Genomic DNA, 502636 nt, shown 5'->3' on the forward strand with positions numbered 1-502636 from the left:
CTAAAAATACAAAACTTAGCCAGGCATGGTGGCACACTCTTGTAATCCCAGCTACTTGGGAGGCTGAGGCAGGAGAATCGCTTGAACCCAGCAGGCGGAGGTTGCAGTGAGCCAAGATCACACCACTGCACTCCAGCCTGAGTGAAAGAGTGAGACACTGTCTCGAAAAGAAAAAAAAAAGTATTTAAATAATACTGCCAAGTTAAAAAGAAGAAAAAAAAACTCCTTCCCTTTCCACCATTTGTCAAAGTAATATATGTGCAATATAGAAAAATTGGAAAATGAAGATATGTAAAGGAAAAAAACTCATCTGTAATTCCATTTCCAGAAAGAACTATTGAATTACATACTGTCCCATTCATTAAAATATCATGTTAAATAATTACATAAATTCTTAATATATTTGTTCTGAACTTATTTATTTATTACTCTATTTTTTTAATATTTGGGTTTTTCATATTTTTCATTTTATACATAACTGCTGTGATTTGTTTACACTCCCAGCCCCTACCCCTTACAAAGTTATTTTTTTCTAGTATTCTGGTTATACACTTTTCATTCTCCTTCCTCTCTAGACTCAGCTCATAAAACTTACTTCAGTTCCCTGTTCCCAAGTTCATAATTGTTTCTAATGTAACAAATCTAGTCAACAGATTTTTTGACTGAGTATGTCCCTTCCCTACTTAAAAATATTTGCACTATGAAACAGTCAATAATCTTGAGTCAAGATCCAAACCTTTCCAGATTTAATATAAAATTTTCCATTTAGCTACTGCCTGCTAGATGAGATCCTACATGTAAGCCAATTCTAGCCACCACCTTGTTTATGGAACTTTTTCATCACTGGCTACTTCAAAACAGTGTTACAGGGCAATGCCTAAAACTGAGGGATTACATCTGAAATTGGTTAAGAAATATAACACCCAAAACTGCCTAGTTAGGGCAAAGCATTTACTATTTGTAGAAATCTAAAATCTTAAGCTTCTAAAAATTCTTACACCCAACCTCATCGCATGTATGTTAGGATGTCACACAGAAAGTGCAATGGGTGGGAGACTTTTGTTAATCCATTGGAAATTATATCCTGTTCTTACTTGAGTTCCCAGTATGACTTTATAAACGTGCTCAGGGATTTCCTTTCTCACTTCCACTATATTCCTGCCAATAAACAAGCTCCTTGTCATTTATTTTCAGATTTGCTGCCTGGGCTGGGTGCTCTGAATTGGTCTCTCCTTTTCTGACCATCCTCTACTACTAAGAGTTGTTCTCATGGCACTGTTTCTGTGTTAAAGTTTCATTCTTATTCCACTCTGGGGACCTGGTTCCTTTTGTAGTTGAATTCTGTTCTTCATTGCCCCATTGCGTATTTTCCCAACTAGATTCATGTACAGGCATTATTTATAATAGTGAATAACTGAAGCCACCTAAAATGCCCGATAGGAGATGATTTTTTAAAGTTACTATATAATATGATGCAACTGTTTTGTTTTGCTTTTTAACTCTATAAGTATTTTTCTTAATAAAGCAGGATTACAAGGAGGTTTCTTTAAAATTATAAAAATATACAGCAATCTTAAGCCAACAGTCATTTTCATACTTAATGATGTAATACCCTAGAAACACTCCTACTATTATCTGGAATAAAACAAAAATGCTGTTTTTTCCAAACATGTTTGCAACTTGCTCACTTTCCCTTTTCATTTTATCTGCCTCCTGGCTCCAGGGTCCTTGAGTTTCAGGGCCCTTAGTTTCTATTTCTGTCTCAGTTTCTGCTTCTGTCTTAGGGTCCTCAGTTTCTGTTTCCTCAGAGTTTCCTCAATTCATGCCAGAAATAGTCACTGCAGATACTGGATAACTTGGTGTCATAAGGGCTTACAGCCTGCTTTTCTGTTTCTCTTACTTTGTCGCCTTGGCTGGAGTACACTGGCGCAATCACAGCTCACTGCAGCCTTGGCTTCTTGGGCTCAAGCGATCCTCCTGCCTCAGTCCTACAAGTAGTTGGGATTACAGGCATGCACCACCATGCCCAGCTAATTTTTGTATTTTTAGTAGAGATGAGATTTTACCATGCTGCACAGGCTGGTCTCAAACTCCTGGGCTTCAGCAATGCATCCGTGTTGGCCTCCCAAAGTACTGGGATTACAGGCATGAGCCACCATGCCCAGCCACAGCCCACTAATTAATTTGGCCAAATAGTCATGGCAAAAGCATCTTTGAAGTACACAGATTAAAAGTAGAAAATAAAAAACCAAATTGATTGGGAAAACTATTTTCTTACAGCTGCATCTGTTGGGACAGATTTTTTTTTTTTAGACAACTTTTTAATTTTTTTTTTTTTTTTGAGACGGAGTCTCGCTCTGTTGCCCAGGCTGGAGTGCAGTGGCGCGATCTCGGCTCACTGCAAGCTCCGCCTCCCATGTTCACGCCATTCTCCTACCTCAGCCTCCCGAGTAGCTGGGACTACAGCGCCCGCTACCACGCCCCGCTAATTTTTTGTATTTTTAGTAGAGACGGGGTTTCACCGTGTTAACCAGGATAGTCTCGATCTCCTGACGTCGTGATCCGCCTGCCTCGGCCTCTCAAAGTGCTGGGATTACAGGCGTGAGCCACCACACCCGGCCTTAAATCTTATTTTTAAAGAGCTCTATCCCATGGTTTATCTTATTAACACATCCTTTATCTTACAACTGAAATATTTATAGAGATAGAAATTATAAAATGAAGAGGTTTTTGGTTTTAATAAAAGTGGTATCATATTATATACATTTTGTGGCCCTCATTTTTTTCACTTAGCCATACATTATGATCATTTTCCTATGTAAAATATTTGACTAAATTATGATTTTATAGGTTATATGTCATGATATGGCTGTACCAAAATTTACTTAACCTCGGCCTTATTGATGAGCATTCATTCTGTATCCAATTTTTCTACACTTGGCATTTTAAGGAGTTTTTCCACCTCCTCCCATACAACACATACAAAACCCCTTATGTGTTCTTCATAGCCTAGATTACTCTCTCCCTAATCCTAATCCTGACAGAAATCTGCAAGTTTACACTCTGGAAGGAAGAAATCAGTAGGACTTGGGATGAAAATAGGGTGATCAATTTTGTAGTCAACATGGTCCATTTCAAGAACTACGCCTCCTTAGTTTCCAGAATGTTTCAGCTCCTATCAAAACACATACACACCGGGACGGGGGATTGGAGGTTAACATAGATGAACCTGGAGAACATTACGCTGAATGTAATAAGTCAGTTCCAGAAGGACAAATACTACACGATTCCACTTATACGTGGAATCTACAGCAGTCAAACACATGGAAGAAAAGAGCAGTTGCCAGGGGCGGGGGTGGGGGACTGCTGGGGAGAATGGGGGAATTGCTAGTCAAAAAGCATAAATTTCAGTTGTGCAATGTGAATAAGTTATAGAGATCTGCTGAACATTGTGTCTAGAGAGCAGGGCTTGTGATGGCTGGTTTTCTCTATATGTGCTGTTCGTAACCAAAAAAATCCTAATTAATACAGCTACCTTTAGTTTTATCTGGCTTAATTACAGTTCTTGCTTGTAGCACATGTCTGTGGGCTAAATAGCTTCCTTCTAATTTATAATTCCACATCACATCTCCATAACTAAAGGAGAGAGAGTGGAAAGTATTGAGTGGAGGGACTCATGTCTACCTCCTTCCCCCAAAGGAAACTTGCTTCCTTTTAACTTGAAATTTTTTTTTGACATTCTGAAAAGCCTTGCCTAACAAATGGTACATGGGGATGAGAAAGTTGCAAAGACGAGTGTCTAATTTTTTACTCTGACAATGACACTTGATCAATACAGAAGTCATAAAGGATGAATTGATAAGGCAATCAAGGAAATAGGGTTTCAAAAGGCATCTGGTCAGGGTTACTGAAAGTCTAATACATTCACAACTTCTGACATCAACCTTTGGACTCAGGTTTGGAATTGCTTTGAAGCTATAATTAAAATGGGTGGGTTGAGTATGATAGTTGGCATGTCCTACAAGGGCAGATATTTTTTGTTTGTTCAGTTACACATCATATGCCTGGCACATAATTGGCATTCAATAAATGTTACTGAATGGAAGTTATAGCTTTTGCAGATTTGTAAGCCCAAATAAGATCTGACCCTAATGTACCCCTAAAAATATCAATATAGAACAATTCTCAGCCCTGTATTGCTTGGAAACACTTTGAAAATAGCACCACAAGCCTCCTAATGATAAAGGAGTCATGCCATATTATATAAAAGTAAATAAAACCTAAAGTGTTTTGTCTTTTTAAGTAACTCAGCAAATACTGGGATCATCATATCAAAATCTCTACTAGCAATCTTCATCAGTATTTGTCAAACTGTGAATCGGGAAATGGGAGAGCTTCAAAGGAGCCAAGGAAGCTAAACAGCTATTCAGTGGTGGAAGATGAAGAGTGGGCTTAGTGAATGGGTGGTCAGAATGCATTTACGTTTTTCATTGAAGCCTTGCCGCTATTTCCCTGCTGCCTTGGATGATCCAGGAAACTAAGTGTTTGAACAGTGAGCTCACTCAAGAAAGAGGCTATCTTTTCATGCAGTGCCCAATGGTGCTGCCAGAAGAGTTGTTCCTGCAATGCAGTTATGTCTCTCTGTCTCTCTCTCTCCCTCTCCCCCTCCCTCCCTCCCCCAGCCCAAGACCAAAAGTTTATTGACTTGCACTAAACATTACTAAGATTAAATACAGACCAAACATTTTCTCTGGAGTGGTTAAAAATAATATTATTATAGCCAGCATTATTAATGTGATTTCACCCTTATACATTGTGCAAGACTTCTGGGCTGTGGTTTATTTGGCCACAGAAAGCATGATCTGGAACTATAAAATTGGCTGTCCGACTTCAGGAATGTGTTCTTCCTTGTAACATAAGCAACATGCATTTACCCTTTCATTTTCTATACTTGTCAAAAATCTACTATATGTCCCTAATTTTGTCCACTTCAATTCAACAAGCATTTCTTAATATTGCAAGTGCCCCAGGCCCTTTTAGAGGAAGAATCATAGGAAGGAATGTGACTGAGCCCAGTTAGAACCACTGTTCTGTGCTAATTGGCTGTTGGTGTGGTCAAAGAAGAATTACCTTACCTGTAGGGAAAAGACATCATTTCTCTATTTTCTTCCATGAAGCATGTCCTGGGTCTGTGTAAGAAATGAGGCCAGAAAAGGGGAGGAAGAGGGTACTCAAGATCCCTTCCTCCATCTGGAGAGAGTTGGTCTACCTCTCTGAGTTAGACTCTGGCTACCTTGAGTTAGGGTGCAGCCATGTAGAAGTACTGAGAGCAGGTACCACAGTAAGCCCAGACCACACATATTTGATTTTCTGAAACTGTACAGGATTTGTGCTAACTCATTTGAGGATTCAAGTAGACCTGGGATGGTGGCAAGGAACAGTGTTAGTGAATCTGGATTAGATCTGGGGAGGACAATGTGATAGTTACCATTTTTACCCTATACTTGGGTACCATAATATTTATCTTAATCATTATTTTATAGTCCAAATTCTTTCATATAAATTTTCATAAGTGCAGGAATTAAACTGTTTCATTAGTGCCTCAAGAAATGTAAAATAAATAGTGATGTTCATTCATTCATTAATTTATTTAATAAATATGTATTAAATATTTGTCAGGCATGTGCCAGGCATTGCACTGTATGATGTTAACATGTTTATCTCAATGTCAAAATAATTTTATTTTGTGTAAGCCTTGTATGCTATAATTTTTTCCACATGACTGAAAATAAACTCTATTTTAGGAAAAGGTAGTTTAATGAGAATGTAGAGGTAAACCCTTGAAATATTTAAAATATCATGAAAATACAGTCAGCCTCCATATCTGTGTGTTTCGTATCCTTGGCTTCAACCAAACTCGGATTGAAAACACTCGGAAAAAAAAAGGATGGTTCTGTCTGTACTGAACGTGTACACACCTTTTTTTTTTTTTGGTCATTATTCCTTAAACAATAGAGTATAACAATTATTTACATAGCATTTACATTGTATTAGATATTATAAAGTAATCTAGAGATTATTTAAAGTACACTGGATGATTGTGCAGGTTATATACAAATACTATACCATTTTATATAAGGGACTTGAGCATCTATAGATTTTCATATCCATGCGGGTTCTTCTACACTACTTTTGCAACCCTCAGTGTCTAAAGACCCTTCCCCATGCCTGATCTCATCTTCATGCTTGCAACTGAAAGCTAGTTCTTTCTGTGCAAATGGATATGGAAGGACGACTGCATTTCCGATTTTAACCAAAACTTCACTATGTCCATTTTTCTGAGCATCCACAATTCTTGCATTTCCTATTCTGTCAAGTAAGTGTACAGGAAGAACTTGAGTGCATAAAAAGTATAACACTAAAGTAAATATAATAAATTCCCATATTGACTATCTATAACAATTTCTTTTAGGGCCAGTACATTTTCACACTTAGATAAAAAGAAAAGCACTTACAAATTTATGTTAGGTTTATTTTTCTTTCTTTTTTTTTTTTTTTGACAAAGTCAGGCTTAAGTGCAGTGACATGATTTCGGCTCACTGCAACCTCCGCCTCCCAGGTTTTAGTGATTTTCATGCTTCAGCCTCCCGAGTAGCTGGAACTGCAGGCATGCGATACTACGCCCAGCTAATTTTTTTTTTTTTTGTATTTTTAGAAGACATAGGTTTTCACCATGTTGGCCACGCTGGTTTCGAACTCCTGACCTTATGTGATCTGCCCACCTCGGCCTCTCAAAGTGCTGAGATTACAGGTGTGAGCCACCGCTCCAGCAGTTTTATTTTTCTGTAAAAGATTTTGCAGGGCAATGAACAATAGATTGTGGGTGTCATTGATTGTACACAATTTTTGATTTTTTAACCAACAGTCCATTCCATACTTATCTGTCCAACTATGCAAGGTTAAAAAATTGTTCCTGACAAAGGAAACTGCCTCCACCTATTTGCACACAGATTAGCCATTCCAACCACACCTGCTCACTGACGCCCTCAGCATTTCCTGGTAAGTACACAATGTAGGAAGGGACTCAACTGCCTTTTTCTCTCTTCAAGGAAAAAAAATTAAAACATACTTAGCAGGCCAATGTTCAGACACAGAAATCTCAGAGCCAACCAAGGGTAACAACCCATTTGAGGGTAGCCTGAATCTCAGGGAGTTTATGCTGACAGAGCTTGGCTCCGCCTAGAAAGCTAGGCAGTCAGAACCTATTCTGGGGCTTCCATAGGAAATATCAAATCTGTCTCTGGTGAGTAACACTGGGAGAGCCTTTAAAATGAACTAGGATGGTCTTATTATCAAATGAACTATATCCTTGAGAAAGAATAAGGAATGAGTTCGAATTTTAGGAACCACAGTTGGCCTGGTTCTTGCTCCCAAAGAATTCTGTCCAATATAAAATTTTGGAACCGAATAGGTCACTTTTGGCATGTTGTGAGTTCATTGCTCATTCAGTGTCATAAATTAAGTCTTGAATTATGGAGCTCTCTTCTACACTACTTTTGCAACCCTCAGGGTCCAAAGACCCTTCTCCATGCCCATCTCATCTTCATGCTGGCAACTGAAAGCTAGTTCTTTCTGTGCAATATTTTGTGGAAACTGAGAGGCCTTTAAATGCACAAAGAATCATTTGTTACCAAATGTAAAAGAATCATGGACTATTCTTCCATGTTCGAAATCTAAGATGATTCAGAGTTCATTTAGTCCAGCCTCTTCATTGTAAGAATAGTAATATCTCCTTCCACATGGGTAGCAGACATGTTTTTGCCCACCTAGCATCCTTTCCCTCTTTTTCAGGTAACACCACCTCATTTTTTCTTTTGGGTAACTTCTCTCCCCGCACTGTTATTCAAGAATAACAGATTATTCCACATCTGTTATTCAGATGGGACTGATTCTAGCTCCAGAGGAGGGTCTAAAGAGAGTACCCATTCCCTGACCACAGTGATTGCTTCAAGAATGAGCACTCATCCCAGGTTTGGCCAATGACAGCAGTCTAATTTGATATCATTTCTGATGCCTGTTGCCAGGACTATGCTTAATACATGTACAATATTTTCCACTGAAAGCTTAAGGGACATTTCAAGGTCATAGCAAGTCATTCACATAGCCAAGATCTCCGGATGTCTTCTCATTTTGTAGTGGGGAAAGAGATACCAACAGATAATTTCGGTGATACATTAAGGGCATACATTCATTCAACAAATATTCACTACTAGAAACCTGGTTCCGTGGTGGGTGTTCAGGATGGAATTATGAATGAAACAGTCATGATCTCTGGATGTCCCATGATGTTCTGAAAGGTGCAGCATGTGTGAGAGTGCACAGGAGGGCCATGTAAACTACCCTGGATATATGTTTGTGGGTATCCAGAAAGGCTTCCCAGAGAAAGAAACCAGCCTCCTAAATCTCTCTGAATCTATCCTCCTTTAATTTTCTTCCTCATCCTCACAGCTACTGTCTCAGTTCAGGCCCTCTTTATTTCACATCTGAATTACAGCAATAACTTTCCAACTGCACACCACCACACCCCTACTCTTACCCTATTTTTACCCAACTCACTCTTTACTAATGACAGAATGATTTTTTCTTAGAAACTTTTTTCTAAAGTATAATGTCCACCCATAAAAGTACATATGTAAGCATACAGTTTGATGAACTTCCATAACCAAACACACCCATTAACCAGAGCCTACATTAACAGTCAGCATTCCGCAGCCCCCCCGTGTCCCCATCCATATACTCACCCTCCTTATACGTAATAAAAATAAGAATTCATTTTAAAAATGAATATCGCTTCCTTCCTTTGTTAAAGCCTTCCAAGGACTTTCTCGACAGCCTGCAGGATAAACACCATCTCCTTCGCCAAACTATACCCTAGTAATTCCTCGCCTACTGCCCCAGTCTTCCCTCCCTGGCCTCTGCAGTGCTGCTCCCTCTGTGGCAACTAACACCTCAGCCCTCTTCCTCTGCATTGTAATGATTCCTAATTATTCCAGGAGCCACCTCCTCAAAGCCTTCCATGATCCCTTCCCTCCCCACTATCTGTTTCTCTCGTAGATTTTTGAAGGTAGAAACCGTGTTTTGCATTTGTTTCCCAATTTGTTAAATGAACAAGTGAGTAAATTTATTAATTTCCCATAACTCCTTTCCTCCCTTTCCTTCTCCTCTACCCTACCAATGGCTCTTTTAAAATAAGAACAATCCAGTCCCCTGTGAATGTTTGTGCATGTATGAGATGCACAATGATCACGTATGACCTTCAACCAGCAATTTGCGAAGTCACGACTGGTTTCCATTCATCCAGACACACCTTACTACCTAGTATCCCCTCCTCCCACATCAAATAAGGGTATAGTAGGGGCAGTTTGTGGTCTCAACCCTACCGAGGTAAGAGGGCACAAAGAAAATTGATATGCATGAGACCTCGGGCATTCTTCAGGTAAAAAGATGGCTTAATTGGAACATTCGGAGGCTTAAGAGAAAATCGGGAGTGGTGGAAGGAAGCAATCAAGCAGGGTAATATTTCCCAAATGCCTACCGGCCACGTGCCAGACACAATGTTAGGCTCTATCTGTGATGTCTTATTTAACTGAAGAGGGAGAAGAATGTGAATAAATGGCTGGATTCTTGAATTGCATAAAAAGAGAAGCCAATACACTTTTTCCTTTATTTCGTTTAAACAAGTAATTTGTGCATTTATAGCTTTTTCTTTTAATTAAAAGTAAGAGTGGAAAAAAGTCACTGAAATGTCTAATTTCAAATAAAATATTTGATTTCTAATTTCTGTTTTTCAAACAAACAAAAAACCCCAGAAGCATTATGAAAGGTTTTACTGTGCAGGAGGAAATGTTACTAGGTTGATGGGCCTAGCCAGAACACCTAACATCCTCCATCTAGTCTCCAAACTGAGGCTGTGGCCCTGCAGAGAGCGCCACCCGGAAGCCACTTTTATAGAAGCTTTTACACACAATGCTTGATTTTTTTTTTTTTTTTTCCGAGACGGAGTCTCGCTTTGTCGCCCAGGCTGGAGTGCAGTGGCGCGATCTGGGCTCACTGCAAGCTCCGCCTCCTGGGTTGACGCCATTCTCCTGCCTCAGCTTCCCGAGTAGCTGGGACTACAGGCGCCCGCCACCAAGCCTGGCTAATTTTTTTTTATTTTTAGTGGAGACAGAGTTTCACCGTGTTAGCCAGGATGGTCTCGATCTCCTGACCTCGGGATCCGCCCGCCTCGGCCTCCCAAAGTGCTGGGAGTATAGGCGTGAGCCACCGCGCCTGGCCTATACTTGATTTTTAATGAAAACATTCTTAAATTCATATGGCTAACGCAAATTTATTTTCTGTAGGCATAACATCAAAAACACCTGGCAGGATTGCCCCATTCCCAGCACTGTCTATTTCTCCCCTAGTATCAGTGGGACTCCACTGATGCACAGCTGTGATCTACTAAAACTTCTCTCAAAACTTTCTCCTCTCCTTAGGTCAGCAGCCCCGCCCCTGATCTATTTGGAAATCCCCTGAATAAAAGTTGAATATCATAAACCAAAGCGAACACCCAGAAATTCAAATTCAACCCGTAGGTAAAAAATTTCTCAAGTGACTGTAGACGTAGATGTCTCCAGTGTCGCCTAATAAGGTAGAAGAGGCCAGTGCGATACTGTCTTTACACCCTTAACTTGGGTGCTAGAATATTTATCTTCGTCATCATTTTATCATCCAAACTATTTTGCATAACTTTCATGGGTGCAGAAAATGTTTTTTAAGTGCTTGGTAAAATTAATAGTGATATTCATTCATTCATCTCACTGAACAGGCAATAAATTCCTTGACGACAAGGGCCTTGGGGGGGTCACATCTTCATCTTTGGTTTATGAGTCCTGTGCGTCTTGGTACAAGCAATACTACTATGAGCCGGCAAGTCAGACTTATTTGGTAGGGGACCAAAGGAAAGAACATGTTTTGATTGCTAAGAAAACATTTTGTTCTCTATCCTTTACTGGGCTGGCAGGCAAAGGAAATGTTCTTATGAGCACTCACATTGAAAACTTAAGTTCTTCACCAAATGCAGAGACTCTGAAGGCCACGCCGCTGCGGGCTGCCTCCACAATTCGACCGTCTCGGCGGGCCACGAGATCCTGGCCACGGATGCGGTGGCCGCGCCTCTGCTCGCACGTTCCCCCGGCCTCTGGACTCCCTCCCTCCCTCAATCCCTCCCTCCGGCGGGCGTCGCTGGCGGGTGGCTAGGCCCAACGGCAGGAAGCCGACGCTATCCTCCGTTCCGCGGCGCCGGGTCCGCCTTCCGTCTGTTCTAGGGCCTGCTCCTGCGCGGCAGCTGCTTTAGAAGGTCTCGAGCCTCCTGTACCTTCCCAGGGATGAACCGGGCCTTCCCTCTGGAAGGCGAGGGTTCGGGCCACAGTGAGCGAGGGCCAGGGCGGTGGGCGCGCGCAGAGGGAAACCGGATCAGTTGAGAGAGAATCAAGAGTAGCGGATGAGGCGCTTGTGGGGCGCGGCCCGGAAGCCCTCGGGCGCGGGCTGGGAGAAGGAGTGGGCGGAGGCGCCGCAGGAGGCTCCCGGGGCCTGGTCGGGCCGGCTGGGCCCCGGGCGCAGTGGAAGAAAGGGACGGGCGGTGCCCGGTTGGGCGTCCTGGCCAGCTCACCTTGCCCTGGCGGCTCGCCCCGCCCGGCACTTGGGAGGAGCAGGGCAGGGCCCGCGGCCTTTGCATTCTGGGACCGCCCCCTTCCATTCCCGGGCCAGCGGCGAGCGGCAGCGACGGCTGGAGCCGCAGCTACAGCATGAGAGCCGGTGCCGCTCCTCCACGCCTGCGGACGCGTGGCGAGCGGAGGCAGCGCTGCCTGTTCGCGCCATGGGGGCACCGTGGGGCTCGCCGACGGCGGCGGCGGGCGGGCGGCGCGGGTGGCGCCGAGGCCGGGGGCTGCCATGGACCGTCTGTGTGCTGGCGGCCGCCGGCTTGACGTGTACGGCGCTGATCACCTACGCTTGCTGGGGGCAGCTGCCGCCGCTGCCCTGGGCGTCGCCAACCCCGTCGCGACCGGTGGGCGTGCTGCTGTGGTGGGAGCCCTTCGGGGGGCGCGATAGCGCCCCGAGGCCGCCCCCTGACTGCCGGCTGCGCTTCAACATCAGCGGCTGCCGCCTGCTCACCGACCGCGCGTCCTACGGAGAGGCTCAGGCCGTGCTTTTCCACCACCGCGACCTCGTGAAGGGGCCCCCCGACTGGCCCCCGCCCTGGGGCATCCAGGCGCACACTGCCGAGGAGGTGGATCTGCGCGTGTTGGACTACGAGGAGGCAGCGGCGGCGGCAGAAGCCCTGGCGACCTCCAGCCCCAGGCCCCCGGGCCAGCGCTGGGTTTGGATGAACTTCGAGTCGCCCTCGCACTCCCCGGGGCTGCGAAGCCTGGCAAGTAACCTCTTCAACTGGACGCTCTCCTACCGGGCGGACTCGGACGTCTTTGTGCCTTATGGCTACCTCTACCCCAGAAGCCACCCCGGCGACCCGCCCTCAGGCCTGGCCCCGCCACTGTCCAGGAAACAGGGGCTGGTGGCATGGGTGGTGAGCCACTGGGACGAGCGCCAGGCCCGGGTCCGCTACTACCACCAACTGAGCCAACATGTGACCGTGGACGTGTTCGGCCGGGGCGGGCCGGGGCAGCCGGTGCCCGAAATTGGGCTCCTGCACACAGTGGCCCGCTACAAGTTCTACCTGGCTTTCGAGAACTCGCAGCACCTGGATTATATCACCGAGAAGCTCTGGCGCAACGCGTTGCTCGCTGGGGCGGTGCCGGTGGTGCTGGGCCCAGACCGTGCCAACTACGAGCGCTTTGTGCCCCGCGGCGCCTTCATCCACGTGGACGACTTCCCAAGTGCCTCCTCCCTGGCCTCGTACCTGCTTTTCCTCGACCGCAACCCCGCGGTCTATCGCCGCTACTTCCACTGGCGCCGGAGCTACGCTGTCCACATCACCTCCTTCTGGGACGAGCCTTGGTGCCGGGTGTGCCAGGCTGTACAGAGGGCTGGGGACCGGCCCAAGAGCATACGGAACTTGGCCAGCTGGTTCGAGCGGTGAAGCCGCGCTCCCCTGGAAGCGACCCAGGGGAGGCCAAGTTGTCAGCTTTTTGATCCTCTACTGTGCATCTCCTTGACTGCCGCATCATGGGAGTAAGTTCTTCAAACACCCATTTTTGCTCTATGGGAAAAAAACGATTTACCAATTAATATTACTCAGCACAGAGATGGGGGCCCGGTTTCCATATTTTTTGCACAGCTAGCAATTGGGCTCCCTTTGCTGCTGATGGGCATCATTGTTTAGGGGTGAAGGAGGGGGTTCTTCCTCACCTTGTAACCAGTGCAGAAATGAAATAGCTTAGCGGCAAGAAGCCGTTGAGGCGGTTTCCTGAATTTCCCCATCTGCCACAGGCCATATTTGTGGCCCGTGCAGCTTCCAAATCTCATACACAACTGTTCCCGATTCACGTTTTTCTGGACCAAGGTGAAGCAAATTTGTGGTTGTAGAAGGAGCCTTGTTGGTGGAGAGTGGAAGGACTGTGGCTGCAGGTGGGACTTTGTTGTTTGGATTCCTCACAGCCTTGGCTCCTGAGAAAGGTGAGGAGGGCAGTCCAAGAGGGGCCGCTGACTTCTTTCACAAGTACTATCTGTTCCCCTGTCCTGTGAATGGAAGCAAAGTGCTGGATTGTCCTTGGAGGAAACTTAAGATGAATACATGCGTGTACCTCACTTTACATAAGAAATGTATTCCTGAAAAGCTGCATTTAAATCAAGTCCCAAATTCATTGACTTAGGGGAGTTCAGTATTTAATGAAACCCTATGGAGAATTTATCCCTTTACAATGTGAATAGTCATCTCCTAATTTGTTTCTTCTGTCTTTATGTTTTTCTATAACCTGGATTTTTTAAATCATATTAAAATTACAGATGTGAAAATAAAGCAGAAGCAACCTTTTTCCCTCTTCCCAGAAAACCAGTCTGTGTTTACAGACAGAAGAGAAGGAAGCCATAGTGTCACTTCCACACAATTATTTATTTCATGTCTTTACTGGACCTGAAATTTAAACTGCAATGCCAGTCCTGCAGGAGTGCTGGCATTACCCTCTGCAGAACAGTGAAAGGTATTGCACTACATTATGGAATCATGCAAAAGGAAAAAAAGTTTCATGATATCTGTTGTTGGCAGTTTTTGTTTATCTCTGACAGTTTTTAGTTAAATGTTTAGATCCTCAGAACTACATTAGTGCCTACTATTAACTTACTCTGTCTCTTGTTAAAGGCTAAATCTGCGCTTCTCCCTGGTGCCAGCAGGTTCCCCTCACAGTCAATGCAGTGGTATAGCATATCCTCACATTTCTAGTGCCCTTGAGACTGTGCTATGGAACCAATCTTGAACATACATGCATTGACTTGACAAGTTACTGAGTAAGCAGCATATTCAGCAGGTGCCACTACATGCCTACTCTGCCAGACACTGAGCTTGGGGCCCTAGGGAAGATAGAGAATTATACAAGGCAAAGTCCTTCTCTTTAGGGCTCTTACAATCTATCACTTCCAAAAAGTAAATGGTGACTGATAAAACAATTGGCAGAACCTGTTTGATTACTGTGACAGTCTTAATGATACCATAAATCAATATTAGAAAGCTAGTTGACTTAAAGCCTGAAATAATGGGAGTTTTCTCCTCCACTTATTAGAATAAGGACCCTCAGTGACTAATTATTGTGGGTAGGGTCAAGATTAACTAGTTTTATACAGAGTTCTGCTGTAAATAGTCATTTTGCATTTGATTAGTGCAGTTCTCTGAATCATAAAGCAAGTTTTACCTCTCTGTACATGTTTTTGCAGACATACTTGAAAAGCTCACTTAAATCTAGGTGCTTCAATTCACTTTCTTGAGAGGACAAATGAAAAGCTGTGGAGAAAATGTCCTCATTAAAGTATTAAAGTGTGGGCAGAATTACAATTACAAAGTGCCAGCCACCGAATAAAGATAAAAGTTCAGTTCTTAAAATGAGTTTTTATGAGATAACAGTCAGTGATCTTGGTGTTACCGGGATTCCACATGGGGCAGTGGGAAAGAGTTCAGGTTTTGAAGGTAACCTAGTTTAGATTTGAATTCCAGCTATGTGACATTGGGTAAATTAGTAGTAGTCCTGAGCCTCAGCGTCCTCATCTATAAAATGACTGGCGAAAATACTTCACAAGCTCATTTTGAGCACTTTAGGAAGTAAGTGAAAGTACCTAAAATAGCAGGCACCCAATTGATGATTTTATATCTTCCTTCTTTGCTTGCAGTGATTTCAGGATGTCCTCATATCTATTTATAGGTCTAAAATTATATCTTAAGGTATGTTGTAGAATAAATTAAAAGGATAATCTAAATCACCATTTAGATTAAGCTTGACTTGCAAACTAGGAAGAAGCACCTAGGCTTTCTTTGAAAATATTTTTTTGGTTCGTTTTGGTAAAGCTCTATAAATTGGTATCTATTATTTTACCAATTTTTTTTTAGTATTAAGTCCATTTAGAACTAACCATATTATTTATGGAATAATTAGCATGAGGAAGGTATAATTGCATTTTTTTTTTTTTGAGACGGAGTCTTGCACTGTAGCCCCAGCTGGACTGCAGTGGCGTGATCTTGGCTCACTGCAACCTCCGCCTCCCAGGTTCAAGCGATTCTCCTGCCTCAGCCTCCCGAGCAGCTGAGACTACAGGCGCCTGCCACCACGCCTGGCCAATTTTTTGTATTTTTAGTAGAGACTGCGTTTCACCATGTTGGGCAGGCTGGTCTTGAACTCCTGACCTTGTGATCCACCTGCCTCGGCCTCTCAGAGAGCTGGGATTACAGGTGTGAGCCGCCGTGCCCAGCCATTGCATTTTTATTCACATACACATTGTTAATGTGGAACAATTTAACACTAATCTCATCAGAGAGCGAGATGAATGTGGCAATTGCTCATTTTATTTTGCATATATTAAATTGAGTAGGTTCAGCTCTAACATACCTTAAGAAAAATGCATATCGGTGCACTGTATGTATTTCAAAATGCCTTTCCTATGATTGTCATGTCCTCCTTTAAGGCTTTTCCCTCAAATTTATTACAAATTTAGTATTTTTAGTACTTGATGACTCTAATTACATGAATGCACCTGGAATGACATTTGTAACAGAAGACGGTCTGACTTGCTTTCAGTATTCACAAGTTCTTTCCAGTTTCCAAGTCTTTTCCTAGCAGTAATTTAGGGGAGACAGAGGAGTTTCATGTAAAGAGCATGCAGTTTGGAGTCAGAACCTGGGTATGACTCTGTGGCCTTGATGAAGCAAGTTACTTAAACTCTTGAGTTTTAGCTTTCTCCTTTACAATGCATGAATGCCTATCCCCCTACAAAACAAAGATTAAATGTGATGATGTATGCCAAGGTGCTTTGTATATTGTAAAGTGCTATATAATTATAAGATGTTCTAAATTTTCAAGGATCTAAACCAGGGATTGGCAAACGTTTTTCCAGGGAGTAAATATTTTACGCTTTGCATATATAATTTATGGAGGTGTTGAGAGGATAGATTAGACACTTGAAGTACTCAGGATAGTGCCTGGCATGTAGGAAGCACCTGGAAAATATTCGCTGTGATTACCATCAGTCCATTTTACCGAGGAAGGAGCCAAGGTCCAGGCCCACTGAAGGACTTGCATAACATTACAATAGCAGTGGCAGAACCAGCCATGCTTCTGCAAATCACAACCTCTTTGAGCCTCTGTCACCTGAACTGCAAAATGAGTGGGTTAGACAAAATCATCTGTTGGGACCTCCTAGTTCCACGTGCTATCATTCTACTAACTGGCACCCTAAGGTTGAAAGTGCTTATCTGCTTTCCAATGTGGCTTCCTTACAGTCTGGAACTGACAATATGCAGGAGCAGTAAACTGGCAGAAAACCAGGAATCAGAGAAAGAAAATATAATTTAACTTTAAAGATGTAAATTATATATATAGTATATTATATATATTTTTAAAGCTTTATATGCCTCAAATATCAGGGAAAGGAGCCAAGTCCTTGGTATTTAGTTTGGTGAATACTTGCATTGAATACATGTCAAGATGTCAAGTCATTTTTGAATGTGTCTCAGGGATTTCTATGCTACACATTCTTTTAACAAATCAAGTATTTATGTACACATGTTCAGATTTTTTGACAAAATGATTAAAATAATGAGATGGAAAATGACTCTGTTTATAATGTATATCCTCCATGCACTAATGTGTTCAGTCGTCACCCATGGGATATTTCTTGGCTTGGGGCAGTTTCTGTAAGTTCACTAGTTCTAGATTGGTAATTGGAATGTGATGGCTTTGCCTCTTCTGTGTTGCACAAAGTCCAATTCAGCCTGTCCTCTTGTTCTTTCTTGCCTGTCTTTTCCACTTTATTCTGAGGAATCATCTCCAAGGGCATAAGTAGTATACTCCTTTCTCTCAGTCCAGTTTATTTTCCTGAGTGCTCTGATGTGATGCCCTCCATGTATTGTCTCTAGCTCCTGTTCACTAAATTAAATGCCATTTTAAAAAGAGTAGGATCAGAACTGGGAACATGATGATGGGCAGAGAGAAGGGGAGGCAAGCTTTCTTCTTAACAGCCGATGCTTAAATTATTGAAATAGGAAAATACGAAGTGGTAATAAACACTAACTATTGTCTCTTCTTTCCTACCTGCCCTCCTCCAACACCACACACACGCACGCACGCACACACACATGCATGCACACACACACACTCTGACATGTTCATTTAAGCACAGACTTTGAAAAATTATGATGGCCAGCTGAAGATAGGAGCAGGATTGGCAAGAAAAAAGGATTCAATAATGAATGAGTAAAAAGAAAAGTGCATTGTAAAATAGAGCAGGTGGTGAATATAGATGGGGAGTGAAGAGGAAAAGAAAGATGGGGGTGGGGATAAAAGTACAAAGTGAAGAGACGATCAGATAGAAGAAAGGCAGAGGCTAGGAAACATGAGAAAAGTAGAGGAAAGATAAGTGTTAAACGGCAAGAGTGGCAGGACAAAGGAGGAACATATGCGGCAAGAATGAGGAAATAGGTTAAAATCTACCATTCTCTGCCACAATGCTGAAAAGAAACCTTTGCTCCAGCTTGAAACGCAGCATCTGTCAGCAAATGGGGAGTCAAATCAAGAAGTCTGAACTCACTGACAGGGAAAGTCAGAAACTTAACAAGAAATCACCTAACATTTTAGCAGAAATATAGAACTGTCCCTTGATTCATGACAACAGATTCTTGAACTTGAATGAATGGTCCTTTTCTTCATCTTGGAAAATTCGCATTCATGGCCACTTTTTCATTTCTAGACAGCATATTTCATCTGTACTCAATATTCACTTTTAAAGAAGTATATTTTGTTATGTTGTCATAATCACCAATTTACTGTTTTAAAGAATAGAAGGCCAGGTGCGGTAGCTCACGCCTGTAATCCCAGCACTTTGGGAGGCTGAGGTGGGCAGATCATGAGGTCAGGAGATGGAGACCATCCTGGCTAACACAGTGAAACCCCGTCTGTACTAAAAATACAAAAAATTAGCCGGACGTGGTGGTGGGTTCCTGTAGTCCCAGCTACTCGGGAGGCTGAGGCAGGAGAATTGCTTGAACCAGGGATTTGGAGGTTGCAGTGAGCTGAGATCATGCCACAGTACTCCAGCCTGGCGACAGAGCAAGACTCCATCTCAAAAAAAAAAAAAAAAAAAAAAAAAGCTATTTCAAGTAAGTTTTAAAGAATTGGATTTTTATGATGGATTTATTTTCAGATCTTCAAATGAATGTTTTAAAAACTTACTGAAGCTGAGTGCAGTGGCTCATGCCTGTAATCACAGCACTTTGGGAGGCCAAGGTGGTCGGGTCCCTTGAACTCAAGAGTTCAAGACCAGCCTGGGCAACACAGAGAAACCCTGTTACTACAGAAAATGCAAAAGTTAGCTGGGCATGGTAGCGCGCACCTGTAGTCCCAATGACTTAAGGGGCTGAGGCAGGAGGATCGCTTGAACTTAGAAGGTCAAGGCTACAGTGAGCCAAGATCGCGCCACTGCACTCCAGCCTGGAGACAAAGAGATCCTATCCCAAAAAAAAATTACTGAATCTCACCTAATATACTAAAAAAAAAATGCCCTATGAGACCATGAGTGCTAAGCATCTTAATCTGAATTATTTTTAAAAGGGGAAGAAATGGGACTAAAATCAGCAACTTTTAACCAACATTTTTCGAGTGGCTTCTATGTGCAGGCACTGTGCTAGGACTTCGGGATGTAAATAAAATTAAAGCAGGGACCCTGCACTCAAAATAGTCTGTTGGACAAGCGTATGCCTTGTCAGGGAAACAGTCGTGTTGAGAAATAATCCCAACACATGATATATATGTTAGATCAAATGTAGAACCAAATAATTTAAATAACTGTCAGTAGGAGCCTCAGAGTTGTCAGAGGATTGCATTTCAGGAATGAATGTCCTTCATCAAAAACTAAGTCATCTTAATGTTATTTCTGGGAAATATAAGTGCTGCAGGCTCCAGTCTCAGCACTTTAGGCACCTGATGGTTTTCACTAATACTGCAGTTAAAAATAAGTGTTATTATTAAGCATCACCTTCAAAATGATTAATCTCTATAGGGATTTTGTTCTCCTAGCAACTAGGAACACCTGCCCTTACCCTATGATTTTTCTGGTTCTCATATGTTAAGTACATGTTTTAAAAATCTCTGTTCCATTAGCTGAAACTTATTCTGAAATATAATTAAGCACATCCATCTTGGTGATCAAACAGTAACACCTTTAGATAACTTTAGATAACCTAGGGTTTATCAAGCCTTCTTGGGGAGGTACAAATTTGTGGCTTTGAAGTTAGGATTCTTTGCCAGATGTTTTAATTCACTAATATTTGTTATTATTAAGCTCCTACTATACACAGGATGCTTTACCTAAGTATTGTTCTGTTTTTTAACTCTTTAGTTAAAGGCATTGTGGTACACAGCCACGATGACTGACATTGGTCCTTGCCTCCTGGTATCCATGCCCTCCTGTATTCTTTCCCTTGAGTTTGGTTTGGATTTAGTGACTCACTTCGAATGAATAGGATATGGGAGAAATGCAAGGCTGAAGCTTCTGAGATTAGGTTATACAAAGACCAGCTTGCTTTCTTGGGAGCCCTTTCTCACCCTCTGCCTTCGTTGCTCTGAAAGAAGCCAACTGATGTGGCGTGAACTGCCCTGTGGTAGGAAACTGAGAAAGGCCTCTGAGATCCTCGGTCCAACAGCTGGCTAAGAACTGAGTCCAGGCTGGGCACAGTGGCTCACGTCTGTAATCCCAGCACTTTGGGAGGCCGAGGCGGACAGACCACGAGGTCAGGAGATCAAGACCATCCTGGCTAACATGGTGAAACCCAGTCTCTACTAAAAAAATACAAAAAAATTAGCTGGGCATGGTGGCGTGCGCCTGTAGTCCCAGCTACTTGGGAGGCTGAGGCAGGAGAATCGCTTGCACCTGGGAGGCAGAGGTTGCAGTGAGCCAAGATCACGCCATAGCAGTCCAGCCTGAGTGATAGAGCAAGACTCTGTCTCAAAAATAAATAAATAAATAAAATAAAACACCAAAAAAACCTGAGTCCTGCCAACCACAACCACACAAGTGAGTTTGGAAATGATTCTCCCCAAGGTGAGCCTTCAGATGAGGCTGACATCCTAACTGCAATCTTACGAGAGACCTTGAGCTAGAGACCCCCAGCTAGGCCACACCAGGATTCTCGATGTTTTTTGTTTTAGGGTTTGTTTGTTATGCAGCAATAGATAACGCAGACATTATCTCAATTTTTGAGATAAGAAAACTGAGAATCAACATGTTAATCATGGACAATTATGCAGATAGTAACTGAGCCAGGATTCTAACAGGTCTATTTGACTCCAAAGTCTGTGTTCTTTCACTATCGTACTCTTTCATTAAGTCTAAGTTTTTTTTGTTGTTGTTTTTTGTTTTGAGACGGAGTCTCACTCTGTCGTTCAGGCGGAGTGCGGTGGCGCGATCTCAGCTCACTGCAAGCTCCGCCTCCCAGGTTCACGCCATTCTCCTGCCTCAGCCTCCGGAGTAGCTGGGACTACACGGCGCCCGCCACCGCGCCCGGCTTATTTTTTGTGTGTATATATATATATGTTTATATTATATATATAATATATATGTTTATATATATAATATATATGTTTTTATATATATATATATCTTTCTTATCTATATATGGGGCACATCTCTAGCACTGGTTTACCAGGAGGCTTGTGGAGTCTCAGTTTCTGGATATTTGGAATGAAGCAGGAGACAGGACTGGGAAGGGCTTCTTGGACAAGGTGGGCTGACTCACTAGAGGCAATGCCTTGGGTGGTTGCCAGCAGTTCTTATGGTGTTTACAAGAGCCTACAAACCTTATGGTGAGGGCCAGTATCAGGTTAACAGCAGTTGTGATCTTGTGAGATAAGTATAATACTCTCCAGGTGGACATGACATGGGGCCACATGGGTAGCAGCCTTGCTGTTTCAGGTATCCAGTCCATGTGATTTGGAGTATAATCACCATCACTGGCCAGGATTACAGGAATCAGGGTCCAGGGTCGCTCTGGTACTGGGTTCCTCATCATTCTACGAGCTTTCTAATTTTCTGCATTCCCAGTGATGGACAGGGAACACTGGTAATATAAAGAAACAGTACTGGCTCTAGAGTGATACAGAGTCAAGCCCATTGATTCCAGGTCCCGACTTATTTCAGGTCCTGGATTTCCTCAGGTACTTTTAATTTATAATATTTTGTAATATGTGCCTATTCCTCCATATTTCCCAAGTTTGGGTTTGGAAATGTGGTACTGTAATTTTGGAGGACAGCCTCCCTGTTCACAGATTGGTGATTGCAGGTTTAGGCCATCTATAGTGGATGGGATCCAATCTTAACAAAATCTTTTTGCCTGTGAGTGAAGCGGGAGGGGAGGTGTGTGTGTACTGGGATGGGGGCATGGGGGTGAGCAGGGTGATGCTGCTGAGCTGTCCACTGGGACTTCTGAACCCCAAATTTTTAACCTGAAAAACTTGAAGAACACTTGGCAAAGGAATTTGGTAGCTGTCCGCAACATTTTGGCCTAAGTATTGTTGATGTAGTGTGGATTTGTGGATTGTTCCTTATGTGGATTTTTCTACAACTGGAACACTAGAATGTACCTATCTCCTCTTAAATATCAGCTATGTCCTGTCTTGTTATCATGTCATTATGCTGGAACTATGATCATATGTAAGACATCTTTGTTGAGAATTATGTTTCTATTATTAATAGGTTTATATTACTTAAAATTTAAGCTGCAGGCAAACAGAAATAACTAGAAGCTGTAATAAAATTTGGGCACTAGTCATTCCAATTATCAGAGCTCAAATTTTTTTACTCTGATTTTCGGTATTATTTTAATAATAACAGCCTGCCTAGCTGGCAGAGGTTGCAGCGAGCTGAGATCACACAACTGCACTCCAGGCTGGGCAAGAGAGACCCTGTCTCAAAAAATGAAAAAAAAAAAAAAAACCCAGACTAATTCGTTGCTTTTCTTTTCATAACTCATTATGCACATATTTATAGTTATTTTTATTACTTGGATTATATACTATACCAATTTATTAAACTTAGAAGAAGCCACTGTGATGCCAAAAGTACATGTTCAAAGTACTTTTAATTTTCATGTTGCTCCTTCATGTGTAGCTACTTAATTTATTCATTTTTTTTTTCATTTGTCTAAGCGTAGCTGTGTCCCCAAACAATAATCAATGTGTCTCCTCCTCCTCCCTCTCTTCCCACTCCTATAATTCTCCTTTTTCCTCAATGTGGACTGGGCAGAATTCTAGTTATATTTCAGTTATTTGAACTTATACTTGAGATTAAATCTGCACCTATAGACTCTTGATGTAATTGGAACAGTATGTAATAGCTTTGACTTGTCTGATTTGCCTGATCATCTTGATATTGTGCAAGTGATAAGACTAGTATTTCCAGAAAGATGCTGCCATAAAGGTTATCTGTGGCCAATCAATGTCCAAATATGTGTGTCTCCTACGACCTGGCATATATTATCTTCTACCACGATTACAATTTAGCTTAATCTGTATAAATTCCATATCTGAAAACAGAGTGGTAGTGGGATAACTAGAAATCCAAAATCAGTCAGTCAATCAGATTTATTAATGCACAAGGATCACAGAGACAAAGCTGGGATTACAGGCACGTGCCACCATGCCCAGCTAATTTTTTGTATTTTTAGTAGAAACAGCGTTTCACCATGTCAGCCAGGCTGGTCTTGAACTCCTGACCTCAGGTGATCCACCTGCCTCGGCCTCCCAAAGTGCTGAGATTACAGGCGTGAGCCACCGCGCCCAGCCCTGTTCTTTTTAATAATAGCCATTGTGACTGGTGTGAGATGTTATCTCTTTGTGGTTTTGATTTGCATTTCTCTAATGATTGGTGATATTGAGTTTTTTTTTCACATGCCTGTTGGCCACATGTATGTCTTCTTTTGAAAAGTCTGTTCATGAAAGTCTGCTCATGTCCTTTGCCCACTTTTTAATGGGTTTTTTTTTTTCTTGTAAATGTGGTTAAGTTTCTTACAGATTGTGGATATTAGACCTTTGTCAGATGCATAGTTTGCAAATACTTTCTCCCATTCTGTAAACTGTTTACTCTGTTGATCGTTTCTTTTGCTGTGCGCAAGCTCTTTTGTTCAATTAGATTCCATTTACCAATTTTTTTGTTGCAATTGCTTTTGGCATCTTCGTCATGAAATCTTTGCCCATTCCTATGTCTAGAATGGTATTGCCTAGGTTGTCTTCCAGGGTTTTTATAGTTTGGGATTTTACAGTTAAGTCTTCAATCCATCCTGAGTTAATTTTTGCATGGGGTATAAACAAGGGGTCCAGTTTCAATTTTATGCATATGGCCTGCAGTTATTCCAGCACCATTTATTGAATAGGGAGTCCTTTCTCTATTGCTTGTTTTTGTCGGCTTTGTCAAAGATCAGATAGTTGCAGGAGTGTGTCCCTATTTCTGGGCTTTCTATTCTGCTCCATTGGTCTGTGTGTCTGTTTTTGTAGCAGTACCATGCTTTTTTTGGTTACTATAGCCCTGTAGTATAGTTTGAAATTGTGTAGTGTGATGCCTCCAGCTTTGTTCTTTTTGCTTAGGGTTGCCTTGGCTATTCGGGCTCTTTTTGGTTCCATATGAATTTTAAAGTAGTTTTTCCAGTTCTGTGAAGAATGTCATTGCTGGTTTAATAGGAATAGATTCAATGCTATTCCTGTTTGGGATACTCTGAATCAGGAGACTGAACTGGCCAATGTGCCAATAGCTTTGTGTGGCGCTATCCTAGATGTCAAGCCAGCACATTAGGAAGGTTAGGAAGGTTAGAATAGATTACCCCACACAAATGACAGGCAGAAATCTTGGCATGAAATAATATTATTCATTTATTGAAAAGGACTGGTGTGATGTAAAGGTGATTAACTCATAGTAGCACAGACAGCTTTGCTCTCTGATTCTCAGTCTGTAACGCAAATCAGAGAGATTGACTACAAAGTTCCCCTGTATTTCACTGGGCTATGTATCTGAGTTTTCAGAGCACTATAAACACTTGGCTGGCAGTATTTTCTGAAGTTTTAAGTGAGTATCTATTTATCATGCCCCATACATAATTAAACATAAAATTCTTAGTAATTCAAATGCCATTTTAAATGTTTCTTCTTTTTATACTTTTCTACATTATATTTATGCTTCCCATGAATCTTAACAAATTCCTTTTGAAGCCAAAAGAAATGAATGTCTTACTCATTACATCTTCCTTGCTCTGTTTGAAAGCACTTTATTTTGCCAGCATTCATCTAGCATGACTAATAAAGTTTTAAACTTATTTTTCATTGTTTCATGCTAAAATAATCTAAAGTATTATATAGCATTTTGGAAAATTAGATGTACTCTCCTAGGTGTCTTCTTTAAAGATTTGTTAATGTCCTTTATTAACCAGTAATTCTATAAGCATGTAGCATATACCATTAACCACAATTATTTAGACATCAACTTTGGCAATCCTGCCATTCTGCTTAAAATTCCACTTGCATTCTCTTGATATTATGAATATAATATCTCACTTTATTTATTAAGTATAACAGTCTGGTGCCTAGACCCTAGACAGTAAGCAAGTTGAATTAAGGAAGAAAGATTAAACTTATTTCTGTATATCATAATGTGTGAGAGTAAACAGTTTCATCCTACTTTAACTAGTATTCTGCTTTCTTAATTGCCAAAGTTGTTGAGTGATTTGAGAAACATGATTAAGGAGTTGGAATAAAGGTTCTTTATGGAAGCATGTGAAGTGATGAGACAATATAAACCAGAGAAGAAAAAGCTATGGGGGAATTTTCTCATGGTCTTCAAGCATCTTTAATCATTCAACAAATATTTTGCCAAGTTGCTTGGCACTGTTCTAGTTGCTGGGGATAAAGCAGTGAACACTCAGGCAAGGCTCAAGTACTCGTGGTGGAATCTTCTGGAGGAAAGAGAAAATAAACAAGTAACTAAAGAAGTAATTTTCTATAGCATATGAGGGCTCATTGTTCAGAATGATATCCAGCATTTTCAGAGGCCTTTGAACCAGAGCAACAACATCTTGAATAGAGGCTGAGTAAAATAAGCCTGAGACCTGCTGGGCTGCTTTCCCAATAAGTTAGGTATTCTAAGTCACAGGATAAGATGGGAGGTTGGCACAAGATACAGGTCATAAAGACCTTGCTGATAAAACAAGCTGCAGTAAAGAAGCAGACTAAAACCCACCAAGACCAAGATGGTGATGAGAGTGACCTCTGGTTGTCCTCACTGCTCCACTCCCATCAGCAGTATGACAGTTTACAAATGCTGTGGCAATGTCAGGAAGTTACCCTTATGGTCTAAAAAGGGGAAGCATGAAATAATCTACCCCTTTTTAGCAAATAATCAAGAAAAAGCCACAAAAATGGGCAACCAGCAGCCCATGCTGCTGCTCTGCCTATGGAGTGGCCATTTTTTTTATTCCTTTACTTTCTTAATAAACTTGCTTTCACTTTACTCTATGGACTTGCCTCAAATTCTTTCTTGTGCGAGATCCAAGAACCCTCTCTTGGGGTCTGGATTGGGACCCCTTTCTGGTAACAGCATCTTTTATCTTTGCTGAGACCCACATAAAAGAAAATGAGTTTTGTACCATGGGGTAGCGAAGAAGTTCCTTTAACAGGGAGAGTACATGAGGTTGACCTAAGTGGGAAGACGGCAGCTCAGAGAAGGTGAACTCTATTGAAGCTGCAATATGGCTATCTAAGCTGAGTACTTCCCTACATACATTATCCCATTTTACACTCACAACACCCCCTGTTGAGCTAAGTTTTATAATCCTCTTGTTACAGATAACTGAGAAGCGGAGCTACTCACTTCGGATCACACAGCTCCTCACTGCACAGCAAAGGCTGATTCTACATGTCTTGGACTCCAAGGCTACTGGTTTTCCCTGTGAACCACCTTGAGATTAGGTGGATGAAAGATCAACATTCTAAATATTTAAGCTTCTGTTTAGGATTGCTTAGGTAGTTTCTGGAATAAAAGTAAGAAAAAAAGACTATATTGGTGGCTTTCAAACTTCGTTTTTAAAAGAGCAGAATCTAATTTTCAAACAAAAGTTTATGTAGAATCCCAATATATGAAACAGATTAGAATAGAGCAGTCCTGTTGGAGCTGAGTCACTCATGACTCCCCTCACCCACCCCCTCAGGAAATTCCCCCTCAAAGACTAAGCCCCAATGTCCCAACAACCTTCTCTTTGCCTAGTGAATATTACCATAGTATTAAGCCAAAACAGGGTCTGAACCAATTAGGATGTTACCAAATTTGAATCGTATTACCTCAAGAAATCTCAGCTTTCATACTCCATGTGGGAAGACTTGACTAGCCATGAAGTCTGACAATAGTGTGGATTGGGGTCATTGTTATTTGAGGCATGAGTTCAGTAAGGGAATTACTGGGGCTGAGTTCAGTGGTTAACAGAAGGCTTACTGTTCCCAATTTTTCAGACTGAGGTCAACAACTCTGAACTTTGTAGATCTTAGGCCTGTTTGTTACTCTTGGTAATGCTCCTTTATTTACAGAGTTGCTAATGAAAGATATCCCTCCATTCCAATCACCCAGCACTGAGAAAATCAAAAGTTTTAACTGAGTCCTTACTATAGTCATAAATTGGGAGACCCTTCTTAGGGTAACAAAATAAGCAGCCAATGTTGAGGGAATCTAACTTCCTTGTTTATCCTGGTAGGCCCCAAGCTGGAGCTGGAAAGACACCAAATACAACTCCGTACAATAAGGGCGGAAGTACTGACTTGGGGAAAACAGGGAAGAGCTTTGCTAATTGAGAAAATATTTCCTTTCCCAGTATGAATGGAGGCGGTCCTGCTCCCTACCCTCCTCTATATGTTACCTGTCCTTGGGAGAGATGCATGCACTGCTCTAACACATTCCATAATTAAACAGAGTAAGTGGACATGCCTGCAGCTCACACAGAAGGGACTACTGCAAAGGACCCAGGTCTACCCTGGCCATTGACATTAGAGGGCCAGGGATCCTCCCTCACCCCACCTTCTGCACGCTTCTGTAGGGCCTGGGAGCCAGTGGCCATCCCTGACCTGATTGCTGCATTCACTGAGTGTGCTTCTACATCTAATCACTCAGTTTGCAGAATGCATATGGGGGTGAGAGCAAGACCAGTGTTATCTGTTGGGCACCATAAGCACAGTGCATAGGGCCCACAGTGCTTTTGGGGGCCCATGAAAATGTTTTAATTTCTTTTAAAATCAAAAGAGAAAAAATTTGGCTGGGCACGCTGGCTCATGCCTGTAATCCCAGCACTTTGGGATGCCGAGGCGGGCGGATCACCTGAGGTCAGGAGTTTGAGACCATTCTGGCAAACATGGTGAAACCTCGTCTCTACTAAAGATACAAAAATTAGCTGGGCATGGTGGCACATGCCTGTAGTCCCAGCTACTTGGGAGGCTGAGGCAGGAGAATCGCTTGAACTCAGGAGGCAGAGGTTGCAGTGAGCCGAGATCGTGCTACTGCACTCCAGCCTGGGCGGCAAGAGTGAGACTCCATCTATTAAAAAAAAAAAAAGAGAGAGAGAGACAGAGAGAGAGAGAATTTTTTCTTGTAATGGAAGAAAGAGCTCACAAAGGAAAGTGCTTACAGCTGAGGAAAGTCAAAATGACATCACTGGGTCATTGGAATGGGGGACTTCCTGTTGGAGGTGGATGGATTTTCTTAGGGAAAGAGAGTGCTTATGTGAGGAAGTGCAAACCTAATGGAGAGGAAACTAGGGGAAGAACTAGGGAATAGAAAAGCTCTCTCTTGTAACCATTTCCTCCTCTTTTATCTTGTACATATAGAAATAATCTTAAATCCTTTCTGGAGCACAATGGGACAAGGAAGCAGATGATGCATTTTGGAAAGATTTCCATTACAATGTTTAAGCAGTTTAACATCTAATGCTTAATGTGAATTTTTCTTTCTCTGAACATATCAATAATATATTTTTCACAATTTGTTTTAAAAAAGAAAGCAAGACTGTTCATGTTACAGATTCAAGAAGAGTAAAAAAGCATGACAACTAAATGCAATGCATTATTCTGACCTAACCATATTCCAGGCCAGAAAAAAAATTGCTTTTTTGAGGACACTTAGCAAAGTTAACTATGGACTATAGTTTAATCAGTAGTATTTACCCATTTTAAATCTCCTGATGTAGATAATTGTACTGTTGTTGTATAAGGGAATGAAAAATATTCTTACACCTAACAAATATAGTAAGTCCTCAACGTTGTCAGTAGATTCTTGGAAACTTCGACTTTAAGCCAAACAACGTATTATGAAACCAATTTTACCATAGGCGGCTAATTGATGTAAACAAGAGTTAAGTTCCTATGGCTTACTTCTGGTGACAAAGATATCACCAAACTTCTAAATACAGACTCAAAACACTTCTAATATTAAACATTGAAATGTAAGCTATACATACATTTAAGAAAGATTAATAAAAACAAGTAAGATAATTATTTACCCACATTTTCCAGTTTAGGGTCATGGGTAGCTGGAGCCTATCCCAGCAGCTCAGGAACCCTTCCTGAACAGGACTCCATTCCATTGCAGGGAACACTCACATCCACACCAACATTCACTTAGACGTGGACCTTGTAGACATGCCAATGAACCTAACACGCACAGCTTTGGGATGTGGGAGGCAATTGGAGTATCCAGATAAAACTCAGGTAGACATGGGAAGAATATGCCCACTCCAGGGGCCGTGGCTGAAAATAGATTTTTTTCTCATCAACATTATAAGGAAATGATGTTGAATGAAGCGACATTATTCAAAGATCTGCTGTGCACACTAAACTATTTAAGAGTCAAAGGTCATGATGTCAACTTCTTTGCAACATGGACCAGAAAAAAAAAAAATATATATATATATATAGATATATATATATGCACACACACACATACAAAGAAAAAATAATAAGGCAAATATAGCAAAATGTTAATTGGTGAATCTTGGTAAAAGGTTTATGGGCATTCTTTGCGTTATCCTTGCAACTTTTCTGTAAATGTGATATATTGCAAAATAAAAAGTTAAAAGAATGAGACAGTTCAAAATTAATCCAGTATTATTAAAAGAAGGCCCAATGAAGGTAACATATTGATGCACTAATTCTACAGATGTTGAACCACCTACACCTGTGCCTGAGGAATTAATTTTGTGTTAGCAGGAACCATGGGTATTGTCAAATAAATTAGCTGATGTGAACAGGCCTACACTTGTACATGATCAGGGTCTACCTAATAAAAAATCATTTAAAAAATTAAGTTACAGCCACAGACAAGACTGAATAACTGAAAAACTAATTTTTACAGCTGACTTGCAGGATGAGTTTAGGCAAATCTTCGGACTGTGGCTTCTCATTGATAAAATTTAGACACTAATGCTTGGACATTTAGATACTAATGCTTGGAACCATTACCATTTACAGTATTTCACAGCAAGCATGGAATCTGTTTTAGAATGAATACTATATTTTCCTACTGAACTATGTTAGCTTAAGTTTCCTCCCAAATAAACCTGAGATAAGGGCTTGAAAGTGGGTGGTTTATTTTAGTGACAGCAAGGAACAGGAGAGAGGGCCTGGGAAGAGTGAAATAAGGGAGGATGAAATTCAACTCAAGAATGCATTATCAAGCTCATGACTTCTGTGGCATCTGGTACTTGACCCCACTACGGACCCTCTGTGAGGCTAAAGAATGCACTGTAGAATTGTCTGCCCAGTGGATGGAAGAGGGAGGATTTATCCACATTCTCCCACCCCTTTTGGCGAAAGGTTGCCCCATGAAGGTGTTAACTTGAGGTTTGCTTCTGTGTCAGTATGGCTGAGTGGGTGTCCTGCTGTAGCAGAGAAGCCCTAGACAGAACTGAGAGATACAGGATTCAGTTGAGGTGCGATGCTATCAGGTTACACTGTGTGCAGTTGATTGCCATAGCAATGGCTGGAGTTGAAAGGTGGACTGAGAAAAATGTGAAGGAAGGGTGGCATGAGACAAGAGGCACCTATGACTAGCAGTATCCTGAGCCAATACATGCACATGGAGTGATCCTGATGCAAGTTCAAAAGTATGACACACTGCAAAAAATGTACTGAATTCATTTTTATAAAATTTGTTCACCACACACGATAATAATAATAATAAATTATGCAATTTTTATTGTGTGGCAAACACCATACAAACATCATTATTATTTCATTTAATCCTCAAAACAATCCTTGGGGTAGACATATCTCAGCGATTCTCAGCCAGGAGTGACTTGCCCTCCAGGATACAGTGAGTCATGTCTAGAGATATTTTTGGCTGTTACAATTAGAGGGAATGCTACTACCATCTAGTGAGTAGAGGCGAGAGATACTGCTAAACATCCTGCAAGGCATAGGACAGCCTTCCACAACAGAGAATTTTCCAGTCCAAAATGTGAATACTGCTAAGGCTGAGAAATCCTAGTGTCACTATCCCCACTTTATAGTCAAATAAACTGAGCCTAAATGAGATTACATAAATTTCCTTGGGTGAGAAAGCTAGTAAACAATGGAGTTGGGATACAAACTCTGGTCTGCCTGACATTAACCTTATGCCATGCATACCTGTAACCTTACCGTACTGCCTCCCTACTGATGGAGAACTTTGCTCCTTAGTTCAGCTAAAACCGAGTTCTTGTCACATGACCAGGAAAAGTTAGGCATGCACACACATTGAAGGGTGAGGAAGCAGAATTTATTGGGCGAGAAGGAAAAAAACTTTCAGCAAAGCGACAGGCCCCCACCTCAGAGATTCATTCCAGGCCACATATAGGAACTGAAGAGCCCAGGCTCCTCCCCACTGCCAGCGGTTGGTTCCAACTTGCTGTGGCTCCAACCCCATTCTCCCAGTGTGCAGGCCAGTCAGAGGTTCTCCGGGAACCCCCCTCTTATCTTCCTCCTGCATCTATCACTCCCACAGGGAAAGTACACGTGCATTTAAAAAACCCTATGTGGAAGGCACAATGTGACTGATTTGTATGTCGGTTATCATAGCAATCATAGAAGAGAGTTGAAAAATGCAGATAATAATTAGAAATCATCAATATTTCTGATTTTATAACACATTAGTATTTGGAAAATCGAAGGGATCTGACTGTTCAAAGGTCTCATGTATTCTTAGCCTTTCTTGTCACTCTGTCATGTTACCACATCAATGCAGGTCACATGAAAAGGAATGTGGTATCAGGAGGTGGTAAATTTGGAAAACATGGGCTGGAGACTATTCTTACATTCAGAAACAAAGCACAGATTTTCAGAAGCAGATTCCTTGTCCACACTGTGTTTTCCATCTGCCCCTCCTTTGTAGCACAGCAGTTTATGATCACTCACAACTTTCAGACTCTTTCATTTTCAAAGAAATCTATTATTATTCATTAGAGTAGCTTCACTGAACCAAGTCCAAGGCTGGCCATCTCTGCCCAAGGCCATCATTGTCTCTTGCACTTGCCAGCAGTCAGGGTTAATATGTTCCAAGAGAACCTGATGAAAGGGTATTCTAATGGAGAATAAATAGAATGGCAGAGCAGGGCATAACACACAGGCTTTGGGCTTTTTCCTATAGTAAGAGCTGCATCAAAAGTAAGGCAGATCACCTTCTTGGAGGGAGGAGAGTAGAAGATGAGTGGATACAGTGTGAGCTTTACAGGCTGACAGACTTGAATTGGGATCCCAGCTATGCCACATAATGTAGGGCCTTGGGCAAGTCACTTAGTTTGCCTAAGCTTTAATTTCCTAATCTATAAAACTGGGGCAATAATGCCTAGCATACTGTAGGTATTCAATAAACATTAGCTATTATATTTATTAAATTTTCAGTCCCCAAGTACAGAAAATTGAATTAATCATATTCTTTGATTCATTTTGTATGATTCTCACGGGTCTGTGCAAGTTCTATATTATATTATACTGTCTTTTGCTTTCTCTTTCTCTGCCCCATTCACATTCCTGTTTTATTCCCTTATATAAGTACATAATCTATTGTGTCTGTTCTTGGATATATATATTTACTTAAAAAATTAGTACATATCCCATATACAGGTGTCCTTAATGTTTTAAAAATTAATGTAATATTTTACCATTGTATAGATCTCAATCTTTTTTTAAGCTTTTCCTTTATTCAATACAATGTGTTTAAGATTTATTCATGTTGCTAAATATATTTTTAGGTCATTATTCCTGAATGTTAGCCTAGTAATCCACTCCATGTGTCTACCACATTTTACCTACCTGTTGCCCTTCTGATGGGCACATAAGCTGCCTGCAACTACCTGCCACTCCAAATAATACTCTGATGAACAGCCTGTACATGTGCCCTTATAACTTCAGCACAAGCTTTTCAACAAATCCAGGGTAGTATTTAATAAAATTCTACACACATTTATAATTAAAATAATCTTTGAAAAGCAGGAATAGAAGAAAGCTTTCTTAAGATGATAAGGTCTATAAAATAGATTTTTATAGCAAATATCAAACAAAATGGAGACATTTCAGTCTTTAAAATCAGAAAGAAAACAAGAATTCCAACTACCATAGTAACCTTCAACATTGTACTGAAAAATCTGAGCAACATAAGACAAGAAAAACAAATAAAAAGAAAAAGAATAAGAATGGATGAGACAAAATTATCATTATTTGTAGATGATATGATTATCTACATACAAATTCAATGAAATCAAAAGACAAGCTCTAAGAACTGAGGAATTCAGCAAGCTTGATAAACAATATCAACTTTACAAAAACCAGTATCATGTGTCTACACTAATAATTACCAAGTATGAAACATGACAAGAAGATATAGTTCACAATAGTAACAAAAACTATGAAATTTTCAAAAGTTAACTCAGTATATGAGACTTTTATGAAAAAAATTAAACTCTATTAAAAGATAAAAAGAAAGACTTGAATAAATGGAGAAATCTAACATTGTAAAGATGTAAGTTCTTCCTAAATTGATTTATATATTGGATACAATGCTACTGAAATTTAAGCAAGATATTTAAAGAAACTTGACGAACTTATTTTAAAATTTATATGGAAGAATAAAGTCTGTGAATAAATAAATCAGTTGGAAAAAATATCAAAAAGCAAAGACTTATACCACCAGATTCTATGAATAACACAAAGAAATAATGATACAAAGTGTTGAAGTCTTGGTGCAGAAATGGAAGGCACAGACTAGATCTATTGATACGTGGGAATCTGTCATTTGCTGGAGGTGGCTTCACAAAGTATTAGAGAAAGTATATGCTATTTAACAGATGATGTCAAGGAAGAATGGCTCACTATATGGAGATAAAGTTGGACTTCTATCTCACTCACATTGCATGTATACTTACATATGTGTGAGTGTAAATACCTGAGGGATTGAAGATACTTGCTGTGAACAGTACACTTACGAAGTTAATGAAAAGAAAATATTATATAATGTCCTTGTCCTTGTAAACTGAGGACAGGTGGAATTTTCTTTTAAAAAGACCCAAAAAGCACGAATTTTAAAATGGCTGAATTTGACAACATCGAAATTTAGGATTTTGGTTAAAGCATTTCATAGTAAAAATTAACAAGTGATAGATAGGAAGTAGATATTTGCATATTTGCAATTTTTTAAAAAAAAGTTTTCTTCCAAATCACAAAGATGAGACACTCAACTTTAAAAATGGGCAACGGATACGACAGGCAATTTGCAGAATGGAAAACTCCAAAACTATCACATGTATGAAGAGGTACTTACCCTCATTGGTGAGCAGAAAATACAAACTGAAAAAAAAATTATTGTTTGATGCCACCCAATACACATAAGATTGGTAAAAATGAAAAAGCTGGATAATGCCAAATTTGGGGGTGGGGGTGGAAGTAATGGGAAGAAAAAGGAAGTCCTGCACAGGCCCACGTGCTCGCGCCAACCCCTACGCCCCAGCGCGCCTTCTCCACCCACGCACGGGCCTCGGACGCATTTCCAGCCCCGGCGTTGGTTGTGGATGCTGGACATCCACCGCCTCCAGGCAGTTTCGCCGTCACACCGTCGCCATCTGTAGCCAAAGCAAAACATATCCTAACTGAGACTTTGCAGCTCTTGTGGCCACTCTGGGCTCACCGGGAACATGAGTGGAAGAGCCCGAGTGAAGGCCAGAGGCATCGCCCGCAGCCCCAGTGCCACAGAAGTGGGGCGCATCCAAGCCTCGCCATTGGTGTGTAGAATGCTTATTGCGCATGGTTTCGTTTTCTCCTACCTCTGTCTCTAGCCTGAACAATGCCTTCCTCTGCATGTATCTCCTCCTCTCTGTTACGAAGTAGTGCGTTATCTTTTCTCTCAAGTTTGAGTCTTTCCAAGGTTTCTTCTAACAGTTTTCTCCTTCTAGGGATCTTGTCTGAGTAAGATATTAACGTAGGTATATTAGCCAGTAAAGAGGACTGAAGATTGGGGACAAATATGTCATTCTCTTCTACTTTCTGAGTTTTAATTTCATGATTTCGTTTTAAATTGCCTTGTAAAAAGTGATGTGCTTTCATAACATTACACGGCATATAATCTAATGCAGTTTTTCTGGCTAATTAGTATATAAAAATAAGTACTCTCACACATGTGGTTTAGATTAAACTACTGTTTCTTGAGCAACCACTATAGAGAAAGCTCCTTGCTGGATTTAGGCAACTAGATTGACCTGCCAATAAGCAACTTTGGGGTGATGTTATTAATACAACTACATATTCTTAGCATTTGGAGCAAGTATCCAAATGAATAGTTTGTGGTCCTTATGCCTTTATTCTCATGAAGTGGTCTTCTCTGGACTTTGTTCATTTTTTAGCAGGCCAAGATGGAGTAACTTCTTGAACAAAGAGAAGTAGTTACTATGAAAAGAGAAAATGCTAATGGTTCCCTTGGCCTATTTTGTGAACCTGTTTTGGCCCTGTTTATTCATGCAGAGTCATGATCTGAGCTGCTGACCCGGGGCCTCTGTTCATTTTATGTCCGTGGGCTATGGAAGCATGAGGTCCATGTGCATCTGTGCCGCATGCCCTCTGGTGAGCTCCCTGGGCACAAGGATCTCATCTCTGCTTCTTTACACCTCCAGCTATATCTGGCGACAGTTGGTACTAAAATCAAAGTTTGATGAGTGAGGAAAACTATAGCGTGTCCTTATCCTCTTTTCTAGAATGGGCACTCTCTTCTCATCTCTCAAGGGTTTTACCTGTTAACATTTTCTTTGCCTAGTTCATGGTAATCTAAAGACCTGACACTGTTCTTAGGATAATCTTTTGGTTTGTGACTTACCATTGTAAATCTGAACAAAACTTTTTTTTGCCATTTTAGCCTAGATCTGTTGATCTTAGTAACAATGAAGCATCCTCTAGCAATGGCTTCTTGGGAACAAGCAGGATCTCAACCAACGGTAAGTGCAGCTCAGCCTGTTCATTTAGTACCATTCAACCTGAATGGAGCAAGAGGAGCCCTGCCAGGCCTTACAGCAGTAGGCCCACCTCTTGCACATCCTGATTTCCTTTCCTTGAAGGATCCCCTTTGTCATGTTCCTTTGGGACTCTTTAACATAGAAGCACGTGCTGAATTTCCTGACAGTGTTTGGTAGACGGGACTCCATAGATATTAGGAAGCCAGTTTCTGTCTCTTTCTATTCACTGAAGGATTTTGAAAAAATGCTTTAAAAATCTTTATGGTGTTATATACGAATACCATTTGATCCAGCAACCCCACTGCTGGGTATCTACCCAAAGGAAAATAAATCATTATATCAAAAATTTATCTGCACTTGTACGTTTATTGCAGCACTATTCACAATAGCAAAGATATAAAATCAACTTAAGCATCCATCGATGGATAATTAGATAAAGAAAATGTGGTAACATATATAAGAGAATACTACTCAGCCATAAAAAGAATGAAAGCATGTCTTGTAGCAACATGGATGGAATTGGAGGCCATTATCTTTTGTTTTTTTTTTTTGTTTGTTTGTTTGTTTTTGAGATGGAGTTTTGCTCTTGTTGTCCAGGCTGGAGTGCAATGGCGCAATCTCAGCTCACCGCAACCTCCACCTCCCAGGTTCAAGTGATTCTCCTGCCTCAACCTCCCAAGTAGCTGGGATTACAGGCATGTGCCACCACGCCCAGCTAATTTTGTATTTTTAGTAGAGACAGGGTTTCTCCATGTTGGTCAGGCTAGTCTTGAACTCCTGACCTCAGGTGATCTGCCCACCTTGGCTTCCCAAAGTGCTGGGATTACAGGTATGAGCCACCGCCCCCGGGCGGCGGCCATTATCTTAACTGAAATAACTCAGAAACAGAAAGTCAAATCCTGCATGTTCTTACTTATAAGTGGAAGCTAAATAATGTGTACACATGGACATAGAGTGTGGAATAATAGACATTGGAGACTCGGAAGGTTGGGAGGGTGGGAGGGGAGTGAGAAATTGCTTAATGGCTGCAATGTACATTATTCAGATGATGGTTACACTAAAAGCCCAGACTTCACACTATGCAATATATCCATGTAACAAAACTATGCTCTTATGCCTTAAATGTATACGCATTTTTAAAAAAGCAGAAAAAAAAAATCTGAACGGCATATAAATGCCAATGCCATTGCTTGGAAGGATGGTAGAAACCTGGTATCTACCAGTGCATGTAGCCAACTGCTCTCTTTCTTCCCCTCCTGTGGTAAACATCACCATTCAATGGTAGCTCTCCTCACAGCAAAGCCAGATTTGGTCTCAGGATACTTGTCAACATGCTACTCCAAGTCACCACAATCACACACTGTGAGTTGGCATGCCCCATGTGTTAGTCTGCTAGGGCTGCCCTGACAAAGTAGTACTAAGTAGGAGGCTTAATCAGCAGAAATTTATTTTCTCACAAATCTGGATGCTTAAAGTCTGAGATAAGGTGGGGACAGGGCTGGTTTCTTCTGAGGACCCTCTCCTTGGTTTATCCAAGGCCGTCTTCTCCTTGTGTTCACATGATCTTTCCTTTGCATTTCTATGTCCTGATTCCTCTTCTTATGACAACAGTCATACTGGATTAGGAACCACCATAATGACCTCACTTTAACTTAATCACCTATTTAAAGACCCTGTCACCAAATATGATCACATTCTGAGGCACTGGGGGTTAAGACATCAGCATATGAATTTTGGGGGAACACAGTGTAGCCTGTGACCCTGAATAAAACCAGTTAGCCAGGCCGGGCGTGATGGCTCATGCCTGTAATCCCAGCACTTTGAGAGGCCAAGGTGGGCGGATCACCTGAGGTCAGGAGTTCGAGACCAGCCTGGCTAACATGGTGAAACCCCGTTCCTACTAAAAATACAAAAAATTAGCCAGGCATGGCGGTGCACACCTGTAATCCCAGCTGCTTGGGAGGCTGAGGCAGAAGAATCGCTTGAACCCGGGAAGTGGCGGTTGCAGTAAACCGAGATTGCGCCCTTGCACTCCAGCTTGGGCAACAAGAGGGAAATTTCATCTCAAAAACAAAAACAAAAACAAACAAACAAAAAAAACAATTTAGTCATCTCTTTTGTTCTGACCCCGGTGTTTTTTATTTTCACAAGCAATTGATTTCTAATAAATGTGGAAGCTCTAAGCATTAGGTTCTCCCAGACTCTGAGGGTCTGGTCCCCCCACCCATCTCATGTCTGACTCTGCTGTTCCTCACTGGGAGTTTTCCAGTCCTGTGTATGTACCCCTGTGATCCAAACACACAAATGAATGTGCAGCCTCTGAGCACAGAAGCCCTACTCTGACAGGCCCAGTGCCCTCCATTATTTTCAAACATTATTCTATCCTTGCAAATGTTTTTTCACATCTGCCACACATTTTTTTTTGTTATTAGGTTTTTTTATTTAAAAATTTTTTATTCTTATTTATTTTTTATTATACTTTAAGTTCAAGGGTACATGTGCACAACGTGCAGGTTTGTTACATATGTATACATGTGCCATGTTGGTGTGCTGCACCCATTAACTCGTCATTTACATTAGGTATATCTCCTAATACTATCCCTGCCCCCTTCACCCACCCCACGACAGGCCCTGGTGTGTGATGTTCCCCACCCTGCATCCAAGTGTTCTCATTGTTTAATTCCCACCTATAAGAGAGAACATGGGGTGTTTGGTTTTCTGTCCTTGGGATAGTTTGCTCAGAATGACGGTTTCTAGCTTCATCCATGTCTCTACAAAGGACATGAACTCATCCTTTTTTATGGCAGCATAGTATTCTATGGTGTATATGTGCCACATTTTCTTAATCCAGTCTATCATTGTTGGACATTTGGGTTGGTTCCAAGTCTTTGCTATTGTGAATAGTGCCACAATAAACATACGTGTGCATGTGTCTTTATAGTAGCATGACTTATAATCTTTTGGGTATATATCCAGTAATGGGATGGCTGGGTCAAATGGTATTTCTAGTTCTAGATCCTTGAGGAATTGCCACACTGTCTTCCAAAATGGTTGAACTAGTGTACAGTCCCACCAACAGTGTAAAAGTGTTCCTATATTTCCCCACATCCTCTCCAGCACCTGTGGTTTCCTGACTTTTTAATGATCGCCATTCTAACTGGTGTGAGATGGCATCTCATTGTGGTTTTGATTTGCATTTCTCTGATGGCCAGTGATGATGAGCATTTTTTCATGTGCCTGTTGGCTGCATAAATGTCTTCTTTTGAGAAGTCTCTGTTCATATCCTTGGCCCACTTTTTGATGGGGTTGTTTGATTTTTTCTTGTAAATTTGTTTAAGTTCTTTGTAGATTCTGGATAGTAGCCCTTTGTCAGATGGGTAGATTGCAAAAATTTTCTCCCATTCTGTAGGTTGCCTGTTCACTCTGATGGTAGTTTCTTTTGCTGTGCAGAAGCTCTTTAGTTTCATTAGATCCCATTTGTCAATTTTGGCTTTTGTTGCCATTGCTTTTGGTGTTTTAGACATGAAGTCCTTGCCCATGCCTATGTCCTGAATGGTATTGCCTGGGTTTTCTTCTAGGGTTTTTATGGTTTTAGGTCTAAGATTTAAGTCTTTAATCCATCTTGAATTAATTTTTGTGTGAGGCGTAGGGAAGGGATCCAGTTTCAGCTTTCTACATATGGCTAGCCAGTTTTCCCAGCACCACTTATTAAATAGGGAATCCTTTCCCCATTTCTTGTTAATGTCAGGTTTGTCAAAGATCAGATGGTTGTAGATGTGTGGTGTTATTTCTGAGGACTCTGTTCTATTCCATTGATCTATATCTCTGTTTTGGTACCAGTACCATGCTGTTTTGGTTACTGTAGCCTTGTAGTATAATTTGAAGCCAGGTAGCGTGATGCTGCCAGCTTTGTTCTTTTGGCTTAGGATTGTCTTGGCAATGTGCGTTCTTTTTTGGTTCCATATGAACTATAAAGTAGTTTTTTCCAATTCTGTGAAGAAAGTCATTGGTAGCTTGATGGGGATGGCATTGAATCTATAAATTACTTTGGGCAGTATGGCCGTTTTCACGATATTGATTCTTCCTATCCATGAGCGTGGAATGTTCTTCCATCTGTTTGTATCCTCTTTTATTTCGTTGAGCAGTGGTTTGTAGTTCTCCTTGAAGAGGTCATTCACATCCCTGTAAGTTGGATTCCTAGGTATTTTATTCCCTTTGAAGGAATTGTGAATGGGAGTTCACTCATGATTTGGCTCTCTGTTTGTCTGTTATTGGTGTGTAGGAATGCTTGTGATTTTTGCACATTGATTTTGTGGCCTGAGACTTTGCTGAAGTTGCTTATCAGCTTAAGGACATTTTGGGCTGAGACGATGGGGTGTTCTAGATATACAGTCATGTCATCTGCAAACGGAGACAATTTGACTTCCTCTTTTCCTAATTGAATACCCTTTATTTCTTTCTCCTGCCTGATTGCCCTGGCCAGAACTTCCAACACTATGTTGAATAGGAGTGGTGAGAGAGGGCATCCCTGTCTTATGCCAGTTTTCAAAGGGAATGCTTCCAGTTTTTGCCCCTTCAGTATGATATTGGCTGTGGGTTTGTCATAGATAGCTCTTATTATTTTGAGATATGTCCCATCAATACCTAATTTATTGAGAGTTTTTAGCATGAAGGGCTGTTGAATTCTGTTGAAGGCCTTTTCTGCATCTATTGAGATAATCATGTGGTTTTTGCCTTTGGTTCTGTTTATGTGATGGATTACGTTTATTGATTTGCGTGTGTTGAACCAGCCTTGCATCCCAGGAATGAAGCCAACTTGATCGTGGTGGATAAGCTTTTTGATATGCGCACATTGTTATGAACAGTGAATGATGAAAATCCTTCATCCTTGGAGGGAAAATTGGAGTTTTATTTATTTATCTTAAAATATATATAACATAAAATTTACCATTTAAATTACTTTTAAATGTGCAGTCTTGGGAGATGAACTTCATTTATTTTGTTGTGCAGTCATCACCACCATCCAACTTTAGATCTTTTTTCACTGTGCAAAATGGAAACTCTGTACTCATTAATTAATAACTCCCATTCCCCCCTCCCTCCAGCTCCTGGTAACTGCCATACTATGGTAGCTTGAATTTTCAGAAACCACCTAACATCTTTTGAAACCACGAGCAATGGCTTATATGGACAATTTAGTGAGGGTAATAGAATTCTAGAAATTCATATTACTTTGCAGTAACATTTTGTATTTTTATAAAGTTATTTTCAACATGCCAGAAAGTCAGCATCCCCCGTACTAATTTAAACAGAAAATACTCATTTGGAAACAGATTTTAATTTCATGTTTTCTAGAAGCTGTCAGTAAGTGATATGCCCTGAGGTGAAACACTGGCTTTTATTCTTAGGGGGAATGACCTAGAATAAAAACTGATGGCAATGTTCTGGGCAATTTCTCTTCTTTTCTTTGGGAAATGTCAGATTCATCTTCTTTCTGGGCAGAAGTTGCTGAGGACAGAAGTTAGTCTGTAATCCTTCAGGGTGTTACACAAGAGCTAACGGCAGGAGAGCTGCCCTCCCTAAATAGGTATGGAGAAGGGAATGGGGAGGGAGGGCTTTCTCCTTAGCCAAGAAGTGAAAGTCTACAATATTACAAGGGCAAGAACTAACTCAAGATCTGTTTTTGTTTTTGTGAGACAGGGTCTCGCCCTGTCGCCCAGGCTGGAGTGCGGGCGTGACCATGGCTCACTGCTACCCCCACCTTCTGGGTTTAAGTGATCCTCCCACCTCAGCCCAGGCACATGTCACCACGCCCAGCTGATTTTTTGTGTTTTTGGTAGAGACAGGGTTTCAACACGTTGCCCAGGCTGGTCTCTAACTCCTGAGCTCAAGCGATCCGCCCGCCATGACCTCCTAAAGTGCTGGGACTACAGGCATGAGTCACGACATCTGGCCAAGATCTGTTATTTTTAACAAAACGTTCTGTGTTTTCTTCACAATTTTCCGTTTTTAGGCTGAAGACTTCTGTAATAGTCATGAATGGTTTCAGCAATATGGGCAAACTGTATTCAAAACCACAAGTTTGGATTGCAATGCATTTTTGACATAGTAGTTGCAAACAGTATCACTAGAATGAAATATTAGCTGTTACCACATTCTCTTCATGTTTTAGATAAATATGGGATATCTTCTGGTGATGCTGGAAGTACCTTCATGGAAAGAGGTGTGAAAAACAAACAGGACTTTATGGATTTGAGTATCTGTACCAGAGAAAAATTGGCACATGTGAGAAATTGTAAAACAGGTACCCAGTTTTATGTCACTTACTTTTTTAATGTTACCAAATCTTGCTTAAGGACTTCCAAATTCTAGGTCTAAAATAAATAAGTTCATATGTTTGCTTAACAGATATTTACTGATTGTCTTCTATGTTCAAGGCACTGTTAGACGCTTTAATTTTCTAGCCTTAATTTTCTCTTTTATTAGTAGAAATAATATCTTCCCCCAAATGACATCTCACTTTTGGAAAAGATTTTCTTCATATACTGGGGTGGGAGTTAAAAAGATGTTTCTTCTCTTTCCCAACATGGGAAGTAAAAATCTTTCTGGACTTCAGCTGTAAAAAGAAAGACATAACCTATTTGGGGGATTCTTTACCCAGATTCCAGGCTCACCCATAAAATTGCATGCAAATTGTCAGTATATATATCTTCTGGGAAGTAGGTCTATTGTTTTCATTGGATTCTCAAAAGTCTTTGTGGCCACCTCACGAAAGTTAAAACTCACTGATGCGGATCAGTGTTTTCCAAACTTTTTAAACCAAAATAAGAAATATATTATTATCCAGCATACACACACTGTCCACACACAACTGAAGCAAAAGTTTCATGAAACAATGCGTCTCTTCCTTTCTGTTTTATTCTGGACTTTTCATTAAACATGCGATTCACCTCACCTGATTTCATAACTGCAGCACTAATGGGACCCAGCTGCCGTTTGAAAACTATCATATGTAGACGATCTTGAAGGGTCTTTCCGGCTCTGACAGTCTAGGTTGACTACTCTTTATTTATATGAGCAGCTAAAATATGTTGCTTTGCCATTTCCTCAGGATCTGGGAGAACAAAAGAGATCTGTTATTTAACTAAAATAGCACGGAGATTTCTTGCTCCTACCAGATATATACCCCAGGTTGAAGCTGAGGAAATACTGAAGCACAGCTGATACCTTGTATTCCTCACCACCTTGGAGTCTCTGGGTTGCTTTCCTCCATGAGAAAAGCAAAATAGCATCTATTCTATATCATTCTTTTCTTTTCTTTTTTTGGAGACAGCGTCTCACTCTGTTGCCCAGGCTGGAGTGTAATGGTGCGATCTTGGTTCACTGCAGCCTCTGCCTTCCAGGTTCAAGCGATTCTTGTGCCTTAGCCTCCTGAGTAGCTGGAATTACAGGCATGGGCCACCATGCCCAGTTAATTTTTTATTTTTTATAGAGACAGGGTCTTGCCAGGTTGGCCAGGCTGGTCTCGAACTCCTGGCCTCAAGCAATCCACCCGCCTTGGCCTCCCAAACTGCTGAGATTACAGGTGTGAGCCACCGTGCCCAGCCTCTATATCATTCTTTTCTATAAGACCAAAACTGGATGATTCTCTGTAAGGGGAAGTGAGAAGAACCTCCTTTGTACCCTCCTGGATTCTACCCTGGGGGGAGCTTACACCATCCTGATCACTAACTGACTATATCGTGGCCATCTCTGATTTTGTCCTATAGACTTTTAAGATGTGAATAAAAATGTCTGTAAGGGGCTGGAAGTCCCGGAAGCACACATGGCCTCCATGTGTCTGCAGAAAACAGAAGCCCAGAAACCTTGTCTGTTTTCACGTCGGAAAAATGACAGTTCCTTCCTCTCTCCGCAGCCTTCCCCTTAATCTCTGAGGGTCTTCTCTGAGATTGTTTGGTCTAACCACTGATATAACTTTTTCAGAATTTTCAGAAATATGATTAACTTTTGATTATCTGGATTTCCCAGAGGTTGGGGGTTGTATATTCATAGTAAGAACCAGACTGTTTCTTTATGAGAGCAGTATAATTTCAGAGCAGCATCTGAAAATATTACTTGAGCCGATTTGAATTGCAGAGAATGAGAGCGGGAAGGCAAGCTTTGAAAGGTGTCCTGGAATGGTTGAGTTCAGATGCTTCTCGTCTCACAAGGACAGGAATGTCAGTGTCTGCTCGTATGTTCTTAAGAGGCCTGTTTCATGCATGATCCCATTTTAGCTCCCAAAGGTGTTATTAGGCTGCAAGTTTTAGGATTTATCCTGTGTCACTGTGCAAAAATCCTTGCTTTAAAGCAACTACTATGCATAGGCAAATACATTTTTAAATGGTGTGATTAATATTAACATGATGTGATTTCCTGATTAAAAAATTGTTTTTTGTTTGTCTTCTTCAGGTTCCAGTGGAATACCTGTGAAACTGGTTACAAACCTCTTTAACTTAGATTTTCCCCAAGACTGGCAGCTATACCAGTACCATGTGACATATATTCCAGATTTAGCATCTAGAAGGCTGAGAATTGCTTTACTTTATAGTCATAGTGAACTTTCCAACAAAGCAAAAGCATTCGACGGTGCCATCCTTTTTCTGTCACAAAAGCTAGAAGAAAAGGTATAGTATGATTAGTTTTTTTACTGTATATGTGGGTGTGTGTTTATTATATGTGTATACACACACACATATATATGCATATGCAAGGAGATTCCAAAAGGTTTGTGGAAAAATAGAATTAAAAGGTAAGAATTTAAAAAACTACCTTTATTTCTTACCAAGAGTTTTACCAAGGTCAAGACACTTTTATAAGCAATTATATCAGCCATTTAGTCCATCCCTAGAGAACTAAGGGTCCTGGGAATTTAACCACATCAGTGCAGTCTTTTTTAGCTTATTAACGAAAGAAAAATGGGTGCCCTTTACATTGTTTTATATTTTAAGATTATAAAACAAAAAAAGTCAGAAGGAGCCAAATCAGCAGTAAAGTGTATGCCTAATGATTTCCCATTGAAACTTTTGCAAACTTACCCTTGTTTGTTGAGAAGAATGAGTAGAAGCATTGTTGTGGTGCTTTCCAGGGAAGCTTTCCTGGCCATTTTTCTGCTCAAGCTTTGGCAAAGTTTCTCAAAACACTTTCATAATAAGCGGATGTTACCATTCTTTGGCCCTCCAGAAAGTCAACAAGCAGAATGCCTGGAGCATCTCAAGAAACTATTGCCATGACCTTTGCTCTTGATGGGTTGGCTTTTCCTTTGACTGGACCACTTCCACCTCTCGGTAGTGATTGCTCTGATTGTGCTTTGTCTTCAGGATCGTACTGGTAAAGCCAGGTTTCATCTCCTCTTACAATTTTTTGAAGAAATGCTTCAGGATCTTAATACCATTTATTTAAAATTTTTATTGACGGCTCTGCTCTTATCTGCAGCCGATCTGAATGCAATGAATTTGGCAAGCGTTGAATGGAAAGTTTGCTCAACTTTAATTTTTTAGTCAGAATTGTATAAGCTAAACAAATTGAGATGTCTGTGGTGTTGGCTATTGTTTCTGCTATTAATCTTTGGTCTTCTCAATTAGGGCATGAACAAGATGAATTTTTTTTCCTTGCAAATCTGTATAGATGGTCTGCAGCAGGCTTCATCTTCAACATTGTCTCATCCCTTCTTAAGATGAGTTATCCATTCGTAAACTGCTGATTTCTTTGGGGCATTGTTCCCATAAACTTTTCATTATACATCAATGATTTTGCCATTCTTCTACCCAAGTATCGCCAAAATTTGATGTCTGTTCTGGCTTCAATCATAGCAGAATTCATATTGCTCTGACAGGGTCTCTGTTCAAATTGAGGTCTTATTCTTAGTGTCTCACACTGGATCCTGTTAGTATGAGTTTATTTGGGTGCAAAATTTTTGAAATCCATGCATAGTTTTTTCATAATACATATTTTCCATGAACTTTTTGAGGTCTCCTCATATATACTTATATATTTAAGAGATTAGTTGATTTTCATGACAGTTGGAATGAGTGAATCACTCCTTTCCTTTTTCCTGTTCCCTTGCCTGAGAGCTAAAAAAAGACTTCCTAATTAAGATTTCACTAGTAATTGATTTCTTAATTATGAAGCTGGTGGTCTGGTATTTTTAAAATAAGAGCTGTAAGTGTCCTTGAAATTGGCACCTTAAAAAATAATTCCCAAAGTAGGCAAGACTAAGAAACACCATTTGGCCTATGGCTTCAGAACTTTAAATTAATTCTACCTTTTTTTGCTCCTGCACCCTTGTGCCTGTATGTCCAAATAATTTTACATCAATTTTTGATTCTAGAATTGCCGTTTATTTAACTACTTGCTCGATCATAAGAAATTATGAGTTATTTATATCAATTTTTAAAGTTTTTTTAATGCAACCATTGGAAATAGCTATTGTGTATTTCATATTCCTTTATCCACCTTTTTACACATTTGACATATTCAGTCCTAAAATAAAGATGGTATGGATGTTTTTAACATATGTTTTGTTCTAAAACAATGTTACAATTACTACAAGAAAAAAAGAACCAATTTCTGTGTGAAAAATTAAAACAGAGCATTGGATTAAAATTTTATGCTTCTATCCCTTAGAAATCTTAGTCCCTTGGTTCAGCTGTTTGTTTGCAGAGTATGGTACCAATAGCTTAGATTTAAATTTTTAGACTCTAGGTAAGTGTTTGTGAATTTCCTCATGAAATGTGTTTCTTAGCACTCTTGGGCCTTTTGCCTTTTATGAGACCCTGGGATCTATAGGAGCTGCTTGAGTGATTGTTGCATTGGATATGGAACATTAAAATTATACCATATGATTAAATTTAATGGCTTAGAAAATCTAGATTTGTAAATTAAGAAACATTTTTATTCACCATAATTTTTTATTGATCCTTCAATTCTTTGTCCTATGACCAGATGTTGATAGCACGCTAATATGGCTTCTCATACTTAAATGATATATTTCAAGTCTGTTGTTACCATTAAAAATGTTCTTGTAGATACATTTCTAGCACTAGTTTAGAAATTTAGATACGTTGAAATTATTAAATACTACCCTTGAAGTGTCCAGCTTACTTCCATTGTACCTAAACAGAATGAAGACCGTATACGCTACAAATGCTAAGAATATGTTACTGCTACTCATTTCTCATTCAAAATGAGCATGTAGTATGTGTCAAACACCTTTCTGTTGCTGGGAATGGAGCCTAATAAGGGGACAAGTGAGAAAATAGACCATAAAAACATGGTGTGACAAATCAGGCCTGTTTATTTTATTTCCCAGATATAGGGGATACTAGGTTTAAACAGAATAGTGTTGTCTTATTTCTTATAAACATATGACCTGTCACCCAGTTACAGTGCAAAAGAAAGTGTCCTAATGAAGATACTCTCACCTTTTTATTCTGATCTTGGTATTGACTGAGGCTTAATTCTGCATCCTCATCATCCCCTACACATGTCCTAGGATGCTTATTTAAGTTGAAACATCTCAGCCACTAGTTGACGCAATGAACTCCTAGGAGTTCCAGGATTCCTGTTCAGCTGCCTCCTAGCCTTCCACTGTCCAGGTCCTATCTGTGCACCTGCAGCCAGACTGGTGTTGCTATTCATGTCCACATCTATTTGCCACTCTCATATACTTATAAAGAGCCTACTCTGAACCTGGCAGGGTGTTGCGACCATGGAGCAAACAAAGATAAATAAAACAGAGTACTTGTTCTCCAAAATTTCAATTTCGAATAAAAGTTCTTTACAAATAAATACTATGTAAGGTAGAATGAAATAAGTGTCATAATAATTAGTATCTTTATTATGCTAGCATTTATTGAGCACTTACTAGGTGTTAAGTACTGTCCTTCTTTGTTCTCCAGGTTATCCTCAACATCTCTCTCTTGAGCAGATCTATACTTTGTGTCCCACAAGTAGCTGCTACCACCACTGCTACTACCAGTTACACCTATCAGATTACATGTGTTGATCACTTACTCTGCCAGGCTTTTTTTTTTTTTTTTTTTTTTTTGGAGAAGGAGTTTTGCTCTTGTCGCCCAGGCTGGAGTGCAATGGCATGATCTTGATTCACTGCAACCTCCACCTCCTGGGTTTCAAGCAATTCTCCTGCCTCAGCCTCCTGAGTAGCTGGGATTATAGGCACCTGCCACCACACCCGGCTAATTTTTGTATTTTTAGTAGAGACGCGGTTTCACCACATTGGGCAGGCTGGGCTCAAACTTCTGACCTCAGGTGATCCACCCGCCTCAGCCTCCCAAAGTGCTGGGATTACAGGTGTGAGCCACCACGCCCGGCCTGCCAGGCTCTTTATAGCATGATCTCATTTAATCCTGTCATCACCCTTGGGGCCTAGTGAGGCTAAATATATTGCCCAAGGTTGTCAGAGAGAGCTTGATGAAAGGCAAGAATATTTCTAGCAGGACACCTGAGCGAGAGTGATAGTTCCTTGTTTAGGATTTTGATCAGTGAGGTGGACAATGGGAGATATGGGATTCCTAGGCAGAAGAGGCAAACATGCAATGATGGGAAGTGAGGGCCATATTTTAGAAACTTTTGCTCATTCAGGTTTAGCTAGGAAGGTGTGGGAGTTGTGATTTCAAAGGTAAAGAGAACTTTAAATGTCCTGCCAAGGAACAGAGACTCTTCCATGGATCACTGAAGACGTTGGAGAGCATTTCCATGGCAGCTGTGTTAAATTACAGTTACTCTGATCACATCCTATTGAATGGTTTACAGAAGGAGGTGGGAAGAGTAGTAAAGTGCCACTGAAATAGTGTGGGCAGGGTGTCGAAAGGGCTTGAAAAGAGATACAAAGTGCTGCTATTTATTTGAATTCCTGAGTGCCTGTGCAATGGATGGAAGTAAAATCAATGCATTATCTCATTTAATCGTCACAACCCTGTGACTTTAGTTAGACTCAGTATCAGAAAGGTGTTCCACATCACACCAGCTGTAAGAGGCAGAAGACCAGGGTCCATCCAATTCCACATCATGTGCTCTTAAGCACTGTGGTAAATAATGGTATTGGAACAGCTGAGATAGATCAGAGACATTCCTGGTGTAGATACAATAAGACTTGCCATCTGATTAGATTGTGAATTGAGGAGGAGAAATGAAAGTTTACTGTGAGGTTAGCAGCCTGGGGACTGGAGGGTCTGAGGTCCAATAGGAGATGTAGGAAGTGAAACAGGAGTGGGTGTTTGGTGGGAGAGGTACAAGGCGGGGCTGAAGAGTTTGCTCTTAGGTGGTTGTTGAAAATGCAGTTCCTGAGACCATCTGCTGCCACCTCCCCTCAACCACTCATCCCAAAGGATTAAGACATCCTTTGTTGTCTTAATCCTTTGTTCCAAAGCCCCTGCAGCAGTTTGAGAGGTGGGCATCCCTTCTGTCTGCCAGAGTTTTCCCCATGTTGATGAGCTCTTTCTATAGCTGTCCACCTCTGATTTCTGTACAATTTTATCTGAAGCAAGAAATTATCTCGATGAAATCTTACATCCCTGTGAAAAGATCAGTTTCTCTTTGTTTCCATGCAGTGACTGGTTCCTGCCTTACATTCTTGATGCAATCTAAAAGTGGTTACAACCATACTGTAGCTGTAGAAAGTAGAGGCAGAATACATAAATGCTTGCTAATTAGCTGACTTTATCTAATTGCTTATCCCTTTGAAAAATCCATGATCATTGATTGATATTTATTGACTGATTTGTATATTCCTTTATTTCAAGAACCTATTCTGAGTCCTTTCTGGTTCAAGAAGCTTTACATTTAGTGGGAGCTGTTATAGAATCATATTCATGTGTTCATTATATTGCTAGAACATTGTTCCAAGTTATAAGGACTCTAGGTTTCTCTAGACCTTTCAGCAATTTATAAAATCAGATTTCTGATCTGTTCTAATTTCCACCACTTATTCCTCTCTCTCCCCATGTTTACTTTCCCTCTCATTTATCCTCTCTCCTTTCTTTCCTTCTCTCTTGTTCTCTGCTCTTCTACATTATAAACAGACTTTGGGAGGCTGTCCTCTGGAATCCATGAACTTGGGATGGGCAGGACAGTCCACTAGTGGGCTTCTGAGTATCAGTGAATACCCTGAAAATGGGTACAATTATGTACACTGTTGTGGTGTGTGTATATATATATATGTGTGTGTGTGTGTGTGTGTGTGTGTGTGAAATTTTATTGAGAAATATCTAACTTTTATCAGACTCTCAAAATAATTTGTGACCCATCTCCCTCCCGCTCCCTAGAAAAATCAAGAACCACTGCTCTGGAACTCTCTTTGGACCAAACTTTGAACCATGAGTCTGGCTTTAATTCTCCCTTAAGAAGTTAGAGAGTAGAGAGATGTGTTGTTTTTTTAGGATTGGCAAGATACAGAGAAAAAAAGCCCTCTGAACATAATGTGATGATTAGATTATTACTCATACTAACACCTGCAGTTTTGTTTTTGTTAATGCATATTACATTGTGATGGCTTTATAATCTGCATTCTGCACACTTGGGGATAATTTGTAGGGTGCATATTAAGTACCTCTTTTTCCCAGGTCACAGAGTTGTCAAGTGAAACTCAAAGAGGTGAGACTATAAAGATGACTATCACCCTGAAGAGGGAGCTGCCATCAAGTTCTCCCGTGTGCATCCAGGTCTTCAATATCATCTTCAGAAAGTAAGGCACTGGAAATGTGAATTTAATTTGGGCTAATGATACCTTTCAGCATAGAGCCTGGGTATTAAAATAATCGACCATTTTGTAGGCAGTGTGCCAGCAGTGATGCCACCGTTAGGGCAATTTCTCAAGCACCTTCTCCTACATGAACAATAATGTGCAATGCAGCCCATTACAGCCACTCAGTGGCACAGACTGTTAATATCCAGTATTGTCCTAAGTTGAGACAAATAATACGGGGATTATTGCTGTCTCACTGGTAGCAGGGAGGGTACCCTTTTCCTTTTCTTCTTTTTCTGTGTCTTTTCCCAGACTTAAAAGTTCATTTAGCAAACTTAGTTAAGTTTGGCTTAATAAACTGAAGAATTTGTTTTTCTCCTAGCCGATTGATTTAGGAAAGAAGATCACTGTCTGCTTTCTGCCCTGGCTCCACCCTCAGCCCATTTCTTTCCCCCACACCTACATGGTTGTAGCTCAGCTCTTCAGTGTTCTGCAGACTGGTCTAAGGATCACATACTCCAGCGTCTTCTTAGGGGTGGAATGGAGCTCCATAAAAGGCATATTCCCTGGACCTTCACTGAATCTAGTTAGTAAACAGAAGTTCACAGATAGGCCTGAAAATTCACATTTTTAGGATACACTGAAGCTTGAGAACCACTGTTTTACATGCTGCTAGTGTGGATCATTAAGATGATCTGTTAGAAACCTTACAGGCAAGTTCTTTGTTCAACAGTGACCTCTGGAAGGCATGAAGATGGGGAAGTTTGGGGATTTCCTGAGTCGTATGAGCACATCAGGAACTTCCCCCACCCAGATGTCCTAATTCCTAATTCCAGTCAGATGTCTTGTCCAGCACCTTTTGGTCATATCTGAGCCTCAGCTTACTGCATATCAGCTCTTCAGAAGCCAGTCTTGCATGCTGACATTTGGAAGATGCTTTCAGTGAGAAAGTTCTTTCACTTGTCTTTTATCTTACTTTACCCTCACTAGAGCAACCCGAGGCAAGTGCTATTAAAATCCTTATTTTTAAGAGAAAGGGGCTTAGGCTCAGTGACATTTGGCAGCCAAAATCACAGTTGAAACGCGTTTCCTGACTTGAAACCCCCATGTAGGTCAAATTCCTAAGGTGACCAGGATTACTTGCTGAAGACACAGTCTTGGTCATTTGGCAGTACCTGGGGAGCCTGAGCAGCCTCATTAGAAATAAGATCCTCGGCTGGGCCGGTGGCTCACACCTGTAATCCCAGCACTTTGGGAGGCAGAGGCGGGCAGATCACCTGAGGTCAGGAGTTCGAGACCAGCCTGACCAACATGGAGAAACCTCGTCTCTACCAAAAATACAAAATTAGCCGGGCGTGGTGGCGCTCTTGCCTGTAATCCCAGCTACTGCGGAGGCTGAGGCAAGAGAATCGCTTAACCCGGGAGGCGGAGGTTGCAGTGAGCTGAGATCACGCCATTGCACTCCAGCCTGGGCAACAAGAGCGAAACTCCATTTCAAAAAAAGAAAAAGAAATAAGGTCTTCATCCCCAAGTAGGGAAGAGGTCAAAAAGGCCTGCAGGCATGGCTTATCTCACCCCATCCAAGCTAACCAGAATGTTACTACCCATAATGGCTAATTGACCACATATTTGTCACTGCAGCTAAACCCAGACAGATAAAAATAATTTCAGTTGTAGTATTCTCAAATATGAAGAAGTGATAGTTCTTTATAGACATTCATATGTATATTTAGTATCTAAACCTTGCAGTCCTGTGAGAATGAGAGGTCTGTATTTCCTATATATTTTTAACATTATGTTCAGTAAGGGTTTGAACTTAGAATTACACTGTTACTGACTGATATTTACCAAAAATTCAAAAAAATATACTTGCAGGATCCTCAAAAAGTTGTCCATGTACCAAATTGGACGGAACTTCTATAATCCTTCAGAGCCAATGGAAATTCCCCAGCACAAGTAGGTTTATTTATATTTTCTGTTACTCCGAAATTATTATAATGTGAGCAACATAATTTATGATGCAATATTATACCATTATGCCTCCTGTGAGAGACTCTGTGATATGAAATGTAATGAATTTTTTATAATTTTCAAGTTTTTTTAATAAAATGGTTCATGTGAACGTGAAGCTAGCAGCTTTGTTTTCTTATATTAGTGTGATAGATAATTATCACAAATCCTAGAAGGAATTCAGAAACTGAATTTTCTGTGTGTAATAAGTAATAATGAAAGCAGGATGAGCTGTATTTTGTTGTTGAAAGGTTGTTAGCACAGCCAGAGTGGTTGACATGAAATTGGCAGGGCAGCGCGGGTCAGAAAGAGAAGCCAACCAAATAACTCTGGTGAAGGATAGAATCCTTATGAACACCTGCAGAATTTCTACCTAAACTGGGAATTCGAGGCTTCAGGGAAAGTGGTCAGCTATGTCTTGAACTGGTTGTTACTTAGCTCTCAAAAATACTGTGGTCAAACTATAGACAGAGAGGCAACTGGTAGCCCAAACGTAGATTCATAAAGGGAGAAGTGCATAAAAGATAGAAAATGGGAGTAGGGTGTTTGGCCTTCTGCTTGGTGGAGGAAAAATGACGGAGTTTCCATATGTTCATTCAGAGTGTCAGCGTGCTCTCTATAAAGCACCCAATTCGTCCTTGTCACTAATCTGTCCACCCGGATTAGAAAATCTCATAGGTGCTGATTGTACTAAACTGCCCTAGGTGCTCAGCACATATGCCTGTCCCGGAGGCTGGCTTAGTATCACAGTGTCTACTTAATAGTCCACAAAATATAAACTGGAATTATTTTTTAAAATAGTAGTCTATTATTTCATGCCATTTCTGTAACTTCTTATTCAAGATTTTTAAGTTTATGTGGGAAGAAACTGTAGGCTGTGTTCCGGTTTCTCTTGTATATCTGTTTGTGGTATCACTTTTGTATTTTTTAATCTCGTCATTAAATCTATCCACTGCCCTCACCTTTGAATTGGGGTGCTTTTCTGAACCTAGATGTTTTCCTGCGGGGACAGATCACTCCATAAATGTATTATTCCTATAGTTACGGTTTTCAGGCAGGGACATTTCCCCCCCCTCTTCAGGGAACATTTTGTATTGTCTGGAGACGTTTCTGGTTGTCACAGCTGGGAGGCTGCTACTGGCGTCTAGTGGGTAGAGGCCAGGGAAATGCTGCTAAACATCCTACAGTACACAGGACGGTCCCTAACAAAGAATTATCCAGTTCAAAATGTCAGTGGTGCCAAAGCTGAGAAACTGCTTTACAGTAAGGTATTTTATCCTAAATGTATGCTTAAAGACACTGCAGCTGAAAAAAAGTTTTCAGTCAACAACTGGAAGAAATCAGACTAAAGAAAAAAATTATCTTGTTAAGATCTCGAGAATTAGAACAGAAAATCACCATTTAAAAATCTTTATTGTGTTTCCGGTATAACATTGACAATATTCCTTTTTTTCTTTTTTGTTTTTAAAGATTATCCCTTTGGCCTGGGTTTGCCATTTCTGTGTCATATTTTGAAAGGAAGCTCCTGTTTAGTGCTGATGTGAGTTACAAAGTCCTCCGGAATGAGACGGTTCTGGAATTCATGACTGCTCTCTGTCAAAGAACTGGCTTGTCCTGTTTCACCCAGACGTGTGAGAAGCAGCTAATAGGGCTCATTGTCCTTACAAGGTACAAGCCTGCGTCTAAATAAACTTTTCTTCAGAAATCAATCATTGATGGTATTTGGGAATAGGAATAGTGTTGGAGTATTGGCCCAATATCACAGATCTAATCCATTTACTCATCTGTTTAGAAGACCTGGTTGTTTTGCTGTCTGGAGTTCACATGTCCTTGTGTGGCATTCTGGACTGTCCACAAGCTCCAAATTCTCGCTTGCGGTACCCTCCTTTCCCCTAATGCCACTCTCTATTCTAACCCCCAGCGGTCTGCACTTTGCATGCTTCAGTTCAGTTCAATTCAGTTCACTTCAGTTGCCTGGATTCCCTTCCCCAAATTCTGCCTTTTAAACTTCAGTTTTCACAAAGCTCAATTCTAATGTCCTGGCTTTTCTGACACCTCCATTTGCCTACTTAGTTGGAATTATTCAGTTTCTTCCCCTGGGCGGCGCCCATAGCACTTTGCTTATGGCTACCTTGTTGTGGCCATCTTATTTCATTTTACAGGACAGAAGGTTAGTTCCATGTCTCACCTTCTTTATTAGATTCAGGAGTCTTTTAAGTTGAGACCACATTTTACTTCTTTGCAACCTCTAGGTTTATGTATATAAAATTTGCCCTCATTGCACATTGAGCTGAGTTAAACACGGAAAATTTAGATGACTTCCTGAGTACTAAAAAGCTCACATATACTGCTGCTAGTCCAAGAACACTTTTTAAAAATTTTTTATTTTAAGTTTTGGGATATATGTGCAGGATGTGCAGGTTTGTTAAGTAGGTAAAAGTGTGCCATGGTGGTTTGCTGCAGCTATCAACCATCACCTAGGTATTAAATCCAGCATGCATTAGCTATTTTTCAGAATGCTCTCCCTCCCCCCGACCCTATCACCTGAGAGGCCCCAGCGTGTGTTTTTCCCCTCCTCGTGTCCATGTGTTCTCATTGTTCAGCTCCCACTTATAAGTGAGAACATGCGGTGTTTGGTTTTCTGTTCCTGCCCTGGTTTGCTGAGGATAATGGCTTCCAGCTCCATCCATGTCCCTGCAAAGGACATGATCCTGTTCCTTTTTATGGCTGCAAAAATACTTCTTTTAGGGGACTTGTTAGCTTTCTATTCTGGCTTAGAATTTCCACTTAAACTTGTTTTTCTGGGATATATAGCAGAGGGGTGGGACTGGCTGGATTCCACACTACTCGGTATGAGAAGGCTACCCTCTTATCCTCCTGTCATGATCTTGATGGATTAGCTTATCACATTTCAAAGTCATCTTGGAAAGAATCAAAAGCTCTAGAGAAACCTGCTGTGGTAGTTTCTGCCCCTAGGCTAGGTCATCCTGAGAGGACAGTCCAGGCTACACAGTGCTGAAGGGGAGAAGGAGCTTAGAGTAATCTTAGCTAACCTGTTTTGTAGTTTTGCCAAGGGCCAGCCCTAGCGGGTAGGTTAAGCAAGATGCCAGCATTGTGGGTTGATTGGCCTTCTTTTGGTGCTTTTTTAAATCAGAAAAACTACCTGGGAGGTCAGAAACTCTTGAGTGACACCAGAAGATAATGGGAAAGTTTTGAGCAATGCTTCAGCCTCTGAACATTTAAGAATGATTTACCTGAAGTTAGAGTATCTATCAGTGAGAAAACTAGACTGTGGTCTAAGGACTTTCCCACAGGTTTTGTTGGAATGTGGACAGAAGTCTTCCTGTATAGGAAATTATTAAGGAATGCCCTTTTCAGATAAGAGCTGAGTATTTTTTAAAAAGTGAATATTCTTGTTTTATTGTTTTCATAATTTCTGACATTCTGGAGTCTATCTTATGTGTTGAATTAAAAGTGTGGTGAAGTAGCTGCTTATGTTAGATGATTAAAAAACAATTTAAAGACTTTTTATATTTGGCAGATACAATAACAGAACCTACTCCATTGATGACATTGACTGGTCAGTGAAGCCCACACACACCTTTCAGAAGCGGGATGGCACCGAGATCACCTATGTGGATTACTACAAGCAGGTAGGACTTTTCTTCATGCATCTCTATCTCCTTTTCTTTTACCTCAGAGAAGTCTCCTTATTCCAAGTCTCAGAGGTCCCCCAGATTGGAGGCTGAGTCTGCCTCCGACCTGATTCTCTGACTTGTCTCTCTCCTTCATCCCCACCCTCCCAGTCTCCTGTTGACCCTCATCCTATCTCCTGTTTCCTTCTTCCTGTAGTCTGAGTAATCTCCCTTTAAAGCATATCTGATCACACTGCTCGCAACGCTAATACATTTCCATGTCTCCTTATTGCCTTAGGACCACCTGTAAGCCCTTTAGCAGAGTTTCCAAATCTCCTTATGATGTGGCCAATTCCTGCCTTTAAAGCCTCATCTCTTCCCATTCCCCTGCTCCCTTCCCTGGCTCTGATGTAATTGCCTCTTGTGATTCCATGACTCAGTTTCTCCCCTGTGCATTTTCACACGTTGCTTCTTTTTCCTGGATACCCCTTCACAGCCAGACGAACACTAGACACCCTTGCATACTCAGCTCAGCCATCAAGTCTCAAGGGAGCCCCAAAGCATTCCTCCCAGAATCCCCTCCCTGTCTCAGGTCATCACAGGCACCACACGAATGGTCTGAGCCCCATCCTAGACATTGAGCTCTGGGGAGGGGGCTCCTTGTTTTTGGATTCCCAGGACTAGCTCAGTGCTTTGCGCATATTAGATACTCAAGAAACTATTGATGGAATCTGTTGCTGCCTCTAGAAGCTCTAGCCGCATTTGCAACAGTTATCCTTACCCCTCATCTTCCATGTTCAATTCTTTTTGAAAGCACCTTCTCTTTAATGTATAGTAATATTCAGGTTAAAACAAACAAACAAAAACAAAAACCCTTTCTTGATCATTGTACACTTTCAGGAAAAGCTCTTTTTCTCCTTAGCTAACTTTAGAAAGTCATTTACACTAGCTCCAAGCACCTTTTCTGTTCTTCCTTCCTGAAACCTCAGCAGTCTGGTATCCAGTTATGCTGCTTTAGAAGTAGTTCTAGAAAGGTCAAGTTCAGTTACTGTTCTTATCCTAAAGGGCTTTCAGTGCATTTGATACCTGTGACCTCTCCCACCGGCTGGAACTGATCTCTTCCTTCCTTGACTCCTGGGACACATCCCTGCGGTTCTCTGCTACTTTCAGGTTGTTCTATCTTAGTCTCCTTTGACGTTTTCCTCCTTCCTTCCTCACAAAGGAACCATTATTCACCATGGTTCCCTCATATAGAACCTTTTCATTGTATTTTGAGATGGCTCAAATATAGTGCTTTTGCCTAGCCCTCATTCCCAAATTACATATTCATCTCCATTTCCAGAACATATTTGCATGAATACCCTGCAGGCATCTCAAACTAATATAATTCAGACTGAATTCATTGTCTTTCCCATTCCTGTTTCTCCTTGGAAATTCTGTAGCTCAGATAGGAATGATTTTGCTTTCTTCCTCTTCTTCACCTTAACCTCCTCATTCACTTGTCACCAAGACGAGTTCTGTATCCTTTATCCGTGAATTTTCTTTTTGCCAGCCCTGTTCCCACTGCATTAATGCAGGCCATCTCGTGGATCCCCTCCCACTACCGTCACTCTTTATGCCCTAGCTCTCTCCTCACTGTGATCCCTCACCCTCACAGCCATCAGAGAGATCTTTCTGAAGTGCTGCCCAGAAATCTGATTACAAGCATAAGCTCTGGAGTAAGATGGTCCTGGCTCCAGCTGTGTAACCCTGGGTAAATCACTAAACCCAGAGTGTCATGTGTAAAGGAAGTTTATCTGTCTACCTTCATGGTGTAGTGTAAGAACCGAGTAAGATAATTATGCACACAGAGCACTGAAGTGTGCCTGCACTTTGTGAGCACTGGGAGAACAGTGGAGACCATGCTCCTCCTTTTCTATCCTCTGCTTCTTCCTCTCTAGCACTGCATAGTTTGGCCCCCTCTTTCTTTCTTATATTTCTCAGCATCCCTCCTATGCACCCCATGCCTTTATCACCCCATCCACTCACTGGCCTACACCTTCCTCAGCCTTTGTGTGTGTTCACTAGGCATCTGCAGAAAGCCACGCTGTACCTTTCTCCTTTACCCCTAGGTCAAATCCTAGCTTCAAGGCCAAGTGTGAAGTCCTCTCTGACTTTGCTTTCTGTCACACACGTAGAAGAGCAAGCTGTTCTCCTTTCTAAGTACCTGTGCATTCATCACATTGTTTCTTGAACACGTATTCCTTGGAGAGCAAGGATGGTGTTTGGCTAATCCTTGATGCATAGTATCTAGCAAAACATCTTGTGCATAAAATGTGTTCTGTGTTTATTAAACCAACAGTTTGTTAAACATTTGGGTTTCTTTCTTGCATGATTAAATTTGTTCATATTTAAACAGAAGTATTTTAGGACCTGTGACATTCTGAAACGGGAATCATGGTAAAAATCCCAGTCACTGTTTTTTTGAAATGAGTTGTGCTTCACTGCATATATATTGTAATTAGGGAGGAAAAGAAAGAAAACTGTGACAGCTTCTAGTATGCCCTCCTCCCTGTCCCAGGAAAGAAAGACTGATTATTATGTAGTCAGTTTTCAAAGTGGAAGACATCCTGATATTGACCTTTATATTTCTCTATTTTATCTTATCATACAAAGTATTTTCAAATGCTAAGAAAATTGGGGCAAGGGAGAGGGTCACATTTACCTTGTGAGAGCAGGTTAGGGGCTAGAGTTCTTGACCATGCTCCAGCTAGAGTCCTTCTTCCTGGAAGATGCCTTTGTTTTGCTGGAGCTGTTACCTGAGACTATCCGTACTCCCATGTTTTCTTCAAGGTCCTCTCTTGGTCTCCACCTGCATGGAGGCTTCCCTGATTTGCCAGCCATAATTGTGTCACTACCACCATCTCCTTTTCCTCCCCACCCCTCCCACTCCAGCCCAGGGATCCAGTACTGAGTGGTATAATAAGCAGAGTCTTAACAGATCAATCCTAGCTGTGCTAATTTCCAGTTATGGAGCCTTGGGAAGATTGCTTAATGTTTCACAGTGTTTTCTCATCTGCAAAGGGGACAATAATAGTATCTCTTTCATCAGTTTGTTGTGCTTTATCGTGCTTTGTTAAGCATTGTTTGTGCTTCTTGTGGACCTCGCTTTGTAGATAATGTATTGATGCAGAAAGGCAGGGACTGTGCCTCTTTTATTTTCTTATCCACTGCCGTTCCTGGAACACAGTAAGCACGCCATGTGTTCTAAATTAATGGAGTCATGCATACAAACTCACTTGATAAAGGCTTCTCCAAACTTTTTAGCCATAGCATCAGTTGCACCTGCTACTTTCAAATGAGATTCTTGACTTGGTTTTTATTTTAATGACAAAGTTTTTCTTGAAATATAGAAATGCTCACATTTGACTTCTTTTATTGTGATTATTGATCTCAGTGTCACAATACCCAGGCATTTTGTAAATTATAATTCCAGTTGTTCTGTCACTAATGTGGATTAAATTATAATGGAAATGAGTGTTCATTGTAACCTTTGTCATTAGAGGGTAAATGAGCTTTTGCCAAGGTGAGACTGCTGAAACTTAAGTTTAGGATGGTAAAGGGAGAGGAATATGAACTAACAGTTGCCGGGGATTCATTATAAACCAGACCCCATGCTAGTGGTTTACACAGGATACCTGTGAGCTACTGTTATCCTTATTTCATAGATGAGGAAAGTTAAGTCACTTCCCCAGTGTCACAGCCCAAGCAAATAGAAGAGCTGGGGATCAGATTCACATTTGTCAGACTTCAGGGCTGCTTCCCCGTAACATCCTACTATCCTAGAAGGTAAGGACAGTCATGCTGTTTTGGGAAATCTGAGATTGTCTCAATATAACTCGCCTCCAGCTTGTGTATAGATATTTTCAAAATGAATATAGATGTTTAGAGCCAGATAGTTAAGCATGGGGCAGTCTACCTCAGTCATCAGTAGTAGAAATGCTGGCTCTGAGTCAGTCCCAGTGATGTCATTGAACTATGTGTAGAACCAGCTGGAGTCTATTCTGAATCTGGCTGAAACCAAGAGACAGCAGGGAAACGATATTTTTAATGGTGTTGCATTAGAAAAGATAATTAAAATAATAAAACTGGCCCTCAGATATAAAAGATAGGTCCTGGGAAGAAAGTAGCAATAAGTAGGTAACTATGGGATTGGTTAGATTTATTTATATATTAATGTTAGGATCACCTTGTTGAATGTAAGGATGCTCACCTGGCGGTGCTTCCATGTTAACTTTTTACTTATTAATCTTGCATTTTATAGCAGTATGATATTACTGTATCGGACCTGAATCAGCCCATGCTTGTTAGTCTGTTAAAGAAGAAGAGAAATGACAACAGTGAGGCTCAGCTCGCCCACCTGATACCTGAGCTCTGCTTTCTAACAGGTAATGTTTGTGTTTTATACCTCTGTCAGGCTCCTGGATACAGGCCCCTGATGCTTGGCAGTGGGCAGACCCTCTTTAAGTTACATGAATGCCAGGACATCGATTTAACCCATGGAGGATGGTCCTTTTAAGTAATTTATTCAATAATAGAGACATGTTGGGGGAATCGATTCCCTTTATCTCATATATTCCATGTATTACTTTGATGTAAAATAGACCCCCTGATATCATCCTAAAACCAAGTTTCTCTTTGCCATTATTTGAATTTACTAGTATAGGAAGGAATGTGACTCAGATTTTCTTCAGGTGTATCAGTAGAGTGGTGCCAGAATGATCCATACTTTCTTTTTGCGTGAATTTTCAGAATATAATCCTCATTATACAGTAAAATCTGAATAACTGCCTCGAGTACTTTTAACAATGTTCTTTTGACTAACAGGTAGGCCTAGGAAGTGAAGACTTTCTACGTTTTGCATTTGTGTGTTCCTTGAGTCAGTTATGATGTGTATATATCTATTTTGCCATTAGAAAAATTAATAAGAAGGGCCGGCGTGGTGGCTCACACCTGTCATCCTAGCATTTTGGGAGGCCAAGGCGGGCGGATCACCTGAAGTCAGGAGTTCGAGACCAGCCTGGCCAACATGGTGAAACCCCATCTCTATTAAAAATAAAAAACTAGCTGGGCCCGGTGGCACGCGTCTGTAACCCCAGCTACTCAGGAGGCTGAGGCAGAAGAATCACTTGAACCCAAGAGGCGGAGGTTGCAGTGAGCCGCGATCACGCCAGTGCACTCCAGCCTGAGTGACAGAGCAAGACTCTGTCTCCAAAAAAAAAGGAAAAGAAAGAAAGAAAAATTAATGAGGATATAATCCTTGAAGGGAAGGGTGTTCATTCTTTTTATTTTTTTTGAGATGGAGTTTCACTCTTGTTGCCCAGGCTGGAGTGCAATGGTGCGATCTTGGCTCACTGCAACCTCTGCCTCCCGGGTTCAAGCGATTTTCCTGCCTCTGCCTCCCGAGTAGCTGGGATTACAAGCAAGCACTGCCACGCCTGGCTAGTTTTGTATTTTTAGTAGAGACGGGGTTTCTCCATGTTGGTCAGGCTGGTCTCAAACTCCCAACCTCAGGTGATCCACCCGCCTCGGCCTCCCAAAGCGCTGGGATTACAGGCATGAGCCACAGCGCCCGGCCTAAGGGGTGCTCATTCTTAATGGTGTTCTGATATTGTAGGTCTGCAGGACCCAATACAGTAGCCAGTAGCACATGAGTTTTTGAACACTTGAATTGGGACTAGCTCTACTAAAAGACTGAGAGGAGGTGTGCTTTAGGTGTAAAACACAGCCCAGATTTGAAAGGCTTAGTATGAAAAAAAAGAAGGAAACTACCTCAACAATAAATGTTTTATGTTGATTGCATGTTGGAATGATAATATGTTGGATATACTGGGCTAAATAATATACACTATTCAAAGTAATTTCGTCTGTTTCTTTTTTGCCTTTTCTTAATGTGGCTACCAGAAAACTTAAAATGACATACGTGGTTTTCATTTCTATTGGATGTGCTATACAGATGGTGAATGCATTCAAGTGGAAAGGTTTAAACTGGGCCTTTGATGGGCTGAGTTGCTTATGTTCATTTTCTCACTTTGTCTTCATTTGCATTTAATAGGGCTGACTGACCAGGCAACATCTGATTTCCAGCTGATGAAGGCTGTGGCTGAAAAGACACGTCTCAGTCCTTCAGGCCGGCAGCAGCGCCTGGCCAGGCTTGTGGACAACATCCAGAGGTACTGGATCACCGCATGCATCCTTCCTGGGGCTGAGTTTTTAGTATTAGATGGCCTATGTAACACTGATATATTCCTTGAAGGAAATGTGTCATTCATATTGATTCAGAGCAAGGAGCTTTTGAATTGTGCTGTCCACAGCCCTTCATCTGAGATGTCTCAGGACTAAGGGGTTGAAGGGAGTTGGAGGCCATGCTGATAGGAATAACACTTGCTTTACCTCCATGCCCTGCTTTCATCTATTTCATACATTGAAGTCTGGATAAAATGTTGAATAAAGAAAAAGGTTATAATCTAAACAATAACAACAACCTTCAAGCAAACAAAGCAACCAGAAAAACACCAGGCCCCCAGTATTAAGGGTCAGGAATGCTCAGCTCTTACTACAATGGCCTCAGCAGACTGAACTTTAGGAAAACCCCACTATGTGCCTTTTAAATTTGAGATATACCTTTGTGCCATCTGGTTCTGCCCATCTGATTATCAGACTATGTTTCCGTTCTTATTTATGACAGTTTGCTATAACATGTGATTGGAAAATTGAGCTTCTCCTTGGTTTTCCTTTCTGACCCTCTAAAACTGGACTATCTAGGGTGGCTGCTGCGCACTTGAAATGTGGCTAGTGACACATCTAGAAATGACAGTTTTTTAATCTATTGGGTTAAATAGGTTAAATAACATATATTTAAAACGTAATTTCACACTTGTCATTTTTTTACTTTCTTAAGGTGGAAGTAAAAATTTTCCATTTTTACTGGAAAATTTATAATTATGTATGTAGCTTGCTTTATATTCCTATTGGGCTATATTGTTGATCAACAGTCTTTTTTTTTTTTTCTTAAATCTTTTTTAAAGTAGTACTAGCTCATGGAGGATTTGGAAACTTACGTAGCACAAAGAAAGGAGAGAGAAAAGAGTGTGTATGTGTGTTTACTCAGTAAATATTTAACAAATGAGTGAATCACAATTGAATTAATAATTAATTCAATTAATATTAGTAATATTCTTTCAGACTCTGCAAACGCATATAATCCTATTTTTTAAAAGAGAAATGGTATAATACTGTACGTCATGTTTTGTAGCTTGCTCTTTTCACTTCAGGGTTTTTCTCAAACATTTCCATATGATAAACATGATCTCTATTATCATGCTAGTGTTTTCATAGTTTTTTAATTTCATGGATATACTTTACGTCATTTACCCTGGACGTCCCTCAGACTTATGCCGAATTGAGAAGGAATTCCTGGTTCGTTTCCCTTATAGTGACTGTGGATTAATCTTCCTGATGCATCTATCTGCCACCTTTCAGTAGTACCACACACCTCACCCCATTTCCTGACCAATGATGGCCTCACTCATCTCATCTTGGGCAGTTGGTATCTGAAGCAAAATAATTAACTCAAAGGAATTAGTGTGACCAGAGAAGACATAATCCGAATAGGTGGAAATAGTGAGCTATTGCAGAGAGACAGTGGTGAAGAGGTTTGAGCTTCCCTAAAAAAATTGGTAGAGCTTTAATAGGGAAACAAAAGCGTGGGGATCTCCTCCATGTCCCGCAAATGCCTGGCTTACTGTGTGCTGAGTCCTATATATGGTTGTCACTCTCAAGGAGCTTATGGCTCAGTGGAAGTTATCATATACTCCCATGAGCTAAAACATCAACTATGATTAAAGCTTATTAAGTTATAAATGGAAAGTACTACACAATAGAAAGCAGTGTTATTATTGCTGATATTAATATTCTCCTCATAGGATAGAGAGGGTAATAGGAAGATCCTGAATCTTCTGAAGCTTACATTCTTATGTTCCCTTCTTTTATCATCCTTCTTCGACTCTCAACCCAAGAAATTCACATATTCACAAAAGACATCTCCACATCCACTGGCTCCAAAATATCTCCTTATTAACGAGTGTGTTATCAGGAATGATAATATCTCATAGGTTTTGAGCACATGCCATGTGCCAGGGACTGTGGTGAGCACTTTCTGTGCATTATCATATTTCATCTTTATATCAATCCTACGAAGTAGGTGCTTTTATTATCCTTACATTTTGCCAGTAAGGAAACCAAGGCCTTAAAGATGAATAGTTTGCTCAAGGTCATATATTATTAAATGTTAGAGCTAGGAGTTAAACCCAGGTCTGTCTGGCTCGAAAGCTTATTTTTCTAACCACTGTACTCCCACTGGAATCCTTTTCCCATTCCTGAACATCCCAAATGAGCACAGTTGTCCCGTAATTCTTTTAAGCAGGGAAAAAATATGCTGAGTAGAATTAGAAGCCAGGAATCCTGAAGACACAGAAAATCAGCCCCTGACGAATTCAGTAAGTTATAATTATATCTCTCTTTAATGATTTAAAACAACTTTATCAACAGGAATACCAATGCTCGCTTTGAACTAGAGACCTGGGGACTGCATTTTGGAAGCCAGATATCTCTGACTGGCCGGATTGTGCCTTCAGAAAAAATATTAATGCAAGACCACATAGTAAGTGCTGTGATTTTATTTTCATTTAAAAGTATTTACTTGAATATGTGTAAGTTTTGTGCATTGGCCAGAGTGGCTTGTGTGCTTATAATATTTGGTTTGGCCATGTACTTCCATCTCTTTATCCTAAGACTTCAGATCCCCTGTGGTTTCCTTTTCAATCTGAATTTACTTGCACGGACTTAGCGGCACCCAGTGGACATGATTTAGGTTAGTCAGAAGACAGTATTTCAAATCATTGCAATTAAAACATACCTATCTTCTGTTGGGTGGTGCATTGCTCTTAAAAAAGAAAGCCATAGTCATCTGAGGAAATTCTATTAGCTGGTGGACATTAGTTCTAATAGATTGTTTTCTGATACCAAAACTGAGCCCAGGAGGTTAAGGCTGCAATGAGCTTTTGCAATGACTTTTAGTTGCCATGTCAGTTATGTATGTTAATCTTTCGAAATAAAACACTGCTCAATGGACATTAAAATCAAGAAGTATGCACAGAACCCAGCCCCAGACATAGTACTTGGGGAGAGAGGCATTCTGAAACCTGAAGAGACAAATCATCGCCACTTCCAGACTTCGGCTGAAGAAATGAACCTATTAATATTTTACGCAAAAATTATACATTATCTTTCTCCCCTCCCCCTCCGTTTTGCCCACTTTAAAACACCAGTCACATGTCATGTTTAAAGGCTCTCTTCTTGCCTTTATTGGGTGTAATAAACCAGTATGTCTAACTGATATAATTGAACAATGAATGTATCATGTTGGTAGAATGGGGGGAATTTTTTCCATCTTTTTTTTTTTTTTTTTTTTTGAGACAGGTCTCATTCTGTTGCCCAGGCTGGAACACAGTGGCATGATCACAGCTCATTGCAGCCTTAACCTCCTGGGCTCAAGCGATCCTGCCATTTCAGCCTCCCAAGAAGCTGGGACTATAGGCGTGCGCCACCATGCTCAGCTAATTTTTGTATTTTTTGTAGAAACCAGGTCTCCCTGTGTTGCCCAGGCTGGCCTTGAACTCCTGGGCTCAAGCCATCCTCCCACCTCAGCCTCTCAAAGTGCTGAGATTACAGACATGAGCCACCATGCCTGGCCTTGTCATATCTTTACAATAATCTATCCAAGTTACAAAAACTCTCATTGGAGAAGATAAGGAAGTACTATTTTTCAACACAAAACAAAACAAAACTTTATGGTAAAGTACTAAAATGTAGACTCCCATTAGGATCTTGGCGAGAGTTCAGTAAAGAGAAGCTCAGTTTCAGATCCACATGTGAAGAAGGACTTATGTACTTAAAATGATCCATCTCATAATTTCTATAAGTAAAGTCGTATTTCCCAGAGCCTTTCATTTTTATGTATTTGTTTGCATTTTTTTGGTGTAGAAACTGGTGTCCATAGGAGAAAGGGCATTAAAACAGGAGAACTCATGCACTGGAGGTAGCAGGTGTCTAAGATGACAATATCATCAACTTCTTGGCCCATTCTGCTTTTCTGAAATTAGGTCCTAGGAACTGAATGAACTAAAAGTTCATAGGACTCAGGGTACATTGTCCTGGGTCTCCTCCCAGCCCCATAAGACAACAGCAGGAAGAAATGTTGTGGGCAGAAGGAGTACAGCTCTCCTCATGCCCTAATGGACAGGAATGAACGTTGACTCCAGAGGGAGCCATTGATGGAAAGCTAGCCCTTCTCCTTTGCTCTCAGGCCGAGGTAGGTGGACTCCTGGGGCTGAATCCAGCCCAGCCAGTGGAAGGCATCATGAGGATGGCTGATGGTTGGAAGTCAGATAAGTCAGAGTGCTTGGTCACAAGTGCCCTGGCTGCCATGTCAGGAGACCAGCATTCTAAACCTGTCGCTGCTGCCAAGTGGTTTCATAACCTCTCAGTCACAGCTTTCTAGTTTGTAAAACAAGAGGATTGGGATGTTTCTTAAATATTAATGTACATGTGAATTACTTGGGGGACATGTTAACATGCAGATTCTGATTCAGTGGGTCTCGGGTGGTGCACAGGAGTCTGCATTTCTAACTGGCTTCTAGGCAGTGCTCAAGCTGCTGGTCAAGTAACACTTGACAGCACTTCAAGTAGCAGGAGATTAGCATACAATGTGGTCCCTTTTAGTTCTAACAGTGGATCTTCCCCACTTGCTGTGCCAAAGGCATCATTCAATTATAGTCTGAGGATATAAGCAGAGGTCTGGGAAGCAGGCTAACATTCCCCCTCTTCAGCGCAGGAAACCTGTTTTTCCTGGTCACATGAGAGACCTTTTGAGAGTGAGAAAGGAGTCTCCATCCTGGCTTCATCTTTGCTTCTAAGCATACCTACTCCTAGCTTAATATATAATCTTAACTATCAGGGAACCTGCCCCGATAGTCACATAGGTTATTTTCTATTTTCCTTAAGCATCGGCTGGTTTGAGAAATAAAGGGACAGAGTACAAAATAGAGAAATTTTAAAGCTGGGCGTCCAGGGGAGACATCACATGTCGGTAGGTTCCATGATGCCCCACAAGCCGTAAAACCAGCAAGTTTTTATTAGGGATTTTCAAAAGGGGAGGGAGTGTACGAATAGGGTGTCGGTCACAAAGATCACGTACTTTACAAGGTAATAGAATATCACAAGGCAAATGGAGGCAGGGCGGGATCACAGGACCGGGCGAAATTAAAATTGCTAATAAAGTTTCGGGCACCGTTGTCACTGATAACATCTTATCAGGAGACAAGGTTTTGAGAGCAACCGGTCTGACCAAAATTTATTAGGCAGGAATTTCCTCTTCCTAATAAGCCTAGGAGCGCTATAGGAGACTGGGTCTATTTCACCTCTATAGTCTACAGACCATAAAAGACAGCCACGCCCAGGGGGGCCAGTTCAGAGACCTACTCCCAGGCGTGCATTCTCTTTCTCAGGGATGTTCCTTGCTGAGAAAAAGAATTCAGCAATATTTCTCCTATTTGCTTTTGAAAGAAGAGAAATATGGCTCTGTTCCGCCCGGCTCACCGGTGGTCAGAGTTTAAGATTATCTCTCTTTTTCCTTAAACATTGCTGTTATCCTGTTCTTTTTTCAAGGTGCCCAGATTTCATATTGTTCAAACACACATCCTCTACAATTTGTGCAGTTAATGCAATTATCACAAGGTCCTGAGGCGACATGCATCCTCCTCGGCTTACGAGATGAAAGGATTAAGAGATTAAAGTAAAGACAGGCATAAGAAATCACAAAGGTATTGATTGAGGAAGTGATAAGTGTCCATGAAATCTTCACAATTTATGTTTAAACACTGCAGTAAAGACAGGCATAAGAAATTATAAAAGTATTAATTTGAGGAACTAATAAATGTCCATGAAATCTTCACAATCCATGTTCTTCTGCCATGGCTTCAGCCAGTCCCTCCGTTTGGGGTCCCTGACTTCTTGCAACACTTAACTGTTCTGTAGGGTGTGTTAGTTTTATTATGATGACCTAGAGTATTGATAATCAGCATTCTCTGAGATATTTAGATGCTTAAAGTAAAAGATAAAATGATACAGGCTGTTTGCCTGAGTCATTCATAATAAAGGCATAGATACTCAGAGCTGGAAGGGAACCTCAGAGATCTTTGAATCAGACACCATTCTCTGTGCACCGCAGAGAATCATGAGGTTAAAGGGACCTCCAAGGGCCACCAGTGCCTGGAAGACCTGGGATGACGCCCAGATGCTTCCACTCCCAGAAAGCACATGTATTCTGTTCGGATGTGCAGTGCCTGCATCTGTGTTTTAAGACTGAATAGCAAACTGTGTTAAACAGTTATAACAAAAGTTGGCCATCTTCACACTGTCTTTATTTAGCTGCTCTCTGAATAAATTTGTTCAATCCTTTCATGATCATTATTTTTCTCAGTGTCAACCTGTGTCTGCTGCTGACTGGTCCAAGGATATTCGAACTTGCAAGATTTTAAATGCACAGTCTTTGAATACCTGGTTGATTTTATGTAGCGACAGAACTGAATATGTTGCCGAGAGCTTTCTGAACTGCTTGAGAAGAGTTGCAGGTTCCATGGGATTTAATGTGGACTACCCCAAAATGTGAGAATACATTGAATTTTGTTCATATATTAATTTGGTTTGGTTAGAAGGTAGGGAATAATGGCAGATGTATCAACAAAAGCTTCTTTATCCCAGTAGTTTCCTAATGTAAAGTGCCAAGAAAGTAGTCATAAGTAGATAGATTTTGTAATGACTAAACTTTTATAAAGTTAGAATATATTTTATGTTGGCCTTTGTAAAACTTGTACCCAGTTCTTAAGCAGTAGTGTCATTACCTGAAAATCTTTCCAGTACCAGTTGGGATATAAATCTTTAATAAGTCCATATATTGTCTTCTCAACTGTTTTTCCTTCTTTCAGATCAGTTTTTCATATCAGTTATTTACTTAATAGGAAATGGATATTAAAAAACAGAAGTTGCATGTCCTGACTTTTACTTGATTTTATGCTTTAAAATTTAATATGAAAATAGATCTCAAATAAGCTTTTCTGATTCTGTTACTGTAGCATACTATTAGTCATTCAGAGAGTTTTCTGATAAGACTAAGGTCAACCATTTATTCTTAGAATGTTTATTGAGTACTAATATGTGTAGATACTATGCCAGTTGCTGGGAATGAGAAAGATAAATAAATAGTTTTTCATTGAGTAAGAGATACATATACAATCACACTGAAAATAAATACTGTTTTGCTTTAGAAAAGCCATAAAGTTGGTCATGCCTCATTTTACTGAAACTGATATGCTTAGAAAAGAGGAACAGATACTTTTCTTTGTTATAATGGAGTTATTCTTTAAACACATAGTTACTAATTAATTGCATCAGCAGCACAAGTATTAATCCCAAAGTCTCATTTAACACCATTGTTTAGAACTCTCCTCTTATCAAATCTGTTAATAAATAGCCTGGATTGAGTTTCACCCGCTCTACTTTCTCTAAACCCATGAGCTAATAAAGCAGGAAATGATTATGAAAGAAGCCACAGTCCGCAGATCCTGGGCTGACATCACAGGCTCTTTCTCATGTGAATTCTGGAACAAGCCCATTGCTATGTTCTGTCCTTGGCCTGTTTTATTTGAAAGCTCGTATTTTATTTCAACCTTCTTTTTTCCATGAAGTATCCATTTACCTGTTAGATTTATATGCATAGCTTCTGTCTTCTAAAACATTCACCTGATGATTTTAGGAGTGGACTGTAAGTGCAGCAGAGTCAGAGTGCGAGAGTTTGAATTGGATGAGTCAGGACCATCTAGTTGCTGAGACGGTTCGGCCAGCCAGTCACATAGGTCTGTTAGTATCTGCAGTCATGGGGTTGATGGTCCTGTCACCTGCTGGGCGAGTTTTAAAAAGCCGCTGGGCATTGGGACAGTTCACTTATATACACATAAAAGAGGCTGATTCTACATAAAGAAACTAGTTTTACAAATTCCTATGTGTGTGAGAATTACTTTTGGAGCTGCTGGCCCCTAACATAATGTAAGCACAGAACAGATAATTGTTAAGTACTTGTGCGCTGATTAAGGCTAGACATTCCAGGCTCCAGACAAGCAACCACTAAGGAAAATAAAGATATTTTTGTCTAAATCATGCAAATTAGCTGAATATCTTGGTCTCATTAACCTGATGTTTTCTGAAACATTCATTTTTAGATTCCTATAGCAATTCACTCTTACAGAAATCTTAATCCTGGTTGAGCTTGAACACTCTTTCAGACATTTGATACTGTGAGACTTGGGATTTCAAAAGTTCACTTTCAACCCCATTTTGAACAACAGAATTATTGATTATAGGGATTCTGGACAATTGAGAAGATCTGATTTTCTACCAAACCATTTTTTACACTGTAAAAATTATTGCGAAATGTTTTTGTCATATTTTGTAGTTTAAGAAACAATTTTAGACTCAAAAGGTTATTTTCTCTAATAATTTTTCCTAAAACTACTAGTTTGTTATGAAAATTTATTTGTATTATTTCTAATGCCATATAAGTATGTGCTACTAAGAAGGAAGTTACATAGCTTCAAAATTAATCTTTTTATGTAGCATAAAAGTACAAGAAAATCCAGCTGCATTTGTTAGAGCTATACAGCAATATGTTGATCCTGATGTTCAGCTGGTAAGTACAGGATACTTTTTGAACTCCTTTAATCTATAATTTTAGTTCTGCTTTATATCTACAGTCTGAACATACCCTCCCATGATATATTTGCAAATTGCCATGCATTTCTCCAAAGCACCGAAGAAAATATTAATCTTAGTATTTTAATCAATATTTTATTTCCTTTCCACATTTCTAATATTAATTTTAAAATACAGTACTTCTTGTTACCCCTATAACAGCCATTGGTGTCTGCATATTTTGCAACTCATTGGGGTCATCTTTTCCTTAAGATTTAAGATAAACTGACTCCCACCTCATCACATAAATGTTGGTATCCAGTGTTCCCTATATTTCAGGGGATTCTTGGAGGGTTAGGTTTTTCCAAGTGACCTATGGCCCCAAATTCCTGCTTCCTGTGAATTCTTGCCACCTTCTGTGCATTTCAGAGAGGACCACTTCCTCCGGTGCTGCATCACCTGGTGGGACATCCACAGTTGCCTCATTTCCCAAAGGGCATGTGTGTGTAGCTGACTTTGCAGACTGTTTGGGGCCAAGGCATGATTACATCACATCCCAACATTCCAGAAAAATTAGAATTGACATCCCTGTTCTTAAAAATCTTTCAACGATTCCTATTTCCCAGGAATGTTTACTCTTCTACCAGACCTCAGCACCCCCAGGCTATTGTAGGGCTTTTCCTGTCCATTCCATCTACCCTTCTTACCTCCCTCGCTCACTCAGTTCAACATCCAACATTCTTGTTGTTATGTCATGCAAACTAACTGAACTAGCTAAGTGCTATCTCTTTGCTTTTCTTTTAGTGAGTTTCTCTTTTACTCTAAAGGATCTTATATGAAACAGAGAATTCTCACCCTAAGAGCATTTATTTTTTACTTAAATCAAACTTATAGAAAAGTGACAAGAACAGTACAAACAACTCTCTCATATACCCTTCACCCAGAATCCCAAATTATTGACCTTTTACCATATTTGCTTTATTATTTTCTATCTTTTTTGCTGAACTATTTGAGCATAAGTTACAGGCATGATGCCCCAGTGCCCTTGACTATTTCAGTGCATATTTTCTATAAACAAGGTCTCTATCTTACAGAAGCATATGACAATCATCAAAATTAAGAAACAGTTTTCTTCATTTGTCTCAATTGTCACCTCTGTAGGAAAAGGCTCTACTGTCCTGCACTTAGTTGTCCAGTCTCTATAGTCTCTCCTTCAATCTGGAACAGCTCTTTAATTTTCCTTGACTCTGATGACCTTCCAATTTTGAAGAGTACAGACTAGTTATTTTGTATAACGTCCCTCGATTTGGGTTTGTCTGATGTCTCCTCATGATTAAATTCATGTTATGCACTTTTGGCAAGAGTAGCACAGCAATGATCCTATATTCTAAGTGCATCCTACCAGGTGTCACTCCACTGTATGGTGGATTATGGTGACATCTGCCCGATTTCTCCACTGTAAAGTTAAGCTTTATCAGTTGCATGTGTACATATGTAGATATTTTGAGACTATATAAATAATCCTGTTCCTCATCAAACTTTTACCCATTTGTCTTAGCATCTATTATAATTCTTGCCTGAATCCATCATTATTATGATGGTTAACAAATGATAGTATTCCATTCCATCAGTCCTTCTACAGTTATTAGGTGGCATAGGAAGAACTTTCTCTTCTCCCCATTTATTCGTTTGTTTCTTTATATCTGCATAGACTCATAGATTCCTATTTTGTTATAGTCCATTACTCTTATTATTTATTTTGTTGCTCTTAATATTGTACCTGATTTTGCCAGTGGGATTCCCCTTCAAGCTGGCTTCTGTGTCTTTTTCATGTGTCTCCATCTTTCTTGGAACACTTTCTTACTTTCTGGCAAAATAAGATATTCCAGGCTCATCTTACAGTGTTGCTTCCCCGCCCTGGAATCAGATATCTTTCCCAGGAGTCCTGATTCCTTTTAGCAGAGAATAGTATTTAGATACAAAGATTTGGGGCACTTGGTGTGCTTCATTGCTACTGGGTTGTTGCTATCCCCAGGCTTTCTCAATGGACATAGCTAGGAAATGTATGTTGCATGGCTCCTGTTATTCCCCGCATACCTGCTTACTTGTCCAGCCCCTGGTGTGGAACCAGTCTCACTCGGCTCCCATCTTCTCTCAGCCCATTGGGCCACTGCCTTGTTCTACCACTTTTCTTGCTTGGAGCCAAACTCATGAATTGGAAGGAAGGAAGGCCTCTAAGAGCCTTTTGCTGATAATTTAAAAATATTTTTCTTCACTTTATATAATTAAATGTAAATAATTTTAGCTTTTGACATTGTGACTTTAAATAATTCTATAGGTGGAAAAATTACTTTGTTTTCTTCTGCTAATCATTGACAGTGCATGTCTTTTCTACAATTTGGGGGCTTTTGAAAGTGGAGAATAAAAGATGAGAAGGAGGCGGAGGTAGGCCCTTCAGTGCGGAAAGCATCTGATAAGAAGTAGGAGTAGGCCAGGGGCGGTGGCTCACGCCTGTAATCCCAGCACTTTGGGAGGCCAGGCCGGGGTGAGTGGATCACAAGGTCAGGCATTTGAGTCCAGCCTGGCCAACATAGTGAAACCCCGTCTCTACTAAAATTAGAAAAAATTAGCCGGGCGTGGTGGCAGGCGCCTGTAATCCCAGCTACTCGGGAGGCTGAGGCACAAGAATCGCTTGACCCCAGGAAGTGGAGGTTGCAGTGAGCCAAGATCGTGCCACTGCACTCCAGCCTGGGTGACAGTGTGAGACTCTGTCTCAAAAAAAAAAAAAAAGCCAGGGGACTTGAAACTTCTCTATCCACCCCCCACTCATATCCATACTCTCAACTTCAGCTTTTTTTTAAAAAAGTGTATTTTTGTGTCCTTTATTTTGGTTATCTTGTACCTAATGGGAAAAGCACCATAGTTTAAGCTAATTCTCAACTTTGGCTTATCTTTGGGTGGGGTCAGGGAGGGACCAATGGGAATGATAACTCGAAAACCATAGGAAAGGATCACTGCAAAGTTGGGGGTGAGGGAGTGGAGATAGCTGGAGAAGCAGCTCTGTGAGAAGGGAATTTGAGGGAATTGACAGAATCAAATCAGGAGAGAAATGAGGAGAAAGGAAAAGCCAAGGGAAATGGGTAGGAGTGGGTGGGGCTTTGCAGAGTGAATGGCTAATGAGAAGGCATTTCAAATGGATTGATTAATTCACCAGTGTTTTAATGGCCATTTAAGAGAACTGTAGGCATGTTAGTGTTGCTTCTTGGGAACTTAAGGGTAAAAGATGTTTGGAGAATAATTCATGAATTCATTTCTTTAAAAAGCAACTTCTTAGCAGAAGTAAATTAACTTCCAAAATCTTTTGCTGTTTTTGCTTTTAGGTAATGTGCATTCTGCCTTCTAATCAGAAGACCTATTATGATTCCATTAAAAAATATTTGAGCTCAGACTGCCCAGTCCCAAGCCAATGTGTGCTTGCTCGGACCTTGAATAAACAGGGCATGATGATGAGTATCGCCACCAAGATCGCTATGCAGATGACTTGCAAGCTCGGAGGCGAGCTGTGGGCTGTGGAAATACCTGTAAGGACCCTGTCACATTTTTTCTATTAGTAATTAATAAATTTATTTTAAAGATTAAAGTAGGAGATGTTATCACATGATCCCAGAATTATTTGGTTTGCTTGTTTCTTGAGCCTTTGCCCTGGGTTCTGGCATTCCATAAGCCATTGTGAATCTCCAAAAGAGGCTCCATACTTCTCAGGGAGCTTCAGTTAAGCTGCTAACTCAGCATAGGGACCTGATTTGAATCCTCTTGGCTGCTATTTTAAAATCTGTGTTCCATTGCCTCCACATTTACTTGCTTTCATCAGGGTGCTAACTCTGAGAATAGCCTTGCACCCTGGATGGGGCCTCCCCAGAGCCTGGGGAGCTGGCATAGCCTATGACCTGAACCTCCAAACTGTGGTAGGTACTGAGAAAATCCTCTTCTCTTCCCTGAACTGTAGCCACCATGGGAGTAAGTGAGGAGAATGAGAAGTGAGGGAGTGTTGCCCATTTCCTTACATGTCCATAACCAGAATGAACATGGTTACCCTCAGCCTCCCTCTCTCCCACTCCCCACAAAGGTGCATAGCCAAGTGAGGATTCCTTAGAGATCTGAAGAATGAAGAATGGAATTCCTCTTCAGATTGCTCCAGACCAGAGGCAAGCGATAGATACACTGACCACACTCCCAGAATCTCTTTAGCCACTGGTGCCCCTTCCCCACCCCACAAAGGATGATGGTTATCTTGGACGGTAGTGTTTCTCTTAAGATAAGTGTGTACCATATTCTTCCTGCCTTCTTTAAGTCTCTCTCATTTCTGGTTTAATAATCTGGCTCACGGATCTCAATCTCCCTTACACATAGCTTAACTTTAAGAATTCAGTAACTGGAGTCTGTTTTTAAAAACTTTCCTATTAAACCATTGGTAGGGGAAATGATACCTCATCCCATTAAATCATGACAAATTTAATTTTATAGTTAAAGTCCCTGATGGTGGTCGGTATTGATGTCTGTAAAGATGCACTCAGCAAGGACGTGATGGTTGTTGGATGCGTGGCCAGTGTTAACCCCAGAATCACCAGGTACTGCTAAAACTACCTGAACACATGCTTCATTTAGTTAGACTATTAATTGTGGTTTCACTAAAGAATGTAACAGCAAGGAATATTTTGTATTATTCACTCATTTTAAACACCAACATTTAGGTTCATAAATTACACTTACATATAAAAATGTGATTGATAATATTGGGGTACTATGTAGCCTCATTAAAAAATCTTTTATATATTCATTAGGGTGAGCTATTGCTCATCTTCCCCAAATGATAGATGTGTACAAATTCTTGTGCATTTATTTATTTTCTGAGTGTCTGCACCATATTGGGAACTGAACTAGGTACTTTACATATATCATGTCGAGCAGTTGATCTTTGAAATCAGATTGCCTGGATTTATACCCTGGTCTGCCACTTACTTACTCTGTGACTGAGGTCTAGTTATTTAACTTTGCTGTGCCTCACTATGGTAATCTGTAAAATAGAAATAATAATGATGACTATTTCATAAGGCATTTATGGGAATTATCTAAAATAAGGTGCATTGAACATCTCCACCCATAGTAAATACTCAATACATACTTCTTGTTATGATTATTAATATTTGCAGACATTTGACGTGGCTGTTGTTCAGACAGCTATTAAAAACAGGCAAAATCAGGGATAATGCCTTAAACATTGGCTAATAGTACTCATTAAACTATGGGTCTTAGAATTGTTTCCACCTTTGTAATTGAACAATATGTTTTGAGCCTATAGCAGCCCTTTGCAAAATGTTTTCTTCCTGGCTTAAGCTATTTTATTTACTCCATTAAATTCATGATCAGGTATGTATTTTGGATTGTGGGAAACAGAAAAAGGAACACCATAATAACACCATACTTGCATGCCTACAACTTCATTCCAGGTTGTATGAGATGCTTCTTATATATGCCACATCATTAATCAAGTTGATAAAGGACTTTCATTTTTTTCTTTGTATATCTAAAATTTATTTTGATATAGGGAGTGAGGTAGGGATCCACTTTAGTTTTTTTCTGAAATGGTCACCATTTATCAGAAAATTTATTATAATTTTTATCAGTTTTGATAATTGATGCATACATTATATATATTTTGAATGTACAGTGTGATGTTTTGATATATGTATACATTGTGAAATAATTACCACAGTCAAGGTAACTAACATATCCATTACCTCACATAGTTACCATTTGTGTGTGTGTGTGGTGAGACTACTTAAGATCTACTCTCTTAGCAAATTTCAACTATACAATAGTACATGATAATTAACTATACTCAACATGCTGTACATTGTGTCCAAAACATATTCATCTTATAACTGAAAGTTTGTACCCTTCAAACAACATCAAATATTCCTATCCTCTGCCCCTGATAACTATCTTCTACTCTCTGTTTCTATGAGTTTGACATTCTTAGATACCACATATAAGTGATCGTACAGTATGTCTTTTTGTGTCTGGCTTATTTTACTTAATATAATGTCCGTGGGTTCATTCATGTTGTTGCAAATGGCAGGATTTTCTTAAGGCTGAATAATATTCTATTGTGTGTGTGTGTGTATATCTCACAATTTCTTTACCTAACCATCCATCAGTTGTCACAGGTTGATTCTATCTTGGCTATTGAACATGGGAATGTAGATATCTGACATACTGATTTCTTTTCCTTTGGATATATAGCCAGAGTGGGATTTCTGGATCATATAGTAGTTCTACTTGAAATTTTTTGAGGAACTTCTTTACTGGTTTCCATAATGGCTATGCTAATTTACATTCCCACCAACAATGTATAAAGGTTCCCATTTTTCCACATTCTCCCTAATATTTATCTTCTGACTTTTTGGTCATAGCCATCCTACAGGTGTAAGGTGATATCTCATTGTGGTTTTGATTTGCATTTCCTTGATGATTAGTGATGTTGAGCACCTTTTCATGTATCTGTTGGCCATTTATATGTCATCTTTGGAAAAATGTCTATTTAATTGGATTTTTTTTCTATTGAATTGTATGGGTTCTTCATATATTTTGGATATCATCCCCGTATCAGATATGTGATTGCAAATGTTTTCTCCCATTATGTAAGTTGCTTTTCATTTTGTTAATTATTTCCTTTGCTATGCAGAAACTTTTATTATATTGTTGTATTTTTGGTGTCATATTCAGAAAATCATTGCCAAGATCAATGTCATGGAGCTTTATGTTTTCTTCTAGAAGTTTTGCAGTGTAAGATCTTTTGTTTAAGTCTTTAATCCATTTAGAGTTAATATTTGTATATGGTATAAGGGTCCAATTTCGTTTTTTTACATGTGAATATCTAGTTATTTCAACACCATTTATTGAAGAGACTTTCTTTATCCCATTGTGTATTGTTGGTGTTTTTGTCAAAGATTAGTTGACTGTATACGTGTGGATTTATTTCTGGGCGTCTTATCCCATTCCATTTGCGTATGTGTCAGTTTTTATGGCAGTATCAGGCTGTTTTGATTATTATGGCTTTGTAATATAATTTGAAATCAGGAAGTGTGATGCATCTAGCTATTGATTTGCATATGTTGAACCATCCATTCTTACATCCCAGGTATAAATCCCATTTTCTCATCATTTGTGAAACTTTTAATATACTGTTGAATTTAGTTTTTAGTATTTTGTTGAGGATTTTTACATTTATGTTTATCAGGGCTTTCCTTTTTTTTCACATAGGCATTTATTGCCATAAACTTCCATCTTAAACTACTTTTGCTGCATCCCATAAGTTTTAGTATGTTGTGTTTCTATATTTCAATTTTGCAGTTTTCCTCCATTATTAATTCTAGTGTCATACTATGATGGTCAGACAATAGTAAGCTTGATTGATATAGTTTGTTCAAATATTGATATAGTTTGTCCCCTCCAAAAAATGTGATCCCCAATGTTGAAGGTAGGGCCTGGTGGGAGGTGTTTTGGTCATGGGGGTAGATTGCCCTCCCCATGGTAATGAGTGAGTTCTTGTTCTGTTAGTTTGTGCAACAGCTGGCGGTTTAAAAGAGCCTGGCATGTCTCTTGATCTCTCTCTTTTGCTCCCTCTTTCACCATGTGACACCCTGGCCCCCCTTTGCCTTTCATGATGATTATAAGCTTCCTGAGGCCCTCGCCAGAAGCAGATGCTGGCACTATGCTTTATGTACAGCTTGTAAGACCATGCGTCAAATAAACCTTTTTTTTAAATAAATTGCCCAGTCTAAAGTGTTTCTTTATAGCAATACAAAACTAACAGATTGATATAATTTCAGTCTTCTTAAAGTTGTTAATACTGGCTATGATTTGTCTTGGAGAATGTTCCATGTGTGCTTGAGCAGAATATGTATTCTGCAGTTGTTGGCCGAAACATTTTATATATCAGATTCATTTGGTCTAAAGTATAATTCAAGTCCAATGTTTCCTTATTAATTTTCTGTCAGGATGATCTATCTGTTGTTAAAAGTGGAGTACTGAAGCTCCCTACTATTATTGTATTGCTGTTTCTCTCTTCAGATGTTAATATTTGATTTATATATTTAGATGCTCAACTATTAGGTGCATACATACGTAAAATTGATGTATTCTCTTAATGAATTGATTCTTTTATCCTTATCCAACGACTTTGATTTTTGTGAGGTTTTTTTTTTTTTTTTTACAAAAGTCTATTTTGCCTAAGTTTAGCTACCCCTGCTCTCTATTGGTTTCCATTTGCATGGAATATTTTTTCTATCCTTTTACTTTCAATCTATGTGTGTCCTTACAGCTGAAGTGAATCTCTTTGTAGGTGGCATTTAGTTAGGTTTTCTTTTTTATCCATTTAGCTACACTGTGTCATTTGATTGGAGAATTTAATCCATTTACATTTAAAATATTGATAAGTGATGACTCACTATTGTGATTTTATTCATTGTTTTCTGGCTTTTTTGTAGATTGTTTCTTTATTCCTCTCTCTCTGTCTTCCTTTGTGATTTGATGATTTTCTGCAATAGTATGCTTTACTCCTTTCTCTTTTTTGTTTTGAGTATCTACTATGGATTTTTGCTTCATAATTACCATGAGTCTTACATAAAACATCTTATGGTTATAACAGTATATTTTAAGCTGATAACTTTATCACATACAAAAACTCCTCACTTTTACTTTCTCCCCTACATTTTATGTTTTAGATGTCATGATTTGCATCTTCTTATATTGTGTATATATGCATTAATTATATTGTGTAGCTGTTTTTATTAATTGTATTGTTATTTTCTTATGTAGCTATATTTTAAAATACTTTGATCTTTTATCCCTACAACTAGAGTTATAAGTAGTTTATAAACAACTATTACAGTATTAGAGTATTTTGAATTTGATGATATACTTACCTATATTAGTGAGTTTTATGCTTTTATATGTTTTTATGTTACTTATTACATCCTTTCATTTCAGCTTGAAGAACTCCCTTTGTTATTTCTTATATGGCAGGTCTAATGGTGATGAACTTCCTCAGTTTGTTGTTTGAAAACTTCTTTATCTCTTTTTCATTTCTGAAGGACAGCTTTTCAAGGAAAAGTATTCTTGATAGATCAGTAGTTTTTTCTTTCAAAACTTGGAATATATCATCTCATTCTCCTGGCCTGTAAGGTTTCTGCTGAGAAATCTGCTGATAGCCTATGAGGGTTCCTTTGTATGTAATAAGCCTCTCTTCTTGCTGCTTTCAACATTCTCTGTCTTTGATTTTTGACAGTTTGATTGTAATATGTCTTGGTGAATTCTTCTTTGGGTTGAACCTGCTTCAGAACTTTTGAGCTACGTGTACCTGGATGTTCCTATCTCTTTCCAGATTCAAGAACATTTTAGCCATTATTTCTTGAAATAAGCTTTCCACCTATCTCTGTTCTCCTTTTGAAACTTTCGTAATGCAAATGTTAGCCCTCTTTATGGTATCCCAAAAACTCCATAGGCTTTCTTCCATCCTTTTATTTTTTCTCCTTTGTGTATTTTCAAATGACCTATCTTCAAATTCACAGATTCTTCTACCTGATCAAGTCTGCTATTGATATTTTCTATTGCTTTTATTTAATTGTATTCTTCAGCTCCAGAATTTCTGCTTGGTTCTTTGAGATGGAGTCTCACACTCACCCAGGGCTGGAGTGCAGTGGCACAATCTTGGCTCTCTGCAACCTCCGCCTCCTGGGTTCAAGTGATTCTCCTGCCTCAGCCTCCCAAGTAGCTGAGATTATAGGCACCTGCCACAATGTCCAGCTAATTTTTTTTATTTTTAGTAGAGAGGGGGTTTCACTGTGTTGGTCAGGCTAGTCTCAAACTCCTAACCTCCTGATCCACCTGCCTCAGCCTCCCAAAGTGCTGGGATTATAGGTGTGAACCACCAGGCCCAGCTTGCTTGGTTCTTTTTTAATTGTTTCTATCTCTATATTGAAGTTATTGTTTTGTTTCTGTATTTTTTTTTTAATGTCATTGAGTGGTCTGTCTGCATTCCCTTGTAGCTTGCTGAGCTTCCTTAAACAATTATTTTGAATCCTTTCTCAGGCAATTCACAAATCTCCATTTCTTTGAGGTCAATTACTGGAATATTATTGTGTTCCCTTGGTTGTGTCATAGTTCCTGATTTTTCTTTTCTTTTTTTTTTTTTTTTTCCTTTTTGAGATAGAGTTTCGCTCTTGTCACGCAGGCTGGAGTGTGGTGGTGCGATCTCAGCTCACTGAAACCTCTGCCTCCCAGGTTCAACTGATTCTCCTGCCTCAGCCTCCCTAGTAGCTGGCATTACAGGTGCCTGCCACCATGCCCAGCTAATTTTGTGTATTTTTAGTAGAGTCAGGGTTTCACCATGTTGGGCAGGCTGGTCTTGAACTCCTGACTTCAGGTGATCCTCCCTCCTCGGCCTCTAAAAGTGCTGGGGTTACAGGCATGAACCACTGCACCCGGTCAGTTCCTGATTTTTCATGTTTCTTGAAGTTTTGCATTGCTGTCTTTGCATTTGAAGAATCAGTCATTTCTTCCAGTCTTTATTGGCTATCTTTGGGAGAGAAAAACCTTTAACAGTCAGCCCAGCTAGGGATTCTGAGGCTCTCTTACACGTTTTCTATTCATGTGCCCACTCCACACTTCTGGTTCTCACTTGGTGGGGGGATCCTTAAAATTGCATGCACTTTCTCAATCCCACAAAGCCAGGCCAGCTGTCAAGAGGCTCTCATCTGTTTTCCCTAGGGTGGTGCCCTGAAATGCTCATTTTGTGTACCTTCTCCAAATCCTGAAGAGTCAAGCTATCTGTTTGTGTGAAATGCTTGCACTCAACATCTGAACAAATGTGGTTGGGGAGCCAGCCTGGTCAGGGGTGGTGGTGAGATACATGTAGCATTTGGGGTGCCTGTGAGTCAGTTGAGGTGCTCCATAGGCAAGGTATCCTAAGAAACCCACAGGAGGGCCTCTTGATGAAGCTCATAGAGCAGTCAGTAGGGTTTGCAGCCACTCTTTCCTGCCCCCAGACTCTCCTAACCTCCCAGCTGTGCTGATAATCTTGTTGTTCTGGTTGAGGCAAGAAAAAAGTGGGCATCCTAGGCAGTATCCTGAATGGGTGAGGGAGCTGGGTACTCACTCACTACACTCTAATTTTCACCCTGTAAGAGAAATCATGGGCTGATGTGATCTGTCATGGCACTGAGCTGTGCCCTCCGTAGGGGAGGAGCAATGCAGGTAAAGTGAATCTCTTTGTGTTACCCTCTTTAATGCATCCATTCTCTGATGTTTTACTCCAGTGATGTGCTGGAACGTCACCATTGGAGTTAGTCTCATCCATGGGTAATTGTCAAAATTGATGCTTCTGGAAGGGAAATGATGGTAGAAAGCTCCTATTCTTCCACCTTGCTAATATCACTCAGGACTTCTAGTTTGTTGGCAGCATTCCTAATTGTGTTCTGTTTTTTTTGTTTTGTTGTTGTTTTTTACAAAAAAACAAAATGTTTAGAGATGGGGTCTTGCTTTGTTGCCCAGGCTGGAGTGCAGTGGCTATTCACAGGCACAGTGATAGCACAATACAGCCTTGAACTCATGGGCTCAAGCAGTCCTCCTACCTCAGCCTCCCAAGTAGCTGTGACTATAGGCACGCGCCACCACATGTAGCTGTATTACTGTTGTTGCATATATTTAGAGAGGTATAATAATGCTGGAACATACCTAACACAAAGTCATGATCTTCATTTCCAAGTGCTTTAAGTTAATTAATGGTGGTAGTAAGAGAACTTGTTTCTGAAATCTACACAATAATGTTAAGATTTCTAATCCAAAAGGATCACCTATAGAAATGAAAGTTTATGCTTCAGAAATCTTTGAATATTTTGACAGTAGAAGCTCTATTGCTAAATTAGTACATTAATTTATAACAATAATAGTGGCCTCTATTACTCTTTACTATATGCAAAGTACTATGCTAAATATTTTACAAATATCATGTGATTTAATTTTTACCACAACCCTATGAGGTAGTAACTAATCTACTTACCTTGTAAATCTCCTTGGTACAGATGAGGAAACTGAGACTTAGGTTCACATAGCAAAGTTACACAGCTGGTGAGTATATTGACTAGGATTTGAAGCTCGATATGGCTGATGCCAACACTATGTTTAGCTTCTGTTCTCAATAAATTCTTTTTGGGTAAAGGGTCTCTTTGATATAATTGTGAACACATAACACATACAAAATTGCGAACATTGATTTTTACTCATAATCTCTGTTTCTTAATTTAATATTAATGAATATTTATGGTAGAAAAATTGAAGTTGAATTTTACTTTTATTTTTTTTTTTAACTTTAGGTGGTTTTCCCGCTGTATCCTTCAGAGAACAATGACTGATGTTGCAGATTGCTTGAAAGTTTTCATGACTGGTACTAAAAATATAGCAATGTGGGTGGGCTCCAAGGACTGTTCCTTCAGACCTCAAATCCACATGCTTATAGAAGACCACATAGGTCAGAGCAAACTCTCTACACCTGTCTTTGTCAACTGTCACCCAGTTGAAGATCTCTGAAGCTGCATGCCGATTTAGGCCAACAATCAGACTATGTAGCATTTACATTTACATTTGTCTGTGTGTGATAACATGAAGCCAGAAGGAAGGAAAATTTGTGGCTGCTGGTTTCCCTGACAAGCAGTTTGAAGGTCAAAAGAAACCAACCCTGGAGGAACTCGAGTTATGACAGAGCAATGTTAAGTGTAGACCTAGGAGGGAAGCCTATAGGGCTAGGATAGGGGTGCTAACAGATAAAGTGGCAAAGCAAGAGAAGAAGGGAAAGACAGCAGATGAGGAAAGGTGCCCTATCCATAGCAGGATGCAATGCAAAGACAAATCTAAGGTTTCTGTTTCTTCACCACTCCTGGCCTAGGTCTGGCTTTGCTATTTCCTAGCAGTGTGACTTGTACAAACCCTTCCCTCTCCTGATCTGCATTTTCCCATCTGTAAATTTGGGAGTATTGTAAATATTTTTTCTTAAAAAATGAATTTGCTTATACATGTTGGTAATGGACTTATATATATGATTACCTTCTATCAAACTAAAATGAATTTCCTAAACAATAAACTCTTAAAATAACTATGCAATATATACATGAAAATAATTATTGCATTCTATTATATTCCCCTCACATCGAAACCTGGTAAATTTTTTTAGCAGGTAATTTTTTTTTTAGCAGTTATTAAAGGTTTTCGTTGGGTAGCAGTTACTCTATGGTCCCTGTTCTTTAGGAAATTCATAGTTACAGTGAGTAGAAATGTTTTCAGAGTTCATTCCCTCAGTGAGAATTGGAATCAATTGGGTGAGTCAGTGTGAAGATATGTTTTCAGAGGAACAGCAAAGCCATTTCCTTAGATTTTCATATTTATTCTCATTAGGAAGGAAAATGACATAAAATTAGTTTATATCTAATTAGAGGATTTAAAGACTTGAAGACACTAATATTTGATTTTAGGCATTTGTCTATTGCATTAATTTTTAATTTATTGCTTAAATATTAAAATTTTATTTAAAGAGATAGGCCAAGTTTAAGAATATATCATGCCATAGAAACCATTGTGATTCCTTGAATAGCAGAGACAGAGGAATGCTCCCTAAAGTTATCCATTGTTATATTCTTGCAAATATAACCCAAATTATGTATTGCCCTATTTTACAGTGGTCTGAAATAGCAAACCCATTTAAACACTGCAATATATGGGAATGTTATTTTTTGTTGGCATTAGAAAAGTAATTCTTTTCTTACTGACACCAAATTCTGCAGGAGCACTCAACAAATGGTACAAGTACAATCATGATTTGCCAGCACGGATAATTGTGTACCGTGCTGGTGTAGGGGATGGTCAGCTGAAAACACTTATTGAATATGAAGTCCCACAGCTGCTGAGCAGTGTGGCAGAATCCAGCTCAAATACCAGGTATTCAATTATTGTTCTTTCCTCCATACTCCCAATTATAGCATATTCAGCTGTAGCTATTACACACAAGGTATTCAAGCATAAGTTTTGTTTTTTATGCAATTAAGTTTTGCTGTGTTTCTGTATCATGCCAGTAGAGCTCTATCATTTCCTTCAGATTGGAGGGTAGTTGGGATGGTCTAACATAAATAGCTTGGGTGGTATAAGCTTTGGGGGCCCTGGGAGGGGAAACCTAGACAAAGAAAGGTACCCTCAGAGCAGCTGACACAGATTCAGCATGAAGCCTGCAGGGCTGCTGGCAGTGAAAATACTTCATACATATTAATATCACATGGAAGAAAACAAACCGTGATTTCAAATTCAAGGCCCTAATACACACAGAACCAAAGCCTCTGAGTTGCAGGCACTGATGTGCACTTAAGGTCTATGGAAGGTTCTCAAAGGGTTTGAGTGCCATGAAAGCTGAGCTGCAGATGGAAATCAGACCATCCTGAACACCAGGCTTCTTGCTCCACTGTTGTCTGTGTTTCAGTACAAAATTTTCTGCAGTGATTATGTGAAATGGCAAGTTCAAGAAAATGTTGGAAATGGAAAATAGGAGAGGACAATAATCTAAAGTCAGCTTCTTAAAATATTTGGAAAGCATCTTATTCCAAGCAGGACACATAGCCCTATCTGTAGGGTTACATCATCATCATCACCATCAACCAAAGGGTCACAGCCACAAGTCACAAAGGAGCTGAGTCTTGACCTCAGTCGGTTATTGTTAGAGTGGAGGGGAAGCCTGAAAGTTTGGTGGCAGTATCATCTGCAGCTTTATCCCAACTGTTAGGGCCAAAATACTTTGCTCTCCACTGATCTCAGGTGCATGTGTTTATTAAGAATCACAGGTATGCAACTGAGGGATGCAGGAGTAAATTTAGCAGCTGACAGTGCTAAGGAGTTACTTTTCTTGCACTATAACATCAACTTTTGATAGTTTCAATATTGAAAACGTTCGTGATAAATTTTAAAAATAATTATAATGCTTAAAATGAAACTCCGCAGTGATCCTTACATCCCAGAGGATGTAAGGATGCCTTTTGTAATGACAGATATTAGGATTTCGCCTTGGCTTTACCAAATACATTAACACTTCACCATTCAGCATTTGGCCAGAACATATATTTGGTCCATCCATCCATCCACCCAGGCATGAGTTTTGTGTAATACAGAAGGGATGACAAGAGGAATAGGAAGAACTTGTGGTTCTTCCTTTGCTACTTGGAAATAAAATTGAGAGGAAGAGCGAAGGGGAAAATAGGTTGAGTCACTAATCACACACACACACATCTTGTCTCCATGGATAATTCTGGAAAATCTTTCGCAAAAGTGCCAGTTGAAGTTCAGCATTCCTTCCTGCCCCCTTTGAGTGGTATAAACTAGGCAAATGACTTGGGATAGCATCCTTTTGCAACAAATACGGACAATCCCTAATTTAAAAAATTGTATGTATCTCTAGGGAAGGAGGGATTGTAGGTAATTTTTATTTTCTGTTTTGCAGTGTTTTTCAAATGGAATTTTTATTTATTTCATTTTTTAAATTACACAAAAATAGAAAGCTATATAGATTGGATTGAGTTCTTTTCATATTTTGCCTCTCTAATTTTTAGCTCAAGACTGTCGGTGATTGTGGTCAGGAAGAAGTGCATGCCACGATTCTTTACCGAAATGAACCGCACTGTACAGAACCCCCCACTTGGCACTGTTGTGGATTCAGAAGCAACACGTAACGAATGGCAAGTGCCGCTGGAAAATCAATTTTTAACAAAACATTCATTGCGTCCAGTTTATGTTTGACCTTATTCTGTTTGCCTTCTTTCCTACATTCATTCCATTTTCCCCCTCAGGTATGACTTTTATCTGATCAGCCAGGTGGCCTGCCGGGGAACTGTTAGTCCTACCTACTATAATGTCATCTATGATGACAACGGCTTGAAGCCCGACCATATGCAGAGACTTACATTCAAATTGTGCCACCTGTACTACAACTGGCCGGTGAGTGAAAGCTGTTTACTTAATGTAAATATGATACTCAAGAGTCCCACCTAGGAATTATCATACACGTCATCTTTGTATCCCTAGATATAGCACAATACCTGATATTTCCTAAAGAAGGAATGAATGAATGAATGAATCAATGAATGAATCACTTCTTGAGTCCACAGTGGGAGGAAAGCAGTCTATCATAGAAACAAAATAACAATAACTATTATAATACATTAATAGTTACAGTTTCTAGACGACTTTGTTATATACATTATCTTATGCAAACCTGGGAGGAAATCAGGGTATTGTTATTTACATGTTACAGATGAAGAAATTGAAGCCAACTCAGATGTGCCTGGTGGGGAAGTGTTAACAGGCCTGGGTCTGCCCTTTGTTCCTGTGCATTAGGCCAAGAGCTGTTCCCAAAGGCCAAGCCCAAGGTTTGCACGAAGCTCCTCCAAGGAGTTCCAAACTTGAGATCACAGGACAAAGACTAGTCTGAAGTGTGATGGCTCCCTACTCCCAGCACCATGAAGCCAGAGTGACTTTTCACTCCATCCTCCCCAGTGAGCTTAAGTTCCCAGTAAGTTAGGTTACCTTTTGTTGGTTGAGGTTACCTGTTGTTTACCCAGAAGCCCATTCTATTATCTGTGTAACCAGTAGACAAAGTAAAATCAGAAAAAATCTCTTTGAAGAACAAGGTAATCTCTTAATTATTATCAATACTTTTTTCTCCTCAGGGCATAGTCAGTGTCCCAGCACCATGTCAGTATGCTCACAAGCTGACCTTTCTGGTGGCACAAAGCATTCATAAAGAACCCAGTCTGGAATTAGCCAACCATCTCTTCTACCTGTGATGGCATGAACTACTGGCATCACTAGATGGACAATCCAAGAAGAAATTGGTATACTTTGTGCAAATCTGCCATAAGCTCAAGGCTGTGACTGGGGAAAAAGATTGAGCTTAGTTTTCATGTCTAGGAAAAAAAGCAAAACAACTTAATCTGAAACAGTTTTAAAAAATGTGTGTTATTTTGTTTTAAAGAGTTGTATGCTTGGGGTAAATTTTCATTGTCATATGTGGAATTTAAATATACCATCATCTACAAAGAATTCCACAGAGTTAAATATCTTAAGTTAAACACTTAAAATAAGTGTTTGCGTGATATTTTGATGACAGATAAACAGAGTCTAATTCCCACCCCAAATTTTGCTGAGGTTTTCTTAATGTTGTAGAGCATTTTGTAGAGTGGTTTAAATAGTTGAAAATAAAGTTCAGAACATCATGTGTTTATTGTTATTTGAATTTTACGTTGATATTACATGTGAACCTCATAATTGAAGTATTTTCAGCAAAACCTCTTACCCACTAGAGCACATCACCATTAATCTTTGAGTTCTATTTCGGAAACTGAGCTGATCACTTGCTCTCTTGATGGGACTTTATTTCACTTAATAGCAGCTTCTCCCAGTGATGACCTTGCTTCCTATTTACTGATAAAAAGGAAGCTATCAGAAGAGAACTTTTGCAAACCTCTCGTTATCTCTACCTTCACCTAACGGCATCTGTACCCATAGACTCTGCCTGCCCTTCCCTTTATTATGAGTGCAGCATGTCTGTTCCTATAAGGCGCTCCACCTCTGTACTAAATCTCAATCCCTCTGACCTGTGAAGGATGCTGCTCTAGCAGTTCTCCCTTCTCCTTTCTGCATCATCAGTTTTCTCTCTCACTACTGGCTCATTCTCACTGGCATTATAAATATGCTGTTATTTCTCTCATCTTAAAAAGCCATTTCCTCTAGCTTCCACCCCATTGCCTGGCACTTCTTTACAGGAAAAACATCGCAAAAGAAGAGTCTGTGCTTGATGTATCCAATTCTGTATTCCAATCACAATTTCACCACAACCACTACAGCAAACTTGCCTTAGTCAACACCACCAATAACCTCCACTTTGCTAAATCCAATGGTCACCTCTTGGTCCTTGTCTTGCTTGACCCAGTCAATCATTTCCTCCCTCTGAGACATTCTTTATTTGGCCTGTAGAATAACACTCTCCTGATTTCTCTCCTACTGCATATTGATCACTCATGCTGTCTCCTTTTGTGGCTTTTCCTCATCTTCTCAACCTTTTCATGTTGGAATGCCCCAGGAATGAGAATACAGCTACATGCAAAAGATATTTTGATGAGGGATAGATCAGAGTTCAAATTCTGCTTACCACGGGAAGGTCTGTGGAAGTCTGCAACAAAGGGTGGCAGGAGAGTGGCAAGTGCTCTCTGGGGACAAGGGAAGCAGGCCACAGGAGGGATGCCAATGCACAGGTTACATCACTTTGCACTGAAAATATTCTTTTCCTATTTGAGAGTTTTGTCCAGACATAGTAGAAATGCACCCAACAGGGGTCTACCAATAATAGGATAACCATTTTGTGAAGCATGAGGGTGGAGGGGACTTAATAAGTTTCAGGGCCAGTGCCATGCCTACATATACACATTTAATCTCCACAAGAACTGTATAAATTAGGTTATAATGACCATTTCAGATGGTAAAGCTGGGGATTAAAGATACCACGTGACTCACTGAAGTTTATGAGATTAATAAATTGTGGAGCTAGAATTTGTCCTCAGGTTTGTTTGCAAAACCTGTAAGATGAACCAAAAGAGTCTACACCCTTGATAAAAGATACTCTAAGATTTAAAAAATTTCTCCCAGAGCACTAATGTGAGGTAGTGCCTTATGGGATTTAAAGATGGCATTATATGGCGGGCACCTGTAGTCCCAGCTACTCGGGAGGCTGAGGCAGGAGAATGGCGTGAACCCGGGAGGCAGAGCTTGCAGTGAGCCGAGATTGCACCACTGCACTCTAGCCTGGGACGACAGAGCAAAACTCTGTCTCAGAAAAAAAAAAAAAAAAAAAAAAGATGGCATTATATAGCAAGTCTTTGGAGACAAGGCACTGATCCAATTCAAGGTGGTGGGTTTTGTTTTTGTTTATCTTGTTGTTTTCTTCCTTCAAAGTAGAACGGTGATATAAATCCCCACTACCTAACCAGCCAGCTTGTATAAATCCACACGAAACATTTTGATTAGGCAATACAACCTTCTGCAGAGCGCCCACCCACCCTTTTAAGTACTGCCCCAGGAAATGACTTCTTACCCCTTTAACCCACCAGAGGGCACACAAGGACTGCTGTGTGAATAGAGTCCTTCATCATGGCAGTGTCATAGGCTTCAACAAACAATTTCAGGTAAACTCCTAGAGGGCAACATGGGACTAAGAAATCTTCATATGAGCTCTGGTTCCAGCACGTTTGGTTGTCAGATGTGATAACTTCACTTTCTGGGACTCAGTTACCCAATCTGTAATATGAGAGGGCTTGGACAAGACCAGTGGTGCCTAATCTTGAGAAGATTAGAAGTTCCCATGTTTAAAAGCTTTAGAACAAAAAAATAGAGATGCCTGGGTCTACCTCTCAAAATAGTGATTTAAATGGTCTGAGATGGGGCCTGATCATCCGAATATTTTAAAAGTTCTCGAAATGGTTCTGATGTTCAGCCAGGGCTGAGGAATACTGGTTTAGATAATATATGAGACCTATTTCAGCTTCACGTTATGTGATTGCCACCTCTCACATGCATTAATTAGTTTTCCTTAGGCTACCAAGGACAAAGAGGAAAGGGAGCCTGTGCCAGGCTTCAGAGCAGCACTGGATTTGAATCCTAGAACCACCACTTATAGTCGTGTGACATTGGGCAAGTTACTTAACCTCTCTGAGCCTCAGTGTATCTACTTGTAAAAATGTCTAACAATGTCTGCATTGTAGAGTTATTGTAAGGATTAGAAATGTCAAATCTGAAGTATCTGGCCTTAATAAAGGGTATCATCTTATTAGACCTGAGGAGAGGAAATGAATCAAATGGCACAATTTAGTTAACAAATAGTTATGGGTTTCTATTATGTGCCAGGCACTGTACTAGATTCTGAATTCTACAATTCTACTTAAGGGAAAGCTTAATATTGTCTCTAGAAATAAACAATCTACCAGTTCCTATTTTATAGAAAGGATTTTGTAGTTTTTCTTTTATTTTGAGAACTGAGGGAGAGACTCTGGAAGAAAGTATACTTTAAATACATTTCTGTGGCCACCATGGAGTGGCCCATCAGATTATCCTTTAAAAGAACCTTCTGCAAGGAGCATAGTTGGCTGACAGCCTCTAAATGCTACAGCTTCAGGATCCACCACAGGGGTGATGAGACCATACCCTCCCCAGACTGATTCTAGCCCATTACTGAGCACAGGAGAGGTAATAGATCTGGGTTGTTTCTGCCCAACATGGGACTCCACTATTAGTCTCTGATAGGTAATATGCTGTGTTTAGCTCTGTGTCCCCACCCAAAGCTTATGTTGAATTGTAATCCCCATGTGTTGGAGGAGTGGCCTGGTGAGAGGTGATTAAACCGTGAGGGTGGATTGCCCCCTTGCTGTTTTCATGATAGTGAGTGAGTTCTTACCATATCTCGTTGTTTGAAAATGTGTAGCACTTCCCCCTTCTCTCTCTCTCTCTCTCCTGCTGCCATGTGAAGATGTCCTTGCTCCCTTTTTGGCCTTCTGCCATGATTGTAAGTTTTTTGAGGCCTCCCCAGCCATGCCTCCTGCACAGCCTGTGGAACTGTGAGTCAATTAAATCTCTTTTCTTTTTCTTCATAAATTACCCAGTCTCAGGTAGTTCTTTACAGCAGTGTGAGAATAGACTTAACACAGTAGGGGAACCCACTTTGTCTTGACCAAGGTTTTCTAAGAACTGCACTAAAGTTTTGAGCTTTTTCTACTGATCCTCTTTCCTTCCCACTCCGTTTCATGTATTTCAGATTAGCACTGAGGTCTTAAGGCCCTCCCTAGTCACTCCTACTTCCTCTCACCAGTATTCTTCACAGGTGTTTCTCCCAGTAAATCTTCTGAATGCTTAATTCTGTCTTGGTGTGTGCTTCTTAAGGGACCCAAACTGACACAACTTTCTTCCCTATTAAATGACTCTTTACCTTTTAATAAAAATAAGTCTATTTTTAATCTTAAGCACTTTGTCAACCACAACATAAAACATTTTTAAAAACCTTTTACCTAGAGATATCATAACTTTTTAAATACTAGGTGTATTAGTCCGTTTTCACACTGCTGATAAAGACATACCTGAGACTGGGCAATTTATAGAAAAGAGGTTTAATTGGACTTACAGTTCCACGTGGCTGGGGAAGCCTCACAATCATGGTGGAAGGCAAGGAGAAGCATGTCACCTTACATGGATGGCAGCAGGCAAAGAGAGAGCTTGTGCAGGGGAACCCCTCTTTTTAAAACCATCAGATCTCATGAGACTTTTTCACTGTCACAAGAACAGCATGGGAAAGACTTGCTCCCATGATTCAATTACCTTCTATTGGGTACCTCCCACAACATGTGGGAATTCAAGATAAGATTTGGGTGGGAACACAGCCAAACCATATCATTCCGCCCCTGGCCCCTCCCAAATTTGATATCTTCACATTTCAAAACCAATCGTGCCCTCCCAACAGTTCCCCAAAGTCTCAACTCAATTCAGCATTAACTCAAAAGTCCTCAGTCCAAAGTGTCATACAAGACAAGGCAAGTCCCTTCCGCCTATGAGCCAGTAAAATCAAAGGCAAGTTAGTTACTTCCTAGATACAATGGGGATACAGGCATTGGATAAATACAGCCTTTCCAAATGGGAGAAATTGGCCAAAACAAAGGGGCTACAGGCCCCATGCCAGTCCAGAAATCCAGTGGGGCAGTCAGATCTTAAAGCTCCAAAATGATCTCCTTTGACTCCATGTCTCACATCCAGGTCATGTTGATGCAAGAGGTAGGTTCCCACAGTCTTCAGCAGCTCCACCCCTGTGGCTTTGCAGGGTAAAGCCCCCCTCCTGTTGCTTGCACAGGCTGGCATTGTATGCAGCTTTTCCAGGTGCACAGTGCAAGCTGTGGTGGATCTACAATTCTAGGGTCTGGAGGATAGGATAGTGGTCCTCTTCTCACAGCTCCACTAGGCAGTGCCCCAGTAGGGACTCTGTGTCGGGGCTCCAATCCCACATTTTCCTTCTGCACTGCCCTAGCAGAGGTTCTCTGAGAGCCTTAGCCCTGCATACAACTTCTGCCTGGGCATCCAGGCATTTCAATACAACTTCTGAAATCTAGGCAGAGGTTCCCAAACCTCAATTTTTGACTTCTATGCACTCACAGGCTCAATACCACGTGAAAGCTGCCAAGGCTTGAGGCTTGCACTCCCTGAAGCCATGGCCTGAGCTCTACGTTGGCTCCTTTCAGCCACAGCTGGAGTGACTGGGACACAGGGCACCAAGTCCCTAGGCTGCAGACAGCACAGGGACCCTGGGCCTCACCCACAAAACCACTTTTTCCTTCTAGGCCTCCAAGACTGTGCTAGGAGGGGCTGTGGCAAAGATCTCTGGCATGTCCTGGAGACATTTTCCCCGTTGTCTTGGTGATTAACATTCAGCTTCTCATTATTTACACAAATTTCTGTAGCTGGCTTGAATTTTTCTTCAGAAAATGGGATTTTCTTTTCTATTGCATTGTCAAGCTGCAAATTTTTCAAATGTTTATTCTCTGTTTCCCTTTCAAAACTGAATGCCTTTAGCAGCACCCAACTAACCTCTTGAATGCTTTGCTGCTTAGAAATTTCTTCCACCAGATGCCCTAAATCATCTCTCTCAAGTTCAAAGTTCCACAAATCTCTAGGGCAGGGATAAAATGCCGCCAGTCTCTTTGCTAAATCATAACAAGAGTCACCTTTGTTCTAGTTCCCAACAAGTTCCTCATCTCCATCTGAGACCACCTCAGCCTGGACCTTATTGTCCATATCACTATGAGCATTTTGGGCAGAGCCATTCAACAAGTCTCTAGGGGGTTCCAAACCTTCTCACCTTCTCACATTTTCTTGTCTTCTTCTGACCCTTCCAAACTGTTCCAACCTCTGCCTGTTATGCAGTTCCAAAGTTGCTTCCACATTTTTGGGTATCTTTTCATCAGCACCCCACTTCTGATACCAATTTACTGTATTAGTCCATTTTCACACTGCTGATAAAGACATACTTGAGACTGGGCAATTTACAAAAGAAAGAGGTTTAATTGGACTTACAGTTTCCATGTGGCTGGGGAAGCCTCACAATCATGGTGGAAGGCAAGGAGAAGCAAGTCACGTCTTACATGGATGGCAGCAGGCAAAGAGAGAGAGCTTGTACAGGGGAACGTCTCCTTTTATAACTGTCAGATCTCATGAGACTCATTCACTGTCACAAGAACAGCATGAGAAAGACTTGCACCCATGATTCAATTACTCCCACCAGGTCCCTCTCACAACACGTGGGAATTCAAGATAAGATTTGGGTGGGGACAAAGGCAAACCATATCACTGGCTTTGAGTTAACAATTTCCTTTGGGAAAATTTACTCTTAAATCTTTCTAACACACTTCAAGATCTCAGACATGAAATGTAAACAACTTTTGAGAGCTGTTGTCAAAAGGCTGTATGTTGCACTGTTAACCTGTATGTTGCACTTTCATCTGACCCAGGGCCCACTGGCCAAGAATAATCCAACAGCTCCTACTGGAAGATAAGGAAAGGACTTATTTTGAAGGGACAGAGGATGAGGAGGACTAAAGAATTTATGACTGAATCAATATCCTTCCAATTTATTGGGAAAGCTTTTTTCAAAAAATCATTGACTTTAAAATTATAAAAATAATAGATCTGTAGTATGGAATATTTGAAAAGCACAGAAAAGTATGAAGAGATAAAGAAAAATATCACCAACACAGCTAGGAATTTGAAACCTAGAAAATCTATCTCGATGTAGGGATTTGAGAAATATTAACTATTTATGGTTTTAATTTCCTTTCATTTAACTCTGTAAATCTATCTATATTACATTTTAGTGTAAAGTGAGAATCTAAACTATTTTTTCCAAGTAATTTTGGAAAAAAATTGGTGGACTAAAAAAGAAAGTAGAAATTCTAAAAATGAAAAAAATATTTGAAGTAAAAATTTCAAGAGATTTGTTAAGCAGTAGACTAAAAACAGATGAACAGAAAATTAGTAAATTGGGAGGCAGACTTTAGGAACTCACTTAGAATGCAGTAGATAGACATTGAGTGTAAAAGTAGACACCCACCACAGATTTGGTAGGTGTTCCTGATACAGAAAATATCAAGAATGAGATAGGAATCAATTCTTAAATAGACAATGCTTGAAAGTGTTCCAACATTGAAATACACACTCTTAGAATGAAAAAAAAATCACAAGTAGAATAAATAAGAATTTTCATACCTAATACATTGTCATAACATTGCATAACATCAACTATAAACGGAAAAGCTTAAGATTTCAAGGAAGAAATGCAGACTTGCAGACTGCCTGCAAAGAAGAAATTACACTGTGTAGGCTTAATGTTACAAGAAAAGATAAGAAAAAATGAAATAATATCTTTAAAGTCCTGAGGGGAAAGAATAATGAAGCTAGAACTTTATGTGAAACTAAATGATGTTTGAAGACTGAGTGATAAATTTTTTTTTTTTTTTTTGAGACGGAGTCTCTCTCTGTTGCCCAGGCTGGAGTGCAGTAGTGCAATCTTGGCTCACTGCAAGCTCTGCCTCCTGGGTTCATGCCATTCTCCTGCCTCAGCCTCCCAAGTAGCTGGGACTACAGGCGCCTGCCAGCACGCCTGGCTAATTTTTTTTTTTGTATTTTTAGTAGAGACGGGGTTTCACTGTGTTAGCCAGGATGGTCTCAATTTCCTGACCTCGTGATCCACTTGCCTTGGCCTCCCAAAGTGCTAGGATTACAGGTGTGAGCCATCATACCTGGTCAAGTGAGTGATATATTTAAAAATTCAAATATAATAAGAGTTTACTGCCCACAGCCCTTGCTGAAAGAACTACTAAAGAATGTACCTCAGCAGAACAAAAAATAAACCCATTGAATAAAGGATGGGTGAGCAAAGAAACCACTAAATATGATGCAAATGTAAATTGTACTGGCTGTTTAAAAAATATTTTTTCAGGCCAGGCATGGTGGCTCACACCTGTAATCCCAGCACTTTGGGAGGCCAAGGTGGGCGGATCACGAGGTCAGGACATTGAGACCATCCTGGCTAAGATGGTGAAACCCTGTCTCTACTAAAAGTACAAAAAATTAGCCAGGCATGGTGGTGGATGCCTGTAGTCCCAGCTACTCGGGAGGCTGAGGCAGGAGAATGGCATGAACCCGGGAGGCGGAGGTTGCAGTGAGCCGAGATCGTGCCATTGCACTCCAGCCTGGGTGACAGAGTGGGACTCCGTCTCAAAAAAAAAAAAAAATTTTTTTTTCATGTTAATAAAATTTAGAAATCAGCATGGGCAATACAAGCACATAACACAAGCAAGATGATAGCATTTAGAGGGAAGCTAAAGTGAGCTCAAGTCTTTATGTTGTTAGAAAGGATATTAGAGATTCTAACTTTACATTTGATTAGAATATAGTAAAGTTAAATATGTATGTGATTATTTTCTAAAAGAATGAAGGCACCATCTATAACTTTGAATTCAGTGGAAGGAAAATAAAGAGGATAAGGATTGTTGAAAGAATAACTTTAGACAAATTAAATTTAACAAAGTTTGTTTGAACAAAGAATGTATCTGGCAGCACTCAGAACCAGAAGAGATTCACAGAGCTCCACCCAGCAGTTGAGTGGCCAGCTTTTATAGGCCAAATATGAAGCAAAGTTGAGAAATCACCTGATCAGCTAGGCTTTTGCCTTATGTGGCATGAACTGATTCATGATTAGCTGTGATTGGCTGAAGCTCAGCTGCTTCTGATTGGCTGAAACTCTGCTATATTTATTACAAAAATATATCGTTGACCCTTGAAAAATGTGGGGTTTGGAGCTTCAGCCTCTCACACAACTGAAAGTTCCCATATAAATTTTGACTCCCCCAAAAGTTAACAGCCTACTCTTGACCAGAAGCCTTATGAATAACAAAGTCTGTTAACACGTATGTTGTTTGCTATACGTACTATCTACTGTATTCTTACAATAAACTAGAGAAGATAAAATGTTATTAAGAAAATCATAAGGAAGAGAAAAATACGGTTACTGTTCATAAAGTGGAAGTGGGTCATTATAAGTTCTTTATCCTTGTCATCTTCATGCTGAGTAGGCTGAGAAGGAAGGAAGAGGAGGGGTTGGTGTTGTTTTTTCAGGGGTGGCGGAAGTGGAAGAAAATCCATGTTTAAGTGGACCCACTCAGTTCAAACCCTTGCTGCTCAAGAGTCAACTGTAGTTAGGTTGTGGTTTCTTACACAGGATCTCGAAGTACACAGCCAGCCTCAGGCTAATGGACTGCTTACTTGATTTACTGGGATACTATCAATTCAATAGAGGAAAAGAGAAGAGGGGGAGCAAAGAAAAAAGAATATGATAAATATGAAATACCAAATAAGATGACATATATACACTTACAAATATAATCAATGTTAATAAATGTAAAATATTAATTTTACTTATTGGAGACTGTGAGAGTGGATCTAAAAATCTATATATTGTATATAAGAGACTCATCTAAAATGAAAAACATAGAAAGGTTATAAGTAAAAAAATAGGAAAAGATATACAGTTGAGCATGAAACAACTTTTTTGAGCTGTATGGATCCACTTATATGCAATTTTTTTTCAAACAAACGCAGACTGAAGATACAGTATTCTCAGGATGTGAAACCTATGTATACAGAGGGCCAACTTTTTGTATTCATAGATTCTGCAGGGCCAACTGTGAAACTTGAGTATGCTTGGATTTCAGAATATGTGGGGGTCCTGGAGCCAATTCCCCACATATTCCAGGGATGACTGTACTTTGAATAAATAGTTAAAATAAAGCTGGGATAGCAATATCAAATGAAATTGAATTTAAGGGTGAAAGTAAGGACATTATATATTTATAAAAGTAGCAAAAACAAAGCCCCAGAAGATATAGCAATCATGAATTATTGCGTATGTTTTAACTATAGCTTTGAAACACAAAAGTAAAACTGCAAGGATTACAAAGAGAAACTTACCAACTTTTTAAATCCACAAGTAAACAGGGAGACTTTAATATGTATCTCTTAAAAATTGGCCAAAAAGACATGATTATTAGAAATTATATAGATTTGAAAAAGCTGTTAGCAAACATGATTTAAGAGACACAAAGCAATTCTCCACAAATTCCAAATAATTGATAGTATATAGACACATTGAGGGAAACAGTTTATGGCTTAAAATAAATCACACTGAAAATTTTTGAAATGAGAAAAGAAGATTAAATAATAAAAAACTTGTAGGGTAAAGTTAAACTGATATTTACAAGGAAATTTGCAGTGTTCAATGTGCATACTAGAAAACAAAAGAAGACTGAAATTTATTTAACCAAACAACTAACTAAAAGATGCTACAGAGCAATAGGGAAAAACCCAAGGGGGAAAAAAAGGAAATAACAATAATATAATATATCAGTGAAAAATAACATGAATTTTAAAACCCAATAGAAATTATGGGAAAAAGAACAAAATCTGATTTTTTTTGTTTAGTTTTTATTGTGGAAATTTTCAAATACGGATAAAAGTAGAGAATAGTACAATGAACCCAATTTACACTGTTTCAGTAATTACCATACTATGGACAATCTTCCTTCATATATACTCCCAGCACTCTTCTTACCTTATTATTTTATAGCAAATCCTAGGCATCTTATAACTAAAATCTAGTTTTCTGAGGGTAAAAACTCAGAAGGGTTTTTAGCAAGATTCATGAATTGAAAAAGAGAAGGCACAAATAAAACAATGTTAGGAATTTAAAAAAGGTGTAGTAAAGACTTCAAAATATCATGTGAATACTACGACACCCTTATGCCAATAATTTTAAAAATTTTAAATGAAGGTATAATTTTCTAGGAATATGTAAATTAACAAAATTTGCCCAAGAAAAAATAGAAAAACTTACTATAGTGTGGTAGTTAATAGCATAGATTCTACAACCAGAACTCTTACTGCCTGGGTTCAGTTTTGGCTCTGCTTCTTTGCCTCAGTTTCCTCAGATGCAAAATAGTAATAATAATTTTACCTAGCTTATAAGACTGTTGTATTGATTAGATTAGTAGTAATTGTAGAAATGCTTAATTAGAAGGAAGCCTGACATGGTATAGGTGTATCCTATTGCAAATATGGTACTAACAAAATAACAAGAGATTACATCAGTAGTCAACAATGACCTCCCTCAAAAGAAAACAGAGCCAGAGAGATTTGCAACTGTTTTACTATAGTCAAAGAACTGATAATTCCCATGTTATACAAGCTGTTCCAGATAATAGACAAAGACAAAGCCATTCAACTTATTTTATGAGACAATATAATTTAATCCCAAAACCAGTAAAGACAGTATAAAAAAGAAAACGACATGCCAAGTCACTTGTAAACATCGACATAAAAAAAATCTAAGTAAAACATTAGGAAATTCCATTTAGCAGCATAGAAAAATAGGTTTTAAATAAGACTAAGCATGGTTTATTCCAGGAATGCACAGATTTAACTTTAGAAAATGTATCAATGTAATTTACCACATAGCAGATTAAGAGGCAATCCGTATAATTACTGTAACAGGTACAGACCAAGAATTCAGAAAAGTTTAGTGCTCATTTGTGATGTAAAAAGACAGTTTCTAACAAAGTATAAATAATAGGAAACTTGATTATCTTTGGCATAAAAAAAGACATCTCACAAAAACCTACATTATATAATAAATTTTATTATATATCATCAACTAAGTGTTTAAAAGATTTTCCGGCCGGGCGCGGTGGCTCACGCCTGTAATCCCAGCACTTTGGGAGGCCGAGGCGGGTGGATCATGAGGTCAGGAGATCGAGACCATCCTGGCTAACAAGGTGAAACCCCGTCTCTACTAAAAATACAAAAAATTAGCCGGGCGCAGTGGCGGGCGCCTGTAGTCCCAGCTACTGGGGAGGCTGAGGCAGGAGAATGGCGTGAACCCGGGAAGCGGAGCTTGCAGTGAGCCGAGATTGCGCCACTGCAGTCCGCAGTTCGGCCTGGGCGACAGAGCGAGACTCCGTCTCAAAAAAAAAAAAAAAAAAAAGATTTTCCCAGAAAGTCAGAAACAAGTCAAAGATATCGTTTATCACAGCTATTATCAATACTATGCTAGAGGTTCTAGCCAATAAAGCAATGGAGATACAGCAATAAAAAAAGAGAGAAAATTATCATTATGTCTTCATGGTATGGTGTCTATAAAATCTAAGAGATCCTTCAGAACTAATAAAATTATTCAACAGTTAAATCATATAAAACTACCTTCAAAAATCAATAGCATTCCTAACAACCCAGTATTTACACAAAACTTGAAAAAAAATCTAATTTAGCAATAAAAGTGATTGGAAGCCTAAGCGTAAATAAGACAAAACATTCGTAAAACTTTTTTTGCTGAGAAAATTTCAAAACTTGAAGAACACATAAGAAGGTCTTAATAAGTGGACAGGTAAACTGCTCATGAATAGGAAGATTCAATATGGTAAAGATGGCAATCCTCCCCCAAATGCATCTATAATTTCAATGCGATTCCAATATAAATCCTAACATGGTTTCCCATAAAACTTTATAAACATTTTAAAATTTATGTGGCAGAACAAAAGTCCAAAAATATCTGATAAATCTCTGAAAAAGAATAACAAGAAAGGGTTGCTTATTCTACCGGGTATCAGAGTTTATTATGAAGCTAATTAAGTAAAACTGTGGTTTCGGCTGAGTCATAGATAAAAGCTCAGGTGAACAGATTAAAATCCCAGAAACAAATTGCTGCATATATGAATCTGTCATTTAGTAGAATTGGCATTACAGTTGAAAGGATGAACTACTTAATAAAAGATACTGGGATAGCTAGGTTTCATATAGAAAGAAAATTAGACTCCTAGCTCACATGAAAAACAAAAAGAGACTTCATGTAGCTTAAAGAAAACATGAAAAAGAATTGCAACAACTAGAAGAAAATATAGGGAATATCTTTAAGATATTAAAGTAGGGGAAAATTTCTTAAGCAATATAGAAAAAGTATAAATTATACAGGAAAAGACTGATGACTTTGTCAAAATGTAAACTTCTGAATGACAAATGAGACAGTAGTAATGCTAAAAGACAAACTGTAGGCTAAAACAGTATATGTGTAACATACACAACAAGAAAAGGATGATTAACCCAAATATGCAAAAACAAAAAAAGTTTAAGTTAGTAAGAAAAACAGACAAAAACACCCAGTAGAAAAAAGGGCCCAAGAGCAATTCACTAACAAATATCTAAGATGATACTCAACTTCACCAGTAGTAATAAGGAAAATTAAAAATAAAACACCAATGAGATTTAATTTCACTCTTATACATTCGGAAAAAATTAAACTATCTGTCAGTAATAACTGTTGTTGAGAATGCAGAGAAACAAACTCTTAAACATTGCTGCTAGGAGCATGAACCGGTTCAATCATATCTGGAAGCCCATATCCTACAAACCAGCAATTCTACCTTGAGGTTTATACTTCAGAGAATTTCTTGCACCTGTCTATAAGAAGAAAATGGATAAACTATACTGTAGGCATACTACAGAATACCATATAGCAATGAAAAGAAATTAACTGGCTCAGACTATGTAGATCTACATGAATAGTTATCAAAAAAAAAAAAAGGTTAAGTGAAAAAAAATCAAGTTAAAGAATGATGGGTACATCATGCTGTCACTGAAACCAAATGGGGTCTGTTTGCCCATGTGCAGTGGAAAGCCAACACCGAAGCACTGGGTTTTTGCTGTGAGAAAGGTTAATCGCAAGTCCACTGGCCACATGAGAGGAGGAAATGCTCAAATGTCTCCCTGAGCTGGGGGTGGGTCAGATTTTAAAATGGGTAATAAGGCATGATCTGATTGGATCTGGCAGTGAGGTGAGGCCAGGACGCATGCTCTGGCTGGATCCTGCCATGCTGTGTCTGCTGCTTCTTAATTCAGTCCTGCTCCTTCATCCCAGCACTTAGGTTCCCCTTGTGGTTGCACATTTGGTTCATCTGGGCATGCTCAGATTATGTGCCCTTTAACCTGGGGGTCCATGGCAACTGAAAAACAACTCACAACTTTGTCACATAAAAGTTGAACCAGTTGGTCTGATGTGCTTACAATGTCATTCATAGACAAGAATTAACATACATGTAAATACCACATATTTCCCTGGTTTTATAGGCGTGTGTGTACATACATATAAAAGGAAAAAGTGGAAATGGAAGATTGCACACTAAATTCATGACAGTGGTTACATCTATGAGGCAGGGAGGGTTGTGAATTATAGGTAAGGATGCTCAATAAAGGGAATTTGACTATAATTCTATTAGTTTTCTTAAAAAATGAAACAAATACAAAAATGATAACAACTGTCAATTCTGGGTTGATGATATTTGCATCTTTGTCTTATTTTTTTTTTCTGTAATTTAAAAGTTTACCAAACTTAAAATTATAATTAAAACAAAAGCAGACAACTCCAATCTAACCATGAGAAAAATATCAGAAAAATATCCGTTTAAGGAAAGTCTACAAAACACTTGTCGAGGTCAAGAAAGACAAGAAAAGACTGAGAAACTGTCACAGCCAAGATAGGCCTAAGGAGACATGGTAATTAAATATAATATATCTTGGATCCGATCTTGGAATAGAAAAAGAGCAATGAATAATAATTAAGGAAATCTGAATGAGGTATGGATTTTTGATAACAGTAACATATAAATATTAGTACATTAACTGTTACAAAGGCAGTGTACTAATATAAGACAATAATAGGGAAAACTGGGTGTAGGGTATATGTGAACACTTTGTCCTATCTTGGCAACTTTTCTTTAAATCTAAAATTATTGTAAGATAAAAAAGTATGTAAAAAACGGAATAGGTATAGTATTCTTCCAGTTTCGTGTGAGTGTGTGTGAGTGTACACAAAAAGACAAGCAGAATATTTATCAAAAATATCAATGATTAGGTCTACATGGTGGAAGTATGGGTAGCTTTCCTTTCTCTTTCATTCTTTTATTTTTCAAATTCCTGCCTTCTAATATAAGTCAAATGTGATATACTGATAGTTTTAGCTATCAGAAACATTATCAAGACCTTGGCACCGTTTCTATCAGCACATGGTAATTATGGGCCCCATTCTCCTAACACTCACTTCCTATATTTGCCCGGGATGCTTGCTAAAACTGAGTTCTATACTAAGAATTTCCAGGGAAGAAACTTGAGAATTTATTTTTTAACAAGTCCCTAGGTGATTTTTGTGTGTGTTTGTGTCTGGTGGCTGTTCAGATAAGTTTAGGAAACTGACTCAGCTAATTCTCACTTAAAGCTCAGCTCAGTGTCAGCTCTGCTGTCAAAACTTCTCTGTCCATCTCAGGCACTTAGAATCTCCCTTCCCTGTATCCTCCCTGTACCACACACACAACTCCATTCCTGCCCTTCTAACAGTGCAGCATAGTTTTTTCTACATTTTTCTCTCTGGCTGTTTTGCATATCTTTGTGATCTCATCGAACAATAGCATCTGGTAGGCCCTCAATATCCATTATTTAGATAAATGCATGGAAGCTTAGATAGTCAGATGGGCTGCTTTTAAATAAATGGGGTGATTCTAAGAATTTCATCAGCATCTATCTTCAAGCCCCTCAATAATGGCATCCCTGGTTGCTTTACAATAGGTGGGATCAGCCTCTTTTATTATCTCTTTAGAAGGAAGCATGGGAATATTCAATTTATTCCAAAATATATTGCTTTACGCTTGGATAATGGTCAGAAAAACTGGAAGTATGAATATATATTTGAATCATCTGGGAATCTATTGAAACCCAAACTTGCATTTGATGAGTAGTGCTTACCCTGGGCCAGGCCACTCAGTGCTTGAGCTGTGCTATCTAAGATGGAGGCTCTAATCACATGTGGCCTTTGAAGGCTACATTTAAAGTAATTGAAATCAATCCAGTTCCTCAGTCATACATTTCAAGTACTCAAAGGCCACACGTAGCAGCCACTGTATTGGAAAGTGAAGACATAGAACATTTCCATCATCACAGAAAGTTCTATAGGAGAGTGCTGACCTAGATGATTCCTCTTTATACTTCGAATCAGATAGTTCTCTTATTTAAGGCTTCCCTCATCCCTCCAAGCCATATTCTGTTTGGTTCGCAGTGACAGAAATGTCCTGGGCACCAGGGATTCAGAGATGAAGAAAATGTCATTGCTGCCCTGGAACAGCTTAAAGCAGGGACTCTCAACTGGGGCGATTTTGCTGCCTAGGGGACATTTGGCAGAGACTTTGTATTGCCATTAATAGTGTGGGGGGTATGTGTGTGTCTGTGTTCATGTGTGTGTTGTGTGTGTCTGTGTCATATGTGTGTATGTGTGTGTGTGTATTACTGGCAGACAGAGGGCAGCGATCCTGGGTAGAGGGCAGAGATGATGCTAAGCATTCTACAACGCACAAGACGGCTCCCCCTCCCTACCATCAAAAATTTGGCCCAAAATGTCAATAATGCCAAAGCTGAGAAACCCTGGCTTGAAGCCTTGTTGGGGAGAGAGACACAGGAGCACAAAGTACCAATGTCATGTGGAAAGTGAGCAGAGAGTGGTAGAGCACAGCCGTCGGACTGGGAGGATTCCCAAGCTGAGTCTGGAAGGAGCTGCATGCCTAGTCATTCCTTCTATGATCTAATAATGCTTTGCCCATTCCCCTCTGCAACACCTAACACTGTGATGTATTTTAACCATCAGTTTACACATACTTCTCTCCTGTGAGACTGTGAATTCTTCAAAAGCAGGTACTGTGTTTAATGAAGTGTGCCCAGGACTTTGCTCAGTGACTGGATGACACAGTAGGAGTAACAAGAAAGTTCACATGGGTGAACCGTGGTAGGTGGACATCGTCTCTCTCACCTCTTCCCAAATCAAGGATGAAGTACATCTTCATAAATCCTCATGTGAATTATTTTGCTACCTCTAGAAGCATTTTCTAAAACAAGGTGCAGCAATCAGTTGAGTGAATTTGTCACCAGAGCTTATGTTTTCTGAAAGAACCCTATCCTCAGGCAGTTGTTCCTAAGAGGTGAGTTGTGGATTTAGTTCACATACCTTCCTTCGTGGCTTAAAATGCTCCACATGCCTGTCTCCCCAACAGCATCAGATCACCATGCAGTAAAATACCAAGTCAGAACAGCCAATGCTGAAAAGAGTGACAGTTTCCTTTCATGATGCAATGCACTTGGAGCCAGGGGACAGGGAGACAATAACTGCAAGGAGAAGTGATGACAACCCTACTTTAATATAGTAGTTCCTTTTGAATTTTATAGACTTACCCGTTAATCTCTAGAATTTTGAAAAAATTCCTTAAGTGATGTGAGCAAATAACACTTTGCCTTGGGTTAGCCTTTTCCTTTCCCTTGAAGATTCCACAAATATGTCAGCGCTGGAAATGATCCTTTGGCTTTGAACTATGTGAAGACTGCAGAAGGACTGGTTGGTAAGCACCCACATCCTGGGGTGAGAATCACATCCAGTTTATACCTCCCTGTGCACACTTGTATAAAACAACTATAAGACACACGAGAGATCTGGAAGCCAGTTCCTCATAAGTAAGAATTGGTAAGAGCTCTTAAGCAGCATGTCTGAGGTTTAATAACTCGCCCTGTCTGGAGCCTTTTGTGTGTCTCACTTTCTTCTTAGCAAAACATGAGCATTACACTCTGTGCTGGAAGATTCCCTTCCTTCTTCCGGGCTTTTGATTACCCAATCCTTCTTTACTTTCACTTCTTGCTCAAAGCAGCTCTTTCTCAGCCATTTCTAAAAAAGGTTTATGAGATGCTGCAGGGCTGTGTCTCTAAATTGGGCCCTGTGTGCCTATATCCTCATTCTCTGCAGCTGCTGAATTCTTTCTGTGGGATCAGCCTTCTTCTAAGTGCTGGGGTGATGGGAACATAGCTGTAAACTGATTTTGACAGGAAGCATCACTTCCGGCTGGAAACAAGTCCCTGGTTTATGCAGCACATAGTACTAACTGTGGAACACTGTTAAACATGTCTCATTCCGCCCCCTCCACCAGCAAAAGGCCTTGCTGCTCAGTTGTGCACCAGATGATGTGGCATATGCACATACTGGCCACTAATGACAAAGCCTGACACCATGCAGTGGACATCTCTTGGGACCTCAGCCTCTTTCTCCTGGAACTGACCCCATCCTCCCTTCGCTACATGATCACCATGGGTGGATTCCCAGCAGCCATGCTTGTAACATGCATCCTGTCCTCTCTGGCCACAGACAACTACAATACAGATGAGCAGCCCACCCAAGATTCCTTCTCTAAGAATTTAGAACTGGGAATGGAGGAGAGAAAGAGAGAGATACTGATTCTACCAGAGACAATGGGATGAGATAGCATGGTTGTTGGAACCATGGCTGGAACTGTAAAGCACAAATTGGACAGCAGATAAAGTTGGTTCACAGAGAGAGAGAGAATGATGAAGCCATAGGGATCCAAGTTTCCCTATGGCTTTCCTCACCCTAACTCCTGTCCTTCCACAGGTCAGGCTGCATTTGTATCCTGGGTCCACAAGACATCGTTTCCTTAAAACCAATCCCCCTGATTTTGCTAAGGTGAGTCGGAACAAGTTGATTTCTGTTACACACACAAACACACACCCCACATGAGACAGCCAGGTAGGAAGTGCTCCCTGGCAGAGCCTCCCTGACCTGCACACTGGGAGGAATGCACGCTGGGGTGGAGCCTTGGGAGGTTCGCGTGGTTTGCAGTGGGGAGGAGCCTGCCGCCCTCTTCCTGGGTGGAACCTGGGATTCAGTTCGCCAGGCAGGAAGTGCAGTAGCAGGACTCTGGCTTTCCGGAGAGTCTCTGTTTTTCCTTTTTTTTTTTCCCTTTTCGCCCAATAAATACCATTTTTCTCACCCTTCAAAGTGTCTGCAAGCCTAATATTTCATGGATGTTTGACAAGGACCCCGTCTTTAGCTGAACTAAGGAGAAAGTCCTGCAACACACACATGGAGCTCAGCAAACGGAGGATGTAGTAGGTAGAATTTTTAAATGGCCTCTATGATTTCTTTGCCTGGTATCCACATCTTTGTGTCATCCTCTCCCCTTCAGTTGTGGGAGGGATGTATAACTTGCTTCTGAAAAGTAGAATATAGTAAAGGTGAAGAAATCCTGCAGTTGAGGTGAAGTTAATGAAAAGGGAGATAATCCTGGGTGGGCCTGACCTAATCAGGTGAGTTCCTGGAGAATGTCAAGTAAGAAGCCTAGAGTCAGAGACTCACTCTTTCCTGTTAGCCTTGAAGAGGCAAGATGCTTCAGTTCTACAGCTGCAAGGAAATCAATTCTGACAACAACCACGTGTGCTTGGAAGACCACCACCACCATCACCACCACCACCACCCCCCGCCCCGCCCCTGCCCCTCTGAGCCTCAGATGGGACGCTAGACCCTCCCTGATTATAGTCTGCGAGACACTGAACCTGGACTCCTGGTCTATGGGAGCTGTTTTAAGTTTTAAGCTGTTAATTTTTGGTAATTAGTTATGCAGCAAATGGCTGTGTTGTTATTCCCATCCCCCTCTTCCCACCTGTCTCCTTTAAATAAAAACCAGCATTTCAGGTCTGAACTGTCATGACTCCAATCTGCTTGTCAAGATGGACTCTAAGTAGAGTCAGGTGAAGAGGCCAGGTTAGCTATATTCCTTCTTATTTTCCATCCTTCAGTCATGGCCTGAGCCTTTTCCTTCCCTGAAATCTAATGAGAATCACTCCTCAGCTGATTATCATGGACTCGATGGCTTGTCATTAAGAATACCTCAGCCACAGGCAGCAGTGAGAAGAGAAGTGAAGGAGGAGGGGTGTTTAGGAAATGCCTGGTCCTGAGGGCGGAAGCAGTTTTGAAGTTGCACCTGCTCTGACAGAAAACTCGAGTGTAAGACTTACTGATGTCATTCTCCTCAGTTCTTCATGGACGTAGGACTGTCATGGGGAAATTAGGCAAAGATTCTGCTTTGGCAGGAAGAACTATGGCTCCCTGCCCACATCCCTTCGTTCAGCTCCCTCCCCCATTGGCCAGAATACACCAAGTTGTCAGCACCAGCCGGCCCGTGGCTATTCAGAATGTCTCTGGAAACCATGAAGGCTAGGAGGCATGAGATCTGGGTGCTGGGGCTGGTGAGTCCTCTAGTAACCAACCCAACTGTAAAGAAGTAATAATATATGGCATCTGCATAATGGTCTACGGCTTCCAACTTGCTTTAAGCTCTATTTATCCTTTGGGTCTCTCATCAGCCCTGGAAGAAAAGCAGTTGTCTTTGTCAGGCCTCTGAGCCCAAGCTGAGCCATCATGTCCCCTGTGACCTGCACGTACACATCCAGATGGTGGGTTCCTGCCTTAACTGATGACATTCCACCACAAAAAAAGTGAAAATGGCCTGTTCCTGCCTTAACTGATGACATTGTCTTGTGAAATTCCTTCTCCTGGCTCATCCTGGCTCAAAAGCTCCCCCACTGAGTACCTTGTGACCCCCACTCCTGCCCGCCAGAGAACAACCCCCTTTGACTGTAATTTTCCTTTACCTACCCAAATCTTATAAAACGGCCCCACCCCTATCTGCCTTTGCTGACTCTCTTTTCGGACTCAGCCCGCGTGCACCCAGGTGATTAAAAGCTTTATTGCTCACACAAAGCCTGTTTGGTGGTCTCTTTACACAGACGCACATGAAATTTGGTGCTGTGACTCGGATTGGGGGACCTCCCTTGGGAGATCAATCCCCTGTCCTCCTGTTCTTTGCTCCATGGGAAAGATCCACCTACGACCTCAGGTCCTCAGACCGACCAGCCCAAGGAACATCTCACCAATTTTAAATCGGGTAAGCGGCCTCTTCTTACTCTCTTCTCCAAGCTCTCTCACTGTCCCTCAACCACTTTCTCCTTTCCACTCTTCAATCTTTCCCTTCTCTTAATTTCAATTCCTTTCATTTTCTGGTAGAGACGAAGGAGACACGTTTTATCTGTGGACCCAAAACTCCGGTGTCGGTCACGGACTAGGGAAGGCAGCCTTCCCTTGGTGTTTAATCATTGCAGGGATGCCTGATTATTCACCCAAGTTTCAGAGGTGTCAGACCATGCAGGGACGCCTGTCTTGGTCCTTCACCCTTAGCAGCAAGTCCCGCTTTTCTGGGGAAGGGGCAATACCCCAACCCCTTCTCTCCATGTCTCTACCCCTTCTTCACCTTTCTGGGGGGCAAGAAACCCCCAACCCCTTCTCCTTCACCCTTAGCGGCAAGTCCCGCTTTTCTAGGGGAGAGGCAAATACCCCAACCCCTTATATCTCTGCGCCCCATCCCTTATTTCCCCACCCCAACCCCTTATATCTCTGTGCCCCGATCCCTTATTTCCATGCCCCAACCTCTTATATCTCTGCACCCCAATCCCTTATTTCCGCGCCCCAACCTCTTATATCTCTGCACCTTTGTGCCCCAACCCCTTCTCTGCTTTTCTGGAGGGCAAGAACTCCCCACCCCTTCTCCGTGTCTCTACTGTTTTCTCTGGGCTTGCCTCCTTTACTATGGGCAAGCTTCCACCTTCCATTCCTCCTTCTTCTCCCTTAGCCTGTGTTCTTAAGAACTTAAAACCTCTTCAACTCTCACCTGACCTAAAATCTAAGCATCTTATTTTCTTCTGCAATGCCGCTTGACCCCAATACAAACTCGACAGTAGTTCCAAATAGCCAGAAAATGGCACTTTCAATTTTTCCATCCTACAAGATCTAAATAATTCTTGTCATAAAATGGGCAAATGGTCTGAGGTGCCTGACATCCAGGCATTCTTTTACACGTCGGTCCCTCTCTAGTCTCTGTTCCCAATGCAACTCATCCCAAATCTTCCTTCTTTCCCTCCCACCTGTCCCCTCAGTCCCAACCCCAAGCGTCACTGAGTCTTTCTAATCTTCCTTTTCTACAGACCCATCTGACCTCTCCCCTCCTCCCCAGGCTGCTCCTCGCCAGGCCGAGCTAGATCCCAATTCTTCCTCAGCCTCCGCTCCTCCACCCTATAATCCTTTTATCACCTCCCCTCCTCACACCCGCTCTGGCTTAGTTGGTCTGGCTTAGTTTCATTCCGTGACTAGCCCTCCCCTACCTGCCCAGCAATTTGCTCTTAAAAAGGTGACTAGAGCTAAAGGCATAGTCAAGGTTTAATGCTCCTTTTTCTTTATCCCAAATCAGATAACATTTAGGCTCTTTTTCATCAAATATAAAAAACCCAGCCCAGTTCATGGCTCGTTCGGCAGCAACCCTGAGACGCTTTACAGCCCTACACCCTAAAAGGTCAAAAGGCCGTCCTATTCTCAATATACATTTTATTACCCAATCTGCTCCCGACATTAAATAAAACTCCAAAAATTAAATTCTGGCCCTCAAACCCCACACCAGGATTTAATTAACCTCGCCTTCAAGGTGTACAACAATAGAAAAAAGTTGCAATTCCTTGTCTCCACTGTGAGACAAACCCCAGCCACATCTCCAGCACACAAGAACTTCCAAACGCCTGAACCGCAGCGGCCAGGCGTTCCTCCAGAACCTCCTCCCCAGGAGCTCGCTACAAGTGCCAGAAATCTGACCACCAAGCCAAGGAATGCCTGCAGCCCAGGATTCCTCCTAAGCCGTGTCCCATCTGTGCAGGACCCCACTGGAAATCGGACTGTTCAACTCACCTGGCAGCCACTCACAGAGCCCGTGGAACTCTGGCCCAAGGCTCTCTGACTCCTTCTCGGCTTAGCGGCTAAAGACTGACACTGCCCGATCGCCTCGGAAGCCCCGTAGACCATCACGGACGCCGAGCTTTAGGTAACTCTCACAGTGGAGGGTAAGTCCGTCCCCTTCTTAATCAATACGGAGGCTACCCACTCCACATTACCTTCTTTTCAAGGGCCTGTTTCCGTTGCCTCCATAACTGTTGTGGGTATTGACAGCCAAGCTTCTAAACCTCTTAAAACTCCCCAACTCTGGTGCTAACTTAGACAATACTCTTTTAAGCACTCCTTTTTAGTTATCCCCACCTGCCCAGTTCCCTTATTAGGCCGAGACACTTTAACTAAATTATCTGCTTCCCTGACTATTCCTGGATTACAGCTACATCTCATTGCCACCCTTCTTCCCAATCCAAAGCCTCCTTTGCGTCCTCTTCTTGTATTCCCCCACCTTAACCCACAAGTATAAGATACCTCTACTCCCTCCTTGGCGACCGATCATGCACCCCTTACCATCTCAGTAAAACCTAATCACCCTTACCCCGCTCAATGCCAATATCCCATCCCATAGCATGCTTTGAAAGGATTAAAGCCTGCTATCACTCGCCTGCTATAGCATGGCCTTTTAAAGCCTATAAACTCTCCTTACAATTCCCCCATTTTACCTGTCCTAAAACCAGACAAACCTGACAAGTTAGTTCAGGATCTGTGCCTTATCAACCAAATTGTTTTGCCTATCCACCCCATGGTGCCAAACCCATATACTCTCCTATCCTCAATACCTCCCTCCACAATCCATTATTCTGTTCTGGATCTCAAACATGCTTTATTTACTATTCCTTTGCACCCGTCATCCCATCCTCTCTTCGCTTTCACTTGGACTGACCCTGACACCCATTAGGCTCAGCAAATTACGTGGGCTGTACTGCCGCAAGGCTTCACAGACAGCCCCCATTACTTCAGTCAAGCCCAAATTTCATCCTCATCTGTTACCTATCTCGGCATAATTCTCATAAAAACACACGTGCTCTCCCTGCTGATCGTGTCCGATTAATCTCCCAAACCTCAATCCCTTACAAAACAACAACTCCTTTCCTTCCTAGGCATGGTTAGTGTGGTCAGAATTCTTACACAAGAGCCAGGACCGCACCCTGTAGCCTTTCTGTGCAAACAACTTGACCTTACTGTTTTAGCCTAGCCCTCATGTCTCCGTGCAGCGGCTGCTGCTGCCCTAATACTTTTAGAGGCCCTCAAAATCACAAACTATGCTCAACTTATTCTCTACATTTCTTATAACTTCCAAAATCTATTTTCTTCCTCATACCTGACGCATATACTTTCTGCTCCCTGGATCCTTCAGCTGTACTCACTCTTTGTTAAGTCCCAAAATTACCATTGTTCCTGGCCCAGACTTCAATCCGGCCTCCCACATTATTCCTGATACCACACCTGACCCACATGACTGTATCTCTTTGATCCACCTAACATTCACCCCATTTCCTCATATTTCCTTCTTTCCTGTTCCTCATCCTGATCACGCTTGATTTATTGATGGCGGTTCCACCAGGCATAATCACCACACACCAGCAAAGGCAGGCTATGCTATAGTACAAGCCACTAGCCCGCCTCTTAGAACCTCTCATTTCCTTTCCATCGTGGAAATCTGTCCTCAAGGAAATAACTTCTCAGTGTTCCATCTGCTGTTCTACTACTCCTCAGGGATTATTCAGGCCCCCTCCCTTCCCTACACATCAAGCTCGAGGATTTGCCCCCACCCACGACTGGCAAATTAGCTTTACTCAACATGCCCTGAGTCAGATAACTAAAATACCTCTTAGTCTAGGTAGACAGTTTCACTGGATAGGTAGAGGCCTTTCCTACAGGGTCTGAGAAGGCCAGCACAGTCATTTCTTCCCTTCTATCAGACATAATTCCTCAGTTTAGCCTTCCCACCCCTATACAGTCTGATAACAGACCAGCCTTTATTACTCAAATCAGCCAAGCAGTTTTTCAGGCTCTTAGTATTCAGTGAAACCTTTATATCCCTTACAGTCCTCCGTCTTCAGGAAAAGTAGAACAGACTAAAGGTCTCTTAAAAACACACCTCACCAAGCTCAGCCACCAACTTAAAAAGGACTGGACAATACTTGTACCACTTTCCCTTCTCAGAGGTCAGACCTGTCCTCAGAATGCTACAGGGTACAGCCCATTTGAGCTCCTGTATAGATGCTCCTTTTTATTAGGCCCCAGTCTCATTCCAGACACCAGACCAACTTAGACTGTGCCCCCAAAAAACTTGTCATCCCTACTATCTTCTGTCTAGTCATACTCCTATTCACCATTCTCAACTACTCATACATGCCCTGCTCTTGTTTACACTGCCAGTTTACACTGTTTCTCCAAGCCATCACAGCTGATATCTCCTGGTGCTATCCCCAAACCACCACTCTTAACTCTTAAAGTGAATAAATAATCTTTACTGGCAAGGCTATGCTGAACCTCCTTAGGCACTCTCTAATTAGATGTCCTGGGTCCTCCCAATTCTTAGTCCTTTAATACCTGTTTTTCTTCTTCTCTTATTCCGTTTAGTTTTTAATTTATACAAAACTGTATCCAGGCCATCACTAATAATTCTAAATGACAAATGTTTCTTCTAACAACCCCACAATATCACCCCTTACCACAGAATCTTCCTTCACCTTAATCTCTTCCACTCTAGGTTCCCAAGCTGCCCCTAATCCCGCTCAAAGCAGCCCTGAGAAACATCGCCCATTATCTCTCCATACCATCCCCAAAAATTTTCGCCATCCCAACACTTTACCACTATTTCGCTTTATTTTTCTTATTAATATAAGAAGACAGGAATGTCAGGCCTCTGAGCCCAAGCTGAGCCATCATGTCCCCTGTGACTTGCATGTACACATCCAGATGGCCAGTTCCTGCCTTAACTGATGACATTCCACCACAAAAGAAGTGAAAATGGCCTGTTCCTGCCTTAACTGATGACATTGTCTTGTGAAATTCCTTCTCCTGGCTCATCCTGGCTCAAAAACTCCCCCACTGAGTACCTTGTGACCCCCACTCCTGCCCGCCAGAGAACAACCCCCTTTGACTGTAATTTTCCTTTACCTACCCAAATCTTATAAAACGGCCCCACCCCTATCTGCCTTTGCTGACTCTCTTTTCGGACTCAGCCCGCGTGCACCCAGGTGATTAAAAGCTTTATTGCTCACACAAAGCCTGTTTGGTGGTCTCTTTACATGGACGCACATGAAAATCATCATTCCTGTTTTACAGATGAAGAAACTGAGGTCCAGAGAAGTTAAACGACCTTCCTAAGATTACACAGCTTAGTAAGTGGCAGAACCACAGCTGGAAGCCAGGTCCTTCCTCACGCAAGTCCTGGCTCATTCATTCCTCTTCCAAAGACTTGCTGAGCACCTTCTAGGTGCCAGATGCGGTGCTGGCTCCTGGGGACATGGGAGTGAACAGGCCAGGCGTGGCCCTGAACCATCAAATAGACAACCACAGAAATAACAACGTGAGTTAAAATGAGATTATGAAGAAGAGACACAGGTTTCTACAATGGTTTAGTAGAGGGATCTCTAACCAAGTTTGGAGAGTTGAGAAAGTCTCTATGAGGCAGTCACATCCATGTAAGCTAAGATCTGAAAGACAAAAGTTGTTATCCAGGAGAGTGGCAGCAGGGAGAGCATTCCAGATGCAGGGAATAGCTTGGCACGTTTGTGGAAGAGAAAAATCTGTTAACGTGATTGTAGGGTAGGGTGGAAAAAAGGAGAAATGGAGCAAGATGAGGCTAGGGAGGCAGGCAGGGACCAGACTACGAACTGCCTTAAAGCTCTGCTTAAAAATGTTTGCCACGATTTGAAGAGTAATGGGAAGCCTTGAAGGTTTTTAACCAGAAGAGTCTTATATTTAGATTTGTTATTTTTTAAATATCACACTGGCTGCTGTTTAGGAATGATGCTGGAGGCTGACGAAGATAAGGGTGGAAAGTGGGCAATAAATCAGGAGCTGTTGCAACATTCCCAGCAAAGGATAATGGTGAATGTAATGGCAATGGGGATTTGGGGAAGCAGGGGGGCCTCGTGGCTGATTGGATGTGGTGTTGGTGAGGGAGGAGGGGTCACAGATTTCCATCCTCCCATGGGTGTTTCTATCTCCCAGGCTAGGCTTCTTGTGTTTGCTTTCCTTCTTGCAGAACAAAGACAAAACCGGGCCCTTCCACACAGTAGCTGGAACACAAAGGAAGATCAGCCAAGCCTCAACATAATCTCATAAAAATTCTTCAAATATCCCATTGTTATGGATTCATACATCAGGAAAGCAGGTAAAATATTTCACCTTGATGCTCACCTAGATGGTCAGACTCTTTGAGGAAGACATCAAACTTTTCCCCAGAAAGAAAAAATAAATAACTTTTTAGACTATACAAAAGGGTCAATGTCATGTTACATAAGATGCTCAAACTCCTGTCTTGATGTTAAGTCCACTGGTCTTACCACAGCTTCTGAACACCAAGACTGCTGCTGTGACAGTGACAAGAGAATTATTTAGAATTAAAAAACAATTGTCCTTACATTTTCTCCTCAAAATTCTAGGGGAGAAAGAGCTTCCAAGTAAGCAGAGCCAAGGCACTATTGAGAGTGACAGACTGGAAAGAAAGGAATTAAGTGGCCTTTAGCTCCTGTCTGTTGGAGAGTGGTGTAGTAGAAAATACTTAGGCTTTGGAATCTGAGCTGGGTTCAGATCCTGCTTCTCTCATTTACTAGCTGCATGTAGATGAGTATCTTAAATTGCTTTTTCTGTGTCACAAATGACAATTTAAAAAACCTCTATCTCACAGGTTATTATAAAAAGTAAGACACGCATTCAAGGGTAGCATAGTACTAGGCACAGAGGAAGAACATTCAACAGGTGTGAGAGACAATGTTGTCAATATGCTATATGCAAGGAAAAATGTTTTTAGGTATTTTTTGACTCTTTGATGCTGAATGGAAAATTCTTCACTGTCATTAGCAATAATGGAGAAGATAATTTCAGTTTGCAATTGGAGGCTCATAAAACAAGTAACTGGATTTTCAGAAAAGTTAAGTATTTGTTGAATCTATAATGCACTAATCGTTTTGTAAGGTGATGTGAGATACTTAAAGAGGCATTAAGATACAAACATAGAGACTAGTGGGTGAGACATAAAAGCAAAGACCTAGGAGAAGGAAGCTCATCTAGGAAAGGAAGCTCCTTAGATCTAGCTTGGCTGAGTTGCAAGCCAGACTGGAGAAGGTAAGTGCTCTCAGAAACAGGAATTGCTGTCTGGCAGGGCCTGAATGATAAGATCTACTCTTCCCCTGTCCAAATGCAACCCCTAAAAGCCAGTTCAGAATAAATAAGGAAGAATATTTTTTTCAGAGCAATTAAGAGTCATTATGAAGTAGGTCAGAATAAAATATGGCAGCTTCAGGCTGTGTGCGATTACTGCTCTGATATTTATCTGCAAAGCAGGAGTCATTTATCCTATTCTAAAATAAATAACTCGGCCAGGCATGGTGGCTCATGCCTGTAATCCCAGCACTTTTGGAGGCCAAGGCAGGTGGATCACCTGAGATCAGAAGTTCGAGACCAGCCTGGCCAACATGGTAAAACCCTGTCTCTACTAAAAATACAAAAATTAGCCAGGCATGGTGGTGGGGATCTGTAATTCCAGCTACTCGGGAGGCTGAGGCAGGAGAATTGCTTAAACCCAGGAGGTGGAGGTTGCAATGAGCCGAGATTGTGCCACTGCACTCCAGCCTGGGTGACAGAGCAAGACTGTGTCTCAAAAAATAAATATATAAATAAATAAAATAAATAACTCAATGAGTTTTCAAAAACAACCAAAAAATCAGCTTGAGAAATAGTTTTCAGACAAACTTAGCCTGAGTAGACCCACCCTGAGAGATTTGAGGGCTCTACTGAGGCAGGAGACTAGGGCCTGGAGGCAGGGAACATAAAGCCAATCCACACTGACTTTACTAAATCAAATGAAAGCACCTTAGCAATGACAGGAATGTGAATGGTTTTGTAAATTCCCTTCATCCTCTCCATTCATACCATTTCCACTTTGTAACTTCACTTTCATCCTCTCCATTTACATAGATCACACACCAACTAACATCCTCTCCATTTACAGTAGGGCACATTCTGAGTAAATGACTCTGTGACTTCACTTTATTCACTTCATTTACATAGAATATTCACCAAGTGACCAACGGGAAACCTCTAGAGCATTAAAACCCCAGAAAATTCTGTAAGCCGGGCTCTTGAGCCTCTATGATTGGGCTGTTCCCACACTGTGGCGTGTACTTTTATTCTCAATAAATCCCTGCTTTTGCTTTCCTTGCCTCATTTGTGCATTTTGTCAACTTCTTCATTTGAGATGCCAAGAACCTGAACACCTTCTACTGGTAACATATATTTTGGCGAGCCAGCCTGGAGACAAGGTAGGCCCAAAGTTTGGGATTTATTTTTCTTTCCCCTTTTACATACAGGGAAACCTTTTTCTCTCTCTTTTTCCTTTCCAACTTGGGACCCTCCGTGATCAGCGCCTAAACATAGAGACAACTGCAAGTTTCCAGCCAGGGCCACTCTCTGGTGAAACCTACAGGTTTCCATGTGACGCATCTGACCACCACCACCCGGCTGGGTGGGCAACCTGAGTCCTTTTCCTTGGTTTTGTTTTTCTGAGTCCTATTCCTTTCTCCCTTTTACTGAGTTATTTTTCTTTTTCCTGTTTCGGTCTTTCAGCTACTCCTAGTAGCTCCCGGTTAATTGAGGACAGCTGGCCGGGGCCACTCTCGGGTGCCTTCTGAAGGCCAAGAAACGAAAAGGGATGGCTGCCCTGCCCAGAAGGGGGAAGGACTTTTTTCTATCTCTCCGGTTAGAGTTCCTCATCCCAACATGTGACGCAATTGCTGTGGCAGCTCATCCAGGGTGAACTCACACATGTTTCAGACAACTTAAACCTTCTTTCCTCATGCCAAATTCTTCCCTTCCTCCATTCAGCTGTCTAAGGACAAGATAGAGGGTTCAGATATGTCATAAATTGTGAGAATTAGGGAAATTAACAAAGGGGATTTATGCAGGAACTGACGTGTAGGTTTACTGCCCAAATTTATAGAGTTAAAGGGTTGCTTTAACTGGGATAGAAAATCCTCAAGGAAAAGTTAACAGTAGGTCCTCAGTGGAGGAGGGAACCATTCCAAAGTGGTGCCGGCACCCATCTAAGGTTGGAGATGTGCAACAGACTAAGTCAGACCCTTAAGGGGGAAGCCCTCAGGGACCCCGTGCTGGGCCCAGAATTTTTCCAGGGGAATGCCCCGGGTAAAATTTGGGTCACCTAATAAACCCTCCACTTTTCAAAGTCCTCTTCTCTTTTCCAGACCACTATGGGCAACTTCCTGTCTATTCTACCTGGTGTCACTGTGGACAACTTCCTATCTATTCCACCCGATTCACCGCTTGGCTACATCCTCCACCATTGGGATGAATTTGACCCTAACAATCTAAAGAAAAGGCATATGATTTTTTACTGCAATATTGTTTGACACAATTATGAGCTGCCCAATCCGGAACAATGGGCAGTCAATGGTAGCCTTAATTATGATACCATCCTGTATCTAGACCTATTTTACAAGAGGCAGGGCAAATGGTCAGAAGTCCCACATATACAGGCCTACATGACCCTATACGAAGACCTAAGAATCTAGGAAACTCCCAGAACCCATCCCCCGAAGGAAAGTTCTGGGGCAGAACTAGATATTATAGATGAACCCCCTTTTACAAGGGATACCTGTCTCTCAGAGTGAGCAGTGACTGTCCCCATATAACCCCTCACCAAGTGCTCCTGAGGCTGAAACCCAGGGGCAAACATGGGGAACCCTACTAAGTCCCCCTCACACTTGGAGGGGAACACTGTATTCAACTCTCTATCCAGCCCTGCTACTCTCAGAGAAATAGCAGGGGCTGAGGGGCCAATCCTAGTGTGGGTCCCCTTCTCTATGATTGATATACAACAATGTAAGGAAAAGCTAGGAAGCTATTCTGAGGATTCCGGGAAGTTTGCAGATGGGTTCCAAACTTTGACCTTAGCCTTTGATCTCTCATGGAGAGACGTTCAATTCACTCTAGCAACCTGTTGCACCTCCTCGGAAAAGGAACGAATCTTTGAGGCTGCCCTCCGAGAAGTGGACGAATTATTCACCCAAAACCGTAAAGGCAGTCACCCAGGCCCAGCCACAGTTCCCACTACGCATCCTAATTGAGACCAAGACACCCCCGCAGGAAGGAACAACTGGGCTAAATTTCTTGAGGCTCTTGGAGGAATGAGAAAGGGAATAACTAAGGCAGTAAATTATGATAAAGTAAGGCAGATTACACAAGGCAGGGAGGAAAACCCAGCTGTGTTTTACGGCAGGCTGCGGGAAGCCTTTAAAAAATATATACTAATTTGGTCCCTTCCTCTCCTGAAGGCAAGTTATTAATGGCACAACGTTTCATTAGCCAATCCACACCAGACATTAGACGTAAGCTCCAAAAGCTACACATGGGGCCACAAACTAACCAAAATCAGCTTCTTGGTACTGCCTTCATGGTGTATAACAATCGTGACCTGGAGGAAGGAGAAGGGAAACAGAGTAAAGAAAAACGGCAAGCCAAAATTATGTTAGCCATCACTGGTGATGCCCTAAATGCACAAAGATTGTCCAAGGGAAACTCAAAGGGCCATAAGGATAATGCCAGCAAAGGCTCTTGCTTCAAATGCAATAAAAGTGCGATTGGGCACAGGAATCCACTAAGCCCCCGCCAGTCCCCTGCCGTCAATGTAAAAGCACCAGTTGTGGCTCCTGGCCCTGGAGAATTGACTGTCCCTGCTCCCACCAAGGGGCTCAGTCAGTCAAAACTCTGGCAGTGCACAAGGAGGAATCAGATGAAGACTGAAGGGGCCTGGGGCCTTCCTCACTGCCCCGTCTAGGAACATTGTAATTACTACTGAGGAACCCTGGGTAACTCTGGACATCATGGCCACCCAAATTCAGTTTTTATGTGATACCAAGGTGAATTATTCTGTACAACTGCTTATGCAGGAAAACTTTCCTCCCGGTCCATGAGTGATATTGGATGGAAGGGAAGCCACAAACAAGATTCTTACTCCTCCTTTGGTTTGTCAATTTGAGAAACAAATCTTCCAACAGGAATTTTTAGTAGTACCAAGCTGCCCAATTCCCCTGTGGGAAAGAGATATTATGGTGAAAATAGTGACACTACTGCAATTTAAGCAATATTAGCAGGTGAAACTGCTAATAGTAAGAAATAAGGCAATGTCCCAGACCATGTCAATAAACAGGTTAACCCACTGGCATGGTATACTGGAAACCCAGGGAAGGCTAAAACAGCAGTGCCAGTCAAAATACAGCTTAAAGACCCCAGCCATTTTCCCAATGGAAAACAATACCCAGTTGAACAGGAAGCAAGCAAAGGTCTAGCTCCCATAGTTGAGATATTACTTACCCATGGACTCTTAAAACCCTGCAATTCTCCCTGCAATACCCCCATCTTACCTGTTCTCAAGCCTGGGGGGAATACCAGCTAGTACAGAACCTCAGAATAATGAATGAGGCTGTTATCCCCGTCCACCCATTGGTGGCAGATCCATATGCCCTCCTGGCTCAGGTGCCAGGGCATGCAAAATGGTTCTCAGTCCTAGACCTTTCTTCTCCATTCCTCTGGCCCCGAGCCCCCCAGTACCTTTTTGCTTTCGAATGGGAAAATCCTAATACCAGATAAAAACAATACACTTGGACAGTGCTTCCTCAGGGCTTTCGGGATAGCCCCCACTTCTTTGCCTGAGCATTAGAGCGGGATCTGAGGGATTTCAAGTTAGAAAATGGAGGTATTCTTCAGTATGGGGATGACCTTGTGTGTAGCCCAACCTAGGAGGTTTCTGACCAAAATACTATAAAAACTTTGAATTTCCTGGCAGACAGAGGATACAAAGTGTCCAAAAAGAAGGCTCAGATTACCCTCCAATGGGTCCACTATTTAGGATATGTCTTAACACCCGGAACCCGGCAAATATCCCCAGAAGGAGTGCAAGCTATATGTGGTTTGGCCGCGTGCACCACCCCCAGCCCCCACCCTGACCCACCTCCAAGCAGCAGCTTTGTTCCTTTTTGGGGATGGCCGGGCTTTGGAGAATATGAGTACCAAATTTTGGGCTCATAGCAAAGCCCCTATATGAAGCAACAAGGGGGCCTGAAAATGAGCTAATGGAATGGACCCCGGAAATGAGGAAAGCCTTTGCCAAGTTAAAACAGGTTCTCACCCAGGCTCCTGCTCTTGGTATCCCAGACCTAATTAAGGCCTTCTCCTTGTATGTAGCAGAGAAGAGGGGCATAGCTGTGGGAGTGCTAGCCCAGAAATTAGGATCAGAACCCAGACCAACCGCCTACTTCTCAAAAAAGTTGGACGGAGTGGCCTCAGGATGGCCAAGTTGCCTGCGGGCAATAGCAGCCACTGCTGTTAGTGGAGGAAGCCACTAAAATCACCCTAGGGCAACCACTGGAAGTTCTAACGCTCCATCAGGTAAAGTTAGTCTTAGAAATAAAGGGACACATCTGGATGACAGGGGAAATGTTAACTAAATACCAGCCCATGCTCCTAGACAATCCAGATATAACTCTTAAAACCTGCAACACTTTAAATCCAGCTTCATTGCTGCCCACAGGCCCAATAATTGATCATTCCTGTGAGCAGGTCATTGCACATACATATGTTAGCCAGCCTGATTTAAAAGATGAGGCTCTCCCAGATTCTGAAGCTGACCGGCTCACAGACGGCAGTAGTTCTTTGTCGAATGGGGAGCACAGAGCTGGATATGCAGCAGTAAATCATGACACAATTATTGAAGCCCAGCCAGTGCCCCCTGGCACATCAGCACAAAAGGCTAAAATCATTGATCTTACTCAAGCATTAATGTTGGGACAAGGGAAAAAACTTAACATCTATACAGATTCTAAATATGCATTCCTTGTGGTTCATGCTCATACCGCCATCAGGAAAGAAAGGGGATTACTTACTAGCAAGCACTCCCCTATAGAGCATGGACCTGAAATTCTGCAGCTATTGAAGGCAATACACCTGCCAAAGGCCATAGCTATCATTCATTGTAGGGGGCATCAAAGGGACTTAACCCCTATAGCACAAGGGAATGGAAAGGCTGACGGAAGCCAAAGCAAAAGCCCTCAGCGTGCAATCCCAACAGATCCTAGCACTGCTTCCTTTCTACAATTCCCCAGTAGAACCCAAATACACACCACAGGAAGAACAGCTAATAAAAAAAGCAAGGGAGACAAAAACAAGGATCCTGGTGGCATATGGAGCCAAAAATATATCTCCCTCAGGCAGCCCAGTGGAGAGTTATAAAAGCCCTGCATGACTCTTTCCATGTGGGGAGGGATGCGGCTCTGGCCATGGTAAACAAGTTCTTTACTGGGTTTAACTCAGCTTCAATGGCTAAGCAGGTCTGTCAAGCCTGCTCACTGTGTGCATTTAACAATCCAGGCATCAAAATGCCCCCTCTAATAAAACCAGTCCAAAGGAGGGGAACTTATCCAGGGGAAGACTGGCAGTTAGACGTCATCCATATGCCAGCTTGCAGAGGATACAAGCTTTTGTTAATACTAATAGATACTTTTAGGTTGGGTCAAAGGTTACCCCAGAAAAGGCTAATGAGGTTCTAAGGTCCTCTTAAAAGAAATAATTCCCCAGTTTGGGTTACCTCAGGGTCTCCAAAGTGATAATGGCTAATCCTTTATCTCCCAAATAACTCAAGGGGTTGCTAAGGCTCTTGGAATAAAATACTATTTACATTCAGCCTGGAGGCCCCAATCCTCTGGAAAAGTGGAAAGGGTTAACCAAACTCTAAAATAAGCACTAGCTAAACTATGTCAGGAAACATCAGAAACTTGGGTTAGCTTATTGCTCACAGCCCTTTTAAGAATTTGTAATACCCCTAGCTCAAAAATTAACAGAAGCCCATATAAAATGTTATACAGAAGGCCATTCTTAACTAATGATTTAATTATTGACCCAGAAAGAGTTGGTGTAATTAAATACCTAGTCAACCCAGAACAATTCCAGCGGGTTTACAAGAGTTTGGAATTCAAAGGCTCCTCACACTTGGAACTAACCAGCAACCCAAAATCAGGCCAGGAGATAGGGTACTTGTTAAAACATGGAATGAGGGATCACCTGCCCAACAATTACAACCCCAATAGAAGGGACTTTTTTCAGTAATACTGGCCACGTCTTCTGTGGTCAAAGTACTAGTATTAGATAGCTGGATACATCTTTCAAGGATCAAACCATCAATACCAGAAGCTCCAGACCAGGAACCTGAAGTTCCCATCAGCCAGTACACCTGTGAACCAGTGGAGGACCTGAAGTACCTGTTTAAAAGATAGCCAAAAGATAAGTAAATGCCTACCAACTTTCTTTGGTGTCTTTGTTGCATAGTTACTGTGGGCTGGAAAATAGTAGCCATTTTTATCTTTGCAGTTTAATTGCCTTCTTCCAAATAGATAAAAATCACTTCCTTTGTAATAATTAAACAGAATTTAAAAAATACATTTCTATGACAAATATTCCTGATGGCATAAGTATCCACCCCAAGGTTCCCATTAAATCTTTTAACCTAAAGTATTTCCTCTCACCTAGAGATCATCGAGCTGTGTGACAAGGGTGCCAGCCACTCCAGGTGAAGACACCACCCCAGGCCATCAAGGATCTTCCCTACCTTCACTAAACAGAGCAGGGTGAAAGTTGTGTGATCCCCAATAGGTAGGGACTACACCCCAAGTCAGCAGGAAGCAGTTACAGAAGAAAGACCATTGGTCCCTCTGCTTCCCATAAAGATTTATGGGGATCACAGCTTTCACGGGGGAGATGAGGCAAGAGAATAGGGCATGCAGGCAGGGTACTTGAGGCCAATCCACGCTGACTTCCTAGAACTGAATTAAATGAAAGCTCCTCAGCAATGACAGGAATGTGAATGGCTTTGTAACTTCTTCCTCTCCATTAATGCTATTTCCACTTTGTAACTTCACTTTCATCCTCTCCATTTACATAGATCACACACCAAGTAACATCCTCTCCATTTACAGTAGGGCGCATTCCGAGTCAATGACTCTGACTGCACTTCGTTCTCCTCATTTACATAGAACATTCGCCAAGTAACCAATGGGAAACCTCTAGAGTATTGAAACTCCAGAAAATTCCGTAAGTGGGGCTCTTGAGCGTCTACACTCGGGTCGCTCCCACACTGTGGCGTGTACTTTTATTCTCAATAAATTCCCGCTTTTGCTTTCCTCGTTCTGTTTGAGTGTTTTGTCCAATTCTTTGTTTGAGGCGCCAAGAACCTGGACACCTTCTACCAGTGACACTACCAATTTTTGATTCCATTAAAGATCACAGGTATTTTCTGAACATTTACCCTGTACCAGTCTTGCAGGGTCCAAACTCCTGTTAAAGAGCTTGTGGGCTAATGGAGGGAGCAGGCATGTGAACAAGCAAATTATGAAATAGCGTGCAGAGTACAGCAGTAGAGATGTATTCTAGGATCAGAGGTCACACAGAGGAGGGGTGCCTGATTAACTGTGCAGGGAGACAGGGAGGGAAATGTCTGAGGTGGGTCTGAGGTGAGAACAGTAGGGTTCAACAGAAGGATGAGGGAAGTGTGAAACAGTGTTCAGGGAATCATAAGCGGTTGGAACTCTAAACAGTCCTCACCTTACCTGGCTCACAGCAGGAGAGAGCCACGGGCAACTTTTCATGATTTATTTTTGATTTGCAGTGCATGGGACACACTGTCCCAAATTCCCCCTTGCCATTATTCAGTGAGTCTACTTTTAGCTAGTTTTGATCCTTGTTCAAAAACAGATACATATTTTAGGTTGTTGCTATTTGTTTATACTTGAATGGGGATAAATTCTATGTGCTTTATCAAGAGCTTTAGATATTTAAAGAGCAAGACAGTCTGAGTGCCCAGCGAGAAAGCCTGGTTATGTTCAGCTCCTCGGTCTCTCGCTCTGGTTAGCGCCAAACCTTGGCTCAATAAGGCCAGCTACTAATCACATACTTGAAAATTTACAAATATCCTGTTTTTAATGATGTTAACTTTGCTGTATTTGTTGTCAACTACATCTTATTTTTCTAGGATCATTAGTAAGAACTTAAGGCAAATATCAAGATGAATTGGCTAGTCTTAGTATTAGCCAGAAGTTGGTCTTTATCTATAATCTTTTTCTGTATTTTCAGATACAGTATTCTGAGAAAGACAAAGAAAAAAACTTTGTCTTATTCCCTCCTAAAAAAAAAAAAACGTACCTGGAAATGCACTAATTGTGCAGCAGTTCCTCCTTGGCTCAGCCCCAGATCCCCAGAGAAGACTGTGTGCCTGTCTCTATTAATTGCTTATGTTGTATGGGTTCCCAGGCCATTCTCAGCCATGCGCATACACGTTTTGTGCCTTGCCAGGTATTGTGTCCTATTGTTCTTGGAAAAATACTTTGTGCCTTTATTGTCCCGCCCAGAGGCAGAAAAGACACAAGGACTGCTAGAAGTCAGTTTGGTGATTCTATTACTCCACGTAATTGTGGAAGGTTCTGGGAACTGGAAAAGTAATCAAGGTAGCACTTCCATAAGATATTCAAAGGAAACCAAATATTGAAATTCTTGGGAGAAAGGAGTCTTGAGAAGCTTGAAATCTCAGCAAGTTTAAGTGTGTGAGAAGTGGCTACTAACAACATTGCCAGCTTCTGAGAGGCCTCTGGGAGGAGACTGTAAACAGGCTGTGGGGGTCTCTGGAGAAGGTCGTACATTTTGCTAATTACAAGTGAACTAGAACATGCATGAGATTTGATAGGAAGAATGCTGGGGTGTGAATGAAGTGAGTTGACTTTCAATAGAAGGTCGAGAGACTCAAGTCATTTATTAGGCCAAGGACAGTGAATGTTTGCTCTCAGCAGCTGTGTGCTGAGGAAGAGGCAGCAGGAGCAGGTGGGGAGAAGCAGCTTTGCCTCTCAAGAACCAAAAGAAGGTGCCAGAAAGTAGGGCAGACCTCTGAGCCGGCACACAAACTCCAAAATGGCTGCTGTTTACATCACACAAGCTCATTTTAGGAGGAATTATCTCAAAATTATTATACTCTGAATCCCAAGGAGAGTCCTTTTGAGGGTCTTAGTTATACCAGAGGGAAAATCAAGGTCCCCCAAAAGGACACTTCTTGGGGTTCAGAGTATGGGCAAGGCTTAATTGGAAGATCTTTAATCTAGTACTCAGCTCATATGGCCTGTGCTCACCCAGGGATCCCCAGTGATAGGCAGAAGATGGGGGCTGGTAGGGGGGAGGTATCCATCGTGGCATCTACTACTCCAGATTGGAGTTGCTGAGTTTGGAGAAGTTGCAACCATTATTTAGAACTCTTGGAGATATCACTGGAATACTAATGAAGAAGGCAAAGGAAATCCCTTAGGATAATTTCAGGGTTGTCTGTGAAGAACATAAACAATATGATAGATAATAGAGTGATAACATTTGAACTGATAATTTTTTAAAGTATATAATAGAAGAATATTTGCATAATATCTCTGGAGATTGGAGAGAAATGAAATGTGTCAAACAGAAGGAACTGGATATGATGTCAGCAGCCTTTCGTCCCACTGTTCTCTCCTCTCTAGACTGTCTTCCATTTGGCTGTCCAAGCAATAGCACTAAAATATAAACCTGGCCATGCCACTTCCTACATAAAGCCATTCAGAGACTGTAGTCACTTCCATTCAGGAAAATATTCACCCGCTTAGCACAACCCATGGGACCTCACTGATGTGATCCCTGCCTTCTCCAGCTTCAATTCTGTGCTCATTACCCACTCCCCGACTCCCTCCCCTGACCCTGTGACCCTTGACTCTGGTCCTACTGAACTGTTTACCTATAAAGAACATGTTCTTTAAAGACTGTACATTTGTACACACTGTTCCCTTGACCTGGAATACTTTTTTTTAGTTTTATTTTTCTTTCTTAAGTCATCAAGACTAAATCTAAGGGTCTTCTGGGAAGACCTACTCAAGCAGAATTAATTACTACACCCCTCCTTTCCCTACCTGCTCCTTCATGCACTCACTATAACCAATGTAGTTGGCCCTTATTAGCATTTGCAGGTTTAAATTCCAAATATTATCAAGCAAATGGAACATCCATTACATATAAAAATTTGGTAATTTTGTAGGACTCCAGTTTGGATTACATCTGCTGGGAGGTAGGTTTCTAGGAAGTGGTCAATAGTTGTTGAGGGAACTTAGTCAACCATCCAGCATCTGCCTCTCAGTGTGATTTGTCCTCTGTGCTTGTGGTCATGTGGGCAGCAATCTCATGGAGGGATGAAACACTTGGTTTACCCCTACAATGTTACCTAATTAACGCTGCACAAATATCTTCTCATTTAACCCCCACAAAATTGCTATGAGTGCTTATTACAATTCCCATTTTTAGAGGTAAGGAAATTGACACTTAAGAGATGAAATTTTCCCACATTTATACAGCTAGCAAGTGAAGTTAGGACTCAAACACAGATTCTAACCTGACAGAATGAAATAGAGAATAAGAGAACTCAAGTAGCACTGGTGATTTCGGAAGTTGGTGAAAAGGGATAAAGACTATGAAGACATTTTTAAAATGTGATTACTCTTAGCTTTTAAATGGTTTTGAATAAATTAAACAGTGGGGAAAATTGTTAGAGAAGAATTTGCAAATTCAGGAATTCTTGATGGTCTCATGACAAATTTTCTGGACACAGATCTTTAGGCACAGCCCTAAATGTTGAAAACCTATTCTTCTATGGCCTCCCATCACTAAACTTGAAAAGCAATCCACAGACTCCACGTCTTTGGGCAGAGTGGATCCCATTTCTTTCTTTTGTGTTTCTGGGCCACCGTGGTTGCCTGGTTCTCCTCCCGCCTCACTGGAGTCTCTTTCTCGGTCCCCTTTGCTGGTTCTTCCTTATCTCTCCAGCCTCTACATGCCAGAGTACTTAGGGCCTCCCTTGGTCTACTCTCTGTCTCTATATTCTTCTTTGATGATGTCTTATCCCAGTCTCCAGGCTTAATTTTTCCCTATATGCTGACAATGTCCGTGAACTCCAAACAGCAATATCCATGTAGATGATCTAATAGACGTCTCAAATGTGAAATGTCTCCAACGTTCTATCTTCTCCTTCAAACCTCATTTTCAGCTTTGTACAGCTTAGTTGATGACAACTCTATCCTTCCAGTTGCTTAGACAAAAACCCTGGAGTCTTCCTTAACTCCTTTCTTTCCCTTATGCTTCACATCCAATCTTCCAGGAAATTCTGTTAGCTCTAACTTCAACATCTCTGTAGAATATAGCCACTTTTCACCATTGCTACCCTAGATCAAATAAACCTCATGTCTCTCCTGGACTATACAAGCACATCCTAATTCATTTTCTTTTTTTCAACACTTGCCACAAACCCACAAACCCACAAACCCTACTGTCTATTCTCAAAACAGCAGTCAAAGTGGTGCTTTCAAAACATAGATCATGTCACTTCTTTGTTCAAAAACCTCTTAAGACCTCCATTGTTAAAAATCGCCATATTTCTCAGAGTAGAAGCCAAAGTCCTTACATCAACTTATAAGGTCCTATGTGATTTTTGCACCCCACATCCTTGCCTACTGATATATCATATATTATTTATTTAGTAGGCTTATCGTCTCTCTTCTCTTCTAAAGACAGCAAGGATTTTGCTCTGTTTTATTTACTGTGTGTCTCCCACCTAGGAGACATTGGATACTCAAAAAGTATTTGTCTAACATTACAGCAGGATGTCGTGAAGTCTGGTCCTTAAAGCATGTATATGATTCTGGACTTCTATCATATGTGTTATGAATACCTTCACTGAAGTGAGTAAGGTGCAAGAAAATGTGAGAAATAATTTAAGAACAGCATCATTGTCACAGGCTCTTTTGTGATACTGGTTTCCCAAATGGAAAGCTCATTCTTAATGAAATTTTTTTTCAAATGTGACATCTTTCCAAATTAGTCAGAGAAAACAAACTGACCTCATGCCAATTTTACTTTCGAATGTCAATAGAAAATCACCAGTCTGCTGCTTTAAATAGTGGGAGGAGTCAGTAATTGCCTGGGGACCCGAGGGAACAGCATTAGGTGGTGGTGACAACAGATATTGTCTGTCACCAAGACTATTGATGGAAGACTAAATTCATCAAGATCTGAGTAAAAATTTCTAAGCCCTTTTCTCTTTTCTTAAAAATAACCCAATTTTTCTTTATAGTGCTTTAGAGTTGGCCACAAGCAGAGGTAAGTTTTGTTTTACACAGTAAATATCTTCCCCAAAAAGCTGCAGATCAACATTCCCTAAATTCATGAATGTAGAATGCATGAGGAGAGCTTACTCTTCAAAGGACCCTGAGAGGGGGTTTGGGGGGCAAAGAGAGCTCCTGCTGTGTGCTGGGCTGTGCAGAGCCCCAGTTCTCCCATTTCTAAGGAGCCTCCTCACCCCTTCCGTAAAACGGGTTCATGGTATCTAACTCATAGGGTTATTGAGAAGATTATCTGGATATATATGAAAATGATGTATAAAGTATAAAGTGATGTCTAAATATTGGTCTATGACTAAGCAGAAAAACATTTTCATAAATCAAAGCACTCCTCTGTAATAATGGGAGTAAATATGTAAATATGGGAAATAATCCTCCTATAATTTTTCCACCTTGGAAGTCTGGATTTTTCACATACCAAGCTGGGTCAGATTTCTGTTATCATTGTTGCATTCTTGTTCTTTAATCACTCTTGCAAAAAACCACTTGTACCCCCAAAGCTATTGAAATAATTTTTAAGAGAACTTTTAAAAAGTAAATAAATAAAAATAATCACCCTATCAGCTATGAAAACTGAAAATGTGCCTAGTCAGTTCATCATCTTGCTTCATTGGTCAATTCAAAGATCAGGTATTTCAGGTCAACAATTCCTTTGATGATTTTCTGAACTGCCCAAGGCCTTCACCAAATTGCTTAAGTAGGCCAGAGTTATGAATTGAGGTATGCCCTCCAAAAAGATATGTTGAGACCTAACCCTCAGTACCTGTAAGCGTGACCATATTGGAAATAAGATCTTTGCAGATGTAATTAAGTTAAGATGAGGTCATTAGGGTGGGTCCTAATCAAATATGACTGGCGTCCTTATAAGAAGAGAAGAGACACAAACTCCGATATACACAGAAGGAAGACAATGTGAAGACACATGGGGGAAACACCATGTGGTGACAGAGGCAGAGATGGGAGTGAAGTGTCCACAAGCCAAGGGATGCCAAGCCTCGCTGGCTACACTGGAAGCTAAGAGAAAGCACGGAACTGATCCTCTGCTAGAGCCATTCTAGAGAGCACAGCCTTGCTTTTAGATTTGCTTTTAGACCTTGATTCTAGACTTCTGCCTCCAGAAGCAAGAGAGAACAAATTCTGTGTTTAACCACTCAGTTTGTGGGACTTTGTTACAGCAGCCCTAGTAAACTAACATAACCAGTTAGCTATCCATGTGCACATTTGAGGCAGGCCTGGTTACTGTGATGGAGACTATGGCTTATGTCTCTACATTTGATCAATGAACTGCCGAGTCCCTGGTCCTGGTGGAAGACCTATGTAACCTTGAAGTGAGCAGTTTGGGGTGAATGTTCCTGAGTGAGCAGGTTTCCATCTTCTTTTCATATAATAACTGACTAGCAGTTAACTTCCATATAGAAACAAGATTTCTGTCTTGCTCTTCTAATCCTTTTGTCATTGTTGTTTTCTTCTACCACTCTCACATTAATTGTAAATGGCTTAAAGAAATCAATTTACTTTTGGTTTATTTTATAATAAATAATTTAAATAATTTAGCATTATTTTATAATGATAAATTTGCATTAGTGAAAAAGTTAAAGATGTTTATCTCAACCTCAAAACATGCTGTCAGAGGAACAGTCAGAAAGCAACTTAGCAAACTTCTAGTCCAGTGGTCCACAATTCTGGCTGTACGTTATAACCACATGGAGCCCTTTAAAAATACCAACACCTAGATCCCACCCCTAGTGCTTCTGATTTGATTGATACAAGGTGGGGCTTGGGCTTTGGTGTTTTTTTTTTTTAAATGCCCCAGATCATTGTAACTTGTAATCAGGATTGAGAACCAGAGAACTGGTCCAACCCTTTCATTTTACAGAAGAGAATGTTGAGGCCAAGAGAGGTTAATGACTTGTCCAGTTCAAACAGCCAAGCTCCCTGCCACTGCATGTGCCATGCTGACCCCACAGTAACCTGCCCCTCCTTCACTAGGATAACTCCTGGTCATGAGTCACAGCTTGGCTTAATTGTCCATGCCTCTGTGGGGCCTTTTCTAACCTACCAGCCCCTAGCCTTCCAGGCCAGGTGGCAGCCTTTCCTCTGTCCCTGTAGCTTTCACAATGACTCCCTTTATCACACAGATTGATTTTTCAGGCTTTCCTCCTCTAGACTGTGGACTCCTTTGGGGCAAGAAATAGCCATGTGGAGGGAAACTAATAGGAACTTGTTCCAAAGTGCAACAAAGGAGGATTCCAAATCACTTCCAGTTTCCTAATTCATAAGTAATTCATACTGTCAGATTCATCTCTGCCTGTTACTAGTGTCTCTTGCTTTTTTGCTTGCATTTATTTAATAATGCTTATTGAACTTCTGATTATAAAAGTAATTCACACTCATGGTGGGGAATTTGGAAAACATTCACAATTACACAAGTAAAATAAAATTCCCACAGAATCACCACCCGAGGGCCTGTTATTGATGTGCTTCCTCAATTGATCAAGCATTTATTGAGTACCTATCACATGCCACTTGGTGTCAGAACACTATGTTCAAGCCAGCCCTCAACCTCAGTGGCTTCACTCTCTTTATTTGTAACATAAGCTCCATGTTTGAAATTTTGTCCTCACAACAACCCCATATAGTAAGTATTATTTCCACACAAGCAAAAAGAAATTGCCTAGGTTTCTTAGCCTGGTTCCGGGATTAGCACGTAGGTCAGGCTGATGCAAAGCCTGTGCTTGCTCTATTAAGGCTGTTGAATTACCAGGCTCTAAAGGCTTGGTCAGTTCAACAGGTCAGATTCTGAGCTCTGATAGTAACCATAAAAACACATGGTTAAGAAACAGTGAGCAGTGCTGTCATGGACAGCTGCACAGGTTGTGCATTGTCAACCCTGAGAGGCATCACTCACATTAAAGTCTACATGAACAGCTTCGCAGGAGCTGTGTAGTGCCATGGACTCAGGGATGAGGGTCTGCACTGAGCTGAGGACTGTGTCTCTGGGCTGAGCCTGGAACACCTGCAGGTTATGGAGCAACATGGAGGGTTAAATTGCCTCAGGTAAGCTGTCAAACCACACTGTGCACTGAGCCACGGAACTGAAATGCCACATGCACACAGGCCTTCTGAAAAGCTCTCTGAAATGCCAGGAGAGAAACAGAACAAGAGGGAGAGAGATGAAGGGTAAGCACTTCAAGGCCATTTACCTGTCTCTTGGAAAAGCACTTTCTTTGAGAGGAATTGCTAGTGCAGGATGAGGAAGACTCTGCTGGTGGTGGGGAGGAGTAGTGGAGGATTGCTCCTTGGGCCGGCCAGCCTGCAGCAATGGCTTCAAGGCCAAGTTGAAAACTGCTTGGGAAACATCCACGCTAGTTCCTGGGCATCCTGGGGGAAGTGAATAAAGCCAAAACAGCTTTCTTCCCAGCGGTGGGGCGGGGTGACCATATCCCCATAGAACTTTGGAGCAAGGAACAAAGAGCTCTTCTCATAACTCAGAAAAATCATCAGGAGAGAATTGTGAGGACGTAAAATGAGAAAACAACAAAATAAACTTGTAGGAGACACAGGATGCTGTTTTAATAATCAACATTGTCACCTTAACAAACCCTAGCATTTCTGTGGCATTTGCAAAGCATTTTCATACACATTTGATCTTCCCAACGACTCTGTGAGATTGTTACTACCGCCACTTTACTGATGAGGAAACTCAGGGTCAGCAGGACCTGCGATATGGCCCATACCTATCAAGTGTGGCAGCCAGGGCTCCTGATAACGCATCTGAGCTCCCTTTGTAGGAGGAAAGTTTCAAAACTCACAGTGGGAAGATGTCCTAGGGCAGTCTTGGAAAGAATGGTTGGGAAGAAGGCCTGGAAAAGGACTGGTGACTCTTAGCTGGCTGCTCCATCTTTAATCTTGCAGGGAATGGCCTCTTGAACTTTCAAGATCTGACATCTGCCCGCCCTCCAGAGTCATTACCATCTGTTACCTCTTATTTTTGACACTCTGGACTCCTCCAACCTTAGCCATTATGAGCTGCTACTACTCTGCTTTCCTGAAAGATTATCCTTCCAGGTGTTTCCCCTGGTTATTTCCTATTCAGCAGTTGCCTCCTCCAGGGAGCCTGTCATAATCCCCATAATCTGGGTACCCCTTCTCTAAGTTCCCATAGCTTCCTTTTGCATACTTCCCTCAAAGCAATCATCAATTGGCTATTTGCTTAGCTGTCTTGGTAATCTTGTCAGTGCCACCTCCAACATAGATTTACAATTAAATCATTCCACTTCTACTAGTAAAACTCTAGGCTGAGCCATCATCATCTCTCACCTGACAACAGCCTCACCTCAGCTCTTACTTCCTTTAGTCCGTCCTCCACATGGCTGTCAGAAAGAGCTCTCTGGGTCTAAACGAGAGCATATCACTCTGCTGCTTCAAACCCTCCATTGCAGGCAGGAAAACTACAATTGGTGCACTGAATCTGGCCTGCCACGTGTTTTCATAAATAAAGTTTTATTGCAACACAGCCATGCTCATTTGTTTAAGTATGGTCTGTGGCTGCTTTTGACTATAATGGCAAATTGAGTCATTGCCACAGAGACCATTTGACCTGCAGAACCCAAAATATACCTAGCCCTTTACAGAAAAATTTGCTGACTCTTATTCTATTGGCTTGCCATCTGTTTTGGTGATCCACTGTTATGTAACAAACCAACCCAAAGCGCTCTCCCTTTTTACTTCTTCCTACCTATCTCTCAATCTTGATTGATTCTGAGGCTGTCCTGAGGATGTGGGTGCTATAGATTGAATGTTTATATCCCTCCAAAATGTATATGTTGAAATTCTAACCCCTCCGAGTGATGGTATTAGGGGGTGGAGCTTTTGGGAGGTGATACCCCATGAACAGGATAAATATCCAGGAGGCCCCAGAGGGCATCCTTCCCCTTCTACAGTGTTGGGACACAGCCAGAAGGCAGCCGTCTATGAACCAGGAAGCAGGCCCTCTCCAGACACTAAATCAGCCAGTGCCTTGATCTTAGACTTCCTGACCCCAGAACTGAAAAAAACAAAATTCTGTTGTTTACAAAGCACCCAGTCTATGGTATTCTGTTATAGCAGCTTGTGCAGACTAGGTCAGTGGACCTAACTGAGAGCCTGCCTATGGTGTTGGGTGGGCCACAGGGTTTTGATGGTACTCTGTGGTTGGGGTCTCCACACGCTTCAGATACCTCTGTTAGTCCTAAGACCTCCCCAAGTGTTTGGATTTGTCCCAAGATGAGCTTGGCATGTAGCGTGGGGGCCCTTACGACTTATAATGGGAGAGTTCCAGGTCCTAACAGTGAGTAGCTCTGCCCACCAATGTTTGTTGAGTGAAGAATGAACATGAGGGTCAATCCCAGCCTCACCCTGGTCAGAGATTCTCTATCCTGACCCCTGGTATGAGATCCCAGTCTTTTGGCTTCTCCCACTCGTGCTTGGCCCTTCCTTTCCTGCCCTTGCTGGATGTACCTGTCTGTCTCCTCTCTGTACTGCCCCTTGCACGGGGGAACAGTGAACTCTGCTACTGGAAACCTTGGAAAAGGACAGCATATACATATGTACATTGTAGAAGAAGAGAATAAAATGGGTCAGAATATCACCCCAGGCCCTTGCTCCAAAAGATGAACAGTTTCTTTCTCCTTCGAAAAATCTACTCAGTAAGGCATAAAGCAGAAGAAACCTGGCAATTCTATTTGAAATAGAATCCTCTTCCCAAATTACCATATTTCCAATTAGAACCACATCTTCCCCCTGGCCTCTGCCCCCTTGCTCTCTCTTCTGTGCAAAGCTGTAGTGGGGAAATGTGGATTCCACTGATTAAAAGGAGCCTGTGATGGGCCTGCCACCAGTGGGTTCTGAAGAGACACATCCAATTAAAACAGACAACATTTTCAAAGACCCTAGTCAGCATTTCATCTCCTCAGCACTTTCTCCAACATGTCAGTGTTACCTGTGGCAGTTCTTCTCGCCCCCCGGCCCCCAGCCCCCTGGCAACATGAAATTTAGGTCAGTAACTGCATAATCCACAAAAGCAACCCTGGTTGCCTCCTCTCCCTCCTCCCACCTTGGGAGTTGTATGTTTGGAAATACATAACTGGCCCAGTCATTTCCCCCCAGCAGACTTCAGGGTCTGGGGTGGGAACTCAAGCCTGGCAATGCTGGGAGGCTGATGGCACCTGTGATGAGACAGAGACTGAAACTGATGATGTGATTCAAGAATGAAATAAAGCCCAGCTCCCACCCAGGGGGCCAGCTGAGCTGTCTCATTGTAACATTAAACTCTATACTCTACCTTGCAAATCAACTGTGTGACCTGGGAGAGCCACTAACCCACTCAGGGCCCAGGTTTTCATCCATGAGATGGGGTGAGCTGGCTGAACCTCTAAGCCTCCCCTGCTGCTCTAGTGCCAATACTTCTCTGCTTTCACAGAGCCTTTTGGAGGCAAATACTCTTTCTCAGGGGTAATGGGGGTGCAGGTCACCCCACTAATCAGCTGAGTGTAAATCTGTGTCCACTCGTTTCTGGAGATGCCTTTGTGAGACCTGGGCAACCCCATTTCCCAGACAGAGAAATGCCACTTAGCCAAACTAGCAGAGGGAATTGGCTTCCTCCCTAAGCATCGCGCTTGCCATTGACACAGCACTGTTTTCTCAAACAGGAAAGTAAATTCTGTGCTGGGAAAAGTGAGAGACAGAGTAGGCAGGCTGGAGCCAGCCCAGGGGAAGAGGACGTAGAAAATGTCTCCTCATACTCCTCCTCCCTTAAGCAGGCCTCTCCTGTGCAGAATTCCTGGCATTTATCAGAGAAAAGCTTTTCACTCTACATTTTTCCACAGTAAAAAATAAGAGAGATAGACCTAGGAACAGCCACCCTAGTTTTGTCTAAAAGACCATCTGACCACAACTGCAGCCTGGAGAGGGCACACGGGGACACACTGGGTTAGGCTACGGCCATTCATCTTCATCAGTTGGGTCACACTTAGCTACAGGGACACAGAGCTGGAAGGGATCTTAGGTATTATCCAGTCCAACCTCCCCAGTCTCCAGGTGAGAAAATGGGCCCAGACAGGGAAGGTGACTTGCCCTGTTCACACAAGTTACTGGGAAGAAGGTGGACTAGGTATTCCTGACTGGCAACTAAGGTACTATCCATTATCTTACAGCCTTCATGCTATCCTTGTTTTCTTCTTCCCTGTTTGAGAATGAATGCAACTCAACAGGTATTTATGGAGCCCTCGCTTTGTTCCAGGCGCCATGTTGGGCATTGGGAATGGAGAAATGAATGACCCACACTATGACCTCAAGAAATTCACTGTGTCCTAGGGGAGATATTTATGTAGAGAAAGAAGTCTAGGTGAGCATGATAAACCCAGGCCAGATCCCTCACCTGAGCTCCTGAGCAACTGCCCCTTCCTCAGTAGTTGCACTGACTGCACTGAATTATGAGTTGATTCCACTCAACCCTGAGATCCTGGAAGACAAGGGCTGGCTTATTAATTTGTGCATCCACAATGCCCACAGCAGTGTTTAATACATGGATGGTGCTTAGTAAATATTTTTGAATAAATATGTAAATGTTTCACTTAAAACATAGTAACTAGGGAAGTTATTTAACATTCCTATGATTCAGTTTCTTTGTATATAAAATAAAAATAAGTATTTTATTTTCCAACTCTCGTGGACTAGCTTGAATTAAAATAACCATGTTGCTGAGAACTATAAAACTATGTGTGTGTGTATATATATATAATATGCACACACATATAATATACATGCCTTTAAAATAATATATACGTATTATTTGCATGTATATATGTTTTTAAATTAAATATACATACCTTTAAAATAATATATAGATAAATATTATTTTTAAGTGTATTGGCAGGAAGGCAGTGATGACCGGAATTGTCAAAATCCCAAAGAGAAAGAAAATGTTACCCCAACATTTGGAACCAGTTTTCCCCCTTGATATGGTTTGGCTCTGTCCCCACCCAAATCTCGTGTTGAATTGACATCCTCAATCTTGGGGAGGGGCCTGGTGGGAGATGATTGGATCATGGGGGTGGATTTCCCCCTTGCTCTTCTTGTGATTATGAGTGAGTTCTGATGAGATCTGGTTATTTTAAAGTGTGTAGCACTTCCCACTTCACTCTCTCTCTCCTGCTCTGCCATTGAAGACGTGCTTGCTTCCCCTTCACCTTTCAACATGATTGTAAGTTTCCTGAGGCCTCCCCAGAAGCAGAAGCCGGTACAGCCCACAGAACTGTGAGCCAGTTAAACATCTTTTTTAAAAATAAATTACCCAGTCTCAGGTAGTTCTTTATAGCAGTGCAAGAACAGACTGATACACCCCTCAAGGTATTTTCTGACTTCTAAGAGGCAGCCAAGAGACCCAAAAACTGGGCAGAAAATGGTGGCTAAAGAGCTGAGAAGCTAAGCAAAGCTTTCAGTGGTCATTTTTTGGAAGTTAAAAATTGGGATTAAGAGCCCACCAAGGTGGAGGGACACTGGTAAACACATGGAAGGTCAACACTCCAGGAGCAATGATGAATTGGAAACAGGCTGGACATCACAAAGACTAAAGCACAGATTCAAATCGGTTCAATTACGGAGTTGATTAACTGACTTGTCTCGATCTGGATTGCCTTCAGAAGCAGAAGTAAATCCTCTCTGGAAAAACATATCATCCAGAGCCTTGAAAGGCCTCCACCATTTTCATGCAAAATTACTGGCGTTCAACTTCAGATCATCAGATATACTAGAGATCAAGAAGAAAGGATGAAAACGAGAAAAATAGACAAGAGAAACAGACCAATAGAGGAGCCAGTTATTGGAATTATTAGACATAAATGTTAATATACAAAACAGGTATAACAATGATGGCTACTGATGGCAGTGGTGGCCCATCTGGAGTGGCTGCTGTGAAGATGCTGGCTGCAGCAGGGGAGGCACAGCAGGGGCTACATGCTCTATAGAGCCCACGGGAGCTAGGAACAGGTGGGAGCCCCGTTCCCCTTTGGAGTTGGCTGGGTGGGAGCCCCACCCTGCTGGGCGCAGCTGCAGCCACCCAGCCATGGCTGCAGACTGGGCATCTCTGTGCTCTCAGGGGCCTGGCAACCCCCCTCAACCCCCACAGGCTTGGAAGTGCCTGCTTCTGCTGCCTGGCCTCTTCCTGCTCCCAGTGCCTGCTCCGATTTCAGAGCAAAGTTGTGGCTGAGGCCAGTTGCTATTATGACTCAGCTGGGTGTGCACATGCTCAGGGCAGCACTGACATGCCAGTCCCCTGCTGCCTTGGCCCCCTCTAGACTTTGGGCACCAATGATCATGGAAGGGAGGCCAAAGGCAGGGCTGAGGGTAGCTCGGAGCAGGCCTGCAGGAACCCCTCAGCACAAACAGCCTGTGCGCTGTGGACAACATGTTGTTGGCAACAGGAGGCAGACAGGCTCCTGGGCAGAAAGGGGCATGCCACATGTGATGTCCCACCTTCAAGCAAGGGATGACCTGAAACATGAGGGCTGGGCTGCCAGTTCCTGGTGGAGTTCGTGGCTGGGAGTGAGAACTTATGATGCTTTATCTAGGCCCACTTATGGCTACCTATGGATATGTTAGCATGCACTTGCTCCCTTCAGAAGCCCACAAAAACCCCAGACTCAGCCAGACTCACAGAGATGTTGGGATGACCTGCCTGCAGATAGGAGCTAACCACTGCAGGTCTCTTTTCGGCTGAGAGCTGGACGCTAGTCAGGACGACCTGCAGAAAGGAGCTACCCACTGCATGTCTCCTGAGACCTGTTCTGTTACTCAGTGAAGCTTCTCTTTGCCTTGCTCACTCTCCAGTTGTATGTATACCTCATTCTTCCTGGATGTGGGACAAGAAATCAGGACCTGCCAAATGGCAGGACTGAAGGAGCTATAACACAAACGGGGCTGAAACACTCCCCCTGGCTGACCACATTGCAGGCAATGAAAAGGAGAGAAGAGTTGCAGCCCTTCACGGAGCTCAGAACTAGGGGCTCCCTGAGCCAGGGCTATGACACCCTCTTTGGGGCTCTGCAGTCCCTGGTGTCTCCAAGATTCCAGGCACCACTATGTTCCCTTCATTCAGAAATGGGTGCCCGCAGTGGAAGCTGCATGTGGTACATCTGGTCCAGCTGGAGTCTCACATGGAGCCAGCACCTGTGCCAGCATCTGGAGCTGCCTGCTCTGCCACAGCAGTCAGCACGCCTGGATGTGCACAGTGGCCAGACCCCACACTCACTTGCCCACGCACCCCTTGCCACTCTGCACCTGGCTTGCCCTTGGCAGGTGTGGGATCAGGGCTGAGAGCGTGAGCCAAGCACAGCCTGCCAGGCTGAGTGGGTGGAACGAACCCAGTTGGTGCAAGCAATACTCAGGCAGAAGGCGCCACCAGCCACAGAGGTTTCCAGCTGGCAAAGCGACACCCCAAGGATCCCGTGACACTATTAAATGTGTTAATATGTGTTTAATGCTAAGAATAATGCCTGGTGCATAGTAAATTGATATACTTGCTTGTTAAATATAAAAAATTATTTCGGAGTCATGTTCTGTTTGTGGAAAATATCAATCTCTTATTCAATGGACACTTATTGGGTCAGGTAGGTACTATGCTAGGTTCTATGAACAAAAATAAGGGGAGGGTCCTGACTTCAAGCTGCTCACAGTGGAATGAAGATAGCAAGGGAAGATCTTAAAGGGTTTTTCTAAAGAACAGAGAGAGAGTAATAATCAGAGGAGAAGTATATTGGGAAAATAGATATAGGTATACAGAATAGACAGGTAAATAATATGGCAGATACTGTGGCCAAAGATATGGCCAGCTGAAGTCTGATGTCTCATCAAAGCCTTTGGGCATTGGTTGGGATCATCTCCCATTCCCGGGGTAGCTAGGACAGTACCCCATTTTATATGGCAGAAAACAGAGGCCCAGAAAGGTTAACGGATTTTCCCTGGGCCAAAGGAGATTTGGCACTGAGGCCAGGATAGCCTTCTGACTGCCAGCCAGTGCTCTTTCTCTTTCCTCATTATGGCACTACTTCAGAATATGTGACTCCAGGCCAAGGTGAAGGAAGACACATATAGCAAGAATCTCTCCAGTAGTTTTCTTTAATCCTCCTTGGCAGTGTGAGTCTATATTGCTTTTTCTAAGACTTAGCTTTTAAAAGGCTGAAGATTCTGATTACTTTCCAGCTGAGGGTCTGCAGGTGTGAGAAACCCTGGCTGAGCCCCTGTCCAGGTAGGAACCCCTCCAGGACATTGATGGGCAGCATGGCTTCATTCCAGGAGGCCAGCTGTTAGAGCCATTGACCATCTGCAGCTCACTCAAGTTTTGTAGAATGTGCCCACTGTCAGAGGGCCATGGGAATCACAGGCACAGGCCCCTTGAGTTTTCCCCACTAGCTTGCTGCTTAGAGAAACGGCCAGATCATAACTGAAGATTTATGATTCTTTTGGTTGGAAGGCTCCCATCTCTCTCGGCCCATGTGACCTTCCCTGTAGTTGTCTCCATTTGCTTTTGGCTTCTTTGCATGGAAAAAAAAAAGGCTGTGCTCAGGAAGCTGTACTCCAAGGGAATAGATAGGACAGCTCAGAACAGCATCATGGCCCCACCTACCAGGATAAGAGCAGCATACCCCAGAATGGCATTCGTGGAACGGTAAGCCTATTTTGAGTAGATGCCTGCTGTCTCTGTGAATGCATGAGACAGTCTCCTTGCATGGGACCAATGCCAAGTCCTTTCAGGTAGTGAAATATCAAGCACAGGCTGTGCTGGAGGAAGCTCCCCTGGGAGGGCAGGTGGAGGCGACTCCAGAGTGGGTGGCTAGAAAGGAAAAGTCATCCTGTCTCTATTTAAGACATGACAGCAATATGAGACGGAGGAACATGAGAAATACCATGGGAGGTCACATGCATGACACACTTATGCCCCACACTCTGACATTTGTTGCTAGGGCCATGCTGGCCATGAAGTCATTACTCAAGTCAGTCTCATTTTCTTCCTAAGCCATTGATGAAGGAGAAGAATAAAGGGCTGGGAGAGCACTCCTGGCTTTAAATCTCAGCCTCCCTGCTCACCAGTGGGGTGATGTGAACCTTAACCTCTCTGAGTTTCAATATCCAACCTGTAAAGTGAGGATTATGATACCTGCCCTGACAACTTCAGAGGATTTTTTTTGAGGGGCAAAAGAGCTTGAACTTGTGTGAAAAGCACTTGGTTAACTATAAAGCAGTGATGTAGTCTCCAGATCTGCTGCCTGTTCACAAACAATGTTTCCAATTCACAGAAGGGCCTGGGCCAGAATGCAAATCAATAGTCACAAACATACTTTAGTTCAGGTGACAGTATTTTTATAGTAAGACTTTCTCATTTAAGGATGTAATGCTGGGGCAAATTCCTCATCTCATTGTGGATCTGGACTTTGAATAGCACTGCTGTAAACACAATACACATAGACATCTCTTGCCTTAAATTCCCTTATCCCAGGTCCCCTGCTCTCCCCTAACCCTGTCATCCTATCCAACTGTTGAACTCTTACTCATTTTTTAAGATACAGCTCAAGCATCTCCCAAGCAAGATCCCTGTAGCAGAACCAATTCCCTCCCCCTTGGGCCTCCACTGTGTGGCAATTATGAACGCAATATCTGTCCCCCAATTAGGCTGTAATGTTCTTGATGTCATCTATGTGTTCAGAGACTGGCACAGAGGAGCTTCTCAATGCGTACTTGTCTAGTGAATGAAAGTTAAATTATAGAAAGTGTTGTGTTCGCTCTGCCTATTTCTCAGGTGGGTGCCACCTGTTCAGGGAGCCTGAACAGCTGCCAGGTGTGGTGATTAAGATACAATCCTGCCTGAAGGCTGAGAAAGGAGCCAATAACCCTTTGAAATTTAAAGACTTTATGGAACTTGATTCATTCACCACACAATTATTAGTCACAAACACATGGCAGGCTTGCCATAAGGCACTGGGGATACAACTATGAATTAAATACAGTATCTGCTCTTCAGAAAATGCAATACCCAGCCTACCTGTGTAGGCATATGCTCATAGAAGGTGGAGTAAGGCCTGTTTCTGGTACCTGGAAGTCCAGCATCACGTGTCCACCCCTTGATGTTGGGTTAGGCAAGCTCTTTGTAGGCTGAGGCATTCATAATATGGAGTGGGTCAAAGTCTTGATTTCTGAAGAATCCCTCAGAGCCTCACTTGCAGGTGGGAAAAAGGATTGCTATTTAGATGACAGGAGAGAGAGGTTAGGATCAAGGAAGGGCAATCAAAAGACAGGGGTCCAGCAAGGGAGGGCTCAGCCTAGTTCTCAGGCCACAGTACCTTTCCCTCAATCTTCCTGGTTACCCCTTGTCCTATCTCTAGATGCAGCTCTTGCATTTGGTCCCTCCTTCCTTTGGACTGCCTCCATTTGTTTAGTTTACATCATTCTGGCACTTACTCAGCTCCTTTATAACTATTGGTTTGTAGGCCTGCTTCTCCTCCTTAGCTGTGCACTCCAGATGGCACAGACCATATTTCCTTCCTTTTATCTTTGGCCCCAAATGTGTATTTCTTGAATAAATGAATAATTATCTCCATTTATACAAATGAAGACCTAGGCTCAGAAATACTGTGCCCTCCTGACATTACAGGCTGGGTCAAGATGTGAGCTGGATCTTCTGACTCCTCTCTGGGGCTCTTTCCCTGAGGCCCAGCCACACCTGCAGGATGGCCCCATGACCATCATTGGAACACTACTACTCTACATCATCTTTCCTATCCTGAGAAGTAGAAACTGAGGCCTAAAAGCAGCTTATGGTCTAAAAGTTTGAAAATAATGGCAAAGTGAGGGCCTGAATTAAGTTTTCTAGTCTCTTAAGTCAGCAAATCTGGAAGTCATTCTTGACATCTCCTTCACAAATCATCTCCCATTCAAATTGTTGCAGAACCCAGCTAGGGTCCACTTGCCCAGTGCAGTAAGGCTAAACATCCATACAGAAGTTTGCAGCAGGAGAAAGGAAGGCATTTATTTTCAGGGCACCAAGCAAGGAGAACTGGGCAGCTCATGCTTAAGACTCATCCTCCCTGATGGCTTGCAAGTAAGGGCTTTTAAAGGTGGGGAGGAAGAGATTACAGGCAGTCATATATCAATACACAGAGGCTATCCATTGGTTTAACCTAAAAAGGTGGAACATCTCAAAGCAGGGGCTTATAGGTCATAGGTAGATTCAAAGATTTTCTAATTTGCAATTGGCTTAGGAGACAAAGCTTTGTCTAAAAATGTGAGGTCAGAAAAGAACGTTGGTTCTTGCTCAGGGGCATAGCCTTACCTCCAGGTCCCTCAGGAAGAAATTTAGAGCAAAGAACAGAGGTCAGAGTTCAGTTCTCAGCCCTCCCTTATCTGAGGCCTATGTGGCAGTGGGTCTATTTGATGGGGGCCTGGGGTTCTGCAAAACAGCTCACGGACATAAGTTGAGTCATCTTTAGTTTGTAGAGGGAACATCTCGTGACTCTAACTTCCTTGGCTCGTGTTTTAAGCTATTATTACCTTCTAGCTTATCAAGTTGCTCATTTACTTCTCAGGACTACCTGGGTACCTGGAATTTCCCCTGAATGAACCCAAGATTTTCCTTTATTTCCATGCTTAGAGCTGGGGACAGCAGGCCTTTAAGAGGAGTCCCTACTCTGTCTCAAAATTATTACTAAATCCAGTGGATTCTGCCTCTTTCATGTCTCTCATTTCTCTGTCTCCACTGTCACTGAATGAGGCCTTCAGCAGCCTCCTTCAGCCTTCTCCTGCCCCTTTTACCCCATCATTATCCTCCATAGTGCAGCTAGAGTGGCCTTTCTAAAAGGAAAACCCAGGCATGCCCTTTCTCTTTTTGTCTGACTTCTCACTTCTCCAGCCTTCTTTTCAGCATTCAACCCCTAACTTAGGGGGTTTCCCCAGACTGCCTCCCCCTTGCCAGCTCCAGCCTTTAAAACCCTCTCACCCTGCTCTGGAGTCCCCAGTGTCAGTCCCAAGGCCTTGAAACCACATTTTCCTCTGACCCGTCCCTTTGGGTTAATAAACTGGTTGCTCATCTGCCTGGCTTTGATTATTATCTCAGACTCACCCTGATGCCTCTGACAATCTCTGTGGGTTGGTCCAACAGCAGCCTCATCCCTACCTTATCCTTACCTCACTCTCTGAGCGACTCTAGCCCGAGTTATCAGTCTGGGTCTGATCATTTTAGCTCTCACTTGTCTGGAAGGGCTCCCAGAATGAAGGAATAAATGGCTCTCTCCACTTTCTCTCCTACTTCTTACTCAGGCCCCAGGATCCTCATCCTAGGCTGTGGTTCTTAGACAGTCCTCCTGAAGCTCCCTCACTCTATACCTATCCTCTCTGAAGTGACCCATTCTCCAAAGTAATATCACCCTTCCTTTCTCTATCCCCAGACCAAAACTTCCCTCTCCAACAGGGTGGCTGATACAGAGAAAGAGGGCAGGCATGGGCCTCAGGAGGCATGGGGTGTAGTCCCAGGTCCTGTCCCTTAGTTCCTGTATTCCTGTGTAGCTCCTGTCAGTGAAAGGTTTCTCCTCCTAGAACTGAGGTGAAGCTCAGCAAGACCATAAATGTGACAGCTCTTTGTATAAAAAGCTCATGGCTGAGAGCAAAGCTGAAACAGTGGGAGATGGATTTGCAAGCAAGGCTTTCCTCTATCGTGATGCCCTGGGCCTGCCAGTCTTCCTGAATTGAGGAACACCAATCCACTGCTTCATTTCTGTCTTTCCAACGGCTATGCCAAAACCAGGGCTGGTGTTGCAGCCCTCCTGTTAAGAACTACTGATAGAGAAAGTCCCAGCCACAAGGCTGTCCTAGGCTTACAACAAGGCACTTAGCGTTGTTTTATCTTATGTGATCTTGGCAACATTTTTATGAGTCAGGCAGGGAAGGTATTAATATCTCCATTCTATAGCCAAGGAAACCAAACTAAAAAATGTGGAAATACTTGTTTACAATCACAGAACTAAATTCAATGCCAGGTTTCTTAAACCTAAAGCTATATTGCTGCTCCTTGTAGACCAAAGTAATATAATTGACGAGGGGGCCTCACTCCTTCAGTTTTTCCTTTCCTTCCTGCCTTCTTTCCATTTAGTGGAATACTGGGAATAAAAAGAGACAGGCTCAGGGGCATGGGACTTAATCCAAGGTAATGAAAGCTAGCTTTAATAGAGATTCAGATCCCACAAAGAGCTTTGGGGCCCAGGGTAGGGAGCTGGGAGATAGGAACATGCATCTTTCAAAAGGACATATAAGCTCTATACAAACAAATGTGCATAAGGAGGAGAGCAATCATTACCTGGGAAGAATGTGCTTCAAGTTGCCCACTTCCATTAGGCTCTATTCTAACTCCATGTGAAAAGCTCCTAAGGGTGACAGCGACAGGGAGGTACCCATTTTCAGTCCCCTCCTTGGAGGCTGTATTGAAGAGTGGCCTTTCAGCATGGTACTGAAGGATGACTAACACCCCTCTTTTAGGCTAACTTGGAGGAATCTAGACCTGTCCCAATAGCTATGATTTAACATCCTTGGCCCTCTGTCATGCAGAAAAGAATGGGGTAGGCATGTGCAGACAGATTCAGGCAGCCCCCAGGTAGCTCTTAACATGAGCCCTAGGCACCAAAAGAAAGGAAAAGGCTCAGAATTTCTCCCTTTCCAATGAATCCCCCATAGTCTGGGCCTCTCAGCCCAGCTCCCTCCCAAACACTCAGCTCCCCACTCCTCTCTGAGAATCACCCCACCCACTGGCCCCCTGGGCTTGGAGCCCCATAGCCTGACTGAGTCAGCATGTCCTACCTTCATTCATGCTTGGTTCTGAAGGGGTCCAGTGATATCAGTAGTAACCCTGAGGCAGCCACTAGCCAGCTTCACTTCATAGCTTTATCTTCAGTTTCCTCTGCCGTAAAACAAGGGAAATGACTATACCTCCCCTGCTCTTCTCACGGGCCTGTTGTGAAGATTAAATGAGATAATTCAGGTGAAAGTGTTTTGCAAATTCTGAACTATAATTATGCTCACAATTATTAATATAGTAGTATGTCCACTGCCTTATTTGGGCCTTGAGAGCCAGGGAATGAATCCAGGTGGAGTCTGCAGACCATTTGCAGGAAGTAACCCACAAGGGTCACGGGGATGTGCTGATGAAAACGCACTGACTGACATTTTAGGGATAGAGAGTGAAGGGTGCTGCTTTACTCTCAGAGAGCTATGCAAGGTAGCATTTCCATGTCTTCTCTTTAGAGGAAGAAAGATGTAATGGAAGCTCCACTGTAATTAGTTCCCTGACCACTTCTGACAATAGCCAAACAGAAAATTCAAATCAGAACTCTCCCACCCTGGATGGTGCAGTTTGCTTTTCCAGAAACACCTGAAATCCCAGAAGGCACCAATTGTTTCTTCAATGCAAGTTTGGCTGCTCAGCAGAAGCACTAAACAGCTGGGAAGAGCCCGTGTTTCTCAGCCTCCCAGAATGGGGCCAGTAAGGAAGAGGAGGCTAAGAAAATGGCCATGCCCCTGGAGTTTCATTCACAGAGCTGGGCTGATCTTAACCGCTAGAACAGATTCTGTCCATACAGAATCTAGGGCTGTCAGTGTAAACGGACCTAGAAATATCCATTAGTTCCACAGCTTATGGGGCCATCTTTATGAGCCACACCAATTGGGTAGATTTAAGAACTGATTCAAAGGAGACTTAAGTTCAAATCCAAGCACTGTCTCCTAGAAAAGCCTAATAATAAGATTCCAGGATCTAAGGTAAGATACACTGAACTCAAATTCTAACTCACCCATTTGCAAGTTATGGTATTTAGTGTAGTTTTAGATAAGAAGCCAAGTGGTAAAAAGTAACAGTATTCACGTCTTTGTCGTGTTGTAAAGAATGAATGAGATAATAAATGCCTGACATGTAGAAAGTATTCAGTAAATTCTTGCGGTTCTGAATTGCTTCACCTAAGAAGCTTACACCTTGGAAGGTAGATAGACAAGGCAAAAGACTATAATTATTTGTCATAAGAAAATTAGTTCAATTGCCCAAGCTAGAAGCCCAGGAGTCATACTTAACTCCTCTCTGTCTCACATTCATCAAGGCCAGTAAGACAGGTCTAACGCCCAAATATCTCTCATATCTGTCCCCTTTTCAAGTTCTCTTCACTAATCAAGCCATTATAATATGCAATATATATTGCAATACTAGCCTCTTTATTCAACGAAGACATGCATGCCTGACAATTAGAGTTCATCATGTGAGATAACCAGTGTTTCCAGAAGGAACCAAACAATGAGGTTCTGAGCACCATTGCCCTTGGTAAATGTATCATTTCAAATAGATGGTTAAAGCTACCGGGCATGGCTTGGAGATCCCCTTAACTTGTGATACAAGAAACCCTTCATGATCTGGCCCCTGTCACTCTCTGTGGTAATTTGCACATTTATCAAACAGAAGTATTTGCTGTTTTTTAGACAATCCATGCTCTCTCTTTCTCTCTTTGCATATGCTATTTCCTCTGCCTGATACCTTTCATCTTTTCATCTGGGAAAACACTAATAGCCCTTTGGGCTCAGCTGAAGTGTCCCTTCCTCTGGGAAGCCCACTTTGGCTTCACCTACCCCCACATCAAGAATAGATTAGGTGTGCCTCTACTAACCTCCTGGGACATCCTTTTAATTCTTTCATAGCACTTGTCACACTCAGTGCCATCAGCTCTCTACTTGTCAGTCTCTCTCACTGTAGATGATGAGTGTTTTGAGGACAAAGACATCTTAACAACCCTTTGTGTACCTGCACTCAGAGCCATGCCAAACACATGAACAAGTGATGTCAACATGTCTCATTAAATGACTGAACTTTGTGGGGAGCATATCAGGTCTTCTAGAGTTCCTGCAAAGGGCTGTCTTTGTGAACTGTGTTAGAGCCTCTGCCGATTTTTTTTTTTTTTTTTTTTTTTTTTTTTTTGAGATAGAGTCTCGCCCTGTCACCCAGGCTGGAGTGCAGTGGTGCGATCTTGGCTCACTGCAACTTCTGCCTCCCGGGTTGAAGCGATTCTCCTGCCTCAGCCTCCGGAGTTGCTGGGATTACAGGTGCACGCTGCCATGCCTGGTTAATTTTTTTTATCTTTAATAGAGACGGGGTTTCACCATGTTGGCCAGGCTGGTCTTGAACTCCTGACCTCATGATCCACCCACCTCGGCTTCCCAAAGTGCTGCAATTACAGGCATGAGCCACTGCGCCTGGCCACCTTTGCTGATTTTTATAACCAGGGTTCAGTGGGCAACAGCAACCAAGTGTCAGTTTACAGCCAAATCAGGGATTGGACTGACTCAAGGCTGCAGTTCAGTATTTGTAAAACTAGGTCTATTTCTGATTTGTCCCTATGATTGGGAATAGCTCTTGATTTGGCAAGTGAAAGCCTAGGTGTTTTCTAGATTACCTCCTGCTCAGCATGGTGAGATTGTGGAAGCTCTGCTTAAGCCAGCTTCTTATCAAATGCTTTCTGCTTGGTTTAGCAGCCTGACTACGTGCTACTTATGCATAGATAAATGTTTTGAGAAGAAAAATATCTCCTATTATTATACTCACTTCTTTGTGCTGCCTTCTCTCTTAATCCCTCTCTCCTTTGGTAACCCTAAGCTCCAATTATGCCCAAACCTCTGCTTAGCCACCACTTTCTGCTTGGCATTTTAATGTCTCATCCTAAACTGATTATAAGCCAGCAAATTCCTTGAGAAGGAAAGGAGCATAGAATGTCAGGCTAGGCTCACCTCAGTGAGTTTCCTTTTCTCTCAGACACCTTACTTGGCCCCTCAAGTCCTGGCTTCCATTGGTAACACTCTAATGCTTTCAACCATTCTTAAAATTAAGCTTTTCTGTTGTTTGTTTGTTAGTAGGAGGTTTGGTCTGTTGTAAATTAGTCTGATGCAACTGACACAGCTGAAAGTAAAGTCAGTTGTTTCTCTTAAAAAATCCACATAATGGCCAGGCGCGGTGGCTCACGCCTGTAATCCCAGCACTTTGGGAGGCCGAGGCAGGTGGATCACAAGGTCAGGAGATCAAGACCATCCTGGCTAACATGGTGAAACCCTGTCTCTACTAAAAACACAAAAAATTAGCTGGGCGTGGTGGCCGGTGCCTGTAGTCCCAGCGACTCGGGAGGCTGAAGCAGGAGAATGGCGTGAACCCAGGAGGCGGAGCTTGCAGTGAGCCAAGATCGCGCCACTGCACTCCAGCCTGGGTGACAGAGCAAGACTCCATCTCAAAAAAAAAAAAAAAATTTCCACATAAAGGTTTTTACCTAAAGAGAAATTCTAGTTAGGTCTTAAGATGATAAAAATGCCGCTGAATCACATAGTAAAGGTTCAGTATGAAGCAAATTCAGTCATATACACTTAGGGTTAGAGAGGGAGAACAACCATTTAAATATTATGGGAAAATCTTCTAACCACTCTATTTAATGAAGATATGCTTCTGATTATCAGATAGGAGACATAAATCTTTTGTTCCCTCAGTCAGTTTCAGTGCAAACTACTTGCCATGCTGAATGTGATTCTAGAATAAAAAAAGACAGAACAATGTTTACACAACATGACCCCTACAAGCCAGTTGTTTCATCTTGTGTTTTACTTCTGTACAGTTTGTAACTGTTGGCTTGGACTTAATGAAAATGGTATTTCAATTTCCAACATGATACCTTTATAAAAGAGTTTCCATGCTATTTTGAATTCTATGCAATTTTCACCTTGCACGCTAACTCTCAAGGTCTATATGTGTGTCCATGTAACTCTACCCATGGGGCACCCATTTTTCTGCTCTAATTACCTTGCAATCCCTCTGCTGAAGCAAAGAACTTTTATGGGAGAAGGGTCATCATGCCCTTCTATGAAGAGTATGATATGAGAGCCACCCTCAGGAATAAAAGGAGAGGACAAAAATCCAAAGGCATTTTCTGTTTCCATGTCAACATGGAGCCAGAGGCTGAGAAAAACAACTGAAAGACACCTTAATTTTTGTTAATCTCTCACATTTATCTTTTTGATGTTTTCTGCCTGCTTTCATTGGGTGATTAAAATTTTTAAAGGCCTCTCTGGATGAAAGGAGAAACTCAAGGTTTGGGTAGTAGCAGTTCTGAAGAGCATCAGTAGCAAACTGAGTGTCTGGGGCCTGTAAGGAGAAAGGAAAAGAAGGAAACCTCAGCAGTAAGCCTGGGCTTCATCAGGTGGTACCTTGATATCTGTGCATTTATATTATAATCCTATAAATATGTACTTAAAAATAAAATTTGATAAGCTGTTTCAAATGGGAGCAACAACTTTATGCCTGTTATAAGAGAAATTTTGCTTTTCTCTTGAGAGGGAGGCAGGAGAAAAATGACAGAATCATGGAGGGATGGGTAGGGGAGATGGTGAGAAAGAGCCAGCAAGGTGGAGAGAGGATAGGACAACATAACTGGAAGGACCTCTGCTACTCCATGTGAAGGTTTGCTGAAGATCATGTTTGGTAGTATTCCCTTGAAAGCTCTTGTATTAGTTTGCTAAATCTGCCATAACAAAGTGCCACAAACTGGGTGGTTTAAACAATAGAACTTTATTTTATTGTCAGGACGTGACATCAGTAAGACGGCAAAATAGGAGTTCACTCACTCATATTCCCTAATAACAGCTAGAATTCTGCACCCATTCACGGACAAAAGTCTCCTTGTGGGAGCCTTGCAATTTAGTTACAGCCTACCTCAGCCATAGACTAGGGCAGTAAAGTAAAGAACCATCCAGTCATCCAATGGGAGGCTTCCCAGAGGTCTGCAGGAAGCTACACCCATCAGCACACCTGGTAATAGGCCCACTGGCTGTGAATCCTGAAATGGAGCCTCACCTTAGCACCAGCCCCAAAGACCAAGCTCCTGGAGCCAGTCCAGGCCACCCAGGGGACAGACCTACCAACTGTGATCTCCACTATAAAACTAGCATCAGTCATGTGACTCAGGCCCAACCCAACTCAACCACTATCCCAGAGGCAATCTCATCAGCCCAGAGACATAACAGAAAACAAATTTAACTTGCCAAAACTAGTCTGTAAAAACTGAAAGAAGAGTTCACTTTGATTGCACAGACACCAGTGCAAAGATACATGGATATCAAAGAATCAGACATATACAACACCACCAAAGGAACTTCATAAAGCTTCAATAACAGACCCCAAAGAAATGGATATACACACATTGTTTGAAAAATAATTCAAAACAATCATCTTAAAGAAGCTCAATGAGGCTGGATGCAGTGGCTAATGCCTGTAATCCCAGCACTTTGGGAGGCTGAGATGGGAGGATAACTTGAGCCCAGGAGATTGAAACCAGCCTGAGCAACATAGGGAGACCCCATCTCTACAAAAACTACAAAAATTAGCCTGGTATAGTGGTGCCTGTAATCCTAACTACCTGGGAGGCTGAGGTGGGAGGATCATTTGAACCTGAAAGTTCAAGGCTGCAGTGATCCTCGATTGAGCCACTGCACTCCAACCTGGGTGACAGACTGAGACCCTATCTCAAGAAAAAAAAAAAAAAAAAAAAAGAGAGATGCAAGAAACTATAGACAATTAAATAAAATTAGAAAAATAATTCATGAACAAAGGGAAAGGTTGAAAGGTTTAATAAAGAAATAGAAAATATAAGAAGAACCAAATAGAAATCCTGGAGCAAAATAATTTAATTAAGAACTGAAAAATTCAATTCAGAGTTTCAACAACAGACTTGCTTATGCAGAAGAAAGAATTAGTGAACTCGGCCAGGCACGGTGGCTCATGCCTGTAATCCCAGCACTTTGGGAGGCCGAGGCAGGTGGATCATAAGGTCAGGAGATCGAGACCATCCTGGCTAACATGGTGAAACCCCGTCTCTACTAAAAAATACAAAAAATTAGTTGGGTGTGGTGGCGGGCGCCTGTAGCCACAGCTACTCGAGATGCTGAGGCAGGAGAATGGCATGAACCCAGGAGGCAGAGCTTGCAGTAAGCCAAGATCGAGCCACTGCACTCCAGCCTGGGTGACAGAGCAAGACTCTGTCTCAAAAAAAAGAAGAATTAGTGAACTCAAGTACAGGTCACTTGGAATTAACCCATTAGAGGAATAAAAAGAAAAGGAAAACATTGAAAAAGAGTGAAGAAAGCATAAGGGATCTACCCAACACCATCAAACATTTGAGTATACAAATTATGAGATTACTCAAAGAAGAAGAGTGAGGAAAAGGGACGGAAAACTTATTTAAAGAAATACTGCCTGAGAGGCCAGGTGTGACGGCTCACACCTGTAATCCCAGGAATTTGGGATGCTCAGGTGGGAAGATTGCTTGAGGCTAGGAGTTCAAGACCAGCACAGGAAACATAGCAAAAAATTACAAACAAATAATGAAAGAATATTTAAATAATAATGATAATAAAAGAAATCCTATTGGAAAAGCTTCAAAATCTTGGGAGGGACATATACATACAGACTCGGTAAGCTCAAAGGACCCCAAACAAGATAAATTAAGAAAATAACACTCTGAGATACATTATAATCAAATTGTCAAAAGTCAAAGACAGATAATCTTGAAAGTAGCAAAGGAGAAGAAATTCATTACGTATAAAATATCCACCATAAAGCTATCCAGATTTTTCATCAGAAACCTTGCAAGCCAGAGGGAGTGGAATGACATATTCAAAGTGCTAAAAGAAAAACAATGCCAACCAAGAATGCTATACCTAGCAAATCTATCCCTCAGAAGTGAAGGAGAGACAAAGAAATTCCAAGACAAACAAAAGTGGAAGGAGTTCATCACCATGAGTCCGCCCTTACAAGAAATGCTAAAGAAAGTTTTTTGAGTTAAAGCAAAAGAATAGGTAGCAATATGAAAATATATGAAAGCATAAAACTCACTAGTAAAGGTAAATACATATAAAATTTAGAATACTCCAATACTGTGAAGGTATTGTGTAAATCCCTCTTAACTCTAGGATAAGAGTTAAAGAGACAAATGCATGAAAAACAGTGATAAACTTCTGATTAATAGATACACAATAAAATAGAGATAAATGGCATCAATAGTATAAAATGTAAGGGAGAGAAGTAAAAGTTTAGAGTCTTTGCATGTGATTGAAGCTAAGGTACTATCAGCTTAAATTAGGATATTATAATTATAAGATATTTTGTATAATCCTCATGACAACAATGAAGAAAAAAACCTCTTGGCTCATGCCTGTAATCCCAGCACTTTGGAAAGCCTAGGCGGGTGGATCACCAGAGGCCAGGAGTTCAAGACCAGCCTGGCCAACATGGCGAAATCCTGTCTCCACTAAAAATACAAAAATTAGGCCAGGCGCAGTGGCTCACGCCTATAATCCCAGCACTTTGGGAGGCCAAGGCAGGCGGATAATGAGGTCAGAAGTTCGATACTAGCCTGGCCAACATGGTGAAACCCTAATCTCTACTAAAAATACAAAAATTAGCCAGACATGGAGGCGGGCGCCTGTAATCCCAGTTACTCGGGAGGCTGAAGCAGGACAATGGCTTGAACCTGGGAGGCGGAGGTTGCAGTGAGCCGAGATCGTGCCACTGCACTTCAGCCTGAGCAACAGAGCAAGACTCCATCTCAAAAAAACACAAACAACAACAACAACAAGCCTCCCTCACTCCCAAATTAGCCGGGCATAGTGGTACATGCCTGTAATCCCAGCTACTTGGGTGGCTGAGGCATGAGAATTGCTTGAACCTGGGAGGTGGAGGTTGCAGTGAGCCAAGGTCACACCACTGCACTCTAGCCTGGGTGACAGAGTGAGACTCTGTCTCAAAAAAACAAAAAAGAGGAAAGAAAGAAGAAAGAAAGAAACAAAGAAAGAAAGAAAGTAAGAAAGAAAGAAAAGAAAGAACCTCTGATGGACACACTAAAGATAAAGAAATCAAAGCATGCCACTACAAGAAAATACAAGAAATTACAAATAAGGACGACAAAATTGGAAGAGAAGAACAAAAGAACTACATAACAGTCAGTAAAATATTAACAAAATACCAGAAGTCCTTACCTATCAATAATTACTTTAAATGTAATGGATTAAATTCTCCAATAAAAAGAAATGGAGTAGATGAATGGATAAAATAAAAACCAAGATCCAACAATATGATACCTAGAAGAGACCCACTGTAGCCTGAAAAACATACTAAGACTGAGAGTAAGGATTGTAAAAAGATATTCCAGGCAAATGGTATCTAAAATAGAGCAGGGGTGGCTATGCTTATATTAGAAAAAGTCGACTTTAAGTAAAACACCGTATAAAGAGATAAAGAAGGTCTTTATATTATGATAGAGGTCAATACATCAAGAGGATATAACAATTTTAAAAATATATGCATCCAACATCAAAACACCTAAATACATGAAGGAAGTATTCATAGATCTGAAGGGTGAGATAGACTGCAACACAATGATAGTAGCAGACTTCCATAATCCACTTTCAACAATGTATAGGTCATCAACACAGAAAATCAATAAGAAAACAGAGTACCTGAACAACACCTTAGACCAAATAGACCTAACATATATGTATATAAAATATTCTATCCCAGAGCAACAAAATACACATTCTTCTCAAGCACAGAACATTCTCCAGAATAGATGATATGTTAGTGAGCAAAACAAGTCTTAGCAAATTTAAGAATATTAAAATCATATCAAGTATATTACCTAGCCACAATTGAGTGAAACTAGAAACCAGTTACAAAAGAACTTTTAGAAAACTCACAAATACACAGGAATTAAGCAATATGCTCCTGAATAACCAATGGGTTAAAGAAGAAATTCAAAGAGAAATAAAAAGCATTTTGAGACAAATGAAAATAGAAGCACAATGTATCAAAACTCATGGGAGGCAGCAAAAGCAGTTCTAAGAAGAAAGTTTACAGCAATAAATGCCTACATTGAAAAAGAAGGAAGATCTCAAATAAACAACTTACTTCCTTACACCTGAAGGAACTAGAAAAAAAGAAAAAATTAAACCTAAAATCAGTAGAAGAAAAGAAATAATAAAAATCAGAGCAGAAATAAATGAAATTGAGAGAAGACAATAGAAAAGATCGATGGAACTAAGAGATGATTCTTTGAAAAGTGAAACAAAATCAACAAACCTTTAACTAGACTAAGAAAAAATGAGAGAAAACTCAGTATCAGAACTTGAAAAAGGAGACATTACAACTGATATCACAAAAATACAAATGATTATAAGAAACTACCATGAACAATTAATTGTATGCCAACCAATTGGATAACCTAGAAGAAATGGATACATTCCTAAAAACATACAATCTACCAATACTAAATCAAGAAGAAATAGAAAATTGGAATAGATTAACAAGTGAGATGATTGAGTCAATAATTTAAAAAAAACCTCCCATCAAACAAAAGCCCAGAACCAGATGGTTTCACAGCAGAATTCTACCACCAAATATTTAAAGAAATAATACCAATCCTTCCAAAAAATAGAAGAAAAAATACTTCCCAACTAATTATCTGAGGCCAGTATTCCCCTGATACCAAAGCCAGACAAGGACACTACAAGGAAAGAAAATTACAGGCCAATGTCTACGATGAACATAGATGCAAGAATCTTCAAACTAGCAAACCAAATTCAGCAGCACATTAAAAGGTTAGTATACTATAATCAAGTGGGATTTATCCCTGGGATGCAAAAATAGTTCAACATATGCAAATCAATAAATGTGATACATTATACTAACAGAATGAAGGACAAAAACATATGATCATCTTGAGAAATGCAGAAAGTGAATATAACAAAATTCAACATCTTTTGATGATAAAAACTCTCAGCAAATTAGGTATAGAAGGAATATATCTCAGTACAATAAAGGATATATATGAAAAACCTACAGTTAACATGGTACTCAATCATAAAAAGTTGAAAGCTTGGCTGGGTGCGGTGGCTCATGCCTGTAATCCCAGCACTTTGGGAAGCCAAGGTGGGTGGATCACCTGAGGTCAGGAGTTTGAGACCAGCCTGACCAACATGGAGAAACCCCGTCTCTACTAAAAATACAAAAATTAGCCAGGCGTGGTGGCTCATGCCCATAATCCCAGCTACCTGGGAGGCTGAGGCAGGATGATTGCTTGAAGCCAGGAGGTGGAGGTTGCGGTGAGCTAAGATCACACCATTGCATTCCAGGCTGGGCAACAAGAGCAAAACTCCATCTCAAAAAAAAAAAAAAGTTGAAAGCTTTCCCTGTAAGATCAGGAACAAAACAAGGGTGCTCACTCTCACCACTTCCATTCAACATAGTACTGGAAGTTCTAGCCAGAAAAATTGGACAAGAAAAAGAAATTTAAAAAAGAAAAGCGAAATTGTTTGTTTGTGGATGACATGATCATATATAGAGAAAATTCTAAAGGCTCCACCAAAACATTGTTAGAACTGATAAACTAATTTCATAAAGTTGTAGGGCACAAAATTAACACAAAAAATCAGTAGTGTTTCTTTACTTTAACAATAAAATTATCTATAAAAAAATTAAGAAATCAATTTCATTCACAATAGCTTGAAAAAATACATAGGAATAAATTTATCCAAGGAGTTGAAAGATCTGTTTGTTGAGAAGTATAAAATATTTATGAAAGAATTTGAGGACAACACAAATAAGTTTTGTCTGTTCATGGTTTGGAATAGTTAGTATTGTTAATATGTCTACACTACCCAAAGTGATCTACAGATACAAGGCATTCCCTATTAAAATTCCAATGTCATTCTTCACAAAAATTTTAAAAAATACTGAAATTTGTATGGAATTGCAAAAGACCTTGAATAGCCAAAGCAATCTTGAACAACAACAACAACGACAACAAAAAAACAAAACAAAGCTGGAGGCATCACAATACCTCATGTCACAAAATCTATTCCAAAGCTATTGTAATGAAAATCGAATGGCACTGGCATTAAAAACAGAATCACTGACCAATGGAATGGGATAGGAAGCCTAGAAATAAACTCACATATTTATGGTTAATTGATTTTCATCAAAGTTGCCAAGAATACACAATGGAGAAATAACAATTTCTTCAATAAATGGTGTTGGGAAACAGGACGTCCACCGCAGAATAAAATTGAAACTTTTTTCACACTGTATTAAAAATCAACTTGAAATGTATTAAGTATTTAGACATAATACCTGACACTATAAAACTACCAAAAGAAAACATCGGGGAAATGCTCCACGACATTGGTCTGGGCAAAGATTTCTTGAATATGACCCCAAAACTACAGGCAGCAAAAGAAAAAATAGACAAATGAGATTGCATCAAACTAAAAAGATTTGGCACAACAAAGGATACAACTGATGGAGTGAAGAGACAACCCACGGATTAGGAGAAAATATTTGTAAACCATACATCAGATAAGATGCTAATATTCAAAATATATAAGGAACTCAAGCAACTCAATATCAAGAAGGCAAATAATTCAATCAAAAATAAGCAAAGAAGCTAAACAGACTCTTTTGAAAGAAGATATACCAATGGTTAACACATACATGAAAAAATTCTCATTATAATTAATCATCGGAGAAATGCAAATTAAAACCACAATGAGATATCACCTTGCACCTGTTAGAATGGCTATTAATGAAAAAGACAAAAGATAACAAGTGTTGGTGAGGATATTATATATACCACATTGGCCAAAGGAAACCTTGGCATTGTTAGTGGGAATGTAAACTAATACAACCATTATGGAAAAACAGTATGGAAGTTCCTCAGAAAACCAAACATAGAATTGCCATATGATCCAGCAATCTCACTTCTGGGTATATATCCAAAGAAATTGAAATCAGTGTGCTGAAGAAATATCTGAACTCTCATGTACATTGCAGCATTATTTATAATAGCTAGGATATGGAAGCAACCTAGATGTCTATCATCAGGTGAATGGATAAAGAAAATGTAAGTACATACACACAATGAATATGGAATATTATTCAGCCTTAAAAAAGGGAGAAATCCTATTATTTGCAACAACATGGGTGAACCTGGAAAACATTATGCTAAGTGAAATAAGCCAGGCACAGAAAGACAAATACTACATGATATCACTTATATGTGGAATCTAAAAATACTGAATTCATCTAAGGGGAGAGTAGAATGATGGTTACCAGAGGCTGGGGGAGAAGGGTGGTTGGGAAAAGGGGAAATGTTGATCAAAGCGTAGAAAGTTTCAGTTAGACATAAGGAATAAGCTTTAGTAATCAATTGCATGGAATGCTGACTATAATAAATAATAATATATTGTGGATTTCAAAACTGCTGAAAGAGTAGATTTTAAATATTTTCACCACAAAAAAATGATAAGTATGTGAGGAATAGAATTAGCCTGCTTTAATTATTTCATACCAAACATAGATCAAAACATCACGTTTTGCCCCATATATATATACACAATTATTATGTATCAATGAAAAATAAAACTAAAAAAAGAAATTTATTATCTCTTGGTTCTGGAGGTTAGAAGTCAAAGGCCAAGGTGTCAGACCAAGGTGTCATCAGGGCTGGTTCCTTCTGAGGACTGTGAGAAAGAATCTCTTCCCCTCACTTCTGGTGGTTTGCTGGAAATCACACACTCTCTGTGTTCTAGAAGCATCCCTCTGATCTCTGCCTGCATCTTCCATGGTATTCTCCCTGTGTGCATGTCTGCCTCCACATTTCCCCTTTTGACAAGGACACTAGTCTTATTGGATTAGGGCCCACCCTAGTCACCTCCTTTTAACTTGTCTGCCTCTGTAAAGACCCTATTTCTACATAAAGTCATATTCTGAGGTGCTGAGACTTAGGATTCCAACACTTCTTTTTGTAGGGGGCACAAGTCAACACATAATAGCCCTACTCTCACTCCTTGCCAAAGAGCAAGGATCTGGGGGCTGGATTTTAGTGGAACTCCCATGGCTAGGGCCATATGTTGCAGCTAGAGAGAGCACGTGCACAAGCAGGAGCTCAGAGGACAATGGGCCCATGGACTAAGAAAACTTGAGGAAGTCCTCACATGTCCACTAGCCATTGACCAAATGGTGTTATAGAAAACATTTCAGAAAATCAATTTCAAAGCACATGTCAAAGTTTCATTATAGTCTTACTGCAAGTGAAAAGGCCACTAGAAGCCCAATTCAAAGATTCAATTTTGTCAGGGACATTTTATAGGACAAGAGAATGATGGATTATTATTAAGCTAAGATGCAAAAAGAAATGATTTTTTTTTTCCCGTAAACAATTGCCTAAACACTGAGACAATTGACTGACAGAGCAGGTGGGTGGGTGGATGATTAGATTCCCAGAACAAATCTTAATCTCATTAAACTTAATTAGAAAATTGATTAAGTGTTTTATCAGGAAAGCTCACTTCTTCTCAGAAGTAGAGTTTGAACTACATCAACTAAAAAGGTTCTGTCCTAGACTAGATTTAGAATGTCTTTTCTCTTACAGGGGTTCAAACCTTTTTGCCCCCTGCTGACATCTGGGCTCCATTCTAAGGATCCCATGTCCCAGTGGCATCTATTCCATAGAAGCACCACATAAGCACCTCCATAGGAGCAGCTCCTGTCCATCCTGTCCTCTCTCTCCAAGAAACGGGAACTGTTCTCCCTTTGCAAAACCCAGACTCCTTCTTTGGGCCCAGTATGATCACCCTCACCTTGTCTCAGAGAGATCTCTTCTTGACTCACTCCCCTCCATCCACATTGACTCCCTTTCTATTCTTCAGAACTGTCAAGTTCTTTTGTGTTTTGGGCTTTTGCACTTTCTTGTCCCTCTGCCTGCAGTGTTCTTCCACAGAGTCGGCTCCTTCTCACATTTGGGGCTCAGTTCAATGACACCTACTCACAGAGGCTTTCTCCAGCCAAATTACCTGTCTCGTTTTATCCTGCTTACTTCCTTCATGGCACTAAGCAGCACCCACCCATATGTTGTCACTTATTCATGCCCTTTTCTCTTGTCTGCATTTCCTACCAGATTGTTAGATGCATTGTTCATTCCATTGGCCAAATGGCCTGTAGCATATAGTAGACTCTCAATAAATTGTTGATGAATCTTGAAATGTTGAATTCATATATATTGGTGAACACTATAAATGTATGGGGGACCGTGGCTCAGAGAGTTGGGTAATTGACATAAGATCACACAACTTTAAGTGGTGGAATGAAGAAACTAATTTGACTCACTGCAAACCCTCTACTCTTCTCACTCTTTCTCTTTGTCTTGTTTATCTCTTAATCCTAGGAGTGCTCAACCCTTCTTTGTTGTTAGCTATCCTCATTCTGTGGGCCTGACCATGCAAGAGCTAGTTTACTTTGACCTAGAGGACACAAATCTCTTCTGATGCTTTAGGTCCCATGGGCAGCCCAGCTGGCTCTAAGATGATTGCCCTTCCTTCCAAAGCAACCAAGATGCTCACTGGGCAGCCCCAAAGCATCTCTTCTTCCCCACCTTAGAAGCCCTTCATTCCACACTTGTGCAACAATCATCAAACCTCCTCTGGGCCAGGTCTGTCCTAGGAGCTACGATGCTGTCCTTGCTTCTCCTAGTGAGGCTTTCTGTCTCTGCACTGCTCCATCTGATTTCCTTTTTAATTTCTCTAAACATAAATAAGTCAATAACATTTTCTATCTTTTCTCTTATCAGCCCTTTTCCTGCTGAATCTCAGATCCTGCTCACACCTGCCTATTCCTGTCCCTGGGTTAGGCAGAAAACAATCTATCCTAGCTCAGTACAAGCATTAGCATATCAAAAACTCCAGGTTACATTGTGGTTACTCCCATTCAGTACAGCACCTGAGACTCAAATCCCAACAGATGTTGAGGCAAATGGTTGCATATATTAAATTTCCATATAAGGAGCCTGGTGTGATACAGACACACAAGCCCTATAACAAAATCTCCCCAAACTTTCTCTCCAAACTCCAACCCAAAGGTACTGAGGAGGCAGGTTGGACTTGCCTGGCCTTGCCTTGTCTCAGATGCTAGTCCAGGACAAGTCTAAAATTAGCCACACCCCCTCCTGCTGCTAAAACTCAGCTGGAGCAGCAGCAGCACGGGGCCCAGCTACTTTTAGAAACCATTTCTTTGTGGCTTAGTGCTGAGCAACAGAAACAGGTGATGGAAACTGGGCCCGGAAAGAAAAGCTGGATCAAGTTTAGAAGCTGGAATCAGGATGCCAGATCCAGGGACCAGGGATGCAAATCCAGGCTGATGTGGTCATGGTCAGTCAAGGAGAAACAGCTCAGAAACAAGCCGGAATTGTCCATAGCTCTTATTACAATGCTGAGGTCAGGGGGAGGAGGTGAGGAGTGCAGAGACAGAAGGGAGCAGATATTTATTGGTACACACTGCGTGCCAGTTGACTTATATATGGCATCACATTGAGCCTCATTAGTAGGTACTATTATTTTGCCTCTTGTACCATTAACTAAATGGAGTGTCAGAGATGGTCAGCAACTTAGCTAATGTCATACAGCTAGTCAACGGCAAAGCAGGGATTCAAACCTTAGCCTATTTAACATAAAGCCTGACATTTTTCTCTATGTTGTCTCCAGGAGTAGCAGGGAAGGGGATTTCAAATGCACAACCCAGGAGAATGGCCCACCAATTCACATCATCAATATTTCTCACCTTGGATCAAATCCTAATCACCTGAGGAGCCTGGAAAAAGATACCAGTTTTTGGACCTCATCACCCAGAGGTTCTGAGTTAATTATTCTGGGGTGGGTCCTTGGAATAGCTATTTCACGATATTCACAGAGATTCTTTTGTGTGGCTCAGGTCAAGAATCACACTGTATGCTTTGTTGTTGTCCAACTCTCTTGGGCAAGCTGGAGAAGTAGGGTGGCCATAGATTTTTTTTTTTAATTTTTATTTATTTATTTATTTTTTGAGACAGAGTCTTGCTCTGTGGCCCAGGCTAGAGTGCAGTGGCGTAATCTCGGCTCACTGCAAGCTCCGCCTCCTGGGTTCACACCATTCTCCTGCCTCAGCCTCCCAAGTAGCTGTGACTACAGGCGCCCACCACCACTCCTGGCTAATTTTTTGTATTTTTTAGTAGAGATGGGGTTTCTCCGTGTTAGCCAGGATGGTCTCGATCTCCTGACCTCGTGATCCGCCCTCCTCGGCCTCCCAAAGTGCTGGGATTACAGGCATGAACCACCGTGCCCGGCCAGATATTTATACTTAACTCACCTGGGTTCCACAGCAGACAGACAGAACAACTGGCCAGTGACGGCACATTTCCACAGAGGCTTCTCTGGTTGAAGGTGGTCTCAAATTCTGAAATCAGGTAAGGAATTAAAACAGCATTCCCACAAACAAAGATCAGAGGCCAGGAACCTGGGATCTTGGGATTTTATAAAGAAGAAATGTTCAAAGAAGACAGGAATAGAATCAGTGCCACCTGTCATTCTAATGTGTCACTGTACCCCTTTCTCCAACCTGCTGCTAGAAACCTCTAAGAAAGAAAAGAGTCCCTCAGTGTGGCAGGTGGGGCTCCACCAAGATGAGCCCACCTCTGATTGCACTCAAAGGTGTCTGCCCTCAGAGGCTCAGCTCACAGCTTCCACACATTGGCACCTAATTTTGTATATTTGCTGTCCTTTTGTTTCTAATTGTTTCATGTTTAATTGCTTCAAGTACTGTCCTGTCTGAACTCTCTTGGAGGACAGGATCTGTGCCATGCAGGAGATAGAAACTGACATCTGAAAAAGCTCTGCTATCCTGGCTATTACATCTTTAGGTCCTCTTGAATGCATACCGGTGTCATCTTGGGAACTTTAAAAAACACAAATGTCTGTGTCCCAATCCCTGAGAATGTGATTTAATTAGTATGGGTTGTAGCATGAGCATGAGGACTTTTCAAAGCTCCTCACGTAGTTCTAATGTACACCTGAGGTTGAGAATGAAAATTTGAAGAATAACAAGGCACTATGTGGAAAAGATAACAATGGTATGTCTCAGAGGGAAAAAATGGGTTGGCTTGATTTATTTTTGCTAATTTGTATTCTCCATGTATCTATGTTGATTATTTAATTTTTAAAAGGGAAACTAAAACAAAAATTAGGCTGAATGAGGTATTCCTAAGCTGTCTACTTTTTCTGGGATAGATCACTGATGATAAACTATACTAAATTGGGATGGGTCCTGGTTAGACACTACTCTCACTCATTCACTATTTATTGAGTGACTACTATGTTCCACATGAGAGACACTGGGCATATAAGAGTGAATTTCACAAGCACAATCCCTTCATTTAGTGGGGAATATTAGCCATCAAACAAGCAAATATTGTACTCTTACTTCAAGGATATGTTCTAATAGGTACAAACTTCTGAGTATTATACATTGTTTTGTAAGTAACTATTACAAAAATTGCAACTATCTGGTCCTGTGCCCAAGGCAGGCAATACTTATTGATTATGTCACCCTTTTCTGCAGAAGCTCCATATCTTATTCAGCATTACTAGGAAAAGGGTGAGATGCAAGGTAATTCATAGCAAAAAGCTATAAATTATTTTGTAGAAGATAAACTAAGTGACTCAAAATGTAACTGGATATTTTGGTATGTCCATATAGCTCTTTTGAACCAAATCTCTTACAGATAACAACTATAAACTCTGGACAAAATATGAGACCAACTGGTTGAAGACACTGGAGAGAGAACAAAAGCAAGCAGAAACTAGAGGAGAAATAACAGTTGGGAGAAGAGTAAGTTTTATGAGGTGAGTTTTCTGATTTATAGCTTTTAGTCTAAGAACAGGACCCTGTGTGCAATATATAAGGCAGAGAAGAAGGCTTACATTTCATTTGTGTTCAGCCACATTAAAGTCCTAATTAAAGAAAAGTCAATACTCCTTAGGAGAGCATGATAGAATTCAGGCTTTCTACAACATATCATTCATCATAACAAGGATATGCTCCAAAATTATCCGACATATAACAAAACGGAAAACATGACTTGTTTAAGGAGAAAGAATAATTGACAGGGATCAACTCTAAGATGACCTACATGCTGGAATTAGCAGACAAGAATTTTTAAAAAGTCATTGTAACCATGCTCAAGTACATAAAAGAAAATGTGTTCACAATGAATATAGAAATATAGAATATGGAAAATCTTAGCAGAGATATAGAAACTATAAAAAAGAACCAATGAGAATACGAGAACTAAAAAAGACAATATCTAAAATAATAATTCAGTGGATGCTCTTGACAGCACAAGGGAGATGAAAGAATAAAGAGTCAATGGACTAGAAGATAGATCATTAGAAATGATCTGGATAGATCAGCACAAATGATCAGATTGAGAAACAGAGATTTAATATTAATAAATGTGCAAAAACTTAGGGATCTTTGCAGCAATACCAAAAGGTCTAATATGCATATAATTGAAGTTCCAAAAGGAGAGGAGAGAGAATGATCCAGAAACTAATTTAAGTAAATAAGGGGTGAAAAGTTCACACATTTGGTAAAAGACATACATGTGCAGATTCTAAAACCTCAAGAAACATCAAGAAAGATTAGTATCAAAAACAAAACAAAAATAAAAACACCTAGGCATATCATAGTCAAAGTGCTGCAAATAAATCACAAAAAGAAAATAATGAAAACAGTCAGAGAAAATGACATTGCCTGAATCATTTCAAAATCCACTAACAATTATTTCTTATCCACTGATACCTCATCAGAAACAATGGAGCCCAGAAGGCAGTGGATCAACATCTTTAAAGTGCTGAAAGAAAAATAGCCTATCAATCAAAATTTTATATCCAGTGAAAATGTCCTTGATGAATAAAGATTAAATAAGACAGCTTTAGAAAAATTTTTCACTTGCATGTCATGGAATGCAGGGTAAAGTAAAACAAAACCCAATAGAGACTCGATTACTCAGGAAAGAGTAAAATACATTCGATGGTAAATATGTGTAACTGTAAAGTATTATTATTCTGCTTAATTAACTTAAAATATGATTAGTTCAAGAACAAATATGACATTGTATTGTGTAGTTTATAGCACATGTAAAGAAGTACATATGATAAGGATAACATAAAGGATGAGGAGGGGGCAGTCAATGAACCAAATTGGTTGCAAGATTTCTACATATTTATGTGAAGTATACAATATTAACTCCCAGTAAACTATGAAAAATAGAAAATATATATACATATATATATATTTAATCCTTAAAAGCAACCACTAAAGATGTAATGCAAAGAAGTATACCTTAAAATCTCATAGATAATTAAAATGGAATTTTAAAATATACTTAATCCAAAAGAAGCCCACAGGGAAAAACAGAGAGACAAAAAGCCAAAGAAGCAAGCAGAAAACAAATAGTAAAGTTGGATTTAAGTCCAACCATATCTTGGACCTCAATCCAACCATGTCGGTAATCACATTAAGTGATAATTAATTAAACATACCAAATGAAAATAAAATATTATTAAAATGAAATTTTTAAAAAACACACCAACTCAATTATATGCTGTCTGCAAGAAATCCATTTTGAACATAAAACCACCAATTGTTTGAAAACAAATGGATGAAAAAATAATATTGCATGTATAGTAAGTATAAGAAAGCTGATTGGCTTAGCCAAGCATGGTGGTGGGCGCCTGTGATCCCAGCTACTCAGGAGGCTGAGGCAGGAGAATTGCTTGAACCTGGGAGGTGGAGGTTGCAGTGAGCTAAGATTGCACCACTGCACACTCCAGCCTGGGCAACAGAGGAGACTCCACCTCAAAAAAAAAAAAAAAAAAAAAAACACTGATTGGCAATATTAATATCAGACAAAGTAGACTTTAAAATAGAGTGTATTAACAAAAATAGAGGGACATTTCATAATGATAAAAAGGTCAATACATCAGGAAGAAATAACAAAAATAAATGTGTATGTATCCAAAAACAGAGGTTCAAAATAAATGAATCAAAACTTCACAGAATTAAAAGGAAAAATAGAAAATGCCACAATCACAGTTGGAGAATTTAACATCCTACTCTCAGCAACTGATAGAACAATCGAACAAAAGTGCTGTGATGACACAGATCTGAGCAACACTATTATTGTGGGTTAAATTACGTCGTCCTAAGAAGATATATTGAAGTCTTAACCCTCCAGTCCTTCAGGGTGTGACATTATTTGAAGTGGCTTTACAGAGGTAACAAAGTTAAAATGAGGTATTAGAGTGGGACCATAATTAATTCTTATAAAAAGAGGAAATTTGGACACAGGCACAGCCTGTGGGAAGGAAGATGATGTGGAAGGGAAGATACTGTGAAGACACACTGGGAGAAAGCCATGTGAAGATGAAGTCAGAGATTGGAGTGATGAAGCTGCAAGCTAAAGAATGCCAAGGATTGCCAGCCATAACCAGAAGCTAAGAAGGGTAAGGAAGGACTTTACCCAAAATCTCAGAGGGGCATGGCTATGTTGATACCTGATTTTGTTGCCAGAAAAGGGATTCCAGAATCCAAGAAAGGGTTCTTGGATCTCAGGAAGGAAGGAATTCAGGGCAAGTTGCAGAGTGCAGTGAAAAGAGGTGGTTTATTGAAAGCTACTCAGTTACTGAGTAGGGTGTCCTCAGAAAGCAAGCAGAGGAATGCACCATCTTACCATCTTCATTTTAAGTTTTTCTTTAACTTTTTAAAAAGTTATATAGGGGTTTTCTCTATGTAAAGACTAAACTAAGTGATGCCTACATGTAGGTGGGCTGACAGCATGACAAAATTTATTATTCTGTTGATTTAAAGAAAACTATCCTTGAAATTTTAGTGTGTTAAGTACACCAAAGCATAACTATAATTATCTGTAAGCATATATTTTTATGGGTATTGGGACATCTGGACCTTTTGTTGTTGTAGGAGTTTGTCCTTGCAGGCATTACCAAGCTGCTTCCTTAGCTGTAAACATCTTGGGACCATGGGTCATGACTGACAAGGAATGTGTCTTGCTAGTTTTAAGACGGAGTTTATTTTAAAATGGCATTACTTTGGCTCTCCCAGGCTCCTGCTTCCCTAACAATTTCAGACTTCTAGCATGTAGAATAGTGAGACAATAAATTTCTGTTGATTAAGTCACTCAGTTTGTGGCAATTATATGGCAGCCCTAGATAGCTAATACAAGTATAAATCACTTTGATTTAATTGATATTTATAGAATATGGCACCCAACAAGTGCAGGATACATATTCTTTTAAGTACACATGATATGTTCATCAAGATAGATCATGATCTGGGCCATAAACTTAAAAGAACTGACGTCATACAGAGTATGTCCTCTGGCCACATGGAATTAAATTAGAGATGAGTAAGACATTAAGAAAAATCCTAAGTTAAACAACATACTTCTAAATAATCCATGGATTAAAAATAAATCACAAGGAAAGCTAGGAAATATTTTGAACTGAAAGATAATAAAATACATTTCAAAATTGTGGAATGCAGCTAAAGCAGTGCTTGGGGGAAATTTTAGCTTTAAATCAAATAATATGTTAGAAAAGAAGAACGTCTAAAGCCAAGGACCCAAGACTTTACCTTAAGAATCTAGAAAAAGAAAAGCAAAATAAACCCAAAGTCAGTACAAGAAGAAAAGCAGAAAAAAATTAACACAGCTGGATGGTATATCTTGGAAAAGTTAACAAAGTTGACAAATCCTTAGGTAGATTGATCAAGAAATAAGCAGAGAGAACACAAGTTACCAACATCATAAATGAGAGGGGGGTTTAACATTCAGAAATGTATGCTATTAACGCTAAAGAATAATGAAGGAAAATCACATAGTCACTTCAGTAAATGCAGAAAAACATTTAATAAATTCAATGCCTATTTATAATTAAAACACAGGATATTTGAAATAGAAGGTAACCTCCTTATTTTGATAAAGAGCACTTACAAAAGGCCTTCAGCTAACATCATACTTAATTGCAAAATATTGAACACTGTTTCCCTAAAGTTGGGAGCAAGTCAAGAACGCCCAATCTCACCACTTTGTTTAACAATGGACAGGAGGACTTAAGCATATTTAAAAAATTAAAACCTGCTGGGCGCGGTGGCTCACGCCTGTAATCCCAGTGCTTTGGGGGGCCGATGTGGGCGGGTCATGAAGTCAAGAGATTGAGACCACCCTGGCCAACATGGTGAAACCCTGTCTCTACTAACAGTACAAAAATTAGCTGGACATGGTGGCGTGTGCCTGTAGTCCCAGCTACTCGGGAGGCTGAGGCAGGAGAACCACTTGAAACCGAAAGGCAAAAGTTGCGGTGAGCTGAGATTGCGCCACTGCACTCCAGCCTGGTGACAGAGCGAGACTCTGTCTCAAAAAAAAAAAAAAAAAAAAAAATTCCAAAACGCATACAGAATGGAATTCAGAATTCAGAATGGAAAAAGTAAATGTAAAACTATCTCTATGTTAGATGACATGAGTATTCTTACAGAAATTCCTATTGTATTTACATAGCAACTACTTACCTATTAAGTGAATTTAGCAAAGTCATAGGATATCAGATTAATATACAAAGGTCAATTGCATTTTTATGTATTAGCAGCAAAGAATTGGACAGTTAAATTTAAAAAATAATTTTATATTAGTGTCAAAAGCAAAATATCTGGGAATAAATTTAGCGAAAGACATGCAAAACCTCTATACTAAAACAACAAAATATTGCTGAATAAAATTGAAGATATAAATCAATGGGGAGATAATCATGTTAATGGATTGAAAAACTCAGTTTTCTTAAGATGGCTATAATTACCAAATTGATCTAAAGATTCAATAAAATGATAATCATAATTCTACTATTCCTTTTGGTCAAAATTGACAAGATGATTCTAATTCTAAGAACCTAGAATATTCAAAGAAGTCTTGAAAAAAGAAATTTAAGTTGGATGATGTATTAATCTGTTCTCACGCCACTATAAATAACTACCTGAGACTGGGTAATTTATAAAGAAAAGTGGTTTAATTGAGTCACAGTTCCACAGGCTGTACAGAAGCATGGCTGTGAGGCCTCAGGAAACTTACTTACAATCATGGCAGAAGGTGAAGGGGAAGCAGGCACATCTTACCATGGTGGAGCAGGAAAGAGAGAAAAGGGGAGGAGCCACACACTTTCAAGCAATCAGATCTTGTGAGAACTAACTCACTATCATGAGAACAGCAAGGGGAAGATAAGAGGGAAATCTGCCCCCTTGAGCCAATCACCTTCCACCAGGACCCTCCTCCAATTTGATATGAGATCACATGACTCACATTGTTGGACGTCAAGACTTACCCTAAAGCTATAGTAATCAAGAGAGTCTGCAACTGGTATAAGGATCAACAAACAGACTGATGGAAAGAATAAGGAACCCAGAAATAAAAATAGACACATGCTTATACATTTATTTTATTTTCAACAAAGGTGCCAAAGTGACCTAATTGGGAAAGGAAGTCTTTTCAACAAATGGTGTTGAAATAACTACATTTTATATGGAAACAAATTAACCTTGCTTTAACTTATGCCGTCCACAAAAATTAATTTGTGATGGACCATAGACCTAAATATAAAAGCTAAAATTTAAAAAACTTCCAGAAGAAAATGTAGGAAAATATCTGTATGACTTTGAGTGAGGTAAAAACTAAAAAAGCAAAAATATTATGTTAGATAATAAAAATTTAAAGAAATGAAAAGAAGCACAGAAACATCATTAAGAAAATGTATAGACAAACCACAGGACAGAAGAAAATATTTGCAAAACTTACCTTAAAAAGTATTGGTATCTGGCTGGGCATGGTGGCTCATGCTTATAATCCCCACACTTTGGGAGGCCAAGGTAGCTGGATTGCTTGAGCTCAGGAACTCAAGATTAACCTGGGCAATATAGCAAAACCCTGCCTCTACTAAAAATACAAAAACTAGCTGGGTGTGGTTGCATGCACCAGTAGTCCTAGCTACTCAGGAGGCTGAGGTGAGAGGATCACTTGAGCCTGGGAGGTCAAGGCTGCAGTAAGCCATGATCAAGCCACTTCACTCCTACTTGGGCAACAGAGTGAGACCCTATCTCAAAAAAATAAAAAAGTATTGGTGTCCATGATATGCTAAGAACATCTAAAACAATAATAAAACAATTTAAAAATTTTTTAAATGGTCAAAAATTTTGGACACTTCACAAAAGGTAATAAGTGAATGGTCAATAAACACATGAAAAACATGAAATATCTTTAGTCATCAAGGAAATGCAAATTAGAACCACAATGAGATACCATTCCACATCTACCAGTGTGGCTAAAATTAAAGGCTGACAACACGAAATTTTGGTGAGGACATGAAGCAATTAAAGCTTTCATACATTGGTGGTGGGAGAGGAAAATTACATAAGAATGTTGGAAAAGATCTTGCAATTTTGTATAAAATTGCATATAGCTACCCTAAGAACCAACAATTTCACTCTTACGTATTTACTCAAAGGATCTGAAAACAAATGTTCACAGGGACATGTGCAAAAATGTTCACATTAGCTTCATTCCTAATAGCCCTAAGCTGGAAGCCCAGGTATCCATTACTAGAATACTGGCATATTCATAGAGTAAAATACTATTCAGCAATGAAAAGAAACCAACTTCTGATACAAGCAACAACATGGATGAATGAACCCCCAAAACATGCTGAGTGCACACAAATTTGCATAAAAGAATACAATTTGTATGGTTCCATTAATATAAAATACTAAAACAGGCAAAACTAATCTGGTGAAAATCATCAGAAGATTGGTTATCTCTTGGGATGTGAGATAGGGGTTTGCTAGGAAGGGACATAAAGAAACTTTCCAGAGTGATGGTTATGTTCTGTATCTTGGTAGGAGTTTGGATTGCACAGGTGTATGTGTCTAGAGGAACTTGGAAATGATACACTTAAGATCTGTGCATTGCACTGTATACAGATTTTATCTGAATAGAAACAAAGAAATTGTAAATAAATATTGAACTCTGGCTAATAATATTGAAGTATTTGGGGGGAATATACTAATGTCTGAAACTTATTTTGAAAGACAATAACAAAAATAATTAAATGAGTTGCTGGATGGATAGAGAAATGAGCAGAGAATCAACATGGGATAAAACTAACGTGGCAAAATGTTAATTGAAGAAACCCGGTGGTAAGTATATAGGTGTTCACTGTACAATTATTCTGACTTTTCTCTAAGTTTGAAAATTTTAATAGGCTTTTGAGAACAAAAAAAAATTGAAGACAATTGGCAGATTACCCATTGGGTTGAGTCCTGGCCTTAGGAAAAGACATGAGAGTCTAGCTCATAGGCAAAGGAGGCTCCTGGGGAGGAAAGGAGGCTCCTGAGTCCAGCAATTGGCCTTCTTTGCTCCATTCTAACTTTGGCAATGAACCTAGAGGCTGAGACAAAGCAAATAACCAAGTTCTTTTTCGTTCTACAAGACCCACTGGCTCATGCTCTCTCCAAATGCCTCACCAACAAGATGGTGACTTTAAGCATTCTCAGCAGATCTATTCTAGAGACCTGGAATGGAAAAGGACTGACACCATTCACTCTCCTTCTGCTGAGCACCTACTGTATGGTACTCTCTTTGCTAGGTTTCAAGGACATTATGATGAACCAAATAAAAATGACTCCTGCCTTCATTGTTCTTACCATTGATGAAACGCTGCCCGTCTTCTACTCCTATCATTATTCACACCCCAAACAAAAGATTTGCAAGTTCCCTTTGTAAGCCACTTTGACATGTCTTAAATCTGTGATTTCGAAAATCTCTAATGTTGGATCTGAATACCTCTATCTAAATAAAAAGTGCATTTTTTCTTGTTTTAGCCTCTTTGGAGTGAAACTTGACACAGGAAAATCTCAAAGCCTCAAAATAGCTGAGCAAGAAATTAGATAGAAGCCTAATGACCCAGAGTCACCTTATACTCTCCTGAAATAGAAGCCTGGGAGAAAGGGCAGCTGGCTGCTGAGCTCAACCCTCTGCCCCACTTCCAACAGAGATCACACTCATTACCATTCCTTTCCCTAGCACCCCAGCCAGAACTCTTGTCCAAAGTTTAGACCAAGGACTTGGCATCAAGAGTAGGTGATTGGCCCACTGGGTAGCTTGAAATGACCTTGAATCCCATGTTACAAATCTAATTCCTCCAGCCTCACCTTTAACATACAGAAGAAAAAAAATCCTGTCTCTTTCTCCAAATCCTTCTGTTTAGAACGCAGGCATGTTTTGAACTGATATGTTAATATTACAAATGACCCCATATTGAATGAGTGGCATTATGTTCAACAAAAAGAAAATAAAAATTGGTTGCATTTTTGAGAAAGGCTGTCACACTTTTTCCTGTAGCAACTAACCTCCTTTTCTTAACTGAATATTTTTCCCTTTGCAAAGTCCAGTCACCTGTTTGTCACCTTTGCTTACAGATTCATAGCTCTGAAAATTTCTTAGCAATTTGGTCATTTCCAGCTTCTTACAGCCCCTCCTCCTGGCTGAAATACCTTCGCTTCTTCTTCCTCCCTGCTTCCACTTCCCCAGTAATTTTCACCTCTCAGAAAGTCTAAATATCTATTTTCCTTCCCTAGAGTACTGTTTTTCAGAGTTGGATTTGGGGGAGATAATGACATGACTCAAGGAAATAAGTGCATAATTTTTCTTTCTCTGGTGCCAGTTAAGGCAATTGGTGCCTTAGGATTTTCTGAAGCTCTTTGAAAACAACAGGGTTAGTCAGATTCCAGCGATTTACCTTCTGAAGGCTGAGCATGTCTGGGCAATGGCTGCATAATTTGGATGGAGTCATCACTGATGAAGCAGAGTTGGCTCAGCCAGGCAGCACTCGTTGCTCTTTTTAAACTCCACGGCACCAGGGATGAAGTCACCTTTCTTCTTTTAAAACGAACACATTTGCTCTGTGAGTCCCTGTCACTTCTGTTAGAACTTAGTATTTTTTCCACTGCCGGTCACCAGGACTTCTCACAGGTAAGAAAATTCTTATTTAGTGGGTTTCACTCTAGGGAACCTTAACACGAGGGGGGGATTTTGGAAGGCATCTATGGGCAGAGTTGGAATTAGATCAAGAAATACTCCATTGGGTGGGGAGGGTGGCTGTTTCCATGGCAGCCGGTCCCCACCTGGTGGGGTGGCAGACCATGGCTAGGCGAAGTCAGCTTTGAGCTGCAGTGGTGGGCTCTCACAGTGGGTGTAGGAATCTAATCGGGGCTTGGTATTAGGTGCCTATTCTAAGAGCTGTATAATGAGCATGTTAGTGAAGCAACTGTAAGTGGACTCCTTTGGGCTAGGGCCATCCATACCTCCTTTGCCTTCCTACTGATTGGGTAGACTCTTAGAGAGCTGATTCTTATAAAATATGTGCAGAAAAGCAGCTCTCTGGAGAGCCTTGATTTGCTGTTTCGCTGGTGTGAATGCTTCCCTTCTTTCTCAGGAGTGTAGCAGGAAAAAAAGGGGCCCAGGATGCCTGTTCTGACATGCAGGTACCTTGTTCAAACAATGGCTGTGCTGCCGCATGCAGGGCAGAAGTGTACAAACATATCTTAGTGCCTGACCCTATGAGTTCTTCCAAGAAAATATACATGAGGTCTCTCTCTCTCTCTCTCTCTCTCTCTCTCTCTCTCTGTGTGTGTGTGTGTGTGTGTGTGTGTGTGTGTGAAGGCAGACCCTGTGCTCCTAGAGACCACTGAAATCTCCCTGCAACACTTCCTATGAGTTATATGAGTCTCTGTCACTGATTGAATCATACAACTCTTATCAGCTTTGGAAGGCTCAATAAAGACATCTTGTTTATGACAGAGGTGCCTACAGGATGATAAACGGCTTTTGGAAAGAAAGTTGAACCACTGTCAAATGAAAATGTTGAGAATTGCAGAGCCCTTTATTTCTTGGCACAGAACCCTGCCACATATAGTATTTGGCACAATCATCTATAACCTATACAGGGAGCAAAGACTCATTTAGATAAGAGATGTTTGCTTTGTTTTAAATGCAATTGCATACTGGCTGCCAGTGCCTGGTTATACATTCACCTCAGACTAGACCATATCCAGAATTCATCCTCACCTGAAATCTGCTCCCCCTTCTGTGTCCCCTAGGTCTGTGAAAAGTTCCTGGTGGTAGATTTCTGGATTTCACCCTAAACACCCCTCCAAACTTCCTCACATTTTCACATCTGATTTGGGAACACATTCAGCAGATTCGAACTCCATATTATTTCTCAAATCCATCCATTTCTCCCCACCTCCACAGATATTACCCTAGTTTAAAGCCGTTATCAATTTTTTCTAGGAATACAGAAACCTCACATCTGGGCCTCCTCTCTCCAGTCTTACCTCCCAGCAGCATCCAGAATGATGGTTCTAAAATAATTGATCAGCACCTGCACAATCCAATCAATCACTAGTCTGTTGAGTCAGTCTTCTTAATATCTCTCCAAATGGTTTACATCTCTCTACCCCACCACTACTACCTTGGTCTAACCCATCAACACGCTTTGCCTGAGTTATTGCATTATCCCCTTAGCTCGTCCCCCCTGCTACCAGGCTCACTCCACTCCTAGTATAAGACGCTCTAAGCTTCTTGTTTTACTAAGCTTTCTAAGGACATTTTTACCAGAGAAGAACTTGAAATGCTTATTACTCTATTTGGAGTTTAGAAGCATTAGCATTTTTATGACTCTTGTAGGTGCTTTAAGGAGAGAGGCCAGAATGCGAGAGGATAGGGAATGTAGAAAGCAGTGGGAAGGCAGCCTGAAGAATGCGTAAGCCTCAGACCTTGGAACCATGTGGGTCTTCATTTGAATCCCAGCTTCTCCACCTCCCGGTATGGCTTGGACCAAATGTCTAAACCTTCTTGAGGCTCATTTCCCTCAACTGTGAAATGGAAACAATACCTGCTTCATTAGGTAAATAGAAGAGTTAAATGAGAACATTTATGGAAGGCTCTAAAACATAGCAATTAAAAAATTTTAGTACCGCTCCTTCTTTCCTTCACTTTTAAGGGTTATAATCTCTAACCACCACCTATGTTGTAAGTATTCATGTGTATGTGTTTAAAACTATCTGTAGTTGGCATGGTAGGAAGGAGGAGTGGCAAAGAAATACATGCGAACTCTCTTAAGAAACTTGCAGTTTACTTAAGGAAATAAAGCCAACCTAAACAGCACATCTATAAACGTCTATAAAGCAAGCAATCTGTGATTGTAATGTGTGTAGTACTACCAATTGAGTACAGGAAACCAGTACAGTTAACCAGGAAAGGCCTGAGTAAACAGGTCTGCAAATACCTGCGGACAGAGTGTAAATAGATCTATATCAAGCAGTTTTAGAGTTAGGCTACTCAGAGATTTAAAAATCGTTGGTTGAAGTAAAAGTTTCTAAAAGGACTTGTGCATTTAGAGTGGCTTAAGGATGTGCAGATCAGTGTTTAAAATGACTACACACTCATTCATTAATCAAGCATTTATTGAGTGCCTACTCTGTGCCAGCTCCTAGACTGTACAAATTCTTTGCTACTCTTCCCACAGGAGTTTAATGCTAATTCTCCACCTCTTAAATATAGGCTAGCCTTAGAGACTTGGTTGACCAATAGAAAGAGAAGAAGGCAACATTCTGGGACAACCATTGCTAGGTTCTATGAAGGTTTACATCTTCCTTCTGGGTTTCTTGTCTCAGTTACTTTGGCAGAAGCCAACTACCATGTAGAGTCATGTGCTAGTAAACTGGCTCTCTGGAGAAAAAAAAAAGTTCCTTAATTTGCAGTGTTTGCCAATTTTCATGGTGTAAATACTCCCACCATGGCTTCCAAAATGATAGCACTGAACACAGGTTTGGGAGGAGATATGCAGAATCAGCTCTTATAAGCCAATACAAGCTGGCCCAAGCCCATGACTGCCAATTACTCTGAGACCAGCATACTGTGAGAAAGTCCAAGTTGGCCACATGGAGAGGCTACAAGGATTGAATCCCAACCAGTCCTCAGATTTTCCAGCCATTCAAACTTAGCCTTCAGACATGTAAGGAAAGAAACTTTTAAATAACTCCAGCCCCCACCACTATCTGACTGCAACTATATGAGAGACCCTGAATAAGAACCACTCAGCTCAGCCCACTCAGCCCATAGAACATTGAGAGATAATAACAATGTATATTAACTAAGTTTGGGGGTGGTTTTTATGTAGCATTAGATAATGGGAACAAGGTAGTAACCTTGTTTACTCTGAAGCCGGCTGAGATCAAGCCCCTGAGATGGTGTCAGAAATAGAAGAATCCAACCAGGTAGTTCTTTGTCCTTGCATATTTCCTGGCCTTATACCACTAACTCAAATGTTTTAGTTAAAAAGACTCGAGAAAGAGACTCATTTACTAACTCGTTTTACCGTTATAATAAAATCAGGGAAAAAACATTTCTCACACTCACACATACACTCTTCTCTCATCATCTGCCTCCATACCTACCCACCCAACTCTCCTCATACAAGGCTCTGCTGAAGATCTGCCTTGCCTGCTATATTGGCTGTGCCCAATCCTCCACATGGAATTTGTTAGGGGAAGGAGGTAGAGCAGAGACAATATGAAGTCAGGGAACTGCCCAGAGGTGCCACCTGAGGCCTGGTGGAAAGCACCTGAAGCCATGAGAAAAGAGTAGCAAAGAGGAGGGTTTTAAACAGGCTTTGGTGAAGACACATAGACTATTGGTTAAAAGTATGAATTTTGAAGTCAGATGACCCGGGTTCCTATCAGGACTCTGACATTTTCTAGTTGCTGACCTTGGGAAAGTATCTAGACATGTCTTCTCAGTTTCTTCTTCTTTAAAATCTGGATAGTAATGCCATCTCACAAGGTTCGTGTGGCGATTATATTTGTAGATGATATTTGTGGAGTGCTTAGCACAGTGCCTAATACATCTGTGTTACGTAAATGAATAACAGCTAACAGTGGCAGTAGTGACAGCGTTGGAGCAGTACTAATGATACTTTGTTGCAAGTCCCAAAGCCACAGGCTCCCTGGCAAACCCAGAGCTTCAGTTGGTCATCACTCTACAGGTGCTCAAGATAAGTGTTCAATAAATACTTATATCACACTGAATATTTACATTCTGAATATCTCTTCTACTGCCATTTTTTGTCCCTCTTTTTGCTCCTAAATGCATTTCCAAAGGCTTAAAAACAACCTCTGCATCCCATCCTCTGTATCTAAAATAATATGAATTGGGACCATGTTTTCTCATTTCTTGTGAGTCCTGTTCTTACCTTCCACTCTGTAGCAGGTAGTTGAATAGTTCAGTGCTCAATATATTATAACTATTTATTACTATTTTTAAAGTTGTGTTTAAGGAGAAACTGAAGTTAGATGACTTCTACGGGGATCCAAAGCCCAAGGTACTCCAAACATTTTAGGTTTACCAGTATACAGATAGATGCTACCACTTTGGTAGGTCAGGGTGAAGGATAAAATCACTCTTGAGAGCCAAATGTGAATATTAAGTTTTCTTGAGTTATTCAGACCTTGTGAATACAAAATTTTAATCTGTGTAATTTTAATATATGAATTGATGTTTGACAGATCCATCTCATTAAATTTATGGTTGATCTAGTTGTGGATTTTGTAAACAAAGAATCATGCAAACACTCTGGCTGTTAAAGAATAGCTGGCTTGTATATTTTTAAAAAACATTATGAAATATTTATAGATTCATGAGTCTATGAGTGCCCCCCTTCACCCAGCCTTCGCCACTGTTAACATTTACATACCTATAGTACAATATCAAAACCAGGTAATTGACATTGGTACGATCCACAGACCTTATCAGATTTTATCAGCTATGCATGTACTCATTGTGTGTGTGTGTGTTTGTGTGTGTGATTGTATACAGTTTTTGTCACATTAGCTTCATGTAACTATTGCCACAATCAAAATATCACTAACCATATCATCACTGCAAGGCTTCTTTATACTTCCCTTTTAAAGCCATGGTCCCATCCCTAACCCTTTGAGACTACTAATCTGTTGTCCATTTATATAATTTTATTTCAAGAATGTTATATAGTCATGCATTATGTAACCTTATGATATTGGCCTCTTCCATTCAGCATAATAATCTTGAGATCTATCCAGGTTGTTATGCGTATCAATAGTTGGTTCCTTTTTGTTACTGTGTTGTATTGAATAGTATGGATGTACTACAGTTTGCTTAAGCATTCACTCATTTATTCATTGGAGGACATTTGGGTAGTTTCTAATATTTGGCTGTTACAAATAAAGATGCTATGAACATTCATGTACAAGTTTTTTGCATGAACATAAATTTTCATTTATTTGGGATAAATGCCTGAAAATGTGATATCTGGGTTTTATGCTAAGTTTTTAGTTTAAAAGAAACTTCAAACTATTAATGTTTATATAGAACGGCCATAATATTTTATGTTACCACCAGCAATATATGAGTAATAGAGTTTCTGCATCCTTACCAGAATTTGGTGTTATTACTATTTTTTATTTTAGTCATTCTGATAGATGGATAGTGATATCTCATTGTGGTTTTAATTTGTGTTTGCGTAATGGGCAATGATGCTGACCATCTTTTCATGTTATCATCTGTATTTCCTCTTCAGTAAAATGTCTATTTATGCCTTTTGCCCCAATAAATGGGATAGCTGGCTAGCTATATGCAGAAGAATGAAACTGGACCCCTGCCTTTTACCATATACAAACATTCACTCAAGATGAATTAAAGATTTAAATGTAAGACCTCAAACTATAAAAATCCTACAAGAAAACCTAGAAAATCAGTCTTGGTAAAGAATTTTTAGCTAAGTCTCCAAAAGCAATTGTAACAAAAAGAAAAATTGACAAGTTGGACCTAATTAAACTAAAGAGCTTCTGTGCAACAAAAGAAACTAGCAACATAGTAGACAGACAACCTATAGAATGGGAGAAAATAGTTTCAAATTATGCATCTGACAAAGGTCTAATATCCAGAATCTCTAAAGAACTTAAACAAACCAAAACACAAATAACCCCACTATATTCTAATTGGATTGTTTTGTTGTTGTTGTTGTTTTTCACTGTTGAGTGTTGTGAGTTCTTTATATATTCTAGATATAAGTCCTTTATTAGATGTATGGTTTGCAGATATTCTCTCCCACTCTGTAATTTTTTATTCTATCCTCTTGAAAAGGTCTTTCACAGAGCAAAAGTGTTTAATTTTCATAAAGTCCAGTTAATCAATTTTTCCTTTAATGGATTGTGCTTTTAGTGCAAAGCATAAGAACTTTTTGCCTAGCCCCAGTTCCCAAATATTTTCTACTTTTTCCTAAAAGATTTATAGTTTTATACTTCACATTTAGGTCTTTAATCTATTTTGAATTAATTTGTATATAATATGTCAAGTTTAGTCAAATTTAGTTTTTTTTTGTTTTTTGTTTTGTTTTGTTTTTTGCCTCTGTATGTCCAATTTCTCAAGCACCATTTTTTTAAAAGGCTCTCCTTCTTTCTTTGGATTGGTTTTTCAGCTTTGTCAAGAAATCAACTGGGCATATTTGTATAACTTTATCTCTGGGTTCTCCATTCTCTTCCATTGATGTGCCTATATCTCTGACAATACCACACTCTTTTGAGTATTTGACTAATATTATATAGTAAGTTGCATGGTAGCTTTATAATAAGCAATACACTAGGTAGAGTTCTTCCTCCCATTTCAGGGTTATTTGTCAAAAGTTTTAGAGATCCTTGGGACTTTTACTTTCCATATAAACTTTAGAATGAACTTGTCTCTATCTACAGAACCTTGCTGGGATTTTGATAGGAATCCTGTTAGACATGTAGTTTAATTTGGGGAGAAATGACATTTTTACTATGTTGAGTCTTCCAATCCTTTAACATGGAAAATTTCTGCACTTATGTGAGTCTTCTTTGTTTTTTTTAATGAATATTTTATAATTTTCAATATACAGATTCTGTAGGTATTTTGTTAAATTTATACGAAGTACTTAACTTTCTTTGGAGCAATTGAAAATGATATTGCATTGTTATACTTCAGTTTCCACATATACATTGTTAATATAGAGAAATGCAATTAATTTTTATGTTAATATTAAATCCTGCAACTGTGTTGAACTCATTAGGTCTAGGTTTCTTCTTCTTTTTCTTCTTCTTTTTCTTTTTTCTTTGGTAAATTCCTTGGGATTTTCTACACAGACCATTATGTAATCTGAAAATAGAGCATTTTATTTTTCCCTTTCCATTCTGTATGATCTTTCTGGTTTCTTGCCTTATTGCACTGGCTAGACCTCTCAGTACTATGTTAAGTAAGAGAGATAAGACAGAAATCCTTTCCAATCTCAAAGGAAAAGCATTCAGTCTTTCACGATTAAATATGATGTTAGTTGCAGATGTTTTGTAGAGGTTCTTGATCAAGCTGAGGAAGCTTCCCTTTATTCCTACTTTGCTGAGGGTTTTTATCTTGAATGAGTGTTTGCTTGTTACATGCTTTTCGTGCAATGATCAGTATGATCATGTGATTTTTTATATTAGTCTGTCGATATGGTGAATTACATTGAATGATTTTCAAATATTGAACCAGCCTTACATAGCTGAAATAAATCTCATTTGGTCATGGCTTATTATTCTTTTTTATACATTGCTGGATTCAATTTAATGAAATTTTGTTAAGGATTTTTGCATCCCAGTTCATAAGAATTATTGATTTGTATTTTTTCTTCTTTTGTACCGTGTCTGGTTTCATATCAAGGTAGTACTGGCCTCATAAAATGAGTTAGAAAGTGATTGCTTCTTTTCTATTTTGAAAAAGAGATAGTGTGAAATTGGTGTTAATTCTTTAAATGCTTGGCAAAATTCTCCAGTGAAATCATCTGGACCTGGAAATTTCTTTTTGGAGAGATTTGTAATTATAAATTCAATTTTTTAAATAGTTGTAGAGCTGTTCAGATTTTCTATTTCATCTTGGCTGAGTTTTCATTGTGATTTTTGGGAATTAGTCCATTTCTTTGAAATTGTTGAATTTATGAGTGTAAAGTTGTTCATATATTTCATATTATTCTTTTAATGACTGTAAAATCTGTGGCAATATCTCCTGTTTGATATTGGTAATTTGTGTCTTCTTACTTTTGATCTTTACCAGTCTAGCTAGAGAGTTATCAATTATATCAATTTTTTCCACTAATAACCAGCTTTTTATTTCATGAATTCTTTCTATTGCTTTTCCTATTTCAGATTCATTTATTTCTGTCATTATCTTAATTTTTTTCCTTCCGCTTGACTTCGGTATATTTTGCTCTTCCTTTTGTTGTTTCTTGAGCTAGCGACTTAAATTACTGACTTGCGATTATTTCTCTTTTCTAATGTAAGCCTTTGGTGCTATAAATTTTTCTTTTGCCACTTTAGCTGCATCTTACAAATTCTGATGTTGTTTCTTCATTTTTGTTAAGTTGTATTTAGTCTGTAAAAACGCCCTTTGAGACTTTCTCATTTACCTATGGCTTATTTAAAAGTGTGTCATTTAACTTCCATGTGCCTAAAGGTTTTTCTGTTTTTGTTTTGCTACTGATTTCTAGTCTTATTCCATAAGGTTAGAAAACATACTCTATTTGATTTCAATTTCTTAACATTTGTTAATAGCTGTTTTATGACCCAGTATATAGTCTATTATGATGAATATTCCATGGATGCCACCACTCCCAGCTAATGCTATTATTTTTCTTTTGTAGAACTGGGGTCTTGCTATATTGCCCAGGCTAGTCTCAAATTCCTGGCCTCAAGTGATCCTCCCACCCTGGCCTCCCAAAGTGCTGGGATTATAGGTGTGACTCACTGCACCCAGCCCCAGCCTTCCTTTGTTCTCACCTTCTTTCTGTTTGAGAGCTTCCTTTAGCCATTGTTTAATGGTAGGTCTGTTGGTGACAAATTCTCTTAGTTTTCCTTTGCCTGATAATGTCTTTATTTCCCCCTTCATTCTTGAAGGATAGTTTTGCTAGATACAGGATTCATGGTTTTGGATTTTCTTCTTTCAGGGATTGAAATATATTGTGTCAGGTCCTTCTGGCCTTCATAGTTTCAAACGAGAAATCCTCTGTCATTCAAATTTGTGTTTGTCTGTAGGTAATGCATCATTTCTCTTTGGCTGTTTTTAAGATTTTGTTTTATTTCGTTTCAGTTTTCAGAAGTTTAATTATAATGTGTCTTAGTGTGGATTTCCTTGGATTTATCTTATTTAGGTTCACTTGGCTTCTTGAATCTATGTGTTTATGCATTTCACCAAATTTGAAAGTTTTCAGCCAGTATGTTTTTTGAATACTTTTTCAGCAACACAGTATATTTCTTCTCTCTCTGAGATGCTAATGATAAAATATTATATCTTTGTTTTGATCCTACAGAGCCTCTGAGGCTCTGTTAAATTTTTTGTTTATTTTTCCTTTTTTGTACAAGTAAATTCTATTGATTTGTCCTTAAGTTCACTGATTCTGTCTTATCATCATCACTCTACTACTAAGCTCATCTGGTGACTTTTTATTTGTTATTGTCTCTTTAAATTCTATTTTCTGCATTTGTTTCTTTTTTATGACTTCTATTTCTTTGTTGGAATTGTGTGTTTTTGATGTGTTTCAAGAAAATCTGTAACTGTTTGTTGAAACATTTTTATAATGATTGCCTTAAAATCCTTTTCAGATAATTCCAACATCTGAGTCTCTTCAAAGTTGGCATCAGTTGATTGTCATTTCTCATAAAAGTTGTATGTTTCCTTGTTCTTGGTAAGATGAATGACTTCCACTTGTACCCTGGACATTTTGGGTATTATTTTAGAACATGCTTCATACTACTTAGATCTTTTATTTTTAGTAAGCAGTCACCCTTTTGGGGCTTAGCGTATAAGTTCTGGTCTACTTTTGTGAGTTATAGTTCCATGACAATTTGTTTTCAGAGTTCTTGCAATGCTAATAGTCTACCTTGTTCTTCTGCTGCTATTTGGGCTCCTGCTTTATTACTGCAGGTGCCTCGTGGGCTGTTTGATGGGTATGGAGGAAGGGACGGGTCCTGTTCAGGTTTGCTAATGCTTCGCCTGAGGATGGATTGGCCTACCTGTTGTCTTGGATATGGGATAGGTACCCTACTGATGTTGATGCAGGTGGAACCCACCACCATTCTATTATTGGATGGGGTTTGCTGATGTTGACACTGAAGAGAGTGCGGCTTGCCAGCATGTGTGGGGTGGGGAATGGTTCAGTCTGCTGTGCTACTATTGCTGCTGCAGGCAGATCAGTCTCTTGGTCCTGCCACAGATCAGCATGAGGACCAGAGGATTATTTCTCTGGTAGGACTCTTCTGGGCTTACCCTTTCCCTGCCTCTGGCCAGAGCCAGCAGGCTTTTGGTGTTTGTTTTTCAATGCTATGCCTGTTGGTGGTTTGGGGTTGTAAGCCTCCCTGGTGCTCAGCATGGGATATATGGGAGATAAAAAGAAAACCAGGGAAATCACTATGGTGTCTCACATCCTGAAATCCCTAGCCAGTCAACTTTTCTTTTTTCCATATTTCGGAGTCCTTTTACAATCATCTGTTGAGTTATTTCCAGAGTATTTAGTTATATTTAGAGGAGAGGGAGAGGTAAAAGTGAGTCTGTAACATCTTATCTCACAATAAACTTTTACAATTGAAAAATGGGAAGAGACAAACAATTTCTGGCAGGAAAAGCAATATGAGAGAGGAAGTCTAGTCATACTAGATAATTAAAGCATGTCAGAAAATATAATTATTAAAGTATGGGTACAAAACTGTAGAGATCAGTGGGAAAAAATAAAGAGTCCAGAAAGAGCCAACAAAAGTGGCAATATGGTGTTTCAACCCAGTGGTATTGAGGGAAATGACATTTGGAAAAGAAAGTTAAAGCTGTATTCCTGTCTCCAAATAAATTCCTGATTAATAACAACATATATTAAATATTAAGCAATAAAAAGAATTTTTAAATTGGTAAGTTATTTAATAATCTTGAATTAGAAAATAACTTTTTAAGCATGGCTCCAAACTCAGATGCTATACAAAGAAAAAACTGATACATTTAATTATCTAAAATATAAATAAAACATATGTGATGAAAGTAGTATAAATGAAATCAGAATACAACAATAAATAGAAAAAAGATCAAAATATACTTTAAAAATTTTAAATAGTACATTCAGTACAAAGAAAGAAATTGAATAAAAATGGGCAAAGTACATGAACAGGCTGTTCAGAAGAAAAGAAATAAAGATGGCCAATAAACATATGAAAGAAAGATAAACTCAGAATTTATAAAGAACAAATTAAAACAGTGAGAAAACTTTCTTCCTCTCATTATTTAAAAAATTACAAATTTAATAAATATGCCTTATAAAAATATATAAAATATATGGTGTTAATAAAGTTTCCTTCTATGCTTCATACTCTCAAGCTTGAAATCTCACTCCCTTCCCTAGAAGTATCTCTATTAAAAGTCTGCTATTCCTTGAAGGCCTGTCTCTATGTGATTAAAAGTGTACATGTGTATCTTTCTTGGAAAAAAATTGGACCCTCTTTGTAAATTGTTTTGCACCTGGCTTTTTACAATTTACAGGAAATTTGTCAATTTCCTGACTTATCAGTTCTTATAGAGTCATTTTATTTGTTTTAATGGCTATGTGAGATTTACAATATAACTATACCTTACTTTAACTATTTATTGACAGTCATTAAAATTTTTTATTACAAAAAATGTCATATTACATATAACTTTGTGTGCACTTATTTTGTAATTGCTTTCTGTAGAATAGATTACTTAGAAGTGAAATTGCTAAATCAAATGACATATGAATTTGTATATTAGAGGATGTGGGGATGTGCCAAATTGCCATTTAAAAACTGTTTTTAGCATATTTTTCTACCAAAGTTAGAGAATATCTGTTTCTTCAAATAGTCACCGTTTCTTGATATTAATCTTTTAAAACATTTTGCCAATGTGATAAGTGAAAAAAAAGATATCAAGATTGTTTTGACTCTTTGAGTGTTGCATTGAATATCTTTTTATACTTTTATAATTAATATTTGTTTATCTATTGATTATCAGTTGATAGCCTTGTCTGGCTTTCTGTTGATTGTCAGTTTATTGATATATAGAAACATTTTTCAATATGGATATTAATCTTTTGTATACGTTATAAATTTTACCTTTCATTTTCTTATTTTTATTTTACTTTTCTTTACTCTTTCTTTTTAGAGAAAATTTAAATTTGATGTAGCCTAATCTGTCTATAGTTATTTTGTGACTTCTAGATTTTATGTATTATTTAGTAAGATTTTCCCATGCCAGAATTGTAAAATTATGTCCTCTAACATGCTTAGTTTTATTGTGAAGACTTTAATTCATCTTTAATTAATTTTTATATGCTGTGAATAGGAATCCACTTAAAAAAATGAATAGACAATTGTCCCAATAATTATCTCAATACTATTTATTGAATAGTGTATCCTTTATTTCCCCACTAATTTGAAATGCCAATTTTTTTCATATACTACATCAATTCTATTGATTATTTTTTGGACTTCCTATTCTGTGCTACCAAATAATTTATTTATTCCAGTAATAAGATCACACTGTTTTAATTACTTTAGTTTTACTTTTGTTTTATTATTTGGAAAAAGAAGTACTCAAACCCCGACACTGTTTTCCTTTATCGAAAATGTCTAGGCTAGGGTAGGGTGTGGGGTGTATGATAAAAAATTACTAAATAAGTATAATGTACATTATATGAGTGATGGCTACCCTAAAAGCCCTGAATGCATACAATCTATATACATAGTATACAATGTATGCATGTTACAAAATTAGACTTGTGCCCCATAGATTTATACAAAAAGAAATTCTAGGCTAATAATCAAGATATATTAGTAAGACAAAAAGCCAGAGCGAAAATGTGTGTGTGTGTGTGTGTGTGAGAGAGAGAGAGATTTAAATATTGAAAGAAACATAGGCAATATTTGGAGGACACATAAAAAACTGCAATAGTTACCTCTAGGGAGTGGAACCATTGGGAATACTACTGATGAGTGAGCCTTCTCACTTTGGATAATTCCTCACTACGTATTCTTTAAAAAAAATAAGTACGCTTTTCTTTTACAATTAAAAACAGAATCTGGTTTTCTGTGATAGAAACCCAAGTCTATGTGAGGGCACATCCGGTGTATCACACAGTATTTCTCAACTGTGGCTCCACATTAGAATTACTTCGGAGATTTTTAAGAAATACGGGCACCCAAGGATCTGCCCCCAGAGATTCTGATTTCAGAGTCTGAGGGAGGGCCTGGGACATCAGCATATTTTAGAAGTTTCCCAGACAGTTTGAATGTGCAGCCTCAGCTGAGAACCACTGCTGTAGATGATGTGAGACTTAAAAGAGTCCCCAGAAGGCCACTGTGCTGAGGTATTTTCAGAATATAATTACTTGGGGATGCGATCCAAGGTAATCCATCACTTCTGTGGCAGGCTAAGTCCTGGCATGAGATTGAGAGCAAACAAGTCCAAGGGGAGATGTGGAAAAGAACTTTGCTCAAATATATATGAAAATATCCCTCTCTGTGGAAGGCAATTGTGTTGAAAGGTAGACTCACTTAGGCTCCCTCAGCATATAAAGGATTCTTGAAAACTAGTCATGACCATGAGAGGTACAGGAATCGCATGGAAAACCAGAAACAGCGAAACAGCTGCACCTCAGAAGCCCAGACTGTGGCTGGTACCGGAAGGTTCTACTGGAGCTCCAGGAATCACAGTTATTTTGAGATCTCTCACCGGAGTCTTTCAAACGTCTTTCATCTGGAGAATCACTTTGTTAAAATGAAATGGCTTTTGGAAACCTGATGTGGAAACATGATTGAGAAGGAGCTATTCCAAGCCACATACCTCCCTCACCTAAAACCCCTCCCTGAAGAAATCTGAGAAGTGGCTGGAAACCCAATATTTGTAGCTCTCTCTTTCCTTCTCTCTTTTCTTTTGTGTGTGTCTTTTGGTGCTTCTCCCTATCTGCTGATTCTGCCTCTATATTCCTGACAGGGCATCTGATTAGCCCGTCAATTGTCTGCCCTGATTAAGCGAGATTTTCCACACGAGGTGACTACACAGGTGGAGTCATGTGTCCACTCTTGATCAGCTGGGCTAGAGAGGTGGTGAGGAGCAGAAGAAGAAATGGGGTGCCTAGGGATTGAAGGAGGAGGGTGTGCGTAAGTTAGTTTCCCTTAGAAGAGAGAGTGGATGGAACATAAACCATGATTAACCTGTCCAGGCCAAGCATTAAGTCAGCCTTCAGTGAATATTGAATTGGAGGGTAAATTTCAACAGGTATAAAATTGCTTAAAGTAAACATGCTAAGGGGAAACCTGTTGAGAATATGTAGAGATCTCTGAACACAACAATTCCAAAAGCCTTTTCTGGCTCTAAGAATCTAGGCTTTTAAAAGATCTTAAGAGCCTAGGAGGTCAGGAGAATAAAATTCATTTTCCTTTGGGATGGGGTCTGTACCATGTGTAGCTATTGAGCATTTGAAATGTGGATAGTCCAAGTGGACATGTGGCATAAGTGAAAATAGACACCGATTTCACCAATTTTGAAGATTGGGATGGAAAAAAATCTAACATTTTCAATAATAATGTTTTATTCTGATTGTGTGTTAAAATAGTATTGTGACTAAAGTGGATTAAATAAAATATATTATTAAAATTAATTTCACCTGTACTACTTTTTTTTTTTAAATGTGGTGTTATGGATTGAATGTTTGTGCTATCACAAATTCATATGTTGAAGCCCTAACCCTTGAGGAGATGGTATTTGGAGGTGGGACCTTTGGGAGGTGAATAAATTTAGGTGAGTCTTCAAGGTAGGCCCCCATGATGGAATTGGTATCCTTATAAGAACTAGGAGAGTCCAGAGTGCTCTGTCTTTCCACTACATGAGGACACAGGGAGAAGGTGGTCATCAGCAACCTAGGAAGAGAGTCCTTGCCAGGGAACAGAATTGACCAGGACCTTAATCTAGAATTTCCCAACCTTCAGAACTGTGAGAAATAAATAATTGTTATTGAAACCACCTAGACTGTGGTATTTTGTTATAGCAGCTGGAGCTGACTAACACATGTGGCTATTAGAATATTTAAAATTATATATGCAGCTCACATTCTCTTTCTAATGGACAGTGCTGGATTGGTTGGCAACTGTGATGTTTTCACCTGTTCGGGTATGGCTGTAAAGATCTATATATTAACAACAGCCCTTTGCTGTGGGGCCCATGTCAATATCCTATTCTTGGCTCATAATCAGAGAGCTGTGGCCATTTATCTTATTCGGGCTCTTTGTCTCTTTGCCTCATAGACTTCAGCCTAGCTCCTTCTCTCACATAGCAACACTTAATCCTCTCCTGGGGTTTCCCAACCTCCCACACCCAGGTGGTGTTGTTTATGGCTCCATCTCAGCAAGTCCTTACAGAGCATTCCTCTGCCTCTTCACCTCTGTTGCTCTTTCCTGACTAGTTTTTCCCCTCCCTTTCTAGAACTAGCACATATCAATGGATTCTTGTTTGCAATCTCACCCATTTTTTACACATCTTTTTTTCAGAGAAGTGTCTTCTAGCCAGCAGCTTATCCTTTGAGATAAATGACTCCTCACATTTTATTCTGTTTCTCCATGGAATGCAGTCTGCAGATGGGACAACATCACTTCCAGAAGTGTATCTACTTCACATGCTAATAGTGATAATAATAGAAACAACTACTATTGTCATTTACTTAGTTTTTATTTCTGGCCAGGATCTGTACTAGGTAAATTACAGACATTTCTCACTTAATCCCTACCATAGCCCTACAAAGCATGTGCTATGATACCCTATTACAGATAGAAAAAATTAGGATGAGTGATGTTATATACCTTGCTCACAGATCACTGCTAATAAATGGTAGATCTAAAATTTAAATCCAGATTTGTCTCCAAAGTCCTTGCTCTCATCCACGATATATATACTGCCTCCCACATTCTGTATCACTTCCCAAGTTAAGCAAGCAAGTTGGAATTCAGTGCTGCATAGCAAGTGAGCTCTATAAGCAAATTTGCTGAAATGGTAACAGTACTATGTATTTGTGCACTGCTTTGATGATTCTCCAGTTGGCATCTGATTTTCACAAAATTCAAAGATGGAAGAATAAACTTTATGAGTTCTATTTCATACCCATAAAAAACTAAGCTCTGGGGAGATAAGGTGATTTGTCCTGAGTCATTACATTAAAAAGCCACAAACCAGATGAGAACCCAGTTCTTTTGGAATATTTGTTTTCTTTTTTCTTTGCTCCTCAGTGTCCTTGGGCATTGTGCTGCCTACTGGCAGAAGTTAATGACAAATCTTTTGTTATGATTTCCGATTTAACCCTGCTTTATGTGAGGAGTTTGCAAGTATAGACTCACTTGAGTTTCTCAGCTGTAGGTATGTCAGTCTCCTTCATCCAACAAGAATTACCTGAGCCTGAGTATGGCCATGCACCGTGCTAACAGTGGGAACGGAAGGGTGAACAAGATGTGATTTTATCCTGAGGAGACAACTTCTAATGGAAGAGTATTATCCTGCAATGGAAAAATCATTGTCCTAATGGAATATAAAAAGCTGTGAGAAGCACAAAGGAAGAAAGAAATAGGTCTGCCTGGTAGGGTTTCATGGTAGAGGAGATTTCTGAGTGTGGTCTCAATGAACCAACTTCAGAGATGAAAAGCCTGAGTCGCTGAGAGTTCTGCAAAGGACCACATAATTTTAAAACTTCATTAGCTTCCTAAAAATATGCTTGTTGCCACAACTCCTTAGAGAGAAGATAGCACAAATTATTTATTGGAATATTTAAAATATTAACATCAATAAATTCCCCAGCAGCTTCACAAATACTCTGCCCAGTTGGATAAACCAATCTGAAATAATGGTTTCCAAGTGACTCAAACTCTTCAATTCTACAAAGCCAGTAAGAATTCTTGGATACAAACAAGAAGCCTAGAATAAGTATCTCAACTCTCTAAACATCAGCCATTTTAGACAGAGGAGGAGTCTATCCCTCTAGCATTTCATGTACTTTTATTCATGTAAAAAGGTATTTTTTTTTCTCACAGTGAATACCTAGAATGTTTTTCTATTCCAAACAAGTGTAAGATTATTGTAGGTGCCACTGAAATTTTATCACTTGAATATTAAGAGTGAAGATAGATTCTGATATGTTTGGAACTATTTGGAGCTAGAAGGAAAATAACTTTTCAAGCTTAGAAACGGAAACTCGTCAGAACCAAACCCTTGGAGCAGCCCAGGAGGAGACTTCCCTCTGTTCTACTGTGGTCCACAGGCCACTGATGATTAGGATTTTTGGATAGCTGACATAAACTAGACCTAGATCCTAGATGACGGAGATCTTAAGTATTTCTGGTGGAGAAGGAAGATCCCATTGTGTGACCTCTTCCCTCTTGTGCTTCAGTGGGTTGTTTGGTTTGTCTTCTGGGTGTGACCAGAAAGATTTACACCCTCTACTTGTAACCAAGATGGACTATTCCTTCTGATTCCTGACTCACTGAAGAAGGAGGTCTACATCTGCAAGGCTGGAGAGCATCTCTCCTTCAAGCAGCCTTTGAAGCACAGAACAAGGGGCAGGAGTTCCGGGAACAGCTCAGCAGCACTGAGGATTGCTGGTGAATATTAATATTTTGTTGAGACTCTGAAAGTGAATTGTTTCACAGAAGCGTTAAAAAATGTAATGGGCTATCTGGCGAGGGAGTGAGCTCCTTATCACTGGTAGTATTTAAGTATTGGCTGAATAAGCATATACTGGAAAGTCATGCATAAGGCAAGAGTTGGACTAAAGGCCCTGAGATCCATTCCAACTTCCAGATTTCATTATTTGCAGATCCCTGGTTTACCCTGTGCATGCATCTATGCTTGTACTTGGTATGTTGTTCTGTAATGATACGTTCATATACATGTCTCCTCCTCAAGTTTGAAAGCTACTTGAAGAAAGATACAATATTTGTTGTTTTTCTATTCCATGTGTTTAGTGCAGTGACTAGTACCTAGGAGACACCAAGTTAGTATTTATCAAATGAATGAATGAATTCATTTTTGTATGTCAGTATATATACATTTATGTATATCCTGATTTACAGTGTAAGTTACCAGCAAGTACACTTGTTTGCTGTGATGGTGTTCATATGCGTTAGAACTAGGGGTTGCTTGAATATCTGAATGATGGAATATGCTACCTGATTCCCCAGACATGGTACTTCTAGTTAATGAATTCCCTCTCTACAGATGGGGCCATATAGAGGCAATTAAGGCATAGTCAATGTACGACCAGGGTTTTTCTGAATTTGTATTTTTAGATCAAGTCTTCAGTGCCAGAAATGGCCCTAGAAGTGGTGGTTAGAAGTTCCAGTGTGACTTGGCTGCATTAGGTGGCAGGAGTATCCTGTGGATAATCAAGCATACGGATTCATCCCAAGCTTGGGGAAGGAGGCAGGAGTATGAGTGGCAGGGACTCCAGTGGCATGCTGGGTACAAGGGCAGGTATGTAAGCTGAAGTGTGAGAAGACGTGGGGGAATGTAGGCAAGTTAGACTGGATGAGGAGGCCAGAACAGGGCCAGGAAGCATAGGCAGCTTGGGTGTGGTTTTGAGATGGAGAAATTTCCAGAGAAGCTGAGGCAATGGGTGAGGTTGCAAACAGAATACTTTTCAAAAAGACATGTTAAGCTGAAATACACTTGTGCCAAACAACACTATTCATTCACATATTCATTCATTCAGCAAATCTATATTAAGTGCCTCCCTTATGATGACACTGTGCAAATGTTAGGGTCAAATAAAAATAAGATAGGATCTTTACTCTCAAGTGCATAACTATGAACTAAACTATAGATATATTAACAGAAAATTGCAATGCAGTGTGATAAATGCTATAATGAGGTAAGCACAGGGAGCCTGTGGGAGCCTCTGAGGAACACAGAACCAAGTCTAAGATGAGATGTGGAAGATAAGTTGTAGTTAGCAAGATGAAGAGGGTGGGCAGGAAGAACAGTCTTGCTAGAGCTCTAGGAATGGCTGAATATACAAAAGACTGAAGAAGGGAGCTTATTCAGGGACTGCAAATGCCTTGTAATAATTGAGCATTATATACCATGTTAAATAGTCCAGACTTTCTCCTGGGAACAATGAGTTACTGGAGTATTTTAATCCAGAAGTGACATGATCAGATGCGTGCTTTAAAAATACTACTACACCTAAATTGTGGAGAATGGGTTGGAGGAAATGAAGACCAGGGACTCACTGAAGTTGTCATAGTGCTTAGTGAGAGATGATGGCAGTTCAACAAAGGCTGAGGCAATGAAAACAGAAGCAGATGGATTATTGAGACATTTGAAAGAATGAACAAAGCATAGTGATCAGTTGGATGTGAGATGTAATAAGTCAAGGATGGCCAAGTTTCTGGCTTGGGCAGCTGGGTAGATGGACCCATAAAAGAAGAGGCTGTGTCAGTTTCAGGAGAGTTCTGGTCTACGGGTTTTAACAGGAGAGTTAAACCTTCTTAAATCCAAAGGTCCATTCTGCTGGTCTGTCTCACACCACTCTATCGGTGTACACAAATCTCCTTTGAGAGCTTTATGAGATCTAATACCTAGGTAGAGTCTTCACCCACACTGGGCATTTATTCATCCATTCAATCAACCAATATTTATGAAGTGCCAATTATGTATTCATAGTATTCCAGTATTCCATAGACCCCAATGTCCATCTATGCAGGTAGCTTAGTTCTAAAAAAGTGATTCTCAAAGCCAGAATTACATCTGTAAGTTTTTGATGGTCTTTCCCATTCACCCACCCCAACTTATCAGGCATATTAGTATTTGTGCTGTCATTAGAAAGTATTTCTTCACTTCCTGTTTCCATGGTTGCATTATGTTTTTCATTAAATTCTCAAGGTTGCATTACATTTTAGTTTCTTCTTCATGGACTTTGTCTATGGCAGGGTTTAGACTTGGATGGAGGTTAAATACCCAATAGAAATTCTTTAGTAAGTTATTTTATATGGCCTGAGGCCTGAAAACTCTTTTCTAGGCTCCAGAATCTCCTGAGCAACTCTGGGGCTTCCTGTGGCTAAAGGGAGGTGTTGGAATTTCAGTAACAGGTGTGATGGATCAAAACCTTCCTCAAAATACATGTGTTTGATGCCATTTCATTTTACATTTAGTGCTTGGTTTTCCCAAGCTGAAGTGAAATTCAAGCATCAGAGAAACCAGCAGGGGTTGCAGGTTGAAGTTAATAAAACACTCACCATGGGCCTATGTAGTTCAGATTAATAAAATAAAATCATGGATGTGAGAGCCTAACCTCACACATCCATATCATCTTGCAAATCTGTTTCCTGGAAGCCAGAGGGTACCTAGGCCACTGGGCCAAGAGAGATGGGAATCTTCTTTGAAAACCACTCTTTGGTTAATCACTAAAGCCTATTTTTGTCAAACAAAGCTCTTGGAGTCTCTACTTCACTTCCCAAAGATACTGCAAAGATTAATGAAGTGATTTTGAATTACCTGTTGTAAATAAGTGTTGCTTTTTAAGGATGTAGTATTATTGTTAATACTATTTAATAATCAGCAAAGATATAAAATGTTGGATATTTACTTCAGTTGATTAAATGATGATACCAGTGTGATTATGGCCCAATATTGGATTTCTACTCCAGACATGTTTTTAGTTTTGCACAGAGAACGTGTCTGGTTCAATGGCAGACTACTTCTAGCCTCAATCAGCCACCTCTTGTGTGCTGATGTCTCAGTTGGCTAACGGATAAATAATGCAGCTTCCTCAATCCACTGACATGGGTGGATAGGTAGCCTTTGTATACAAAAGCATATTATTATAGGCTGCAAGTCTGGGAGGCCTGAAGAGGTCTTTGCAAGAGGAAATTAAGCCCAGAGAAAGTAACTGGTTTGCCCAAAGTCATCCAGTTAGTGCAGAGTCAGGGCTAAAATCTGGATTTATTGATAAGTCTAACGTTCTCACTATTACACTGTGCCATATTCACTCTGGTCTAGAACTCCCTTCCAAAATTTTTGGGTAATTGGATTCAACACAAATTGCTAGAGAAGCAGTACCCAATAAAGTGCACTACATTCTTTGGTACTTCCTAGTATTTTATTAGATATTGTTATTTGTTTGGTGCATCTCCCATAAGTATCATATTTTTCCAGGCAGATAGCCAAAAAGCAACAAGTCAATCTACCATGTCTGCAGTCTGGCAGGCAATGCAGGAACCCGCAGGGCAACTCTGAACAGCATTCTAGAGACCAAATTAAGCCAGCTGGGCTGACTACAGCAAATGATGATTGGTGCCTATCCTAATTAGGCTGACAGGACTTCTACTGTGTGGATGTCCCACTTGCTGCATTCACAGATGTGATGAATCAGTCATGTTCAATTACTCAATCACTTTCATTTGAGAACCTGCTACATGCAGAGCGTTATCAAGATCTCTTTGTAATATGGGCAAGAGTTTGGCCATGAGTTGTAATCAGCCCAGGTACAGTTTGCATATAGAGAGATTCTTCAGGCTGGCCTTCTCAGTGGTGGCCAATGGAGTGGGAATGATCTTTTTACGAAAGCCAAGAGCCCTTGTAACTGTGCCTTTCTATTATAGTTTTCAAAAGGAAAAGGAAAATTGGTCTCCATGGTCCCTCTTGGCTCTGAAGTGTTCTTTTAAAATAATATTTATTGCATACCTTTTTGAGATTACAAAAGCAATACATGTTCATTGTTGAAAATGCAGAAAATTACAAGGAAGATAAAAAGTAGTCATAATTCTAATACAATGAAAACTGCTTCTAACTTATTAGTTCAAGTTTTTTTAGTCATTTTTTAGGCAAATAGAAGAGTGTGTATCTTTTAAATAAAATTGAGATCCCACTATATCCTGCCCTGAAATTCTAGGAGTCTATAAACTATGCACAACTAAATAGTAAATTTCTTGCTCAAAGCCTGGCATACAATAGTCATTCCACAAATATTTGTTAACTGAATGGTGAGGAAAACCTGGTTTGTGGGCTTGAGCAACTTCACACTCAGGCCATACCCAAATCTAGACAACGAGCTTTGTGTGCCAAAGGAATGAAATGAGCTAGAAACTGACCACTTTCCTTCAAGAAAGCTTCTCTTCACAAAGAGAACATCAGTGGTAATTCAAATCCCTTTTTTATATTCATTATTTATTTCAGGAGATTGCTTCCATTTGATCTGAAAGCTATACATACAAGGGGCTAGAAGCATGGACCTCAGTGAAAAATGGACTTTGGAGGAAGGAGCCTGGTTATCCCATGCTGGAATTCATCATTTTGCCAGCACCAGAGCGGGTAAGGCCGTTTTTGATGTCCCTGATAGCATGGTACTCTTCAGCTTCTGCACCTCATTATGTCAATCCACTGTACTCAGTACGTGCCCACGCTGTTTGTCTTTTCAAAAGCAGCTGAGTGGAGAGGAGAGGGAATGGACTTTGAAGTCAGACAGACCTGGGTTCAGATACCGAATTCACTATTTACAAGTTTTATGGCCTTGAGAAAATCTGTCATTCCCTGGGCTCTAACATGAGAGTAAGAATGCCCACTTTGCAGTGTTATGATGAGGACCATCAGCTGTCATGTAATGAGCTCTTGCCCTGGCCAGGTGGGAAGCTGGTCAGACATCTTTGAGCACCTAACATGTGTTAGGCACTCTGTTCCTGTTTTGCTCATTTCTCCTCTCAGCAGCCTGTAAACATTCAAGTTGAGGATAAAGCAACCAATATAAACAGAGTAGGCCAGCTCTTTCCCTTCTTTATGATTATCCAATTAATGTGACTCAGCATTAAATGATGGAGATATTGTTACTTTCCTGGAGCAGAGCATACAAATATAAGAACCATACCCTGACACAGAGCTGTGGTCCTCTGTCAGGTCTAAGAGTCCGCTCCCTCCTCCATCCCTCAAATCTGATAGAGACCTACTTTGATGGTAGGAGCCATTCTATAGATGGACGATGAAAGGTTGTTGAGGTTAATGCACTCACAGATGTTTTCACAAGGATATGTCTCCCATTTGTTTGTTGTTTATTCATTTATTCAACAAATATTATTGAGTATCTATTTTATGCCAAGCACTAGTAATACAAGAACGAGAGCAAGATAGACATAGAGAACAACAGACTATACTCTCTGATGTGCCCACCTCTAAAACAGGGTAACTTATATGGCAACAAACATTTGCAGACCTTCTGCACTACACCAGGGTATGTCTTCCAACCAAGACTGCTTCACACAATGAGATAGTCGCCAAAGGGAAGACAGGAAGCTTTGAGAGAGGAAATTTGGATGCATTCCACCCAAAAACCAACTGTCATTTGTTCCTGTGCACTGTCATACTGTCATTCCAGCCTCTTTTTAGAAGTTCTTAAGCCAGCATCTCTTCACACCCCATGGAAAAAAACTAAACCTCCCTAGTTCAACACACAGCCCTTCCAGATCTGACCTCTGCCTGCCCCTCTAGATTCATCTCCTGCTGCCCATCACTAATAGCAACCCCCTCCTTCTCACTGTATCAGCCTCTTCCTGGATCCCTGAATACATCCTGCCCTCACATGCCTGTGAACCTTTGCAAAGGCTGCTATTATCATCTCTCTTCCACTTGGCCAGTTCCTACTCATCTTTGAAGCTTCTGCTTAAGTCATCTGTTCTGGGATCTCTTCCTGCCACCACCTCCTACCAACCCCCATCCTGGTCTGAAGGAGAGTCTCTCCTCCCTCCTCAGTGCTGCCATAGCCTCTGCAGATTCCCATGTCACAGCACGTATCATCACACTGTATTGTGCTTGCCTGAATCCTGAACAGCCTGTGTGCTTCTTGAGACAGATGCCTTGTTTTATTCATCTTTGTACCCCTTTCACTGTTGCATGGCAAATTCATGGTGTATATTTGATGGCTGGCTGGCTGTGTGGCTGGATGAATGAATGAATGAATGAATGACAGTTGGGACCACATCCTCTGAATATCTCTGCCTTCATTGAAAACCTTTTTTGGCTGTGGGAACCTATCTGATTATACAACTGCTTCTGGCACCACCACATCACTTCACCTTGCTTTCAGCACACCTATAGCATTTGATTCAATGACCCTAGGCTTGTTACCAAAGCCTAAAGGCAGAGGAGAGAAAGAAAGTGTGGTTTTCCCACTGATGCTTGGTGCTTTTGTAACCTAGGCAATAGAATCATCCACCAGAGAATTTTAGAACTGAAAGAAGCCTTAGGGATCACTGTAACAAAGGGGTGGCTAAAAACTCCATACTGTGACCATCTCCAAGCTCTGTCTTATCCTTCTGTGAGTTTACCATGTCATCTATCTGCAATCTTTGGGGCAAGGCTGGAACATAGGAAGGGAAGCCAGACCTGTGTCTAGGTTTGCCTAAAGAGAAGGTACTGCTTTTGGGTAAGTGACGAGCTTCTGGGGCTGAGGGAAAAGCTTAGTTCTGGTAGGCAACAGATACCATAATATCTGGTTCCAGTTCAGATAATCAGTCTATATCCTGCAAATATGAAGGCATCCAAGACAAAGCAGGGCAGTGTTGTGGTGAAGTGGGTGAAGCACAGTCACCCACTGTCAGTGGGTGAAGCACAGACACAAGGAATCAGTGTGGCTGAAATCTGTAAATCCTTGTGGGCAGCTGATACTAAGGTGGTTCTCAGAGGCCTGGGATGAGATCCAAGAAAGGTGCAGGTCCTCAGAGGACAGAGTCAGGTGCCAAAATGAGAACCTCGTGAGGTGTTGAAGTAGGATGAGGATACTGGCACTCGGAGAGGAAGTGTAATGTGCCAGAGCTAAGTCAGAAATGGACGAATTATAGAAAAATATTTTAACCATTTATTAGATATATAATATTGCCAGATGTTACACTAAGCCTTTTTTGTATAGATATAGACTATCTCAATTAATTCTCACAACAGCTTTATTCTGAGTTCATGAATGAAAAAATTGGCCTGAAGAGGCTGAGAAACTTGTACGACATCATTCAGCTCACAAATGGCAGAGCTGGAATTTAAACTGAGATCAGTCCAATCCTAGCCACCATAGGCTTCTGTCCCTCCAATTCCCTCTCCAACACTCCCTACTCTGCCTTCACAGCTTAAGGCTCTGGTGGTCCATTTACAAACTTGTATTGCTGGTTATTTGCTTGTCACAGTTAAAATGAAAACTAGCCCTGAGCAGGGCCAGAAAATAAACAGTGCTGTTGTAACATGTGCATTCTCATCCAAGCTCACAGCAGGGCTCTCCCCTACAGCCATCTCAGCTCATGCATAGCCAAGGCCTTGACCCACCTGCTTCAAAGCATCTTTCCTCGACACTCCATTTCCCTACCTCACCTCTCCCCACCACTGGCTAGTGCCAGCTATTCTATCTCTGAGGCTCAATATGGGCTGGTGGGGTTTGCATTTCTAGTGGAGTACCAGAGAAAGCCCTGGAGTGTCCAAACCTTGGGGTTTTGTTGTTGGCTTCCTGCAGTCCACAGAGAATTGCATTATCTTCCAGGGAGTCTCTGTCATCCTGTTGAGTCATAGGCCTTGAGGCAGATCCACACAACATCTGCCCTTCTATTATCCTCAGAGCATCTCGGGCTGCAATTGGGTAGGAGAGCTTCCAGGAAGCTAGCTGTGAACCCAGGATGTTTGGGGGTGATAAGGAGTTTCTGAAGGGAAGTCCCTCTTCCACTCCTGCTTCTGACACTCCTAAAAATATTCCCAGTGATCTGGGCCACTGGGTTTTCAAACTCATTTTAAAGGTCTGGAGCACATTTTCCAAAAGAAATCACATGCAGTCCCTGACATATGAAACAAAAGGGAGACAGTGTTTGGCCACTGTCGCATTTCTGACTGTTGCATTACAAGTTGATTGGGCTGTTCGGCCACCAGCCATATCAAGTATGTGGGGATTTGGTACGGAAGAGGAGTTCCTTCTCAGCAAATCTATAAAATATTTCTTCTTCCTCTTATAGATGTGCTCACTCAGCTGTTTGGGAATCCTGCTGTCTGTCATCCATGCTTCCCAGGGAACTCAACCTGCTTAAGCTCCTCTTTAGGGGAGAGGCAGGAAGTCTGGGAAACACGGCCTGGCAGCGTGGGCCAGGTGCGTCATAGAAATTCAGTGGTACTGTTCCCATTATGGTTATATAAACAGGAAGGAGCAGATTTCCTTTCTGAAGCCTCTCAGGGTCAGGGAGAGTTTTAACACTGGTCAAGGAGGAAGGAGGCAACTTTTCCTGACAGCAGTCTGTGTGCCAAACATTGCCATGTACATGATTTCATTGCATTCAAACCCTTATTGAAATCTTGTGAAGTAGTTAGTCTTATCTCCATTTTGCAGATGAGAAAACTGAGTCTTGCAAAGGCAAACTAACTAAGCCCAGCTCAGACAGCAGATTCACACTCAGGTCTTCATACTCCAGAGCTGCGTTCTATCCATTTTACTCCTGTCTGTCAGTTTCTAAGGACAACATTACTCTGCATCTCCACCTTTCTGAGAAGTTTGATCCTTTTTGTCTATTTTTCTTGCGTACTCTGTAGTGAACAGATGCATATAATGGAATCCATTATCTGTGATCTCCTACTGGCACTTGTTTCAATTAGTTCCTTAAAGTCTCTCATCTGTTTCAACTGTCGTTTTACAGAGAAGAGCACAGTATAAGCAGATTAGGACACTTATTAAAGATTAGTGGCAAAAACAGGGCTACAGCAAGGTCTCCTGCTTCTCTTTCTACCACCCACACTATGCTGACTGCTAAGGCAATAGCATCTTGGGAAAACCACTTTTCTGTGAAAGAAGAGAAGCCTCTGTGTGGTCCAAGAAGACTCGATTTGCAGCTCTGAAAGAAGCAATTCCCCCTCAGGCCTCTGCCTTAGATGCTGGGTTGGAAATATAAGATCATGGTCTCTGCATTTCAGCAGAAACTCACATTTATCCTACAGATTTTGTTTTTTAATAGTTTAGTCATAGATTTCAATTGCAGCAAATGTTTTTGTCCTTAATCTTAACACTGGGTATTTTGTCTGATTTCACTCAATAGATCTGAGTGTAAGTCGGAAGTGTATGATTTTCCTCTGCAGGGACCTTTTCTTGTATGTATTTTTGGAATCGTTCTTTATTCTGACTCATGTCCAAGTACACCTTCTAGTAGCTTCTTGGCTCAGCCAGATTTTATTTCCTTTGATATGATATTGAGTGAAGATTCTTTTAAATCTTCCTCTCTGGACTATACTTGGTAACAGGAATCTGGTGGGGAACGCAGTGCAGGAATGGGACAAATTTAATTTATTTATATATTTCCCAAAACACCTTGCTTTTGTTGATAGCACCTCCTGCATTGATATTTGGAATTTTTAGAGGACACATTTGGCATTTTTACCAAAATGAACCATTGGCTTCCTGTCAGAGTTAATTTCATTTCATCTCTTGGTCGCTGGCCTTGAGGCAGATCCATACAACATCTGTATTGTTTCTGCTTAGGATAATGATTTTTTTAGGTGAGATATGGTTAATTATTCTTCCTATGGAGCCCACTCCTGTCTTCTGGAAATTACGAAACAAAGTAGTTACCTGAGGCCTGATTTTCATTTAGGGAAAATAAAACAGCTGTGTTTTCTTTTTCCTTTTCATCAAGTCTTATAAAGAAGTGGAGCTGTGCTAAAAGGAAAGACTATTAAATCCTAGAGAACAAGAAATGCCCATTGGGCCAATTCAGCCTGGGAGCTAATGCTTCAACCAATCAATTGCAAATTTCATTTTGATGAAACCTTACTGATAGGCATGTGTTTGTCCTATCTGTTGGCTTGTCCTAGGAGGTGCAGATAAGAGACAAGGATAACAGAAGAGAGTCATGCTGAGCTCAGGCAGCCTTAGCCCCTCTTCCCTCTAAATCAGTCCTGCCCATGCTCCCCTGGGAGAGGAGGGGAGGAGGAGCGGGTATTGCTTCCCCGCTCTGCTCTGCTGTTAACTAGCAGAGGGCCTCCAGGAGAGAGAAGGCTACCTGCAGAGAAGATGATCAAAGGGCAATACCAGGAAGGAGAGGAAGGCAGAGAGATGACTCAGCTCAGCTCACTTCTTTCTGTCTTTCATGCTTGAAATTGGTGATTTCCTTGGGGGCTGGGGATGGGAAGGCCATACACACATCCTAGTGGGCCCTAGCTACTGTCTTAACTTGTTATTATGGCATTTGTGCAGCTCTTTCTTGCAAAGAGAATTAATAGCATCATTTGGCTGGATAAAGTTTCTCCCCATGTGGCATTTAGCCCCTCACCCATCTCTTGGAGAAAGAAGCATATCTGTGTGAGACTCCGTCTCTTCCTCTTCTGAACACCATCAAGTAGCTATGTAACCCCTGGGGGCCCCTTGAGTGAGAACAGCCTGTAAAGGCCCTCCTGTGGTCTGCTCCTCCAAGTAGAGCCTGCAGTCAAAGCAGACCCTGCCACCTCTGCAGCAGAGGCTGGGCAGGGGCTTGATGGCATTCCCAGACTGCTACAGGGCAGGTTCCCGGCTTACAGCTGGAGTCCCTGCACACTAAGCAGAATATCTGTGATGGGCATTGTACCCCCAAAAAAGTATGTAGAGTGTGCTCTTAGCTCTAGAAATGCAGCTAAGATTTCCTTTGATCCTGGCATTATGTCCAGTGTTGCTATATAACCATACCTCATTTACTGAGGAACGAGGGAGCTGATTGAGTTTTCCAGATAACTGAAGCGTTATGTGTTACCCTTTAAACACTTAAATTTTGTTTAAGATTTTACTGTTTTCTAATGGTTGATAAGACTTTTCTTCTATGACTTTTTAATATACTTTCTTGCCTTCCTAAACAGAAAACAGTCATACCCCAGCTTATGTTTGGGAGTGGAGCAAAATTTCATTTAGAAATTTTTGCCTTTAATCTGGAATCCATAATAATAATATCCAACTTGTTTAAACAATTCGTATACACATTTGAATATGCCTTAAAAATTCCTACTAGGACACATAAGAAGTTGTGGATGGTTTTTAGTTTGCGGATGGAGATTAGGAGAGGACAGGAAAGGAGACTTTTATTTTTCAGTTTATACTCATCTATACCAAATGTTTTTTCCTTTACAGCAAACACATTTTATTTGTTTATATTATAAAAATAAAATTAAAACATTTACAATAATATAAGGAAAGAAAGAACATTAGAGTTAGGAGTTGGGTTCCCAGGCCAGCTCCCAAAAGCCCATCAACTCACGATATATCATGGCAATAGTAACAGTGACCATTAGACACCAGGCCCCTGTATAATCTGTTTCTATGGTAAACTTCCTCTTGAGCTCCAGAAATATTTCCACCTTGTCGTTTCCTCCCCATACGTCCCACCTCTAATAAATATGCTTCCCTAGAAACAGGGGCAGGGACTCCCTCTTGCTGTCTGCTGGGGCCATGGCAGCAGGAGGCCCACCTGCCACCTGGGATGAAAAGGAGAGCAATCTGGCATGCTCTAGCCCTCTATGTGGGAAGAAAATGAACATTTATTTATGTATGTATGTATTTTGAGACGAAATCTCACTCTGTCACCCAGGCTGGAGTGCAATGGCACAATCTCTGCTCACTGCAACCTCTGCCTCACGGGTTCAAGCGATTCTCCTGCTTCAGCCTCCTGAGTAGCTGGGATTACAGGCACCTGCCTCCACACCCAGCTAATTTTTGTATTTTTAGTAGAGATGGAGTTTCACCATGTTGGCCAGGCTGCTTTTGAACTCCTGACCTCAGGTGATCCACCTGCCTCTGCCTCCCAAAGTGTTGTGATTACAGGCATGAGCCACCATTCCCAGCCAGAAAATGAATATTTATTATGTACCTATGTGTGCTAGACACTGTGCCTGGTCTGTCTCATACCTTACCTATTTCGCTGCTCCTAACAATCCAGTGAGGTATGTATTATTGTTAGGAAACTGAAAATGCCTGCCACCCAATATTCACAGAGCTGAGATGCAAATCCGTAAACTTGTGCACTGTTTATTATAACTCAGTGACACTCCAGCAGAACCATTTCTTTATAAGAGACCTATAAAAGTCAAGTGTGGGTAGGCACTTTGGACATTGCCCTGAGATTCAATAAGGTCTGTCATGGAATCCCTTATTAGAAGGGCACTGATCATCTCTGTGTCTGCAGTGCCTTGCACAGCGCTGGAAGCATGGTAAATTCCCAATAAATGTTTGTTTAATTAATATGAAACATTATTGTTGGCTCTATTCTACTTCCTAAGATAGAAAATTGGAATCATTGACTTTAGAGAATTTTCAACAGCAAATACTGAAACAAGAGAAATGTTTTCTCATTAACCCTCAGTTGATTAGGAAATTCAAATAACTAAAATGTTGTAAGGATAGTTCCTAGTTTACAAGTCATCCATTTATATGAACAAATTGAAGGCAAGTCCATTGTGAGAACAGTTTGGCAGGCTCCAGAACCTAATCACCCTGTGGAGCACTGGCAACGCTCTTCATAGGGGTAAACCTGTTGCCAGCTCCAAGTAACCAGCCTTCAAGCCAACTCTTGGAATGCAAACTAAAAGTTGGAGACAACGAACATTCCTCTAATGTAAACATACTCTGTGGTTAATATCTTCTTTTAGTAACTCAAAATTGTTAAGGGATAAAAAGAGTCCATTTGTGTCAGCTGTAAAGGAGCATGGCATCCAATAATAACTAATGTTTATTTGACTTTTACAGTGTGACACTCTCTCTCCTAGGGGCTCCAAGTGCATTAGTTTATTGCACTCTCACCACATTGGTATGCTAGGTATGATTATTATCTCCATGTTTACACAAAGCTAAGGCTGAAAGAAATTAAGTTACTAGCTAGTATTGGAACAGGTATTAGAACCCAGGTCTGGCTGATCCCAAGGCCTTCTATAGGTCACCTCTCTTGAGACACAAATGTTATTTGCTTGATTCTATGGGAAACCAGAGGAGACTGATTCTGCAGACAGCCCATCTGAGCCCATCCACTCATAAGATCAGCAGGTCAAAACCTGCTGTTAGGATCTAGGACTGATAATTGGAATTGGCAATGGCAAAGCCATTCTTGACCTTGACAAGAGCTACTCTGGCAGAGTGAGGTAGAAACCTATTTAGGCTGCTTGTAAGAGCAAAATGGAGAATGGGTGCTATCAGTGTAGACAATTATTTTAATGAATTTTGTTGTAAAGGGGAGATGAGAATTGGAGTAATGGCTGGAGATACATAGAGTCAAGAAAGGATTTTTAAAAAGACAGGATCATAGTAGTATGTCTGTATACTGACAGGAGTGATCAAGGACAGAAGAAAATATTAATCCAGGTGGGAAGAGGGAAAAGCCACATAAATGGGATCTGATCCATACAGGAGGCCATAATGGCCTTAGATGATTCATCCATAGCAACAAGAGAGCGGGAGAGTAAATAAACAGGCAAATGCAGAGTGATTGCTGGGCTGCACTAGCTCCATTTGATTTTAGTGGACATGAATCGAAAATAAGACCAGAGAGCATAATTTTGTGCTTTTTTTTTTTTTTTTGAGACGGAGTCTTGCTCTGTCACCCAGGCTGGACTGCAATGGCGTGATCTCTGCTCACTGCAACCTCCACCTCCTGGTATCAAGCGATTCTCCTGCCTCAGCCTCCTGAGTAGCTGGGATTACAGACATGTGCCACCACACTTGGCTAATTTTTGTATTTTTACTAGAGATGGGTTTTCACCATGTTGGCCAGGCTGGTCTCAAATTCAGGACCTCAGGTGATCCACCCACCTCAGCCTCCCAGAGTGCTGGAAATATAGATGTGAGCCACCATGCCCAGCCAATTTTGTGCTTCTTCAATCATGTTTAGCTGGGTGTAGATGGAAAGAAGGTGGAGAGTTATATTTTACTAGGGTTGTGTTTTCACCAGGTAAATAGCATGGAAAGAGAGCAGAACATGGATTTGAAGGTGTAAGTAAGAGAGAAATAATAATGAAACTGGAAACTAAAGTCCATAAGGAAGGAAGGAGGGTCATGAGGAGAGTGAGGGGCAGAGAAAAGGTCATGGATAAGTAAATTATAGATGCTGGTGGGGTCAAGGACACATTGGATTAAAATAACAGAGGGGATAAGCTGGAAAGGTAGGAGAGTGGATTACTTCACCTTGATATTATGCATGGTGTCGCTATGACAGCAGGGGGCTGGTGTGGTTGGAGCAGGTCAAGAAAGGGATAAGATGCAGAAGAGTTGAGAGATCAGAGTGTGACTATGTAGATGGAGAAAAATAAGAATAATCACAGGAATGATACTGGGAAAAGTGACAGTGAATCAGATGCCATTATCTTCAAGAAATGAGGTAGAACAACCAGAGGATCCATAGATGGCTGAAATAAGTAGAGGAGGCAAGTAATGCAGCCTGTTATTTTCAAGGAAAGCCAGGTATGGGTCAGAGCACAACACTGAAAGAAACATTCAGAGAGGAGGCTGAGGATATATAGATTTTGCTAGCGATGAACCATGAGTTCCAGAGGACAAATGGGAGGATTCTAGGAGTTGGGAGGGGATGGAGTGATGAGTGCAAACCCTCACCCAAACATATTTAATTCCTGGATTTGGGAGCTCAGATTATAAGAAGCAGGAAAAAGAAGAGGTTGGAGAGATAGGCTCAGCAGCTCAAGAATGCTGCCTTGCTTGGGGAGGACAGCCCCACCCCTGCTTCCCTGGGCTCCCTAAGCAATGCTGGCCGAAGGGGCTTTCTGTCCTTCATGGTGATTTGTAAACCAAAAACTGACAGTGGAAAAGCCAGAGATGGCTGAGTGTTTACAGGATGAGAGCACATTGGCTCAGATCGGGGCCCTTAGGCTGCTGCAGCTGGTGCTCTGATCACTTTGAGACAATAGAAGGCCCCCAGGAGGCTGCCCAGACTGTTGACCCTCCAATAGTCCTCCAAGGATGGAGAAAGGACAACCATTTCCATACTTGTTCCTTCCTTCCCACTGACCCTGTTATGGGCCATCAGCTGCGGGGCTCTCTCTGGAGCACACCCCAAGTCCAGCACCCTCGCCCCCTTAATGCAGAGCAGTCACAGTCAGTCCTGGGGGCTGGGGGGAGATACATAACACATCTGTCCAAGTTATCAGGCTACTGACTCAGAGGGGGAGGTTCTCACAGTGTTACATTAATTATTTTAGAATTTACAGTTCTCAGAGCATAACCATTGCTTCTACATTCTGTATTTGAAAGCAGTCAATCTTTTATAGAGTAGAAGGAGCACTGCTCTTCTCTCCTCCCCCACTTCTCCCTCACATACCCCTACCATAATGATGTCACGCATAAATTAACAACTTCTCAGCCTCGGTTTCCCAACCTGTGCAATGCAGCTCATATTACTTTGCCCACTTGAGCCAGGTGATCTCTTGAAGAGTAGGAAATAATGTTGGACTGGAGTTGGAATTCTGGTTCCAAAAGGAGGGGATTGGGGGGCATTTGGGTCTCCTCCTACCTTTCTGCAAGCTCTGAAAATCGTCCATCTCCTCAGGAGAAGCCCACAGAACAAACGATTTCCCAAGCATCAGAGGAGGGCAGACATAACATAACAGAGCAGGGAATCGGGTTAGAACGGGTTATGCTCTGATTTTTTGGAAAATGGGCAAACGGGGCGGGGACTAGGGAGGATTCCGCCAGCCGGGAGTTGGGAGGCCGCGCGCGCCTCTGCGGAGCGTGACGGCCACGGTCGCCTAGCAACGAGCGGGGATGCGCGGGGCGCCTGGGTGGGCGAGGGGTGCTCGCCGCCGCCGCCGCGCGCCCTCGGGCCCCCGGGACCGCGGGAAAACTTCGCGGCTCCTCGGCGCTGGGGCGTCGGCGCCAGGCCCGGCAGACAGAGCAATGCGCCCCGCGGGCTGAGGGCAGAGGATGCGGCCGCGGCCCAGCGCCCGGCCGGGGGAGCCGCGGGGTGGCACGCGGGGAAAGTTGGCGCGCGCCTGACCGCGCCTGGAAGCCGCGCGGTGCCAGGGCCGAGTTGTCCCCCAAGTTTCTGCGGCGATTTGTCACTCCCTGGGGATCTGGCGGTCTGAATCCCGCGGGGCCTCCGGCTCAGGGATTCTGAGCGCTGGGAGAGAGAAGCCCGCGCTTTTCCCGGGGACCTGCGCTTGAGCTGGTGCTTGTGCGGGTTCGTCCTGAATGGTAGCGATTCGAGTTGTTTTCTGCTTTTCTTCTCCCCCAGACAGTGAGTTTGTGGAAGCCTCGCCCGCATCCTACAGCCCAGACGAGTTAGGTAAGTCTGCTCATTTTGTCTTTTATTTCTTGGTCGCAATTCTGCCCGAGAACTGCGAGTTTGGGGGGCGTCCATAGGAACTCAGCTAGGGATGGGGCTGGGGTTGGAGGGCGGAGGGAAAGGGTCAGGGGACACCTGCTGCCTTCGCGGCCGGAACCGGCCTTTCCTCGGCGCTGTGCTTTCGGGGGTGGCAGGGCAAGTGTCCAATGAGCCGTGCGTGTGTGTGTGTGTGCGTGCGTGTGCGTGTGTGTGTGTGTGAGTGCGTGTGTGTGCGTGTTCGTCTGGGGCAGTGGTGCTGCTCCGAGGAGCCTGGCACAGCAAACTTCCAGAGCTGGGGCTTCTGAAACCTGCGCTCATCTTGCCGGGAGGACACAGCGGCGACTGGTTCTGACTTGCCAAGTACCTGGCACGAGAAGGACGTCGTGTGGGTCGTCCTTACCCTGAATTTAATGAAGTCAGGGGCTGAAAACGGCGGTGTAATCATTAAACTGTAAGACCTAGGAGCTGCTTCCCTCCCTGATTTCTATTCCTCAGTTAGCCTGTAGGTGTCTCGAGATAGGACATTCCATCCTCATGCCTGTCATGGTAAGTGGAGATTTGCGATGGGTGAACCGGGACACTCTTGTCAAGAGACAGGCTGAAGAGAGAGTGAAGAGAAGGAAATGCGAATGGGCAGGATCTCTCTAACTCTTCCTGCCACCCATTCTCACTCGGTGGCTTAGTGGCTCTCTTTTTTTTTTCTTCTGCTTTCAAGGTTAGTTTAGCTGCTACTGGTCTGGGCTATCAAGTCTCTCCTTACTGTTCTTTCATCACTAGCCTGAATATCTTGCCTTCCTAAGATGAAATGAAAGGATTTATTTTATGATATATGTTGACAGTAAAGGAGGAGGGGAACTGTCCACAAACAGCGGTTTAAATATGTTTATCCTCAGTAACACACTCAGCTGTGGCACCCTGTCCCTGGTCAGCTTCTTGTGCTGGGAAGAATGTCCTCATCAAGTCCCACAGGACCTGAAGCAAAATTCCACCTCAACAACGACTTTCATTCATTTCTAGGAGCCAAGCGCCCAAAATAGATCTGGATCAAGGTTGGCATTCTGTGGCTGGGAGGAGTACCATGTTTTATTCAGAGGATGTGTTTCTGACAAGTTGCGAGGCAATCACATCTCTATCAGTGGAATTGTAGACTAAATGCATGAGCAAAACTAGCTTTTAAGACATACTGTGGTGAATCATTTTATGAAATGAAAGTGACATCTAAACCATAGCTTTTCATGATGTGATTTATTAAGAGGACAGGTACTCGATGATCTGCTCCACGCATGTATAATTGTATGTTAATGACACCAGCATTGACACTCCACAGTGCGACGAAGCCATTTGGTCCTCTTAAATTGTACATAAACATAAGCAATGGTAGGATGAGCATTGCTTGCTCTGGGAAATCAGACTGTATAACTACTAAATTGTTTGCCTTCACAGAATGATTTGTGCTTCAGGAAGGCCCAGGTATTTGACCCTTTTTCATCTCCATATCTCCCTCTGGGACTTACAGACTGGACTGCCCCCATGAGGCACTGATAAATATGAGTATCCTTTCAAATTAGCAGTAGAAAATAAAAAACAATGTTTTTTTCTCTTCAGCTCCCCTATGGTAAAAGCCCAGTTTCTCATGAGGAGATTAGAGTGTGTGTCTTAGTCCATTTGTGTTGTTATATCAAAAACAGATTGGGTAGTTTGTAAACAGCAGAAATTTATTTCTCACAAGTTCTGGAGGCTGGGAATTCTAAGATCAAGAAACTGGCAGGTTCAGTGTCTGGTGAGGGCCTGCTTCCTGGTTCATAGATGTCTATCTTCTCACTGTGTCCTCAACATGGCAGAAAAGGGCCAGGGAGCTCTTGCGGTCTCTTTTCTAAGTGCCCTAATCCCTCTGGTGAGAGCTCCACCCTTATGACCTAATCACTTCCCAAAGGCCTCACCTCCAAATACCATCACATTGAGGATTAGGTTTCAATACATGAATTTTGAGGGGATATAAATATTCAGTCTATAGCAGCGTGATGGGAACCATGGGGTTCCCTTCTGGGATCTGGGCTTGCAGGGTGATAGAGAAAATAAAACAGAAGCCTGAGAGTTTGAGATCAAGGTTCTAGCTTTCACCCTGCTCCAGCTTCTTTAATAGACATGTTAACTAGCCTCAGTTTCCTTATCTGCAAAAAGCGGGGGTTGTGCCCGGGGATCCCTAAGGCGTCTTCCAGTTCTATTTTCACCTCTTAAAGTGCTGTGAGGGGCTGTAAGCCAAAGGAGGCCTATAGCCATTGGGTATTCATTGTTTATATTCATGTGCTGTGCTGTTTGGGTACTTGGTGTCCCCAAGGGTTATTCTCTCCATGACAGGGCAGCTCTCTGGATCAGACTGCCTTGTTTTCATGCTATTCAGGTCAAAGACGGAGCTGTCATTTCTCCCTTGGAAAGAGTCATGGTGGTTTTTTGGTGCTTTTCTTAGACACACAGCAGGAAAAATGCCTTTTACAGCAGTTGATGAGCTTGTCAAGCAGCCATTCTTTCGGGAGCACAGATGAGCACAGGTTCACTCCTGGCCGGAATATAAGAAGAAGCAGAGCAAAGTTAAAAGAAAATTATTTCTCTACTCACAATACTTCTTTTTTTTTTTTTTTTTTTTTTTTTGTGACGGTGTCTCGCTCTGTCGCCCAGATGGGAGTGCAATGGCATGATCTCGGCTTACTGCAACCTCTGTCTCCTGGGTTCAACCTATTCTCCTGCCTCAGCCTCCCAACTAGCTGGGATTACAGGTGCCCGCCACCATGCCCAGCTAATTTTTGGAAATTTAGTAGAGACAGGGTTTTGCCATGTTAGCCAGGCTGGTCTCGAACTCCTGACCTCTGGTGATCTGCCCTCTTCTGTCGGCCTCCCAAAGTGCTAGGATTACAGGCGTGAGCCACTGTGCCTGGCCTGTACTCACAATACTTCTGACACCCAATGTGTGGGTTTTCCACACCAAGTAATTCTTAAATATTTTGCAGCCACCAACCAGATGTCCTAGAATTTAATTAAATTTTACCACTACCCAGAGTTAGCACAGGCCCTATAGGTTAAGAGCTCAGTCCTGCAAGACTATCTACCACTTCAGATATCAACGGCAAGTGGTGGGTCCACATATTACCCACACTTATGTCTAACTTGGCTACAAATCAGGGCTTCCTACAACCTTCTTTTGGTTTCTATAATTTACTTTAATAGCTTAGAGAACTCAGGGAAGCACTATGCTTATGTTTACCAGGTTATTTTAAAGGATATAAATGAACAGCTGGATGAGGAGATGCAAAAGGTGAAGTCTGGAAGGGTCCAAAGCACAGGAGCTTCTGTCCTTTTAGAGTTGGGGTGCACCACCCTCCTGGCACATGGATAGGTTCACTAAGTCAGAAACTCTCCATACCTCCTCATTTAGGGTTTTTATGGATGTTCCATTAGGCATGATTGATTGAATCATTGGCCATGGGTGATTAACTCAATCCCCAGTCCCTTTCCCCTCCCCAGAGGTCAGGTATGTGTGTGGCAGGGTGGAGGGGTAGTAGGTGGGGAAGTGGGGAGAATAGGTCGGTGGGCTGGAAATTCCAACTTTTTTTTTCCTCAATGTAATTTTTGTTAATGTATATCTGTAAGCACTATTTATTTCTGCACCTACAATGGTTCCTGGATTCTAAACAGTCATGGAGTTTAAATTTGTAACATTGGTTTAATAACAACTTTTCAGAGAGCAAAAGATGAAATTTTTCACTCCATGAAATATCCCATATTCTATGAGTCAGCACATGTAAAGCACACATAACAGAACCTGGTACAAAGTAAGTGCAAGATGAATGTTAGCTATTATATCTATGATATTAAAATGTGAAAAGATGACACCTTAGCATTGAAGAAATATGGTTTTTTAAATTTTTAAATCAATATTATAAAGTTACTTTTAGTGTTGATTTGTTGAAATTTATTATCTTTATCCCAGGGAATGCCTTCCTTGGCTCTTGATCTTTATTTTCCTTGACCTGCTAACAAACTTTTTTTTTTATACTTTAAGTTCTAGGGTACATGTGCACAACATGCAGGTTTGTTACATAGGTATACATGTACCATGTTGGTTTGCTGCACCCATTAACTCGTCATTTACATTATGACACAATGCTATCCCTCCCCCATCCCCCATACATTATGACATTATGACATAATGCTATCCCTCCCCCATCCCCCCACCCCACGACAGGACCCAGTGTGTGATGTTCCCCACTCTGTGTCCAAGTGTTCTAATTGAATTCCAACCTTTTAATAATATGGTTGGTTCTTCCCACAACCAGCCCCCAACCTGAAGCTAAGGACTTTCAGCCACCAGTTATCTCATTAGCATAAACTCAGGTATGGTTAAAAGGTATTTATTATGAATAAAAAAAAGATGCTCCTATCACCTCTATCACTCAGGAAATTTCAAGGGTTTTAGGAGCTCTGTGCTGAGAACCAGGGATGAAAACCAAATATATGTATATTTTTTATTATGTTGTGTCATCACAGAAGTCCTAAAAATTTAGTTTGAATTCTCTTGCAGTTTCTTGTGACCTTGGGCAGGTGATTAAGCTGCTTTAAGCCTCAGTTATTTAATCAACTCAACTGGGACCTTGCGTGGATATGGTAAATGGTGTATGTAAAGTCCATGTATTGAATGTGCTTGGAATTCAGGAAGTGCTTTTATTTTATTGTTTTATTATTATTATTCATTTAAAACATACTTATTTCCCAAGATTGAAGGATAAAATAGCTTTTACCAGTTATCCCACCTACTAATCAAGCGGTTTTTATTTCTGGAAGCTTCTCTACAACTTACCTAGTCTCCAAAAGGAGGTAGTCAGGAATGGTGATTAGGTCAGTGGAATTATTTAGTGATTCGTCCCTGGAGCCACATGTGGAATGGTTTTCCATCTGAGGTTTTGGTGATAGTTCCACTACTTTTTTGCCTCATGATTGATAGTCCATTCCACCTTTGAATTTTTATATCAGTCTGCAAATGAATAACTATTGGCTCCTTGGGGGATTGATTCTCAGTGTTGCAGCAAGATCATATAATAAAATTAAGTCACCAAAAAGGGGATTTTTTAAAAGGCAGTAGAGAAAGGGGTGTGTCTCTGGATGAATGCTGTATTGAAGTGTCATGATGGAGTGTCAAGAAATATGCTTTCTTTCTTGAGATGGTGGTACCATTTTCTGAGGAGGCAAAGCCCACACCTTTCCATAGCCTTTCGGTAGTTCCATGCATAGCTAGAAGTTACGGTCATCTGAGAGGGTTAGAAAGGATGTGTGGAGAGTTGGATGAACCCAGATGTGACCATGTCTGCCCTGTGAATAACCTTGACTGACTCTCCTCTACCTGGAGGATAGATATTTGGTTTGACATAGGAGGAACGCCATAACCTGCATCACTCATACCCACTATGACATTCTAGTTGTATGGAACTATGGGGCAATCCTCTACATTCAGCTTGGTTTCCTCCACCTGGATGCCCCTCTTCCCCCTTCTCCCTTTCTCCCCTGGCTTGCTCCTATCTAGCCTTCAACCCTAATCCCATGTGTCATGTCCTCCTGGTGGTTTTCCATTTTGGCTGCACATTAGAATCAGGAGGAGCTTTTATAAGTCCTGAGACCAGTTCCCAATCCTGAATGATTACATCCACATCTCTGGCATGTGGACCCAAGCATCAATGTTATTGTGTTTTTTTGTTTGTTTGCTTGGGTTTAATCACATCTCAAGTGATTTCAATGTGCAGCTAAGATTGTGAACAACTGCGCTACACTGTGGCCACCTTATTCTTCTTTGTAAATCTAGCAGCCAGCACAGTGCCCAGCACAAGTTAATCTTCAGTAAATATTTGTTGAATGACGGAGTGAGGGTGTGACCCGTGAGACACTTTATCTTTTCAGTTGTATATCTCTAAGACTGGCCTTTCTGCTTGTTGTAACAGTGCCTTGAGGACTGGATCCTTTCTTCTGTGACCTCTATCTCCTATGTTTATTCCTGGGGCTTATCCAGCTTATTTTTTATCTTTCTTAAAACTTGAAGTTTTGAAAGTCCAATTTTTAAACTTTAGTTTTTTAGTATAAAAGCAGTATGTGCTTATTTTAGAAAATCTGGACTTTAGAAAGAATAGGTGGGGGAGCTCACTCTCACCACCCACAAGCAAACTGGTTCCTTGTTTTCTTAACCTTTCATAATTTGTTGCCCTTTGGGGTTGCTTGACCCTCTGGCATGCCTCAAGGAGCTCAGTTGGTGCTGTCTCTGCTCAGACCTGGTGAACTGGCCTATGAGTGCCAGGAGAGGAGTGTGTCATGAGAATAGCATTCTTGGGAGCCACCAGGGCTAACTCCCCTGAGGGCCAATATGCAAGGAGAAAGTGTTTTCTTGTGCTATTCTGGCCTTCCTCATTCAGGCAGGATGTATGCTGGGTCTTATTAGGACAAATTATGACATTTGTATAACTTCTTTAAAATAATAACTTAAATATTTCCCAGTCTCCTCCTACCCCCTTGTCCTCCAAAAATATGGGATGAGATTGCAGCTCTGGATCACAGTGTTTATGCCTTAGTCAGGATAGGCTAAACCCCAGTGTCAGTGGCTTAACACAAGGAAGACTGCGTTTCGTGCTTGTGCAATGGTCAAATGTAGAGTTGTCAGAGGGCTGTGCTTCATGTGTCATTAAGGACCCTGGCTTCTTCCGTTTCCTGGCTTTACCATCTTCTAGGGGCTCAGATTCTTTCAGTGATGTTTGCATCCATTTGTCAGGTAAGTGAATCAGGTGAGCAAGAATGTTCACCCTTGATTGCCTCAGCCTGGAGGCAAAATACTCACTTCTCCTCATTTTCCAAGGGTAAGAACTAGTCTTACAGCCTCACCCAGATGGAATGGGGTGGGGTGGAAAAATGTAGTCTAGTTATATGCCAGGAAAAAGAGGAGAAGACACACATTGGTGATCACTAGCTGACTATACCAGTCGTATTTCTCTTATTGCTCAAACCATTATGACTGAGCCTCATTTGGGCCATGTGGGTGCTTGGTCTTGGTATTATTTAGGATATAGGTTGGGCTGCTATAACAAAGGCCAAAATGACAGTTACTTAAACAATATGTAAGTTTATTTCTTTTTAACTTAGAGCATGAACAGTCCAGTGCTGATCTGGTGGCTTCAGGGTGCACTATATCCTCAAAAGTAATTTCCATGCAGTGGTTCAAGGTGACTGTTTCAGCTTCTACTATCACATCCGCATTCTAGTCCATAGACGAGGGAGAAGGAAAGTGGTGGGCACAACCTGAAAGCTGCACACATCTAATGGTGTTCACTTATATTCCATTGGCCTGAACTTTAGTCACGTGGCTACCCGCAGTTCCAGGAAGACTGGGAAAACTGGGTGGGGATAGGATGGAGTCTATTATCAGAGAATAGCTGGGTAGGGTACAGGGAGAAAGAGATGCTGGATGACTAGCAATCTTCCTAACAAGTTATAGGAAGCACATCTTAGTGGTTAAGAGCATGGGTATCAAGCCATACTGAGTGATGAATTTTAGCTCCACCTCTTACTTGCTTTATGACCATAGACAAGTTACTTAATCTGTATCTTCTTTTCCTAAACTTTAAAATCATGTACTATTTTCTGATGCTTTTCCAGACCCACTTACCATCCTTTATCACTCTTCTCTGTGCTCTGAAACACTTACCTTTTGGAATGCATCACCTGGATTCCTGTTGTATTTGACCAATAAGAAGCACTGGCAGGATACAGGAGGGTGGTAAGAAAGAGAACTCAGTGTACCTACTTCCTTCCCATCAAGCTGTGGGACAATATGGCTGTGTGATTCTGCTGCACATAACTATAGAATGGCCTTCTCTTATAGCATCTTGTCTTGCTGGATTCTGATAACTTCCTCTTCCAGCTTATGGGTTGCATTAGGGTTCTCCAGAGAGACAGAACAAATAGGATATATATAGGTATAGTTGGATGAGAGGGAATTTATTAGGGGAATCTGCTCTTGTGATTATGGAGGGTGAGAAGTCCCGTGACAGGCTGTCTGCAAGCTGGGGAACCATGGAAGCCATGGTGAGCCTCAGTCCAAGTCTGAAATCCTCAGAACCATGGAACATGATGATGTAACTCTCAGCCCAAGGCCAAAGGCCTGAGAACCTGGGTAACCACTGGTGCGAGTACTGGAGTTCAAAACCCAAACAACCTGGAGTTCTGATGTCCAAGGGCAGAAGAAGAGCGTCCCAGCTCTTGAAGAGACAGCAAGGATTTGCCTTTCCTCAGCCCTTTTGGTTCCATCCAGGCCCCCGGCCAATTGGATGGTGCCTATCCACATTGAAGGCAGATCTTCCCCACTCAGTCTACCTACTCAAATGCCAGCCTCTTCTGGAAACACCCTCACAGACACACCCAGAAATAATGCATTGTCATCTCTCTAGGTATCCCTGAATTCAGTCATGTCGACACCTAAAACTAACCATCACAGGGATGGTAGCAGCTCCTCATAGTGACTAGCCCCAGGGTGCTTCATCATCATTTGCTGTTTTCCTTTAACCCTTTTGTAAATAGTTGCTTCATTAGACTGTCTTCAGTCACTCCTTTTGCACATACCATCTATTTCCTGATAGGACGCTGACTGATACAATGGGGATAATAATAGTACTGACCGCAGCCCATGGTGGTGAGGATTAAATGCATTATGTGAGAAATGCCTGATTGTAGTAACCACCATTAAATGTCTTTCTGTCTGATACCTCCAAGTATGGTCAAAGCTTTCTGAAAGATTTGGCATATAAGTTAAATAATACTGTCACTTATCTCCTCTTCCCTATCCTGTTTCAGAAGGATGGGTTGAGATTCAAGACTTTTGAACAAATCTGTTCTAAGACAAATGTAAAGTTTCCTCCCTCTCATTTTTATGGGGATGAAAAAGGAGACAGGAACCAGGCTAGATTCACCTACTGTGTCAGGCACTTTGTACTTTATACATATAACCATTGTACTCAGCTTATGGCTTGGGTCATGTTACCCACAGTGGTACCCCCAAATATAACAATTTCCAAGCATTTGCCTGCCCATCTTACTAAGAAATGGAGTCTTTTTAAAGGCCACCCTGCAGTTTTATGGTCCAGGAATCCTTAGGTGGTGCTTATTTGCATGCACAGAGTCAGTTCTGGCTGCTCTAGTGTCTTGTCAGGGGAGCTGGGATTCAGAAACACCATATTGAGACCCGTGAACACCGTGATAATTGCTCCATGCCCTCTCTTCTCCACTTGACACTGGCTGTTGCTGCTGCTGCCCCTACTCACACCAGAACTTGGAGGCTTGGCCTTTGCTTACTTGAGAGCCTGACTGGTTTCCCAGGGTCCTACTCTCTCCTGGCTGCAGGGATGAGAATGCTACTCTCCTGTGCACTCTCTGAGTGGGCCCAGGTCCTCCTGATTGCGACACAAGCCTACACCTGTCCTAGGTTTTGGGATTGGGTGGGCTACGTGTGCGTAGCCTTGAGCTGGCCTCCAACTGACAGGGGCGTCCCTATCCCCTGCCTTGCTCCCGTGATGTACCCTAGATCTCTCCACCCTTTAGAAGCCTATGTATCCTGCCATCCTCCTCCTCAAGCCCTGAACACAGCTTCTGAGAGCTAACTTTTTCTCAGGATGATTGACAGTGGAAAATTCAATTCCCTTCACAGGAAACCTCACCCTACCACGGGGGTGTGGTTTGGCCTCCTATTCCAACAAAACAATCACAAAATAGTTCAGCGTTGTTACACTTCCCCAAATCTGAGTAACTCAGTCTTTTCCATGATTAATCTTGTTGGGCACATTAGTTTATTTCATTCTCAGAACAACTTAGTGAAGCAGATGAAATTATTTTCATTTTCTAAAGGAGGAAACAGAGGCTCAGAGAGGTTAAAGGATCTGCCCAGAGTCGTTTGGCTAGAGGCAAAGATTAGATTCAACATCTAATCTCTGGCTCCAGAGCCAGTTTCGGTTTTCTAGGAAGGAGAATGTACAAGTTGGTCTCCTCCTAGGGAGACTGTATTGGGAATTGAATAAATATGTTAAAGTATCCAGCACAGGGACAGGCAGTACAATACATGGATATTCAGTACGTATTTCTTGAACAAAAGATGACTGGTAGGCACTCAAAACTATATATATATATTTTTTTTATTTTTTAGACCACCAAATAATGATCAATATTATCTGAATATTGATCTGAAACAACAACCATAAAAACTCCTCTTTGCTTCCTTCATTTATTTCCTGCCCTTTCTGCCCTTTCCATCCATTCATTCCTATGTATTGCAGCAGAGTCCCTGGGACACGAAATCTCCCCTGGTTTCCCAATAGTGCTGATACTATTTCTAAAAGAAACGAAACCTTTGCAGCAGCACAATTTGGGGCGAGGCGGTAGAAGCCTAAGGAGAATACAAAAGGACGATTCAGGGCAGGTGGACTCAAACTTGAATGTAAAATTGATCACCACTCCCCTAATATTGGTTTGCAAAGTGATATTACACATTGCTCAGGAAGTGAGTTTTATTTCAGGGTATTCTAGTTGGGAGAGAGAATGGAGTAGGAAGGGGGAAAATGACAATAAATTCTGAAGATAAATGGTTATCTGCTTTGGCTAAAAAAAAAAAAAAGATCAAGGAAAGAGATCTGGAGTAATGGGATAAAACATATATATGCTCACATGCATTCACACAGCACACACACACACACACACACACGTGCACACACGCACACACACACATAGGAAAATGGGAAGGGCATTTTCCCTGCCAAAAAGATGTTTCTACTAGAAATAAATGGAAGAGTGGCCATTCATTCCTGAAAATTAAACACAAGCGTGACTCCCCAGAAACGATATTTCATCAGTTGTTAAGCACTAAGGGAGTCTAAAGAGTGTATAAATTACTAGTGTGATTTGTTCAAGGATACTATGATTATGGTTTCTGGGGCACATTCTTGCCGGATGATCATTGTGGAATTTATCCTGTTTGTTTTTTATTACTCTCACACTCCTCAAATCAGTTTTGCCCAGTGTGGACACATTAAATTAATTTGATATTCATGGTTTGCTCTCTCTCTCCTGCTCACCCCCTCTCCTTTCCAGTTTCTCTCCTTTTCTCACTCTCTTCTTTCCCTCCTCCATTTCTGTCTCTGTTTTCCTAAGTCAGTTGCACCCTCCTCAGCCCCCACTCACCTCCTCTTGCTCCCTCCTCCTTTTTCCATCTTATATTGGAATATGGACAGAAAAGGCAGTGCTTGCCTTCCTAGGGCTCTCTGCCAGAAAATGGAATAGGTCAGATTATAAAAGGGGATAAAAAAAGAATGTTCCTTGGCAAAATGGGGAAAACATGTTCAGGGATGGTTTGCTGTCTCTTGCTGCCTGCTGCCTGCGGAAATACACTCCTTACAGGACCCCTGCTTATGAACATTTATCCCCATGGCACATATGTGTGGTTATGTTAATGTCAAATATGTATAAACATTTATTTCTGCTTAATTCTCTTCCCCCTGTGACCTTTGTACCCCCAAATCTAGAGTGGACAAGATTACTGATCACCTGATGGTAAGACTTATTAACCTTTTCTCAGGGATTTTTTAAAAGATTACTGGGAAGAGTGGACACTGAGACTGCTTTCAGGTTGCTGTCTAACAGTCAATAGCTTTTGGAAACTTTAGGTTCTTAAGAAAACACAGAAGGGACATGTGGGTACAAAACCTGGTCTGGAATGAATCCTGTGGAAAATACAGGGTTTGGGGCCGGTGGGGTGGGGTACAATAGTCTACTGCTGGGATCTGTAAACCTGCCAGGGCTCCTTTGTCTGTCTCCCAAGGGTTTGCTGTTTACTGTCTGTTGACCATGAATAAATGTCCATTATTGTTGCTCTTGTGGTTGGTCAGCCAGAGAGTTAGACTTTAGGCTCCTTTTATAAAAATATTTACCTGCTAGCTCTAAAAGTCATTTTCCCTCAAATTCAAACGGCAACTCCAGACTGAGTATTTGCTGTGAACTAAGGAGTGTGGCAGGCAGTTTTATGTCGCTGTCTGGCTGTGGTGGGGGTTAACTTCAGGTGAACACCGGCTACCTCCCCCTCCACTGGTTCCCCTCCCATCTTGTAGGCGGGTGATTAGGATCAAAAGAATTAGCACATTTAAATCATTTAGAATAGTGCCTGAAAATGACTAGCATCTAATAAATATTATTCTCATCCTACTGCTTTCCTGCTTTTTTTTTTTTTTTTTTTCCTGTCTTCCCCTCCTTGCCTTGTCACTCTCAAGTATGGCTTCTTACCCTGAAGTCCATTTTGTTTCTACTCTCTTAATTCATTTGCTGACATTGAAAAAAGATAGAAAAAGAAAATAAATTACAAATAGCTTTATTAAATGCATTATAATAAAAAGAGCTAATATTTATTGAGTGCTTTTCATGTGTTAGATTATAACATTATGTCAGTCATCTTAAAACAATCCTGTAAGACAGGTACTATTACTTCCCTCATCTTTCAGATGGAGAACTGAAGCTAAGACAAGTTAAATAACTTGCCAAATCATACCTGGTAAGTGGTAGGGCCAGGGCTTAAACCCAGCCCTGTTCTTCTCTATTGCTAGGATTCCTAACCACCATCTTCAGTTCCAGAGCAAGTCACTAGAACCCAAACTCCTGATTCTCAATAACAGATTCTTGGCAGAACCCTAATTTGTGACTAGGTATGTTTAACTACAAAACCTTAGCTTGACTCACTCACAATACTGCCTACAACTTGCCACACACTGCAAGCTAGGCTCAGGCATGTGAAGGTGAGTGAGACACAGTCCTTCCCTCAAAGAACTGGTAACTTAATTGGGAAGAAAGATCTATTAACAGGAACATTTACAACGTGGAGTTCTAGCTCCTTCAGGCCAGTGGGCACTGATGGGCTGCATGACCTTGGGCAAGTGATCTAACCCCTGTGGACTTCAGTTTCCTCATCTGTGATATGGGAAGGCAAATATCTACTTCATAGGGTTATTGGAAGGGGTTAAGTGAGATAATATATGTAGAGTGCCCAGCACATATTTGGCACTCTATGAGCAATTTCAATTATTGTTGTTATTATATGGTGACTGCAAGGGGGACATGGGACCCCAGAGAAGAGGAACCCGACTCAGTCATGGAGGTCAAGGAGAGGCCAGGCTGGCTTTCCAGATGAGATCCATCCATCACAGTGTGACCCGAACGGCATCATGTATGCCTCAGAACAGCTGGCGGCAGCCATTGTGAGCTCTTCCTCTGGGGTCCCTGTGACCAAATGCTGAATAATAAAGTGCAGAAGAATGAAGCTGAATCTTCTCTCCCATACAAACCCAGATTTAGCATGGGAACGCTCCGAAGTGGGACTGTAACCTTGTTATCTCCTTCCTCAAATGCTGTCCACACCCTCATGCCTCACAGTGTCTGTTTTGCTTACTCTTAAGAGGTCCTTAAATTTGGCTCAGTAGTATTCAGTGGGACAAAGCTGTTACACCATGCTCACTTGCATTTCACTCCTTTTTCCATCCTTATCAGTATTGCTTTTTACTACTATCAGCTTCTTATAGCTGACATTCCACACTGTTTACCAAATGAGAGACTAAGGGCTCCACTAAAGGAATTTTAGGGATATAACCTAGTGTAGGTAGGTTGGTATTTGCCAGACTTAGGAAATAAAACACAGGAGACCCAGTCAAATTTGAATTTCAGATAAACAGTGAATATTTTTTTTAGTATAAGTATGTCCACTACAATATTTTGGACACATAATACTAAAATATTTTGTTGTTTATCTTCAGATAAACAGATAATTTGAATTCAGATCCAACTGGTGTTTCATCTGGCAGCCCTAGGTGTGGGAGCAACATCTGGGGATGCTCTGCTCTTTGCATTGGATTTTGGCTTGCTCTTAGTAGGTGTGATAAATGGTGACTCAGTTCCATGTCACCAGGTATTCAGTTGCCACTTGACTCCATTTAGGTGCTTACATCGATGAGACTTGATTGCTGCTATGCATATTATTTTATCACCTCAGTTAGAAAATGGATGCTTGAAATTAACCCTTCCTACAGTAGAAATCCTGAACAACTTCAGGGATTTGATGCGTGCTTCACTGTGCTCAATATATAAACACAGAAGACTGCCTACTCCTGGACTGGTTATATGGCTTCTGGGGTCTGAATGTTAAGGTTTTGATTTTCTTCCATTCTTTCTTTTAGCAGAAGCTCATGTCTGATCGACTCCATTTTGGAGAGTCAGAGCATCTTAGTGTCCTCATAGGAGGGAATACCCAATGCCGTCCTCCTTAATGCACCATCACTCAGCCTCTGCTAGAACATCTTCTGAGCAGGTGTTGTATGAGTGGGGGAGGAGCTCCTGCTTCCTGAGAAAACCTGGTCTATTGTTACACAGTGATCATTATTATAACGATTTCTTTATAGAGAGCTGAAACCTGACTTACTGTTTCTTACACACAGTTGTCCATGTTTTGCCTTCTAGAGCTTTCCAACATTTATTTTACTGAAATGGGAGGAGTTCCCATATCCCCGTCACAGGGCCTGCGACAGGGGCGTGGCTCGCTTCTTCAGTGCCTCGCTGCTCAAACTCCTAGAGGCCGCATGCAGACAGGCAGGTTGTGGGGAGCGTTTTTGGGCTCCAAGCCCACGGCAGCATCTAGGGTTGACTGTTTACAGCTCCCGAAGCCCCAGTGGGTGTGTGTTACAGTGTGCTCTTTCAGTTTTGCTGTCTGCAGGCCGCTTGTGTTCATCAGCTCAGTTAGACCCTCTGCCTTATCCCAAGGACAGAGGGCTTTCTGTATCCTGAGTTCTTGCCCTATTGTACCAGAAAAATTGGATCACACGTGGGCTTGGAGGATGGGTGCAAGGTTTTATTGAGTGGTGGAGGTAGCTCTGAATGAGGTGGACGGGAAACCAGAAAGGGGATGGAGTTGGAATGTGACCTTCCGCTGGAGTCAGGCTGCTCAGCAGCCAGACTCTCCTCTGACTGCCCCCAACCAAATTCCGCTGTCGATGGCCTGCAGTGTTGGATGGTGTCTGGTGGTGTGCTCTTCTGCTCCTCTCAACGTCCAGCCGCTTGTGTCTGTGCCCGCTAGGGTCTCGGGTTTTTATGGGCACAGGATGGGGGGCGTGGCAGGCCAAAAGCAGCTTTTTGGGTGCAAAAACAGAAATGCCTGTCCTCATTTAGGTTTGTGGGCACAGGCCCGAGGATGGAGCCCTTGCCAGGGACCCCGCCCTTCTCTACCCAGCACTTCCCTGCCCTCCTCCTGTATCATTATTATGACCCAACATAAGGATATATTTTATGTTTAGACCCACAAACACAAATACAAATATAAATATAATTAAACAGAATTTCATGGAATAGCTATTACTCTTATTCGGCTGCATCTGGTATTTCCTATTATATTCTATTTCATTTATTTAAAATGCGGGTCAGGACCCCGTTAAACTGATTTCATGACCCACAATTGGGTGACCAACTACTGTTTGAAAAACATTATTGCTATATAGTGTTACAGAGCAAATACAGAATAAGTCTATTCCTCATTTCTTTCTAAAAGATTTTGAAATATTTGAAGGTTGTCATTATTATTATGTCTTAATCTTCTCTTTTCTACACTAGATATGGCCGAGTTTCCCCATCCACTCCCATCCTGCTCAACACCTTCTGAGTGCTTTCTAGCTGAGAAACATTTCACTTAAAATTTGGCACTGAGACATGAGCACATCACCTCACATATAACTTGGCCAATACGTGGCATTGTGGGACCATTAGACCTCTTGATTTCAACTCCCCTGCCTGAGTTTATATCAATCAGTTAATTAATATTCATTTGGGTATAGTTATAATTACTAATTTACCTAAAATACCTAACCTAGCCCATTTTTTTTTTTCTGTTTTGTCTATTTTGGTATCTTGAAATATTTTTCCTATTTGTTGGGGTGGGGGGATGGGGAGCTCAAATCAAGATGATAATTATTCATGTTTCCTGGATCTGCCCAAAACTCAGGAAATATAAACAAAAAGAAACTATGTGTCTAGCACAGTCTAGCACAGCAATAATTAAAACTCCACGAAAATGACCATATTTGGTAAGAAAATGGCTAACAGGTTAATAATAGTTAATATTTCTAGAACACCTGCTGCAAGTTAAGCACTGGACTAAGAGCTTTACATGTAATTTACTCATGAATTTCTCACAGTCCTGTGAGGTGGATACTATTGTAACCACCGCTTATGAAATGAGGAAAAACGGCTTTACAGAAGTTAAGTCGTTCAGCCAATATCATAGGACTACTAAGTGGCAGAGGAGGGGTGATTCCAGGCCCATCTGGCTGCTAAGTCTGTGTTTTAAAATCTGTAACTGCTTCCCACAGAGAGGAAACCACCTCTGGTGGTTTAAAAAGAGAGAGTGCCTGTAACATGCTGAGAATAATGCTTACATGGAGGCTTAATAAATAGATCTTACTGTCTCCTATAAGAAAAGGGAACAGCTTAGTAGCAAATTCAGGCCACTAAGAGTCCCCAGGAGTCTGTGAAAACTGTCTAGATTCATCACTAACCACAATGGGGCAGGCCTCAGAGTGCTTTCCAGTCGGGAAGTAAGGTCTGGAGTCAAGAAACATCTTTCTTGTACCCATGAGATGGGAGGCAACATAAAATAGTAGTTAAGAGCAAGAGCTTCTCACACCTGTAATCCCAGCACTTTGGTAGGCTGAGGCAGATGGATCACCTGAGGTCAGGAGTTCAAGACCAGCCTGACCAACATGGTGAAACCCCGTCTCTACCAAAAATACAAAAATTAGCTGAGCATGGTGGCGCATGCCTGCAATCCCAGCTACTTGGAAGGATAAGACAGGAGAATAACTTGAACCAGGGAGGCAGAAGTTGCAGTGAGCCAAGACTGTGCCATTGCACTCCAGCCTGGGCAATAGAGTGAGACTCCATCTCAAAAAAACAAAAAAGGCAAGAGTTCTGCAAAAACAGACTTGAATCTTGGCTCTGTTAATTTCATTTAATTAATTTCAAATTAATTTCAGGGTTTTTTGAGGCTTTTGACACAGTTATTAGCTAAAAAATCAAATGTTCAAAGATATGGAGCAGTGCCTAATGTCTGGAGAGCAGCACTACCATTTATTATTTCATTTATAGTTGGGAAAGTTTTTGATGGTACTAACAGATCAAAGTGGTGGCAGGAGGTTTTGGAACGGCTGGTTTAAATGGCTTCAGGAGACTTCAGTGTTTTGTTTAGCTACATGATTGAATGCGTAATAAATGCTTTGTGCTTTTGACTATCAATGCCTAGAGAAAGTGCATCAGTGAAGAGATGCAGGACGTTCAACTGATTGGCAAAAAGCAAGCTTTAGCTTGTCTTACAGGATGCTTAGTTTGCCAGTACACTTCAGACCAATGGGATAGTCATAGATGGCGTGACAGTGTTTAAAGGCAACAAAAGGCTACATCTCCATGTGGCCAGCACTGTCATGAGCCTCACTAAGCTATTTTGAAGATTTTTAAGCAATGATAAATTAAAAAGAAATTATACCCCACCTAAAGTAGTACATAAAGTATAGCAGGATTTCCGTATACTCTGCAATCAGTTCTTTGAAAGAAAAGTCAAAAAGTAGAGAATACAAGAAATTTTTGGGATATAATTTGAATGACTGTGAAAACATGACCTTTGATACTGAACTCATTTGCTCACTCCTTAACTTGACAGCAAAGCCCAGTATGTACAACTGTGTTGACTGTGGGTGGTCTCCAAGGCCACGCTGCTCTCTGAATTGATTTTGAGTTTTGTTTGTAAGATGATCACAGTCATGTTACACTGACCTGAAGGGCATATATATACATAACACTTTAAAAAAAACACTCTGCCTCATTCTTATTTCAAGATGAATTTCTATACGGATTAGATATGTTTTTTTCTGAAGATCATATCAATTAGACATTTTGAAAATGACTTAAAATGTTTTCCTTAATGTTCTCAGAAAACAAGTTTCTTTTGTAGTTTTAACCAAAAAAGTGCCCTTTTTGTCACTGGATTCACCTAGCATTCATAATTTTTTTTTCATACAATGAATTAAAATTTGCTAAAATCATGGACTGGCTTTCTGGTTGGATTTCAGGTGAGATGTGTTTAAGGCCAGAGCTTTTCTCAATATTTGATTTTTTTCCTCAATATTTGATTTTTTAAAAATATACACATAGGTGCTGCATTTATATCTGCTGGTTTAAATTCTGTCATATTTCACTTCTAGACTTTTAGTATGGCAAATCATATTTTACTTTTACTTAAGCATTTGTAGTTTGGAGTATCTGGTACTAGCTAAGAAATAATTCTATAGTTGAGTTTTCTGCTCACCATATATGGATCATTCCTCATCTATAATGTGCCCCAAATGCAGCTTCATTTTCCAGATACCTTGACGCAGAGTGAAGTTTTTCATCTTTTAGGTGCAAAAAAAAAAAAAAAAAGGGCAAGAGCTCTGCAAAAACCAGACTTGAATCTTGAATCTTGGCTCTGTCACTTATTAGCCATGTGATCTCAGGTAATTCACAGGACCTCGCCTAGCCTCCAGTCCACATGGGTAACACATGGGTAATAATATCTGCCATACTGATGGAATGAGATAATGAATGAAATCATCTGGTTCAGAGGAGACACTCCATATGTGCCAGTTCAACATAGAAAACTGGATTATGATCTTTCTTCTTGTACAATATCATGTGCCTGTTTCCTTATTTAGGTTGAAATTCTGAATGCATAGAAATATAGGCCCTCAAATATCCTAAACCAGTGGTTCTCAAAGTGTGGTCCATGGACAAGCAGCATCAGCACAATCAGATAATTTGTTGCCAATGCAAATTCTTGGGCCCCATCCAGGCCTACCAAATCAGAAACTCTGGAGCGGGGCCCTGCAATCTGTGTTTTAGCAAGCCCTTCAGGTGATACTGATACAGCTAAAGTTTAAGAACTACTGCCCTAATGGCACTGAAGATTCTGAGTCTTCTCCTGTTTTCAACAGGACTCAGTTAAAGCTCTAAAGAGGCTGCATCTTTTGGGTAGATATTGTAATCAAATACATAGACTGTGGAGTTTACTTTCAGGTTGTTTCCATTTAATCTTTTTATTGTTGTTTATCCCAAACTGGCCATTTTCTGATTTCTCTTTCTCTCCTCTATTTAATTTGAAACCCCTATTGTATATACCTTACATCACATAGGTTGAATAGAAAGGGGCCATTCCCAGACACCCAGGTAAAGGAGACAAGTAACATTCCTAAAGAGCTTTCCTGGGCCATCCCTGCATCCTCAGCACAGGGTACCTGCAGGGACTATACTTCCTTTGCCTCCTTTAAGTTCCTGGAACTTTCTGAGAATTTTTCTGCCACAAGATCTTTGCACATGATATTGGCTTGGCCTGGAATGCTCTTCCTGCCTCCTTTATGTGGCCAAACCTTCCTGTCTTTTAGGTCTTTACTTACATATCTCCTTGGAGAAGGCTTCCCCTTTCATCCTCTCTAAATGACCACTTTCTCCCTAATTGTTAACCCCTCTGTTATTGCAGTCCTAGTCTGCTCCTTTTTTTCATTGCACATAGGCTAGTTTGTAATTGTAGACTTCTTTATATGTTTTAGTAAGACAAAGCCCATACCAGGGTATTTGAGCATCTAGCAGAGTATGTGGATTATCAATGTAATCAATAATTTTTTTTGATGGTTTTGGGGGAACAGGGTGTCATTCTGTCATCCAGGCTGGAGTGCAATGGTGCCATCCTAGCTCACTGTAACCTCAAACTCCACCACACCTGGTCAATTTTTTATTTTTATTTTTATTTTTTGTAGGGACAGGGTCTGACTGTGTTGCTCAGGCTGGTCTTGAACTCCTGGTGTCAAGCGATCTTCCCGTCTTGGCCTCCCAAAGTGCTGGGATTACAGGAATAAGTCAATGTGCTCGGCCAATATTTCTGAATGAATGAATGAACCATTATAGTTCTCACATACTTTGCCTTCTTTCAAACTTTATTGTCCTTTCAGTTAATCCTCTGTTTAGGACTTAATTTTTTTCTTTTTTCTTTTCTTTTTTTTTTTTTTAGACAGAGTCTTGCTCTGTTACCCAGGCTGGAGTGCAGTGGCGTGATCTCGGCTCACTGCAACCTCCGCCTCCCAGGTTTAAGTGATTTTCCTGCCTCCGTCTCCTGAGTAGCTTGGATTACAGGCACCTGCCACCATGCCTGGCTAATTTTTGTATTTTTAGTAGAGACAGGGTTTCACCATGTTGGCCAGGCTGGTCTCCAACTCATGACCTCAAGTGATCCGCACCCCCTGGCCTCCCAAAGTGCTGGGATTACAGGCATGAGCGACTGCGCCTGGCCCAGGACTTTATTTTTTCTAGTTATTTCTAATTTTTTTCTAGTTATTTTTAATTATTCCTCTCTCTCTCCCAATCCATACTTTGGACTTTTCTGAAGACTTGTACCTAGCATGATACTGGCTCTATGGCTGAGATGCAATAAATGCTTTCTGATTTCTTGATCAATAACTTATAGAACATTTAAGACATGAATTTTAACTTCTTCCCTCACTTTGAGTTTATGCTGTAAAACAAATTTTTCTCCTGAATGGAACCATCTAGAGTGTCTGGAGCCATTAGGAATGGTGAGAATTTCCCCACTTCTCTGTCTTTCCTTGGCTTTTAAAAAGGTGTAAGACCTGTTGGTCTGTAGTGCATATTCTGGAGAGAGAAGAACTAAAATTGCTGAACAGGTTGTGGAGGGGTCATTTCTCTCACTGTTCTTTCTATGAACTGAAAATATATGTTTTCAGTATAAACATCCAATAATTACTTTCAAAATGGGGATTACAAGGGTTCTTTAGGGTGAACATTCTGAACTTCAGCTATTGTGAAACTCCTTATTTTTAATAGTGGCTTTATGTTGTTTTAGAAACTCAGTATGATTCCAGTTTTAGAAACAAAAATGTGTCTATATCATCACTGGAAATCAGAGAGGAAAACATGATTAGTTTTTTTGCTCATGAAAAGAGGAAAGGGAAGCAATCATAATAGAATGATATATTATAGGGTGGATGGAACTGAAGCTGCTATTAGTATGCAATTAGATTCACCCAGTATCTCAATGGAATGATCAATATGATTAGAAGCTTGGGAGCTTCTTTTAAAGTGGGTAACATCAATTAATCAACTAACTCAGTGGTTCTCAATCAGAGGCAATTTTGCCCCCTAGGGGACATTTGGCAATGTCTGGAGACAGTTTTTGTTTTCATAAATGAAGGTAGAGGGGGTGGTTGCCACTGGCATCTAGTGGGTAGAGGCCATCCCTACAATGCACTGGGCAGTCTCTCACAACAAAGAATCATCAGCCCCAAATGTCAGAGGGCCAGGGTTGAGAAACCCTGCAATAACATCAGCCAAAAAAGTATTATGAGTTTTCAGTACTCCCAAGGTTTCCGTAGTAGTAGTAGCAAATAATGTTTAGAATAACTGTCATGTATCGAATATCTACTCCATGTCGGAATCTTTATATTTACAGCTGGTCTGTCTCAGTCCGGGTCTGACACCAGTTTGTTTGGGGCCAACGTCTCTACTCTTCTTCCTTACCCCATTTGGTACAGGTGCATTTTCTCTGGACATCAGCATATCTATCCTCAGTTTCTTGTGTTTATATAGATAAAATTATGTGTTTAGTGCATATTAGGTAATATGCTTACAGGAGAAAGCAGTCAAGCCAGAAGAGACTGGTGTGTCACTATGGGTGTGAAACGAAAAACATCCCGACAAACAGGCCTCAGATCTATAACTTAACGATCCCGCCAAACTACCTATGTAGCATGGTAGCACAGAGCCTGGTCCTCAGTAGGTACTTAATAAATATTTGTTGGGAAACTTTTTTCATAATCCACACAGAGTCCTTGATAAGCTTCAAATGGAGCAGGGTGTTCAAATGATCTCTTCTGTTGCATAACATTTTATTTGTTCCAGGAGCAGTTTCTTCATCCACAGGCACCTGATATTTCCAGAACTACACAAGTGTCGTACCTTGTGTATCTTCCCACTTGCCCTCCACATTGTCCTCCTTTTTGTTTTTCATTCTTTCACTCTGAGACCATCTGGTCCTGACAAAGGCTCATCCCCTTGCCCTTTCCTCTCCTTACGACAATGTACACTCAGTACTCTCTGCTTTAGACACTGCCAGTATTCCCTGAATTATGCTCCTGCCAACAGTTTGCAGGGCAGGGCATGTGTCAGAATCTTCAGAGGAGGCATGTGCTGTGTGAAAAAGCTTATTTGAGAATATTATTTTATATTTAGAAAAAGGCAGGAAAAAACACACTAGAGTTGACCCTTGAACAATGCAGGAGTCACGGGCGCTGACCCCCTCACACAGTTGAAAATCCAAATATAACTTCTGACTCCCCAAAAACTTAACTGCTAATAGCCTACTGTTGACTGGAAGCCTTACCGATAATATAAACAGTTGATTAACACATATTTCATATGTTATATGTATTAATACTGTATTCTTACAATAAATAATAAGCTATAGAAAAGAAAATGTTATTAAGAAAATCACAAGGCAGAGATGATCATCATAAAAGTCTTCATCCTTGTCATCTTCACATTGAGTAGGCTGAGGAGGAGGAAGAAGGGGGTGGGTTGGGCTTGCTGGTTCAGGGTGGCAGAGGTGGAGGAAGATCTGTGTGTAAGTTGACCTGCACTGTTCAAACCTGTGTTGTGCAAGGGTCTGCTGTATTGCCATTGTAAAACAGAGAACTGAAAGAAAAGGTTGGAAAAAAACTTCTCACCTGGTGATTATATAGGGGTTTATTAACTCTGGGGTTGATGTGACCATTTGATGTTTATAAAAAGAAGAAATTAAAAGAAAAGGTGTTTAGAAGCATGGCAGCGTATGCTTTCCTTCCTTGTGTCCATGCCTTTGCTCGAAATATCCTCCTCTCAGCACCTGGATTTCTTGGAACTTGCCCGTTTTTTTCCTGTGCATCATTCCTCTATGCTCCCATAATGCTTTGTGTCTAATCTCTAGTGTGTTCACCATCATTTTTTATCTTTAGCATACTACACTCTGATGTAGTAAATACTTCTGAAAGTGAATTGCAGGAGCACTGACTAACCCCAGTGAGCCAGCTGGAAACCTCAATGTGCTAGGAGTCATTTCGAGTGGATTCTAGGACTGCACCTTTAGAGATTCAGAAATTTGGAGGTGGAACATGAGGAGTTTAAATTTTTACATGCTTTGGTTTCATAAGTTACACTTCAGAAAGTGCTTGAAATTGAACTTAAAAAATATCCTTACTTGTTCTAGGAGCAAAACAAGCATTTTGATCAAAGCAGCCTGGGTGCATCAAATCATTGGTTTGTTCATTCAACAGTCATTAATGGAGAACTACCAGTTGTAGCGATGGTCCCAGGTGAGGCTGTGTGTAGTAGCTGTTCCTTACGTAGTCATGTTCATCCACTCTTCTTTTGCTGTTTGGCTTCTCTGTCTTTGCAAGCCCAAGCCCATTCTTAGGGCCCATTCAGTGAAAGTATTAGCTGGTAAAGACTTTAAATGTTTGTCAAGAAGGGGTGCTGAGAAAAGTGAGAGGAGAAAGACATTTGCATTTTAATAGAGTATTTAAATTCCTTGGTATTTCAAATTACTGGAGAAGAGGAGGGTTTCTAACTTTTACTGAATTCCTAGATGTGCCCAGCACTTGACCTGTATTATCTCATTTAACCCTTGCAATAAGTTTATGAGGCAAATGTTATTATTTTATAGAGGAGGAAGCTGAGGCTCTCCGTGTCTAGAAATAGATAGAACATGGACTAGAAGCAGGTCTTACTGTAAAGGCCCTGCTCATTCTCCTCTATCCAGATGCCTCTGTTACTTCAACATTCTTCCCGCCTCTATGCTTGTTGGGAACAGCTTGGTATCACTGGAACATCCTGGTACTCGTCCTGTTTTGAGTGAAAGACTGCTCTCTGGGCTGCCCCAAAGAGCACTAAAATTGGCCCATCATCTTCTTAGCTTTCTTAGGAATGAGTAAATGACAACTTGGGTCACTTTAGAAAGGATGCTGACCTTTAGGATGAGTGCATAGATCTAAAGAAGGCACAGATGTGGACTGGTTCACTACCTTGCTGTTAGTGAAGGTGTGTTCAATTTTTATTGTAAACATACTTTGTTTCCATTAGACACAAACCAGACATCAGAATCTCCAGCCAAGTGTGCTTACTGAAAGATGTTATTGATAACTTCTTGCTAGTGAAATTCAGAGTCTTTTTTTGCAGGCCTTAGTTCCTGAACAATAGATTCAGGAACTAAGTTAAGGCCTGAAAAGATTGTTTTCTGCATTTGATGTAGAGCTTATTCACAGATAAGGAAATTAAGGCACAGGAGGGAAACATTGGTCTCCAGCAGTGTTTTCTGCCTGTGCTTCCATGTATCTGATTACTGGGTATTAATTTGAGGAGTCTAGGCTAGGTCCACCTGATTGAATCAGAAGATCCTTGAACCCACAAGCTGTGCCTAGCACTTCATTGCAGGTCTAAGAATCTGTAGCATTTGATAGAAGGACCCACTTCTTAAAACTTCCTCTGGCTTCCATGCCTTTACCTTTTCCCAGCTCTTCTACTTCTCCAGATTCTTCCTCTTCTCCCTCCTTCTTTCCCTGTTTTCCAGTTGTGGACATTCTGTTAATGAACTGATCTTCAAAGCTTCATCTCTCCTTTTCTCTACACCTCTGTCCTCCACTTCTCACCCAGTCCCTTGTTCCTTGTTTCCTCTTGCCCAGAGGATAGTAAGTCACTCAGCATCTTTCTCAAACCGTTTCCTCTTCTCAACTGTGCTTCATCTGTCATTGGTCTAATGATCCATTCTTCTAAGACTGCAAGATCTATTCTTCCTATGACTGGGCTCAAAGCCTAGGTTAACTTGATTACTTTGTCCTTTTCCCCAGGATAAACAACGAGTCAATGAGAAGAATAAAATCTTGCTTCAAAGATTTGATACCTTTCTTTATGACATCTGGTATCTCCAAAGATATGGTATCTCTCATTTCCTTTTTATCACCTCTGTCAACCTCACCTATCATTGCTTCCTGCAACTATCCTAGATAGTCTCTTGAAATAATAATAGCAAATGTATATTGAATACTACATGCATTGTGCTGAGTATTTTACATTTGTTATTTTATTCAGTCTTCACAACCACTCTGTGAGATGCTATTTTCTTCATCTTGCCAAAAAGGATACTGAGGTTTAGAGAAGTTAGGCAACTTGCTCAGCGTCACACAGATACTGAATGGTGGAGCTGCAACTCAGCTCATGCCTGTTTTGTTCTAAACTTGATGGTTGTAACTTGGAAATTTTGCTGCTTCCTAGACTATAGGATGGTATCTAGGAGTGGGCAATTAGTAAAGATTAGTTTCCTTTCTTCTTTTTCTATCCATCACTTCTTCCCCAATTTGTATTAAATTCGCGCAAATGTTAGGTGAATCAGTGGTCCCTTCACTGTCCATAAGATAACCACTTCAGCTCCTAATTTGCGATTCAGGGTTCACAATGTGTAATACAAGGCACATTGAGGCAGAGGTTGTTTCTATACCTGGCTTTGCTACTAAACTTGTTCTGTAACATTGGACAAGTCATTCAACAGCTATGCCTGAGCTTCTTCATCCGGCAAGTGAAAGGTTTAGTTGACACTTTCTTAGATTCTTTCCAGGCCTACATTTTTGTGACGTTGTTATTCTGCCTTCCCTTGTTTTCTCCTCGTTTCTGGTAAAAACGCTTTCCTCTATGCCTTCTTCCCAAGCACCCAGACCTTGTCATCTCCCTCTTGGCTTTTGCCTCTGCTTGCCCAGTGCTGCCTTTTCCTCTTTCTGCTGTGTCTGAACTCCACCACCCTCCCAGGCTTTTCCTTCTGTGTAGTCAGTGCCTCTCTCCGCCCTTCCCAGGCATCTGCAGTACTTGGATCTCCTGCTTTGTTGCTTGCCTGTTTTCTGTTCACACATCTTGTCTTCTTAGACAGATAACAGATCCTTGAAGGGCTGGTCAGCTGCTCTAAGTTTCTTTTGTGTGCTAAGTTTCTTTTGTGTGTACCAGGGTAGATGACTTTAAATGGAGTAGGCATTTCATAAATAATTGTTAAATGATTACATTTGGGCTTTATCTTGAGAGCAGAGTTTACTCAGTAGGAGGGCCCATCAGGGGAATCAGAATCAGGACATGCAACCCACCAGAACTGATGAGAGGTAAAACTGCTGGCAGTCTAGTTAGGGAACTGCCACAATCCAGGGAGGAGTCCCTGAAGGCCGGACCTAGATAGCAGGTAAACAGAGGCAGGGAGCACCAGATAAGAGAGGCTTGGTGTGCGCTAACTCTCCCACTAACATCCTGGGCAGCAACTGTACAGTTACCTAGCTTTCTCTTCTCCAAGCAGTAGAGCTGCCCGGAAAAAGCCAGGCAGAAGTGCTATGGGGCAGGCTCGGGCACCCCAGATTAGGGCTCCAGAGAGCCGCCAGTATAAACCAATATAATGAGGTGGATGAGTAGTTCTCAGCACAGCCTGATTTTAAGAGGTGGGGCAACATTTTCCCAGAGTCGCTTACTTTCTTTACCTCTACTCAGGCAGATAACAGCCTGGGGATTTATGGCCAGAGGATGTACGGTTCTGCGAACACATTTAATATCCGAGGCTGTCAGGTCTGTTTTGGCCCTTCTGTTTGTCAACGGAGCACATAGTAGCAGCTTATCGCCCAATCTCAAGTGCGTGATGGAAGCACTGGGGCCTGGGGAATGCTGAGAAAAGTGTGGCCACTTTCTACCTGGAAATTCCACTTAAGAAGAAAAAAAACCAACCTAAGCAAATCTAGACTTTTGGGCAGATCCGGAAACAGAATTTTGGCCGGCATTGGGCTGGTGGGGAAGGAAGACAAAGTGGAGGGAGAACTGGTGAGTCTGAAATTAATCAAAACCCGGCAGGGGACAAAGGAAGGGATGCTGTCGCCCTCCTAAGTCTCAGGGAGACACGTCAGCTTGAGCTCTGGGCAATTTCAGCCTGGCAGTCTCGCGGCCCGGGGAGGGGCGGCGGGTGTCTGCAGACGGGCTCTAGGGCCCAGCGGCCGGGCGCCACGGCGGGGGTGGAGTGTAGGGTTCTAGTGACGAGCCCGGGCGACCCTCCCCGGCCCGCGCGCGGGGAGCGGGGAGCGCGGACGGCGGCGGGAGCGCGCGAGAAGCTCTAGGACCCAGCAGCGGTTGTCGGGTTTGGGGCTGGAGGTGAAGCCCTGTGTGAATGGGGTTGATTGTCCGGCGCCACTTCCCCGCGCTGCCCGGCAGCCGTCTTCCCCAGCCGAGGGACTGAACTAGCCATGATCGCCTCATGTGGAGGGCAAAGTTGCGCCGGGGAACTTGTGAGCCTGCGGTGAAAGGTAACCAGCCCCCACTCGAGGTGCCGGGAGGGCGTCTCCGAGTCTCCCACGCGAAGAACCCAGTCGCCCCGGGCTCCCCGGGCCCCTGCTGCTCACGGAAGGGGGCAGCTTCTGGGGGCCCGGGGCTGAGATCCCAGATTGTTGTTTTTAAGCGGGTTCCCTTGCCCCGCTCCAGGTCCAGTTGCCTGCGGGCCGGGCCTCAGCGTCTTGCCGCCCCGCGACCCACGTTGACTGAAGTTGTGGCCCCGGGGTTTGGGCCCCGGGGTGCTGCGCGCCCGACGCGGGGCTGGCCTTTCCTGAGGGGCGCAGCCATATGGCCAGACACTCCGAGGCGCGCCCGCGCCCGCGCGCGGGTCTCGCGGCGAGGGAGGGGACGGAAGGGGGTGTCCGGTGCAGCTTTCCCCGGCGCGAGACAAAGGCGCGCGCACCGGCCCGCCCGACGGGCTCTGGCGCTGTGGACTGGACCCTTTCTGCCCGCCGGCCAGACCCGGCTCTGGCGGGTGGGGGCGACGAAAGGGTCGCACCCCAGCCCCAGACGCTCGGATCGCGTTAGCTGCTGCTCCTTCTTTGTTCTCTCCCCAGACAAGTTTCTTTGACAAACTGGAGAGTTACATCCAGCTCCCGCTTGCCTGTTAGGGCTGCCTTTACAATAATCTGCTTTCGCGGGGAGAAAATTTAAACTTTCCAAATGGAACTGTTTTTTCTTGGAATGTGACATTTGTGGCAGGAGGGAGAGTGGTACGTTGGCCGATGACAGCCGAGCGGAACGGTGGCCTAGTGCCGGGACAGGGACCGAGCGTGCCCCATAGGCGGCCGGGCTGGAGGACGCGGCGGCAGAGCAGACGAGCCCTGGCGCGCACCTCTAGGGCCTCCGCTACCTGGACTGCGCTCGCGGCGACGTGTCCAAGTTTCCCCCCTCAGAGCCCCAGGCCGAGAATCCCGGGTATCTGCGCAAAGCTCCCGCGCCTCGCCCACCCTACTCTTCCTATCTTTACTGATGACTAGGAAGACTTTCCTTTTCCATTTTTGTTCGAAGATTTTTGCCTTTTTGGCTTCGGTGTTGGTTTCCTGTCTCCGCGTGGCAAATACCTTTTGGCCGGGCTAGCGTGTGGATCACCTGGACTGGGGTTTCAGAGGTGGGCCCTGAGCGTGCGGCCTCCTGAGACGATGCGGTTTGGACCCAACATTTTGTCCCCATGGTCCCTCAGCTCCCTTTCTCTGTGAGGCCTTGGTTTCCCATTTTCTTCTCCTGAGGCATGTTATGAGAACTGAGTTTTTGTACTGCTTATAGAAGGCCTTGGTGGTGGTGGGGTACGTGGTCTCGAGAGCCAGTTGTGATACCTCGAAGATGCTTTCGGCTAACCAAAGCAGTAACGTGCTAACCTGCTCACCATAAACGAATTAAACCAGAATAGAGGGCTATTAATAGCTACAGTTCCAGAAAATTTCCTTCCTTTTCGGGAAGCAAAAAGTCAAGGCTTGAAATATTAAACAATCATGGCTCCCTGCTTCCAAAACTGGCCTATGGGTCACTGCCAAACTGGCTAAGATTTCCCCTGGCTGCATACCACTCCTGGGCCCGGGCAGCTGTGGAAGTCAGACCCAGGTTAACGATTAAGGAGCTCTCTAGATTGCAAGGTCTTAAAGAATCTAGAGCAACTGACATTTACTTCCTAGTAAGGTGCTCTGAGCCTTATAGTGTGTATCTACTTTGAAGGCTCTTTATGAGAATAATGTGGGAACAGTAGTTTAATATACTTTGAACTGTTAGTAAAGGGTGGAAAAGCACTGATTTGACTAGAATGAAGGAAAACACCGATTCGACCAGAATGAAAAGGGTAGGACATAGGTAGAAGGCTTTATACAGGCTCTACTTTTCCTTATGATGGTGGTGGGGGTTGGGGGGAGGGATGAGGATGTTTAGTTCTTGGAGTGCACTTTTGTTTTTCTGTGATGCATTTTTCAAGATAAATAAGGAAACCTTTGTAAACCTGCAGGTGGATAGGAGAGAAGGTGCTGTACCTGTAACGCCCCTTTCCCTCCCCCTTCTTTTTAAAATGCACAGAAGTCTTGGTCTTTCAGGTTCTTTGCAGATGATGGAGGATGTAGCATACTAATTTTCCAAAGGGCATGTGGAGATCAAAGCATTTAAAAATACATCTTTTCACGGAGGCTAATGGAGGATTTTCAGTTTAAATGAGATTTTAAAGTGCTGTCGTTAAGAAAAACACATGAATGCAGAAATGTGAGTGATTTTATGGGAAAGCACTCCGCTGATCAGACTTGAGAGTGTCTGCCCTGGGCCAGTTAGTCTAGAGGCTGTTGTGGGTAGAGCTCAGCTTTTCTGATGTCTACCCCTAAGGAAAAGTGTGGACCCAGGGCCTAGGGAAAAGATGGCTGAACTAATTGAAATGAGCAGTCTGGCTGGTGAGAGTTCTGTTGAAAGGTATAGCCTCTAGGTATCAGTGCTGCATTTCTTCATAGTAATTTGTGAAAATGCTTTGAAAATGATAAAACAAAGACTTTTGAAAAAAATAATTAATGACATGAAATGGGAATTGCTAGTGAAAATTGTAAAAGTTTGATTTTTCAGGCCAATAAATTAAAAAGAAGTAACTTTATAGGACCTGCTAATATTTCTGATATATAAAATTCCCCCAAAGTAACCTTTTCTATTTTCTTTTCTTTTTGGCGGGGTTGGGGGGGGGGTGCGGTGTGTGGCTATCTGCATTTTAAATGCATAAGGAAGCTCAGGTCAGAAAATTCTGCAGTGTTTTGAATAATTTTTCTCCTATTTTTCATTAATTTTGGCAGGTTCTTATGACTCAGAATTTAGTAGGTAATAAAATCCTCGAAAAGCAAGGGGTAGTGTGGAGGTCAAGTAAAGGGAGATATTTGATTACAAGGTTTGTTGGAAATAGTCTGAGGTTGTTGTGGTTTTATGTTTTGTTTTGTTTTTTTGTTTGCCTAGTGATTTTTTTAAAGTTAATTTTGTTGGCTTGGCTTTGTTTTGTCTTGAAGGAGAGGTACAATGTAAATCTTGGCCATTGTGGGTAGGGCAGTCCTCTACTTTTGCTGGAAGGAAGCCACTCCTGCTCTTGGTTTATGTGTTGGCATCAAGCTGAGTTCTACTTTAACTTGTGAGGCCCTTGGCTCTGCTCTCACGGCCAGGCCTTGTGTAACCTTAGGGTATATTCATTTTGGACACTCAGGACAGGACTCCTGGACTCCTAAAGGGGCTCACACATCAGGCATTTTCCCCCCATCTTTTAGGAGAGAGTAGGAGAGTAGCTCTAAGGTGTTGGAAATGTATCCCTGTTAAGATACTGAAGAATTAGATTTAAGTTTTCAAAAACTGTCGTTCTATGGTGTGTGTTTAAACCTGTGTTTGAGACCTCACTGGCCAATATTGCAGCTATATACCTCTATTTTTTCATTTTGTTTTTAAGTAAAATGTCTGCTGTTTACTTTTAACTTTTCGTTTTGAAATGATCATAGCTTCATAGGAAGTTGCAAAAATAGTAGAGAGGTCCTGTGTACCCTTCACCCAGTTTCCCCCATTGGTAACATCTTACATAACCATAGTACAGTAGCAGAACCAGGAAATTGACATTGGTACAGTCCACAGAGCATATTCAGATTTCACCAGTTTTACATGCACATGTAAAATTTGTATTTCTATGTGTGTACTTCTATGCATTTTTTCATGTGTAGATTCATGTAACCGCTACCACAATCAAGGTACAGACTATTTTATTACCCCAATGATCTCCCTTATGCTACACCTCTATAGTTGCACTGGCCCTCTTCTCCCCATCCTCACTCTGTTGCTAAATGCTTAGCAACCACTACTCCTGTTCACCATATCTATAATTTTATCATTTTGAGAATGTTACATAAATACAATCATGTAGTATGTGAGCTTTTGAGATTGGCTTTTCACTCAGCATAATGCCATGGGGATCCATCCAAATTTTTGCATCTCTCAATAGTTTGTTTCTTTTCATTGCTGAGTAGTATTCCATAATATGGATGTACTATGGTTTGTTTAACCATTCACCTATGGGTTTTTTCCAGTTCATGACTATTTCACATAAAGTTTTTATGAACATTTATATATAGGTGTTTGTGTGAACATAAGTTTTCATTTCTCTGGCGTAAATGCCCATGATTGTGATTGCTGGATTGTATGGTAAGTGTGTGTTTAGTTTTTTAAGAAATTGCCAAACTTTTCCAGAGTGGCTGCACCACTCCTATTAGCAATGTATGAGAGATCCAGTTTCTCTGCAACCTCACTAGCATTTGATGTTATCACTATTTTTTATTTTAGTTGTCCTAATAGGTGTTCTAGTAGGTGCTCTAATCTTACCATGGTTTTAATTTGCATTACCCTAATGGCTGATTATGTTTAATGTCTGTCTTTTTTATGTGCTTATTTGCTATCCATATATCCTCTTTGGCGAAATAACTATTCATGCCTTTTGCCCATTCCCTAACTGGATTATTTATTTTACTTTAGAGCTTTAAGAGTTCTTTATATATTCTAGATGCAAGTCCTTAGTCAGATTTGTGGCTTGCACATATATTTTCCCAAGTATGTAGCATGTCTTTTTATGTCCTTACCAAGGTCTTTTGCAGATCAAAAGTTTTTTATTTTGATAAAGTCCAGTTGATAGATTCCTTTTTTCTTTAAGGATGGTGCATTTAGTGTCACATCTAAGAACATTTTGCCTAGACCCATGTCTCAGACATTTTCTGCTGTGTTTTCTTCTAAAAGTTTTATAGTTTTACATTTTATTTTTAAGTTATAGTTCACTTTTGTCTGTCTTAAGAGTTTGTATGTCTTGCTGCTGAGCTTATAAACCATCTATTAGGTCTCGAATATGCACAGATGGACTATCAGGTGTAGTTCCCATTCTGAAGTGCTCACAGATTAGGGGTGTGGCATGTGGACATTACCATGTGTTACTACTATGATGGGGACACATGTGATGTACTGTGGGTGCTCTGAGGAGAGAGGGCTCACTTTGGTCCAGGCGGTCAGGGAGGGCTTCCCTGGGCATGCTGCCCAACCATGGTGGGAATAAAATTGGTTTGCTTTTGATCCAGTTTTTAGATCTTTATTGCCATGAATTCTTTAGAGTGTGTTACTCTGATTCTTGAGCACATGCTGATTGAGTTGGCATAAACTGAGTGGTTGAGGACCTTTTTGAACAGTACATGGCATGATAGCTTAAAAGAAGGTGAAAACACAGTACTTAAAACTCAGTAACATAAACAGTATGAATGAAGTTGAATAGATTAAGAGTTATGTATATGTTAAAATGAAAAAGGAGAGGTAGTATTTTGGATTGAGAACAGGTGTATCCTGGCCCTGCCGCCTCCTTGCTGTGTGACCTCGGAATTGTACATGCTGAAGCCTCATGAGTAAAATGGGGAAAATAATAGTTCTTCCCTCATGGAGCTGCATGAGGGCAAAGTGAAGCAATGCGCACAATGCTGGGCACGTTGAAAGCATTCAATAAATACCTGCTACCATTATTATTACTAAAACAGCAGAGAAGCAAAACACTTTATAATGTTACGTAAATTCGCATGTATCCGTCTTCTTTGAGAACCTGGAACCCCTGTTCTTACTCATGGAAGTGTTCCTTTTCACAGTTGGGAGCGCTGTGAATACTACTTAGTGAATGAGATAGAAGCTAGGATGCCCTATTCACAATCTATTACTATCTATAAAATAAACCTTTCTTTGCTTCTATAAAAGTATGATTTCTGATGAAAGAATGATTTCCTCTGTGCCCTTGAGCACAGGAGGCAGGAGGAGGTGGGTCTGCATTCAGAAGGCTAGTTCAGAGTTTATGGTGCTTGGTACTGTAGGTGCAGTAAGTCAGGGCTGATGTCACCAGGCCGTGTCTCAAATTTCATAACTGGCAGCTCTGTTTCCTTCTTGATGACCAAGTTGTTTACTTCTCAGAGGAAATTAATTGGGTCTTAGATGTACAATTCCAGGACAGTTGTTCTCAAATGTGATTGAGCATCAGAATACCCCAGAGGGTTTATTGAAACATGGATTGCTGGGCCGCACCCCTAGAGTTTCTGTTTCCTTGGTTGATTGAGGATAGGGCCTAAGACTTTGCATTTCTAACACGTTTCCAAGCAATGCTGATGCTGCTGGTACTGGAAACACATGTTAAGAATGACCATTTTAAAACATAGCCCCTTTAAATTGGGCCTGGACTGAGATGCTTACCCTTTGGAATGGAGTTTGTTCATCTATAAGTAATTGAGTTTGAAACAGATCTATTTCTAAGGTTATTAGTTGATATAGCTATATTTCTTCCTCTAATCACTCTTCTTTTGTGCCTCACTTTCCTGACCATGACTTTTTCTTCTATCATTTGTCTCTCACTCCTTGGAAGACATGCCACAACTGGGTATATGGCTACCATATTGCCTTGGTAAATCACTTAGGCTCTATAAAGTAAGTGTATTTACTAAATATTTATCTTCTAAGGTTATTGTGTGGCTTAAATGACATAGTGAATGTGAAAGAGCTTCATAAGAAGTGAAATTTTGTGTAAAATAGTTTTCTTAAAATTATTTTCTGCATCATCAGTATCTTTTTGGAGCAGTGTCTCTGACTGACGGTAAGTTTCATTGCTACTTGGGGGACTTGGTAACGATTGCATAGACATATGCAGGGACCATGGACATACTCAGGGACATCATGAAGAAGGTTCCTGCAGTGGATGGATGGTTAAGCTAGGGTCTGAGTGCCTTCCAAATGGAAATGTTTTGGAGGCTGATTGATAAATAGTTGTAGTAAGGACCAAAGGAGAGCCCAGTGCTGGAAAATTGCTTGAGCAGATGTTGAAATATTAGAGATTCAGCTTCCTCAGAGTAGAGAAATATAACTCTGTGACTTTTTTTTTTTCTAGCAGTTTAGGACAGATGTGATCTGGCCCACATCTATGTTTTTAAAGTTCTAGACCTATGCTGTCTGTAGTAACCACTAGTCACTTGTGGCTATTTAAATTAATGAAAATTAAACGAAATGAAAAATTCAGGACCTCAGTCACACTAGCCACAGTTCAAGTGCTTAATAGCCATTTCCATCACTGCAGCAATTTCTGTTGAGGAGTGTTGTTCTATAGTGAGATTGGCTCTGTTGTCTGATGGCAACACCACTGGGCTTCAGATGATAAGACAGGGACACATTTTTGAATGAAATGTACCACATCTCCCTTGGAGGGCTGGTATGAACTGATTGGGAATGCTCTATTCACTTGAACCCCATTTTACCACTTCTGTTTTGGAGGCTCATTCCATTTGAAAGCTGGGTCAGCATGGCAACTGGGTTATGCTGGCGGCAAAGCTTACCAGGCCATTATCAGGAGATGTCTGCTGTTTCTAGGGATGTTCCACTCATGGGATTCTTCCAGGGATCTGGTCCTTGAGAGAAGCAAATAGAAATGCTTGGGTGGAATTAGCACGGAAAGGTCCTCCTGAAGAGGACCATCAAAGGTCATCCTGAACTTCTCCACCTTGGATCCGTTCCACTGTTGAACCAAGCTTTGTCAATGAGAGGCAGGCAGCTGGCGCTTGTTCATCTCTCCAGTGTTTGCACATGCTCAGATACCATTCCACACTTCATCATCCTATTGTCTCCTTTGAAAGTGTTCTGTAAACTGTAATAAGGTTCATCTCCTTGCCCACCCTACATCCAGTCAGTCTTTAGGTCCTGCAGTTGACCTCCAAAATACTTCTTGCATACTTTCCCTTCCTTTGCATGTCTCTACAGCTAAACCAGTTTAAGGGCTAATTACCTGTTTCCTGGACTATTGTGATAGCCACTCACATAACAGGTCTTCCCACTTCTGTTTTCTTGCACCTCTTCTGACCTACTCTGTCCTTCCTTCTTTCCCTGCTTCCTCCCACCTTTCCTCCACCCTTCTCAGAATAGGCCCAGCAAGACAGGGATGATAGATATCTTGTCTTCCAAGCTTGCTTTGCTTTCTCTTTGTGAGGTAGGGCTCTGCACACGCCCTGTGGCCACGTGCCAGGGAGGAAGGAGGCATCTCACATTCAGCTGCTGCTTCTCAGCTGTGAGGGCTGCTCTGGGTGGTATGACCCAGCAATGTGACCCCTGACAGCAGGTGTGAAGCAGGCCTTTTCCTTTCTGACACGGGTGGTGTTCTGGAGGGCTCTGAGAACCAAGTGTTTTGTGAGCAAGCCTCCTCTATCTGCTGGTCTTGGGAAAAGTAGAGAATATGAAATCCTCTGGTAAGGCCCTGTTTCCTGAGGGACTGGCTCCTAAATATCACTGCAGTTATAGGTTGATTACTCATCCTGGTGATGTGGGAAAGGTTGGAACATAGAAGAAGGGCAGACAAAGAGATTAGGAAATGTGCTTTTTATGGAAATTACTGGATGCAGCACTCAGTGCATATCATTAAATTCATTGCAGAAAAACACATGTAAAACCAATCTAGCTTCTTGAAAAGAGAAATGGTCTAATGGTCTTTTTATCTAAAAGAGCAAAGAAAATGCCTTCTGAAATCACAGTAAGCTTCAATTAAGACACCTGGGAAAGTAATTTTAAAAGCATCACACAACCATTTATACAAACATTGAAGATAATGGCGGTGTCAGGTTTGTTTAAACTAGTAGGTTTGTTAAAGGACATAATCCTGTCAGGCTTATCTTCCCGTGGTATTGACTGGCCTGGCAGATCAAAAATGAGTGGTAAGTGGCATAAAAATGGTGAATAAATATACCTTAGCTGACTTTTAGAGTTGATCCTGTATGATAGTCATCAAAAAACTGAAGAATAGAGTCTAAAAAGTCTACTTTGAGATATATATTAGCTTAACCCTGAGTTGAGGCATTACATTTCCCCAAATTCTAACATTTCTTACTTTCAAATTTCTCCAAAATAAATTCCAGGAGTTTGGAGAAAAAAATTGAAATAAAGACAAATATTTACATTTTAATGACATTTATTAAGTGACTAAAATAACTTTATTAGTTTAGGAACAAAAAATGGGTTATGTGTAATTGTTTGTTCATAAAATAAAATACTGAATTTCTTGTATTAAATTTAGTAATTTATTTAGGCAGTAGTCACAATTATGCTAATTGAATTTACTTTGAATATTTTCAATTTCTCTTATAGAAGAGACATTAGGGAGCATGACATTTCTTATTTTGGACAGAATATAAATTAGGCAGAAATTTGGATACAGAATCACTCACTCCTTAAATATCTGTTGAGTGAATAACTCTGCTTTGTACAAGTCAATACTGAGGTGGAGAATTTGATGGGGTTACAATAAAAGGATATATAGTTCATCCATCTGATATTTGAGGGTCTGTCATGTGCCAGGAACTGGGCTAGGTGTGGGATATATATCCTTTGCTCCCCATGGAATTCATATTCTATAAAAGGAATGTAATGTATTAAGATGTTAGAAAACAAAAGACAAATGAACTGGGTTCGTTCTGCTCTAAGAAGAGAAGAAAGGATTCATAACTGTCTTTCAAGTATTTATTTTATTTTCACTTTGAAATGAGCTTAAATCACAGATATCATGACTTCTACAAGCTTAGAAGAGTTCTCTCCTGGGGAGGGTGGATAAATACAGATTAGGAGGATATGGAGGGCAAAGAGGCAACCAAAGAATTAATAGAAGTGTGGGGGTATCTTACTAGAAATCTGCTTAAATTGAGAAAATATGATGTAATGTCCTGCCTGATGGTGGGAAGAGGACCCTAATAGGCTAACTGTGGTGTGCCCTTTGGATATCTTTTTTTGATTTCAGTAATTATCTATGGAGCTTAATGGTTAAGACTCCAGAACTGGAAACCTGTATTCACACCCAAACTGTGCCACTCACTAGCTTTATAATCTTGGCTAAATTACTTAACCTCTCTGTCAAGTAGAATTTCCTCATGTGATATATAGGGATCTTAATTACACCTACCTCAAAAAATTGTTAGGAGAAATACATGCTGGGTATAAGAGCAATATCTGACACATTGGAAGAGTTAAGTGTTAGTTATCATGGTTGTTGCAGTTACTATTGCAACATTTTATTATGCTTATAGATTCTATGGGTCTGGACTTCAGGCAAGGCACTGTAGGATGCCCTGTCTCTGCTCCATCATTCCTGGGACTTCTGGGGCAAGAAGACTGAGAGCGCATGAGTGGTTTGTGACTGGATTCACATGTCTGGCACCTGGGCTGGGATGACTTGAAGGCTAGGTCTGCAGACCAGAGTGTCAACAAGTTGCCTTTCCACATGGCTTGGCTTCCTTATAGGATCGGGCTAGTTAGAATCTTATATGGTGGCTTAGGGTTCCAGGTGTGAGTATTCCCAGAAATTGGATGGAAACTGCATTGCCTTTTATGATTTAATTTTGGAAGTCACGTAGGGTTACTCCTCTATCTTCTCTTGGCCAAGTGGAAAATAGATATAATTATAAGCCTGCCTAAATTCAAGGATGTAGACCCACCTTTCCACAGGTGTGTCAAAGAATTTGCAGACATGTATTAAACTGCTACAGTCATCATCATTATCATGTTATCATTAGATAAAGTATGAAAAACGTAGCCCACAATAAGTCTTTAACTATTTGGATTACCTGGAAACTGCATTATTCTGAAGATGTGAATTTCTGTATAGTTGAAGGCAAATATTTTTGGTGGTGGTTTTTCTGTAAGATTGATCCCCTCCCCACTACTTTACCTCCTGCCTTATGTAACATTTTCTTGACGGTTCAGAAAATCATTATGAACATCAGTAATATGATGTGTTGTTTGAATCAGGAGTGGGGAGAGGCATATAGATAATACAAGTACGCAAGATAGTTTTCTTCCAAGAAGATGCTTTGCTTTCCGTAGTCAAGATTATGATTCCAAAATAGACAGTAACTGAAGGTACAAAATGATGATAGAATTAGTATAAAATGCATTTATATGCTCTATAAGCAAGAGGTAATGGGTAATACACTTGAAAGCCCTATTTTCGTAATTTTTTTTTCCCCTTTAAGACATTGTACCGTGAGACCCCTGGGCACTTGTCAGGTAGAACTTGATCAACACCCACAGAATAGGACAGAATCTCCAGAAATGTTATATTATGTTCTGGTCACATTGATTTAGACATTTTTTTCAAATAATTATTGTAAATCCATTTTGAGACCCTTGATTTGGAAAAATTATCCAGTTATCTGTTGCATAGGATACTAAAGAAAATATTACACATTATATACCTTGAAGTGAGGTTGGCCTTTTTAAAAAAAAAAATTATCGTTTGATTGGCTAGGCCATTAAAAGACTCACCGTTTTGAGGATGAAAATAGGCTTTAAATTGCCATGTATGTTATGATCCTGAAGGAATAGACTTTTTCTGCATTTTTGGTAGTAAAGAGTTTTTCCTATGTTGTCAGTGAAAGGAACAGATCACTGCAAAGAAGAGATTTGAAGTTCATGTTTTGATCTCTGTCCTATTATATCAGAGATGAAATGAAAGAAAAATTATGGAACAAAGGTGCTAGGGAGAGGAAAATTCTTTTCCTCTTGTTTGTAATGCTCAGTACAGAGGACAAATCCATCACTCCCTCCCTCAGTAACTACCCTATTGTCACTGTCTCTGAAGATGGAGCCTCTTAGGCAGCTGAGGGTATTCAGGCTAGTCTAGTTTCTGATACCTTCTCCAGGGCCACTTAGCCCTTGACTTGCATGCCAAGGTGGCCAGGTAAGGAGACTTTGAAGAACCTTTTGACAATACCATGTAGCCTTTTGTTTTGTTCTTTGATAGAACTGGACATTTTAAGCTTATTTTCTGAGTAATGGTGTATTATTGGTCTTCCCTCATCCCAAATTCTTGGAAAGTTGAAAATGTAATTTTAGCATAGTTTGTTAGCTGAATAGTCTGACCTAAACAAAACTCTAAAAGCTTTCATCTCTTATCTGCCTGAGCATCTTGCTGCTGTTCTATTTTAAAGAGCTCACTGATTTGATCATCTCTTGAAAGTGAACTTTACGGGGGTGATTCCTGTTATCTTTTCCTGTCTTCATGAACAGAAACTAAAATTTACCGAGCACTTCCTATGTGCTTGGAACACTGTTAATAGCCCTTTCTGTTGTCTCAATTAATCTTCGTAACAGCCCTATGTAGTAGGCCCTATTATTATTCTCACTTACTAATAAGGCAATGGGTACCAAGAAATTAAACCATTTGTTTATGTTCACATAGCTCATCAACAGCAGAGCCAGGATTCTTACATTGTTTAAAAAGCAGATTTGCCAAACAAAAACAGAAAGTATGGCATGTCCTTTCTTCCTGCTTGGTGGATATTTTCTCCTCTATCTTTTTTTGTTCTTTAAATCTTTCTAATAGTGTGGTCTTTTGGCTTGACAACATCATTCTCTTTCCCCTTCAGTCATCATGTCTTAACATCCTTCCCTTTGTCCAGGATCACCTGACTTCCTGCTGGGCAAGTTATTGCAATTTCTTTTCTCCTCACCTAAAACTAATCTCATGGAGCCTTTTTTTCCCCTAGTGAAATAATCATTGTTGGCTTATATTCCCCTTCATAAGAATTCCTCAAGGACCCGAAGGTGCATTCTTGTGCAGGTGTTTTCTGGGTGGGCGTCTAGCTCTCTCCAGATGCATTTTATTTAACCAACAGGGGTCCATTCGCCTGACTAATAGAGTTCAAGCAGTGCTTTATATCAAAGGGCCTCTTTCAGGTTTCACTGACTTCCAGGGGCCATGGCCATCTTCCTTTGCCTGGGCAGGGAGATAACTCATTCTCAGTTACAATTGATTGTCAGCATTTTCATCTTAAAATTCTCCTTGACTTTTACATCTTTTGGACTTTCCCCATGGGGGAGGCTGTGTCATTTAGAACAACGTTTCTCAAAGTATGTTCTGTGGAACCCTATGGGAGGAGGTCTCTGAGACCTAAAAACTCTCTTCATAATAAGCCGGGTGCGGTGGCTCACGCCTGTAATCCCAGCACTTTGGGAGGCCGAGGTGGTGGATCACGAGGTCAGGAGATCGAGACCATCCTGGCCAACATGGTGAAACCCCGTCTCTACTAAAAATACAAAAATTACCTGGGTGTGGTGGTGCATGCCTGTAATCCTAGCTACTCAGGAGACTGAGGCAGGAGAATCGCTTGAACCTGGGAGGCAGAGGTTGCAGTGAGCCGAGATCGTGCCACTGCACTCCAGCCTGGTGACATAGCGAGACTCCGTCTCAAAAAGAAGAAAAAAAAAAAAAGAAAAAAACTATCTTCATAATAATGCTAAGACATACTCTCACCATGAATCAAGACAGTGGTAGTAGTCAGTCAATTAGTCAGATACTCAGAATAACAAAAAAGCTCATTTCCACTTAGGAATGTTCTAGTTGAGGCAGTACAGATGATTATATTAAATCTCAAACCTTGAGTATGTCTTTTTAACATCCTGTGTGATGAAATGGGAAGATACATGAAGTGCTTCCGCTGCAAACTGAAAAAACCCCTTGTGTGATGGAATTGTGATGTAAATATGAAACTAGATGCTTTTCTCATGGAATCCATATTTACTTGAAAGAACAACTGACAAACTGTGGTTATTCTGGCTTGGGCATTTGGTAGATATTTTCTCCAAAATAAATAAAGGGAACTTGTCACTTCAAGAAAAACTACTATTTGCTGAATTGGATAAAACTCAAGCTTTCAAGTGAAATTTTAATTTTGGAATTTTTGGAAACTTGTATCTGCCACCGTGAACTGGACAACTTCCCAATATGTAAAAGACTTTTCTGATGATTGAAATCCATGGTATATTAACAAATGGGATTTTGTTGATATTATATACTTGAAATGTTTCAATGTATGGAAGATCTCTATAATTCATTGAACCATTGTTTTCCAGATGACCACATATGATGTTACATTCATATGTAAAAAATAACAACTCCCTTCAAAGTGAAAGACAGGCCAATAGATTTTAATGTAATACAGTACAGAGGAGTATCCATGAAAAGACCACTGGCAGGGTTTCATATTTTATGTTGCAATTGCCTTCAAGAAAATGCCAGTTGTTGAGTTTTGGTGTGGTTTCACAGAATAGTCACAATTATCTGAAGAGGCTATTAAAATACGCTTTCTTTTGCCAACTACATATTTGTATGAGGACAAATATTCTTCATTTACTTCAATCAAAAATTATATAACAACAGATTGAAATCAGAAGCAGATATGAGAATCCAGCTGTCTTATATTAAGCAAGATATTAAAGGAATTTGCAAAATTATAAAAAAATTCTCACTTCGTTTTAAAACTTTTTTTTCATAAAAATATTTATGTAACATATCATGGCTTTATTATTGATATTTTTACATGAATTAACATATACTTTCTAAGCTTCAGTTTCAAATGCATTAAATATTGATTTAGCTCACATTAACAATAACTCATTGGGTCCTCAATAATTTTTAGAGTATAAAAGGATCCTAAAACCAAAAAGTTTGGGCACTGTTGCTACAGTGGCAAAAGCCATAGACTCTAGAGCCAGGCTAGCTGGGGTTGAATCATAGTTTTATTCTTTACTGATGGTATGGCACTAGTCAAGTTACTCTCAGTGCTTTAGTATCCTCATCTGAACAATGGGGATAATCATCATATAGTTCTCATGGGGATTGAGTGAGTTAATACAAATTGTTCAGAACAGAACAATACCCTCCACATAGAAAATTCCCAGCAGTATTTGGTTACGTCCATTTGCCTGTAGTTGATTTGTCCCTAGAAATTTTATTTTCCAGCATGTTTCCCTGTTAGTCTCCCTCTCAGCATCATGGCTGATGATAAATTAGGGGTTACTACACTGGGCTTTGTAGTGAACTCCATGAAATTGTACACGAAATATATGTGTGTACAACCTTCTAGACCTAGGGAGAAGTTCTGTTGCTTTAGACAGATTTTTTAAGGGGTATCATGAGCCAAAACAAGAAGGTCAGAGAGGAGAAAGAAGTAGGTATAGCCCCAAGCACAGTTCTAGATCCTGTGTGTGTGCTTTGAGATGAATGTGGGCACTGGTATCCCAGCTCACCACTCCACACTTCCTTGATACTGTTATTTCTGCACTGTTAGACAGTTTTCTGCTTTATGTGTTTGTCTCTCTTGATAGACTTTCAGATTTGGGTCTTATATCTAGCACTGTCTTGCCCATGGCAGATGCTCACTGTCATATATCTTTGTGGAATGAATGACTGAATGGACAAATGGATGAGTGAATAATTCTGCCTTTTGCTGCCAACGACCCATGATCCTTTGTAACTCCTACTATCACATGTATCTGTTTTGTTTTTTTTTTTCTGTGAATGCTTTGGAGCAGTCAAAATTGAGTTTGCCTCTTAGCCTTATGGCTATGAGCCCTGTGACCCAGGGCCTGTCATTCCTGTTTTTGTATAGTACAAAGGAGAAAAAGAAACCTAATTCTCAGGAATATGAGGATTACCTGAGATAATGCTTGTAGCATGTCATGCTCAGTAATGTTTCTTTCTGTGTCTTTCTTCCCTATAACTAGATAGCTGCTTGTATTACTGGGACTTTTTGGCTGCAGTTGGCCACTACAACCAACTAGTGTGTAGTTGGTTCACATTAACTCACTTAAATCCTCATAACAACTTTATGAGGATTATCCCCCCATTCTTAGCAGAGGATTTTTGAGTTTCAGATTTATCAAGCATTTATGTATGGTATGCTAGGCATTTTCACAGCTTTATCTCATCATGTTGTTGAAATGAGTGTATAGTTTTTGTTATTAATATAATCACCTTTTTTCTGTTTAACAGTATTTTAGATGTGACTGAAATAGCCATATTCTCATACCCAGTCATTCAGGTTTGCACATATAAAATATAGGACACTAAAACTACTGACTTTAAATCTGAATTTATTGAAAAGTAATAAATTATAGGAAGTATTCTTCACATTACTAAAGGAATTATTGCAGGTTGGTTGGTTAGTTCTAGAAAGAGTTTAATCTCCTTTACTTATCCATTATTTTTTGGATTTATTAAATCCAACACATTTTGTACTTAAAATGTGATTTATTTACAAAATTTCAGTTTACCACAACTTTTCAGGAGTGTATATGTTTGTTGTGTAAGAGCTTATATTGGCAGAGAAGTGCAAACTTCCCAAACCTGACTGCATTCAAATTGTCTGTAAAAGATGGTCCAAAAACATCATTTCTGGTCTATACTTGTGGTGAAGCCAGTGTTGCAGGTCTGATGTGGGGACTTGGAAGTGAGGTTTTTAACAAGCTCCATGAGTGTTTCTGACACACTGTAAGTTTGGGATTCATTGTTAAAGTGGCAACACAGCCATGAAAATAATGTGCAAAAAAAAAAAAAGAAAAGAAAAGAAAATAATATGCAGCCAGATGGAAGTGATGAGGAAGGGTGGTTTCATCAATTGTCTTGGTGTTCTGGTGTTTGGCAGGGAGTGCCCTGTTATTCCCTGAAGCTTTTATAAAAAATAACACAAAGAGAATGGTTCTGGATCCTTCTCTGCCTCATACATGGAGAGAAATAAACTTTCCCAGGACCTTTCCCCTTTATCCACAAGTTAAGAATATTTCATTACAACTCTCCTAATTTTAATCTAAGAAATTTGGTGGGAAAAAAAAGACTTACAATTAGTTTGCATTTATTGAGGGGTCTTTGGAGGGCAGAATGGTGTAGTCAAAAGAGCTTTTCTGTTGGAGGAGCAGTGTTGCTGGCTGGTTTTGTAACTCTGGGCATTATGTAACCTCTGTGAGCTCAGTATCACTATCAACAAAATGGGAGTGAGTGGTGATAAATAATATGATTTTTATAACATCCTGGCACTAATAAGCACTCAATAAATGGTAGCTCCTGCTCTTATTGGTTATACTCTTTATTACTTAAGGGATGTTTAGTTTCTTGGAGATATTGGTTGTTTAAATTATGTAATTCATTCATGAACGCATATTGATTTAGGAGCTGGGTGAGTGTGATTAGAAGCAATGTGCTTGCCTCTTGAGAGAGTCCCAGTCCCTGTGGGATGCCGCTGCCTGACAGATATCCCAGTGTCACTCATCTGCAACAATACACACTAATAGGGTCCGGAAAGCTGGAGGAATCCGTGGCAGACAGGAAGTATCTGAACTGCTCCTTTCTCTTAGTGGGAGTGAGAGAGGGAGCTTTGCAGAGCATAATTATACAGACATATTGTCATTTCATGTCTGGAGGGTTATTTTAAAGCTTTCTATCCTGTTTGTTTTCCTTTGTTCAAAAAATATTAAGTACTTACTGTCTGCATTGAGTATTACATGCTGGTAATACTTGTTCACTCTCAGTGGGACCACAGTGTGTGCCAGAGCCACCCAAAAGAATACTACTGTGGTCCTGAGATACTTACTTCTATATAGGTATAAACAAACAGGTTATGATGAAAGATTATTTAAATTTCAGTAACTTAATTAAATATAGGGTTTATTTATTAAAACTTATCTGAGGAAAAGAATCTCGAGTTCAGGTACTTTCAGTCTTTTTGTTTTAGATAAGTTAAGCAACAAATATATCAACATAAAATATATATTATAATGTTACTATATACAATTTGAGTCAAGATATTTAAGGACCTTTGGATTTTATGTTAAAGGCTAAATTTTAAAAATTATTTTTGTAGAGAAAGCCTTTTTATTATGGATACTGCCACTGCATTCTCACGGTGACTCTGTGTGAGAGGTGGGACTGGGAATATTCCTTTTTTTATTTACCGCAAGTGAGAAGAGAGGACTCCTGCCTCTGCCCCGGTGCCCAGACCTGCGGAGGAAGCCCAAGCAAGGGCCGCATTTAGGGCACAGTCCTGTGGGCTCAGGACCTGCCTGTGGGGGCTGAGGAGGAGGGGAGCACGCCTTTCTCTGAAGTGTGAGTTTGTGCTCAAGCTACAGAATCCCTGTGTGGTTGTTACTTCTTTTTTCTTTTTTCTTTTTTTCTTTTTTATTATTATTATTACACTTTAAGTTTTAAGATGTTACTTCTAACATTATGTACAAAGCCTTTGTGCAATTGGATCACAGCACACTTGTAATTAACCTGTTTCAGCACTAGGTGGCTTTCTCTTTTTCCCCGCAACAGCTTTTACCTTCGTTTCCTGAGTAGTTTGAAGGGCCTTAAAAAAGGCAAACTTAACTTTGAGCTAAGCTCTGTAGTAAGAACATGCTTATAACTAGTTATTTTAAAATGTATCTGAATATATCTATTAAGCTAATGTATTTGTTGAGTCCACATGATGTGTCAGAAACTCTTCGGTACTAGGAACATATGCAGACGATTCATTGGTAAAATAAATATGTGTTGAGTACTTGCTGTGATCTTATTTCTGCTAGTAACTGGAGATACAAAGGTGAATAAGACACAGTCTCTGTTGTTATAAACTTATGAGTTAAGGGGGGAGGGGTGGGAAAGAAACTAAATACACAGGCAATTTAATACATTATGATATCAGTATGCATAGAATGCTTGGGGAGCACTGAGTAGCATATAGAAATTGGGGGGAGGAGGGAAAGATGACTCCCTGGAGGAAGTGGCACTAGAATAGAGCTTCAAAAGACTTTCTCATAATTAGTATATATTTTAGCATTTAGTATGTGCCAAAGTAAAAGTTTCATAGATTTGTAAGGGTAGACAGGCCCTCTAGATGAAGAAGACATCGGGGAACTACAAGTCTTTTTCACAGGTATTTGCACAAGGTTGGTGCCAAGGATAGGTAGGGCAATGTACATGAGTTACTATAATTCCAGGCAGATAGTGCTAAGTCATGTAGTACTTAAGATACAAAACAAACACTTTGGGAGGCCGAGACGGGCGGATCACGAGGTCAGGAGATCGAGACCATCCTGGCTAACACGGTGAAACCCCGTCTTTACTAAAAATACAAAAATTAGCCGGGCATGGTGGCGCGCGCCTGTAGTCCCAGCTACACGGGAGGCTGAGGCAGGAGAATGGCGTGAACCCGGGAGGCGGAGCTTGCAGTGAGTCGAGATCGCGCCACTGCACTCCAGCCTGGGCGACAGAGCGAAACTCCGTCTCAAAAAAAAAAAAAAAAAAAAAAAAAAAAAAAAAAAAAAAAGATACAAAACAAAATGCTGTACTAGAATGAGAATCAGAACAATTGCTTAAAAAAATAAGTCTATCAGAGATTCTTGATTGTAAGAAGCACAAAGTGACGTTGGGTAACTTAAGCAAAAGAGAAATTTATTGGAAATATATCGGGCAGCTCACAAATTAATTGGAAGGCTCAGAAAATGGGCAGGAATCTAGGCAGATAGCCACTGGGAACCCAGCCAGAGATACGCTACTTGTCTTGTTAGGGTGAGGTCACCATAGAGACTGCTGCTGCTCCTGGACTCCAGGGGATAGTGCTATCGCAGGTAGTTTATCAACACCTTTTTGTCCTTGCATCATTTCCTCAAGATTCAGTGCACATCCAGTTGACTGAGCCTAGGTCGTTCTAACTGCTGGAACAGGGTTGGCTTCTGTAATGGAAGGTAGATAGAACCTGCCCCTAGACTTAGACAGTGAGTTCAGTGTTCCCTAACATTGAAAGGATTTACTTAGGTGACTATCAGGAAGGGAACATGGTAGGTAATAGTTGGAAGTTGAACTACCTAATCTCTAATTTATTTTCCAGCTCTAACATGTTAGGAAAATAATGTACTCATGCTTTTAACCCCCTTCTCCTTACCCATAACTAAGCTACGCTGAACTCTCTATTCCTTAAAGAGACAACACTTTCATAACCCAGTCCTATGCTTTTGTTTTTCCCATGTTGGGCCGATCTTCCCTCACTACCACCTTCTCCACACCCCACAGTGGATTAACATCCTCCTCATTTTCCCTCCGGTTCAATTTCAGCCCACATATCTCTTTCTCCTTGTCACTGAAGCTCTATGTCCCTTCCGTCAGTCAACAGGTAGTAATGATTACTCATGGAACTCCAAAGCAGTATGTTCCTTTAACATACTTTGCAATAAAAATGGGTAGTTGTGTGCACGTTGGTCTCTGGAACCAAATCGTAAAATCCTAAGGGCCAAGGACAGTCTTACTCATTTCTTGCTATTTATAGCTCCACTCACAGTGATCTCTTGGACTCAATTGTTACTTTAAAGGTTAAGCATGTGCTCTGCATTTTGGTTTATATTGATAATATCTCAAAGATTTTTAAGTAAGCATTACAAAGTTAAACTTCAGACAAGTTTGAAGTTATTCAACACACATTCCACTTTCAGAGAGAGTCTAAGTTAAATAGGTGTCGGGGTCTTGATTTCACTTGTTTTCTGGAACATATGGATTGGTCCAGGGTTTAGAATTCAAGTTTGATGCCCATTCAAAAGACCTGCCATGTAGGGGTTGGGAATCTTGTAAACCCCACCCCTCAACCCCCAACTCCAAACCTCGGGTTTCAGGTAATGGTTGCTTGGGGGAAAAGAGAGTGAGAAAGCATATTCCAGGGAGTGCTTTTAGTTTAGTGGTGGAGCTTACTGTTTCCTTTTTATTTATTTCTGTATTTTTATTTTTTGAGACAGAGTCTAGCTCTGTCACCCAGGCTGGAGTGCAGTGGCGCAGTCTTGGCTCACTGCAACCTTTGCCTCCTGGGTTCAAGTGATTCTCCTGCCTCAGCCTCCCGAGTAGCTGAGACTACAGGTGCCCGCCACCATGCCTGGCTAATTTTTGTATTTTTAGTAGAGACAGGGTTTCACCATGTTGGCCAGGCTGGTCTCGAACTCCTGACCTCAAGTAATCCACCCTCCTCGGCCTCCCGAAGTGCTGGGATTACAGGCTTGAGCCACCGTGCCCGGCACTGTTTCCTTTTTAAAAACATGTGTTGCATGCAGGTGTTTGGAGGAGGCACTGCTGCCTGTCAGTGCTGCCCTTAAGATTGTGAATCAGCTAATCCAGATGAGCTGGCTTGGTTTCACATGAGGACTCCTAAACAGGCTGGCCCTTATTTTTCAGGTACTGGTCATAGGTTCTCCAGCCCTTTTGAAAACATTGTTTCCAGGGTATCCTTCTCCTTGAGCGGAGTATTCGGCTCCCTAGAAAAACCTCGAGTTCTGCCGGAATCAGAAGGCTTGATGGCTTACATTTAACTTTGAGGCTGCTGGCACACTCAGCAAATTCCTTAGCTCTTTGAAAGGTAAGATAGAAGCCACAGAATTGTTTGTTGCTGTGGTTAAAATCTCTGTTATAAAGTTATAGGAGGTTATTGTAATCTAGACAGTGAAATTGTTTTTAAATCATTAGGAGGTTTTGGATTACATGTAGCTGGCAGAAAGCTTTGCCCGTTGGTGACATAACACCTGGGAGTTGTTCTGCAGTTAGTGGTCTCTTTGAGGAATGGGTCGCTGGCCTGTAGAGTTGAAAGCACTAGTATTTGCTGCATAGGGGAGAGTAAGGGCCCCCTCATCTTACGGAGCTGAAAGGTACAAGGAATTATCTGGAATTCTCATAGAGACTGGCTTTGGAGGGATCTTTGTCTTTTCTTTAACTCTTACTTGGTACTGAGAACATTCCAGAGAATACCGCCATGTTCTTGCCATCAGTCAGCACGTAGTAAGAAGCATATGTCTTACATGCTACATGCTTGCAGAAATTAGCAAGTACACAGTACACTGCCTGTCTTCAAAGGGTAATGACTTCACCAGGGCCATAACACCAGCCTATTAAATGACTACTGCAAAATACTAGGCAGGTGAAATTTAAGTACCACAAGTTTTGTGTGCCTCAGATCATAAGTGTGGTGACAGTTGAGGGAAGGGAGATCAGTCAGGGCATGGGGGATGGTGTTGAGAGGCGTTCTAGAGGCGGTAAACTGAAGAGGTACATTTACTAGGATGAACTTTAGAGTAGTTAGGGGTGCATGTGAAGCCAGAAGGTGGCACTTGGAGAATGAGGATGACATGTTCACAGGATGCTGGGATGCTGAGGGGACCAGCAGGACTATGCACAGCTAAAGGGGGCCCTGTTTAGAGACAGCCTTGAAAACCACAAAAATTCCACCCTGAAGTTATAGTCCAAATCATTATGTGTAAGGGAGTGGCATGCCGGCAGTGGAATTTAAGGACAAGGGACTTCCTAGTTGTGTGTATTGTATGATAGCGGAATGACAGTTTCACGTCCTCCAGGGTTTAAACCTCATGGAGACTTTGAGCCTGTTGTATTAATGGCCTGTGGACAGATTCAGGAACTGACCCTTGGGAATTAGTAGTTCCAGTGGCAGGTGAATCAGAGGAGTGGCTCACCACGGTTTCTGTTGCTCCTCTTGCCTCCCCCAGACAACTCACTTCATTCACCTTAATTCATTTTTTTTCCCTTCAACAATGAAGCCGTTGTTATTGCCACTCTTGAGTAGGGAAAATAGTCTTGCTCAGAGTCACATTAGCTAAAGGCCTCTGTTACAAAGAAAGCAATGCATAAAACCATATGGGAAGGAAGTTTTCAGTGCTTCAGAAAAGCAAGCCAAAAAAGCAGTCATGCTCAAAGAGAGAGAAGCAAAGGAGTTTTCATGTTGACAAATGACGTGCAGATTTTGTTAAGAAAAAGGAGCCATTCTTGGTGAAATGGGTCATAGGCAACATAAGGCAGAAATGTTGTACCCTTAAACTAGAATGTTAGAATTTCATCCTTTGTGGAGTGCAGCAAAAACAGATCTTTAGGTTTTCTTCAGGTTAAGGGCCCTAGGCACTGTACTTTCTCCTCCCCAGTGGGAGACTCCCCAGAGAGCTGACTCCTTTACTCAGACCTTAGCTTGTTTTCCATTGCTTTTGCCACTTTCCCTATGCATACTAAAGCTGTGAGTGGTGATTCTTAGATAAGGTTCTGGTTTGAAAGAGATATCTAAAAGTTACCTACAAAGTCCAGAAGTGCTTGTATGGGAATGGTCTTTATGAAGCCCCTACAGGCAGCTACACTGTACACAGAACAACTGTAAAGCCAGGGGGGTCCTTGGCAGGCTGTGGGCTCCCCTAAAAACTGGCACCATTGCTCAGCCCCTGGTACCGAGCCAGGCTCTGCAGGGGCTTTCTGGGTGGTAATGGTATCTGGGAGGCTTCTGTGGTTTCTCCCAGCTCTCGCTCCTGGCCATGAACTTTTGACATAGAAAACAGCAGTCCCTCTCATGCCATAGGTTTATTTCCAATTCCTCATTTCAGATATCCTTGACCTTGTCGCTTAGATCATGTGCCCTGCATTTTGCCTAAGAAAGTAGACTCAATTTGTGTTGCAGGAGTTCCCAGTGAAGACAGTGAATTAAAATAGGCAGGGAAGGATTAGGTACATGTAGAATGGAACTGCGACCTCTGTTAAATTTTTGTTGTGTGGCCCCGGAATCTGGGGTAGACTCTGTGACTCACATTACTGTCACGTTTCCTTGTCTTTCAAGTGAGAAAGCTAGCAGTTAAAGTGACTCCTAGTAGAAGTCCATCAATGATAGACTGGATTAAGAAAATGTGGCACATATACACCATGGAATACTATGCAGCCATAAAAAAGGATGAGTTCATGTCCTTTGTAGGGATATGGGTGAAGCTAGAAACCATCATTCTGAGCAAACTATCGCAAGGACAGGAAACCAAACACCACATGTTCTCACTCATAGGTGGGAATTGAACAATGAGAACACTTGGACACAGGATGGGGAACATCACACACCGGGGCCTGACACTGACATGGACTGGGGGAGGGATAGCATTAGGAGATATACCTAATGTAAATGACGAGTTAATGGTTGCAGCACACCAACATGGCACATGTATACATATGTAACAAACCTGCACGTTGTGCACATGTACCCTAGAATTTAAAGTATAATAAATAAATAAATAAAGTGACTCCTTCAGGCTGTGTCAGTGCTGGGACAGCTCAGCCGGTTGGTTGTCTCTTGGCTTTAGACGAGTGGATGGTACCTGGGCATGTCCATCTGCTGGGTCTGTTGTCATCTGCTCTGCTCTCCAGCCTTTCTTCAGCACTGAGGAGTGGTCAGCAGCAGTGGGAGTGTAACTCAGTGGACGTGCAGGACCCTGGGTGTGTGTGAAGAAGTCCTAAGTGATCTTTGACATGTCTTAATAGTTAGGCATCCTGTCCTTCAGTGTGAATTCAGGTGTGTGTGGGGGTGTGTGAAATGCTTTAGTTCTTTCATGACACTGAGGAAACAGTGGTGAAGGGAAAAGGCATATCTTTGGTGTCCTCTGTGCTCCGGCCCTGCTTCAAGGATTGCCCTCTTTGTAGTGTTCTGTGGTTTGGAGTTCTTAAACCCACTCTTAGTTAGCAGACCATGAGATAAAGTGTGGAAAAGTAACTCATACTGACATTGTAGTGACAGTGAATGGCTTAGTGCTGGGATCCATACTGAGCTCCACATTGAAAGCACACACACACACAGCCCTACACTCTTCTTTATACACATATTCATATATATATACACACACACATATATATTTTAGTTGGACCTCAGTTTTATTATCAGTTTGCTCTGTTTTCATTTAACATTCTTAGTCATGTGACTAGATAGAATCATCTGAAGTTGTAATATGCTGGCACATGGCATTCCTGACTCAGTGTCTATTTTAAGAAAACATCACACTTTCTTTGATCGAAGCATATGGGCTCTCAACTCCTCTCTTACTCTGATTTGGTAGGAGGGATGGGAATGAAGGCACAGAAAGGTGTTTTGGGGTTTAGTTTTTCTGTTGCTCTTCTCCCTCTTGCTTAGAGCTTCCCCAGTTTCGCTCCACATTGGAATTGTTGGAAGAGCTGTATAAAATACAGGTGCCTAGGCCCTATCCTCAGAGCTTCTGATTGAATAGATCTGGGTGGTTCCTGGGTACAGAGATTTTAAAAGTTTCTTGGGTGATTTTAATGTGCAGCCAGAATTGCACCTTGTACCTTTTTCATTTTCCACTGTTTTCCACCTGCCTGAAAGAGGAAGCCAGATTAGGACTTGCCTTTGCATCCAGGTCATCCATGATTCCTAATTTTAGCCCTAGGCTTCTAGATTTATAGACGTAGAGGATGATGCCCGGAAAGGGGCTGAGTTTCTTTTCAGGTTAGTCTTTGTAGGTTGGCCAAAAGGAGAAGGCTGACAGATACTGTCATGCATTGGAACTGTAGTTTTAGACTGATCTTCATATAGTATCATCCGTACTCGGTTTATGTTCATCTTTAAAGTGGGCATTACAACTACATTATTTTTAATTTATAAGAAAAAAATTCTTGTCAGAATCCTTTCTCTTTCTAGTCCAAAATGTGCCTGTAATACATGTGAGCACACACGCAAATACTGTTTCATATGTTGAGGCAAAGAAACTCAGGAAGGAGATGAGGACATTCCCATCTTATGGTCGTTTGGTATCAATAATTAGTCACTTACCACTAGCTATGGCCTTGTGGGAAATGGGTAGATAACAAACCTAGTGAGAAGTTTCAAATTACCAGTTGGAAGCCATTGCTGAAAAACAGGATTTTTTCTTTTAATGGAATTTTCTTTTGAGCAAGGATGTTAATTTTTAAAAAAGTACTATGATTCTTTCCCCAGAGTAAAATAAGTTACTTTAGCTGAAAAGAGCCTTAAACTTGGTGCCCATGCAGAGGAATCAGTGCAGAGAGGGAAAACAGCCTGGGCCCGTCCTGCTGAATGTTCCCATGGATGTTGTGTGTGCGGTATCAGTGTTACTGTAGTACTATCTCATGTTCAGTGACTGAAGGACTGAACACAGTGTCACATTTAATTGGAACAGGAAGCACACTCCAGTTTGTGTGTGAAGCAGATAAACTGGAGCTGAAAGGCCAGTGCTTGGCAGAAGACCAGACCCCATTGCCCCAGCTCCACACTGTAACATTAGACTCCAGAAGTCTTTGAGTGGGGCAGAGAGCACATTCTCTTGCTAACACATGGTGTGGCAGAATGACCACTCCTTTCTGTATCTTTTATGTATTTTGAAAGACAGCTGCTCTTCCTGTTTTGCTTTCCTTCAGTGGCCTCCCTGCTTCCCTCCTTTCTGTCCTCAACCTTGACCATTCAGAACTTTGTGACACATTCAGTCCCGCAGAGGACTTGACTTTCGCTGGTGCTGCTGCAACCCTTGGAACCGGGTTGTGTGAGAACATTAGAGCATTTGCGCCTTCACTCAGTGTGTCTTGAGGACTGTTATGTTGACCTCACGGGTCATTTTGGTGGGTGGCTGGACTTGTGATAATTCTGAATAGTAACTTTGGAATTTTATGAATCAAAAAGAAAGAGCTCCCTCTGCCAAGTTGAAACACTGTGGGAGAATGCCTGGTGGGTTCTTGTGAGTCACACAGGAAGGAAGGAGGACTTGATGGGCACTCATATTCACTTCGCTTTCTTTCCCCCAGGGTCCCCTTCTGCTTGTTATAGCCCCAGTAGTCCTGTCCAGGTTCTAGAAGACTCCACCTACTTTTCCCCAGACTTTCAGCTCTATTCTGGGAGGCATGAAACATCTGCTTTGACGGTGGAGGCAACCAGTAGCATCAGGGAAAAAGTTGGTAAGTCCTTTTACCGGCACTTGTGTTGGAAAAGCAAAATGATCTTACGTTTCTCATCTTTAGCTCTTTTGCATAATTCAGATGTTTATTCTCTAATCTTGTTTTTTAAATCATCATATTGGATTATTGATTGTCTGTTCATAGATGCCTTATTTTTAATCATGTTTTGCTATGGTGTTAATAGACTGCTTTACTCTAATATGTGACTCTGTCTGAGAGCATCATACCTAAACATGTAGGAACTTCAGAATTATACCACTTATTTTCAGTTTTTCTCTGATTCCTAAATACTTTTTTCTCCCCTTTCTCAGAATCTCATTTCTTTTTTCCTTCTCTGCTTTTGTTTTTATCTCTTTTTGCAAATAATTTAGAAGTTAAAAGAAGTAATTCAGAACTATAGCAAGGAAGGAGCTGTCTCCTTTGTAAAAACTTCCTATCTCTTTTTGAGGGCTTTTGAGACTGGTTAAACTGTGAGGGAATCTTTAAACCACTTTAGGGAAGGATGTCATGGTTCTTGCTAAATATGCTTATAACTCATCTCTCTCTTACTTCAGTGAAAGGGGAATTCAATAGTTTTCATGCTTGTTGAGATCTATTCCTTTATTATTCATCCAAATACATCATTCTCCTTTGGAAATATATTTTGATTTGAAGTTGTATTCATTTTATTTTAAAATGTTTTAAAATTTTTTTATTTGAATGTGCTTGTTCCATTAAGTCTTTCAGATCAGTTACCCTGAGGGGAGGACTGTGTCCTCTTTACTTTCGTAACCCCAGCACCTGTCCCAATGCCTGAACTATAACACGTTTTCAGTAAATATGGTAGAGTGAAAGAGCAGACCAGTCCAACCCACATTGATCTGTCTTTCCTTGGGTAGTTAATGGTTTATTACAAATATTTGGCAATTCATGTTGTGTAGAGTTTTAATAGTTTGTTTTTATTGTTTAAAATTTTTTTGCTGTTGAACTTTGGGTTTATATCTCAGTTACAATATTGATTCTTTGACGGTAAGGGATAAATTTCAGTTTATTTCACATACATTCCTATGAGGCAGATATGAAAGTTTCTCCATTTTTCAGAGGAGAGAGGTTCAGAGAAGCCACAGAGGTGAGATTTTGGGGGTAAGGGTGACAGGGAGAGCCTTATGATCAAAGTTGAGCTTCAGGAACCAGTGTGTAAACTCCCTTCATTTCCTCAACAATCATGTCCTGAACGCCTTCTGTGTATCAGGACAGGGTTCAAGGCACTGGGGAGGCAACACATAAATATAACAAACAGAACTCTCTGCTCCCGGGAGTTTGAATCTGGCAGAGGAAGACAGGTCATAATGCAATATGGATTGAAAGGAGAAGGAGCCAGGGGCAAGAGATATTGAGAGGCCATTCAGCATGTCTAAATGGCTGGCAAGGAGAGTTGGAACCCGTAGAGTGGCTGAGGGCACGGAAGAACGGATGGGATGGGGGAGCTTGTTGGTGTAGAAACTAGGGCTTGGTTGTGATTTGTAACTGTTATAAATGTGAAATTTCTTAATGAAAATTAGGGGGCCATCACGGAGTTACAGTATTTTGCTATTGCAAGGACAGTAACAATGTCATCTGCTGTCACCTTTTTTTCATATTTTAATACCAAAAATGTAGGAGGGATGTGATCCTTGACAGTTCTTGCCCCAAAAAGGGCAGTTATGAACCTTCTAATGGCATATGTCTATTTACATACACATATAGATGTATTAATATACATATATGTATATATCTTGTATATAAGCATATCACACCACCTTTGTTTTTTTCTCATTTCACTGTAGACTGAGAAAAACGAGCGTGGCAGTTGATTAAATGTGGAGAGCAAAGGATAAAAAGGTCAGAAGTGAATATGACACTTCTATCTGGATGACTCATATTTGAGAATGCCATTTATAGGAAGAAAAGATGAACTTGGGGAAGAAAGATTGTTTTGGGAAAATGATGTGCCGTATGTACACATGAAACATAGAGCCATCATTACATGAATCTGTAAGAGTGAAGGCTGCCTAGAGATGATCTAGTTCAGCTCTCTTGGTTTATAGAGGAGGATATTGAGGCTCAGGGAGGGAAAGCGATTTGTTTAAGGTCATGCCAGTAGTTAGTGGTAGAATTTCTACTTTCATAATGCTATAATAATATCCTTAATGCACTACTTAATAGTCCTGTTGTGAAATGGGCTAAATTTTTTATTTCATGGAGCTCATGTAGGTATTCTTTTATTGGTTAAATATCTGAGCCCCTATGACATCCAGGCATTGGGCTTTGTTTTGGGGAGACCCAGATGCGAAGACATGATCTTTGCCTTTGAGGAGTTTAGACTCTTGTATAAATAAATAATTGCCATCTACTGTGAGAATTGCTGCAATGGAGATATATACAAATGGAGTGGGGACATTGGAGAAAAAGGCTCAGGCCTGCAGGGCTGTAGCAGGAAAGGTTTTACTCGGAAGGTAGTTTTGGAGCTATCACTTGTCCAATAATTTTCCCAAGAGATATGGTGAGATGCATTTTTCTAGGCAGAGGGAAGGCAAGCAAAGGTCCAGAGGCTGGAGAGAGCTAGCATGTCTTGGAAACTATATGTACATAAGTATTGCTGGAGCTTAAACGCCAAAGGATTGCCAGTGGGAGTTGGGAGCAGCATGAAATGTTGTTGGATAGGTAGGTAGTACCTGCTACACCATATGATAGAATATCAGTTTCATCCTGTAATTGATTATTGAGGAATTTTGGTGCAGAGGAGTGACATGATTAGATTTCTCTATTGGAACAATCTTTCAAGGTAGTGTGCCAGATAGATTGGGGTCAGAGGGGTGGGTTTGGAAGTGGGAATAAGATGAGTGTCAGGGAAATAGATAAGGAGGCTGTTGGAATGACCTGGGTATGTGTTGCTGAGAGCTTGTAATGTGGAATGAACACAGATTTGGTGTCATATCCCAGTTCTGCCTCTTCCCGCCTGGGGGCCTCGGCAATTTACCTTCTGTGAACATCTCTCCTCTTCTGTAAGGTGAGGGAATTACTATCTACCTCTTAGTGTTATATTTGGAATGAATGAAATAACACATGGAGAGAATTTAGTACAATACCTGGCACATCATATACATGTTTAAAGTAGTTCTTATGCTTGTATTGAAGTTATTAATGATGAACTTGGAGATTGGCACGGGAATAAGAAAGAGGGTTGGCAGAGATGTTGAGAAGGTTGAATTGACAGGCAGTGGCTGTCTGGATGTTGGGGTAAAGGGAGAGGAAGGAATTTTGGAAAACCTTCAGTTTTCTGGCTTGACAGAAAGTAGATGAGGCAGGGAATACAGGGGTTGGCATGGGTGGTTAAGTATTTTGGGCGAGGAAGACATGTTGAGTTAGAAGGACTCAGGGCCATCGTCTGGCAGTTGTAGATGTATGGGTCATGAGTCAGTAGTTGACGACGAGGGGTAGGTGTGGTGTCACTGGGAGACGCATAAAGGTGGAAGAGCACTCAGGACAGAGCTGTAGGAAACACCAGAATTTAAGGGACAGGTGGAGAGAAGGGAGCCAGAGATGGTGCATAGAGAGAGGCAGGAGCCAGGACCAAGAGGAGGGGTGACCTGGAGGCCGAATTAGGAGAGCATTGCAGGAAGAGGGTAACCAACCATGTCAAATGCTTCAGAAAAGTTAGGTGTATAATATGAGGGCTGGAAAATTCTCATTGGATTTGCTTACTGGTCAGAGCAGTGGGGAGGTTAGTGGATGGAGCATTTGGGAAGGGGAGACAGCAAGTGTAGGGTACTTACCAAAGACAACTAGATGAGAAGGAAAAGTGAGATACAGGGTGGTAGTTAGAGGTATATGGGAGGGCCAAGAAAAGGTGGTTTCTTTTGGTTTGATTTTGGTTTTCTCTTGTATTTTTTTTTAAATGGGAAAGACTTGGGTATATTTATGTGATGAAGAGAAAGGACCGGTGGGGAGATTAGAGAAAAGGGAGGGGTTGAAGGATGGAACAATGTTTAAGAGGAAGCAGAGGAGAGGGAGTGCAGAATAGTAGACTCGCTTTGAATTGGAGAAGAAAATTCCATGAGACATTGCCAGGTAAATGGAGGTGATGATGCATTTGAAATCTTATTTTTAAATGTTGCTGTAGTTAGAATGTTAATTATGTACCACATAGTCACAGACATATATCTCCTGTGGAGCTGCCTGATATCTTTTTTCCTATGTTTATCTTTTAGTTGAAGATCCTCTTTGTAACTTCCACTCCCCAAACTTCCTGAGGATCTCAGAGGTGGAAATGAGAGGTTCCGAGGATGCGGCAGCTGGAACAGTATTGCAGCGGCTGATCCAGGAACAACTGCGGTATGGCACCCCAACCGAGAACATGAACTTGCTGGCCATTCAGCACCAGGCCACAGGGAGTGCAGGACCAGCCCATCCTACAAACAACTTTTCTTCCACGGAAAACCTCACTCAAGAAGACCCACAAATGGTCTACCAGTCAGCACGCCAAGAACCGCAGGGTCAAGAACACCAGGTGGACAATACGGTGATGGAGAAACAGGTCCGGTCCACGCAGCCTCAGCAGAACAACGAGGAACTGCCCACTTACGAGGAGGCCAAAGCACAGTCGCAGTTCTTCAGGGGGCAGCAGCAGCAGCAACAGCAGCAGGGGGCGGTGGGCCATGGTTACTACATGGCAGGGGGCACCAGTCAGAAGTCCCGAACTGAGGGGAGGCCCACTGTGAACCGTGCCAACAGTGGACAGGCGCATAAGGACGAGGCGCTGAAGGAACTGAAGCAGGGCCACGTCCGCTCGCTCAGCGAGAGAATCATGCAGCTGTCCCTGGAGAGGAATGGGGCCAAGCAACACCTTCCCGGCTCGGGGAATGGAAAGGGCTTCAAAGTAGGAGGGGGGCCCTCCCCTGCCCAGCCTGCAGGTAAAGTGCTGGACCCTCGGGGTCCTCCACCTGAGTACCCCTTCAAGACCAAGCAAATGATGTCCCCAGTCAGCAAGACCCAGGAGCACGGACTTTTTTATGGTGACCAGCACCCCGGGATGCTCCACGAGATGGTCAAGCCCTACCCTGCTCCTCAGCCTGTGAGAACAGATGTGGCCGTCCTGCGGTACCAGCCACCCCCTGAGTATGGGGTAACGAGGTGATTATCAACTGCAGACGTTTCGTGCGGCTTTTCAAAATTCAATAGTCATGTTATTAGCATTTATTATTTTCAGAGCAGATTAGGTTTTTGTCATCAGGCTTTTTTCCTTATGCATGATATTTAATAAACCACTTTGTGGCCAGAATATATAGGGTGAAATAGAGTAGAGGGCAACTGAGGGATTTTCTCCAAACATAGCAGCAGGCAGTTGGGGATTTATGAGTTTAGGGGAGGGACCTCACTTGTTAGCTGTCCTTGGGAGCTCTGCCTAGTGGCCTGGCAAAGTAGCAATTTTCCAATGGCTTTGTGGAGACCGTCCAAACTCCTGGAACATATTATTACCAGAGGGTTTTATAGTCTTTTTTCATTGTAGATTTTAAAGGAAAATGTAGTCTGAATGCTAGAATGGAGGAGTTAAAGGGACTGTAGAAATCACATAGTCCCATCCCTCACTCAACAGATGAGAAACTAAAGCCTGGAGAGATTAATGAATTTCATAGACACAACTCTGAGGCAGCTGGGGGCTACACTCAAGTATCCTGACTGCCAAAATCTATTCACTCCCTTGCCCTAATTCTTCCTACAGCCTTCACTTGTATTCTTCCAGTTGATTGATGGATTCAGCAGCACCTACTGAGTGTATGCTGTACTCTGAAGCCCTGTTCCTGGTTCAGAGATGGGGTCCCTGCCCTTCAGGACCCTATAGCATTGTCTTGGAGGAAACCAGCATCTGAACAGATCATTGCCATTCAATGTGCTGTTCTAGGAGAGAAATGGGCCGAGGATGCTAGGGTAACAGGTAGGATAGTATAACTCACAACTGGAGGGGCTGGAGAGAGCTTCCCAGAGGAGGTGACATTTGAGTTGGAACTTGAAGGATAAATCAGAGTTGTAGGGTAGAGATGAAGTAGCAGTATGTGCTGTGTGAGGGAGTGCCGTGTCTTCAGACAAAGAGGTCATGAGGATTTTTGTCTGGAATGAGTGGCAATAATGCAGAGCACTGGTGGGCAAGGGTGTGGTAAGAAGTGACAGGAGATATGTTTGGACAGGGAAGTTGGGACCCGTTTGGTTGAGGTATGTTTGGACAGGGAAGTTGATGATGACGGTCTCTGGGTGTCGTATTAAGGAGTTTAGAATGTATCCATAAGCAATCGGGAAAAGCGGTGTTCTTAGGTAGGGATGGTAAGTGGATGTCTAACAGCTGATTTTGGTGGCAGTGCATGAATTAGAGGAAAGGGAGCCCCACGCCACAAGGAGCTCCAGGGATGCTTTCAGTAGTCCAGATCAGAATTGGTGAGGGTGGCCAAAGCTTGGGCAGGGAGAATAGAGGAGCATTATGTGCTAAGAGAGGTAGGGAAATAGAACTGACAGGGTTTAGGGATTGGTTAGATACAGAAATTCTGGAATAGGGATGATGGAAATAAGGGAATTACGAATCAAACTCTCAGGAGAGAAATTGGGTCTGAAGATCACACTTTGGGAGTCAGAAATGTTTAGATGTTGCTGACATTGAAGGAGGGGCAGGGAACATGAACAGAAAAGACATGTGGCCACTGCCTATTATTGGATGTGTCATTTTCATGAAGGGCTTTATTATCTGTTTCTAAATTGAACAAGCCAGGGTTTTCCCAAGCGACCTCAGTGGCTATGTGCAGGACATACCTTGGCTGTACATCTTCTGAAAAAGGAGAGGCTGGAGGTTGGCAGAGGGAGAGTGGCCTGATCTGCCACTGGCTTCCCAGCACTGACACATTTCCCCACATTAGACTGAGAATGCCAGCTCAGAAGCAGCATAACCAACTGTGAGATCTTGGCCAGGCAGGAGAACGCATTCTCCCTAAGTGGGCATAACCGGACTCCTCCCAGGAATCCAAGATGGGATCCAGGAGGCTCTTCTTCCCCCTTTATAGCTCCTTGATCAAATCCCTGGTATTTGCATCACAGTGATTTACCACAGTTGTTTAAAATAAGCCATGATGTTATTCCACCATCATACCAGAGTTTGGCTTATTATATTTCACCCTTTTCCCTGATAACTTAACTCAGCCTCTAGAGCTTGATAGAGGGGAAGCTATCCTGAAATGAAATCCCCTTCCTCTTCTTTGCTTTACTATTTGTAAAGTAATATGTACATACCGTGCAATGCATACAGTGGATCACTTTGCCTTTTGTCATTTGGTAATAGGTGTGATGTGAGGTGGGAGAAATGGTCAGGGGAGGAGGGGAACACTTTTGGAGGTCATTTTTCTCAAAGTTATGACGTTAGAAAGAAGAAGAAATGTGTGAGGGATTTGAGCTGACTGCCAGGCTTGGCAGCTGGTTAATATGACGCATCAAATGTCTCAGGAGACGTAACAGACAGGCCATTGAGGCTGGGTCCCAGAGCCACAAGGCCCCTTTGTGAACAGGGCCATGGCTAGCCAGCATGGCTCCAGTGGTGCAGCCCTTGGCTGACTGGGTAAACAATATTGCATCCACACCAGCCCTGCTTCAGACACATTTAACGTGGCCTGAACTCGAAGGATTGGACCTGAAACTCAGCAGTGTGTCATGTTCAACTTGCCTGTGACCCAGAAGACAAGTAGGGCCCCTTTCATTTCACTGACACATTATCTTGTGCTTAAAGGGTTATCTGTTTGTCATTGATCGTGATGGTTTAGGAAGCTGCAGGCCATTGTGTACATACGTACAACCACATAGACTCTTGGACTAGAAAGAGACGCCTCTGATGGAGATCATGGAGTCCATCTCCCTGGCTGGTGCCCATACTGGTGGGCTCAGTATGTAATGAGTACTCAGTAGTTTGGTCCAACCCATTACATTGTTGAGACTTCACTCCTTTTTGCCTAGAGGTAGAAAGCTCCAAAGAGACAAGTGATAGAACTTATGAGAAGAATAAGAATTTGAGTTTTTTGTGATCACTCTTGACTCACCATAGCTTACAAATTCTCTCACCTGCTCTGATGCGCCCTAAAGATGGAGATGTCTGGTAGGTGATTATAAGGCCCTTTAGGCCCCTTTCCTGGGAACCCTCTGGGAGATGAGGCCTTGACCTCGTTGACTTGACCCACCTTGGCCCATGTGGGTGAGCTACTGTGGCTGGTGGGGATGGGAGTGCTAAGGCAGCAGGGGCCTGCAGGGAACATGTGTTGGCTAGGGATGAAGGCTCTGGTTTTCCTCTTGTTCTACTATACTTTTTCCTCAACCTGAAAGTGTAAATGGATAAGAATGAGGACAAGATGGGAATTAAACAGGTTGTTACTGTGGAGAATTGTGACCACTCCCAACCCCCCAAGCAAAGGCAAGCATTTGGATATTACTTATGACTCTTTGTGGAAACAGACCACTTCTAGAAGTAGTGACTTGGCTTATGCAATCTGCACTGTTAATGGAAATGAATGCATGAATGAATACCAAGGGATGATCTAATTTTTATCAAAGCAGTTTGGAGTATATTAGTCAACATGCATATTTGTTTTCCAAAGAAATCCATATTTCAAAACATTTGGGAACTAGAGATGCTAAAAAAATTACTTAAAATATCCTACTTTCCTAATACACCCACTAACATTTTTCCTGTACAAATTAATTTTTTCACATTATAATGATAAATTATATTGTTTAGTATCCTCGCTTTTGAAAGATAGCATTGTATCACAAGCTTTTTTCCACAATCCTTTATTTTTTCAAAACCAACATTTTTATTGCTGTATAATATTTCATAAAGTATACCATTTACACCATTTTCTCCATGATAGAGCGAACATCATCATGCATATCAAATTATCTATGTTTTGGCTTCCTTAGGAATCATTATTTAGAAATGAAATTATTGGGTAAATTATAATAAACATTTAAAAGCTTCTGATGCCAGAAAACCTTGTAAAAATATTACGGTGCCTGTTTTACTGCACTTTGACCAACGTTAGTTATTACATCATTATAATTGCAAAATCTTTGCTAATTTAATAGGCAAATAGTGTTTTGTTGTTGTTGTCTTGAGATGCCTGTCGCTCAGGCTGGAGTGCAGCAGTGCAGTCACAGCTCACTGCAACCTCTGCCTCCCAAGCTCAAGTGATCCTCCCATCATAGTCTCCCCAGTAGCTGCGATTACAGGCATGTGCCACCGTGCCCAACTATTTTTGTAATTCTTTTTTGGTAGAGTTGGGGTTTCACTATGTTGGCAAGGCTGGTCTTGAACTCCTGGGCTCAAGCAGTCTACTCACCTTGGCCTCCCAAAGTGTTAAGATTACAGGTGAACACTGCACCCTGCCTGCAAATAGTCTTAACTTCCTATTTGAATTTGTTATAACTGGCTAGGTTAATTTTGTGGGGAAGGGAGTATGTTTTGCTATTTAGACTTAGTTGATCTCAAAAATAGGCTTTTTGTGTTTCTTGTTCCTAAGACTTATATATTATAATGGACTCAGCATAAACTAAAATCTGTTTTTTCTAACACTTGCTCTCATTGTCCATTTTCTAGAACTCTGTCTTCACCCTTAGCAGGTGAGAATGGAGTAGTTGTGGTGGTGGTAGTCATAGCAGGAGGGTGAAACCTTCACCGAATGCTGACTGTGTGCCAGGCACTTTGTGTGGGTTACTTATCTTCCTTAATCTTTACAACTCTAAAGGGTGGGTACTATTATTATCACAATTTTTACATACAATAAAAACTTAGGCTTAGAGAGGGAGGTTAACTAACTTGATCAAAGCCAGCAGCTTGCAAGTGCAGGAGCCAGGTGCAGACCTGGAATGCTTTGCTGCACACTGCGTCTCCCACGAGTGTAAACACTTGGCCACTGTACTTTGCAGTGGAGCCGCAGATTTAAGCTTTCACTTGGGGTCACTAAATCTGGTGAATTTCTAATCAGATTTATAGAATATATCACATGTGATGTCCAGCCTGTGCTCTGCCCACCTTCTGTTTTTTTCAACAGGACCAGAATTCTGGTGAAGTATTCTAGACTCTAGGAAGAAAGCTGTCTGGATACCTCTTTTTCTTCAGATATCTGGGAAGACTGTCACAGACCAGACTTAATGGGGCTGACAGCTGTGGGTGTGGGCTTTCGTCTGTCTTTTGGTTTGCTTTCATTTGGAGGTGCTTTCATTCCTAGGGTGAGGGTTGTGGGTTTTCTTTAGATATTTTTATTAGAATGTTTCCATTATGGAAGATGATGAATACTAACTTAAGACTAATTTGTATGTTTTAGGCAGTATCCATTTGGAAAAAGACTAAGAATGACTCCTGTCAATGAAAAGAACACTTAAGGCTCTGTTTCTACTCTCTCAGCCTGTACATTGCCTTTTTGGCCTTTATCTTGGCTCAATCTTGTCTGTTCAGCATAGGGGATTTGATTTACTAGCTTCCGGGAAGTGGAGAGAAGAGTGGTAACTGTTTATTAATATTTTGTTCATCTATGAGTACGTTAATTTGATTTTTTGGTATGTAGATAGATATTTTATAAAAGCATGACATGGTAGTGTTTGGCCCAGCCCTCCCATCCTAGGTTGATGAAAATATAAGATGATGTCAAAGCCAGAGGAGCTGTGGATTTCCTGTCGTAAAGCAGACTTCTTGCCTTGTCCCAGGACAGCCATCACCACCACCTTCTTTCTCATCAGGGCAGGGGGCTTGCAGTGTCATACATTAAGTGAGGGAACCTGTGGTATGACCTATTCCCCAAATCACTATTTTCCTTTAAAAAAATGCATTATGCATTTTCCCCCAGAAAACCTGATTTCTTTTCATTGAGGATAGAGTCAGAGGCACTGACATTCTCTGGGTACATGCCCACTGACAGTGCAGGGAGGAGGGACAAGTAAAGTGGGGGCAGCCCAAGAGTACATTTGGCAAATTAAAGATAACGCCTGTCCTCAGGGAACCCTGTCAGCCCAGCAGTGCAGCAAGTCCAGTCTAAACATGAACAAGCATGAAGATATTTGCTAAATCACAGGCCTTACTCCTAGTGGGCTCTGTGTTTGGAATGTGCCATATTACAAGAAAGAAGGTTTGATGGTCCTGTCTTACTTTGTGTTGGACATGGCTGGAGGAGGGAGGAGAATCTTGGGAGTAAGTATGTGTTTCCAAAATGGGGAATTATGATTTGCAGTTTATGCAATCATGAAAATGAATTGCTTTGTGGGATGAAAAGGTAAGCCAGACCCATGGCTGTTGAATTAAAAATGATGCATTGCCCTTAACGAAAATGAGGCCATGGAGCCTTATTTAAATTCCACCAGCTAAACATGTGTTTTGAATACCAGCATGGGAACTCAGGAGTTTCTCCGGTATTTAGGCCGAATTATGGCTGGATGAAGGAAATAAAATGCCCTGTGTGTCCTGACAAACGGCTCTGCAGCATGGGTATTTCAAGAAGCTAGGGTCAAGTTCAGGTTACTTTCTCAGGAAACCTAACAATTCCAGCTGTAATGTATTAAATGAGTGACTTCTGTAAACAGGAGGGTTATCTGTAGCCACCCTGGATAGCAATGATTTTGATCTTAGTTTACCCAAGAGTAGAGTCTTCATTTGAACAGTTATGAGATTTAAGGTGTCTACATGACCAAAGGGGTCCAGGTGGGAAGTTACATGAGTTTGGAAAAAAAATTTCAGGGGGTTTGGGTTCTGGCTCTTCCTTCCGGTAGCAAATTGCATAAGTTCTCAGAGCCTCAGTTTCCTTATCTGTGAAATGTTACAGCTGATTTTTTTTCCCTAAAACTATTAGGTTGGTGCAAAAGTAATTATGGTTTTTGCCATAATAACTGATTTTCTTCGTTCGATAAATAAAACATATTCATTGCACAAAATTTAGAAATACAGATAACTCCCATTCCGCCCCCCAAAAGAAAGAAAATAGAAATTGCCTCAGTCTTATTATCCAGAGATACCATTGTTAAACCCTCTGTTCACTATGTTGCTTCAAGGACTAGAAAATTATAAGAAAATACTGTAAGTTGCAAAGCTCTATATAAATAAGCGGTATTTTTATTGAGTCAACAGAATTCAAATTTGAACCTCTTCACAGCCAAGAAGCCCTATATTATTTAACCTCATTTTAAATTTCATTTTGTTTACATTTTTTCTGAATATTAAAATAACAATGCTGATTTTTTGGTTTATCCATGTTTTCTAATTTTTCTATAATGTACATGTATTATTTAGATAATAAAATTTTTTTAAGTAGCCATACATGTTCATTGTAGAAAATGTGTAAAGAACAGAAAACTATCAAGAGTAGAAGAAAAATCCATAGTCCCATCACTTGCAGTAATAGCTCCTTCCGGTCTTTTTTTCCTTTTGTAATAGTTCCTTCCAGTCTTTTTTCTCTGCATTATTTTTTACAAAGGCAAAAGCCTAATATATATTATATCTTGAGAAATTTGTTAATATTTCGCTATGGATGGCTACAAGTTATGGAAGGTTGCATATGTCACTGTTACTGATTAGAAGCAGCTGGCTCTTCAGAGGACTGACTCAGCCCTTTGATATGGAATGTGGATGATTTGGGATTTCATGCTAATGCTTAGTATCTAAGCTGCAGTTCCCAGATTGCGACCCAGTGGTTGAGATCAACAGAAAAATGAGTTTCCCAAGTCTTTGCAGAAGAGACACAGCTGTGGTTGGAGAACTACACATCAAGACTTTGTTTGCTTTTGTGAATGGCAAATAAATCTTGGGACCCCAAAATCACTAAGCCAAAGGGAAAAGTCGAGCTGGAAACTGTATCAGGCAAACCCGCCTCCTATTTTATTCTTAAATAAGATAGCTACAAAGACAAAACAAAACAAGAACAAAACAAAAAACTATATACTTTCCTCACAATTTGCCCACAAGGAAATTCCTTATGGACAAAGGACAGACACAACTCAAAATCATCCCTCTGCTTACCTGAGAAATACATGTGATTGCTTCCTCTGCCCTACTGTTTCACTAAGCAAGACTAAGGCATAAGCGACTATTCTTTTACCCTCCTCTCACATGTAAATTGTGTATTCAGTTGAATACTTGAGAAATGTTTTGATTTTAATTTCTCTATTAATTTTGCATAGGAAAATGTCTATTTAGCCCCCTGCATTTTCTCTTTATGAATTACTTCACTACATCCTTTTTCTATTTACCCATTGATTTTTTTTCTTTTCCTGTCATGTTTTGCAAAGTTTTTGTCAAACAAGCCATTTTTTATTACATATTAGCCTAATAGCCCAATTATAAAGGAACATAGAGTTTAATATATTGAGTGTGGCTTGCTGATCACCATTCATGCTTGAGAATCTGGGGACCCCAGAGTGGGAACAGCTAGTCTGTTGCATGAGTTGCTCTGATGCTCACTGAAATCTGGAACTGGCTCTCCAGAACCAGGCCTTCTAGGGTACATGCACAATGGTCTAGAGCAGCTCTCACTGTTCAATAGAAATGTAACATGAGCCACATATCTCATTAAACATTTTCTAGCAGTGACATCTTAAGTTTGAAAGAGACAAATGAAATTAATTTTAAAGCATAGTTTAGTTAACTCATTTAGAAACATTAAAAAAATTTAGTTAACCCATTATATCCAAAATATTGTCATTTTAACAGGTAATCAATATTAAAAACTCTCAGTGAGGTATTTTCCTTTTCTACCAAGTCTCTAAATTCTTTTCTTTCTTTCTTTTTTTTTTTTTTTTTTTTTTTGAGATGGAGTCTCACTTTGTTGCCCAGGCTGGAGTGCAGTGGCTCGATCTCAGCTCACTGCAACCTCTGCCTCCCGGGTTCAAGTGATTCTCCTACCTCAGCCTCCCAAGTAGCTGGGACTACAGGTGCATGCCACCACACCTGGCTAATTTTTGTATTTTTAGTAGAGATGGAGTTTTACCATGTTGATCAGGCTGGTCTCGAACTCCTGACCTCAAGTGATCCACCCACCTCGGCCTCCCAAAGTGTTGGGATTACAAGCATGAGCCACTGCGCCTGGCCCTAAGTCTTCAAGTTCTGATGTCTGTTTTACCCTTAGAGTACATCTCAGTTCAGACTAGCCACATTTCAAGTACCCAATAGCCTAGTGGTTAGTGGCCACTGTCTGGACAGTGTAGGACTAGAAGGAATGTGAATCTGTGTCTGAGAGTGTGTACTGACATGCACTGACATCAGTCCAGAACCATGCTCTGGTTGTGCATGGCATTGCATTCCGTGGTGCTGGATCATGCTGTGATTCCTCACACGGGCTGTAGGGACAGGGACTGTGATTCTTAGCTCATGGTCTCCGAAGAGGAAGGGCAATCCAAGGGTGGTGCTTCTTGCCTTTCTTCTATCATCCATTAGCAGTGTGTGATGATAACAGAGGCTAACGATTCATAACTTTATAGCCCTTATGCCAAATTTTTACATCTAGCAGAGATAAATATTAAGCCACTTTACCAATGAATCTAAACAATAATGTATGTTGACAATTCTGAAGCCATTTCTAATTACATTTCACGAATACTTTTAAAACTAGCTTATTTATTAAAAATTTACTTAAGTCACATAAACTTGAAAAAGCATTTGGCTCAAAGTCTGTTTTTTTTCTGATAAAGTGTTTGATTTAAGCACTTTTTCCTTTAAGCCAATTAATTAGAGCTTTTATGTATTTTTAGTAGTGAAACATATACGTGACACAAATACATAGATATACTAGACACATAGAAATAGATCTTATAGATTCATAACACCTCTTTTTTTTCCTCCTATTTTAGACTTCCAATTTCTTGATAACCTGTTTTATTACTCCAGGCAGATGTCAGCTACATAGCCCTAAATTTGCATATTAAAGGGCCAACTCTTGTGAAAAATCAGATAGTGAAATTTATATCTCAAGGTACAGAGAGAAAGAGTCTGGTGGTACTACAGGGAGATTAAAAATGGATGCCAAGTCAAACATAAAATTACAGAAATCTATCATAGAATTGTATAAGGAAACCAATTTTATTTAGATAGGTAGTTCTAAATTTAGTCTCTGTCTTTTAACTGGATCTGTGAACTCTGGGCAGAGCCCACACTGAATCCTGGGTCTCCAAAAAGAGAACTAGTATGGGGCTAGACCACGTGACGCTTTCATAGTGCACTTTTTTTCAAACAAAGACATTTCTCTAAGTGTCTAAACTACTCTCTTTCTTACTTTAAACACCCCAGAGTAATCTCTGCTACAATAACTATTTTAGTCCAAAAAAAAAAAAAAAAGAAAAGAAATGAGGTATGAGGTAATACACTAGTAAAGCAAGCAGTTTAAGATCTGAGACAAACTTATCTGTTTACACTCTTGGGGTTCCATAAGGAAAAACAGAGGTTTCTCCCCAAAAGGGAGTCTGGTGCCTTCTTTGTTTTCTTTAAGGAATCCTGGGCTATTAGAAACTATTTCAGGTCCCTTATGCAGCAGAGTGTGGCAAGAGAAAGGAGAGAGAGCAGAAGTAAATGGAGAAAACAGAATTCAGTCAACTGAGAAGAGAAAAAAACTTTTTCTCAAAAAAAAAAGAAAGATCCTAGGAGAGAAAAATAAAAGACACACACACACACACACACACACACACACACACACACGCGTACACACACATATCTTGGATATTAGCTTTTAATTGACTGCTAACCATTGAGCTACTTAAGAAAAAAAAATTTTAAGTCTCATTACCATATTTTAGCTAAAACAAATTGCTGATATTTCAAAACTAATACAAATGTCAAACCAGAAAGAGCCTGATTTAGGAACCAATCCCAGGCTATCGTGGTGACAAAAAATTGGGGGCAGAACCTTAGCTACCTTTAGCTACTGAACTGCAGCATGGGGCAACAGCCATTGCTACTTCAGTTTGGCTTGGCTTGTTACATAAATAAAGGTGCCCTTGTTATGTAAATAAAGCCCCTCAAGTGGTCAAAATCAAAAATCTTTCAGGCCTGCTGAAAGTGCTGTAATCCCAGCACTTTGGGAGGCTGCAGCAGGTGGAATGGCTGAGGTCAGGGGTTCGAGACCACCCTGGCTAACATGGTGAAACCCCGTCTCTACTAAAAATACAAAAAAATTAGCTGGGTGTGGTGGTGCACGCCTGTAGTCCCAGCCGCTCGGGAGGCTGAGGCAGGAGAATCCCTTGAACCCAGGAGGTGGAGGTTGCAGTAAGTCAAGATTAATGCCACTGCACTCCAGCCTGGGCGACAGAGCAAGACTCTGCCTCCGAGAAAAAAAAAATTCTTTTTTTTACCTTTTGCTGGCTGTCATTTTCCTTTTCCCATTTTTTTTTTTCAGATGTGGGAATTTAGCCAATTCAGAGGCCTTGTTCCCCATAATTTGAAACTTTCCCTTGGATTTGATCAAGTCAGATAGAGCTGGTCAAACCCAATAGGAAACAGATGGAAACAACAACAGAAACAAACAAGCAACAACAACAACAAAACAGTTATGCAAAACAAACAATCTCACAATTTATACAATTACTGAGCACTTTAAAGTTAAGGAGAAATTAAGACCAGCTGGTTGTTAAGTTTAGCCAAGACAAAACCCCAATTCAGCTACTTACCTAGGAGTGGGGCTCAGGCTAATGACTGCTCTCTACCATCCTATAAACAGGAAAAAAACTCTAACTTGCCTTCCCTGTTGGAAGCAAGCTAAAACTCCAGAAAGGAGTTACCTGCACTCCATCATGCAGAAAAACTTGTCTTCCTTGTTGGAAGAAAGCAAAACTCCAGAAAAGGAGCTGTACAGCAAAATAAACTTTAGATCTCGATCACATTTGGGGAAATCAGGGATTCTCCGGAGGGGAAGTTGCCAGGCCTCAGCAAATTGTCCTATTGATCCGAGCCTTAAAGGTATCTTAAGCTGCTACGAAGCACCCATAGATTTGTCAAAGTACAGGGGAACCACCACTCAGAATCCCTTCAGGTTTCCAATTTGTGAACCCCAAAGTATCTGAGACAGATCTCAGGAAGTTTATTTTGTCAAGCTTAAGAATGCACCCATGACACAGCCAATGAATGTAAGGTGTATATTGGTTTGGTCCAGAAGGGCAGGACAACTTGAGGTGGGGGAGGGGGCTTCCACATTATGGGTAGATAAGAGACAATCTGTTGCATTATTTAGAGTCTCTGATTAGCTTTCAACTGAATACACAATTTACATGTGAGAGGAGGGTAAAAGAATAGTCGCTTATGCCTTAGTCTTGCTTAGTGAAACAGTAGGGCAGAGGAAGCAATCACATGTATTTCTCAGGTAAGCAGAGGGATGATTTTGAGTTGTGTCTGTCCTTTGTCCATAAGGAATTTCCTTGTGGGCAAATTGTGAGGAAAGTATATAGTTTTTTGTTTTGTTTTGTTTTGTTTTGTCTTTGTAGCTATCTTATTTAAGAATAAAATAGGAGGCGGGTTTGCCTGATACAGTTTCCAGCTCGACTTTTCCCTTTGGCTTAGTGATTTTGGGGTCCCAAGATTTATTTGCCATTCACAAAAGCAAACAAAGTCTTGATGTGTAGTTCTCCAACCACAGCTGTGTCTCTTCTGCAAAGACTTGGGAAACTCATTTTTCTGTTGATCTCAACCACTGGGTCGCAATCTGGGAACTGCAGCTTAGATACTAAGCATTAGCATGAAATCCCAAATCATCCACATTCCATATCAAAGGGCTGAGTCAGTCCTCTGAAGAGCCAGCTGCTTCTAATCAGTAACAGTGACATATGCAACCTTCCATAACTTGTAGCCATCCATAGCGAAAGCTCTCAGAGCTACCCCCATTCTCCGCAGGAGGTCACCTAGCCTTATATTTTCCTTTTAAGTATGTTTGCTGAAATGTTTGTGAGCCTGTCAGCCTCTGTAGCTCTCATTTTGTAAGTATTTCTCATAGCCAGGTTTCCTCTGAATGCCAACTCCTAACAGCTGAATGTCAAACTCTAGAAGACAATTTGACAAGGATCACTTCAGCCCTCCCTACATGGATACGCAGACCTTCATAGAGATGGCCTCAGAATAAGTCCAGCAGATCCTAACAGAATAATTAGCCTCAGGCCTTGCTTGGTAACTGAACTCAAGACACTCCATCTGGGCTCAGGATGTGTTTCCCAGCTGGATTTCCTTAGGCCTTCAATTTAGCAGCCCTCCCATTTCATGTTGAAATAACTGGGATCAACGTTCCCCAGGCAAGGTAAAGAACTGGAGAGCTCAGTGCAATTCTTTATTCCATAAGTGACTTCACCTTGCAACCATCCGCAGTTTTCAGAAAGGAATGTTATCAGTGGGCACACCTAAACCATCCCTCCCCTCTCTCGCTACACACCCACTGCATAACCTGCCATCTCTTTAGACACAAAGCATTTCTGCATCTTGGTGAATTTGTGCCCCTTCCACACTGAAGTGCGTGTGAATATACATGTCGTCCCATGTGTACAAGGAAGTCCAACTCCACCACAAGAGTGAAATTCACAATGCCCTGCTTTCACCCCAGGTCACAGGAGCTTCGATCAGGAATGGACCCAAAACACTACACATCTGTCACTGAGTCAGTGCTTCCTGCAGGCTGGCTAAATCCTACAATAATACATTTTTCAGGGAAAAGAGGTTCTCTTGGTAAGAGCCAAAATGCCACAGATTACACCACTGCTTTTGAATGAAAGGGCAGAAACCCATTCCCACCTCCTGAGTATTCCCTTTCACACTTCACTTAATGTGAAGAGGAAACGCAGCTGTCTCCTACAGGCTGAGGGGCACAGATGAGTCTACAACTCCCTCCCCTTCTACTCAGGTAGCTTCGGGTGGGGCTTCTATCTTTTAACATTTATTTAACTCTGGGATTTGGAAGTCACTTATGGTCAATGGGAGCTTATCTTCTCCATCATCTTTTTATGTCAGGTAGCAATTACAAGGAAAACCAAGGAGAGAGGCTGAAATCAGGTGATAGTGCTTTCTTGATGCCAGCATACGTCATCAGTGATGGTGACTAGTTACCTGAATGACAGTGCAGAAAAGGCAGGTTTGCCAAGCTTAAGGGACAGGAAAGAATGGGCTTTTTCAAAATGGGAAATTTTCTATCAAACAGAGAGCACTGGCCTCACAAATAACTCAGTTACGCATTCATGCTAATAAATACCACATTACGATGGACAATGTGCAGGCAGGAGAGAAACTTCTATTCCTTGGCTCCACTGCTCAGCCAGCTGGGGTGAGTGAGCTCAAAGGTCTGTACAAGCAGATCTGAGCTTAGTGTAAACGAGGGAGAAGGAGTGTCAGAAGGGAACAGGACAATTTCACAGAAAATCATACCAGTGCTATGAAACAGCCTATCCTCGGCTTGCAAAGATAATGTTATTGATGGGCCCCTATTACGATAAACACGTGCAAGTAATGGGGACACAAAGAAAAGGGGAAAAGAGAGGATGGGAGCCCACACTTACTGATAAACTACTTGTGACTATAACTCCATGTTCTAATTGTCTATTTGTGAGCCTGTTTCCCTATTAGATTGTGAAATCAGAGAGGAAGCTTACTAGACATCCTGTATCTCCGTTTCATGGGACTATAATGCCACTTATTCAGTTGTCAGAGTCTGATACATAGTAAGCACTGCATAAATGTTAGATATTCTCACCATGATTATAATTATTATCATTGTATCCCACACCCCCTAATACAGAGCTTAGCACTGGGCATTCATGAGAAGCCTGGTAAATTTTTTCTATTACAGCAAACATTTATTGAACACTTTTTACAATCCAGCCACCAGAAAAAAGTAGACTTTGAGCCAAATGCTTTTTCAAGTTTATGTGACTTAAGTAAATTTTTAATAAATAAGCTAGTTTTAAAAGTATTCATGAAATGTAATTAGAAATGGCTTCAGAATTGTCAACATAAATTATCGTTTAGATTCATTGGTAAAGTGGCTTAATATTTATCTCTGCTAGATGTAAAAATGTGGCATGAGGGCTATAAAGTTATAAATGTAGCACAAAAGAAAATTATCTTTTTTTATGTAAACTTTGATAAATAAGGAATTCAGTATTGTTCAGTTAATGAAAACAGCTAAATCCTGAGTTATTGGCAAAAACAAACAAAAAAAAAATTTGTCTAATGTTAAGGTTCTTAGGAAAACCTGAACTCCACAGGTTATAAAATGGTTAACATTTTTAATGATAACTATCACAGTTTTAATAAGTAATCTGGTTGAAAAAACAATTAGTTAGATAAATGTAGTGGAATAAATGCCTATAAATAAACTTATCATATAATTTAAAATCTAAAGTTACATAATACGTATTCATTGAATGTCTGGGTCATTTCCAATTTTTAAATAAATTATAGAAAAATGTTTTTCTATAAAAGAAATGTGTTCTTATTTAAAGGAAAATAATATTTGTCTCATTCAAAGTTTATTTAAAAGTTATTTATAAAACAAGGTAATGGTAACCAGTATATAAAAGCATTGTAAAGAAAATTATAAATATAAAAAGGTATTTTTGGCAAGAAAGGTTAAAAAGGAAAATAATTTTATATGAGAAAGAATCTTGTATGGTAAATTTTTTTCCTAGAATAAAATGACTGGTTAAGAAAGAGGGATATTCAGGACAAACCAGAAAGTCCACGTATGCCATGAATGGTCTGTGTAAGTCATAATAAGGTTTGTAAAAGTAAAGTTTTATGGGGGAAGAAAAACTTTATATGATCAAGTTGTCTGTAATGAAAGAGAAATTATTTATAATGGTCTTTCTAGAGATTGTGTTTTGATATTTTAAAAAAACACTTATGCACTAAAGAATTGGGTAGTACAATGAAACTTTTTTTAAGATATTGATTTACCCTTAACAAAATTACAAGACATTTTAATTTTTTAACCCAAAGTTTAACTTTTATTGTATCTTGCTGTTTCAGCTTCCTCTCCCCTTTTAAAAGCCCCGAAATAGTAAATATCTCCTTCAACTCACTTTTGGCTCCCGTAAGTTTTATTCCTCGGGTGCTGTTTGTTTGTTGTGGCCTTACACTAAAAATGTTTTATCCTAAAGGCCTAAAGGAAATGTCTTCTCCAGCATAACATTCTGTGCTCTTGGCTTTAGATGGTTCTGTGAATCTAAAAATTTTTACTTGTTACCTAAGAAACACTCTTCCTATGTCTAATTGAAGTACGCTTTTTATTAGTTTGACTTTCAGGTTATTGATAATAAATGGATACCCCACAGGGAATAGCAGTGGCACTGCAGAAGATCTTTTCTTTTGCCTTTTGGTAACTGGCCTAACAAACACATTTTATATTTTATTGAAATAATTCCTTTGCCATTGTTATTAAGTTTTGGTTTGCTTAGAAAAAACTGAGATTAAATTTTTTTTTTAATTAAAGTTATCACATCTGTGTAACTTTCTATATTTTGCTTTTAAAGTCCTTGTGTCATTAAGTTATAGAGCTTTGACTTCTGGGGCTAAACAGGACACCAAGTCCTCTTCAGTCTTAAACCCTGACAGCAGTTAAAACCTCATCTTCAGATCCGGTAGAAGATGCCAACCAAAATAAACTGTGTTTGTGAGACACAGGGCCAGAAATTAAAACTATCCAACTCCTCAAGACCCAGAGACTATTGTGGAAGAGGTGGGCATGAGATTGTAAGGGCCAATGTTGAGAGATAAAATTAGTTCAGTTTCTCTATAAAGTAACCATTAATACCAAACGCACACTGATGCAAGACCAGCATATGAGCCTCTGTGTCAGATGAACACAATTTTTTTGGAGCATTAACTCACTCCTTAATAAAAGGTTATAAAGATTATAAAAAGATTTATGGAAATTATATCTTATGGTCAAGATAATTAAAATTTAATAAATTTACTTACAGAATTTTAAAAGACACATTTAATTGGCCTCATGCTGTCTTTATTAGGGCTTGTTGTTTGGGAAGTTAAATTGCTCTCAAAGAATAAAGGTTTATGCTTTTTTTTTTGGAAATCGTTGAGTTATCATTTGGGCTAAATGATTGACTTATTTTATAACAACTTGTGATCCTGTTTTGTGATATGAAGTGTTTTAAACTTTTTATATTTGACACACTTTCTGAAATCAAATTTTAACTTCAGTCCTCATTAATCTTTTGATATTTGGTCCCTTGAAGTCCAAAAAAGACATATTCAGCTTATTTGATGTAATAAAATCATACAGGAAGTAGTGTCAAATATGAAATGGGGTTTATCCTTCTTTGGATTATATTTATATAAATGTGTTATTAGTATGTGTTCCAGAATTGTATGAGATTCCTGTGAGCCTAATATATCTTAGTAAATGTTATCAGTAGTAATGGTGATTCTGATATAAAATTGTATGCCATAGAAGTAACCCAATTTCCTTGTCATTTGCATCTTTAACCATAACTTTTGTCATCTAGTTGTTTCACTTTTATTCTTTTCAAAAGGTGTTTTTTATAATCAGCTATAGGACTCTGACAGTTGTTCTTGAATGCAGGTTTCTGATAACTTTGGAGACTGTGACACTAGAATAGAGGAAAAACTTGCAAGACTCCCATAGAAAGCTAATGTGTTCATAAACATCGAGCAGAACATGACTTAATTACGTAGACTAATGAAAGACTGAAATAATCTTTTTTATGACTTTGTTTGGAATGTTGCTAATTCTTTTGTTTCTGCATCTAGAAAACCCTTTTTCTTTGAGCTGTTTACAGCTTTTAATAATTGGGGCAGCTACACTCCTGTGAGCAAAATCTGAAGCATATATCTCTCTACCTGATTTCTCCAGAATTTGAAAACTATTTGCAAGTATATTTAATTTATAGCAGTATAGTTATTTGCATAAGTTCAATAAGAATCTTTTTCTTTGTAATAGGACACAATTGGAGACACTGGTTATTTTACCAAGGCTTTCATTGGAATGGCATACTTTTAGATAGAACCAGATTGCTTTAAGGAATTGAGGTTGACTTGTAGAGCCAAATAAAACCCTTTGGGAAAGCTGGCCTTATACCATGTCTACACAGTCCCTGTACAGGTTCCTGACCTGCAGTAAGTAAAGAATGTCACTTTCTGACAGGCCCAGGAGCCCTAAGTTTTCTTGGGCCCTTGAGGTGAGGAATTCACCCAATTAGTACAGGTATTTGCAGGCACAGGCTGAGCTCAAAGCATTGAAGTCTAATCTGAGTTTCCTTGTGGAATAAAGTTGCAGTAAAGCCAATTAAAAAGAAAACAGCCTATATGGCAAATAATTTTTTTTTGCTGACTTTATGCAAATACTCAGGCCAAGTATAGTAAGACCAACAGTTATTTTACACATAAATTTGTCTTGTGATTTGTCTTTAGTGAAAATGGGGACTGGAGAGAGAAAAATTATGTTTCAAAATAAACTAGACTACACCTGTTATTAGATTCTAGTCTTGTCTAATGTTTTTCAATGTTTATTATTTTCTATAGTTTGGACTGAATTCTAAAGTTTTTCCTGGCTACACGTCTCCAAAGTAATGTTTTTAATTGATTTTTTCTTTCTTTCCTGTCCTATTTTCCCTCCATTTTTTTCTTGATTTAAAATCCCTAAAAATGAAGCTGTGCTTTCTTAAAGCCCTGCAAACTGAAGCTAGACAACTTAAGCTACAGAAGAAAATAACAGCAACTTATTTACATATATAAACCACTTTCATACCTGCCTATTGATGTGTGGACTTCAGATAATATGGCCTATATCAATTTTCCGGGATTGTTCTTCATCTTTTTTGTTTGTTTTTTTCTCTTCCTCCTCCTATTTTCTCTTCATAGGATATGAGATTTCACAACCTACTAAAAATGATCTTTCCTAATAACCTGACACCTACCTTTCTAGGAGTAAACTGTCCTAGTTATGAGAGATCAGACAAAACCTGAGACCAGAGGCTCATTCATTTTCTTATAAAATGCTTTTTTGGAAAGATGTGAAAGCAAAATAAATCTCAGAACCCCGAAATCAGTAAGCCAAAGGGAAAAGTCAAGCTGGGAACTGCATCAGGCAAACCTGCCTCACATTTTATTCTTAAATAAGATAGCTACAAAAATATAAAAAAGCCACATACCTGCCTCACAATTTCCCCACAAGGAAACTCCTTGTGGACATAGGACAGACACAACACAAAGTCATCCCTCTGCTTACCTGAGACAAATGCATATGTGATTAGTTCCTCTGCCCTATTTTTTTACTAAGCCAGACTAAGGTGTAAGTGACTATTCTTTTACCCTCCTCTCACACGTAAATTGTGTATTCAGTGAAAAGCTAATCAGAGACTCAAAATAATGCAACCAATTGTCTCTTTATCTACCTATGACCTAGAAGCCCCTTCCCCCACTTGGAGTTGTCCAGCCTTTCCAGACCAAACCAATGTTCATCTTACATACTGATTGACGTCTCGTGTCTCTCATGTCTCCCTAACGTGTATGTAACCAAGCTGTACCCAGACCACCTTGGGTAGATGTGGTCATGACCTCCTGAGGCTGTGTCATGGGCACATTCTTAACCTTGCAAAATAAACTTTCTAAATTGATTGAGATCTGTCTCAGATACTTTTTGGTTCATACCCTTTATATTTCTAAATGTTGTTAGGAGCCCTTGGCTTAGGTTGAAAGAAAATACAGTGATTCTTAGGAAACAGGTTAACTGAATAGTTAGGATGGACTTGTTAGGAATGGGGACGGGGATGGAAATTCATGATCTCAAAGATAGGAGCTAATACTAGGTATTTGAGCTATGAAGGGACACCCTTATGTGTTCTTTTTGACATGGCTAAAGTTAGACTCTTGAGCTCTAGACCTCCCTTACCTCAGCAAAACAAATCAGTTTCTCCCCAAGACTTCCCACTTCATTAAATGGTGCCCCTATCAATTTGTGTAGAGCCCAAAATCTAGGAGTAATTTTTAATTTTCCCGACTTCCCTTCTCCCCATCCATGATATATACAAAATGAATCCCAATTTCTGAGTGTTTCTCTTCTGCCACTACTCTGAGCTCTCCTCAGTTCTCACCTAGACCACACCTGGGCCTCATTGGACTCCACACGAGTGTTCCTGCCACCATGCACTGCATTCTGTGCACACCACAGGAGAGGCAGCTCCTCCCCTGGCCTCTGTACACTCCAAGGTAAAGTCTGGCTGTGGCACCTGCCCATCACCCTAGTCTTATCTTGCACTGCTACTTGCTGGCAGTGCTTCATACTACTTGCTTGTGCCAGTGCTAATTCCTACCTCAGGCCCTGTGCGCTAGCTTAGCATCTCCAACCTTCTTGGCACCAGGGATCCGTTTTGTGGAAGACAATTTTTCCGCAGACAATCGCGGGGTTGGAGTAGTTTTAGGATGATTCAAACGCATCACATTTATTGTGCGCTTTGTTTCTATTATTATTACATTGTAATATATGATGAAATAATTATGCAACTCACCATAATGTAGAATCAGTAGGAGCCCTGAGCTTGTTTTCTTGCAACTAGATTGTCCCATCTGGGGTTGATGGGAAACAGTGACAGGTTATCAGGCATTAGATTATCATAAGGAACAAACAACCTAGATCCCCTGCATGCACAATTCACAATAGGGTTCAAGCTCCTATGAGAATCTAATGCCACTGCTGATCTGACAGAAGATAGAGCTTAGGCAGTAATGTGAACCATCGGGAATGGCTGTAAATATAGATGAAACTTTGCTCACTTACCTATTGCTGTGTGGCCCAGTCCCTAATAGGCCACAGATGTGTACTGGTCCATGGCCCAGTGGTTGGGGACCACCGTGCTAGCTGACACCTCCTACATGGAATACTCCTTTCCCCCACTTCTTCACCCGCTCTGTCCAAACCACTGGTTCTTGTCTGTCAGTGTGACTTCAGCTCAAACCACCCCTCTCAGAGACTCCTTCTCTGCTCTCTCAGTAGGAAGTAGCCATGGGGTCATTCCCTGTCACTTGGGGTCATTCCCTGTCACATCACTCCACCTTATTCTTTGGAGAGTACTTGTTACGTTTTGATACTTGGCTTTATTGTTGGGTGGCTTGCCTTTCTCTCTCCCTACCATGTAAACATCTGAGAGCAGGGACCTGGTCTGTCTTGTTCGCTGTTTCCCCAATAGCCGGAATGGTGCCAATTGAGATGGGAGCACAGTGAATACCTCCCACTGGGAAGTGCACTGATGGCCTCTGACCATGGAAGCCATCAACAGTGCCAGTATTGTTGGGGCTTCCTTCCTGCTCCCACCATTTCCCCAGGCTCTAACTGCTGCCTTCCATTGCCTTGCAGCCGCCCATGCCAACTTCCGTTCCCATCAACCATGCAGCAGCACAGCCCCATGTCCTCCCAGACCTCTTCCGCCAGCGGGCCACTGCACTCTGTCTCCCTGCCGCTTCCACTCCCGATGGCCCTGGGTGCTCCACAGCCCCCGCCTGCCGCCTCCCCCAGCCAGCAGCTTGGTCCAGATGCCTTTGCGATTGTGGAGCGAGCCCAGCAAATGGTGGAGATATTAACAGAGGAGAACCGGGTGCTTCACCAGGAACTTCAGGGTTACTACGACAATGCCGACAAGCTCCACAAGGTGCGTGACTTCCCTGGGGAATGGGAGGGAGACAAATTCTTTACCTGGTCATGGGGAGTTGATGCACTGACTGACTTGCCAACATTGCAGTAGACCCCTTTTTATACTAGGCCCTGTGCAAGGCTTTAGGGAGATGAAAATAAATATGACCCAGTTCCTGCCTTGGAGGAGCTTACATTCCAAAAAGGGGAGAGAGTTGCATATGCTACCTTCAGTAAGAGTGTGAAGGGTCTACTGTAGGAACAGCAGAGGTGGCTCTTGACCGGAGACTCAGAGGCTAAGTAGGATTACCCCACCTGGACAAATGTAGAAGAGGGAACACGGAGAGTAAATAACACGGAGGAGGCCATGCGCGGTGGTCCATGCCTATAATCCCAGCACTTTGTGAGGCTGAGGCAGGTGGATCGCTTGAGCCTGGGAGTTTGAGACCAGCCTGGGCAACATGCCAAGACCCTGTCTCTACAAAAATTAGCCAGTCATGGTGGCCCATGCCTTGCAGTCCCAGCTACTCAGGAGGATCACATGAGCTTGGGAAGCATAGGTTATAGTGAGTCAAGATCGCTCCACTGCACTCCAGCCTGAGTGACAGAGTGAGACCCTGTCTCAAAAATAAAAAATAAATAAAACCACAGAGAAATGAAGTGAGAGATACCAAATTTTCCTTTAAATTTAGGAATCTCAGACAGGAACCTTGTGTTGTCATGTTCATTTCATTAGCCGGTCTCTGCAAAAAGCAGCCTTGCCTCAACATGAGAGGGTCAAGAGTACGAGTTATTGTGTGCTTTCTGCATGTTTGTGACTTATCAGGTGGGGAGATGCTGAGTAATTCCAGCCTGTGTAGTTACTGTTGGAATATTTAAATGTATGGCAGCCATTATTCTTACAGATTTATGCTGAGAGCCAAAGTAAATAGGGGAACGTCCAGCAAGAACGAGCTGTTGCTGGGCAGTGATTTCATTATGCCCCTCAGGTCAGCATCTGATGTGCTACAGGTAGGATGCAAGGGGGTTGAGCAAAGGTAATAGGATGTTTTAGGGCAGGACAGCCATAGAGCACTTGAGTTTCCTTTCTGGGGGTGAGGAGGCATGTGTAGTAGTAGCGATCCTCTAAGAGTAAGTGCGGGCTCTTCCCTTGGCAATAAAGGGCTTCTGTAAAGTTAAAGCGTAGGAGTGTAAACCCCATCTGACTACAAGAATGTTGTCACTTTGGCTCTATGTGACAATTAATGCTCCGGCTGGCCGATTTAGTGTTAGTGTTCATGAGTTAGTGGTGATTTCACAGGTCAAGCTGGTCATTTTGCTGGCCAAGGGTTTTAGAGTAGTAGGCTCTACTTGCTTCCTGAGGGTTGTCAGGGAGCAGTGGATTTGATGGTGCATGTGTTTACAGACAATTTGTCCCAGCACGTTTGTGCAGAGCTTCCACTGAAAAGGTCTGGAGCTCCCTGGAGTCAAGACCAGACTTGGCTGAGGGAGCTCTGGCTGCCTTTATTGGAGGGGAAAAATGAGAGCCAGAAACAGACAGGGGCCGCCTAAAGATTGTGGCCTCACTCCCACCCCCTCTTGCACCCTTAGAAGTTGGGAAATAGGCATGTTGTCTCACAGCCCTCAGCCTATAAGATGCTGCACAGGCCCAAGCTTGCCTCTGTCATTTTTGGGCAGCTTCTTTTAGGTATGGTCTGAAAATTGGGAAGTGCAGACTCAGCACTTCTTGGGAAACAAGGACCTCTTTCTTCTCTCCTAATGAAGCTTCAAGGCAGACATGTCCAGAAGCTATACAGACCCACTTGAAGGCAGAGTTTGGTGCTGGGGTTTTTCCCATGGCTGTTTCTGAAGAGTTACACAAATGGTGCAGAAATTGGAGGCCTTGTTATTTTTCATTGCCTTTTTATTAACATGTACTTTTTTTTTTTTTTTAAGATGGAGTCTCACTCCATTGCCAGGTTGGAGTGCAGTGGCGCGATCTCGGCTCACTGCAATCTCCGCTTCCCAGGTTCAAGCGATTCTCCTGCCTCAGCCTCCTGAGTAGCTGAGACTACAGTTGCGCACCACCACACCTGGCTAATTTTTTTTTTTGTATTTTAGTAGAGACGGGGTTTCACCATGTTGGCCAGGATGGTTTTGATCTCCTGACCTCGTGATCCGCCCACCTCGGCCTCCCAAAGTGCTAGGATTAAACATGTACTTTTTATTGACCTATAACATACATCTCTTTCTTGATTTTGATGCACATTTCCATTTTGAAAACTAAAGTGGCTTAATCTCCCAGTGTCTCAGTATTCCTGCACAGAGGATGGTTCTTAAAAGTTGTGGCCTAAAGGATTTTGATGACCTCTGGAAGAGGAGACAAATCAAAAGCTGTGTCCCTTCTTGAACCCAAAACTTTTTCAGTCCCTTGAATGTTATAAATTGTTCTACAAGTACAGTAAGTCCTCACTTAATATCATCAATAGGTTCTTGGAAGCTACAATTTTAAGCAAAGCCAATTTTTTCCTCATCAACATCACAATGAAATGATGTTATTTGGGGGCCTGCTATGTGTCATTTTACTTAAAGTTGCAGTTTCCAAGAACCTGTCAGTGACGTTACATGAGGACTTACTGTACTACATTAATCTGTCATATGTAAAACCAGAATTATTGATTCAAAACCTCAGATTTTGATGGATACTTGCATACTCATCACAAGTTGGATAACTGTTCTCAACAACTAGGACCAAGAGACACAAGAGTTGCATGAACTTCGTGACGTAACATTTTGTGCCTTGCGTTCCTAAGGTCACCCTAGTCCCAGATCTTCCCTCATCCCCAGCCTTGCCACTCAGTGTAGCTGCCTGAGCCTTAGGTCTGGGGAGAGGGTGGTCAGATGAGGTGACAACTTTGCTTCTCAGGGATGATAGCTGCCAGTTCTCCTGGCATGGATGTGACCCCTGTTTTGCTGTACAATCTTGTAGGATATGACCCCGCTATGCCCACAGTTTCATTCCATCTGAGTTCCTCGCAGCATTGGGAATGTTTTGGCCCTTGCAGAGATGCATTGTAAGGGCAGAACTAAAAATAGATGAATTTTTAATTGCAGAATTTAGCCTATGCATACTGTGCCAGGAACACAGCAGAAGAAAACGATTAAATTCAGAGACTATAAAATCCCAGCCTAGATATGAAGATCCTGTTTCCAAAGAGGCTCAAGGTAGTGATTATCACTGTTAATGTTGGAATGATGGTCGAGGACCCCCAGAAAGAGATGATGTTTTCAGTCTTTCCTTTTGGTTATTTTTTTTGCATCTTTTTCCTCCCGGTTTCCCTGAAACTTAATTAATGATGGAGTTTCTACCAGGGCCAGACTGTGGGCTGTTGAGTGGGTTGGCCTTGAAAGCCATCAGGGAATAGACGGGCACTTGATGGGAGAGGGCCAAGTATTAACAGTTACCCCAGGCTTGCTTTAGTGAAGACCCTCTTTTGTGAGTGAAACAAAGGTGGCTTTGATTGGGCAGTCTGTGGCTTGCACAGCAGGCCTTTCTTTGGTCCTGTGGATCCCTGAGTGTTGCACGTGAAGGTGCTCAGGGGAAAAAACCAGTATCTGGAGCTTGGAATGGCTGAGATTTTCTCAGGGCCTTCTCTGTCCATTTGCTTATTACAACAGTGCCAGTGGAAGTCATGCAGGGCTTTCTGCTCTGCTTGTAGTTCTGTCTCTGGGACATTGAGTGTATTTCTGTGATTGCAGGGATTCTTACAGCCTGGCCTAAGAGCTCCCTGACACCTAGGCCGAAAAGGAGAATGAGAGCTGGGAAGGTAAACTGGGATTCCCCTCCTGCACTGTACTCAGAGTCTGAGCTGGTCTGGATAGTTTTTGTATCAAACCAGCCTGTCTAACCCTCCCTGTATCTTTAACAAATATCAGAGGGTGCTTAAGATGTTCTGAACATGGAGTAATAGAAAGAAGAAGGTGTGGTTTTACTCTGAAGCAGTGTACAGTCAGAAATAAAAAGCTTTAGTTTTAAAATTCTTAAAATGAGTCTACTTCAACTTCCCATTCCTTAGTAATCCTTGTGTCATTCTCTGAAAGGAGGTATTCATCTTTTACTTGAATGCTTCCAGAGAAGAGAAGCTCACTAATGGGTATACTACACTTCTGGAAAATGTAGTTAGGAAATGTTTCTTTATGTTAAGTCAAAATCTACATCTTGGCCAGGTGTGGTGGCTCACCCCTGTAATCCCAGCACTTTGGGAGTCCAAGGCAGGTGGATCACTTGAGATCAGGAGTTCGAGACCAGCCTGGCTAACATGGTGAAACCCCATGTCTACTAAAAAAGAAAAAATACAAAAATTACCCAGCCATGGTGATGCACCCCTGTAATTCCAGCTGCCCTGGAGGCTGAGGCATGAGAATCACTTGAATCCAGGAGGTGGAGTTTGCAGTGAGCCAAGATTGTGTCACTGCACTCCAGCCTAGGTGATGGAATGAGACTGTCAAAAAGCAAAATCAAAAAAACCCTGCATCTATTTAACTTCCTACATTTACTCATAACTCTGTCCTCTGTAATCATACTTTTTTATTCCCTTTTGTGTTGTTATAACCGAATATCTGAGACTGGGTAATTTATAAAGAGAAGTGATTTATTTAGCTCGTGATTCTGCAGGCTGGGAAGTTTAAGAAGCATGACACTGGTATCTTCTTGGCTTCCAGCGAGGGCTTTTACGCTGTGTCACAACATGGCAGAAGGTCAAAGGGGAAGTGGACATGTATAAAGAGGCAAAACGTGAAGAGCACGTCCTTCTTCATAACAACCTGCTGTCATGGGAACTAATCTATTCCTGCAAAATCCAGTCTAGTCTTACTACTGCGAGAAAGGCACCAAGCCATTCACAAGGGACCCGCCCCCATGACCCAAACACTTCCCACTAGGCCCCACCTCCCAATGTCACCACACTGGGAATCAAATTTCAACATGAGTTTTGGTGGGGACAAACCATATCCATAGCATGCACTGAAGGGGATTAGTCTTTCTCTACCATTACAGCTATCAGTTCTCATAGGAATTACCTTGTTCTGAACTAAGATCCTTGTTTTTTTTTCTAGGTCCCTTCTAAGCAGATAACCTTATGTCAGGTCTTGATTGTTTTAGGATTTGAGATAGTAAACTATATCATGGTAGGGATCCTGAAGTTTCCTTTGACAGTATGCAGAGGGAGGTTCTTTGAGTAAAAGGAAAGAATGCATGATTCAGTGTCCAAGTCTGTCTTTAGAAGTTATACATTTAAAGATTAATTAATCAGTCAGTATTTTGTCATGGGCAAGGCATAGTTCTAGGAAAGTAAGAGCTATTCTACCCTCAAGGAGTTAGTAGTCGAATCAGAGCCGCACAGTGCAGATGCAGATTAGAATTCCAATGAGGGAAATACAACAGATAAAAAATACTATAAAATCAGACCAAGAGAAGGGTCCCTGTGGGTGTAGCTAAGGAAGCCTCGCTAGTTGTCCTAGACTGGAAGCCTGAACACCACTCTCATGGTGGATGCCTCAAAGTGTGTGGTACTCTCATCTTCCCTGGTGACTTGATGATGCCCTTTGGTCTTGATGGGGACTGTTCCTGTGACATGCCCAGCTGTCTGAAAACAAAGGCCACCTTTTATAGATAAAATCAGCAAAGAAGTGTTAGTGTGTCTGGGAGCCATCTCTTTTGTGAATAAAATTTAAAGACAGGATCATAATTCATGGTAAGGCTATGAACAGGATTTAGGACATACTGTCCTCTGTGCTGCTGCATTACCAGCGGTTCATGATATCTGTGGACGAATCAGAAAGGCCTTGTTGAAATGAGGGGACCACAGAAGAACCAACTCTGGTATAAGGAGGCCTTTGGGAACATAAGGTGGTACCGAAGGGAACCTTGGTTATCTCAGCTCGGCTCCAGTTGGCTGCCGCTAAGCAGAAGCCCCCGTGCTCTCCAGCCTGTTCATCAGCCTCTTCTCAGCCATATCCTGGCTCCTCTGTAACCTCTCAGGGTGCTGACCACAGTATCTCTCATTCCTTTAAGTTTTTGGCTTCTAGGCTCCTACGGCTCCACTGGCTTCAGTTTTTCCCTGGTGCCCTGCCCCTCCTTTGGCGTGAATGCTTTTTTGGCCTTCTAATCTTCTGTTTACCTCCCTGAGTGGTCTCCGCTTTCTGATGTCATCTGTCATCTGTACGTTGAGGACACCCAGCCACTCTCCTGGCTTTTAGACTTGTATGTTCACCTGCTAACTGGAAATCTTCGCCAATATGTGCAGCAGGTTCCTCAAACATGGTATCTCCAAACCCAGACTGGTTTTCTTTCTTTAGTGAGCTTGTTTCTCTTATAATCATTTATCTTGGTTAAGTCTCCTTACCCCATCTTCTAAGCTGTGAATGTTTATGTTGTATTTGCTTTCTTTCTTCCTTACTGTCTGCACCCAGTCACCAAAACCTGTTGATTCTACTCATTAGTGTCTTTGGAATTTGCCCTTTTAGTGTCATAGTTCAGGCCCTTGTCATCTGTCATTGAGCTGTTTACATTAGCTTTTTACCTGGATATCTCTTCTACCTCCTCTCCCATAAACCCCCACCCTCCAACCCCATCTGTTAGTTTTGTCTCTATAAAAACTTGGATGAGATCAGAGTTATAATCTTCCTTCCCCAGTATCTCTCACCCCCACTAAGCCTCCCCTGCCCATAATTTAAAGTCCTTCCTTCTGGCCCTACCTCCTGCCACTTCTACCTTGCCCTCATTCCTGGACTACCATCTCTTTGTAATATTTACAGGCCAACTTAAGACTCCTAGCTCCTAAAGGCCAGGAATTGCTGTCCTTATTTCTGTATCGTTGGCATCTGGAAAAACACCTGACATGTAAGCAAACAATGAATATCTGTTCAGATATTTATTATTTATAGGAGTCTTGGCAGGACTTTCTGATCTGGGCAGTTGGGGCTCAGAAAAGAGGGTCCCTGGCTCCTGGTGCCATTGCTGTCTTATGGAAGGACTGAAAACATGGCTGTGATCTGGGACCCAGTGAAGGGCACTAGTGCTTTCAACCCCATCAGCTTTGCCTTTGATTCTGACCTTAGCAGCATCTCATCAAGCATCCATCCATGTTTGCAGGCACCCTCACCTGGTCTTTACCCTTTCTCTTGCATTTATGTTACATAACAATACAATGGGATTTATTGATATCTACATCAAAATCACACTATTATATCAAACTCCTGTTAGAATAGAGCTATTTGTTATCAATTTATATGTGCCGTAGATTAAAGGCTTCCCCAGTTAGTTTTTGATTTAGTGAAATATTTTTTTAAATGATTTTAATTTCTTGGCTATCAATTCCTGAATATAAAGAGATTGTCTGTGATATATTTGTTTATGATTAGGTACATGTCCATTAATCCTTTTTTTTTTTTTTTTGGTGAGACGGAATCTCACTCTGTTGCCCTAGGCTGGAGTGCAGTGACGTGATCTTGCTCACTGCAACCTTCGCCTCCCAGGCTCAAGCGATCCTTCCACCTCAGCCTCCCAAGTAGCTGGGGTTACAGGTACCCACCACCATGCCCAGCTAATATTTGTATTTTTAGTAGAGGCAAGGTTTCACCATGTTGGCCAGACTGCTCAAACTCCTGACCTCAGGTGATCCACCCACCTCAGCCTCCCAAAGTGCTGGGATTACAGACGTGAGCCACTGCACCATATAGATAATTTTATAGACAAAGGAATAAAAATACTAGGTAATGAAGCCGTTCCTCCAGTGGATTTTATGTTCCTTTGGGGACAGATAGAAGTGTCTCTGGAAAGTGCACTGTACTTGGAGTCTGGAAACTTGGGTTCTAATTATAGTCGTTTCTTTTTTTGTACTTTAATATTTTCCTGATGTTAACTGGGAATAATCATAATAGCTATAAATTGCCATTAAAAGTGTAAGAGGTTTAAGTTATGATTAGATTTACCCCTTTCTAATATTGGTACAGAGGGACTTTTACAAGGTGACATCAGACAGTTCGGCCAGACTTGTGAGCCTGTAATTTACAAGATCCTAATGTAGTCTTTAGAGAGCAGGTGGGGGAGTGAAATCGATTATACAGTTTGGTACACATGAAACTTGAGATGCAGAAAGACTGCATTGAAGATACAGCCTTCACACTGGCAATGTCTAAGAATCCATTTTACCAAGACACCAGCATGAATGTCAAAGGTACCACTTTAATGCCAGTTCTTTCTTTTAGTTTGAAAAAGAACTTCAGAGAATTTCGGAAGCCTATGAAAGTCTGGTCAAGTCTACCACCAAGCGAGAATCGCTGGACAAGGCCATGAGAAACAAATTGGAAGGCGAGATTAGAAGACTTCATGATTTCAACAGAGACCTCCGAGGCAGGTTTATTCATGTTCTCTCTATCTAAACTACCTGTAGAGTTTTAGTGTAGCTAAAAGCACGACTTCAAGGCCAGAGTGCTTTGCCACAGGTACTGGTCTACCTGTGTTGGATAATCTTGTGTATTTCAATGATCTGGGGAAGGGAGGAGGTGCTCAAAAAGCAGAATTGTTCTTTTCTGCCTTGTGGGTTGTATATTGCAGCATCAAGCTTTGGAAGTGACAGCCTGTATGCATGAGTCTATCAAAGGAAGGGATTCTGTTTGCGGCTCCTTCTTGCTTTGAAAGTACTCAACCACGATTCATGGCTATGAGAATCCAAATGTTTGAAAAGATTAATGTTAGACGCACAACCCTTTCCACATGGGGCTGTCATTTGGTAGCACACTTTGAAAAGCAGCACTTAACTATTGCTAGGTGGACAATAGAAGACAGAGCTAGACATATTTTCCCCCTGGGGGGAAAAAGTCCCCACAGTTGTGAAATAAGTAGACAATAAACTCGCTGAAAGATAGGAGCCACCTGCTGCTGGATTTTGGCAGTCTCCAATATGCACAATGAGTTAACCTATAAATGTTACTTCACCTTCAGCCAAGCCATTTTCAGTTGCTTCATATGTCAAAACACTCAACATCCTGGTAGTACCCAGTAGCTAGATCCCACCTTTTCTGTTGCTACAAACTCTTTTGGGTTGAGTATCATCTGCATCCAGTGAATACTTGTTGAGTTGGATTATTTATTGAATAATTAAAGATTTACCAAGTGGTTTGAGCAAACATAGAACTTGCTGTGTACAGTCTTCATACATTAGGTCATTTTGACTTTTTTTGGTATTCGTTATTTTTTTTCTTTGATTCTGAGATACAAAAAGCTGTCACTGGCTAAAATATACAGCTGATGATCAAGATTAGACTAGGGCTGGGTTTGAGGCCAAGGAGACTGTCTTTGTGAATACTTCAAATCAGGTTTGCTGGCCTTGGAGGCAGTGAGGTGGTTTTTCTCAGCACCTCTCCCTAGCTGCCTGCTGCTCGTGCATATCATTTGGCATTAGATCGCATAAAGACACAGTGTGGCATCTGAAGCCTTTTCTTTTGATATTTTGGGACATAGTTACTGTCTGTCCCCAAGTTGTTCAGTTTTGGGCTCCTGCCTGAGCATCTCTTCCTCCCCAGCTCTTGGCACATATTTCATTTCTTGGTTAGATGATGACTTCAATCCATATACATTTCTTTGTAATCATTTCCTCTTTGTTCATAGATCGACTAGAGACTGCTAACAGGCAACTATCCAGCAGGGAATACGAAGGGCATGAAGACAAAGCTGCAGAGGGGCATTATGCTTCCCAGAGTGAGTCTCCACTTATTTATTATCCCAAAGTTTGTTTGTTTAAAAACGGGGTCCTGAAGGAAGAATCATATTAGTTTCAAGTGGGTTTTGTGCTGTTTGCTTTTTGTTTGTTAATTTAGCATACAACCTATTGATCTCAGATGAGGCCCTCCTAGGTCTGCCCGAGACAAAGCTGAGGTCACTGTGTGTTGCTTTAGTAATGTTTATTCTGTCCCTCTGACCTACAGTTTCTCTCTCTCTCTCTATAATACCCTTCAAGCAATAGCAACATCATAGCATGTCCTGGCACTCACTACTTCAGATAAGTTACAACCCTTTTTCTCCAGGAAATGGAAGGCAGCCTAGTGGTGGGGTTTGGTTCTCTCTAGGGAGGTTTTGTCCTCGTATAGGTTGTGGAGTTCTAGACTGGCTGCCCCTTGCCAGTGTGCAAGCCATCTAAGTGATCGCATTATATATCTCCATGTGTAACACTCATTTCCAGAAGCCACTGAGACCATTTCAGCCAGGAATAATGAACAGTGGCTTTGTAAGCCTTGATTTATTGGGAGAATATTTTATTAATTTTAGCAGAGGCAAATGATAGAATCAAATGGATTTTGAGAAACCATTGGTCAAGGTTTGAATTTCTGCAGATTCATTGCACTAGCCAGAAATTTAAAAATCCAACTGTCTTTTTTTAAGCTGTTTTGAAAATGGAATTCATATCTATATCATAATTCTCAATAAGATTATGAGTAAGTGCTCACAAAGTTAAGACAATTCAGAACAACAAAAAGTAATGTATTCAGGCACTAGCCATCTGTCTTATGATGGGGTCTTCTGATGTGTGGGTTCCTCAGTGCAGCCCTACATTTTAAAGACTGGAAAATAATTGGTTAAATTTTCTGATTTCCAATACTGTTTGGTTAGGTTTAACCTCTTGTGTGTCCCCCAGATTGATTAATTATTGCATTCCAGCTATTAATACTAGCTATATTTTTTAAATTCCGTTTTTTGCAAATGGACACTAATACTATCTAGGGCTTTTGCCTGGGATTCCTTTGTGGTCTCAGATGATTGGCCCATGTTCCAGATTCACATAAAAGGCTATAGCGGCACTTTGAATTACTTGCTTTTGTAACAAAATTTATCTTATATCTCTTCCTGTGGGTGCAATAGATCTCACCTTGGTTTCATTTGAAAGGTGAGTTGTCTTTACTACTTGCATTTAAGATCGTGACACATTCCTTCTGGATGACCGCATGCCTAGGTATAGTTAGTGTCTTTGGCAGGTATGTTAGCAATGCCAGTGTTGTACACTCTGTGGATACTTTGCCTTCTTGTCAAGGGACATAATTTGATTACTTAGTTCAGGTCAAAATGGAAAAGCCAGTTCAGTTTCACCTGATGGGCATTGTTCTGGCCTCCCAGCCAAGGCTGGTGTGGAATAATGGAGTAATAGGGTTTAGTGCTGTGTGAACTCAGAAATGTTCTTCAGAAAGACTTTAACCTTCTGGCTCAAAGCTGAAACATCAATTATCAAGCAAAGAGGCCCTTCCAGCTTGACAAGGAATTATTTGTTCTGTGCAAATATGCTCCACTTGTGTTCTGAAGGCAAACACAAGAGACCAGAGGCATTTTTCAACTGCTTAAAGGATCTCAGTGTCGATATGTAATGTAATTGAATCTAGGCAGAGCATTTGAAGCAGGTTTGGTAATGGTGATACCTAACCAATTTTCTTACACCTAATCTTTGCAGGACACTTTGTGCCTTCACAGCTTTATAATTATTTACATTAGTTTTTCCTCTCCTAGTGTGGCCAAGGGATGGACTCAAGATGTTATTTCAAATTTATAGTTAGGTTGTTTTCTTAGTGAGTTGTAAGAATTCTTTTATTAAGTAAATTAGCATGTCCCCCACATATATATGTCACAGATATTTTCTCCAGTTGTTTTTAATCTTTGTTCTTTATCTTATAGAAGACACTTTTAAGTGACCACATTTGTGCCTTCTAGGTTTTCTGTCCTGCTTAGAAATACCTTTTACCCTCCCAGGTTATAATAATATTCACCAATGTTTTCTTCAAATTATGAGTATGATTTCATTGTTTCCAAGGCACATATTTAGGCAGCTAACTTGGGAGGCAGAGCAGAGGAGAAATTCATGAGGGACTGTCCTAGAGGCAAGGAGACTAGTTAGCAGGTATTTCAGTACAGTTTCTGGGGAGGAGACAGAGAGGTCATGAACTAAGCCAGTGGAAATAGCAAGGAAGAGTAGGGGACAGATAAACAAATGACAACTTAGTAGGACTTGGTTGACCAATTGAATAATGGCAGTGAGAAAAAGGGATGTGACTGGAGCAGCTGGATGGATGATCACCCTTTACCAATAAAATGCAGGAGGAGGAGGTTGGGATTAGATAATGACTTAAGGTTTGAACATGTTCGTCATCTCACCTTGCAACCCACAGCTCAGTGAGCAGGTATAACAATAGGTGCAAAGATACTCAGAAGGTTGGATGGTGCTCTCTGTCAGGCTTTCATTTTAGCATGTGGGTACAGAATGGCAGGCATGAATTACTGCCTCTCTTCCTAGTTATTAATGTGTTCCATTATCTGTATATTTGTTCAGAAACCCTATTGTTAGAGTAAATTTCAAACACCTAGTGATTATAATTATAAATATTGCCCACTTAAGGGAAGCCATCCTTTTCAAGTGAGTTTTTTTTGGGATTCTAGCACTTGGTTAGAAGAAAGGCAAGACTGCAATAGAAGTTATGTCTCGGGCCGGGCGCGGTGGCTCACGCCTGTAATCCCAGCACTTTGGGAGGCCGAGGCAGGTGGATCACGAGGTCAGGAGATCGAGACCATCCTGAATAACCCGGTGAAACCCTGTCTCTACTAAAAATACAAAAAATTAGCTGGGCGTGATGGTGGGCGCCTGTAGTCCCAGCTACTCGGGGTGGGGCGCTGAGGCAGAAGAATGGCGTGAACCCGGGAGGCGGGGCTTGCAGTGAGCTGAGATCGCGCCACTGCACTCCAGCCTGGGCGACAGAGCGAGACTCCGTCTCAAAAAAAAAAAGTTATGTCTTGGAGTAATACATACCAAGAAGCCCGAGTTAGGCTGTGAAGCTTCTGCCAGCCACCTTGGCAATGGGAGAGTCAGAGGGAAGGGAGAAGTAGAGAATAACATGCTCAGCTTTTTTGCTAGGTGTTCGCACGGAAACTAGCCATCCAAGTCTAAGAACACCCAAACAACTCTTGCAGTTCAAGCAGCAGGTGGGACTTGAAAGATCTCCCAGTTAATGGAGGGAGGAGCTCCTTCCTGGCCAGATTTAAACATTTCCCTCTGCTCAGGGTAGTTTTCTTCTAAAAACTGAACTCTGCTCTTAAGTTAGAGTTTTATGAAGGCCTTGGTGGACTGCCTGGGTAATTACTACTTAATTCTAAAGACTGAAGTGGACATGAAACAGGCTCATTGTACTCCCCCAAGTCATGAGATTTGTCTATACAAAAAATCTTGAAGAATTAAGTGCTTAGGAGCTTGATGCCCTTGAGGAATTTTTTTCCCCTGTCACTTCATGGTATTGTAACATTCTCTTTGGAGGAATTCAGCTTTTTGTTTGTCTGTGAATTCTCTGGTCTTGCTTGTTTGTTTTTCCAAATGTTTTTGTAGCTTATAGGATGGTGATGTCAAAGCCAAATTGCTCCTGAAAACCAGGGCCTCTAGCCAACTCCTGTTTGGTCTGGCTGTGAGAAACTCGGGCTTCTTTGTCCCTCAACTTAACTAAGGTTCTCATTTTTCCCATTTGTTTGTCACATACACACATGCATACCAGAGGCAGGTTACTGTCTGCTAAAGGCAGAACCCCTGGAAATACCTCTTACCATTCTTAGCTGTGTCTTCTCAGTCACGGAAACTTTTTAAAACTGTTTCTTTCGAAAATGGATAGCGCTGCAGAATTCCCATCAGCTCTAGGCCAGAAAGCCAAAAATAAAATATTAGATGTGAAGAAAATGAACTGGTGGAAATGAAATTTCATTTTATTGGGGTTTTTAAATAGTTATGTTGGAGCTTTGTTGTATTCTTGAATTGAGTGGGACCTGATTAGCTCTGGCATGTTTGCGTTATTTTGGGATAAACCCAAATCATGTTTAAAGGTTGCACAAGAGCCTATCTCCACCGCTTTGGGATTTGCTAGGCACTGCAGGTTCAACATATCTGGTTAAACTCAAGTTTGTGTTAAGATTCTGGCTGTTAAATGATGTGCCTCTCTAAAAACAGAAGATTTCTTGGACATTCAATGATTTGTTTAAAACAACATATTGATGAGTCATGGGTGTAAATGAGTCAGAACTATATGCATTTGATTTCCCTTAAAATTCTTGCAGGTCTAAAAATTAACAGAAAAAAATGTGTTGGACCATATTGTTTTAAAAATAATAATTTGCTGTTTTCAATGTAGCTGGCTGGCAATCATCATCTTACCCTTGAATCTTATTTTAGCTATTTTCGTTTTCTGTCTCTTATAGAACTTAAAGGAGACTAAAATCATTTCCTAAAAGAAAATGCCTCCTGGTTTTTTTATTTCTATAAGGTCTTGTGTGAACCACAGATCAGAAATTAAGATGACATAAACATTTATTCTGTTGACCCACATAGAGCATAAGGAGATTATTTTGAATCCTCATTAGGTTTCATTACATCAGATGCTATGGGTTTCTATCAAGCATCATTAGGAAGGAAGGCTAGATGTTGTCACACGTGAACACACTGATTTACCTCCTCTTATGGACCAATCAGCACTAGTGCTTGCAGCTGCTCCTGACTCTGGGCTCCTTGGGGTGAAGCTCCTGTTACAGCATTTATTCTGCATCCTGTAAGGTCATGATTTATTTGGGTGACGCTCCACTAAATGAGAGAACTATAGACGTTCTTCACCAGTATTCATCCCCCACCAAAACCCCTTGCATGTTCATGTACCTGGCATTCAATAAATGTTTATTGAGAGAATGAGTAAGAGTGGAAAATCCTGGTGACAATAGGCTTGAAATTATCCTTATGCAGTGTCAGTATCAAAATATTCTTTTAAACTTAATGTTCCAGTCATGTTGAGAGAAACCCCAGGTAATCCTCTGTTATTTCAAGATATTAGGGTAAAATTATTAAACTACTATCAGAATAAAAGCAATTTAAAAATAGCTGAATTTCTTTTTTTGCATTCTTTCTTCCTTCCTTCTTTTTTTTTTTTTTTAGAATAGAAGAATATCCAGATAATAGGAGTCTTTCATTATTAAGAACAATAGTATTTCTCAAGAAAGGTGACATTAGTATAGTCCATTTTTGACTCCTTTAACTCCTTCCCATTTACCCTGCTGTGGATATGTTGGAGGTGAGAATTGGTCTGGTAGATAAAGGTTTTGGTAACAACTGGCCAGGTGCTCACACCAACCAATCCATAGGCCATGCTGGACACTGCAGATCTACACCATGAGCAAAGGGGAAGGATTGTCCAAGAAGCCTGCCAGGGTGACATCATTTTGATCAAGAAAGTTGTCTTAACTGATTCTCCTGAAAATGACCCTTACATGTAGTAGGACTATGCAGTTCTAAAAATCAAAGTTTTGTAGGTCCAGGCTCCAGCAAATTGTCTTGGATAAGCTGCCACATCTCCTGAGTCCTGGTGTCTTACTAACAGGCTCAGAGACCTGAAGTTAGATGCTTAATCTACCTGCACCTCTATTTCCTTTAAAGTAATAGAAGAATGAATCTCCCAATTTAGCCGCCAGAGCTCTGAGGGCTAACCAGTGACAGGAAATGTGAAGCAGAGTCTATAAAATACATGTATTCTGCAACACTTCTCCCTGCCTTCTTGCATCTATTTTGGCATGCACCTTCTCCAGAAGGACCTGCCAACTTTCAGGGTGGGAGAGTGGGCCATGTTCCCAAAGAATGCCTGCGTGGTTTACTGAGCCTCACTGACTTTGGAAAGCAAAGCATGTGAGTGCTTAAGCCCACTTGATCAACCTTGATAGGCAGCACTGAGAAACTTCAGACCTACATGACAACCAGAAGTGCGCACAGCCTGCAGGGCATCTGTTTATGTTCAATCACATCTCCTCCCCAAGTGTGAAAATTAATGTTACTCAATTTAGGCTCAAATTAGGCTCTGATTTGCCATGCTTAAAGAATGGAGCTGATTGAAGAAGTGCCTATTGGTCATGTGTTGATGTCTGGCCTTTAACAACTACACATGGGTTATGATTTTCACGTTGTTGGTTTTAAAATTATTTATTTGCTTGGCTTTCCTGTTATATATAAGGCTGAAAAATCAAGCATCTTAAACTTTTGAACATTCCTTGCACTACATAGTCAGATAGATGGATGGAGTAAGCACAAACTGGAAAACATACTGAAATCCATTTGCATTTCTTCTGGCATCAGGGAACCCTTGCTTTCCCTAATAATTCAGAACCAGGAAATCCATGTTCAGGCCTAAGCTTAAATTAAATGGCAGTTGCTTAGGGAAGAGTTCCTGAGATACGGTTAAATCTTCCTTTTATATACTCCCCCAGCACTGTGTACTTTTTTCCACTGTAAACACTCATCACAACTGTAAATAAGTAATTGTTTGGATAATCCTTTTCTATCTTCCCCCACTAAACTGTACACACCATAAGGGGAGGGGCCCTGTCTGTCATCTTCACATTGGAGTCCCAACTCATTGTATGTTCAGAACCTGGCATAGTGCCTGGCACTTAGAGGCATTTAATAAATATTTGCTGGACATTGAATGAAATGATCATTATCATTTATTCAAGCAAACAGTCATATAGGCTATCTACTATCAACTCACTGTGTTTTAGGCCACAAGTCAGCAAACTCTTTCTGTTAAGGGCCAGCTGGTAAATATTTCAGGCTTTGAGAGCCACAGCTACTCAAGTCTGTCCCTGTAGCCCCAAAGCCACCATAGATGATCCATAAACAAATGGGTGTAGCCCTGTTCTAATAAAAACCTTATTTACCAAAACAGGCTGTGGGCTGGGTTTGGCCTGCAGGTCATACTTTGCTGACCTCGGTTCCAGGAACCTAGTCATGGAAAAAGAAGAAGAAAGAACCCTAACAAAAGGAGAAAATATTGAAGGAAGATGCAAAATAAAGAACTTCAAAAGTATTCCCTAGATCTTACTTTGTAAATTGCCTTAATGTATAAATCAAGATATAATTGTTATTTTCTCTCTTAATCCCACATCAGGGGAACATAATTATTATCATTTTAGAAAAACAGAAAACTGAGACATAGAAATGCAGTAAAAAATTTTAGTTTCCCAGTGAGGATTCACAATTAGCTAATGATGGAGAAAGGTCTGGGCAGGACTAGCCCTGTGGTTATCCATGATAGTTAATTGGCTGGATAGTGAAGTCTTAGGGGTGCCTCTCCCAGTGGTGCCATAAATTCTCACCATAAGGATCCTACTGTGAAATGAGGTCTGCAGATCTGGATATCAGATTTGGAGAGTACCTTAAAGGTTACAAGTGTGGTTACCAGTAATGCCTGTGTCTTCAGAACCAGAGCCCAGTAACCAGCCATCTGATGGCCGCCACAAGTGTCAGTGTCTTTGGAGGCTGTGGAGCTGCTGGTTACAAGTGTATCCTCAGGTGGAGTTGCAGGTTTGCTCCCCAGTTTCCATCCTTCAGGTCCTGCCTGGTTCAGGCCAGACCGGCTGTGGTCATTTAACAACGGTAACAGCTGCCAACACTAATTGAACACTAATTGAGCACTTACTGTGAGCCAAGCACTCTGCTAGCCCTCACAGGTACATTGTCTCTTTTACTGTTCCAAACAAACCTTTGAGGTAAGTATTGCAGGTACTTTACAGATGGAGAAATTGAGGCACAGGAAGATTAAGTAACTTGTCCATGGTCATACAGGCTGATAACTGAAGCAGACAGATTTTGAACCTAGGTCATTCGATTCTGGAGCCCAAACTTATACTGAACTGCCATGGGGAAGCCATCTCCTACGTACCAGGTGAGTGGAGAGATGTTAGAATGTGAGAGGTGGCAATGTTGAACTCCTGGTGATTTTAGAGCTCATTAGTGTAGCGTTCACATTTTACAAAGAAGAAACTGCAACCGGAGTGATCAAGTGTTTAATGGCTAAACCACAACTAGAATTAGGACCTCCTTTTTCTTATTTTTTGCTTCCCCTTTTCCAAAAGGTCAATTTTGTCGGCTCTGGGATTGACCGAGGATTTCATGTTTTTACACTGGGAAGGATCTTGGATGGTAAATGAACAAAGTTTTTATACTAGAAAATTTTTATACTAGAAGTCTTAATTGGTTGCTAATTATTTAGCCCAGCGCTGTGACTTAATACTAATGTATTCAGATCTTCTCAAGTGAGTTCCAACTACTGGAATTAACATTCTGTGCCTTTGGCTTTTACATCTATGTTTGAACTAGAGCCAATTATAATAAAAGGCCTTGTTGGATAATCCAGTGTATCCTCTTCAGATACCCCCTGCCCCAAATTTATTTTCTTGAGATCAGAATAGAGCTTAGAGTTAATGAAAGAAAGAAAGAAAGAAAGAGAAAGCTTTCTCAAAATGTCTGTGAAATCAAACTTTATTCTCTGGATGATAAAAATTAAAAAATAAGCAGAATACAACGAGTAACTCCGTGGTGTGGTTTCTTACAATTATTTTTCAAAACTATTTTTAGTTCGTGAATTATAGTGAGAGCCTACAGCTGTATCTTAATGGATTCAGAGAACTTTTGAGGGGACAAAGTGTTTGTTTTAAGTCCAGAAAATTTGGTCGTAGACCATTAAAAATAAGCTTGCATCTGTTACTAATTTTCTTTTTGCTTACAAAGACTGGTTTGGTAGAAAGAAGGGGGAAAAAAAGGAATCTATTCAAAGCAAGTTGCAAAAATGACAGTGGGAGGGGTTACAGAAGTTAAAAGAAGGGAGAGAATATAATTGTAGACAACACATTTCTTCATCCCTGATCAGTCCTAGCATAAACAACTTTTTCCGCCGGATGTAATGATTTCCCCAGCATAACTTCTGTCTTTGGGGCAAGCTTTGATTAAGCCATATCTGCCATTCAGAGGGGCCACTTAAAAAACGTATATATATATATATATATATATATATACACACACACACACACACACACACACATATATATATACATATATATGTACACACACATATAATAATGCCTTAATGCCTTAGTTAAAACAAATATAAGTATATACATGTTATATACATATTTATATACCTATATTTGTTTTATACCTATATTGATTTCAATTAAGACATTATTTACATCCAGTAAAATTTACACACTTAAATGTCCTATTTCCTGAAATGTAACAATGAGCAAAATCAAGGTACAGAACTTATATAGCTAGTATGGCTTCTCCTCACCTCTGTAAGTGAGCTGCTACTCCCCATCAGAAACTGTCTGCTTCTGTTCACATTTTAACACCTTCAGATCATTATTCTTTATATTATGGCCAGGTTTTATGGTTGTTCTCTGCACAGGAGCCAAATCGTCCAGGAGGGTCTTACTTTGTCATATCTGCAACTAGAAGTGTCAGTTTTTTATGTTAAGAAAAGAGAAGGCAAGGCCAGTCACGGTGGCTCACACCTGTAATCCCAGCACTTTGGGAGGCTGAGGCGGGCTGATTACCTGAGGTCAGGAGTTCAAGACCAGCCTGGCCAACACCTGGCCAACACCATGAAACCCCATCTCTACTAAAAATACAAAAATTAGCTGGGCGTGGTGGCACGCACCTGTAATCCCAGCTATTCTGGAGGCTGGGGCAGGAGAATCGCATGAGCCCAGAAAGCAGAGGTTGTAGTGAGCCGAGATGGCACCACTGCACTCCAGCCTGGGCCACAGAGCCAGACTCTGTCTCAAAAAAAGAAAGAAAGAAAAAAGAAGGCAAAAAAGCACTTTTCTTCAGTGGTGGTTACAAAAAGTTTAAGTCTTCAGGTTTGATTTAAAATGGAATCACTAGTATGTATATAGTCGAAACCAAGAGCCCTGTGCCTCCTATATTTATGTGGCATTATTAATTCATTATCTAGTTTATTATGCTGTCAGCAGTGATGTCGAAGTAGCAGTACATTTTTATTTCAAGTAAAACAAAATAAAGTGAAAGGTTGAACAGTACATTTGGAAGCTGAGCTGGATGAATGGGTGTCTCCTCAGTCAGGCAAGTTTGTAAAGTGCATATGTAATAAACTTGGGTGGGTAAAAAAACCTCTGAATTACCCCTAAATGTGTAAGCACAATTTCCAGAAGTAAAGTGCAATGTGAGGAATAACTAGATCAGAGAAAATTGTATTTAAGAGAACTTCTACAGGTAGAGAGTCAAATAAATATTTTACCAAATCCTACCTGAGATATTTTACTTTTGGTGCTTTAAACTCACTGCGGGTTCTGGATAAGAGCAATAGATAAATTATATAAAATAACAAAAATATTATAACTATGTTAAGACAAAAATGTGTTGTTTTCCTATATTAGACCAATAGAAGATTTTGTGGTTAGGCTTTGTTACTTTTCAGTAACAAGTATTTGAAAACTGTTTTAAAGACTCAGTTAGAATTTGATTATATACCAATAGCATCCTCTTATTCAATAAGCTGTTGCCTAAACTTAATTTCTTCACATATAAGACACGTCGGTTATCTTAGATCTTTAGAGTCCTACGAAGATAGAAGGGTTTCGACGCACCGTGAAGAGAGCTTAGTCACTATGAAGAGGTCCAGTAGGAAAAATGAGACAGACACACATCAGCCACTGGACCTAGAGTGCAAGGCAGAATGTGGCAAGGACCTGTTAGAGAACCACACTCAAAAGAACCCCCACCTCAAAAAAAAAGTGGGTTGGGGGAGAAGCCTATAGCCTTTAGGGTGGGCCTTGAAAAGTCATTAACAGTTTAGAAGAATTTTGCTGCACAGCACTGTGTCAACAGGGACATTCCTATTCTTTTACATTTAGGCAACAGAGTTTGAATAAATGCATTGCACTTTAGGCTTTACCTCATTTTCCCATATTATCCATCTCTCCAGAAGATTTCTTCCCCACATTTTAACAGCAGCCATTTCCACAAATCTTTGTCTCTTTTGTAATGACTAAACTAGTAGCTTTCAAACTCAGAACTCTTGTTCAGATAGTGTGGAAGCATAATATGTAAAATGAAGGACAGCTGAAGAAATTTCTGGCTGAGATGGGTTCATCTTCAGAACTCCTCTCCTTCCCACTTGGCCCCAATGTCCCTTCTCTCCCTTCCCTCCCTTCCCTGTCCCTCTCCCAGGGTTCTGCAGAACAGTTTGGTTTGAATTCCCCTTCTTAATTTTCCTTATTACATAACTCATTTAAAAACACTCCACTCTCTCTGCCATTTAAAACCAGCCCTCGCTGGAGTGTTCCTGTTTGTGAATAGACCCACCTTAACCACCCACTTGCAGCCTATGTATCCAGCTGCCTGGCAGAACCCTGGTAATCTGCACCAGAGCTCAGGGACAGCAGAAAGCTGAAGACCCTTTCCCCAAATAACAAGCCTCCTTACCCAAGAAACCATCAGCAAATTTTAAAAAGACAACAAAAAATCAAACCAGCATCTTCTAAGGTCAGCGTTGTATCATATTGCTTTTCTGTTTGTGAATTAATGTGTGGCTTTAAAAAGTAGATCGTGTTTCATGTTGTTTTGCATCAAATAAGCCTCATGTGAATAGATCACTCGTATGTGTTGTAACCAGTGCTCTTTTTGGATTCTATTTTTTTTGAGTCTCTTTCTAGGTTCATCATTTTGACTCAAACTGGGGTGAGGATGTGGGGGCAGATGTTAAGAAGGGGCCCCTGAGTGTGGAATATCTTTGAGGCAGAAGGAACCTAAATAGTTTTGTAGACAGTAAAGTAAATGAAATATCTTCCTATTGTCTTTCCACTCCCACAACCTCAGAAAAAAAGAAATTACCTTTGGTATCAACAAGGACTTTCTAATAAATCTGACCCTTCAATTACCCTATAAATTGTAGCTGTCCCTTGGAATAGAATCCTCTCCAACATCTGTTCAGTATTATCAGATATGGTGCCAGGTATCTTGGAACTGAGGGATCACTGAGGAAGAAGAAATGGAGGAGAAACATTAGGGAGGGATAATGTGGCAGATAATTATTTGGACATCTTTTCATAAGAGGAGTTCATTTCAGCAGCATTGTGGAGAAGTTTATAGTTAACAGAATTGATGCCATTGGTGTTGATCAGCACTGGACTAGCTGGGCAGATAGCATGAAAGTTGTCTATTTCATAGAGCATTCCAGGTTAGGAAGCATTGGCCTCTTCACGCGGAGGTTCATTCTCTGAGTGAACCTCCAGTGCTGGACTTGGGGCTCTGGCACGGTACATAGAGGGCCTGGACACTGTTGTACATGGCTCCCATCAGTCTCCCTACTCGGCCTCTCCTTTGTCTATGGCCTCTTCTCTGGTAATGCCCTTTAAGCTATCTTCACTCAGAGAGTCCCAGAGACTGTCCTCTAAAATCAGTTATTAGCATTTCTGAGGTTCATTGTTGTGTCTGCCTCCTCCTCCTTTAACTCTGCCACCACCACCCCCTCTTCCCACATCCAAGAACCTTCCTTGAGAAGTGCCAGAGAGATACCTGACTCTCCAGAAGCAGGTGCCAAAATGGGCTAGTTATGTGTCACTATGGGAGCATTTGGAATTTGGAGCTTGAACAGAATTAGCTTGGCCTATTTTTATGCCTTCATACCTCTCTCTCTCTCCCTTCCTTTCTTCTTTCTCTCTCTCTGAGAGACCTAAACCCCCCAAATCCAGTTGGTTAAGGATCAAACCTTGATTCCAGCTGAAAAAGGAAAAGAATACTGTCTTAGTTCATTTTCTGCTGCTGTAACAGAATACCACAGACTAGGTAATTTACAAACAATAGAAGTTTATTTGGTTCATAGTTCGGGAGGCTGGGAAGTCCAAGAGCATGGTGCTGGCACCTAGTGAGGGCCTTGTGCTCTGTTATTGCATGGCCAAAGGGCAGAAGGCAGAAGTGATCCCATGAGACAGAATCAAGCAGAACTCATTTTTTAAATCAGTAGCCTATTCCCACAATAACCAACCTACTCCTACAGTAACAGCATTAATTCATTCATGAGGGCTGAACCCTCATGGCCTAATCACCTCTTAAAGGCCCCACCTCTTAATACTGTTACAATGAGGATTAAGTTTCTAACACATGAAATTTGGGGAACCATATTCAAACCATAGCAAACACCTATGTTTTACCTACCAAGCACTCCAGTGACTTAGACACTACTTGATCAAGCAGGCAGTAGCTGGACTCCTCTATCTCTCCAGCTACATGGGGTAGGGAAAAACTTCTCAAAAATCCGTTATATCAGAAAGCCCTAGAAATTAATTCCTATGTAGGAAGTGCTGGCTTACAGGTTTGCTGTCCTCAGAAGCCCCAGCCATAAGTGGGAGCACTGAATATGAAGCTGTAGCACAGCACATAGAGCCCTGACCTTATACACACATCCACCCTCAATGTTTCTTAACTGAAGTGGCTAAGATGGTAGAACAGGGTCGTCTGTCCCATGGATCAGCTGGCAGTTAGGCTTAGTGCTCAGATAGTAATCACAGAAACAGTTTCAGCAGGGTGTCCACTTGGAACCTTACCCAGAACTGACAAAGGAGAAGGGTAAGACAGAAAGGGGACATCTTTGAATTATTAGGCCTATTTCTACTTTCTACCACTTGTGTTCTTTCCTCAAGCAAGGGAGACTAACGTACGGGTGGAGACACAAATGGGACCACCATTCGACATTGTACAAGTGTCATAGCTTGTTTTGCTTCAGTTTTCTATTCGTCAAATGGGGCTTATGTGAGGATTATATGTTGTAAAGCTCTTGGAACAGTAGCTGGGACATGGTAAGTCCCCAGGAATATATGTTAGCTCTTGTTGTTATTTATCAAGTATAGTACTATGTGCCAAGTCCTGTGGTAGGCATTTTATGGGTACTTATTTTAATCCTCACCCGCAGTTCTGCAAAATAGATCTTGTGAGCTTCATTTGAGGAGATGGAGTCTCAGAGAGGTAAAGTCATGTGTCCAAGGTGAGCTGCTATGTGAAGGTGCCAAAGTCAAACCAGGTCGGCCTGGCCACACAGCCTGTGCCATCACTGTGGTTTCAAGAGTAAACAGTGTATGAGCAGACATCCTTCTATGTAAATGGGACCAGAGCCATCAAGCTAAACAGCTCCCTGCGCCACACAGTTCAGGGTAGTTCATATCCACTGAGTAAACAGACCATTCTGGGCAAGAATTCCCTTGTGTCAACTTGCCTGTTCTAGGAATTCTCAGTATATATATTGGAGCCCTACCAAAAATTCATCACGAGACTTGTCTTTCTTGAGATCCATCCTAAGAGGCTTAGCTAATAAACTGAAGGGCCTTCTTATGAGGTGGTTTCACCATGGGACTCTCCCTTGTTATCTCCCGAAGGATGACTTCTTTGAGTGAGTCTGATACACTTCATGGTCCCCATGTCTCCAAGAGTTGGGGAGCATAGCTAGCCCACCTTGTAGGCTCACTGCCTTGATACCCCATCTTCCTCACTCCCTGCCCTGAATTAGCTGTCCTTCCTGTGTTCTCATAGCACCCTGTGCATGCATCTGTTAGAGCACCTTGTCACATTGCCTTTGCCCATGTCCTTACGTCTTTTCCCACCAGATCAAGTGCAGAATGCTACATCCTACTCACCTCATAGCCCTAGAATTTATCATGCTTCCTGTAACAACAATAATAACCAGTGTTATCGAAGTTGACATTCATCGGGAACTTACTATATGCCTTTTGAAATAGGTACTATTGTGATGCTTACTTTTAAAGGCAGAGAAGCTGAAGCACAGAGAGGTTTGTTTACTACCTCAGTCACAGAACCATAAGTGGAAGAGCTGGGTGTGAACCCAGGCAGTACTCTGATGCCTCTGAGTAGTAGATGCTTCATTAGTTAATATTTGTAAATGGATACACATGTGAATGTAATTGCTATGTTTTCAGAGATATATGACCTGTGACATAACTTAAATCTGTGCAATAGTAAACTGTGTTATAATGGGGCTCTTCTATCCCTATGTGTGCTTGGAGAGGAGGGGCAGTACAGGGCTGTGTTTGGGAACACACATTAGATATAAATGCAACTTCTATTTCTGCCATTGATGATCATCACCTCTGTGGGCAAGTTACTTACCCTTTTTTTTAGTGGCATTTTCCTCAGCTGGAAAATAAGAATTATGGTGCCTACCTCATACAGTAAACTTAGAATAAAGAGACTACTATAAGTAACCATTCCTGGAACACAATACTTATTCAACAAACATGGGAAGATATTGTTACTACTATTATCATGAGCATTGTTTTTAAAACTTTATAATTGACAACACTACTTCCTATCAGTGGACAAGCAGTTCTGAACCAGTGTGAGTGATACTAAATGGTACTGCTGGAGCTTGAAGTCTAAAGTCACTAAATTCAGGACAGAGATGTTTGACCCATGTATTTCAGAGGTCTACAAAACACCCCAGAAACGAATGTAGCTTTTGTCCAGTCTCCACATCTTTGTCTGTAGTGTACACTGTGGGGTTTAGGGAGCCTGGGCAGAGGAAGGAACCAGAGGTATCCATGGTCAGTACCAGCCATCTGATGTGTCGCGGCTTGTAAGCGAGCAGTGGGTTTGAAGGTCGAGTGGACAGCTGCATAACAAAGGCTGTTAGGAGGTCATGAGGATACTGAATACCTAATAGCTAACAGGAGCTATAATTTCTTGTTCAGTGGACACTGAACTTGGCACATAATAGAGACTCACTCATTCATTCAACAATATTTTTGAGCCAGATGCTCTTATTGGCCCAGGGAATCAATAATAACCAAACAAAGTCCTTTATACTTTATAAGCATCATCGTCATCAACAGCATCATTGTAATAACACTGTGATGTAGATGTTACCATTGCCATTTGATAGTTGAGGGAGCTGAGGCACAGAGAGGTTAAATATCTCACCTGAGGCCTCATAATTGTAAAGTAGTGAGCCTAGGATTTGAATCCAGGTCTTTCTCATGCTAAAAATCCTTTGTTTAGCTACAATATGATACTGCTTATCAAGCAAATAGCAAATGCTGAGATCATGTATATATGCGGTGGGGGGGTGTTGGAGGGGGTGGGGTGTTTGTTGACTCAGGACTATCTAAATAGCTATCATTGTGACATAGCAATCAATAATAGTGATCACTGATTTGCAGAACATGAGAAGCTTTGGTTGTGGCTTCTATTCTTGAGCTCAGACTATCATTTTATTACTTCTGGTCAACATTAGTGTATACTTGGTGGCCCTCAACAAAGAGAAGAACTTTTATGCTTAGGTTGATAACCAGGCAGAAGCTCTGAGATCCTGTGGTTCATCTCCAGGATGCCTGCTTAGTAATACCTGAGTGCCCTCCAGAGCTTGGAGAAGGCCAGCAGCCACTATGCCCATTGAGATGTTGTCCAAACCTAGGGTTAGGTGGTCAAATATCAGTGACTTTGCACAGAAAGAGTGAGGTGCTTTGATCCCTTCAGGGCTGTGGATGGGGACGGGCAGCGCTAGTGGGCTGCTACTGACCCCTTAGTTTAGGTCTCTCACATGCCTGTTGTTGCTGAGGTCTCACATGCCCGTGGATTGGGAAGGAAGTTTCAGAGGCACCATTTCAAATGCTGCAGAAAGGAAGAAGGGGCAGTGCAGTGGGTCACTGCAGTGGGGCATAAAGAGCCCAGAAGTAGTGCTGTGCTCTGAGTCAGGATCTTGGTGGCCTCATCTTGTTTTCAGGGATGCCATTGTTTCTAGGAAGCACAGCCACCACTTAGCTTTACAAGTCAGCTCCTTCAGTCTATCGATTCAGAAGCTGTTCCATTGCCCTCTGATCCCATCGACATAATTCGACAATGCAAGGGTTGTGCAGTCAAGAAGGAAGGACATTGTACTGGGACATCAGGAAGACCAGATTCTGGCCCTGTCTCTGTCCCCACTGGCTGGGAGACCCTGGACAAGTGCCTTTGTTCCTCAGGGCTTTCCTCTTCTCAGCAATGAAGCAAAAGAGGGAGAACTGGATGTTGATGTTTCCTGTGATCCTTTCTGGCTCTAAAGTTGTGAGTTTATCTGATATTTGCAGCCTTACAGTGTCATTTTAATTTCCATGCCCTGTATTTAAAACCACATTTTTCTGCCCTGTTAGTGTGCTGCATTCTTTCTATTACTTCAGAACACATAGTGCTGGTCCTAAATAATTATTCGTTAAATTAACGAATGAATATAGACAGAAATATGAATGAATGCAAACACTGTTAACCACTGGTTAACCACTGATGTCGCTTCCAGACTTGGGTTCTCTATGGTTCAGTGTGGGTTGCTAGGATTGAGATAGCCAGTATGGAACATTGAAATGGTGTGGGCACAGAGAAATCCATTTCTAACTACTATTGTTGCTGCTACTATTGTCATTCTATGCCTCATTTTCTATAAATATGGAGTAGTATGCATACGGTTTTGTAACTACCTGTTTTCAACAAGGAGACTTTTTTTCATGTCACTAGTATTCTCTTATTTAATTTTAATGGATGCATCCTATCAGAGAGTTTCTAGAAGTTTATTTGGCCAATCTCTTACGTACTGTTTGTTCAATTTTCCATATTATAAGCAATGTATCTAAATAGTCTTATTTTTAAAAAACAGCATATTGCTTTTGCAACATGAAAAGTATTTTCAATAAGAAATGCTCATTCCATGACACTATCGACGCTGCCTGCTTAAACTACAACAGTAGAGCAGTCTGTATAGGACGATGGGTAACTAAGAGCATACCAGCCTTGGCTTCCCATATGCAAAGAGAGGCAGTGATCGCCATCATTACATCACCATTGAATGAGAGAAAAGCAGTTTTCCTAAATCTAAAGCCTTGTCCCTTTCCCCTTTTTAGCAGGAAAAGGGGAAATTGTGGGGCCAGGTCATATGGAAAGAGGATCTACCTGGAGATTGGAGGCCTGAGCTTGAAGCTCCCCTCTGCTGTCTAGCCTCAGGCAAAGAGCTTACCTCTCTGGACCTTGGTTTATTTTTCTATGAATGAGAATATTAATATTATTATTAATATTACCCACCCTTTCATCACAGATTTGGAAAATGGAAGCAGGGAATGTTGTAAGCATAAAATGTAATAGTAGATACAAGATTGATTTGAAGTATGAAAGTCAATGTTGTAGAGAAGTGAGTTATCGAGAATATAGGGTCACTGGTTCTTTGTGTACTGTTCACAAGTGTGGCCTGGAATGTATCCACTGTTGACCGTGGTTTTTGAGAAAACCATTACCTTCCATACCACCACTATGAAAAGGGAGCAGAAACAGCAATTCAGTCCTCCATTATTTGCATGCTTTTTTATTTTTAATCCTTGCCAGATGTCGACTGGCCGTGAGCCCAGAGGGTGTGCAATTTCTGATAGAGGTAGTTTTGTTCGTGTTTCCCTTCTAGACAAAGAATTCTTGAAGGAAAAGGAGAAATTAGAAATGGAGTTAGCAGCAGTGCGGACTGCAAGTGAGGACCATCGGAGACACATCGAGATCCTGGACCAGGCTTTGAGCAACGCCCAGGCCAGGGTCATCAAGCTGGAAGAGGAGGTGAGACCAGGCTGTGGGGATTTGGTGGGGAAGAGGGCAAGCAGAGCCCAGAGGGCTTCCACTTTCTTTTCCTAACCCACCTACTTTAACCAGAGCCAATTCCAAGGAGTTGAGACAGGGGAGGGATATGGGAAACTTCTCAAATAAAAGTGAATAAAAACAGAGTCTATGCATTCTAGAGCCAGGCAAAGTATGAAAAGCACATGGGAATCCCATCAGCAAAGCACTCACACTCGGTGTGAAGCCCAGCCTACAGCCCATCGGTTGACACGTGTCCTACTCAGTCATCATGCATTGCATTTAGTAGTTTCTGATGAAATCAACCCGTTAGCTTAAGTGTTATGAGGTAGCCTTTTCCTTAAAGCCTGACTGAGGAATTAAAATGACCATTTCCGAGGTCCAAGCCAAGGAATCCAGGCTATAGATGAAGAAGAAGAAAAGGAGCAGAGGCCTAGCCAGGCAGCCAGGGGCCAGCTGCCTCACACCTTCCAGCACCCTGTGGTGGTGGCGGCAGGTGCCTCTGTGTTACACAGGCTTACCTGAGCAGGATCCGTTCCAGGAAGTAGAAGCCCAAAGTCTATAAGAGTCTTAACTGAGAAAGTCTGCCTGAAGTGCTTAGCTTGTTGCTGGGCACAAAGGAAACAGTATTGTTACTAACCCAACTGTTGTTGAATTTAAAAAAACTGTCTCTTCAGAAAACCTCCCCCGATGCTAAGTAACAGGGATGTTTCATCAGATTTCAAACACAAGGATAAAGCAGCTGAAGAGGAAGATGATGGAGTAAACGAGGGTCTTGCCCATTGGAAGCCTTTAAAACCCCATAAGTCTTGCATAGAAACTACCATTTTAATACTAGCATAAGGCTCCGGGGCAACAGCCTTCCATGTTGCCACTAAGGAACGTATTAAATATGAAAACACTTGCCACAGAAAGTGACCTCAACCCCTTAAAGACAGGAGATCTGTTATGCCTAAGGGAGGCTGGGGCTTCTCATTATTGTCATCACTGAAATGACATCTCCATCTCCATGAGTGGAGCTAAGGAAAATCATGGTTTTTAAAATCTTTTAGTTTTAATATTTCTATTAAAGTAAAAATTAGTTGTGAGCTTCTTGAAGACAAGTTATAACAACCAATATGGGTCTTTTTTTTAAATCATTATATTTATGTGAAATCTTTGGTTGGTTGAATGTAGCCTCTCCAGAATGTCTCATAGGTCTGCTTCCAGCATCACTCCTTTCTAATTAGAGTTTCCTTTAAGGGTCTTAATTCAGTTCAGATACTGAGAGCCTACTGTAATTTACCATGATGGGTAAGAGTGAACTCTAGAGCAGACAGCTGTAAATGAGAATCCTGGCTCTATGGCCTGTCAGCTGTGTGACCTTAAGCAAGTCACGTAACCTTGAAGACTTTTCTCATCTCTAATGGAGATAATAAAGGACTTTACCTCCTCTTCCTGTTGTTACTTGGAGGATTAAATGAGATACTACATATAAAGCACAATGCTTGGCATGGTAGTGTTCCAACAGTGTTGGCTGATGTAATTACTGTTACTAATCATCCTCATCGGGATATATGCCTTGCTAGAATTAAGGTTGATACAAAGGTGAAGGAGACAGATTCCTGCCTTCAAGCTTCTTGCAATTGCTTAAGGATAGTATTTATTCATTTAACAAATACTTATTGGGTGCCTACTAAATGCTGAGCGCTATTCCAGGCATTGGGTACGCCCTGTTCACTCTGCCCAGTGGAGACCAAAATAGGCAAATCTCTTGGTGCTTATATTCTAGTAGCTGCACATTCAGAAAAGTATACTCAGTGGAAGATATGGTAAGTGGTGTATGAATCACACACACAAAATATTTTGTCAGATGAGGCTGCAGGAACCTTCACTTAGTAGGTCTTCAGAAGCCAGTGGAATTGAGCAATCAAAATCACAAGGAATGAAAGGGCCAGATGAAAATCAATCCCAAGAACAGGTGTAAAAAGTCTAAAGTTGCTCTCTCCTCCTTGAAAGGTCAAAGCATCTCCATTTTATTCCAGTGGCTTCAGCTAGGACAGGATATAGGTATAACTCACAGCAATGCTGCCTGCTGAGTCAGAAAGCTCACCTAGCAGCTAAATCACTAGCATGTTCCAGCTTGCCAGTGTCATCACTGAACTTAAGATTGAATACACCCAGGTGCGGAATGACAGGAAATAGCATCTGGTGTCTTCTCACCCAGGACCAAATCAAGTTGATGCCTAAGCCTGATTTTTGGCACTAGCCAGTTCTCAGAATGCTGTCAGTATGCCCAGGATTTATGAACATGGGCCAAACTCCTAATTGGAAGAAAACAAAGTGTGAGAGTAAGAGTTGGAAGTTGTTGGTCATAATTCTAAATCCATAGCTGATGTGACATTTCCATAAATTATTTTAACCTTAATTTCCATCTCCTCAGTTATTGTGTTGTTGAATATTCACTGTGCACTTCCCATCTCTTCAAGGCCCCAACTACCTATCTATAAAGGACTCTGAAATCTTTAGGACAAAGTTACTCCATAGATAACTGTAATAAGAAAAATTTTTTATTTATGCACACATACATAAATGGGTACACATACATATATAAATACATACCTAATTTCTCTATTATAAATGTAATTTATGCTTATAGAAAACTTGAAAAAATATAGAAAAGAATAAAGAATTGCCATTCTGTCATATAGATAAGCATGCTTAATGCTAAGTATTTCATTCCTGCCTTTTTTTCATGGATAGACATTGTTATGATAATGTTGTATATAATTTTTGATTCTGGATTTTTCACTTGACATTATAGAATAAGCATTTCTTCATGATGTCAAAAACTCTTTTTTTAATTCTATCTATTTTATGCTATTTTTAGTTTTACTTTAAGTTCCAGGATACAAGTGCAGAACGTGTAGATTTGTTACATAGGTCTACATGTGCCATGGTGGTTTGCTGCACCTACCAACCCATCATCCAGGTTTTAAGCCCCACATGTATTAGCTATTTGTCCTAATCCTCTCCCTCCCCTCACCCCCGGCCCCCAACTTGCCCTGGTATGTTTTGTTCCCCTCCCTGTGCCTATATGTTCTCATTGTTCAGCTCCCACTTACGAGTGAGAACATGTGGTGTTTAGTTTTCTGTTCCTGTGTTAGTTTGCTGAGAATGATGGCTTCCAGCTTCATCCATGTCCCTACAGAGGACGTGATCTCATTCCTTTTTATGGCTGCATAGTATTCCATGGTGTATATGTACCACATTGTCTTGGACATTTGGGTTGCTTCCATGTCTTTGCTATTGTAAATAGTCCTGCAATAAACATACGTGCAAAAACTCTTTATTTACCTCACTTCCAATGCCTGAAAATGCAGAAATTATTAAGCAATAAATGAGTATTGAGCTCAAAGCTGCACAAATTACCAAAAGCAGGTACCCCAGTAGAGTCTTCAATTTCATACATCCTAGCCATTGTAGGTATAACTGGCAGTCTATGTGTAAATCTTTTCTGTTCCAGTGCACTTGAAGGATAGGAGTAGGGCGGTGGGAGGTACGTGCACCTGTAGTTTAAATAGGATCTCCAGGTAATCTGACCCCACCTCCTCCACCCCAGCTTTGAGAATCAGTGGTCTAAATTCTGTGCTCTTTTTTACTCTTCTCCACTCAGTTACGAGAGAAGCAAGCATATGTTGAGAAAGTTGAGAAGCTGCAGCAGGCCCTGACCCAGCTGCAGTCTGCATGTGAGAAGCGAGAACAGATGGAGCGGAGACTGCGGACTTGGCTGGAGAGAGAGCTGGATGCACTGAGAACCCAGCAGGTAAGGAACTGGGCATGGACTGGTGAAAGAATTAGATATGTTCACTCAGCAAACGTATGGATGTTCTACCATGGGCCAGATCCTGCACCTTGCTCCCAGGATTCAGAGGGAAACAAGAACTCCCTGTCCTCAGTGAACCCATACAACAACCAGGAGAGAAGGCGAGCAGTCCGCTCACTGGAGTGACAGATGTCCTCACAGAGAGAAAGTGGTCGCCAGCTTGGGGCTGGGGAGAGCGGAATGCAGCATTAGATGACTTCAGAGAGGAAGACATTTGAGCTGGACATTGACAGATGAGTTTTTGGGCATTCAAGGGCAAGAACATCATAGGTAGAGGGAGAATATGGTAAAGGACAGGGCCCTGAAACGACATAGCACGTCCAGGGTAGCAGGGTGCAGGTAGCTAGGGGAAAGTGCCCAGTGCAGTGGCTGGTGAGGAGACTAAGGCCACTTGTGGAGGACATTTGGTCAAGCTGAGATACTGGGCTTTTTCTTATAGTCAACAGAGTACCAACAACTGGGAAGTTTTTAAGCTGGAGAGAAACATGATGCAAGAGATCAGGGAGAGAGCCCTCTGATGTCAGAGGACCATCCAGAGGGTGGATGTTAAAGTTGCAGAGGCCAGCCTGAAGGTTGTCGGTGCAGCCTAGGGTGTAGTGACAGTGAGAACCCATGGAGGAGTTGAAGGGAAGAGCCAATAAGGGGGTGACATTAGTAGCCCATGATGATCAGTGAGTTTTCAGAAGTAAAGGAGAGGAAGGGATGTAAGACCATCCCTAGAAAATAATGTTGGCCATAATTCCCTATTCCTGCTGCCTGTCCTTCTCTGCTGGTAACAACTGAGCATGTAACTCAGCTATGAGTAAGCACAGAGTGAAAAGCCCAGCCTGGGGTTCACCTGCACCACGGCAAGCAGGAAGAAGACTGGTCAAAGGCTCCTGGCCCCAGATGAGCCTGTCCACCATCACCCAGCATGATGAGCAGAGGCCTTTATGTAGCTGGTGAAGGGTGTGTTCTAAATTGGGATACCAGGGAAATGCAAGGCAGGGCCCCATGGAATTATCTACTGGATAGGGCATAGTGGTTGTGGTTGAAACACTTGAAAACACTTGAGCGCATGCACTCAGGCCAGCTCAGCCCTCTCACAGGGCAGGCCCATGCAGTTCCCTCTGGGTATGTGCATTTGGCTGGAGAAGGAGGTGTTAGTGAGATTGCCCAGAAAAGTAAGAAACCCACCTCCGCCTCCCACTGTCTTGGCTTGGTGGATAGCTCGTAAGAAAAGGCAGGTCTGTCTGTGGACTTCTAATACTGATAAACTGTGCCACATACTTTGGCACAGAGTTACACCGTTCAGCTGTTCTCTGTCACTCAGTTGCTGAGATCTTCGCTTCCCCATCTGGGGACAGGGGTTCTCCCTGGTTCCAGGTACAGCACTGGCCCACAGTAGACACTGATTAGTCTTTCTTTGGCTAACCAAATGGGCACATCTCGGTTCTTAGAGCACATAAAGAATGTTCCTTCCTGGTTAATATGCCGTCCACACCCTAAAGTTAGATTACTTCTCCTTGGCTCTTCTGAGTGCTGTGAAACCAGACTCACCTCCGTTATCCTTGTTGTTTATCAAGAAGAAATAAAATGTTAGAATTATTTGAAAAATATCTTAATTGCCACAGAGGATAGTTGGCTGTATGCACACTCAGACCCATGCACGCTCACCCACACAGTTTCCTCAGGCAGGCAAAAACAACATTCCTGCTGTGCATGAAGGCTGCTGACAGGCTGAGGAGTGCCAGTAGGGGACAGAAATTTCAGAATTGAGGCTCTCCCGGGAAATTACTCTGCTTTCATTTTGGATTTGTGTTCGGGAGCTGATGGCAGACCCCCAGCTGTGTATGGCTGACATGAGACCGAAGAGGAGGAGACAGTCTCTAAACAGAATTGTGATGCTCAGCATCTCTTTAAAAATAACATTACAGTTTGTTGTTGTTGTTGTTGTTTTAATGAGAGCATTAATCTGCCTCCTATGATATGAAATACATTCAGGGATTATGTCCCTGTTGCTCTTGATACTCATTAAAAAGATAAGTAGAGGTTGAGTATCCCTTATCTGAAATGCTTGGGACCAGAAGTGTTTTAGATTTTGTATTTTCAGGTTTAGGATGCTCAATCTTATTATTTTTTTTTCCTGTAATATTTCTTTATTTTCTAATGTTCCCAGTAAGCATACATTATCTTATAACCAAAAAAAGGTTAAAATGTTATTACAAAAAAATCCACTGGAAACATCTTGAGTTTTTTACTGGTTCCATGTGGCAGATACTGTGTAAAGGGCAAAGTGTATCTAAACTCATTTTTGGGGCCTGTGGGCTGGTCTGGGGGGCAGCTCTGCTGGTCTCACCAGAGATGACTCGGAATCCACTTGAGAACATGGGGTCATCTGAGGAACTCAGCCTGTCCGGGAAAGGGGATCCAGGGCCTCTCTGATCCCCTCCTCCTCATTCACCCTCACGCAACTCATGAATATGCCTGCCAGTTCTTGGGCAGCAGCCTCGGGAAAGACTTCTGCCGTCCACACCACACCCTGTTCCTTCATCCCTGTGTCCAAGGCAGTTATCTGACAGCTTTAGAAAGCATGCTGGGGTCACACTGTCACAAAGCTCCTGGTCATCTCCACCCTCAACAGAACAACAGACCAACCGCATGGACTCACCACTTCCCATAGGGCATGATTCTGAAGAGACTTTTGAGAGCACAGCTTAGAGTTCTTGTTGAATCAACAGCCCAGACAAGGGCTCTGCCCTTTGACTTATGCCGGGACACAGCTGAGCCCATCTACTTGGCCCCCTCTAACAACACAGAGCCCTTGAGCAGCTCCAATTATTTCAATTATTTCTTCTGGACCTTTCCAGAAGGGCTGGTACGCTGAGGATGAGCAGAGAGGCATGGAATCGTGTGTTGATTCTGAGCGTGGGCCCCAGGGTTAAACCAGCCACGGTTGAATCCTGCCTCCCACCAGAAAAGTAGCCTAGAGTAAGTCATCTTTCTGAGCCTCAACTTCCTTGTCTATAAAGTGAGGCAAATAAATTATACTTACCTCACACTTGTAACTACAAATAAAATCTGAACAAAGTACTTTTTGGAATGCCTTGCACTTAGCAACTGATTAAAAACAAATCACTCTCACTGCTGTTCTCATTGCCATCATTACCTTCAGAATCATTTGAAGTTTTAGGGCATTCGTAGGTACCCTCTCCCAAATTCCACCCTTATCCCGGATTTTCTAGCCTCATTGAAAACAAGGTCAACAGAAGTGTGGCTTATTGAAGGGGGGTGGAGAGAGAAAGATAGGTTGGGACAATAGGACTAGCAGAAAGAAAAGCTCTTAATCAACAGTTCCTGTTTTATAAGTAATTGCCCCTCTACCATGGGAGGTCAAATAGTACTTCAGCATCATTAGAAACTGGGAGGGAAGTGAAAGAGAAAAAAGATAAAAGAGAGAGGGGAATTTGCATTTTTAAGAACTCACAATTTTATCACTTTTACAAAGAGCTCAAATTAATTTTCGTGTCTTACTTCCACAGTAGTCCTATGAGAAAGAAGAGAGAAGGTTCTTGAAGAATGTTCTTTGAAAGGAAAATGAGGCACAGGGAAGTTAAAGGTCATGTAGCTAATGAGGACATTCCTCCCATGTGAACACACTGAGGGTGAAGACTTAATCTGTAGTGTTCACTGTTGCAACCCTGGTACATGGTACATGCTCAGTCAATACTTGTCGTCTAGATGGCTGAATGGGCGGCAGTAGCTGGCACACCTGACCATCAATCTGTTTTTCTCGGTAGCACACTTACCCATTAGACCATGCTAGCTCTGTACCCTTGAATGTTGACATTCATGCATTTATGTAAATAACTCTTAATGACCTGAATTAGGGGGGGCTATGAAGAGTTGTCATGATCTCACGTGAGGTTAAGAGGATTCTGCAAAAATAAGCCAGCTGAGATGGTAACAAAAGGGATTTAGATAGAAACTGACAAGCATAGATGGCAGCTTAGTGAATATGGGAGACTTTTCTTGGAAAGTTTCTAAAAATAAGGGAGCGTCTCATCTCGCTGGACTGGTTCATTTGTTCTCCTGCCTGAGGCTAGGTGCCTGGCCAGATGGAGTCAGTGCCCTTTATGCACAGGTCAGGTGAGGACAGGTATGCCCTTCTGCTCTGTTCCTACTTATAATGTTGGTCACTGGCAAGATAACACTTCCTAGAATAATTTATATTTGTAGCTTTAAAAAACTGAATAAAAACAAAATTTGGTTTACAAAAAACCCATACACCCATTTCTTTTTTCCTCTCTGATAGGATTAGTTTCCGTCAGTACAGCTTGAATGCCCAGCTGTTGCTCTGGGTAATTCCCCAGTCCTTTTCTTAATCTAGGGGATTATGTGGTTCTGGGTAAAGCATTCATGTGCCTCTCACCTTGCACCCAGCTCTGCATTTAAAATTTGCAACCACTGGAAAACAGGAGGGGAATGGGTACCCCAGGACATAGACTAACTGGGATGAAATCATTCTCCCTGGAGTACTAAGGAGCCTGGTCCACACTCTGACTGGGCCCCTAACCCTGAGACTCCAAGATAACTTATCTCTGCTGCTGCTCTGAAGGCAGAACTTTCTCAGAGCGCCATCTTCTTCTGTGTCATGCTCTTTAGAGGAAATAGTGTACCTAATTAAAGGAAAAAGATTCTGAAGTATGAACATCCTCAGTTTGTGAGCAATCCAGAAAATGGCTTTATTTTCTCTTATTGACACAGATGAAAAGGCCGAAAAATGAGCTTGCCTTATGCTAGAGGTCTTCTGCTTTCATATGCATTATCTAGTTTGATTCTCATTCTCAGGCCTCTGAGTGGGGCAGGTGTGAATACCTCCTTTCCCAGCATTGCAGCTAGGGAGGATGCAATTTGGGGCATCTCCCACTTCCTTTGCCTTCCATTTCCCCCACCAGCCTTAGCGGAAACAAACAACTGGAATCACTTTGTGGAATTCTGGAGAAAGTACCCTAGACCAGGAGGCCAAGACTTAATTCCTATTCTTGCTTTTGGTGTAATTAACTGCATGCCATTAGACAAGCCACTTCTTGTCATGCAAAGACCTTGACCTGTGGAGATAGACCCAGGTTTGAATCCTGACCCTACTACTGATAAGCTGAGAGACATTGCATCATTAATTTAATCCATCAGAAACTTCATTTCTCATCTGTAAAACTGGGATAATATTGTCGTTTTGCAGAGCGCCATGAGAATTAACTACAACAGAGGAATTTGGAGGTGAAGTAGCATGGTGTGTGAATTGCTGCAGGATCTGGGGAACCTCATGTGTTCTGTATGGGCAGTTGTGTAGACAGCATTGATGTGGTTTTGAGCATCAAGATTTTTTTTCTACTCCTTCAGAAACATGGAAATGGCCAGCCAGCCAACATGCCGGAATACAATGCCCCAGCCCTCCTGGAACTTGTGCGGGAGAAGGAGGAGCGGATCCTGGCCCTGGAGGCCGACATGACAAAGTGGGAGCAGAAGTACCTGGAGGAGAGCACCATCCGACACTTTGCCATGAATGCCGCAGCCACTGCAGCAGCTGAGAGGTGAGACCAGTGGAACTCTGGTGGTCATAAAAGCACAGTTAAAAAAATCAAAACAAAACAAACAGGCTATCCAGAGAGGTCCAAGGCCCATCCTAGGGAGTGAAGTCAGCTAAAAATTATTTTTAAGTAGTTACAGTGCTAGTTGGAGAGCAAAGTGGTATAACATTTCTAGAGGATGATTTGGCAACATATATCTTTCCTTTGAGTCCACAATTCAAGTTCTAGATATTTATCTTAAAAAAATCATAGACATGCCAGAAGGTGAATATCTAAAGAGTTAATCTCAGTGTTGTTGAAAATATCAATACATTTAACATAGCCTAGATTTCAACAAGAGGAGGTTCATTTAATAATTTAAAGTACATAACACAGTGGAATACTGTGCAATCACCAAGAATGATGTTGTGAAAGTATATTTAAGGCACTTTTTAATGCTGCGTTTATATCATGGGCCAAACTAGAAGAATAGATAATCCCCATAGCAGCCCTGAGGGCAGGTATATTATTATCATCTTCATTTTACAAGCAAAGAAAATGAGGCTTAGAGAGGTACAGTGGTTGATTCCTAATCACAATGGTAGTGAGTGATGGGGCTGTGTGTCAAATGGAGATCTGCCTGGCTTGAAAACATTTCATTTAGTTTGAAATTCTTTTCTGCTGCTGTCAGTTTTTACCTCTGTTGCCTTACCTTCTTTTTGTAGGTGTATGGCTTATTCTGTCTTTATAAACTAGCTCAAAGTGTGCAGTAATTCACAAAAAAAGCTCCCAAATGTTCTGTTAAAACATACTGTTGTCAGAGTGAGCAAGGCACTCTTGACCTTTGGCCACTGGATCTCAGCTGCATGCAAAGTCGCTGCACACACGTGGGGTGGCTGTGCAGGGGACCCATCCAGCCCCTCACTGCCTCCCACCCAGTTTGCTTTCTGCCCATAAGTTATATTGGACATTTAACTTAAAGTTGTTTGGAATTCACAATTCAGGATAAATTTATGTGGAAAGGATCCTCAAATTTCAAAGGAGCACCCAGAAAATGGGACTTCTTAATAAATAAGGGCTATGGTACTATTTGGATGACAGGACATGAACCGAGAGAGGAGTAAAAGCCACATTGCCTTGGGATGGGTTACTATATTTTTAATGACTACGAGAAGGCCTGTTGGGGTGCAGAGGGGATACTCTTGAAGTTATTCACGGACTCTCAGGCTCATTATCGACGTAGGGGAGAATCCCCAGTGGTATGCTCAGATGTTAGCACCAGGAATTGGAGAAAGCATTGCCACCATTCGGGCGTTGGTGTCTGCAGTGGGTGCCACAGCACACTTGCACCGAGAAAGACCTACAGACCCATGTGGAAAATGACCGTTTGGGAATCATTTTTCTGTGCTTCCACGTTGTTTATGTGGGTCTACACTTTGATGGGAAGCAGCCCGCAGTATCCATGAGAGTGAGGCTTTGGGAGTGGGGATAGACACTTGAGATGGTGCGGTGAAGTTCCGGGGTCCTGGGTTGAGAGTTGGAGGGAAGTTGCAGCCTCCAGTTCAGTCCCTGCAGTATATGGATGGGCACAGGGAAGCCTTTTGAAACATTGGTTGATTTTTACATAATTGAAATGGTTTTTTTTTCAGCTTTTTGTTTTCTAAGCTAATAACTAAATTTCCTCTCTATTCCGAGGAAGAGAACAGGTCATCATAAAGTCACAGAGGGACCTGGTCTTCTTGGACATATGTGGTCTAGTGCACTGCTGTCCACGGTTGCCCTGGGAGTTTCCTTCCTCCCTGCAATTTTAATGGAAAGAATGCTTTAATGGAAAGAACGTTGCACAGGGAGGCAGGACACCTGCGCTCAGGGCTTCTCCCTCCCTTCCTGACTGTGCGTGTGTGATCTGGGACAAGCCCTTCTGAGTGTCGCTTACATCACATGTGAAATATAAATGATGAGAGCAGGGAACCTGACCACATTGCTTTGGCTGAGGACACTAAAGCCCCAGTAGCAGTGTAAATGTGTGACCTTGGAGGAATGACACAGGGGCTTCCACGTGTCATTGTTGTTTCAGCGTCTGTGGGTTTATCACGTTAGATGTCTGTTTGGGATCCTGGGCCCTGAGGGTATGAATGGGACTAGAAAGTAAAATTCAGAAGTCGGGAAATGAATGAGTCCAAAGCATACACCCTGTAGTGGGCAGAGGAGGGAGGGTAGGGAGCGAGGAGAACCAGACCCAGTCACAATCACCCACTCACAGGATTCTAGGCCCAGCCTTGTTCTTATCCTCCGTGCAAGGGGAAATGACTCTTACCCCAGAGAACAGGAGTTCTGTGGGATTTACCCAGTCCCACTGTTCCCCTTCTCTGCCTTATTTGGAGTCTTGGATGGGCAGAGGGAGCCCCTTTCCATCCCCGTCACCCCTCCTTCTTTGCTTTTACACATATTTATTGAGCATCTAATAATTCTGTGAGCAACTACCCTCCCCATTACAGACTACCCCTTCTGGGTGGGGGAATAGGTTCAGAGAACCTCAGATAGCTCCAATCTTAATGTTCTTTTCAAAGAAAACCTCTGTCATTTCAGAATTGCTTTTTTCTTTTCAGTAAGAGAAAAAAGGAAAATGAAACATTTTTGAGAAAGGTACACATTTTGAGCTCTTATTGACTAGGTGCTAAATGGCCACAGTCAAATTGGTAAAAATGACTATTTCCAGCCATTAGTTTTGTGACTTTTCAACCACAGATGCATGCTTTATATTTATAATCAATGATTTTTAAACAAAGAAAATAACTTCTGTAAACCAACTGGTTTTCCCATCTTTATGCATCTTGATGGTGTTGGTCAGAATTTTTAGAGAGTCAGCTTATCTTTTATGTGTGCAGAAGGTTTTGAAAATTTTTAAAAATTTCAAAGCAATGTAATATTTCTTTCAGAGTTTTATATATTTACTATCTAAGTTGCTTTCCTCTAATTGTGTTTGCTCTCCTTACTTGGCAATGTAAACATGAATTTTCAGATTTGTTTCCAGCTCCATGTAAAGTCTCCAAAAGTAAATTTGTTGAAAATGTTTCTAGCCACTAATTTCTATATTGATGATTTTGTGCACCATAGTGTGAATTTATAATTTTGCAAATATGTTTAAAGCATTTTGTTTGCTTTCTACATCATTTGGCCTTTAGTGTATTTTCAATGACACTTTGCACTTTTCTGAGCCACATTCTCACATATGCCCTCTGGTTTGTTTTTATCTTTACTCATCTTTGCTGAGACCTTCTTCTTAAAGACATATGAAACTTGCAGGAGTATAGAGCGATGGTTAGGGGCATGGACTTTGGAGTCATAAATACCTGAGTTAGAATCCATTTTCACTATTCACTAACTGAGTATTCTTGGAAATGTCACCTAACCCTGGTTTCTTCATCTAGAAATTGAGGATAATAATACCTTGTGCACAAGTTGTGAGAACTAAATGAGAGACCATGTGTACCGTGCCCTACCCAGTCCCTGTATGAAGTAAATGCTCATTAATGTTGATAGCTGTCATTAAAGGGGCCTCTATTTTTCTGTTTTGGGCTATTCTGTAAAAAAAAAAAAAAAAGCTTTAAAGTTTTCAGGCGGGGCGCGGTGGCTCACGTCTGTAATCCCAGCACTCTGGGAGGCTGAGGCGGGTGAATCACCTGAGGTCAGGAGTTTGAGACCAGCCTGACCAACGTGGTGAAACACCATTTCTACTAAAAATACAAAATTAGCCAGATGTGGTGACGCATGTCTGTAATCCCAGCTACTTGGAAGGCTGAGACAAGAGAATCGCTTGAACTCAGGAGGTGGAGGTTGCAGTGAGCTGAGATCACGCCACTGCACTCCAGTCTGGGCAACAAGAATGAAACTCCATCTCAAAAAAAAAAAAGTTTTTCAGTATGATTGTACATTGGAATATGAAGTTAAAAGATGTGAAATACTTGGCTACATCATGTCTTACTAATTAAATACTCATGTAGTCAGAGCCATTATTGTGCCTTTCATCTTGAGCTATATCACTTAGATGATGCAGTGATCTTATTTTTACTAATCATTGTTAGTTAGTAGTAATTAAATTGTCAAAACCAGTGGCAGGAATAGTTATCTGTGACTGGTTGTTTATAGTCAGACAGATGCTTGCAGTGAAACTGCTTCTTGATCTTCTCGTGTCTGCCCTTGCCCTCACTGCACCCACCTCACCTGAACTTGTCAAGGACAGTGTCTGCCTTCTTCTTTCTGTCCTGGACCCTGGCATGCCTATTACATTGTCCTGACCTGCATCCCAGGCAGGGCCCATAAAACAAGAAGTGAGACAGAATACAACATGAAGGAAGACTTCAGCTTGGAGCCTCACTCTCTGAGAGGACCAGTCTCAGTTTTAAGTATTTACTGAGCCCCCATTTTACTGTAAAATACTGAAGTAGGCATTCTATGCTGTATGGATGATAAACAGAAATAAAACCTAAACTCTGATTGGAAAAGTGAGGTATAGGACAAGCATGAAAAAGTACAAGCATGGAAACACCAACAAATACAATAATAATAATAATAATAATAATAATAGTGTCCATAAGTCAGTAGATTAAATCTCTAGGTGCCCATTTTACATATTCATAACATGCCATGTAGCTACATACATAATGTAGTCAGAAGGGGGAGGGGACTTGATTTTTGAATTTTATTTTGTTTTCCTTAGATGCTGCTTAATTCTATCTAGTTAAGGAAGAGAATTGGACAGAATTCAGGAGAGGAAAAGTGGGTGAAGGAGTTTGTGGAGTTTTAGCACGGCACCCTGTGATCACCTCTCCACAAGCATTTACACCTTTCTCTGTATGGGCATCAGATGAGATTGATAACTGAGCTGGGGAAATTGGGAGGGAAAGGCTTCATGAGCCAATGCGAGATGCAGAGCTGATCTCTGTTCCAGCATGAACACCAGCCTCTCCATTCTGTGTCTGTTTGCATTGAGACAAAGCAAGAAGGTTTCCTATGATCAAACGCATATCCTTGTGTTGCCAGGGACACCACGATCATCAACCACTCACGGAATGGCAGCTACGGAGAGAGCTCGCTGGAGGCCCACATCTGGCAAGAGGAGGAGGAGGTGGTGCAGGCCAACAGAAGGTGTCAGGACATGGAATACACGTAAGGGACGACTATGTGTGACGTGTGGGGCCCGCTGCATTCACACTCCAGGCCTTCCAGAACAGATTGCTTCTCTGTCCTGTTCTGAAAGGCTGTGAGCATGAGGTCTCCAAAAACTCTCCTCCCCCATGCTGTGCCATGGAGAGAAGGAAAAGGTTCCAACCTAAGCACGTGGTTCCACTCAGCAATGGATCTGGTGCCGGAGTTCTCTGGGGGAAATTGCGTGTCACCTGCCGGTTTTAAGATGCAGGCTGAGTCTAGTGACAGAAGAATTTAGATGTCTGTGTTATTTCTTGGTGTCTATCTCTATGACATTATGAGCTGAAAGGGGGAAACATTATATCCCAAAGATTCAGAGTTTTTGAGCCAGAATTTATATATTCCAGTCCAAAATAAAGAACATATTTAGCTAATGCACTCTTCTGATGGGCTACACAAAATTTCCAGCAGACTTTTTGACATAATAAAACTAGCCTGTCCCCCTTCACTACCTAAGGGCTTGTGGAACCCTGGGAGCCCTAGGCCTCTTATTTTGCAGATGTGAAAATAGGGCTGAGTAGTTGAGCCATTGATAGATAGGCTCAGTGAGTTACTATCAAAGTTGTGAAAATAACTCAGCATTCTTCCAGAAAAATCATCTTCTACCAGAGAACCTGTTCATCTTGGTTCTTTTTTCTTAGAAAATAGAGAAATTGACTTTAGCTGAAAGCTCACCCTGTTTGAGGCTTTAGAGTTTTTATGCTTCCCTATCCCCTACCTACCCCCGGCCCCCACCGCCAATGCTAGACCCTCTAAATATGGTCCCCAGCCGACTTCGGTCCAGGAATGTGGCCACGGTCATTCTAACTGTACCTCGCTGAAGTCCCAGTCTCCCAAGGTGCCAGAGAAGGTGTACTCTTTTGACATATGACAAAAGACCTGTCTTAACAATTTGGAGATTATCAACATTTGAAGACTCGTACTGTGCTTCATCCTGTATCCCTAAATTACAATTAAAGTCTTTGGGACAGCCTGAGATAAATGTTTCAAGTTTTTCTAGCCAAGTGGCTTTTTATGGAGACTGTTTTGTTTTGTTTTACAGTATTAAAAATCTCCATGCCAAAATCATAGAGAAAGATGCTATGATTAAGGTCCTGCAGCAGCGATCTCGTAAAGATGCCGGGAAGACAGACTCCTCCAGCCTACGTCCTGCCCGCTCCGTTCCATCCATAGCAGCAGCTACTGGGACACACTCTCGCCAGACCTCTCTTACCAGCAGCCAGCTGGCTGAGGAAAAGAAGGAAGAGAAGACCTGGAAGGGGAGCATAGGTGAGCCCCACACCTCTGTCAGACCATGATTGGAAAAGCAAGACCAGACAGCTTCTCTGCCACTCATGGGACACGGAAATGTCCCTGAATAGTTCCTGGTCTCAGTTTACTCATCTGTGAAGTGGGGAGGGAAATCAGTCATACTTCAGTTATAGATATGTGGAAGCATTGTGTAAATTCTAAAGACTGCACCACTGGAGTAGCTCTTAGCCATGGGTTGACTCAGATCAGAATTATCTATTATTGTTGTAAGTTGAGGTGACCCTTATAACACAAAAGGCTCTCATAGAAAAGCCTAGAGACATCACGCCTCTGAACTTGGCTCTGCTCTAGACCAGTTGTATGACGGCTCCACCTCTGCTTCCACGTCTGGAAAGGGAGGACAGTGTCTGCCTGCTTTACCCCATGGGGAGTGGGAGGGAATAATGGGATAATGGGGGGAGGAGAGTGTCTGCCTGCTTTACCCCATGGGGCGTGGGAGGGAAGAATGGGATAATGGTGGGAGGAGAGTGTCTGCCTGCTTTACCCCATGGGGCGTGGGAGGGAAGAATGGGATAATGGGGGGAGGACAGTGTCTGCCTGCTTTACCCCATGGGGCGTGGGAGGGAAGAATGGGATAATGGGGAGAGCACATTGGAAGAAGTGCTCTCTCGCATAAGGTAGGGGTGGTAAGTTTTTGCTGTATTGTTGTTGCATGGGCAGAATTCCCTAAGTGTGGTCTTAGCCAGGAGTAGGTTTCTTGGGGGCAGGCAGGCTTGTTGGCTGGCTGGGCTAGCCAAGCTGGAGGGGAAGCAGGCAGCGTGCTCAGACACAGGTCCTCCACATCCTTCCCCTGCACTCTGGCCTCTCCAGGGGTCTGGCCCTTCTTTGATGCATTTCCCCACATCAGATCGTGTTTTTGTTTCTCTGTGCAGCTGAGAGCCAGTGGTCCTCAGCATAAGACCCCAAAGGAGACTGGCTGCTCTGGGCCAGAGGGGATAAGAGCTTCCATATGAACCCGACAGAGTTGGGGGGATCAAAGGCTCCCAACCAGAATCTGTGTTTGAAGTCCCTCCACTGGTGGCTTCAGCAGCCCCTGCCCCCAAAGGAAATGCACTTCAAAGAAGACGTGTGTGGACAGCAGCTGAGATCATCAAAGACTGTCCCAAGGACATTTAGCTCCCACCCCAGCTAGAGAGCTGGGAGGCAGTGCTGAGCCAGGCCTGGTCAAGGAGTTTGAAAATTTGCTCAGCTCTGGTAGCAACCTCCCTGGGAGTCCCCTGTTTGTGACGTGCAGCCAGGCAGGCATCTCTGGTGTCTGTGCCCGTATGCCCCAGGACCTGGCATGTCTAAACCAGGCCTGGGAGCCGGAGGACTTGTTTGAAGGAAGAGCTGCTGTGTTCCCTGCACTGATATTCCTCCTCATTGTTGTCATTGGTGTCCACGTGTCACAAACACAGGGACTCTCCAAGGGGCTGAGGCAGGTTCATGGGTGACTGCACAGTTCCCCACATGTTGTCACCATTGCTTGCCTGATAGGCTCTGGAAGGAGGTGGAGGTGACAGCATATACCTTCCCAATTGCCCAGGGTATCCCAGGAGCTATGGCTGGCTAGTGACTTATTCAGCCTGTCACTCCCTACGAGGACATCCTGCAGACTCTGGAGTTTCCACAGGCTGGGCGATGAAGTGGAAAGAACATAGGTTGGACTCCAAGTCAGGCACAGTTGGGTTTGAGTCCCATTTCTGCTGCTTCTTAGCTGTGAGATGTTAGTTTTTGTGAGCTTCCATTTCCTTCTCCGTAAGACAGGATAAGGCCTGTCTCGCAGGAATGACATGCAGTATGAAGTGAGATGATGTGGGAAGCGCAGGTGAAGGCCTTTGCTGCTCAGCGTGGTCTGTGGACCAGTGGCACCAGCACCATCTGGGAGCTTCTTAGAAATACAGAATCCCAGGCCCTGCCTGCTGGATCAGGTCTTCCTTTTAACGGTATAGCCAAGTCATTGTTATGCACATTGCATTTTGAAAAGCACTGCTCTCGACAAACTGAACTGCCCTGAGTTCTAAATGGGCACCTTAAAACAGCTCTGGCGAGGATACTTTATGAATTGCTGGCTATCTAACCAGATAAGAGAACAAATACTTGATTGCGCTTACCGCCTTTTCTATAGGCTAGCATTCTAGGGTGCTGGCACTTTCCCGCGTGTGTGCTGTATTTAAAAATAAAAAGTTATCCTCCCACCCAGCTTTCCAGGAAGGCTCTGAGGAAAATGGACACCTCTGCACACCACGCCTCCCATTTCCATAGCCAGCATCCCCTCTTCCCCACCCCAGCCTCACTACTCTTGAGGAAGGGGGTAAGGAGAGGGCTAAGTGGCCTTTCCTAGGAGGCTGGCTGGCTTTCTGCTTCTGGGAGGCTACAGTTCCACCGCAGAAATGTGCAGGTAGCATGTTTATCTTTGAATCCAAGCCTGTGGGGGACCATCATCCATTACAAGGAGTGGGGTGGAATTGTGAACTATTCAGAAGAGCAGCAAGCCAATGGGAACATGTCTAGGACCGGGGAAGCCTTGTAGTTTTTCTTAAGCACACTGCCACGCTTCAGGCCAGCCCTTCTGGGCCACGTTGGTAACAGCAAGCATGGTCTCTGGAAAGCCTTGTGGGAACCTCCCTACCCCTCCTGCTGGCAATTAGGCACTTCTCTGTTCGTCCATACCACCCTGTGAATAATTTATTTGTATCCTACAGTTTATATATTAAGTTATAATCAGTTTACTTGACAACTACTTCTCCACTCCAAAAAAAAAAAACAAAAAAAACACACAAAAAAAACCTACAATTTTTTAGGAAGGGGACTAGGTCTTCCATTTTTTATTCTCTCAGTGTTTGTTATTTTATCAGCCTTGTAATAAGTGTTTATTAAATGCTTGGGGAATGAATCAATGAATGAATGAAGCAATCATCAATCAACAAGGAACAGATCTGCAAGACTAGATTTAAAAAAAAAAAAAGGAAAAAAAGAATGTTGAAAAATCTGTTCTCTGCCCTCAGGATTGCTGCTGGGGAAGGAGCACCATGAGCATGCCTCTGCCCCACTGCTGCCACCCCCACCCACCTCAGCACTGTCCTCCATAGCCTCCACTACGGCAGCCAGCAGTGCCCACGCCAAGACAGGCAGCAAGGACAGCAGCACACAGACTGACAAGAGTGCCGAGCTCTTCTGGCCCAGCATGGCCTCCCTTCCCAGCCGCGGCCGGCTGAGCACGACCCCTGCTCACAGCCCCGTCCTGAAACACCCAGCGGCCAAAGGGACCGCAGAGAAACTGGGTATGTGGGCTACCCCACCTTGATGCCCCTGAAAACTGTGGAACTGTCTGGCCTAAGAGAATCTTTTGTTGAGCTAGAGAGGAAGCAGGGGCACCCATCAGCTCTTACTCTATGGGGATGCTATTCTAATGCACTTAGGATATGTGTGCCCTTTCTTATTACGGGAATAAATATGCATATAGACACATCTAGTTTATTACTATTTGAAATGAGTGCACGGCTTGAGACTACCCTGGCAATGCATACTTTTTAACTAACCTTTCCCCGGATGGAGTGACAACAGACCCTCTAAGGGGCTGAATGCCCTCTGGTATGTTTGGGAGCCAGAATTAGGCACCAGGTACATCAAAGGCACAAGTTCACTGTTGCCTTCAGGGCTCTAACTTACCAGGGATTCTGGCCTCAGTGGAGGACATTGTGATGGAAGGAGAAGGTAGATTGACCTGCAGAGTCGGTTAACGTGTGGCACAGCACTTGGGCCAGGACTAACGAGCTGTTTAAAATATTTACGGGAAGACAACTTGGGAGAGGTGATCTTTGCAGTGAGTCCCTAAGTGTCCTGGGTAAGAATAGACCTGGCCTCTTAAGGCACTCCTCTTAAGCAAAGGAGTACCATGGCCATGGTCAGTGGGATCCCACAAATGTTCTTAAATGGGTAAGGCTTTAAGTAGCCAGAGAGTACCCAGCCTACCATTGGCTTCTCCACATCCTAAAACCTGAGACTAATCATGGTCATGGGGACCTCCCTTTTCAGGAATTCTTTTGAGGAGGTGCAGGCTCTGTGGGCCCTAAGTTAACTGTTTCCTCCAAGGGGGTTGTTTATTTCATTTTTCAAAGTAGACAAGTAAATACAATGTTGTCACTTTTTAAAGATGTGATTCTTTTCCAAGTAAGCCAGAGAACCTGTCAAAAGTGCCTAGCTCAGAATATGCACCTGATAGTTTTGAGTAGAGGGTGTGAGGGGCTCCTGTACAGAGTCCCACTGTCATCCTCACCTTCTGAATCCTCTCCCTTCACCATCCTGGTTTGTATTTGTGTCTGAATCCTGGCCCAGTCATTCTGCATGTTCCCACTGTGGGCTGGATCATCTCACATGCCCTGTGGTGAGAATCCTGGGTGTGCAGTGGTATCGGACGTGGGTCCATTTTAGAGAACCTGGAAAGCCTATGCCCCTCCTGAGGAATGGGCAGCTGATGTTTCCCCTCTATTTGGCAGAGAACTCTCCTGGCCATGGGAAGTCGCCTGACCACAGAGGCCGGGTCAGCAGCTTGCTGCACAAGCCCGAGTTCCCTGATGGAGAGATGATGGAAGTCCTCATCTAACTGCCATCCCTGTGGAATTTCAGTACAGAACACTGACAAACAAGGAAAGCGGCAGAGAAAGAAGAAAGACCTAGAAGGTTGTAGATGGGAAATCAGGAATGATTTGAACTGATAAAGATTTCAGACTCATAAGAACACATTTTATAAATGTTAAACACAAAAACTACATGACTGAAGATAGAAGAGAATGCGATGGATTTTATTACACATGGTGGAAGAGAGAAGAGGCGTGTAGGTTTGCAAACAAAGTTAAGAAATAGGAAACTGAATTTTTCATTGTACAGAAAATGTATCTCTTGGGGAGGGCCTGTGTACCCCCATTCTCTGATTATAAACAGATAAACCCAAATGTGGATCATCCTTGGAATACCCCCATTCTCCTTGCCTCTTAGCATGTTTGATTTAAGAAAAGCCTCCAGGAAATCTTGAGAGCCTGTCTTGGCATAATGCAGTGTCACCTGTGCCAACCATGGGGTGTCCCGTGAGTGTGAGTGTGGCAGTGAGAAGAAGCATCGAGGGCGAGGGGAATATGAAAGTTGGTCTTCACCTAATTACCTGTTTGGTTTGGATTTTCAAGAGATGATTGGGCTTCTTAGCTTTTCTGAATTCTGCAGTATTTTCTAAACAGGATAGATTATGATCTCGGTCCCCATCCATCCTAACTTCTGAGTTCATCTCTGTCTCTGCTTTACAGTCTTTAATTTTTTGTTGTTCCTTCATTTTTTTCTTTTTAATAAGACATAGCAGAATTCCTTAGGTATGGGATTTATGAGACCAGTACCTGAACTGTCATCATTCCTACTGTGTTTGATAGTGACCAGTAGGACAAAGCCACGTGCCGACTTCCTGGCTGCTTCACCTTTGCATAGCTGGGTTGCAGCTGCGAACCTCATTCTGACTGTGAACTAAGCAAGCTTTGAGGAGGCAGGAGATTCCGTGGGTCCCTGTGACATATTGCATTAAGATCGTGGCACTTGCTTTTTTGTCTTTCACATCGGCTGTCTTGCAAGGAGCTTGACATTTCCAAATTCCATTGCTCTGTTTGGGGAAGACTTAGGACAGCACTCCAGGAAACAGATGACAATTTACAGACAGTTGTCTCAGTGGTTTCCAGAATCTCACCAGCCTCCCGTATAGCTTCTTGTATTGAGGCTCATGAGCGTATTCACACTCTTTCCTCCCCCGCGCACGCCTCTGCTTGCTCTCGATCAGCATCCAGACCTCCGTGGCACCAGGTTGCCTCTGTTGTGAACTTCTTTTGTAACCTACCAGGCCAGTTGTATATACAGTGTTGTCAGGTTTTTCCGGGTTTCAGTTTTGAGGCAGTTTATTCAAAGTGAGACAGAAGTGCCACGGAAAAGAGGCAGGAGTGTGTTAGGTGGTGGGTCCATTAGACCTCTGCTGTGACATTGCATATTCAGCTCTGCAGACACTGGCTTCCTTTACAAATCTAAGAGATGCTGGATTAGAAAAGAGGAGAAGCTCATCGGGCCATCAGAGAGATGCTCCTACAGGGTCCTGATGTTTTTGTACCTCCAGGTCAGCTGGATCGCTGTTTTCCCAGTTCCCTTTGCTCATGCTTACTTAGAGGAAGAAAGAAAGGGGGGTACCTCTTCCAAGTACCTTCTAAATGAAACACTCAAGAGAGTGCTACTCAGGAAACTTTGCTTGGATCCTAAAATGGACTGGTCTTGGGTGTGTAACCCCGGTGAAGTTATAGCCTCCCCAAATTGAGGTGACAGAAGGAAGACAAGAGGTGTAAGCTGGAGAGGGAAGGGAAGAAATCAGTGGCTTTGGCCAGCCTCTGTGCCACCCAGTACGACAGAGGAGTGGGAACTGGCCCTCTGGGGCTCTGCTTGGCCATAGGCACTGCACATTGTGCCACCTGCTCATCACCTCCTCTAGTCTCACACTGAGCATCGGAGTACCTGTTGTGCAGACAGGAAAACTGAGGAGCTCTGAGAGGCTGAGCATGGAGCTCACCCCATGCCATAGGGTGTGGGAAGAGGGCACAGGAGGCCTCATCCATGGGGGAAAGGGTTGAGGATGGACATGGGTGGGGAGAGGGCATAGACATCCCTTCCTAATCTCTGTTCCCACCACATTTCATAGGAGATGAGTTAGGAGATGACAGCTAACTCTCTTAAGGACATTTTGACCCCAGTTTATGTTGGGGATGGACCAGAAAGGAAAATGTCTAGAGATAGGAAGGTAAATCAACTCTGCCAGCCCCTACCATCAGGTCTGGGCCACCCCAAACTTGGGCTGCCTCCCTTAGACATAGGTTAGAGTGAGAGACCCAGCTGTTTCTCCCGAAGCCTCGTCTTCATGCCCCAGACACCTGATTGCCCCAATCAGGTGTCAGACTTGCTTGCTCTTCGAGGTCCCCCTGAGCTGCCAAGTGTTTTCATTGTAAACAGACACATCGCCATGTTTCAGGGCTTCAACGGCATTGTATTTTGGACTTTGACCGTATTTTTTTTCTCTTAACCTACTGAGACTCTTCCTTAAGAACAGGATCTATAGCTTTAAAATGTCTTCTTCTATGGGAAATTTCCTGCCAAGCCAGGGCACTAAATTCTTTCATCATTAGAGCTTTCCTGAAGTCCGGCCATATACTGAGTACCTGCTCTGAGTTCTGGGCAGCTTACAATATCTTAAACAGATTTTCAGAAAAATAATGCAACTATATTTTCTAGTGTCAACTGTATGCAAACAGTGTGGTAAATACCTTTTAATTAGTCCTCCACCCACCTGGAGTACAGGGGGTGCGTTTATTATTCTGATTTCACTGATGAGGAAATGGGCTCAGAAAGGTTAAGTCCCTTCCTGAAATCTCACAGCCAGGAGAAGCTAGGATGATTTAAAACAAAGTTTGGAGAGGCACTGGGCATAGACCCTGGCTGTACAGCCTCTAACATGCGGCACTGCATCTTGGCAGTCTCTATGCCTGTCTGTGATGTGTGTGTGCACGTGTAACTACACACACACACACACACACACACACACACACACACAGCTATCACACATCTCAGAGCCTAAGAAATAGGACTAAGCCCAGAACTCCTAGAATCACCTATAAATGCTAGGCATAGATGGAAATTATTGTGTTCCACCAGAAGCACAGCTCCAAACTATACCTAAAAAATATTTCTGCACTTCCCAGAGACCTGGACTTCAAACTTTCCCAGTGGAGCCTGATTATAGAACTTGAGGGTCCTATCTCAGGATGAAGGGGAGAGGCCCTGGCTTCACGGGAAGGTATTCCAGCATTGTTCTGCTTCACCCTTGACTGCGTTGTCTGGCAGTTTCTGTGTGCTGCCAGGATATTATATGGAACTGGAGAAGTTGGAGTCAGGTCTCTGAAGCTAGAGTTTCACTAATTAGATGCCTCTGTACATGAGAACTATTACTGTCTGCAGGTCCATATAGCTAAGCTGCCAGGAAAAACACATTATCTTCCAAAACTTTCAGAGCATGTGCAGAACCCTTTCTTAGCGTTTTCTTCTCAGCATTTTCTCTGCCTCCCAGAGGCTGGCAGCCAGTGACACTGCAGAGTTCAGCATGTTCTAACCATGCACGCAGGGCAGGGGCTGCCTTGGCCCTCCTCAGGCTTTCGTTGGGAGAGCAGGCAGTGGTGGAGCCCTTCTGGGTGCAGTCCTCTGGGGTTGCTCTTTGGAACTCATGTATGAGTTTGACTCCACAAGGCTTGGCATGGATACCAAAACAGTTGCAACAAATTAGTTCTGAACCTGGAACAGAGAATTCAGTGCTTCTGTTACTCAGGAAGGAGGTGTTCAGAATGCCCCGTGCAGAGCAGCCAGTCATTACTCTTGTTTGTTCTCACCTGGGTGCGCACCCTCATGATGCAGTGGCTGTAGCACCTTCATGCCAGGTGCTGAGAGAATGGGAAATTCTTCCTCCCCATTGACCTGAGTCCCAGAGACTTAGGGACACAGACTTCAGGTGAGGCTGCGGACCTCAGAAGCAGTGGATAATAGATTGGGGCATTAAAAGCTTTTGAGGCAGGGGGCTCATGTTTTGACTGCAGGGAGTTATGCTGAGCAAAGAGATGTGTTTTTCAAAACCAGGGTTCAAAACCAGTGTCCACGCTGGAGTAAGTGGAGCATGCTTCTCTGTGTTCTCTGAATGATCTTGCACTCCTCTTAAGCAAAGGAGTACCATGACCATAGTCAGTGGGATCCCACAAATGTTCTTAAATGGGTAAGGCTTTAAGTAGCCAGAGAGTATCCAGCCTACCATTGGCTTCTCCACATCCTAAAACCTGAGACAGCCTTGGTATATGCTTTATAAATGTTTCTTTTCTTGTTGTTTAAGTAATTAAAGTGTTTAAAATGTCTTCATTAGATGTGACGATTGTTTAATGAGTTTGCCTCTGACGTGTGGCTCCATGGGAGATAGGCAAAGTAATTAAGAAGTTACCAGAAATTGGTCGGCTGGGGAAATGCAAAAGTTAGCATTTCAGTAGTGAATTTCTCCTGGAACAAATGAGCAATTTTTCCTCTTTCTCTTAAGTAGTATACCCTTTTCTCACTTAGTAATTTAATGGTATATAAAGACATGTGTATAAGTGAGTGCATACATATGAGGTATGACTATAGGGTTGTTTGTGGGAATTTCTTTTCCTAACATACAGAAGATCAAAGTGTTCATCTCACCCCGCCCTCCTTAAAAGGTGTCTTTTGGGAGACTATGTGCTCATTGACTATAGTGCTGCCAAGTAAAAATATCTTGGGAACTCTTCTACTAGAATGGCCTTCAGGGCTTGGCATGTTCCTTTGGTTTACCCTTAGAGATGAGAAATCCTCCTCCTTTGAGGATGGATTTAAGTTCTGGAAATAATCTCAAGTGCTTGATAGCACAGTTGGATGAAAAAAGATGGCAATTAAGGTAAGTTACACCATTTTTGTTTCTAAAAAAATCCCTAAGAAATTTCTTGGAATGAGTCTTTGGCCTCAGAGCCTCTCAAAGTGTCCACTTCAAGGGGGGATCATCCTCATTAGCACACAGATTTTTAAAAATCAATTCTCTTGCCATGCCTCCTATGTGTTCACATCTCTGCATACACTACAGATATAAGTGCATAATCATTCATATAAACATCTGGTAGGTATTCTGTAAAACTGTGTTTACTTTAGTGCATGTTATTGTCATGTTATGATGTGACTGGGGTGTTTCTTTGTCATGAAACTTTGCTTCTTCACAGAATTAGAATACTGCTCTCTCTATATTGAACTACATATACAGCGTTTTCTTGTATCAGCCCCCAAAGTCTGGATGCCCGGTGTTGTGTTTACATGTGATTGTGCCTAGGAGTCTGTTCACATAGAGACACCTGTAAGTATTTATTACAAAACGGAATGTAAGCAAATATATCCACATTGGTTTTATTTGAATCAAGGTGTTTTTTTGTTTTTTGTTTTTTTTCCTTTTGAGGAGGAACAGGGAGCCTCCTCCTCCATGAGCACTTACAGAATTGTGTAAAATTCTGTGAAACAGTGGTAAGCATGGGCACCCGATTTCAGCTGTCCTGCTGCCGCTGCCCTCCAACCTGCTCTGTGTGTGTGTGTCGCTGTGCTTGGTGGCAGTGTGCCGTGCTCGTGCCGGCTCTTCCCAGCAGACTGGTATCTGGCTGTAACGTTTGACGTCTTCATATTGCCAGTCTGTATTGAGGGGTGATGTACATGGCCATACAGCCAAATGGGTCTGTGTACCAGTGTGGGGATTCCAAGAACACTGCCTGTCCCCCACAGCAAATATTGATGCTGTTGGTCAGCCAAAGATTTTCCTCTCCTTTGCTGCTTAAACTTGTGCCTTAATATTGTACATAATAAATGGATAAAATGGCAAAATGACTCTTTTCTCTCGCTTGCTCCTTTCTTCCTTAAAGAACTTATAAACTGATGCTCAATAAATGTTTCATTTCATTGTACCCCACTTAATGTTTTGCTTCAGAGGCCCTCGGCTCCCCCCTTGTGGGCCTCACGCTGACACCAACACGCAGCTCTTGACTCTGAGGAGGAAATGAATCATCCAGACCATCGCAGCTTGCAGCCCGCCCACTCCTGGCTCCTCCAGACAAATAAGGAGAAAGGAAACGCAGGGAGACTGTGTGCCTGGGTGTCCACTTTGATCACATGTGAGTGTCCACTTTTGAGGTTCCTTAGTTCAGAGCCTGCAAATGATCACTGTAAACTGGCTCTGTCTCAGGAATTCACCCAGGCAGCCTGGAGTCAGCCATGGCTCTCTGAGCCTGAGGATGGAAATGGGAGATGGGAGCTGTTTTGTCAGTGTCTTGGGGTCACAGGAGAAGAAAGCGGGACTTTGGTGGGAAGGAGTCACACGGTAAATGGGCGAAATCCAGGCCAGGAGCCTCAGAGACTGAAGCAGAACAGAGTAAGACTCATGAGAATCTCCACATGAAGGCCCCTCCCCTGGGATCACTGTGTTTAAGAGAGAGTGGTTCCTGCTGTTTATTCTCTGGTCATGCCTTTTCAGCGAAAGCCTGTCTCCTCACCCACCCCCAGCCCTAGCATAGGAAAAGCTTCCTTGATGTGAGCTCTGGGGGAGTGTGAAGGATGCATCTCTAGCCCCCGAGTAATCATCAGTGTGATTTATATGCATTATCTTCTTCAGTCACAACAACCTCGTCATCATCCCCACTTTAAACCCCAGGAGACTGAAACTCAAACAACCCTGGGCAAGTAATGTGCAAAAGATGGCAGGGTGGGGATTTGAACCCAGGTCTACCTGTTGCAGAGTCAAGGGACTTGCATGTGCAAGTTGGGTGGATGCTGGGAGGCAGGAGGCTCATGCTCCTGTCTGCCTGGCTTCTTGTCTGTCCTGCTTCTACCCCGAGGACTCCTCTGCAGGGAGCGCCATCTGTGTGCGTGTGCAAATATGACTCAATTCACGTAAAGATGCACTCTTGCAGCTCCCCAGTCTCTACCTGTCAGGATGACTCCAGGAAGACAGCTGGAGTACTGCATTTGTGTTTAGGGTTTGTATGACCCTTCCGAGTTGTCACCTTCCCACGCTGATCCCACATGTGTACATCATGCGAGCCACCCCCTGAGCTCTGACCTTTCTCTTGGCCCCTTGTACACCCCAGGAGAGAAGTTCTCAATCCCAGCAGTTCTTTGTAGTCATTCCAAGTGGTACACGTCTGTGCCCTGAAGGAACACTGGCCTCCATTCTGACATCTGGGCTGGGGCCTCAGGAACCACAAGAGATAGCAATGTGTTTTAAGTTGCGCAGGCCCATCGTGATAAGGAATTAGGTCACAAATGGGAAATAAATCAGAAGCAATGAAATTCCTTTCTTAAAGTTCTGTGTTGTCAAAATAAAAGAAGCTTTCTGTCATAAAAAAATGTCATTATGGTTTACTGTTTCTGTTGCCTTTTTATCAAGCATGACAGGGTATCTTTGATGTGCTTCCTTTATCTGCCTCTGTTCCTGGCAGGTAGACATCCCGAGACCATTCCAAGTGAGCCAGGACTCCCTCTCTTGGTGAGTCTATCATCCTCAAAGTTCCTCTCTTTTTAGAATATTGAGAGATATATAGGTAATTTTTTAAATTGAATCTGGAGTTTATGGGAACCTGGGAAGCCCTCCATATCTGATGTGGAGTTCTATCAAAGGGTAACTCTCCCCAAGTTTTTGGAGACTCATAATGTGTATACAGATAATATAAGGATCATAGACTACATCGTTGAGTGCTTTGGAGTATAGTAATATGAATTATAGTCCTATTGTTAGAAACTAACAGTGCCTAACTTTGTGTCCTGATGGGTTTTGCCTCTCTGAATGTGCAAGGGAGGCAGGATCTAAGTTTTATTGAATTGGCTTTGGAATAATATTTCATCTTAAGAACCCCAGAGGTAGGTATTATGGGACATTATTACCCCTGCACGTCAAATGAGGAAACAGACTCAAGAGAAGTGAGGTGTGCACTTGGGCTCTGCAGTAGAAGCCAGGCCTGCTCATTTCTAAAGCTTTTGTTCTCTCTCTGCACTGAATTGTTGCCTTTGACTTTAGTTGTGTGTTTTTGTTTTTTTTTATGGTTTGCTTGTGTTTGTTTTTAATCGCTCTAAAGAGAATTGGTAAGCAGATGGCTAACTGAAAAAACATTATTGAGGCCCTTGTTGGAAATGTGACTTTTTTTTCGGCCAAAGTCATATACCGGACAGAAAGTCTGGATCAGTAGCTCTGGTCCGTGAGATGTATACTTAATCTTTACCTGCTAGATTTTGTTTACTAACATTCACCTGGTAGGTAGCATGGTGGAGAAGGGACCAACAGGCAGAAGCTGTGTCAGGTCTGCACAGGGGCTGGGGACCTGCTCTTGGTTTTCCCCAGGTACCTTGTGAAGCCACAGAACTTGTGGCCCAGGAGTGCTGAGTGTAAAATGGAAGTGTCTGTGAGTCTAATGAAATTCTTGATTGTACCTGACAGGCATCTATGCCTGGTTTCCCGATCACCTGAACCTTGGTGCCTTCCCTTCCATATACATGGCTCTGCTTCTGCCCCATCTACTCAGTCATCTCTGCTAGGGTCCCCAGTCACCTTGGGCTCCTCCCCCACTCTCTCCTTTAGCTAGTTGGTCACCTGTTCCTGCCTACTTCACCCTCCCATGTTGCTTCTGTACTTTTATTTTCTCCATCCCCATGGCCTTAGTTCAAGACTTCATCTCTCTCATGGACAATTACAGTAGCCTTCTGCCTACTGTCTCATCCTACTCTATTCTTGACAAGGACACCAGAGAAACAAGAGTAATAATGACATTGATTCATTGTCATTATGCACCCAACCTCCCGTGAGCCTTTCCCATATTAGCACATTGAATTCTTACAATCACTGTTATTATAGTTCCATTGTACTGATGGAGAAACTAAGAAGTAGGGAATTTAAGCCTCTTGCCCAAAGTCCTAGAGCTTGTGAGTGCAGGGCTGGGATCCAAGCCCAGATAGACTGGCTCCAGAGCCTCCAGACCACACTGTTCTTCCCCAACCCGAGTTTCTAGAGGGATGTCTGATAATGTCACTCTTTTGAGGGAAATTGCCACAGCACTATTAGCCCCCTGTGGCCTTCAGGATAAAGCTGTGGCATTCATGCCCTGCACAGTCTGACCCCTGCCCTCTTCCCTGACTAGTTTCTCTCCACTTCCCTTTCCACCCCTACCTTCAAGTTGCTCTAGGAACCACACTGTGTCCATAATCTACTTTGTGTGTTTCCATTTCTGCACCTATCCGTGGGGTCCCTGGGATTGGGATGCCTCTGGGATTGCGATGTCCATCTGTCCAATCTAACTCATTCTTCAAGGTGAGGCTCAAATGTCACTTTTCTCAGGAAGGTATTTCCCGTCACCAGGGTCAAAATTAATTGCTCCTCTTCCATTATTAGCTGAGTCACCTGGAGAAAGTTGTTGAACTTCTGAAAACTTCTTCTTTGCAAGATGTCATGGAGCAAGTACCATGTCTGTTTTTTCATTAATGTGAATCAGGCACCTAATGCAGTTGCTGGCATACCACAGGTGCTTGAGTGTTGACTGAATGAGTCAACCCTTGAGTGTTGACTGAATGAGTCAAGGATTTAATGAGAGAAGAGTTGTAATGTATCTAAAATGACAGTGCTGTGCATCATAGCATCCATCCAGCTCTTGCCCCAAGCCGTCTCCTGTTATAGTGAACTACGTACACAAGTGTCTGTCAGCTCATCTGTTTGGGGTAGGAACCCCGACTTGTACCTAGAGTAGATGCTCATTAAAAGTTAAACCGACTGTGAATTCTCCCAAGCTTCTTATTGCATATGTTCAGTGACTGTTGTCAGGGGAACTGGAAGCAGAGATCCTTAAGTAAAATTTTATTTAAAAATTACTGTGCAAGTAATGCTATTTGTTTTTAAAAACAATCAAATGAGAATACAGAGGAGAATACGAAGAAGCCACTACCTCCTCTAAATTGCTGCATGTAGCCATTCTGTTAAGTCTGGAGGATTTCCTTCTAGGCTCCTCTACAGATATGTACAACCAAATAAATAGATATGAGTGAATGAATATAAGACCATGCTACTCATACAACTAGGTTTTTTTCATTCAACAGTAGGTCATAGACAGGTTTCCTAGGCAGCACGTGTAGATCTCTCTTATTGTGGTTTATGGTGGTATGTGTTCCTTTGTGTGGAGGAAGGGGAGTTTACTGAAACCTGAGGGTGCTCCTGCACCACCACCCAGCTCCGCAGAGCATTTCCCCAGCAATAAGGGAGAGCTAAGAGCATGGGGAATCTGGGGAGATGTTTTCTCTCCTAAGAAAGAGGCCAAAACTTGCAATATATAAGTCAGGCCTGGCCAAATGCTGGCCCTGTGTTCCTCCAGTGCATCAAAATGTTTCCATTCGCCTGTCCAGGCACTAAAAAAATTGATGATTTTCATGATGACATTGGGATCCCAAGGACTCAACAGCACCATGGCCCCAGCTTGATGGCTCAGCCCAGTCTGGCCTGGAATGCCCTGTTTCCATCCAGAAACCCTCTTTCAGCTCTCTGAGGGGCTGATTTTTCCATCCAGTGCCCTACCCTTTGGCCTAGAGAACACATTTTCCTGGCATAATTCGACTCAGCCCTAGTCCAGTCTGACTTTGTTCAGTGAGTTGATGACATTGATCCTTCCCTTGTCCCTGGCACTTCCATTTTGCAGAGCATCTATCAGAGTTTTACAAATATTTAGCTTTAGGAATAGCCTGTAAAAAGAAGCCCAGTTTATGATTCACTCATCAGGTTACTACTAAAAATTAATTATGTGCCCAGCATGCTTCAGATCTTGGGGGGAAGCCAGATAATACAGAATGCCATGGTGATCCTGCCCTGAAGGTAGACGAGGGGCAGGGAAGTGGACTGATTTCCTACTGTGCGCCAAGCATTTTATGTCATCCGTGGCATTTGGTCCTCATAACAGCAAGGACAGTGAGATTCAGAGAGGCTAAGAAGATTACCAAGGTCTACACTTACCCAAGTAAGCAGCAGGGTGGCATTTGAGCCCAGGCCTGGATGACTTTAAAAGTCAGGACGTTTCCACAGCATCATGCAACCTCCATGTTCAAGTCTAATTGAGGTCACAAGTATGATAAACAATTTGATCTTTGTCCTTGTTGGAGGATGTACACCAGGATCTCTGGACATATCTATCAAGCCCCCGCCACCCTCGGCATTTGGAGGGAAATTGGCTGATGGTACCCTGCCATGTACTGCAGGCCCCAGCTCTGAGACAGCACGGTAGACGACCCGCCTGGGTAGAGCAGACAGAGGCCCCACCAAAGTTTGCATGTGGAAGTCTCACATTTGGATACATTTAGAGAACCCAATCTGAATCTTCCCCCACTTCTATCTCTGAGCGCTCCGTTGCCGCCAGCAGGGGCCATCTACTGCCTTGTCCCAAGCCTCTCCAGAAAAGACACTGAGAGGGGCTCCTCAGAAGAGCCAGTGGTGTCCCCTGTGCTCCTCTCTTGCTAGTCTATGTAATTTCTCAATCTAATTTTACCTGGAAGAGAGTTAGTTAGAGGTGGTAACCATACTTTTTACCTTTAAAAAAATTAGATGTCAATACTTCATATATTGATTAATAACAAATATGTTTTGTTGCATCACTGCTCCTCATCGCCATGAAATTCACAGGCTCAGGCTTGGGTACGTGATATAACTTTCCAGGCATGTACAACTTATGTTGGACATCAGTCATAAACAAGTAATGAGCAGAAACTGCAAAGCCAGCCACTTCTTTAAGTCTTAAGTGCCTCTCAGTCAAGACCATCACAGTGTTCTGGAGGGGAAGATGAAAGCCCACTAAATTAGGGCTTCTGGTAACAAGCAAACAAAAAACAGACTCCTGTTTCCTGTTTTCTGTAGAGTAACACTGGGCATTCAATGAGTGTCCAATGAATGTGAAATCTCTGCTTAGTAACATCCCCAGCCTGTGCATAATGCCCTTCTTCTAAACAGCACAGGTATGTGTTTTATGCTATTCACACTGCTGGGAGAAACAGCTAGGGATGGCTGCCATGATTCCTTTTAACATAACTGGGAGAAAGGCAAACAGAGAGCTTGGGTGCTTTCCGAAGGTCATGGTGAAAGGCCAGCAGAGCCAATTAGAGGCGGGCCCTCTTGCAGCCCTGTTGGTGCTTTCTGGCCAAAGTAGGCCATCTATGCTAAAGTTTTGTGGGCATTGGGTCTTTTCTGAGCCCTGCACCTTACCCTGCCTGTGGATCAGTAAACTGACAAGTGATGGGCTTGGCCTGGATTGGCCAGGGAGTCACCTCAGAAGAGCTTCATGTTCTTACTTGTATGTCTAATGAGCCAACTGCTTCCACAAAGCCATTGTTCAGGGCTGAGGAGTTGGGATTTCCCCCAGTGGCAGAGCCAGGAGGGGTGGGCCCAGTATTGTGAGATCACAGCAGAAAATGCGTTGGGACTCTTTCTTTGACAACCTTGAAACCCTTTACCTTACATCAGGGCTGAGATCTGAATGGTCATGGCAGCAAGGTGGCCGATTAAAACTAAAGGGGATCTTTCCCAGGGATAAAAGGGCTCATGGCAAATACAGTGCCCTTTTGCTTTTGAGATATAGAGTTGGAGAGATGCTACCTGTCACAGTCTGATCAATCCAGGTCACTTGGGACCACAAGTAGCAGCTGGTTCCTTAGGAATCTCAGCATTTGAAAAATGTACAAGGCATCACAAATAATTCATGATGTAAATAATTCATACTGAGAAACACACTTAAAAGTAACAGACACACAGACACACACATTAGTTTAACATTTTCATTATGTTAGATGAAGGGTGCAAAGATGAATAAGATGCTATGTCTGACCCCCCAGAAGCTCACAGTCTTGGCAAAAAGACAAGAAAGGTCCACAATATGGTGTTTACTGTCAAACTCATGAAATGTAGACTGTTCTATTGGTCTAAAAGAGTGGGGAAATAGAAAAGCAGGTGACATTTGAGTTGAACTTGGAAGAATGAGAAGGGAAATGGGGCTGAAGCTAGAGAGCGAGGGAACAGCATGCCCAGATGCATTTATTTTGCTTATAACTGCAATTTGAGCAGGGCTTGATGGGGGTAGTTCATCTCTGCTGGGCCCCACTGGGGTGGCTCAAAGACCAGGGGCTAGAACAGTGGGGGGTCCTGGGGCATCTTCATTTCATTGTGGTCTCTTCTCAGGGTCCCTCTGGCATAGTCCAGGGAAGCTGGACTTGCTGCATGATAGCTCAGGATGTCAAAGGGACATGTTGAGAACACAAGGCAGGAGATTTCTCCTTTCATGACCTAGCCTCAGAGGTCACTCAGCCTCACTTCTGCCACATCTACTGCCAAGATAGTTACAAAGGCCTGCCTGGGTTTGAGAGGTGAGGGTAAGGGGATAAACTTCATCTCTTTACATGAAAATGGCAAGGTTCCAGAAAAGTACACAGGACCAGAAACACTGCTGTGCCCACTTTGGAAAACAAAGTCTGCTACAGTGGTATCAGCTGTGGGCCAGATGCAGCATCAGAAGTTTTACATACATTTTCTCATTTTCCTCTCCCTTCTGCCTGTGAGGCAGGCGTCATTCTCCTCATCTCATCTATCAGGAAGTTGAGGCTTGCAGATGGGAAGTGGCCTGCCTGAAGTCACACAGCCAAGAAGCGGAGAAGCCAGCCCCAAGTGCAAGACTGAGGGCCCCAAAGCCTCTTACCCTCTCACTGCTGCTGCTTCAGCCTTAGGAAGGAAAGCACGGAGACAGTCCCAGAATGTTGCTACTACTACATAGGGAAGAAGATTTATGAGCTGTACAGGCAGTTGAATCAACCGATCTTGCTGACCAATTGAATTCATACCGTATCTGCATCAGATACGCTATAGGGCAGACTTTTTATTGTGTGAGCCATTGTAAAGCACTGCAAATCCACTCCCCACATTCACACCAGGGACTTAGAGCTGACAATTACAGATCACTTACCAAGGGGCTGGGCTTTGTGCTAAGCCCTTTGCAGGCATCATCTAATTTAATATTCACAGTAACCGTTGAGATGGATATTATTATTGTTATTACTCTTAGGCTTAAAGACATTAATAGATGTGACATGAGAGGACATCACCCCAAGGGATCCATCCACCCACATGAAATCTTTCCACATCCAGCAGTGTGATAGCCTGAATGGATGCACTCTCGGCCATGGAGTGGTTAGGAAAGTCTCTCTCTCTGGAGTCAGACTGGGAGAGTTGGAAACCAGCTCCACTAGCTGTGTAACCTTGGGCCAGTCACTTAACCTTTCAGTGCATCAGTGTCCTCACCTATCAAATGGGAATAACGGTCCCCTTCTGACAGAGGTTCCCATGAGGAGCATGAGACAAGCCTGAACAGTATTCAGTGCAACCTTGGCACAGAAAGAGCTCTCCATCTGTTCAGCTATCATTATTAACATGGAGCTGATGCCCGTGGCTGCTTGGGCTTGACTCACAGACCACGAGATTTCATGGTTCAGTGATCGGCACTGTTTTCTACAGAGGGCCAGGAAGCAACTTGTTTACACTCGCCTTGTTGGGGTGGAGGTGGGGGTAAATCTTCCTAGGCACACACAAAGGATCAACCAACCAGTGAAATGGGCAATGAGGTCAGGGTGTGAAGGGAGGAATTTGCAGATGCACTGCAGCTTCTTGGATGCTGGAACCTGCAGAGAGCTGGCCCCAACCCCAGGGGTGCAACTGATGCACTGAGTCAGGGCCTGCACCCTTGTGCCTGGTGAGGGCAGGAGGCCCTGGATTTAGGCTTATGTGGTCTTTCTTAGCAAAGCAAGGACCTTCATTTTTAGCCAAACTCACTTCTGCTTTGAGGAGAAAAGAAGGGAGGTATCTTGATTATACACAGGGAGGCACAATGGAGCAAGGACCTGCTTCAAACTTTGAATTAGGTCCAATTTTTTTACCAGCTGGGACTCTATCCAGAGTCTTCTGTCACATGGGAAAATCATCCTGGCTGGGGTATCATCCTACTGTTAATAAAGCTGCACAGAGAGTCCCAGTACAGTGGCTACTGCCTGTAATTCCAGCACTTTGGGAGACCAAGGTGGGAGGATCACTGAGGCCAGGAGTTTGAGACCAGCCCAGGCAACATAGTGAAACCCCATCTCTACAAAAAATTTAAAAATTAGCTGTGTGGGGGCACTCATGCCTGTAATCCCAGCACTTTGGGAGGTCAAGGCAGGAGGATCACTTGAGCCCAGGAGTTTGAGGCTATAGTGAGCCATGATTGTGCCACTGCACTTCAACCTAAGCAACAAAGAGAGATGTGGTCTTAAATAAATAAATATATATATAAATAAATAGAGCTACAATGGAGAGGCTTCTATTAAGATCAGCAGGCAAGTGCCTCCAAGGAATCAGCCCACAGCCAGACTGAAGGGAGCTGGGCAGGGAGCTCCTCAGAAGAGCTTTACAGTCTTCATAAAAGCTTTTACAGGTACTTTCAGAAGAGTGAATAGAGAACCAAGACCCAGAGCTCCAGAATGTCCCTATTTTTTGGCTTACCTACCCTGGGGGACATCCATTGTTGCATTGCGGGGGTGCCCAGCAACTTTCCCCCTTTGTCTGGCCCTCTAACCTGATGGCTGGACTAGGGGCTGCTGTCCTCTTACAGACCACACTTCCTGTCTGTTACTGGCAGGCTCAGGCTACTTCCTTCACCACTCACCTCCTCTTTACCGCAGGTGACGCAGGTATCTATGCTGGACCTGTTAGGCAGAAAGTCCTCTGCTGGCATTCTGCATCCCCTCCATACAGAATTGTTCAGCTTGAACCAGGTTCCAGTCCTCTCTGGCAGAAGAGCTGGAATCAGCCATTGGACAGGTACCCAGCATTATGGAAGCAGGTCTGAGAGAGAATACAGCAGACAGAAGTGGAGAGGAGAAGCTAGGAGTATCCTGGCTGTGTTCCTGCCCATAGTTCCCATCATCCTAAGCCCAGGTGCAACCAGGTGTCCTAGTTGATTTGGTTATGTGAACCAATACATCACTCCTTTAGCCTTAGCTAGCATGTTGGCTTACTCTCCTTTGGTGCCAGAAAAGGCCCAAGTAAGGCAAACATATGGAGGGCTGTATTAGTCTGTTCTCACACTGCTAATAAAGACATATCCAAGACTGGATAATTTATAAATAAAAAGAGGTTTAATGGACTCTCATTTCCACATGGCTAGGGAGGCCTCACAATCATGCCGGAAGGTGAATGAGGAGCAAAGTCATGTCTTACATGGCGGCAGGCAAGGCAAGAGAGCTTGTTCAGGGAAACTCCCCTTTATAAAACCATCAGCTCTCGTGAGACTTACTATCATGAGAATAGCACGGGAAAGACCCGCCTCCATGATTCAATTACGTCCGACCAGGTCCCTCCCATGACATGAGGGAATTGTGAGAGCTACAATTCAAGATGAGATTTGGGTGGGGACACAGTCAAACCATATCAAGGGCTCACGATAAAGGGTAATTAGAAGATACATTATATGTCCTTGCCCCTCAGGCTTCCATAAAACCTCCCTTCCAAACACTTCAACACCAGTCCATCATGTGTAATCACAGTGGACTTCCTGTTGGAAGACCTGCTGAAGTAGCACTCCAAAGGCTCCAAAGGTGGGATACCCATCCCCTCCTTATGTATCAGCAACTCCTCAGGCTTTCTGTTCAACTACATCTACTTTTTGTTCCTTCCCTTTCTTCTCCTATTCCCATCCCTTCCTTTCCTTTCTGAAAAGAAAAAAAAACAAAAACAAAACAACAACAATAAAGAATATAGACATGCCTGGCTTAAAAACTCAGCCTTCCTAACAGGTGGCCACATGCTTCCTGAGATCTGGTGACAAGGAATGATCCTTTACTTCCTACAGTGCATTTCAAGTAGGAGTTTTAAAAGACTCTGTTTACCCAAAACTTTCAAAGAGCTCATCAATTTTGTGTTCTGAAAATCTGTCACTCCTTTTTCTTATCTCCTTTGAACTTCACTAGCATTTTGCTCAGTATATCCAAATATGGGCATTTTTGCCTCTCTCACATTTGATTGCTTGCTTGTGTTTTCTTTCCTTTTTAGTTGACATGTACTAATTGCAAATATTTACAGAAGAGATATATTTTGATTCTTGTATACAACATGTAATGATCAAAACAGTAATTAGTACATCCATCACTTCAGACACTTCTCATTTGTGTTGGGAACAATCAAAATCCTCTTTTCTAGCTTTTTGAAAATATACAATAAATTATTGATAACTACATTCACCATACAGTGCTATAGAACACTAGAATTTATTCCTGTGATTTTGTATTCGTTTACCAACCTCTTTCTAGCCTTTCTTTTCCCCTTCCCCTTCCTAGCCTCTAATAACTGCAATTCTGTTCTCTACTTCAATGAGCTTGACCTTTTTTAGCCGCCACATGAGTGAGAACATACTATATTTATCTTTCTGTGCCTGACTTATTTCACTTAATTATAATTCACTTAACTATGAACTCTAGGCTTATCCATCTTGCTGCAAATGACAGGATTTCATTTTTTATGGCTGAATAGTATTCCATTGCATATATGTGCCACATTTTCTTTACCCATTCATCTGCTCATGAACATTTAGGTTAATTCCATGTCTTGGCTATCATGAATACTGCCATGATAAACATGGGGTGCAGGTATTCCTTTAGTATATCTATTTCTTTTCCTTTGGATAAATACCAGTGGTGAGATTGCTAGATCATATGGTAGTTCTATATATTTTTTTGAGAAAACTTCATACTGTTTTCCACAATGTCTGTAATGAATTTACACTTCCACCAACAATGTAGAAGATGTCCCTTTTCTCCATATCTTCACCAGCATTTTTTTTTGTCTTTTTGATAAAAGCCATTCTAACTGGGGTAAGATAATATCTCATTGTGGTTTTGATTTGTATTTCCCTGATGATATGTTTAGAAGTGTTTTTTGTATACTTGGCCATTTGTATGTCTTTTTTAGAGAAATGTTTATTCAGATCCTTCGCCCATTTTTCAATTTGAATTTTATTTGCAATTGAGTTGTTTGATTTTCTTATATATTTTGAATATTAGTCCCTTGTCAGATGTCTACTTTGCAAATACTTTTTTCCATTCTACAGATTGTGTCTTTACTCTGTTGATTCCTTTGCTGTGCAGAAGCTTGCTAGTTTGATATGGTCCCATTTGTCTATTTTAGTTTTTGTTGTCTGTGCTTTTGAAGTCTTACACATAAAATATTTGCCTAGATAAATGCCGTGACACATTTTCCCTATGTTTTCTTCCAGTAGTTTTACAGTGTTAAGCCTTACATTTATGTCTTTAATCCATTTGGGGTTGATTTTTGTATGTGGTGGTACATATTCTTCTGCATAAGAATATCCAGTTTTCCTAGCACCAGCAACTGAAGAGGGTGTCTTTTCCCCAGTGTATGTTCTTGGCATCTTGGTCAAAAATCAGTTGGCTGTAAACACATGGATTTCTAGGTTCTCTATTCTGTTCCATTGGTCTATGTGTCTGTTTTTATACCAATACCATGTTGTTTTGGTTACTATACTAGCTTTGTAGTATATTTTGAAGTTAGGTAGTGTTAGGCTTCTAGCTTTGCTATTTTTGCTCAGTATTGCTTTGGCAATTTCGGTTTTTATGTGGTTCCATACAAATATTAAGATTGCTTTTCTATTTCTGTAAAGAATGTCATTGGTGGCCAGGTGCGGTGACTCACCCTCTAATCCCAGCAGTTTGGGAAGCTGAGGCGGGCAGATCATGAGGTCAGGAGATTGAGACCATCCTGGCTAACATGGCGAAACCCTGTCTCTACTAAAAAAAATACAAAAAAAATTAGCCAGGTGTGGTGGTGGGCGCCTGTAGTCCCAGCTACTCGGGAGGCTGAGGCAGGAGAATGGCATAAACCTGGGAGGTGGAGCTTGCAGTGAGCCAAGATAGCGCCACTGCACTCCAGACTGGGTGACAGAGCAAGACTCCATCAAAAAAAAAAAAAAAGGAATGTCATTGGTATTTTGATAGGGATTGCATTGAACCTGTAGATTTCGGCGGCATGGTCATTTTAGCAATATTAATTCTTCTAATCCATGAGCATGGAGTGGCTTTTTATTTCTTGATATCCTCTTTAATTTTTTAAAATTATTTATTTTTATTTTACTTTAAACTCCAGGATACATGTGCAGATCGTGCAGGTTTATTACATAGGTGTATATGTGTCATGGTGGTCTGCTACACCTATTAACCCATCATCTAGGTTCCACCCCCTCACCCTCCGACCCCCCAACAGGCCCTGGTGTGTGTTATTCCCCTCGCTGTGTCCATGTGTTCTCATTGTTCAACTCCCAGTTATGAATGAGAACGTGGTATTTGGTTTTCTGTTCATGTATTAGTTTGTTGCATCCTTTTTAATTTCATTCATCAGTGATTTGTAATTTTCATTATAGAGATCTTTCACCTCCTTGGTTAAATTTATTCCTAAGTCTTTTTTTGATAATTATTATAAATGAGATTGCCTTTTTGAAATCTTTTTTAGCCAATTTGTTATTAGTATATAGAAATACTATTTTTGTATGTTGATTTCGTATCCCACAATTTTTCTCAGTTCATTTATCAGTTCTGAAAGGTGTTGTTGTTGTTTTTTTTTTTGGTAGAGTCTTTAGGTATTTCTATATGTAAGATTATGTTGTCTGCAAAGAGGAACCATTTGACTTATTCTTTTCCAATTTGGATGCACTTTATTTTATTATCTTGCCTAATTGCTCTGGCTAGGACTTTCATTACTATGTTGAATAAAAGTGGTGGAAATAGGCATTTATGTCTTGTTCAGGTTTTTACCTTTTCTTTGTTCAGTATGATGTCAGCTGTGGGCTTGTCATATATGGCTTTTGTTGTGCTGATGTATGTTCCTAATGTGCCTAATTTTCTGAGAATTTTTTTAAGATGAAAGAATGTTGGATTTTATCAAATGCTTTTTCTGCATCTATTGAGATTATCATATGATTTTGGTCCTTCATTCTGCTGATGTATCACATTTATTGATTTGTGTATGTTGAACCACCCTTGTTTCCTTGGGATAAATCCCACTTGATCATGTTGTATTATCTTTTTGATGTGCTGCTGGATTTAGTTTGCTAGTATTTTATTGGAGATTTTTGTGTTTATGTTTATCAGGGGTATTAGCCTGTAATTTTCTTTTTTATTGTGTCTTTGTCTGGTTTTGGTATTAGGGTAATACTGGCCTTGTAGAATTAAAAAAAAATTCCTATCTCTTCATTTTTTGGGAATAGTTTGAGAGGAAGTGGCGTTACTTCTTATTTAAATGTTTGATAGAATTCAGCAGTAAAGCCGTCCACTCCTGGGCATTTATTGGGAGACTGTTTATTACTGAATGAATCTTGTTACTTATTATTGGTCTGTTCACATATTCTATTTATTCATGGTTCAATCTTGGTAGGTTATATTTGCCCAAGAATTTATCCATTTCTAGGTTTTCCAATTTGTTGACATACAGTTGTTCATAATAGTCTCAGATGAAACTTTGTATTTCTGTGGTATCAGTTATGAGGTCTCCTTTTTCTCTGATGTTTTTTATTTAGGCCTTCTCTCTTATTTCTTCATCTAGTTAGTGATTTTTCAATTTTGTTTATTTTTTCAGCAAACCAACTTTTCATTTTATGTATCTTTTTGCATTTTTTCCTATTTCTCTTTTTTGATTAGTTCTTCTCTGATCTTTATAATTCCTTTCTTTCTAATTTGGGGTTTGGTTTGTTCTTTTTTTTCTACTTCCCTGAGGTGCATTGTTAGCTTGTTTATTTGAAATCTTTCCACTTTTCTGATGTAGGCATTTGCTGTGAACTTCCCTCTTAGTACTGATTTTGATGTATCTCATAGGTTTGGGTATGTTGTGTTTCTAGTTTCACTTGTTTTAAGAAATGTTTTGATATCTTTCTCAATTTCATCATAGACCCATTGGTTGTTCAGGAGCACGTTGTTTAACTTTTAATTATTTGTACAACTTCCAAAGTTCTTATTATTGATTTTCAGTTTTGGTACATTGTAGTCTGAAAAGACACTTGATATAATTTCAGTTTTTAAAAATTTGTTGAGACTTGTTTTGTAGCCTAACGTACAGTCTATCCTAGAGAATGTTCATGTGCTGATGAAAAGAGCGTATTCTGCAGCTGTTGGATGAAATGTTCTATAAATGTCTGTTAGGTTCATTTTGTTGATAGTACAGTTTAAGTTTCATGTTTCTGTTGATTTTGTCTAGATGAGCTAACCAGTTCTGAAAGTGGGGTGCTGAAGTCCCCAACTATTATTGTATTGAGGTATCTCTAACTCTAATAACATTTGCTTTATATATCTGGGTGCTCTGATGTTGGGTGCACATAATTTACAATTGCTATCTTCTCTTGCTGAGTTTATCTCTTTATCATTATATGATGGCCTTTTCTGCCTCTTTTTATGCTTTTGATTTAAAGTCTACTTTGTCTGATATAAGCGTAACTACTCCTGCACACTTTTTTCTGCTTGCATGGAATATCTTTTTTCATCCCTTCACATTCGGTCTGTGTGTCTTTACAGGTGAAGTGAATTTCTTGCAGTCAGCATATAGTTGAGTCTTGCTTTTTAAAAATTCATTCAGCCAGTCTATATCTTTTAGCTGAGAGCTTTAAACAATTTACATGTAAGGTTGCTATTGGCAGATGAGGACTTACTGCTGTATTTAGTTAATTATTTTCTGATAGTTTTGCATATCATTTTCTTTTTCTTCCTCTTATTGTTTATCTTTTGTGCTTGGTAGTTTTTTATAATAATAACATTTGATTCTTTTTTTCTCACTTGTATATCTGTTCTACCAGTGAGTTTTATACTTCTGTGTGTTTTCATGAGGATAGATATTGTTCTTTTGTTTCCAGATGCTCACTTAAGCATTTCTTGTAGGACTGGTCTAGTGGTGTTAAATTCCCTCAGTTTTTGTCTGAGAAAAGAGTTTATTTCTTTTTCATTTCTGAAGGATAGCTTTCTCTGTGTAGCATTCTTGGCTGGCAGGGTTTTTTTAAAAACAAAACAAAACAAAACAAAAACCACTTTGACTTTATTATCTCCTGGCCTATAAGGTTTCTTCTTAGAAATATGCTGTTAGTTTGGTGGAAATTCTCTTACATGTGACTTGATTATTTTCTTTTGCTATTATTAGAATCCTCTTTGTCTTTGACTTTTCATAGTTTAAGTGTAATATGCCTCTGGGAGGACCTTTTTGGGTTGAATCTATTTAGGAATCTTTTAAGCTTCTTGTATTTAGATGTATCTCTCTGAAGACTTGGGAACTGTTCAGCTATTATTTTATTATATAGGTTTTCTATGCACTTTCCTATCTCTTCTCCCTCTGGAACTCCCAAAATGTGAATATTTGTTGCATAAGGGTGTTCTATATGTCATGTAGGCCTTCTTTATTCTTTTTTCTTTGTCAAATTGGGTTATTTCAAAAGAACTGTGAGTTCAGAAATTTTTTTCTGCTTGATGTGGTATATTGTTGAAGCTATCCATTGTATTTTTCATTTTATTCATTGAATTCTTCAGCTCCAAAATTCTGCTTGGTTTTTTAAAAATTATATACATCTCGATTGGATTTCTCATTCAGATCATGAGTTGTTTTCATGTTTTTTTTTTTGTATTATCTACCTGTGTTCTCATATCTCACTAAGTTTCCTTAGGATTATTATTTTGAATTCCTTTCCAGGCATTTCATAGATTTTCTTTTCTTTGGGGTCTGTTACTGGAGAATTATGTTCCTTTGGAGGTGTCATATTCCTTGAATTTTCATTTTTTTGTGTGTCCTTATGTTGACATCTGCACATATAGTGTAACAGTCACTTCTTCCAATTTGATGGAGTAGCTTTTGTAGGAAAAGATGTTTTCCCATAGATGTATCTATAGTGTTGGTTGGTTGGGGCACTTTGGTTTTGGTTCTGGGTGAACACAGTAGTATAGTCTTTGTATGATTTCTTTGGCTGTATCCAACATCAGTGGTGTCTGCGAGCTCCTCAGTGGCTTAGTCTGTGTTTGTGGAAGCCATCAGGTAATTTTTCTGGGGTTGGGGCCCCTGGGCAGGCTTATCCTTTCGTCCCGGGTGGGGCACACGTGGGCATATAGTAGCCCTGACACTGCAGGGGGCAGGATCACTGCTAGCAGTGGTAGCTCCAGGCAAGTGGCTCTCGGGTTCTGAGGAGCCCATGCTTTGCCTTCCTATATCCTGTGGGCAGCTTCCCTGATGTGCTGGACCACCTGTTACCCAGGAGGTAGGGCACTGAATGGGCTTAGACGCCAGCAACACAAATTCACCACTGGGTCCAGCTAGTGTCATAATGCTGCAGCTCTTTGGATGAGTGATAGGGTGGATATCATTGGTGTCCCAGTGGTGTGGAGAGGCAGGGGGCTATTGGGGCTCAGGTCAAGATGAAGTTTGGTGGTGGCTCAGCTCTTAAAATTGTACCATACTGTAGCAGCCTGGGTCCCAAAGGGTGAGGGGCACCTGATGTAGATTCCCACTCTGGGGCAATGCAGTCATGTGGAGTCCGGGAAGCTCCCTATATCAGGCTCAGGGCCTGTGAGGGCTGTGGCGCTCTCCTGTAGTCAGGATTTCAGGTGTCTGTGGTGGGAATGTGGACTGCTGGGGATCTCCTGCCTACCTTTTTCCTGCAATAAGGGGGCAGGGGGCTCTCAGCTCCAAGCCAGTTCTGGCTGGCTGCTTTACTTCCCATCCTATACATCTCAAGTTTCCATGCCTCAGAGTGTCTTTATCTCTTCTTTGCTGAATTCTTAGATGCTGTATTTAATGTGTGGTTATCTATTTGTTGTTTGATCCTTCTTTGTAGAGAAGGCAAGTGTTGGGTGGTCCATCAGCCATCTTGATCTTGCTTGCTTGTTTTTTATCTTTTATCTTTTCCACAAGGAATTGAGGGGGCTACCAGCAAAGTATACATACAACATGGTTAATAAAATAGAAACAGAAGATCCTTGTTGTTTGTGACTTAAAATCCCCAATTTCAGCTCTTCTTTAATAATACTAAAGATCAGTAACTTAATTTTGAAATCTCTTAAAATTTGAGCCACTCAGCCTCAGCCCTCTATTCCCAGGAGGTAGGAGAAACTGTATACTCCATCATTAATATACTGTTGCACCCCACCCCTCAAGCCAAAGCCACCCTGTAGGATAGAGCTGGTAGCCTGACCAGGGGTACAACTCCTGATCCAACTCCCCTGCCTGCCTGCACTCATAAAGTCCCATCCAAGGCTATGTTAATGTCAAAGGGGACTTTTAGGGAGAGGGGCAGGTATTTTAATAGATTTCAATAAATTCTTTTTCTTTTACCCAACCCCTCATGTGTTTGATAGTCAAATGCAACTTCAAAATTAAAAGTTTTTAAATGACAAGTTCCTGTAGTCCCTCCTCTGAACCAGAAGATTCTGAAAGTCTCCCATCAGGGTCTGGAATTTTACCCTACTTCCAAAGTAATAAGCAAGTTTGTTAATGTGTTATGAATGTTTTTGGAAGACATGATACTCCTAGGTCTCTTTGTTATTCATAACATAGCCAGCAGCATGAGTACCATGTTGGCATCAGTTTTCCATTCCCCCAAGTCATACAGGGCAATGCAGGGGGCCCCTGGTAGATGCTATACATGCAGTGAGTTTGCATTATTGCTGAGGGACACTGAGTTTAAGAAATCTACTGCTTTTATAATGAGTGGTAAGCAAGCCTGCTCGTTGTCCAAAGGAAGACATTACCTCATCCCTCAAGACTGCTGGCTGCAAACACAACTCTGAGAAATGATCTGGGTAAAGAGCACTCAGGGACTTGTGTTCTTGGCATATCTAGTGGAAACTTGCAGGGATGCTTAGCACCCATATCAGATCATTTCTTCCCAAACCCTCCTGTTAATAATTGAGGGTGGGATGCGTGGATGGCCAGTTTTCCCCCAGCTGCCTAGTCTCTTTGGGCTACAACCAGGAATGCAGAGGGTTTCTTGGCTCTACGTCTGCGACTTCTCTATCCCCAGCCCAGCCCTCCAGGCTGACATCTCTGACTGCTGACCTGACATCAAATAGCAATACAGTGGCTGAATTTTAAAAAACCCTGACCATGCCTGGTACCATGTCAGATCCTCTACATGTATTATTTCATTTAATCATCACAACAACCTTTGAAAGAGCATGCAGCCAACCACCCATCATTTACAGATGAGGAAACAGGCTCAGAGAAATAAGGTGACTCACTGCCTGTCAACCAGCTAGTGAGTAACGGAGCCTGGATTTGACCCACTGTCTGGCTGGCTCTAGAGTCCATGTATTTTTGTCACCCTACTGTGCTTCTGCTCCTTCCTGGTCAAGAGGGAGTGGATTTTTTGTTCTTGTTTGGTAGATTTTTTTTTTTCAAATTCTTCTTCACCAATGGCATCTTTCTCTGACCTCTAGCCTCTTTCCGTACCCAAAGGCCTGGCTTGGAGTCAGAAGGTTCTCAGTAGACCTTGAAATTAGTCTGCACAAATGTGCATGAGGACGCTGACTGAGCAGGAGCAGCCCTCAAGGCTGAGTTCCTGGGCTTTTGGAACAGCCTGTCATAGCTTCGCTTCCTTGTGGATAGAGGAGTGACAGCAGCCATACCAGGGCTACTGAGAGCTCAAATGGTATCTTTTGCAAATTAGACAATGGGTATTCCTCCCTCAAGTCAGTTGATTGCCATTTGCTGGAAAATAGCGAATATATATATATATATATATATGGAGATACCTATGTACATGTCACTTCCTGCTACTAGATAGAGAATAACCTGCACAACTGTACATTGTCAGGCTAAGTCACATAGACCCGGCTGTAAATCTGGTTCTCCTATTTACTAGCTCAGTGGTCTTGGGCAGGTCATCGGGCAATCCAAGGCTCAGTTTCTGATAGAATGCAAGCAGTGTTGCCTCCCTGTCTACCTTGTTTATAATTTTGAACAGGAAAATAGGCAAGAAGTGTTGCTTAAGTCCTGGGGGAGAGTGTCTCCTCTTGGGATAAGATGGAAGTATTAAAAATCAGAGACTGTGGCCTTGTCCCAGGGGGACATGCAGTCCTCCCTATCCAGCCACAGGTAAGATAATTGGAGTGCCTTTAAATTCTTGTGTGTTTTTCTTGTTACAGTGAAAGAGGAATTAAACTAATAATAAGGCTTATCTTCATTTTCCTCTTCTCCTTTTTCAGTGACCTAATTTTTCCATAAATTTTACCTCTTCACAACTCTGTTCCTCTTCCCATTACTCACTTGTTCTTTTTTCCTCCTATTCAAGCCTGCTTTCAGAAAATGGCTGGTAAGGCTTAATGATATTTTGGAAATTTGCCTCTAAATAACTTTAGGCCAAAAAACTGAACTTAATCAGTACATTTGGACCTCAAGGAAAGGTATTTTTGAGCCAACATCTGCAAATGACATAGAAATATTGCCAAGAAGTTAACCATCTGTTCCACCTTGAAAAGATGTGCTGCAAAGTCTTGGCACCCTGAACTATAAAGGTAATAACTAAAAAGAAATAACCTCGTGTTAGAGCAGCAAGCCCCCTCTAGTGGCCCATCATGGGAATGACCACCATTCTCCCTAGGATCTGGACTTGGAAATTCTGCTACTCCAATGCTAGCTCCAGGCATCTGCTCAATCCTTTATACACTCATAGCAATGAGACAAGACATTATTTGGGCCTTACAGTCATCCTCTGATGGCTGGAGGGCAAGAACACCAGTCTCCTTAATTGTTCAGGATCCCAGGACTCCAGGCCCAGATCAGTCTTTAGCTGGGAACCTCTCTGGGCCTCAGATTCCTTATCTGTAAAATGAGATGAATGGTGCCTGGTATACATCTTTCACAGGACTGTTGTGAGGATCAAGTGACAATAAGGGATAAGAGAGGTAAAGCTCTTTGAAAAGTGCATTCATAATGCACTTTTAGTAGCAACAGTGTTTCTGCTGTTCTATTCAACACGGTAGCCACTAGTCACATCTGACTGCTTGAATTGAAATTAATTAAAATTAAATAAAATTTAAAACTGAGTGACTCGGTCACACTAGCCACATTTCAAGCACTCAGTAGCTACTTGTGGCTAGTGACTATCATGTAAGAGATCACAAGTCTAGAACGTTTCTGTCATCACAGAAATTTCTACTGGACAGCCCTGCAGTTTAGATAACTGATTTGAAGAACAAGCTTTATATTCTCTAATTCATCTCTGCTCTTGAAAAAGAAAAATCTCTTATCAGCGGTTTGCAAATCTAGGAAGACACCTAGATTACAATGAACTGGGGTGGGTGTACAGTTAGGTTTACCGTGGATTCATTATGTATATATGTGTGTATACACACACACACAAACACACACACACACAGAGCACCTGTTCTGTGTCTGCCAAGCACCGTGTTAAACTCATTTTGGGCAGTTCTATCAAAAGATGGACCCGGGTTTTGAAATTCATTGCTCCATCAGGGTTCCTAGATAAAGAACTCAATGTTGCAGGGTAGTTTCACCCCCACATCAACCCCCTACCTCACCAATACACAATTGAAGTTCTTCTGTAGCTCCCATTGCCTCTGGGAAGACTTCCGGCCCTCTCCCCACTGGGTGGTGAGCCCTCCTCTTTGCTCCCATAGGCCCCTGTTCTTCCATTTGCATTGTAGCTATCATACTGTGTGGAAATTTGCCTGTTTGGTTGTTTTCTGTTAAAATGTAAGCTCTCAGAAGGTAGAGACCAGGTCTGTCTTACATTCATTTGAATTTTCAGCCTCCCTCACACAGGGCCTGGCCCATATGCAGTAGATGCTCAAAAACTATTAGTTAATGAATGAATGAAGTATATGGATGGATGGATGGATGGATGGATGGATGGATGGATGGATGGATGGATTTCTTTGTTCCTTTATTTAGGGTCCTGTATTCCCCTGCATAAAGCCCTCAGGTATGAAACTGCTAGAGATTCTCTTTATGCTAGGCCACCACATCCTTTGACCACATTCCTTGCTCCAATTAGGTAGTACAAGCTCAGTGAGAAAAGCAAAATTTGATTTATGTTTCTGGCAATTCAGCTGATGAAAACAACTAAAGTGCTAGATAAAAATCTGCTGCAAATATCATTTTAAAAACAAAACATTGCTAATCCATACAAAAACTTTTACACAAATGTTCATAGCAGGATTATTTATCATAGGCAAATGTGAGAACAACCCAAATGTCTCTCAACAGACGATAAACAAAATGTGGTATATTCATGCAGTGGAATACGATTCAGCAGCTAAAATGAATGAAGTAGTGACACACGGATTGATGAACCTTGAAAACAGTCTTCTAAGTGAAAGAAACTGGTCATAAAGTGCTGCATATTATATGATTTAACTTATATAAAATGTCTAGGATAGGCAAATCTACAAGGAGAGAAAATAAAGTAGTGGTTGCCTGAGGCTGAGGGAAGTGAGGTGTTACTGCTAGTGACTACAGGGTTTCTTTGGGGAGTGACAGAAATGCTCTAAAATTAAATTCTAGTGAGTTTTGCACAACTCTGTGAATATACTAAAAACTTGATGCCTTCTCTGATGAATTCTACCCAACATTTAAAAAAGAGTTAATACCAATCCTTCACAAACTCTTCCAAAAAATGAATAAGGTGGGAACATTTCCCAACTCATCCCATGAGGCTAGTATTACCCTGATGCCAAAACCAGACCAAGACATCACAAGAAAAAAAAAAAACTGCAGAACAATATCGCTTTTGAATATGGAGGCAAAAATCCTCAACAAAATACTAGGAAACTAAATTCAGCAACCTTTAAGAAGGATTATATACCATGACTAACTGAGGTTTATTCTAGGAATGCGAGGTTGTTCAAAATTCAAAAGCAATCAATGTAATAAACCATATCAGTAGAACAAAAGACAAAAACAGCATGATCATCTAAATACATGTAGAAAAAGCATTTGACAAAATCTAGCACCCTTTCATGAAAAATACACTAAACAAAATCAGAATAGAAGGGAAACTTCCTCAACCTGTAAGAACTACGAAAAAAAAAAAAGTCCACAGCTAACATTGTACTTATGATGAAAGAATAAATGCTTTTTCCCTAAGATTATGGACAAGACAAGAATGATAGATCTTGCCACATCTCTTCAATATTGTATTCTAGCCAGGGCAATCAGGCAAGAATGAGAAATAAAAGACATCCAGATTGGAAAGGAAGTAAAATTATTTTTGTTCACAAATGACACGATCATGTATATAGAATATTCTAAGTAATCCACCATCACAAAAACAAATATTAAAATTAACAAATGAGTTTAGCTAGGTGCAGGATAGAAGATAAATATACAAAGATTGATAGTATTTCTATATACCAGCAATAAATAAGCTGAAAATGAAATTAAGAATATGATTCTATATACAATAGCATCAAGAAGAATAAACTACTTAGGAATAAATATAACAAAATAATTGTAAGATTTTTATACTGAAAACTACAAAACATTGTTGAAAGAAATTAAATAAGGCCTAAATAAATAGGAAAATGTACTGTGTTTATGGATCCAAAGACTTAAAATTGTTAAGATGGCAATACAAGGAGATATTGTGGGTTTGGTTCCAGACCACCACAATAAAGCAAATACTGCCATAAATCAAGTCACACAAATTTTTTGTTTTCTCAATGCATATAAAAGTTATGTTTGCACTCTAACCTACTAAGTGTGTAATAACATGTCTAAAAACACAACGTACATGCCTTAATTAGAAATACTTTGCTAGAAAATGTTAATTAACTGAGCATGCAGCAAGCTGTATTTTTTTTGTTGGTTGAGGGTCTTGCCTTGATGTTGATGGCTGGTGACTGATCAGGGTGGTAGTTGCTCAAGATTGGAGTGTCTGTGGCATTTTCTTAAAATAAGACAACAATGAGGTTTGCTGCATTGATTGACTTCATTTCATGAAAGATTTCTCTGTAGCATGTCACGCTGTTTGACAGCATTTTACCCACAGTAGAACTTCTTTCAAAATCAAAGTCAACCCTCTCATATCCTGCCACTGCTTTATCAACTAAGTTTATATAATATTCTAAATATTTGGTTGGCATTTCAACAATTTCACAGCATTTTCACCAACAGATTCCATCTCAAGGAACCACTTTCTTTGCTTATGCATAAGAAGCAACTCATTTATCCAAGTTGTATTATGAGATTGCAGCAATTCAATCAGATCTTCAGGCTCCACTTCTAATTCCAATTCTAGTTCTCCTGCTACTTCCACTATATTTTCAGTGACTTCCTCCACCGAAGTCTTTTACTTTTTTTAGTTTCCACTTTTATTTTAGATATGAGGCTACATGTACAGTGAGTGTAGTACCCAATAGGTAGCTTTTCAACCCACACCCCCATCTCTGCCTCTCTATTCTAGTGGTCTGCATTGTCTATTGTTCCCATGTTTATGTCCATGTGTGCTCAATGTTTACCTCTCACTTATAAGTAATCACATGCAGTATTTGGTTTTTTCCTCTTACATTAATTCACTTAGGTTTATGGCCTTCAGCTCTACCCATGTTGCTGTGAAGGACATGATTTCATTCTTTTTATGGCTGTATAGTATTCCATGGTGTATATGTACTACATTTTTTAATCCAATCCACCATTGATGGGCACTTAGGTTGAGTCCAGGCCTTTGCTACTGTGAATAGTGTGGTGAAGAGCATATGAGTGCATATATCTTTTTGGTAGAATGATCTATTTCCCTTTGGGTATATATCCAGTAATGGGATTGCTGGGTTGAATGGTAGCTCTATTTTAAGTTATTTGAGAAATCTCCAAGTGGCTTTTCACAGTGACTGAGCTAATTTACATTCCCACCAACAGTGTGTAAGCATTACTTTTTCTCTGCATCTTCACCAGTATGTGTTTTGACTTTTTAATGACAGCCATTCTGACTGGTGTGAGATGGTATCTCATTGGGGTGTTGATTTGCATTTCTCTGATGATTAGCAATGATGAACACTTTTCCATGTTTTGCTAGCGGCTTGAACGTGGTCTTTTGAGAACTGTCTATTCATGTCCTTTGCCCATTTTCTAATGGGATGATTTGGTTTTTGCTTGTTCAATTGTTTAAGTTCCTTAAAGGTTCTGGATATTAGGCCTTTGTTATATGCATAGTTTGCAAATATTTTTTCCCATTCTGTAGGTTGATAGAACAATAGTTTACTGTTAGTTATTACTCTATTGATAGTTTATTTTGCTGTGTAGAAGCTCTTTAGTTAAATTATTTCCCACTTGTCAATATATGTTTTTGTTGCAATCGCTTTTGAGGAAAACCAAAAATTGTTTGCCAAGGCCAGTGTTGAGAAGGGTATTTCCCAGGTTATCTTCTAGGATTTTTATGTTTGAGATCTTACATTTAAATTGCTAATCCATCTTGAGTTAATTTTTGTATATGGTGAAAGGCAAGGATCCAGTTTCATTCTTCTGCTAGCTAGTTATCCCAGCACCATTTACTGAATAGGGTAGTCCTTTCCCCATTGCTTGTTTCTGTCAGCCTTGTAGAAGATCAGATCCTACTGAAACTATTTCATAAAACTTGAGGAGGAGGGGCTCTTCTCCAACTCCTCCCTAATCAGCCTGATACCAAAATCTGGCAGAGACAAAATGAAAATAGAAAACTTCAGACCAATATCTCTGATTAACATAGATGCAAAAATCCTCAACAAAATACCAGCAAACAGAATTCAGCAGCACCATCCAGCACTAAAAAGTTAATACACCATGATAAAGTACACTTTATTCCAGAGATGCAAGACTGATTCAACATATGCAAATCAATAAATGTGGTTCCCCACATAAACAGAATTAAAAGCAATAACCATATGATCATCTCAATTGATATAGAAAAAGGTTTTGATAAAATTGAAAATGTTTTCATGATAAAAACCCTCAACAGACTAGGCACTGAAGGAACATACCACAAAATAATAGGAGCCATTTATGACAAACCCACAGCCAACATCATACTGAATGGGCAAAAGCTGGAACCATTCCCCTTGAGAAACAAAACAAGACAAGGATGCCCACTGTCACCACTCCTATTCAACATAGTGCTGGAAGTCTTGGTCGGAGCAATCAGGCAAGAGAAATAAATAAAAGGCATCCAAATAAGAAAAGAAGAAGTCCAACTATCTCTCTTCACTGATGATATGATTCTATATCTAGAAACCCTAAAGACTGCCAAAAGGCTACTAGAACTGATACTTTTAGTAAGGTTTTGAGATACAAAATCGATGTACAAAAATCAGTAGCATTTCTACATACCAATAATGTCCAGGCAGAGATTCAAATCAAGATAACAACCCCATTTATAATAGCCACAAAGAATATGAAATACCTAGGAATACAGCTAACCAAGGAGGTGAAAGATCTCTATAAGGAGAGGTACAAAACACTGCTGAAAGAAATCAGAGATGACACAAGTAAATGGAAAATCATTTTATGCTCATGGATTGGAAAAAATCATATTAAAATGGCCATACTGCCCAAAGCAATTTACAGATTCAATGCTATTTCTATCAAACTACTAATGATATTTTTCACAGAATTAGGAAAAAACTATTCTAAAATTCATATGGAACCAAAAACAGCCCAAACAGCCAAAGCAATCCTAAGCAAAAAGAACAAAGCTGGAATCATACTACCTGACTTCAAACTATACTGTAAGACTATAGTAACCAAAATAGCATGGTACTGGTACAAAAACAGACACATACACCAACGAAACAGAATAGAAAACTCAGAAATAAAGCTGCACACTTACATCTACTGAAGTCTTGAGCTCCTCATAGTTATTTATGAGGATTGAATGGAATCAACTTATTCCAGCTCCTGTTAATTTTGATATTTTGAACTCCTTCCATGAATCATGAATGTTCTTAATGGCACCTAGAATGGTGAATTCTTTCCAAAAGATTTTCAATTTACTTTGCTCAGAACAATCAAAATAATCACTACCTATGGCAGTGATAGGCTTACAAAATGAATTTCTTAAATAATAAGATTTGAAAGTTGGAATTAGAACTTGATCCATGGGCAGCAGAATGGATGTTGTGTCAGCAGGCATGAGAACAACATTCCTCTCCTTGTATGTTTCCAACAGAGCTCTTGGGTGGTCAGGTGCATTGTCAATGAGCAGTAATATTTTCAAAGAAATTTCCTTTTCTGAGCAGTAAGTCTCGACAGTAGGCTTGAAATATTCAGTAAGCTATGCTGTAAACAGATGTGCTGTCATTGAGACTTTGTTGTTCCATTGAGAGAGCACAGATAGTCAATTTAAGATAATTCTTAAGGGTCTTAGGAGTTTTAGAATGGCAAATGAGAACTGGCTTCAACTTAAAGTCACCAGCTGCATTAGCCCCTAATAAGAGAGTCAGTCTATCCTTTGAATCTGTGAAGCCAGGCATTGACTTCTCCTCTCTAGCTATGAAAGTCCTAGATGGCATCTTCCTCTTATAGAAGGCTGTTTTGTTTACATTGAAAATATGTTGTTTAGTGTAGATGACTTCATCAGTTATCTTAGATATCCCGGATAACTTCTGCAGCTTCTACATCAGCACTTGCTGCTTTGCCTTGCACTTTCATGTTAGGAAGGTGGCTTCTTTCCTTAAACTTCATGAACCAACATCTGCTTGCTTCAAATTTTTCTCCTTCAGCTTCTTCACCTCTTTCAGCCTCCACAGAATTGAAGAAAGTTAGAGCATTGCTCTGGATTAGGCTTTGGCTTAAGGGAATGCTGTGGATGATTTGATCTTCTTTCCAGACCACTAACTTTCTCCATATCAGCAATAAGGCTGTTTTGCTTTCTTATCATTTGTGTTCACTGGAATAACACTTTTCATTTTCTTCAAGAACTTTTCCTTTGCATTCACAACTTGGTTAACTATTTGGCACAAGAGGCCTAGCTTTCAGCCTGTCTGGGCTTTTGATATGCCTTCCTCACTAAGCTTAATCATTTCTAGCTTTTGATTTAAAGTAAGAGATGTGTAACTTTCCCTTTCACTTGAACACTTAGAGGCCATTGTAGGCTTATTAGTTGGCCTAATTTCAATATTCCTGGAGAATATTGAAAGGAGATTGAGAGAAACAGGAGAATGGCTGGTCAGTGGAACAATCAGAACACACATAACATTTATTGGAACCAGTTTTAACATTTAATAGATGTTATTTACACATAACATTTATTAAAGTTTGTAACCTTTAATGGACACAGTTCATGGCATCCCAAAACAATCACAATAGTAACATCAAAGATCACTGATTATAGATCACCATAACACATATAATAATGATGAAAAAATTAAAATATTGTGAAAATTACCAAAATGTGACAAAGATAGGAAGTCAGCACATGTTGGAAAAATGGCACCAATAGACTTGCTCAAAACAGGGTTGCTGCAAACCTTCAATTTGTGGCAAAAAACTGCATTCAAAAATGTAGTCTTTGCAAAGTGCAATAAAATGAAACACAAAAAAATGAGGTATGTCTGTACCCCCAAATTTATTTACAGATTCAATATTATTCTTATCAAAACTCCAGTTACGGTTTTCTTTTGCAGAAATTGACAGGCTGACCATAAAATTCATATAAAAATGCCAGAGACCTAGAGCAGTTCAAACAACCTTGAAAAAGAAAAAAAGTAGGAGGACTCATACTTCTCATTTCAAAAGTTACTACAAAGCTATAGTAATCAAAACAGTGTGTTACAGGCCTAAATACAGACATGTAGGTCAATGGAATAGAATTGCAAATCTAAAAATAAACCCTTGTATTTATGGTCAATTAATTTTTGACAAGAGTTAAAGACAATTCAGTAGGGGAAGACGAGTCTTCTCAACAAATGATACTGGGACAACTGGATATCATATGCAAAAGAATGAAGTTAAATCCATATCTCACAGCATATACAAAAATTAACTAAAAATGGATCAAAAACCCAATGTAAGAGCCAAAACTCATAAACTCTTAGAAGAAATGATAGAAGCAAATTTTTGTGACCTTGGTTTAGGCCATAGTGTTTTAGATATGACACAAAAAGCAAAAGCAGTAAAATAAAAAAATAAATTGGACTTCATCAAAATGTAAAACTTTTGTGCTTCAGACACTATCAAGAAAGTGAAAAGACAACCAATAAAATGGGAGAAGATATCTGCAAAAAATATATCTGATATATCTGATTAATAACCCAATTAAAAATAGGCAAATGATTTGAATAGACATTTTTCCCAAGAAGATATACAATGGCCAGTAAACATAGGAAAAGATGCTCAGCATCAGCAGTCATTAAGGAATCAAAACCACAATGAAATGCCCCTTCACACCCACTAGGTTGACTAATATAAAAAGACCGACAATAACGAATATGGTAAGGATATAGAAAAACTGGAACCCTCGTACATTGCTAGTGGGACTGTAAAATGGTGCAGTCACTTTGGAAATCAGTATGGCAGTTACTCAAATGGATGAACATAGAGTTAGCATATGACCCAGCAATTCCACTCTTAAATATCCATCCAAGAGAAATAAGAGCATGTATCTGCAGAAAACTTGTACAAAAATGGTAATTGTGGCATGATTTATAATAGCTAACAAGTGGAAACAATACAAAGGTCTAACAACTGATAAATGGATAAACAACATGTGGTATATTCATACAATGGAATATTATATGGCAATAAAAAGGAATGAAGTACTAATACCTGCTACCTCAATAATCCTTGAAAATATTATGCTAAGTGAAAGAAGCCAGTGACAAAAGACTATGTATTTTGTATGATTCCATTTATAGGAAATATCCAGAATAGGCAAATCTGTTCAGACTGAAGGAAGCTTAGTGATTGCCAGGGACTGAGGGCAGAGGGGAATAGGAAATGACTGGTCATGAATACAGAGTTTCTTTTTAGGGTGATGAAAATGTTCTTAAATTTGATACTCCTGATGGCTGCATAACCATGTGAATATACTAAAAACTACTGAAATGTATACTTTGAATGTACAGTTTTATGGTATGTGCATTATATTTCATTAAAGCTGTTATTTTTAAAAACTACATACCACTATTAAAAAATGACAGTGAACAATAAATATGCTAAATATTGTATACATCCAAACATTGCTTGTACTAAAAGACAGTGATAATAATGAATAATGACATCTAATTTGTATTGTGGAAAAAAAGGGATACAACTTAAATATTAGACAAAAATAGCAGTAAGTTGGGAGAGGGTGACTACAGTTAATTAACTCTACAATTCTGTAATAGTTTGGGAGGAAGGTAATGAATGATACTATCATTAGGGTCTATTAAATATGCATGAAAAAAGGGCCAGGCTAACTACTTAAAGGACAGACATATGCATAAAACTTCAAAACTAGTAAAGGGAAAAAATGAGGGGTGGTAATAGTATCTTCCTGTCTCTTTCCCACAGTCCCCAAGAGGCCCATCCTCATCCAAGTCTTCATTGCTTTGTCACTGCTAAGATTTCCCTGGGGCTTCGGAGGGTATATTATGTGGAGGAAAAGGGAATCTACATTTATGATTCATTTAACATGCATTACTTCAGTGATTTAAACCTCTCCATCCCTTGTGTTATGTACAAAACCATCTTCCATTTACAGAGAAGACGAGGCAAGGCCAGAGTGCTTAAGTCACTTGTCCAAGGACACACAGCCAGGAATTGGCTGGACTGGGATTTGAACTAGGTCTAATGCTAGAATCTGTGTTCTTTTCCATTGTATTGTGCCAGTTGTCTTGGCTGCTCTTAGCCAATTGCTCTTACTCCATCTGCATCTAAAGATGCAGTTGGCATGCTTCAGAAAGCACAGAAGCCCGCTCCCTGGGACCTTGTCGACAGGGCCTCTCCTGACACCACAGAACACACACCTGTGAAGTGGCTGCATTGTTGCCCCACATCTCTTTCTCCTGCCCTTGAGAGCAGCCTCAGTCAGTGGATATAGGCGCCATGTTTGCAAGGTGACATTGTTTTGGCCTAGAGGATGGGCTATGGGGTCAGAGAGAACTGGATTCAAACCTTGGTTCTGATGTTCCTATAAGCTTTCAGCAACTTAATCTGCATTTCAGCTTCCTCATTTGTTTGGAGACATTTGTTTCCCAGGGCTGCTGTGAGATTTACACAGATAGCCAACTTCAAGTTCCCAGAACAGCCCTGGCATGAATTGAAGATGCAGTAAATGTCAGTTTGTTTGTTTTGAGATGGAGTCTCACTCTGTTGCCCAGGCTGGAGTGCAGTGGTGCCATCTTGGCTCACTGCAACTTCCGCCTCCTGGGTTCAAGCGATTCTCCTGCCTCAGCCTCCTTAGTAGCTGGGACTACAGGCACACACCACCACAGCCGGCTAATTTTTGTATTTTTAGTAGAGACGGGGTTTCACCGTGGTGGCCAGGATGGTCTCGAAATCCTGGCTTCAGGTGATCCACCTGCCTCAGCCTCCCAAAGTGCTGGGATTACAGACGTGAGCCACCATACCTGGCCCAGATATTCTTATTACTTTTGCTCTACAGAGATTTGGCAAATCTGCTTGATGGCAGAGGGATGGCATCGGAAAGAGAGAAGAAAGCATAATGAGATGGATAAGTTGCTTTTTTCTCTCTGTGCTCTGATTATGCTGCAGCTACTAATGAAGGGAATCCAGACAGTCTTTTCCTGGCTGCAGATTACTTATACAAAATGGGCCTAAAATGATCTCAGGTAGGCCCTTGGCTATTACAAGAAGTAAGTGCCCAAAAGTCTACCATATGTGTGTATATATATATATATATATATATATATATATATATATATATATATGCACACACACAATATATATATAGTATATATGTATAATATATATATTAGTTTTATATACACACACACACACACACACACACACACATATTATTCTCAGTCCCTCCATATCCCAGGGAATACCAGTTTCCATTCAGTGTTCAGTTTGAGTATTTTTAAAACCTCCTTTTGAACATATCTGTAGGAAAATATCCCTAAATGTCTTGAGTATTCCAAAGAATGGCTTCACCCATTGAATACCTCATTGTAACATGTTTCTCTTAATGATCCACCCATTTAAAAATGGTGCTGCTTCTTTAAAATATTTGCAGCTCTGAAATGTTGCTGCTTTCATTAATAAACAATGGCTTTTCAAGCCAAACCTTGGGAAATCTCTAGAAAGGGGCATTCATTTATGAATACTGTCAGTGGTGGGATTCTGATATTGATTTCCAATTCCCTGCCCACCTAAGATTTCTATTCATTGATTAAATGTCAATTACATCCCAAGAATTGTGCTATACCCTGAGCATACAAAGATGAGCAAGATATGCTCACATCCTACCCTGTGGAGTCTAGGTGGGGGATACAGACTCTCACATAAACAGTTGCAATGCAGAGTGATGACATGGTAGGGTGGGAAAAGAAGGCATGTTATCAGATTAGCCAGAAGAGGCATTTACCCAGAATGGGGCAGAAGGAGGTGTGAGATGGGAATGTACTGCAGATGGAAGTCTCAGGAAAAAGTTGCTGAGACAGAGTCTAGGGTACAAGATGTTTAGTAGGGATCAACCTCTGTGAAAGGAACAGGATGAAGCCCAATCAGACAGAGGAAGAAACTGAACTGCAGTACAATCCTGAAGAAGCTGTGGCCAACCAGGCAGGGGTTCTGGAGAGAAGATTGCCTGCAAGAGGGTTATGAGTCAGGCTAAAACTGTGGGCTTCCCTGTCCCAACTGCCAGTCGCTGGATGTGGAGCTGACAGCCACAGCCACATGCTGCCTCCTGACGCTTTCCTCATGACTCGGCAGCAAGTCCTTCCTTGATGTGGGATCTGGGTCGTCCAGTGTCATGTCTTCCTCAGAGAGAGGCGTCCTAGAGTAGGGAGCATCTAAACCAAGATTTGAGGGACAAACCACCAGGTAATAAGGTGGGATGGGTGGGGAGTGGGAAGTGGCAGAGGCGATAGCCTGTGTGACAGCTTGGAGGAGCCAGACAGGTTGCATGGAAGGGACTGAAACAGAGCTTAGGCAAGTGGTGGGGTGCAGTGTGCAGAGATGATACTGGAAAGGTAGGAAGAGGAAGAACCTTGCAGGGTCTTGTGGGCCACATTAATGAGTTTGGACTTGATCCAATAGTAGCTTGTAAGATGCACTTAGGGATGAGTTTTAGAACATCCTCTGTGGGTTCTATGAGGGAGGATAGGTAGAGAGGTGAGAAGGATGGGGCTTGGAGGGAAGGCAGGAGGCCCTGTTGGAATAGTGTGGGTCTCTGAGGACTGCCTCAGTGGCAGGTGCCTCCTGAGAACAGTGCCTCCCTCCCCACTGAGGGAGGACTGGCCTGTGACTCCCTTTGACTATGAGAAAGAGGAAGAGGCAGAGGCCCCCTAAGCCTTTGGAAGGCCTGGCAAGCTTTCGCTCTTGCACTCTAGGAAGAAGTCCGGCTACTCCACAATTAACAACTCACAGCCAATCTCACTTCATCGGTATCCTCATCAGTTTCCCCATCCTGCATTGTTCTGAAGCAAATCCCAGACATGATGTCATTTAACCCATAAATATTTCAAGATATATCCCTAAAAGATAAGGACATACCTTAAAAAATATAACCACAATTGTACTATCACTTAAGGGAACTGCACTGTTTCTTGATGTAAATAAATGGTCAGTGTTCAAGATTCCAATTGTGTCAGAAGTGTAATAAATGTTTATTTTTTACATTTGGTTTGAATCTGGATCCAAGCAGGGTTCGCTCACTGTAATTAGTTGGTATATCTTTTAAATGTCTTTTAATCTATAGATTCCTCTTCCATCTTCTACCATTCTCTTCCCTTCCCGCAACCCCTGCAATTTATGTTTTGAAGAGACTGGGTCATTTGTTTTATGTCATTTCCTTAAAGTCTGGATTTTGCTGATTGCATGCCCAAGGTATGTGTTTAACATGTTCTCTGTATTTTCTCTGAATCATCAGTTGGATGAGGAAAGTTTTAAATCATATGAGATGGAGTTTTCCACAGGACTAGGCTGGACTGGACTTTGAATGCCTCAAATTCACAGCTACACCACAGAATCTGCCTAGCATGCTGTTAACAGATGGGAAAGTTGGATTTCATGGTACACCAGTGAAGGCAGAGATGGGGATAATTAAAGCTAAAACATGTTTGTATTCTGTACAACTGTTCAAGCAGCTCATAAAAATAACTATGAATACCATAACATTGTGGTATTGATTTCCAAGTCAATTCTAATTGATTTCTTGGACAGGCTCTATGGATTCTTTCCTCTGAGTTCTGCCCTATTGCCCCCACTGGCATGCCCTGGGCAGCTATTTCCCTGTAGCAGAGCCCGTGTTACTAAATGAAGTTTTGCATCCATTATTAATCAAAATTCATTTTATGTAGCAAATATTATTATCTTGTTGCTCAGGAGGTTTGTTTCTCCCTGATACCCTTTGCATAAAGCTCCTATTGTGCTCATGGCAAGATCGTGGCTCTCCCTAAGCCCGCACTCTAGTTTTGTGATGACTTTGTTCTGCTTGCTTTTGATCAGGAAGGGTAATTGTCTAGACCAAATGTGAACTTAAAATGAATGAAGGCCGGACGCGGTAGCTCACGCCTGTAATCCTAGCACTTTGCGGGGCCGAAGCGGGCAGATTGCTTGAGCTCAGGAGTTCGAGACCAGCCTGGGCAACACGGTGAAACTCTGTCTCTACTAAAATACAAAAAATCAGCCAGGCATGGTGGCGGGTGCCTGTAGTCCCAGCTACTCGGGAGGCTGAGGCAGGAGAATTGCTTGAACCTGGGAGGCGGAGGTTGCAGTGAGCCGAGATCGTGCCACTGCACTCTAGCCTGGGTGACAGAGCGAGACTCTGTCTCAAAAATAATAAAAATGAAAATAAAATAAAATAAAATGAATGAATCCTATTCTTATCATGAATGGAGCTTGCAGGACTAGAAGTTGTTCTGGGTGAGTCAGTGCGTAGTGAGTAAATATGAAGGCCCAGGACATTACTGTATACTACTGTAGACTTTATAAACAATGTACACTAAATTTATAGAAAAAGGCTTTTTTCTTCAATAATAAATTAACCTTAGCTTGCTATAATTTTACTTTATAAACATCAATTTTTTAAAACTTTGACTTTTTTGTAGTAACACTTAGAACACAAACACTTTATATAGTTGTACAAATGTATTTTCTTTCTTTATATACTTATTCTATAATTTTTTCTACTTTAAAATGCTTTATTGTTATTTTTTACTTTTTCAACTGTTTTGTTAAAACCTAAGACACAAACACCCACAGTATCCTAAGCCTACACAGGTCAATATCACTGTCTTCCACCTCCACATCATGTCCCATTGGAAGGTCTTCAGGGGCAGTACCATGCATGGAGCTGTCATCTCCCATAACAATGCTGTCTTCTGAAATACCCCATGAAGGATCTGCCTGAGGCTGTTTTACAGTTAACTTTTTTTTTGATAAGTAGAAGGAGTACACTCTAAAATAACAATGAAAAGTATAGTATAGTAAATATATAAACCAGTAAGTCATTTATTATCATTATCAAGTATTATGTGCTGTGCCTAATTGCATGTGCTATAGTTTTTAATATGACTGGCCATCAAGTAGATGTCTTTACAACAGCGTCATCACAAACATGTGAGTAATAGCTTGTTCTGTGCCCTTAAGAAAGTTACAATGTCAGCCGGCATTTTGGCAACAGGGAATTTTACCACTCTGTCATAATCTTATGGGACCACCTTTGTATGTGTAATTAGTCCTTGAACAAAATGTCATCATGCAGGGCATGACTGTACTGATGTGCTTCAGCCACTTACTTAACTGATGTCTGTTGCCTGCAGTAGTAAGAGATCCCCAGCAATCAAACTACTGTTTAGTGAATCAGTCAAAAGAAGACTTGATCTTGTGCTTCTCTTTCTTTGTATCTCTCAAACACAGTTTTGCTACAATAAACCCCTTTAAAAATAGTTACAGCTAGCCGCCCACTTCTGCGCAGTCACGCCGAGCCAGCGCCTGGGCCTGGAACTGGGCCGCAGCCCCTCAGCTTCACCCACCGCCTCCCCACCATGAACGAGCTTCAGGCCTTTGTAAAAATGTGTAAGTAGGATCCGAGAGTTCTGCACACTGAGGAAAAGCACTTCCTGAGGGAGTGGGTGGAAAGCATGGGGGGTAAAGTACCACCTGCTACTCAGAAAGCTAAATCAGAAGAAAATACCAAGGAAGAAAAACCTGAAAGCAAGAAGGTGGAGGAAGACTTAAAGGCATACGAAACATCAAGTGAGGAAAGTGATCTAGAAATTAATAATTAAGGTGTGATTGAACTAGACACTGATGCCCCTCAAGAAATGGCAGATGAAAATGCAGAGATAACAGAGGAGATGATGGATCAGGCAAATGATAAGAAACTGGCTGCTGTTGAAGCCCTAAATGATGGTGAACTGCAGAAAGCCATTGATTTATTCACAGATGCCATCAAGCTGAATCTTCACTTGGCCATTTTGTATGCCAAGAGGGCCAGTGTCTTTGTCAAATTACAGAAGCCAAATGCTGCCATCTGAGACTGTGACAGAGCCATTGAAATAAATCCTGATTCAGCTCAGCCTTGCAAATGGCGAGGGAAAGCACACAGACTTCTAGGCCACTGGGAAGAAGCAGCCCATGATCTTGCCCTTGCCTGTAGATTGGATTAGGATGAAGATGCTAGTGCAATGCTGAAAGAAGTTCAACCTAGGGCACAGAAAATTGCAGAACATCAGAGAAAGTATGAGCAAAAACATGAAGACTGAGAGATCAAAGAAAGAATAGAACGAGTTAAGAAGGCTGGAGAAGAGCATGAGAGAGCCCAGAGCAAGGAATAAGCCAGAGACAGTCAGGAGCTCAGTATGGGTCTTTTCCAGGTGACTTTCCTGGGGGAATGCCTGGTAATTTTCCTGGAAGAATGCCTGGAATGGGAGGGGGCATACCTGGAATGGCTGAAATGCCTGGACTCAATAAAATTCTTAGTGATCCAGAGGTTCTTGCAGCCATGTAGGGTCCAGAAGTTATGAAGGCCTTCTAGGATGTGGCTCAGAACCCAGCAAATATGTCAAAATACCAGAGCAACCCAAAGGTTATGAATCTTACCAGTAAATTGTCAGCCAAATTTGGAGGTCAAGCCTAATGCCCTTCTGATAAATAAAGCCCTTGCTGAAGGAAAAGCAACCTAGATCACCTTATGGATGTCGCAATAATACAAACCAGTGTACCTCTAACCTTCTCATCAAGAGAGCTGGGGTGCTTTGAAGATAATCCCTACCCCTCTCCCCCAAATGCAGCTGAAGCATTTTACAGTGGTTTGCCATTAGGGTATTCATTCAGATAATGTTTCCCTACTAGGAATTACAAACTTTAAACACTTTCTAAACCTTAAAAATATTTTAAACAAATTTAAAGGGTCTGTTAATTCTTACATTTTTCTTTACTAATCATTTTGGATTTTTGTATTTGAATTATTGGGCAGGGAAGATATTTATGTATGGAAGATTATTGCTCTAATTTGAGTGAAAAAAGTTTATTACTGCGAGGCAAATATAACTCATTTGAGGATAAAGTTTGTGTTGGATATGTGGTTCCTGAAGCATTTTGACTTGTCTTTTTAAATGCTTTATCTTTTTCTTTAAAGATTTATTTCAATAAAACTAAATGGGACCACCAGTATTTCAGTAGGACCTGGGTAGGGACAGGAAATACTTGGCAGGGCAGCAGCAATCTTGCTGTGTTTTATATAATATGCATCCTTGGGCAGGTTGCCCTTAAATCTTACATTGTGGTGAAGGGATGATTTTTCTGTAATGCTGCAGTAGAGTTGGAGTACTTAGTTCTGTTCTTGTCCAGTATATCTAATAAATGTTTCATATTATCTCCACATAGGGGAAATAAGGGAGTACTTTTCTTTTTATACTTCTATGCTTAAAATTCTCTTTCCTAGTCAAAAAATGCCCAACTCTGTGTTTACTTTCTGCTTGTTACATTTTTCCTCCCTTACTTTTCTTGGGCTAAAGACAGGCTTTTTCCACCAGCATCATCACTGCTATCATAATTATACAAGTATATTTAATGCTGATTTTAGTATGTAATACGTATGGTAATTGTAGGGTAGTACCCACAACAACTGTAGTTTCTTACTTGGCCATGAGAATGCTTACTTAAGTGTTAAACTTCCACTCTGGCAAAATCTTGTCATATCAAAAGACATTGGAAAGAGGGATTCCCTTTGGTGTTTGGTCTTCTACTTAGAAAATACCTATTGCAATTAGAGTTTATCTTATGGTATTCATCTTTGTATTTTGAAGGTAATAAGGTTTGAATTCAATTGATATACACAGAGGGGAACCAATTTTTTTTTATCCAATGTAAATTATAAATGAGATAATCCACAGTTATTCATTGTGGAGTTCCACTGTTGAGACTGTGGAAGACTCATTGTCTTTGTATTCAGCTCTTCCTTAAATAGTGTAACCATACCCCCACCTCTGCTTGCTTTCTTTCTCTCCCCTCCAATGATAAAGAAAATGATAAGTTAAAAAAATAGTTATAGCTACTGAAAATTAGCACTAGAGAGTAATTCCAGGCTCTTTTTGCTTTAAACTTTTCCTAGCTTAACTCACATATAACAATAGTACTATGCTTTTATATTATAGATCTTCCCAGTTTTCAAACTACATTTGAAATCCCCATGGCATGAAAATGAAATGATTAAACTAAAAAAATTCAAACGATTAAACTAAAAAATTATTCACATTTTATTGAAAGGACACAATTTTTTAGCTGCAGTTGCTGCATTTAAGGAGAACATTCAATGTCCAGCAAAGAAAAAGGCTCCTGAGAAATGGGGCAGCGCCCAGAAGTCTGGACTTCTTCCACTGTGGCTGTAGCCAACACTTGTGGTGGGGTTATTTGTAAGCATTTTGTAGGAGGCATTTTTCAATAACATTATTCATTCATTCAGTAAATACTCATGAAGCACCTCTTTTAATCCGGGCGTTCTCTGGGCAAAACACTAAAGACATCTCCAACATTCTCTTTTAATGCATGATGTTCTCTGTGCAATTGCAAACAGAAACTGAACTAGCCAGAGCAATTGAATTTTTTGCAGTTGAAAGCATCATCATGGCTAAGACAAGAAGTCTTTGAGCAATCCAGAGACTGAAACTATCTGTAGTAGCAGATCTACCATGACTCAAAGAAGTCCTCTGTGCTGTAGACTGATATGTACCAAAATGGGATCTGGCCTGGAGAGGGTGACCCAGAAATGGGATATTGAGAGGCAAGAGTTCCAACCTGGACATGCACAACCCTAGCCACTTGCATAACCAATTACAGGGGAGCCTTATTTCTAAGGCTTCGTACTAGGTATGCTTGTTCACTGTATGTAGATGGTTGTATGTTTCAATAACGATAGCTAATGTTGAATCAGCTAAGCACTATGGAAATACCATCATATTTAATATTCACAAAAACCCTACGAAAGTATTTATTATTATTATTTCCATTTTAGAGAACAGGAAACTGTGACTTAAGTAGGTAAATAACTGGCCCAAGGAGGTACAATTGCAGAGCTGACACTCAGCCCAGACCTCAGTGCCTCCCAGGCTTATGCTCTACACCACCATGCAGATTGCCATCTCAGACTTAAAAAACCAACTGAAATTGATTTCTTAATATGTGTTTTTTCTCTGCCCAATTAATCCTTTTGCATTTCTCATAATGTCCTGAATTAAAAGAGCCCTTTTAGACATTATTCAGGAAAATTTACAGACAGGATGGACCAACAACTATAAAAATCAACAAACAGCTAGAGTTGCCATCCCAGGGCCAAGATGGACAGCAGACAATGTAAACAGTGCCCCTTTCAGAACAATTCTGAACAAACGTGTTTCATCACTTTCACGTGTATTTAGTCCTCCCAAGACTTTATGAGGTTGATCCTACTATCACCAATGTGACAGCCAAGTAGGCTGAGGCTCAGAAAATAAATTCCACTGCTGGTAAATGGTAGCACTGGGTTGATAACTCAAGTCTTTACCTCTAGAGTGGCTCCCTTTGCACATAGTGAATAACAGATGCCTGTCATTTACATGTGTTACATGTGGAGAGAAAGTCCCCAAACACATAAATGTGTAGCAAGCCAGGTGGGCTTTCTTTTTGTTTCCTTTAAAACTTAGAGATGAATATTGGGGAGTGTCTCCTGAATCTGAGCATGAATGAAGCTTTGGAAGAGATAAGTTTGGGGCTAAATTGAGGCACAGCTGGGTTAGTGCTCACTAAGACTTGGATATTTGTGCTTGGGCCGGTTATATAATCTTGGTAAATGCTGTACCGTACTGGGTATGGGTATTGGAGCCTATGAATTATAGGTGTCTTATTTTTCACAATTCAAAAATATACATCTTGGGGCGGCTAACTCTTCACCTGGGGGCTTTTCCTGCAGTGTGTTTGTCCATGGCTCTGTGCAGAGTCTGGAGCTTGTCCTGAGGCCTCACTTGACAGATTTACTTATTCAGTCAACCAATTTGTCACCACATATTGGCTGAACACCTACTTGAGGCAGTATAAGTAGACACCAGACCCCATCTGCCTAAGCTGGAGTCCTGGCTTGGCTACTTCCTGTGCAAATTGGGTAAGTTTCTTAAACTCTCTGTGCCTCAGTCTCCACATTTGTAAAATGGCGATAATAATATATTCTACCTTGTGAACTGGTTTGAAGACTAAATGAGTTATCGGGGAAGTGTTCAGAATTAAAAGAGTGCTTTTAGACATTATTCAGAGCACTATTTGTGTTGTGGGCACTGTTTGAGTGCTTGCTATCTCTACTGCTGCGTGACAGGCTCTGTGTAACACAGGGAAGTACAACACAGTGTACCTGCCTCCAGGGAGCTGAGCTGCGGAGCTAACACAATGTAAATACTATCATACAAGTGTCAAATCAATGCATATCCTAAGACAGGAACAACAGAGTATTGTAGGGGGGATACTGAATTCGATGGGTTCTTTTTGTATATGTGTGTGAGAGAGACAAGATCTTGCTCTGTCCACCCAGGCTGAAGTGCAGTGGCTCAATCATAGCTCGCTGCAATTTCAAACTCCTGGGCTCAAGAAATCCTCCCACCTCAGCCTCCCGAGTAAGCAGGAATACAGGCATGTGCCACCATGCCCGGCTTCTTTTGTTTTTTCTAGAGACGAGATCTTACTTTGTTGCCCAGGCTGGTCTCAAACTCCTGGGCTCAAGTGATCCTCCCACCTCGGCCTCCCAAAGTGCTGGGATTACAGGCATGAGCCACTGTACCAGGCCAGCTGTTTCTTTCTCTATAATTTATTTTTCATAACTGTTCTGCTATTCTCTTGCAGTTTCCATGATGCCATTTTCTGAAGCACAGCATTGTAGATGTTTAGAAAAAGCCAGTGATCTCCTAGTCCAAGTCCCTTAATTTACAGCTAAGGTAGCTGAGGCCCAGAGAGGTAGAGTGAATTGTCGAAGGTCATAGAGCTTCTGATGGTAGAACTGACTCTCAGACTACTGCTCCTTTCCGCTATTCTAAACAGCTTTTTAACGTGCAGAATTTCTAATGTGTAGAGCCTCAGAGTTCACCTTCATAGCCATCTTCAGCTGGGATATGATGTTAAAGGGAGACAGACACTTAAAATCTGTGGAACATCCACAGTCCTCATTTTGATTCAGAGGTTTATCCAGCACCCTAGGGGAAGCCATTTTCAAGACCTCTAAGGACATAATGGACCCTGGAAGGGAAGAAGCCATTGTATATAGGAACCCCAGCCTAGAAGGCAGGTAGAACAACCTAGTGGTTACAAAGGCCTGGTGTAAAGAACAAACTTTTTTCTCCTACTATATTCTCACTCACAGCACTCAATACTTCATTTCTGACCTAATAGAAGTATGAGTTTTTTCCCCCCATACATCAATTTTCTGCCCAATACCAGCTGTGTGTCCTACAATTTAATTTAATTCTGACACTACCTGGAGTTAGCATCAGATCCCACAGCTTAAGGGCTCAGTCCCCCAAGACTGAATTGCCCCCACTTTACATGCCGATCACAAGTCCAGACCTCCAGTACTTGTGACCAAGCAGTTGTAAATTGGAGGTTCCCACAACCCCTTCCCCAGGTTCAATCATTTGCTAAAATGGCTCACAGAACTCAGGAAACTGTTTGACCTACATCTACTGGTTCATTATAAAGGACATTGCAAAGGACCAGATGAAGAGCCAGATGGAAGAGATGCATAGGGCAAGGTATAGGGGAAGGGGCATGGAGTTTTCAAGTCCTCTTGGGGCACAGCGTCCTCCGTGTGTTCAGCATCCCAGATGCTCTCCAAACTCCATAGGTGAGGAATTTTTATGGAGGCTTCATCACATAGGCAAGATATATTATTAACTTAATCTCCAGCTCCTCTCACCTCCCCAGAGGATGGGGAATGGGAGCTGAAATTTCCAGGCTTCTGATCGTGACTTGGTCTTTCAAGTGACCAGCCCCCCATCCAGAAACCCACCAAGAGTTGCCTCATTAGAACTAAAGATGCTCCCAGCCAGGCATAGTGGCTCACGCTTGTAATTTCAGTGCTTTGGGAGGCCAAGGGAGGATCATTTGAGCCCAGGAATTCGAGACCAGCCTGGGCAACACAGCAAGACCCCATCTCTACAAAAAGAAAATAACTAAAGATGCCCCTATCACCCAGGAAATTCCAAGGGATAGAAGCTCTGTGTCAGGAGCCAGGGTCAAAGGCCAAATACCAGGAAAAAAAGGTATACCTGGCACCCCTATCTCTCAGGAAATTTTAAATGCTTTGGGAGCTCTGTGTCAGGAACTGGGGTTAGATCCCAAACATATATTTCTTACTACATCACAATGTCACAACTAGGCACCCATGAGTTTTAATTGCTCAATTAGTTATTAGTACCCACTGTGGCCCAAGTACTTGGCTAGGCATTGGGAATACCAAAGTAAATGAGGTAGTCATAGCTCTGTTGCAGAGAGGTGGTTCTCAACATGGAGCGGTTTTGGCTCCCAAGGGCCATTTGCCAATGTCTGGATACATTTTTGATGGTCTTGACTTGGGATGAGGTTGCTACAGGGATGTTGCTGAACATCCTATAACACATAGAACAGCCCCCACAATAAAGAACTACACAACAAAGAAGCCACAGAATCCGCTTGTCAGACTGTCTCTTCTGCACTCCCCCTTTCAAGAAGACACACCAAGTTCCCATGATCACATACTCCCTTCCCCCGACCACACATGGCCTGGGCCCACTGAAGGCCCAGGAGGCTGGACATGAGGCAGTGAGGTGGAATACAAGGCCCCAAATGTCAACAGTGTTGAGGTTGAGATCTTATTATTGAGCATAAGGTCTATGACAATTAAACACATAGTTAAAATGAAGTATGAACAGTGTTATGGTGGAGGAAGTTCAAGACACTGTCTGATTCTATAATAAGGGAACTCAGTCTAGGAATTAGGGCAAGTCTCAGAGTAGAGGATGTTTGAACTGAATCCTCAATGATGAGTGGGTGTTAGTAATGCAAGGAAATCAGGGCTAAATATCAAGACAACAGGAATGTACAAATGCTTGAAGGACAAGCAGAACTCTTGCAAGGAATCAAGAAATTTTTAGTATGTCTGGAGCAGAAGTGGTGGTTGCAAAAGATAAGACATAGAAATTTTTGTAAGATGTTTAGTTAGTATGCAAAGATGTCTACCAGGCACATGCCCTGTTCTCATGCTGGTGAGTCTTCTGAACCAACAAATATCACTGTCCTTGAGGACGGGCTAGCCTAGACAAGTGAAGGATCTTGGCTTTAAGGGAAATGGGAAGCCAGGGAAAGGCTTTTATCTAGGAGATGACAGAGTAACATCAACATTTTGGAAAGCATGTAGAGGATGCGTTTGAGGGTAGCAAGAGCAAAGGCAGGAGGACCAGTTGGAGTTGTTACCGCAATCCAGGTAACAGATGAAGATGGCTGAATTAGGAGAGACACATGGATGTGAAGGAAAGACAGCTTCCAGAGACATGCAGTATACACATGTGCATGTGCATAAGTAGTTGTTATTACATTAAAATTCAAGAATGTAACTATTCATTTCCAGACTTTATGGCCACCCCACATTTAGAAAGTGATCATTGACAAGATTTGTTAATGAGCACTGACAATATTGACATCCCTTCTTTGTTCTATTTTCCGGCCCCAACTGTTTGCATGGGCTGAGAAAGCTACTTGAGACCTCTGACCATGGCTGAGGTTCTAAAAGACCTGAAGTTCATGTTCCCTTTTCCCATCCCCCTCACCCCTGCCCTAGATATTCCATGGAAAAGAGGAGAAGGCTCTGTGTTCCTGAACACTGTATGCCTCCCCCGAAGTCTGGGCTCTTCCTCTCCTCCAGGCATCTCTTCTTCCATGATCCAGCACAGGCGTACTCATTTCAAGGGGCCTGTCCTGCTGTCAGGGGCCAGGCACATAGAGGTTTGGAGACTATGATCACTCACTGGCAGATTATTGTTTTCTGGTCCCTTTATTTCAACAATGATGACTGATGTCATTATAGAAATCAGTCCTGATGTGAGTTTCCTATTGCTGCCACATCAAATGACCATAAACTTAGTAGCTTAAAATACCATGCACTTATTCCCTGGCAGTTCTGGAGGTCAGAAGTATAAAATCAAGGTGTCAGCAGGGCTGCCTTCCTTCTGGAGGCTCTAGGGGAGAACCCATTGCATTGACTTTTTCAACTTCTCGAGGCTATGGCCTCTGCCTCCACCGTCACATCTCTGTTTTCCTCAGCTTCCATTGACACATCACCTTCTCTGGCTCTGATCCTCCTGCCTTCTCCTTATAATGATCCTTGTGATTATGTTGAGCCATGGGTGTAACCTAGCATTAGCTCCCCATCTCAAGGTTCTCAATTACATCTGCAAAGTTCCCTTTGCCATATAAAGTAACATATTCATAGATTCCAGGGATTAGGACATAGACATCATTATTTAGCCTATCACAGGTCCCACACAGCTTGCTATATTGTTGTCCATTGTGGTGAGCACCACCCCCAACCCTTGCAGGTGAGTGAGCCCTATTGGTTCTTCTGGAAAGGCCAATCCCACCTCTCCACAGTCGCTCCCTGCATGGGCTCTCAGGATTGGATCTTTTGGTTCCCACTAGCCTGACCAAGTGTTTTCAGAAGGATGCTCTGAGTCAGGGTGACTAAATGAGGGACTTCTTGGCTCAGATCCACATTTGCCCCCAAGATTCTATACCTGTGTGTTGAGTTGGGCCGTACACTCCCCCTTCCACGCATCTATTCCAGATTATGGAAGAGGCTGGGATCTAGTATGTCTTCATGTGTTTAAAAAAAAAAAAAGCCTCTGACTTGAAATGATCAGTTATCCTTTTTTTAAAAAGGTGCCATTGTTGCCATGGTGACCAGAGGCTTGAAAGAGATCTCACCTCTTTTCCATTTCCCACCCCTCTGTGCATTTTCTTTGCAAATTACATTGCATTCATTTATGCATATCTCCGGGGTACTCTCCTACCTAAGGAAAATCTTCTTTCTGCTTTCTTTTTGTGGATATCTGTATGGCCAGCAAATCCAGCTCCCAGGAGTGACAGGGCACAGGTCGGCACATCTTGACCTGCCTCCTCCAGGCAGATAGAGAAGGAATCAGCTGATGTGCTCTCAATGAATAAATAAGCATCTTGCAGCCCTGTGTCTGCATGCTGTGGGTGTTAATGCCTGCATAGAGGAGGGACAGAGGGAGAGAGCAAGGGAGGACAACTGATGCAGAGCCCAGACAGAAACAGGAACCACCGAATCCGCTTGTCAGACTGTCTCTTCTGCACTTCTCCTTTCAAGAAGACACACCAAGTTCCCATGATCACATACTCCCTTCCCCTGACCACACATGGCCCAGGCCCACTGAAGGCCCAGGAGGCTGGACGCAAGGCAGTGAGGTGGAATACAAGATCTAGGAAGGAATGATCTGATTTTGTGTACCAGCTGTGTAACCTCAAGCAGAGCAATCTTCCAATCACAGCTTCCCCATCTGCCAGCTGGGAGCAAGACCTCACCCCACCCGCTTAGTGAGACTGTGGTGAGGGTCCAATCAGATCCTCAGTGTGAAGGTGCTTTCTGAATTCTGTGGGGTGGTAAACAAGCTGTGGCTGCTGCTACTGGAGACAGTGGCAATACTAAGAGTCACCTGCATATGTGGAGTTCTCTCCATGCGCCAGGCACTGGTGCTTTACATGCATTGTCTCATTTAACCTATCTGAAGCAGGTACAATTGGAGCCCCCCTCTTTTATTAGCTGAAGCAACCATGGCCAAGATCATGGGGTTAGTAAATGGCAGAGCCAGAAGCCATGCTCCAAATTTGGTCTGCAGAGACCCCTGAAATGTGGAGGGCAAACAAACCTAAGGCATTGCCCAAAGAATATTTCCACATAGACCAAAATAGAAGCTGAAAATAATGACTCTGGTAAGACTGAACTGAGGGGAGGGATACCCTCTAGTTCCAGGCAGACATGGGGGTTAATACAGCAAAGGGCCATGCAATGCAGGAATTCAGGGCTCTGGACTCATCCTATTGACTAGAGTTGGAGGGCAGCCTAGCAGGAAAAAGGGCACCCTCACCACGTATCAGAGGGTGTTGCTGGACTGAGGGCTGGGCCATGGTGGAGGACAGGTGCTCAAGCCTAGGGCAAGGATGCAAGGTCTGGATCCCGCTTAGCCCTGGCAATGGTGCGCATTCCACTGCCAGCTGCCCTCTGGCTGAAAGAGTTGGTGGAGGTAGAGGCATGCTGCAAACTTTGCGTGTATCTGTATTTTCTTCTGGACCTCTGGAATGGGCTGAGGACTAACACTCCCAGAGACTAGCCTGAACCACTGTTAGAAGAATTGACATGTGTGCCTTGGGCCAGGTTGCCCGGAAGCAGAGCCCAGTGCAGGGATTTGGGCCCACGTCATTTAATGAGGGAGTCTTCTCGGGTGAAACCCATAAGGGAGAGAGGCTAGGGAGAAGGACTAGGGTGGGGAATGAGAAAGGGCTGGGCAAAGATGTGATGTCAGGTGAAGTCTGTCCTCAGCCTGATGCAAAGGTCGGCTCTGGAGCATCAGCTGCACCGCAGAATTGTCCTTCCCCAACCCTAAGGCAAGAGGGCTGCCTTCGGTTTCCCACTTTAGTCGATTGTTGGCTGTCAGCCCCAAGTTGGGGGACTTCCTGAGCCTGGGCTTCTGCTGGACAGGGCAACGTTTTGTAGAATGAGGCAGCTGCAAGCTGTTAGCAGCCAGCACTCGCTGCAGGAGGGTGGGTGAATGGGATCTGGGACAGACATGACAGCATGCATGACAGAGATGGTGAAGAGAGTTGATGTAATTATGCCTGACAGGCTATACCAATCTAAAGTTTCTTAACATCCTCAAATCATGCACAGCCTGTTGCATCTTAAACACATTCAGTCACCTGTCACACACCCCCTGTAAAGGCCACACACGCTCTCACATGCATGTGAGCTTTAGCACCTGCGTTTAACCCATTTCCCATTTGCCCTGAGAATACTCTTGTCTCTAATCTTAATGTAACATTGTATACATTTCTGTTACATTAGGATTAGAGACAAGTTCTGTTTAGAAATAACTCCAAGAACAGTTTTTATATTTCATTTTCACTTCGAAAAATTAGTCAGATTTGCTTCAGCCTCAAAGAGCCTGTTTATGTAAAATTAAATTAGCACTGGCAGCGAGCTGCATTTTTTTTTTCTAAACAGGAAATGGGTTAAATAAGACCGTTTGGGGCCTATAAACATCCTAGGCAGCCCTGTGCAGGCAGAACAGAGGGCGACTCTGCAGCTACGCAGCTTTGTTCCTTGAGGTGTTATTATTCTCTTTCTTCATCCCCCTCCTTTCTTTTCCTTGCACTTTTCACTACTCATATGGATTTTCTTACCTTGCTTTATCCCACCATGGTGCCTAGGTGCCTTCAAGCTGAGACATCAGTCTTCTTCTGCCTTTGGACTTGGACTGCAACCCACATCATCAACTCTCCTGATTCTCAAGCCTTCACTCTCAGACCAGAACTATACCATTGGCCCTCCTGGCTCTCCAGCTTGCCAACTGCAGGTCTTGAACTTCTCAGCTCCCTGCCATATTACCCTGTTTTATCATCTCCATGGTACCTATTACCAGAAATTACCTGCTTTGTTTACTTGGTTATTGTCTCTCTCCTCTATCAAAGACAAAAAACAAACAACTAAAGAAATCAACTTCATTTAAGATATTGCAACAGGGAGAATACCCCAGAACCGAGGCCAGAGCACTGCTGTAGCAGTCCGTTTTCACACTGCTATAAAGAATTACCAGGGACTGGGTAATTTATAAAGGAAAGAGGTTTAATTGACTCACAGTTCCATATGGCTGGGGTGGCCTCAGGAAACTTATGATTATGGAGGAAGGTGAGAGGAGGCAGGCACCTTCTTCACAAGGCAGCAGGAGAGAGAAGAGCGAAGGAGGAACTTTCAAACACTTATAAAACCGTCAGATCTCGTGAGAACTCAGTCACTATCCTGAGAACAGCATGGGGAAACCACAACCATGATCTAATCACCTCCCTCCCTCAATACGTGGGGATTACAATTCGAGATGAGATTTGGGTGGGGACACAGAGCCAAACCATATCAATTGCAGAAGGTGGCTTTGCCTTAGGTTTTTATAGGGAGGAGTAGGTGGGTTACAGGTGGGGTGGTTTACAGATGAGATGATTTTGCCATCGAGGGAGGCTCTGTGAGCTGAACAGGAAATGCTTATCTCTGTGCCTAATTAGTTTCAGGGAGACAAACTCCTAGTCTCAGTTAATCATTCATGAGACAAAAAACAGGGAGTTGGAGGGTCTGTGTCTGGCCTTTCAGTAGATTTCATCTCACTGAGAGTCTTAAGGGAGTCATGAGAAAGAGTGGACAGCAAGTCTTAGCTAAGTGTGGGGAAGGTAGGAGGGAATTTCTTAACCATTGCTGTTTTCAGGGCTCTGGTTAAGTTAAATTGAAGACTGCTGTGCCCCAGCACTTAGTGAATGATTATATAGGACAGTTGAATGACACAAGTATACAGGATGTCAGCATGACAGGCGGCTAATACAATTTGAGGAGGAGACCAGATGAGGTAGAGTCAATACTAAAATGATTCCTGGAGGAGGTGAGCCCTACACAAGGCTGAAGAAGGTGGGTGTGTGCAGGGGTGGGTTTGAGTCCTTACAAATAGCTAAAGCCCTGCTGAGGTTGGTGGAGAGCCTGCTTTCTTGTTCAGTGTTTAGCAGCAAAGGGGGTGTCAGGCACCACATGCAGAGCTGGGCTTGCAGATCCCTCAAATGAACACACAGAGAGACCCTCAGGGGAAGCAGGATGCCATGACTGTGTAGTCACCTAGAACTGTGTTCTAAATCCAGCCCCAGCACTTCATGGCTGTGTGTGAGTTCTCACATTGCATCTGTCCCAGCCCTGAGCCTCAGTTTTCTCATTTCTGAAATGGAAATAAAGTTATCTTCCTTGTAGGGCTCATGCATATACTATATAATATAAAATATATGAAGTACTCAGCCCAGGGCCTAAAACAACAGAAGATCAGAAAATGAGAGTGTTCTCCCCAACACACATACACACCCCTCCTCCTGCTTTCCCCATAGGCAGGGCCACTGCTACACACAGACTCTCCTTCATCTTCTTCCCCACCCCCAACTCAAGATCCAGAGGCCAGAGGAGGGCACTGCCCTTGCAGGAGGAAGTGGGACGTCAGTGTGGGAACGGCCCCAGGGTGGAAAGGATTTCCTGAGTCTGGAGATGAGAAGCTGGTGACAGAGGAGATTTGGACCAGCTTCCTGACCCCCTAACCCCACTCCCCATGGGAGCTCCAGTTTCTCCACCCCGGCTATTTCTGGGAACCATGCCACCAAATATTTCTCCCTGCTTTCAAAGCCTCTGAATTAAAGTGTGCTAAACTACTGTGAACTAAGAACCCAGCTGGCTCCTTGTTTAAAGGTCATCTTAAAACCTTTAAAAGCAAAGAAATTTGACTTTCCTCTGAACACTGCGTCACTACTAATAATAACGCTCCTGGACAATTGTCTTGATGCCGTGCTTTTAAAAATGGCTTCACTGACCTAATCTCATGTGATTCTCACATAGCTCCACAAAGTAGCTGGGGCCTGTGTCACCAGCCACCATTTACAGATGAAAAAACCAAAGCTCAGAAAGTTTGTATCTTGCAGAGGTGCTCAGTGGCAGAAATGAAATCATTCCAGGGCTCATTCCCTCTGCACAGGACAGGACCCAGGCCCACACAGCCATGTGGCAGTGAGAGCCAAACACCTTTCTGGGTAGCTGCACTGCAAAGGGAGCCCAAACCTTGGAGGCAGACAGTGCAGGGATATTCAAGTCTCAGTATGATCTGTGCGACCCTAAACAAGATGCTGTGTAGGGCTCAGTGTTCTCTTTATAAAATGGGAACGATGGATGCCCCATGCCTATCTCTAAAAATCAAACAAGAAGATGCCAATGTGAGTGCTTTCAGAATGTGGCATGCCAGCTCTATCATGGGATGAGGATGGTTTGGGTTGTTGTTGAAGCCCTTATGAGTAACAGCTGCTTTGCTGGCTAGTTGGAGGATTGAATATATGCAGAGAGCCTGGTACAGAACCTGGCACACAGCAGGTACCCAGTAAATGGCAGTTATTTTCATTATATGCTGCAACGTGGTAACTGCCCATTTGGCTTCTAGTTTTATGTCCCCCAGGGCCGATTGGAGATCCTGATTATCAGCTGGAGACAGCCTGGTGTGGCCCTCACAGCCTACATTGACGGAAATATTGACAATTTAGCAGCCAGTTGAGCAGTGATCCACACCCCTGATCCTTCAGAGAGACCAGCTGACCTGAGACCACGTCTGCTGGGCTAAGCGGAGTTTTCTTAGCTTCAGAATCCATAGAGTGAAATAATGTCCTCTAGTTACTCTGGATTTGTGGAAAATCTGCCCTTGGCGGTGCTTCATCCTCCTCCCAGCTTGCAGGTCTTATGGTGGCTCCTTGGCCTCTGTGATTTGGTTTACAGAGACAGGGGAAGTATCTATCTGAAAGATAAATCTCTCTCTCTGACATGAATGGCTTTACTATTTTGGGAGGCTTTGAAATTCTGGGCTTACATGAGGCTCTGGATGTCTCTGGAATTTTCCCTATTTGTGCCCCAATTAGCAGGAACAATCAAGAGCTGTTTCTCTTTGCTCTTCCTCATAGCCATGCTGGAGGCATTCATAGGCACATCCTGGTGGAGGGTGATTTGGGTGGGTAGGAATGGACTTGTTCTGTTGACATTGGCATGAAAGGACTAGAGTGCATCCATCATTCTATGGGTATTTAATGGGCCCTATGTTGAGCTGTGTTCTGGTAATACATTAGTAAAAATAGAGTCCCTGGCCCTATTCAGTTTCCTGTGGAATGCCAATAACTAGGCAAGCAAGTATAATACAGTAGGATAGGTGCTCTAGAAACAGCAAAGTGGTGTTTTACTCAACTTTGGGGTGTGTGTCAGGAAAGGCCTGGGTGAAGAGTGAGTATAAAAGGAACTAAAAATAGAATCCAATGGCATAGTCAAGAGACAAGAAGAGCTCAGAAAGCCACAAAGGAAACTGAAGAGTAGCAGGAAAACCAGGGGGCAATAAGATGTATAAGCAAGGAAGGAGTGAAAATCAAAGGGCAAAATGGCTCATAGGAAACTACAAACTGAGAAGTGCCTCCTAGATGTGGCCATCAGATCAATGGAGCTACCTGAGCGCACTTTCACTAAGGCAGTGAGGGGAAACCCACATCTCAGGGTTAAAGATGGAGTAGAATTTACATATCAGCAGCTCTTTCAAGAACTCTGGCTGGAAATGTGGCAAAATATTGAATCTGGGTGAATCAGGTACATGGGTATATATTATACTCTTCTATTTTGGTTTGAAAATTTTTATAATATGAATTTTATTGTATTGGCTGAAGGAAAGGATGGCAGTAGAGCAGTGGCTAAGTTGAATATAAGTTTGGGCAGAGGGTTGTTTGTTTTAATGAAAGAGACTCAAACATGTTTAAATCCTGGTAAAAAGATGTGGCTAGAAAGGGAAAGGAATGAGGATGATTGAGGTAGGAGGGGATGGAGTCACAAAGACGTGGGGGGAGGATTTGTCTTAATGAGGAGAAGAGACTCTTGAGAATGGGGGACAATCTGTTCTCAAATGGGGGACAATCTGTTCTCAAATGGGGATGTAGATACAGGTAAGTTTTTAAAGGTTGGGAACCAGAAATTTGTGGAGCTAACCCTTGATTATCTTTGTTTTATCTGTCAAGTAGAGGCAAGATTGCCAGTAGAAATGATGGCCAGAGGAAATTTCTAGAACAGTTATTGAAGGGAACCAGAAAGGCAAAAGACGTTCTTCCAAAGCACTTGCAGCCCTGCACTAAGCCCTGAGTTCTGCATAGCCCAGGAGAAGGGGCCCTTTGTCATTTGCACCAGTGTTTTGGTGTGATAGCTGTGACCCTGGCACCAGGCTGCTGACCAGGGACCTCTGAAAGGCTTGGCAGAGAGCACTGAGGCCCTTCTAAACGTGAAAACCTTGTGCCCACTTGTGATGACCTCAATCTGCACATGCATGTGACAGTCTCTTGCCATGTTTAGAAGTCTGAGTATAAGAAGGAAGAAAGCAGATAGGTTAAAATCATCCATAGTTGAAGATTTGCCAGGTCAGTGCAAATCTTGTCAATGGCATAAAGGAGTTGGAAGTGTTAAGACAAAAGCTGGCTGGGCCCAGTGGCTCACGCCTGTAATCCCAGCATTTTGGGAGGCTGAGGCGGGCGGATCACCTGAGGTCAGGAGTTCGAGACATCCTGGTCAACATGGCGAAACCCTGTCTCTACTGAAAAAAAACATACAAAAATTAGCTGGGCATGGTGGCAGGTGCCTGTACTCCCAGCTTCTCGGGAGGCTGAGGCAGGAAAATCACTTGAACTCGGGAGGCAGAGGTTGCAGTGAGCTGAGATCATGCCACTGCACTCCAGCCTGGGTGACAGAGCGAGACTCTGTCTCCAAAAAAAAAAAAGATGAAAATTAGCAATAGAGCTGAGTGAGGTGGCTGTGCTTATTATCCCAGCTACTCAGGAGGCTGAAGCAGGAGAATTGCTTGAGCCCAGGAGTTTTAGACTAGCCTGGGCAATATAGTGAGATCCTGTCTCTAAAAAGAAATGTTAGTGATGGGCCACAGGATCAACACTGCAAAATGGGGAATGGGAAGACAGGCTGATAGATGGGGAGGTGGGAGAATGAAGGAGTGGTGGAAGGTGAGATTTTGGTGAGGTCAAAGAAAAGGTGAGGGTGTGCAATCAAGTGAAAGTTCAGGAAGGATGCAAGATTAGGATGAGAGATTGTAATTATTTAACAGGTAGGAGCTGTGATATTCCTTTCATAGAAGAGTTCCAGGTATGGCAAGTTCTAGGTGTGGCCATGGAGTAAAGGGGCTAAAGTGGGCTAAGGAGGTGAACAGTGATGAGATTGTTAGTGTTGTGAGCTGGGCATTGGATGTTTGTCTACAGTGACATCAAGCTTCCCTGGTGATGGTGGGAAGGGAGCAATGAGTAAGACCTGGGATTAGATGCAAAGTTGTGTGTGTGTGTGTGTGTGTGTGTGTGTGTGTGCGTGTGTGTGTAGACCATATAAAGGTTGAAGATGTTTCTTGACCTTTCCATGGAAAAAGTATTAGTCACACAGGTGGGAGAGCTGGAAGTCAAATCCAGGTATGTGTGATCCCTAAAATTGAGCTGTTATTTCAGAAAACTGCAAAGTAGAAAATACTTGTTTTTGGAGTACTCTGCTGTTCTTTTAAAACATGATTAGTTTTGAGTATAGTCCTATAACTATGACCTTTATCCAAGGGTTAGGACATATCTCTTGCGGGGCCAACATTCAACACAATACAGGAGGCTAAGGCAGAAATTCAAGCACAGGGTGGGATGAGCTTGATATGAGCAGCCAGAGAGCAGCCAGCAAGCCTACCAAAGAAGAAGAGAGCCTCTGAGAAAACCTTCAGCCAGGCTCCTAGAACTTATCATCTTCCACCATAGCTTGCTATTCATCAGTCTCTGCAATAATTGATGCTTGCTATTCATCAGGCTCTGTTGGCACCCAAGAAAGGATTCACCAGGCAAGCCCCCAAGGTCCCTTCCAATTCTGAGATTCTGTAAGACTTCTGAGATTGATAAATGTTTTGAACAGATAATGAATTCGGGGGATAGGGAACTGAGAGAAAGCTGGCAAACAATTGTCTAAAAAGATGAAAACCCCTGTGTTTGCCGTCTAGCTTAGGTGAGACTCCTGAATAAGGGAGCTCACTTCTGGGAGGGACGTTGAGGACAGGTGGGCCTTTCAACAGCCATTGAAAGCACCAGGTGGGGTTTCTTGGCTGGCCAGCATGGCCACCTCCAGTGCTTCTTGGCTGTATGCGTGGTGGTATGCCACAGCTCGCTGGTTTTCCACTGTGTCTTCTGGGGCCAGCAGCAGCAGCAGCACCATTACCTGGGGACTTGTTAGAAATGCACATTCTCAGGGCCACCCAAGACCAACTGAATCAAATACTGTGGGTGCAAGGCCCAGAAATTGTTGGTGCAGCAAGGTTTTCAGGTGATTGTAATGGCTGGGACAGGCTGGGGACCAGTGGCACACTGGCTAACAGCTCAGTTTTAGGATCACACATACCTGGATTTGATTTCCAGTTCCCTCACCTGTGTGACTCCGGGCATGTTACCGCCTGGAATCAGTCTAAGCTCTAATTTTATTTTTATAAGTAAAATAGCAATAGCTACTTTATAGGCTTTTCAGAGAATCAAAAGAGGTAATAATATTTGTAAAGAACTTTCCACAATGCCTGGCATGTAATAAGCAGTCAACAAGCAATTCTAATAACAACAAAGTATTATTGCAACAACAGTGACTATTATGATTAGGCCATTAGTAGTCATCAGTTTCTTCTACACTGTGTCCTTAGAATGACTGCCTTTAAATCTGTGGCTCCACTATTCACAATAGTGAAGACATGGAATCAACTTAAGTGTCCATCAACAATGGATTGGATAAATCAAATGTGGTACATATATACCATGGAATACTATGCAGCCATAAAAAGAATGAAATCAACTGGATAAAAAAAATGTGGTACATATACACCATGGAATACTATGCAGCCATAAAAAGGAACAAGATCATGTCCTTTGCAGGGACATGGGTGGAGCTTAAAGCCATTATCCTCAGCAAACTAATGGAGGGAGGGACAGAAAATCAAACAACAAATGTTTTCACTTATAAGTGGGAGCTGAACAATGAGAACACATGGACAAAGGGAGGAGAAGAACACACACTGGGGCCTGTCAGGGGATGGAGAGTGGGGAGGAAGAGCATTAGGAAAAATAGCTTATTACCTGGGTGATGGGTTGATAGATGCAGCAAACCACCACGGCACACATTTATCTATGTAACAAACCTGCACATCCTGCGCATATATCCTGGAACTTAAAATAAAATTAAATTAAATTTTAAAAAAAGAATGGAATCATGTCCCTTGCAGCAGCATGGATGCAGCTGGAGGCCATAATCCTAAGCAAATTAACTCAGGAACAGGAACCCAAATACCACATGTTTTTACTTATAAGTGGGAGCTAAACGATGAGTACTCATAGACATAAAGATGGCAACAATAGACACTGGGGACTACTAGAGTGGGGAGGGAGGTGGGGCAAGGGCTGAAAAACTAACTGTTGGGTACTATGCTTACTTTCTGAGTGATGGGATCAATCAATCCCAAACCTCAGCATCGCGCAGTATACCCAGGTACCAAACCTGCACATGTACCCCCAGAATCTAAAATAAAAGTTGAAATTATTTTAAAAATTAAAAAAGAATGGTAACAAATAAAAAAAAAAAAAACCTTTTAAGCATCTGTGGCTCCAGCTACCAGGTTCCAGGCTTTTCTATGCCTCTGGGGCTGTTTCAGACAAGGCTTCCTGGCTGATACTCGACCTGCCAATTCAATTCTGCCTAAAATTCAACTTGACTTTGTCCATAGGTGGAAAGCAGTTGGCCTGAACTATCTCGATAAATTATTAAGTTGGTGCAAAAGCAATTGCCATCACTTTCAATGGCAAAAGCCACAATTACATTTGCACCAACCTCATAGTTGTGAAGGGGCTGCTTCTCCTGGGTCCTACACAGAGTTACAAGCCAGTGTTGTGAGTCAAGAATCGGTAGCCAGCACCAAGCAAAACAGCAAGGCCAGACTGTGACTAGGCAACCAAACTGCTGCTGCTCAGAGTGGCTTTTGCTTCCTGCTACCAGATTTATTATCATCTGTTTTTAATAACACATTTTCTTTGAGTGATTCAAAGCGCTTGAAAAATCTGTTTTGTTTGTAACAGACATCCACAAAGAACTTCAGTGCACATTTTTTTCTTGTTTGATCATCATCTTGACCACTTCATTAAACAGGCAAAACAAGACATATTTTCTCCATTTCATAGATGAGGAAACTGAGTCCTTGAGAGGTTTAGTGGCTTGTCTAATCTAAAGTCGCGCAGCTAGTAGGTGGTAGAACCAGATCTAGAACCCACTTTTCCTGACTTCTGGTCTAATTCTCCTTCAAGTATTGCATGTGTCTTCCTAAAACAGAAATGAAAGCTCCCCCAAACCAGGTGAACTGAGCTCTAGAAAGTCCTCATTTTTTTGGTCTGAAATTCCCTTTTCTCTAATGGAAATCACTTCTTGCTGCTATTTGACCTAATTTCCTCTGGCTTGGGTCTCAGTGGGGAAGAGGAAGCCCTTTGGGACAAGAAAACAAGAAATTCCTTCCCAGCACGTCAGATCTGGGTCACCATCTGCTCCCCTCACCCCATGACCTTTGACTCCCTGGAGAGCTTAGGAAGGGTCAGGCCAGCCACAGGAGATGAGGTAAAAAGTGAGAAACTTCTTCTGGAGGTCTGTTTGCTTTGCAAGGAGCCCCTGGGACAAGGGGGCCCTATGATCTTATTTTGCATGAATTCAACATCTCATGGGTGAGATTTTTTTTTTTTTTTTTTTTTTTTTTACTGGATCCATATAATGCTCTTCTCTGTAACAACCTTTCTGAACTTACCTGAATCCCTGCAGTGATGTGGGGTCTGGTGGGGTGAAAGGGCTGAGGAGCACAGCTCAGCCTGTGCTGACAGAGAGACACTGTCTATTCCTTGGAACAGACATTGGCATCCAGGAACATGCCAAGCCAGGTTATCAGCCTCCCTAGAACCCACTGGAAAGGCAGGAACTGAAAGTTGCTGATTTTGTGTGCAACCTCTTCAATCTCCCACTTCTCTCAAACATACACTATCAGCTCCTTGGCTCAAAAAGCCAGAGGGAGCCTGGCTCTAGGCTGTTCTATAGCAAGATATCTGAGGATGAGTTGCAGGGTTGGGGCTGGCACATGACCATCCTGGTTAGCAGGCGGTGGGTGAGTCTCGGTTCAGGCCTGAGCCTGAGCCTGCAGTGCTGTTGCCATAGCAACTACTACTTCCAGCTGCTAAGAAAACCCAGGCCTAGGTCTACACAGGCCAGGAGGAAGGTGGTTTCGGAGCTGAGTCCTGGGTCTTACCCTCTCAATTTCACTCCCGTCTTTGTCCTTGATTGCCCTAATCCTTCCAGGCTAGGGGGTAACGTGTCAGTCAGGAGACTTGTTCTCTATCATCCGAATTTGACAATTACTGAGAATTTGTTACGAACATTTTAGTAAATGTTAAAAACGCCAACTTTAAAAATTAAACCCAATTGTAGTCATTTATTCATTTTTAAAGACATAGCAAAGTTCTTAATGTATATCCAGATGAAAGAGAAAATGCTTCCTGTCCTGCGGTCAGACATGCATCCTTCCTGCAGAAGGAAACTCTCTCACAGGATGTGAAAGGATAAAAGGAAACAGCTCACTTGATCAAATTAATTGAATGCAGTTGATTTCCGCCTCAATCCCCTTCCTTCCTTCTAAGAGTCCTGGCAGTGAGAGTCAGGTTAAAGTACCCATGAGATAAAACAACTGGGCAGAAAACTCCAAGGCCAACAGCAAACTTGTAGCTACTGAGATTTGATATTCTGAGTCTGGGGCAGTGAACTTGGGGCTGGTTTAGTCACATTTTTCCTTACCCAGGAAGTTGTATTACCAACTGGATGCTGCCCCATCCTGGGCTCTGGGAATCTGTGACTCCAGCTGCTCCCTGGTAGGAGGAGAAGAAAATCAGGAACCTGCTATGCATGTGCCCCTCCCCCAGCAGGACCAGGCCCTGTTCTGCCCCAGTTGTAAAGGGTGACATTGAGCTGAGCTGCCACTCTGAGCCCCGGTAACCAGACCACTATGGTTTGGATGTTTGTCCCCACAAACCTTACGTTGAAATTTGATCCCGATGTTGGAGGAAAGGCCTAATGAGAGATGTTTAGATCATGGGGGCAGATCTGTCATCAATAGATTAGTGCCTTCCCTGAGCAGGAGTGAGTGAGTTCTTGATCTCCTAGTTCTCAAGAGAGCCGGCTGTTCAAAAGAGCCTGGCACCTTCCTCCTCCCCTAACTCTCTTCCTTGCCATGTGATTTCTGCACTCACAGACTCCCTTCTGCCTTTCACCTTTCCCCAAGAGGGGAAGCAGCCTGAGGCCCTCACCAGATGGCCAACCTTCCAGCCAGCAGAATTGTGGGCTAAATAAACCTGTTTTCTGTATAAATTATCCAGCCTCAGGTATTCTTTTATAGCAACACATATGAACTAAGACATAGACTGACCTCCACTGCCTGCTGGGCTCATGCAGGTAAGATACCTCCCTCCCCATGCCAATGACTGACTCCCATCATTTAACAAGCATTTCTTCAACACTTGTTGTGTATCTGTGAACATCTATTAAGAGCTCATAGTCTAGAGAAGGAGACAAATCCGTAAACAATTTGATACAGTGCAGGAATGCATGCAATAGGAACAAAGGGAAGAGCCAACCAACCCAGGAGGAGGTGACACCTGACATGAATAGAAGGAGAGAAAGGCCTTCCAGAAAAAGCAGAGGTAGAGGGGTAACCTCATGGTGTGTTACCATGGTACATCTTATAACAAAATGGCTTCTTGAGGATGACTGAACTCTCTAAGGAATAAAAAGCATAATTAGTTATAAACATACACACACACGCACACACACCCTACACACATACCTATCATAAACTGTAACGTGTTCCCAAGGTGCCTTCCATAATGGAAAGCCATCCAGAGGAAGTCATCCAAGCTGACCAAGTGCCACATTCATTCTGGCGCCTTGTCTCCTTGTCAGCTCCTGCCTCCTGGGGTCTAAATTTACCCAAGGACTCTGTCCTCCATTCATCCCCTCTCACCTTTGCATTTCAGCCAGTTTAGGCTAGCCTAGTCCTGGATCTTGCTCCTGCTCCCACTGGGCGTGGCTTGCTACACTGACTAGGTTGCTGTATAGTCTGTGTTAATGGTGCCCCTGATCCCACCAGGGCCGCCCTGCTATTTTATTAGCATTCTCCCATCCCTCACTGGCAGCTTTAAGTGGTCTTGCCCTGGCATAGGGCTAAAACATGACCTGCAGCTCTGTTAATCCACTTTATAGAATCACAGCTCCAATGAAGCTAAGTATATGGTTTCTCTAAATGACTCAGGGGCCACTGCAGTAGGGTCAGGGCACCCCAGCCCCTCAGTCAGAGCTTTTCTCTGTTCCCTCGTTGTATATGACTCCATGTAAAATTTCATTCAAAAATCACTGCTCTGTACAATGATCATTTGTTAGTATACAATTTATAAAAAGAAAAAGAAAAGCATAATTCTGCTGCAGTGTTGGAATCTTTTATAAACCTCCCCAACTAGCTAGAAGAAAACCTGTCAGAGCTGAGGGCTGCTTGGAAGGTGATTTCTGACCCTGCTTTTCTGCCTCTTTCCTTCTCATTCTACTGCTCATGCTGCCCCTGCCCCTGCAAATTCATTATTGTTTATAAACCCTTTATCTTAGGGGTATCAAATAGCTTCAGATCCTCACTACAATGGTTCAAGTTGAATACTTTTCATTCACCATTTTTATGTAACTATTTAATTATATATAGTTTATATCAATGTTCTCAAACTTGAGTGAGCATCGGAATCACCTGCAGAACTTGTTAGAACCCTGAGCACTGGGCTGCACTCAGGTCGGAGGTGGGGCATGGGTTTGCAATTCTAAGTTTCCAGTTGACTCTGATGGTGCTAGTCCAGGGACCACACTTTAAGAAACACGAGTTTTCATGAATACAATCTAAAGTTAGCACAAATCATTCTTAAGGCACCAAGAACACAGATGAATTTAAGAACACAAGGAAAGGATGACCCTGAGCAGTAGATAGTAATTTTGCTCAGCTTGGGGTGGACCTGCAAGGGTGAGATTGTGAGAAGAAGGTTAATAGAGACAGGTTGCAGGGGGGTGAGGTTGGGGCAGGGGATAGGAGGTAAGGTGAAAGGTTAAACGTAATATTCTAGAGAAAGTGCTTGCACAGCACCCTTTACATTGTAGACACTCAACTTGCACTAGGTCATATCCTTGTCATAAAATTATGTACAGCTAAAGATGATTTTAAAATATTATTGGGCGTGTTTATTCATTCACTTATTCCACAAAATATTTGTGTCTACTACTACTTTCAGAGCTTAGTGAGCAGCACTGTGGATACAAAGATACAAAGTCACTTTCCCTGCCTTTGAGTTGTGCTTCCTGCAGTAGGTGAGCCAAGTACATGAATGGATGAATGCCATGTGGGATGGCACAGGAGGTGGTGGTGCAGGTGGAAGTGGTGATAAAGATGAAAATAGTGGTAGAGGTAGTATGGGTGGTAGTGTTGGTGGAGGTTGTGTTGTTTTTATTGCAGGTGGTGTTGATGGTAGTAATAATTTTCTCTACCAGGCTCTACCTATGTGCCAGGTATTGGGATAACACCTTCTGTGTCTTATGTACTCACTCCCCCGACAACATACCAAGAGACAGGCATTCTTATCCATGTTTGATAGATGTGGGGACCCAACTTGTCTGTAGTCAGTTAGCTCATAATTAAGTGGCATATCAAGATTCACAGACAGGTCTGTCCAACTTCAAGGTACCAGCCCTTAACCCTCTTGACTGCCACATTGGTCTGTGCTACACCGTTTGCTATGGGCAGAAGACCTTGAACTGTGTCTGGAGAAGATTATGTTAGGTCACCTCTCCCAAAGAATGTACTGCTTCTGCTGTGGCTCTGAAAGACAAAGTGGAGGAAGGCACTCCAACAAAAATGCAGCATTTAGTTTGAGACTTAAGTCTACGTAATAAAAATAAAAGTAACTTTTCGCTCACTAAAAAATAAATAATGCACATATGACTTGGCTAAATAAAGAATGCAAATATGACTTGGCTAGTCAGGACAGACTTATTTATAGAGACAGTTGGGAGTCGGCTTTGGTGCGTGACGAGAGAGGTCCCTGGGAAAGCAGAGAGGAGCTGAAGGTGGCCCAGAGCCAGCCGTGCTCACATGAAGAACAATCAGAGCATCCATCAAAGTGAATGTGGCAGTCCTGGAGAGGCCCGGAACTCAGAGCCACAGGAGACTCAGTAAGGACACCAGCCAAAGAAAATAGTAATCTAAAATGATCCCAGAGAGAAAAGATCTTTCTAAAAGATGTGTTCCACAGATGAATTTGCTGAAGCACTTCCATATTTGTGAATGGAAATTCAGTTACTGTGACTGCCTAACAAATCACTTTAACCTAATAGCAAAAAGCAGCCATTATTATGCTCTCAGTCTGCAGGTCAAGAATTTGGACAAGGCATGGCAGGAACAGCTTGTCTCTGCTCCATGCTATCTGAGGTCTTAGTTGCAAGCTCAAAGGCTCAGGGCTTAGAATCATTTGAAGGTTCTTCCTCATACATGTTTGGGGGATGATGCTGTTTCGGGGGCTTCAGTTCCTCTCCACTTAAATATTTCCCTGTGATCTCTGCATGGGTTAGTTTGGGCTTCCTTCCAGCCTGGGTTCTGGGTTCCAAGGGTGAGCGTCCTGAGTGAGAAAGAATTAGGTAGAAACCGTATCACTATGTGGACCTGATCTTAGAAGTTGTGCAGCACCACATCGGCCACGTTCTATTTGTCAAGGTAGTTACAAAGGCTTCCCAGGTTCCCGATTTACTTGGTGTGAATGTCAAGATTTTGAAAAAATACGTGGGACTGGAAATATTGCTTTGCTCATCTTTGGAAAATACAATTTGTTGAAATGATAAAAAGAGTTTTAAAGGGAACACTATACTGAAATTAATCCATAAACATACCTTTGTCTTCCCTCTGACTTGACATAGGTTAGGTCTTCTAACCACATGCAGGCTGCTGCTTATATATTTTGGTTAGCCTGTATGAAAGGCAAGATTTTGGATTATCTTGAACAATCAGAAATTCTAGCAATGCTGAGCTGAAATTCTTGCATATCAGCAATTTGCTGAAGCAGAGTAATAGCTGCTCTTTTAAAAGCGTGTGTACTCTCCCCTTTACCTTTTTACTGTAGACCTGTTTACTCGGTGGTTTTCCATGCATTTCAGCCCCTTTCATTACATGCCTGGTCCCCACAGATTTTTAATTTAGATCCTTGCCTAGGGGACTTGGCTGTCCCTAGTCCCACCACCTATGATGGTGAGAAAAAAAAATCAGATCTCAAGTTGGGCTAAGAAGGTATAATATAAGTGAAACTGTTACATTTACTACATTTTAGAATGGGTTACGGGTCTACTGATGTTTGTTCTAAGTTTGCCTCCCTGAGAGCTTGTAGTGAGAACATTATTTGCTGTTAGCTCTAATTGTCTTTAATTTGAACAATGATCTGAGGAGGCTTTTTGGCATGGGTGTGACAAACTGGGGCTTCAAGACCTGAGTTGCTAGAGGTGAAGGAAATTAGTTTGGTGAACTTAGAGCAAGGCTTTGTTAACCTGGGACCGGGAATTAGGGAGTCCATGAATCCCTGAAATTATATACATAATATTATGTATATATAAGTGTATGTATATACATTTATATATAATTTTATGTATGTGGATAGAGAGCACATATTTATACAGATTTCTCAAAGGGTCCTTGACCCCAAATGGTTAAGAATGTCTGTAATATCTAGAGGCAGAAATCAAAGCAGTGACAAAAGGCCTCAAGGATATTTGTTGCATGGAGAAGCTGAATGAGACCTAGTAGGCAAAGGGCTGGAATCCAGGAGGTTAGCACACCAGAAATGTAGGCCTAGAAGCCAGAGAAAACTTACCTGAAGTTGCTCTTGTCAAGGTCACCAATAACTTCCGTGTTGCTAAATCCAATGGTCAATTCTCAGCCCCCGCCTCACTTGACCTATCAGCCAGTTGATCATTCTTCCTTCTGGAAATGATGCTTTCTTTTGGCTTCCAGGACTCCAAGTTCTCCTAGATTTTCTGTGTTTCACTGGCCACTCCTTGTTAATCTTCTTTAACTGGGTACTCTTCTATTCCCGGACTATAGAAGGTCCTGGGGCTTTTCTTCTCTATAAACATTCATGTCCTTATCTAGCCCCATGGATTTAAGTAAGACTTACATCCTAAAGGTTTCCAAATTTCTCTCTTTCTGTAAATATTAGCTACAATAACTTTAACCTTTTTCATAACTTCATATTTAGATACCTAACTGCCTACTCTTTACCTCTACTTGGGATGATTTAAAAGGATCCCAATCTTTTCCAGACTGAATTCTTCTTCCCCCTGCTCATCCCACCATGAGCTCCCCATCTCAGTGAAAGGGACCTCCAGACAGCATTGCCAAGAGTTCAGTGCCCGCACTTGCCTCACAAAACACTGCAGGCTTCCCTGCATTTTCCTTTGATTGAGTCAGGACTGTCACAATCAAATCTGGGAGCCTAAATGAGATCCCCTGGCCAGTTCAATGTCTCCCACAGTTATTAATGGTGGACAGAAAAAACCCTGAGTTTCCTGCCCTTCCACAAAAGGGACCCCAAATAGGGGCAATTAAAATGTGGTCAGTAGCTGGCCCATGGTGCTGGAAATGTCAACCACAGCAGTCACCAAGAGGAGACTTTGAAGGACAGACACAAGTGATGTGAGCCCTCGGATTGCATTTATTTCAGAAGAAGCCTAGTGGGGGAGGAGTGTGAGGTGGAGGCTGTGAAGGCAGAATACGAACAAATCCAGAGTGTAACAGAATTTGAGGCAAATTCAGGCTGCGCAGGAGGCAGGCACCATTCCCCTGAGGGATGGTGTCAACATCCTTAATTGGGCACCGGCACCTCCTACAATTATTCTGCTAATGATCTGCAACAAAAGAAAAGAAAGGGCCCTGATGCACTTCTCCATGTGTCCCAGAAAAGCAAGCTTTCAGAGGTGAACATTACTTATAGAATGCTTAAAGGAACAGATGACAGGCTTGACGCAATCATTGTTATTATTTCTGATTCTCTGTGTAATTCTGCCATTTATAATGTGATTTGAGAGGTTGCTATAAAGCAACACCTTCCTGTAACACATATAATATTCCTCTAGTCCAGGGTACAGCAAATGATAAATGTGATGCCCAGTGTTTTCCCCTTTCAGAAGGGCTCCTTACCTGCCGTTGTCCAGGCCCTGTGGGTTTAGAGCTTGGCATTTAAAAACCAGGTGGAAGTAATTTCTCTCTCTACCCTCTTAGCATGTTATCTAGCCCTCTACTAAATTCTCATGACTTTGCACTCTTTATTATAGTTACTTTTTTTTTTTTTTGCTCTTGTTCCTGTACCTTCTCTCTTCTTACAGTTTGGACTTGTGGAAAGCAAGGACCATGTCTGATTTATCTTTGATTCTCTGGTATTTACCACAGTGCCTGAAACCCACAGATGCTTAATAAATGTTTGCTGTGTAAATGAAAGAACGAAAAAGAATAAGTGAAGGCAGAGACTAAGTTTTAACAGTGAACATAATAGAAATAGCTACCATTTTCAAGTTCTTTCTACATGTTAGGGGTTATGCTAACATGTTGGACTCCAAAGCCAGGCAGAATAATCACTAGCCTGCATGAAATGGTCTGAAGAGTTCCTGAAAGCCCTTGGCCAGTCTGTCTGAAATGCATACTCTAAGTTTGCAAATGTGATACTCAAGTTGAAAGGCAAAATTGCAAAGGCAAAAGTGTTAACAGGAGATATGTCATATTAGCTTTGACTGAGAACATATTATTACCAAAGCTCTATACTAAGTGCTTCTGTGCTTTTTTTTTTTTTTTTTTTTTTTTTTTTTTAAGGCATAGCCTCGCTCTGTCCCCCAGGCTGGAGTGCAGTGGCACAATCTCGGCTCACTGCAACCTCCACCTCCTGGGTTCAAGTGATTCTCCTGCCTCAGCCTCCCCAGTAGCTATGATTACAAGGATGCACCACCACACCTGGATAATTTTTTTTATTTTTAGTAGAGACAGGGTTTTGCCATGTTGGCCAGGCTGGTCTCGAACTCCTGACCTCAAATGATCCACCGACTTGGGCTCCCAAACTGTTAGGATTACAGGCATGAGCCACCGTGCCCACTCAACTTTATAAATTAGGAAATTGAGACACAAAGTTCAGTACTTTGCTCATGTTCCCGCAGCTAGTGGGTGGTAAAGTCCAGGCTATGAACCCAGGCAGTCTGGCTCCAGACTCCTAACCACTCACTGTCTTAGGGCAGTCATTTCCTGGAGAAGGCATCAATGTACCCAGAAAATGGTACACCAGTGGTACCCAACCTCTTTGGTACCAGGGACCAGTTTCATGGAAGACGATTTTTCCACAGATGGTGGGTGGGATGGTTTTGGGATGAAACTGTTACATCTCAGATTATCAGATATTAGATTCTCATCAGGAGCGTGCAACCTAGATCCCTCACATGCACAGTTCACAATAGGGTTCACACTCCTATAAGAATCCAATGCCACCACCAATTTGACAGGAGGCGGGGCTCAGGCATTAATGCTCACTCACCCTCTGCTCACCTCCTGGGTGCGGCCCGGTTCCTAACAGGCCACAGACCAGTAGCCCAGGAATTGGGGACCCCTGTGGTACACAATATCTTAAAAGAACTGTGTACAAAACAACTCAGTCTTGATGCTAAGGGGAAACGGAAAGGTGGGACGCTTGGGCATTGCTTGAAGTGACTTCTGAGTCAGAGTGTGTTGAGTTAGGAGGCTCTGTAGGGGTGGCAGCCACTGTGGTGTGCAGCTCGGATCTCCTCAAGAGGACCTGCCATGGGGAGGTCGCTGGTCAACGGCTTTCATCCATACATATTTAGGTCCATCCAAGCCTTCATGCTGCAGCCATGCTCTCCCAGGCTGCTCCCAGCCAGTGATGTAGGCATGGCAGGGGGACTGTGGCCTGGCCATCCCTGTTCAGTGCAGATTTCTCTGGTGAGAAGGGTCTCCTTTCACCTGGTGCTGCCTCCTTCCTTCCCTCTCTCCTTTCATAGGTGTCAGACCTGTACCAGGGACTGAAGCCTTCCCCACCTGCTCCTGCTCCTCTCCTTATATCCTTTACAGTGTTTCCCAAATAAACCTCCTGTACATCTCATTCTCTCTTGACATTGGCTTCTCAGAGAACCTGAACTGACACATGAGAGACATAAAAGAAGTGAAAAAAATATATGGCTTTCTTGTTTTAATGATAATCTATTTAAGAAGATTAAATGTACATATTTAATGTAAGAAACCATTAGTGGCTGGGCATGGTGGCTCATGCCTGTAATCCCAGCACTTTGGGAGGCCAAGGTGGGTAGATTGCTTGAGGCCATGAGTTAGAAACCAGCCTGGGCAACATGGCAAAGCCCCGTCTCTACTAAAAATACAAAAATTAGCCAGGCATGGTGGTGCACACCTATTGTCCCGGCTACTGGGGAGGCTGAGGTGGGAGAACCATTTGAACCCAGAAGGCAGAGGATGCAGTGAGCCGAGATCACACCACTGCATTCCAACGTGGGCGACAGAGCCAGACTCTGTCTCAAAAAGAAAAAGAAAAAGAAAAGAAAGAAAGAAAGAAAGAAAGAAAGAAAGAAAGAAAGAAAGAAAGAAAGAAACGATTAGAAACCATTCAAGGCATCCTCTAATTTCTGAAATGTAGCATTTATTCTTTTTACCATAAAGGTTGTATGCTACTTACAAAAATACATATGACTCAAAAGACAAAAATAGTGGAGGGAATCCAGGCAAAGGGAAAATAAGGCTGGAGAGTGACTAGCAAAGGAAGACTGGGATGAGTGGGTGAGGCGTGAGGATCCACTTGGAACCCCATAGCTGGTATGAAGATTATTTTAAGCTGAAGATGTTTGAAATTCAACAGATGCAGAAATAAGTTTTCTTGGAGCTTCCTTTATCTGATTAAAATCAGCAACTTCTGGGAAATGAGGCTGCCATAAATTCCCTCTTCAGGAGGGTCTACTTTCAGAAGGAAGAACTGAAATATACCTACCATAAATCCCCTGGAGTTTTATGGCCCTGAAAAAGACCACTTGTAAGTACCTACAGAAACAAACATTGTCACAAACTTTCTTTTTCTTGTTCTCCTAAAAACCCAATTTGTCTTTCTTAAGAAAACGATTTGTTCTTCCCATAGGAAGAACTTCCCACTTCCTCCCCACCCCAACTTTAACTTTAATGAGCTAGTTACTTTAGTTACTTCTTTCGTTAGCTCATATGCATGTGAATAAACCTTTTTTCTCCTGTTAATCTGTATTTTATTATTTTAGTTTGCAGGCCCCAGCTCCTGAATCTAAAAGAGTCGTAGATTTTGCAAAAATCTTTGCATATGAAAAAATAAAAAATAAATTAAAAAAATAAAAGAGTGGTAGAAAAAGTTTTCTACCTCATGACAAAAAGATCCATAGAGATTTGAGACCTTCTTAGTGACTGAGCAAAGAGGAGCATCTAGCCTTTATAGGACTCATTGAGTCTGTGGAGTAAAACCAATCTGGTTTCTCTAGAAGATGCACTAATTTTCCTGTTGGAAAGACCTGGCGCCATGGGAAATACTCCCATGACTCCTCATCAGAAAGACCTTGTTGTATGCAGTGTGGAAGATGGTCCTAAACAATACCCCATAAAAGCTACCATAGGATTTTGCCCAGGGCTGCTTTTCATGATATTCCACAGTGGAGAACAATTGCCTACCCTTGGGCAACTGTTCAGCAAAAGTGAATCTGTGGGCATCCAACTTATTGGTCTAAGAGCACAGCTATTTCATGTCCTAGTTTCATCCAGTGATAAAATTCATAATATGTAGATGAATGAAGAAATAAGGTATTTTTATTCATTGCTCCATTAACTTGATTTTTCATAAATCAGGCTCTCATATTGACTAAAATGTGGAAAAGCTCATGGTGGTAGCCTTTGGCAGGACCTTGAGGTATAACTACTACAAGTGACTACAAGGGGTAAATTCTTGTGCTTTGCCAATTCTTGTGCTGCCTGGAGAGGGCAGGGCTAAATTTATCCTTTGAACATTAAGAGATTGAATTAAGACATGTGTCTGGAAGGGCCTTATGTGCCTGGGAGAACACATAAGCACTAAATCTGCATTTACAGGAGATGTGAAGTGAAAGAAGGGGGACGGGAACAAACCTTAGCCAACCTCACTACTGAAGATCTGTTTGGGGTTACAGTGAACCTAAGGGTAAAAATGGTATCTGGGGACTTAAGACTATGAGTTAAGCACTGTCCCACTGTCGTTCATAATGTAGAAAATGGTTGCATTGCTCTTTTTCTCATGCACCCAAAATATGAAGAAGCCAAACAGAAACTGATGCAAATTGATTTTGCTTGTGTCTTAGTCTGTTCTGTGCTGCTATAAAAGAATATTACAGACTGGGTAATTTATAAAAGAATATAAATTTATTTCTCACAGTTCTTGAGGCTGAGAAGTCCAAAATCAAGGTACCAACATCTGATGAGCTGCTCCTTGCTTTCACAATGGCGACTTGAATGCCATGTTCTCCTGTGGGGAATGCTGTGTCCTCACACGGCAGAAGATGGAAGGGTAAGAAGAGGGATCGGCTCCCTCTGTCAAGGCCTTTTTTAAGGGCATCTAATTCCATTCATGAGGGCAGAGCCCTTAAGACTCAATCACCTCCCAAAGGTCACATCTGCCAGTACATTGCTTTGAGGATTCAATTTCAACATGAATTTTGAAGGGAGACAAAAACATTCAAACCATAGCAGCTTGCTTGTTTTTTGTTTGTTTGTTTGTTTTGAAAGGGGAAGACAGTATGGAATCACTTGCCATATTCAAGCAATTAATCAAATATTGAGGACCCTCTATTTTTCTTAGGGATGGGAGGAGGTGAGAATAAATAACACTAGGACTCTGTGAAAGGTCAGGAGCTCATAATGTGGTATGGAAGAGTTAGACCCATGAGATCCCTGATACACCAAAAAAGAAAATACTGTGGAAATATGAAAGGAAAGGTGCTGATTGTGTAAATGGCATCTAGGAAAGTTCCTGAGAAGATAATAGATTTAAGCTGGACCATGGAGGAATGAGCATAACTTGGAAAGACAGTTTGGGATGAGTGAGTTGGCAATCAAAGGAGAAGGAATAGTTTGAGTGAGGTCAAGAAGCAGGGAGAGTGACAGAATACCTGAGAAACTACAAGCAGACCAACATAGGGCCTGAGTTAAATGGTGGTATTATTATCTTGAAGAACATTCTTTAGGAAGCAGGGAATAGAGAGGCTTGGAATAAGCCACAAGTGGCAAACACTGGCCTCCCTAGACAACTGTTCCTAATGTAGCAGGATTCTCAAAATCAAAGCCTTTAGGGTTGAAAGGGGTAAAGATCCTCTCTCCCCTCCCCAGCACGCTACACTTGAGCGCCCTCGCCCAGAAACCTGACCTGAAACCATTTAGCCCACATTCTCACTCCTTGCCAGCACACAACACTGCCTCCCTGCACCTTGACAGCCCTGCCCTCGGATGGTGCTTTCTTCCCCCAGGCTGAAATCTGTCTTTAAGTCCAGACTCATCAAGGCTCATTGCCCATCCACACAACAGTCTTCCAGACAGATGAGTACAGGCATCAGTTCCCTTCTAGCCAACCCCTGAATGTTCTATTTTCTGGATTAAATATGAGATTTCTTCAACAGTCCCCTAAGTGGTAAAATTTTAAATCCATTCTCCATTCTTCTTGTACTTTCTAATTTACTTATTTTTAAACTTTTATTCAAGCCAGGTGCAGTGGCTCATGCCCGTAATCTCATCACTTTGGGAGGGAAAGGTGGGAAGATCTGTTGAGACCAGGAGTTCAAGAGTAGCCTGGGCCACACATAGTGAGACCCCAACTCCAAAAAAAATTAAAATTAAAAAATCAGCCAGGCATAGTGGCATGGGCCTGAAGTCCCTCCCAGCTACTCAGGAGGCTGAGGCGGGAGGATTGCTCGAGCCCGGGAGTTCCAGGCTGCAGTGAGCTGCAATCACACCACTGTACTCCATCCTGGGAGACAGCAAGACCCAGTCTCTTAAAATTTTTTTTGTCTATATTTTACTTATTTGTGTATTAGAGACCTGGTTTTGCTATGTTGCCCAGGCCAGAGTGCAGATGCTATTCGCAGGCTCGATTATAGCTCACTACAGTCTTGAACTCCTGGTCTCAAGCCATCCTCCCACTTCAGCCTCCTATGTAGCTGGGACTATAGGCGAGTGTCATCGCACCCAGCTTCTTGTACATTCTTGTTCTCCTCTGAATATGTTCATTTATTTCTCCTAAAGTGAAGCTTTACTGTTTGACACTCTGCCTTCCTCCTGCATGCTACTTTGCACTCCTTTAAGCACTGGGAATACAGCAGTGAAGAAAATAGATATGGCTATTGTTAATATGAGGGGTGGGAGTAGGTGGGGTGGAGGCAGGAGCGAACTAAGATTTGCTGATCATTTACTAAATACCAGACAGTATATACAGTATGCAAATAGCTGTATATATGTTATGTCTTATTCTTACAAGGATGGGATAATTATACCCATTTTGCAGATCAGTAAACTGAGGGTGAGGGAGATAAAATGGCTGGGCCAGTAAGTGGTGGAGCTGCGACTTGAACCCATCTCTGTTTGATCCAAGACAGGCTGACAGTCATGTCAGAAGACAGCATTATGTCTTAAACATCTTTCCCCGCATTTAGCATGGTGTCTTGCATATAGTAGATGCTCAGTTTTAGAACACATTTTTAGGCCTGCCCTCTAAAGAGAGTGGTGACTCACTGTTATAAGCAAAGCCCCATTCCAACTGCATTTCCTCTCTCTTTCTCCTGCTCTCTTCCTCTTTCTCCCTCTGTCTCCCTCCCTCCCTCTGCTTCAAAACCACAAACTTTTCCACACGAATGATCTTTCACTTTTCTTGGTATGCTGCTGGGCCTCGATACTCTCAGCCTTCTGACAACCTATTAAATTATTATGTTCTGCCTTCACATGTTTTATGAGCTCTTTTCCAATGACCCAGCTCAAGAGATAATGGGAGGGTGGATATAGTTATGTTCATCCAGGACTGACGGTTGGGTCTGCTAGTCTTCAGTAATTTTCAACTGTAAGAAAAACAGAAACTCAACGGAACCCTTTTTTTTTTCTCCGATTTACATGGCCTCAAACAACTCTATTTCCCTCAGCCAGGCTAGAGTCCTAAGCTGCATAATTGCCTCCAGGCTGCTCTGACCTGGAGCCCCTTGTTGCTGGTGGCAAGAGAGTCAAGAAGAGCCCAGTCTGCTTCTCACTACACATCCACCTCATCGCCTGCCTCATCTTGCCTCTCACTTGAGTCTTGGTCAATGACAAAGTGGTAAAAGATATCAATTCTGAGTGTCACTTTCCTCTCAAGGCTCTCAGACTTGGTTTATCTCTAAAGAACATTTTTTACCTTAAGTGCCAGCACATTGTCTTTGACAATTCTATGAACTTTTCCCCTAAATTGAGGGTTTTCTTACTTTAGAAAGGAGAGAAGAAGGAAGGAAAGGAAGGAAGTGAGAGGGAAGAAGGGCAAGAGAACTAACATTTGCTGAACACCTAAGCTTCTTACGTGCGTAAGATCATTTAAATCCCCACAAAAATTCACGTTCCCAGGATAAATACAAATGAAAGAAATGGCAGTGCTGCACAAAGTCATGATACCGGATGGAGAGATGAGGGGTTATATTTTGGAGATGTTTATTGAATTTTCAGGGCTTTTGGGCCATAAGTGGAGATGCTCATTAGATAATTGGAAATAAAGAATAGGAGTTTGGAATATAGATCTGGGCTGGAGACATAGAGATCAGCAGCATAAAGCCTGTGTCATCGTCTTCTGAAACAGCTTAAACCAAGCGGAGGAAACTTCTTCCCATTTCCACTCAACCTCCCTATCACCCACAATTCCCTAAGTTGCTGAATTTTCTTTCTTTCTTTCTTTCTTTCTTTCTTTCTTTTTTTTTTTTTTTCTGAGATGGAGTTTCCCTCTTGTTGCCCAGGCTGGAGTGCAATGGCGCGATCTCCGCTCACTACAACCTCCGCCTCCCGGGTTCAAGCGATTCTCCTGCCTCAGCCTCCTGATTAGCTGGCTTTACAAGCATGGGCCACCATGCCCAGCTAATTTTTTTGTATTTTTAATAGAGACGGGGTTTCTCCATGTTGGTCAGGCTGGTCTTGAACTCCCAACCTCAGGTGATCTGCCTGCCTCGGCCTCCCAAAGTGTTGGGTTTACAGGCATGAGCCACCGCATCTGGCCAGTTGCTGAATTTTCAAAACCCCGGGGACTGTGACCTGGCTATCCTATATGGATCTTGCTCACAATGTTAAGGGTAGGGGAGGCAGCCTAGGGAAACAGGCAGGAAGAGCTTAAGTGGAAGAGGCAATGAAATGAAAGGAAGAAATGAAAGGTCAACATCATGGAAAACCCTCATTGGAAGTGTCCATGCAGGGCATTCTCAAAACTTGAGGCAGCAAGTCCCCTTGTTTGTAGCATGAAAGGGAACAAGAAGGTTGTCGCAGCTGGGGGTGATGCCTGACATTCTTCTGTTCTCTTGTCCAGCCAGTACTTAGTATGACTTTGTGGTGACTGCCCAAACCTCTTCAGTACAGCACTGCTCAAATCCTCTTTGAGTTTATTACCACACTGTTCATATGAGGGGGAAACAGAAAAGAAATAGAAAAAAGAAATAAAATGAGCACTTAATCAACAGGTGATTGCTTGCGTAAATTATTGTAAACTTGCTCCAGTGATATACTGGCTCCCTGAAAAAACTGAAGACCCTGATTTATAGTGTTTTCATTATATAAAAACTGAAAAGCAAAAAGAAGGTGAAGGATCTAAAGCTGAAGAATATAATGCCAGGAAAGGATGGTTTAATAATTTTAGAAAGACAGTTGGCTTTAAAATGCCAAGAAAACAAGAGAAGCAGCTTCTGCCTGCCAAGAGGCAGCAGACGAGTTTCCAGACCCTGTTAAGAACATCACTGAGGGCCGGGCACGGTGGCTCATGCGTGTAATCCCAGCACTTTGGGAGGCCAAGGCGGGAGGATTACCTGAGGTCAGGAGTTCGAGACCAGCCTGGCCAGCATTGTAAAACCCCGCCTCTACTAAAAATACAAAAATTAGCTGGGCATGGTGGCAGGCGCCTGTAATCCCAGCTACTTGGAAGGCGGAGGCAGGAGAATTGCTTGATCCTGGGAGATGGAGGTTGCAGTGAGCTGAGATGACGCCACTGGACTCCAGTCTGGGCAACAGAGTAAGACTCCATCTCAAAAAAACAAAAACAAAACCCCCCCACACACTTTTAAATGGACTATAACATTATTAAAAATACATTTGTAGATATGGGGCTGGGCATGATTGCTCATGCCTGTAATTCCAGTACTTTGGGAAGCCGAGGCAGGTGGATCACCTGAGGTCAGGAGTTGGGAGACCAGCCTGGCCAACATGGCGAAACCCATCTGTACTAAAAATACAAAACTTAGCTGGGCATGGTGGTAGATGCCTGTAGTCCCAGCTACTTGGAAGGCTGATGCAGGAGAATCACTTGAACGGTGGGGCGGAGGTTGCAGTGAGGCGAGGTCATGCCACTTCACTCCAACCTGGGAAAAAGAGTGAAACTCCACCTCAAAAAAAAAAAAAAAAAAGAATCCGTAAATATGAAAAATCAATCTGCATAGTCACAACATCACTAAATTCCAGAACTGAATTTTTGAGAACAAATCACTTAGTTGCCTTAGGTACAACATGAGTGAGAGAATGCAGCCGCAATAAAATTTTTCCCCTGACCTTAGGACATTCTCTCAGGGTCAGAAACACAGATCTCCTAAGGCCTTTGGGCTTCCCTGTGGATCCAGAATTCCCACACAAAATGTAGTCAGTGTACCTCTGGACGAGCTATACTTGGGGTTTAACCAGTGAATTAACTTTGAAGAATGCCTCAACGTGAGTTAAAAATACATTCAGAACCTGTATGTTTTTCTAACATGATAGAGCATCTTATCCTTGCTGTTCTAAAAAATATATTAAAATACCAAAAGTGCATGAATTGCTGGAGGGAAAGGCAGAGTTGAGTTTGATTTTCCGCCTTGCCAACTCTAACCTCACCATCCTCCCTGGGGTCTGGGGAGTCCTTTCTCTCTGTCCTTTCTTAGGGAGTAGTTAGTGCAGCTGTGACATCATGCCACCTCCCAGATCGTGGAGAAACAACTGGGATGGTAAGATCTTCATGCACTGTGGCAATTTGGGGTAGGTTGAGGAAAACAGATTGTGTATGTATGTGCATGTATGTGCAGGGGTGTGTGTGTGTGTGTGTGTGTGTGTAGAGAGACAAAAAACAAGTGTATATGTGCACATGGGTGTGTGTGCCTGTGAGAGTATTTTATGATGTCTACTTTGAACCCAGACTAGCCTGTGTACACTTGCCCTGATATATAGACAGAAACATGCAGAATTCAATTTTTTAAAAAATGACTTATGGGTAAGATATAGTGCTGGGAACTTTAGAAGGATAACATGGGATTTCTTCTTTCAAGAGGGAAAAATACAGTCTACTATATGACGAAAGCACAAATAAACTTTTATAAAAGACAGAATTTATGTGTTAATATGTGTATCGTATCTGAACCAATGAGATCCCATTTCTGGACTGCATAAAGAAAGTTAAAATGAAAACCAAAATGTTGATGACCTCACTTCAAAATGAATAATTTATTCAATAGATGTCTTGGTTTAAAAATAATGACCAAGCATTTTATCTCCTCTTTCTAATAAGTAATGTGAGAAAGATTTTTTAAAATTACATGTCTAAACCCAGAACTGAAATAAGTTTGAATTGACTAAGACTGCATTTCTTATTTTGGAGAATAGGGGTAGGAAACACAAATTACGTTGAATTATGGTAAAGCAAAAGTAAATATATTTTTGCATGCCTGAGTGTGTGGCCTGAGAATTATTTACCATATAGAGTGCAGGAATTGTGTTTAAATAGATATTAATTTTATATATGTATAGTATATACACACACATACACACACAACACTGAAGAAAAAGATTTTGGTGGTTTAAAACATAGGCAAAATTATGCAAGTTTTCAAACTAGGAAATGACGCAGTGGTTTTCAAACTAGGATAAGTATTGGTATTAACTGGAGAGCTTTATAAAATATTGATGCCTGGGTCTTATCCCCAAAGATTCTGATTTACAGTTGACCCCCTCCCTCCCCTGTGCAGTTAGAAATCTGCATATAATTTTAACTCTTCTAAAACTTAACTACTAATGAGCCTACTGTTGACTGGAAGCCTTACCAATAATGTAAATAGTCGATAAACACATATTTTGTATGTTATATGTATTATATAGTGTATTCTTACAATAAAGCAAGCTAGAGAAAAGAAAATCATAAGAAAGAGAAAATATGTTTACTGTTAAGTGGAAGTGGACTGCTATAAAGGTCCTCATCCTTGTCATCTTCATGTAGAGTAGGATGAGGAGGAGGAAGAGGAGAGGTTGGTCTTGCTGTCTCAGGGATGGCAGAGGCAAAAGATGTGGAGGAAGTGGAAAGGGAGGCAGGAAAGGTGGGCACATTAGGTGTAACTTTGTGGAAATACAGTGTAATTTCTGTCTGACTTTTTTGCTTGTATGTGTCTTTAAAAATGTTTCTACACCATACTGATCCTTTCACCGTTTGCTTTAGTTTTGGTACCCATATCATAGAAGGGTCCACGTTGTAAAAGAAGTCAAAAGCAGTCTTGAATAATGAGAACTCTTCTGACGGATTGCTTAATGTCAATTTATTTTTTGGCTCTGCTTCTTCTACATCTTTCTCATCATCTGGCACTAGTTCAGAAGCTCTCACCTCCATCAAATTGTCTCCTGTTAATTCCTCTGGTGTCTATTAGCTCTTGAATTGCCCCAAGATCCACATCTTGAAACCCTACCCCCCACTGCCCCCAACCTTTTTTGCTATATCCACAATCTCTTTCATGATTTCCTTGATTGACTTTGTCATAAATCCTGTCATGCACAACATCTGGACACTTCTTTTTCCAGCAGGAATTTATTGTTTTGGGCTTAATAGCTTTCATGCTTATGCTTTTTTTCTGTAAGAATAACATCTCCAATGGTATAATCCTTCCAGATTTTCATGATGTTCTCGATCAGGATTTTCTTCTGTAGCATTGACCGTCCTTTCCATAGTGTACCCTGTGAAATTAACCTTAAAGGTCCTGATGACCCTCAATTTAAAGGCTGAATGAGAGATGTTGTATTTGGGGGCAAGTAGACCACTTTCGGTGTTGAACTCATGGAGTTCTGGGTGGCCAGGGGCATTGTCTAATATCAAAAGAATTTTAAAAGGTTGCCCCTTACTGGCAAGGTACTTCCTGACTTTAGTGACAAAGCATCAATGGAATCAATTCAGAAAAAGCGTTCTGCTTGTCCAGACCTTCCAGTCCAAAAGACTGGAAACTGGTGTTCATCTTTTCCCTTCAAGGCTTGGGGGTTAGCAGCTTTATAGATAAGGGCAGTCCTGATCATAAACCCAACTGCATTTGCGCAAAACAGTAGAGTTAGCCTACCCCTTCCTGCCTTAAATCCTGTTGCTGGCTTGTTTTCCTTACTAATAAACGTCCTTTGTGATACTTTTTTTTTTTTCTCAGAATAGGGCACTTTTGTCTGCATTAAAAACCTGTTCAGGCAGATATCCTTTCTCCTCAGTGAATTTTTTTTTTTTTTTTTTTTGAAGGAGTCTTGCTTTATCACTCAGGCTGGAGTGCAGTGGCACCATCTCAGCTTACTACAACCTCCGCCTCCTGGGGTCAAGCAGTTCTCCTGCCTCAGCCTTCGAGTAGATGGGATTACAGATGCCTGCCACCACACCCAGTTAATTTTTGTACTTTTAGTAGAGAGAGACAGGGTTTCACCATGTTGGCCAGGCTGGTCCCAAAATCCTGACCTAAGGTGATCTGCCTGCCTCAGCCTCCCAAAGTGCTGGGATTACAGGTGTAAGCCACCACACCCAGCCCTCAGTGATGTTCTTAACAGGTCTGGGAACTCGTCTGCTGCCTCTTGGCAGGCAGAAACTGCTTCTGCTATTATCCTGACATTTTAAAGCCAAATCTCTTTCTAAAATTATCAAACCATCCTTTCCTGGCATTACATTCTCCAGCTTTAGATCTTTCACCATCCTTTTGCTTTTAAGTTATCATATAATGACTTTGCTTTTTCTCAAATCATTAGAGTCTATATGTATGCCTTTCTTATAGCAACCCTGTACCCACATAAAAGCAGCATTTTCAATATGAAATGAAGGAGTACTTCACAAAAAGTTCAAGGTTGTTGCACTTGGTGTCATAGCAACAGCCACAACTTCACAAATTGCTCTTTCTTTTTATGTACCTACGCTGTATTCATTCATCTTGAAATGGCTGGTAAGTGCAGCTGCAGACCTCAATCTACAGTGCATATCAAGACATTCAACTTTTTCTTGTAATGTCATCACTTTGCTTCTTGAGAACACTTCCAGCACTGTTAGTGGCACTTTGTATGGGTCATATATTCAAGCTTTATGGTACTGCACTAAACATGATGAAAAATATTCAAGAACTGAGAGATTATTTTTTATTGCAACCTGCAATTTACTGGAGAGATGAATTGTTCAAGAGGAGATGATCAGCATCACACAGCACTTTAGGTGGATACTAGCAACACTTGGGCTCACTGCAGTAGCAGCAGGAAGTGACTAAAAAATTATTACAGTAGTTCAGTATATACTACAACTAATTTTATGCAGCTGTAATTTAATACTACATCTTTATGTTTGTTTACATTTCTCTTAACTGTGAATGGCATAATGTATGGTCTGTTTGTGTGCGTAAGTTTTGATCAATTTTAACTTTTTAAAATAGATTCGTGTATAATTTTTTGTAGTAATTTATAAAATAGACTAGTTTTTATCTATATGTATTTATGACACATGTAACATCTTCTTAATTTTTTGGTATTTCTAGGCTACACAGTTCATCTGGGAGTTTTTTCAGATTGTTACATATCTCTACAATTTTTTCCAATATACTTATTGAGAAAAACCTGTGTATATATGGACCTGGGCAGTTCAAACCTGTGTTGTAATCAGTTGACCTGGGATGTGGCCTGAGCATCAGAATTTTTTAAAGTTCCCAGGTAGTTTAAATATGCAGTCAACGTTGAGAATCACTGGAATAATAGGAGAGGTTCAAAGAATAAGAAAGAAGTCTTGGCAATTTTAAATCTGAGTACAAAACTTAATTGAAATAATTAATTAGGTGAAATAATTGGAATAATTAGAAAATACACTAGAAAGTAGAACAAAATGATAGAGACCAAAACATGGGAAAAAAAAGAAAGACAGATGTTAATCTACAAACCAAGTGAAGTTCTGAAAGAGAGAACAGAGGAAATGGAGGAGATATTATCAAAAAAATGAGAATTTTTCCCAGAGCTGAAGCCTATGAATCCTTGAAGAGTTCACTGGGAACCAAACATAGTAAGTGGTAAAAGACTCACGACTAAAAAAAAGAGATGATCCCAACAGATTACAGATTCAAAACAAAACTAGAATATATATATATTCTAGGAGAGCATTAAAGGCAGTCGCATAAATGACACTCATCCCTAGGCCACAGCTTAGATTGGATGGTTCTGGAAAAGAGAGGACTCGAATATATATAGAATATACAAAGAAATATAAAGGAGGTTGACATCAGCTTTCAAGAGCAATTCTGAAATTTAGAAGAAAACATAGCAAAAGCTTTCAATAACAGGATAAATTTATTTTTAACCTATATTCAGGAAAACTATCGTGTGTGTGTGTGTGTGTGTGTGCGCGTGTGATGGAGGAGGGGTGGCAGAATAAAGTTAGATGTACACATACAAGGGCTCAATATGTTAAGTCTCCTTCATTCTTTCTTAGAAAGTTATTTTAGGATGTACTCCATGAAAAGAAAGGAGCAAATCAGGAAAGAAGAAAACATGGAACACTGGAAATTTAGGGGATTCTACATAGGAGAGCATTAAAGGCAGTTGTATAAATGACACTCATCTCCAGGCCACTGCTCAGACTGGATGGCTGGAAAAGAGAGGACTTGATTGTGTATCTGATATAATGAAACAATCTTTTAAAATAAAGATAATATATGAAGAAATTACAAGAAAGCCAATCATTCTAAGAAAAAAAATCTGAAAAGGAAATTTAATCATAATACTGGCATTTTAAATTCTTTGATCTACAAAATCTTTCTGTGTAATCAATTTACCTGTTTTGTTTTTCTCTTATGATTTCTGCTTTTGATACCATGCTTAGAAAGGCCATCCCAGCTCAATATTAACACATATTTACCTATTTTTTCTCCAGTACAGTTTTTTTCCTTCAAATTTTTTAGACCACATGCAACTTATCCTAGAGAACTTGTGAGGTAGCAGTAGGAGAACAGCCCTGTGCTGGCACCCATGACTTCATAGCCATCTCTACAGGCGGCATAGGCAAGATGTGACCTACAGCTGGTCTGAATCTTGGCAGAACACTTTGTATCTCTCCTGGACCCTAAGAACATAGGATGCTTAGGAGGAGCTGCCGCAAGGGGCATTCCTTACTTGTTTCTCATCTCCTGGTTCTGGCGAGGTAGGAGGTGTTCTTCCTCACCACCCTTAGGGTACACCTGGAAGCTATAAAACGTTAGCTGCAGTGTCACACTAGGGTGTCCAATCATTAAGTCACTGTCACTTGGTCTCTTTTGTTTCTGTGTTGCCCTACACCAGGGTCACAGGGACTAGCACCTTTGGCTACTTTCTTCTGAGTCTGACAGTACCCAACGATCTAAATCTAAAAGGATTTTGTTGTTTCCTTATTCACTGAATCTATCAGCCTTGCTTGGCCTTGTGCTTGACAGTAGCAACCTATTTTCTAGCAAATTGTTGGTAAATTTTCCTGACACTATTTACTAAATAGTTCATTCTCTTTTCCATTGTTTTTCTTATTTCTTCTCCTTTTAGAATTTTTTTTCCTATGTACTAAATTATTTTGTAGCTGTGCTAGTATCTGACCTTTTATTATGGTCCATTTTTCCTTCATCTCTTTATTCTGGGGACAGAACCACACTAATTTTTGTACATTTATAATGCATTTAAAAATTGGTAGAGAAAACCCCTCTCATTATTCTTGCTTGCAAGATTTTTTTTTTCTGGATGTTCTTACAAATTTATTCTAATGAAAAATTCTAAAAGAATTTGGTCAAAACACCAATTACATGGGTTAAAAAATATCCCAACCCATTTCGTAATTTCTTTTGGATAGAGAACTGGTATCTTTATACCACTGAGTCTTCTCATCCAGACATATGTATTCCTCCACATTTATTAAAGTCTTATTTAATGCCCCACAAGAGAGTACTGGCATTTTCTTCAAAGAGGTCCTGTACATTTCGTCTTCAGTTTATGCCTATGCATTTTACATTCTCTGTAGCTATCATGAATGGGATTGTCTGTCCATTATATTTCCTAAATGGTTATTGTTTATTACAGGGATGGTGGGGTCAGGGTGGCCTAGCAGGAGGCACAAAGCCAGCTCAGGAACTGGGGCATCTGTGGGGCCTGCTGCCACAGGGAACATGCTTGGATGCTCTGCAAGCTTTGCCATGTCTGCTATCCCAGTTTTCTTCTCGTTAGCAGCTTCTTCCTCCCTTGTGACTTGTTTGAAGTAAACTCTTCAAGAGAGTGACTCACCTCCCAGTTCTTACTGAAAATACTCTCTGGAAATAGGCCTCTGAGACCAAGAGTTAGACTTTGAAGGTGTGAGTGCAGAGGAAATCTCAAGATGCATTAGAATTCTCTTCTCTGAAAAAGTCAAAATATTATTTAAGCCCCCACCCCTCTTTCCCCCTTTCTTGGGCTCCAGCACATACAGAGATGGCTGAGCTCCCAGAAAGCTGCTTCCAATTAGTCTAGGACTTTTAGGAGCCATTTCTCTGCCTCTTTCTGAAAAGGGAGGCTGTTTGAGACCACCCTAGAGAGGAAACCTGGCAGACGCCTCTCTCAGGAGTGTGAACACAACAGGTTTCTTCCTTCTCCTCTCACCTCCTAAAGTGCCTCTGAGAGCTAGGTCAGGTGAGAGAGAACAGGACATTTTAAAAAATACAAAACTCCTAAAAGGGCCCTGCATAAAGATTTCAGGAACATAGATGTATGTGGAGGCTCTGTGGGAGTGTAATTTAGGAAAGATGCTGGTGACACATCTACAACATCACCACAAATAACAACAGCACCACAAATAAAATGACACCAAGCATTTACTAAAAGATGACTCCGAGGTGGATCCCATTTTTTCCATGCTTGACCTTGGCCAATATCCCACCCTTCCAAAGCTCTACCTGTCTCCTCTCCCAACATGAGTGGCTTAATTTAATTAGTCCTATTTCTTTTCTTTCTTTTTTTTTTTGTACTTTTAGTAGAGACGGGGTTTCACCATGTTGACCAGGCTGATCTCGAACTCCTGACCTCATGATCTGCCCACCTCAGCCTCCCAAAGTGCTGGGATTACAGGCATGAGCCACCGCGTCCGGCCTGATTGCCCTATTTCTAAGAAGGTGCCCTAAAGACAGGACAAGCCCTCCCCTGCCCACTGGTGCCTGTGCTTCCGGTATCCAGCAGGAAACTGACCCAGCAGGACCTGATCCTGGCAGGACTCCCCAGGCCTCTGCTCTTTAAGTTGCAGCTTTTCCACCCTGCCTGTATGGGTACCTGCCCCTCCCCAAGCCTGTGCCCATGCCTGCACCAGAAGTAGGCAGTAGAGAACCTGTCCTGGGGAGTCCAGGAGGCAGGGACCTCATGTGACCCAAGCCTCCAAGCCCTGACACATGCTCCACTGTTCCATAACATTTTATTACAAAACACACATTCAAAGATAAAATTATGAACAATTTTAAGACAGCAACGGCTGAGCATTATACCCTGAAGGTGGGCTCCTCCTGAGTGTGGGGCCTGAGCAACTGCACTGGAGCCAGGATGCTGATTTGGATCCTCAGTTAATACTTTTCCTCTGTTTTAGATGATTGGAAATTTGGGTGAGGAAGACAAAGGAATAATCACCCCCACCCTCCAAGAGCGCCCAACAATTCTATAAACTAGGTACTTGTATCACCTCTAATCTTCAGCTTTTTGGGGGAAGTGTTGTTATTGTCACTGTACAAAGGAGGAAACAGGCTTAGAGATTTAAATAATTTGTTAAGGCCATAAGGCTGTCAAGTGGCAGAACTAAAATTTAATCCAGTTTCTTCAGGCTCTTGTGCTGTTTCTACTCTATTATAATGTTTCCTCCAAAATAGCAAATATTTGAAGCCACCCAGTTTTTAGACAGGCCTTGCTGTGTGCCCAGCTTGGTGGAGAAGATGCAGGTACTGCCCCTGAGGAGTCCGGATTTACAGCTGCAGTATCTTTGGTTTCCAGGTTTTATGTAACATGTACAGCTGAATATGTCAAGAGATTGTACTGTCAATGTCTTCCTGTCCGTGCCCACATTTGTTCCAGGTAGCCGGGTTCCTGCCCACTGCTCACAGGACCAGCTTTGTCTCAGGACACAGAGGCTCTATTGGCCAGTGGAGCTATAAAGACATGAAGTCCTTCTATCAAGGAAGCCAGAAGCATGAATGAGTGACCTCCATTTTTGTGGTACAGAAACCAAGTCTTGCAGAAAAAGTGGAACAGACAAATACAGGGAAACCAAGAAAGAGCTGAACAGAGGAAATGCCTTTTAAGTCTTCTAAAGGTAAGTCTTCATTTTACTTGAGTGCTATGACTGAGTTTCTAATCCTAGTGACCAGGCAATTCCTGTCTCGGCCATACCTATGGCCCAACCAAAGTTCTGAGGGGTCAGGGAGCCTCTTAATTCAGAATCAAACTTTATGACAGAACAAAACAATAGGCTTTTGAACTTTTACACAGCCTCTGCTAAATGCTACTAGAGATAGATGAATAGACATGCATGAAGTTTACTATGTGCCTGCCAGATATTTAAACCTTGTTATTTAATCCTCACAAAACTCCCTCATGATTGTCCTATTACTATTGTTCCATAGGAGAGAAAACAGTCAAAAGGGCTCATTAACAGAGAAGCAGTCAAGCAAAGCAATAAAGTGGATGGGCTTAGAATAGAGTTCTAGGTTTCAATCTTGGCCCACCGCCCTTACGTTTATGACTTTGCTTGTTTTTAAACTTCTTACAAATGACAGTTTCCTTATCTATAAAATGGGGAAAATAATATCAGCTACCTAATAGGGAGTGGTGTCAATTAGATGAGTAAAGTACAAATGCAGCTGGTGAACATTCAATAAATCTTAGTTCTTTTTTTTTTAAAATTTTTTTTTTTTTGAGACGGAGTCTCACTCTGTCATGCAGGCTGGAGTGCAGTGGCACCATCTCGGCTCACTACAACCTCCGCCTCCTGTGTTCAAGCAATTCTCTTGCCTCAGCCTCAGTAGCTGGGATTACAGGCACCAGTCACCACGCCTGGCTAATTTTTTTTGTATTTTTAGTAAAGATGGGGTTTTGCCATGTTGGCCAGGCTGGTCTTTAACTCCTGACCTCAAGTGATCTGCCGGCCTTGATCTCCCAAAGTGCTGGGATTACAGACGTGAGCCACCACACCTGGCCAATAAATGTTAGTTTGAATAAAGCTTGAAGTGGCACAGATGGCTTCACACCATGTCCTCCTGGTTTCAAAGACCTCTCTTTCCAATCAGCATCAGCTTTTGAAGGGATAAGACAGATTCCACAACCACTCCAACAAGAGGTATTTTACAAGGAGGGTGCAAGGCAATTTAGCTAAGTATGTTGTTACTTGCGCTGTAAATCTGAAAGCTAACAACACATTTATGTATCTCCTGGGTCTGACTCAGGTTATAGGATGTTTTACATTGAGAAACCACAGGGAAAGGAAGAAAGAAATCAATGAAATCAGCTTTACTCTGATTCTTCCTAAACCTTTCAGGCTCAAAGAGGGAATCTGAAACAAGTGGACCCTGGAGAAATAGTGCACCTAAGTCAGACCCCTGGCCCTTGAGATGCTAAAAAGTACAATTCCAAGAACCACAGTTTTAGAAGTCTGATAATGCCCATTACATCTATAAGCATATTTTTATGTAATTGTAAGGTGCTCATACATGATCCATCATGTATTAATCCTAAACAAGTTACTTGGCTTGAGCTTCATTTTCCTCAACTTTGAATAACACAGCACTTCCTACCTAAGGTTGCTATGAAGATAACCAAAAATGAATGTAAATTCATTTTCTTTTTTAAATTTTTATTATTTTTGAGATGGAGTTTCACTCTTGTCGTCCAGGCTGGAGTGCAATGGCACAATCTTAGCTCACTGCAACCTCCGCCTCCTGGGTTCAAGCAATTCTCCTGCCTTAGCCTCCCAAGGAGCTGGGATTATAGGCGCCTGCCACCACACCTGGCTAATTCTTGTATTTTTAGTAGAGACAGGGTTTTACCATGTGTAAATTCATTTTCTAAGTTGTAAAGTTGGAGATAAAAAGGTTTTAATATTAAAAGCTTCTTAAAAACACTAGCTGAAGTATCCAAAATTTTGTTTAGGAGCTCAGTTTGAAAAAATGTAGAATATAAATGTGGAATCCAGACCTGGGCTCCATTTCCAGCTCTCCACCGGACTCAGGATAGTTATAACCAATGTCCAGGCTTCCACTGGGAAAATGGAACTTCCCATTTAATTAGGAAATGAGGTATTAAAGGACTTAAATAGTAACATATTATTTTGCTTTAAAACTTCTATCTTTAACCTTAGGAACCTCAGTATTTTTCATGGCTGAGGAAGCCTATGAATGAGTCTCTATCTATAAAAGGCTCAATTTCTGGTCTCAAATTTTCTATCAAAAGTGGCCTTCTTAAATCACAGCCTAGGTTCACAAAAACTTCATTTTCCAGAACTACTGCTTTTAGTATAGCCTAGTCTTCCTCTCACTTCGCATAGATACATCCTCCAAGATAACAAAACTGTTATTTCCAAAGGTTTTATTTTATATATTGTTTGAAGCTTTCTCAGGCTTTGCACTAAATGCATGTCAGGTGCATATTCAATCTCTTTCAAAGGAAACATGGCAGTTGAGTATCCAGAACACAAGTGAGTACCGTATACTTTAAAAGAATGCTTACAGAGCTCTCCTCTTCGGCCATGAGAAAAAAAAACAAGTACCTGCAGAAGTGAGCGATACCCAATGCTCTCCCAGACACACGCCTGGGGTGCTTACTGTCAATGACACTCCTCCACACCAACATGTGGTCCAAAATAGAATCCCTCTCATCTTCCATTACACTCTTTTAAAAAATGCAGAGAAAATATGAATTAACTCATCTTAAATGTGAGAGAAACAGGGGGAAAAGGACAAGTTAATGCACAAGCACAATACACAATGGTAATTTTTCTTTTCAAAAGATATTATGGAATGTATTACTAGCAGCATAAATTCCAACAAAAAGTTGGGCACCCAGATTTGGTTATTTAGATTAAAAATATTTATTACAGGCAGATTTGCTTTTCCCAGGAAAACATATCACTGGAAACATTTGGAGAATGCAAACTGGGTTAAACCTATTCCCAAGTCCATTATCAAGTAAGGTATCACTAAAGAAAAAGATAGGAGTTTAAAACTGGGGAAGCCCACACACAATTTAGACAGGGGAAAAGAAAAAAAAAACTCATAAAAAAAGTCAGAATGATCCTTTACGTTTTACAGTCTTTAATTAAGCACATAAAACTGTACTATTTAATATATTTCTCCATGAACTTTTTGTGAAATTCAGATCGCAGTGTGTCATTTACAAATCTTTTGTCTTTCTTCTGGTCATCTACACCTTTTGCACAGTTCTTGAAGACAACGTCATCATCCCACCTGAGGAAAAAAAAGCAAACAGAACGTCTGAAAATGTTTGTATCAGGAGACAAGAATACTACATGCACTGCAAGGCTTAGTCAGTTACACAGAAAGATGCTCAACATGTGTATCATCTGATGCAGCAATTACACTCAAAAGAATAATGTCATCCTTAATATATAATCTTGCTTTCTTATAGCAAGAATGGCAATTCCTACTTAGAACATTAAAACATTCTTATTATTTCTCCAGTAAAAGAAACTTTTGAGTTAAAAAATAGAAATATATAGATTTTAATTGCATAAATATTTAATGTTTTTAGGTCTAATAGAAAGAAGCAGCACCGAGGACTACCCTAATATTAGTGTAGGCATCTGTACATGATAGTAGCCAATCAATTTAATGTAGTTTATGTGGTTTTGGGGATTGTAGATATTCCTCTTTTATCAGTTAATGTTTAGTAATCATCTACTGTAATATCCACATTATAGGCCAACAAAAGGAGAAGGAATCATTGGGGTATAATAATTAAGGCTCAGATATGGCCCACATATACATTAACCAAGGAGAAGTACCAGCTGAAGAGCTCAGAGCAGAACTCTGGTTGGATTCCATAATGTATAAGCACGAAAAAAAAACACCCATAAATAAGTTATAAAATACATGTGTTATAGAAAATAAAGAGCATGATTTCAGAATATCACCTAGCATATAAAACACAGGCCCATATACATAATATTGATACCCTCACAAATATATATATAACACAAGCCCATATGTGTGTGTTTATGTGTGCATGCGCTTACACGTCAGGAGAAACTGCACATGGGAACAAATGTGGGAAAGTGCACAATGAGCAACAAACGTGGGCACCTTTGGAAAACAGTGCAGTAAAGTCATCACTGATGCAGTACACAGAAGCATAACAAGCTGAGCAGATCAATATGACTGGGATATAAGACATGTTTCTATCTCCAATTCCATTTACATTCAAAAAAGGCAAAAGAACAAACTATATAGCTTTATTTTTGTATATAATCAGTACAGTTTTTTCTGTATCCAGTCTTTCCTCAACTCCAAACAGGCTTTTTGTCCCTCCTTCCCAACACCAAAATGCTCTTTCCTGACATTAGTATTTGTCCTCGATGATCACTCCTCTCCTCCTGAAACACTTTGTTTCACTTCTTTCAGTTCTCCTCCCTTCCCAACTGGCTGCTCCTTGTTAGCCTAGACTTTTTCATTCAAAATTAACTCAATCAATATTTATCAGGCACTTGTATAATGTTTAGAGGCTGGCTAGATGATTAGAACAGGTACTGGTAACTAATAATCTACCTAACCTCTAAACATACCAAGCTCAGTTCTGACTTCTCCTCTCTAGCTATACCCTTCCCTAGGTGACTTCATCCTGTCTTATGGCTTTAAAAAGTTTATCTGAGCTGATAACTTCCAAATCTACTATCTCCAGCTTGGACTAATTCCCGAACTGTATCAGGAGTACTGCATCACTCCAGAGGGGAGAGCAGTCAGCAGTACTGCATCACTCCAGAGGGGAAAGCGGTCAGCAGTACTACATCACTCCAAAGGGGAGGGCAGGTAGCAGTAATGCATCACTCCAGAGGGGAAAGCATTCAGCAGTACTGCATCACTCCAGAGAGGAGGGCAGGTAGCAGTACTGCATCACTCCAGAAGGGAAAGCAGTCAGCAGTACTGCATCACTCCAGATGGCAGATAACAGCAGTAGAGGTGGTGAAAAATAACGAATATGGTTTAAAAATTAAGCACTGTGGTTCCTTGACGAATGCATATAAAATAACAACCAATCTTCCTCCCTCAGCATTTCCTGTAAGCTTTTCTGTTTTATTTTATATATCACCATCTGAAGGATTTACAGTATTTACAACTTATATTTTCTCCCTTTTCAGCCCTCCTTTTTTACCCCTCCAAACACACACACACTGTACAGAATTTAAAAAGCAGGCCTAGTACTACAATCCTTAGAAATGCCTGCTTGCAAGGCTGGCCCCTGGCTGGCATTTGAAAATTTGGATCTAAGAAATCTTCTGTCACTGTGCCTATAATTTACAAATAATGTGGTTTACACTGAACACCTACTATCCTTTTAGGAGTCTGGACTTTGGTATGTGCTAAGCAAAAGCTGCGTACATGACTAGCCACTCCCAGTAAAAACCTTGGGCGCGGGATCTTTAATGGGCTTCCCTGGGCAGAAGCACTGCACACGTTGCTGCACTGTCCTTGCTGGGGGAAACAATGTGCTGTGTGACCACTCATGGAAGGGACAGAGCATAGTGACACCTGCACATGGATTCCTCTATTCTCTGTGTGTGTCTTTTCCCTTTATAATCTAGCTGTGTGTCTTTATTACCTTAGCCAAGCATATTAACTATACACCAAGTCCCCTGAGTTCTTCTAGTGAGTGTCTGAATGTGAGAGGCCATCTTGAGGACCCTTGATATGCACACCTAAAATGTAAGGGCCTCAGTTTATTACTCTGTCCCTAGTGCTTACATCATTATCTAGTACACAGCTGGTTATTGCAACTATCTATTGAAAATAAGTTTATTTTCTTTCATTTGGCTTCTTCCATTATTCCTAATTGAACAGAGAAGAGTATCAGTGAATGGACGGTGGACTTTTAGAAGCTTTTTACAATGCACCTTGCTATCCAACTTATAATCTGCATGCCTGTGTGTATACACATACACATATACACACACACACACACACACACACACACACACACACACACACTCCATTACTCCGTTACTGTATAGTACCTTCTTTTAACTTTGAAGTTGGCCTGAGGCTGGGATGGGCCAGTGAGATTAAGGAGAGGGTTTCCGCTCAGAATGTTTTCCATACGAATCCTCTCTTCTTCAGCTTTTTGTTCTTGTTCCTGTCAATGATAAAGGAAGATTAACACTTACTTATTTTAACTCTGGGTTCAATTTTTTTTATATTAGCTCACTGAAAAAAAAAACAAAACTGATCATTAGGATTTTATGGCAACAAAAGCATCAAGGCAGGCTTTTTTTTTTTTTTTTTGGTTTTTGAGGCATACTAGAAAAGTCTCCCTCATCAAAATAAAATAATTTAGCATTTTTATTATAAATATTTCATGGTTGATATCATACAGTAATTAGTCTCTTCCAACTGTGAAATGCTACAGATCCATATTTAAATCTATTTTCTTTCTTGAAGTACATGTCAAATTAATTGCTTTAAATTTTAAGCATATATCAATAAGCATATTCTAATAATTTAAGAACATATTGAATATCAAAAAGACACATTTAGCAAAACTATTACCTTCATTTTAAAGGGTCATACCTAACTGTGATTAATTTTAATCTTATTTTGAATTACTAATAATGTAAACTTGTGTCTCTAGGTTTGGTGACAAGTTATGAATGAAGAAGTAACTCCTAAAATAGGACAAACTACCATATACAAAATTATATCCAGTTAACATGAATTTCTACTAATTTACCTGAGGTTGATCTATTTTGTTTTTATTGTCTTACTGAGTTTTTCTTTTTTTTTTTTTTGAGACGGAGTCTCACTGTTGCCCAGGCTGGAGTGCAATGGCATGATCTCAGCTCACTGCAACCTCCACCTCCCAGGTTCAAGTGATTCTCCTGCCTCAGCCTCTGGCACGTGCCATCATGCCCGGCTAATTTTTGTATTTTTAGTAGAGACGTCATTTCACCATGTTGGCCAGGCTGGTCTCGAACTCCTGACCTCGTGATCCGTTCACCTCGGCCTCCCAAAGTGCTGAGATTACAGGCGTGAGCCACCGTGCCCGGCCTCAGTTTCTATTTTTATACCTCCCATCCTTTATCAGTTACAACACTGTCTTTCTTCACTTTTATTTTAGCATCAACTTCTTCAAAGTCAAATCACCCTGAGTTTCCTTCTCAGAATGTGGAATATAAAATGTCTAAAATCCTTAGCTATCACTTCTAGATCTACCTGTTAACATGTTATCTTAAGCCAAATATAAATCCCATTTTGCTGTGTTTTGGGGATAACAGAAATTGATGACTTAATAGATCAAGGAAAAACAGATGGTGTGGAAGTCATTTAAAAAAAGTTATTATTTTAATAATCTAATTTTTCATACAGGTTACTGATACTTCATTTCAATATTCAAATGTAAACAATGAATTTCATTTTTATGAAGAAAAATAAAAATCAAAATGGGAGGTGAAAAGATCTAACTTGTAAGGAAATAGGAAAATTCCTTTATGTCACTGGTCAGAACTTAAATCAGGAACTATACATCACAGAACAGGTGGCTTTCTAAAAGCTATATATTTATTTGTAACAAATTATACCGATGCTTAAAGGGAAAAGATATTTCTCTGAAATACTAGAAAAATAGGAGCTTAAGTATACCATATATCCAAACTTATAATGTGTATGACATATAAAGGTTATGGACATTTTATGTTTGGAATATTATTTCCTTTGGGGTTACTGAATGATTGCCACACAGAGCACTAGGAAAAAAGGCATAAACTCTTTCTATATTCAAACAGCAGGCATACTATGTTTCATAATATAGGCTAGTCATCAGATGGCATGTAGGTCAAATCCTAACTAACTGTTTTTGTAAATATTTTATTGAAACATTGCCACACTTGTTCACTTATGTACTCTGTGGGTGTTTTTATGTTATAACAGTGGAGGTGAGTAGGTGTGATAGAGGCTCCATGACCAGCCAGCCTAAAATATTTACTACCTGGCCCTTTACAGAAAGGGTGCTGACCCCTGACAAGGGCTAAATGGTTTGAAAATCTTAAATTTGGAACATGGCAAAAACCAGCCAATAGAAAGGGAAACAGGGATAAAAGAAACTATCATTCAACCGCAAGAAATATCAACACATTTTAATACAGATATTAGATGAAACTCACAAAACTGCAAGGCCTTCTGTCTAAAATGTTTATCCTCCCTCAAGGTCAACCAAAAGCATTTAAATTGCTCATCTCTATGTGTCCAGAACTATTAGGCAAGCTAAAAAAATTTGGAACAATTGCCCTCTAGTGGTATGCAAGTGGGACTGGGAATGTTTTTATAATTCTTTGACTTTTAAAAACTAGATGTAAAAACTATAAGCTATTACAGGAATTATGCTCTCTTATACAAAACTTTGATGAGAATTGTATTTTGAAATGCTTTTCTTCTTCCAATCTGAATTCTAAGTCTTCAAAGTCTATCCCAAATTCTACCTGTTTTCTGAATTCTTCCCTGGCCCTCCTGATTCACATGAAGTCTACTTCCCTAGATTCCTGGTATTGACCATGCAGTATATTTTCTTACTTTCTTTTTTAAAAACAGAACAATTCTTGCCTCAAATAAAATTTTACACAGAAATCTATGAAAAAGCTGTGCTGCTCTGGTTGAAAACAGGGGCAGACAACCCTACCTGAATGTCTCACAATGTGTCAAATTTAACATGTTCAAAACAGAACTCATCAACTACCTCTTCTCTCTGCCTAAATATGGCAATTCTTTTGCATTCCCTGTATTGATGGCACCAACATTTACCTAGAAAGTGAGGGTCCTCTCTGCTGCTACAATCAATCAGTCACTATCTGTCAACTCAACCTCCTTTTTTATTTTTTCCTGCTCCCCTTCCCACTTTGACCTCCTTGATAATCAGCTTTATCAGCATCTAATTACTTACCTCAATTCCAACTCCTATCATACAAGCTAAGAGTCTCTTAATTGGGAGGATTACTGGAACAGCCTCCTAACTCAGTTTTTTTCCAATCCATCCTCCATATTTTGCCAGAGTAATCTTTCTAAAATGCGTATCCAGTTTTATCAATCTCCTGCTGAAATCAACCAGCTCTTCATGTCCTTTAGAAAAAATCTAGACTCCTTCAGTATTGTTTTGCAAACCTCTAATGCTCTGACTTGCACTTGCCTCCTCAGTTTCACCTCTTATTATCACTCTGGGTAATTTATTCAGAATTTTAACTATCTTTGAGTTTTATATTTTTTCCTCATATTGTGTAAACAGAGAGACTGTGGGGGCTCAGAGAAGTTAGGTAGCTTGACCTAGGTTATATAATATCTACTGACTGATTGCCTTAATAGTACCTAGGCAGTAGACAAGCAGAGAGATAATCTTTGTAGACCACAACTATATCTTGATCATCTTTGATTCTCCTGTCAATTAACAGATATCGACTAAATGTTGAACAAATGAATAAACAAGTAAATGACTAGCAAGCCTGTGAATATTACTCAGTGCATCTGAACTATTTGGAAAGAATTTCTTACATAACCAGGATACCTAGGATGTCATAAAAATAATCATTTATAGATCTACAAGTGCTATAATATTTAGACACGGTAAAGGAGATTTCTAATATAAGAAGATATTACTTATATTCAAAAAAATTTCTACCTTAGTGTATGTGAGAAGATAGATGTAAATATTTAATACTTTGGTTTTACCTTCCTGGCCTGCTCTTCAGCTCTTTCTTTTTTAATTTTTTCCAGTTCTGCAAGAAGAGCTGCAGTATCATCATCATCACTTTCTTCTTCAAAATCTTCATCTTCCTCCTAAAAGAACAGTGAGAGCCCAGAAGATTGGAGGGAAAATACACACTACCAAAACACAGTACATATGTACAACGTATCACCCTAAGAAAGTCAAAACAATTTTATGTAGCTCAAAACAACTTTAAGCTAGCAGCAAAGATACTCAAAAGTGCAAAAAAGTGTGCTAAATTCTCAGAAGAAAATAATTTCAAATGAATAATCATTAAATTTCAGTTGAAATTAGGTTTCCTGTTTTAACTATTATGAGTAACTCCATCAATTAACTCTAGAATTAACTGCTGATATGTATACATAGTTAGATATTACTCATTGGATGCCACTCAGGTTTTTCACTGTCCTGTATGTAGAAAACTGCAAATTGATTATAGGCTCTAGGGTCCCACAGAATTTTAACATTAACTGATGTGCTAATCCTTAAAAACCTTCTGCTTAGATTACTTCCCTCCCTAAGCACAGAGGGAACCATTAAGTGTATTGCACTTATAGAAGGGGACATATCTAATATGGAAAGGCCTCCAGGTACAACTCTAGAGGGCACTGTTTATAGGAAGCCCAGTATGAAGAGTGCCCTGGAGAGGTGTGTAACACAGCAGTAGTGCAGTAGTTTAGTACAGGACATTATTTTGGGGGAAAGCATATCCTTTTATAGATTCCTTCCATATTTGGTTCTCTAGAGATCAAACTTGTTCTTAAAGTCCCACAAAATAATACTTTTGATTTTAAAATCAACTATAAAGTTTAGCACTGAGGTCAGGGCTATATTTGAATAACAGTAACTAAACATAAATATATGTCACTTCTTAAAGCAAAGACATAACAAGTATTTTAGAATAGCATGGTAAATCAATTATTAGAGATGAAAGGAGGAAACAAAACATACATCTGTTAGAGGGTCATCTGCATCAAGGTTGGCGGCAGGAATCTGGTCTAACCGTGGCTTTTTTGACACTGAAGAGGAGGTTGTATGTTCTGGGGGGAAACAAAAATCATTTAACTTAGTAAAACAAATACTTCATTTCTTAAAATGTTTTAGGGACCTGTGAGCACAAGGAGCCCACATTAAAAGCATTATCCACAGTGAACTCACATCCACAGTGCCTGGGCAAATAAGCCTTTGGTAAATATTTGTTGTTATTATCTCTAATGACCTAAGAAAGTAGTACAGCTCACATCAATCTGTAAAAGTAAACAAATGGTTAACATTTTCCAATTGCTACATAAAGAAAAACTATCAACAACATAATTTTATGAGACAAATGTCTTGGATAGTGTTGGTACCTCGGGTTGGACGATCCCTATTTTTCTCTCTTGCAGCAGCTCTCTCTCTTTCTTCCAACTCTCTCCTGAAGTCACGGTTACGAACCTCTTCAGGGGCATCCTGAGTAGTCTGTCTAAAGTAGAAACAAACCAGGGCAAAAATGTTACTTAAACACACACACACACACACACAGAGACTGTAGTAATGGAAGACAATTCAGGAATGAGACTTTGTCCTTCAAGCAGAAAAAAGGGAAGTAGACAAGATCATAATTTAATCTGAAGGTTACTAACAGCCACTCTTGTGATGTTCCCAATATTTCAAGAAGTCCAAATTCAATCACATATTTTCCTATAATAAGGCTTTACAGTGATTAAAATGTCTTTAATTTTTATTAGGATTATATCAACTCAGAACTTAACAGTAATACTTTTAATATACTGACTGGTGCTCATAGTGCATACTCTGAGGCATTATTATTTCTATTATTTATTGTTCTATCTACATATGAAAATTCCTGGTTAGTAGGAATTTCACATTTTAAAATCACAGCAGAATTTTAGTGTTAAACATCCTATTGCATTCTATTCCTATGAAAATAGATAAGTGACATAACTCAAACATACTACTATATCATGACCATGCCATTTAACAGATCTGGTCTTGTTTTGTGAACAATAAAAAAAGAAAGTCTTACTACCTGTATTTTATCTTTGTATGAGAGGGTAGGTCTCTGCTTGAATACTGCTTTGAAAGTTGGCTCAAATCACCTTCTCCTTTTCCCCTTCCACCTCTGGCAGGTTCAAAGGTTGGCCTGGCTGCTGTTGTCATCTTTTATGCTTTGAAGAAAAATATAATCAAGTTATTTCCAACATTACAAACACTCATTTTATAGAGTATTAATCAATATCCATACTGGTAAAATAAGTTCTAAAACTCATTCCCCAAAACCTGCTTAATCTTCTTAAACAAAAGTTTTCAAGAAAACAAATTATGAGGCTTAGGCTGTACAAGGAATATGGCTTCTCAGGCTTGCCTTAGTACAAAAAATTCTGTCATGAAGATCTGAGTTTGCATCCCTATTCTCCTTCTGACTATATGGGCTTGAGCAAGTCACCTGGCTTAACTTTGTCATCTGTGGAATGGAGATATTCCTCATAGATTATAAGAATTATGACACTTGACATGTCAAAACCCTAGTAAAATACAGTACTGCCATGACTGAGTTTTAAAAATTTCCAACTCAACCTTACTCTACCAGACTCTGTAAGGTTTGCATTTTATCTAAACTTCACACAATAGCAAATAGGCTAGTAGAAACAAAAGCTAAAAACAAACAAAAAATATCACTGACAAAGTTACTAAATGTCCCAGAGAAAAGTGTGTTAAACTTCAATGACAGTTACACAGAAAAAAATTCTTAAACAACCGTTTGTTGAGCCAATTTTCTCCTACAACAGGCATCATACTATAAATTAGATCGTTTGTGGGTTATAATTTAAGGCCTGTTCAAAAAAAACAGGAACCTCACCCCCAGAGGATTCTGATGCCAAAAATCAGGGACTCATTCCTCAAGTTACTTTCTGCTTGGAGCAGTCACAAGAATACTGTGCAGCAGATGCAGTCACTAAAACCCTGTTAGTGTCGGAAAAGCAAGTGTGTGGGGAGGGTGGGCGAATTGGGAGGATTTTTTGGGGGGGGGGCGATGCTAATTCTCTCAACTTTCAAAAAGGGTAGAGACATGTATACAAAGAAGAAAACAGGGTTATCTGGCGCTGGGGGCGCCGCCCCTTCCCACACACCCACGGAATTATCACTCCGGCCTCCCGTGAGCTAGTCTTTGGCTATAACCAGAAACTCGCTGCCTCTTCACCCGTGCCCAGCACTGCAGGGGTGCGAAGGGTAGTGAAGGGAGGACCTGGGGTTCGCTTTACGCAGTAGGCGAGCTGCCTGTACGCTGCGATCTCCTCGGCGGGCCCAAGAGCTCCAGACGCGCCTGACAGGCACTCGGTTCCGCCCCTAGCCCGCTGCTCCAGGGCCTCCACCGCCCGCGCTCTGCACTCTGCCGCCGACTCCGACCCCAACTGCCCTTTCCCGTCCCATCGCGATAAGAAAGATAATCTCCTATCCTCTTGCCGCTCACACTGGCCGAGGTCCGATGCAGCAGGCTCCGAAGATCATACAGACGCCATTACCACTCTTGGCTCCCAGAAACCTCTGCGCCCAGAGCTAGCGCCTACGACCCGGAAGCAAAATCCAAGCGCTTCGGGGGCGGAAGCAACGACCAATCCGCAGTGGCCGAAGTGGAAGTCGGCGTAACGGCACTAAGGGGCGGGGCCGAAGCGGCCCAGGGGGCGGGCGTTTGAAATCAGTGCCTTAGAGTAGACCCTAAACCTCATTTTATACCTTCAAGAACCAATTACTTAATGTCTCTTCCGTCTTTTCCGTCCCCGACCCCCTCCCAGACTCCTTCATTCCGGTACTGCGTGGACGGAAAGCCCCGGGTAGCCGACACCACGTCCCCGGCTAGCGGGAGAGAGCGTGGAAAAGGATTACACCAAACTGTTTAAATCCAACGACTCCTGCTTCCATCCTTTCTCCTGAGCTAGAACCAACAAACCTAGAGAGTTGGGCTTCGGAAAAACTAGTGTTTTCATTTAATTGGATATGAAGAAAGAACAAATATGTACGGGGCAACCACGATCTTTACAAAGGTACCATTCCTGCAAAAATATTAACACTTCAAAGCAAAGGTTGTATTCGTAATGTTTGCTAAAATTTCTTATTTAAAAAACGTTAGTTTTAGTGGGAGGGGAGATGTCAGTATTTACGAGAGCGTTTACAATGGTGGGCCCAACTACCAGGAGCACAAGATGTAATTATTAAGATGGCTACTTAAGTGTTAAGTTTTAATAAGACAACGAAAAGTAGAAAACCCGAAAACCAAAAACCTACCAGTCGTCTCTCCTCCCTTCCATAAAAACAAATTCTGAGAATAGAGATCTTGGTTGTTTAGCTCATCTTGGTATCTCATCACATAGACCTTGACGTATAGTAGCTGCTCAATTAATATTTGTTAAACAAATGAAAATTCAACTTCCCCAACTTAGTTTAAAATGTAAGGAACTCACAAAATTGAATATTTAAATGCTTTCTTACCCCTAAATTCTTTGCAACTTTTTAATGAAGAAAGAAAAGCAGAAAAAGCCCTTTCAGTCATAGAGTTCAAGATGAAAATCCTGATTTTTCTTACCGAAGGTATCCCTCCTCCAGTCTTAACAAGTCTCACTAAAAGACGCGATCATCATGCTAGTTACTCAAACCAAAATCCCGGAGTGCCTACTTAAATTCCTTTTCATTCACTCTTCACATACGGTTCATTTACAGGTCTTAACAATTCTACTTTTAAAACTCACCCGCAATTTTATTCTACTGCCACTACCCTTGCCTTTGCCAACACCATCTCCTACCTGGATTGTAATTGCTTCCTATTATATCTTCCTGCGTCATCTTTTATCCTACAGTCAGTGTTGCATATAGCCAAGAGAGTGATCTTTTAAAATTAATAAAATGGTGTTACTATCCTGTGTACAATTTCACTGCACTTAGAATAAAAATCACATTTCTTAATGTGACCTGAGACCCCACGGAGTCTGGTTCCTGCCTACCTTCCAGACTTCACTTCCAATCAGTCACTCGCTTACGCACTAAGCTCTAGACACAGCCAAGTGGGCATTTCTGTTTTATAAAACAGGGCAAGATTCCTTCTATTTTAGGGCCTTTGCACTAGCTTTTCTCTGTTGCCTGTGCCCCAAAGTAACTGTATCACCATCCTTCATGTCTCAGGTATCACAGTGAGGTTTTCCTACCCCCACCCCTCCAACACTTGTGTTTGTACACCATCACATCACCCTGTTTCATTTTTCATACCACTAAACATTACCAGAGTCTATTCTATTCATTTTTTATTTCCATGTCTCTCAGGAGACAGCATGCGAAGGTCATTAAGAGAAAAGGATCTTCAGCCTGCCCATTTTTGTTCTAAATTCCAGTTCTGCCCTTTCCTAGCTCTATAACCTTAGGCAAGTCATTTTCCCTTTCTGTGCTTTCAGTTTCCTCACGTGTAAAATGGGCGTAATTCTAGTCCCTAACTTGTAATACTACTCTAAGGATTAAGTGAATTAATACTTGTAAAGTGCTTAGAACTGTCTCAGCAAATAGTACTTGCTAAATAAATGTTAGCTATTATTATTATTATTAATATTATTTTTATTATTATTGTCTATCTTCCTATATTAGAACATAAGTTCCAGGAAAGCAGGAACCTTGTCTCTCTTGTTCACTGGGTGTATCCTCTGCATATAGAACAGTGCCTGGCACATAATAGGTGCTGAGTAAGTATTTGTTGAATGAATGAATGAATGAATGATGCACTATGAAGTAGAGGAATGACGTAACAATGGCAAGATGGTAACACAATTATAGGAGATACCCACAGTTTTTATGTTCCAACTGTCCTCATTAGCCTGGAGTGAATCACTTCATTGATTTAACTCCCAGCCCACTAACCTAATCTTTTGGTTGCCAGTGGTGATAAATAGCCACCCTATAATTTCATTAACACCAATATACAATATAGTCAATCCACAAAATTAAAAGCTTTTGACTTAAATGAAAGTGCTAATAAGAAAATGAAACTAAAGCTTTTGACTTAAATGGTTTGAAAGTATTAAGAAAAAGAAACTTAAGTTTACTAAAATCTTGAAATTCATCTGATCAGTTAACCTAGCTGGCAAAAATCATATAACCTCCCAAGAATTCTTATGTTAAACCTGTTACCACAAAATCTAGTTTGGCCCTTAATTCTGCCTGCCAGTCCTCTTATGCTCTCCTAATTGTTTATTTTCCCCCTCTACAATAATATAATTTCCCACATTCCCCTTTCTTCAAGTCTACATGCCTCTTTCACCTCCTTTTCCCTCTGCATTCTCTTTCCTGGCAGTAGATCTTCTCAGTTCTCTGAGAAAACAGAAGCTCTTAAACAAGGACTTCTCATCTCCTTTTTTCCGCAGATCTATCGAGCTGCCTTTGGCTATTCCTGTATCCTCAGATTCTCATTATTACTGGAGATGAGGTGACCCACACTCTCCCTTGTGCTCTGGGTCCTAATTCCTCCAGGTTTCTTAGTGGCTGGCATTTTGCTATATATTTTCTCTTTCTTATGATCTATGAGGCCATCCCTTTCAGATCATTTTTATCAGCTTTTGGACATGGTATAGTATATCTTAACCTTAAAAAAGGCTCTTTCATTTTAGTATGCCAAAGGTAGCATTTAATTAAATGTGAAAGGGATGTAGTTTGGCCCTTGATTGCAAAACTTTCTATTTTTATGGCAGGAGTAGCATAGGAATTCCAGTTTAAAGCTTAAACAAAATCAACACCTAAAAGGGAAAATAGAAACCATAAAAACCTAAGAAGAAAATTTAAGAAACTATTTATAGAACCTAGAATTTGGAAAGACCTTTCAATCAAAGCAGAACACCTTAAGAGCTTTAAAAGAAATACTTTTAAAAATTCATTTATCCAACAATTAATTTTATAGCTGTAGATGCCAAAAACAAGTCAATAAATTCTAGATTCGCAAATAAATTTTGTAATGCCTATAACATATAAAGGATTACTGCTACTGCTAGTGATACACATAATATAAAAATCACAAATTACCCAATTAAAAAATGGACAAAAGATATAAGCAGGCCATTCAGAAAAAGCAATTTCAAATAGACAAGTCAATAAACATGAAAGACACTCAACCTTCTAATGAGGAAAATGAAAGTAAACTAAAAATGGATTATCACATTACAGCATCCGATTGGCAACAATTAAAAAAATTAATAACATAGTTGGATGGGATTGAGAGAAAAGGGGATCCAGTCAGACAGCGGGGGGCATTGGTCCCCCATTACCCTCACAGTAAAAGCCAAGGTGTTCACAATGGTTTCCAAAGTTTTCTATGGTCTACCCTTTCCCCTACCTCTTTGACCTCATCACTTGCTCATGCTTTTCATGGCTACCTCCTTCATATTGTTGCTTGGACACGCACACAGCTGCTCCTGCTTTAGGGCCCTCACACTAGCTATTTTCTCTGCCAAGGCTATTCTTTCCTGTCTTACTCAAGTCTTTGTTCAAATGGAGTCCAACGAACCTTGGGCATCTCTACTTAAAATTGCAACTGTTCTCCCTCTCTGTCCCCTAACATTCTGTACTCCGTATCTCCCTTCCCCTCTTTCTTCTTTTTATCTTTTAAAATTATATTATATATAATTACATGGCATTTATCATCTTCCATGACCCTATATAATTTAGTTATGTTACATTTATTGTCTCTTTCTCTACTTCTCCCATGTAGAATATAAGTTCTAAAAGGGCAGAGATCTTTGTTTTGCTCAGTAATATAGGTCAAGCATTAAAACAATGCCTGGCACCAATAGCTACCCAATAAACAGTTTCCATATGAGTGAATAAAAGAAAGAATGAATGGACGAATGAAAGAATGAATTAGTTTTAAGAGGAAAAAATTGTGTTCTGTTGTAAAAAGTTATTGCCTTAATCTATTTTATATTTTAAAGGAAAAAAGTAACTTACATTGTATTAGTCTGAAATCCCGATTTCAAATGAAGATATGATAAGACCCAGAAATATGACTTTCTTTCGGGAGAGAATCTCTAAATGAAAAAAATCATATGAGATCAGGCTTTATATGTACCATCAAAATCCTAATTAAATCAGCCCTAATCCAATCACAACTCTAATCCAACTCTCTCCATCTCTTCCAGTTGAATCACTGTCTCCAATTCTACTAAACTCTCATTTACCAAGTTATTGGCCCACAAAATGTGAACATTTTGCTTAAAAATGTTTCTTTGTGGCTTTTAAATAGGAATACGAAAAAAAAAATGCCCACATGTCAGAAATTACATTTTAAAATAAAGTAACATAAATAATGAAATCTACTTCAAATTTTTAACCTGAAAATGACACATTTTCTAATATAAAAAACTAGTGCTTTCTTTGATGTTTTGACAAGTGAGAATATAAAAATAAAGTGTCTAGCCCTCTACCAACAAAATCTTGATTTTAAATGAAGACATTCTAGGGCTTAGAGAGATTATTTCCTGGAGACAGCCTCCAAATGAAATATCATTTGCTGATGGTCCAGGCTGGGTTACTGGATAATGTCATAAGTTACTCACCTCTCATCTAATCTAATCACATAAATACCTCACCAGCTGACCAGTGTACTACTGCGAAGACAATTAAAATCAAACATATTAAAAATAGTTAAAACTAAAAAACTAAAATGTAGAAAATAGAGATAGAAAAAGACATGCCAGGCAAATTCTAATTTAAAAACCTTGATGTAGCAATGTTAGTTAGCAAAAGTATTCTTAGGTTGAATAACATTAATAGGGACAAAGAAGTGCATGTATTATATTACGAAGAAAAATCCACTAGGAAAATTACTATCGGACATGTATGCAGCTAATGACATAACTTGAGAAAATATGAAGCAAAAGTAAGAAAAAGTGACAAATCTAAAATCATGGTGGGAATTTTTTTAAGATAAATTTCTCTCAGACGAGCAGATCAAGCAAACAACAACATTGATCTACTATATAAGTTATATGTGTGTACATATATGTGTGCATTATATATGTATGCTTATTGTATTTCTATGTGCATGTAAAAAGTTCACTGTAATCAGAGCAGAATATATATTCTTTTCAATAAACATTGAATATTTACAAAAAGTAATCAAGTATAAAGCCCTCCCCAAATTTCAACAAATGCCAATGTATGCATTTCCTTTTTTATTTATTTATTTATTTTTTTGAGACAGAGTCTCACTCTGTCACCCAGGCTGGACTGCAGTGGCACAATCTTAGCTCACTGCAACCTCCTTCTCTCAGGCTCAATGGATTCTCCTGCCTCAGCCTCCCGAGTAGCTAGGATTACAGGTGCGTGCCACCATGCCTGGCTAATTTTTGTATTTTTAGTAGAGATGGAGTTTCACCATGTTGGCCAGGCTGGCCTCGAACTCCTGACCTCAAGTGATACACCTGCCTCGGCCTTCCAAAGTGCTGGGATTACAGGTGTGAGCCAGCGCACCTGGCCCAATGTGTGCATTTCTAAATGATAATAGTCTTGCCAATTTTTAAATTTTATATAAATGTTCAAAATGTTTATGTAAATGAATATGTATTCCTTTATGTTTTTGCTTTATTCCTCCCACTTAATGTGTGCTATCTGTAGCTCTGATATACTATTTAGAGTTTCATTGTATAAAAATACACACCATAACTTGTTAATTCTAGTAATTATCTTTTCGTTGTAGTGATAATTGCAAATAATGCCACAATGAACATTTCTGTAAATGTGCAAAGGTGCATGTGTGTGCATTTTTCATATATATATTTCATCAACAGGAGATGAGAGTTCTTGTTCTATAATCTCACCACACTTGATTGTCCGGCTTTTCAATTTTAGCTCATTTGGTGGGTATATAGTGATATATCATTGAGGTCTCAGTTTGCATTTCCCTGATTATTAATTCACATGTTAATTGTCCATTTGGATTTCTTCTTCTGTGAGGTATCTGTTTAAATCTTTCTATTGAATCATCTTTTCTTTATGGATTTCTATGATTTCTTAAGTTTAGGCATAGTTCTCTGTCACTTATTTGTGCTGCATATACAATTTGCCACTTCTCTGCTTCTCTTTTTGGAACCACTTTTAGAGTGGTTCAATTATCATTCTTTTCCTTTTTGCTTAATGCATGGTATTTCTTGATTATGAATGTCCCTACTTGGGAAGTCATAATGATATTCTCAGGTATTATCTTCTAAAGGTTTCATAGCTGCACATGAAATTCATTTTTGTGCGTGGCATGCTGGAGAAGGGGCCTTGAAATCCGATGGAGCAGATATTCTTACCTTGTCCCACTTTTATAAGAGTGGCTTTGCTATTCTTGGCCCTTTGGACTTTACTATAAAATTCAGGAGCCAATTGTCAAGTTCCACAAAAATACTTTTGGAATTTTAATTGTGATAATATTTAATTTACAGATTAAGAAAACATTCTTAAAAATGTAATGACATTTTTACAATACTAAGTCTTCAAATCTATTAACAGGTTATATTTTTCCATTTGTTTAGGATGTCTTTAGTTTATATTAATATGCTTCTCTAAGTACATTCATATTGTTGTCTTCATAGAAATTTTGCAAATTTTTGTTAGCATTAGTCTTGTTACTTAATGCTTAATGCTATTATAAATGGCGTCTTCCTTAAATTTTGGTTGTCTCATTGTTGCTGGTGTGTAGAAATATCATTGATTTTTATATGTAGCTATTTTAAATTCAGAGAACTTGCTAAGCTCTCTTATTAATTCAAAGGGTCTATTCAGAGATCTTTCAGATTTTGTCACATGTACAATCATGTCATCTGCCAATAGTGACAGCTTTGTTTCTTCCTTTTCTGTTTTCCTTCTTTTTTCCTTGCCTTCTTATGTTGGTTAGGACTTCCAAGATAATGTTGAATAAAAATGCTGATAGCAAGCATCCTTGTCTTTTTCCTGATCTGCAAGGGAAAACGTATAACTTTCATTATTAAGTATGATTTGGCTGAAGGTTTTGGATAGATGCACTTCATTAAGATTTTTGCCTACTATTTTTAATTTGCTGAAAGAATGATGAATTGATGAATTTTATCAAATACTTTCTCTGCATCTAATGAGATTCTCTTTAGTTTGTTAATATGTGCTATTACACTATTATTTTTTAAAGTTTCATCCTTTCATTACTGGAATAAACCCATCTAGGTCATGATGTATATATTGCTGGAATCAATTTGCTCAGATTTCAGTTAGGATTTTTCCATCTATGTTCATAAGCGAGATTGACCTATTTTCTTTTCTCATAGTATCCTTGTTGGGGATTCGTACCATAAAATGAATTGGGAAGTATTCTTTCTTTTTCTATTCTCTGAGAAAATTTATCTAAGATTGGAATATCTTTCTTGAATGTTGACTAAAATTTCTTGGTGTAGCCATCTGGGCCTCGAGTATATTTTCTGGGAAGAGTTTTACCTACTGCGTCAGTGTCCTTGAGGGTTATGGATATATTTATTGTTCTGTTTATTCTTTTGTCAGTATCACTGTTATATTTTTCTAAAAATGTATTTACTTCATTGAAATGTTAAACTGTATTGGCATAAAGTTGTTTATACTTCTTTGTTGTCTCTTTTATGTCTGCAGCATCTGTAGTGATGACTTCTTTATCTTTGTTGATATTGGTTATTTGTGCCTTCTATTTTTGTTCTTCCTCATTTTCACCAGTCTTTTAAATTTTATTAGACTTTTTTAAAAAAGCCCAACTTTTGGTTTTGTTCATCATATTTTATATTGGCTTTTTATTTCATCAGTTTCTGGTCTCTTATTATTTCTCTTCTTTTTCTTTCTTTGCTGTTACTTTTTTCTGACTTCCTCAGATGGGTGCTTAGCTCATTTAGTTTTTTTAACCTTTTTCCTTTTCTTAAATATTTATTTAAATTTATAAATTTCCCTTTTAATGCTATTTACCTGCATCCTACAAGATTTGAAATGTAGTATTTTCATTTAGTTCAAAATATTTTCTAATTTCCATTTTTTATTTTCTCATTAAAAATTTATTTAGAAATATACTTTTTATTTTATAAATTTGGGAATTTTTTAGTTATCATTTTGATATTACTAACTTCATTGTTTGTGGTCAAATAACATATTCTGACTGTTCTCAACCGTTTGACATTTGTTAAAGCTTGTTTTATGGCCACAGTTATGGTTAATTTTGTAAATTTTTTATAGAACTTGGAAAAATATATATTCTGCAGCTCGGCAGAACTGAATTTTATATGACTATTGCTTTTTAACTGCTTGATCAGTAGGGTCCAGGTTTATGCCTGTCATCCTTGGGTCTCTGTTATTCTCAAAAGTGTCTCAGCTTAGATGGTAAATGATAGGATATAATTAATGTCAAAGTTTAGAGCCACTCTTATTAAAATCTTAGATGAGTATAGAATTTCTACCAACTCAGTCAACATTCAGCATTTTGCTAGAGATCATATCTAGTTACTTAAGACTTCCCTATTTCTAAAAAAAAAAAAAAAAGAGACATGACTATTAAAAAAAGAAGAGATATAATTTTTATGATTTTTTCCTAGAAAATATTATCTACGTGGAAAATTCTAGAATTAATGGCCAAGCTAATAGTACTAATAGGAAATAAGAGGTACAAGGTTTGAAAAGGGATGTAAGATCAATAAATAATAAGAAAACTTAATAGAAAAAAATTTCCATGTACAGTACACTCAAAAAATTATAAAGTTCCTAAGGTTTTATCTAAGAAAACAGATTCATTATCTTTTTGATGCAAATCTGAAGCTTCATTGATATACATGCAACAAGATCTGAATAAATGTATAAATATACCAGTTAATTGGTGGGAATGATCAATGCAGGAGCTATGAAAATACACCTCTAATTTTCCTTTAATTTCAATGCATTCCCAATTTAAATTAACAGTATTTGACAGAACCTGACAGATTTATTCTAAAATGAATACTGAAGTTTTACTCTATAAATATACCCAAGATAATTTTGAAAAAAGTTGAATAAGTACATGGAGACTTGCCTTACCAATTATCCTAAGTATAAAGCTTTAGTAATTAAAACAATCTAACATTGGCATAGAAATGTACAAATAAATAAATGGACCAGATGAAGAGTTTAGAAAGACATCTATCCTTACATTGTAACTTAGCATATGTGAGAAAAGGATTCCAACTGAATGGGGAAAATGGTGGCAAACAACTGGATTTCTTAAAAAAAAAAAAAAGTTCTGTTTCTTACAATAACACACAGTATTCTAAATAGGCAAAACAAATAAAAGTGAAAAGCAAAGAAAACAATGACAAGAAAATATGATCTTTTTGACCCCCAAAGAATACATGGATTACTTAAATAGTACACAAAGGCACAAATCATAATGGAAAAGATCAATAAATTTGACTACATTTAATTTTTTCAAATATCAAAAAAACATAAACAGTAAATGGAGGTGGTGTGCTGAGATAAGTTATTTGCAACAATACAATAGACATAAAATTATCCCAAACATTTAAAGAACTTTTAAAAATCACTAGAAAAAGAAAGCAATTTAACTGGAAAAAATCGGCAAAAGGTATAACTGGTAATTCAGAAAACCGAAACCCACAAAAGAAATAAATCAGTGAAAAATTACTTGACTTCACCAGTAAACAAGTCACACAATAATAACAACAACAACAACAACTACAATAATAAAATAAAAGGAGATAAATCATTTTACCAAATTGCCAACAACTGAAAAGTTGACATTATCAAATGCACCTGGAGGTGTGGAGAAACAGAAACTCCTATTAGTACATAGGTTTATTAGGATAGCCACTAGGTAGAGCAATTTGACATTGCCTAGTAAAATTAAAATGTTGTTTCTTTATCATTTAGAAATGATAATTCAAAGTATCTACCCTAGATAAATTGTCACATATAAGAAAGAGAACACACACAGCACTGAAAGTAATAGGAAACACTGGAAGTAATGTAAATACCCACCAATAGGAAAGTGCAATAATAAAATATATTTTTATAACAGACCATATATAGTGTATGTATGTGTATGTATGTATATATACATATGTGTACCTATGCATATGTGCGTGTATGTATATATGAATATATCTTGAAACTGTTAATGTTGAATTTAAAAATTGCAGAAAATGAGGCCAGGCACAGTGGCTCATGCCTGTAACCCCAGCACTTTGGGAGTCTGAAGCTGGCAGATTGCTTGAGCTCAGGAGTTTGAGACCAGCCTGGGCAACATGGCAAATCCCTGTCTCTACAAAAAATAGAAAAATTAACTGGGCATGGTAGCCTGCGCCTATGGTCCAAACTACTTAAGAGGCTGAGGTGGGAGGATGGCTTGAGCCTTGGAGAGGGAGGCTGCAGTGAGCCAAGACTGCACCACTGCAGTCCACCCTGGGCAACAGAACCAGTCCCTTTCTCATAATAAATGAATAAAAATAAAAATTGTAGAAAATGGGCATATTTAGCCTAAAATTATTTATATGAAATAAAAATAGCAGGCCAGGCATGGTGGCTCACACCTCTCATCCCAGCACTTTGGGAAGCCGAGGAGGGCAGATCACCTGAGGTCAGGAGTTCGAGACCACCCTAACCAACATGGTGAAACCCCATCTCTACTAAAAAAAAAAAAAAAAAAAAAAAATTAGCCAGGCTTGGTGGCAGGCACCTGTAATCCCAGCTACTTGGGAGGCTGAGGCAGGAGAATCACTTGAACCCGGGAGGTGGAGGTTGCAGTGATCCGAGATCGTGCCATTGCACTCCAGCCTGGGCAACACAGCAAGACTCCGTCTCAAAAAAAAAATAGCAGATACACAAAACAGTATTATTGATGGACACCCAAACATGGACAGTGTAGCCTATTCATGACTGTAGTTGCTTATAGGCAGGGGGAGAGAGAACAGGATTTAAGATTCAGATCAGAGAAGGAATCCCATTTCATCTGAAATATTTATTTATTTCTACTTAAAAATACTTGTAGCAGGAGCAAGATTTTTAATGGATATCTGTTTTTACTACTTTATGCAGCATTACACTGCCAGGGTAATTAGGCACGAGAAAGAAGACATTCAGACTGAAAAGGAAGAACTAAAACTATCTTTATTGACAGATTGCATGATCTTATATATAGAAAGTCCTAGGTAGCTTGCTAAAAACCACTAAAACTAAAAACGAAGTCCAGCAAGGTTGCAGGATACAAGATCAATATACATAAATTGATTTCTGTGCATTAGTAGTGAACAATGTGAAAACGAAATTTAGAAAACAGTTCCATTCACAATAGTGTCAAAAAGATCAAAATGCTTAGGAATAAATTTAACAAAAGAAGTGCAAGACATATACTGGGAACTAGAAAATATTGTTAAGCTAAATGGAAAGACATTCCATGTCAATGGATCAGAAAACTTAATATTATTAAGATGGTAATGCTCTACAAATTGATCTCCAGATTGATGCAATCCTACCATCATTCCTACTGGCTTTTTTCCCCCAGAAATTAAAAATCGGTCCTAAAATTCATATAGAAATATAAAGGAACCAGTATAGCCAAAACAATCTTGAAAAAAAAGAAAAGAATTTGGAGGGCTCACACTTTTCTATTTCAGACCTTACTACAGAGCTCTAATAGACATTGCTAATTGCTATAAGGATAAACGGTTCAATGGAATAGAATTGAAAGTCCAAAATAAACCCTTAGGTTTATGGTTAACTGATTTTCAACAAAAGTTTCAAGACAGTCAATGGAGAAAGAAAACAAATGGTGCTGGAACAACTCGATATCCACATACAAAAGAATGAACTTGGATTCCTACCTCACAGCATACACAAAAATTAAGATTGATTGTGAGCCTGAATGTGAGCTAAAACTATAAAACACCTAGAAGAAAACAGGAAAAATCTTTATGACATTGAGCTGGGCAATAACTTCTTAGACACAAAGCCAAAAGCACAAGCAACAACAAAAATTGATAAGACGGGCTTCATCAAAATTCAATTCTTGTGCACTTCGAAAGACATAGTCAAGAAAGTGAAAAGAACACCTGCAGACCTGGAGACCACATTTTCAAATCATATATCCAGTAAAGGACTTGCAACACAGTAATAAGAAAACAAAGAATAAGCAAAGGATTTGAATAGAAATTTCTCCAAATATATATATGAATGGCCAATAAGCTTATGAAAAGATGTGCAATATCATGAGTCATTAAGGAAAGGCAAATGAAAATCACAATGAGGCCAGCCTTGGTGGCTCGCACCTGTAATCCCAACACTTTGGGAGGCCAAGGTGAGAGGATTGCTTGAGCCCAGAAGTTCAAGACCAGCCTGGGCAACATAGTGAGACCCTGTCTCTACCAAAAATTTAAAAAAAAAATTAGCCAGGCATGGTGATGTGCACCTGTTAGTGCCAGCTACTTGGGAGGCTGAGGCAGGGGGATTACCTGAGCCTGGAAGGTCGAGGCTGCAGTAAGCTGTGATTATGCCACTGCACTCCAACCTGGGCAACAGAGTGAGACCCTGTCTTAAAAAACAAAAAATTAAAAACCACAAAAATTACGACTTTTTACCTGCTAGAATTGCTGTAATGAAAAAGACAATAACAAGTATTGATGTGGATGTTGAGAAATTGGAACCCTCATATATTGCTGGTTATAAATGTTACATTTACTTTGAAAAACTGTGTAGCAATTTCTTAAAACGTTAAACATGGAGTTATCACATGGCTCAGCAATTATACTCCTACGTATCTACCCAAGATAAATAAAAACACGTTCACACATAAACTTGTACATGAATGTTCATAACAGTATTATTCGTAATAGTCCCAAAATGAAAACAACCCAATTGTCCATCAAATGATGAATGGATAAGTAAAATGCAGTATATCCATACCATAGATTATGATTTGGTCATAAGAAATAAAATACTGATATATACTACAACATGGTTGAACCTCAAAAACGTGGAGTAAAAGAAGCTGGACACAAAATATTACCTATTTTATTATTCCATTTATATTAAATGTCCAGAGTGGGCAAATCTGTAGAGATAGAAGGTAGATTAGTGGTTGCCTGGAGTTGGGGGTGGAAATGAGCTGTGAATGCAAATGGAACAAGGTTTGATTTTGAAGTGATAGAAGTATTCTAAAATTAGGTTTTGGTGATGGTCACACAGCATTGTAAATATACAAAAAATCATTGAAGTGTACACTTAAAATTGATGAATTTTGTGTTGTGTAAATTATATCTCAATAAAGTTGTTTAAAAACTACTTGAAGCAAATTTGATAAAATATTAAGGTTTCAGTTCTGGCTGGTTGGAATGCAGGTTTTTGTTTCTCAAAACAAAAACTCGGACACCACAAATTTGGGCCCCAATATCAAAGGAGATAAACATATAAATGTAGAGTCTTTTCATTATAGTCTTATCTTCAACTACTGACAGGTGCCCCCATCTTCAAAGGAAATGAATAGGTTCCTGTAGGAGCACTCTCAGTGATGCCTACCAGTCATACATAGCAAACGCAACTCTTCAGTGCCTGACTCAAATACAAGCCAAGAATAACTAGACATACGAGGAAAACGTTTAACATGAAAGACAGAAACAAAGACATTGTGGAAGGGCAAACTCAGAGGAAACAGACACAATGTAGAGAGCAAATAAAACTTAAAAATTCTTATAATACTTAGAGAAGAGAAAATCTGCAGCCATGGAAAATTTCAGAAATATATGATGAAAGGAATATTCAGAGAACAAAAAAAATTCCTGGAAATTAAAAATAATTGCCAGAAGGTTTGGAAAATAGTAACAAAAGAAAAAGCATTAGGAAATGGAGAGTAAAGAAAATTAGAGGATCAATCAAGAGGTTGCTGTCTTAACAGTATTTGCTGTCTACTGGTATTTCCAGAGAAGGAGAAAACTGAAAATATAGAAAGGAATGCCAAAGGAATAATGTGAGGCAATTTCACAGCAAGGAACAACATGAGTTTCTATATTGAAAATTCTAGCACAATGATTGACAAAGAAGACTTACCAATTATATCTTAATGAAATCTTAGAAAACAAGGAACAGAAGAATATGCTAATACTGTTTAGAGAGTAAAGACAGATTACAAAAAGGAACAGAAAACAGGTTTTGGATTTTTGGAAGGTAGAATTCAGCAGAACAATGTCTTGAAAATCCTGAAAGAAAAGCATGAGGATAGAACAAAGACATTTTCAGACTCAGACATGCATACTTTGGGAGAGAGTTGTGATATTTGTGGCCATCAAATAACTTTAAATTCCCTTTTTATTTTTCGGTAAACCTCCAACTTTATGACCCCTGCCTCATCAAGGTCAAAGCCGGAACTCAATTATCCAGCACCTATTGCAGTGAAGACATAGAGATATGACCTAGACTCTTCCAATCAGACATTCCCATGGAGGACTATAATGTAAAGAAATATGAGGAAGTAGATTTCATGAAGGATCTGTTCCTGGAGAAGGGCAGTGAGAGACAGTGACCTTTCAGAGGCAGCAGTAGCTTAGACTCTAATTGGAAATGTCCCTTGCCCAGAGTCTTTGGTGTCTTTGACCAGAGGATATATAGGAATATCTAACTATTGTTTGTTGGGTAATCTGGATATTGTTCCTGGATACACAGGCTCCAATCCCTAGTCTCTGGTCCTGCTGAAGATTCTGTGAGCTACTTAATAATCTCTAATGAAGCTTCTAAGGATGCTTCTGGTAGATATGCTTTACCAACACAAGGGAGTAAACCAGGAAGGAGACTTGAGATGGGGGGAATCAGGATCTAACATAATAGAGAGGGAAAGGGAACCCCCAGGATTACAATGACTAGAAACCTCAAGATGCACGTCATGCAACAACCTGAAGACTCATCAGTCTAGATTTAAGTAAGCATCTGAGGGCTCCAGTAAGAATATTTCTGAGAAAAGAAATCTGATTCAGTACCAGATGTGTTTTATGCATTTAGAAGAGATTTACCTTTCTGGAAATGAATCTGGGAATGAATTAATATAAAGTGTAAAGCCAAGCAAATGAAAGAATGAGACAGTTATTAACTGCAGAATAAAGAAAAATTTATACATGTATATAGAATTCACTTTAAGCCAAAGGGGATTTTTTTAAAAAGCTAAAAAGGTTATTGAGTAGTTTACAGAATCTCTGGGAGAGTCCATGTAAGTCCAAACTTACATGCTACTCAAGACATGTATTTAAAATGTATTGACAGTCCAAAGAAGCATATATTAGATAATTCCTTAAAACTCAATGGAGTGGTGTGTCCTTGTAGATGGATTCAGCAGGAAGACTTCTGGCTCCTGCCTCTCTCTGCTGCCAGATACCACTGTTACTGCTGCAGTATCCATGCAACAGATGAAAATAAAGATGATTTGAATGAGGTTAATAATCCCATGTTCAATTTATTATATGTCAGAATGAAATAATAATGCTGCACTTAAGATGCTGGATTTAAAGGCCAAGTCCCAAACTTTGGGTTTTATGTCACAGTTTATGCTGTCCATGCCTGATACTTGCTGCCGTGTGTCTTTCTCCTTTATATCCACACTCCTCTAGATGTTCATAAAAAGAAGTCCACACCAAATATTGGCATTTGTAGGCACAAAAGGTACAGGAAAAGTTGCCCTTTAACCTTCTTTCTCTCTCTCTCTCTCTTTCTTTTTTTTTTTTTTTTTTGACAGAGTTTCACTCTTCTTGCCCAGGCTGGAGTGCAGTGGCGTGATCTCAGCTCACTGCAACCTCCGCCAGGTTGAACCTCCCAGGTTCAAGTGATTCTTCTGCCTCAGCCTCCCAAGTAGCTGGGATTACAGGCCACCACCACGTCCAGCTAATTTTTGTATTTTAAGTAGAGACAGGGTTTCACCATGTTGGCCAGACTGGTCTTGAACTCCTCACCTCAGGTGTCCCACCCACCTCGGCCTCCCAAAGTGCTGGGATTACAGGCGTGAGCCACCATGCCCAGCCTTACCTTCCTTTTCTCATGCAGCTTATGAGGAAAGGTCTGTCAAAGCTTTTGGGTCAGAGACATGCAGATATTTTGGAGAGAGAAGCAAGCACATCTCATGGAAGAGACTTATTCCCTTAAGGCAAGTGCCCATTAGAGATGAAAGCTGCTTGTCAAGTAAGACACATTCTGGAGAGCTGCCACCTCAACAGCTTGTATTAAGCACCAAATAAATGTAGCACTCATGGAGTATAGAAGATAGAATTCTCACCAAGGTCTGAGGTTGGTATAGAAGGAACCCTGATGTAGGAGAGCCTCAGATTGGTCTGGAAGGCAGAGTTTATAACTTAGAAAAGAGAAGGAAGAGATAAGTGAAGCAAGGGAAGAAAAGCATAGAGTCAAGGACAGTGATTAGGACCATTTGACTGGAACTACGTTTGTATAAGAAAATTGAGAGAGAAATTTGGGAAACAAGAAGCAATAAAGATGTGGTTTAAACACAATCATTTACTTTGTTCCCTTTCCAAACCTCACTAAAGTGACAGTAACAGGATTTTTGTTTTAAGAAATGAACTTACAAAGACAGAAAATGGTAAAGGAAAACAGGTAGTGGCCAGTTTTGGAAATTGGAAAGCAGATGGACAAGTGTAAACTGATTTATCAAACACTGGAAAGTTGAGTCCTAAATTGGCAATGAGGAAAGCCAAGAAGCAACACAATTGTCTCTACAGAACCCAAAAGGCTTAGGATGTCATGGCATTAGGTACCTCTGGGAGTGACAGTTAAAATGAGGCTAAGGAGAATTTGTTGAAATCTGTCTAACAAAACAGAGCCCTAGGTTCCCACCCTCCTCTAAGCAGCTGGATAAACTGCCCCTCTTACACCCTGGCAGAAGATTGAGCTTCATTTTTTCTAGAGTGAGGAAAAAGGTGGCCTCTGGACTGGGAATTTCCAGATACTTTTGAGAGTGTGGTTGTCATAGGGAAAATAAGTTGATAAAGTGAACTGTACAAGTAGGGTACTTTTAGAAATGTGTAGCCTCTTTTGCCATTTGGGAGGGAAGTCAGACCTGTACTCTCCAGGAGAAAGACTGAAGCATCTTTTGCATTGAATATGACCAGCTCTAGAAATATCAGTGTTAGGAGTTCACCTAGGAAACAGCCCAGTTAGAATATCATTCAGGGAAGCATAATCACTAAAACAATTCATGTACCCTGAGCTTCTAATCTGCCTTTTTTGTGCTGTACTTTTTTATATAAGGCAATTACTAAAGGCTACCAGACATGTGAGGAAAGCCTTAAATATGAAAGAGACCAAAGCAAAAAAAAGAAAGAAAGATAAAAAGGACAAAAGTCAATTTCAAAGAAACAGACCATGCAGGGAGAAAAACAAAACAGAATTTCAAAAACCATTGAGATTTTAGTATTTCTAGAGAGGTAAAAGAAGAAATGCTCCCATGAAGCAAGAATAAGACAATAAGAAAGAAAAGCAATGTACATACATGCAGGAACTCTCAGGTAACAGAAATGATCACTGGAAATTAAAAATTTGATTGGAGAAATGAAAAAGACAAAGAGAAAGGAAGTTTAGAGATAAAGATGAAGAAATTTTTTAGAAGATAAAATATAGTGATAAAGGAATAGAAAACTTGGGGGAGGGGAAAACAGGTGAACATTAGAGGTCTAATCCATGAAAGGTCCAATATCTAAATAAGAGGAGTTAATACACAGACGAAAAGGAGTAGAGGAAATCAAAGAAAGAACTAAAAAAAAAAAAATCCTAAAATTAAAGAACTTCATTTTTGAGATGGATAAAATGTAAGAATATGGGTTCAAAAAAAGCTTCTATAAACGTTGATAGAGAGACAAACAACCTAAAATAAACAACACACATAATGAACAGGTCATCTGTAAAGAACCAAGAATCATATTCATATCCTCTTCATACTCATGCTCACACCAATACCCACACAATAATTTCAAAAGTTAATAACCCCCCCTCTCCGAAATACAGAATTAAAGGTATAATTAAAATCAGAATTAAAGGTACAATTAGCATATACAAAGGAAAAAACTATAGGATAATATTTATCTCCATCTAGATGAAGAAGTATTATAACTTTCTAAACATGAAAAACATGAAAAATATTACAAAGGAAAATAAAATATTGTAAGTCAAAAACATTTTTGTTAAATAAATTTAAAGAAATACAAGTTAAATGACAAACTGGCAAAAAAAACTATTAACATATCTAACAAAAGGGTTTAATATGTAAAATATTCATGTAATTAATATGTAAAATGTTTATATAAGTAGGTAAGAAAACACCCTGGGACCCTATTAGAAAAAAACAGGCAAAGGATATGAACCAATACATAAGATGAAATCCAAAAGACTAATATTTATGAAAAAAATCAAAATCAACCTTAGTCGTTGTCCAAGAAATGTAAATTAAAACTTGATCTAACTTTTTAACTTACCAAAATTAGTAAAATATATATTTTTTCAAAGTAAATTTGATCAGTGTTCAGGATGTAAAATATATTTTTTCTTTAAAGTTTTGGCAACGTGTATTAAAGATCTTAAAATATTTAAATTCTATAATGTAATTTCATTTATAAGTATCTAATCTAAGAAATTTCATTCATTCAACCAATATTTTACGGGATGTACTGTTTTAGATACTGAAATACGGACTACATATTTAAGTAAAAGTGATTAGTAATAATCGTGCAAAAGTAAAAACAAAATAGCTGTCCAATAATACAGGATAAGTTTAATCACTTGTCTACACAGAGTAGAATTTTTTCAGTTATCAAATATATTATGCTTATAAATTATTTTAAATAAGTAGTAGATTTTCTAACTGAGAAAAAAATTTGATTAAACATAGCATTTAGATATTGACTGTCAGAAGAAACAAGGGCTGATGTCTGAGGCATTTTGTTAACAATCCCCCACTTGAAGTAATAGATTTGAAATACATATGCAGCAAGAAAGACAAACAGTTTGGGCAAGGGCTGCAGTGAAAGGGACTGTTAAACTTACTCAGCTTCACTTCTTAACTTGCCCAGTTTAACACCCCCCAACACACACACACAGCAAGAAGCTTAGGAGGCATTATTTCTAAAAGACCCGAAGAAAGACTTTCTAATTTCCAGAAATCCATTAATTTTAAGGGATCAAGTATTATTTTTTAATTATTCTGATAAGAAAATACTTTTCTTTGGTTGTCAGAACTGTCAAGTTTTCTTAGATGACGAATTCTGCCTTATTGTGATTACTGTGGGTAAGGGTAAAATGGAAGAGTATCAAGTGACAGTGTAATTATTCTCTACTGGTAGCTATGGTTCCAGTTGAAAGAAGCAAGTAGTCTCACAACAAAAGCAACCATTGAAGACTCATAGAGAAGTGACACATTTGGCTAGAACACTGAAGGATCTCTCCATCATTGTACCTGGCAAATTCTAAGCAGTTTTTTTTTTTTTTTTGGAGCGCAGTCACACTTACAAATTGTAGTATTTTCTTTTGATATGCAACATCTGAAGACTATATGTATAAGGAGACATTGCATCATTCTTCCTAGAATCCTTAGAAATGTAGAAAAGAAGTAACGCAGTTTATAAAACAGATACAAAGTGCTCAACCCAAAGCTTATTTTACTTGTATATTCAAAAAAATATATAGGTTTGTGTGATTTTCATAGTCAGCATTTTGTTACTTCTTGAGGGAAAGACCCTCAGCATGATATTTAAGTTTCTGATATTTAATTATCCTTCTAAATTGTCTCACTTTTCTCTTTTCTTTTCTTTAGAGCAAGTTTTCTAATAGAAAGAATGAAATATTTTATTTTATATTCCAAAAATATAAAGAATTTATAATAAAATCATTGTAGAATAATTTTTAAGATTAAAAAATTGGGATGAGATTGGGAGACTATCATATGATACAGGTAATCTTGTCACTTGTACATCCTCAGTGTCTCGCTTGAGTAGTGACAGCTTTAAGTAGGAGAGGAAGACAAGCTGGATTCTTGGGTTCTTCTATAAGGAAGATAAAGAGAACACACCCTGGGGTGTCTAGATGTCCTTGGGGCCTCATGGAAGACTATCATTGGATCCTCTGACAGGCACTGACCATATGTCTGGGAAAAGGGAGATGTAATAGTCAGTGGTGACTACGATAACACATTATTGCCCTTGATAGAAATAAAAGACATATAAAGGAGTAACTTAGTTTCAGGAGAAAGATCATCAATTTGTATTAAACCAGTTGACTTTCAGGGGCTCACTGGGCCATCTAAGTTGGAGAAGGAGAGCAGAAGCTTAGGAGAGAGTCAGTTATTGGAGAAAGTTATGACAATAAATAACATGTTTAAAGGGAAACAGCATGGTACTAACAGAAACCCTGAATATAAATAGGAAATTTTAAGAGAGAAAGAAAGTTAAGAGGGATAAAAATTGAACTTTGAGATGTCTGCATGTGTGTGGTAGAAGAGGAGGTAGAACCCAGAAGAAAGAAAAGAACCAGTGTTAAAAGAAGTATCAGTGCCCTGGAGGTTGTAGGAGTTTTAGGAGGAAGGGGGAGGTGTTCTGTGAACCAGTGATGTTCTGTGAACCAGATGTTCACAGAACCACTGGTTCTGTGAATCAGTGAAGTGTAACCCCTGGAGCAGAATTTGGGAGGCAGTTTGATGATTTATGGAGAACAATGTCAGTAGAAAGGTGGGGGCAGGACCTGGGGTTGGGTGGGAGAGAGAGAGAGAGGAGCCTGAGAGGAGGGAGAGAGGGAGTAAGGACAGTAGCTTAAATTAGGAAAGAGATTGATGACTGATGATTTAATAAAGAGAAAAATAACTGATTATTTAATTCAACATAGTCCTGGACCAAGTGGGAAATGTTGATTTAAGGAGTTCAAATGGAGAAATTAGCCCTAGAAAGCAGTGTTTTCTCCTGAGAGGACGGAGAACAGTGAGAAACATGGGGTGTAATCAATAGGTGACAGAGGGAAGTGTGTGCCAACTCATTTAATTAATAAAAATGTTTTGGGTGCCTACAATATATAAGAAAACCAATATTCTTGGAAAACACAATAGTGAACAAGACACAGATTATGTTCTCAATACTTTTATATGGAAGATAAGTCAAGGATAGACATAATTGTAGAGACTGAAAACACAAGCTATTGAGTTAGTTATAAATTTCTCTATACCTTGGTTTCTTCCTTCATAAAATTGGGATAATGATAGTACCAACTTCATAGATTAGTTGTGAGTTTTGAATAGGATACTATAAAGTGCTTAATAAGGGGTCTGTCTAAATGAAGTGCTAAATAAAAGTGACACTGTTCACATTATATAAGGTAGAAGTGATAAGTGGCAAGAGAACTACAGGATATGAAAGAAGATGTGCTGTTTTGTTGGGACAGTAAAGGAAGATGAACAGTCAAGTTCATCTACTTGGGAAGGAGTGGAACTTAAGAACTGACGAAGAAGGGAAAGTTTGGGAGAGAGAATGTGGGAGGGGAGAAACAGTTTGAAGTTGAATAATAGCATAAAGTCAAAACTCAGGAAGATGTCAAGACATCAGTAAAATAGGCACTCAGTTAAAAACTGCCCCTAGTTTAAAAAATCTGTTTCGAGCATCCCAATCTTTTTTGAGCTTCCCTTTCCTAGTGTCCTAACAGGACTATTTGACTAAATAGAGAAATCTAGCCCACGAACCTCCCTCAAGTTCTTATTTCCTTTTTTATCCAGGATAGATATAATGGTTCATTCTCCATTCAACCCATCAACAACCTTATCCCTTTCTCACTGAGGTATACTTGCCTGGAAAAATCCTAACCCTGATGGAACCTTACTATCTGCTTTCTTCATCTCTTTTGAATGGCCCTTCTCTATGGGGAAAATTCCTGTCATGCTAGATTGGTCCATGTAGGGCTGATACCAGTTGTGCGAGGGATAGGGGACACATACTGCAAAGTCACACGGTATGAGTTAAGGAAACACATCATCTTTATTCTTTGTTAGTTCCGTACCTTTCCTCTTTCTTTCCCTTAACTCTAATTTGCCTTTATCACTTGAATGTATAGTTTATTTTCAGTCGTTCTTTCTTTTCCTTTTAATACAATGAAATATGCCTCTTAGTTGTCTTTAACGCTTTTCCTCCTAAACCCTATTTTTAAATGAACATACAGAAATTTGTGAAAATCATCATACCTTGATGAGTTAACACAATGAGTTATTCTGATGGGTATGAAACCAGCACCCAGGTTCTGAACAGATTAACTTTACTCAAGAGATCCCCTCAAGCCCCCCTACACAACAACCCCTCTTTTCCCAAGGTAGCCACTACTCTGACTTCAAACATAGATTACTACACTTGATCTTAGCCAAAAGGCCAAGAAGCAATTCAAACATAGATTACTTTGCCTCCTTTTCATCTTTATATAAATGCAATTGTGTAATAGGTATTCTTCTGAGTCTTGATAATGTTACTCAATATTGATCTTTATAAAACTGCATTTTCATGTGGCTTTGGTTTATCTTCATTGCTATATGGTATTCTGTTGTGTGAATATACTGCAGTGTACTTATTCATTCTATTGCTGATGGACATTTGGGTTGTTTAAGTGTTTGGCTACCAGAAACAATGTTGTTATGAACATTACTGGATGTGACTTTCAGCTCACAACCATACACATTTCCTAGGCATGTGGAACAGTTGGATCACAGAACATATGTATGTTCAGTTTTAGAAGAAACTGTCCAAATAGTTTTCCAAAGTGATTATAGTGCTTCATATTCTCTGTAGTAGGGTATGAAAATTCCCACTGTTCCACATCCACACCTCCACTTGAATTATCAATCTTATAAAATTTTAGCCTCTCTTTGTAATATTATTATTCTATTCTGGTATTTAATTTCTGGATGCCTAATATTTTTTCCAAATATCAATTTTTAATCTCTGTGTATTCTTTCTTTTAGATTTTGTTCTAAACACTGAGGACATTCTCTGCTACATTTGGGTCGTACCCCCAGGTCTGAGTAATTCAATAGACTTAAGAAGACAGAGCCCAGCAGCAACCGAAACATAACAGAGTTGCAGGATCAGCTAACGTCAATGCCTGGGCAAAGCTGCTGCCCAGAGTGGAATCTCACTAGTGAATAAACAAGCCCAAGAAAGATTATCATCTCATTTGCAAAAAAAAAAGTACGCTGGTAGATCCTGCTACCTCATAGATAACACCAGTCAAATTTTTTTTTAAAGTAGCATTTTCCTACATTGTCAACTATCTAGAACATACCTAAAAACTAAGAGTTTACTGCTTATTAAATGGAAACTATGAAGTCTAAGGCCAACTGTGCCCAGAATCCAAATTGTAACATAATGATATTTCATCCAACCAAAGAAGAGTTTAATGATTTTGATAAATATATTGCTTACATGGAATCCCAAGGTGCACACAGAGCTGGCTTGGCTAAGATAATTCCACCCAAAGAATGGAAAGCCAGAGAGACCTATGATAATATCAGTGAAATCTTAATAGCCACTCCCCTCCAGCAGGTGGCCTCTGGGCGGGCAGGGGTGTTTACTCAATACCATAAAAAAAAGAAAGCCATGACTGTGGGGGAGTATCGCCATTTGGCAAACAGTAAAAAATATCAGACTCCACCACACCAGAATTTCGAAGATTTGGAGCGAAAATACTGGAAGAACCGCATCTATAATTCACCGATTTATGGTGCTGACATCAGTGGCTCCTTGTTTGATGAAAACACTAAACAATGGAATCTTGGGCACCTGGGAACAATTCAGGACCTGCTGGAAAAGGAATGTGGGGTTGTCATAGAAGGCGTCAATACACCCTACTTGTACTTTGGCATGTGGAAAACCACGTTTGCTTGGCATACAGAGGACATGGACCTTTACAGCATCAACTACCTGCACCTTGGGGAGCCCAAAACTTGGTATGTGGTGCCCCCAGAACATGGCCAGCGCCTGGAACGCCTGGCCAGGGAGCTCTTCCCAGGCAGTTCCCGGGGTTGTGGGGCCTTCCTGCGGCACAAGGTGGCCCTCATCTCGCCTACAGTTCTCAAGGAAAATGGGATTCCCTTCAATCGCATAACTCAGGAGGCTGGAGAGTTCATGGTGACCTTTCCCTATGGCTACCATGCTGGCTTCAACCATGGTTTCAACTGCGCAGAGGCCATCAATTTTGCCACTCCGCGATGGATTGATTATGGCAAAATGGCCTCCCAGTGTAGCTGTGGGGAGGCAAGGGTGACCTTTTCCATGGATGCCTTCGTGCGCATCCTGCAACCTGAACGCTATGACCTGTGGAAACGTGGGCAAGACCGGGCAGTTGTGGACCACATGGAGCCCAGGGTACCAGCCAGCCAAGAGCTGAGCACCCAGAAGGAAGTCCAGTTACCCAGGAGAGCAGCGCTGGGCCTGAGACAACTCCCTTCCCACTGGGCCCGGCATTCCCCTTGGCCTATGGCTGCCCGCAGTGGGACACGGTGCCACACCCTTGTGTGCTCTTCACTCCCACGCCGATCTGCAGTTAGTGGCACTGCTACGCAGCCCCGGGCTGCTGCTGTCCACAGCTCTAAGAAGCCCAGCTCAACTCCATCATCCACCCCTGGTCCATCTGCACAGATTATCCACCCGTCAAATGGCAGACGTGGTCGTGGTCGCCCTCCTCAGAAACTGAGAGCTCAGGAGCTGACCCTCCAGACTCCAGCCAAGAGGCCCCTCTTGGCGGGCACAACATGCACAGCTTCGGGCCCAGAACCTGAGCCCCTACCTGAGGATGGGGCTTTGATGGACAAGCCTGTACCACTGAGCCCAGGGCTCCAGCATCCTGTCAAGGCTTCTGGGTGCAGCTGGGCCCCTGTGCCCTAAGTCCACGGGCTGTCTTTATATCCCACTGCCCTGCTGTGTGACAGTTTGATGAAACTGGTTACATTTACATCCCAAAACTTTGGTTGAGTTTGCAGGACTCTAGGCATGCATGAAAGAGCCCCCCTGGTGATGCCCTTGGATGCTGCCAAGTCCATGGTAGTTTTCAATTTTGCCATACTTTTGTTCTTCCTACCGGACCCTGGAATGTCTTTGGATATTGCTAAAATCTATTTCTGCAGCTGAGGTTTTATCCACTGGACACATTTGTGTGTGAGAACTAGGTCTTGTTGAGGTTAGCGTAACCTGGTATATGCAACTACCATCCTCTGGGCCAACTGTGGAAGCTGCTGCACTTGTGAAGAATCCTGAGCTTTGATTCCTCTTCAGTCTACGCATTTCTCTCTTCCCCTCCCTCACCCCCTTTTTCTTATAAAACTAGGTTCTTTATACAGATAAGGTCAGTAGAGTTCCAGAATAAAAGATATGACTTTTCTGAGTTATTTATGTACTTAAAATATGTTGTCACAGTATTTGTTCCCAAATATATTAAAGGTAACCAAAATGTTAAAATCTGATTTTATTTCAAATATTGTGTTTTCAACCTGTGTGTGTATGTGTGTGTGTGTAGATTATTCTTTATGTACTTCATAATTATTTGAAAACATTTATGGCATTGTGTGGTGGTGAATGAGCTCAGGGGATGGTTGTCGCATTATGGCTGTCTGGCTGGGTAGGGGGGCTGGGTTGCAGTCATGCTTCGAGGATGGTGGATTTGTCTGTCCTTGCATTGCTGTAAAGAAATACCTGAAACTGGGTAATTTATAAATAAAACAGGTTTAATTGCCTTACAGTTTCACAGGCTATATGAGAAGCATGATGCCGGCATCTGCTCAGCTTCTGGGGAAGCCTCAGGAAACTTAGAATCATGGCAGAAGGTGGCCAGGCGCGGTGGCTCAGGCCTGTAATCCCAGCACTTTGGGAGGCCGAGGTGGGCAGATCACGAGGTCAGAAGATCGAGACCATACTGGCTAACATGGCGAAACCCCGTCTCTACTAAAAATACAAAAAAATTAGCCGGGTGTGGTGGCAGGCGCCTGTAGTCCCAGCTACTCAGGAGGCTGAGGCAGGAGAATGGCGTGAACCCGGGAGGCGGAGCTTGCAGTGAGCTGAGATGGCGCCACTGGACTCCAGCCTGGGCGACAGAGTGAGACTCTGTCTTAAAAAAAAAAAAATCATGGCAGAAGGCGAAGTGGAAGCAGGCACCTCATGTGGTTGGAGCAGGAGAAAGAGAGAGGGGGGTGGTGCCACACATTTTTAAATGACCAGGTCTCATGAGAACTCACTTACTATTGCAAGGACAGTACCAAGGAGGGATGATGGTAAACCATTCATGAGAAACCCAATCCCATGATCCAAGTACCTCCCACCAGGCCCCACCTCCAACACAAAGCTGGAGGCATCATAGTACTTTATTGCAAAATCTACTACAAATCTGTAGTATCAAAACAGCATGGCAGTGGCATAAAAACAGACACATAGACCAATGGAACAGCGTAATGAGCCAAGAAGTAAACCCATGCATTTATGGTCACTTGATCTTGTTAAAGGTGCCAAGAACACACAGTGGGGAAAGGACAATCTCTTCAGTGAATGGTTCTGGGAAAACTGGATAATCCACATGGGGAAGAATGAAATTAAATCCTCATCTCACACCATATACAGATATCAACTCTAAATAGTTGAAAGAGTTAAAACATAATACCAGAAACTGTAAAACTACTAGAAGAAAACGGGGAAAACTTCCTTTTTTTGGTGTGGTACAGATTTTTAATTTGATTTATTTATATTTTTAAATTTTTTATTTCCATAGGTAATTGGGAAATAGGTGGTGTTTGGTTACATGAGTTTTTTAGTGGTGATTTGTGAGATTTTGGTGCACCCATCACTCAAGCAGTATACACTGCACCCAATTTTTAGTCTTTTATCCCTCACCCCCTTCCCACCCTTTGCCCTTGAGTCCCCAACATCCATTGTGTCATTCTTATGCCTTTGCATCCTCATAGCTTAGCTCTCACTTATGAGTGAGAACATCTGATGTTTGGTTTCCCATTCCTGAGTTACTTCACTTAGAATAATAGTCTCTAATCCCATCCAGGTTGTTGTGAATGCTGTTAACTCATTCCTTTTTATGGGTGAGTAGTATTCCATTGTGTGTGTGTATATATATATATATATATATATATATACACACACACAATGTATATATATATATATACCACAGTTTGTTTATCCACTCATTGATTGATGGGCATTTGCATTGGTTCCACATTTTTGCAATTGCAATTTGTGCTGCTATAAATGTGCACATGTAAGACCTGAATAGATGTTTGTCCAAAGGAAACATTAAAATAGCCAACAAGTATATTAAAAGGTGCTCAGCATCATTAACCAGGGAAATGCACATCAAACCACTTTGAGATACCCCTTCACACCTGTTAGGTTGGCTATTATCAAAAAGTCAAAAAAGACAGCAAATGTTGACAATGGTATGGAGAAGAGGGAACTCTTATACACTGTTGATGGGAATATAGATTAGTACAGCCATTACAGAAAACAGTATGAAGGTTTCCAAAAGAAATTAAAAAGAAACCTATCATACAACTCATGAATCCCTCTCCTGGGCATATACCCAAAGGAAATGAAATCCTCACCTTGTAAAGATATCTGCATTTCTATGTTCATTGCGGCACTCTTCACAGTAGCCAAGATACGGAAACAGCCTGGCTGTTGACTGATGAATGGATAAAGTTTTTTCTTTTTAAGATGGAGTCTCGCTCTGTCACCCTGGCTGGAGTGCAGTGTCACCATCTCAGCTCACTGCAAGCTCTACTTCCCATGCTCAAGGGATCCTCCAGCCTCAGCCTCCTGAGTAGCTGGGATTATAGGCCTGCGCCACCACGCCCAGCTAATTTTTCTATTTTTAGTAGAGATGGGGTTTCACCATGTGGGCCAGGCTGGTCTTGAACTTCTGACCTCAAGTGATTGGCCCGCCTCGGCCTACCAAAGTGCTGGGGTTACAGGTGTGAGCCACCATGCTCAGCCAATAAATCCTGATACATAGACACTATGGAATATTTTTCAGTGCTAAAAATGAATAAAATCTTGCCATTTGCCACAATGTGGATGAGCCTGGAGGATGTTATGCTAAGTGACATAAGCCAGACACAGAAAGAAAAATATTGCATGATCTCATTTGTGGAATGTTAAAAAAAAAAAAGAAAAATTCAAATATACGGGGATAGAGAATAAAATAGTGGTCACCAATAGCAGGAGTGTGGGATGGAGGAAAAATGAGGAAATGATCAGAGGATAAAAGGTAACATATATAGGATGAACAAGTTGAGAGATTTCATGTATCACATGAAGACTATAGATAATAAAATTGTCCTGCCAGATGTGGTTGCAGAGGCCTGTAATCCCAGTGCTTTGGGAGGTCAAGGCAGAAGGATTGTTTGAGCACAGGAGTTCAAGACCTGCTTGGGTAACATAATGAGATCCCCTCTCTGCAAAATAAATAAATAAATAGTGCTAGATTCATGCTAAATGAGTAGATTTCAACTACTCTAGCCACAAAAACACAAAACAATGAAACAATGGGCATGTGAGATGATGGATATGTTGATTTCCTTCACTGTAGTAACCTTTTTATTGCCTATATATGTTCTGTAAAAGCATGTTTTATATCTTAAATATAAATAAAAAATTTTAATAAATAGAACTACCAGCAATCCCACTACCAGGTGTTAAAAGGAAAAAGCCTTAGACTTTTACGTTTAACATAGTTTATTTGAACAAAGCAAAAAACAACCCTTGAGTCAGGCAGTCCCCAGAGCCAAAACAGGTTCAGGGTACTCCGGCCAACAAGGTGATCTGGCAGCATTTATAAAAAATGTTAGTGAGGTCTAGGGACAATTTAATTGGTCACAGCTTCATTGGTTTATTGGTTACAGAACCTCCTACAATTAATTGAAATACAGCTACTATGATTAAACTCTATATTGGTTTGGACTGTTGAGCTGAATGCAGGAGCTGAGTCTAAATCAATGGCCTTTTACAATTTTGCTTAACAATTTCCCTCTTTTGGTCATGCTCTTAGCAACTGAAGTGTGACCAAAATTAGGGGAATTGGTGCTACTCTCAGTCACCATTGTCTTGGGTTTCTGGTCTCAACATGTCATTCATAGGTTATGGTGTCCGCATAATCATACATTTATTTAAGTTTTTGTCATTTCAGGCTGAAGGGAAACCATTTAGCATTCATCAGATGGCTGAGTGTAGACAATTGAGACTTTTTGAGAAAATGCAGTTCGTGAGGGAGACTATTGTGACTTTTAGGAGAATAATACCAAAAATTTGAAGTATGTTCCTTAGCCAGGGTCCTCATCAACCAAGCCAATCAAAATTGATTACCCAAAGAATGAGCCAGATTAGTCTATTCATTTTAGCCTAATAGCCTGTTCATTAATATTTTTGGTAACTGAGTCCCTACAATGCTCAAAGTATTTGTTCACAAGCAACAAAAAGTATTAGCAACTAGACAAACTCCTCCTTGTTCAGCTAGTATGTATTCTAGCATCCCATGAATTGGTTAAATTAAAACAGAGTGAGACCAAGTGAGTCTAGAAGTCTGATTACAGTATTGTCCTACTAAGGAAAAGAGGTAGCCATAATGAAGAAAAAATTAAGAAAAGTAAGAGTCTTGTTATGATTAGTCTTGTTCTTGCATTTTGGGAAAGGCTGTTCACATCTAAGATGCTGTCTACTTCTGGGGAAGCTTGTCCCTAGTCAGCTTTACCTTAAAGTCTCCAACAAGTATACAGTTCAAGAAGTCTGGAAGGATTCTCCTGAGTTATGAAATGAAGACCAAAGGCTTGAGGCAACAAACATCCACAGTAGTGTGGGATGAGGTTTTTGCATGACAAGACTTGAAATGTCCATAAATAAAGATCTGATGAGAGTTCATTACAATAATGATGCAATTGACAAGGAAATTCCATTATTTCTGTTGTATACAACATCTTAAGATAATAACTACAATTATGACTGACAGCATCCAGGATGATCAGATTTATATAAATTTTATACTATTTCTGAAATACATATGAATAACATCCATACAAATATAACTCAAAGAAGGTCTAGCATCACTTACTATTTGAAAATGCTTTCCATAAAGTTTAATATATCAAATAATCCTAATTAGTTTAATATATCTCTTTCAGATATTTCAGGGGCCCTTCTGGAATGCAACAAAGTCAATTCAAAGTCAAAAAACTTACAATTTAAAATTTAATTTTGGGAAGTTTTTCAAAAATCTCAAAATTTAAAACACTTGATAAAAATGAAGACACAGGCCACTGTGAATAATAGTCATTCTTTTAACAAAAATTACAAAATATTTCAAAGACAAATACAGAAAGCTACACAGTCACAGAAAAATCTCAGCTCTGTTAAGAGAAAACTGTTTTCTTAAGTGACTGAAAACCAAATAACATGAATCAGAAGAAATTATCTTGGTAAACATAGAATCTTTGTTTACCTAGGCCAGTTTCCTAAAATGTAAATGAAACTTCTCACGATTTTTTATTCAGAGCAGATCAATATGCTGACAAAAACTTTAACACAGGAACCAAATTCCAGTTTTTCATTCATGTACTTTTGATATTAATGCTCAATTATTAGAAAAACTTATAAATAATTCCCTTCTAATTGTAGCCAGCTTGATTACTTATAAAATTCCTTTCACAAGATTCATCTTCTGCAGGCTTCTTATGCATTCGACTTTATCTCTATCTTTCCTTCCTTCCTTTATTCATTCTGAAACAAGCTTTAAACAACTTCCAAACTAGACATAATTACTCTTTTCCTGGACAAGAACACATCTTTTATGACTTACAGCTTCACTTACATGTCTTACTTTCTTCAGATAAGGCATGATTATTTCTAGTTCTAATTACCATATGTTAGTTTTTGTTTGTTTGTTTGTTTGTTTGTTTGTTTGTTTTTTTGAGACAGAATCTCACTCTGTCACCCGGGCTGGAGTGCAGTGGCACGGTTTTGGCTCACTGCAACCTCCGCCTCCTGAGTTCAAGCAATTCTCCTGCCTCAGCCTCCCAAGTAGCTGGGATTACAGGCATGCACCACCATGCCCAGCTAATTTTTTTTTTTATTATTCTTAGTAGAGACAGGGTTTCACCATGTTGGCCAGGCTGGTCTTGAACTCCTGACATCAAGTGTTCCACCTGCCTTGGCCTCCCAATGTTAATTAGAATTTTAACTCTTAGTAACTTTAGTTTCTAGTGAAAACTTAGGGAGTAAGCATTCTCCTTTTTCCTTTCCTTTCCTTTCCTTCTTTCTTTTTTTTGTCTTGCTCTGTCACCCAGGCTAGAGTGCAGTGACCCAATCATAGTTCACTGAAGCCTCAACCTCCTGGGCTCAAGTGATCCTCCCACCTCAGCCTACTGAGTAGCTGGGACTACTCCCATCACACCCAGCTAATTTTTTACATTTGTAGAGATGGAGTCTCGCTATGTAGCAATCCTCCTGCGTCTGCCTCCCCAAATTCAGGGATTACAGGCATGAGCCATCATGTCCAGCCAGAGTGAGCAATTTTGAACTGTTTTATATCAGCATTTTGTAGATGAAGCCCATTTCATAATTTTAGAAAAATGTTTCCTCATAATACAATCCCTTTTATGTTTATTAATGCCCAGATACACCTAGCTTCTTTACATCATATAAAAAGATGTATCACTAGCAGAATTTATCTATTTTCAAACATTAACCTGTGATACTAGCACTATGTCTAATAAATGACATAGTGTCATAGCACTATGTCTAATAAATGACACTATGACAGATAAATGACAACAAAAATGGCTGACATGAGTTCAATTCAACCATTCATCTATTTGCAGATACTAACACAGAACACAGGGAGTGAATAATACTTTTTCTTCATAGCACTTAAAAAATGATTAATTTTCTGACTTATACTGCGTACATGTGTACATCTAGTTCTTCTGTGACACTGCATGATGGAAGAAACTACATCTACCTTGTTTGCCATTACTTCCCTGGCCCTGGTAGGATGTTACACATACTAAATGGTCAAATATCAGTTAAATAAATGAATATGGCCATGCATTGATTATCAGCCTCAACCAGCTCATCATTTCATTACTCAGTGTTTTCCAACTAGTTAAGACACATTCCATATTTTCTGAATGAAAGCAGTGAACGGTTATTTTCTCTTCATTACAATTTCTAGTAGCCTACCCCAATCATTAAAGCTAATTGAGAAATTCCCCACTAGTCAGTATCACATTTATCCTCTCTTCATCGGAGACCCTTCTTCCAAAACACAAAATCAGAATGGTTGAGCAGCATATTTCAGCATTTTAATTTACTTTAAAAGGGCTCAGAAACCATGTCAAGTTCATCCACAAACTTCCATCCCATTTATACTCCTCCTAATTTACTCATTCTAAACAATTATGCTTAAATTGCTCATTAAACAAAGCCAGCATTGAAGAAATTTAGGTAATGCTACCCTAAAAATATATTGCTTTATTATAGTGATTATTTTGAGCTGCAGGAACTTGAAAAACACAAGATGCAAGGCTCTCTGAGGGTCCCTCCATCTGCCTTAAGATAGCTTTTACAAAAGAAACTCAATTGTCATTAATCCTCTGAAAATTAACTCATTGCGGGAAAGGAGACTTCACCACACCCAGACAGACCTTGTTACAAACCATCATCTATCCTTCTAAGGGTCTATTCATCTTTCTCAAAATCTATTTATCTGAGGATATTTTCTTCAACCCCTGAGCGTTTTATTCATTTCAGCAAAAGACTTTAGTCAAAGGGTCCTTGTAATTTCCTTGACTGATGAGCCTAATTATTGTTGGTTAGGTTGTCATTGCATCAGATTTCAGGCCTAAACACCATTACCTCTTGAGAAAAAGAAAAGCATATAGGAAGCCTAGTTAGGACAAAATGGTCAAAGGTGAGACTCCTTACACAGACCTAAGTCTTTGACTTCTCCATTCTAAAAAGCTTCCAGTGATTTAATCGTCCTTCTCCTTCAGGTGCAGAGAAGGAGACTCCCTTACAAATGGAGATATACTTTTTAAATTTTTCTTACAACCAAGAAAGAGTTTGGAGGTGCAGAGCAAAGATCATTACAACACAGATCGTTGGCAGTGCATATAGTCAGCAGGGGACTGAGAAGAGAGATTTTAGTTGACTAAGAGGTTCCCATGGGAGAAGCAGGATCAACTAGAGAAAAGGTTCCTATGGGAGAAGCGGGAGCAAATAGAGAAGTAAAAGCAGAGAGGACTAATTAAATAAGTTGATTATTGCCCCAGCAGCAAAATCTTTAGGAGTTTCCTTTAGAGGGGAAATTTAGAGGGGAAATCCAGGCCAAAATGAGTGGATAAAGTAGACACTTTCTTTTCCAGTGGCATGACTGTTTACAATAAAGTCACACATACCAGGGCACAGGGATTTTTTAGTTTAGAAATCCTTGGTTTTGGTTCAAAATATGTACAAGAACCCTCTTGGACACTGTAGCTATTGAAGCTGTAAAAACATGCACCTGTTTGCCTTTTGTAAGGAGGCAACTTTTGATACATTTAATCTTTTAGATGCCAATGAAATAAATAAAAATGCCCAATAGTTTGCAAATCTTTTCTCCCATTCTGTAGGATTAATTTCAAAAGATACAGAAAAGCACTCAATTAAATTCAACAGGGTGTCTCTTCAGTTTGTTAATTGTTTCCTTTCCTATGCAGGAGCTTTTTAATTTGATATAACCTCATTTGTCTACTTTTGCTTTAGTTGCTTGTGCTTTTAAGATCTTACTCAGGAAATTTTTGCCCAGACCAATGTTCCAAAGTATTTCTCCAATTTTTTTCTAGTAGTTTTATAGTTTCAGGTCACACATTTAAGTCTTTAATCCATTTTGATTTGATTTTTGTGTATGGTGAGAGATGGGGCATAATTTCAATCTTCCACTTTTGGATATCCAGTTTTCCCAGCACCATTTATTGAAGAGTGTGTTCTTTCTCCAATGCACATTCTTATTGCCTTTGTTGAAAATGAGCTGGCTGTAAGTGCATAAATTTATTTCTGCATTCTCTATTGTGTTCTATTCGTTTGTATGTCTGTTTTTATACCAGTACCATGCTGTTTTGGTTACTATCCCTTTGTAGTATATTTTGAAGTCAAGAAATGTGATGCCTCCAGCTTTGTTCTTTTTGCTCAGAATTGCTTTGACTATTGGGTGTCTTTTGTGGCTCCATATAAATTTTAGGATTTTTTTTCTATTTCTCTGAAGAATATCACTGGTATTTTGAAAGGGATTGCAGTAAAGCTGTAGATCCCTTTGGGTAGCATGGACATTTTAGTAATATTAATTATTCTAATCCATGAACATGAAATATCTTTCCATTTTTTGTGTCCTGTATTTTTTTATCAGTGTTTTATAGTTTTAATTGTAGCGATCTGTCACTTCTTTGGTTAAATTTATCCCTAGGTATTTTATTTTATTTTTTGCAGCTATTGTAAATGGAACTGTTTTCTTGATTTCTTTTTCAGATTGTTTGCAGTTAGCGTATAGAAATGCTACTGATTTTTGCACGTTGATTTTGTATCCTGGAACTTTATTGAATTCATTTGTCAATTCAAACAGTTTTTTGGTGGTCTTTAGTTTCTTCTAAATAAAAGAGTATATAATCTGGAAACAAGGACTATTTGACTTCTTCCTCTCCAATACAAATGCCCTTTATTTCTTATTCTTGTCTAATAGCTGTAACTAGGATTTCTAGTACTATAAAGAATAAAAGTGGTGGAAGTGGGCATCCTTGTCTTGTTCCAGATCTTAGAGAAAAGGCTTTTAGCTTTTTCCCATTAAGTATGATGCTATCTGTGGCTTTGTCATATATGGCCTTGGGATGTTGAATTTTATTTAATGCTTTTTCTGTACCTTTTGAAATTAACCTTTGCTTTTCTAATGTGCCTCAAAATTGAAAAACTTTATCTGAATTAAAACTTCCCCACTGTGGCCACAGTAACCCTAACTTACCTTTGGTAAGGTTCATCCATTTATCTATAAAAGCATTCTTGTACTGTATATAAAATTAACTGGAGTTACAGATGGAGGAATTCTTGACTTTTTAGATTCATATGAACTCATGATTCCTGGTCTGCTAGGACAGAGAGTTCTAGACTCCTTAATCCAAATGAACTCCCTATCTTGTAGTCCAGTTTCTGTCTGATCTAGACACTGCAAACCCCAAAGGTTATATGCCTTCTTACAGCACAAGATAATCCTTGGTACCCAGCTCAAGTTCACGTGCTCTCTCATAGCACAAATTAACCTCGGATTTGGGCTCAAGGCAAAAAGAAAGATCCTTTATTCATGATTCTAGAATCAACTTCCAAATCTAGTCCAGATCAAAACTTTGCTCAAAGATAGCTCAAAGCACAAATCTGTGGAGCTTTGGAATCCAAGAGAGAACTTACTCATGAGCCCCAGATGCAGCAAGGAAAAAATAAGCACAGTGCAGGTAACTATACCTGGTTACCCAGTGCCCCTGGCAATCACTGGAGTTCTGCTTCAGATCCCGCTGACCACGCCAATCTGTTAAAAGAAAAAAAACCCTTAGACTTAAATTTACCGGAGTTTATTTGAGTAAAACAAAATAAAACAATACAAAAAACAATTCTCAAATTGGACAGCCCCCAAAACCAAAACAGGTTCAGAGGACTCTGGCCAAAAAAGTGATCTGGCAGCATTTAAACAGAAGTGAGGTATAGAGACAACTTAATTAGTTATAACTTAGTTGGTTAATTGGTTACAGAACCTTCTGTGATTAACTGAAGCTCAGCTATCATGATAAAACTCTATATTGGTTTGGTCTGTTGAGTCTTGTGCAGGAGCCCAGTCCAAATCCTCTTAGAATTTTATTTGACAGGTATATATCCAAAGGAAATGAAAGCAGCACGTTGAAGAGATAACGGCACACCTATGTTCATTTTCATTGCAGCATTTTTCACAATAGCCAAGATATGGTGTCAACCTGTGTCTCTCAGTGGATGAATGAATGGATAAAGAAACTGTGGCATATGTATAAAATAGAATTCTATTCAGCCTTAAAAAGATTGAAATCCTGTCATTTGCAACAACATCAATGAACCTGAAAGACATTATGCTAAGTTAAATAAGTCACACAGGAGAACAAATACTGCGTGAACTCATTTATATGTGGGAGCAAAGAGTCAAACTCATAGAAGCAGAGAGTTTAATAGTAGTTATCAGAAGCTGAAGGGTGGGAACATTGAGGAGATGTTCGTCAATGGGTACAAAATTTTAGTTTGAGAGGAGCAGGTTCTGGAGATTTATTATACAGCATGGTGACTATAGTTAATCATAATGTATTGTGCACTTTACAATTGCTAAGAGGGTAGATTTGTGCTCTCACTATAAAAGATATGTGAGATAATGCATATGTTAATTAGCTTTATTGACTTATTCCACAGTGTATACACATATCAAACTGTCATGTTGCACACCATCAATATACACAATTTTTATATGTCATTTGAAGAAAACAATTTAAAAAGGAGCAGGGTATTATTCTCCCTATTATTTAGGGTATAGCATTTATATAATTTATTTGGAATTCTGCTACAAGATAGATTTGTCTCTTTTCTTCAATTTGTCAATTTATTCAATCATTTATATCAGTATGAACTCATAGATATTTATTTTGTACTTTTGATTATAATTCAAGATGACTTTTTTTTTTTTTTTTGCTAAGTTTCTTCAAGCTTTGGCCATTGGGAGCTGTTTCTGTTCATTCCTGTGCCCCGTTGCCGTACCCCCATCAAGGTTTTTGTTTGCTTGTATTTAAAACATCCTTGTTTTCAAGCACTTCAAGATATCCCAGACTTGTCCAGTACATTTCCTTTCCTCGGTCTAGAAATTTCTTTTTCTCCATCAGTATTGCCAATTCTTTATTTTATTTTTCTTTAAAGGCATCAGATTTCAGTACCTTAATCATCTCTTTTTTTGTGTATCTTTGTTTTCTCTTTTGTTTATCATTCTGTCATTATTTTAATCTTTCATTTTTATTGCCTAATTCTGTTTTTTTTGGTTTTGGTTTTTACTAACTGCTGAGTTGAGCATCGAGATGAATAGACTTTTACAAACACGGATATTAATTTTGAAATAAATATGGTTGGGTTCAACTCCTTTTTGCTGACTTTAAATTATATTTAATTGTGGTCAAGATTGTGCTCAATATACTGATTGTATGGAATTTTAATTGATATTTATTTTGTACCCCGAATTGCTAAATTTTTGTAAATGTTTTATATCTGTTGTAAAGCATTTCTCTTTGCTTTATGGTGGTGGTGAGTCATATGATCAAAGTTGTTAAGTTTGTTCAAACTCTTATAGCATTATTAATTTTCTTCTCTCCTTTGTCACTTTCAGAGAGAATGGTGTTAAAGAAAAATCAAAACTCCTGCCATAATTGCAGAATCATCAGTTTTACCTTGTAATTCTCAGGATTCACTTTCTATGACTCAATGCCATATGGTTAGGTGTATGATGTTCATCACTGTAATATGTTTCTAGTGAAGTTTTCTTTTTGATAGTTATAAAATGTGCCACTTTGATCCTATAAATACATTGCTATCCCAGGTTTCTTTTTTTAATATTTGTCCTGTTGTGCCTTTTTCAACCTCTTAATTTTCAGCCTCTTAGTTAACTCTGTTTTAAAATTGCTTTTTAAAAAAGGACCTTTATAAGTCAAATCAGGAAACTAGCCCTTGGGTGAAGGACATCAGTTTCGTGACCCTGCTATGGATCGATTACAGCAAAGTGGCCTCCAGTGTGGCTGCCAGGGGACGAGGGTGACTTTTTCCCATGGACGTCTTTGTGCACATCCTGTAAACCGAGCCCTATGAGCTGCGGAAACACAGGCAAGACCAGGCAATTGTGGACCACATGGAGCCCAGGGCACTAGACAGCCAGCAGCTGAGCACCTAGAGGGAGGCCCAGTTGACCAGGAGAGCCGTGTTAGGCCTGAGGCATCTCCCTCTTCACTGAGCTCAAAGCCCCAGTTTGCCTGTGGCCGTGGGTGCCGTTATGTGCTCTCCACGCCTCCGTCCTTCAGTGGCCCTAGGGGCTGCTTCCCATAGCGAGGTCACCATGACCTGCAGCTCCCAGAAGCCTGGCTGGATCCCATTGCTGACCCTCATTCTGTCCACCCCAGATCTTCATCCCCAAACTGGCAGACATGGTCGTGGTCATAGTCGTTGTGCTCTGGAACTGGGGGCTCAGGAGCCGACCATTCTGGCTTAGGCCAGGAGGCCCCTCTTGGTGGGCACAGTGCACTTAGTTCTGGGCCCTGAGCCTCATCCGCTGTATACAGATGAAGCTTTGATGGACAAAGTTGCACCTTTGAACTTGGGGCTTCAGCATCTTGCCAAGGCTTCTGGGTGCTGCTGTGCCCCTGATCATCAACCCTTGGGGTCCCCACTGAATCATGATGAACCCATGCACCCTGGCCCCTATGCCTGCTAACCCAGGGTAGCACCACTCAGAATCTCTCTGACATTGTTCCCCTGACTCCTCCCAATGTCATTGTGTCTTTGAATAAGTTCTGCAGGGATGCTGCTCCAGATTGCACAGCCCCTGTGAATCTGGATGAGACTGAAGCAATGGACCACTCATGCCTCTAGGATCCTGGCCCCTACTGAGGTTGCCAGAATCTCCTAAGCCCCTGACTCATCTCCTGGTGCTAAAGGTAGACAGAGCTGCACCTCAGAATTTGGAGATATTTGCCTTCAATGCAAGATCTCAATCATCTGAACCCATGACTGTTGAATATGTTGCCAAATGTGGCTGCCCCTCTGACCTCAACTACAGAAGCCACAGAAGGCTCCCAGCCAAGCACAGTTCGGGTCTGGACCTGTGTATTAGATTCTTCGACCTTCAAGAACTGACACATTTTCAAGGTTACCAAATGCTGCCTCCTGTTTGTTAAATTTGACACTCCTAGTGTGTATCTGACATGTAAAAAAAGGAAAATCCTGAAAACATATTTTAAAATCACAATTATAAAAGAGATATATCTAAAACTAAGTGATTCAGAAAAATTGAAAACTAAAAGAATGGGGGAAACTGTACCAAGGAAAATGCAAAAGCAAAAGGAAACAGAGGTGGTAGATCTTAATATCAAACAAATGTAGACCAAAGGGACATAGAAGGACTCTTTATAATACTAAAGGCTAAATTTCACAATGAAAATACAGCCTTTATAAATAGCCATGCAACTTTTTCTTCCATTAAACTTTTAATTATTTTTGTTTTGGTATAGTATACATGTATAAATTACAATTTTCACCATTTTAAGTGTATAGTTTAGCTGCTTTAAGGACATTCCCATCGTTGTACAACCATCAACACCTTCTATCTCCAGAACGTTTTCATCATCACAGACTAGTACTCTACCCATTAAACAGTAACACCTCATTATAGCCTGCCCTGGCTGCTGGTATCCCTTGTTTTATTTCTCTAATAATTTCAGTATTTTAGGTACCTCATGTAAGTGCAATGATACAATATTTGTCCTTTCATGTCTAGCTTATTTGACTTAGCATGATGTCCTCCAGGTTCAACTACGTTGCAGCATGTGTCAGATTTCCTTCCTTTTCAAGGCTGAATAATATTCCACTGTAGGTATATACCACATTTTGTTGATCAGTTCTTCCACTGATGAACACTTATGTGGTTTCCACCTTTTGGCTCTGTGCATGGTGCTGTTATGAACACTGGTGTAAACATATCTTCATGTGTCCCTGGTAAAACCATTTAATCACCTTTTAGAGTAGGTTACACATTCTTCATTGAACATCATTAATACCCCTGTGCGTCTGCCTTGATTGGAGATCTGATTAAATACCTGCAGTAAATCAGTTTTTAATGTCATCTGAAATTCAAAAATTGTAATTAAATTTAATTAAAATTTTAGATTAAAACTTGTGTCACTTCTCCTGAATTTTAAGAGACTACTGACAGCTGCATACCAAATATATGCACACCAGCATCTATTACTATTTCAGGGAATTCATGGATCTCTCAGTTCTATCCTAAGTCCCAGGTTTAGGAGTCTAAAGTTTCTCTCAGTATCCCCTTATCACGGATGTCTCCTTGGCTTTGAAACAGCGTTTTCAGTCTTCACATAATCTGCAGAGTTTGGGGAGAGTTGTGCTCCATATCTTTTTATTCCTGCTGGCAGTAACTCACTATGGGCACAACATGGCTCTGTGGGAAGCTGGGCATGGTGACCAGGTGGCTGTGTGAAGCCAGGAAGCTCTTGCCAAACTCACAGCCAGCACTGTACATGCACTGAAGCTCACGGGATCCCTTTACCTGGCACAGGACGGGCAGTGCAAAGCTTGTGTGCTTCTGTCAGAGTGAGCGTGGGTGGGTAGTGGGCACTGCTTCTAGTGGGCTTCCTTCTTCATGGCCTTCTGGTCTCAGAGGCTGCCAAAGTCCTGACTGAATCCACATAGGGTGAGCGCTTGCACAGAGAATCCAGAGGCGGGTGTCCAAGGCCCCTGTGCTGGGCTCGAGCAGTGCTTGGGAGACGGTTACCCACGGAGCTTTCCGTGCTGGGCTTGTCTTTCTAGGGGGAAAACAGGAGGGGCGGGCATGGGCTGCAGGGTCCAAAGTGGAATTTACCACAGTTGGAAAAGAAAGTTCTGGTAAAGTATTATTTCTTTTCTCTTTTATGGTATAGGGCTCTCCTTTTTATGGTACAGATTTAGGCCAGAAATTTGAGATCCAGCCTAGAACCCATGTGAGTTTCATTAAGTATAAATTGCAGTTTCTATAAGACAAGTTTGAGTAGTACTTTTAAAACAGAAGAATTTAAGTAACTTTACTGTACTGAAGACAGAAAAAAAGGACAAATGTAGGGATATAGAAAACAAACAACATTAACCATAAGGTAGAATTATGTACCCAGTAATAGAGAATATCCCCTTATTTTCAAGTACCAATGGATAATTCACAACATTTGACAATATATTAGGGTTAAAAGAAAACATGAATAACTTATAATTTCAAAAGAATAAGAAAATATATATATTTTTTGAGACAGGATCTCGTTCTGTCACCCAGGCTGGAGTGCAGTGGTACAATCTCAGCTCACTGCAACTTCTGCCTCCCAGTTCAAGCAATTCTCCTGCCTCAGGCTCCCGAGTGAGTAGCTGGGATTACAGGCATGTGCCACCACGCCCAGCTAATTTTTTGTAGTTTTAGAACAAACAGGGTTTCACCATGTTGGCCAGGCTGGTCTCGAACTCCTGACTTCAGGTGAACTGCCCATCTCGGCCTCCCAAAATGCTGGGACTACAGGTGCGTGCCACTATGCCCAGCTAATTTTTGTATTTTTAGCAGAGATGGAATTTCGCCATTTGCCCAGGCTGGTCTCGAACTCCTGACCTCAGGTGATCTGCCTGTCTTGAACCCCCAGAGTGCTGGGATTACAGGCATGAGCCACCGCACCTGGCCAAACATTCTTTTTAGAAAAAAAAACAAAACTTTCATTTTAGGTTCAAGGGTACATGTGCAGCTTTTTTATATAGGTAAACTCATGTTATGGGGGTTTGTTGTACAGATTATTTAAACACCTAGGTACTAAGCTTAGTACTATATATATGTGTGTGTATATATATGTGTGTATATATATGTGTATATATATGTGTATATATATGTGTATATGTATGTGTATATATATGTGTATATATATGTGTATATATGTGTGTATATATATGTGTATATATATGTGTATATGTGTGTATGTATGTGTGTGTATATATGTGTGTATATATATATATGTGTGTGTGTGTGTGTGTATATATATATATATATATATATATATATATATATATTTGCTCCTCTCCCTCTTCCTACACCCTCCACCCTCAAGTAGACCCCAGGGTCTGTTGTTCCCTTCTTTGTGTCTATGAGTTCTCATAATTTAGCTCCCACTTATAAGTGAGAACATGCAGTATAATTACCATGAAATAAAACTAGAAATTGATTCAAAAACTCTGAAAATATAAAGATGCACTTTCCCTGAAAGTTTAAAATTCTCTGTTGAGCAAGTTTAGATAAGAGGGAAACATAAGCCAAAATAGCCAAACTCCACTGGCGTTTCGAAGCTATAGGTCTATTTGACATTGTTAATTCATTGACTCAGCCCAATAAACAAGTCCCCAGTAAGTGAACAAGACAGTTTCAATCAGGAATGTGTGCTGTGCAGAAACTTAAAGCAGGACTGGATGACAGAGCAGAATAGGGAGGGGCTGATGGAATTGCAGGTCCTGGAAGTCTTCACCAAACAAGAAACCTTTTTGGGATCAAACTGACAAAATTGGGAGGTCCAGGGTAGAGTTTCCCACCTTCAGGGAACAGCAAGTGCAACAGACCTACCATGGAACTTAGTGATTTTGTTTTTCCAGGAATACAAAGAAGCTCATTTGTGCCTGGGGCATAGACAGGGGCATAGACAGAAAGAGGGAGAGAGGGAGAGAGACAGGGGGCAAAGCATGTAGGGCCCTGAGTCTCATGTGAAGTACATTATTTGGTGTGTGTTCAACTTGAAATGAGAAGGCACTGGAAGTTTTAAACAGCAGTTGACGAAATGTGATTTATACATTTAAATAATCAGCTTGGTTGCTCTGTGGAGAGTGTGTAAGCAGAAGAAGCAGTTACACCATCTAAATAACACAAGTGAGAGTGACAGTTGCTTAGATTTATGTTAACATTGAAAATGCACAGCAGTGGCCAGGCGCAGTGGCTCATGCCTGTAATCCCAGCACTTTGGGAGGCTAAGGTGGGCAGATAACTTGAGGTCAGGAGTTTGAGACCAGCCTGATCAACATGGTGAAACCCTATCTCCACTAAAAATACAAAAATTAGCTGGGCATTGTGGTGCACGCTTGTAGTCCCAGCTACTTGGGAGGCTGAGGCAGAAGAATTGCTTGAACCTAGAAGGCAGAGGTTGCAGTGAGCTGAGATCACACCACTGCACTCCAGCCTGGGCGACAGAGCACGACTCTGTCTTAGGAAAAAAAAAAAAAAAAGAAGATAATGCACAGAAATGGACAAACTCACATATATTTTGTAAATTAAAATTATAGCAAGCCACCCCTCCCCTTAATACTAGCCTTCCTTAATTGCCCCCACAGAATTTTAGTAAGGCTCTCAATTTTAATTAATTTAATCCATTTAGAATTTTTTTTTTAGACAGTCTCGCTCTGTCACCCAGGCTGGGGTGCAATGGCACAATCTCAGCTCACTGCAACCTCTTCCAGTGTTTCTCTTGCCTCAGCCTCAGCCTCCTGAGTAGCTGGGATTACAGGCATGTGCCACCATGCCCGGCTAATTTTTGTATATTTATTAGAGATGTGGTTTCACCATATTGGCCAGGCTGGCCTCGAACTCCTGACCTCAAGTCATTCCAATCTCTGGAGGCCGATATCTCGTCCTCCCAAAGTGCTAGGATTACAGGCATGAGCCACCTCGCCCAGCCTAATTGTGCCTGGCCTAATTCATTTAGAATTCTTATGAAAAAGAATTTTGTCACTTCTCAGCTATTTGTTAATTTATTTAATTTTTAATTTACATCAGTACGAACTCATATTTATTTCATGCTTGGATTATAATTCAATTTATATATTTTCTTGCTCGGCTTGGAGATTTGGCTGTTGGAAGTTGTTTTCCTTGTGCCCCTCAAAGTAACCCCATTTTTGACTGTGTGTATTTACCAAGTTTTTATTTTTCACTACTGCTAATGCTTTGGGCTTTGTCTGTATATCACTTGCCTAGGCCTAGCAAGTGCTTTGTTATCAATACTGCTACTTATTTTTTATTTAAAAGTATCATATTTTAGTTTTATTAATCATTTCTATTTCAGTATACATTTTCCCTTTTGCTTATTTATCCATGATCATTTTTATATTTCATTCTCTTTTGCATATTTTTGTTTTGTTTCATTTTTACTCGCTGCTTGAGTGCAACCTGAAGATCAATAAGATTTTAGAAATGTGAATATAAATTTTCAAATAAATATGGTTGGATTCAGCTTTTGTATTGTTGACTTTCAATTTCATTTCATTTTGGTCAAGATTGTTTTCTGTATATGCATTCTATGGGATTTTAATTTGATATTTACTTTGTAGTCCTGTATTGGTAAATTTATCTATTATAAATGTTTCTTGTGTACTGAGAAGCATTTTCCATTTGCTTTTTAATTGTTGCAATTTTGTTCCTCAAAGTTCTTAAGCTTGTACATATTATTATAATATTATTAATTTTCTACTCTGCTCTATTGGTTTCTGAAAGAATAATGCTAAAAAAATTAAAAACTACATCACAATTGCATATTTTACTGTCTGACTTTACAACAACTCTCAGTCCTGGCTTTCCATGTGTCAGTGCTATGCGTAGGGTCATAAAGTTCATCACTGTATTATTCTGGTGAATTTTTCTATTCAATAACTGTAAAATGTGCCTTTTTAATTCTATAACTACATTGGATATTAACATAGCTGCTTTAGTTTTCTTTTGTTTGGTATTTGTCAGGGTTGCCTTTTTCCATTCCTTGATTTTTAACTACTTAGCTTCGTTTTCAGATTGGTTTAAAATGCAAAATGAAAGGGAGGGGCTTGGACGGGTGGGATGCCTAATCTGGACCAAGCCCAGTGATTACATTAGCTGGGCCCTGATTGGGTTAGGGTGTTGCCCAGGTATAAAGCCAGGGTCTTTGGAACGTGGGGCTTTATTTGGAGTTTAGCTACCAACAGGAAACCTTCTCTTTGGGTCCTGAAGTATTTTCATATGGAATTGTGAGTTTTTGACCGAAGGTAGGTCGTTTTATTTCTCTGTCGGAGCACTTTTGGATATTTGTCCTACTGAGAACCTTATTATCATCAATTTGTTCTAAGATTTTGTTAAATATTGTAAAACATCTCCACCAGATTTTTAGCTATGCTGCTTGTTTCTTACCTCAATGTGTTTTTGTTTGTACTTTCATTTATCTTCATGCCGATGGCTTTTTACTTCTCATCATATTTTTTGAAAACTCAGTTTTCATTCTTTGTCATTCCTGTTGGGTGTTCTGTTTCCTTTTGCAATGGTTTCTTCTTATGAATTTATTTTCATTGTTTCTATTGATGTTAATGCATCCAGTTTCTTGAATGGAGTGCTCAATTTATTCATTTTCAAACTTGATCATTTTTCATTTTAGTTTGATGCTGCTCTTTTTCTGTTTTATGATTTGACCTGATGTTTGTCTCATGTGACCGTGTGAAGAGACCCCCAAACAGGCTTTGTGTGAGCAACAAGGCTGTTTATTTCACCTGGGTGCAGGCGGGCTGAGTCCGAAAAGAGAATCAGCAAAGGGTGGTGGGATTATCATTAGTTCTTACAGGTTTTGGGATAGGCGGTGGAGTTAAGAGCAATGTTTTGGGGGCAGGGGGTGGATCTCACAAAGTACATTCTCAAGGGTGGGGGAGATTATAAAAAACTTTCTTAAGGGTGGGGGAGATTACAAAGTACATTGATCAATTAGGGTGGGGCAGAAACAAATCACAATGGTGGAATGTCATTAGTTAAGGCTATTTTCACTTTTGTGGATCTTCAGTTGCTTCAGGCCATCTGGATGTATATGTGCAGGTCACTGGGGATATGATGGCTTAGCTTGGGCTCAGAGGCCTGAAATTCCTGTCTTCTGATAATAAGAAAAATAAAACAAAATAGTGGTAAAGTGTTGGGACGGTGAAAATTTTTGGGGGTGGCATGGAGAAATAATGGGAGATGTTTCTCAGGGCTGCTTCGAGCAGGATTAGGGGTGGCGTGGGAACCTAGAGTGGGAGAGATTAAAGTGAAGAAAGATATTGGGGTAAGGGGTGATATTGTGGGGTTGTTAGAAGGAGCATTTGTTGTATAGAATGATTGGTGATGGTCTGGATGCAGTTTTTTATGAATTGAGAAACTAAACAGAAGACACAAGGTCCGAATAAGAGAAGGAGAAAAACAGGTATTAAAGGACTAAGAATTGGGAGGACCCAGGACATCCAATTAGAGAGTGCCCAAGGAGGTTCAGCATAGCCCTGCCAGCAAAGATTTATTTACTTTAAGAGGGAGTTAAGAGTGGCGGTTTGGGGATAGCACCAGGAGATATCAGCTGTGATGGCTTGGAGAAACAGTGTAAACCAGCAGTGTAAACAAGAGTAGGGCATTTATGAGTAGTTGAGAACAGTGAATAGGAGTATGACTAGAAAGAAGATAGTAGGGATGACTAGTTTTTGGGGCTCAGTCCAAGTAGTGGGGGTGACTGCATAAAGCCCTGTTGTAAAAAGTAGGGTAAGGATGAACAGACCTAATAGAATGAAGGGATGTATTAGGCTCATAAGGGTTATTACTGTTCTTCAGAAATACGAGTGAGTTTAAGGGAAGTAGGGGAGAGTACTTGTGACTTCCAGGAGGAAGAGGAGAGATTAGGCTGGCTGTCCAACAGACACAGCTTTATCCTGGAATGGTGAACCCAGTGGGGAGGATCCTGCAGGTGGACGGCAGTTGGGGTACTATAGATGACTAAGTAGGGTCCAGTCCATCAAGGTTGTAGAGTTTGAGGGGTCAGATTCTTAACAAGAACTGATCGTTCAGCTAGGGTGTCTTCATATGGCTGGGGATCTGGAGTAGGCAAGAGAAGATTAGCAGCCTGGTGAATTTCCTGTCTAGCCTGCTGGAGGACTGGAAGATAGTTGCCTAGAGGACTGGTGTCTGGGACGAGGTTGGGGCTGAGCAAGAAAGTGCATCCATATAAAAGTTCAAATGGACTGTACCCTGTAGCATCTTGAGGACAGGCTCTAATTCTGAGAAGGGCAAGAGGTAAAAGTATTGTCCAGTCCTTTTAAAGTTGGTGGCTGAGCTTGGTGAGGTGTGTTTTTAAAAGACCATTAGTCCGTTCTACCTTTCCTGAAGACTGAGGACCGTAAGGGATATAAAGGTTTCACTGAATACCAAGAGCCTGAAAAACTGCTTGGCTGATTTAACTAATAAAGGCTGGTCTGTTATCAGACTGTATAGAGGTGGGAAGGCTAAACTGAGGAATTATGTCTTATAGAAGGGAAGAAATGACTGTGGTGGCCTTCTCAGACCCTGTAGGAAAGGCCTCTACCTATCCAGTGAAAGTGTCTACCTAGACTAAGAGGTATTTTAGTTATCTGACTCGGGGCACATTGAGTAAAGCTAATTTGCCAGTCCTAGGTGGGGGCAAATCCTCGAGCTTGATGTGCAGGGAAGGGAGGGGGCCTGAACACTCCCTGAGGAGTAGTAGAATAGCAGATGGAACACTGAGAAGTTATTTCCTTGAGGATAGATTTCCACGATGGAAAGGAAATGAGAGGTTCTAAGAGATGGGCTAGCGGCTTGTGACCTACATGGAAGAGGTTATGAAATGACAACAGAATAGAATGGGCCTGTGAGGCTGGAAGGAGATATTTTCCTTGGTCTAAGAACCATTTGCTTTGTGTAGGAAGAGATTGATAGGTGGAAGTTTTAGTGGGCGAGTAGGTGGGAGTGGCCAGATAAGAAGGAGAAAAACTGCCGTGAGGGATAGATGTTGGAATGCTAGGCCTTGAGAAGAGTTTTTATTAAGGAGGCATTAATGATGGAGGACCCTTGCATAGTGAGGAAACCTCTTTCAGCCCGTATAATAGCATGGTGGTGCAGGATATGGAAGGCATATTTAGAGTCAGTATAAATATTGACGTGTAATTCCTTTGCAAGAGTGAGGGCTCGAGTTAAGGCAATGAGTTCAGCTTGCTGAGAGGTAGTGGAGGGGGGCAGAGCAGTAGCCTCAATGCTAGATGTGGAAGATACTATAAGCATAGCCTGCCTTTGCTGGTGTGTGGCGATTAGGCCTGGTGGAACTGCCATCAATAAACCAAGTGTGATTAGGGTGAGGAACAGGAAAGAAGGAAATATGGGGAAATAGAGTGAATGCCAGGTGGATCAGAGAGATACAGTCATGGGGGTCAGGTGTGGTATCCAGAATAACATGGGAGGCTGGATTGAAGACCCGGCCAGGAACAATGGTAATTGTGGGAGACTCAACAAAGAGTGAGTACAGCCGAAGGAGCTGGGGAGCAGAAAGTATATGTGTCAGGTGTGAGGAAGAAAATAGATTTTGGAAGTTATGAGAACTGTAGGGAGTGAATTGAGCATAGTCTGTGATTTTGAGGGCCTCTAAAAGTATTAGGGCAGCAGCAGCCACCACACGCAGACATGAGGGCTAGGCTAAAACAGTAAGGTCAAGTTGTTTGGACAGAAGGCTACAGGGTGCGGTCCTGGCTCTTGTGTAAGAACTCCGACTGCACAGCCCTGCACTTTGGCTGTGTGTAATGAAAAGGGTTGGGATGAGTTAGGGAGAGCTAGTGTGGGGGCAGCTTCTAGGGCTGTTTTTAAGGAACAGAAAGGAGTGGCGAAAGGATTTAGGATCTGTGGGATCAACTAGGTTTGCTTTTGTGAGTTTATATCATGGTTTAGTCAGGATGGTAAAGCTAGGTATCCAAAGGTGGAAGTACCTAACCATGCCGAGGAAGGAAAGGAGTTGTTGTTTTGTAGAAGGGATTGGGGTTTGGGAGATTAGCCAGACACAATGAGGAGGGAGAGCACGTGTGTCTTCCTGAGAATTATGCCGAGATAGATAACAGATGAGGAAGAAATTCGGGCTTGATTGAAGTAATGGGGGCTGTCCGTGAAGCCTTGTGGCAGTACAGCCCAGGTAATTTGCTGAGCCTGATGGGTGTCAGGGTCAGTCCAAGTGAAAGCGAAGAGAGGCTGGGATGAAGGGTGAAAAGGAATAGTAAAGAAAGCATGTTTGAGATCCAGAACAGAATAATGGGTTGTGGAGAGAGTTATTTAGGACAGGAGAGTATATGGGTTTGGCACCACGGGGTAGATAGGCAAAACAATTTGGTTGATAAGGCACAGATCCTGAACTAACCTGTAAGACTTGTCCGGTTTTTGGACAGGTAAAATGGGGGAATTGTAAGGAGAGTTTATAGGCTTTAAAAGGCCATGCTGTAACAGTCGAGTGATAACAGGCTTTAATCCTTTTAAAGCCTGCTGCGGGATGGGATATTGGCATTGAGCGGGGTAAGGGTGATTAGGTTTTAATGAGATGGTAAGGGGTGCATGATCGGTTGACAAGGAGGCAGTAGAGGTATCCCATACTTGTGGGTTAAGGTGGGGAGATACAAGGGGAGGATGCGAAGGAGGCTTTGAACTGAGGGAAAAGGCAGCAATGAGGTGTGGCTGTAGCCCAGGAATAGTGAAGGAAGCAGATAATTTAGTTAAAATGTCTCGACCTAATAAGGGAGCTGGGCAGGTGGGGATAACTAAAAATGAGTGCATTAAAGAATGTTGTCCAAGTTGGCACCAGAGTTGGGGAGTTTTAAGAGGTTTAGAAGCTTGGCTGTCAATACCCACAACAGTTATGGAGGCAAGGGAAACAGGATTGTCAGATGAGTCTGTAGAAAAGAAGGATTCAAAGGACTCAGAGCTTGGGGTGGAGACTGAAGGAACAGACAGGAGAGAAAGAAAAAAGATTTGGGACAAGTCTCTTTGGGAGCAGAGACTAGGGAGGGACCAATGTATAAAAGAATGCCTGGATGTCGGGCACCTCAGACCATTTTTGCCCATTTTTCGACAAAAATTGTCTAGGTCTCGTAGGATGGAGAAATCAAAAGTGCCATTTTCTGGCCATTTAGAACCATTGTCGAGTTTGTACTGGGGCCAGGTGGTGTTGCAGAAGAAAATAAGATGCTTAGATTTTGGGTCAGGTGAGAGTTGAAGAGGTTTTAAGTTCTTGAGAACACAGGCTAAGGGAGAAGAAGGAGGAATGGAGGGTGGAAGGTTGCCCATAGTGAAGGAGGCAAGTTTAAAAAATAAGGGTAGAGACACAGAGAAGGGGGGTGGGGAGCAGCCCTGAGCTGCAACGTAGGGGAGCAGCCAAAGCAGCTGTCCCCACAGTTGATTTGCCCATCAAGGGAATGTGGGTGAATGATAATGTGGGTGAATGCGGAGATCAGACACCAATGGAACATGGGTGAATAATCAGAGACACATCCCCACAATGATTAAACACCAAGGGAAGGCTGCCTTCCCGAGTCCGTGACCAGCGCCGGAGTTTTGGGTCCAGGGATAAAATGTGTCTCCTTTGTCTCTACCAGAAAATAAAAGGAATTGAAATTAAGAGAAGAAAGAGATTGAAGGGTGGCGCCAAGATTGAAAGAAGAAAGAGGTTGAGGGATAGTGAGAGAGGTTGGAGAAGACAGTAAAAAGAGCTGCTTGCCTGATTTAAAATCAGTGAGATGTTCCTTGGGCTGGTTGGTCTGAGGACTGGAGGTCGTATGTGGATCTTTTCACAGAGTGAGGGTGAGGACAGGGGACTGGTCTCCCGAAGGAGTCCCGCTGACCCAGGTCTTCGGCACGAAATGTCTCACGTGTCCGTGTCAAGAGACCCCCAAAGAGGCTTTGTGTGAGCAACAAGGCTGTTTATTTCTCCTGGGTGCAGGCGGGCTAAGTCCAAAAAGAGAGTCAGCAAAGGGTGGTGGGATTATCATTAGTTCTTACAGGTTTTGGGATAGGTGGTGGAGTTAAGAGCAATGTTTTGGGGGCAGGGGGTGGATCTCACAAAGTACATTCTCGAGGGTGGGGGGAATTACAAAGAAACTTCTTAAGGGTGGGGGAGATTATAAAGAAACTTCGTAAGGGTGGGGGAGATTACAAAGTACATTGATCAGTTAGGGTGGGGCAGAAACAAATCACAATGGTGGAATGTCATCAGTTAAGGCTATTTTCACTTCTTTTGTGGATCTTCAGTTGCTTCAGGCCATCTGGATGTGTATGTGCAGGTCACTGGGGATATGATGGCTTAGCTTGGGCTCAGAGGCCTGACAATGTTTACATATCCTGATGTTAGCATATGTTTTAGCTTAGCTTAATGCTAGCTGAATATTTCTTTTGTCTGGTTATATACTTATTTAAAAAATATGAATATTCTGTATCTTTTGTTGTTGTTGTTTAGGTGTATTGTTTCGACTTCCTAGAAGAGACCCCCAGGTACAGTGGGACACTAGCTGCTACTAGTGCACCCAAGCCTGAGAATCAGGAGAAGCCTCACAGTGACACCCCCAACTGAGGAAACTCACAGAGCTGGGACATACTCTACTTCTTCAGAAAAAAGTATACTGACTAGAGTGGAGTCCCCCTGGGGAGTCAGAAAGCCTGTGAAAGATCTCACTTGTTCAAAAGTCCAAGTGTGAATTACTGTCTCACAGATAAACCAAAGTATTTTGAAAAACAAAGGGGAGAAAAGAAATTACTCCCCAGAACTCTCAGGCATCTAGAGGACACCCAAGAACGTGGGAGTCAGCTGCTTCTTGTGTGCAGCCATGAAGTCTGTGCACTCCAGTCCCCAGAACACGAGTCATACCATCATGACGTTTTACCCAACCATGGAAGAATTTGCAGATTTCAACACATATGTTGCTTACATGGAGTCCCAAGGCGCACATCAAGCTGGCCTTGCCAAGGTAATTCCACCCAAGGAATGGAAAGCCAGACAGATGTATGATGATATCGAAGACATCTTAATAGCCACTCCCCTCCAGCAGGTGACCTCTGGGCAGGGAGGTGTGTTTACTCAATACCATAAAAAGAAGAAAGCCATGAGGGTGGGGCAGTATCGCCGCTTGGCAAACAGTAAAAAATATCAGACTCCGCCACACCAGAATTTTGCAGATTTGGAGCAACGATACTGGAAGAGCCACCCCGGTAATCCACCAATTTATGGTGCTGATATCAGCGGCTCCTTATTTGAAGAAAGCACTAAACAATGGAACCTAGGACACCTGGGAACAATTCTGGACCTGTTGGAGCAGGAATGTGGGGTTGTCATCGAGGGTGTCAACACACCCTACCTGTACTTTGGCATGTGGAAGACCACGTTTGCCTGGCACACAGAGGACATGGACCTTTACAGCATCAACTACCTGCACTTTGGGGAGCCCAAAACTTGGTACGTGGTGCCCCCAGAACATGGTCAGCACCTGGAACGCCTGGCCAGGGAGCTCTTCCCAGACATTTCTCGGGGCTGTGAGGCCTTCCTGCGGCACAAAGTGGCCCTCATCTCGCCTACAGTTCTCAAGGAAAATGGGATTCCCTTCAATTGCATGACTCAGGAGGCTGGGGAGTTCATGGTGACCTTTCCCTATGGCTACCATGCTGGCTTCAATCACGGCTTCAACTGCGCAGAAGCCATTAATTTTGCCACTCCACGATGGATTGATTATGGCAAAATGGCCTCTCAGTGTAGCTGTGGGGAGTCGACAGTGACCTTTTCCATGGACCCCTTTGTGCGCATTGTGCAACCCGAGAGTTATGAGCTCTGGAAACACAGGCAAGACTTGGCCATTGTGGAACACACAGAGCCCAGGGTTGCAGAAAGCCAAGAGCTGAGCAACTGGAGAGATGATATAGTACTTAGAAGAGCTGCTCTGGGCCTGAGGCTTCTCCCAAACCTCACAGCCCAGTGTCCCACACAGCCTGTGTCCTCAGGGCACTGTTACAACCCAAAAGGCTGTGGCACTGATGCTGTGCCTGGATCCGCATTCCAAAGCTCTGCATATCATACCCAGACCCAGTCACTTACCCTGGGGATGTCAGCCAGGGTTCTTCTCCCTTCCACTGGAAGCTGGGGTTCTGGTCGTGGTCGTGGTCGTGGTCAAGGTCAAGGTCGAGGTTGCAGTCGTGGTCGTGGTCATGGTTGTTGTACTCGAGAACTGGGGACTGAGGAGCCAACTGTTCAGCCTGCATCCAAGAGGCGCCTTTTAATGGGTACAAGGAGTAGAGCTCAAGGCCACAGGCCTCAGCTCCCGCTTGCCAATGATTTGATGACAAATCTGTCCCTTTGAGTGGTGGCCTTCAGCATCTTGCCAAGGCTTCTGGCTGCTGCTGTGTCCCTGATCTTCAACTCCTGGGGCCCCCACTGGATCGTGATGAAACCATGCACCCTGGCCTGTGCCTGCTATCCCTCAACAGCACTACTAGTAATCTCCCTGATGTTGTCTGCATGACTCCTCCCAATGTCATTGTGCCTTTGATTAAGTTTTCCAGGGACACTGGTGGGGACTGGAACTGATTAAGTTCACCAGGGACACTTGCCTGGTGAACATGGGCAAGGCTGTAGCAATGGACCACTTTTACGGCTCTAGGGTTCTGACTCCAACTAAGTTTTCCAGAATCTCCTGGGCTCCTGACTCATCTGCTGGGTCTAAAGACACTGAGTTTAGGGATATTTTCCTCCAATACATGATCAATCCTCTGGATCCACGGCTATGGAATATGGTGACAAATGTCAGTGTCTCTCTTATTCCAACCCCAGGATCAGAGAAGATTCTTTACCTGCAGTAACTGACACATTTCCAAGGCCCCCAGATGCTGTCTCCAACTGTGACAACCAGGGCTCCCAGAGGCCACTGAAGTCCCCTCCCCAAAGGTTGCCATAGGATGTTGTAGTACCTCTCAGGGATTCTCTGTCTACTCCACATATTTGCCTGTGGCCTTCACCATGGCCAGATGCCATGGACAGCACTTGTTTCTGATGTCCCCCTTAGGATACCTCCCTTATAGTGCTATGGGTCCAGATTCCATGGTAATTTGGGCCCACACTGGATGATGCTGAGAATCTTACTGAGCCTCTCATTTTTACTTCTCATCTGGTCCTCTATGTCTCTGACTCTGGATTCCACTGGACATTGCTACAACCCCAGTGAGGTTCAGGGCTTCCCACAATCCTTCAATTGCAACATGCCCTTTATCCTAGGCCACCGTCCACTGCTCATGTACAAACTAGACCTTTTGACCAACTGAGTTACTTAGCCAGTTATGGCTTCAGAGGTATTTTGTAACTATACTGATGTTAACTAAATTTGCTGTCTCTAATGTATATCTCCAAAGAAAATAAAAGTCTTAGTGCATGTTTTTTAAATTAGAATAATATAAAATAGATATATCAAAAAGAAAGTGATTTAGAAAAGTGATTGAGATAAAAGAATGGGGAAACTATACCAAGCAAAGAACAAACATAAAAGTAGATTTACAGATCTTAATATCAGGCAAACCTGAATTGAGACCAAAGGTACATAGCATGGATCTTCACAATGCAAAATACTAAATTTCACAATGACATTACAGCAGTCATGAATATTCAAGTTCGACATAGTATAAATTATAGTACATAAAAGACAAGTTTAAAGAAACAGATTAAAAATAGGAACATTTAAGTCACCAGTATGGTTTGGATATGTGTGACTTAATCTCATGTGAAATTTTAATCTCTAATGTTGGAGGTGGGGCCTGGTGGGAGATGACTGGATCATGGGGGTGGTTTGTCATGAATGATTTAGCACTATCTCCATAGTGCTATTCTTGTGATACAGTTCTAGGAGGATCTGGTTGTTTAAAAGTGTGTACGACCGTCCCCCTCTCTCTTCCTCCTGCTCCAGCTATTTATGATGTGCCTGTTTCCCCTTTCATCATGATTGTAAATTTCCAGAGGCTTTCCCAGAAGCAGAAGCTCCTATGCTCCCTGCACAGCCTGCAGAACCATAAGCCAAATAAAACTCTATAAATTACCCAATTTCAGGGATTTTTTTTTTTCGATGTAGTTTCACTCTTGCCCAGGCTGGAGTGCAGTGGCTCAATCTTAGCTCACTGCAACCTCTGCCTTCTGGGTTCAATCGATTCTCCTGCCTCAGCCTACTGAGTAGCTGGGATTACTGGTGCCTGCCACCACACCCAGCTAATTTTTCTATTTTTAGTGCAGATGGGGTTTAATCATGTTGGCCAGGCTGGTATCAAACTTCTGACCTCAGGTGATCCACCTGCCTCAGCCTCCCAAAGTGCTGGGATTACAGCCGTGAGGCACCACACCCAGCCTTCAGGCATTTCTTTACAGCAATGTGTGAATGAAATAGTCACTCATCCAAGGCAGAAAAAATGGAGAAATATAAGGATATGGAAAATTTAAACTACATTAACAATAAGGTAGTATTGGCATACTAGATGATAGAAAATACTTCCTCTCTTCAAGTGCCAAAAATGCTGAATTTTCACAAAACAATAAATATCTATTACATGCATAAACTCTGCAGCAAGAAAGCCTGATTTTGTTCCCAAGTTTCTCTTATCAGCTTGTATGACCTTGAAAATTACTTAACCTTATGACTCAGTTTCCTCAACATAAAATGAAGATAGCACCTACCTCATGTGTGTAGTTGACAGTTCTATGAATTAATATATGCAATTTGTTAACATCAATGCTTGGGATACAATAGCATTATTGGAGTGTTTCTAGATGTAAAACTTAATAAAATACATAAAGAAATATATGAGATTCATTTACAATAGTGCTGAGGAAAATCTGCAGCCTTAAGTATTTTCTCCATCATATTCAAATAATGAAATTAACTGGATTAAACTTCTAATGTACAAGTTAGGAAAAGATAAACTGAAAGTAGTTGGAAGGAATTGATACATGTATACACAGAAATTAATGAGTTAGAATAACTGTAAAATGTATACTAAATCAACACAAAGCACCAATAATATGGATTTTTTGTTAGAAAAATTAACTTACTAGACACAAAAAATTTAAGACTAAATTTCTGTGTCTGAAATATAGAAAGAGCAGAAGATCTGCCTATTCAAAAATGACAAGGATTAGACAAACTTGCAGAGGAATTGTGTGACATCTTCATTTCTAGTATACCTAGGCCTTTAAAATGAGAAAAAAAATTCACATTTTAAAATAAATACATCATTGACAGAAAATCCTGATGAATTGCAGAATGAGAGAAAGTTATGGACAAAACTTATTGAGGAACATCAAGGTAAAAATTTTAACTTAAATATTAGCTAAGAGAATCTAAATACGTTAAAAGAGTAACATATGATGACTACATGGGATTTATTGCAGGAAGGAAACAATAGTTTAAAGCAAGGAAATCTGGAAATATAACTTATCTTGTAAATATATCCAGAAGTTATATGATTATAGATGCTGATAGTCATTTGATAAAATTCAACAGTCAGTCTTGGTTTGCTCTCACCCACAAGGCAGCAATGAATCCTTCCATAAAATAAAATACAAAATTGTTTATCTAATAGTGAGATATTTTAGACCCAAGCCACCATTTTCCTTCATGTGAGGTATTTGAGGCACTTCAGTCAATAATTTATGGAATTTGCACTATTAACCACTGAAAATATTTTTAGAACTATAATTGATGGAAGGGAAGAGACAAAACTTATTTTGTTGTGGTTGCAGTTGATAAGGCTGAATGTGGGGAAAACTCAAGGAGGAGGTTAAACTTCTAAATGGTTTCTTTATGGTTACCATGCTGGCTTCAACCATGGCTTCAACTTCCAGGAGGCCATGAATTTTGCCACCATGGAATAGATCAATTCAGGCAAAGTGGAGTCTCAGTGCAGTGGTGGGAAAGCCATTGTGGGCATCCTGTAACCCAAGTGCTATGACCTGTGGAAACACAGTCATTTGGGGCAGTTGCAGAACCCATGGAGTCCAGGGCACATGCCAGCCTGGAGATGCCCACCTGGTGAAAGATCCAAGTGCTGGAGAGGACTAGCCTGGCCCCAGTCACCACCCATGTCAACAGGGTCATGACCCACACAACCTATGGCCTCAGGCTGTGGTTCCCATTGCCTTACCCTTGTGCCTGGTGTTCCCATGGCCTTTCCATCCTGCAGTGATGCTTCCCAGCCCACGAACTTAGCCTGGACCCACTGCCCACCCCAGCTATGCCAAGCCTGGTCTGAACCCCTCAACTGACAGACGTGGCCATGGTCCTTGCCCTCTGTAACTGGGGGCTCCGGAGCCAATACTCCAGGCTCCAGCCAGGAGGTGCCTCTTGATGGTCACAGGGCACACAGCTTTAGGCCCTCAGCCTCAGGCCCTGAGTCTAAGTCCTTGCCCACAGATGGAGCATTGATGAACAGGCCTGCACCACTAAGCCCAGGATCCAGCATCCTGCCAAGGATTCTAGGTGCTGCTGGGCCCCTGCCTCTGAGGCCATGGTCAGTCTTTATACCTCACTGCTCTACTAAGTGAGGGCTTCTTGATATTGCTCACATTTACATCTCAGGATTTTGGGCACATTTTCAGACCACTACAATTATAGAGCCTTCAGTGCTGAGATAGCCCCTCTGGTGAGGCACCTGCGTGCTGCTGAGTATATTAATCATATCTTCTTTATCCTGCAAGACCTTTTAATGTCTTGACACTTCTACTTCTGTGTCACCAGCTGAGATTTCATCCACTGGACATGAATATCTCTGAGAACGAGGTCTTCCTGGGTTTGCTGGGAACTCATCTATCCCAGCGTCCCAATTGCTGGAACAACTATGGAGGCTGCTGCACTTCTGAAGAATTCACAATGTGGTTCCCCTTCAATCTCCTTCCCTTACCTACCCCTGCCCCAACTCTCCCTTTCTAGCAAAACTAGCCTTTTATGAACAATTAGGTCAGTAGAGTTAGAAAAAAGGTATCATCTTTCTGAGTCATTGAGGTATTCAAAATGTGATGTCACCAGTATTTGTTCACAAATGAATTAAAAGTCACCAAAATGTAAGATCTGACTTTCTTTCTAATATTGTAGTTTCAAACAACTTGGAAAGGAGGTTATTCTCCATGCATTTTTCTTCATAGTTAGTTGAAAACTTTTAAAGCAAAATGTATTTTATGGGCTGGTTACATTGTGTGGTGATGCTGAGCTCAGGGCATGGTTGTGGGGTTCTGGCTGTCTGGCCAGGTGGGAGCACTGGGTTGCAGTCATACTTTGAGGCTGGCCTTATGCCCAGCCTGGTTCTCAGCTAAATAGCAGGACCCAAATTGCTGGGAAAGATGAGCAGCCCTAGGGTGAAGGTGCCATTATCTGACTATCTTCTCTCCCCGGGCTCCACTGCCTTTTCAAAGCTGTGTGTAGCTTTCACACTGATAACTCATTCACTCAACCCAATATCGTCCCCAAATAAGTGAGCAAGGTTTCAATCAGGAATGTGTGCTGTATAGAAACTAAAGAAGGATTGGACAACAGAGCAGAATGAGCTGGGGCTGGCTGAGTGGCCAGTCTCAGAAGGATTCACTGAGCAGGAGACTTTGGGGACACAATTACAAAATGGGGAGGTCCAGAGCAGAATTCTCCACTTGCAGGGACCAGCAAGTACAACAGACCTAGCATAGAATGTGGTGAGTTTGTGTTTCCAGGAAAACAAAAGAAGCTTATTTGTGTCTGGGACACAGAGAGGAAGGGAGAGAGGCAGGGGGCAGAATATGGAGGGCCTTGTGTCCCATGTCAGGTGCATTATGTGGTGTTCCTTCAACTTGAAATAAGGAGGCATTAAAACAGCAGCGGAAAAGATGTGAATGACATATTTAAGTAATCAGCTTAGTTGTTCTGTGGAGAATGTGTGAGTAGGAGAAGCAATTAGACTATTTATAATAAAAGTGAGAGTGACAGTTGCTTACACTTAATTGTTAGTATTGCAAATGCACAGAAATGGAAAAATTCAGAATATATTATTCACATTGAAAATGATAGTTTTGATGAAGAAGGAAACATTCAGAGAAGCAAACCACTCCTCACCTTAGTACCACCCTTCCTTAACTTCCCCACTCCCATCCAGAATTTCAGGAAGGCTGTAAATTTTGAAGCATGAGTAATAAAAACCTGGTGCTTGTCTAAAGTTCTCAATAAAGAGCAGAAAAACTCTTATCATCCTGTCTCTCCCATTCATTCAGGCAACTTTGTCTTTCTTAACATAACAAGAAGTTTATTCTTTGGAAAATTCAAGCTGAGGGAAAACATAGGGTCTCCAGGCATACAGGAGGATGGACTGAGATGCCTGGCTGAAAGGGGATTTAAGCTAATAGTGACATGGTGGAACCAAAGATGAAAGTACACTGCATTCACTGGAAGGGAGTAGCCCAAGAGAACTGTTGATCCCTGAGTACATCCTGCATGACCAAGGAATGAAATTTTATGTGATAGATAAAAGCCTCATTGGCCCTGGAGTGCAGTAGGCAGACAGCCTTCAGCTGCAGAGAGCTGCCTCACCCAAAGCCATGCCTCTTCCCAGTTTGGCCCACATCTCATGACTGTTCAGTGCTGGAGCATTAATCTTGGCCATCTTTGCTCAACTTAGCACATTGCTGAAGGGCCATTTGTGCTACAGATTTGCCGAGAGTATCTTTGGCCCTAATCCTCAGCTCCAATTTTCCCTGTGCTCAAACATGCTTCCTTCCTCTCCTTTTCTCAGATATGGATCCCAAGCACACTTGTTAAGAAAGATCTTGGTGCTGAAGTCTGTTCCATAACGGACTTGACCTACAACTTTACTTCAGGTTTCATTGTGTTTCAAAAGCCTAATTTTCTTGAGAGAATAAAGAGTACTCACCCCTACGGAAATCATAGTTCTTTGCATGGTTATTTAGTGATGTGAGGAGATAGGAATGGCCACATGAGAATTTCAGCTTTTAATTTATGGAATTATTGTTGTGACCCCTGGTGAAAACATGTCCCTTTGAATGTCATAAGTCACAAGGGCAAGAAGCAAATATCTTGCCATTGGCATGATGAATCAATACCAGTTTTACTCCTGGATTAACTGGAACCATGTACTCTGTTCTGAGCAAAACAGTATCATGTTCAGAGCAAGTGACTCTCACATACATTGCTTGTGGGAATGTTACATTATACAGCCCCACTGAAAAACTGTTTGTTAATGTTCTGTAAACTTGACCACTTATCTATCCATAGCCATTCTCTTCCTGAGTATTTACCCAACCATTAGAAATCAGGAACTGTGAATAATCCACGTGTCTGAACAGATGAGTGGAAAAACTATAGCATATTAAATAGTATTCAGTTATAAAAAGCAATGATTCATTTTATATTCATTCCAAAAAAAAAAAAAAGGCCAAAATAAGCTGTGCTCATAGAACTTAGGTCATGGTTGCCTCTGGTGAGAGTGGGAATTAACTGGAAAGTTCTAGGCATGTGAGAATGTTGTGGGGCTATGGGAATGTTCTGCATCTCATTTAGAGTGATGATTACATGGGTGTATATAAGTTTAAACTGGAGGAATTGGCAGAGCAAGATAGTATAATAGAAGGCTCTAAATCAGATTTAGTCTGCCTTATATCAAATGGATCTAATAGATATTGACAGGACACTTCATCCACCAGTTGTAAAATACAGATTCTTTTCCTCAGCACATGGATCATTCTCAAGAATAGACCACATGTTAGGTAACAAAATACAACTTAAAAAGTTCAAAAATTCAAATAATACCAAGCATCTTCTCTGGACACAGTGGAATAAAACTAGAAATAAAAATAAGAGGAATTTTGGAAATTACACAAACACATACAAATTAACCAATATGCACCTGAATCTCCAGTAGGTCAATGATGAAATTAAGAAGGAAATTGAGGAATTTCCTGAAACAAATCATAATGGAAACACAATATATTAAAACCTATAGGATACAGTAAAAGCAGTACTAACATGGAAGTTTATAGCTATAAGTCCCTACATCAAAAAAGAGGAGAAACTTAAAATAAACCACCTAATGATGACTCTTAAAGAAGTAGAAAGGTAAGAACAAAAATAATCCAAAATTAGTAGAAGAAAAGAAATAACAAAGATCAGAGCAGAAATTAATGAAATCAAAATGAGGAAAACAATGCAAAAGATCACTGAAACAAAGTTGTTTTGAAAAGTTAAACCAAATTGAGAAACCTTTAGCTGACTAAGAAAAAGAGACAGAAGATCTAAATCAATAAAATCAGAAATGAAAAGGCAGGCATTGCAATAGATGCTGCAGAAATTCAAAGTATCATTAGTGGCTACTATGAGCAACTATATGGCAATAAGTTGAAAAACCTAGAAGAAATGCACAAGTTGCTAGACACATACAACCTACCAAGATAGAACGAGGAAGAAATTCAAAACCTGAATAGACCAATAACAAATAATGAGA

The 502636-nt window shown here is 41.1% G+C and overlaps 6 protein-coding genes, 2 long non-coding RNA genes and 4 pseudogenes across 58 annotated transcripts, besides 23 other annotated features; 10 read left to right on the forward strand and 2 right to left on the reverse strand.

Annotated features, from left to right (window-relative positions):
* The first annotated feature begins 11329 nt into the window (after positions 1-11329).
* FUT4 (fucosyltransferase 4) lies at positions 11330-17304 on the forward strand. Its single transcript, NM_002033.4, has one exon. It carries the CDS (start codon positions 11543-11545, stop codon positions 13133-13135), a length of 1593 nt encoding a protein of 530 aa, NP_002024.1. The 5' UTR covers positions 11330-11542; the 3' UTR covers positions 13136-17304.
* Positions 11518-12087: a silencer, noted in NCBI's record as "silent region_3843". NCBI's record gives its function as "represses an Ori minimal core promoter by ATAC-STARR-seq in GM12878 lymphoblastoid cells {active_cell/tissue: GM12878}" and the evidence as "EXISTENCE:reporter gene assay evidence [ECO:0000049][PMID:35858748]".
* On the reverse strand, positions 12741-207764 carry PIWIL4-AS1 (PIWIL4 antisense RNA 1). 3 transcript variants are annotated; one of them, NR_135096.1, is made up of 7 exons: positions 207627-207764; positions 163230-163316; positions 146795-146945; positions 143045-143191; positions 60876-60974; positions 43191-43349; positions 41181-42495 (listed from the first exon to the last, which is right to left on the reverse strand). It is a non-coding gene; the product is annotated as a PIWIL4 antisense RNA 1 (long non-coding RNA). The 3 variants fall into 3 exon arrangements; NR_135093.1 differs by lacking the exons at positions 41181-42495; positions 43191-43349; positions 60876-60974 and adding an exon at positions 12741-13255; NR_135094.1 differs by lacking the exons at positions 41181-42495; positions 43191-43349; positions 60876-60974; positions 163230-163316 and adding an exon at positions 13600-13734.
* Positions 12907-13581: an enhancer, noted in NCBI's record as "H3K27ac-H3K4me1 hESC enhancer chr11:94278664-94279338 (GRCh37/hg19 assembly coordinates)". NCBI's record gives its function as "activates a minimal SCP1, AML or CMV promoter by ChIP-STARR-seq in primed H9 embryonic stem cells {active_cell/tissue: H9 hESC(primed)}" and the evidence as "EXISTENCE:reporter gene assay evidence [ECO:0000049][PMID:30033119]".
* Positions 34314-34815: an enhancer, noted in NCBI's record as "H3K4me1 hESC enhancer chr11:94300071-94300572 (GRCh37/hg19 assembly coordinates)". NCBI's record gives its function as "activates a minimal SCP1, AML or CMV promoter by ChIP-STARR-seq in naive H9 embryonic stem cells {active_cell/tissue: H9 hESC(naive)}" and the evidence as "EXISTENCE:reporter gene assay evidence [ECO:0000049][PMID:30033119]".
* On the forward strand, positions 34777-88830 carry PIWIL4 (piwi like RNA-mediated gene silencing 4). The gene is made up of 20 exons (NM_152431.3): positions 34777-35014; positions 36139-36217; positions 42408-42539; positions 44687-44901; positions 50857-50978; positions 52854-52934; positions 54459-54656; positions 56530-56641; positions 60927-61050; positions 62718-62835; positions 65213-65324; positions 69204-69388; positions 71393-71465; positions 74848-75048; positions 75992-76095; positions 83902-83972; positions 85363-85516; positions 87169-87294; positions 87406-87553; positions 88285-88830. The coding sequence occupies exons 1-20, from the start codon at positions 34928-34930 to the stop codon at positions 88399-88401; spliced, it is 2559 nt and encodes an 852-aa protein (NP_689644.2). The 5' UTR covers positions 34777-34927; the 3' UTR covers positions 88402-88830.
* Positions 34816-35315: an enhancer, noted in NCBI's record as "H3K4me1 hESC enhancer chr11:94300573-94301072 (GRCh37/hg19 assembly coordinates)". NCBI's record gives its function as "activates a minimal SCP1, AML or CMV promoter by ChIP-STARR-seq in naive H9 embryonic stem cells {active_cell/tissue: H9 hESC(naive)}" and the evidence as "EXISTENCE:reporter gene assay evidence [ECO:0000049][PMID:30033119]".
* Positions 51299-52498: an enhancer, noted in NCBI's record as "P300/CBP strongly-dependent group 1 enhancer chr11:94317056-94318255 (GRCh37/hg19 assembly coordinates)". NCBI's record gives its function as "activates an origin of replication core promoter dependent on BRD2, BRD4, P300/CBP, MED14 and CDK7 cofactors, with strong dependence on P300/CBP, by STARR-seq in HCT116 cells {active_cell/tissue: HCT116}" and the evidence as "EXISTENCE:reporter gene assay evidence [ECO:0000049][PMID:35650434]".
* Positions 51605-51914: an enhancer, noted in NCBI's record as "active region_5404". NCBI's record gives its function as "activates an Ori minimal core promoter by ATAC-STARR-seq in GM12878 lymphoblastoid cells {active_cell/tissue: GM12878}" and the evidence as "EXISTENCE:reporter gene assay evidence [ECO:0000049][PMID:35858748]".
* Positions 51658-51858: a silencer, noted in NCBI's record as "peak1400 fragment used in MPRA reporter construct". NCBI's record gives its function as "represses an SCP1 promoter by STARR-seq MPRAs in K562 erythroleukemia cells {active_cell/tissue: K562}" and the evidence as "EXISTENCE:reporter gene assay evidence [ECO:0000049][PMID:32103011]".
* Positions 70316-70535: an enhancer, noted in NCBI's record as "active region_5405". NCBI's record gives its function as "activates an Ori minimal core promoter by ATAC-STARR-seq in GM12878 lymphoblastoid cells {active_cell/tissue: GM12878}" and the evidence as "EXISTENCE:reporter gene assay evidence [ECO:0000049][PMID:35858748]".
* Positions 101279-101479: a silencer, noted in NCBI's record as "peak1402 fragment used in MPRA reporter construct". NCBI's record gives its function as "represses an SCP1 promoter by STARR-seq MPRAs in K562 erythroleukemia cells {active_cell/tissue: K562}" and the evidence as "EXISTENCE:reporter gene assay evidence [ECO:0000049][PMID:32103011]".
* LINC02700 (long intergenic non-protein coding RNA 2700) lies at positions 105452-124877 on the forward strand. 37 transcript variants are annotated; one of them, NR_187338.1, is made up of 12 exons: positions 105452-105569; positions 105661-105762; positions 106083-106176; positions 107235-107306; positions 107623-107731; positions 109409-109566; positions 111379-111543; positions 114744-114987; positions 115426-115517; positions 115669-115797; positions 117883-117946; positions 118886-124877. It is a non-coding gene; the product is annotated as a long intergenic non-protein coding RNA 2700 (long non-coding RNA). The 37 variants fall into 37 exon arrangements; NR_187347.1 differs by having other exon boundaries at positions 105452-105762; positions 106103-106298; NR_187349.1 differs by having other exon boundaries at positions 105452-105762; positions 106103-106176; positions 107623-107735.
* Positions 107424-107923: an enhancer, noted in NCBI's record as "H3K4me1 hESC enhancer chr11:94373181-94373680 (GRCh37/hg19 assembly coordinates)". NCBI's record gives its function as "activates a minimal SCP1, AML or CMV promoter by ChIP-STARR-seq in primed H9 embryonic stem cells {active_cell/tissue: H9 hESC(primed)}" and the evidence as "EXISTENCE:reporter gene assay evidence [ECO:0000049][PMID:30033119]".
* Positions 114029-114762: an enhancer, noted in NCBI's record as "OCT4-NANOG-H3K27ac-H3K4me1 hESC enhancer chr11:94379786-94380519 (GRCh37/hg19 assembly coordinates)". NCBI's record gives its function as "activates a minimal SCP1, AML or CMV promoter by ChIP-STARR-seq in naive H9 embryonic stem cells {active_cell/tissue: H9 hESC(naive)}" and the evidence as "EXISTENCE:reporter gene assay evidence [ECO:0000049][PMID:30033119]".
* Positions 117182-117757: an enhancer, noted in NCBI's record as "OCT4-NANOG-H3K27ac hESC enhancer chr11:94382939-94383514 (GRCh37/hg19 assembly coordinates)". NCBI's record gives its function as "activates a minimal SCP1, AML or CMV promoter by ChIP-STARR-seq in naive and primed H9 embryonic stem cells {active_cell/tissue: H9 hESC(naive and primed)}" and the evidence as "EXISTENCE:reporter gene assay evidence [ECO:0000049][PMID:30033119]".
* Positions 123838-124774: an enhancer, noted in NCBI's record as "OCT4-NANOG-H3K27ac hESC enhancer chr11:94389595-94390531 (GRCh37/hg19 assembly coordinates)". NCBI's record gives its function as "activates a minimal SCP1, AML or CMV promoter by ChIP-STARR-seq in naive H9 embryonic stem cells {active_cell/tissue: H9 hESC(naive)}" and the evidence as "EXISTENCE:reporter gene assay evidence [ECO:0000049][PMID:30033119]".
* Positions 139218-139717: an enhancer, noted in NCBI's record as "H3K4me1 hESC enhancer chr11:94404975-94405474 (GRCh37/hg19 assembly coordinates)". NCBI's record gives its function as "activates a minimal SCP1, AML or CMV promoter by ChIP-STARR-seq in primed H9 embryonic stem cells {active_cell/tissue: H9 hESC(primed)}" and the evidence as "EXISTENCE:reporter gene assay evidence [ECO:0000049][PMID:30033119]".
* Positions 173393-174592: an enhancer, noted in NCBI's record as "MED14-independent group 3 enhancer chr11:94439150-94440349 (GRCh37/hg19 assembly coordinates)". NCBI's record gives its function as "activates an origin of replication core promoter dependent on BRD2, BRD4, P300/CBP and CDK7 cofactors, and independent of MED14, by STARR-seq in HCT116 cells {active_cell/tissue: HCT116}" and the evidence as "EXISTENCE:reporter gene assay evidence [ECO:0000049][PMID:35650434]".
* On the forward strand, positions 173869-344157 carry AMOTL1 (angiomotin like 1). 11 transcript variants are annotated; one of them, XM_005273798.5, is made up of 15 exons: positions 173869-174006; positions 196330-196464; positions 208347-208397; positions 262420-262569; positions 266799-267720; positions 288939-289230; positions 297459-297603; positions 298861-298950; positions 317523-317668; positions 321342-321491; positions 326934-327124; positions 332144-332269; positions 333351-333577; positions 336607-336882; positions 338098-344157. In XM_005273798.5, exons 2-15 carry the CDS (start codon positions 196380-196382, stop codon positions 338202-338204), a joined length of 2958 nt encoding a protein of 985 aa, XP_005273855.1. In that variant the 5' UTR covers positions 173869-174006; positions 196330-196379; the 3' UTR covers positions 338205-344157. The 11 variants fall into 11 exon arrangements, with proteins under 11 accessions (XP_005273855.1, XP_011540928.1, XP_006718835.1 ...); XM_011542626.3 differs by lacking the exon at positions 262420-262569; NM_130847.3 differs by lacking the exons at positions 173869-174006; positions 196330-196464; positions 208347-208397 and adding an exon at positions 235765-235969.
* Positions 201763-202435: an enhancer, noted in NCBI's record as "OCT4-NANOG-H3K27ac hESC enhancer chr11:94467520-94468192 (GRCh37/hg19 assembly coordinates)". NCBI's record gives its function as "activates a minimal SCP1, AML or CMV promoter by ChIP-STARR-seq in primed H9 embryonic stem cells {active_cell/tissue: H9 hESC(primed)}" and the evidence as "EXISTENCE:reporter gene assay evidence [ECO:0000049][PMID:30033119]".
* Positions 218252-218546: a silencer, noted in NCBI's record as "tiled region #14517; HepG2 Repressive non-DNase unmatched - State 23:Low". NCBI's record gives its function as "represses a minimal TATA promoter and a strong SV40 promoter by Sharpr-MPRA in HepG2 cells {active_cell/tissue: HepG2}" and the evidence as "EXISTENCE:reporter gene assay evidence [ECO:0000049][PMID:27701403]".
* Positions 256265-256765: an enhancer, noted in NCBI's record as "H3K4me1 hESC enhancer chr11:94522022-94522522 (GRCh37/hg19 assembly coordinates)". NCBI's record gives its function as "activates a minimal SCP1, AML or CMV promoter by ChIP-STARR-seq in naive and primed H9 embryonic stem cells {active_cell/tissue: H9 hESC(naive and primed)}" and the evidence as "EXISTENCE:reporter gene assay evidence [ECO:0000049][PMID:30033119]".
* Positions 256766-257266: an enhancer, noted in NCBI's record as "H3K4me1 hESC enhancer chr11:94522523-94523023 (GRCh37/hg19 assembly coordinates)". NCBI's record gives its function as "activates a minimal SCP1, AML or CMV promoter by ChIP-STARR-seq in naive and primed H9 embryonic stem cells {active_cell/tissue: H9 hESC(naive and primed)}" and the evidence as "EXISTENCE:reporter gene assay evidence [ECO:0000049][PMID:30033119]".
* Positions 343833-344344: an enhancer, noted in NCBI's record as "H3K4me1 hESC enhancer chr11:94609589-94610100 (GRCh37/hg19 assembly coordinates)". NCBI's record gives its function as "activates a minimal SCP1, AML or CMV promoter by ChIP-STARR-seq in primed H9 embryonic stem cells {active_cell/tissue: H9 hESC(primed)}" and the evidence as "EXISTENCE:reporter gene assay evidence [ECO:0000049][PMID:30033119]".
* ST13P11 (ST13, Hsp70 interacting protein pseudogene 11) lies at positions 380366-381746 on the forward strand (annotated as a pseudogene).
* Positions 381747-430028: 48282 nt separating this feature from the next.
* Positions 430029-440965, reverse strand: CWC15 (CWC15 spliceosome associated protein). 3 transcript variants are annotated; one of them, NM_016403.4, is made up of 7 exons: positions 440907-440965; positions 439464-439602; positions 438784-438896; positions 438386-438474; positions 437398-437505; positions 433704-433822; positions 430029-430923 (listed from the first exon to the last, which is right to left on the reverse strand). In NM_016403.4, exons 2-7 carry the CDS (start codon positions 439592-439594, stop codon positions 430794-430796), a joined length of 690 nt encoding a protein of 229 aa, NP_057487.2. In that variant the 5' UTR covers positions 439595-439602; positions 440907-440965; the 3' UTR covers positions 430029-430793. The 3 variants fall into 3 exon arrangements, with proteins under 3 accessions (NP_057487.2, NP_001350301.1, NP_001350300.1); NM_001363372.2 differs by having other exon boundaries at positions 440714-440965; NM_001363371.2 differs by having other exon boundaries at positions 440682-440965.
* Positions 440242-441017: an enhancer, noted in NCBI's record as "H3K27ac hESC enhancer chr11:94705997-94706772 (GRCh37/hg19 assembly coordinates)". NCBI's record gives its function as "activates a minimal SCP1, AML or CMV promoter by ChIP-STARR-seq in naive H9 embryonic stem cells {active_cell/tissue: H9 hESC(naive)}" and the evidence as "EXISTENCE:reporter gene assay evidence [ECO:0000049][PMID:30033119]".
* Positions 440732-440901: an enhancer, noted in NCBI's record as "active region_5406". NCBI's record gives its function as "activates an Ori minimal core promoter by ATAC-STARR-seq in GM12878 lymphoblastoid cells {active_cell/tissue: GM12878}" and the evidence as "EXISTENCE:reporter gene assay evidence [ECO:0000049][PMID:35858748]".
* On the forward strand, positions 441118-466928 carry KDM4D (lysine demethylase 4D). Its single transcript, NM_018039.3, has 3 exons — positions 441118-441477; positions 443063-443157; positions 464433-466928. Exon 3 carries the CDS (start codon positions 464782-464784, stop codon positions 466351-466353), a length of 1572 nt encoding a protein of 523 aa, NP_060509.2. The 5' UTR covers positions 441118-441477; positions 443063-443157; positions 464433-464781; the 3' UTR covers positions 466354-466928.
* Positions 441222-441371: an enhancer, noted in NCBI's record as "active region_5407". NCBI's record gives its function as "activates an Ori minimal core promoter by ATAC-STARR-seq in GM12878 lymphoblastoid cells {active_cell/tissue: GM12878}" and the evidence as "EXISTENCE:reporter gene assay evidence [ECO:0000049][PMID:35858748]".
* LOC100422440 (general transcription factor IIE subunit 2 pseudogene) lies at positions 460323-460912 on the forward strand (annotated as a pseudogene).
* On the forward strand, positions 479267-479941 carry LOC100420801 (lysine demethylase 4D pseudogene; annotated as a pseudogene).
* KDM4E (lysine demethylase 4E) lies at positions 492667-495005 on the forward strand. Its single transcript, NM_001161630.1, has one exon. It carries the CDS (start codon positions 492967-492969, stop codon positions 494485-494487), a length of 1521 nt encoding a protein of 506 aa, NP_001155102.1. The 5' UTR covers positions 492667-492966; the 3' UTR covers positions 494488-495005.
* Positions 497952-498655, forward strand: LOC100420802 (lysine demethylase 4D pseudogene; annotated as a pseudogene).

The sequence above is a fragment of the Homo sapiens genome, chromosome 11, assembly GCF_000001405.40.
Source record: "Homo sapiens chromosome 11, GRCh38.p14 Primary Assembly".
NCBI lineage: Eukaryota > Metazoa > Chordata > Mammalia > Primates > Hominidae > Homo > Homo sapiens.

Excerpts from the sequence above, each read along its gene's own strand:
- FUT4 (NM_002033.4), top strand. The coding sequence starts at position 11,543 with ATGAGGCGCTTGTGGGGCGCGGCCCGGAAGCCCTCGGGCGCGGGCTGG.
- PIWIL4 (NM_152431.3), top strand. The coding sequence starts at position 34,928 with ATGAGTGGAAGAGCCCGAGTGAAGGCCAGAGGCATCGCCCGCAGCCCC. Across the intron at positions 71,466-74,847 it reads TTGATCCTGATGTTCAGCTG|GTAATGTGCATTCTGCCTTC; the intron begins GTAAGTACAGGA and ends TTTTGCTTTTAG. Across the intron at positions 85,517-87,168 it reads GAATCCAGCTCAAATACCAG|CTCAAGACTGTCGGTGATTG; the intron begins GTATTCAATTAT and ends TCTAATTTTTAG.
- AMOTL1 (XM_005273798.5), top strand. The coding sequence starts at position 196,380 with ATGGACCTCAGTGAAAAATGGACTTTGGAGGAAGGAGCCTGGTTATCC. Across the intron at positions 196,465-208,346 it reads TTTTGCCAGCACCAGAGCGG|ACAGTGAGTTTGTGGAAGCC; the intron begins GTAAGGCCGTTT and ends CTTCTCCCCCAG. Across the intron at positions 317,669-321,341 it reads TCATCAAGCTGGAAGAGGAG|TTACGAGAGAAGCAAGCATA; the intron begins GTGAGACCAGGC and ends TTCTCCACTCAG.
- CWC15 (NM_016403.4), bottom strand. The coding sequence starts at position 439,594 with ATGACAACAGCAGCCAGGCCAACCTTTGAACCTGCCAGAGGTGGAAGG. Across the intron at positions 438,475-438,783 it reads TAGGGATCGTCCAACCCGAG|AACATACAACCTCCTCTTCA; the intron begins GTACCAACACTA and ends GTTTCCCCCCAG. Across the intron at positions 433,823-437,397 it reads CTGAAGAGCAGGCCAGGAAG|GAACAAGAACAAAAAGCTGA; the intron begins GTAAAACCAAAG and ends TATCATTGACAG.
- KDM4D (NM_018039.3), top strand. The coding sequence starts at position 464,782 with ATGGAAACTATGAAGTCTAAGGCCAACTGTGCCCAGAATCCAAATTGT.
- KDM4E (NM_001161630.1), top strand. The coding sequence starts at position 492,967 with ATGAAGTCTGTGCACTCCAGTCCCCAGAACACGAGTCATACCATCATG.